The following is a 505,389-nucleotide window of genomic DNA, read 5'->3' as shown; positions in this document are numbered from 1 at the left end:
GGCCTTTACTTAGAGAATTTGACTATAAACCTATATTATATATAACCTATATTATAAACTATATTTGAGGTATGAAAGAGAGGAGGTAACCTTAGTCTACCATCCTGGCTGTCATCCATCACTGATGCTCTCTATTTATTGATTTGATGACAGTTTGTGATTGTTTTCTATGACAACCTGCAGAGCTTTGCTCTGTTTGCAAAGCAGGCTATTCCAGTATATTCAGTCCTTCAGAGCTTTTCCCAGCGTGAAATATTGCCAAAGTCTTAAAAGGCTTCAGGTTCTTGTCAAACCCTCTTCAGCAGCCCTACCGAAAATCCCTCCTCTGCCCCCCCCCATGCCCCTATTCCTCATAATACCCGTGACCCAAAGGTATGGTTTAATTCTGCATAGTCTAATGTCTAGGTGTGAACTAGACATTCTGACTAGATATAAAATGTTGTCCTGTGGCCTTGGTATGAAGCATTTTCAGTACAGGAGATGTTTCTTTTCCTGAGGTTTTTCCCATCCTCTCAAAGCCAGCTGCTAATTCAGCTCTATTGACTGCCTGTGAGGGAGGTAATTGCTTCCTTCACAAGTCTGATCCTGTTGCTAAAGGGCTGGCAGGCAACCTTTCAGCACCACATTGTTTTTGGATCTATAGCAGCTGACATGACTGCCTTTATTTGCACAAACTCCAAGCATCAGAAGGATGTTGTCAGTGATGTAACATCACAAGAGTGTCAGCCAGATCTCCTGAACAACATAATCCATTCAACCTGGATTATCACTTGTCCAGTACCAAAACTGACAGTGAATGTAGTCTGTCACATCACTCTCCAATTTGGACAATCCTCACACAAAGATCTGCAGCTTCTCAAAGATCAGCAGGAGCTTCTGAAATGTCCTCAGTGCCCACTATCTGCTGTCTGCCTGCTACAACAACAGGGCAAAGAAACTCTGACACACTTCAAAGCCATGTGCAGCATCCAGAACAAACAAATTGGAGGACTGTGCTCAGCTGAGAGCACATTATGGCACTATATGAAAGAGCTACAAACTCTTGCCTGTTTGAGAAGGAGAATGGATTAGATCTCCCACAGCAGAGCAGAACTAATTTCCTAGCACAATTCAAGCTATTAAGACGCTAAATATAAGGGTGAGTGTACATCCTGTTCGAGAAGCTTATAGCCTACGTTGGTGACTGCTACGTTAGCTTGAGTTCCTATATCGTGTGCAATACTCTTGCTTTGCACAGTCGCAGTTGTGATTTTTATGCTGAGGTGACTCCCCCTGTACCAAAGTTGCATTAATTGGGAATCAGGCCTTCTGTACTCCCATTTAAATGGAAGGAAGAGAAGCCCAAAATACAACAGCAATGGCTGTGCCACAGTAGTAAGGAAGAAGAGAAGCCAACGCTCCTTTTTATGCAGTGGAAGATTAAAGTTTAGGGTTTGTCTCTCCTTAGCTCAGCAGAGACCACGTTTACAACCATGTGAAGCACTAATTTAGAAGTGATTCTACCACAAAGACTTGAAAACTAATTTCATAGGAACTCTTCCTCACCTTACTGGGTTCCATCTTCCTCTGCTGCTGTTTGTCCCTCGGAGAAGTGGTTCCGCGCTATTTTATCCTTCCCATGGACGTAGGCGGAGGTCGATCTCTAAGAAGATGCACGAACTCCTGAAGAGCCGCGCCCCTCACCGTGCCCGGCAGAACACTAGATGGCAGCCGGAGCCAGGGAAACAACGGGGGACTCAGGGTTCCTTTTCTTTAGAGAACACTCCCTTTTCCACGCCTCCCTTCCATACTCCTCCTGCTCCCTGTAGTTATTGTTGGATACAATAACTGAGAGCTGAGAACTATTCAGAATAATTACACCACAATTTTTTGAGGACTTCAGCTCTGTGTTTCTGTGACTTGAGGACTTGTGCCAGCAGCATTAACATTCCCATCTTTTCAAAGTATGTTGAAGATGGTGATATCTATCACAAGAACAAAAATCTGAATTCTAAAATAAGTTAAAAGATATACAAGTTTTCAGGCTATACTACATTTAAGGCTTTAGTCGCTTCCCCTAGATTTTTGCTAATTAGGACATGGCTTTTTAGAAGACTTTTTTTAGGCATACCAGATAATCTTCTGGGCAAGGATGTATTAATCTGTATACAACATCCCTGGGACAACAAACCAGACACAAATGAGCAGGTCTTTATGATCTTTGAGATGCAACTGTCTTATTTTGCAAAGAGAATGCAAGCTCAATATTTTGCCTCCAAATGTGTTGTGATGATGTGAAGGAACTTTATCAGCTGTGTCTGCACTGTTCCTAGACTGTATAGCATATTGAGACTATATTTTTCAGAATCTGTTCAAGCATGGATGGGTAACTCATCCCCTTATTTCAATATTTCATGGGTGTCTGCTGCATCCTGTAAAAAGTTTATTTGTATTCATGACCTTGCCTAGGAAAGTAGCAGCCTAAAGATTAAGTACCAACTCATTCCTGACAAAAGGATCACTCTTTATCAAAATGTGGCTGGTTAAGATTTGCCTCAACACTGTTCTCAGGATGCCCTGCTAGAGCACAACATCCAGAACATTTCCAGTGTAAGGACACTGCTAAGCACATCTGCACAGCCTGTTGGGCAGGCCCCAAGGTATTCTGCTTCCTAATACCAAGTAACAAAATGTTTTGAACTGTCTGCAATGCCATTTCCATACAGATTGGGGTCACATAAAATGATCAAGTTACTCTAGTATGGATCAGCATGATACAACTCTTTTCTACTATGACTTCTCTATGATGTTGCAAGACAGGTACACTCTCCTTCCTTCTGCTGTCCTCAGTTTCAAATTCCCTTTGGACAAGAGAAAAGCTCCAAATGCTGTTTCTGGCAGTGGGGTCCTTGGCCAAGGACAAATAGCTGCAGAAAGAGAGTTCCAGATGAGATGTGTTGACCTGGGGAATGCCAAGGTGTGGGATCTTCCAGAAGGTAGGAGAGGGGCTTGGCTGGAGTAGACCAACAGCAGCAGGGACAGCAGGTTGTAGTTTGGTACCAGCTTATATTAGTATCTGCAGGGAATGCCTCTAGTTTTAGAAAGGTCATTCTTTTCCTCTATACAGTTATATAGAAAGCCTCTGTAGGGATTTTCAATTTTCTATAGTTCTTCCAGATTAAAAAAAATAAATTCAGGTATAAAAGTGCATCAGGATGCCTTTCTTATTAATGGCAGAAACCTCCACTTTACTGGATGTTTGCGTTGACCTATTGTAGGCAAACATAAAAAATACTCATTATTTTCACCTCGCTACCAAAAGCTAAAAACAATAAAAGCCCCCTTTATTTCTGCTTGATTATACTTGAAATTGTGGTTACAGTTCTCAACAGTTCTCCAGCAAAACACATTTAAAAGAGAGTAATGGTTAATGTTATTAGAAATTCCTGTTTCAATATTTATTTAGTTGTAATTAGCCTTGTATTAGCCGTGTAAAAGTAAATTATATCTCACTTCATCTGTGCACCTTGTTCAGCTCACTATGTTGAAATGGAATTCGTAATGACAAACCGTCATAGCAGGGAGAGGTTAAAAGCTCTACTTCTGTAGGCACTTAGATATTAATAGCAGTTTGCACTGAAAGGAAGTGCAAACCCAGACATAATGATTCCCATCAACAGTCATTTGTGTAGCTGACACTGAAAAACACTGCTATGCAGTCAGCCGGATCAATTAAGAGAGAAAATGTTTTCCACTAGTGTGCACTCCAGTTCTCTTATTTCTCCTATCTCTTATTTAAATATCATGGGAAATTAATAACTATCTGTCAAACCATTTCTTTCTTCCTCTTGTGTACCTGCCAACTACTAAGCCTAATACTTGAGATTTTAGGAAATGCCAACCCAACTCTATACTCAGGTTAGTTCCTCCAGCTCAGCAGACTCTGTTACTAGTGTTTATTTTTTCTTCCTAAAGTTTTCATTGCAATCCTCACTGCATTTCAACTGAAGTCAAGTGGATTATGTCTCCTTGGGAATCCAGAATAGAGAGTTCATTGTCTAGGTTTTTTCATTTTAAATGAAAGATTGACAGACAAAATGTACAAAGGCTGGGAAGCAGAAACAGAAATCACGACCCCATTCCCTCTCTCAGGTACACGTGTTCTTCACTGGAGTGCTGATTTCTTTAGGCTAGAATACCCTCCTCTCTTCCTTTTCAGAGCGACACAACTTCTGGAAGTTAAAAAAAAATAGGACCATAAAAGTATCTCCCTTGATGTATTTGAAATGAACACTAACCTCATCTACTTCCAATTCCATGCATGGCTCTGCTCCAGAAGGGTCTGACCTACACAGAGCCCTGCAGATCTGATGTAATCCATAACGAAGCTCTTAGAGTGCTCTCTCTGGAAAACGCGTATTTGCATCTATTTAAAAAATCATTTTATTTCAGCAGAACATCTAGGAAAAGAAGCAATCAGTCAGTTTTTCCACAAATATTTAAAGATATTACATTGGTTTAACCTTCACAAGAAAAGGCACCATCTGCATAGGAGATGGAAGAGAAGATAAGTAAGAAGGAAAAACTCACTAATGGTTTTAATCTACAAAGAGACTAATGATTTTCTAAAGGTGGCATCAGTTACAATAAAAAACCCCAGACCAAATTACAGCTGGTGAGATAGTGTAAACAGCAAATAAAATAAAATGTTAGATTTTTCTCCTCTATTCATCTTAACCTGAGCATGCTCATTAAAAATTTGTTTAATTTGAAGGCTTTTTTCCCCCCACTTGCTTCATATCTTCCAACATTTGCATAATGTCACACAGAGGCAGCATCTTGGATGTGTGACTCTTCCATTACAGTCTGTGAAATTTATCCCTAGCATTTCCATACACAGTGCAGCAAATGTAAATCCACTCCCACCCTCCCTGTTGCAATGTCTTCTGTCAACAACTTCAGAGGCAGCATGAACTTAATGAACTCAATGAACTCAGACTGCAACACCATTAAAGATGATGCATTTAGTTTTGAAAAGGGTGTCTAAGGGGGTGTCTGTCTTACGGTGACAGAGATCTTGCAAGCTAATGGTAGAGAGGACACTTTGCAATAGCTTTCCACTAGAGGGAAGATGTTTGGGTAAAGTGAAGCTGCATGCAACAGAAATTGCTAGGGTTAGTTTAATTTTGGCTCTTAGTTCACTGGCTTTTTAAAGCAGAAACATTTACAGCAGGTACGTAGGTGGGCCTAAAGAAACATACAGCAGGTACTTTGTCATGTTAAACCAGATTGTAGTTGATGCAATTTAAGCTAATTAGGTGACTGAATGTAGATGAGGAAACCTAGATGAGAAAAGTAGTTCTATGTGTAACTCCACTGATTTCATACTACCATATTTAGGAGCCACAGAAATGACTCCTGGTAGAATCATGATTAAATGTTATGGTTTTGGTATTCCACCAAAATCCATACATCTATATTATACATATTTATTACCTTGCCAGTGTCCACATACATTAAAAAAACCCCTGGTTTGGAAAAGCTAAAATTCCTGTATAAACTCATGTTTAAACTCATGTCTCATAAGTTTAACTTTTTCAACTTTAACTTGATAAATGCTTATTAAACATGTACCCCTCAATTTGCTTTGCCATGGCTAGGCTTAGGAGACCTGGTGCCAAATATTTTCTGCTCATCACCACCAAAATACTTTACACCCCTGAGCAGTCACTTTTAGCAGTGACAAACCAACAACATGCCAGAGAGGAGCAGGTGGTAATGGTGAACAGTCCCTTTTTCCCCAGCTTCTGAGAGGACAAGTGTTCAGATCACCATCTGCTTCTTCAGCAGCAGCTGGCCAGTAGCTGTGTTGCTCAACAGCCTGACCCTGCAACACCACAGATCTGAAGCAAGAGAGCAGCATGTTCTCAAACGCCTTCAGTGGATGACAAGTCATTTGATTAATGCAGGTGTATCTTCCTTTCCTTGAACCTCCTACATGATCCTGTCTGTGGTGGGATATTATTGATTTTTACAGCTTCATGTACATCCAGTAAAACATTTTGTCATGTGCTTACCTGTAGGTTCACTTGTAGTCCCAATGACACCATGGAGTATACTTAGGGAAACTAAGCACATGCCTGGGAATATGTCACAACCTAATAGGCTACTTGGCTTGTGGGAGGGTAGGGATCATGACCATGGTTTGTAGGACTCTGTAGTTCACAAAGGCACAGAGGCTTTTATCCTCTAAATTTCTATACTTTATTACAGATTAGCACAAATAGCACAAAAAAAGCAACAATAGCAAGTATATCTATGATTGAACAACAACAACAACAACAATGAATATATATATATATCAAACTATTACAAATGATGATAAGCAATCAATAGCATAGTATCAATCATTAGTATGGCAGATAATAATATCATCAGCCAATTGTGTAGCAGTAACAAGAAGGGTATATGCTATTACAGGTTACTACAAGCATAATTAGTAAAGCAGTGTATTAACAGTACAGTAGCAGATACACTCACAATAGATTACTTATATGGGTATATAAACTGGCTAGTATCAAGTGAATTACACTGATTTCAGAAGGGGACAAACCACCCCAAATGAGAAGACAAACTGATCCCAGAGGGGTACTCAGCCATCCCAGAGGTGGTAGGGCAACCCCCCAAAACTGTGCCCGGAGGGAGTCCAATAAGATAGTTAAGCAGAGCTTTGCTTTGGAGACGATCTGTGTCACCAAGGCTGGAGTCAGCCAGGCATCCCTGGTGAGCGTTCAAGTTCTCAGTGAAAGTTTTTGTGGGATTTAACCTATTTAGGAAAGGAAAAGCAAGTGAAGCATGGGAAGTACTTGGAGAGAAGGGCTTCATCTTGGAAAAAAGCACCTCTTAGATCATAGAGGCATAAGGGTTTTAAGACATCATCACCTGAAGCAGTCAACAGATACTGGTAATTTCCATTTCTTCACATGTAGCAGCCAACAGATGATGCTGTTTGCTGTTCCTTTAAAACCATTTTATTTTCCCAAACTGTGTACACTTTTTCAGACACTAAGTTGCTGTTACAGTTTCTTATTTTGGGACTTATCGATAATGTCTCAGGATGTCTCCAGTTTCCAGGTACCCAGTTGTACTTCAAAGATGTCAGCTGCACTGCTCAAGATTGTTTCTCTTTCCCCAGCCTGGTCTTCCACATCACAGTTTCAGGCTGGCAGACTTTTCTCTGTCAGTATTTTTCAGCAAAACATTTTCTTTTGCTCAGTAATTTTCATCCTTTCAAACAGGCCACTTTTATGGCTGTTCACATCAGGACATAGGAAGGCTGGAGGGTATTCCTAGAGCAGAGCCCTCCATCCCAGCAGGCACCAGTCCACATGTTGAGGCTGAGGAGGCAACACTGGCATTTCTTTTCAACAACTGCATTTGATGAAGTGCTCTTTTGTTATGTTCACTTGTTGGAATTATTTTCTCCATGTTGCTACTGCTTCTCCTGATAAGTGCCTGTATTTCTGTTTAACACTCAGTCTCCCACAACAAACACGTTTTTTATATTCCCTGCAATGAATGTTCATCATTTAATTAACAGCACCAGAGACTATTAGATGTCTCAGCCATGGCACTGCAAAGCAAGAAACTTTAACATGAACCACAACAGCAATGCTGCAATTTAATTATGATTACAGCTGTTAGAAATGAAGATAAAAGATACAGATGAATAGAAAAACTAGTCCTTCCATTTTGACAATGAATCATGGAGAAATAGTTTTCTTGTGCTTTTCTTCATATTTCATTCTATCTGTGCTTCCTTAATACCCCTGTAAGAGCATTGAAAGGGAGCCCCTACTAAAGTCAGGACAGATAGTGTATTACTTCTTCCCTAACCATAAGACTAATTATCCTTTTGAAAAAGAATATACAGTTGAAATTACATAATTTGCTCTTGACATCTATCTTGACCAGAATTTTTTTCAGCACTCAGATACTTAAAATTAGTTTTTCAGTTGTTGTTAGTAAACCCGATATTCCCTATCTCCTCTCCAATTTTTTCCCTCTCCCCTAAGGCAGGTGTTTCCCCTGAGCTCTTGTTCCCCTCCTATATGTTCTCCGCTGAGGTTGCTTCAGCCTGTCTTTAAATATTATACTGGGCAATTTATCAGGTATGCTGGAACATCAAACATCTAAGAATTTTACCTTCCAAGATCTCCCTATCCCATCCTTCATCTACTCTAGGCTGAAATTTTACACTTTCTGAACTGGTATTAATTATTACAGAGATGCTTATCATTAAATTTTTTATGGAAAGCTAAACAAAAGAAAGAACTGAATGTTTTGACCTTCTCCACATCAAGCTGTTTTGCAAATGAAGCAGGGGCCGCCTTCTTGCCTGGTTCTTCCCTTACTAAGGCTTTTTTTAGCGAAATTCCTTGTTATTTTCCATTTTTCGTATGCCTTGGTCTTTTGTATCCTGTTCCTAATTGCTCAAGCTCATTTTTCTTTTCTTGCAACTATGAATATGACCTCCTTTCCATTTTTTTTTCTTTTGCATTTGAGGACAGAGGTGAAATGACAGAGAGGCAAGCTGCCTGTGTCCTGGCTGAATATTTCTGCATGTCTTTCCTATCATTCCTTTTTGAGTGACAGCCATCCTCCTTAGCTTAACCTTCCCTCTCATCAACTTCCCATGAAATTTTAGTGATGCAGTACCTGAATTTAGTCAAATCTACCTTTTCCAAGGTCTATTGTTCTGCTTTGCCAGTCAGCCTTTGTCTTCACCTCTTAACTGTGTATTCTCCTTATTTTGGCAACTTTCATGCAAGCTGATGTCAATATCAGATTCTCTCTAATGGTTGATAAGTAATTTACAGAATTAACTTAATGACAACTGAAATTAAAACAACAGAGATAAGAAAATCTGTGAGAATTAGGCACTACAATACTCCTGAATGGCTGAATTAGAAATGTGCATCCTTATTTTCACAGTGTCACGGAATATGCTAAGTTGGAAGGGACTTACAAGAATCATCACGTGCAACTCCTGGCCCTGCACACAATCACCCCCAAGAGTCTCACCAACTGCCCAAGAGTATAATCCAAACAATTCTTGAACTCCTTCAGGCTTAGTGCTGTGATCACTTTCCTGAGGAGCCTGTTCCAGAATCCAGCCACCCTCTGGATAAAGAATCTCTTCTAATATCCAACCTAAACCTCCCCTGACACAACTTCAGGCCATTCCCTTGGTTCCTGTCTCCACAGAGAAGAGATCAGTGTCTGCTTCTCCTCTTTCCCTCACAAGGAAATTGTAGACTGTGATGAGGTCTCCCCTCAGTCTCCTCTTCTCCAGGCTGAACAGACCAAGTGACCTCAGCCACTTCTCATACAACTTCCCCTCAAGGCCCTTCACCATCCTCATTGCCCTCCTTTGGACACTCTCTAAGAGCTTAATACCTTTCTTATATTCCAATGGCCAAAACTGCCACAATATTCCAGGTGAGGCTGCACCAGTGCAGAGCAGAGCAGGACAATCCCCTCCCTCAACCGACTGGGGATGCTTTGCCTGATGCCTCTCAGGACATGGCTGACCCTCCTGGCTGCCAGGGCACTGCTGACTCATATTCAGCTTGCTGTCGACCAGGAGCACACCTAGCAATACAGCAGTCTGAAACTCCCTGGGGAAAAGTTTGTAGTAAACTACCATAATTAGATAAAATTTCTTTGATGAACAGTAGTAAGAAAGTTATGTTAATTAATTGGTGCCCTGTTCTCTAAGATGCAATTTAACAACTTTAAAAGGAGTCAACATCCCTTAACACATTATTGGTGTAATAGGACTGAGTTTCATTTGGGAGATAGCTCATGGCACCAGGACACAAGGAGTTTCCAGATTTATAGTTTTCTTGCATGTTCTTAGGAGGACAATTTAAATTTAACTCTGGTTGTTTAATGCTTCAGATCTTCGTTCATTAGTACTTCACCATAAAGGGAGGCAGGTTTCTGCCATGACCTCCATTCTGCAGGTCCATTTCTGGGCCCACTGGGATAGCCATGTGCAGCTCAACCCCTGGCCTCCCTTGTCTGTATCCCTCCGACACTCCCCTGCCTGCCTTGTGGCTAAGGTCATGCTGAACTCTCAAATTTGGATCTGCATAAAGCCCAATGGAAGCTGCTGCTTTCCTTCAAAATGGAGGCAAAATGTTAAATGCTCTGCAGTAACCATCAAGAAGTGTGCTACAGGGTTTGTTCTTCTCTTTGTGGGAAAAGATTCAAATCACCATTGCTCACCTTCCAAAGGGTGTGTAACTGAGGGCAGGGAAGGCTCTGCGTCACCTGCTGAACTTGTTTCACTGTGTGGAAAAGTTGAATGCTCAGTGAGTCACAGAAAGTAAGCACGATTCCTGAGAAAAGCAGTTAGGGATGGAGAGTCATGCTTGCTCTTTCAGCCAAAGTTTGTGTATGCATTTTGCATAAAACAAATATTGCATAAAATATTTATGCAATCTTTGTGGCCAGACCCAAACCGACTGTTCCAAGCTTCGACATAAGGAGCTAATTGCAAGACTAAAAGTCACAGTCTTGCTTTCCTGTGCAATGAAACTCTTTTTCACATCAAGCAGGGCATTGCAAAAGAGGAAAACTGTGAACAATCTGGAGGCAAGGTACCTCAGTGCAAATTATGAGCCTGCATTCACTAGGCAAAAGAGGACATTGAACCAATTTTCCTCATCTTGCATGAGTGCTCCTCTACAGAGTGATTTATAAAGAGAGTTTGTTCCTCCTGCCAATCTGCTTTGAAGAAAGAGAATGAGCTCTGCATCTGATGCCAAAGGAGAGGTTCTAGGTGAAGACTCAGAGCTTTGAAACCTGCATGGAGGAAAACATCACTTCATAGCACTGGCTCGGACATAAATGACCCAGAGAGGGAGGAACTTAAGTAAAATGTTAGACCTCAGCACTTACAACCACCTAATTTGCATAACTCCCTGTCAGGTTTGCTGCTGTCATGCTCAGATACACAAATGTTATACACAGGTCTCAAGATATTTAAGTGTGTCACTCTATTATAGCAGTTGTACGAGAGATAATAAAATATTACCTTTCTCTGATCATACTGCTTTCTTCTCTAAAGATAAGTTCTGTCTAAATTACACATTAGGAAAATGAGTGAGTGTAGTTAAACACTGGAATAAATTGCCTGAGGAAATCTGTGAAAAACTTTATCATGGGAGACTTTTACCAAGACATAAGACAAATATCTGCCAGGAAAGTTGTAGGTAGAGTTTATCCAGTGTCTAGGTGGGAGGTAGAATGGTTGATCTGCAGAAGCCCTTTCCAGCCATAATTTTCTATGATTCAGACAGTTCTGACTGTAAAGATTGCTTCACACTGTGAGTGCATAATAGCCTCTTGATCCTGATAACAGTGCTAGATACAAACCTACTGTGTCACTTGCAGCTTCACACTTCATAAAAGTTTATTCAGTGAAAACAGCATCAAAAACCTCCATACTGCAAGGAAGTTAGCCCTGTGTTCTGGCAGCAGATAAGTCACACTGGAAAAAATTGTCATATCTGCTGAGTTCTCAGCAGGCAGTACTCTGTCCATACAGCTTCAAAGCAGCACCTTCCGTGCCCATGTGCTGCTACCTCTAAATGTCTCTGGTTAGGATCATTAATGCTTCATTCAGAAAGCCATCTCGCCAAATTCTGCTCAATTTACTCACAAAGAACCTGCCTCTCTTTCTACACATACATGGATCATAGGCCTTTCCTCCTACTTGCAGGTCTGTACATGGAAGACTTTCGGAGCTGCTTATGCACAAATGCTGTTGTATTTCTGCCAGAAGGATGACTAAGAAAACAAAGCCAAACACTATAGTTATCCTCATAAGCTGGTTTTATGTATCTCAGAATAAAAGAATATTTTAAACTGGTTTCTGCCGAAGAACCAGCCACAGATTCATATTGAAGTTTGTTTTGCTGGTCATTACTGAATACTGTGCTAAGCACTGAAGAAGCAGCAAGTTAGAGAAGCCCATCTTACTGTGTTTGTCAGGGGCAGATCAGAAAAAGGCAAGAGGAAAGATCAGGCACCTGAAAGACTTGGGCTGTGAAGTGAGGTTGTTAAACAAAGATGAGAAAACTGAGGGCATATTTACTATTTATTATTATCTGAAATAATCAGGCAGCTGCTGCAAATAATAAAGGAACGAATATTGACTGAAGACAGAACAAGAAATCATAGATTTAAAGGGAGGCAAGAAAGATTAATTCTCATTAGAAAAAAATCTCAGAGGGATTGGGAAATAGCTACTTGCAAGTTGTAAAGAACATCCATCAGACATGTGATGTTAGTGCTCATCCCTTCAGGGCGAATGACTTCTCGAAGTTCTTTCCACCCATTTGCCTGTACTTCTATGATAAGATACAAAACAGATGCAGATTTGACAGGATACATTAGAAACTGAAGGAAAATCCATCTAAAAACTTGTAAAAGTTCCTCTCCCTTGTTGCTCTGTCTCAGGAGACTGGGAGGTCCCTGGGGCAGTGTCTGAATACAAAAAGCAGAAAACAAAACCTTTGCTTATATGGTAAGTGTAATGATACTTGGAAACAGAATCTACTTGCATTACTCTTGGGCTTGTTACAGAGTTGGAAGATGTACAAATATTAATAGTAACAGGTAAAATTAGACTTCTCATTATCTGTGATGGCACCAGCAGAGAATGGAGAGCTTCTTCAATCATCGGTATGCATCACTACAAAAGTCCAACAGTTTTAACGACAGCACCCATCAAGACCTTAGCTATTAATTATGGCGTTAGTTAGACCTCTAACACAGTGGTAGAATTGAGGTCACATATAGAAAATCCTGATCTTGAAGAGGTATGTTGCACCAGATGCAGTGGTTTGATTTTTGTCCAGATGAGGGTGGGAAAACTTGTTGTTAAGACATTCATGAAGACAGCCAAAGGTGTCCCATTTGTTTCTCAGGTGAGCTCATCCTGAGCTGTCAGACGTGAGCCACCAAAGAAGAATATGAAGTTGTTACACCACGTGAGCACTGAAGTTCTTTCTTTGTTGCTGCCTGTACACTCAGCAAAAAGCCTGTAATGAATACAACTGGCTTGTTAAAACAAGACCTGCTGGTTTCTGATCTCAGCTTTTTGGACATTCTCCCTCTACTCTCAGCCACTTTTGCAGCAAAATGCAAGTGGTCCAACCCAGACATTTTGTAATGCAACCAAATTCTCTACCTGTTATGCAATGAAATAAAAACATGCTTTTGTAAAAAAAAAAAAAAAAAAATTACAATTTTCCAGGGTCATGCTGATCTAAAAAATTTTGAAACTGGAATTTTACAAGTATTATGGGGCTGCTGTATTGAGCTAAGAGGGCTCACAGGGTCACACTGAGCAAAAGGAGAAATAGGCCCCAAGTTGCAAAGCAGGAACTGACATACACAGAAATGCAAGTGCACACCTTAGCAGGGTCTTGTGGTTTAACCCCAGCCAACAGCCAGGCACCACACAGCCCACTCACTCATTTCCCCACCAGTAGGATCAGGGAGAGAATTGGAAGAGTAAAAGACAAAGAACTTGTGGGTTGAGCTAAAGACAGTTTAACAGGGAAAGCAAAAGCCACACACACAAGCAAAGAAAAACAGGGAATTAATTCACTGCTTCCCATGGGCAGGGAGGTGTTCAGCTATCTCCAGGAGAGCATGCCCCATCACGTATAACAGTTACTTGGCAAGACAAACGGTATCATTCCAATCATCCCCTCCCACTTCATATACTGAACCCAATGTCACACGGTTTGGAATAGCCTTTTGGTGACCTGGCCCAGCTGTGTCTCCTCCCAGACTCCCATGCACCCCCAACTTCCTTGCCAGCATGGCAGTACAAAAAGCAGAAGAGGCCTCAGCCCTGTATAAGCACTGCTCAGCAACAACAAAAACATATCTGTATTATCAATTCTGTGTGCAACACAAATCCAAAACAAGAGCCTAGTATCAGCCACTGTGAAGAAAATTAACTCTATCCCAACCAAAACCAGCACAGAGAGTGACCAATGTGTGTCCCAGCAGGCTCCAGAGACTCTAATTCCAGCTGCCTGGAGCATGTAGTGTCTCATCTCAGGTCTCCTTCTTTTACAAGGCAGCTGAGAGTGCTAGGAGCAAAGAACAGGGGGCAAAGGTAGGCTCATAGGGATGGCACCCACAAAAGCCAGCACACAGAGAGAAGAGTAACTGAGCGTGGTTGGAGGCAACTCAAAGTAGGCAAGGAAAGTAGGTCAGGGAAAGGCTCATCCATCCAGTCAAAGATCAGTTCTTTTCCTAGAGTCAGATAATTTCTGGCTCATGCCAGAAAACAAGTAGCAAAGAATCTAGAATCTCCATATCTGGCATAGTTTGAAATGGGAAACCCAGGCTAAATTACTTTCTACCCCTAACTTGGCACAGTGAGGCCTCCTTTTAAGACTAATGACCTAGTTGAAAAGCTGTAGGGCATTGTGGAAGACAACTGTCTTAGCCTATCTCCCTGATGACGTTCTGCTGTGTATGAACCATATTTTGGAGCCAAAAAGGGGAGTTGAAAATTACTGGTTAAGATCTTTGGGCCTCTGCTATTTTCAGGAAAATGTTTCTTCCTAAAAATGCTGCTGAAATCTGTTGCTCTTAGCTACAAACTGTTTAATTCCAGGTGGGTGATACTGAGTGTGATGGATGCTCAGTAGTACTAGTGTGTAAAATGAAGGCAGAGACAGGTGTTTATAGGAGCTGCTTGAGTTTAGACCCTTCAATTTGTAAGACTTTTAAAACTAACCACATCAATAATTTCCAAAGGAAATTGTGCTCAAGTTCACTTTTATATGTGTGTTCTCTGCCTGGATTAGGCAGCCCTCACTCAGCATGGTGGTTGTTATTCACACTATTCTTAGAGGCCTTTCCCTGTCCAGGTATTTTATAATTCACCCACAGTGAACCAGGTCCTTTCTCTAGTGCCTTTCCTTTGCTTTTGCTATGTCAGTTTGACAATAACATACATCTTGTTTACCATGAAAAAGCAAACCCTTCTTTTCCTGCCTAAGTCATCAGTCTGACAGCATCATTGGACTTCCTAAAGATCTGCTGCCTTTTTTTAGTGGTTGCAGTACAGCTAACTGTGAGCTTGTTTCAAGCTGCAGAATGTTTCATAAATTTGTGTATTTTCTTTCTTAGTTTTGAAGATTTTTTTTTTTCAAAACTCTGTCAGAAGAGATTACACATATAACTTCTGTCTGAACAGTGTGTTTTTCACCCTCCTAGATGCAGGGAAATTCAGAATACTCTGAAGACCCAGAAATAAATGGAAAGAAACCAAACTATATTACTGAAATTGAACTTATTTTAAAGGCATCTCATTTTAGGGGACAGTGACAGAAGCAAGGAGGCAAGCTACTGGTGAATAGTTTGGGGGTTATTTTTTTCTGTTTTCTTAGTGCTCTGTCACAGTTTGTCTCTGAAATTCAAAAATTCCTCTTCCCTTAGACAAAATTAGAGAGCTGTAGCTTGGGCCCAGTAGTTTTAGTTTTCATGTAGGAACAGAAGGCCAAGTTTAAAGAGCCTGGGAAGTGTCTTCCAAATAATCCACCCAGCTATTCGTGCATACATATACATACACAATGTATGAGGGTGAGAAATCCTTTTGAATCTGCCATTATGATGATATCAGAAAAGTATTGCTGTATCACTAGTAACTTTAAGGTTTCTTGGATAATAGGTCCATAAGATTACAGGTCCTGTGGGAAGGTTATCTTGTCTGCTCACCATCTTTCTATTACCTGCTCACTGGTTCTGCCCCTGGATCTGGGACCTGTCCTCAGGAGACCTCATTCTGCAGCAGAGGTTGCAATGCCACAGTGATGGGTGATGGGAGTGAGATGACATGCACGGCTCACACTGCAAGTGTGATCTGGGAAAGCTAGGAGGGGACAAAAGGCCAGAGTCGGTGGCCAGTGCTTCCAGTAGTGCTGGCATCAGAGCTATTCAGGATGACCACATTGCCTATTGCCAGGAACCTATCCAGGTCTGGGAGCTAACATGTAATTTCCTGTGAATGAGCCATTGCCATGTCCAGCCCTAATGACTGGTGGGAAGCTCTCCAAGTAGAATTGAGCAATCCAGCTCACCAGGAGCTTGCTACAGCCTGCAGAACTCCTGGACAAACTGACAAAACTACAAGTTTTGAGGCTGCTGTTAGAGTTTGGGTGATTTTCAGCAGGGGGCAACCATATGTGGCTACCTAATGGGTAGTAGCTCACAGGGCTGATGCACCCTCAGTCCTGTGTACATAAAAGACTGAAAATCAAAGACAACCTTTGGAGAGCTGGTGTGCTCAGAAGCTAGTCCATTTTTTTCCAAAAATCAGTTGGTCTGTAAATACTGCTCTTGTCCTTGCAAACCCTGCCATGGTCTTGCATGTCTTCATGGGTTTGGGTCAGCAGAAATTAACAGTCTCCTGCTGGTACAAAGAGACTGGGTCTCCTCTTTAGTGGGAGATATCACACAACTGATATTAGCACAGACATAGTTAGTCAGCCCATCAACACCAAGATCTGACAAGGCATACAATAAATAAATAAATATGAAGAAACTTAGTGTAGTCAATCCCCAACATTAAAAAAACCAACAACCAACCATTAGCTCATATAGCTAATTTAATATATATGTACATTGAACCAACAAAATAGGGGTTACTTCTTTTCCATTACACATTTTCAGGTTTGGTTGGTTGGTTGGTTGGTTTTTTCCCTAAGTTAGCAAAGCCATAAACTCAGATTTTAAATGAAAGATTCTGTCTCCCATGGGACTTGAAGAAGTTACTGAATGTTGAAAAATACAGGTAAACCCATCAGTTGGCAGTACTGATAGTGGAAATATTCTGTGCAGGTACTATGGGGAATGTCACCAAAACTGATGGAATCAGAAAACAGTCACATTTCTTCCAAAAAACATATTCTAAAGAAAGCTATAAGAAAGGTCAGATTTATTGTAGTGCTTTGACTGGTTTTGTATGCTTTTCAAAACCAGTTTATAATAACACAGAATAACCCATATTGAGAAATATAAGCTGAATGGCAGAATGCATTAACACATGGCAGAATTGCACATCTTCTGTGAAGAAAAGAAGTGCTTGCTCCTTTGTTGCACACAGCATGATAAATCCTGTTTTGCCAGGGAAGATAAATGGTAAGGTACTTTAAAAAAATTTTTTTCTCTCCTTTTTTTTTTTAAATTCACAGTTGGTCAATCTTAGCAGCGAAAAGGCTCCCAGAGCAGTTATACTCACCAAAGGTGAAGCTATCCAGCTACAAACTATTTTTCATCATCAATTCATGTCAGGGCTTTGGCACATCTTGAATTGCTTTTCTTAGCAAGGTACCTGCTGCATTTGGAAAAAAACCCTTCGCTTTCACTGAAACAGAATGCTGTGGTAGCAATCTGCCAGCCTTCCTGGTACATCTGAGGCTTTTATCAGCCAGCCCTGCCTGCACATGTAAGACTCCTGTCAAATACTGGAAGGTGCATGTATTTTTCCAGGTAAGTTCTCAAGGGCAAACTGCACGTGTCTTGTGAAGGTGTGGGAAGAGTATTTGGACTGTTGTGCCCTAAGGATGATAAAACCACTGTTTAAATAGTCTCTTCTTGAATAACAAGTTTTCGCCACATCACAAAGCTTTTTCCGTCACTGAGCAATATTCAGCATTTTTTATACACGAGATCTATGAGTCACTTGCTCCCCAGTCAAAGATTTATTTTAAAACTTCAAACTCAGAGTACTCTTGCATTTCTTCAATAGGTTTCTGCAGTTCCCTACATCAGACGATCGTCCAGGGTACTGTGTGGGGAGGAAAGCCTTAGGCAAAACATCAGTAGGTTGTCAAATTCTTTTTAATCCTATTCAGCAGAAGTAAGTTAAGCCTCAGTGACTTTCATATTTGTGAGATACCTTCATTTTCCTGAGTCTCAGCCCATTGAGAAGATCAGTATTTAAATCCTACTTTACTTGGTACCGCTTTCTCTCTTAAGTAGTCGTTTAGAACAGGATTTAGGGAAAAGAAGATTAGGGAATGGTAAGGACACGGAGAGCTGCCCACCAGAAAAAACACACTGGTAGCTTGAATAATTGGACAGTGTTAGTTGCAGTGGGATGCATATCATTGGGATTAAGCTTCAGTGTTTTCCAGGTCCTTTCACAGGGAGTCATGAAGCAACACATTTTCAGCAGGAAACATTAATCTTAGTCTTTGTAGCTATGCTTGCTTACATCACTCCCTGTTGCTTATATCACACCCTGTTACTTTGGGCACAAGCCCTCTGCAGGTTGCACAGTGGATTGAGCAGAGGGCCACCCACCATCTCTCTCCCCACACATGAGTCTAACCCAGCTCCGTAAACATCCAGGGTGGTGGGCTATGTTCAGACACCACATCATGCCAGATTTTATAAAATAACAGGTTTGGACTATCTAAAAAACCCTTCGAGATGACTCCCAAGCAAGCAGTAGTTTTCATCTGTGCTGTGCAACAACTCTGGAGTCTGAATGTAACATGCAGGGGGGAAAAAGTAGTTGATAAATTCAGCCAGCCAGCGGTAAGAAATTCCTTTGAGAAAATCTTTATGTTTCCAAGTCAGCCTTGGTTTTCCACAAGATTACATCCATTTCAGATCTGCAGAAAAGTCTTATGAAAGTAGAGGTGTGTTTGTCTTTGCCCTCAACGATTTTAGTTGTTTAGATTACCACCTAAAAAAGGTATTAAAGATATTACATTCCCATTGGAATAAGCCACTCCAAAGACACGAAGGGTTTTGCCACATTTTAGAATAATATTTGTTCAATTCCTTTATTTTCATCCAGCAGAAGTTAAATGTGAATTTATTTTAGAATGCTATGTACCAGATGAACTACAGGAAATGAAATAGTTGGAAAATCAATCATGTGATGACAGTAGAGTCACAGAATGAGCTGCTGCTTCTGACATCAAGGAAGGACCTAAGCAATAGAAAGCCCAAATGAGGATTTCACCATACCCTTCTAACCAAAAAATCTATTTTTCCTTAGGTTTCCCTATAGGAATCTTACTTAGGGATTAAATCGTTCATCTCCTCCCTGGCTATTGCAAAAAAGGCAAAACTAACAAGGACTGTGGTACACAATACATGGTATGGCCAGACAACCTGATGGGACTTGCTGAGGCACTGCAAAGTGCTTTGTGATGTGGCCATCCTGCTCCACAGCAAACAGTGGCATTTGTAGAGTCTCCTCACTCCAGCCCTTGTGTACTGTAATGGAGAAGCAGGCTCAAAACTCACATAAAAAACACCTAGCACCAGCAAAAGACAGGGGCACTTGTTTGGTTAATATTTAAACTTAGGTACAGCTTTCAGCCCTTGACAACAGTATCTCCATCAACTCTGTTCAAGAAGTCCTTGAATCCTGCCTGGATAGTTCCCAGCTCCCGTGCCTTCTCTGGATATTTGAAACCACGTTTGGTAGGTTTCCCCCCAACTACTCAGACTGAGTAGAGCTCTTCATATTTGTCTTGTTTTCTGTTTGCTGCCAACAGCCAGAAGTGATCTCATTGTTTCTCCACTTCAGCAGATTCCTGAGTCTCCTCACCTCCTTTTCAATGGCAATTGCTTTCTCCCCAGTTCCCCCAGACATTTCACCTCCACTTTGTCTTTCAAAGGCTCCAGAAAAAGTCTTTTGTTTTTGTAGAATCAACTTCTCGAAACCACAAATTCTTATCTTCTTAACTCTCATTTCTTCCTCTGCTCTTTGCTTCAGCATCACTGTTCACCAGCCTTAACCCTTCATCTGCCACATCTTAAACCCAGATTTACTAAGTATCCCTGTGTCTCCCAGGGACCTTCACTCCCTCCCTCTGATGTCTTCTGCCTCTTGCTGATGCCAAGGACCAGGGTACTGAACATCCATTGCCACACCAGCATCATTAGCCTCCCTCCAAACTGCAAAGTCACCTATCTAGACTTGCCCTCTGATACTTTTGATACCAGAGCAGAGGAGTGGGTCGGTTGAGTCTTGGAGCAGCCAAATCTGGTGGAGGAGTGTTTCAACCTGTGGTAGGGGGTTGGAACAAGATGATCTTTGAGATCACTTCCAACCCAGGCCATTTTGTGACTCTATGATTCTATTATTCTGTAATTCTATAATTTCGCTGAAAATAGCAACCTACTGCAAAAAGAAAGCAAGTATTAGTATTCATAACTTGAAAACCACCTCTGATACCAATAAGCTGATGATAAAGCTGGGTAGGAACCTCCCTTTGTATATTTGGGCATTCCTCCTTGGCTGTATTGGTGGTTAAGGGCCTGATCTAGCACGTGGTTAAGCCAGCAGCTATCTCCCCTTTGACTTGAGCTGGCCTTCGTGGTGACCCCAAAATACAAACATTCATGTGAACATGCAAGGGGGAAGCTCTGGGCTCTCCTGGGCTAGTACAATTCTCTGTCTTGACATTTATGCTGGACATCAGGAAGAGTTTCTTCCCTGAAAGGGTTGTCAGGCATTGGAACAGGCTGCACAGGGAGGTGGTGGAGTCACCATCCCTGGAAGTGTTCAAGAAACATTGCACTTAGTACCCAAAGGTTGGACTCAATGATCTTGGAGGTCTCTTCCAACCTCAGTGATTTTGTGTGATTGTGTGATTCAGTCCTGCTTGTGTTTAGTTCTAGCTACCGCTTTTATTCAGGCTCAGCTATGCTGTTCTACCCTCCTGAATCATCCCTCCTGGGATGAAAACTGGGACATGAAAGTGAAGTTCTTGTGGGTTGGCTTCTGGGACACTTTTCCCCATCAGTCTTGGCTAAGTGGCTGTGGTAGTTTGGCCTAGGCCTTCCTTGGTAACCAGTTTGTAACCAAGGAAGGGTCCAGATTTACCCAGTATTCCCTACAATTTTTACGTAAGCCAGACTATAAGAAGAAAGGAGGAGAGGCCTTCGTTCTCTCTTTCCTTCCGGTGGCTTGGAGGTGCAGGTTCCCTGCTGTTGAGTCTGCCGTGTTGGGGAGCGAGGCCTGGTTAGGCCTTGCCGACCTTGGGAGACGGAGGTTGCCGGCGATCGTTCCAGAGTGACTCTTGGTTGTCCCAAGGAGAGTAGTGAGCTATTTCTTTGCTAACTCTTTTAGTGGATAGATATTGGGCTGCTAATTGGGATATATATATATATTATTTTGGTTTTGTTCCTTTTCCCTTCCCCCTTCCCGTTCCCTTGTGAAATTGTATATATTTCAATTGTATATAACTGTAACATAAGTGTAAATATATTTATATATATGTATATATATCACTTTAGCTGTCTCTCTCTCATTTCAGTTTTTTTCTTAGTTGTTTTTCTCCCTCTTCTCCCAGAGGTTTGGGGGGGGGGGACTTCTTGTGGTAAGGTTTGGAGACTTGGCAGGGAGCTAGCTTCAAACCATATCAGTGGCACATGTCATCATACACTAGAAAATTCTGTTTTCTATGTCTCACATGAAGGGACACTTAGGGACAAATTGTAAATGAGTCGCCTTTGGATCATGCTAGTAAAACAGTCTTTTTATTCTTCAGAAGCAGCACTGCACCACATCCAGAAGGGTCACTGATCATCTTTTAGGAACCTGGGATCAACCTCCAGTGAAACATTTTAATAATATATAAAAGAACTACATGAGAGATGCTTTTTATATACATTTTTATATATTTAGAGAGAAAGGATGAAATAAATTACTATCTTATTTACAAGAATAAAGTGGCAAAAACTATGAAGACATTGAATATCCTGAAGGGAAAGCAGGAATATTAGACCGGTCAAGGGCTGGAAATGAAACTGCAGGGGGTAACCTATTTTGTGAGGAAAGAGTCTGTGTAGTCTGCTTCACTTGGAAAACATTGTCAACTCACTGCTATTACATCCACTTGTTAATAACCCCATCTTCTTACTAATAATCCATATGTCAGGTGTTAAAAGGTAAGCTAGGTTTTAATAGCTTAAGGATCCTTTTTGTTTCCCATGAGAAAAATGGAAAATATTTTTTGATGGAAAACATCAAAACCCTAATCAAAAGGATGAAATTTTGAATCTAGAAAGTAAAGAAACAATGTTTTAAAGAAAATGCGTTTAAATACCAAGAACACTTTCAAAAGAGCCAACATTTGGAAGACAAAGAAGACAAGAACAGAGACACTTGTTCTTCATTTGCGAGAAATAAGTAAATTACTTGGCAGGGAGGTATTTGTTTGTTTGTTATTGTTTTATTTTTTGGGATGTTCCTGCAATACAATATTGAGACATTTACAGCTAATTTCAGCCATCTTTTCCACCCTGAGATATGCCTGTTTGTTGCATATAATAAAGAAGACACTACCTGACAGGTAGGTGGCAAGCAGTCAAATCTGTTTATTTCAAAGAAAGGTGCCTCCTTATAACCCCTCCGGAGGATATGTGACCAGCTGACCAATGACAGCACAGCACACACCGCTCATGTGCCTCAGTGGGCTGTCCAGGAACTTCAAGTCCCAGAATGCACCCCTTGCATCCCTGGGAAACATCCCCACACCTGTTCAATAACAATTTTCCAAATTCGTCTGCTTCTGGCAGGTGTCCCTTGAATACTGAGCTCACCCATCTCAAGAGCAGAACTGCTTTTCATTTATGAAAAATTTTGTTCTCCTAGAGGTGTAACAGAACATTCTTAGGGGACTGCTAGTAAGATTTTCTTGTGATGGTCCCTCCTTCAGACTTGTCTTTTTAAGGCATGATGTTCAGAGATCATTTTGTCTCAGGTTTTATGAACTGTAAAATCATTGATATTTGCATGAAAAATACTTGCAGAACTGTTCTCTGTAAAACATCTTTATCCAGCACCAAGTGAGACAGACAGATATTCAGATTATGATAGCAATGCTCAGGGAAAGACCTCATCAAACAACAGACATAATGGCACTTGCCATAGTGGGAATTATACATTTTATTATTGCTCGTCTTCCACTTTTGAAAAGCCAATCCCAGAAATTATTACAAAGCAGCTGTGGTAGGCCAGCCTCTGGAGTAGGTTCCTAACCGCTTTCCACAAAGGACACAGACATATGAACATTGCAAATATTTCTGGTGAGATTGATCAGGTGGTGTTGTTTCAGCTTGCTCAGTCTACTTAGCAGCTCTGGAAAATCCTGGATTTTTCCTTCAGGCTTGTGGTTCATCCTCAATCAGCTTGGGAGAAGTTCTGATTGCCCAGGTGCGTGGCCAGGTAGATACAGGTGTGTATTGCAGCTTTTTGCATAATGTAGTGCTGATCAGCAGGGACATCTCTGCAGGTGTGAACACCCTCAAGTCTGCAGCAGAGCTGTCATACACAGCATCCTCATCATTCACATGTCTGTGCCTAGAGCTTGCAGTGCATGTGATGACTTTGGCTGTTTTCAGTTTTGAACCACTCAGGAAGCTGGGATGCAAGTTCAGGGTAAAATTTCCTATTTCTTTTAACATCAGACAACCTGGCAATAACTCAGCTGGTATCACTCCCAAGAATTAGCAGGGCACTGCATTTTGCTCTTTCTCAGCACGTTTTGGATTCTACAGCCACTGTCCTTTTATTCTGAGCACTGAATCTCTGTGAAACTCTGCCTTCTCTGATACAAGATTGATTATTATGCTGAATGTTTGTGATCCTTTCTCATTTCATTATGAAATGGGATGGGTTGATTATAAGCTGCAAGTGAATGCCATACAGCAATAATATGTTCTGAAGATTCACCTTTTCTTGTAGGCAGCATCTCAGATAACAAGATTCAAGCAGTTGGACTGTTACATGACCTTCATTCTTCAGTTATCTCCAGACTCTAGAAGAGTACTGCTATAGGAGTGAGTCAGTCTGTCTCTCTCTGGTTTGTTTTCAGGCCTGATGCTGGTGGGATGTTTGAATCTCCTATTTCAGTTTCCCTGGTCATGAGCAACTTTGGCAGTAAATGGAGCTGGTGGGCAGAAACCCTACAGCTCTAGGTGTTACTATGCACCTGGTTTTCTTCACAGTCAGTACATGAGCCAAAAACACATAGCCTTATTGGTGTTAGCTCCCCATTTAGTGCTCAGTTATTAACAATGTTTTATACCACTAGGAAAGCTGGGAAGGGGAATGCACTATTGCCATTAGCAATAATTAACACTATGAAGATGGTTTAATGTAGGCCTTCACCCTCACCTCATGAAGTGCATTTGGATGACAACTGCAGGGTTGGTGTCACAGTTCAACATGTATGTAGAATATTCTACAAAGTATTTCTCAGGCAATTGTAAAAGATTGCAGTGACCTGACAATTGTGGAGGAGCAGGAATCAGAGTGGGAATGGTTCCAGGCGTGGAAAAAGATATACAACAATTGAAAAAGGACTTTATTATATGGACTTTACAATTCTTATGTGGTTTCAAATACGTGCATTGTATGTTACCCCTACAGTTGTAACTGCCCAGGCATGTCCAGGCCTGCCTCGAGTTGTCTGTTCCCTGCTTTCCCTGCTTCTCCCTCTGATTGCCTGAAAAAGCTGCAGTGAGGAGAGAGCTACCATTGGACCTCTCCTCTCCCAGTTCCTCCCCAATTTCTCCCTCTTCTCCTGAGTCCCTGCTCCTATTCATTCTCTGGTTGTCTGTCTCATGCTCCACCCCGTTTTCTGGCCCTTTCCACACCAGAGCTTATATAAACTCCCGCACACTTTTGATAAACTACCATTGCACCTCCAACCTCGAATCAGACCCTTTGTGCAGTGCCGCGGTCCCACTCCCCTCCCCCACGGACCGTGGCAGACAATGATGGAAAATGTCTTTCCTGCTTTGCAAATAAGAGCCACTGACTTTAATAAATGATAAATCACATCCTATCCTCAGCAGGAAATTACATACTGCAGATGCTAAGAGCTCTTCAAGACCACATGCTGTGAAATGTTTGCATTTCCCATCAGTGCCACTTTTCTCTTTACAAGACATTCAATTCCAGAAGAGTTTATTCAGGTTTCTGTCAGAGATTATAAAGTTTCATTTTTTTCTTTCTTTTTTTGTTTTATTTTTTGAGTGGTTTTATCCTCAAGGAAACCAGACAGGCTAGCCAAGCCCAGCATGACAATCAGTGCTGAAAGACGTGTGTTCACCATCAAAACAAAAAGTGCTTTTAAAGCAACACAATCTCCTTCACACTGGGTGAGAAGTTCAATCAAAACACATCACATGACTGTAAAACTGATTGCCTATATTTCCAGTAGAGTGAGAAAAGACATGCAGATTATCAGCAAGAACAGTTGTGAAACCCAACTGCTTTTGGAAAAAAATACTGAAATGGAAATAAATATTCTATACCCAGAAATAGAAGTGACCAAGGATTTTAACAAAATCATGAGGGGTGTGATTCATAGAAGTTAAGGTACACATTAATCTGGCTACACTTTTGTATTTCCTAAATCATTCAACTTCACACAGTAGAGACTGCAAGTGAAACAGATAACTTCAATTTGACTAAAAAATATCTTCTGGAGACATGATGATGATGATGATGATGATGAAAATGACTGGTACTGACTTGTAAACAAGATATAGAGAAATTCTGTTAGCCTTTATTAACCTCAATTTCTTAGGGAGTGTATCTAAATTCCATTTTCAGTTTGTCCAGTTTCCGCTTTGAGACACAGGCTGTTGTTATGCCTTAGAATAAGGAGCTATATCAACATAACAGAAACTTTTTGCTGTGTGTTTGCAGAGAACACAAGATGATTATACTGCATTCAGCTTCTTTCTCAGTCTTTGTTTCTATGCAACTCAAGCTATGTATGCCCTTCACTGAGAGACACACTTTCTATCCCTCATAAAATTTGAGCAGCCTTCTCAATTAATCCAGCAGTCTCAATATCATAAAAGTATCCTACTTTTCTTAACATGCACTAGAATCACATTAACCCTGTTTGTCACACTGTTAGAGTGATGTTAACATGTGATGGTCTGGTCAAAATCCTTTACAAATGTACGATTTTCCAGTATCCCATTTTACATGCATACTGCAGCACATTTTGTTTGTTACCAAGTCCAGCTCATGTTGCTTTACCAGCCCTTCATCTGTCATAATTTATCATTCTTCCAGTATTTGTGTCTTCCACAGGGTTTATTGGCGAGGATTTTGTATCTATTTCCATCTTTAATAAAGGTATTAGATCAAGCCAGTACTGACTGGCGCCCAGCAGTTTTACACAAAACCAGTTGGGTGAATGATCTGCAGCATGAAACCGCAGGACAGCATATAGGCTTTTCTGAGTTTTGGATAATCACTCCTTGATTCTGCAAAACCAAAATCTGTGCAGGCAGGAGGTTTAATTTTAAGATATTCATTTGTGTTCCCTCTGTAGCGAATGGAAAGATAGATTTAATTCCACATGCATCCTGCCATAAAACATACCCCATTAATATGTGGCCTGGATCTGCCTCTCTCACTGAACCTTGTCTGTAGCTGGAGCTTAGTGGACTAATTTAGCTGAGTTGACTGATTGTGGAATAGCTGAAATTAAGTGAAATTAACCCAAAGTTCTATGCTTCTGTAACTGAAATATCACTTTAATCTCAAGTGGCATTGACAGGAGGCTTGTGGTTATCTTCATGCTTCCTCAGAACATTTTGGCTGTGGAGAGTAGGTCACCAAACAAGGTCCTGAAACGGGACAGCACAGAGTATACAATCAAGAGACAAACAACAGAGGGGGAAATGGTGTCAGAAGCCTATTCTCGGTCTCCAGTCCACTGAGAGAGTGGCTCAGTGTATGCCTTGACATTCTCTGCTTAGTCGGGTCACACTCTGGGAACAAGATCCACTGAAGGGCAAGTTTGAAGTAAATTAACATGATGGACTCTATGAAAATTAGGTGTACATTATGAACAACAGCTTCTGATCTATAGCCAAGTTTAAAATAACTGAAATAATCTTCACTGGAGCTGTTGCGTATCTGTAGTGCTACATCCGCTCTCTCACTCCCCTCTGCAACTGGACAGAGGAGAGAGAAAAAAAACAGCTAAGGATTTGTGAGCTGAGATAACAGCTGGGAGAGGTCACCTACTGATTACCTTCACAGGCAAAACAGACTCAAGGTGGGGATAGCGTTTAAATTTATTACTAACAGGATCAGAGCAAAAGAGTGAGAAGTAAAATAATCTTGAAAACACCTTCCCCCACCCCTCCTTCCTTCCATGTTCTCCCTCCTCCCCCTCAGCAGTGCAGGAGATGGGGAATGGGGGTTACACTCAGTTGTTGTTTCTGCCACTGCTCAGACAGAGGAGTCCTTCCCCTGCTCCTGTGGGGTCCCTCCCATGGGAGACAGGCCTTGATGGACCTCTCCAGTGTGAGTCCATCCCACAGGCAACAGCTCTTCCTAAACTGCTGTCCCATGGGTCGCTTCTCCATGGGGTGCAGTCCTTCATGAATCAGCTTTACCGGCGTGGATCACCTACAGGGAAAAACCCGCTCCAGCAAGGGCTCCTCTCTCCACAGGCTGCAGGTCCCCAGTAGGACCCTGCTCCATCTTGGTCCTCCCACAGGGTCACAGCCTCCTTCATGTATCCACCTGCTCCAGCATGGGCTCCTCCATGGGCTGCAGGTGGGTCTCTGCACCCCAATGGTCCTCCATGGGCTGCAGGGGCACAGCTGCTCCACCATGGTCTGCACCACGGGCTGCAGGGGAACCTCAGCTCCAGTGCCTGGAGCACCTCTTGCCCCTCCTTCTGCAGCGACCTTGGTGTCTGCATTGTTGTTCACATATTCTCACTCCACTCTTCCCTGTCGGGAATTCTTCCCACACAATACCTTTCTGTTCTTAAATATGTTATCCCAGAGTCATTACTATTACTCCTGATTGGCTCAGCCTTGGCCAGCAGCAGGAAGTCCGTCCTGGAGCCAGCTGGCATTGACTCCACAGGACAGGGGAAGCTTCTAGCAGCTTCTAACAGAAGCCACCCCTGTAGCCCCCCCCATTAAAACCCAGCCACAGAAACCCACCTCAATATCCTTCCCTTCCGGGTGAAGAAAATTCAAAGGAAACCACAGGCAGTGTATCAATCCCATCAATGTCTGCAGTAGGAGGAGAGTAATTGAGTTTCTTGGAACAGACACTGCCTGGAAATCTAGAAGAATCAGGGTGGTTGTTCTGACTGCTTTCCACCTCTTTGACTGCCTGTACAGCTGACTGGGTGGCTGAAGGCCGGGGTGCTGTCTGTTCAGTCATTAGACACTAAGTTTCTTAAATATTGCAGCACTTGCCCAAAACTGTGGAGATGATGTGCCATATTAAACTTCTACTTTCACCAAAGGAAGCTGAAGCATATTTGTTGCCAATCTGAAGCCTATTTTTCAACTCAGTAGAAGCACATTATCAGCTTTCATTGAGAAATAAAAAATAAAGGCAGGAGAGTTTTAAAAACATTCTTCTATGTAGGAATACTTCTTCTTTCCCAAAATTATATAAAATTGTTACAATCAGAATTTACAGTCTTTGCAACATAGTTATTATTCAAATTGTTAACCTAAATATTACGTTGTTGAGATTATTTCATTCGCTGTGCTTTATTAGCTTCCCAATAATTACACAGAAACAAAGCAATGGTTACTCAGGGTTAAGATGTCATCTGAATATTAGAATTACAAAGACAAAGAGATGACATTGAAGATCAAGGAAATGATTCATGGCTTTATACATAGAAGACTAAATAGTGACCAGTGTTTCAAGGTATTATTGGAAAATTACAATTGATGGTCTACCACTGCTTGGTGGTCATCTAGATTCTAATTCAAGAGAAAAACTCTAGTTACTGGAGATGGGGACAATCATAGTTTTATAATCCCTCAATTGTTCAAGTTCAGTTCATGTAAATGAATAAAAACCTTGAGTGCATCCTACCCTCATCATAGTTGTCATCATGCAGAATGTACTTCATCTTCAGTTTTGACATGAAGATACAGAGCTTCACATTGGAGCACTCTTGCTTATTTTTACAAGATATTAACACAGTTGACAAAAGTATTCTTCTAGCATAGGCAAAGACCTTAAAATGAGTGCATTTGTACCCTGTAATGCACCAATGGACCTCTGCCGAATATAAAGAGGAATCCAAGATGATTTGCTTTGATATAGATACCCATTTTCTACACATCCACATTTATTCAGGACAGTTTCATCCAGGGTGTCAGCCAAACCACAATAGTCATAAAAAATATAAAATAATTTAGCTTGCCTTTACCAACAAAAAACCCTGTGTTTGACATAGGGTGGGGACACAAGGACATAGTCCAAGTACAGATCGCTTGCTTGGTGGCCACAGAACAGCTGGTGAATTGCCCATACTGCAGCTCAGCAAATTACAACCATATGACTGAATTAAGGTTATCTGCCTTTAGTTGTCACAACTGAGGCTGTAGATCCAACTTCTTGCAAACCAACAACTGGTTTTCAAGTACATGCTACTACTCTGAGACTGGATCGTGTGGAAATAGATGAGTTACAGTGACTTTATTTCAGTGTTTTGAATGACTATCTCAGTGTTTTGAGAAAGGATTACTTAAAGGTCCAAACACTCTTAGGGATTGAGCTTGGAGTTTAATTTGTGATAATGAGAATCTTTCATACATGCTGTTTTATTGCAGCAGTATCACAACACAGAGCTTCCAGTAAGAATGTTAGACACAAGCAAATAGCTCACTTTTCCCAGATGCCAGAAACGCAACACTGCTTTGAAGTAAATCCCTAGTTAATCCCCCAAAATTGTAGAGTTATAAAATGTAAGGAGTAAAGTGTTTTAGAAATAGTTCTCCTGGGGAATGGAAAAATGTGTGATCAATTTGCTTGGTTCCTATACCTGGAAACACTTACCTTCCATCACATACTTGTTTCATTCCTTGGGCCCCAGGAATGTGATTTTCAGGTTTTTCCTGAGAAAGGAACTGCTGCTTCCTCACTTACGCTAAAAAAATTCTACAGAGTCAGAAAAAGGAATAAAGCTATTTGATTTTAAAGGATATGTTTTACCAAGTTAATAAAAGGCTTAATTTCACCATTCTGTTAAGAAAAAAATAAAAATGTTCATGAGCCTTGCCTTGCTCTTTTCCACCTTTATGTGTTCACCAAAGTAGATTCCCCATTTGATGGGCACACAGAGGGAGAAAAAAATACACCAGTACTTGAAAAGGAGATGAGAATACACCGGTACTTGGGCCTGAGGAGAGGCAGCAAAGACAAAGGCTCTCAAAATGCAAGGGCTTGAGTTTGGAGAGAGGGAAGTGTAAGCAACTTTAAGAACTATAAGCTACTTTACAGCATTTAAAGTTACTAATATACACAGAGATGAATAAATAGAGCAACGATTGTCTTCTGTTTTGCCTTTGCCTTTTCATAAGCTTGAATGAGAGAAGATTTAGCTCAGTTTTCATCAGCTTCATTGTCTGGAGTCAGTGCCTGCCTTTCCAGTCATCTTAATGGCATTAACAAGCCCTAATTTAAGAGAAACATTTTCCTCTCTGAGCAACAGTATTCTTGACAGCACTGGCTCCCTTGTTCACATCATAAAACAGGTCACAGAAGAACACAGACAGTTGTATCTCAAGCTCATGAATGCTCTTTTTTTTCTAAAGAGAAAGGTTTTGTCTGTCTGCTTTGTGGAAAAGAAGCAAGAAAAGGAGAAGAGAGATAATGTTCTGCACTTTCTGTTCTCCAAAGAGGCTCATTGATAGTGTAGCTTGACATGCAGCAGAAACTAGGCAAGTTTCAAAGTGTGAGGGACATGCTTTCTGCAGAAGCTGTGTTAGGTATTAATTTAACCCAAGTTGCCCAAACACAGACCACTCTCTTGCCTAAAAACAGATTGAGAATTTGGCCATTAAGCTAAAACCACAGAGATTTGTCACTGTGACTCTGAATAGTAGTAATCCAAATAACACAAACAGATTTAGTTCAAGCTTCAGAATTAATGATTTCTATCATTGTGCAAAATAGCTTTTTGTTTTCAGAATTATTACTTTTAACAATAGGATCAAATTTGAAGATAAAAGGAAAGGTGAGGCAGAAGGTAGATCAGCTTACTTCTGAAATGCACAATAGAGAAATCTGAGATCAAAGTATTCTAGTTGCACTTGATGCTCTCCCAGAATGAATAAGAAAGTTGCCATTTCAGTATGAAGACTAAATTATGTAGTTGGTAACAGCTCTTGACGGTTATTGCACAAGAGAACTCAGTAAGGTGTTTCCATAGATTATTTGGGTCATTCTAGCAATATTCTAATTTGAGACTTTAGCTGGCTGACATCACTGCAGACTCAAGTAACTAAAAGTCATTGTCTCTTCTTAGATGTAAAGCAGATCTTTAACTGGGAATTATCCTGTTGTGTGTGTTTGCAGTCCTGAACTTCATTTATTGCCAAAATATTAAGTTAATTGACCTTTTTAGAAATAAATTATTCTTTTAGTATGGAATGTTAATAACTTTGCATTTATCTTCATAATAGAAATATGGTACAAGTAAAATCATAGAATCATAGAATGGTTAAGGTTGGAAAAGACCTGTAGGATCATCAAGTCCAACCATTAACTCAGCACCATGTTCACCACCAAACCATATCCTCAAGTGCCACATCCACGTTTTTGAACACTTAAGTAGAAAGTAATCAAGATGGTGTTAAATAATTAACTTTAAAATAACATTCTGCTAACCTACAGTATTGATATATTTAGCACACTCATTTTTTGTCATGTACATCAGAAGGTGAGGGATCTTCCAAATTTCATCTTAAGCAGATGTGAACCCTTCTCTTCTAATTTATTCAGATTGATTGTGAATGTAGGAATTTTAATCTAGATTTCACACTAGCCCAATTGTATATGAAAGATAAGACTTATCTTTCAGCCTCAGTCCAATAACTTTGAAACATGATAGGTGCAACTTCCAAAGAACAGTGAACAGCACTTTCAAGTGCCAGTGACGATAGTGGGTTAAGCCTGTCTGCTTTGATCCTAGAACTGACTGCCAGAGAGAAAGATTTTTTGAAAACGGTTACCATACTCAGGTTCTGTACCAACAAATGTTCAGGAAACACATGGATAATTAGCTGTACCAGTTAGAAAGCAGCCTCCAACATTTTCTGCTTCACAGAGCAGAAGATGTTATGTAGCTAGATTAGATCATATTAGGCACATAGTGGTTTTGCAGTGCCAACAGACTTCATGAGTTGTTTGGTTATAGAAAGCCCTGCTCACCCAAGGATAGCCAGTTTGTTGACCTGGACTATTCAGTCTTAGACTACCTCTATACCATTATAGGAAACAACTTCAGCATTGCTCAAACTAGTTCCTTTGGCAGCAAATTCAGCAAATTAATTTCTTTGTATGTTTGTAAGTTTTAACTAGTAACATAACTGGCAGATTAGTTGCAGGGATGCTTTCAATACACTTGTGTCGTGGTTTAGGAATGGTGTTCCCCAATTCAGTGTTCCCACTGAAACACTCCCCTCCCCTCCTTCCCCCTGCAATGGGATGGAGAGAATCAGAGGCACAAAAGGTAAAGATCGTGGGTTGAGACAAGAACAATTTACTGGAAACAGCAGTGAAATAAGAAAACAAATGGTAACAACAACAATATTAATAAAAGGATGTACAAGAAAGGCCAGCGATTCACACAAGAAATGCTCACCAAGCAGAAATTGGCAATACACAAACCACCACCACACTTCCCGGACCTGGAAGGGACCCTTTTCCCCATTCCTGGAAAATAACATAAGGTGGTATAGAATAACCTCTGGGTCCTAGGCATACCCCTTCCTGGTTACTACAAAAATTAACCCTGTCCTTGCAGGAACCAGGACAATTGTAAGACTTTTTATTATTGCTTTTATAAATTTCTGATTGCACATCTCAAGTATAATCAAAACAGTTCACATGTAAGTTCTCATGTTACATGGAGGAATTTCTCATCAGTGCTCATGTAGATAATTTTATACTATATTTTTAATGGGATGTAGAAGAACATTGTGAAACTCATGAAAAACTATCATGATTTAGGATAAGTGAGTAAGACTACTCTTTCCTGCAAATCCACGTAGAATTGTGCCTGTGTGAACTGAATTACCAAGCGCTTTCCTTGATGGCTTACAAGATCTGGAAGGATCTTGGCCTTGTTAGCAATTACATTTGGTCCACTGGATTAGAGCTCTGTGCTCATCTAGTGGTTCTGTAGATTTAAAAGAACTGGCAGTGAGACTTGAAAACCTTTTCTGCATCGTGTATCATATTAAAAGCACATGCAATTATTAATAGCAATTCAGCAACATTTGATGACATTCTATTACTGTTTCAGGGATCAGGAATGGCTTTAACACACCACATTCATCACAGTGAGACTCCTTTCTACAGGCTTAGTTTCACAGCATCTACATCTGCCATCACAGTTACTCATACTGCATTTTTCACTGCTGCAACGTGTGGAATTTGCCTGTGTGGAATCTGCCCAGAGATGCAAGCAGCTCTTTCAATGCTCAGTGGTCCATTGTGGCATCAAATGATAACCAAGTGCCACTTTCTCTTTAGATGGTGAGTTCTCACAGATGCCTTGCTCAGTGTGGCCAAGATTTTGTACTTTCCCATGACAGAGTCCAAAAATATCTTGATGATCTGTAACTCTCGAAATCTACCTGAGCAGGTATTAAGGTGATCACAGTGATCATTTGAGCCCTTCCCTCCACTCATTACATGAGAGAACCCAGGTAACAGCAGTTGGAGATTTGAACCAGAACTAATTACCACTCCTTTTTGTCTTGGTATTAACTACCTTGCTAGTTAATGAAGGTGGATTCAGAGGCTTTCAACTACCCAGTGTCTTTCACAAGCCCATCTTCCCATAGGAAGGAATGTGAATAGGCTGGTATTTTTCACTCAATGACCACCTTGAATATCGCCCTAAAGGTGGCTTGTTTTGAACTAACTTTGAAGACTTCATGTATGTATCAATTCATCATCTTTTCTCCAATCAAGTACTCCCTGCTCATAAATGTCAATCTATGACAGGGATGTCAACAAATGAGATTGAGACATAGTACCAGAAGAATACAGATTTATGCTGTTGCACTGTGTAATAAGGTGTTAGCTGGAACAGTAAATGATAGATAAAAAAAAACCCAAAACCAACCAACAGATGCTTAATACTTAAACTGAAGTCTGAGAGGAAGAATTGCCAATACCAAGGTAAATGGGAAACTCTTCATATTCAAAATATGAAGAAGTGTAGGTCCTAAAGAGAAGGATCTCTACTACTGACCATGCTATGGGAAGAAATACCCACGCCAGCTCAGTGAAGGAAAAGAAGGAGCATTCTCTGAAGCCCTTGCCATATGTGGGAACCTCCATGGAGCTTTACCAGCTGTGAACATACCTTTGATCCATGCAGATGCAGACAACTGTCTTATTAATAAAATGTGACCAAAACAGCTGAATGAAACTTCCCTATCTCCCACTCTCTGAGTATCAGGAGATGTAGCTACAGCAGCCACTTCAGCCTGAGGGAATTTAGGCCTGCCATACTCCACCTCCCACTAGCACACTCAAAAGTATCAACTTTCCTGCAGAGGAGGCACTTTACTCCTCCCATTGAAGAGGAGGCCTACCAGCCCTGGAGAAAAGCTGAATATATAACTGGCTAATTCCAGGAAAAAGGGATGTGGTTTGTCATAGGCAATAACTGGAAACTGGATGAACAACAGTGCAACACAAATAGTAAATTTTCCTTCTACCAAGCCCATTTCTGTAAAACAGACCTGTGCCAGATGTTCATGAACCAACCAATATCCTTGGCTCAGGCTCTGTGGCCCAGGGATTCGTCCTCAACAGTCGAAAGCAGCACTTCTCCCACTCAGTTCTTCTGCTCTTGATGCTGATTATTGTGCTCATGCCACTTACGTTCATGTCACAGATCATCTTGAGTGCGATCGTACAGCACATACAGGATAACCAGGGGGTCATGTCCGGTCAGCATAGGTTTAGAAAAGGTAGGTCCTGCATGACCAATCTGATCTTCTTTTATGACCAAGTGACCCACCTAGTGGAAGAGGGAAAGCCTGTGGATGCTGCCTACCTGGATTTCGGCAAAACTTTTGATACTGTCTCCCCGGCACTCTCCCGGAAAAGTTGACAGTCCACAGTTTGGACAGGTGCACTCATCACTGTGTTAAGAACCGGCTAGATGGCAGGTCCAGAGAGTGGTGGTGATCCAGTTGGTGGAAAATCACTAGTGACATTCCCCCAGGTTCAGTATTGGGCCTAGTCCTGTTTAATATCTTTATTAATGATCTGGACAGGGGGATCAAGTGCACCCTCAGTAGGTTCACTGATGACACTAAGTTGGATGGGAGTGTTGATCTGCTGGAGGGTTGGAAGGCTCTGCAAAGGGATCTGGACAGGCTGGATCGATGGGCCAAGGCCAAAGCTTTGAGGTTCAACAAGCTGAAGTGCTGGCGCCTGCACTTGGGACAAAAGAACCCCATGCAGTGCTACAGGCTTGGGAAAGAGTGGTTGGAAAGTGACCCAGCAGAAAAGGACTTGATAGTGCTGTTTGAGAGTTGGCTGAACATGAGCCAGCAGTGTACCCAGGTGGGCAAGAAGGACAATGGCATCCTGGCTTGTATCAGGAATAGAGGGGTCAGCAGGACCAGGGCAATGATTCTTCCACTGTACCGGCACTGGTGAAGCCACACCTCAAGTGCTGTGTCCATTTCTGGGCACTGAGAGACTGGAATGTGTACGGAGAAGGGCAATGAAGCTGGTGAAGAGGCTGGAACACAAGTCATATGAGAAGCAGCTGAGGGAACTTGGGTTGTTTAGCCTGATGAAAATGAGACTCAGGGGAAATCTTACCATTCTCTACAACTACCTGAAAGGAGGTTGTAGCCCGGGGGGTGGGGGGTGGGGTGGGTGTTGGCCTCTTCTTCCAGGCAGCAAGTGGCAGGACAAGAGGAAATGGCCTCAAGCTGCACCAGGGGAGGTTCAGGTTGGACATCAGGAAGAATTTCTTCATGGAAAAAGTTGTTAAACATTGGAATGGACCACCCAGAGAGGTGGTAGAATCATCATCCCTGGAAGTGTTCAAGAAATGACTGGACGTGGCACTTAGTGCTATGGTCTAGGTGGTGTTCGGTCAAAGGCTGAACTTAGATGTCTTTTCCAACCTAAATGATTCTGTTCTCTGTTATACAGGCAGGGGAAGAACCTGAGGTGCTATAGCTGCAGGGGATTTCTTCAAGACTTGGTGGCTGTGCCCAAGGTGTCACAGTCATGTCTTAAATGTAGTGAGCAGTTTGAGGGAGTAATAAGCCAGTCAGTAAATTAAAAATGACAGAAGAGATTTTAAAATACCTCTATACAATTTCAGCAAGTTAGTATTGGCTTACTAGAAGTTCACATTAACAAAACTAATGCAGAAAGTAGTGTTAGAACAATGATATGTACAACCTATCAGATCATAAAAACAATTAAGTTATGTTCATCTGAAATAATTTGACAATAAGACTAGAATGATATCAGAGAACAAGGAAGCTATACCTGCAGGGGTGGAGGAAGAAATTGTCTGTTACAAAAAAGAGCATGTGTCTAGCCTCATGCCACGCATCTCCAATAGAGATCGACAACTTCCCATGCCTGCCAGATGTGATGAGATCCTCCAGAGGGGAAAGTAAAGGGCATAGAGCATTTTAAAGTAATTTTTGGGCTGCATGTCCATTTTAGGATTCAGCTGGATGCTGTTATTGTCACTATCAGCTTTAGAGACCTTGTGTATGCCAAAACTAAGGTTTGGCTATGGTTAGGGATTTGGTCACCAAGAGCCGTAGGGATATACGCTGCCTACATCTGTTGAATATGCCTGCTGGGAGGGATGCAGCACATATGGTGGCAAACTCCATCCTCCCTGTGCAAGCTGCCCTGTGCTTTCAGTCCCTCCAGAGCATCCTGAGTGGGATCTGGTTTACTACCTGACATTAAGTAGCACATTTTATAGGCACTCCCTCATTGGAGATGTGATGTGAGTTTTTACATGCCAAACATAAGCAATGTTCCTGGCAAGACAACTGTCCAGAGCAGGAAGGGCAGGAGTAATGGACTGCTTTAGAAAACCCTTTGCATTTCTTTCCTCAGAGATCCTTTTGATTCCCAACCTACTTTATCTGGTACAAGACAAGGTGAAATGAGATTGGCAGTGACAGTGGAATTCAGTGGCAAGGCTGCAGTGGAGGCAACTGTAAGAAGCCACTCGACCAGGCAAGGTGAGTGGCTGGGCAGCAGCTGCTGGCTCCTTCTCCCTCCCTCCAGCTGGCAGCACCCAGGGGCAGCAGTCAGCTGCAGATCACTGCAGAGAGCCAGAGAGCTGCCAGCCTTTACACCCACCAGCTCCTCAGCCACGGATAGAGGGAGAGGGCTGTTTTTGGTTAGGCTTCCAGTCTGAACTCAGGGCATTTCATACTTGGATTTTTTTACTTTCCTCTACCTAGAGCACTTGGTCTTTGATTGTGGTCCAAATGCACCTGTAATAAGAGATAGCTTTCTGGCAAATACAAGATCTCTGAAAAATTTCAAAGCAAGCTGTCAGATTAAAAGCATAGCTAGCTATAAACTGCACAATGAAGAATGAAGACATGCAGAAACAAGGCTGCAAAAAACATGTATATTTACTCAGAGTGCAGGTTCAGCAGACCTTAAATGCTTTGTATAGGATTCTTTTAGTCCTGTTGAAATATTGTTCTTACACTTTCTTCTTTCTTTTGCTGTCTTAGACACAAGTGAAATTCTGGAAATGTTCTTGCTTCACAAGAGGGCAACTGTTAAGAGAAGGACAGCTACTGATAGGAATAGCTTAAATTTACAAAACATGACATGTTACCAAAGTGCACTAGTCTGTCATTTTTATTTGAAGATTTTTTCCTCAGCTTGCTAAAAAGTGTTTAGCAAGAAACAAACAAACAGTGGAAGAATTCTAGATACAGAACCACATGGAAATAGGACAGGCAGTATCATATGAGCTACAATAACAAGGCAGAGTCAGGATGAAGTCCTCTTGGACAGTCCCAAAGCAGATGTAACCAACAGTCTTAATGCTTTATTCGGATGGATGCTTCAAGATATGGTTTCAGCATAATGATCCGGAATAATTCAGAAGAGCATCTGGAGAAGGACTACAAAGGAGTTTTCAGAACATTATAAGCAAGTCTTCAAATTGCTAGAAGAAATCCAAAAGTGCTTTGAGAAATGGATTGCTTTCTTCATTCGCAAGTCTGCTGCAATAATTAAATTTAGAAAAAAGTTAAGAAAGAAAGAAATAAGAAAAGAAAAGCACCTTTTCTTTTTGGGAGGGGGGAAGAGCAGGAAAATGTGGGGAAGGAAGAAAAGCAGTATTTATGTACTCTGAGGCAAGTCCAGGGAAATGAAGCCCAAGGACAAGATAAAGTGGGACTCAGAAAAAAGGCCGACTTTCATTCTGTAGTCTTAAGAGGAAAAGCTCTGATGCTAGATGCAAGACTTGTACCATACTTAAAAAAGAGTTGGACAGATTTGAGCATCAGAAACTTCAGACAACAACCTTAAACTTGTTCTTTAGGCAAAGGAAATCAGTAGGTAGTTAGAAACATTAAACATCTGCAGTAACTACTTTATAGCCAGCAAACCAAGAACTTCTCTCATACAAACCTTTATAAGTCATGAAGTTAGATTTATCACTGATCTCTCTGTGACAGTTCCTGAATACAGTATATATGAGGTGGAGTTATGATATTTTGAATATTCTTATACAGAAATGCCCACATTATATTCTGGAAGCCTACCACCTGCATGCCTGTAGGAGCTAGTGTACCTGCATTTCTTCTCATTGGAGTGTAAAAAACCAACAAACCCAATATGCAAATACTCCTCCTTTCTTGCTTTTCTGATATTCCTTTGAAGTCACTCTGTGCAATTCATAGCATTGCTTGATGGCATTCACACTGCCAATGGCCTTGCTCCAGAATTCAGGGTTTTCCTCAGGAATAGCAGTCCCCTGGCATGAGCCACAGATGTTTGAGAGCATATATTTTTGCCATGCCATCTGCTGAGAAAAGTCAGAATCTCAGCTGTCAACACTACTCTCATGTGAAGGCAAGGGTCCAGAGGCTTACCATTCCCTCCAGGCATATCTGCATTTTTTCTTCCTCTTTAAAGCAAGTTCAGAAAACATAATTATGCATATTTTAATTGCAAGATGATGGTGTCAACCAGCAGGTTTTGTTTTGGGCTTGATCTCACTATGCCTCAGAGTTATGAGATTTCATTTCTGTTCTTAGCATTATCACAAACTTAGCTTAGTGTTTAAGAAACACCTTTTAGATGTTTCAATTTTCACAGTCCTACTTTCAGATATTGGAAACATACTTAAGCACATGGAGACTCACTGGTTGGGCTAAAGTTCAGGAGGAAATACAAGAATGTAGAATCACTAAAAGTAAAAACTCAAGTGCTGGGGCGCACCAGCCTAAGGTGTACAAATGTCACAGCTGAGCAGTATAATGGGTTAACAAGTGGTTTGTTGTTGCTGGCAAATCTGACTCCTTCAACAAAGTGACCATCTGCAATAGTACCCTCAGTCCTGACTGAGGTCTGAAGCCACAATCATGAGTGGGGGAGCATCAGTGTGGTGCTGGGGACTGAGCACAGGAAAAAGGACCTGCTGTTTTTCCTGCTCACCTCCTTCCCCACCACTGAAATACAACTGAAAATCAATTGGCCTTTTGAATTTTCAAACCAACTGAAGTCAGTACTTTGTAAAGTCAGTGCCTCACATCATGAGTACTGAAGCTTTAGTTATACCTTTTCCTGGCTAAGCAGAAGTCTAAGGCAATTCACCTGTCTCAAACATTAATCAGAAATGAAAGCAGCAAGTGGGTGAGCAGAGATGGGCATTATTTAACCTGCTCCTCTCTGCTCTTCAGCATTAGATTCCCTTTCTTGATGTTACCCTGGGGCCTTAGAAGAGACTCCCACTCAGGTATCCAGCCAGACAAGTATTAAGAAAACTTTTTGCTTTGGTCTAAGTTGCGGCAGTACCAGATATTCTGACAGGATCCCTCCCTCCTGACATGAGCCCTGCTGTGATAGGTATTACTGCATCAAATGATAGGTATTACTGCATCAAGGAAGCTTGCATCAAAGCTGCAGTTCCTTCCCTGCTTAAAGAAAAATCCCCATTTTTAATAGCTTTGGCAAGAATATGTATTTTTTCTTACTATGAATATTGCCATGGGTGCCACTAATAACCCCACATAGAGGCTACATTTCTTTTAAGGAAGTTTTCAACAGAAGTCATTCTTAACAGGCTGATAGTCTGCTATGGCATCTGGTGTGGAACTGAGCACGGATGCATTTTCATCTCTGTCTTTGATTCAAAGAGTAGCAGAACTATGGAGACAAGTGTGTAAGGCCAATACACTGCTTCTCATTGGTAGCCATCAGTTCAATACTCACAGCAATCAAAGGAGTTGTACATTGTTGCCCTTCTGGAACAAGGAACTGAAGAAAGAACTCTTCTTTTAAACAGCGTTGCTAATAGTGATAATTGTTAATTTTTCACACTGCAGAGTAAGCTGTATTTTTCCTTTGATAATTCCATACTTACATAAAGTACCAGGGAAGCTTTGGCACAGTCCTCAGTTAAAAGCTGTCCTAAGTGATATATCTTCACTACAGGAATAAACATCTTCTTTCTCATATACTGTAGTGGAAGCAGCGTCATTCCTCCTGCAAGCCCGAAAGAGCCAAAGGGAGGTTACTATTGTGCTTATTTTTGTAAAAAGGAGTTTATCTCAAGTAGATCTCCGCCATGGTCTGACTCACAGAATAAGAATTAACCCATGGTTTCCCCTGCAAAGCTGCTCCTTTGCTATTCCACTTCACAGAATCACAGAATTCTGTGATCTGTGATCACTTCTACATTTCCTGCATCAGGAACTATCTTGAAAGGTCACAGCACCTTGAAACCACATTGCAGACAGTGTATCGTTGTTTGTATACTTGAGCTGCATCAGTTTGTATCTGGATTAAGAGACAAATTTCCTTTACAGCATTTCCTCGCTGTGCTGGACCCTCACCAGCTTCCTTTTCCTGGTTTACCTCTTACCTGCTGTGGTTTCTCCAAAATTTCTGCTTAATTTGAAGGAAGTTTCTACTCTTTTGAGGATGCCCTTTCTTTTGGTGGTATTAGATCTCATCAGTGCTGATGACCACAGGGCTGTTTAGCCAGATTGCCCAGCTCTTGCTGGCAAGACACTCCTGCAAGTGACATGAATCACAGGTTTGCTTAAACTTCCAGGCCCAGAAGTCATACTAATTTCTTCATGACCATTAAAAACTTCAGTCTTTATCAACAGGGCTGATCTGGGGCCTTTGCCCCAGAGAACAACAGTATGATTTTATTAGATGACATCATTGCCACAAGTTTATCTCTTGCCATTGGAAGTCTTTCCTAAAGGAAAGGAGACTGCTGGTAAGATACTTTCCAAGTGAGAGTCATAAGCCTGCTCCCAGATAGCTGCTTGCTTTGAAGTAAACAAGCAAGTCAACCCACAAGCTGGCTTTCTTCTTGCATTTTTTTGGTTATCACATTTGCAAGATATATACAATTAGCTCAGCTTCACCTTGAATATGTGTAAGTAATTGACTGCATACAGAGGGTGCACTTGTCTGCTCCAAACTGATTTGCATGGAAAGGTGCTTCGACCTTCCCAAAAAAGTCTTCCAGCAGCACAAGCATTGCAGAGAGCGGTTAACACCAAAGGAAGGCCAATTCCCCCTGCCAGGCTGTAGTTTTGAACATAAAAGCCCTATTTTCCCTCCAAAAAAATGAATGCTAATTGCAGTAAGCCACATACACAACAGCTCCCAAAAGGCAAGAAAAGTACGAACAGGAACTGAGTTCTTCCAGATCACATCCTTTCCATCCAGGGCATTGCAGCAATCCTCACCCAGTACTTTCAGTTCTCATTATTTAATTGCTGGATTTGAGTTTTCATGTTCCTACAAACTGCTCACACACAGTGCAGTGTTTCCCAAGCCAATAGTCCCAAGTAATAATATCTTAAGATAATGACACAAACTTGAAGGCTCCTCAGAGTTTCCTTTTAAAGAGGACCTGAGCATGTGATACTCTGAGAAAAACAACCAGAAAAGGCATCAGTGGCTTCAATAATTAGAATATTGTTTTATTTATTTTGAGATAAGCCCAAAGTCGGTGAATATGCAAAAAAAAAAATCAAAAACAAATAGGCCAAATCTAAGATTAGCTATTCTAGGAAAAAAAAATAAAAAAAGTAAAAAAGAATAAGTTTCGCCATAGACTGCCATCCTAAAGGTACAAGAGGATAACTAATTATGTACAAACATACTCAGCTCTCACAGCAATCCAGGCTGGGTGGACACTGACTAGGGAGAAGCCCTGCAGAAAAGGTTCTCAAGGTCCTGATGGTCAGTTAGCTGAGCCCTGCCAGCAGAAGGGTCAAAAACATCCTAGGCTGTATGAACAGAAGTACAGCCAGTAGGTTGACGGACATGATTATTCCTGTCCTCTCAGTACTCAATGGATCGTATCCAGGGTACTGCATCAATTTTGGTGTGAGTTCAGCAGAGGGTCTGCAGGATGCTCAGGGCTCTGGAGCACTTGTCCTTTGAAGAGAAACCGTGACACTGAGGTGGTTCATCCTGGTTAACCTTTGGGAGTGCTTACAACAGCTCTCAACACCTGTGGGAAAGAGACCAAGGAGCTGAGTGGGGCTTTTCACAGCAATGAATGGTGGGAGGATGAGAAACTATGAACAAAAAATGAAAGCAGGGGGTTCAGAGAGAAGATAAGGAGATCATCTCACCCTGAGGACAGACGGGCAGGGGTGCAGGTTGCCCAGGGAAGTTGTAGTGTCTCCATCCTTGGAGTTTTCCAAGCCTCAAAAGGGCACAGCCCTGAGCAGCCTGGTGTGAGCTCAGAGGTGACTGTACCTGAGCAGGAGGGTGCACTGGAGTCCTCCTGACCTTCCTTCCCCTCCAAATATGCCTATGATCTTGCAATCCTTTATAAATAATTTTTCTATAACATTATTACTTACAAAGACACCAAGTACACAAATACGTGGACCGCAATATTTGATGCCTAGCAACCAGCAGAGCAATTCCAGGAAATCCACATAAAGAGAATTGCAGGGGTTGGACTCTGCACTTTTTAGATGCTTTTTGCCATTGGAATAGCACATTACAGAGAAAGGAAAGTCTAAGAAATTGTTTGACTGCTTTCTGATACAGATGCAACAGGGCTTTGAGGATTAGTCAAGATGAACCTCATTATTTCAGGCCTGTACACACTTTGTCTCAAACAGATTTTTACCTGATCAGCACAAACAGAAAACAAATGAAGTGTCCCGGGACCTTTTGTAGGTCAATACTGGAGTCTATCTTTATGCCATAACTACTCATAATGCTAGTCATTGGGACATAGGTCTTCAGAAAGCACGGGAGCGAAAGGGAGAGAAATCCTCTGTGTTGTTACTTTTCTTCTCACAGAGCCCCATATCCTCTCTCCATCACATAAACACAGACTAAAGACCTATTGTTCAATTGATTCAGGTGGTGCAATGACAAGGATATCCTAATCAAAGAAGCAATTTTATTGCCTTACCTTCTACAGCCACAAGCACTCTCTGCTCCAAATCCACTTCTTCCTGTAATTCTGCGCTTCTCTGGAGAAAATTTCTGACTGCAGGTGTGCAGAAAGCAAAATAAATTATCCCAACGAGCCTTTTGGATCTTACAGTCTAGGAATTGAGCTGTGTCCATTTGATATAGTAGACTGAAATGAAAGAAAAGAGTACGGGAGAGAACCCTCTGTGGGTTGTGCCTACCTTTCTATTCTGAAAGCCTGTTTAATTATTTGCCCTTACAGTGAAGTGTTCTTAAATGACAAAAATAATTAAATAAAAACAAGACAGTGATCTTTGTGCTAGTAAGGGCATATGAATAATAACACTATGACCTACTGGCGAAGGAGGGGTAGGGGAGGAAGAAAAACACTGGGTACTGGGACTCCCTCTTCATTGGTCATCTCAGAGCATCATGTGGCCACAGCTCCTTTTTAAACATAAGTCCTCATCTCCTGGAGCTCATAATATCCTCCTGTCCTGCATTTCTGTTTGAACCTGTGGAAGACATCTTTCTAGCCTGACAAGATGTGCGACCAGTTTGTGGGCACCTGGAAGTTCGTTTCTAGTGAAAACTTTGAGGACTATATGAAAGAACTGGGTGAGAATTGTTATTTTGAGTTGTATCTGGGACAGGGAAAGAATATCAGTTTTGAACTTTATTCTTTATTTGCTTTTTCTGGCTATATTGTTTGTCAAGGGAGCTTTAGTCGGACTATTTTGATCAGATGGTCTTTAACTGGAGAACTCAGTTGTTGAATTAGTGGTATTAAATTACTATAAAGTAGAAAAATCTTGATTGAGAGGAATAATTTCAGGTAAACCAAGTCTATGCATGCATGAATTAGCTTTTATCCTTGGACATGCAAATTGGTGTGATGCTGGAAAGCAGCAAGCTTCTCTATGTCTAAAAGCAACACACCCAAACAACTTTACATTGTTACCGGACTGAGGCAGCAATTAATTGCCATGGCTATTATAGTGAATGAAACTCTGCAGCTGCCTCCAGTGAATATTAACAAAGAAAATTGCATGGATTCATGCAGATACTTGCAAAGATTTGATGTCTAACACTTTCTTTAAAGGCGTAAGCTTCTTGCTTAAATTTAAAATTGGGCTTTAAAAGTCTTCGACATTCTGTTAGTGTGGAAGAAGCATGGGGTAACCTGCACTGATTCAATTAGTGTATGGTAAAAAGCTGGGAGTTTTTTGCAGATTAGGGGTAAAATACTCACTGTGACTTATGCAGCACCCAGAAGCTTTCAGAGAGTGAGACTCTTGCACTCTTAATCTTTACTCCAGATTTTACTCAGGACGTAACCATTGCCAGCTATTTCTTAATCATTTCCTTATATTCAGCCTAGCCACTGATAAATCTAAACAGTGCTTGCTTTTTTTCCCCCTTGTTTGTTTGTTTCATTGCTTTCAAGGCTTAGAAACTGTAGTATATTTCTGCTTATTTATGTTTAGATACGTTTAGCGTACAAGTTAGAGTACAAGCTATCTCAGTTGTTCTGAACAAGTCCATGTGCAAAAATCCAACATTTAAATCTTGTGTCAGTGTTCACATTATTTTCACAAAGTAGAAATTCCTTACATCAACTCTCTACATAGAGTAGAGAATCTCCTTACATCAACCCACCCAACTTGGTCTATAGCAGTTCCAAGCTATTGAGATGTTACAAAGGAACATCTGCAACATAGAATTATTAAAATTCAGGAAGCAATAAGGGGAAACAGCACTGAAGGGTTTTGATTTTTTTTTTTTTTTGCAACACATAAGAGAAAAACATTGAGCAGAGATAAAAATTTCTGTCTTATTTATAGGTGTGGGGTTTGCTACCAGGAAGATGGCCGGTGTGGCCAAGCCCAATGTAACTATCAGCATCAGTGGTGATGTGATAACCATCAAAACAGAAAGTACTTTCAAAAATACAGAGGTCTCTTTCAGGCTGGGTGAAGAGTTTGATGAGACCACAGCAGATGACAGAAAAACAAAGGTGAGTTCAAAAATGCCACTTTGCAAATACATCTCAGAAATGGGATGTGGGTGCAGGAGGGCAGAGCTGTGATTTTGATATCCAGTGTAGAAATGCTGCCTTCATAGGTAAGACTGTTATGAATGCTTGTGCTCAGTGCCATTGGGACATGGAGATAGTCTTCTCTTCAGCCCAGAGCAGCCTGATGAAACAGCCACACTTTGTTTTTTCCTTTGGCAGAATGTCATAACCCTAGACAACGGCGTACTGAACCAGGTGCAGAAGTGGGATGGAAAAGAGACCATCATAAAGAGAAAAGTGGTGGATGGAAACCTGGTGGTGGTGCGTTCATTTTTGTTACCTAATCACTGAATTCAGCATGCAGAATTCATGTTTGGGTGATATATGAGTTTGGATTCAAAAGGAAAGGGAAAAGAATCATAAAGGGCTCTGTGCACTTGGTAAGAAGTCTCTCTGAATGAGTCTGGAGTGTGGGTTAGAACTGAAATACTGTTAAACTTATGGAATGGTATGGAGGTGACCATCTCCATTCATAGCAAGACATAGATAGGAAAGTGTAGGGAGAAAAAAAAACAACATCCCTATGAGGGAAATTTTTATTTTCATATATCGGAATCTCTAAGTCCTGGACAGTACAGAGGAAGCATTAGCAACATCCATGTTAAGTGCATCCACTGTAAGAACTCTCCAATTCATCTTCAGCAGAGGCTGAACAGCAATCTGTGGGAACCATCTCATGCATCATCAACAACTGTGTCAATAATATGATGTTTGAGCTAAAAAGGAAACCTGTGTCCAAGCTCTGTTGGTTGGTTTTATCTGGTCAGAGACTGTTGTGCTTGACTTGGTGCCAATAAGGCCCACCTACACTCCAGGGCTTCCCAGCACAGCTCTCCAGTTTTAGGAAATACACTTTGAAGAATCTGGGAGAGGACTAAAACTGTGTTCATTTTTGGCAGCTGAGATTCCTACATGCTGCAAAATGATACACATACATGAAATTCCCAAAGAGTTCTGCCCTCCCCTAGGGAAAAATAATATGTTCATAAATTTAATATTTAAATTTCTTTGGATAGAGACCAGAGGAGAAGAAACAGAAATAGTTTCTAATAACAACATTATTAAGAAAGATTGAAAAAAACAGAGTTTGATCTAACAGAAAAACAGATGAAGACAGAGCCTAACATGCAGAGGCTGACACCAAAAGCTGCAAGTCTGAAAGCTCTGTGTGTGTGCATGTGTTATACACACGTGTGAAGAAGACAAGCCACAGCTGCAAAAGATGAAAGGACAAAAGGCTAATTCCCAGGTCCAGAGTCCAGTCACCCTCCATAGAAATCCTAGGAGCCTTTTTTAGAGATTTTTAAAAGACTAGAACTCTCCTGGAGGTCGCTGAAGTAGTCCTTTAATGTTCTTTCAGTCTTGTGCTTGTATTTAGACTTCTGTTTCTGAAGATCTCAAAATTGAGTTTCACTGTTTTGACAATTGGTATTAGAGGAGGAGAAATGCAAATTTTTCTTACACTGATTCCCAATGACAAGTACTTCTCTACCTTCTGACTAACAAATATTTAGCGAGAATTAAAAGCTGATTGAATTTACCTTTCTTTCCAGGAATGCACCATGAATAATGTTTCCTGCAAAAGAGTTTATGAAAAAGCATGAAGAAGTCACCTTCACACAGGATTAATGCTTGAAGCTGGAGAAAAACAACTTAACCAAAGGAGAAAAACTCCATAAATCTGTTTTAAAGAGAACTGTACTTTTTTCAGATATATCCCAAAACAGTTACATGCAGCTGGTCTAATTTGTTGTGCCTATTCAATAAAATATTCTGCTTTCTACAACCTGTGCTTGTGCTGGCGTTTGTCAGAAAGGGGCTTTGGGGGGCATATAATGTGGGAAAGGGTACTGTGCAGGAAAGGCAGTACCACACAGTAAATGTGACCCATCTCACCACAGAAAGAGGAGTGAGTGGCACTTGTGTGATAGTGACAGATGTAGACCTGGACACAGAAACATCATCTGGTGAGTGCTGCATGTAAGCTACCCACTGCAAGGAGTCTGTGCACAGCCAGGGGAATAAAGCTGCTCTTGGTTTCAAGCAAAAGTTGTTGTTCCTGGGGCAGGGAGAAGGACGACCTATGGATGCTTGTGGATTCTGTGGATGACCAGTGTTGGCTTCCTCTGTGTAGAAATGCAGAAAATTTTAAATCTGGGGACAATCTGAAGTGGCTTGATCTTGTCTTTTCCCCCCTCAAGAGTGAAATTATAGCTGCTGTTGATTTCATCTGTGATTATTTTTTTAATGTGCTTTTCTTTAACATCTTATTTTGTCCTATATTAGACAAAAAGCCTTGAATTAAGAATCATAGCTTTAAAAGTTCTCCCAGGTTTACTAAAAGCCTGTACAAGTTTGCTAGTGCTACAACCTTCTTTATTACCTACATGCATTTTCTACTAGCTGATTAGGTTTGATCAGTTTTGGGAACATGAGCCTCTCTAGATGTAAAGCCCTTTGGACACCATGTTTTCAACTCTGCTTATTTTCAAACTACCTTCTTCTAATGCTCATAGGCCTGGTCTCCTATTTCAAAACTTTGCATCCACAGAAGCTATGATTTCTACACCTGGGAGGACTCAAACTGAGAACAAAAAAAATGAGAGTTCTAGGGAAAACCTGAACAATAAATCTCAAAATATGTGCATTAACCACTAAATGGGGAAATGACCATATCTCAAGCTTTGTGATTAGGATCTGTGAACTAAATTCCTCATATTCCTGACATTCCTGAGGTCAGCTCTCAGAGGCGACCATGCAGCAGAGACTTCACATACACTTGAACTTTCCTCTGCATGACTCAGACTGTTCCCGAGTTTTTGCACTGCTTATACAACTAAAGAGGGAAAAAGGACTTCTATACTCTGCATGAGCTGAGGAGTAGTTTAAGAGCAGTTCCAAAAGGCTATCAGTAAATCCTGAAGGAAATATTGAAAGAGCCATGAACAAACAGCTTCTCTGTTTTAACTTTGGTTTCATTGTTTGTGAAGCCTCATCAACTTAAAGAAGAGCAGCTGTAGATTAGTGGTAGAAAATCTGCATGGGAGAGATGATTATAAGAATCAGAAACATTGACTTAAATAGGCTACATATAGACATTAAATAACAACCCATAACTAAATAAATCCCACTGTCCACAGATTTGGAAATACTGTATTTCAGAGGTCAAATTTCCAGTATTCATACAGCAGCCTTTATTTTCTAGAAATCTTACATTCTCAATACAGCCAACAGTTACAAGTGGAACATTCACAGCTTAATATTTCAGAGGCAGGTAATCTCTTCTGAAATCATCACCATTTATTTTTGTACCTGGTGAGTGAATTCAAACTTTGTGAATGAATCAAGTCACTTAAAACTTCAATTCTTGGAAATTTCAATAAAGTGACATTCTGTTTATAAATTTTAACAGGGACACAGGAGAAGATCTTTGCCCCTTAGCATATTCAATCACTACTACAGGTTACTGAGATGATAAGAGAGAAAGGGGACTCACACCCACAGATTTTTAGCAGCTCATGAGAAAGAGGAAGCAAGGCTTATTCTGATTATTGACCTTTCTGTCACTTTTATGTTTTTCTTTTAACTCTTTGTTTCTACTAGAAAGAACTTGAAGGACTTTTGCATCCTGGCCAGTGAAGCACCATATGCACAGTGCAGTCTGGACTCATTCCCTTGGCCCCAGATGTCCTGGTCTTGTAGGATGCTCCAGCTAAGGAAACAAGAAACTATTTGCACTCTCCATTGCAGCTTTTGGGAAGAGGCAGGCTGCTGGCACCATGTTCGGAGTTGATCCTTCAGCTCCATAGAATCAGTGTTAATACATCCTTGGTTCCCTCACAGCAAGTCCTTCTTTGACCTCTGTTCTCCCCTCTTATTTCTGTTTTCTTCATTACTGTCCTGGGAATTTAATTTAGACTAATTTTGGCACCGACTTTGCCCAGATCATATTTCCTTTAAAGAAACTGAGATAAATTTACTTTCTATATTTCTTTAAATAGTACCTTTATTTCTAAATAATCTCTGAATTTTTAGTTCACTATTTTTGTCAAGCTTTACCTTCGTCCCTAGTGCTGCTTCACAATCTCCGAGTTCAATTATTTCAAATCCTGTTTTACTCCAACTATGAGCAAAAAATAGAATCAAAGTTCCACCTTATCATATGTACTTACAATTTTTGACAATTTTTTCCCTTTACACTTGAAGAAAAGGTTGGTTTCCACAACTGTTTCTACTGAGTCAGAATTCCCTGCTCTTGTTCTTTCCAAACTGCAAGTCCTTTAAATGAAAGTACTGATTTTTCTTAGTGACAAAGAGATAGATGGTAGCAATGTCAACATTGTTTGAGACTGCTTAAGACTGGGGTTTTGTCTGCATAAATAATTCTCTGTCACTTTTGTTCTTAAGATTACTGGTACTGCAGTGTAGCAGTTCTATTCTGACTAATTTACTCTTATTGAATTTCTTTGGGCCTGATTTTACAACATCCCAATCATCTTTTATTTCCCAAAGGCATCAGCCTTGTCTTGTAAAGTGTCTTTATGTGGATAAAACAATTAAATGAAAGAACAAAGAATGCCTGAGGAGCAATGGTAGAATATTTTCATATTGTTTCTTTAGAAATAATAGATAGTTTCACTTAGGAGGAGCTTTCTCATTTCCAGAGACTGGATAAAAGAGCTAGCTATTCTGTACACAAAATGTGATATAATGCAACTCTGTTTTAGAACAGGTCTGTATGGACAACACCTTCAAATTTACATATTACATTTATTTATGTATTACATCTAGACATTCCCTCACTGCACTGCAGTTTCATTAGCCCTGTGCAGCAATGCGAAGTTTTGCTCACCTTACACTATTGATGTTATGATTGATGGGATAAAACCATTTTGCATATACAACCAAAATTTGTGGCTTAAGACCTTCTTATTTCCCCACAACCACAATATAATCCAAAGACTACAATAGTTTCATTTCTCAGACTGTATTATTTATCTGTTTCAGTGTGTTCCCTTTCTTGCTTATGACGGCTTTCAAGACAAGACCCAAAAAGTCTCTAATCTTTACATGTGCCAAGTAACAATTTTCTCCAGGAAGATGGTTTAGGAAGAGGAAGGACAGAATTACACCTGATGTGGTCTTGCACTAAGTAGTTTCAGATAGTTTGAGGTGTCTTGGATTACAATGCTTTAAAATTCCTGACTGTCAAATATACATATGTTTTATGGATTTGTTCTTTGTGTTTGATTTTTACTAACCACAAGGCAATAGTTCTAAATGTGGATTAAAAAAAAAAAAGGTTTTCAATGCTCAAAACTCAAATTATTCAATCTTTCAATTTTGGCTTGGCAGAAAAGGTTCTGGGGGTCCTAGTGGACCAAGCTGAATATGAAACAGGAACAAGCCCTGGCAGCAAAGACAGTGAGCAATATCCTGGGCTGCATTAGGAGTGTTGCAGGTTGAGGGAGATAATCCTTCCCCTCTACTCAGCACTGATTAGGCCACACCTGGAATGCTGGGCCCTGTTCAGGGCTCCCCAGTATGAGGAAGACATGGACCCAAGGAGCCTGTGGAGTCTCTTCATGGCAGCAGGGAACATTGAGGAAATCTGACAATAGTAGGACACACTTGAATGCAACACCTTATATGACTGTGCTGATTTAAATCTTCCCTTAACTCTGTGACAGACCAACTATCCATGTGCATAAAGACAAAAAGAGAGCAGTATATTCTCTCCTCCCAGGTCAGCAAATCTGCTTGCCTCTCACCAAAGGACCTTTGAACTAGGAATAAACACTTTAAAGACCTAGCCCTTTTTCATACCGTCCATCTGTGAAGTACAAGAGCTGATCTCCACTGATACACTGATCTTCTGGATATGCCCAGTTGCAGAAGAAGGGAGCCAGTGAAGATTGGCTGCCTCTTCTTCTTGTCATGCTGCCTGGGATATGTGGAGGGAAGAACCCACAGCTTCAGATCATTTATCTGATGAAGAAAAGCAGTATAATTTAGTTCTGCCTTTAAATGGTAAAACCCACAGACCCTTTCCAGGATGGATCATGAAAATCAAGGAACCCCACAAACCACTTTTTACATCAACTTCTTAACATTTCCTTCCCAAAATCCACATGGCTTTGATTTATCTTACTAGCACAGAAGTGACAACAGTGGTAACACTCTCTACAGCTTCCTGAGGAGGGGAAGTGAAACGTGAGGTGCTGATCTCTTCTCCCTGATATCCAGTGATAGGATGAATGGGAATAGTTCAAACCTGTGTCAAGTGTGGTTCAGATTTGTCATTAGGAAGCATTTCTTTAGTGAGAGAGTAGTCAAACACTGAACAGACTTTCTAGAGAGGTGGTCAAACTCCAGGCCTGTCTGTGTGTAAGAGGCATTTGGACAATACCCTTAACAAAACGCTTTAACTTTTGGTCAACCGTTGATTGGTTGGGCAGTTGGATGAGATGATCACTGCAGATTTCTATCCTATATGGTGATAGCATGGCAATAATATTGAGAGGACAGTCAGAGCTGGATGTCATAAGGATGCAGTGCTCCTGTACTTGTACTTGCTGCTGGCACCCCTACTGCAGTGTCCCCCGACTGCTCTGTGGGTGCAGTGGTAACGTCCCGTCCCCATCCCCACGTGCCTTCAGTGTCCTGATGTATTCAGTGGAGGAAACAGAGGCAGACGTCACCCGGAGCCTTGGTACTGGCACGACTGCCGTGGACAAGGTGCACATTGTCTTGCCCGGGCACTGCCTCTCCTATTGGCCCCTCCTGACTTCCACAGGGACTGGATCTCTTTAAAAGCGGGCCAGCGAGATCTGAGTTGGGCACACAATCTTTCTGGCTCCCACCAAGAGCTGTTGTGGCCACGCCACTGCCTCTCTCTGCAGGACCAACACCTCACAAAGGCTGTACGATGTGTAACCGATTTGTGGGAACCTGGAAACTTGTTTCCAGTGAGAATTTTGATGACTATATGAAAGAATTGGGTAAGAAATTTTCTTTCTTTTTTTTTTTTCTCAGTAGGTTTCCTTTGGGAGTGCTTTGCCCATAGATGTGCCTTCTTCCTGGCCACAAAAACACTTTAATTACTTTTCTAGTATAATTTAATTTTTCCTTTAGCATCTAAAATGGAAAAGGTAGGTGATGAATTACTGTAATAAATTGACTTCTATCTAACTGAACTGAACTGATATAATTTGTTTTTCTGTCATGAGATGCAGATTTTTTATGTTCCTCTTGATTGCACTGTTAAACTCACGCTTTGTGATAATTTACAACATATAATGGAGCTGATATCTCATGACACTTCAGTTTCAGACATCTAAATCCTATGAATGAATCTATCTGTTACTGAAGAACGCCAGGAATGCAACAAATTAGGCATTGTTTTTCATTTTAATGCTGCCTTCATTCCTATATAGCAAGTACACAGACAGCTAGCTATTGCATTGCTATTACTATATAAATGATTCACTGAGACACTGATTCCCTTTATTTGAAATGTTAGATTGAATAACAAAAGAATTGCAGTTAATTAGTTAACCAGAGTGAATGTGGGATGAAAGTCTAGCTACAGATATTTTTTCTGAACGTTTCAATGGAATTGTTTAGTATAGAATAATTACTGCAAACAGTGTTACACTTTGAGGATAACTTTATACCCTTTTATACAGAATTTTTTTCTGAACACAGCATAGCACTAACAAAGGCACTAACTACAGCTATCCCCTTTCTGCTTTTATAAAACAGTGATACACTGCCAGTGGCCTTCATTCCTACTTGCCCCAGACTTCACAACATGTAGAGAATGAACTGGACTGGAAAGCACTAGGCTTCTGACAAATGGCTTCTGACATAGGATTTCCCTGAAGCTCTTAGCAGCTCTTCACTCTTATACCTTGACATTTTTTTATATTTCATACTTGTACTTCTCATTGAGGTTTAGATGTAAGGATCCTTAAGGGGTGTTAATAACAACCTAGGAATTGCCCAGTCTTCAGTATGTTTTACTGAATGAGCACCAGCGTATTGACAGTTCAGTATCCAGTTTCTTCCATGCAGCTGTCAACAAAAGCGCAAATTCTTAGGTTTATCAAAAAAAATTTTTAAAAGGATTCTTACAAGATTTTATGAGAAACAGACCAATTGAGAAACAGACCATTCCTCTGAATTTTTCTGTCTATTCTCTCTTTACACAAATTCACACAGATTTGTAAACAACTATGTTTTTTCTTAGTTAAATGTGCCCAGGTGTATAACCACATAAATCTTGACTTCTTGCTGAAGGTGCACTCTATCAGCTGGGGCTGCCTCAGCCTCTGAGCACTGAGGTTCCCATTCCTACTTTCACATCTGAAGAATTAGCGTCTCATCTAAATCAGGCATTAAAGTATTCAAGAAGAAATTGTTTCTTATTCTTCCACTGAAGATTCATGAGAGGATACTGAATTTCTTGCTTTCTAGACTGTAATAGTTTTGTTTCTGATTTCTAGGAGTGGGCTTAGCTACCCGGAAACTAGGCGGCCTGGCAAGGCCTGATGTGATCATCAGTATGAAAGGAGACATAATAACCATCAGAACTGAAAGCACATTTAAAAATACAACAATCTCTTTCAAACTGGGCCAGCAGTTTGATGAAACAACAGCAGATGACCGGAAAGTCAAGGTAAGGGGGCTGTTAATCTCTGACTGGTCTGGACATCTCCTAGAAGAACACCAAGAGGAACTTTTCCTACCCCCTTAGTGCACTATAAGTTTTCCAAACTATTCACAGAAAGCACTGAAAGAAGAAGCAGTATGGTGCTGAATCTAATGTTACTAAGTGTGTCATTAGTCATTACCAAGAGCGTGTATCTTGTCAAATCTGAAGTGAATTGCTACTCTAACCTGCAGAGCTCAGACTACAGTTTGAAACTCTTCTCTTGGCCTTTGCAGAGTGTCATAAACTTGGAGAAAGGTTCATTGGTGCAAGTGCAGAAATGGAATGGCAAAGAGACCACGATAAAGAGAAGACTGGTTGATGGGAAAATGGTAGTGGTAAGTTCATGTTCCCTGTATGCTGATAAAGATCAGAAGGATGCAGCCTTCAGGTTGTTTCTGTCTAAAAAGAGTATCAATTTAGGCTTATCAAGGAAGCAGAAAGAGTGAGCCAAGGTTAGAAAACAAGCTGGAAGGAAATAAATATTGTTCCATACAGCAAGTTATTTTTAAAGTGACTATAGTTGCAGAGTTGACATAAATTGACAGCATTCTTACTGCTCTCAATATTATTATTCTTAAAACTAATGAGGTTTTGAAATAGCAGAAACTTGTGAAATATGAAAAACAGTTTACAAGCTGTCCCTGGATTGGCTCTTCCAGGTACTGCTGTCCCTGGAATGGCTCTTTTCCCTATAATTGGAATACAGCCTGTCCAACCTTAGAAAACTGTTTTTGCACCTTTTCACACATCTATTTCCACTAAAGCCCATCAATTCACACACTTTTGCTTGCTGTTGAACATGAGCATGCCGAGTGAACTAAGCAGGTTCTTGAGGTGTAGTGTGTGAAAGCCATCAGCTCTGTGTTCCTGCAGCAGGGATTGGCAGATCTCGGTAGCCACTCTGAAATACCAACTGCTGTGAGGGAACTGTGTCTTTCCCCGGGGAAGGGTAATGTTGGCTGTTTCTCATCCTGCATTAGATGCTCCTTTCTCTAGCAGCCATGTGGAAGCCATGGATTGGCCAAGCCAGGGTGATAAAACATTTTAGGGACCCTAGGTGTCAGGGTCACTAGTAAAATTAATATTTCATTTTTGAATGAAATAAAGTACTTTGTTCATTAAAGTTTTTAAAGAGTGGAGTCGAACTTATTTTTGAGATCTGCCTGAAGTCAGCAGCGTTACACCTTTACATATTAGCTTGTTCTGTCTATGTTTTTTCATACACTGTCTTACTTAGAATCATATAATGGTTTGAGTTGGAAGGAACTTTAGAGATCATCTAGTTCCAACCCGCTGCCATGAACAAGGACACCTTCCACTAAATCAGGTTGCTCAAACTCCTGTCCAACCTGGCCTTGAACACTTCCAGAGATGGGGCATCCAGAACTTCTCTGAGCAACCTGTTCCAGTGCCTCACCATCCTCCCAAAATGAATTTCTTCCTTATATTCAACCTAATCCTACCCTCTCCCATTTTAGGGCCGTTCCCCCTTGTCCTGTCACTAATGCCCCTACAAAAAGTCCATCTCTACCTCTCTTGTAGCCTCCCTTTAGGTAGGGTGATTTGCTTTTGCATCTCTTCATGGCTGCATTTCTGTGTAAGTTTTTTCTAATCATTAAACCATCTTCATAGAGCAGAGAGGTAGGGTTCCTCTTCTGTCAGTGTCCTGCTGTCTACCCCTTGCCTCATCAGGTTTGTGGAGGAGGCTTCATCATTTGCAGACCAATGAGGTATTTTTTCAACATCCCGTTGCCTTTGTCACAGGCATCCTGTGGCTGTGAGTCACCAGCAGCCACTGAAGGCCATGGGGTGAGAGGGTCAAGAGAAATATTTTGTGACTCAGAAGGGCAAAGTTTTTTAGGCCAGAAGCCTGACCTCTGAAATACCCAGGCTACTTCTGCTTCCACACAAAAGAACCCCCAACTTTGTAAATTTGAAAGCGTTTGTGGGCCATGCTATAATCATCAGGTGGGGCTAATATTTCTGTCAAGCCAGCAATAATACCAAAGAAGATAAATTTGTTTGTGGAAGATGACCCTAATTTTGCAATCTTTTTGTCATTATATGGTGCTTAATGAAGTCTAAAGCTGTTAAAATAGAAGCAACTCCATTTGCAATATAGCTTTGCTGTTTGCTCTGAAAATTCTGTAAATATGTAAAGATGCAAAATGTGGCATCTGGATTTTCACTGACTTCAGATGTTACTGCACCAGACACACCTGGTGTCAGCAAAAGCCTTATATTAATCTCTTCCTTTGTACCTTAGGAATGTACCATGAAAGGAGTTGTCTGCACTAGAGTCTATGAAAGAGTGTGAAGAAGTTCTTTCTCTGCATTGGACTGGGACTGGCTCTTAAAATTCAGCTTAGTTCGGTGACCGAAACCTCATGCACTGTGTTTCTTTATTTTCTTACTTCCTTATTTCCTTGTATTGGGAAAATGTCTACACTATAATTTGATATTTCAGAGCCATAGTGTAACTAATCCAAAATATTGTGGTGATCCAATAAAAGCTTCTCAACACAGAAAATAGAGTGTTTGGCTCCAGATGAGTGATTTAAGTTGTCTTTCTTGAATGGCACTGTCTTTTCTGTTGATCCTTTCTGTGTAAATGGTCAGATGATTTCTGAGTAAAATAATGAAACACAAGTAATCCATAACTGAGAGAGAGCTAACACTGCTTCCTTGATATGTGTAAAAAATATCATCTCATGGTCTCAATATTCCTTTCCTGCAAAAGATTTTATTGCTGAATAGGGAAATTATCTTCACCAGCACAATTTTTGACATTTTGTATGATTTATTGTTTTAGCCTTATGATTTTAGCATATCATTGTTTCATACTCATCCCAAAAAGTTTATACTTCTTTCAGTACCATTTTTTGTATACTGATATTTATTTGGAAGAAAACAGCTACTGGAGGAAAAAAAAATTGGAATATATTCCTTGTTTGTCGGCCAAAAGGGCAAATAAACCTGTGAAATGGTGTGGAGCAGGTGTGAATGGATTCCATTAAGGCTAGAGGGCTTCATTTTGAAAAGTGTTCAGCAAACCAGGCTATTTTCAATACATCACTTAAGTGTATGCTTAATATTAAGCACACACAACTGTTGCATTGGGTAGAGGTTGCTATCAAGCCTGCTGAGTAGCTAAGCTGTTCATTCCTCCCATTGCACTTACTCTGCCTTTATCTAAGGAAAAGACAATAAAAAACAAAGCTAGGCTTCTGGAAATCTATTTAACAAAAAAAGCACTGTAGGAGCTTATTAATTTTTGCCTCCATTAGCCAGTGTTCACCACAACACTCACGTTAACCACGCAGAGTATTTCATTCCCTGTCATTGCCTCCATGCCATCACACAGGGCTGTCCCTGCCTCCTCTGTGAGGTTAAAGCAACTGTGAGAGGTGTGTGTGTTTATTTTGGCTCATTAGGAGCTGCAGATCTGATATGAACCTTTGCCTACTGGGTTTACAGGCAAAAACACAAATTCTCAAAGTCAAGACAGATCCTGAACGTCAGAATCTAAATTGGTTTGGCCAAGCAGAGAGTGAAGAGATGGATATCATATGTGAATGTGAGATATAAAGGTCACCTTTCTTCTCTACCCACTACTGGAAAAGCTAGAGCCTGGGCCCAGCTTTGGATACATTTTTATTTAGGTGCAAACTAACTGCAGGCAGCTGCCAGAAGGCAAATGGATGAATCCTAGAAAAATGAGCTATGAGAGAAGGCTGTGAGATTTCTCGACAGTAGTTTTAAGGAAGAGTTTATCCTGGTCTCTAACATGGAGGGATAAATCCCCCATATTGAGCCTTACCATTAAAACTCACCTCTGTGAATGTTGGAGTTTCAGTGACTCTGAGTCCTCAGTGATTGTAACAAGGAATGGAGGCAGAATGATACTCCTTGTATCATCTTTTGCAAACAGATTTAATAATGTATTTTAAGTGAAGATCATCCACCAGGCTCTCATAACAACATATAGTGTGAACTCTTTTTACATGTAACCCTCCAGATTATCCTCCTAGTCTTTTAACAGAGAATCAAAGACACATTTCTTACAGCTCAGAATCTGCCTGAAACCGACTTGTGAATCTGGATTTTTGCTCTGCACCTCCTTCGTTCCCTCCCCTTGAAGTGCAACAAGGTCCCAGAGAGGCTGCTGGAGCCGCTTGCCCCAGCCTGGCTCTGGGAGGGTGGAACTTGTCCAGAACCTTTTGAGCAGAGCTTGTCTCCCACCCCCGAGTCATAAGCAAAGGAGAAGATATAGTTCTGTAAACAAGATCTGTATTTCCTTTGCTTTTGCTGATGTAACCTGCAAATGCTTCTTTGAGCTTAAATGAAAATTTTCCTCTCCAATAAAATATTAGTTTTCAGCTTTTTAGTTCCTTGAGCAGAGGAAATAAATATTCATTTCAGTACAAACTGTAGTTTTTCCAGATCTGGAAACAGCAACAGAATAAAAGAAAAGGACTGCTCACCTAGCCTTCATTTATTTAGTTACTGTCATTTCCTTTCCTGTGACATAACCCACCTCCCTCTTCTTTTTCTTAAGAAAATTTTAGTTGCATTTATTTTTCCAGAGATTTGGCATTAAAATAACGATAGCTTTGGGTTTTTAAGTTCCTAAATAAATGCAGATACGCTGTTTAGGAGCCTAGTATTTGGCACTTTCACTCTATACAAAGGTCACTTAAAAATGTCATGAGAGCTGGAGACTTTCCAAAACAGGAAAAGTGCAACAGAACTGATAGTGTTGAAGGCAAAAACAATAAGGCAGGTGGTACAAATCAGCACAGAAATGGAGAGCTTTGGGGTACTGCTGTCTGTAAAGCAATATTAGGGATCTCCGGGAGAATTTGGGGGGAATACAAATTTTGCAGTCTCAAGGTCTTTTTTATGTCTTATTGTAAATTATTTTTTCTTCTTTCCCAAACTTTTTACGTGGGTTAGATACTTCTGGAATGAATATCTAGGTTGAGGTACAATGTCTGTGTCTCAAACTGTGCTTTCAAATCGACAAACAAGTCCGTTTGCCATTTCCCTGACCTGAGTATGCACTTAACCTAGAAATATCAGTAACCTGATGCTGATGTATAAACAGCATTATTTAAGGCAATCAACTTGATCTAGCACCCATCCCAAGCAGTGAAATCCCAGCTGATTTCAGAGTACCCCAGTCACACTCCTCTCCCATCAGCCACTCTTTCTGCAAGTGCTGTAAGGCTCTGTCACACCTCATTTCACCTACATCTCCCAAGGCGGTGGGAAATGCCTGCAGGGGTATTCCTCCTTCAGTTGCTGCAGTCCAGACATCATTACCTGCCTCTGCCCTCTCTGACATCTCCCAGGGAAGGAGAAACAAGCTGCCTTGGCAAGAGTCTGTCTCAGCCCCAGTGCTCCCGTGAGGAGCACTGACATCAAATAAAAGCTGCATCTGGACTCCATGTACCAAAGTCATTTCCTTGGACTGGGTAAAGTATGGCAAAACATCTCCTGGTAATGTATAGCTAAACTTGGGATATCATACGCCATACCCTAGTCTTTTCCACGTGGAAAGGAGCTGAAAGTAAAGGCAACACCACTGTCTCTCTTTGAACTTTGAACTTCCCTTGTCCATTTGCCCAGAGTTAATTTAGGGGGCAACGGTATTCCTGTGAAGTGAATTCGCACACATCCAGGTGTCCAGCATACAGATTTGCTGGTTTTTTTACACAGTAACCTGTTGGGACAGTTTGACTAGACAGAAAACACGTGGCTGAGCAGTTCTTGAAATGGCAAAGATTTGGGGCGGGGATTAGGCTGTGTTATTAAAACAATTGTGCTTCATAAAACGTCCTCACCACTTATCACACTTTTTCCAAGAGGCAACTAATTATGCTGATAAACAGTGTGTGGTTTAGAAATTGCTCAACTGTGCCTTTTAAGACATTGCTACCTTCCCTCATTTTCATTTTGGATTAAAGAAGTTCTGTTGTTGTCCGGGATACAAAGGAGTGAAAGGTTAGTGCTGAAGGGGTAATCAGTCAGAAACAAATAGGCTGATGCCATGAAAAAATCGCCTTCAGAAATCCTGGAATTTAGATGTAATCAAGGTCTTTGTTAGTGAGGCAATTAGAGCAAATCCTCACCATTTCAATGCAAAACATTGTGGTTGGCCATCGTGCTGCAGATGGGAAACACGATAAAATGATGTTATTTGGACTAAAGGGCACAACAGCATTGGGAATAATGCAGTGCTTAGACACTACAGAGAGGGAAAGCTGTGTTAGACAGCATTCATACAGTCCTTTTTATCTTTCCAGCAGCAAACCAATATTTAAACATACTTTCCTCAAATGTTACTAAAAAGTTTTAAAACTAAAGTCAGAAGGAATGCAATCATTCAAGGATTAGGAAGGGTAGGGTGAATGGATTACAGCTGAATCTATTTTCAAGTTCTCAATGGAGTATTAATTGAAAGTAATTAAGACTATTTTGTATTTGCTATAATATGATCACCAGTACCAATCAATCATATTATTTGTGAGAAGTGTAACGGAGGGAAAAGGATTTTCTATTGAATTCCAAAACACACTCCCTGGCACACTCCCTGGTGGATAAGACTTCCTTAGAAGAGGCACCTCTGGCAATAATGGATCAAAAACACTGCAAGAATTCATCTTGTCTTTCAAGATTGTACACACAATGTCACAGTTAAAATGACATCAGGAGACACCTGTACTGGAGCTGTGGGACATGCCAGATAATGTACAGCCTGTTTCAAGTTTGACAGAGCTTGGGGTTGCTTTGGGAAATCTGTAGATATAATTATCAGAAAGGGGAGATATTCAGTGTCTCTAGCTATGGTACAGTACTTACACATGCCAATAATAATCTCATTTATCTCTCAGATCCTAGTATGAATTTTCAGAGTTGAAATCTAAAATACATATGCATGTTTTACTTGGAAGCTCTGCACATCTGATATGAAAAAAATCTGCAAGACAGTGAAGGTGGAGCTCTCAGTCCCTGTACATAATCTCCCAGCAGAGGTTCACAGCTTTGTAGGGCATCATGCCACCTTCTTGTATTTATGCCATATAGTGTTCAGAGTTTTATAGCCTACTGACTCCTACAGATTTGTATAGGTAAATCCACTTAAAAGAAATATTAATCCCTTCACAAACCTCCTCTACTTCTGAACAGTGGGGAAAAAAAGACTACAAAGCAATTTGACACTATAAGACATAACACTCAAGGTCCCTAATTACCTAGTCAACACAAATGTTTTCATTTAACTTAACAAGAGATAGAGTAGTCAGATTATGAAAGGTTAGGTGCCTAATGATCTGTGCTTTCCAGATAGGATCTGAGCCCTCTGGCAAGGAACACAGGAACCAAGATTAAGGCTCTCCCTGATTCTTCCTCTTTCTGGGGATTTTGCTGCAATCAAGAAGCATCATAACAGTTTATTCTGGCTCTATTTCCAGTTGGGCAGAGAGCATATTGTGAAATACAGAGGCAATCACTATGGACTAAGTTAATGACTTTGGAAAAAGTGGAAGGTGTCCCTGCCCATGGCAGGGTGGTTGCAACTAAATGATCTTCAGGGTCCTTTAAAAACCAAACCATTCTATGATTCTATGTTCATAAACATGCCATACATTTAGGCTAGATTAAGCTGCTGCTACAGAGAAGGGGTACAAACTAATGAAAAAACCATACTTCTCCAGTCAATGGTTCAAAGTGGAAGGATGTATCACATGGACTTATGCTGGTCCAGTCCTGTTCAATGTCCTCAGTAATAACCACATTGTTATTTATAGAGTGTACAGAGATGAGAGGAAATGCAAGCATACCAGAGGGCAGGGTTCAAATTCAAATGATCTCAACAAACCCAGGAAATAGTTTGAAGCAGCCAGGGGACATTTAAGAGGGAAAAAATGAACTAGACAATACTAGGAGGAGCACAAATATCAGATGGAGAACAAGCAAAAACTAGTGCAAACACTGGGACTTCATAGTGGATCACAGACTGAGTTGAAGTGGCAAACATGGCCTTACTGAAAAAAGGCAAACCTCCTATTAGGATGCACAGTCTGGAGGATAGTCAGCAAGCTGTGGTCACCCACATGCTCTGCTTGTCACTAGCAAAGCCCCCAGGATTCATTCTCTGTCCTGAATAATGCAGTGCAAAATAAATGTATCAATGGAGAGAGTTCAGAGAAAAGCAATGAGGCCTGAAACACATGCCCTAAATGGAAGTGTGAAATTACTGGGGTGAAGGGATTCAGGGAAGGGAGACTGGTCAAGGGCACAGAAGACTTGTGCTGACACATCAAATTCCTTGGATAGGTAAGATGTGAAATATATATAAATCTGCACACACACAGACATGCACACACACACAGAACTATCTATTCATACACATGGCTTTAGTCACATCCAGTGACACAGGACCAGGCTCCTGCTCTCCACCACTGAAACTGTTATGGAGCCGATGCTGCAGAGCATTAGTATTCACCTCTTCAGTACCTGCTGTGAGAGTCACTTCTTAGTTTGTCCCTCCTCAGCTTCACAAGTACACGCTCTCCTGGGGCAACAGCTCAGGACACAAAGAGCCAATTTGAACAAGCGCTACAGATTACTCAGAGCACAAACAACACTCCTGATTTTCTTCTACTACTTACATTTTCTAACAGATTAAGCATATAAAATAGGAGATTAAAGTTGCTTGTACCTGAAATATATTGGCACAAGATACTCCTTTGTCCAAGGTATATAAACATATGGATGTTAAATAGTTTGAGAGAAAAAAAAAGGAGATGACACAGAGAGAGATAGAAAATCTGAAATGAGTAAAAAAAAACTTAAATCTCTCATTGTTTTAAAAATGTTGAGATGCTTGCAAAGTAGAAGACACCCTACCTCCTGAAAAAGCTATGTGTGTCATGCTGTCACTTTTAAGGATCATATGTTGATTAAGCGTCATTTTATCAAAGCTTTTCTAGGATCAGTGAAGAATTGCTGTATTGTTCTTTGATACAAGTTTCAGAGTATTCATAGGGGCCTGTGAAAACAGTTGAAGAATGTACCTTTTGATTTAATATAACTGTACTCAATCAAGTTCTTCCCTGAAAACTGAAAGCAGAAATTGCCTGCATGATACCTCTGAGCACTTTGAGGTAGAAGACATATGTCAGACTAAAGATATTCTCAAGCTCCATGTTAACAACAGCTCTTCCATCTGAAACCAGCTTGGAACCCCCCCGATAGTTACTAGTGGTCAGCATAAGGACATCAATATGATTTATATTTTTTATGCAAGGCTGTGTTATCAAAACTAATATCTTAAAAAATAGTTAAAGTGAGCAGGAAAATGGCCAAGATTAGTTCTTCCTCCTTAGAAAAATTAAATTACCTATGCTGTTGTCAAACACTGCTGGATATCTACTGGGAACCTGATGAAGGCAGAGTTCATCTGAACAGACTGATGGGGGACTATCCCCACCCACTGGGAGAATACATCACTCCTGAAAAACACCCTGCATAGAAGGTGGCAATTAGCCCAGTCAAATAGGACACTCTGAAAAAAACCCTGCAGTGCTGAAGTTGGGCTGAGTGGCTTGATACCCCCGATCATGATGTGCACTGCACCAGGTAGCAGTCACAGACTGTTTGCTTTCTCTGTGCGAGATCCTTCTCAGTGCACTGCAGAACTTCACCTCTGATGGTGAAACACTCTGTTTTCCAGGTGGTTTCCCTATCCTAACTCAAAAGTAGCTTAATTTTGTAGTGTTTGGAAAATGTGTAGGAATCTGGGGAACAAAAAGGTCCTTCTTGTCTATACGAAACAATATGCTGTTGTATTGTCATAACCTAGCTCGGGCTCCCAGGAGACTGTCATGAATCTGACAAACACTCAAAATACTGGAAGCAAAACTAACTTTGAATCTTTGTTCCTTGTTTGTTTCTAAAAATACTGCAGTTTTTCTACTTGCAAAAATAGCAACACAAAATAGAAATGAGATTCTCAAGCTTCATTTCAGGTCTTTCATCAGGAAGTTATTCAGGACTCCCCCAAACAGTCTTCATTGAATTCTCCTTCACTTGGTAAGTCTGTGGAGACTACTTTCAGCTGATGGGGAAAGGGTGAAATCCAGAAATTATGTTAGAGTTGAACAACAGCATGATGTTTATGTCCCAGAGGAAAGGGGGACTTCAGGGACTTGAGTTGAACATCCCTGTTATGATCACATCGTGGAACATTCAGATCCAAAGCCAGGCAATGGGAATGTGACCAGCATCACTCCCAGGTGTGGTGCAAGGATGTACCACAGCCAAGAGGAAGGGAATGTTTTTTTCAGTAGCAGAAAATTCTCCAAGCACCATCTGGATTTGAATAGAAGTACTCATTAAAGGAAATAACTTATAAACGATGACACTATCCTTTGTAATTTGCATGCCTTTCCACACACATCCTTTTCATAACACATAAACACACTCCTGCAGTTGATGTACTCCTACTGCTTATGAATCCATTCATAGGCTATAATGTTTTTTAATCTTGCAAATTTATGAGAAGTCTCTCAAACTGGGAGGAAGAGAGGACATGGTCAAAAGAGAGAAAACCTGAGGTATCTCTTTGTCATCTAAATGTAAGGTAGGAAGAGAGCACAAGTTTGCTTTCCTTAGTTAACCCAAGCAATCCATTTGTTTTCCTCAGTTAACCTAAGAAAACCATCAGCTTAAAATGCAGTAATTAGTGTGATTGACTTCCTGTGAAATGATTGATGGGGAAGAGGTGACCCTGAAGGCATAGCAAGGCTATATAGTTACACATTTTTAGACTTTCCTTCTGGTGCTTCTGTATGACATCCACCTAGTCGCTGGCCTTACAGAAAGCCTATAAAGTCTCATAAATGTAAACTCAGTAAGAGTTTTGAAAAAGCCTCAACAGCATATATTGTTAATTTTTATAACCTACAATATTAATTGAAAAAAACTTCCTTTTTAAATTTTGTTTTCCTTTTGATATCAGTCCACAAAGTGTAAAACCATTCTTCATCCCTTCAAGAACTTCATCTACAACTTCTAAAGAAAAAATAAACACAGGATGATAATTTAAACAAACTTTCCTGAAAAGGATGCTTTATCTGACAGTTATCTTGTTTGCTAGCAATATGAAAGCAGAACCATTTGTTATCGGATCTTCTGTCTAGAAGTGAACTATATTTGTAATCCAACTGCAACAATACAATGAAGCCAGGACTAGCGCCCTTTGTGCTATCCTGTACTGACACAGAGAACAGTTTCTGTTCCAAGGAACTTATGGTACAAGGAGGTCACACATGTCTCTAAGAAGGTAGATTTACTGCTGTGTGGCAGCCAAATAGTAATGGACAAAAAGTTGCTCCTTTTGGAATCAATTTTCATGGGCTGGAGAATACTCACAAAGATCAGCTTGCACACTTGTCTTTGCAAAATTAGTTCTTTCATATTATCAGAACTTATTCCACCGGGGTTTATGTCCACCCCTTGGCTGGCACAAACAAACTACATCATCTGAGTGAATATCCAAAGAAGTAACAAGCAAGCCCTGGCAGCTGCTAATCACAGCACCTGGGAAGCGATGTTCATTTTGAAAAAAAGCAGAGTAGATTTGGAAGACAACCTGTCCTCTCCCCCACCATCAGCACGACATTTGCTGTTCTGTCATCTTCTCGAGCAAATCTGATCTGATTTCATGCACTCACAGCAAGGCAAACCACTTTTCACTGTGTCATTTTCACAACCAAAGATTTACTTAGGACAGTCTAGTCACATTTGTACAGCTGGAAACTAGGACAGGACAATTTTTGGTCACCACAAGTAGCTTTGGCAGACAGGTGAAAAGGACCGCGTGTCACAATGTAGAGGGGAAAATTGTTTTGTACGTCATTTTTAAAGAACCCAGGACCAGAGTACCTTGCACTGACTTGTTTGTAGTTTGAACACACAAAAAGCTCACAGCTTTCCTTTTAGCATGACATTCAGTCAGCATGACAATGTCTCTCAAGACACTTAAGGAATTCTCTCTTAATCACATAAAAATGTTGACATTGATTTCAAAGGGAAGGAAGAAAAGTCTTTCTATGAAAACAAAAGAGTATTTTCTGGTTTTCCATTATTAACCCAAACAAAAGGATGTGCTCTGGAGTCTGGCTCTGTAGGTAGTGAGCCAAAAAGCACCTCAGAAATCACAGGTCTTCAGTGTGGTCATGGAGTATATATAGTTACCTGTGGCAAACAATAGCAGGAAATCCAGCCCTCGGGCAACGGAAAGCTCTGACATATGAAATCCAACACATGTATCATTTATTTCCATATTAAGCATGAAACCCAAGATGGATGAACGATGGAAGAGTAACTCCTTGCAATGTTTATAGCCAGGAAATAAAAGCTGTTTATAAATGATAAATAAAAACTCTTATTTTTTTTGTTCAACATTAAAAGTTTCTTTATAAAAGCTGGTGAAATACATCATACTGTTTCTATCCTGTGAATGTTCTCCAGTCAGAAAAAGAAAAATAATAATGAAAAATATAATCACATTTGTTTGAAAGTATTGCTGTTTAGACTGAAAACACTCAGAGGAAAAAATCATTAATCAGTCATTTAAAAGTTTTCCTACTGAACAACTGAAGACAGAAGAGAATTCTTACAAAGATCCCACTTATGTTCAGCACTGGTTTTACACTTTCCAACATACCTCACCTTAAAGTTTCATGCCAAAGTCTCTCCTCTGTCCTAGTAATGTAACCAAGCCCTTTTACTTACTTTTGCACTGCCTTACTGACTACAGGTTATTTCTTGTCTCAGGTTTCTGCAGGTGGCAAGTTTGGGCATCTTGTGCTAAGGAAATCCTTGGGCTAAGGATTTCAGGGATTTCACTTGGATAGTACTTGGTAATTTACACTGTAACTTTTTGTGAATTTTCCCCACATAGCTCTCGGGTAGCAGTTAAAAATATGATCCAACAGATGGGATTGCTTCCTCTGTATATAGACTCACCTTCATTTTCGTGCAGGGCTCTTTGAGAGTGTGAGTTTTCTAATGGGGTAGCTTAAACATATGGATATATAACAAAGTCCTGTGAGCTTGGGAGGTAATAGAGCAAATAAGGTGATTCCTTATTACCATATTTTCCTGGAAGAAAGCAGCTTTGAATAAAATTGGAGAGGCCACAAACTCCTGATGGTAGCAGACTTGAAGATAAATTTCAGTGGAAGAATGAAAGAAACTTACACTACTAATAACTGAAAAGGTCAAAATGCTTTGATGAAAATAAAAACAACACTTGTAAAAAATCCATTTTCTGTTCCACAACACTCACGTAAGTCTACTGATAGCAGAAGCCACTGCAGGAGTATATATTTTAATGTGTATGGGTAATTATGGGAGGCAGAACAGTTAATAACAGAGCTAAAAAAGTAATATTAGATTTCTGTGTTAGAGACTTTAAATTTTTTCTTAAAACTGTGTTTTCTCTTTCAAAGTCTAGGAGGAGATTTAGAATCATAGAATCACAGAATGGTCTGCGTTGGAAGGGGCCTTCAAAGATCGCCTGATTTCACTACACTGCTTTGGTCAGGAACACCTTCCACTAGACCAGGTTGCACAGAGCCCCATCCAACCTGGCCTTGAACACTTCCAGGGATGGGCATCCACAACTTCTCTGGGCAACCCGTTCCAGTGTCTCAACATGCTCATTACCACCCCAGAGGTGGATGCAGCACTCCAGGTGGGGTCTCACCAGAGCAGAGCAGAGGGGCAGAATCCCCCACCTCGACCTGCTGTCCACCCTGCTTTTGATGCAGCCCAGGATACAATTGGCTTTCTGGGCTGGAAGCACACCTTACTGGCTCGTGTCCAGCCTCTCATCCACCAAGTCCCTCTCAGCAAGGCTGTTCTTGATCTGTTCATCCCCCAGCCTATTGATACCAGGAGTTGCCCTAACCCACATGCAGTCCTTTTCATTTGGCTTTGTTGAACCTCATGAGTTTCATATGAACTCACTCCTGAAGCCTGTCCAGGTCCCTCTGGATTGTATCCCTTTCTTCTAGCCTATCCAGTGTAAAATCCAGACTGTGCTGCAATGAATCTCGGGTAAGATGTCCCACCTGTGTTATTTAGTGGTCTCTTGAACATGGCTACCTGCTGTTAAAATGTCTCTGAATGCTGCCATGTCAGTACAGGAGCAAGGGGAATACTTTGTACAAAATAATCAATAGACAAAGACCATTAAACTGTATTAAGGATGTGGTGAGGGTAAAATTCTGTTGTATCAGAATTTAATCATCCGTGAACTTTTGACAAGCATTTGCTATCACTTGTACAGGAAAAAAAGACAATGTGTATGACACATCAATTGGTGGACATGGAGTTGCCACTTGCTATTACTAAAAGCAGGCAATGACAGTGGTAACTTGACAGAGTCCCTGCATAGCTCCACCTTATCCAACTATGGAATATTTTCATCCTCTTTACATGAAAAAATGCACAGTCAGTCTGCATTCATACCCCAACCTTTTCTAAAAACTTCATTTCCTAGTTTGCTTTTGATGATTTTCTTAAATTATCAACTTATTGTTTTGTTTTGTCTATTGAAAGTTTTATAAACTATTTTAAAAGAGTTCTGAGATGACATGTTGTTGGAGGAAACTGAAATATTGTTCTCCAGCCGGATGTTTTAACACAGCTAGCTGCCTTTTATGTAGTATAGAGGCAGAAGAGGTTAACTACAGACGTGATGCCACCTTAGCGGAAGACAGATTTCCTAAAGTGCAAATCTAGCACAGAAATCTCAACTCTCAGAAGTGCTTAACTAGGCCTTATGGTTTCATTGTCATCAGCACCAAACATGTGGAGCCCTCTTATTGTTCAAAAACCACAGTACTTCACAACCCTTTCATTAGAACTTCTGGCCAGCAATAACATTTTCAAACTTTCTTTTCTAATAGATTACTGGTTATTTTGAGGTTGATTTGGGGTTTTTTATGAAATGAGGCTCTCAGATACTAACATTACCCTGGGAGAAGCATTTTTCAAAATAGAGGAACAAAATAATAAACATGGTTAAATTGAATTTAAAAAATAGGTGCAAAGAATGCTGATTGACTCCACAAGCACAAAAACTAGGTAAAAGTTACTTTTGCATATATATAAGTACAGGGTTATGTGGCAGCACTGATGGACCATATCAGTCTCACTGAACTGGAAGGTCTATTAAAAAAAGAACCATGAAAGTTAATATTTTGTCTGTTATTTCTAGCCAAGTCTTTCCCAGGCTCCACAGTGCGTATTGAAAGACCAACTGTGCATACCAGTATGACAAATCTAGGGGAATTCTCCTTTCTCTGTTTCTCTGTTTCTATTTACTGTGTGTGTTTGTGCATTTTGAAACAATGTGCACTGAGAATGTATTTGAAAGGTCCAGCAATATGTGATTTAGATTCACAAAGTCTCACTGAAACAAAACAGTTGGGAAAGGAAGTGAAAGAATTAGATTAAATCGCAGAAATCAATAATAGCTTTTGGTTGCAGAAGAACATCTAATAAACCAAGAGCAAGGTCAGCCTACATGTTTTTTGAACATACTCCACACATAGTGCTTGTTTCCAAACTCTTTTGGGGCAACAAGACTGAACAACACTGAGGTGTTTGCCATGAAAAGACAAGAATTTGCAAAGTCAGGTGTCCAATAGACATACCTATGTCACTATTCCTTATCATACCTGCCTGGGATAAAGATCTCTTCAGTGCAGACCCAGGTGAGAAGTGACATAGACACACTGACCCTAAAAACAGTCTTTAGAGGCTACATTAACCTTTTCTGTCAGCATAGGAATTTGGTCTGTATTGCAAGGCGACTCCTGCATTTACACATGATTTGTTTGTGTGCAATTCTCTTTCTCCAGGTGCCCAGAGAGATGTCACCTGCAGCTAGCAAGGCTGTCTGCAGGACCTCCTGGTTGTATAGTGTCACTGCCCTTTCATTGTTTGGAAGCCATTGGCACCTCCCTTCATCTTCTTTACTATCCCCTCAAGTACCTGGGTCTGTGAACAGAAGCACATCACGAAGCGTATTAAAAATCTTCAGAGTGATTCATGTGCTAGTGCAGACCAGTATGTTAAGTATTGTGTCTCCATATATTTATTATTTTATAGGTGGTTCTCTAGGAAAGCTCTGAGCTAATTAGCACTCTCCAGTTTAATGTATGCTTGAAGGAGAGGTATTGGGGGAAATCAGAAAAAAACCTTTTGGCAGAAAATAAATCTCAAATTATACAATTCATTTCCTATCCAGCAGAGAATAATGTCCCAGAAGATCCAGCAAAAGAGCTGCATGTATAAAGTGCTGTTTTTCCATTTGTACATGAGAGGAAAACTAAATCAGTGATTAAAAAGTCATGTACTTTTCTTGGTATTTCTTGGTATTTTAAATATGTATTAAATAATCATGTGAATGCTTCAGTACCCAGGATTAAGGTTTATGGTAAAAAATCACATGTATCCTAAGCCAGGGACCTCTGTTGATCATACTTATTCTTTTATTTTAAAGCTGGTTTAGGGAAGATGCAGTTAACTGAGCATGACTTACAAAGCCTTTGAAGTAAATAAAATGTATTACAGCAGATTTCTATTAAATTTGTTTTGGTGATTTTCTATTGAATTTGTTGGTGGCTGATTAGAGAAACTTATATTCATTAAGAACTAGTACTTTCCAACACTAATGACGTGACTCATTACAATGCAGAAAACTCGGCATGCTGTTGAGAAACGGAAGAAATTTTAATATTCTAAGGAAGTTTATAGCTCAGCATCCCCAGTTACCACCTGTAATCAGAGACGGACACTTCAAGACACTGACCATCAAATGACATCTAAAACATTTGCTTTTCAGACTCCACTCCAAAGGTACCTGGAACTTGAGATGTACTATCTGCTTTTCACCCTGCCAGTTGCAATAGGGGCAAACAAAATACCTGTAATGTGAAAAAGGTAGTTTGATGGGAGAGGAAGTGGTAGTATTTTGTTTATATATTCTTGAAAGTTTGAAACTACATGGGTGGTCTATAAAAATACTAATGCATAGTTTTATTTTCTTCCTTCATGTCTTCTGATGTTGAATGATTGTCAAGGGCAAGAATTTGCTTCTAAAAATAATCGCATGGTAGATGAGCATGAAGAAATGTGCAAGTTGACTAATTAAAAGAACAACCACAAGGCCTAATTTCAGTGCTATGTTCCTCATGCATCTATAATCCTCAGTGATAACTCTGAGGAATTTTTTTGAGCTTAAAAACCACTTTCTGAGTCATCACTCTCACTGACTGCATGCCACTGCTATTCTTAGTCATCCGTGCAACAGCCTGACCTAGTCAGAGTGAATACAGTGCAGAGTGGGACAAATTTCCCTATACATATTTTTCTTCAAGCATAACTCATCCCTGGCCTATTATTAGGATACATATGCCTAATGAGACATTTAATCCCTGTTGCCGCTCCTGGAAAGACATAGAAGATAGTGCAAAACCTGGCACTGGAGTAAGTCATATGGGAAGTAGAAGATGGCCCTCAGCTCACTCTGCTTCTGCAGAGACCTTCCAAGACCTGCTGATGAGAACAAATCATGTGAGTTGGATTCCAGTTGGAAGGCTAGAAATGGAAAGTCTACAGCTTACTTTCTATGCCTGGAGTCATCTTGGCTTCATAGGAGAGAAATGTATAGATTATCCATAGAGTGTATAGGTTATCCATAGAGTGTTTTTAAATGTTAAAAAGAATGGTACTAGCTGCCAAGTCAAGCCCTCCAAATATCTCTTTCCAATTGTAAGGAAAGTGGTCTGGGGCAGTGAGACCTTTGAGCTGTAAGGCAGGGCTGTGATCTGCTGATTATAACTACCACCACAGGCAGAGAGCTACGTCCACAAGCATAGCACAGCCTCTCTGAATATTTCTGTGGTTGAATTTGGGAGGATGGGTGCTCTAGAGCCGGGTCTCACCAGACAGACATTGAAAAGCTATTTTCTTGGCCTACCTGCATCAGGGCATGAGACCATCATCGGAAAAAACTGCAAGGAACATCCTCAAAACTGTAATATCAAGCTGGTTAGACCACCTGCTTTCCTGCGGGAGACACTTGCCTGAGGTCAAGCAGTACCTTTCAAAAGAAGATAGTTTTCACCCTTTCTCTCAGATATTAACTCTTTCAAAATGTAACACATTTGACTTATGTGATACTAAGAAGTCTGAAATTCATGCATACACTCATCCTTTCAGTACAATTCCTCTTCAGATTTGAAGTCCCCAGCTAAAACAGGCAAATAGTGACAACAGGGGGAGAGTGACACACCTGTTTTCCTTTGTCATAGCTGCCACCTTACTGGCAGGCAGGACATCTCCTTTTAAAGTTAGAAAACCCTGAACCATCACTTTATGTTTCATTCAACAATCCACAAGGTCACAGTCTCGCCTTTTCTCTAGTCCCTAGGAAATTCTGTGCTGCTGCGTGCTCAGATGATCCCAAAAAGGTCAGATATGGAAGCTGTGCTTTCCCAGGGACAACGAACACCACTAAAATTAGCAGTCAGTGGCACGTTGGGTAAATGCAAGCACCCAACCCATCTTCCCAAGAGATCTGTAAATCTGGTACTCCATTCTAAAGTGAGGCAGTGAAACCATCATGCATATATGTAGGAAATACCCAGTAATGTTTCATGTCTATGGCATTGGCTATTAAATCTTCAATTTTTTTCAAATGGGATCAATAAGTATTCATGAACAGAAATTAATCTCTTTGTGACACACTTTTATGGTCTTCCATAAAGACTAGTCAAGAGAAATAAAAACAACTCTCCAAATCTGATGCTTGTGGCAGTGTACTTGTACAGACTCATGTTGTCACTTTTGAATTGCAAAACAATTGCTTCAGTCATCAAAGATGCCATGTCTTTGCTAAGAAACTCTCATAATCACAGGTTTTTAACTAAGCTCAAGTGATATTTCAGTTTGTAAAAGGTGTATTTCATCTCCCGTCTTAACCTCATCTGGAGTGTTGTGAAACAATTTTACATTTCAGAGCATAGGGAGCCCCTCTATGTCTCCGCATCTCTCCACACACCACTTGGAAGCACTTCGCACAGGGGTATGTCACGTTGCATTTTACCCCGTCCTGTCACAGGCTGCGTGCTGGTCCTTGCTCACAGCTGCTGCAGTGCCCCTGGGACCAGCACCAGCCCGTGCTCCCTGTGTCTGGCCTGATGGCTGTGGTGTTCCAGAGATCACAGCTGACCCAGACCTATTCCACACGGTATTGCAAGTGCCCATGTCCAGCTCAAACCCAGAGCACCACCAATTGGTATGGCACCCTGGACAGGGAAAGGCAAGGAAACCTAAAGCAAGGATGCTGGGATATTAATGAGTCCACTTTCCCTTTCCAGGCTATATTTTGCACAGGGTGGGTTGCAAGCAGCAGCTCTGGGAAGCAAAGGAAGCCAGTGAGCCCGACTCCCGCTTTCTCACAACTGTTCTGTGGGCTGGACATTAAAACTGAACATCCTCATAGAAACTCTCGGTAAATGGGGCCAGGACTGAAAGCCATTTCCTGAGTGGTTTGACAGCCTGTCCTAGCAGGGCAGGGCCTCAGTCCTCCCTCTTTTCACAGGGATTTGGACCTGCTGGAGTGAGACTGGCGCCTGTCCCCAAGGAAACTGCTGTCAGCACCATGCATGGGCTTTCTGCCCCGAGCCACACCAGCGGCATTGCACTCTTTTGGTAAATGTTCTCCATTATATCCCCATGTGGTTAATTAGCAGCTGCTCAGATATTGTAAAATGCAAGAAAATCCAAGAAAAATTACTTTTAAATAATAACAGCAAACAACCTGGTTGGAAACCCACTGAAGTCAGTCGGAAGACTTCTGCTGTCCTCAGTGTGCTGTGGATCAGGCCCAAGAGCTGTTTGGCCTTAGATAAGGAGAGGTTTACGTCAGGACTATAATACCTAATCTGTGTAGTAGCCAGATTAATTACACAGTTAAATTTTCATTAATTATCCCAAATTATCTTCCCTGATAGCTAAGATTAAAGATTATGTTTTACAGTCTTAAGCTCTGAAACAGTGAAGCATGTGCCTAACTTTGAAAATGCAATTAATGTACCCTGAACTTTCTGTCCTTTTTTAGAGAACAGGAAGGGTTTATAATGATCTTGCCACTCTGAGCAATGGTTTTCACTGATATATTAATTAGAACATATAACCTGTCACTAACATGCAAACTCATGGTAGATACCTCACTTTTAGTGTCCATGTACTCATATTGGTCTTACTGCTTGAAAGGTAGCAAGACTAAATATATTAAATTTGAGGACAAAAATGGTTGCAGAGAAAGGAAGGAGGAAGAGAACATTAAATAAGCAAACAATATTTAAATAATTTCTGCCATTTCATTAACAGTCAGTAAAAATATAATAAAATTCCTATTGAGAACATTTTTATCCTCTGACATAAAATTTGACTGTTTATAAGAGTATCTCTGTTGTTACTGACTCTGATGGTACTGAACAGAGAACAGAGCTTAAGGGTCTGGCTAAAAATGGGAAGTTCTCTAACAAAGGAGGGAACCAATTTTCTGGGCTACTGATACCCACTGGGCTAAGAATGTAGTCAGTGGTGTAATATTCTTTGGGCAGCTTCCAAACAATGCTGTGCTGTGGGAAGGAAACTATAATGCAGTTGTGTCCCTGTCAGATATTGACTTCTAGGTCAAACAAAGCCAGAGTGATTTGAATTTCACTTGCTCTGCCACTGCTTACTGCAGCTACTTTGTGAAGGGGGCTATTGTGGGTGAAAAGGGGAAACAAAAAGCATTTGATCTTTGCAGCCCTCATGACAGAGCTATGAATTTATGGCAATTTTTTTCTTTCCAGACAGAAAAGGAACAGATTACTATCTGATTATAGATCAGCACTTTCACAAATGCTGAACAGCAAATGCTCCCTGGCATCACTTATTAGAGATGTGAAAAAGAATTATTCAAATCACTTAGAAATTGCTTGACAGCTCTTTTGAGATAAAGATGCATTAAAATAAATCTGTGTGTAAGCACTGCTTACCTACAGACAAAAAGATGGGAATTGCTGTACTGGATCAGTTTGAAAGTGCATTTAGGACCTGATCTCCAGCAGTGGATGCAGAGAAAAGGACACAAAAGTAAACAGGGCATGTACCAAATGTTTCTTCCCCCTCATACACCCTCCCAGCCTTCAGATATCCTCAGATGAGGCACTGCTGGACCTCACATGCACATTCTTACGTTGAAGAGCCTCGATGCTTCCCTCCTCAAATTATCTAGCTTCTTTTTTGAATTGCTTTATACATTGGAGCTCCCCACCATTCTGCGATCTCAAGTTCCACCACATAGCAAATTTGAGTGCCCACATGAAAAATTTGCTTCTTTTTCACTGCTTGACTGTTACTTGTCTAAAGTCCTTGAATTCTGCAAAAGGTGAAGAGAGGAAAACAACCATTCTCACTTTATCTTTCCCAGACTACAGATGACTTTGTAAGTCTGTGTCACATCTGACCTTGATTATTTTTCAAAAGCTAATGATGGACTGTAGCTTGAAAGATCAAACGATTAGTCAATCTTTCTATACCTCATTGTATCCATTTGTAGAATGGGGTTTCAGATGTTAGGTGCATTTCTAACATTTTATTTTCCCCTCCACCCTAGTGTCCAGGAAAGCTCACCTAACAGCATGGTTCAAGGTCTTCCTGATATTTTAGTAAACTTCCTGACATTGCTGTTAATGGAGAGTACAGGATCCTCAGTTGCACTGAATACAGCAGTGTTGTACAGCAAATGCTAGTGTAAACTCAGTAATCGTGCAACAAACTTCATAAATACATCAGGGAGAAATAAACACCTGGCTGAAGAAAGAGCTCATATTTTGCTGTTCATTAAAGTGGTGGGAAAAGCTTCACAAAGATCACTCATTAACTTTTTTCAACTTGTATATCTGCAAAACAGAAAGCACAAAAGGTCAGAAATGCCTGTGTTAGATGTAGACATACCAGCCATGTGCAATAAAGGAACGAGAATGGCCTCTGCTGAGCTTAGTGAGTTGATTCCTGGAAATGTGGTCACTGTCTTCTTGAATCAGAGGCAAAATTCCTAGTTAAATTCCCAGGACATTTTATGAATCTTAATGGGAAAACCATCTTCAGAAGAGAGGGGTGGGTGCAGCTTTTTGAACATCATCTTTAAAATTCCCTGTAGACTTTAGGAAAACTATTTTCACTTCTGAAATTCTGCTTCCACACAAGCACCTTCTCTAATATGCTACCAGATGGCCTAGCCAGTCTGTCCAAAAGAAACTTCCGCTTCTCTCTCTCTAGAACAGGGAGATGTGAAACAAAATTATTTGCTCTTTAATGAAAAGGGCAAAAGTCTCTTAAAAAAAAAATTAAAACATATCTTGCTGTCATCTTTCAATTAACTTGTATCTAATATGATTGGTTGTTACATTTATTTAAACTCATAAAAATGCACCAAATGGCCCTGCCCCTTAACTTCAGTGAAATGCAAGCTGGCTGTAATTATTAGAAAATGACATGATTACCTATTCAATGCTGAAACATATCCAGCAACAAAGGAAGTCCCTGCCCAAAGCAGTAGGGAGGTACTTGACTTCTGCCGGAAGACAGGACCATCAAACCTGCTTACGCTTTCCCTGCTGAGGTCAAGATGCCCGAGAAACAGTTCAGGTCACAGCAATCATGGGCATGCTCAGGTCTGAAGGCAGCCATTTCAGGACCTCTGCCTTATTTCAAATTCCTTTGTAAAATTTGGGACTAATTCTACCTAATTTATTTGCTCCTCAGATTTATATTTTGGCATATCACTTTAAATGTTTATTTAGGCATTAAATATGGGTCTCTATGTTCTTACCTTGTAAAAAGAAAATCTTCTGAGTAATTCTCTTGCAGAAGTCTCATTTCCCATATAATATATTGCTTTGCCTTTAGCATTTCCTCAAGGATACTGGAAGAAAAGCACCAGTCCAAGACCTGAATCTTTATCCTTTAATGCAAGAAGATAAAGTAGGCACATATTGAATGCTGTGAGAAGTGTAACAGTGCCATGCACATCTTTTCTGCTTGCTCACAGCAGCATCACTGCTCTCCCAGGGGTAATATTTGCCAGGAGTATGAGGATCCTGCAGGACTGTCTATGGCTGCATGGAAAGAGGCATTTGCCAAGATGTACACACCATGCACCCTGACATGTTGAGGTTGCTCCCCAGCAACATCCCACTGGGGCATGGCAGACCTGCTGCTCCTGGAGCATGCACAGTTGCCAGCAGTTCTGCTTTGAAGTTTCCTCCTGGCCACAGTATTTGAGGATTTCACTCTTAAAGAGGTTGGGGTTATAATCACTGGGATGCCAATCCCAGGTTTCTTTGAAGAATTCAGTTAAAAATGCCACACAATAAAAGTGCATGCATAAGAGTCTATTTGGGGTTGACACCACGCATGGGACTAGAGTCTAATTAGGCCTTTATTGCTAACAACATCTGATCATAACACTGTCTTCATTCACAGCGGCTATTTTGCAAGCTCTCTTTGTGTTAGCTAACACAGGGATGCCTACACCACAAAGTGGAACTTGATGCAGAAATCATCAAATCAGCACTGACCAAAAACTGAATTTATGCATGAGCATTCAAAAGGCAGATTCTGATTCAAAGGACACTGATGGGCTTTTGGGTCAGGTTGAAGGCACCACTATTGTGTCCATGGAGAGTTCTGTGTCCAATCCTGTGGTCAGATGAACTAATTGATTTATGAACTTTCATAGGGAATAACATTTGGACCTTAGGTCACTTGACATTGCCTGGGTTCTAAAAGCGGATGTCTTAGAATCATCCAAAAGGTTTCAAAAAGAGAGAAGGAAACACATAACCTCATAATACTCTGACAGGGCCAAATAGGCATGAAAAAAATGGAACTTTCTTTCAGGGTAAATATTTTCTTCACACTTGATTACCTCAGATAATTTTTTTACTCCCAATATCATGGAAATTATTTTATGGCTTTCAGTCACACATAGCGAGATATTCTTAAAGGTATGTTTGTGTCATTCCAAATAATCTAACTTTACAGACAGCAGCTACAGCAGTGCACACTTGAGAGTCAGATTCTTCTCGATACAGATTTACATTTAGCCCTGAGCACTTGGCTTCTTACTGATAACTGGAAAGTTGGTAGTATTTGCCACATACACCTTGAACTTACATTGTTGCTGTTGAAACTGAGTAAGAATAGAGATATACAGTCAGAGCAAATAGGAAGGGCAGGTCCTGTCCGACCAGCCTGATCTTCTTTTATGACCAGGTGACCTGCCTGGTGGATGAGGGGAAGGCTGTGGATGTGGTCTACCTGGACTTCAGCAAAGCCTTTGACACCATCTCTCACAGCATACTCCTGGAAAAGCTGGCAGCCCACAGCTTGGACAGGGGCACTCTGTGCTGGGTTAGGAACTGGCTGGAGGGCCAGGCCCAGAGAGTGGTGGTGAGCGGTGTTGCATCCAGTTGGCGGCCGGTCACTGGTGGTGTCCTCCAGGGATCAGTGTTGGGCCCAGTTCTGTTAAATATCTTTACTGATGATCTGGATGAGGGGATTGAGTGTACCATTACCAAATTTGCAGATGACACCAAGTTGGGGGGCGTGTTGATCTTCTGGAAGGCAGGAGGGCTCTTCAGAGGGACCTGGACAAGCTGGAGAGATGGTCTGATTCCATCAGGATGAGGTTCAACAAGGCCAAGTGCCGAGTCCTGCACTTTGGCCACAACAACCCAATGCAGCACTGTCCCCCAGGCTGGAGACAGTGGCTGGAGAGCAGCCAGGTAGAAAGAGACCTGGGAGTTTGGATTGACAGGAAGCTGAACATGAGCCAGCAGTGTGCCCAGGTGGCCAAGAAGGCCAATGGCATCCTGGCCTGGATCAGGAACAGTGTGGTAGCAGGACCAGGGAAGTGATTCTTCCCCTGTACTCAGCGCTGGTGAGGCCACACCTTGAGTAGTGTCCAGTTCTGGGCCCCTCAGTTCAGAAAGGATATTGAGGTGCTGAAGCAGGTCCAGAGAAGAGCAACAAGGCTGGTGAGGAGAGGCTGAGGGAGCTGGGGTTGTTCAGCCTGGAGAAGAGGAGGCTCAGGGGAGACCTCATCACTCTACAACTACCTGAAAGGAGGTTGTAGCCAGGTGGGGGGTTGGTCTCTTCTCCCAGGCAACTATCAGCAGTAGTACAAGAGGGCACAATCTTAAGCTCTGACAGGGGAAGTTTAAGCTGGATATTAGGAAGAAATTTTTTACAGAGAGAGTGATTGGACATTGGAATGGGCTGCCCAGTGAGGTGGTGGATTCATCGTCCCTGGAGGTTTTTAAGATGAGACTGGATGTGGCACTCAGTGCCACGGTCTAGTAATCACGGTGGTGTTGGATCAAGGGTCAGACTTGCTGATCTTGGAGGTCTTTTCCAAACTGGTCGATTCTATGATTCTATGACACATCAAAAATAAACAGATGCCTATTTTCACTTATTTATTTCTGAAATATTATTTAATGCCAAAAGAATAAAGACTGTTTTCAAGCTGGCATCATAGCAAAATGTTCATAAATTAGGAATTCTGTCTGAAGTGTGTCACCTGTGATGTTGTGGTAGTGCCACTTCTAATGTTTTTTAGCTGGCACCTACCAGATGAATTTTTAATATCTAGCGTTGGCCACTGTATTTTAACAAGATTGAAAATTTTAATTTAATATTTTATTTTAAATTTAATAATCTTCTGATAACATGTTTCATGTCACAAGGTGGTTGTGATTTCTTGATGGAAGCAGTTAAGGGTCCAGCTTTTCAGATCCTGCCAATCAATATAACTACACTGAACTTACTTGATCTAGCTCCAAGTATTTATTAGAGTCTTGAGATGTTTTGTAAAACTACAGAGCCTCCTGTGCAGAAGTTGGACTCTGATTTTTTAAAAAATGCATGGCACATACTCTTCTGATCAGTTCTACTTCTGAAATGCAAAAACCAAAGGGGGAATGAGGTCATATAACTATTCTGTTTCAAAAATATTTCACACGTTTCTATTAAGGCTTTGTTAGAGCAGCATAGATTTACACAAATACTGTGACTGCTCCCCACAGACCAACCTATTCCTGGATTCTTTTAATCTATTGTATTCTTAATCTTCAAGCAGCATAAAGATCATGAGGAATGTGCTTTACTTACATGTGCTTATAATTTTCTCCATGTGAATACAAACATTGTAGTTACATGGGTATTTCACAGTGCAAAACATTCTTTGTAGATTAGCAAAAAAGAGCCAGAAAGCTGACAATGGAAAATATGATTGTTAGCTGAACTTATATGTTGTAAATTGATATACTACCCAAAAATTAGCCAGTTTGAAAGCCTTATGTGTGCTTTCTAAACAATGAAGGCTGTCCTAAATACTAAGACAGGTAGGAAAGTGAAAAGTAAAAAGCATTAACTTTTTCATTCTTTTTGCAATAAAAATCCAGTGCAACAAAACAAACAATTTGTTTCCTGTGGACTCAAGTCCTCAGATTTCTTAAATAACATTTCAGGAAAGACTGGTTTTAACCACACTGGAATTCCTACCAGTCTGAGATGGGCACCTGGATCACTTTGGGTATCAAAGTGCTGGAGCCTTTAATTTGTACTTTAAGATGTGACCAGCATCTGCTGCACAAGATGTATTTTATTTTCTCACAAGTGCCACCCAAGGAACAAATTTACATTTGCAATAGATACAGAAATGTGTGTTTGTTTTGGGAAAGGCAAGGTTAATGTCTGTGCTGTTGTTGGAGTAGAAGTTGGATCTTAGCAAGCATCTTTGTTCAAAGGAAGTCCATCCCACAGTTTGGAAAATGAGTATAAGAATGACACTTCTTATCTAAATTGACAAAGGCTAAAGTCCTGTGTCAAGTATAAAAGACAAATTGTAGTTGTTTTCTTAATTTCAGAGGGTTTGAAGGTTTTTTTGTGTATGTGTGTGTGTTGTTGTTGCTTTTTGGGGGGATTTTGGTTTGATTTTGTTTTCTAGGGGTTTTTTAACTTATTTGCTAAATTCACCAGTCATTTTCTTGCCTTTAAAATTAGCCAGAATCATACTTTAAAAGATATTGAGGGATTTCATTTTAATTCAGAAAGCTTACTTTTTACTGTATTGATTTTTAAACATATTGTTCTGATTTTCTTTTGCTTGGTAGTGTTCCTCCCCAGCCTTTTTACAAATTGGTTTAACTACTACAAAGTCATTGAGCTCCTGTTAGTGAGTTCCTTCCTTAATCAGTATTGTTGCTGGGTTTACTGTCATTGAGAAAAATTACACCATGATTATACCAAATAGTTAACTGCAAGAAACCCAAATCTTATGTTTAGAAATCCTTTTTAGAGTTTAGCTACATAATTAATCCAGCCTAATATCACTGACCTCTAGTTTTCTAAGCCCTAGAAAGACTGCTTCAGAACCTGTAGATTAGGGAGCCAAAATTTTCTTATATGTGACATATTTTTAGCACAGACAGAGTAGAATCTTATTTCTGAAGTACTTTCAAAAGCATCAAAAACACCAGATGTGAGCTGAGGCAGACAACCCAGGCCAGAGTGAGTACATGGTAGCAGGATGAGTGGGTAGGCTCTTGAACATATCTCTCACTAGTTATAAATCTACCTTCTAATTGATGACATCTGCTTCTGCTACAACATGGCAGCAGCAAAATCAAGCAATGCAAGAAGAGGCAAATATGAGGAGTATAGGGAAAAGGAAATCAGAGATTGTATCTGTTGATTTTTGTCTAAATATGGAAATTCTTATACAATAGACCATCAAATGTAATTTCCTATGTCTTAGAGGACAAGCTGTACATTTTTTAAAATAGTTCAAAAGGTTTACAAACTTGAGCTTGGGTGTGGAAGTGGGAGGAGGGGGTCAAAGGAGCTGTAGAGAAGAAGAATGGAGTACAGGATATTCCCCTCCCAAACCTTTTCAAAAAAATCCCTCCGTTCGAGATTTCAGTGTATCAGTACCAGATAGTCTCTTCACCTGACAGGACTGGGTCCACTGTGGATTGATGACAGAGAAGTCTTTATATGAAAAAAGTAAAGAAAAGGCACAATTTTGTACATGGACAACCAAGAGATCACTTACTAGCTCCACATGTGGGAGAAGACATTCAGTACCAGAGGTGCAGCACTTTCTTTATGCCATTGTGCATCATGTGCTGTGAAAAGGAGGAGCCAGTAATATCATAACAATGGTCTGCCCTTTGTTGTACATTTTCTTCTCTGCTTGAAACTCCAGATGTGCCTCGGTCTGCCCCATCACCTCACCCCTGCCTCACAGAGCAGTTCTCTATGCTTAGCTTCCCACTGAGGACCACAGCCCTGACTCTTTATTTACCAGGATTGAATATAGCTAGCATTGATTCACCTCTTTTGATACCTTATTTCTAAACATTTTTATCAAATTAATTCAGAAAGTTTCCCTTACTTACTCTGCACTTGAGAATCTGCCAGGTTCTGCCTTGTGGTTGCAAAATCTTGAAGAAACCACTGGGCAGTTTTAGGTCTCTGCTAGGTCAAAGAAGAAAGAAGAAAGATTTCCAAAGAACTAGGACAACCTTTCTCCCAGTACTTGAAGAGTTGTGCTTCTTTCTTGTCTGGTAATACTTGCTGAGTATGTAGTAACAGACTTGTACAGGCCGCTCTTGCCTAATGTGACTAGGACATTACAGTACTGAGAAAATCAGTGCAACTTTACAGTTATTAAGTGAAGTGTTGTCAGTGACAGGCGTATGGATTCCTTCAAAAAACAGTCTTGGGAGACTTGACTGTGTCACATGTATCTCAGTGCTCAGGTTTGGAAATGCATTTGTCTCAAACAACTTTTCTGGGTGAACCTGAAATCCCTAAAGGAGGTACAAACTGAAAGGCTCTTTTATGCAAAGTCAATTACAGTCCTTTCCAGAAGTGAGTGGTCGAAGCTGTCAGCTTGAATAATCAACACGAGTGATTTTCTGTTTCCTTCCAGAATTCAGGCTCATACAGCCTTGTACATCAGTGAGAAGGCTGAAACAAACAACAAAAAATCATATCTATGTATCTGTATAGGTGGAACATGATCTTAGCTGAACTAAACAGGGGATTCTAAGCATGAAATATTACCTGATTTTTCCACATATATCAGCTAGTTTAATGAAGAATAAAGCTTTCCCCGCAAATCCTGCTTCCTTATATCTATACATCATGATAGTTATAGAAAAATTCTCACCATCTAGTGGGTCTTTAAAACCAAAAGTTTTAAACAGGGACCAGTAGTCATTATAAACATTTTCTATTCATTATGGTAGCTGAAGCTGCCTGATTTGATTTTAAATTTTAGAAAAATTTAAGCTGTCTGAAAAGTCAGGAATCAGGGAAAGAGAAGATGATCAAGTATTTTTTTAAATGTTAATAAGTTAATTTTCTGTATTTATAGTAGGGAGGGATTGAGGAAGTACAGATATAGATAGATAGATAAAACACAAGCTCAGATGTCTTTCTCTATTTCTAGTTGCCCTCAGGAACAAGAATTTACCTGGATTTGAACAGACCATTTCTCTGCCCTCAGCAGCCTTGTGCTGATTTGCAGAAGGTGCATGATGTAGGGGGGAAAGAAATAGTTGGATTTCCCTGCCAAAAGGCTCTTCTCACCGACTGTAACTTCAAAGTTACAGCAAGCACTCTGAAGGCAGCTGGGATGTTTTCTCAGGACAGAAGGAAGTTCTGAGTAACACTGATGCACAGTGAGATTAGTATATTTGTATTTAACAGCAGTGGTGCAGCATCCCTGCAGGTAAGGACAAACGGATATCAAAGCAGGAATGCTGGAACGAGCGTAAGGGTCAATTTATGCACAAGGATTTGCACTGTAGACACTTACATCCCCTGGTGGTTTTTTTGGAGCACCTTCAAAGCACTCAGCAGTCTAAAGGAAAAAATTGAGCAAGGGCCTGATGATGCACATTTTATGCACCAAGTAGTCTCGATTCAGGGTGACAGAGGTGTCATCAGTTACTCTGGTAACAGCCTGCTCTGAATTCTTTGAATTTCTTTGTTGACTGAAACCACTTTCACTCTTAGTTTACAATGATATTGTAGGCAAGCAGGAATAGTAACAAACACTTAGCCCATCTCTTCCTCTGAAACCTTCCATGTTTTGTTCTTAAAGATCTCTGCAGAGAAAGTGCCCATACCTCCAAATTTCCATCTCAGTGAGAATAAACAGGATCACCCAATTTTATATCTGGAAGAGAAAATATTTATCATGAAAAATTATTGGCAACAACATTTTAGAATTATAACCTCATCCTGAAATGTAGAACAAAAGAAATTCATCTTTGGAATCAGCTCAGTTACACTTGATGGATGATAGGACTTGGAAAAAAAATCATGATCAAGAAAAGCAACAAAGCAAAAAGATGAAGCAATTTTACCTGAAAGCAAATGCAGCTCTCAAAAAGAAAATTTTCTTTTCACAATACTGTCTTTCAAACTAATTTTTAATAAAAATTTTTTGAGCTATTCATTGCAACACCCCCACACTATCTACAGATCAGCACCTCATCAGTGCAGTACAAGACAGTTGCATTTCACGGACACTTTGTGATTCCTGGAGGGAGGTAAAATGTTATTGAAAATGTTAATGCATATTGAATGTTGGAATATATTGAATTTCTGTTCACTAGAGAAAATGATCAGCTAGTGCGGAAAACATAAATACCTGCAGTTTAAGAGAGCACCCTGGATAGAAAAAAAGAGAAGAGGCCAGAAGCCAATCTAGGATATGGATTAGGATCTTCTTTTAAGGAAAAAATTGAGAAAAAGTCAGAAAGACTTTGGCATAGAACAGAGATACCTCCGTGCCATGCTATGAACCTAAAGGGCAAGGAAGAACATGTCAGACCAAGCTAAAATATCACAGAGATAGGACAATGTATAAAATAGTTAAGAGGGACAGAGAGGAGACTCGTGGAGCTCATTTTAGCTGTTTGCTTCTGATCCTCCAGCCACAGAGTAGAACAAATGGAAACATCCTCCAAAGAGGCATAAAAGAAAGGTAAAACTTGTGAGTGGAAGGTAAAGAGCAAACCAGGACACAAGGTAGGAAGTGGAAGAACTACTGAGTAGCTGAGGTGAGCTTGAAGGAGTCTGTGGAACTTTTTTATCTTGGTAATGATGGGAGAGCTGAGTGTGACATGCCTGAAGTGCTGATTCACAGGCACCACAACTGAAAAGTAGGAGCAATGGTCAGCAGGAAAGTTGCAGAAGATACAGCTTGATGTGCTGTGCCCAGCAGGAAGCATGGGGCCAGATTCTTTTAGCTGAGAGCAAAAGCACCCAAAAAATCCCTTGTTGATGAAAATGTCAGGGTCCTCAGTTCTTACTGAAATCTTCAAAGAAAAACTTCTGTGCAAGGAAAAAATTCTAGACATCAAATATAGAAGACAAATGGTTTCTTTTGATGTATTTACAAGATCAAGAGCAAACTTAAAAAACAGTATGTCTGTCATTACCTAGGAAATTAATAGTTCTGTATTTTAATTTATTATGAAGACAAGGAATGACGCATTCTGGCCACCGTGGTGTATTATATAATTTCCTTCTGAACAAAGATTCATCTGCCTTGTTTGTGTCCAACACCAGGAATGCCTTCAGCAAGGTGTTGCCAAGGGCCCCAAAACTATTCCATTCAGCTGACACTTCTGCCAGCAAACTGGGGTATTTCCTTCTCCATGATTCATTAATGTAAGCCTTTACACAAGCACTGCAAACATGAAATATAAATCACTTCTCATCAATGAACAGATCAAATAGCAACAAGGCACATGCTTGGAAAGATTTAATATGTACTGGTAAGAGAGGAAGTAATCAGGAAACAGATAGTTCCTCATCCTAATAAATGTGTCCCAACAAAAATGTATCTATTATATTCACTGTTCCATGAGAGCATTTTTAGAATATTTATTCTGAGCAGTTCAATATTTAGAAAAACATGCAATGCATTTGTTCATTTTTCTCCCAGGCTTTCGTTTAACAATGGGTGGCATGAAGGTTTTCCTGAGTTCAACATTTGCTTTCCAGATTTGCACGATCCAGATAGCTTGGAGCTGTGGTGTAATCGTAATGATTTCCCCCTATTCTCCATTAGGCAACTCCAGTGCTGTAGCAGTACTGTGCTACAGGGATTATCACCCTGAGAAGACTTCAGTGAAAGCCTAGTGGGTGTGGTGGTATGAAATGTGGAGAGACACAATGCTCCTCAGAATGAGAGCATCACCAAGGATTAAATGCTCCTGATTTGAAGTAAGAGAGTGGTAAGAAACTTAATAGGTGTCCTAGCACAGGAATCAGGACTGCGTGGGCATGCCAGGGAAATACATGATAAATTAATCACTTTTTAGTTCCTGAAGACCAGTGTTAATCCATGAAGCATGTTATCTTAAAAAAAAAAAAAAAAAAAAAACCAAAAAAAAACCATGGGGAAAAAAAAAGAACAACCAAATAAAAAAAATAAACAAAAACAAACAAACAAAAAACACACGAAAAATGAAAGCCAGGCTATCTCCTTATCAGACAGGTGAAGACTGATGTACCTTTACCAAAGAAAAAAAGTAACAAGAACATATATATCACAAACATACTAGGCCTTATACCCATTTACCGCGTTGATTCAAGTGTCATCAAACTCTGGTTACTAACAAGTAGCATGATTTAGTTACCTTCTTTTGGAGTATGTGCCTCCTGTCAAAGGCTTGTCCAAGACTGAGCTATGCCTGCTTCAAGTTCTTGGCTTCTCCTCAGTTTCTCCTTGATTTGAATCTTTGGTTTGATTTAGACTACTTTTCATCTGTGAGACATTTTGACAGGCCATTTAAGTAGCACTGCTACTTAAATACTCCATACAGAGGTAGCATCCTTAGAGCTCAGCTTACCTTTATTCTTTACCTAGTGAATTAATTTACCCTAACTTTCTTAGTCTTGGTGGAAGTTGTCTAGAAGTACTCTAGTCATTTGTACACTTTCTAAAACTGACAAACAAACATCACTAAGGGACAACTGATCTCTTTTGCACACGGTTGCTTAGGTTCAGTGGGATCCTTGTCTATTGCCCATAGAGGAATCCTCGGTGGCTGTGCTGGACTCACACTGAGGCTACTTCTGTGTCTGCAGCTACTTGAAATACATTTCCACCTTCAACATAATTTTGATCCACCCTCCTGCATCGCAGCTGGTACATGAAGCTGCTTATTAAAGTCTTATTAAAACATCCAGTCTGCTGATGAAACAAAACAGAAAACGTCATCTGATATTTGCTTTAAATAGGGTAAGGGTCACAAGAGATAGGATAAAATATAATCATCAACTTATAGCAGCATTCTCATGCCCAGCCTACTATTTCCAAGTGCATTGCAAAAGACTAGGATTTTCACAACCAGGTCAAAGATGACTAAAATCAATTACAAAGGTTAATGCCTATGACAGCTCTTACTGGTAGTGAATCTCAATTCATAATATTTTCTCTGCTACTACAGTAACAATATGTAATTATAAATTAAATTCTATTACCATTGTAATTATTATTTTTAGATTTCTTACCAAATACAACAATGCTAAACTCAGAAAGGAAGACTTTTTTGTTAACAAAATACAGCAACTATTCCTGGCTCTTCATCCCTTTTCTTGCAATAAAACCTTGCCTTATTTTAACAGCATTTTGCAAAGTAGCCCTGACATCTAATTATCATAATTATTATGTTTTAGTAGGGACCTTAGGGACCTCCTCCTTGATGTCAGCCGTTCAGAGACATCCGTCCACCCTTTGACTCATGTTGATGTAGTTGGTGAAGAAATTTGCCTTCGGTGCAAGTCTGTGAGGATTTGCTAGCTAATAGGTCAAAACAAAAGCAGGAGGAACTTAAGATAGATGGAACTATTTTTCATAAGCACAATTAACTTCTGGGTTGTACCTTGTTTGTTGCCTCATAGGAGAGAAAGTTTTGCCTGGTCAGTATTTGGGCAACAATCTCTACTCCAGAGGGATACCAAAGGAGGCGATAGCTGTTCTGATTACAGAGCTTCGTGTGACAGGCAAAATAAAATGTTTAATGCTTCTAGTACAAACTGGGGTTACTTACTTGCATGATAGCTTGATAAGGAGATCATACAGTTCATATCTGCATCTCCACAGAACTTAATTTTTTGCTTTGGTACTGATGGCTCAATGGTTCCAAACTATTTCACGAGTGCCACTATAGACAGTGCACACCTATAGCAGCTCCACACACTCCATGAAGCAACAGAAGTGCTTGGAGATAGTTGCCCTCTGCTGTCCCATCAGGAGTGGTGGGACACTGTCCCAAGCTGAGGCTCCTCAGCCACACAGGCAGAGTCAAGCCTCTGCATTGCTCTCAGCACAGCCAGGAGTGCCAAGTTAGGTTTGTGGTCACAGCAAAGAATGCTTTAGACTGTTTCTTGCATAAGATTACCATAGCCCACAATCTTTAAACTAATCCATATGAACAGAGTGGAGCTCCCAGGGTGTGTCTCTGGCAATTTATTAAAGGCTCAGCAAAAGGTGTGGCCCAATTTTCTATGAAGGTCAAAGAAATCGATCACTGAAGAAGAACCTCTAGAAGTAGAAGATACAAATTGACAAGAAAATATTACATCAGTCTAAATTGATATCCTCCAAAATAAGCAGTAAAATGGTTTTTACATTTAAAAAGGCTACTATTATAATATCTTCATTATCTGTTACTTGAGAGTATTTTGTTCATATACATTAAAAGTATACATAGCTATAAAAGAGTATTGAGGAGGCAGACCTGGCCTGTTAACAGCAGAGGAAGCAGGCTGCCACCTTTTGCTCTTTCTTTGCTTCAGTGCCATGCTGGCCGTTCAGCAGACAAGGTTGTAACAGTAGTTCTACACACAGGATGTCTAAAAGGATATCTCCTTCTGGATGGATTATAGCTCTTTGAAGAAGCAAGTAAACTAATAACATTATAGTGAGTGTTCAATCATTCCTTTCCTGAGACAAAAACAACTTTTTGCCTTTTTTTTATAAAAAAAGAACATGGCGAATCTCCTTCAGAAACAATTCTACATTTCCTTGTATTTAACTTTTTTTTAACTGCTAGTGATATTTTTTCTTGTCAAAAGGGAGACAGTCTACACTCCTCCCTCTCAGAATGTTCCCTCAGGAACGCTTTGTACTTTCCCTAAACTGTTCACTACGTTCACTGGAGCCCAGCTGCAAAACTGGCTCAACTTTACATCTGGATTTCCAATCAGTCACGAATCAATGGCTGCTTTCCCAGACAGAGGGTAATTAAATGAAACCTGTAAAACTCATCACCAAAACCTCTGGAAACATCAGTTCACCCGAACAAAACTATGTTCTCAGTGTTTCTCAGCCTAAACTTTTAGGATTAAGGTGAGATTTTATAAACATCTAGGTAGAAATCACTCCAGGATTCATCTGCCGATTCTTTCCCTCTCCTCTCTAATTCACTAGGATTATGTTCTATTTTTTAAATTTTGCTTTGTGTTGGTCTAACTTCCATGTGATCCACAAGATGAAGTGACTTTGGAAGAGATTTTAGATATCAGGCAACACAGCAAGGACAGCTGTTAGCCTCCATCGCTCTCAGACCAGGAAAGCTCAGGATCTGCTGCTTTGCATCAGCTGTCTCACTGGAAATTACAAAGTGCTTTTTTTTCCTACATGCTTTTTAACAGGATCAGCACAAAAATGAATAGTGTAATAAACACAACCCTGTAATGTGGACAAAATAATAGTTTTTCAGAATTACATTTTCATATTATGCTGACCTGTTCTCAAAAAACACTGGAAGAACTATTTTGCACACTTCTTGTATATTCTTCTCTATGGTAGGCATGCACTTGCCTGATGTTTTGAATTTCTTACAGAATCCACTATACTGCAGACAATCAGATGTATTAATGGATTTCTCCTGATCTGCAGGATCGCATTCAAGTGACATTCTTCTAAATACATTGTAGAGAAGAGAAGAAACTTTTTCTTCTCTAAAAATAGAGGGTGGCATCTGCATAATGCCATGTTCCTGTTCTGTCCATTAAACCATCTCTGGGGAACTACTGTTAAGGTTTCAAAATCCTAAGTAATCTCAAAAACCCTGTCGATCAATCAGCAGTAAAGCAAAATAATTCACCAATCATTTCCAAGACAAGACTTTCTTCTTGTCTTTATACCCTGCGGCCCTGGATGACAGTCTTTTTTTGCATCAGGGCTGTCCTCCTTGCAGGCCTACACCTACAACTTCTGTTTAGATGCAGGGGCTTAGACACACAAGCTGCATCTTCTTGAGCACTATCAGCTTTGTTGCAAGAGGCAATAAGAACCTTTCGCAAGTTCTGTCAAAAAAATACTTTTTCCCAGGGTTTGCAATAGCGGTTTTCTTAAACTCTTAATTTTCTCAAGCCAAAAAGTAGATAATTTCTGATCTAACTTGCACAACATATAGTATCTGTCACTCCTCCTGTAACTTCAACATCAAGCCCATAAGTTCTGCTGTAACTGGAGTAGTGGTACTAGTGAATTAAGAACTCTATAAAAACTTACCTTCTGTTATTGCACTGTAACCAGCTTTCTGGGAATGTCACTGTAACTAATATTCCCAAAACCACTTCCCCACCTATAAAAGAGTGACCGTGATGAAAATTTAATATGTCACTAAGGACTGAAAGAAGAACTACTCAAAACAACAGCTAAGTATTACTACAGAGTGATATAGATTACTTGCAGAAAGATATCAGGACTTCCAAATATGTAGCATGGCTAGAATTTTTTCTTGCAGACTGAGAGTTGTAAAAAATGAGGACAGTTTTAGTGGGATTGATTGCAATAAGTCTCACAAAGGCAGTATAGGGATTGGGTTAAATTTTTTTGTACTTAAAATGTACCATAAAGTATAAAATATGCATAGGTTAAACACTAGAGTAGCATGAAACATCTCCATCTATAATGTTCCTGAGATCATTAAGGTCCTAAATGTGGCCTAAAATGGGTATAATACTAATTTACTTATTACAGAGTTGTCAAATCTCAAACCAATCAACTAGATCTGGTTTGACAAACTGGTTAATCTGGACCAGCTCTTCCTGCTCTCTTGCCTAAAACTCCCACAGTTATACAAGGGGACTGCTCCGTAGTGCCAAACAAACTGGTCTGGCAGAACCAGCCAGCCTTTGCCACCAGCCTTCCACCACAAGGACCCATGGTCCCTCCCATCATAGGGTCACATCTGGGAGTGGACTGAACTCATTGCTCTGAAAATGGCAGCTGGCTCATTTCCTAGGATTTTCCCAGAGGCAGTCAAAATGCCAGCCAAAACAAGATGTTTTAAGAGTTGTATTGCATAAAGTCTGTAGGACGTTGCAACAACAGGAGGAGATGAGGTGAATGACTGTGTGCTTGTGCAGCCTGCTGTATGAAGATCAGGTGCTAGAAACTTAGTCTATAATTTATTTTATTATTGTGGTTTGCATTGCATTTGTTTTTAATTAAAAGACAGTGCACCCATTAGGAGTAACAAGAAACAATTTCAACACTTAGTCCAGAAATGGTACAAATTATACCACTAACATGCAAACAAATACCAGAAAAATTGTGGGTCTTTGAATGCTGAGAGGAGACAAAGGAGTCTAAGCACATAAAAATAGGGTGGATGTAACCACTTAAAGCGTGTCCTAACCATTCAAGCAGCTAAAAATAAAAGATATTTGTATTAACATTTTTAGTTTAAATGGTATTTGTCTGCCTCAATATAAATTTTCCACTGATGTGGGAGAAATATGCAGAAAATGAATAGTTTCAGGCTTTGTTGTTTTGAGGAATCATTTAAGACCATAATGTTGTGTGATGACATCTCGCCATGTAGGCAGCACTGGAATATATATTTAGAGTCAGCTTTTGTGCCCATCCAGTCCTTCTCAGCTTTTCTATTCATTCACAAAGCATCTTTCATGCTCCTATGGAAAACTGTATTCTGTAGGCTGGTGACATTATGGCTGGACTCCATTTCCAATCCATCATCATCACCCCATTTTTCTATCTCACATAGTCAGAGGCCTGGGGTGTTGCAGCACATTTAGTAAAATCAGTAAAATGCTGAACAAAAGGAAGAAGTGTTCAATAACTCATTACTAGTCTGAACAGCTGCTTGGGTTTCTGAAGAAAAGAAATTTCTAAAAGAGTTGAATTTTCACATACGTTTATTTATATGTCATACTAAATAGGCTTGTCCCTGTGTTATGGGATAGAAGAAGAGGATGAAAAAAGAGGTGCTATGAGGAAGTATTATGTCTTTCCTAAGAGGGTACCATTCAGAGTTCCTGACTTTGAAGTCTTTTGAAATGCTGAGATCCCCAGATGCATATTCTTCCTTCATAGATTACATTCCCCTTGGAGCAATGAGCAGACAGCAGCTGTCCTCTTTCCATCAGCAAATACTGTACCAGGTTTGCTAGATGGAGAATTTTGCTCTCTTACACAGGATACACTTTCACTGCTGTGAAAGGATCAACCATACTGACGTAGATACTCCCATTCAGGGCAGTAAAGGGCAAGGAACTGAAGATTACAGCTTTGTTCACACCACTGTAAGAGTAGCTGGTTTCAATCCCTTGTGGTCTCATCAGTAAAAATTATGCTGCTTCTGCCTTGCCTACTTATCCTATAATCCACCAAGCAGATGTGCTAAGCAATTCAGAGAAAACTACTTCACAAAATACAAAAGTTAGGCCACACAACAGTCCTTGATGAATACAGTATTTATAGTCTTTAGTGTTTCCAGAACATTCATTTGTCACACTAGGTGCCTTAATACATGTGTTTGGAACAAGGACATACCCACATCTATCTTCCTCCTGTCTTCCCATGTTGGTTTGGCATAATCCCTGTAAATGCTGGGCAAAACCACATGTCTATCATTCTCAGGGCACCCTAGAGAAGATTTCCCCAAAAGGGAGACAGCTGCATCTGTTGTGGAAATGTGGAATCAGCTCAGAGGGAGTAGGTGTTAGGAGAGCTTTCTCAGCCAAAACCTTTCACAAGGCTCCTGGTGAGGCAGGGAGGCTTTGCACGTCTTCCAGCACAGCCAGTATCACGCCACACTGTGCTGACTCAGGGCTGAAGCTCATCTCCAGCAGCCTCTCACCTGGCTGATGCAATCACACTATGCTTTCAAATCACTTCAACCACTTGCCTTTCACCTGGGAGGTGCATGCAACATGGAGCATGCACTATGAGGGCCTTAGGTAATTTTATTTCAGATTGTGAAATGCTGGCTATTGGGCAATGATAAATCCACTTTAAGCCTCATTATCTCACTGCTTTAAGTAGTGAAAGCATGTCTGCAAGCATATCTGAATTACACTTTGAAAATGAGGACTGTTTTGAATAGACCTAACGTATATGCCTGGAAAATCACCTCCCCAAGTATCTTCTCTGCTGACCTGTTTTTAAGTGTGGTTATAGTCTCATTTCATAGGCCTATCAATCTACATTTATACGAAGCAAATTTTAAAGAGGTTTTGAAAGCAGTAACTTTAACATAATGTTGTTGTCATAAATGTGGTCACAATGCAAGATTAAGTCTTTAGTTACCATCTTCTCAAAAGATCATGTAACTCTTTCGGAAAAACAAATAGATCCAGTAGAGAATAAAAAAGTAAAAAGTGACATACAAACTTATCAGTGTCATCAAAATGCCTTGAGAAGTGACATTCCCTCTCCCTTTTGGTCTCCCTGATCTCTTATCTCTCCTATCTCTCCCTGCTTGTTTTTGCTGCTAATGGAGAAGATGAGTCAAAGAATACAGACAGGCCTTGAGGGTTTGGGGTTTTTTTTAAGAACACTTTAAAACATTAAAAACTGCAATGTTCCTGATGGCTGTATTCAACTATTTTGTGAGACAGCCCTTTCGGTCCTTTCCTTCTGAGTGCTTGACTCCAGACAATTTGTTCTAATATCACTCCTGTGGCACTACACTTATTCTAGGTGTTGTTTCAACATGTCCTTTACATTCCCCTTCTAAATTAGGGATGATTCACAATTCAAAATGCTTCCCTTTCAGCTTCACCAAAGTAGCACAAGATGCAAGTAGTGGGATTTGCCTTAGACATTTATTTTGAGGACACAAAGCCAGAGGGCATAGAGTGAGTCTGCAGTAAAAAAGTCTACTTCTTAACCAAATGAACAATTTAATCCAAGATAGAGTTTGCAATCTCAGTTCTTCTCTACAGAGATGACTGAAATGAATAGGACACCTTTATGAATGACATTGCTGGAGTTATAGCCACTACAGTGCCACGGTACAAGCTACTTTGTAAACACATATTGCATAGAATGAGTCCAGAACAGGCTATAGAAAACCACATTATTATTGCAAACTTACTGTTGTTCCATTGCATATAGCTTTAATTCCACAGTTATAGGAGCCACAATGCCTATGAAAGATATTCCCTAGATCTGCAGGTCAGATAGCTGTTCAGATGTTCTACTGTGAGTCCATCCTAAAGCTAAGTTTAACCCCACCCCAAAGGGGGAAAAGGTTGGACAAAAGATCTGCCAGAGGAGGATAGCAGGAAGCTTACTAATGGGGAAGAAAAAATGAAGAGAGGAAACTTCAATCAGAGCGGGAGCGCTAGCCTGGCATCAGCAGGCATCAGTTCCTTATTCTGGCAAGGGATTTGGCCATTGGCCCACATTCATGGGGCCTTTGTAAATGCCAGAGTTAAATTAGTCAACCTAAAAATACCTTTATAAAAAGGAAAATTTTAGCATCATGTTCTGATATTAAATGTCCCTGCAGCAGGGACAGTGGCACCAATGAACTGGTGACCCATGTATCAGTCACCTCCCCTGTTACCTCACCAGCTCACTGTGCACTTAGGCTGGAAATTCTGTGTCCAGCAATGCCATGCTGCCCTGCCAAAGCCCCATGGGCCTGCCAGCAGATTTTCAGGGACTTATAACTAATGAAATCAAGTCCAGTTTTCACTGGCATAGTATAAAATATTCCCCTTCAGTGGAGCTCATGTCTGGCTCAATCCATGCTTTTTGATTTTTTGGTGCCAGATATGCTAAAAAAAATCCTGTGAGTGAACTTAACATTGGGAAGTTATTTTCTCATTCCTCACGTTAAAATCAGCCAACAAGGAAGAAATACTTTCAATAGTAATTCTTTCATTTGTTTATTTGAAAGTCCAAATTCTAGGGACTTGCAAATAAAAAGATGAATGGTTTTGAGAAGTATTAATTATTCCCCTCATCAGAACAGGAGCACGGAATGGAAATGTGTAAGCAATCCCAGGAGTTACTGGTGCTCCAGTTACACTTTTATGATAAAGCCAGTCAGATTTGTGTGCATGCGTGTAAAATGAAACTGCAAGTTTGCATTTTCCTTTTAGACAGATTTGTCAGCTACCAGTAATGGATATTATTGCCAAAGAAAAAGTGATTATAGAAGAAATAAATATACTTTGCTAGTAGATTTCTTTCTTATCCACAGTGAGCACTCTACATACACACCCTGTTTCCCTCTTCCCAAAAATCTTGAGGAAAAAGAAATGATGCTACTTTGTCCACAAGAACATGCATGCTACATGCATGAGATGTTAATTGACCTTCCTACTGAAAGACAGCTGATCCTCCAAGCTGTCAGTTCATACATTAGTTCTAACACTCCTTCCAAATACATCCATAGTACGTGTGCAAACTACTCATCTGCCAGGCTGTTTTGGAAATCAGTATCTCAGATAGTATGCCAATGCCTCAGAGCTATGTCTCCAGCTCATATGGATATGAATAAAAGGGCTGAGAAATAGAATGTTTGATTTAAAATTAAACTACTGAAATAAAAGATTGAGAAAGGAAAGCATTTGTATCAGTGGAGGTAAAAATCTACAGTTTTGTCACCTAAAATGAATTGCCATCAGCAGTTAATTTATATTACATTGATCCATTTTCATTCAGGAAAAAAATACTTTTTTTAGTTAGAAAATAGTTAATCTTTATTTCATCTAATTATATCATTCCAGTTTTTAATTTCAAAACGACATTTTGCCATAGGATTGAGGTAATTTTGTAATAGGGGTCTGGTGTATGACACCCTTCATGTTCAGCAGATATCTCACTTGCACAGATGGTACAGCCTGTACTTCTGCTTAGCTGGTCAGTGAATAAAGGTTAACTTTAGGGTGAGCTGGACCACCAGGCTTCATTGGCTGGGCCGACTTCAGGCTCATTTCAGCTGCCTAAAACAGACATCCAGTGCCACCAAAGATGTCTTGGGTATCTGCCTGGTCTTCAGCTGCCTCCAGTGATTCTCAGGACCTCAGCAGGTTGCATATAGTGCCTCCCCAAACCATGACAAGCACCTGTGTAGGGGCACTGGATTGAAGGAGGCCCCTAAAGCGCATGTGGACACCCAAGGGAGACCCCCAGATTTGATGTCCTAGGTGGAAACTGAACCCCTTTGTTTCTTTTTGTTCAAAAGATTAAAACCAGCATCCAAACCCCTGATGGATTCACTGAAAACAAATTATTTTCTAAGAAAAATTTTCAAATTTTCGGTTTATCCAAAAAAGGAAAAGAAACAAGTTCTTCCCTTCCATCTCTATCACTATATCCCGTTTAGTTGGATTCTGCCAGAGAAGCTAAAAGCAACAGTCAGACTTTAAAATTACACATGGGATCATGACTGTAGTTTGGTCTTAGAGCTATTCCACAGCATTTCTAGCTCACGTGAATTTGTTAAAATTGCATGGCCTATTTTTACAACTGTTCACCTTTCTCCATTCTTGTCCTTTGCCTTTGCTTCTAGTGTGCACCAGTTTTGATTCCATCCTTCCTTCTTCTTCAGTCTTAATACTCTGCTTTTTTAATAAAGGACTTTTCTGTTGGTGAAATTCATTGTATACTTTTCTCTGTAACATACTTCATAAAATGACAACCTGTTGAAGAGCACAAGGTACTTGTGCCTGGATATCATATTTATCCTCAATTTCCTCAGAGAAATTGAAGAAAAAAGACCAGAAAGTCTCTGCTTTCTGTGCTAGAAGAGACTACCTTTGCAGGAGCCAAACACAACCTACACATGGGACAGTTACTCAGTCCATACTTCAAACACAGTATTTTTCACTGAGCTGATTCAGGCTGGGGTAGAGTTAACTTTCTTCACAGTGGTTGGTATGGGGCTGTGTTATGGATTTGTACTGAACACAGGGTTGATAATGCAGAGATATTTTTGTTATTGTTGAGCAGTGTTTGCACAGAGCCAAGGTCTTTTCTGCTTTTTGTACTGCCACACTGGCAAGGGGGCTGGGGGTGCCTGGGAGTCTGGGAGGAGTCACAGCCAGGACAGGTGGTCCTGACTGACCATAGGGATATTCCACACCATGTGAGATCATGCTCAGTATATAAATCTGGGGGGAAGAAAAAGGAAGGGGGAGGGGGACATTTGGAGTGATGCCATTTGCCTTCCCAAGTAATCATTACATGTGATGGGGCCCTGCTCTCCTGGAGATGGTCAAACACCTCCCTGCCCATGGGAAGCAGTGAATTAATTCTTTGCTTTTCTTTACTTGTGTGTGCAGATTTAGCTTTGCTTATTAAACTGTCTTTATCTCAACCCACAAGTTTTCTACCTTTAACCCTTCCAATTCTCTCCCCAATCCCACCGGTGGGGAAGTGAGCAAGCAGCTGTGCAGGGCTTGGTTGCCATCTGGGGTGAAACCATGACATTCACTAGTTGATGTTTTGGTATGTGAAACAGAGAAAAAGCATTTGCTTTTCTCTGAAATTTCCCAAAATTTTTATTCGGCCTTGTAAAAATCAAGTTAGGAAAACACAAGATGATCTAATCAATGTCCCAGGCAAAGTTTCCTTGAAGAATACCTGAATGCTCCGAGAGTACAAAACAGTACGAAGCCCCAATTCAGTATTCTTCCTTAAAATTTACCAAAACTTTAGAATGCATTTTAAATGCATTTGAATGATCAATTTTCACTTGCTGAAAATTGCCGTCTTGCCTCAAAACTATCACAAAGTAGATATTTAACTTTTTAAGGTACTGCCTATGCTATCATCCATTCCCCTGCCGTAATAAGAACACCATTTTTGTTTTCTACCTCAATATCCAGTACTATAGCAAGGAATGTTTTTAAACACCCCAAACCCCACAGAATTCAGTTTACAATAAAATCCATTTAAATCTGTCATTGATTTTAACAGGCACAGAACAGTTTTCAGCCTGTTTTGAGAGTGAGACGTGTCTGATCAGCCGTCCTCACTTTCATGATCAGAGAGTTAAGAGGCAGTTGCAGATGGTTAACTACACAGAAACATGCTCCTTATCAAGGCAGAGTTTCTTCTTACATAAGAGTTAACCAAAAGATTAAATTGAAAGATATAGCAGAATAGGCCAGGCAGTACACTGGAAGACAACAGCAGCTTGGAAAGAGATTTCCATTTTCTGGTTGGAGAACAAATAATAATAAAAATAAAGGCTTTTGATAATTAGTTGTGTAATTGCAAGCGGTTTTTCTCTTTGTTTTGGTTTCTTTAGGAAAAAGTAGTTTTGTCAAAAAAACGTAGATAATTCAGAGCACAGCTCCCAAGAACGAAGGGTTGCTTTGCTGGAGGGAGAGGGAAATGCCGGCCTCCCCAGCACTCTGGTTACAAGAGGCAGAGCAGATCTCCAAGATCCCTGGGGCCTGGGGGCTCCTGTCTTTGGAGACAGGAGTCAGCACATGGGCGTTGGTCCAGTGTAGTTGCCTAGAGCTGGTCCTGAGTGTGCCAAGGGTCCAGCCACCTCCATCCAGCAGGACTCAGGGCTTCTCCCTCTTCTACCCCATATCTGCCAGCCCACAGCAGTACTGCAGGGAGCCAGGGCACCTGGGCCAGTGTCAGACCCATGGTGCACTCCCAGTACTGACTGTCTGCCAGCTGTGGCCGGGAACACCACAGGCACGCACTGGCACAGAGAAGCCATCACTGTCTGGAAGTCAACTAAAATACAAAGCATGTTTTCTGGGGCTGCTGAAGCAAGAGGGAGGTTTCAGCTGTCCCCGTGGCTGTCACTTGAGCTTGTGCATGGCAGCTCTTGCTCCGGGCTCTGGAAACCACCCAGTGTCAGGTGGAGGGCTCTGGACCCTCCTGCTGTTTGTTTCCAGGCCAGCCCACCATCAAAACAGGAAACTGAAAGCACCTAAGCAGGATTTTGAATGGTCTGTCTGCATGTAGTCCCTCTGTGCTGGCACCAGCCCAGATCTAGCTGCTTTCTCATGGGCTCCTTAAGGGCCAAGGGCCAAACTCTGGCATCCATATTCAGCATCCAGTGGTTGTACTCAGCACTGCTAGTCTGGGTGCAGCCATCTCCACCCACAGGGTCAGCGATTCCTCCTGTGCCCAGGCACAGCCATGTCCCAAAGCACCACGTTACTACCAGGAACAGTCAGTGCCCTATTCAGCACTCACGTAAGCTTTGTGCCTTTACCTTCCCAGCCAAGCAATGCCTGCATGGTATTGCAGCAGCGGTGACGTAGCAGAAATGGTGTCTCCTATTTAGCAGGTTACCACAGGTTTCCACAGAACACCATATATTTCTGTCATGTGTGGACTTCAGCACCAATATGTGTACCACAGGTCAAACTGCTTCCCAGCAATCCCTCAAGAACAAGCTTGTTCCCATGCAGCATCTCCATAGCATCTCCTAAATGTGGCACACTGGCAATAAAGAACGTGCTCTCCTCTTGCTTCCTTGGATGCCATGGCCACAAACACATAACTAGGCACTTATCATTTTATTTACTGATATTTATATAGAATTTAATTTGAACAACAGCAGCATGAGGTTAAAAAATCTGAGCAAACGAAAAAATATTTGGTCACTTACATGGCCAGCAGAAAAAGGAGCTAATCTCATATAGCCTTTTTCAAGGATAACTTTCAGTTTGAATGAGTTCAACAAAAGTGCAACTCCAGAGAGACAAAATGTTCCTTTCTAGACAGTAATTGTTTTTATAAAAATAAAGGCTGAGGTTCTGGCATTACCATAAATTCTGAGAAAAAAAAAAGACTGGATAAACCTGAGTGGCTTTACTTTGGTTGCAATAGCAAGGAATACTTCACAAACTTGCTTCTAGAAAGCAAGTGGAGAATTAACACTATCTATATTGCTTGGAGGCAGAGATTTGGTTAAAATTGCAGTCTCATTCAAGTTTTATCTGCCTGCACTGAGAAATGTGATATTAACGAAAAAATCTGAGGGATTAATTTCTGAGACTTAGAAGTATTTTTGTGAAGAAGGTAAACTTCATTTCCATATAATCAAATTCCTCATTTTCTAACTTCCACTGGCCAACTAAAAATGAAGAGTTGATTGAATTCAAAATATCAAACTAATTATACACAAGAGGAATGAGTGTCATGGAAAAACAGAGAGAGCATTACATTTTTTTCTCATAAAAAATGACACCAGAAACACCTGCTCCTGGGTGTAGCTATTTTGAAAAGTCAAAAAAGTAACAAAGAATGATTACTGGATAAGCTGAGCCATAAGATTAGAAATTACTTCTAGTCTTACAGCCCCGGTTTACAGAATCACAGAATCAGAGAATATACTGATTTGGAAGGGACCCGCAGGGATCATCAAGTCCAACTCCTGGTCCTGCACAGGTCCATCCCCAAGAGTCACACCATGTGCCCTAGAGAATTGCCCAACTGTTTCTTGAACTCTGTCAGGCCTGGTGCTGTGACCACTTCCCTGGGGAGCCTGTTCCAGTGCTCAACCACCCTCTGGGTAAAGAACCTTCTTCTAATATCCAACCTAGATCTCCCTTGACACAACTTCAGGCCATTCCCTTGGGTCCTGTCACTGGTCACCACAGAGAAGACATCAGTGCCTGCTCCTCCTCTTCCCCTCACAAGGAAGTTGTAACTGCAATGAGGTCTCCTGTCAGTCTCCTCTTCTCCAGGCTGAACAGACCAAGTGACCTCAGCTGCTCTTCATACAGCTTCCCCTCAAGGCCCTTCACCATCTTTGCAGCCCTCCTCTGGATGCTTTCTAATAACTTAATATCTTATATTACTGTGCCCAGAACTGCACACAGTATTCAAGGTGAGGCCACCCCAGTGCAGAGCAGAGTGGGACAATCCCCTCCCTTGATCGGCTGGGGATGCTTTGCCTGATGCCCCCCAGGACACAGTTGGCCCTCCTGGCTGCCAGGGCACTGCTGATTGGTATTCAACTTGCTGTTGACCAGGACTCCCAGGTCCCTTTCTGTGGCACTGCTTTCCAGGCACAGGCCAGCTGTGGGGAAAGGTTATAAATACACGATAGCAGCTCTTCTTTTCTCCTGAGTTGACATCATTAGTTCTGACTCCTTTTTATATTAGGAATGAGATGACAAAAAATCATCACTACATTTGGTACTGATTTAGAAAATCAGCAATAACCTGAAGGCTTCAGGTATGGACAGCAAATATGAGAATCTTCCTTTGCAGCTCACAGTCAAATGGCACTAGATGGGAAGGTGATACAGACAGTTTTACCTGTTCTCTATAGACAGAGGATCCACAGCTGGGGGTGTATCATTTTTCCACAGCACCTTTAGGATAAAATTTGTCTTTGTTGTGGAAGGAAATATGTTAAGAAATATGTCACTTTTAGACTGGAAGAAATCTCTCCTGCCCAATTTTTGTGGAATTTGTGAAGGAAGATGAAAGTTATTAGGAACAAGAAAAGCATTCAGCAAGGCAAAAATTGGAGTTTGAAGAAACCTTCTGAAAGTTTTACACGTGACACACCTACATTGTAAATGACATTTTTCCTTCACAGAGGAATACACAATTCAGTAATTCAGCCCCCTCCACCATAAAGCATTAGAAGCCAGCACTGCTTGTCCATTCATCTAAAAGTGCACATTCTCAGAAAGCGGGAATTGCGTAGTTCCTGGTGGGCTGTTTGGATGATAATAGTGAGCTGTTTCCTTCTGAGCCTGCTTAATGGCAACTAATACAGCTCTGAGGATGGTGATAATAATTTGTTTATACTGCTCTCCAATAGAATAAGAACCTTTAACAGTATTTACCAGAGAGCAATAGCTGTGATGTGCAGGTTACCAGGGAACAGCTGCACCTCTTGTACAGAGCTTGACTACAAAATGCCATTAAGTTTTATCTTGCCTAAAGAAACACTGGGCAAACTGTACATGATAAGCTCTCATGACATACCACTTTCATGACAATTATTACTAACTGCCAAACCTCCACCCCACTTTGGGTAAAATGTTCTATGGAGAAAATAGTGAGAAGTTGTTGCTTCTGAGTTTGGCCCCTGCCTAGCCAATACAACTGAAGACATTTCTTATACACCATTCTATCTGCTTTCCAGAATAACAACAAATCAAATCTGGGTGTGTTCAAATGGAGTCACCACTTTGGACTTTTCAAGACCCAGCTAAAATAAAGCTATGGCTGACTTGACGCTGGTAGTGTGGTACCACTTGGCAGTGGTACTCCTGCTTCAAGGAGGAGGTTGGACTAAATGACCTCCAGAAGGGCATCCATTGCTTGTATTAAACTATGAGATGGGTATAAGAGCCTTAGATATTTAGAACATGATAGTTTTGCATTTGAGTTGCAATTGTTTTGCAATTGAACCAAGGTTGTTGCACTTAACAAAGTTGGTGCTACTCCATCAGTGCTCAGGACTTCTGATGACAGATACTGTTGCACATCATACTACTGTAGCTTGCCTGTGCATTCCATGGATTGCAGAGGTCTTTTGATTTCAAAATAGGAAAATGAAACATCAACAACTCAATATGGTTCCTCCCATTCAAGAGGGATGTAATTAACTTCAGTCACTGGCCTGACCTGAAAACAGAGTACCATGGCATCACAGAGCTGCTGGCAGTGGGTTAAGACTGGAGGAGGAACCTCTAATACCTTGTAAACAGCACAAAGCCTTCAGAAGAGAGCAAAATAAGTTCCAAGTTCAGGTCAAGTAGCCCCCTTTATTCCATTGGGTGAAAATATTTTAAAGTCCATAAGAATATCTCTGTTGTGTTTTGATTATTGAGGGATTGTTTCCTCTGAAGTGTTAACAATGGCAACAGCCTGATCAAGATCAAAAGGGAAAAATGGTAAAGTCAAGACCCTTTTCATATTGGGCACTTTCAGGGTAATTTCGGTTTGGACCTTGTTCCCTGAGGGTGTTGTGTCAGCAGCACCTGGAGGTGGTGCTGAGCGACAGAAACTTCCAGGAAAGCTGAAGGACAAAGTTGTAGATACACAATTTCCTTGGTTTTTAGGATCTAATCCTGAGGACAAAAAAGCAGACAGTATCTGTTTCTGCACATGCCATATTAATATTTCAGTGAGCGTGGGGACGAAGAGTATCATTTAAGGTGGGGCAAATTAAGGTGTGTGGGGGTTGTATATTTTTAAATAAAACTAGTGGGAGGATGTGATTAGTATAGTTTTTTAAACACATTACTAAGTTGTGCCCCTTCTTCTGCTCTCAACTACTTCTATGACTCCATTTATTTTTAGTCTGTTGAGTACTTCAATAAATGTCTGTGAGGTAAAGAATTATTATCATTATATCTTTCAGATAAGAAAGAAATGCACAGAGGCTAAAATCAGATGTTAAAAGACACATAAGCATGTCGTTTTGAGTATCTATGTGTAAGTAATTTATTTGCTGAAAGCAATACAGAAGATTAGTGTCAGTGTCTTCTAGTCTTGCTGGCTAATCACTTATACAGTGTTCTTCTCTGTTATTTATTGCTCAACAAAAGGACATAATTAGGTGCCCCTCAATAGTTAAAAGCATTTGCTCATTTCTCTGTGTACTGAGTTGTTCTATTTATAACCTTTTCTCTTTTTTTTTTTTTGGTGCAATTTACTTGCAATAGAACTATGCTAGCAATGCATTGAGAAATCAATATCTAACTTGACTTGGCTCTTTTTCAGTGCATGAGTCTGCTCTAAAAGACAAAGGGAAATCTGTGCAAAAACTTTAGACTATCATTCCCCAAGGCAAAAGCCAAGAGTGCTCCAGACTGTAACTCTGAAGAATTTAGGGCACAGGCTACATATTTCTCAAATTGCACAGAATTTAAGTGACCTATCATTTAGATTCTCTTTATACCAGTTTACATCACCTGTTTCCAGCAGCCTCAATCATTTCGCTGACTGGCCTCTGTTACTAAAACATCTTTCTTTTAGCTTTCCACCTAAAATGTAAGTTAATTTACATTCTTGATCACAAACATTGATTTACTTTTCTCAAATCAGGTCTTTAAAAAAAAAGTCTTATTCAACAACTGTCTTCAGAGGAAATATTTCATTTTGAAGTTAAAAAGTGTAGACCATTTAGTCAACCTATCTACTCATCCATCAGACATTCTTTCTAAGTCTCTTTTATCTATATTTCCATGTACCCGTGCACACTATCCATCTTTTTTCTGTGCTATTTTCTTTATTTCATTCTCATTAATTTCCAAAAGAAGATTTTACTTCTTGTATTTTCCCCTGCACCAAAGTAAGAGCCACTACACCTGTGCCAAGTTCTTTTAACAGACATGTTTCCAAAAAGTCCATTATTGGAGGTGCCAGCTGAACATAAATTTGACCTTGATGCCTTATCAACATCTTATACAATCTTCTGTGTTAAACTTTGTCTAGAACCTGCATTACCTTCACAGTCTGCCTCTGATGTATGGGTATAATATCCTGTGTGTGATGTTTCAGCATGAAAGACAACACAGAATCATTATTCACTTTGGCCTGAAGAGTCTCTGGGAGGTCGCCCTTCAATCCTCTGCTCAAAACAGGGGCATCTCTGTCTTCTGACCAGGTGACTCAGGGTTTTGCCCCGCCTTGCCATGAGAATCTCCAGGCTCAGAGATCCCACAGTTCTCTGGGCGATTTCTTACACTGCATGGCTGCTCTCAGAGGGGAAATGTTTTTCTTTATATCCAGTCAGACACTCCCCTATTTCAGCTTACGACCATTGTATTTCATTATCCCACCATTGAAGTTAGTATTGAGGCTCCCTTTTTTTGGTGATCTCTTCATAAGTACTGTAAGACTGCACTTAGGTGATCCCTAAACCTTCTCCAGGCTAAACATGATCCAGTGGGCTAAGAAGTGTCCATGCTATGGGATTCAACTCACTTTTAAATGTCATTCTCTAAAACTTGGGTATGTCAGATAGGTTTGTTGTCTAGCATAACCTCACCAATGGAGGAAGAAAGAGGTACATTCTTAGGAGAATATCCTCTTACAAAATAGGTGTGTGTGCAAGGGCGGTAGGATGAACTTGTCTCTGCAAATGTCAGAGATTTACTGCTGACAAGACAAAGAGTCTAACTACTTAGCTAAAAGCACTTCAGGTGCAATGAATCTTGTTGGTAGGGACATGCTCTATTTCCTCTGGTCTTTAACTGCTGTGTTTGTGTGGCACTGGCCAAGAAACAGCACTTCTTCTTTCTTTGATTCCTCTGTCTTAGAAGAAGAGAGAGATGACTGAACTGAGCGTTTTGCCAAGTGGTTTGATTGTCACGTACAAAAAGTGCCAGATGAATGGAAAGGGCGCTGGTTCAGCATGAAGCCACAGGAGAGTGAATTACTGGGTAGACTTAATCCTTTTAAGTGGCACACCCCAGTGGTAACAAAATGTAACATTTTTCATTTTTTTTCAGTTATTGTTTCTGGTTGGTAAGTGGAGGAAACATGCACAAAAAGGCCAGGCCCCATAAATGGAGATTGACAGATAGATTTCTGAGTGGGAAATGCCTGTTCTGCATAGAGTGCTGGGCAACAAAAATCTTTTCTTGTTACCTTAAAACAGATATAAAACCAGAAGAAAGCTGGCACCTCCTTAATCTTATCTTTGTCATTGCACCTATTATGGTTAAGGACACACCTTCATTTAAATACGAGTAAAGTTCAAAATCTTTCTGAATCAATCTGATTACTTATTTAAGTGTTGTAAGAAAATGATTCAACACTGTAATTACCTCCTGCCATAATTGATTGTATTTGTTTACATGGTAGGTTACTAACAAAATATTACCTGGAACTGAACTCTACCTTTAAGCACAGTTTAGATCATTGCAGCAATATACCAAATATAATGTCATAGAAGTGCAGCAGGTAGCTACTTACTAACAGTTAGCAGTATTCAGCATTCATTTTAAATAGTGCATTTAGAACCAAATTAGCTGTCTTGAATGAATGATTAATTTGACTGATAGTGAACTGTACAGCATGACTAATAAGCATTATGCAGCTTTATTAAGCAATAACTCACAGCTACATGATGATGTCAATCTTTAGCTTTGAAATACTATTTTAAAAAAGGAATGAATGGTTTTTGCTTCTTTCAGGGTGATGTATTCTATTCCAGGAGCCGTGGAGTACTTTTTAGTGCCTAAATTCACCATCTGGTGTAGCCCAAAGCCATTATGCTCTCAACTTGCCAGCTTAAAATGACAGTATAATGGGCTGCTCCAGATTTATAACACTGTCTCTCTGTTTGATTGTCATTCAGTAATACCATATTTGATCAAGCCCCTAACTGCATGTAATATTTTAGATTTTGGTGCGTAAAACTGTTCTAATTTTGAGGAAAACATTTTTTAAATATGGAAAAAAAGAGGAAATATGTATTTCTGAATATGCTCAGAACATATCCATTAAAGTATCAAAACCTTTCAAGCCTGTCACCCACACATTGTTCTTTATGCCATCAAACCAACTAAAAATGCTAAAAGAATTGAAGCTGGCGATGTGGCAGACCCCAGGATACAGAGCCATTGGCATGCAGTTCACAGAGAATTTTTTAAATAGGTGAGAAGGGTCTTAAGGAATTGGGGAGGTAAGAAATGTAGGCAATCCGGGTCCTGTCCTACTGCAGTGCCTTCAGACTCCAGCTGCAAGATATAGGGTGATCTCGCAGTTTATAATACCAGCCCCAGGATTTTCATTAGACTAATATTCATGCCTAAACTCCTTTTGTCAAGTAGTTCTCATCACCTGTGGCCATCTCCTTCCACTCTTATGCTTTGCTGCAGTCAAAGACCTGGTTGATGTAAGTAGGTGTCTCTGGGAAGCTGCAAAGGCCTGTAGCTTCCACAGGGTTCAGCAGAAATGAGGCCCCAAATGGGAAGATTTGGGTTTCCATCAGTTTAGATAAGAAAGTACTCTCTTATGTAGCCTGTTCAGTGCACAGTATGATGGTGCACTGAGCCATGCCTCAAAAAGCAGCAAAAGAACAGGTAGTACAAGTGTAGGTGGAGGTACGGCATGGTGGCAGAGTGCTGGAGAGTTGTTTTTATTTTGAAAAGTACATTTTCAAATGGAAATACCTGCCTAGAATTTAAATAAATAAATAAATAAATAAATAAATAAATAAATAAATAAATAAATAAATAAATAAATAAATAAATAAATGGTGTTTTATGGGATTAAGGGAAAAATACATTTTATGATGTTTGCAAAAATTGAAATATTCTCTTCAGAAAAGATCAGTGTCTTAGGGTCCCACAGAGTCAACTAGTGGTGTACTGTGGGTCCCACTGGGAAGCTGAGAATATATCCTCCCAACTAGTGTAAAATTCTTACTGCTTGGCAAGAATGATTGGTTAGTTTATAAACAGAAATATTGGAAGCAGATTGGGAAGAAAAGAGAGATACGTCTCGTTATTGGCATGGATAACTTAGTTTTAGTTTGAAAACTCATCTACATTTAACCTGTGGATTGTTCTCTTTCTTAACCATAAGCTTTTTCAGGATGGAGCTCTTTCTGTATTCTACTTCTACACACCCTGTTTCACCAGGATATTTCCTTATGTTAGACAGTCTACTGATTTTTTGGATCATATCCAATTTATTAGTTTGCTATGATTAGCTGAATTAAGGCCCTTTGATGACAGATTTAACTCCCTTGTATGCTAATTGCTTGCCATGAAAAATATGGACCTGCTCTGTAAGCACCAGCTTGAGGCATCTGATTTTTTTATTATGTCCAGCAGCGCCCACATATACATCAAGTCTACACCAAAATTCTTGAACCCCTTGATAAGGGAAATATCAAAATACCTGGGACAATATTTTAGAGCATTTTATAGTTTAATTGTGAGTACTTGTGACACCTAGTGGTCCTGGCAGAAAAATGCAAATATTTTAGAGGAAGAGGAAGTAGGGGGTGGGTCAGGCAAAGGAAAGAGGAATTCAATATCCCTACTGTAAGATAGGTACTACAGTAACCTGAGAAAACACACAGCTGAACAAATTCTGTCCCTGGGGATGGGGCATACCTGTTTGAGGCAACCACCCTTTGGAACCCATCACAGAAACAATGGAAAAATTCAGCTATATGAAACACTTCTCAGGTGGGATGGCACTAGGCAATTATAGATGTTTGGGTAAGGTGGTGAGGCAACAGCCCAAATCCTCTTTGTACAACAGGAGGTGAGCACAGGAGCTGTGGGTGGTGCCATCAACCTGGTATCAAAAGAACAGTACCAGGGATAGAGCAAGACTATTGATTCAGGCAATTCCACACCATGAAGAAAAACTAGGAAAATGTTATAGCTAGGTAATTTCTGTCTCCTTACCAAGCAATCCTTTAAACGTGACACTTAGCAATGTTATGTTATCCAAGACTTTCCCTGTATTCAACAGAAAAATGTGGATGTTTCCCAAGCCATGGACTCAGGTGGACTGAACTGCTCTGTGAAGAAGGCTGTGTCAATACCCTTGCATTTATGAACATTGCAAAAAGACCAGATCAAGAGTACACACACCCCTGATCCATGGTAAGCCAGCTGGAAGTCATGGTCAGATGCAGTGACAGGATAACATAAACTATGCTGGCTGACTGGGAGGCATGACTTGCTTGCTCTTGGCAGGGCATTGCTCTTCATCAGCTACCCAAACTAGCGACCCAAGTGGGCAAAATCTCAAGAGCTTCATATGGTGGAGGCTTCTGGACGAAAACCACTTTTGATGGTAGAAATAACAATATTCAATGGCTTTTAGCAGTCTCTAAAAGGAATGAAAATAATGGAGTCCAACATAATGCAAAATTCCCTCAGAGACAGGTATTTACAGTTAATTAATAACAGTGCCTATTTCTGTGCAGTTGTCTTTTAACACAAAATACCCATCTAAAGATCTTTAACAGGGACATACAAAACCAAAAACAATTTACTTCATAACTAAACAAATTTTGGGCAACTAGACAACAGATCTACTATAATGCAGCTTGTGAGCATGCAGTTCCAGACATATACATATGCACAGCTTGTATATACGCAGTGTGACTCATGAATTGGGGCATGTGGTGTGATTCACACAACTCCTGTGAGGTTTCTGGAGTGATAGGTATGCTATGTACCTCCTACTCTATCATGGCTTCTAGTGTTAGAGTGCATCACTGTATGTCTCTGGAAGACAACAAAGCATATTTGCAGTGGACTTGGCAGTCTGCTCCTCAAACTCAGTCATCTGGCACTTCCAGGTCCTGTCTACCCTTCTTCACTGCCATGGCAGGAGCAAAGCACCTCAGCTGGGTGCTCCAATTTAGGGTAGGTTTGTCCAATGAAGGGATAAAGCTCAAACCACAGTAACTGCATGATTTAAGTGTCTAGAAGAAGTATGTGAACAAAAGATCCTACATCACTCCCAAAACTGTTCTCAAACTTTGCAAATTGTCATTTTGCTTGGACAGCTTAGTTGTAAGTGCTTGTCTAAAGGACCATTGTTAGGTGTCCCTTTGTTGATTGCGATAAGAAATAAACGTATTTTCCAAGAATGCTCTACTGTGGCAGGAAGAAAACTCATCTCCCCTACAAACCAGGGCATCTGCTGTATGCTGTCAGAGTCAGAGGTAAATTCTTCTCATATGGAAAAAGGAATACATCAGATGCTGAGAGTGAAACCACTCAGGATCTTCTACAGAACCATTTCTGTTTCTTCGTCCCAACCCAAACATTATAACTGCAGTTAAAAATGGAAACTGGATTAATTCATTCCACTCAGGCTATACTCCCATTTTCCCATGTGAATCCTCAAGCTTGAAGGGGAGCCAAGAAATTATGACCCACTGGGTCAGCAGAGAAGGAGAGTCACTGTGCAGGGCACAGCACCACCAGTGACCAGGCCAGCCTAAGCATGCTGCTGTGATATATCCAAGTCTGAATAGACTCTGCCTTATGTAAACCCAGAGTAAACAAAACCTGCAGAAACAATCAACTTGATAGGAGGACCTTATCAATCCTTGCATCCTGCTCATTGTCAGCAATGCAGAGGGCAGAACACTGGACAGGATTGTCTTGCAGGCAGAGCCTGCAAGAAAGACAGAAAGAGAGAAGCAAAGCCATGTAGCAAGAAAATCTTTAAAGACTAAGAGGTCAGGAAAGCATTTTTCCACTTGTGAAGAATGATAAGAAAAAGACCTTAATCAGGATGTTAGCATCCACATCAACTTATGAGATAGCATGCAGGGTCACACTTTGCAACAAAGGAAGGGACCTATCATTTTTCTTCAATATTTGAAAAATATTGCTAGGGAAGAATGTGGAATCTCCATTTGTGAAATGTTATAATAATAGCTCAACTGTTATTTCTGAGGGACAACATGGACATCGTTGATTCAGCTGTGGGATAGAAGAAGGAATTAAACTATCTCTGAAAGATCCTTCTCTACTTTTTATTATTTTTCTATAATACACGTCTTTGAGACATAAGTGGAATAATAATGAACAGTGCTTGCAGTAACACCATCACCTCTCTTTTGCAATCTCAAATATGTATTATAAAAGAGAGGAAGGGAGGAAGGGAGGGAAGGAGGAAGCCAGGGAGAAAGTAATAAAGTAAGAAAGAAAAAGCTATTGCAATGCATACAAGAAACTAAGAAACTGGTTACTTCAGAGTCATCCCAGAAAAAAGTAAATTTACATACTTGGTTTCAGTAGAATCAAACTTCCTTTGCATTTCTCACATGAGAAAACCTGCACTGGTTCTTCTTGGCTTCAGCACTAAGAGCAATAGTATTAATACAATCCTGCTTTTATTCATGCAATCTATTATTCTCAAAAAATATCTGAAATTACATCAAATTACATCCAAGTGCATCTCTCAAAGGCAACAGGTGAAGTCATGAGAGTGATCTCATAGAGCATAAGCCATAATTTTGCTGTTATGAGAGCTATACAAAAAATGAATTTGGCTTTTCCAGGTCCACTGGATTCACAGTAATAACATAGCATCACATTTTCCTTTTTCTCCTTGATGTAACTACATGCGACTTAATATGCAAAGAAAGTTGCTCTGCTTATTAAGTAACTGGCATTTTATTACACTGAATTAATTTAGAGACTTGCAAGGACAACAACCCATCATATAAGGTAGTCAAAAATTAATTACAGCCTTCTCTTCTGTGGCATGAAATAACTGCACAGGCACGATATTGTACATGTTTTACTGGTGTTTTCTTCAAAAGATGCCCCAATAAGAATTAAACTAAAAAAAGAGTGGATCCTAGATGAGTTTTTCCTTGATTAAATGACATCATAACATTGCTGAAGTTAACAGTGAAATGTTAGCTGAATATTCTGATGTGACAAAATATTCTTCTTACTAAAATATGCTGATAATAGTCAGGGCCAATAAAATGTGCAAGGGAAATATATTCTCTATGATAAGGTAATTAAATAAGAATAACACCAAGGGAACACAATATATTTCAGTCTCTACTCAATTTCATGTGTTATTCTTAGTTTTTAGTCCAAGAATAAAACCATGAGACCATAATAAAACCATACCAGCAACAGTAATCTCTCCTTTCTCTTGTATCAGCCTCATCAACCTATCAGAATAAATAAGTGAATATATCAATCTATCAAACTTTATGTGTTCCCTGTGAACTCTATTCCCATCATAAGTATTATAAACATCAAGAAGGAAATTTTATAATCTAATTTTAAAGAGTCAGTAATGTTTCTTGAAATTAATTTTTCATTCTTGATCCCTACTATTAGCTTGCAGTTACCAAAGCCTAAACCAATGTTACTGAAGTAATACAATGCTTTTCATTGATTCAGAAGGCTGTTGCTTCACAAGATGCTGTCAGTGCCTCTATAATAAATGCACTTTGATCTTGATTTGAGCAGGAATCCAGCTCAGAAATCCAGTTCAGTATGCTTCAGCCTAAAAGAAGAAGTTAACTCTTCAGTAAAACTTATAGAAGAAATTTTGGAAAAGTGCCAAGCATATCCTGAAATTTAAAGCTATGAGTACAACAGGGCCAGAGAAATCTCAGCAAATAGAGCAAAAAAACTGACTTTAAAAAATAGTCAATTGCAGTGGAACAAAGAAATAGCTGAAAAAAGGGTTATCAGCTGGGGGAAAGGGAAATTCCGGTAGATGTCTGGACCACCTCTTACACAAACAGTGCTTTTATTCACGAGGAGGGATGTCTCACCAGTCCCAAATAAGTAATTATCTACATGAATTAGAGCTATGGCTGATAAGCTTTAGCTTCATCCTAGATTTTTTTAAATATTCCAAAGAGCTTGGTACACTTTATTTTCCAAGGATAGGTAATTTTTCAAATCTGTGTTTTCTTTAACTGAAAAATCCCAAGGGATTTTTCTTCCCATACTAATTATTTTGGACATATAATATCAAAGGATACTTAACTTGAATTGTTCCCTTCTTCTGCTCTACAGACTCAATGATGAAAAACTAGTTGAAGAACTTCTATGGACTGTGTCTTGAACACTGACTACAAGGGACAGATATCACTGAGTAATTTCCCAAAGCAATATATGTTTGACAGATGTAACTAATTGGGAACAGATCTAAATTATGAGGGAAAATCTCAGAACCCTGTAAACTAAGATAGCAACAGGGCAGAAGGCAGTAAAATATAAGCAACAAACTTTTGTGTTCTGACTTGAAACTAGAGTGCCAGTTCCACCCAGATATGATCAAACTTCTTCCAGGTCTCTGGAGCTCTAGACAACAGATTAATAAAGGAAGTAGACCTTTTCAGACTAAGTTGTTTACTTCATTTGATTATCGCAAATTACATTCAGGAAATAGTAACACTGCCACTATTTAAAAAAACTGAATCCAGCAAAGAATTGCTTTTGAGGAAAACACATATCTACCTACTTTCCTAGGTCAGGACTATACTGACTAAATACTGAAGAAAATACTTCTTAAAACCATTTCAGCACAAGAAAACAAAGAACATGTGGGAACAATTACATCTAGGGCTAATATTGCTCAGACATTTACTATTTTAAAATCAGACTTTCAAGATGGCTGCCATGGATAACACTGCACGTAGTTAGAGTGGAAAGCTGTGCCTTTAGTTTTCTTCATTCTCCTGGTGCTGAAAAACAAAGAGTGAAACAAAAGCTTAAAGAAAAGAGAGAGACTGGACAAGATGTTGCTACATTTATTCTTATCTTTCTTAATCCCCGTTCCAGTTAACCACACCAACTGGATGTTTAGAATCTGAATGCAAGAGACCTGATAATCTTTAAAAGAAATAGATAAAAAGAAGAATCTTTATTAAGAAAGAAAACATACAGAGGGGTAATATTTAGGCTCAGAGAAGCATGGATTGTGTTGTGCTAACAACTAGGGGAAAGAAAACTGAGGACAGTAAGGCACTGAGGCATCTGTGATTTCTGTTTTATTCAGTTGTCTTCCTTTCCTCTGTTACCATTTCAGAAGAGCAGCCATCAGTTCAGCTGGTTCTTTACAGAAGGACCGTATTTCACAAAGTGGGCAATAAGAATGTGATTGTTCAAACAATACCCCCAGCAGAGACATGTAGCTTGCCTTTTCATTCTGCATCTCACCAGTAGAAAAAAACAAATGAAAAGAATAGAAACATCTAATTTTCTGGACTTTATTGATGTGCAATTTAATCTGTACCAAGCAAGGTGGTTTAGGAGAATGAGTGGAGATGAGATAATAGAAAGGACTCAGAGCAAGTCCCAGTATCAGATACTGCTTTATACAGTTTAAGGGGTAGTATTAATGATATTTTGCCTTAAATACACTCTGCAATAAAATAGGAATAATTCTTACTTCTATACTTTACTTATAGAATTAAATTGCAAAGCCATAACAAGGCCTGGCCATAATTTCTAGAGTGAGGAGTCAGTCTGAGTTGCCTTCAGCTCAACCTTCCATGTATCCAAAGAGCCCTTGTACTCTAGGAGTTTCCAGAAACTCTGTTGTGAAGTTTCTGATCTCAGCTCAAGGTTTCTCTTGAGGTCAAGAGATGCAGGCTATCCTATTCTTTATGATTTTAAATTTGCAGATCACCATACAGGACTATATCACATGGCCCCAGAAGACATCAAGACACAGAGAGAGGGGTGTGCAGCAGCAACATATCGCCAGACCAGCCTAAAAATTGCACTTAGTACCTCAACTTTCTGTTAAATACTTGTACTGCACAATGAACTGAGCTCACTCTTAGATAATGCCTTCTCCAAAGGTAGGCTCAATGACTTCCAGCACGAATTTCCAAGAGTACCAGATGCTATGCGTGGTGGAGCAAACATCCAGTCCTGTATAAGTGGTATTCATGGTCCTCAGAGTGGGATATTTGTAGTCTGATATTTAATTTCGGCATGCACATCTGTGAAAAATAACAACGTTGTTATTTATTTTAAAGTCTCAACAATACTATTTGGAATTCAGTACATTTTTGTGGGACATTCATTATCTGAAACTGATTCTAGATTGCATGTGTTGCTGAAACTCTGCATTTCTTCTGAAACTATAATGAACTTCACATGTAAATATCTCCAGAATATAATTAAGGCCACCAGTAGAGAGAATGGATTTTGAAAACATTTTTGCTGGAAAGGAAGCCAAATTCAATCTTGGGAGTGGGGTCTGTAGTAGTGTTTCCTTTTCCTCTCAAATAATAGCATGAAGTAAAATCATTCTGGGAAGTGTCAACAAAAACTTAATTCGATGTACAAGGGCTGAAAAGCCAAAGCTAGGAGAACCATGGGACAAAAATGTGTTTACACAGATGTTGGATTTTCTGAAAACCTATGAAATTAGTGCTAAATCCTCTCAGGACTGAACAATGGGACTGAAATTAGGCATGAAAGATAATTAATATATGTTAACTGGCTCCCACCCACTCTTATACTGTGGGATTTTTTTTCCTACAATCACAAATAATCAACATAGCACAAAGTGTTTCTAATCCATTCATTGTATTAGCACAATCTTAGGCAGGGAAGAAGTCACCAGCAAAGGTCTGATTGGAACTCATCTGCATTACTGCTTTTACTCTTGTTAAAAAAAAAATTAAGTAGAATATAAACAGTATGGCAGTTTCTTCACAGAAATTAGTTTAATGTATGAATTTTTGTGTAAAATCTGCAGGTTAGGGTTAGGGTTAGGGTTAGGGTTAGGGTTAGAGTTGGAGCTGGAGACTGACCCTCTGATAAACAGCTCAGGCACAGACCGACACCCCCGGCTGAGCTGAAATGGGGCTTCTGGGCAGGGACCCAGATCCCTCTTGAGATGCTGAGAAATATTTACAGGGCACTTATTTTCAGCATCTGACCTTAATAAGAGTTACTTGGAATGGACTGCTTTGTGAAGCAACAGAACACATTGGACATAATATTATATAGAAGTATATAAGATGGTTTATTTTTTATACTTACTAGAATCAACAATACTAGATTTTTAGCTTCTATCCTGACAAAACAGAAAAAAAAATTAAAGAATTATTAATTTCTTTTTGAATGTTTGAGTCTCACAGTTAATATAGCCCAAGTAGCCACTGGCTTAGCAAAACTATCTGCCTACACTTGACCTTCACACTTGAAGAAATAATCCCTGACTTTTTTAGGACAACTTACAGCTAATATTGGGACCATAACCTCAGAAAACTGAGATGTTTCCCACCACTGACTTTGCTTTTTAAAAAATTTTGTTCTGAGGTGCATGTGTGAGGTAGGAAGGGAAGAGGAAGAGGAAAAGCCAATATTAACTGCAGTGATTGCAGTCAGAGTAGATAACAATTTTGAAAGAAATCATATAACTAAACCATAAGAGGAAAACCCTTGATAGTATGAGCACTGTACAGAGCCAGTATACTCTCCCCAAAGCACAGGGACACATTAGTGTTCCAGGAAAGCTCAGACAAGATTTCCCTAAGATGATGGAATATCAAATCTAAATTACTAAACAATTTCATTTTCTACTCCTTTACCCCAGTTCACCACTGGGTGAAAAATCTTACACCTAAACCCTCCCCTCTACAAACAAAAAAATAACAACAGCCCCTTCCATGGAAACAGTAGAACTACACAAATTTGAGAAGATAGTGAGATATAAAGATATAAATTGGACACTGCTAATGACCTTAAATGAACACATATTGGGAGTGGATATGGAAATTGCTTCTCTTTCAGTAGGTTTTTCTTGTACATTCAGTTCGCTGAACACGTTTTTTTCTTCCCTCCAAAGTATTTTCAAAAACTAAATGTCAAGAACTAAATGCACTAAAATGTCACGACAAAACTTGTCTCTTTAATTCATATTTGTGTAGCATTATAAAGCAGTCTTGGCTGGATAATAGATAACTTCTTTTTCAGTTTTTCTCAGAAAAACTGCCATCTTATGTGATACAGTGAACTACAGAATTATTCAATCCTCAGGAAAATTATTTTACACTGATGAAAATATTGTGCATACACACTCACAAGGAGTGAAACTTTTGTCTTGCATAATAAATAACAGAAGGAAACTAATTATATTTTCAAGTCTTGAGCATAATAAATCCTGGTTTGCAGTACTATGAAACAATTGTCTTTTTAAGTATATGGTCTAATCTAACACAAACAGGTTGTATATATGGTAGTTCCTGGTCACAGTACACTTAAATTGAAGTGACTGGCAACATAGGCTGAAGTAACATCAAAATAAAGCAAATAAATATGTGAGCCTAAGTAGTTCTGAAGAACTAGCTCTAAAGAATTCCAGTTTCCTGTTGATCTGCCTCCTACCATTGGTCAGCCTCTGTGCTTAAGATAACTTCCTTTAGATAACTTAGATAACTTAGTGCCAAGAGCGCTAATGATGTTTTTCTTCCATTTACTGTCAAACAAAATGTCACTTCCATACGCAGTCTTTCTATCATCAAGGTACTTTAATGGTCTTTCTCCTTCATCAGGCCACCTATTTTCGTGACATTTGTGGAAGAAAAATTATCTTTGGACCTCTAGCCTCTACTTCATGTTTGACTGGATTTGGAGAGCACAGACACAAACAGACTTTATAAGCCTTGTTTCCAAAGGAAATCACTCTAAAAAGATATTCTTCTGCCTTTTCTTTACAAGAAGTGATCTCATTGTAATCAAAACGGATGTCCTATAAAAGACAGTGGAAGGTTTTCCCATTCAAACAAAAGATAAACAATTAACACTACCCAGTATCAGAAGAATAAACAAGCAGTTGTGATAGACCAGTGACCCCAATGAAGGCATAATACTCTGTTACAGCAGTAATGATCTGTTTTGGAAGGGAGGCAGGATTTTCATATCCTGCCTTCACCACAGATTGCTGCACCCCTTCTACAGCTACTACTTAACGTATTTTTGATCCAAAACTTATTCAGTTCCTTATTAGATCAGTTTGTTTTCCATTACTATTATTTCTATGGGGAGATTTCTTTTGTTTATAATACCCTGTATGGGAATACAGCATAGATCTTTAGGGTTCACATGAAAGTGAGGAAAAATACTAAATGAAGGTAATATGAAGATTGCCCAACTCTACAAGGAGTCATGGGAAAAAAATTGCAAGAAATATTCTCCAGTAATAAATGCTTACAGTTGACATAATTATAGCAAATGACTCTTAAATAGTCATGAAATTATGAAAAGGATAAATAAGTGGTCCAAGGAGTCACTTTCCATGGTTGGCAGGATGAACACAAAAGAACAGATTTTTCTGCTATTTGGGTAAGCTCAGTAATATGGTAAATTCACTGAGCAGCTAAAATAGCAGAAGTAGCTATGGATTCTGCAACAACTATGCTGCAAACTGGAATTATGCAATTGCCCAGTCCTCCAGGTTTCTGAATCTCATGAAAACCTCCCTGTCACCAAACAGTTTCACTTTTAGGACATATTTGTCAGATATCACACAAATTCACCTAAACCTTTTTACTTTTGTCTCATCTGACATATCTTTGGAAGAATAGTAGCATTATAGGCTCTGTTTCCCAACCAGTGTAAAAGTAATACTCAGGACACTGATATTTCTGATTATTTATTATGGCACCTCAAAACATATAAACTCCACTGCTAGGTGTTTCAAATGAGTCCTAAAGAAATAAAATGAGTTTTTAAGGTAGTATTTTAGAAGATTTTGGTTAAGAATTTTTAGAATGTTACTAGACATTAAATAAGAGTTTTGCTAGGAAAACAAAGAGTCTTCTTAAAATAAGGCTTCCTTTCAATAAAGCATGTATGTGTTTGCCTGTTTATCACATTTTTTGGCTTATCAATATATATATTTTGAGATAAGTGTGGTTTTGAAACATGAGAAAACAAACTAAACCTGAAAATACATTCCTGTACTTAAATACAAACATCTCATATTTATATCCACACATTGCTATTTACTTTGTAACATGCAAGTTTGAAAAAACTCCATAGCCTGACTATGAATGCCTTTTCTATTTCAGATTTTACTACTTTAGCAATTAAGGATTTAGGTCAAAATTTGGCTTACTATTAATTATATTAACTATGTAACTTTCATTATCTTGTACGGAAGGATGTTTGTAGTAAAGCCTAAAACCAAAGCGATTTTTTTATAAAACCTCACTTTAAAATTCCATTAGAGTAAAAACATTTTCACTTCATATATTTGACAATTTTATTTAATAGCCTCATAAGTTCATAATAGTTACATAATAGTTACATCACGGTTTTTAAAAAGAATTGCACTCAGCTACTCAGTCCATTGAAATACTAGAAAACAGGGAAAAGGAAAATATGGAGTGAAAAGGAGCTCTGTCCACTGAACCGAGTCGTTTGCAGTAAGTTCCCATTGAACCAGATGATGTCCTCATGCTTTCTGGTAGACTCTAACACACTTGACACCATTCATGTCACATTCCTAGAAGATAAAGAGATGGATTTATTAAATTTGCCTCAGTACAGACTATAAGGAAAAAAAAACCTTTTAGAGTTACATTTCAGGCTACTGGGCAGCAGCACTCAGGGATCAGAAAGCGAGACTGAACTCACCACCACCAATTGTCCATCCACTAGCTTCCTTGTTATTATGGTCTTCTTGCCATCCCATTCCTGCTCCTGAATCAATGACCCATCATCTTTTAAGCTGACAAGGGTCTGAAAGAAGAACCTGAACATCAGTATTTTCCCATGACATCTGACGGACACTGAGGCTTTCCAACACATTATTCCAAATGAAAGATTCCCACCCCAACTCACTCAACAATAATTTTGTCATTGACATCTACAGAGCCAGGATAGTATCTTAAATGTTTTATTGATCCTCTCCTTTTCATAACTCACTGCTCAGTCACATTTCTGCATCAGACAGACCTTTGACAGTACTCACAGCTTCAATTAACAGGAGCAGAAGATGTCCTCTGTTCATCTCTTTGTACATGGGCTTTGAGCATTTGTGTAACATTTATCTGATCTTGCAATAATAGATGAATTGAGAGTATGTGCCTGGAGGGAGGGGGGTGGTACACACTCACACTAGGAAATGAGACATTTTTGTTTTACCTCCTTTTGGATAAATATTCTCCCTACTCGGTGCAAGAAGAAGTGCTTTGCTTTGTAAAACTGGAGATTAGGGACTGTGATTCAAAGGGCTGCCTTGCATGTCTCTGATCCCACCCCACACTGAACCAGGCTCTCTTGTTATGCAAATATGAGACTGAGACGTTAACCCTAGGGCTGAATTGCCTCTGATTAAACATCAATGGCATTTTTTCCACAGGCTTCAAATGAAGTGGCGTTTGGCTTTAACAGGGATTTAGAGGTCTGTTAGTTTTACTAAAAAAAAAAATGCTTCTCCTACAAAATGAAAACAACAAAATACACAAGACCATTGATTTCAGCATTTTCCCTCTTTGGAATTCACTTAATCCACGTTAAAAAAAAAAAAACAAAAACGAAAAAAGAATTTATTTATTTCAATGAGACTTAAAGAGACAGCCCCACATCAAATAAAGCATTGTTAGTGCAGATGTCAAAATTGATTTTAAAACAGTATTTCCATCTGTAAAACACCCAAAGAATTGTGCTTTTTCAATAAAGTCTAGTATACTGACCTGAGTTTTCCTGCCATCTAATGTATTTTCTTCAAATTTCTCATCAAGCTTGAAGCTGACCTGTGAAGTTTTGAAGGTGCTTTCTGTTTTCATGGTGATTGTGTCCCCATCCTTAATAATGTAAACATCTGGTTTGGCCATGCTTCCCATTTTTCTCATGGCCATACCCACACCTGCAAGGCAACAGGCACAGTGTCACAAAGTCAGCTAAACCCTCAGGCTTAGGGCCACACAGGAATTCAAATACCTAATTCCCATTTAATTAGGCACTTAGGTACACTTGAGAATCAAAGCTCAAGAGCAACAAAGAAAAAGGATGTTTTAAATTATCCAGTGATGAGGAAGGAAAAAGAACTTATTCCCTTCAAGTTCTGAGCACTTTAAAAAATTCTACAAATTATTTTTAATTGACAGATGAATACACTTTATTTCAACTCACTCAAGAAATACCCTTCCACCACTTTGTACACAATTACCAACATGCCATTTTTAATAAAATTTCATATTCTACATCCTGTATACAAAGTATCTAGTTGTGAATTAGAAAACCACTATCATGCAAAACAGTGCTTACACATACACACACACACACGCAAAAAAAAAAGCTCACAAAAGAAATGAAGAAATAAGCTTTGTGAATGGTTGAAAATTCATCAAAACTCTTCAGCAAAAGAGATTCACCCTGCCTCAGCCCATGCATGCACTGTTTCAGGGGTTTTGAATCTTCTTGATCTGAAGGACCTAAATACAAATAAGAGCTTAGCAGGCAACAAATGTGAATCCATCAATCTGGAATGTGCAGATCTAAACAGAGAACCGATATGCAATGAAATGGAGCCAGAAGTGCCACCAAGTCAGGGAGTGCCTGGGCTCCACAGCTGGGGTAGTTAGAAAATCTTGTCATGCATCAGCACAACAGGCTTGCACAGGATGCCTGGGTGAGGGGTGGGTCCACAAAGCAAAGATTAGTTTCTCTGCGAGGTGGCAATAAAGTACTTTGCAGACACTACTTCTCCAGACTTAACTGAGATTCCAGGAGAGAGCCTTAAGCTTGAGCCCACAGAGAAAAACGAGTCATCCTCAGTCCAGCTTTTCTGACCAGAACTGGAAACTATCGCCACGGTGACCCACCCACACACACCCCATTGTTGTCACCCCAGTCCAGGGTCATCAGTGATTTATTTGATCAGCTACAGGTTGGAATCCAACCAAATAGAGATGAGCTGCATATGTTTTCCATCTGGCAAGGAGTGAAATTCAAACTTCTTTGTCCTCAAATGTTCTTTTACACTGACTGAGCAGAATTTGCATGATTTCATTTATGGTGCATCAATAGGATCAAAAGCAGAGAGTTTTCTAAATAGCCAGAAAAGGTGAAAAACTCTAAATGGTTCCTAAAGTGTGACTTGGAGTAAATTTAATTGCCTAAATTGTAATTGTAAAAAGGAAAAGTGACTGGTTTATGATTGCAATCCAAAACCAAACAACACTCAAGTTGCTGCCTATACAGGGGAGGTGCTCTGCAGTTGCACCACTTAATTTCTACTTTGAAGTTGCAACCTGGCACACACCTAGATCTGGCTGTTGGACATGAGCACCACGGCATCCTAATCCATGGCTCAACAGAGCTGAGCTTAAAATTCTTGATTTTCCTCCAAAGTCTCCCAAAGGCCTCAGTCCAGAAGGGTTTTTCACATCACAGCTATCACATACTGACAGGTCTCTCAAAATATAATTACAGCCACCACTGTCTGCAGTGTGCACAGCCATCAGTGTCTGCAGTGACACCTTTTGTATTTTGCATGAAGAGCAAAAGACCTAAATTCCTTCCTCTCCTCCCTCTAAATACAAGGCTACATTTTCTGCCTCTTGAGAAAATATCCTGGCTTTCATCAGTGAATAAATTGCAGAAAATAACAGCTCCTGGTCTATACAGACACTGCCAGGTATCACCTCTCAGCCAGGACGCTCACAGGAAGGTGGTAAATCTGAGCTTGCAAAGGAGGCTCCTGGTCTGTTAGGTCTACTCTTCATTTGGTAACTCCGTGTTACAAAATGTAGGGCAAACCTGGACGCAGGAATAGCATGCCAGGACCACCCCCCTCAGATAAGGGTGCCGCTACGCACAGGAAAAAACAGTCAAATAGCCTCCGCCGGGGCAGCCTGCTGCCAGCCACCCACAGGCAGGTGATCCAGTGAGGCTTTCTCTGGAGGAGACACCCAAGGTGACTCCACGAGGAGGCAGCCCCGGTTCAGCAGGGCGCGATGAGCCAGCGCTGCCGTGCGGCATCTGCGACCCGCCGCCCCTCCCGGGCCAGGGCAGCGCCCACACTCCGGGCCCCCGCCCCGGGCATTACCCGGAGAGGGAGGAGCAAACAGGTCTAATCTCAGCCGGACTGCTGGCACGGGTTGGTAATCCGGGGTGCTGCGGCGGGAGGGGGCAGCGGGGAGGGCGCAGCACAGGGCGGCGGGAACGTGCCTGCCGCCACTGACACCTGGCTCCCAGCAATTATTACGGTGCAAAACACCGTGCCGACATCTTTAGGACGGGGAGCCGGAGGCGGCAGCTCTCCCGGGAAGAAGGGTCTGCTCCCAGCCAGCAGTCCCTCCCAAGCGCCGGGGGAGGGGAGCGCAGAGTCCCCGGAGCCGCATCCCGGAGCATCGACCCCGCAGCCGACGCCCACTCGCGGCTCACGGACGGGCTGCACCCCACCCTCAGGCCCGGCTCCGGGACCGCGTTCGCCGCGGACCTTGGACAGAGCCTCGCCGGCCAGCAGCCGCGGCGACAGCGGCACGTCCCCGAGGCGGCATCGAGGCATCCATCCCTCCATCCACCCATTCCTCCCTCCCTCCCGGGGGCAGGGAGCCGCCGGCTCCTTACCCAGCTCCTTCATGTACTCTTCGAAGCCTTCGCTGGAGATGAGGCACCATTTGCCTAAAAACGGGTCGATAGCCATGGCGGCGGCGCTGGAGCTGGCGACGTCCCTGGAAAAGCGTTGAGACAGGAGGACGGGCTGCAGCAAGGCTGCGGTCGCCTTTATAGCGGGGCCGGCAACATGTGCTGCCGGGAAGAGCCAATGGGGCTCCCGCCGAGCCCCCGCCCGGCGAGTCCCGCCCGCGGCAGTGGCGGCAAGAGCGGGCACGCCGGGATGGAGCCCGCCCTCCGCCCGCACACACACACACATGCACACACGCACATACACACACACACACGCACACACACTCACACACACACACACACACACACGCGCGCACGCACACACACACACACACACACACACACACACACACACACACACACAGACACGCACACACACGCGCACGCACACACACGCACACACATGCAGGCATGCACACAAACACACACACACACGCACCCCCTCTCTGCACACCGGGACGGGAACGCCCAGGAACGGTGGGACACTGACAGAGCTTCCCGCCAGGGGATGTCGTGACCTCAACGCTTCTTCGGGCACAAAAGCGTCAGGCACCTACCGTGGCGAAAGAGGCCGGTGCGCTGAGCACTGGGCACTCATGGGCTTCAACCCGGACTCCGAGATTCTGGCGCCAGGGAAGTTAAAAAACACGAAGTCCTGGGCACTGAATGCTAAATTGTGCTCTATATATATCATACTTTTTTGAAGGATAATTCAGGAATGAAGAAGCATCATATAGCACAGAGACAGAGCAATAAGGCATCAGCATTCCAAAGCAGTTTATTGGGATTGATTGTCAACCTTCCCAACAACCCCCCAAATCCCACTGGTATATCACATATTACTGAACTATAGCAATCCATAGCTTGCTGCAACCTAGGAACAGACCTGTTACGTACACACAGTGTTAGCAAACAAGATTGATCAAAATACAGAACTAATGTGGGTACTTGCAGTACACAAGAAGAAATCAAAGCCTGAATGCAATCTCATGCTTTAGCATTGGAAACATGCATATTTGTTATCTTAATTTCAGTCCATATTGAACTGCAATACCCTAATTCCTACTTCTTAAAGGAAAACACTGCAGCAGCCGCTACTGTACACTGGCACAGAAGTGGCATCATAAAATATATGCTGCTAACAGGCCCTGTGTGGTTCGGGCCAATCTTTTGCCAAATTCTGCCAGGTGAGCAGAGGGATTTACTGTCATGTTCTGTGAGGAAGCTGCTATTTCTAAGTCACAACAGAAATCCTGATTCCAATGTACTCCAAAGATTTGTTTCTACCATCAGGCTTATGCCAATCTCTGTCTCTTTTGACCTTGTATCAGACTGGATGAAACCCACAGCTACTTTCTCCAGTTCAGAAAAAGAAAAATGTGAAGATACACCTGGTGTCTGGAGGGTTTTTTATGGAGTAACCGTCACTACACTACTAGTACTTTTGTGGAGGAGTTTGAGGTGAAGGTGTCAAACCCAGAAAAGACAGCAAGGGCTCTATGCTCATTCCAGCATTTAAATGAGAAGGTGCTGTGAAGCCAAGACTTTTGGAGCAAGGAGGATGCTTTCCCTTATGTTTTACAGTGGTGAAACTCTGTAGGGTGGTTGGAAGCTTCAATACTTTGCAGCAAATCAGAGTTGTCATACACAGAGTAAGCAGATAATTTTCGAAACTGATTTTTTTAAAAGAAATCCTTCTGTTTAACTATCCTTACCTACGGAGTTACCTTTAATTACCTTCTGCCTCTCCGACTATACACTTGTTTTTAATATGCAAACAATGCTATATGTCGTCTGCTCATAAGGAAGCAAGACAGGTTGCTTTTTTTTTTTTGTTATTAAGTAGGTACATTGAAACACAAGATTTTCAACTTCCTTCCACTTTTATCTTTTCTTTTTTTAATCTTTTTTTCCCCCATCTTGTGCAAGATACTTCAGAGTACATTTTAAATTAGGCTGATGTTTACCAACTAATTTGGAGTAGTGGAACCAACATTCTGTCCATCCTGCAGTTCTTCTCTGGTTGCTTACAGAAAGGATAAATGAAAAACAATTAGATTAGAGATCAAACAGAATCATCCTTCAGGAATTAAGAAGTCTTCAGTCTCATAAAGCAGAAACAATTTCTAGAAATAGAAATCTTGGCTTTGTTCCATGTATGCTAGCAAAGAATTTTGGATCCACATTTCTGCAGTGCTGGCTGCAGATGGCTTACAATATGCAAATAGTATTCAGGTATAAGTGCTGATAATGCAGCAGAAGATGTAAAATCCACTATTTCCATCTAGTGGTGAGACAGTATTCCTGGATCTTAAGTACCTGGAGCTCCAGCTGCATACCTGTGCACAATGTTGCTACATTTTTGAATCTTCCCATAAGTCATTTGGTCTGATTTATTCTCCTTACAAATTTTTCAGGTCTAGGCATGTAAGTTCATACAAGACATAAGAAGAAAAGAACTCTTATTTCTATTTTATGACTGTTAGGATACAGTGAAAAATATCTCTCAATTTTTACAAAGTTCTAATGTTTTGCAAATTAATGCAGTGTTATGGATTACTGGCTGTGATATCACACAGATGTTACATCTCAAAACTTTGAAACAGTATAGTGCTGAAATTTGTGGTATCTCACACAGCAAATAAAGTAACTAGAGGGACCAGAGATGTATCCTTCTGAGTAAAGTACAAATGGCCTGGGCTACAAAATATACATTGTTTTTTACCTTGACAGTACAGTATGTATATTGGCCAAATATGGCTCTTACTTTGGGAGCCAAACTAAAGCGTTCAGATACCCAGAGCTGCTTGAGCCACAGAGATTCATCCCTGTAAATCTCAGTTCCTGCCTGGTTCGAGGCTGACATGACGATCAGACCTTTTTTTTGTTTGTGTAGTCTCCTCTCTAGACATACTCAAAGAGAAGCAGCAAATACATGTATTCCTACAGAAAGCGTTGAATTCCTATGCCACATATTACTGTTTCAGTGCAGACAGATTAAATTCTCTGAAGTTTTGCTCATTTCCACATTAGACTATATGTTGTCCAAGAAAAGGAGAATCAAATTTACAATGAGAAGTGTGAATTTTTCTGTGGAAATCAGCTGCACGGCAAGCACGTAGCCACAGTTAGGAGCAACCGCCACCTTGGCAGCTTGGGCCTGCCAGGGTGAATGCTTTCCAGAGGTAGTCAAGCTCTTACACCTTGTAGGAGGGGAGGATATTACAGTCCTTCATTACCAAGTGCAAAAAAAATGACCAAGGCAAAAGAGTGCACAGAGACCTTCGTTCCACTCGTTTGGGCAGGTGTGCATCGTGCAGTGATGCTTCATCTGATGTGGGAGCTGGGAAGCTGTAGCCAGCAGTTTGAGGTTTTTCTTCACATAGCCATAGCATTACCCACTGCATGCAAGCTAAGCCATATTTTGTCTTTTGGAGTCGCAATACCTGCTGCTTGGGCAGGGCACAGCACCACCTCCTCATCTGCAACATATCGCTAATCAGGCTCCATAGGAGGTGTAACTTTTTCCCTAGACCTTTATTCATTAAACTTCCCATATGTTTAACCTGGAAGGAACCCAATCTGATAGCACTGTACTTTCCTTTACTGTAAAAAAGGGAGGACCTTGCTTTCTTTCTACTATACAGATATATTGCATATAGTACCTTTTCTAAGAGGTAGGCTTCTTCTAGACAGCATTACATCTTAAGAAAGTCTTAAAAATTGTCAGGAAAATTGGACACCACAGCCCAAATTTTACTCTTCAGCCTATCCCTAGCTGTGGAAAAATATTAAAGCAGTCCTTGAATAATAGTTACTCAGCCCCAAGGCATGGATGGGAAAAATTGCATAGGTAGCACAGCTTTGTTTCTGTTTCCTTGTTGTACAAGTGCGGTTTTCCCTTCCCAGCCATGTCATCACCAGGTACACATGATGAAACATGTGCTATGGTTGCATAGCTGGCCTAAGGAAGCTTTACTCCAGCTCAAGAGGTGTTTGCTTGGGCAATACTAGACCAGAAATTATGAAGCAACAAAACATGAACCTGCAAGTTTTCCTTTGTATGTCAATATGCACAAGATCTTCCAGCATATTGGCATTTCATTACCTCTGAGCTACAAGAGCTGGGCACAGCCTGTGTTTATCAATGAACTTTGTGCGACACATCTGTTTTCAAGTCAGAACAAAGCCATCTTGCTCTCCAGCACGGAGCATGGGTCCAAATAATCCTTCTTGTAGATCTGGATGCTGCTGCATCTGCCCTAGGTAGCCAGCTGTCAGGGATGTGCAGGCTCACGTGTGCCCGTGTTCAGCACCCAGCCCTGGAGTCCCAGCCCTCGCTGAAGCCACAGAGTGTTACTATAATGCAATTAACACACTGGCAGTCCCAGTGTGTGTCCTGTACGTTGTCAGCAGCATGTTCAAAGCAAGTTTAAAGGGAAATGCTTACACCAAGGGCAAAGTTTACTGTGGCAATGGTGTGACTGCTCTCGAATTGTCCCCTGCCTCAATGGTGAAAGAGAAAGCTCCAGAAGCCTGCAGTGACTGGAAAGAGGACTCCATGCTTCATTTTCCTCATTCCAGACAAAAAGACCTGATGTCAGATCCAGGTCAGCTCGCAGTGACTTGCAGCTGTGTTAGCTTGTGTCTAACTTTGGAAGCTTTGAAAAGCCTTCTTTATTTAGCAGTAGTATCTAATTTTAATAGCAAACATCCACCCATTAGAATAAAAATGTTTTTATTTATCTACAGAATTTGATAATCAGCACAGCCATTACAATGCTAAAAAAGAGATCAAGGTGACTAAAAATCTTCCATAACTGTAGTTTTAGCAGTGAAAAGGCCTTTGATCCACGTAAAACAGAAACACATTAGCAGGGAATACCTGCTCACAGAGGAGACTTTCAGAAAGCAAATACTCTGGCTTGGCTTTTAGAAACCACAGACATACAAAAAACCCCATCCCAAAGCTCTGTAAATAAAGACAAATAGCCCCAAATAAAACCTCCAACTTTGTCCTTTCTGTGTGGTCTGGAACAATAAGGACATAAGGGCAAGGACAAGGAATGTAAAAATGATTCGGAATAAATAATGATAAAACAAATATTTCTACCAATGATGAATAATTAGCCTATGAAATTTGGAATCACAAATTACAGATGTGCCCACTGGATCTTAGAGGGGTGTTAAAGCTTTAGCCTTTTTTTTCATTGCATATCAGAAGCAGAGTTTCACTACTATGGATATTGATCAACCACAGTGAAGGTAACCACAGGGAAAAAAAAGTTTTATAGTTATAACTATAGTTATTCATTAGTTTTTATTCTCAGGATGTCACAAGATGGGCATCACAGGTATAGAAATTTGGCAGGCAGAGCCTGACACTCATCCTTTACAGAGGAAGGGTCTTTGCATTGTGATGGGGATACCAACATCCTTCTCAGCAGCATTGGAGTGAGAAGGACTGCTACTGCTTCTCTTCCTGTTGAGCAAAATCGTGTTGTACAGTGTTAGGAATATGTGTAGATGTTTACCTGAATAGGGCTCCCAAAGGACTTCATCCTGTGGGGACAAGGGCTTAGATGTGAAATAGATGCCTGGGGCGCTGTTGATGGAGGTTCCAAACAGCACAAGTCTCTTCACACCTGCACACAGCAGGAAGAAATAGGCTCTCTGGGGTGCCACTCAAAGTATTAGCTTCCCATTCTGACTCGTCTTTCAGAGAAGACCTCCTCTTCCATGGACTGTAGAAGAACATAGGGTAAAACCCTTTGGAAGCTAAAGCTAGTTTTTACTATTATCCCATTCCTATTGTCAACATACTAAGTCTTGTCAAGAATCAGATGATTACTTATTCCTTTCCTTCAAATAGCTAGATTAGTATCAAGTTAAGCTGCACATAAAAGAAAAGGTGCCCAAACCAGTCTCAGAATCTATCCTGGGGCAGAAGCATAGGAAAAAATCAGGGAACTGTAATGTAATTTCTTACCTCCTTACAGATTTTCTCTGGTCTAGATATTAGATATGTAACATCATCTCTTGAGACAGAATCAAGGACATAAACCCAAATACTGTGAGGCTTTTCAAGTTTAGAAGAGCAAACTGGAGAATACCTGCTGATCCTGCATGGTTGCCTGAGATGCCAGAAGCAAGAATCTTCTTAGAAGATCTTTTGAACCCGAGTCATGTAGTCAACCCAAAAAACCTCTGCTATTAACACTGCCCACTTTAAAGCCCACTTTAACTCAGGCAGAACCTCTAGGCTCTGCTTTCAGGTACCACTTTGAAACTTCTCAGGACATGATCAAAACAGGTCAGCAACTCCTTTGCCTTCACACCCCTAACATCTGTCCCTGGGCACAGCTTTAGTTTTGTAAAATCCTGAGAAGACCAGCTCAATGTAAAGAAAATTTGTTGTCAAGTTAAAAATGATCAGAAGCAAAATAGCACCTCTACCAGTTCATGCTGCTCCATCCCAACATTTATCAGCTTACAGAGCAAGGTTAAGCAGGAAGCAGAGAACATGCAGTCGTCTACCAGCAGCAAAGTACTTTGGCTGCTTGAAGCTATTGCATCCTCTTGGTGGAAAATAAAAAAGGCTCAGAAGAGTGACTCAGGCCTTCCAGGGGGAAAAGGTGAGATCGGATGAGATCAAACAGTACCAGTAAGGAAAAAGGCTATTAGGCCAGGAGATGGAGAAGGCAGGGAAGTGCATCTGGAAGAGGCATCGCTGACAGGTGACATGTCAGTCTCAACCTGACTCCAAACCACCCAGAGGAAAAGCAGGGCCTGGCATTCAGGGAAACTGGTTGCACGTGTAGCTGGTGAGGTGGGTAGTGAGCCAGCAAATCTTAAACTGCAAGGAGTGTATACATATGCAGGAGATACATTTGGAAGCAAGTATCTTGAGAACTGTGAAATACAGTCCAATGATATTTATCTTTGGGGGATTTTTTTTGGGTTTCTTACACCATATAAACTCCTTAGTCATTCAAAATTCATATACAGTAGAGGTGAAAACCAAACCAGAACTATGATTCTTCCATAACAGGGCAAATACTTAGATGCAATTTCCTGAAATTAGATTACACTTCCTGTATGTTCACAAACAGTAAAAGCATATTAGATTGCAACATTTTCAAAATAATTGAGATTTAAAACATTTTTCCCTCCTCCAGTGGTGTTTACACAGCAATACTGTATTGCAGCCAGTTTTTCCTACTATATGTAGCATGAAATTGCCCAAACTGAGATCCCTGCAAATAACAAAGAATAGAAGTTGCACTGGCATGCATGAACTGCCTCCAACAGGATGTTTCTACTTGCTTATACCTTGCAAGAAAAGCATCAGGACATTGCAATTTTGTACTTATTTGGGCCAGCTAGTAGTTAAAACCTGCTGCGTAAAACTTGTGTGTTAACACTTGCAATGTTCACCAACACTGATGCTCCTAGTTGAAATCTTTAATAAAGATTTTTTCTAAAAACAATGCTGCAGATACTTAAAAAGGGAATATCTCAGCCAGGTAGTGTTATCTGAACGACATATTCATCTGTTTCAGGACTATTTTCCCTATGCACTGATAAGAACTTCTAAATAAATACGTATTTGTACAATAAACAGATCTAAGATGATTCTAAAAATGGTTTTAGATCTCCAGGCATTAAAGATTTAGCCATTTTACTGTCATTACCTGCTATCAGACACCTTACGTGGACATGGTGTTTGCATTTAGGTAATCCTAATGCTTTTAGGGCCTGTTCCAGCAGTTCCAGTTCCTTTCATAGCTGGGCAAGTGCCCACATTTTTGGTGGGGCAATCAAGATTAGTGGGCTAAAGAATAATAACATGCAAAGTCAATGCTCACCCAGACATGCTTTGTTCTGCATGACTGACCTTAATACCCTGTACATCCCCAGCCCTGGACTGTGCATGTCAGGAATCTGACAGAGCTTTGTTTCAGTCAGTCACCAGCAGGAACTGATAGTGTATGAACTTTGCTTGCAGCAAAGCTATCTAAATGCTCAGGGAAGAAAGTCATTACAGATTATCTTTAATGTACTTGAAAAATAAATTCGTACCTTTATCGACACAGTACAGGGAGAGCTAGTTTCCACAGATTAGCATAATAATCACCAAAGGAGTACCTTCTTGCCCATATTGCTTGCTTATATCACTTCAGTATCTTACAGTCTTGAGAATGCACATTTTTAGCTTTATTTTTCTGTCCTGTAGGTTTTCCTTTGTACCTTGTATATTAAAACACAAGTCATGACTTGTTTTTCATGACAAAACGTATCAGAGCTTTACCACTGCAATCTGCAGCTGCAAGCACCCACAGCCTCAGCTTCATCCACTGAATTGTGAGCCATCTCTCAACAGCAACGTTGCAGGCCTTTGGCCTAATCTAAGCAAAAAGGTTGGGCATCTGTGGGTTAAAATGAAAGCACCTAGAACAAGTGTGCTTTTACACAGCAGGATGCCTACCCACGCAAGGAAAGAACAAAAAAGATCACCTTTCTTCGACAACAGAAAGGATGTATTTTGGCCATAAAAAACTCAAACAACAATCTTTTCTCCCTTTTCTATTCATAAGTATAAACCCCAATCTTGGGCAAAAGAAACACTATAGAAATTTAATTATTATTAATAATTAATTAACCCATTTTAGTCTTTAGGTACTTACAGATTTAACTATTTAAGACAGATCAAGCAAGAGTGTTTCACATTTAAACACAAGTTGAACATACTGATGTACAAACTGTCAAAGGAAGAAAAAAAAATCACAAAAATCACTGATATATTACAGTAAGAGAGCTTTTGTGCACATGAATATATGTTTAACCAGGGAAAGAATAATTCTGCAGTGTTTTTTCACTTGAACAATTCTCACCTTTCCTGTAGAGGTGCTTCAGGCAAAGTCATACTATATGATGTTATTCTAAACTGGGAGGAAAGAAACCCAAAGCAAACAGACAAACAAAAAACCCGTCCTTTGAACAGTCTTATTTATATTTGATCTACTTCTACAGTACTCTTCTATTTGTTGCAAAAACATGGGAAACACCCAATGTCTTTAGCACAGCTCTCCAATATAACACATCACCTTGACTTGAGCAACCTAATGAAGAAGTAGCAAAGAACCACCTTGCCAGTGCTATTTAAAATGATCTTCCTTTCAGAAAGGACAGTGCCCATTTAAAAATCTTGGCAAAAGTAAGGTAAAACTAGTTTCATATTTGTGTGCTAAATCTGCTGCCAAATTAACTTTGGAAATATATGAATTAATTTTAGAGAAGTCAGGCATCTGATTAACAACAGGTAGAACTAATGCCTCTCAAGTGCAACTGCAATTCTCAAAACTGGAATCACATTCTCATTATGAACTAGAACAAAACTGATGCACATGAAACACATGTGCAGCTGACACCTTCACCTGCACAGCCTGAGATCACCTCTCCTGAACCCACAGAGCTTTGCAATACAGATGAAACACCTAAGCAGTTACCTTAATAAATAATAGGGTTGGACATGGGGCTGTAAACATCAAATAAAGCTCTCCCTTTGATCTTCATAAAGTAGTTAATGAAATAGCCCAAAAGTGACAAAAATATTGCAAACCTGAACTTCAAAGATAGCCCTTTTCTCTAATTATCGAAAAAACTAACTGACCTTTCCCTTTGAGCTAAAGGTTCTTGTTCCGAACAAGTCTCTGAACTTCCTAGCAGACACTTGTTTCTAAACAGAGGCTAGTTTTCATGAACCTTAAGATGGTTTCGTGAACCTTGAGATACATTAATATAAGCATTTAAAAAAGTAGACAGTATCTTAGATTTAGCATTTTAAGAACTGCTTTTTTATGCGTCTTTTCTGAAACATTTGTAATGCTTTTTTGAGGGGAAAAATGTTTGCTGTAAGGCATTGATGCTTTTGAGTTCTTTAAGATGCATTTCAAGGAAATAATACATCTGAAACCATGTGGACCATATGGTCTGTCAATAATCATGTCAATAATCATATTAGATATTTACTTCCCTAAATATCTAAAGTTAGTTAGTTACTTTTAGACGGGATGAGTAGTTCTACTGTGTCTTGACAGTCCCATTACCTTGTTACTTTAATTGCTGAGCTAAATTTACAGTTAGCAGACTTCCCTTTTTCTTCAAAAAGACAGGAAGAAAATGGCAGGAGCTTAAGCACAGATGCATTATAAACATAGTATTACAAAACCCACTCTATTTGCAGCCTGCTGTCCCTCAGCTAAGTCAATGATGAATCCTTTGAAAGTTTTCTTCAAATTTTTACTAAATTTAATAGTTTTCAAAAAATAATAGCCACTCTAACAATGTTTTGCACTACAATACAGAGAAACTTTGGAGGAAATAATGTCCAAACATATCTGTCTTCATTGCAATATTAATTTAATAGCTAATGTGTATTATTCACACTGATATGCAAATACACGTGATATTAGTCCGACACACAGCTCAGAGAGATGCAGTCATGCATCTTAAGCCACTCTGACCCACTGGTATTGGATTTGTTGATCCACTATGTTCTCCTTCAGGTGAAGACAGGGAACATTTGAAGGGTTCATTCTTCTGCATATTAAACTGGTCAGGGTTTTGGCCATCTCTCTCAGATTTTCTTGCATAGGAGAAAAGCCTTCTGTGTAGTCTGCTGTTTTTAACACACATAAATGCAAACACACTTGTTTCTCTGTTCTTCAGGGACTCTTCTTGCTTTTCTGTTCTTCCTTAAGGTCTTTTGCATTACATCTGGACCCCAATGCTGTTAACATTTCTACCGTCGTCAAGTTGGCTCCCTTCATTATTAATCGATCTCCATCAGCTGTAAATGGAAAAAATCTTAAGAAATCACAAAGTCTAAGTCACAATTACTCTAGTGTGCAACTGTTTTGTATATATAAGTCCAAATAACCTGTTCATCTTGTCTGATTAGAAAGTACTCTACTTACTCTGATTATGCACCACCACCAAACAAACAAATTAAACTGCACACAACACGCATTTAATTTTCATTTCTGAATTGCATTATTAAAAAATCTGAAAACATTTGTCTAGGTATACCTATGGTAAGAACACATATTTGAATGGCTCATACTATACCTCCAAAGTCATCTAACAGAAGGCACAGAAGGCATTGAAAGATCATTTCCACACATGGCTCAGCATTTTAGCAGCCTGTTGTCTACGGTCCATTTAACGTACTTCTTTAGCCAAAACAACAAATTGGTTTACACAATCTGGTGGTTGTGATGGAAAAAAATAGAGAGCACTGGGATTTCCAAAATTCTGAAAGAATTTATTTTAAAATGGGCAAAAGGCAGTACAAGTATTGTACCCAAGTTAATTATTTATTTTTGCAAGATTTGCAAATACAGAACCCATACCCAAACTCATATAATGCAATACCATGCATGCCATCCAAGTTCCAGGCCCCATTTGCCAACTAGAAGAGCTACAAACACCAGCTCTTAGAGTTCAGAGCTGTAGCTTTTGGCATAAGTGAAACAAACTGTTTTGGTTTTACACTGTGAAAAACATTGAGCTTTACTGCTTAATACATCAAATCAGAGTTAGAGACAAGGATGGGAAAGACAAATATGGGGGAGGGAGGAACAAGAAACATTAACATTGAAATAAGTAGACTTTCCTAAGCAAAACAAATACCATTCAACACTTTTGGCATTTCCACCAATTCACTAAATATATGGAAGTTTAAAGATAAGGGGGTAGCATGAATCAATAATAATGAAAACTTTAATGGGCTACATGACATATTGGTCCATTACAGCACAGCAGGAAAGAAGATGCAGCCAGAGAAAAGGACAAAAGCAGCTTAGAGCCATCTGTTCACAGCCTAGAATCTGGGCTGCCTCCAGAACTGCTGAAATTTCCACCATCAGTTCCCTGCCTGCTCACTGTGCCCTCAAAGGAAACCAAGAAATTTGTTGTACACAGTTGACCTCATTCTGCAAATCCATCTGCACATGTGTGGCCTTACCCATATGAGCAGTTCCTTCAAACTGCAGAGGGAGTTACTCAGTTGCATAAGCAACTAAAGGTATTCAACTTTCTGTTCTCAAGACTGAAATGCTTCCACCACAGGTAACATTAAAAAAAAAAATATAGAAAGTGAGCAGATTCTTACATCAAAACAGAGCTGCATTTAGTTTCCTGGAATTGTACCTGTCTGCAAGGTCACATAAATATGTCACTACACAAGTACATTCAGCTCTAAAGTTAAGTCAGCTTTTGGATCTAAAATCTATCAGATCTAACTGTAGTACAGAGATATATATATACACATTTATCTAGATATCAGGCTGTTAGTGACTCCTCTTTCTTTTTATGGACGAGAGCAAAAAAAAATAATCATAGTAAAAAAAAAAATAATAGAGAACAGAATAACATCGTAACACAAACTCAGAAGGTCTTTTTTTTTTTAAAAAATGAGCTCCTTACCAAACATGACATCTACAAGTGGTTCAGATCCGTCATGTCTCACATCAGCAGTCACTTCACAGTTTCTATTAGTAGCTTGGATTTTTTTATGGAATATACATTGGAGAAATTTTCTGAAAATATATTTGAAAATATATTAAGTATGTGGTAGATAGCAATTAAAATCAGTATATTTCTAAAACTGATTTGCATATCTTGACATTGCTGGGCACCAAAGTATAAACGAAATAGGATTTGTATTTAGTAATTTCAGACAGGAACTTCTTATATGAGAATCACTTTAAAAAAATCCAAATGGGTATTCCTTATATACTAACATGTAAAATGCACATAAAAGAATTTTGTAAAACTTCAGTGTATACACCTTCTGTGTTTCTCTAAACTGGATTAGTAACAATAATAAAAAATAATCAGCAAAGTCATTTTCATTTTTCTTTATAAGTCATTTGCTTGCCAATATTTTCTTGTTTGGGTTTGAGACAGCATTTATTTACTTGACATCATTGGTCTCCTGTAAATTTCTGAAATGCATGACAGCCACTTGACATTCTGGCGGCTTAAAGATATTCTAAAGTAAACTGTGGTACTAAATTCATTTTAAAAGTACATGTGTCTGTAAAGTCATTGCAAGCCGACATTTTGCAACTGTTTGGTGCAGACCCACGCTACTCGAGAAGCACAATTCCTTAGGTTTCCCCAACAGTTAATTACCCAGACAAAGGAGCAGCTGTTGCCTCCACTTTCTCCCATTACCAGCATTTGAAGGAGTTATCACATTCCCTACTACAGGATCAGCCACTCCAGGGCATCTCCCTGTGTACTTCGGTAAAGCTCAGTGCACGTATCCATATGCAAGGGCCTACATTCGGGCAGAGACCCTCCAAAACGCACGGAAGGAATCCTGTGTGCAGCCTGGTAACACCACAAGCAGAGCCCTACAATAAATCCCATTCTGAAACATCGAGGTTCTGCCTAGACTGAGCTCCAAAGGCCTGATAAATGCAAGCCCTCAAAGATCAAGATCACGGAAGCTAAAGTGCAGCAGCTGTAGAAGTTTGGGAGAAGGAAGTTCTTCTCCTGAGAGGGAACAACAGGTGCTAGCATTTCCCTCACAGTTTGCTACCGGGACTTCTTACTCTTTGCAGTGACAAGTCCCAGGGCACTGCTAGGACAGCAGGTTTTCCGGCTTCGCTTGGCACCTGCAGCTGCTTCCCCAGGGCACACATAACCCCTGCCTCCACCCCCAAAATAAAGAGAATTGAAGGCAAAAGGCCCAGCGTTCGTGCCTGCCGGGAAACGCGCACAACCCGCAAGCCTGGAGGGCACAGGAAGGACGTTTACAGACAGGGGAGCCCGGGCAGAGCACGGACGGGGACGGGGACAGCCCCAGCCCCAGCCCCGGGGACGGCGCTGCCCCCACGGCCCCCTCACCTCGTGCTCTCCACGTTGGGCTCGAAGGGGCAGAACCGGACCACGATGCTCTTCACCGGCCGCAGCACCACGCTGATCTTGGACGCCATCTTCTCCCCGCCTTCTACTACAGCTCCCAGCAACCCCCGCGAAGGAGCGCACAATAATGGCGAACGCGCTGCCGCCCCGTGGGCAGGTAGGAAATGTAGTCCCTGTCGCGGCCATGGGGCGGGGTCTCTGTCGGGCGGGCTCTCAGTCTTGTGATTCCCCTTTAATAACCCTCAGCACTCGGCGCCGCGCTCCTTCCTGGCTGAGGAGGGAGAGGGACCAGTTGAGCGACCTGTCCTAACCCTTCCGCTGACTCTGTAACACAGCAGACCGGAAAAAAAAACCAAAAAGACCAAAAAAACGTAGTCATACTTTTGCCATAAGATAACATAAAATATCCCCTTGGGCTCTGCAGCAGAAGTAGCAGCCCCTGAGCTGGTAAGACTGGCACGCAGGAGGCAGAGAGTCTGGGTAGCGCTCATGGGATGCTATGGTACATAGAGTCTTTAGGCTGAAGAAGCAGGACTGGGTTTGTTTTCCTTTATGTTAAATCCATCCATGTGACCTGGTAGCTTCTAATGTCTTCCAAGATGTAATTTGTTCAATACGATTGAATTGACAAGTATAGTCATAAAATCAGAGAATCACAGAATGGTTTGGGTTGGAAGGGACCTTAAATTTCATCTAGTTTCAACCCCCCTACCATGGGCAGGGACACCTTCCAGTAGACCAGGTTGCTCAGACGTCCATCCAGCCTGGTCTTGAACACTTCCAGGCATAGTGCATCCATAAGCTCTCTGAACAACCTGTTCCAGTGCCTCACCACCCTCACATAAAAGAATTTCTTCCTAATATCTATTCTAAACCTCTCTCTTCCAGTTTAATGCCATTCCCCCTTGTCCTGTCACTACATGCTCTTGTGAAAAGTCCCTCGCCAGCTTTCATACAGGCTTCCTTCAGGTACTGAAAGGCCACAATAAGGTCTCCCCAGAGCCTTCTCTTCTCTGGTCTGAACAACCACAATTCTCTCAGCCTTTCCTTGTAGGAGAATTTCGCCATCTGTCTGATCACCTTCATGTCTCTCCCCTGGATCCACTCTAACAGGTCAATGTCCTTCTTGTGCTGAGGACCCCAGAGCTGGATGCAGCACTCCTGGTGGGTTCTCACAAGAGCAAAGTAGAGGGGGAAGATAAGGAGCAATAGGGAGCTGCCAATGCAGCTAAAGATAAGTTAGAGGCTGTATTCCACAGTATATCAAGCAGGAGAGAGACCTGTGAGAGACATTGCTACTGAAAGTGAACATGTCTGTTTGCTTGTTTGTTTGTTTGTTTGTGAGGGTTATGTCCAGCAGCTGCCCACCAGACCTTATGCAAAGCTTGGAGAAGAGGAGGCTCAATGATTATTGCTACTGGAAGGGGGTTGTAGCCTGCTGGGAGGGTTGGTCTCTTCTCCCAGGCAATAAGCAACAGAACATAGAGAGGACAGTCTCAAGCTTTATCAGGGGAGGTTCAGGTTGGACATTAGAAGGAATTTCTTCAGAATGGGTGATTAGACATTGGAATGGGCTGTCCAGGGAGGTGGTGGAGTCATTGTCCCTGGAGGTGTTTTAGGACATGGCACTTAGTTCCATGGTCTAGTTGACATAGTGGTGTTCGGTCAAAGGCTGGACTCGATGATATTCCAACCTAAATGATTCTGTGAATCTGTCTGGCTGACGGTGTCGTCGTGTGCTCGGGTGCCACTAGATGGCACGCACCTCCCTGGCAAGTGGCTCCACACACCGGGATCGAGGTGAGGGCTTGGGACGCTCTTGAGTAAACTGAGCAGCGATGGGATTCAAACACACGTTATGAATCTCTGCGGAATAATCAATACAGATCCTGCTCTCGACCTACAGAAATTGCATTAGATATCCAGCATCCCTTAGAATGAATAACCTAATTTTAGAAGCTTCTCTTTGTTTATTCTGTCCTCTTTCTTAAAAAAGAAAATCACACAGTCATTGGGTAAAACCATCCTCTTCGCTGAGATTTAAACAAGAATTAATTAGCAAAACTAAGCACAGTGGAGTCAATATAGTTTTAATGTTAAAAGTTTTTATTCTCTTTGTAGATATAAATTTTATTTATTTACTTAAATGTATATAAAGAAAATAAAAACATTTAAACCTTTTATTTATATATGTGTTTTGTATAATAGTCTTTCCTTATGGAAGAAATGTAAAAAATAAGTTACTGTGAGATATCTTTTGAAAGACTTCACTGTAACCAATAAAGAGCTGGTTTAAATAGAAATATTTCCTGTTTATTAGGCTCAGATACAGAACTAGGTAAATAGAGTATTTTACATTTAAAATGCAAAAGACACATGACATTTCAACCTATCTTTCTTTGTCATAACACAAAGAGCTCAATGTATTTAATTTAAAATTTCCATTGGCTTCTATAGCGGCACTGAAGAACTAACATCAGCAAAGGACAGGGGAAGAAAGAATGATCACTGATTTTTCTAGGGGGTCCATTCTCCACACTGTTGGTACTATGGCACTCACTGACTTAAAAATATGCATGGCAAAAACAGTTTTGTATTTGCTCTTATTGCATTTTAATAGTAATTTCATGAAGAATATTTTGCTTACATTTCGCACAACCAAATGAAGAGAAAATTTTGTTACTCCTTTTCATGCTTAGATCAGTTCACTTTTTGACTTTTATTGTCAGCACTAAAACTTGCATCTTTCCCTTCAAGCCATCTATTTGGAGTTATTGAAAACCATCTCTGCTTTTTCAAAGTAATTTTAAAATTTTTGAAGTCTGAGAGATTCCCGGTAACATGAAAGAACAGGTATCTGGTCACTGAAAGACTCTGTGTTCTATTTCACCTTTCAAAGAATAGCCTGTATCTTTGAAATGAAACCAAGTGTTCTTACTCATCCCTATGAATAGGAATATCTCTTCCTTGGATGCTACCCTACTTGTTGACAACCAAGTCTTTCTGAACACTTACTCTAGACGCAATAGTTGTAGCTGATGATAATTCTGGTGAGAATGTGAACTTTTATAGTTAATTAAATAAATAAACAGCAAAGTGACACAGCTATTAAAAACAAACAAACAAAGAAAAAACAAACCAATCTTCTTCCTTTAAACCCAGGTGGTGGTTAACCACAGGGTGTTGGACTACCCTCAGTTTACACCAGAGTAACTCCAACTGACCTCTGAAGCACAATATTTAAATGCCGTTCCAGGAAATGCCTTGAATCAGTCTCTCCAGCTCCAGCAGGTAATCTGGGAACTGTTAAATGTCTGCATTTGAGATTGTTTTCTGGGGACATCCTTGGGAACCTGAATGATTCATGATTGTTATATCTTGTAATAATCATACACATTTCTAAAGCATAGTATCATGAAGAAGCATAAAAAGATATATTATTATAATGGAAACAATTGTAGTATTCCTATCACCAGGTTGATCTTTCTTATTATAAATACTACCTCATCCCAAGTCTATGGATTTTCATGTCATCAGTTTCACTGAAGGGTAGCCACAAGCCCATAGATGATTTATATCTCACCCCCCTACACACAGCTAGGAAAAACTGAAGCTGTGTTTTTACACTGTAGTTATGAAGACAGGCAGTAAAAAAGACTGTAGTAATAATTATACTAAGTTAATTTTCCTCTTTTTTCATTGATCATTCCAGATCTCTTAGATCCAGGGAAAACTCTTCCGCTTTTCCCCATTTCTTACTTAATTGCTTTCATTTTCTGTTATGTTTTCTGACTATAGAAAGGCCCACGTATCAGAACTCTTGAAATCTAATTTCTCTACAGTTTGGGAATGTCTGCTTTTAGCATCTTGGTTCTGGCTTTTGATTGCTCTTCAAACACTGCATGAGATAGGGTTGTCAATGCTGCATTTCAGGTAAGGTGTAACACCTCTCTGTGTTTATTTGGTTCTGAAGACTTGGATCATCTCTGCCTGTCCTTGGCTGATTCCCTCTTCCACCTCTTCATCCTTTTTTTTGCTGAGTCTTTCACTGAGTCTTGTCACAAATGTCAATAGGCCTGGAATTTATCAGTCCAAGACTAAAATTTAATGCTGCCTTCAGGGCAGTAGCCAGTGCTGAGGAGAAGTGAGCCAACACAAAGTCAGCAGCCTGCCTGATTTGCATGGAGATGATGCTTCCAGATGGCCACCCAGAAGAGGCTCTTTGAGAAAGAAGGTGCACTGTGCCTGACAGGAGAAGCAAATTATTTCTGGAAACAGAAAAACACTCTGACAATTGCAGTATCAAGAAGCATATCTTTGAAAGAGCAATGGACAGAGATAGCCAAGATCACAAAGGACTTGTAGGAAGTCATTATAAAATACTAGTGCCACACTGAGAGACATGTTGGAATGAATTCCCTACCATACTGGAGGAACACTACTTATAGTCATAAAAATATAAACCAGTCTGTGTTTTATGTCTGGGTTTGTTTCTTCTTTTGAACTGAATCTTCTTATACCATATGGCAGTTATTGAATTTTAAAAATATTTCCCCAAAGACAAGAACTCATAAAGGTCCTTCATTCTGTGAAAATTGTAGAAGTCAAGCATAGTTTTATACTAATAGTACTACCAATTTTGCATTTCATTTATAAACCAATTAATAGTTGTATGCTGTTAATGTGGTTTTCAAAAATAAAAACAAAAGTAAAAACAACCAGCAAAGGTGCCACTTCAAATGAGCTTGGTTTATAATTACTTCTGAAGTAGTAACTCTGCATATCAGTTCAGAAAAGCTTTTATAGGAGTGAATAAATAGATTCCCTAGTTGCTCTTTACTCCTCTACAAACATGTATTTCTATTGCCTGAGGTTAACAACTGCCAGCAGAAATGTTTGCTAAAATAATAAGCAGCATTTAACTGGCTGAGAACATACTGTGCCAATTCCTGACTTTTGTAACTTAATTTCTTGAGGATAATACTGAAGTTTTTCAAGCTACGTCTTCATATGAGATAGAGCAAAAGCTTTACTTCATCTATTTTTTTCCCTGTCTAATAAATACTACATTAAATACATGCAGTTATCATTTGGATTTTTATGTTGATTTAAAATATGCAGTTGCTTCCAGCAAAGAAAGTTCATTATCATAATAGCAAAAGGCACAAAGGTGAGCTGAAATGAATGGCAACAACCCAAGGTTAGCACCCTAGTCCTTGAGGTGTGGAATCTGTTCTTGAAATGCCGGGTAGGTTAAATGTGTGTATTTTTACTTTAAAGGACCTTGGACACAGTGGCTCACAGGTGTCACAAGTATGCTCCCATTTGACAGATCTAACCTTAACAGAGTTATTATCATAGTTTAAGATGGGATGGATTTTCAGAAGTGCAGTATTTGAGGAAAGCAGTTGTATTAGAATTTGATCTATATTTTCAAAGACTTCCTGAAGGTTTTTCTGTGCTTCGAATAATTTGTTATGGATTCTGAGGAGCTCAGCAGCATATTGACATTTGTACCACTTTGCTAAGGGCATGCTTCAGTGTTGTGAATATTGTAAGCAAAGCAGTTTGTTTTCACTGTCTTCTGCTAAGAATAGCCATGCCTATAGATCGATGTTTTAAATTATTAGTATTGTCAGCAAATTGACACAACTCAATTGAACATGGTGACCAGAGAAGATAGTTTCTCTATACACTTTAATTTTTTCCATGTCAAGAACTTTCAACTGATATTCTACAAGCTTATTGATGAACCACTTTTAACTTCTATTTTATAGACTTCAGGGAGGTATCCGGGCATTGCACACATGTAAGTCATAGAATACCTACTTAACACAGATAGAAGTCGAAACTTAAAGTGTCTAGTCAGCAAACATAAAGGAACTAGATATCAAAATATGGGATTTTTGTACAACTATTTTCTGTAACAAGTTTCATTTCATTTTATCTAATTATTGGCATAAGTAAAAGTTATCTCCTCAAGAGAGTAACTGTAAAGAATTCTGACCATGTGAGTGACTAGAAGACTCTATTTCTTTAAACTTGAAAAGGTATCGATGAAAATGCTAGTAAATTTAGTATTTTAATTCCAATACAAAGGTAGTTTGACTTACTGAGAAGCCATGATAAAAATATTCTGGGTTGTAAATTTAAATATGCCACAAATCCTTCATGTGAAACTCATTTTACATTTACAGTCCTATGTTCAGTTACATGAAAACCTCCACACCAAACCCCCTAGCAACTGGATCATGAATCTGTTGGTCTTACATTGTACTAGAATAAAAGAGGCATGTTTGGTTAAAAGCTTGCACAGCGCAGGAGAGTATGATTCTGGTGGTGTCACACAAGAATTCCAGATGCAATGCAGTCAATTATATGCATTGACTTACTGCAGCAATTAATAGCATAAAGATCTGAGCCATTTTGAAGTGTTTGTCAGATATCTCCTTAATGTGATTACAATAATAATGTAATATTTTCATTATTGTGTACTAATTGAAGTAAGCATGCCAGAAGATAGAGGAGAACAAATAAGATAATGCAAGAGTTGTTTGTTATACATACAGAAGCTACATTGTAGAAACAATAGGCAGCAGATGACAATTTAGATAGATATTCCCAGGAAATTTATGTTACACAGATGAAATTAGGAATATGAAATACCACATAAATAGCAAAACTGGTGAATTTTGTTTAAGCATATATTGCCAGTTAATAAGGAAATTTCATCATTTCCAAAGCGGTGGTTTTCAACCTGTGGGTCCCTAGTCATCTGTGGTCTAAAGGTTTGTGAAGGACTATTTTTAAAAAACATAATTCTTACTGTTGGCAGGCTTCCAGTCAGGATCAAGGAGTCTCAATCACTACTTAAACACTGTGAGGATCTACAGATCAGTGAAGACTTACCACGGTGGTGTAAGTGGTCACTGTTCAGCCCTGATGATAAGAGATAGCAGAGCATTGGTTACTAGGCTTGTTCCAAGAGGTGAGATTTTCCAGACAGGGATTCTTAATGTTTTAAAAATATCAAGGGTTCTTCCCTGTATGACTAAAACAAGAAGAAATAATCACAATTTTTGCCCAGTCTTGAATTACTGACAGCATATGTACATTTTACCCCTCTTGAACTACATCAACTAAGTTAAACATCTCAGAGCCCTTAGGATAACCAATTTGTTTCTTACCTTTATCCAATTTCTTGTGTGAAGCATATACATATTAAAGAGAGAATGTGTAGGTTAGAGATTTCAAACACTTTTGTTTAGTTTCGTGCACATAATGCTTTTGTTCACATATTGAAATTGCTGAATCAAATTTCACTTAGGTCAGTCATATTTCTCTCTCTAGTATTGATGGGTAAATATTACCCTGATGAATCAAAAATACAAAACTAGAAATATTTGCAATGCATTTATTTTTATGCTGTTTTCCGATTTTTTTTATGAATGAGCAGCGTATAGTGATAAGATATTAATAATGATAGTAATATATATACATATATATTGTCTATATTTCAAATATAAAATATAGAAAAATATATAAAATATTTATTTTCCAAAAATAATTTCTAGCAATAAGAAAATTTGTCTCTTCTTATTGAGAAACTTAGTGAAAAGCAAACATTTGTGACCCAGTATTACCATACTAACCTCTAGAGCTCTACAGAGATTCAAACAAATATTCAAGGAATAACCACTTTAAAAGGAAGGTAGAGAAGCTGTGAATTTAGCTACATTTAGTCAATCTCCATCATGTCTGCAATGAGGGAATACATTAATTTCCTGCCTACTGTAGTCCTTCACAGCAAATCCATATCATCAAAGAAAGACTAAAACATCAGTTTCCAAAGCATCTTTTTCTGGCAAAACACATCAATTCTGTATTGATTCCAGGTACAATAACACTGTGAGGTTTGGAGGATGCAAGCTGTCCTTGTATATGTGTCCCGTGTACACCAGTAGCTGGGATTATTAGCAATACTAAAATTAAGGTGATGTCTGACCATTTGTAGCCCACTCCCATGCTACAGGCACAAAACAGGTTTGTCTCCGCAAATACTACATTGTCCAAAACAGTAAGAGTGATGCTTTTGCTGTGACTGCACAGAAGGGAGCACACCATTTGAGAAAGGCAGCAGCACACAGCAGAGAGGCAACTGCCTGTGGCTTCTCACAGAATGCATTTGTGAATAGTTGTGATGAGCCAAAGGTCTGTGCTGCTGCACCCTGCGCTGCCCACAGTAGCTAACAATACTGCTCTGCCTTTCGTGGGACTTTCACCTAAATGTCTGTAATCAAACAGATTTCTTTTCCCAGTCTTAGACAAATATATACATAACCTATTTCAGTTATTGATTTGTTCTATTTGCTAGTGACACGTTTAAGTTTTAAATCCTCTGTGCTTTTCACTGTCTTAATAAGCTGCTCCTGCCTCCCCCTCCCTGGGGGCTTTCGGGACATAGTGAATACCTATAAACTCTAAAGATGTGAAAAGAGGTTTCATGTCATTAAAGTGTTCCATGAGTGGAGATTTCTTTATTCCTTCTTGTGATTTGTGTCCACAATATCTGATCTTTAATATCGGTGTTGTCTCACTTACACATTGTGTGCCCCTAGGGAGTGTACTCAAGTATGTTACAGGACTTACTAGGGGATTTTTGCTTTATATTATACATCTTCCTTATCCACTATCAGAGTATTCTCATCTGTTTATAGATTGTGCAATACCTCCATAAGTAAAATCAGTCTTCTAGAAGAATGGGTTCTGGGAAAATTGCTTATATTGCTTTCAAATATTGCTTCTCTACCAGATTTTTCACTGCATTTATGTCAATAATTCAATTTTTTACTCTTTAATGGTACAATTCCTCAGTAAAGACCAACTATCTTTAAGAATATCATAGCTGTCAGGCCTTTTTTTTCCACTATACTTGTCATACCTGAGGTTCTGACTGTTGTATTGCTAAGGTTTCTGGAAACTGGGTTATGACTGAACCTCTTTCTCCCTCTTAGAGCACCTCCAAGGGGCTTAAAGGGGGTCATAAAATAAAATGCAAATGAAGGAACAGTTATCCAGCTTCCTAACCCTACACAGAGTCCACATACTTGAAAATGTCAAGGGATTGTGGGCATGAGATGACAGTAGGTTCCCAGGACACCCGATTGCTCCTTTGCAAGCCAGCTGTGCTGGCTTCAGCAGTCTCTCCTGGATCTCCTGCTGCTAAATATCAAGTTGGCCCCATGTTAGTACAGCCTCCCTCTGCTCAGGGATGCAGCCCCAGCATAACAAATTGCACCTGAACAGCTTGAGAGCTGCAGATGGCTTAAGAGCCCCAAAACTGCCACCCACCATCTAACAGCAGCCAGCAGCTTCCAAATTTGTTGTAAATCCTTGCAGCTAGTAACTACAACCATTTATCATTTTCACCATCTAAAGAAAACAGTCTGGCGCCTTCTCATCCCAGAAATGTGGGGAGGGCAGGTCAGAGGAGGTAACTACACTGAAAGGAGTCTCACAAAGACAGATGGGGCCAGAAAGAAGCTGTACTCAAAGAAATGCAAGTCTAAACCACTCTCCATTCTCTATGTTGCTAAAATTTCATTTTACAAAGAGAAATGGCTGATCAGGATTCCGATCCTTTCCAGAAATCTGATGAAGCCACCATCAATTTTATTAAAACTACTAGTTTTTGAGTGACACTGCACTCTCTTGCATAAAAATACTCTATCAACATCGGGTTTAAATATATGCATAACTGGCTCCACATGACTTGAGAATGATCAAGTCCTTGAAGCAAAAATCAGGAAACTACATAAAGTGAAGTGCCACGGGAATGACAACATTTTATGTATTTATGAAACTTTTCCATTAGGAAAAGTAGTCAAACATGAAGCAGTCTTAGTCTGCTTTCATATAAGCACTTTTCAACAGAATTTGCACAACACAAGAGTATGCATGAAAATATCTAACATCTAGATGAAATACAAAAGGGATATTAATCCATTCGGTTGGTATCAGTACATTAAAGGGCTTGCTCTGCCCCCTTAGGAGATTGATATGATCTGAGCAGCACTGGTCAGCCAGTGCTTGAAACCTTGGCTGAAAAGTCTCATGCTTTGTTTTTCTGGTAACCATTCCAGAGAAAATCTGGATGCATTGAGGCTGAAAAATATCTTTTTCAGCTCGTTCAATTCAGTTCAGCTCATTCAGGTGACATCTAGTAAAGAGATGTCTCAGTTAAATAAACACACATTAAAGGCTTTACATATTGTATCAATCAGAGAAACAAAATGAAGAGAAATTGTTTGAAAACTGATGATTATTGTAGAAGTTAATACTGCTGCAGAAAAGAGAAGTGAGGGATAAACTGCCAACCAAATTCTTGAGTGTAAAAACTACTGAAGCCAGGTAACCAATTATGACAGAGTAGGAAACAAATAAAAGCCCCTCCCCAATAATAATACAATATCATGTTTTATAATTTTCAGGAGTTTAATAATGAAAGATAAGTGACCACAACATACTTGGAAATGCATTAGGTGGCCATGGGCACCTAATATTCATTGCAACAGGGATCCAGGCTTATGCAGGGATGCACCCATCCAACCCACTGGTGTTCTGTGACAAAATGCAGCCCTGCCTGAGGTGAGCAATGGGGGGATGGCTCCCTGGATGAGCTTCTGAATCCATGAGAGCTGACTTCATAGGATCACCATTTTGTTCAGCAAATGCATTTGGATCCATTCCTCTTCTGCTTTCCAGTGCTCGGGGAGTGATTATTCTGGGCAAATAAGGAAGAAGAGATTAATCCAAAACCTTCCCCCAAATATTTCCTGCATATTAAACATGTTTAGGCCTATTAACCTGTCTTTCTCTGTGCTTGTTTCTGGCATTGATCAGCTACAAGACCTGTGCTCAGAGTCAGTGGTTCATTGCCATTAAATTTATCCAGGTGACATTGGTTCAAAATTCCTGTTGAAATTTCTGAATTCAACTCAATAAAACCTCTTTAAAGCCAGAATAACCTTCAAATTAATATGAATTTAGTACAAATTCCTTTAAAAACGCTGAATGCTACAGAAATGATGACTGTATCTAATTGTGCCAGCACTTTGTGAAGCTCACTTATATGTTACAGGTAGGCAAGTCATATCAGATTTGCTTTAATGGATTTTCCCAGAAAGCATTTTCTCAAACTGGTGCGCAGCTGAACAACCAGAGCTTGTGTAATTCTTCTCTTGTATGCTTCACAATGTCATCTCTTGGTCTTCTAAATGTGAGATTCCAACTGAAGAAACAGAGCATGTAATGTTGGCGATAGAAGCAAGTAATGTGAAATTCATACCTTACACCTGCTTTTCTATGCCTCTTAGGTTGTGCCAAAATGCTACTCTCCTCTTGGAAGCTAAGCAAATATCAGATGCCTTTCATTTCCCAGACATGTATGCCACATGCCACAATGTGCTCCAAGTCTTATTTGCATTTGAAGAAGAAAGAATCAGTCTTTTGTGTGCTGTTATTGCAATCATTGCTGTTGCAAGGATATTCTTTTCCTGGCAGGTATAGATTGCTTAATTGGTCCCATCCATCCAAGAATCTCTGATTTTTTCTACATTATCATGCTGTTTGTAGGACTTGTGCTACCCTAATTTATTTTCCTTAACATATTTGACAATGATGAGAAAATGCAAGGTAAAAGGAATCCCACATTTCTTTTCTTTGCTCTATTTCTTGCTTTTTCTACTGGGTGCTGGCTGTTTTGCTTTGGGGGAACACTGACCTACAGAACTCCAGAAAGCTTTCTGTGCCTTAAACATGGCAAGCTATAGCCAGTGCTGACCATTTTAAGGATCCAGGTCTTCCCTATTACCTCCTAACTTCCCTGTTCCTTACAGCCACAGGCAGCTGGAAACATTCTTGACTAGACTGCTGGCTTTGAATTTCTTTGGTGGAAAATGAAGAATGATGGCAGGAGAAAACTCACTGATCACAGTGACATCCCCCTCTCTGCCCTTCATTTTTATGAATGGGTTCATCTCTCTTTCTGCTGAACTCATCCAGAGATTGAAAAGGATCCAAGTGAAAAAAGAACTGGTAGAGTGCTGTTTCTGGACAGGATTCAGCTATCTGTGCATGGGTGCTTACTATTACTTAAGACAGTGGGTGCATCCTGATGTCCTCCAGCTGCCCACCTTATGGGAAGGTCCAGCTTTTCTTCTAACCCCCATGTTGTTTCTGCCAGCCCATGAGGATGACCTGGATATCCCAAGTACCCCCAAAGAATGTCTTAAGAAGTGTACTTACATTTTTGGATTCTGTAAGCATAGCAAATATTTTAATTTAATTCATTGGATGTGGGAATAGGTTTGGACTGATATCACAAAAAGCTCTCTTCAGTAAGGTTTTTACAACACATGATTCTGGTATGAGGAAACCAAACAAAATTCAATCTGCCAAGATCTGCAAAAGAGGAAATGAAATAATATTTTTTAAAAATTTGGTGTATTTTTCAATCTTTCTTTGGAATGTGTGGCTGTTTTGTGAGTAGAGATCAGCATACTCAATAATAAATATTAAGGGAGATAGAATATGTATTAGTGTCATTACTGTTCGGGAAAGTCAGAAAATAACTGATAGTTTGCTTGTAAAGTCTTTTCTTATATGGGAGAAAGAAAGGTCAGCAATAAATAATTTTAAGTGAGGAATGCCACTAGATTTGGAGAATTTTCTGGGACTATGATTTACTTCCTCCTACTTCAACCTAATAAGCAGAATAAAGGTAAACAAATGCCATCAGCCTCTGAGTTAGATTTTGGTGAAGACAGTTGTTGACAAGTCAACTTTACTGTATTGCTAGAACTTAGTTGCTAGATGATGTTGGAATGGCTGGACTTGCTGTCAAATTACGTCATCTTACCTCTTGCCTTCCATGCCTTCCCAATTAGATACAAAATCTATTATTTCCCTCTTACCTGCCTGGATGAATTTCATACTCTGTTATGAGAAAGTAAGACCTCCAGCTCCCAAACACAACCAAAAAGAACCTATCTTTAACCTACTTGGATAAAGCTCCATGAGCCATCCTGGGTGACCATTCTGGCCATTGCTGTGCATAAACAGCTCACTAAGGTAAGAGCTGTGTATAGCTCTGGAGTAGAGTGGGCTTCACCTGCAAGACAACTCCCAGCCAAAGACTCTCTTGTGACACACCCAGAGAGTTAACTACAGGGCTGTACTGTACCATGTATGGTTTTGCTCTGCTGAATAAATCTATTAATATTTCAATTCACACCAGTTTAGAACTTTTCAGAAGAGAACTTCAATTTCATGATGTTTTATTATTATGTGGCACCAAAAAACATAGTTGGGAGATACGAAACAATACCGTGGGTGTTATGAAAGAAGAAATCACGGTACAGATTCAACAGGAAGAATAATGGGAGTTACCTACTCCTTACCCCTTCATAAGAAACACACTTCAGACTCCTTTGGCCTTTCAGGTCCAGCAACACAACAGATTCAATGCAGTAGTAGTAGTGAAAAAGGCTTGAAGAGTACAGAGAGAAGAAACACATCTTTCCCCATTGGACTACTCTCGACAAGATCTCGTTGGTTGCCACCACGAGAAGCTGTTATCTTGGGTCAAGGGGGCAGAAATGTCTTGACGTCCCTGGGAAGTGCTGCCCTGCCCTGAGATGGCAGCCCTTAAACAGAGTAGAGCAGCTCCTGTCCGAAAATGTGTCCTCATTTACAGCTTCACAATTCACAGCCTTCTTCATTCAGCTCTTATCCAGCAGGTTTTTGTTGTTGTTATAATGAAGGGCTTTTGCACTCTTTGGATTTAGCTAAACAATCAAACAATTTGATGAAGTACTCTAGGTGAAAACAGTACATTTTTTCCACTGCACAGTGCATCATCATCAATCAATTAATTAATGATGATTAAATCAATTAATGATGTTGTTGTTGATGATGATATGATGATAATAATAGCAATAATTGACCTGGTAATTTTTTTTTTCCTTTAATATGCTCAAATGAATGGTCCTTAGATAATTAGACTCCCAGGCCACTTATATGTGGATCACTCCAGTGGCTACTTCAGCCATTTGGAAGAATCACACAGCAGCTTCACACAGAGAGGGAAATAATATCAGCTTTGCTTTCCCCCAGGAAACAAACAAAGATGTTGTCCACTTGAAACTAGTATAATTTATCATTTCCTGTACACTACAAAACTGCTAGGTTCAATAAAAGGTAAAGGTGGAACACTGAAACAAATCTGGAAGACCTTAGATGATATGAAATAGAAATTCGTGCTGCAAGGGATATACAGAACAGGAATAGTTTTTATTGGTTCCATGTCAGTATTTAAAACCAGAGTGACAATGGTGGTGTACTGGTACTGCCTGAAAGGGGAAGTTTATGTAGACAAAGGTAAAAATAGATATTTCTAATCTTTCCAGCTTGCATAAGAAAATCTTCAACAGATTGAACAATATTTGGATGAAAGACATTTAAAGCCCAAGGCTGAATGTAATTGGCTATTTTCTGTTCATGGAGTGTTCATACTTCCTTAAATTTATATGACAAGTACTAGTGCTGAACTGTTGAAATTTGAGTGATAAGATTTTGTTATAATTGATCAGATCTGTCCCAAGGTATTCTCTGGCTGGGTCACTCAGGTATGAATGCAAATTTTCAATTACATATGTGCTTGTTCCAACTGCTTTGGAATTTATTCTCTGAACCTCTCTGTAAGCAGGTTAAGTTCTTCTCACTAAACTCCTGACTTCTGGAATGAAGGAGTGCACAAGAGGAATACCTTAATATTTGCAGCTTCCTTCTATTTCATAAACTCATAGAACACCATGTTGGAAAGGACCTCAAGGATCATCTTATCCAAACTTTCTTGGCAAAAGCATGGTCTAGACAAGATGGCTCAGCACCCTGTCCAGCTGAATCTTAGAAGTGTCCAGTGTTGGGGAATCCACCACATGGAGATTCCAGTGGCTCATCATTCTCATTGTGAAAAATTTTCCTCATTTCCAGTCAAAGTCTCCTCAGGAATAACTTGTACCCATCACCCCTCATCTTTTGCATGTGACTCCCTGCAAAAAAAAGGGGATCTCCATCTTCTTTGTAGCCACCTTTTAATTGCTTGAAGATGGTGATAAGGTGTCCCTTAAGCCTTCTTTTCTCAAGGCTGAACAAACCCAATTCTCTCAGCCTTTCCTCATGTGGCAAACTTCCCAGTCCTTCGCCTGGTGTGGCTGTCTGGCCACAGCTGAATTTGGGACATGCAGGGATCATGGAGGGGCTGTACTGCGCAGAGTTCACTTTAGATCTAGACAGTAGCAAAGCACTAATTGGCAGATGTTAGTATTAGTGAAGCAGTAATAGAATAAAAATGATTGTGTTATTCCTCTGTGCAGCTACCACCAGTCTGCTGTGAAATTATTTGGAGAAAATGCCTGCAAGTAAATAAGTCATTGTATCATGGCACCTCAAGACCCCAAGCCTGTATACTTTCAGTAATGCTGCTGTCAAACTCGTTTAATCCCACTGCGTACAAAAGGAGTTCCTCCTGATTTATAGTTGGATAGACTACAGTAAAATCTGCACCTATTTTTTCCTGCTACTTACTTATATGCATTTTGAACTTCGATTTGAGGTTTTTAGCAAGAGGCTTACTGCCAAAGAAAAGCTGTGTTCTTCTCTGTGACAATGTCATTCTCAGCCCAAACAGTGAAAATCAGGTCTCACATTGACCCTTGAAGGTCTTGGTTTTAGAGATCTTTGCCTGGTGTTTTCCAGCCATCATCACAAGCACATGCAAAGAATTTGTCTTAGTCACTTGTAGGTTGGACTGCTAAATTTTTTTTGTATTAAGCACCTCTAAGCAAGTAGTTCTTTGAGCAGCAGAACTAATGATATTATTTTCCAGAGGATTCCCTTGTGTTTAAGAAGATATAAAGGTATTTACCCAAGTATTTTCTGCACTTGAGGCAGATGTAACACCTCTCCTTTGTGTGGAGTCTCTAAATTAGTAAGGCTAAGAACAGCCTGTACCTTCCATCCAGCTGCTTATCTCCATGAAACTCATATGGATTTAAATCATTATATTTCAGGTGTGCTTCCAGCTGGGCACTGCATTCAGTATAAAAAGATGGGGAATTATAGACAGACAGACCCCACATGAAGACAACAGAAGCATCAGAACCTCATTTCTAAATGAAAGTGAGTTAAAAATGTCACATAAGAAGAACTGCATTTTGCCTATTGTATGCAAGCATCAGAGCTGCCCCAAAAATTCAGGACTGGACCTCAAGGCAGACACTCCCTATGTTGATGTTAACATGAGATAGCACAAATCTCTGTGTCTCCAGAACATTCTCCTTCCTTATCTACATTAAACAACTGTGATTTAGTGTGCAGTAATTTATCTCTGAATAAAGATGAAAAGTTGCAGTCAGCTCCTTTTGATTGGAATTTTTAAAAGTGTGCGGAAACTGGCACATGTTACAGCTCTGACTTGTGCTTGAGGTGCAGTCAGGAAAAAATTCTTTGAATGAAATTTGGATTCTTAAGTATTGGATGTCAACCATCAAGCTGGAAATACAGCTTGCTGCACCATTATAGTCCTGGTATTTAGCCTCCTGGTTACTCCAGAGCACCCTCAAAACTGAATTGACAGCATAATAGGAGTAAAATGAGACTATTGCTAGAAAAGCAGAACAATGAAACATCATTTATTGATACACCTAATCGAAACACATATTTTTGTATGATTTTAGCTTAAATTGATAATTTGTGATATACATATGGAGTGAGAGAAGTAATTTACATAGTCATCTGTTGTATGGAGCATTGTGTGGCATAGGTCCACCCATTAATAAAAGACTACCACAGGGAGTCCAGGCAACCCTCTGCTTTTTCTTATGTAGCCTTACAGTGTCTGAATGGCCACTATTAGAGTAATTAAAAATATCCAGTGTCATAAATATTTTCAAATCAGGGGTAAGAAGACACTTCATTTACTTTAAGGAATATGTTTCGCATTCATAAAGGTCAGATTCTGCTGGAATTGCTGGGATGACTCCTGTATTGAAGGATCCAGACCAATATTCTGCTGTATCAAGGCAGGTCCCTCAACCCGTGTCCTCCCCAACAGCCTGAGTAAACCATGCCCTGGTACAAAAAAAGCCATCTCACAAGAAAAAGCCATTGGGATCACACATGGGTCCTTCATAAGGGTTCCTTCTTTTCCAAAGTCAGGTGTAACCCAGCTGTTACCATCTGCTGGAAAGAGCTTTTGGAAAGAGGCACCTTGCAAACACCAGTCAAGCACCAGCCACTTGGCAAAGTGGACCAGTCGAATTCTCTCAGGCTGAATCCCCTCTGGACACAGGCGATTTCATTGACCTGTGGCCAGTTGCTAGTGATGCTTGCTGCCCACCTGTCTCCAGGTGGCTGGGTGATGGTAGGGGAAGACTTTCAAGGACTGAATCCATAAAAGTGAAATAGTAATTTTTCATGGGTAATTAGGAAAAACTGTTTCAAATTTGAAACAGACACTACCATTATTGCAAAAGCAACACCTTTTTGGGACGTTCAATTTCCTCTAAGCCATCTTTAATAATCATTATGTTTTTATTAAATTTCTAGCCTTAGGACTAACTATTTGCATTGATTTAAAGAATAAATTACAGATTGACATTTTTTCCATCATAATTTCATCCCAGTCTTGCTTAAATACTGGAAACTGTCAAGCTACCAGCATGAAAAATAGTTAATCTCAGTCTAAAATGAAGCAGTTTAATTTTTCTGCATAAATATAAATTGACATCTTTAATCCCACAGAGAAAAATCCGTGTACCCAATACCAGATCCTGTCATTTAAGATTGCATTAGTGTTGAAGTATGGAGATCCTCTTAACATATGATTTATTTTTAATGCTTTCACTGAAATTATAAAACTATCACATTTCTCTTCAAGGGATTTAAGATTTTTTTCCTTTCCAGCTGCACATGAGTACTACACAAACACTCCAAAGTGTTGATGCATCACCTCTGGAGTAGTCTTCAAAAGAATAAATGATTGCTCAACAAGGCAATGAATGCTCCAAAGCATTCTAGGAACTTGCCTTGGAAACACCCTGACATAGCCTGACATAAAATGCAAGAGAAGAGGAACAGACAGCTGTAAAAGTAAACCATGACATAGTCCAGAAGGAAAAGTTCACCACATATTAAAATACAGATCAATAGTTTATGCCCCCATAAATTAAGTTGCTTTGGATTTGTTTGTTGTAAATGAAAGAATGTAAAACACCAAGTTTTGAGCCTTTTTCAGGGTATAATGCCTGTTGTAAATTCTATAAGTGAAGTCTTGATTTAAATTGGTTGTCATTTATATACATGTAGCTCCTCTTTGCATGACAAGTGTACACACTGCTTTAGTACCTACATCTGTTCCAGCTCATTAAACCCAGCTGTTCTGTACTTTTCCTCTCTTCCCCTTATGGTTCAGTGGTAGCAAGTGGTAGCAAATGATAGCAAACTCAGGCTATAACTGAAAAGCAGATAAGGTGTTAGTTACAACCAGACAGAAAAAACTATTACTATCACTTTTCTTGATTTTCCATGCCTAAGTTGTAAATTGATCAAGGAAACATACTCATTGCACAGAAGCAGTGCCAGTTTTACTCTGGAATGCTAAGCCTTGCACAGAGATATGCTGGTATACTGAACAGCATTGCAATGATACATACTGGTGGAAATGGCAAAGTAGAAGTTCTCCTAGGCAAACTGAGAAATCCTGTTATCATGCTTGAAATGCCATTGTGGTCTGTGGTCATATACCAGCTTACAGCCATGACTGTACTATCACAGCCAATTCCCCATGGAGTCAAGCCCTGATTGACATACCTACCAGTGAGGGGAAGAGCAGAAATGCTGGTAACAAGTAACCCCATCACTGGGAAGTGATACTGCATAGGGCTGGGATCCTCTCCACAGAGGGCGTGGCAGGCATTTTGCTGACATTTGCAAATTTTGCTTGTCTCCTTAGTTCTCCAGAAAGCTATATAAATTCTTTTTAAATCTGTCCTAGTTAGAACAGCTGGGACCAGTTCATCATTGTATGGGTGTAACCCAAAACTGTGTATTCTATAGCCTTCCATGCCATTTCCCAGAAACTGTTGTCAATGAACCATTTACACCATCTGCCCATAGAGCCTGACTCCTCAGGCTATAAACTGGGTGTTAAGAGGCCTGCGGGATAGGAGGGTGCTCTTGTCCTCACACCCATTGTGGAGCTCCCCATCCTGAGGGAAGTGCTGGGCATTCCTGCCTGAACTGAAGGATATATAATCTTGGAGTCTTGGAACTTTTTTAACCACTTGTGGGATCCAGAGGAAGACTGCAGACCACCACTCAACCAGACTGCAGACCACTACTCTCGACTGGACTGCAACCACCACTTTTCAACCAGTCTGCAATCACCACTCTTAACCAGACTGCACCAGCACTCTCACCAACAGGTTTTCCCCTCACTTTTTCCTTTGGACTCAGGGGGCCCAACGAACACCACTGTCCATGCCCCAGAGTGCTGGGTTATACATTTGGGTTTTGTGGGTTAAAGCCAATTGTTTGTCTGTATAATCGTACTTATGGTATTATTTTATTAAATTGTTATTCTGACTTACAATCTCTCTTTTGAGTTGAGTTCATTTCCCCTGCCGATTTACCTTTAAACCAGCACAATATCTTTTACTTGCTTTAATAAAGACCATAGTTCCACAGTCCCTTAGCAGATGAGTACTTCAGGAAACACAAGAAACAGGCTGGATCATCCAAACTTTTAATAGATTTCAAAATTACATAAAGAAGTTGCCAGTTGGCATGGATGTGACGAAGTAATGCAGCATCACAATTCCTAACCTCTTTCCCTGTGCACTGCCGCTTGCCACACAAAGCTCCAGGCACACAAAGCCCTTGCAATACCTACCTGGACTGCTCCCAATGATGACAGATGAGCTGTTTAGTTGCCTGTGCCAGGCCTGCAAACTGATGGTGTCCTAAGCCCACTTTGGCCAAAGCTCTTTGCATGATCCTTGTAAATATTGTGCCATTTACCTCCTACCCCACTACTTTGAAGAACACTGGGCTTCCTGGCACCTCAGCTCGATTACAGACAGTGCCATTTTGCTTTCAGTTTGCCTAAAACTGGTTCTGCGTCCACTAAGCAGCAGCTCAGTGCACAACTGAGCCATCTCATGCCAGGTGCTCTCATGGTAGGGAATGGCCTCATCAGCCAGACTAGCAGAGGGTACACTGAGCCCCCCTGAAATAACAGCAGGTACTCATATTTTTTAAAGGCAAAAAGATGCTTTCTTATTCAAATAGATCTGGGCCACATAGCACCATGCACACTGCCAAGGTATCCCCCAGTGGTATTCACAAAGTCTGTGTCTATAATAATAAATTAAATGGCCTGGGAACACTCCCAGGTGCTGAGGCCAACTGGCATTGAGTGGCTTACATCTATGCTAATAAATTGTCTCATCCTCCTAAGCAGGGATGCTGCATCAAACCACCCACACTGTTTCAACCATGCCCAGGCATTAGTCAGAACTGTGCTCACTGCCATGGGCCAGGTGTGGGCCAGGGACTGATCTAATGGTTTACTGAAATAGGTACTTGGAGGCATGCTGGGCACACTTGAATCTACTAGCACAGGAGCAGCTGAATTCACCCACCTGGTCAAATAAACCAGTCTCAGTGGTGTTACTCTTTCACACTGATGTGTCCACAGAGTCTTTCTAGCACAAGCACTGTGCCTATAGGAAAGGAACACTTATAAATGCCGTCACTGGCTCTTGGGGACTGTCCCCTCCTCAAGCTGGCTCTCACTGCAGGGCCAATGGGAAAACCAACCATTTTGGAGCCACAACACATTGGTAATCATCTCACAAACTTCCACCACTACTCTCACTAATCAATTGTTCACTGGCTGGCATTAGAGTGACTTGATGCTGGCTTGTCACAGTCACTGCCTGCCAGATCTCAGTTGCAATCTGCCTGGGCTGGAGCTGCCTTTTCACACAGCTCCATGAAGATAGGGCTCTCTGTGCACAAGCTCTTCTGTTAGTCCTTGCCATCTAGGGTCTGTAGAGTAAATGGAGCAGGAGGCACTGCAAAGCATTAAATCGGGGAGAGATTAAAAGCAGAAATTCCTCATTCTCAAGACCCATCTTCTTTAATAGTTCCATTAGTGATTTCATCACAATAAATATGAGCAGTGTGGGTGAGTATTGTTAAAGTCCTGAACCTGTGTGGTAACATGAAAAGTGAGGAGACTTGGATATCCTATTGGAATTAGTGGATGAACTTCAGTACTACAGCAGTAGAGATGGGATGAATGTCAATAAAATGAAAGATTATCTATTTGAGAATAACATAAGCCATGCGACAGCAAGGCCCTTTCTGTTGCCAGCAAGAGAGGTAGGCATGTGGTTGCAAACAGACTGGAGCATGACTATGAAGTACAGGAGAGACAATCACGTGAAGTACAAATATGGTTGCAGAACATGTCTGCAGGGGCAGGTCATTCAAAGATCCCTGTCTGCTGGGCTAGTTGCTGGTCGGGAAACAATGTTACACAGGCAGGAGGGGCAGAACGTGCAGTCTCTGCTGTGAGAAAAGGCTGGCAACTCAACTTGGGCATCCTAATAGGAGGGTAGGAAGGGGAGCACACATGTTGCCTGTAATTGTACAATGGAGGAATGCTTTGGAGAAAGGACAATGTAGGCACAAGACAATGTTTGTATGCTAGATATAAATACAGGTAGGCTGGGAATTAGAACATGTTCCTCCTCTCTAAACCAGTCCTCTTTGGACTAACTATTCAAGCAGAGCAAGGATGACACAAAAGGAGATTTTTAGTCAGTGCTTATTGAGTTCAAAAGAACAGTGTGACATGCTGGCTTGTGAGGGCAAGAAACAGTGACTGGCAATTCACATTCCCACTTCAATCCTTTTGTCCTACCATGAAGAAGCAGTAGTGTGTGCTTACACATGTTCTTGCCCCTGCAACCTGGGGAGTGCAGAGAGTACCCAGAGAGGCTACAGCCTGTGTTAGCAGTCTCCATGCATTCTCCCGTATGGCCTCTGGGTCCCAGCATGCCCCAGCTTCTGCAGTCCTCTAAGGACCTTTGCCAGGTTTCACATCCTTCATTTGCATCCATATTTGCATAATTGAGAAGTTTTTCAGTTTACTGCTCCATATTATCAAATTCAGTGGTGGAAAATGAGGAGACTTCACAGCTGGAGTGCATTAGTGCCATGTCAGAGGGCTAAGAAGAACAGCCAAATTGCACTGAGTGTGATGCACACTGTGGGAGTAGGGACACCAGAATGTAACACCCAAAACAGGACGTGCCTGCCCTGCATTACAGTAGTACCAGTTTGGATGGGAGGGCTGTTTATGGTCAGGAGTAGGGACTCTTGTGGGTTGCTTGGCTCATTTGGTTGCAGAGGCCAGGTAAGATCCTACATGGCAGCTGGAGGTAGAATCTGCTGGCAGTCAGGCTCATGCCAGCATGGAATCACTACAAGGAAAGCAAGTGGGATGAACACCTGCCCCAGTGGTCATCTCTTCCCATTAGAAAAGACTGTGTCTGAAGGCATAATTAAAAAACACCACATAACCAGCAAAGCCCTGAGGTTTGTCAGTATGAAGTGAAGTATCATTAACTGATATAAGTTGTTTGTTAAGGAGTGGCTCATTTGTCATGGCTTGCACAGTACCTTGGATGAAGAAAATCCTTAAAGACAGAATAAAACCATTTGCTGTTGTTGTGGAGGAGTATCTGGAACAAGTTGCACATATGCTTTCTAGCTCTGTTTGATGCCTACAAGAGCAAGGCTTTTATTATTCATTTTCTGTTACTAGTACAGATCTGAAGTGAGCAACCATCACAGTTGGTAACTTATGCCAGTTCTGGCAGGGAGGGATGAGCAGAGCTCTAACAGCAGAATCAGGAGTGCATTGATTGAAAGCCTCTTTGTTGAAACATAGTGACACAGGCCTTCCCAGAGGGCAGTGTCCACCACGGCAGTGTCCAAACAGCACTGCCCGGAGCAGAGACAGCCCAGCCACACAGGCAGTGCTGCACTGATGGGGTGCTGTTCTCCCATGCCAAGCAAGAAAAGGGCATGGCCAGTGATGGTGACAGGCTCAGATGCAGCCCACAGATATGTCCATATTGAGACAGCTGGAGCGAGGGGGCTGAGCACAGGCACACCACAGCTCAGGTATGAGACTTGTACCACTCAGGGACCCAGGAGAAGGCTACCCTGGCTATGAGTGCACTCCCAAGCCCTATGGGGGGCCCAAAATGGGCATCAAGAATTATGTGATTTATGTCTTACATTTGAGGGAGAAATTCTGGTTTTAGAACAAAAAAATAGCAGGGACAGAAGATTTTGTCAGCAGTTTTTGAACTGACTGTCTCCAGTTCCTGTCTCCAGGACAGCACTTGTCTGCAGCCCTGTTTTGTGACAGGAATCAGTAAAGGAGTTAGGAGTTAAGAGTGAGGTGACATGGGTTCACCTTCTACAACAGGGGATTCAATGATCCAAAATAATCTCATTCCACACTGCAAAGAGGTGAGACTTGCTAAGTACTTGCTAAATAAGAAGGAATAAAGGATAGAGACTACTTTGAAAAATCATTCATTGCAATTTGGCTGAAAAAATGAAGGTTTTTAAGCTGTGAACTGAGTGGACAGCCATCCCTAGTGATAGGTGTCTGTCTGTTCACAAGGGTCAAAATACTGCCCAAGCACCTTGTCCTGCTCTTCACTATGCAAGGAAGTCTGATACTGAGGACAGTAATTTTTTTCACACACTAATGCTTCAGCTTCCTCATCTGACAATCAGACATCCCGGAGAACTTTACTAACCAGCAATCTTTTATCATTGCAGTAATACACCTGACATTTTTTGCAGATGAGTCTTTCAGGTACATAACCCAGATGCTTCACTAGGTTTTCTCTGAGAATGAAGCCTGTCTCAGGTGGTGGTGGCTCTTGTCAGTCAATGCTTTCTGCAGGAAGCAGGCACTTTTATTTTGAAGACTGCTCCAAACACACAAAAAATGTTGAACTAATGTAAAACTGGAAGTTTTAAAATTTCTGTTGGTGGTACACTGGATGGATGCAGATAGTAACGTAAATTTTGATAATGATTAAGGAAGAGCAGGAGCAGGTATTTGCATGAGAGTCTGCTCTGTCATCACCAAGTTGTCCCCATGATGAAATTGCATGCATTCGTCATTAATCTGGAACATGCTGCTACCTCTCGTTAGCTAAGATAGTTTCCAGAGCACGTTTTCCCAGAAATTATTCTCCCTGCAACAGCTCTCTTTTACTGCCTGTGAAGGGTTGCCTTCTGTTTCCCAGCAGTATTAGCTGGGCCTGAAGAAAGAGAATGGGGAAGAGCAGAACGACTGAGGATATGGGCTCCCAGATCATTTTCTCTGTGGCAAGGCTGTTGTAAACAGTTCCTCTTCTCTCTCTCAGTCTTAGCACCGCCCTCCCCTCAGCAGTGTCATCTCAGGTCCCAGTCGACTGGGCAGCCAGATGGACCAGGGAAAGGATCGGCATTAAAAAATAACTTTCTTAGTGAGACCATTCCTGCCGCACCAGCTCACGGTGCCCTACCTGACAGCATGACCGAGGCTACCTTTGTAGTCATTGCACACCTGCGGGTTCCTGCCCTGCTGTCCCCGCCAGCTGTGCCATCCTCTTCCTGGACCAGCCCCGCATCCTCACCCCTCTCCTTCCCCGTGGGCAGGTGAGTGACAGTGGGCTCTGGGCTCAGCCAGCCCTGCTGCTGCCCATGGGAAGGAGGGGCCAGGGCCCAGGCCCTCCTTTCCATTCTTAAAAAGAGGAATGGCAAGTCCTGCAAAGACCACAAGTGAAATAAAGGTTATGCTGCTGTTCAGTTTAGACCGCTCAAGTGAAAAAAATACTGCAGTTTTGCGGCAGTTTAAAGCAAAAGGTGGGAGAGAAAAGGTTTTACTTTCCCCTTGCTCGCTGTCACTCCTGTGCTGTGGGTTCCCACAGATCTGACACAGGAAAAAATTTGCTGTTTGGGGGAGGTCGGCATTATGCAGAATAATGTGACTGTGCAATAAATGATAGATTTCCCTCACAGATCTGTTCTGGATAACATGAAGAGCGTAGTGAGGTGTTTCTCAGATTTGTACTTTGCTGGTTGTAAGAAATCAGAGGTAACATGTCAGGGCTCAATATATTCACTTGATCTTGTGTGGGTGAGGTCAAGCTACCATTACTGGTCAGGAGCAATTACTGCTACAAAGAGAAAACTCATTTCCACCTACAGAGATCTGTGCTGTTGCAAGTTAAGATCAAGGTTTGGAATTAAATTGAACATACCAGCAAAAAACATGTGTTAATATAAATTGGTCCTTATAAGCCTAATACAAATTATTACAGTAATCATTAAAGTAACCCAGAGTACAAAAATATTACAGCTATGAAACTGCATGTTGTAATTACTGGTGTTATCTCGGTGTTTTATATTTAAAGTTCTCTGTTCTGAATACTATTAATGAATAATTTGGAGAACAGAAAAAGAACTTCTCAATATGAAAAGTGGTTTAGCTGTATTTAAACTAAGACGGTTCCTTTTTCTTTTCCCCTGCATTGGCTGTATCTTAGACCCCCATCTAACAGCAGCTGTGATTTATTTTTAGCTTTTTTCTTTGCATATTTAAAAGGGTGTTTCCGTATGGTGTGAAGCACAATCTAGTGCAGCAATTAACTGGCAAAGAGACTGAGCTTTACAATTACAAGTAAGTCAGAAATTAATTTCTGCTATGAACCAAAGACATCTACACAAAGTGAACAGTATGTCTGTACTATACATGTATATTTTAGATCTCTTCATTCTATGGACCCAGTGGAGTACACAAACTGAATTCAAAAGAAGGCATCTAGCAGTGACTCTAAATGCCTATAACACCAAAATACTGGCTGAGTGTTGTAGAGTTGTCTTTTTAACTCATATTATATAACTTGAATATTGCAGAAATCAGCAATATCCTTTCAGAAGCACTACCCTGTTCATCTAATGGAGCATAATCTAAAGGCTACATTTGCATTTAAATACAATGATCCATGCAGAAAATATCTGGCTTTTATTTATAAATTACAATGAACTTTTCTTTTTCTACTCAGAATGGTTCTCTTTAAAGAAGATGAATCTTCATCTTCCAAGAGATGATGAACAGCTGATTTCATATTGTTTGGATAAGGTACAGTGATCCTGCCAGTCAAGACATGTTATACAGAAGGAGTTATAAGACTGTAAATATATAAATGGCTTTGCCCTGCCTTTTTTAACTAGGGAAGCAGCCTTCAGTAAATAAATGATGTGGGTGCAGAACAAACTCTTTTTACACCGCATCTTAATTAAGAATTAATTAACAAGTCCTCATAAAGAAATAATTAATTCCTGGATCTTCTTTGCTTTTCTGTTATGTTATTCTAAACAAATCTCTGGAGTTTCTCCCTTAAAAGACACAAAAAACCTTTACAACCAGAGAGCATCCTGATCTCTTATTTGTGCACATTGGAATTTTAACAATATAAATCAGTGTATTTTTCTTTCATATATATAAAATCTTTCAGACTTCTCTATCTGGTAGTTCTATTTCAGGCAGTTAGTTTCTAACCTCAGACACCTCATCAGCAGGGATGAGGAGGAAGGACTTTGCTTCCCTATTCCGTTTTGCTTATTTATGATAGTTTATTGGTTTAACCCCGTAGGCAGCTAAACACCTCAAACTTGCAGGTTGAGATAAAGACAGTTTAATAGAACAGAAAAGGAAAGGAAAATACTAATAACAATAAAAGAATATACAAAACAAACGATGCACAACGCAATTGCTCACTACCCACTGAACCAATGCCTAGCCAGTCCCCAAGAAGGGGGTCACCACACCCCAGCCAGCTCCCTCCAGTTTTATCATTCAGCACAACACCACATGGTACGGAATGTCCCTCTGACCAGGGTACGGAATGTCCCTCTGTGTCCCCCAGTCTCCTCACTGGCAGGGCGCTATGAGAAGCTGAAAAGTCCTTGACTTTTGCCTCAGTTTGTTGCCTCAGTAACAACCAAAACATCAGTGTGTTATCAACATTATTCTCATCCTAAATCCAAAACACCACACTCTATCAGCTACTAAGAAGAAAATTAACTTTATCCCAGCCTAAGCCAGGACAACCAGGCAGGCACTTTAAACTAGTTCAGCGTCTTCTCCAGGCAGACTAAGATTACTCTAGATCCTCTTCAGCCCTTTCCAAAGAGGGTACCCCTTTACATGGCCAATTAATAAAATACCAGCAAAGCCTGCAGAGGCTCAGCCAGACACAGAAACCTGCCTTCCACTTGAGCTCTCTGAGCCCTCAGCTATCACTTCTGCTTGGCCCCTTTCCAGACTAGATTAGATGCATCCAGCAGGGACATGCTGCACCCAGCCAGAGCCCCTCTGCTGATGTCTAACTCAGAAAGGGACAGAAAAGCCAGCTCCCTGCAGTGTGTAAAAATGAGGAGCATGTTGGGGAAACACCTCAGAATATACTGGTTTTCAAGCAATTGCCTAGGATCATAGTAAATCTGTGACATGTGGGATAGACTCTAACTTCTCTTCATCATTTGCAGCCGCTCCTCTTTTCCTGTTCTGGGTATGTCTGCATTGCAGTCGCTGTTCACAGAAACACTGCCAGACTGGGTTAAGCTCACTCAACTCCTGCTAACTGCTGCTGCAGCAGCAAAAAGCTCTGTTACAAATTCTGCTTCAGCAGATTTCTGCATGGCTTTGTGTTTTCAACTATCCACAGTACAATTAGTCAAAACTTTTAAAAGTGAAGGTCCATGGTCCAACAACTGAACTGAGAACCCAGGAATTCAGAGGATTTGTCCTTAGATGAAGGTATTTTATTTAGGCATTTACTTAAAAGAAACCAAATCAAACCATAAAAAAACAATGCAACAACCAACAATAAGAATTTCTGTTTTTGAAAAGGTAATAATTATATTTGGTAATTTTATTCCCATGGTACATACTGCCTTTCTGCTTATCTCTGCTGAAATGCATATTTCTAAACAAAACAAAGCTCGCAAGTCTTTTTCATCTCAGTACTCGACACTTTCCAGTCTCAACCTTTGAGGATAAAGGTGAATTTGTACATCATTATCTCCAAGGCTCTTACTCTGCCATTAAGTCTCTGTGTATCCCAGGCTCTCCAGGAACCTATTCCCTATTTTACTCCTTGCAGTGCTTCTTTGACAGTGGTAGGAATGAGAGAAACCCAAGGAAAGGAATAAGGATTTTCTACCCCAAATCCAGGACAAATTTTGATTAAGTTTAGACAATCCAGGACTAGAGTTTCTACACTCTGGATGCAATACTAGAGACTTCCCTTATTGCAGCAGGAGGACCCTTTCACATTTGTCCAAGTTCTGCAGAGGATCATGTTCCTACATACTGCTTTACATCTCTAGCAGATCTATTGCATGCTGAAATTCCTCCACCACCATGGCACTGTGCTGCAGGTGTGCCACAGGACATGCAGCCAAATTCCATCCACAGTGCTCTGGTGTCCTCATTTGCATGCATTAACCTTTGATGCATTTGGTGTCTTCTTGATATCTATGCAGACACAAGGCACAAGTATGTTGATCCTACAAGCATCAACCTATAGGGTTCCATAAGCAGAGACCTGCTCTGCATTTAGATTTCAGCTTGTTTGAATAGTTCACCCCATCTTTCTCACTATGTGTAGTCGTGAGAGAAGTCTTTCTGGGGAGCAACCACCCTGTATAGCAGCCAAAAAGGACCACTGCTTTCTTAACCTGTTTTGTGAAAACACACAGCATTCAGGGCCAGGTGAGGACATGGAGGAGGAAGTTGCTACCACATTGCAGGATTAGGAGCACAGCATGCAACATGAGACAGGGGCTGGCAGGAGGACAAGAAGGAGGAGAATGCCACCTAGTCGGAGAAGCCAAGTCCACATGCATCTTTATTCCAAGGTGAATGCTGCATGTCAGCTACTTCAAGCATTCATGTCATGAAATAATGATGGCCTGATGGATTAAGAACATGTCTTCGTAACATGAGTGTCTGGTAGCAATTTGTGTTGCACGATGTAACTCACCACTTTTGTTCCTTGAAAAATGGCCAGAGTAGAGCAGACTGTAGCTTTTTTGGAGAAAAAGGGGAGCCAAATTCTTCTGCTTCTCTACCAACCAGCACCTTCCATGTGATATCTGTGGCACTGGTACTTATGCTGCTGTTGTTATGTATTGATGGGCTTGCTAAGGAAATGAAATCTCTGGACTGTTAAGAAAGCTTTCCTTGTTCATTCCTAGGTGATTAATTGTTTACATGGCCATCAAATTGCCCTCTGAATGTGTGATGGGAAAATAAGTCCCGATGATAAAGTACACTGTCAAAACCGTCCTCATGTAGTTTTAATTACTTTGGGTGTTAAGCATAAACTCTACTCCAGCAGACAATTATTCCACATATATTTTATTGCGGGTCAAGATGTAGGCATAAAATTAACTGATTCAAAATGGAATACACTGTTTTGAGAGCCAGCTTTTGTTGAGGACTGTGCTTTTATCATTAAAGAAGGGAACATAGCTGAAGTAATTTATGAATGACAGCTGGAATGTAGTATTGAATAGCAAAGTGTGGAACATGCTAGATATTGAAAATTTAAAAAAATATTTTGATCATCTCTTTGCATGTGATGACACCATCAGGAGCTATTTTTTCATCCTTACAGGCACAAACTTAATATGAGAGAAATTATTAATATCTCGTTACACAATTTCATCTACAGGAGAGCCATGCCTGTGCCAATATAATAAGAAAAACCCATATTTTATTATTTCTATCCATGGCTTAGTCTGGGAAGGTGAAAATGGCACTAGTTCTCTGCGTGCTATGCTACCCACAAAAAAGAGTTCCTAACACAGAGATGCCAAAAAAATCCTCCATTGTCAGAGTAGTCATGTCCTGTCCATTCAGTCTTACCAAGCACTAGAGCATGGCTTCTCCTTTGTGAGGTAGCAAAGCCTCATAAGCCACTTCTGTATTGGATTTTTCATCTTTCAGCCTCAAAAGGAAGATTTCGAGGTAGCATCTTCCAAACACCTCCCTGGACATAGGACGTAAACTTCCAGTGCCATTACATAATCATATCATGAACTGCGTGAAAATACAGCTTCTTCGCATGGTACTGACACAGGATCTCCAGCACCAACTGCTCTGCTACACGAGTCATTCTTACTGACTGATATGACAGTCTGTAGCACATGAAGAAGCCGGCAGCAAACCACTGAAATCTGCTGTGCTTGCATGACTGAGAGGAGAAAGGGAAACTGATAAAAAAGGAAGAGCCCTTATCTTCAGAGTGCTGAGAAAAACCACAAGCACCATTATCCACCATCACCCCCATCTGCCACCACCCCTGTCTGCACAGGCTGCTTCTGTTTCCTCACTGGAGGCCTTGCTTGTGGTTACACCCACCTGTGCCTCTGCTATGAGAATCACAGCAAAAGCATTGAAAGGAAGGAAGACAGAGGCGGCACTTCTAGATCGGGGATTCTAGTAACACAGGGTGGAAGATAATGCTGCAATTAAATTTGACTCAACATTTCTCAGGATGAGGTAACCTACAAGGACTAGCCCAGAAAAAAACCCCATTAAGTGCAATTTATCTGACAATCAGTTAGATTTACATGATGAAATTATTGATATATTCCTCCTCAGTAATCTGTTTTTTGATTACTATCAGTTTCAATTCTTTTGTACCTAAATTCATTAGACAAAGTCAGAACATTAGGCCTTTCTTATACAGTTAGGATATGATTTTCATATAACCAGAGCCATTCAGTTCCCCTGCTATCTACCATTAATTTCAAATGTTTGCAGAATTGCAGCCAGATTAACTGCATTTTGAATTACACAGCTGTGTAATTCAACTACAAAACATGGTAGTGAAGGGCACCTTTAAAATAGTTGAGTAAATTTTTTAAATGTGCACATCTTGTTTCAAGCTTTTCCCATTCATCTCACAAGTCCAATGTGCCAGAGCCTGAGGAGGAAGAATGCCCAATGGCTTATGTAAAACCATCTTGATTTGTACTGGTTGAGAAGTCAGACTGTAGACACCAATCCTGAACTGCTCCCAGACAACTACTTACTGCACAGGTTTCCCCAGAAAAGTTGCAGGTGTCCCATTCCTGGCAGTGTTCAAGGTCAGACTGGATGGAGCTCTGAGCAACCTGGTCTAGAGAAAGACGTCCCTGCCCACATCAGGGGACTTGGAACTAGATGTTCTTTAGTGTCCCTTCCAACCCAAGTCATTCTATGATTCTATGCAACCATCTGCTGCCAGATCACAATCGTGTGGCTTTTGGTGTGGCAAAACAGCTTTCCCATACGGAATGCAAGACTGCAGCAGTTCCTCAGAGTATATTCAAGTAGATGACATTTAGCAAAGGTGAATTACCACATGATGCCATATAGGGACTTACACTTGCAGACACCGATCTGATGAAACTTAAAAAACAGGAAGCTCTGGTGAGCAGGAAGCTGTTACAGTGTAAAAGACTTTCTAAAACACACAGACAAGGTAAAGATCAGTTAGATCCCCTTCCTGTCAACAAAGGTAAGCTGTAGGTGTTGGTGGTCACCACTGCATTAGCTAACTGGGAAGAATTGTGAAGAAAATCTCCTCCGTGAAATATATTTTCTTACTGAATTACTGATCTCTGTAGATACACAGTGTTTCCTGCTTGATACCTTGAATTGAGATGGATGAAAGAGCAACAACATATTTAGCCAGGTGTTCAGAGCTTCATAAGACTCCTATATTCTAACCTAAAGCCAGTAATGCTACATAACTGGTTGCATGCTTCTCCCAGGTGCCACATCCACGTGCTGATGCTGTAAAATCCCTCCCATAACATACAAAACCCCATTGTCTGATATTCATTCTGGTAACCATTCCCGGTCAACCGGATAGGTGTCAATCAAATTAATGCCTCTCAACACAAAGCCAATCTGTCTAGGGTTGCAGGGTTTGAGCCAATTTAATTTAATTTATTAGAGCTGAAAGAAACCTTTGCCTCTGTGACAATGGGTGAGACAGTTTGTAATCATTCTAGTTTAATTGATGGATGTAGACTTGGCACTTGACAATTAACCAGAAGCATTAAGACTCTAGGACTGAAATCCCAAGAGGATGTCACAAGCATCTACATGCTCCTAAGGTTTACTTTCCTGTAGAAAATTCATCTGCAGCCTTTCTCAGTTGGTCAAAGCTGGAGCCATTCAGCTGCGTCTCACAGAAGCCGACATCCTCCACTCAGAGAAAAAATCTTGCTGTGCAGAAGGACCCAAGTCCCATCCCTGCTTTCAGTGTGAGACTGTGCTCAAAATATACAGCCTAATGGCAATTCTATAATCCCACATAGCCCTACACTCCATGGACTTTTTGCAATTCATATACCTAAGCACAAGTGAAGAACATTTAAGTATGCGTTACCCACAGAAAACTACAATAAATTAATTATCTTACACAAGGCTATGTCAAAGGAGAAATATTACTCTCTGGAAACGCTTTTCTTTCCTACATATTTTCTAGTGCTGAAACTTAATTTGTTTTTATAGTTTGTCCTTTATGGTTGCCTGATTTACCAAACCACTTTGATTAACTTTTCAGTGTTAATTAATACACATTTTCAACCCTTCTAATCACATATTGCTCAAGGGTGGTTATTCTAGAGTCACAGATTTTAAGCCCAGGGTGCATCACTGCAGGCTTCAGCATAACTCTCTAGGATTCTGCCCTTTACCCTGGGAACACAATGCAGAACTCCTCTCTGCTGACTGAATGAGAGCATTTTTTTGCAGAAGAAAATCTAATCTTGATTTAGAGATTTAATGTGAGAGAGAAGCTAACCGCATCCTGTCATAAGCTGTTTCACTGGTCAAGATCTACATTTTATTTTTAGCTCAAACTTACTCAGTTTCAGCTTCCACCCACTGAATCTTTGTAAGAACTTTGTTTTCTGAACTGTGTTATTTATAGCCTGTGATGGATCACTTCAGATATCCCCTCATTTACAAACTAATTAGATTTTTTTAATAGATATTTCTACCTCTCTCACCAAAAGAAAAGCCCTGGAGGACAATTGTGGTCCTCTCCCTCATACCTCTACCTCTCAGCAGTGTCTTCTGATCTGCACAGAAGATTCTCCTCACCAGCACAGTCCCCTCCCCATCATGACAAAATGTTTCATGGCCACCAGGTTGTCACTGCCCTCACCACTGCCTGCTCTGCTGGTCAGCCCAGCAGCGGCACCCGTTGCTGCTGCTGTTTTCCCATTGCCTTTCTGATGCTCAGCCTTCGAAGTCTGGATGTTATTTGAGTCATGGGTCTGTTACTGCTCTGTTTCTTCCTGTCCATCTCCCGCTTCTCTGAGCCCACTGTTATTCCCTGAAGCCACACATCCCACCAGGAGCTCATGTTTACCCACCACCTAGGAGACCACCGAAATACTTTGTACAGTCCCTCTTCTGCCCCCATCAGTCCCCATCTAAGACAACCTAAAGTTACTTGGATGTTTCTATTTTTATTTTAAGTTATTGGCACATAATTTGCCTTTTTTCATCACATTAGTCCAAGGGTTTATGGCTCAATGAGAACTGTTCTGAGGGCAATTCCATGCACTATATATGAGCTTAGTGTGTTTGTCCCTGCTCTGTCCTCTGGTGTCAGCTCTATCTGCAAAGGCTTTAATATGGTTTAAAAGAGTTTACATGTTACATTATGTAATGTTTACATTCATTCTGACATACTTCAGATCTGTTTTCCCTCCTTCCTTCCTTTTCCCTACCCATTTCTCTGCCTGCAGCCTACGCTTTCTACCTGCCAGCTATAAAGAGATTTCAGAATTTTAAAAATAGCCATTTAAAAGCAACAAACTAAGGCTGAAATGAAATACAGCAGGGAAGAACTGCTCTAGGGAAACTCACTAAGTCAGAATACACCAGGGCCTTCCTGCAGGGTTTGAACAGCATCTTTGTGTAGCTGCTTAGACCTAAATCTACACATTTAGCTGAACCATCACCATGAGAGGTTTGTCCTTTATGTAAGTACAGCTAATTGCAGATTTACTTTGGGAAGTGGAATTCCACATATACATTAATTAAACTAAGTTTTATGACATATTCTTCTGTTTCCATGAAATTTTATTTGCCCCTCATGAGAGTTTATAGGTTAAATCTGGATTTAGATGCCTCTGTTTGAACCAACAAATTCAACAGATTTTGCCCCATGGTATTTAATGAAAATGTCAAGAGGCCTTTCCCTCTAGAAATAACCATTTGAGAAAAGATTAATGAAGATATATTCATGTCCACACTGTCCTCTGCAGCAAGGTTAGGAGGCGTATTCATCATATACATCAGGATTAACTCAGTTTCTGCTGTAGCATTTCAGTTCTCTTGAACATGTATAGCCACTGACCTACTTTTCAGGTGGCTTGGTGAAAGTCACTACAAATCCTTCTAGCACTTCAGCACCATAAAATTGTAATGTTTTATAGGAATATAGCATCTTCTGAAATGGCAAATAATACAAAAGGAAGTCACAAAATGGAATTTGAATTCTTAATGTTGGAACAACAATGATAGTTTTCATAACAAGTACACCAAGGAACAAGCTGACATGGAAATGCCCTATGGGAATATGTCTCGAAGGGCAGTCTCTGCATCTCCCCAGATATGTTATAATCTTTGATGATCTGCTGCTGCTGTTCTCCTTTTTGTAAAAAAGTTACTGGAAGACTCTGGGTGTTCTCACCCACCCTTTTTTTTTTTCTTTCATCTTGCAAAATAGCAGCTTTATTAAAACCAGGTTTATGTGTATATAGAATTATGCCAGCTAAATGTTGCACAGCACAGTCTATCTCAGTTGAATATAGTAATTCTTGAGGTTAAAATAACACTAGCTTTCACCATAGCCCTTGCTCCCTGTAAAGGCAGCTTCTCAAGAGGGCAGTGTTAGAATATTGACCATCCTAAGAGGAAGGTGGTAAAAGTCCAGGACAGACACCCTCTACCACTGTTTGCCTTCGTGCCCCTCAAGCTGTGCACATGGTAGATGGTTGCTGTCAAACAAGGTGGTGCTGCACACCAGGTCTGGAGACACAGGCTTCTCACCCTAAAACAAAGACAAAGGAATACCCAACTATGATCCCAGTAGACAGAGACGTAGGAGCTTATACAAAGCAAATCCTTAATCGCTCTCTTTACAAGAAAGACTTCTCGTAAATTAAACCCAACCAGATTGTTATCTTAAGCTCTTTAAGGATTTGCTTCTGATTTTATGATATAAGCCTCAGTGAAAAGTAGAACGACATTTTCTGTGCTGCATTGGGAACTCCTGAAATATGTTATATTATAGCAGAAGCTCAGACAGACATTTCAACTGCTGTATCACTACCACTATAATGGTAAAACGATCTCCTGCATTGCTTCAGTCCTTTGAGGACTGGGAGAGGTCATTAGAGAGCATGTTTCTGCTTCCCTGCACTGGCTGTACAAGAGCTGCCTCAGAAAAGAGGGCATGAACATAACACCCAGGCAGTTCAAAACCCACATTGATTTGTCTTGCCCAGTAATTACATTAATATCTCTGTGGTGAGCCAGTGGGGAAGGGGAGAAAAAGGATCTAGTGAAGGAAAAAAGGCCAGAAGTCAGCAGTTCAGCAGTTAACTGTAGTTTGACAGATATATATGGAATAGCATATTGTTTCTTCATCAGTTCTTGAGATCTGGTCACCAATTCAAGGAACTGAGAACAGTAAAACTAATCACATTTTTATAAATAATGATCGGTGCTAATTGATACAGACCCTATGATAAGTCAAAAAGTAGTGGCACCAGCACAACACTGAATAAGGGAGCGGAGTGTTTTTGCAGTGCTGTGGCTTGCTGCCACTAGCTGTAACTAGAAGGAAAGCCTCTGTCTCTGTGTCCCCTTTGCTGTGGTTAGGACAACTGATATATGGAAGAGGGAAGGTTTTCTCTCCCTCTGCCTACCTTCCATCATTTCCAGGCCCTGTCCAGACTAATACCGCATGGGAATTCATCTGCTGGCACAGGAGAGCTGTTAGGCAGACAAGATGGAGGGGAACAACCATGGCAGATGCCAACCAGATTACATGATTTTATGAGCTTTTATTAATTTTTCTTCTATTACAATACCAATAAGTTAGAGATGGGGAGATCAGATTTTACTGCAGTTGAAACACCCCCCAAAAGTATCCCAGAAGGTACACCATGGAGCGTGCAAGGCATCAAACGCAGAGGGGGGCTATGCAGCCTACAGCTTCTAAGACATGGAAATGTCTGAAAATGTCATAAAAAGGGTTTGCATCCCAGGATTGTTCCAGCCAACACAGGACAACTGACTCCCTCTAACAGCTCCCTTGGAAGTGAGCTAATATTAACCAAGATAATAAGTTGGCTTATTTCATTTTATATTCACCTTGTTAAAAAAAAAAATGTAGCAGATATTTTTGAGAGTGAATGTTGCATACTGATATAGGGTAGTATCTGACAGTTGTTTAAAGACACTTCAGAAAATTGAGGATTAAATGTCTTTCCTAACATTAACGCTGTACTAAATCAAAAGCTTTACTCCTCCTGAATTTGAAATAGCTTTAGCTGTATTTCTGAGCAGATAGCCTTTGAAACAGAAAGACTTTTTTATCAAAAAGGAAATAGTTCCTGAATTTGCCTGGGGCATGTTTCCTTCCACATGATTTAAAAAGGTGGGAAAAGAAAGTGGAAAAATATTTCAACTTATTTTAAAACATATATATTACATTTTCGCATTTCAAATAATGACTAGTTTAAATTTTATTCTGTCTGTAATTTCTGTCTATATAATTGATTTTGTTTGCTTGTCATTTTAAATACATCCCTATCTTAGGGCACCTGAAGTATGCATTTAGCTCAAAATTAATTTCTGCAGTTTTAATTAATTATGATTCCTGTATTAAAAATTAACTTCAAGGTTATTTTTCAAATCCTTTTTTCTTATTTGTAAGATATCAACAGAGAGGGGAGACATACATAGCCATAAAATCATTCTTCAGGTTTCATTCCAAGTACACTTATTAATTTTTTTCTCAGCTCTTCCAGGCTTCTCCTCTGATTGCCTGACAATTCAAAGCCATTGGAGAAGCCTGAAAGACAAACTATTACAGAATTCAAAGGTAAAAGACTGTATGGAGCTGGACTCTTGTTACACTGGCTCAGCTCACCTCCTGTGGGCTGCTGCTGCTTTCCAAGGAGCTGATGCACCCGTGGTCACTCCTCCCACCTGTAGCCCTTGTGATGGTGCTTCTTTTGAGGCAGATAGTCATGAGCCCGACCCCACATAAGACATTTAGCGTGGAACTCTGAACCTGTAATCTGACCTCCAGCTTCCTGGTAAGGGAGGTGGGAAAGATCAACCACTCCAGGCTGTAATCCTTCAAACCTCTTCCTAAATGCAGTCAGCTGTGAAGTCATACACTGGTGAAGTATTTGTCATTCAAACTGAGCATTTGCCTGGACTCTTTCCATGCTCTCCAGGACCTGAGCCTTTCCTCAATCAGATCATGAACCAATTAGACAGGCCCTGCCCTTTCCCATTTGGGGTGGGAATGGGCTGCACTGCCTTCTCCACTAATTTCTGATCTCAGAGCAGGATAATTTTCACCTTGAGAAACGTAATTCACTTCCTGCACCATCACAGCTCTTGCTCTAGACTAAGACCTCAGCCCTCCTCCTTTCTGCTCTCCGTATTTTTTGGTATCTTGTGAGTAATAATTAATCATTCTTACCTAAAGGCAAAGAAATTTTTCTAGTCTTTGCAAGAACCAACCTTTTACCTCATTGTGTGGCAGAGTAGCAATGGCATTGATTTGCCTTTCAATAATGTTGGTTTGGGGTTTTTTTGTTTGTTTGGGTTTTTTTTGTGAAAAGCTACTTTTGAGCATTAATGGCCACAGTATGTTCAGGTATGTTACACTTGGAAGGTGGGCTATTAGTTGAGATGAGCATTAGTGAATTGGAAAAATATTTTTTTTTACTCAGTTCCTCAGGCAGGTTTTGATTTGCTTCCAAATACCTGCCCTGCGATCAGGCTAGATATTTGTAATGGGCTTCTCTGTGGTAATGGCTGGAATTTCTTGACAGGGTTTTCAGTCTCTATACATATGATGCAGCAGCATCTCTGTCCATATTTAGTGATGGGAAATTGGTCCTTTGTTCCCCAAAGCCAGCAATATGTCCTGAACTTTGCTGCTGCAAACTGAAATGGCATAGGTACAAATACAAATACAAAGAGTGGGAGTTCAGATAGACTAAGTAATATGTAGATTCAAGCATGAGGCTTGTGAATGTCATTAGAAGACAGTTTGCCATCCTAGTAATTACATTCAGATGGGCTTGGGTCAAACTCACTGTATTGTTTCTCTCAGAAAATGAGCTCTATGATCCTACATGTTCTTGAGCGGCAGTTTAAAAATATTGATAGAGGATTATATTACAGCAGCCTTAAAGATTTTATTTAAGGTAGTTATGCAAAAAAAAAAATATTAATGAAAACAGTTTGTAACTGTGAATATAGATGGACATTATTTTAATACTAGCAACCAATTTTCTGACTGAATAATTTATATGCAGATTTCTAATACTTGTAGAAAAAAACTCTGATTTTGATGTAATTTTCTGAACCAAAATATTTTCTCAATCCGTCATGGTCATTAGTTTTAATTTATTAGTTTCGTTCTCTTTCCCAACCATCATCTACAATCAATGCTACAGATGAGTCAGTAGTACTACTTCTCCACTCTCCTACTAGCGTGTTGAAAATCTGATGGATGAAAGTCCATTTAAGGGTGCAAGTGTTTTCCTTTGTGTCATTCAGGCCATTCCTAAAGCTAAAATCAGGTAAAACATTAAAAATAACCATATTTTCTAGTAATGAGTCAAAATACAAAGAACAACACGGTACTCCTGAACAGCAATACTGCAGCACTGTCAGCTAAAATGCTGCCATGAACACCTGCTCACTCTCTCTAAAAATAAATTGCTGGGTTGTGTCACCAGAATTGATGAGCCTAAAAAAATGTAATGTCTCATGACAATAGGATTCCTGGGTGGAAAGCCATGTGTGGAAAAGTGGTGGGCAGATGCACTGCAGACCTTGCTCCACTCCCCTGTAGCTGTACTCCCAAAGAGTAATTGCAGCCAAGTCAAGGCACTCCAAGGCTGGCGAGTCGGAAGCTGCAGCCGGGCACCAGCAGCACACCCCACAGTGGGGATGATCAGTTATTTGTTAAGGCTGACTGGGGGTCCAGGCATTGCTCAGCAGATACAGCAACTACTTTGGGCTTCTCTCCTTCCTCCTTGGTGAAAAGTATGGAAGTGAGCTTCCCCCATGACGGCATCAAAAGGAATGACTTTGTCCTTTTAGTAAACTTCTCTCCTTTGGAGAAAGCCTAGGGCCAACACTTCAGTGAGAAGGTAGTTTGCTTGCCCTTAAGGCCTCAGTATTAACCTGGCAGCAGAACTAACAGTGATCGTCTCAGTCAAATCGGGCATGCTAAGAGCCATTGCTTTGACAGAACTGTTTTATGTGCTTCAACCATAATGTGATTTGTCACTGATTTCAGAGATGTGGCATGCAGCCATCCAGGCTTTCACAGGATTTTCTGGCCTGTAAGAAAGTTCTATTAGATTATTTATTCTGTCCCCTTGATGGTGGCAGGTTCTTACTGATGTGCTCTTTGAATGGAAGTAATGCTTTCCTACAAGCCCCCACACTCCTTTAAAGTCCCTTTCCTATCCCTAATGGCTTGATTTCCAGAGGTGATGGTACACTCAGGCTCTTTTGCTTTTTAAAGAAGTAGGACTGCTCAGTCTTCTTGAAAACCAGGCCAACAGTGTACATATAGGAGGATAATTGCTATCTTTGTAGGCAGCTCCAGGCCATGTCATAATACACTCTGTTAAGTGAGGACAAAGTCCACACTAGATGGATGAGTGGTTAGGAGCAATGCAGGGTTGTTGTGAAGAAAGAAACACATCAGTCCATTCAAATTTATTTTTTCCAGTGTACAGGGAGAGGGAGCTTAGCAAGGATGAGGATCTGCCCTGTCTTCAGACAGGTAGAGCACACTACACCACATAGGGGAGGGACACTGGAAGAGCTCGTTTAAACCCGTGGTACTTGTCTGCATTAGTAACTCATGGGAAATTTACACTTGTGTGGTTTAAAGTTGCATTCTGTTTATAATGAGTTTTGTTTATACTATACACAAATTATAATTAGGGAATGTACCTCAACATATCTTCAAAAGATACTTCTGTTTCCTCAAACCGCAGAACCCTGCAGGCTGAGAACTCAGATTTTTCTCCAATTACTTACTAAAACTTCTTTAATGAGTATTTCTACATGAATAAGAGATGTGGAACTAGGACCATGCTATTATTATATAAAATAGAAGTGAATTTAGGGATTGCAGCAAACTGCAGAGCTGCTGGCTCCTGCAGAGTTTGTGCATTCCTGGTTTAACACATGTAAATTGACCTCCAAAGCAGCATCTATGAGCACCTAAGCACATCCAGTGGCTTGATCTTGCCATAAGGGGGAAGTCTTGTTCCTTCTCCTCCTTTTCTTTCTCCTCTAACCCAAACCTCTTCCCAAAGACCCTGCCTTCTCAGTTGTGGTGGCCCTGGAGCTTATTTGACTTGCCTGCTGGCTGATACAACTCACTGACCCAGCAGAAAACTAGGCAGCTCTTTCTTTCAGGGCCAAGTTTCTGCTTGGTTAGTGACCAACTTGGTTAGTGACTGAAGGGCTTCATTCATTCACAGGTGGCAGGGCTGACAAAAGAGAGATGACAGGATTGCATGACTGGGAACAGGGCCTCCTCATTTTGCTGGAGGTGAACTGCTGGTTTAGTGATTACCACCCTAGGAAACTGAAACCTAAGGTGTCTAAACATGAGCACTAAAATCCATTTTAGTCATCTGAAAATGCAGTTTAGTAAAACCAGCTGCTTCACACAAGCTGAGGCCAGTCCTGTACCTCTGAAGAAGAATGCCTCCAGCAGCTTGTACAAGCCCTGCTGCCCCCCTGCCTGGCCCTGATGCTCTTTCCCATGCTGGCTGGCTGGCTGGGCAGCCAGGATATTTGTATGCCTTCCCCAGAGCTGGGCTGGGAACTGGTCCAGCTGAAAAGTAACTTCTGTACCCAGCTCACTTACAAAGAGTTGTAGTGGTACAATGTGGGGCAGAACAAGGGACAGAGATGGGCTGTTCTAGCCTGCATGAGAGCAAAGCTTGTATGTGTCCAGTTGCTCCTTCCCACTGCTCTCCCAGAATGTTACAAGTCAAGGGCTGTGATCTCTGGTAGCTTGTACACCTTGTGCTTCAGCTGTGACTGTGTTAGCCTGCTGCCCTAACTACTGCCAACAACAGCCTCTTGGGCAAAAGGTGCTTGAGTTTTCCTGGTTCTTGAATGGGGAAAGAAAAAGCAAAGGAAACGCCTGAGCTGGAGGGTGGGTCACTACTATGTGTATGCATTATTCATCTGTTATTTACCTATGATTATAACCATGACATTGCATAACATAAACTGCAGTGTAGGCTTCTGAGGTTTCAGCTGACCCTCCTCTCCTCATCTCTTATGCTATTTTCTGCATTCCTTCATTGCATTTTGGCTCATGCTAAACTGTAAGGCCCTTGTGACAGAGACTGTGTCACTGATGTGCCAGCACAATGCCTGAGATAATGGAACTCTAGCAGCAAGAGGGTCCTTTGGGAGCACCTGTCACAGAAATGACAGGAGGGAATAGTTTCACTCTTGTGGAGTGCAGAACTAATCATGTCTAAGAGTGCTTGGGTTTTGCCAGCCTTTTTGAAGGCCTTTGCCAATACAGTTCCTAACTCTCCATCTCTGCCAGCTTTGCCCATTGCCTTTACACACCCTGCTACTCCTACATTTTGACTCCATGTCTGATCCTTCCCTTTTGTCAAGAGCTGCCTCCTTTCCCTCATTCTCTACATCTCCCCTTTCCTTCCTGACCTTTCCCTCTCTGCTGACTAGGGCTGCAAATAAATATTAGGTAATAAGCAAACCCCACTTCCCCAAATTTAAAAGAGAAGCATCCAATAATTGTTTTCTTTTTAAATACAAAGCCAGATAATTTAAACTAAATGGTATTTGGAGCTGGAGGGCAAAGGGGAGATAGTAGGTGAGAGAGAAGAAAGGAAGAGGCAAATGAAAGCCACCCCTCTCCTTTGGAACTGTCTTTGGCTTTGTTTACATTTCAACAGGAGTACAGGTTAAGATGAGAATATAAATTGCTATGGTAATACCCTTTTATACCACATGTAGTGACTCTTGTTCAAAAGCAAGTATATGGTTTTGATTTAGCTTATGATTTTTGAAAGATTTTTTCACCTAATTAAATCCAAATAAACTAACTATCTGGAGGAACCAGGAATGTCTACAGTAGGTTTAAAGAGATGAAAGTTCTGTGGGTTTCAGTGTACTGGCATGCTTTGTGTATCACTTGAAAAGACTTGATGAAAACTGTATTTTGCTGATGACACCGAACTGTGCCAAAAGATACAGCCGAAGGGGAGTAACTGCTAGAACATTGGTTCCCAGTCTTTTTGGACCTACACACTACTGTTAGCCTCCACAATTTCCTACAAATAACAATTTGATTTCATACTTTAAACTGAAAACACTATGGAGGCACCAAATGACTATGATGGCCTACCATGCTCTTATAGGACATCTACAATCCTTGACCAGAGCAGGGGAACCACTGGTCTAGAAAGAGGGAAGACGGAGGTAGAATGAAAGTGCTGATTCAAGACTCCACACATACAAATCCTCACTTACTACAGAAACCAACACAGTTGGAGGTGAAACAGTTAAAATCTTTCAGATAGTTGGGTTCATGGCAGAGTCACCATGTGGGATGTGGATACAGATGTTAGGGGTTTCACAAAGCCTACTTGTTACTAATGGAATGATTTGATGGGAATTTTCTGCGAGAACTATGGGTAAATGAAACCAGAGAACAAAGCCTGAGAAAAATATCATTAGGTCAGCTATAATGTGCCAGTATGCATGTTAGGAACAGAAAAAAAAAGCAATGCCAGACTGGTAAAATGACAACCCTCAGCTGGATAGTACAAGACCTGGCAGGTTACATGCCAGAATAATATGCATTTTGTTGCAGGGGCCATGTGGACAAACTGAGATAGGCTGGACTCTGCTAAACATGGGTTATGTCACCCAGTGCAGACAGAAGTTGTTAGACAAAAGAGCTTAAAGAAGGCTCAAAAAAAAAAAAAAAAAGAAAAAATAAAGGGAAGCAAATCAACAGAGGAACCCAACAGCTGGCAATACTGAAAGGAGGTATGAAGAAAGGATCAGCTCCGAGGATTCATTGGATGGATGTGCATGGAGATAAACTGAGCTATAATCTTGCTAAAGATTAGGTGAAAATGAAAATGCTGATAGTACCGCTGTATTTGGATTATGAAAAAAACAACCGATTGACCAACCAACCAACCAGCACTTTCCTGCAAAAGCAAATCCTTGCTTGGTAAACACCAAATGCAGATCCAGGCTCAAACCTTGAGCCAGCCACACATGTGACAGCAGTGCTGCTGCAGAATGGCATATGGGGTTTGAACTTGTTCTCAGGAAGTAAGAGCTCACTGGGTGTTAGGTCAGTCCTTACATCTGTGTGGAAACTTATAGTAATTGTGCAATTTCCCTAAAAAATCCCCAGAGATCTCAGTTAGGCATTTTGCCTTTGCAGCCTTTCCTGCCTTTGCTCTTGCAGTGCTTTTCATTCGCAGTCCTTGTGAGCCCTTTACATCACGTAAAAATACGGTTATTTCTCAAAGACCTTGGTACAGCATTACAAAGTCACCAATAACGGGGGTCCCTTTGGCCGTAATACCTGTCTTCATTGAGTCATGCTCACTTAACGGGGGGAAAAAAGAATAAAATAACAGCAAGCCTGGATTTATCCATTTTTCCTCCTTTTCCAGGCCGGCCACCGGAGCATCCTTCAGCCGCGCAGTCCCCAGTGCAGCAATCGGGGCGGCGGCTCCAGCATCCGCCGCAGCGCCGACCCGGCCCCAGTTGCTCCGCGCTGCTCGGGGACGGCCGAGCCCCCCGGGGCCCCGGCAGTGCCGCAAGGTGCGCAGCCCTGAGCCGGCTGCCATGTCCGCGCCGCGCCCGCCCCCGCGGCGCGGGGCGATGCGGCGGGAGCCGAGCCCCGCGCAGCCCCCGCACCGGCGCGCAGGGGGCGGCGGGGCCGCACTGTGCTGCGCTCGCTGCCGGCCCGCGGCGCCGCCGCCGCATCCATCGGCCGGCTCCCGGCTCCTGCTTCCCTGCTCCCGGCTCCCGGCTCCCGGCGGGCGCGGGACATGCGCAGTGCCGCGCGCCTGCCCGCGCCGCGGTCCGCGGCCGCGCTCCGACCCTTCTCCACCGCCTCCCCCCGACCCTCCCGCCGGGCGGAGGAGGGGCAGGGAACGAGGGGGAGGAGGAGGAGGGAGGGGAGAGAAGAGGGGAGAAGAGGAGAGGAGAGGAAAGGAGAGCGACGAGAGACGCGCCGCAACTTGCTGCCGCTGCTCCCTCCCCTCCGCTGGCAGCGCTTCCCGGCCCCTGCGGGTGCGCCCCGCGGGACGCGCCATCCCCAGGAGCAGCTCTGCGCGGGGCCGACGCCTCCCGGTGAGTTGGGGACGGGGCGCGAAGTTGCCATGTCTGTGTTTGAGAGGTGAGGGAGACCCGTGTGCTGGTGCAGTCGCGGCGGGGGCCGGCGGCGGGGCCGCCGCAGGGCTGCGGGGCTCGGGCTGCCCTTGCCCGGCCGCGGTCCGCGCTGCGGGCGAGCGCGGCGCACAGGCGGTGATGTGCGGGGGGATCGGGGCGGCAGCGGTCACAGGTGCAGGGCACGGCCCCGGCGGGGTCATTGTGCGGCTCTCCGCGGCGCGGGGTTACCGCGCCTCCCCGCTGCTGCCAGCCAGCCCTGTAACTGTGTTTCCATTCAAATCCTATTATGTGGTGACAGTCTCCAGTTTGTTTCACAGTGGCATCTGCTCTTGGGCTTGGAAAGTCCTTAAGAGGAAGGGGTCGCTGGGGAGAAAGGGAGCTGCTCCTCAAAGAGAGCTGCAAGCGCAGATTGTCTCTAACGCACTGTGTACTGCGGGGAGCTTTCGGGGCTCCGGAGAGGGAAAAGGAAAAACTGGCACATGGTCACACCAGAAAGTTGTGTAGCTTGAGATGCTACAGACGCTAATGAGCCAATTATCTAAATAAACAAACGTAGTGATTTATAGGTGTCTGAACTATAATGCTGTGAACGATAGAGCTCTTTAACCTCTCTTTCTAATCTATCCCTCAGAGATTTGGTTTTAAGGAGAGTAATATATCATCTGTGGTGCTGAATGCTGTGGAGTTGATTACATTTGTAAAAGGAATGGCCTTTGAAATAATACTGAGCCATTAAGCAGTAAATGCAGAAAAAAAATGAGAAAGACCAATGATAAAATTTTGGCAGAAAATATTTCTCCCCTTCCTAGCAGCCTAGGAAGCCTAGAAGCCATGCTTGATTAACTTCTATCCAGAGTTGTTATTTTATTAAATTAAACTTCAATAAAACAAGTGTACTGTGTGAAACCAGAAGCAAATCCTCCCTAGTGCTCTTGAAGTCTGTGTTGCAGTTAAGTGATGATCGGAGCAGCATCTGTTAAGAGAATTTGCAGAAACCAACACTGCTGAAGATATCCAGTAATGGAAATACATTGTCATTGTATTTATTTCTTGTAGATGATACAGAAGCAGACATTCCAAATTCTAGTGGGTTTTATTTTACATCTTTAAAAATCTTGTCCTCATAAATATACTTCTATGTGAGGTGCAGATTCTGAGCCTGTGGGGCATCTCCTGCGAGGGGTGAGTGTCTTTTGCCCTCATCAACAAAGAAAATAGTACAGCATGTGTAACACCTTTCAGGTCTGAACTACAAGAGCAATTTTATCTTTAACCAGCATTTCAACACAGGATTTTATTAACATAAACCCCATATTCAGGTCAGCAATGGGGATCTGCAACTTCCAAATGAGAACCGGATCTGAAGGCAATGAATTGCTCATATGAATAAAGGTTATGGGATATGACAGTTGGCAAGCTCACCTATCTTTTATTTGGTTCCTTTTATGAGATGTCATTTAATGAGGAAAAGAAACAGGTAATCCATGGCATTTGAAGAAGCAGTGCTCCTCATAAGCCTCATTGCCAGGCACGTGAACATGAATGTGGCTTTAGATCATGTATTGTATACAAATGACTACTACTAGATAACTTTAGTTCTAAATTTATTCCACTATTAAAGTTATATTGATCAGAAAGTAGCAACTGGATTCCAAGTCCTAAATAAGAAACACTTGATAATCTAGAGCTAATTTATATTTTAAGAATCATGGAGGAATCCATGAGAAAAGCAATTGAGTTTTTCTTGCTGGCGGTGTGGCGGCATTTAGTTACAGAACACTCCTTCTTGGGGCACTGTGTACTTCATTGACACACAAAGGAGTTAAATGTGTTTATCAGCTCATTGATGCCCATGGTAAAGTGCCCATGTAGAGTTCAATGGCTGGAACAGGACACAGTCATTTTCCAGTAAGGATGGGGATGGAAAGCTGAGGAGCTTTTTCAAAGTAGTTCCAAAACCATATAATTCATAACTGCAAAATACAACGTAAGAATAAGATTAATAGACCAAGAAGGCTCAAAAACATTTTATAATATTAAATGAAACAACTGATCATTCAAATAACATTACCCAGGCTCCTATAGCAATGCCTCTGCTTCCAGGTCCTGAGAATGGAGCAAGTTCCGGGCACAGAGTGGCTCAGCCCCAGACCGGCAGCAGGGGCCAGGCGTGCTGCAGCCTGTTGGTGCTGTGGCTGGGAGGGAGCCCAGGCAGGGTGAAGGGATGCAGTATGCTGCCACTCACCCTCATCCCCAGAGTGCCAGGCTGGGACCAGGAATGCCCCCCTCCCACGTTTGAGGTTTTGCTGAATGTATGGCAACTGCTGGTCCAGGCCCTGTATGGAGCCAGCAGCAAATAGGTGCTGGATGAGGCCCTGGTTGTACAGCCTGTAGCTTCCAGGCAGGCTGCCCTGGCTGCTTGCTGCCCATCCTGACATCCCAAGGATGCTATCAGTTGCAGGTCTTATACTGTGTATAATGATGCCAAAAAATTTCTGGTGAGGGAAGAAATTCAAGACAGCTTCTTCCTCAGGAAAATGGTCCATTTCTAAATGTTCCTATAATCAGATAACTGCTTACATTGAGTAAAGCATGGAAAGGGCAAGCAGTGCATGCTTGTTTGTGTAATACTGCTAGTCATAAACTCTAAGCTTTGCAATCCCTACGCTATGGTGTGGGCTTTTGGAAGCCCTGTGAAAGCTGCAGCATGGATTAGGAAGCTGAAGTCTGAAGATTTGGCTGCAAATTTACTGCAGGTAGTTCAGATGGCCGTGGTTGCTGTTCCTCCATCTCCATCCTGGTATCCCTCACTCTCTGAATTGCCATGCTACGCCACAACTTCTCCGTCGGTCTCTCCTTCCCCCTGGCCCCTCGCCTCCCAGAACTCCCCTGTGCCACGCTGGCAGCACTGCCCTGCTTATGAACTGGGGTGAATGCCAGCCTGCACGGTGACTCACTCGAGGCCCCAAGCTGCAAACCCCTCTACAGTTTCACTTTGCTTTTCTTCTGTGGTGAAGAAGCTCTTTTGCAACTGTGCCTGCAGTTACCTGGGCAGGGGAGGATGAGGGTGGTGGGACCTCCAAAGGTTGCTCCTGCAAAGGTGCACCAAGCACAGCTGTCGGATGGAGATGATGAGTGATGGGAGATGTGCCTTTGCTTCATGGATGTGATATAACCAAGTTTTAATTAAAGCATCCACAGTAGACTATTAGGGTAGATAAATACTGCCTTGTTACAGCCCTCTCGGGTCATATGTAAGCAGTATTCCTTTTAGAAAGGATGAATGAATAGTCAGTGTGAAGGATAAAGATCAGCATTGTTAATCACTCTGGAAGTCTTCCGTGGGAAAATGTAAACTCATGAGGAAAGATAGTGCCCATAAATGTCATTTAAGTATTTACATAACTTGAGGATAAAATTTTGATATTAAAGGCGTGCAAGTATCAAGTCATGTTTGGGTTCCTGTTGGAGATAACTAGGACTTGTACAGTTGGCATTGGTCACTGGGGGGCTGTATTTCTATGTAATGCTTTGCTAGCTGTAATGAAGAGCCTTCCTTCAGTGGCACCTGTGAAAAAAATCTGATTTGTTCTTGTCATCATGCAGATAAAAACAGTAGAAACTTGGAAGGCTGCGTCTGCTTAAACTCCTGTGCTTCGTGAGGGGTAAACTCTTCACTTGTGGTGTTCCTGGGTAAGCAGTGTGCCAGGTGCTGTAATGGGTACTGACCATCCAGATACAGTTTGTTGCTGTTGATACATCTGCAGGCTTAGAAGAATGACTTCAGGTGGGGAAAAGTGGGTTTCCACCCCCATTAATAACAGGAAATGAGAGGAATTTGCCTCTACTGTTCTTTGATTTTGTAGTTCTCACTAAAATTTCTTTTGTCCTTTTCCAGCTCTCAGAATGTGATACAACTGTTGAAAAAAAATCAGTGTGCTTTCATGTAAATACGATGAGGATGAGCCTTTGAAAACATATCTAGCTGATGCTGATGAATAAACAAACTTGGCCAGGGTAAATCTTTTCATCTAACTTCAAGAGCCACGCTGTAATGAAGTAAATATAGATGTACTTAATGGGCTTCTTTCATCCAAATACATAGCAAACCCTCTAAAGTAAGGCAAACAAATCTAAAATGGATTTCTAAGTGGCTTTTTTTTTTGTTGTCTTGATATTGGAGCAGTTTACTCTAGCTGGGCTAGGCTGGGAGTGGAGCTTGCTCCTGGAGCTGTGAACATGCTAGGGTGAATGCTGGCCTAAATAGGAGAGGGCAGAAGGAACATGAGAGATCTGGCTCTTCTCCTGCAGTTGTTGTGCAGTAAAGGCAGGAAGTGCTCATTCCATGTGTAGTTTAAAACATGTTATTCGATGAGTGTCTCCCCAGACGTCCCTTTGGAAGGCAGATTGTAGACGAGGCTTTGAGAGGCAGGGAAACCTGCAGGGGCTGCTGCCTGTTCCCCCTTGGGTGCAGCTCAGCCCAGGCTACCCTAAGAGAGCCGTCCAAGTATGGGACGAGTGGCCACCTGCCTCTGGGGCCTCCTGTGCATGATGTGCCGCTGCTTGGCCAGGTGCTAACCTGCCTGGGGGGCTTGCTCTGCAGGACACATCCAGGCAGTGCCCCAGCCTGGGTCCTGGCTCACAGACTGCCTGAGTTGGGTATTAAAGGTGGCCTCGGGGCCATCATGGCAGCTGCCATAGACACAGCCGTAGGCACAAGGGTGATTGCAGTGGTTGTGGTGACTTTGGCAGAGTCGTCTTGGTTGGAAACTGAAGAAGTGGAGCTCAAAGAACAGTTCTGCAGATCTGGATGTTTGCTGCATGACAGTGGACTGGGTTCCTTTTCAAGACTTGCAGGATGATGGTTTTCAATGGTAGCATTTGGGAACAGATTAATAGTTTCTTGTGCAAAGTGTGTCTTGCACATACAACTGTTTGGTTTCACTGCCCTTGCTTTGTGAAGAAGATCAACGTGTAATGTTTTTATTTCCATTTCATGGATATGGAAATCATGGATCTTCTCTTTAAAAAGCACAGTTGTAAAACAATTTTACTTTAAAGACAAGTGCTTTGTTTTGAACCCTGTTCTGGAGAAAAAGAGGTTTACTTGGTCTTACCTTATCTTAGTAGGAAAAGTTCAGATCCATTATAGAATAAAACTCCATGCAAAGCTGGGCAATATGCTTTATAAGAGTTTGAGCATTGGTCTTTTTAGATAACTACGTTGGCATAATTACAGAAATTCTTCAGGATGAGCTTTTTCTTTGCTGAGATCTTGATGAGTAGGAAATACTGTAAAGAATTATTTCTATCAGTGTTAGAGGAATTTTGTGGAAGAGATTTAAATCTAGGAGACTGTTGTACTTCGAAAAACATAGTAGTGTTTTACCAATGTCCAAATTCAACTCACTGTTTGACACCTTGAATGGTCAGACCAAGTTTAGCTTGCTTCTGGTTGTGTTTTGCCATGTGTACAGAAGTGAAATGTACTAAAAATTGTTCAGCTTCGGATGTGTTCATCTGGGGATTTACTCATAAATAATTGATAACCCTCTGAAACAAAATCTCTTCATTACTCTGTGGATCGCTCACCTCCTCCCTCCCGCACTAGTCGTTCTCACTGGCGGGGGAAGAAGGAGGTGCTGCTTTAATGAAGGTGCATGTCAGCCTCCGCTGCTCCTTTCCAAAGGTCATCCAGCTAAACAACAGCAATGAAATGCTTGACAAAGATAAACATTTTATGGAGACGTGGCATTTCAGTATTTTAGAGGAACCACGAAGCTGCTCTATTTAAGACTTCTTTACATCCTAGCGTAGAGGCAGTGCTTATGATGAATTACTAAATCAATGAAATGTTTTCATCTGGTGTGCTGCAGGACAGGACATCAAATTAAGGGTCATTTGCTGTGCGGTACCAATTATAGCTGTAATATTTGGGCTTGATCTTCAATGATTTTACTGCTAAGAATACTGTTAAGTATCCTAGCTCGGACTGTTTACTGCAAATGGGACAAGTCTTGGAAAGCAGTGGTTTCTCGTTTGAGCAAGGGTTTGTGTGAGTTCCTATTTACCAGACATTGATGCTCAGTGATGATTTTACTTTCCTGCAAAAAAAGAGGAGTCATTCTGCTACCCACTGACTTAAAGTCTGAGTAGATCTAACAAAATCTCATTTTAGTGGAAAAAATGTCTTAATGTAAGATCAGTTCATCTTTCTTTAGAAAGAGTTAGAGTTATTAGCCAAGTTCTGTAGCAGTCTTTAAAGGTGCTAATACTTGCTTGCATTTAATAACCTTAACTATTACTAATGTACAGGAAATGTTCAAGTCACATCATTGAGAGAGAACCCTAACAAATCTTACAGGTATTTTAATGTGAGGTTTCAGATGTTACTCTTGTTTAATTGAAAGGTGAATGCTATAAAGGTTTTGTCAGGCTGCTGTTTCCAGATGACAGCACTTTCTGTGGAGTAACTGGTAGTGCCAGAGTGCTGATCCCAGCTTTCAGCTTCGGGATTCATAGCTCAAACTCTTCATTTTTTACCTGTCAGAAGTATGCATCTGTGATGGTGTCTGGATTTGTGTCTTCCAAAGAAATACTGGTTTCGATCAAAGAAAATGTGAAAATTTTCTGAAATGGCAATCGTATTCTGGCTGATATTGGACAGAACAGAGCCTTCGCTTCTTCTATAAACCACAAGATTAAGCTTGCTTATAAAGGATTAACAGAGCTCTCTTCTGTTAATTCGTAGTGGTGTAGTTGAAGTGCCTGATTCTACATCAGTGGAAAATCCATTATCAGTCAATGGGAATTTTGCAGTTGAAGCCAAAGGGATTAGAGATTCATCATTCAGAAGTGACTGAAGGGGAGAGAAAGCCCTGGGTATGCTTGTTGCCACACAGCCACTGGGGTGTGCCCACAAAAAACAGCAAAGGCAAATGTTCAGTTACCTCAGGCAGGCTATTCCAGAGTCATTTGAAAGGGTTCGTGCCGCTGTGCAGGGCTGCAGAGAAAGCTTACCTGGGGTGCTGCTGATAGTGGGCCGTTCCTCATGTCCAAGCAAGATGATTTCAAACTGGAAAAAGTACACAGAGAAAGATGACCTGAAGTCCTCTTCTAGGGATTGTGCTGTGGTGGGGGAGAGTTAATGAGGAGGTTTGATGAGAGTAGGAGTTAGGAAGAGCCATGGAAGACAGGATCAGGTTGGGCAGTGAGGGGTGCAGAGGAGCACGGGTGCCTGCACGATGCTGTCGTACCTGCCACTGCTCAGGCTGCCACGCAGGCACATTTAAGAGTCTGGAGTGTAAGGAAGAGACAGGAAGAAATTCCTAAAGAATTTGCTACAGATGGTGTTGAGAGTGATTTCCTAACAAACTGCACTGCCTGCAGAAGTTTCTTCATTCAATAAATAACAGCTACTTTTCCTTCTTGTAGAGTGGGTAGACCAACATTCGGACTGCTAGAGATTGGAAACTAGAAAACCTGTGATTCCAGACTTATTTTAGTTGAGAATATTCACCAAACACATTCCAACATATAATTTTACTTTCTTTTGAAATGCTGTAATAGAGCTTAGCTTAAAAGTAGCTCTGATCCTGAGCCTACCTGTGGGAAAAAGCACAACCTCCATGACCTCTGCTGCAACAATTGGTAGTTACTTTTCCACAAATGGAAGCTAATACTTCACAAAGCGCTATTCGGATTAAAAATTACACTTTTTACAACAACTTGGTAAATGTAAATGCATTGTTTTGACCTATTATAATAGGCAAGATGGTGTCATTTAGGTTGGCAATTACAGAGGTTAAACGAATTTAATTGTCCTTTAATCTTGTTAAATGCAAAATAATTGAACAAACATCACAGAAGGTTGGGGCTCTCTTGTTTGTAGCTTCATCATGTATTAATCTAACACATTAAATGAGAGGCTTTATAGATTTGCTTGCCTAAGGAAAAAGAAGAAGAAAATATAGAAAGGCCAAATTAGATATGTGTATTCTGTCTCACCCTTTGAGGTGCTGTCAAATATTGCCTCATTCTTAGTACATTTTGTAGGAAAGACACTGCTTTGCCCTTAGAAAGGTAAATGATGACCTAATGGTTAAATAGTCTGAGTAAACTCATATTTGGATAGGCAAAGTCACTTGTGCAGTTCCTCTCACACTCTTCATATAGGAAAGTAATGTTGTAATTGGGCAGGCAAAATAATATACAAGCGAACACACCATAAAAAGTTATATTTTGGCACTCTCTTGGCCATCTTAATTGACTCCCCTAGTTACAGGAGGGACTGTGCCTTCCTCTAGTTCAGCCTTTTTTAGAAGATGGTGTTGTCCTAACGCGGTGCAATAACAGTAGGGGCAGATGTGCTCTTCTTGCTTACCTTCATGTAGCTGGAGGGGATTTGAAAATTGGATATTTCTCTCTGTCTCTGCAGCTCCTGACACTGCAAGCCATGGATTAGTAAAATAAATCCCTCATGTTCATAGTGAAGTGGAAAGTATAAAGAGCATTTTCTGCCTTTTTTCCCCCTCTTTTTAATGTGTCATTTGCTGGCTGGCACAGTGACCTCCATTTCACGACTTGTGATGTGACTCGCCGCAGAGCTTTTCTGTGTGGGTTAATTAGTCACACAAGGGAGTAGCGGTATGTGACATTATGCATATGGACCTAAGGTAAACAGTTACCTATAGATCACCTATAAGGAATGTGCACTTGAAATATTATCTGTAATGCACTTTGATTTTTCTAATATGATGTTCTTTTCCTTTTGTTTTATCTGTTTTCTTAACTATGTCCTTGGTAATCAAAAAGGATGCAATCATACCTTATAACCTTTTGGGGTTATAAGTGTAACTGAATTTGGAAAAAAATATTCCTGACAATTTAGTACATGAAATTTGCCAGTTTAGTACATGAAATTTGCCAGTTCATTGGGAAATGTTTTTATGCAAGTAATGTAGAGGTATAACAGTTTGATTTTCTGGGGTGTCTTGGTGGACAGTCTGTCAAACCTTTTAAATTCTTCCAGTTAATTACACTGACTGAATTGAAAGCAAGAATTAATTTTTTTCCGTTCTTGAAGATTTAATTTCATACCCTTGATTTACATTTCAGTATCAGTTGTGTATTTTAATTTTTGTGAGTGAACCCTGAAGCCCTTCCTTGTGATTCCATCTTTAATTTTACCTGACAAGTCCATCTCATTTCTGCGAAGTTAATACACCAGGAATTGATTAGCATTAACAGTCAGGTAAATTATAGGGAAAGAAGTGGTATCTGGGTCTGGTGTGGGATCTGACCAGTTACGCTGAAGTAACAGATGCTGATTTCCCGGTGATTCTGTTATCCTCCTCAACAGGTTTGGTTAAAACCAGACATGGAGAAGAACTGGAGAAAGCAAACTAGGAGCAGATGATTGGTTTCCCACCAAAATGGAAGTCATTATTATGAGGAAATTAGCTATATTATTTACTCAGCAAAGCAGGCAAGCAGCAAATAACTCAGCCTTTGTGTGTTTCCCAGTTTATTCAGCACTCAGGCATAGCGTGCAAAGGTAACAAGGTGCAGTTGGTTCCCAGCAGGCACATCAACACCTGTAGCTCGTGTGGGAGGAAAAGCCCAGTTTATGAAATGGGTAATGGAACTCCCAGGCTCCTGCAGGGGTGGCCCAAGGAGCTTGTTGCAGCTACCCTGAGATACCAAAGCCCTGGAGGTTTCAACCTTATGGTTGGCTGTCTGGGAACCTGGAAACTCTTGATTGATTTTTGTCACTTTTTTGCTTCTCCCAGCTGTGTTCTTGGCCAGTGGTAAAATTAGCACAAGTTGTTGGTTTTAATCAGTTGTACATAATATTTTATTCAGGAAACACAGTAAACAAGAAAACTTGTTTTCCCTTGATTTTTCTGAGCTAGGCAGAAATTATATGTTGCAATGGTGTGATTCTCTGAGAAGGAGAATTTCGAAGTCTGCAGTTTCTGTGTTCCAGCTGGAACTGTGCCTTGCTCCACAGAGCAGTTGTATTTTTTATATTAAATATTAACTTGTGTAATTAATTACACTGATGCTTAAAAAAAACAACCGCTTTAAACAGAAAAGGCTTTTTTTCATTGGATTCTAGAGAAATAAGGAAAAAAACCCCAATCAACAACAAGAGCAACCCAAAACCCCAAACCAATGAAAACAGTGCACACAGAAACCCCTTGGGAATTTCCGGGCTTAAGGCATTTGTCAATAGGCAATAGGAAACTGATTTTCAGAGGTATAACTCTGATATTTTAGTGTTCATCATTTAATAAAAATTATGCTTCCTGCAGTTCATCAGCAGCTGGCACTTAGAAAGATCAAATTCAGAAAAAATAAGTATGAACATTGCTGTAGGTAATGACCAGAGCTAAGAGATTTATACCTTTTAAACACCTACCTACTGGGTTTTATTAAGACTCTAGTACCTCTGGTATGTGTGTCTGGATCAGCCTGACTGTATGCAGACAGGAGCAAGCTCTTGCAAAAAAATTAGTGTTGTTAAGTTAGTTATGTGCTAAGGAGCGAGGTTTTGGTGGCAGGGAGAAGTGCAGTACTGCTTTCTCTTCCTTCCTGCACCTGGTGTTTCAGTTTGGCAGTGGAGGAGTGCTGGGGCTGAAGGCATGCACTGCAAACTTAAACTTGCCTTTTCTCACTCTCCTGCATCATCCTCTCCAGTGGGCTTAGGTCCCCCAGCCCTGGGAGTGATGGGTGTTTGGTACAGGAAAGGGTTAACTTTCAAAAACATAGCCTGGCAATTCAGTGCCTGTGGAGCTTTAAATAAGGAGATGCTGATACAGTGCAGACTGTAAAGTGGACCTTGCTGGAGCATGTAGCCAACATGGGATCAAGGGATCACAGGTTATATACTGACAAGAGTCTGGCTTCTGCTGCAGCAGCTGTACCTGTGGCTGGCCTCAGCTGATCAGTGCTGTGCCCAGGGCATGTCACCTTCTGCTCTGCTGCAGAGAGCAGATAGGAGTTATCCCACATCCAAAGTTTGAACTTTGCCAGTGGTAGGCACTGGGAGCAAGGGGAAGTGCAGAGTCCTGCCCCTGGATAGGAGCAACCCCAGGAACCAGTATGTGCAGGGGGATGACCATTTGGAAAGCAGAAAAGGTGCAGGGCTTTGGGTGGACACCAAGTTGAACATGAGCCAGCAATGAGCCCTTGTGGGGAAGAAGGTGAACGGTGTCCTGCTCTGCATTAAACAAAGTAGTGACAGCAGGTGGAGGGAGGTGATCCTGCCCCTCTGCTGGGCACTGGTGAGGCCACAGCAGAAGTGTGGGGGCCAGTACTGAGCCCCAGTGCTGGAGAGAAATGGATGTACTGGAGGGAGTCCCACAAAGGGCCATGAAGACAATGAAGGGGCTACAACATCTCTCATATGAAAAGAGGCTGAGAGAGCTGGGACTGTTCAGCCTGGAGAAGGCTGAGGGACAATGTCATCAATATGCAAAAATATCTGAAGGGATGGTGCAAAGAAGACAGAGCCAGGCTGATTTTAGTGGTGCCCAGTGACAGGACAAGGGGCAGTGGGCAAAAACAGAAACACAGAAGGTGTTCCCTCTGAACATGAGGAAACACTTTCTTCATTGTGAGAGTGACTGAACACTGGCACAAGTTTCCCAGGAAGGTTGTGGAGTCTCCATCCTTGGAGATACTCAAAACTGACCTGGACATGGTCCTGGGCAACTGGCTCTGGGAGGCCTTACTTGAGCAGGGGTATTGGGTTAGATGGCCTCCAAAGGTCCCTTCCCACCTCACTCTGTGATTCTACAACTCTTAAGCAGCTGTGCTGAATGGGTGGTAGGACTACTACTGTGCCACCTTCTTTGCAGGCAAGGTTTTTTGAAGAGAGCCTGTTCTAAAATAACAGTTCTCTAGTTTATTCTTTAAAAGACTGAAAGAGGTTCTCCATTCTCACTGAAGAAAGTATAGTGATATACTCTTGGTACCTTATGGCTGCTTCTCGATTTGCTCCCACTTTTTCACCTTTAGTTTTTAAAAGATAAAAAACTCTTTTATGTTCCCTGGATTGTACAGCAGGGACACAGTATCTGCCGTCTCCTGTTCCTGCAGGATGTGTGCAAAAGAGCAGTTATATCATCTCTGTTCTGACTACGTTTGGGAAAAATGAGGGAAAATCTAATTCTTCATAGTGACTTAATCCTGTAAATGTTGGACAAATCATGCTTATTTTGCAAACTCCTTCTCTTGTTTTTGAAATATTTCCTTTCCTTTAAAGCCTGGTTCTTACTAGCTTAATTTCTGAGCCATTTGTAGCTGGCATCATGTCCCATGTGCCTCCACAGCATAGCAGATGAGGTGCTGAGCTTAGCTGTCATATTAATAGGCCTTAAGAAGTATCATATTCAAGACTCAAGGCAGGAGACTTTTATCGACACAAGCCTACAAACAGGGCTTTTGTAAACCACAATGGTTTGGTGTGTCACTGCATGGTCCCTCCTCCTGGTGATTTAACAGCCACCTGGAAACAAACCCCACCAAATGTGCGGCTTTTGATGCATGCGGGAGCAGTGGAGCTGTTATCAGTGACCTCAGCGTTCTCCCTTTGCCTTGCAAGCTCATTTTGTATTAATTACAGGCATGGCTTTAATCTTTGTCAACAGTACAGCAGCAGTAAGAGTTATCCTTTGGCTATTGATGTCCAATTTGTTTTTATGACCTCAGTCTTTGTTTGAAAAATAAGGACTGAAGCATTTTGCATGTAAATTTATTTCGTATTCATGATTTTAAAAATTCACAAAGAATTTGATCTTAGATATACTGCTGCTGCCTTCTCAGTGCCAGTACAATTGCTCTAGTGCAATCCTTGGAGGCCATACTAGGTTTTCCACATCAGGGATAGTTTTTTGAGGCAAAAGAGGAGCAGACTTTAACGTAAGTTGTTTGATTTTTCCCAAAGGAGAAGGACTGTTCCCATTTTTGAGAGGATGAAATCCAAGCTTTTACACAGGTCTTCGCCAATTAAAGGCATGCACAAGAGCTTAGTTACCATTTACATTTTAAATACATTTGCAATAGCAAAGACTTCAAAAGAGTAACAGCTGGATGTGTGACATGGCTAAGTGGCTGAGACCTCAGTGAGCTGCCAAATGGGTAACAATTTCTTCTTTTAACATCTGACCTAGGAAATGGATGTAGACTTAGGTAGGAACAAGTTTAGCCAAGAGAGATATCCCTTCCTCCAGAAAAGAGATTTTGTTCTTTGACTTTGGTACCTGTGGTGTAGTAAGAAAAGTGCTTTGGAGGATTGGAGTTCATATGGCACTTTAGTTAATTTAAAAATATTTAGGGAAGTTCAGAAACAGACCTCTTTGTTAACCAAAAGGTTGCAAATGTTGACAGGCATAGGTGTACATGAACAATGGCTATTGAGATTTTCATGATAACTGAAAATGTAGATTTCATGCCACTTTGGAATTTGCATTTTCATGCCCCATTGTGGCTTTGGAGGGATTATACCTACAAACTCCTGGTGCAGAGAGGTAAGTGCATGGATGAAGTGACATTTGGTGCTACATTTGCTCTTTATCATACAAGAGACATATTTATTTTTAGTTTTGCTCATGTAAAAATACTGCAGTCCTAAAACTGAGAAGAAATATTTTTGTATTTCTGTCTTTTTGTTGCAACTAATTTATACAAGTCAGAGATGCTAACATCTGTAGCTAATAAGAAAATAAATCAGTGCTGGGGTTTTTTTTCTGATGTACATTTTATTTTCCTTATACTGTTGACATCAGCAATGAACTCAAGAATAGCACTGGTGTTGCATTTAGGCAAACTTACTGCTTGTAATACAAAGAAAATACACACCAAGTCTTCAAAGAGTTTCAGAAAAGTTCTGAATTATGTATGTAAAAATGTATCTTTTAAATTTTAGGGCTTTTTAGACAATGAAGTACTTGTCCCACACCCAAAAAACAGTAGCTCAGTTGAAAAAAGTCAGAAGAAAGAAAATTAATATCCTCAGGCTCAGCATGGGAAGCTGCTTAAACACATTGCAAAAGTCACTTAAGGCATCTGTATATAAGCAAGCAAACAGTGGTCTGCTGAAAGCCCAAACGTTAGGAGTTGCTCAGACTACAAAAATATCCTTGAGCAGATGGGTATCTGCCCCTAATGATTCAAACAAAAAAACCCAACCAGACTGTGTTGAATTGAATGCAAGCTGAGCATGAAGATCTGAAAAGGATTTTGAAGGGTAAAGAGTCTGCAACATAAAAGAGAATTATGAGCTGTGTATATATCTGTCAAAAGGTGGATACCTGTAAGAGCACTGGTAGGCATGCAGGGTCACCTGACAGGACATCAGAAAAAATGAGAAATCAGTTGAATTGGTCATTGCAGGAGAATTTGGGCAGGTGTTGCGTTGAGTAACAAAGATGAGAAGTTGTCAGACTGCTGAGGTGTCACAACAGAAATGCTGAGAATACAGAGGTGTGACCATATGTTGTACGGAGGATGGGCAGTGCTCTGAAGAGGCAGCGCTGCTGACAGAAAACACACCACGTGCGTGGATGCTGCAGCTGTGCTTTGTGAACCTCAGCAACTGGACTTCAGTTTAAAAACCCTGAAATATTTGGTGGGAATTTGGTGGTGATTTTGAACTGGCTGGCAGTGACAGTCCTGGGAGGGTATGAGTTACCAGGTGGACAGTTTCTCTCCTCAGCCCACTCCAGCTCCCTCCTTTTGACTTCTGCTGCTTCCTTTCCAAGTGGGTGAGCACAGCAGCCCTGCTGCCTTCAGTTCCTGTCGTCCTGCCTGCGAGCCCCTAACTAGCTCCACCATCTAAGTCCATCCTCCCTGAAGTCCATCTTATAGAGCAATGGGCTTTATAAGGAAAACTCATTCTTTACAAGGTATTCATTTTCAGTTTCTTTCTGATTTGCGAAAGGAGAGAAAAATAATGGAAAAAATGGGTGCTTGTCCTTTTGGATATTTCATGAGAAGGCTGTATTATTTATAAATAATTTATGACTTTGAAGCCACACACTTTCTCCCCAGGTTATATGTCTTTTATAACTGAACTGTGTGATTTACCTTAAACTGCCCATCTGCCATGCATCATGAATCTCCATTCAGAGCTGTTTCTCCTCTCCTGTACGGCCTTCACCCGTGGATAAGAGATTTGCATAAAATGATTTCTTCATGTAAATGTGATCGGGCTGCAGCTCCAGCATCTTGTTATAATGTATGTACCAATCCCCTTGAATTGGGCTAGCCTCTGTCTTGGTAATTGAATCTGTTTGTTTGTTGCTATATTTGGGGAATTATCAGAAAGCAAAGATGCATGTGCTGACATGCTTTTACTGCAGCCTTCGTAGCCTTACCCTATCCTAAGGCTGCTTTGAAAAAAAACAAGAGGAAGACATTGGGTTGGGGGTCGGTAGTGCTGCAGCTCAGGCAGGGGCTGGGGCAAGAGCCAGGGGCTCCCTGGGGGCAGCCTGGTTATCTGTTCTGGTCCTGAGCCAGGAGGCTGCCCCCCTCCCTGGGGGGGACAACCCGCCCAGGGCCCAAACAACCGGTGTGATTAAAATGGTTTGTAAGCCAGAGAGATAAGGAGCCCTGCCATTTCAGTTTGTGTCATTCAGACTATGACATGGGGCTTGATGGGGGTCTGTGAAGTGCTGGGCTGTGTGAAGCCCCTGGCTGAGAACAGAGCAACCAAGCATCTCACAGACTGTACCCCTCTGCTCCCCATAGTCTCCGCCTTGCATTTGTATTTTTGCCCCTAATCACTCTTTTTGGCTGACCCTCTTCATTCATGGTCTCTCCTCCCTGGCCTCACTTTCCTTGCTCTGTTTGATTTTTCTTTCTGTTCTTCCAGCTCCTTTGGTACCTGTCTTGTCCCAGCTTCTGTGATCTTCCTGGCACCTCCTCAGGTGCCTTTACTTAAAATCCCTTTACTTAAAGCATGAATAACTGAAATAATGAGACACAGGCCAGTTTTCCCCCATTGTACACATATGCATATGTATGCCCTCACCCACTCCCTTGTCTCTCATCCTTCTGTCCTTTTCTGCAGCAGTCTCTAGAGAATGAGATTATGTTTTGGTGTGTATTAAGCACATTTTTGCTGCCACCGTGTGAATAGCATTGACTAATGGTAAATATATTTTGGAAACTTAGAGTTGTGTTCTAATGTTCATTGGGCCTAGTAATGCCTGAAAAAGGATCATGTAGCTTAGTCTGTCATCACCATCAGTAAGATGTTTTCCTGTGTTGAGGTTGCCATTGCATAGTTTTATAATTTTGAAGTTAGAAAGGAAGATAAATTAATAGATGATATGGCCTCTAATAATTATTTAATGTTTTTGTAAGAATGTTAGTGTTCTGAATAATGGTTTATGGGAAGTATCTGCTAATTTAGGTAATGAAGATAGTATTTCGATCAGGTGTGTAGTAAATGCAGAAGTTGGTGGGTATTTTTTGAAGGCTTGTACAGCTTTCTGTAATTACCAGATAGATAATATGAACTTGCCAGATCCAACATGCTAATGATTGCCTTCCAGCTTTAAGAAAGACAGAAATTATATGCTAGCAGTGTCTGAACGAGATTCTACTTTGCTAGTGTAATAAAACATACAATACTGTGCTCTCTTGCCATTGCATAAACATCTGTGAATATGTCCTCAGTCTTTCAATACAGAAAAAAATGAAGATGAAGCTAAATTTACTTTAGAAGTACTCGAATGAGTATTGATGGCTTGGGAATGCTGAGTTATCAATAGAAGATGAACTGCTTTGCTGTTGTCTGACACTTTATACGGCTGTCTCATGAATCATGTTCAGATAAAAGGTAAATGCTCTTACTGTCCAATTTTGCTGTTTTAAATTGCTACCTTTTCACCTTTGGCCGCAGATTTCCTGAAGCGGGCTCTCTGTGGCTGAGATGCAGGGTATTTTCTTAGTGATGACTTTTTTTGATCTGGCTCTGGACTGTGGTGCCTGATTAAAGGCAAGTCTGCTAAGATCCTGGCATATGACAGTGATCTGCTGTGCTCTCTGTTCCACAGGCAACTTAGCACTGGTCTGCGCTTGGCCTTTAGGAGGACAGTAAAGAGAACTGTGTGTGGGTACTATTCTTAAATATGTCACATACCCTTGATGTCTTGCAGTTGGGTCTAGACTAAAGGGGAAGAGAGCACTTTGACTGTTACTCTACTAGCCATTTTATTATTTGCATCTTGCTGTATCTCACTTTTAAAGGAATAATTTGCAGCCCACTAACCCCTGTGAGATGAAGAGAGTTCTTTCCAGTATCCTAAAATGCAGTTAGTATGGGGATTACTACAGAAGAACATGGAGACCTTCGGTCTTTCATATTTATTACCATTACGTTGGGACTGTGGAGGCAAAGGAGCAGCCTGAGGTAGCAAGTAACCATTGAGAGTAGAAAAAAAAGGGCCAAAAATGGTCTAAACTGCAGCAACAGTATTCCTGAATCCGCAAGAAATCATCTGATCCTCAGTTGATATAAAATATGCTTACAAGTACCGGGTCTTTTGAAATCGGTGTCTTTGTTTCAGAATTAAGCCATGCAGCCCCAAGTGGTATGAATTTACTGGGATATTGCTACAGAAAGGTCTCTGGAGACACAAGGCATTAACCTCACCTGTTTGGCTCAAGAGCTGTGAACTAGATCCCACATTATGGGAGTGTACTTTGCAGGAAAGGGGGAAATTCTGGGAGAAAGCTTTTGCACACTTATTCTGATTTATCCTGAAAACCCCATAAATTAGGTACCACTATTAATGGTGTGTGTTTATACTGGTCAGTGTTAGGAGTGAGAGGCAAGGCTCAAATTTTCCTGCACTTCTTTCAAGGTGTGCCTGTAGTAAACTCTTGCTGGATACCTTCCTGTATCAAAAGTCTCAGTATCTCTGTCACTTGTACTTGTCTAGCTAAGGTGAGGACTGAAAAAAATGTTGCCTGAGGCTTTAAGGGTGATTTGGGCACAGAACCCTCAAGTTCATTGGTAGATGGAATGCCAGGAAATTGACTTCTATGGTTTTGAATGATTGCTGCTTATTCTCTTGTCTTTCCTATCTCTCCTCTACCCAGAATCTTCCCTTCAACTTGCTCTAGCTGATTATATGGAATTAGAATTTATTGAAATGACTGCATCAGGCAGTGGTGAAATCTCCCCCCCCACTTTTTTCTGGAAGCTAAGAAGCTGCTTTTGACATCCAAGTGTGTTGCCGAGTTGCTTTATGTCCTAGTTAGAACAGCTAGGACCAGTTCATCACTGTATGAGTGTAACCCAAAACTGTGTATTCTGTAGCCTTCCATGCCATTTCCCAGAAACTGTTGTCAATAGATCATTTACACCCTCTGCCCAGAGCAGCCTGACTCCTCAGGCTATAAACTGGGTGTTAAGAGACCTGAGAGACAAGAGGATGCCCCCTGTCCTCACACCCATTGTGGAACTCCCTGCCCTGAGGGAAGTACTGGGCATTCCTGCCTGAACTGGAGAATATATGATCTTGGAGTCTTGGAACTTTTTTAACCACTCGTGGGATCCAGAGGAAGGCTGCAGACCACCACTCTCAACCAAACTGCAGCCACCACTTTTCAACCAGACTGCAACCACCACTCTTGACCAGACTGCACCATCACTCTCACCAACAGGTTTTCCCCTCTCCCTTTACTTTGGACTCAGGGGGCCCAAAGAACACCACTCTGTTCATGCCCCAGGGTGCTGGGTTATACATTTGGGTTTTGTGGGTTAAAACCAATTGTTTGTATAATCGTACTTATTGTATTATTTTATTAAATTGTTATTCTGACTTATAATCTCTCTTTTTGAGTTGGGTTCATTTCTCCTGCCGATTTGCCTTTAAACCAGCACACTTTAAAAACTGCTTCCGTACTGGGTCATGGGAAAGGTTTTCAGAGCAGTATTTTACCCTGATGCATCTATAATCTAGCAGCAGCCATCAGCAGCATTACTTCTGCAGCTTTTTCAATAAAGTAGTAAATCTTACCGTGATTTTTCCTGAGCTCTGCACACCAGTTCTGTGTATTAAATTGCGCAGAGAACACAGCATAAGGGAGTGGTTGTGTACTTATCAGTTACCATGGAAGTAATTAAGGGCACACCTAGCCTAGTGGGCCCATGAGCACTCAGATCTGGGTATACAGTCCATGTGACACATCAGAGTGAGAGTGGGGCAGGTGTTCCAGCCCTTGTCTCACTCCTTCCATTGCATCATAGCACCTGGATGTGGTGTTCCAAGGGAGCCCGCACACCCCTGCTTTGCTTGCCAGCCTCTGGAAATCTGGGAAGAGCTGCAGTGACAAGAGCACCTGAGTATTTCTGGCAAGTTTTGGACATTTGTTTACTTAAGTGGATGTTTTCTCTTCTTCAGTCATACCAAAAAGATCTGTCTGCCCATCTCATGCAATTTGCCAACCTTGTCCCTGTCTTGTCTGGCAGAAGGTGAGGGTCATTTTTTCCACCCCTGTGGCTGTACTTGGAAAACACTAGCTATGATGGGAGACATCAGTACCCTGGCCAGCTGTAGCTGGCTCCTCACAGCCTCCTCAATCCCAGTTTTCCTCGCTTTTCCTTACTTTTCTTTCATTTCCTTACTCTTGTTCCTGTTCTCACAGGAGTATGCCTTTCTCTTTTCAGAAGGCAGTAAAAAGCATCTCTCTGACATAAAGCTTTTTCCTAGGTCATGTCAAGTTCTGTCTTCAAAGAGTAGAGATACTTGAGCTTCTCAAAGAAAAAGGATGCCAAGACCTTTTAACTCTGGCAGTGAAAAGTGCTTTTCTTAGGCTTCATTTTCAGAAACATATGCACTGTTTTAGTGGAGATACCCAAAATTACATTTAGCACGAGGCTGCATTTTTTAACAGTTGAAAATTATTTCTAAGGGGGAAAGTGCACAACAGCTGTAGCGGGCAGCACCACTGCCAGCTTCACCTCCTCCTTCACATCAGGAAATGCCAATTTGACTTTGATTGTCTTCAGAGTCCTTTTTCACAACATGTTGGTAAATATGTAGTCTTGCAAAGATTTGCTATGATGCTGCAAGTTTTACAAGGCTCCCAGTAGAGTCAGTTGTCTGAGGAGGAGGCGATGCATGAGCAGTGAACTGCTGCCTGCTTTGCTGGTTTGTAAGAGTTAGTTGAGGAGTGAGAGCCCCACTTTGGAGTTTGAATTGTTTGTGAGTCCCTTGATGGTAGGACTGCATGTGCATTTGTATATCTCCTAATCATCCTTCCTCCAAGACTGGTTCTATATATGTAAATCAAAAAATAAAAGACACCTCACAAATTACAGGAGCCTGTATCACCATGGTCTTACCATTTTATAGAAGGGTCAGACGGGGATGCTGATATCTGGAGAAGGATTGGTGGTACGACAGAAAGTTCACAGCTGTTGAAGCTGATTTTTGAATTTTTAATGGATAAACTTGAAGAGCAGTTCCACCAGCCTTATATTTTTCAAGGTCTGTCTATCATGTACTTTTTCCGAGGTAGTAGAATGAAGACATGATCCCCAGGGAGTTAATAATAATTCTTTCATGCTGGGAAAAAAAAGTGAAAGGAAAAATGAGCTACATAAGATTTGCCTGTGACATTTAAAGTCCAAATGGTAGTTTGTCTGAGTAATTTATCTTTGGGTATTTGCAGGAGGGAGAGTAGGAGAATATGAATAAAGGCATCTTAGTTACGTTTGAGCTTTCTGATAGATAAAGAGAATTTTTGGTGGCTCCGTCTGGCTGGAAGGTCTATCTGTGTGATCTCTTCTCTGGCAGATGGAAGATAACACTAGGAGGAGTACTTTAATTATCAAAGCATGAGAATTACTCCAGTGCAGTATCACCCTGAGACACCGCTTTCTTTCAGAGTGACAGGTGATGTTTCTGGGATGTTAGAGAGAGCTGATTTCCCCCTGCGGCACTGAACTTGTGTACACCAGATTTTCTCTGGCAGTATTAAACTTGTCCACATTGTGTATCTGTTGCTGGTGAGGAAAGAAACAAAAATACAAAGTATCCTTACAGAGAACATAGCAAGTGTAAAGGGACTGAAGGAAGAGGATATGTTTATCGATTTGATTAATATTTCCTTCACAATCTGCTTAGATTCTTTGAGTTCCTACGAACTACTTTTTGAAACATGTAAAAGATGATTAGACTGACGTAAATTGAAAACTCTCTGCATGGAGAGATTCTTTCTCAAAGTGCGTAGCAATTTTCATTTCCCGCTGTTGTTGGCTTTTTGCTTGCACAGGTGTTTGAGCAACCTCACCTTTCCATCAAGACTTCTCTTTGCAGTGTGCAGGGTTCCATGTGAACCTACCAACAGTCCTGCATCCAGACCTTCCTTTAATTTCTAGGAATAACATTCAGCATGTTCTTGTGAGCATCAGGAGTTAACTAATGGAGGCACCTTCTGTGAATTGCCTACAACTTTGGCAGTTTTCTGGTGAAAAGGCTAGAAGTAATGTTCCATGAGGAGTGGCTGAGGACTTTGGGCTTGTCTAGTTTGGAGAAAAAGATGGTGAGGGGTAACCTCTCTACAGCTTCCTGAGCAGGGGAAGTGGAGAAGGAGTTGCTGATATCTTCTACTTGGTATTCAGTGATAGTATATGTGGGAAATGGTTCAAAGCTGTGTCAAGGGAGGATCAGACTGGACAATGGGAAGCATTTCTTTATGAAGAGGGTGATCAAACACTGGAACAGGCTTCCTAGAGACGTGGTTGATGCCCCAAGCCCCATCAGTGTCTGAGACACTTGGACAATGCCCTAAACTTTTGGTCAGCCCTGAACTGGTCAGGCATTTGGACTAGATGACTGTTGTAGGTCCCTTTCAACTGAAATACTTGGTTCTTTCTGATTATTTTACAGTTTGGATGCTGGCTGTACAGTGGAATGTGCTAATGATACACAGCAGACCATGAGATTGACAAAAGTCATGTCTGTGAGACCATATTTGCTTCAGTCACCATTCCCTTTGCTGTGGAGGAGGTTAGGAGAAAGCCATTTGAGGTAGCCCTTTCATACATGTAGACTATATATTTCCCAACTTATCCGTGCTTATCAAGGCACATCAGGGTAGACAGTTTGTGTCACACCTCCATCCAAATTCATAAATGTGTATAGAGATCTTCTTGTTGATAGAAAATACTCAGGTAGGTTCTTTCACTGTCCATCCATATGGATCACTGTATATGAACTGGCCCCTTTTACCACATAACTATTGTAGCCTCATCTGTGACATTAACTTACGTTTGTACAAGCAGTCTGTGCTTTATTCCTTTGAAACCTGGGGCAGATTAGGAACAGTCACCTTTTGGGCAGGGTTTCTGAAGTGATGTGAAGAGCTACTTTCTGTGGAGCCTCCCTGTATAATTCACAGGTACATCTTGCTATCCACCCAGTTACTACCTGTATTACTACTACTTGCTCAATCCTGTTTTTCAACATGAAGTTCTTAATCATAGCTCATGTCATATCTTCAGGAAGTGCCATTGCAGTAATCCCACTGCTGGTCTTTTGCTGTCTTTCAGTGCTCACCAGCACCAAGCAATAACAGAGGGTACACGGTAAACAGCTAAGGTTCCAAATGTCAAACCTCAGGATCCTGTTACAAAGAAGTTAAGACAATAGATGGGTTACTCTACAAGCTTTAATTGAGATGAAAATGTTTATTGCTTCTTAAATATTTTCTCTGTTTTATTTTAATATTTATAAAACTTTTCCTGAGTTAAGTAACTTCAGTAAATTTACTTTTCTATTAATACCCTAACATGGCTGTGTGGAACTGGCATGTGATTAATAAATTTAATGGAGTTTCAGTCTTGAATGTGATTCCTTTGGTATGCTCTCTGATTTTTTTCTCTTTGCTATTCACATTGGCTGCCCGAGACAGTCCGTAATTTTTTTTTGGCGTAACATTCATTTTTATTTCATAGTTGATAGCATTATTATTTTATCAAATAACATGATAAATTGGTACAGCAAGACTGCAGCAGCAGTCAAAGCACTGATGCTTTCTAAAGGTGCACTTTACCTCTGCTCTATTATTGCTGCCCATTTCATTATTTGCAAGTTGATTACAGCTGCGTTTCTCAGGGGCTATGAAATATTCAGCAGCCCAGACTAGCCTGGGGAGAATTGCAGTATTTGCAGCCAAACACCTGCCCTCAAAGGCAGAAAAGAACCAAAAAGTTCCCGTGTTTAAAAGTTCTTGTGTTTAAAAGTTTAAAAATTCCTTATTTTCTTTAGCTTCCCACAACACTGGCTATAGGACATGCTAATTAGAAATTGCAAACTTGACTTATGCATGTCATTACATGGGAGGAAGAATAAATATACAACTACTGCATTTCTGCTGTACTTGCCTGGCCACAGTAAAGAAGGAAAAAAAGTGTTGGTATAATTGGTTGCCTGTGTGTCAGTGTGAGACAGCTGACATTTGGGGTGGAGTTGGGAAAAAAACCACTCTGTTAATGGCAAAAATGAACACTACCAGTTATGTTTTCACACTGTTTGTCTCTGGAGGGCTACCCAGCAATGATTGACTGAATGTGCAATATTTTACCAAGTAGGAAACAGATAAGATTTTTATAAACAGGAAATTCCATCATTAAAGTAAAGAAACAATTGCTTTGACCTTGACACTGAGCGAGTAAGGCTAGCATTGTGATAATTGAGAATGTAGCTAAGCAACAGTTCTCCAGGAGCATACACTGCTTTATTTTTAGTGGAGTTTGCCAGTAAGGGGAGGAGACACATGGATATGAATGAGCAAAACAACTGGTTAATGTTTACCTAAAAAAAAAATAAAAATATTTCTTTGTGAAAAAAGTTTGAGTTGTAATATGTGCTTATCCCGATTTTAATTTGGGCTTACATCAAAAGAAAGTAATTGAATCAGTATATCCTTCTGTGGTCTAAATAGTCAGGTAGCCTGACAGTCTCTCTGATTTCTTAAGTTGCTTTAGAAACTGAAAATTAATGGGGTAGAAGAAAGAGCATATTCCTTCAGAAATAATCTATTTTATATCTATTTCTGCTTACTTTAGTGGTAATTATGTTTCCTAATCTTACAGGTTAGTACTTTAAACCCTAATTTATGTATTGCTCTAACTTTGGTTTAAACCAGTCTTGCAATACCGCAGTGAGCTACTTCCCTACAAAGTTAACTGTGTACGACCCTTTAAATCTGAAATAAACATCCAAGGAACAGAAGGTACTTTCTTCTACCTAAGTCAATTTACAAACCAAACTAGTTAATTTTTCATGTAGGAAATGGAAAAAAAAAAGCCGTCCGATAAGTTAGTAATTTTTATTATGTAGCCATTGCAGGACAAATTGCCACCACATGGTCACTGTTATCCTGTAAATAAAAGTATGTGTTGCAAGGCTGGTGCTGAGGGAAAATTTGCACCCTCTTTCCCTCTCTCTGTTCCTGGTACATCTCTCATCACTGACCTGGATGCTCCCTCTTTAGACAGTAAACCAATATGATTACTAGGTAACAATGAGTTTCTACTCATCAAACCCAAGCAGTTACAGAAATCTCTCTGAAGATACTGTCAAATGGAGGAGTATAAACAACCCTAACTTTACATATAATAGCTTTTAGTTCTTGTTTGGTCTATGAAATCTGTATTATTGGCAACATTGCATAGGTGAGACAATAAAAATATCCTAATTCTCAGCCTAACTTCTTTATTGGGTCTTTGAAAGCCAGAAGATAGTTTACAGACAAAAATAATAAAAAGGAGTTTAAAGACTGTATTAGCTCCTCCTGGGTATTTTAAATATGCAAAGAACACCTTTTCCTAAAGTATTTTTCTCTCGATATGATTTTAAATTTGATGAACCAGAGAATAATGTATATTGTCATATTCTTATCATGTGGCATAGCTGAATTCAAAACTGTGATTTTTAAATTTATTTTTTTTTTGCCCAGAAGGAAGGTTTGTCAATACTGTATCTCATTTGAACATCAAGCCCTACAGAGACTCCAAGATAATTGTTTATGCAACTGCTTTCTGTTTCCTGTGCTGGTCAGCTTGGCTTTAGTTCGGTTTTCTGAAGACCCCTGTAATTTATGGAAGTGCCAGTGCTAAGCAATTAAACTGGGTAGCAGCAATGTTACAAATAGATTTTACAGAAGCTGTTGTTTACAACATTGTGATCCATGATGAGCTGTGTGCCAGTGTGCATGAATAAAATAAAGATGTCACACATTTTGAAAATGCAGTTGTTGTTTTTGTGTCTTAAAAAAGCAGCACTACCAGTCCCAGCTGAATGGTAAAATCAGCTGAATATGGGTTTGTATATGGTCATTCAGAAAGTCTTTCCTTACCCCTCAGCATCCCAGTCTTCTAGCTGGTTGTCTTCTGAAACTGTGTGAGAGGCATCATGTGTTCTGCAGCGCTGGCACAGGCTTTCCTGCTGCAGGTGATGGCCAGATTTGACCAGTGTATATATTGTGGTCAAGCAAAGCGATGACCACCTCATTGGAAATTACCATTTTAGCTCACTGTGCCAGGTTCATAAAAGCTGTTTCTGCTGTTGCAATTGTGATAGATGCCACAGATCTATACATCAATTTGCTCATTTCAAAGCCTGTTTTAAAGCACAGCTAATGAGGTCATATGGGTATGCACAGAAACGAAACAAAATAGACTGCTGGGGGTTTGTATTTCATGTTCAAGTTACAAAAAGCTATTCCACTGCACTGGATGCAGAAAAGAATATTGTGGTTAGGAAGTTAGCATGGGCATGCAGTCTGCAGAGCATAGCTGGTACTTTTGCTTGGAGACTAACAAGATCCAGCCTTCAGGATGTAGACTGGTGTTGCTCATATTCATTTACTGGAGGTCTGATGAGATTTGAGCAACACCAAATTTATATTGGGTTGCCACTTAAATAATTAACAATTCCCAAAACTTGGAAGATGGAGAATTTTCAAACACTGCAGTTATCTTTTATTCCAAGTGTCCCAGCCCTTGCAGGGTGGCTGTTACTAACACGTCATGATGTGGTACCAGACCAGACCTGACCTGGTTTTATGTAACACACACAATTTGTGCCTGAGTTGAGAAATATTGGTAAGATTTCAAGTCCTTTTCTTAGCATTGAAACTTTATGGGGAATCAGTGCTTTGCTTCTGCATACTAAGCAGGTGGTCTTTATTATGGCATATTGGTAATACTTACAAACAAAGCATTTTCAGGGTAACCCCACTGTGCTAGCTGACCTGGTGCATGTTCATATCTTTTCCTAAAGGAAATTTGGTTTACTCAGACAAGCTTAATTTTTTAACCTCAGACAGGTTTAACTTTTCCTTTGCAAAATGGAGAGCACGTCTCTGGTAATGTACTTGGTTACCACAACCTGTCTGATCAGGTGCCTCCTGAGCTACAGCGTCTGGTTTTATAAGTTTCTATGGATTTACTCTGAGTCCTTCTCTCAGTCTCTTTTTATTGCCTGTATGTAGTACAGAGATGCTTCAGTCACAGATTTTGAGCTCATGAGAAAGGCATAAATACAACAAACATATGGTTCATAGAACCATTGCTTCTTGGGAGTACTTGTCTTTAAAATGAACATAGAATTCCATGGGCTTGACCAGACACCTTAGAGATAAAATTAATGTAAAATCAATTTAATACCACTCATGCTTTTGGTCTCTTATCTTGTGGAAGCCAAATGACAGTGATAGTTGTCTTTAAATCTGTTGAAGATGAAGCATTTTAGTTCTGAACTCTCATTCTCTCTGAAAGAGACTCAAATCTGGAAATGAAACATTTCTGAAAGGTGAGGGTTTTCCCTCTCTCTTTTCTGTTGCAGTAAAAATGTGTTGATGACTGTGATGCATGTCTGAAGGACCTGGATAACCTGAACTTATGCATAGGAAATCAGAACTTGTGAACAGACATTATCATGCCATGTAATCCTCCATCAGCATTAGGCAGCAATACAGTGCCTTCTTAGCACAACTGTATGAGCATTATCCTTGCATTTCAAAAAAGCTGAGAATCTTAGACCTGAAAAAAAAGGTGATTTTATTGGGGTTCTAGAGTCTTTCAGAACTTTTGGAAATCTAGATGTACTTCTCTTGAGTGAGGCTGGAAGGTGAGGACAGGATCCTTTCAACCAGCTGGTTGGTGGTGAAATAGTATCAAACTTTAGCCTGGCAGATTTTGGACTGTGTAGAAAACAAGCAACCCTTCCATGGATCACTTGACCCATGAGGGTTTAGAAAGTGGCCAAAAGAAGTACCTTGAGATGGAGATGGGGAAGGCAAGTGTGACTGATGATAAAGGAGGTTGCTGAATTGAGGACTCCAGTCAGGTTGTCAGCGGGGAACTGGCACTGCACACACAGATGTGTTTGGGTGTTTCACTGAGGGGTTCCTCCCTGAGATTAGTAAGGCTCTCAACATTACAGTCAAGAGGTTACAGCCAGTCAGTTTGAGGAAGCATAATTACTCATTTAAATAGCATAGAAGGGATAAGAAAGTGCGAGTCGAGTGGTCATTGCTCAAGTGTCTAAGGTCAAGTGGTCCTGTCCTCTGAGGGCTGGCAGAAGTACGTGTTGTGCAGTTTTGTTAGAAGCAGTGGAATGGTGTCTAACACAGATTCACTGTTGTAGGTGTGGTTAGGGCTGAAGAGCAGTGTCGTGTAGGGTCTTTATATAATAAAGAAATGGAGTCTGCTCCCCGATGCGATGGTAATCAAAGAGACTTTATTTAAACCCGGCACTCTTTTTATCCCTTAAAACCATGTGACCTTGTGACCAGTGGGGTTATCTTATTCTGGGCGCATGGCCCCTGAGCTTCCCTGCCCTGGGTGCTTCCCCTGCACACGCCTCCCTACAGAGCAGGGTCAGGGTCTCTCGGGTAGGTCTCTGTAGCAGAACAGCTGAAGTGTTTGACGGTCCCTCCCCTGCAACTTATGTCTCATGAGAACATGCAGGACTGGTTTGTTTCACATGTGTGGTGGCTGTGGCTCGGCATCACCCTGGTCTGCCCATGTTCCCAGTGTCTCTGCTCTGGCTTGTCTGGCTTGCTGTTGGCATGGCAGAGGCAACAAGGCCTGTGGCTGAAGGAAAATGCGTGAGCCGGGTGCCAGTCAGAGAAGGCTTGCTGGCATCGGAGCACTCATGAAGATGGAGGGAGTGCTGTCAGGGACCTGGCTGTGCCCCTTGACAGGAAGGCAGCAAGAGGGGATGAAGGGGCACTTCTCTCAGAGTGACTTCGGTGCACAGGACACATGGTTTGGTGTGTACAATTTGCAGCTTGCCTGTGTTGGAAGTTACTCAGGAGTAGCTGTTCTGCTTTCAGTTTCCATCCTGGCTGTTTTCCGCTGAACACTGAAGGCCTGGGGTTTGTAAATATTCAACATAAATAGAAATCCATACAAGTTTCAGCCTGAGCCTTTTCCTTTTTGCCTGTGTGGGTATTGGGGGATGGGTTGGCTTTTTTGTTTATTAATGGGCTTGCTGGAATTTTTTTTTTCTTTTTTTCTTAAAAGTCCCCTCTCCTTATCTTTATCATTTCACTTTCTTTGAGTTGGTAAAAGCGTTTTCTATTGGTTTTGATGCTAATGGGCTCCATCACGTTGGCTAGTGTGAGCCTCAAGACATGTCATATCTCCGCCACCATCAGTAGAAGCTTCTGCACGTCTGCAGGTTTCCTTCCCTGAGATGTCAGGTTTTCCCTCTGCTTTCTTTAGATTGCCCTTCCAGATGGCCAGCTCTCCTGCAGGAGTAAGCACCCCCAGGCAAGGGCACTCAGCTGCAGCCTCTCAATCTGAGAGGGTCATAAATACATGAAGTTTGTGCTTTTCATTATACTGAACATAGCAGGAGGAGCCGCCTTGTCAGCACGCTCCCATGGGGAGGATCTGCACTAAAAGGTCTGCAGAACAGCAGGGGGGTGAAAAAAAACCCTTTGAGAGCAATGTTGCTGGGCTGGATGTTGGTGACTTGGAACCAGGGATCTCAGAGGTCATCCGTGGGTCTGACTGCAGCATGGTAGCTTGCCTTTCCCTCTTCATTTTCATCCCCTCTTGCTGATTGCCTGGGTGTGCTGCTGAGCCTGGGGTACGTGTGGCTTTCAGGGTTGCAGCACTGGCAGCTTGCCCCCTGTCCCAAAATAACCTGTCCATCTCCTCACAGTTTTCCAGCGTGAGGTCTATGTTTTCAAGGAACATGGTGGTAATGTGACATTTTTGAGGAGGAGAGTATCAGTGAGACTTCAGCCCCGCTGCCCATCCGAGAACAGGGAAGGGAAGTGATGTGCTGTCAGCAAGGGCCAAGTGCTGCTGCCTGGCACAGCCTGAGCTTTCCTGGTGATGAAGGACACATGGAAGGAAGGAGGTGTAGGAGACAAGCTTGTGCAAATAAGGTGTGGTAGAGCAAGTGAGCAGCGATTACTATGATGCTGCTTGCTATATGGTACGTTTAACATAACCAGCCCTTCTCGGACATAATGCAAAGGAATTTAAGAGCTGCCTCGTGACAGGAGTTAGGCTTGTTTATTTAGACCAATCCTGTAGAAGTGGAGCGGTTCAAACATTCCTGCGATGGGTTTGCATCTGTGGGTGGTGAGTGTCTGAACCCAGAAACCAGGAACTGCACCAACTGCAAAAATAAGCTTATGTTGCAGGAAAGACTAGGATGATTATAGAGCTGCATGAATGATTAATTTACCCTGCTTTTGTTTCAGTTGTGATACCAGGCCCTCTGCAAAAAAAAAAAAAAAAAAGGCAATTTTGGAAGATGTTCTTAAAATAAAAAATGTCAGTTCTAATAACAGCTTTACTATGCAGATGTGCACCAGCACTACTCCAAGAGGAATACAGTAAAAAATCACTTACTACCATTTTTCTGTAACATGAATATTTGGAATCTGTAGAGAAATAATCACCAAATACTTTGCAATCAGAATTATTCATATTTTAGGAGTACAATATTATTAATCTTCGAATAGGATACACAGTGACATAGTGGTAGTGCTTTTTCAATAACCCTCTTTTAAGCTCAGTGTAGAAAGAATTTGTTTTGTTATTAAAATTACTCCACATATTTGAGACGAGATTTCAGCAGAACAACTGCCTAATACGTGCTAGACACATATTGATTTTTTTGTCTTAGCCCAACGTTTCCCCTGGGCATCGTATCATTTATTCATAAAGCAGAAATGATGTCTGACAGGCAGTTAGAGGGGTGTAGAGCTGTGGTCCAGAAACAATGTAAAAAGCTTTGCAAGGACCCCAAGAAATCAGTGTGCTGATGCTAAAGAATAGCCTTTTAATTCTGAGCACACATTCTTGCAATCACTCAGTGTGGAACAGGAAATTTAAATAACAAATAGTTACTATTAAAACTGCTGGCCTAAATTTTCATTCATCTTTATTCCAATTCCCCGACCCAAGGTGGAAGTAGGTATTAAAGGCAGCTAGCCCCTCAGCCATAACACCAGCTTGCTGCTCCAGCCCTGATTTGCACATTTGTGTGTAGATTTCTGTTGGAAGTAAGATATTTCTATCAATAAAGATTTAGAACCCAAACGTTGTTCAGAGAGCCAAGATATTCCCAAAATGTGCATGATTCATCACCACTTACTCTAATTGAGTGTTAGACTGATGTCTGTACAGCAGATTAAAATAATAAATAGCTGGTATTTTTAGAATATGAATTGAAATATTTTGATAAGCTAGTCATTGTGATAGACCCGTTTGAAAAAAAATCAGGCAGAACGTTTTTGCCTGAAATTTGTTCTGGTTTTGTTCATTCGACATTAGATCACAGCATACTATCAAGCAGTATTTTCTGGTGGAAGATATATTTTATTTCCAATAAAGTTTTTTCTACTGAAAAAGATAAACTCACAGGTAATCTTTGGAAAATTTTAGTCTGCCCTTATACTTTTCTCAGCAAGATAAATGATTATTGAAGTATTATATCTGAAATGAGATGGACATTTGAACATCTGGTCTGATCAGGCCACTATGGAATTTGTTTCTTGTATTTTAAAACACAGATAATGCAGTCAAGAAATAGCATACTATCATGTAATTAAATATTTCATCTTAATGTATAAGGATAAGGGAACTGAACTAAATTTGTTCTGGCATTTCTTGACTTTCTAGGACTTGACTTTGAACCTGAATGTTCTTTGATATATATATATAGGGGTGGGAATTTCAAAGTTTGCTTTGTATAGTTTGAGTGGGGAGGGGAAATGTAAGAAATTAATTCATTTCTACTCTATAGACATGAAAATTAATGTCTTTCTCTTGGTTAATAAGAAGGTTGTGTTATTTACAGTGAAACCAAGGCACACATTAACCTCATGAAGCTAAATTCACATGTATTCCTTAAATTGGATTGCAGAGCACCTTATAGTTGTTTTCCCCAGGGAAGGCTTTGACTTCTTCAATCATGAAACATCACAATAAATGCAATTTTAAATCACTCAAACAGGACAGCATAATCTGTGTCTATCCAGAATAAGCAGGAGTGCCTGAAACATGCAGACATTTGAATTTTTTTTCCCCAGGAAATGGTAGGGCTTTGAAAAGAAGAGCAAACTGTGATACCTCACTGGTATCTTCTAGGAAATCAAATTTATGAACTTTCACGTTTAGTGTTCTGACATATGATGGCATTGGGAAAGCGTAGCAGTGTGTTTCATATGCCTGTCTTTCATGGATTTGAAAATCCAATTTCATTTTGAAGAAAGTGTAGCAAAAATGACATTTTTCTGGGCTATTATACATGTTGTAGTGGACACATTTTTTATAGTTGCCTGAGAGATGATCATGTTCTGATGAGAACATGAAGTCATAAAAATAGTTAATTTCAAAAAAAAATGCATTTGTATTTGTTCTTGCCAATATTTTTGAATGCTGCCATTAACTTGCAAGAATTACCATGTATTTACTAGTAGGTTTCAAATAACAAATTTACTGCATAGCATTACAGATGACTAAATGTTATGTAGTGACTTTAAATGTCACTTTTCCAAACTATTAAACTACAACTGTAATAATAATTCTTTTAATCTATTTAGATAGCTGGTAGCCATTCAGTTAATGATGTTTGTTCATCAAAAACTCAGCTGCATCTCTCTGCCTCTCTAAACTCTGTCTTCTTAATTTAGTTGCATCATTACCGTTGTCAGGAACATCACTCTGCTTTTGACAGCAGAAGAGTACCCACCCCCAGATAAAGCATTAAAACATGAATACACTCATTTTCCGCTTCGCCAGCCCGGAGTGCTCTTCAGGACACTCAGATGGAGGATGTGTGGACCAGAGCTGGTCACCCAAGGCTCAGTTCTAGTCAGTGGAGAAAGTGGCTACTTTTAGGACATGGTTTATTTAACATATTTTGCAGGCTTATTTTATTGTATGGTGAGTTGCATCTTACAAAAAACTTAAAAGATGCTGTAGCGAAGAGAGTGTAAGTATCCAGTTGTGAGGTGGAATTCGGTTTCAGGCTGACACGTGCATGTTGAGTTCCTTTCTGAGCAGCTGGGTCTTCATGTGAGCACAGCATCTCTCTTTGAGCCAGTGGGGACGTCATCCCTGTAGCTGGTGGAGCCTGGAAGGCACTGCCAGTCTCCCTGAGCCAGGTGCTGCTTGGTGGAATCGCTCACAACAGATGAAAGAGTGGGCTGGATGGGGCACAGTATTCATGTTATCAGGGGACTCGGTGGGTTTTTCCAGCCTGTAGTGATTTGTGACAGTAGCAAGATACCTATCAAGCCGGTATGTTACCGACTGGCTTTCCACTGGGTGTTGATTCTTACTAATTTTTAGGACATAGTGAAGAGCACTAAGCAGAATAAAGATAGGCCATATTTTTAACAGGCATTTTTTTGTTAAAGTTTGTGTGAATACAGTACAGCACATCACAAAGAGATTTCTTAATTTTGTGATGTTATTGTGTTCCTAAAATTAATTTCTTCTGATGCTTTGCTGGAACCTTTGATGAAAAGTTGTTGAATTGGAAACCACTGTTAAAAAGGTCTTGTATGGGAAGTTGATGTCTATTGCCTTTTTCTATTTTTTACCTTTTTGTTGCCTAGACAATAATTTACCTAATGCCAACATATCTTTGGTAAAACACCTAGCCTTACCAAACAAACAGATATTTTCAGAGGTTTAGTAAGAGGATGGCAAGTACTAGTCCATCTTACGGGTCAGTTGGATAATACGCTGCATTGCTGTTGAGACTCTCATCTGCTGACAGGCAAATGTGTTTTAAGTTTGCTCCTGAGCTCAAATGGACCCCCCCTTAGGTGCTGCTCTTTTAACTTGGTAAATGGGTGAACTAAGGAGATGACAGAAAAAATACTACCTTAAATATTTTCTAAAAGAATTAAATAGCTATATTTAATCAATTTAATCAAGCTTTTATAAATCAATTTATAAAAGACCAAAATAGCTATGGAACACAGAGGTTCCCAACTGTTGCATACAGATATTTTAGGAGTCACTAGAAGATAGTAACTCACTATAACAACCAACATAGTTAACGGTGCCCTGGTCTTAAAAAATAAACTGTGGAAGTTGTTGAGTAAGGTGTGCCTCTTCCTCCAGAGATCTCTGACTGAGAGGTGTTTGGGAACCAGCCCTAGAAGTGCCTGTGGCCATAAACCGGTACCCCCCTCAGTCCCCTGCCAAGCATGATCCACGTATAGCTTGTGTACCTTTTACCTTGTTCAAACCTGCTGTTAAAAGAAATCTGTTTTCTTGTGAGCATTTCTGTAATGTTTGCGTATCTGTCTTAAAATAATGGTAGTAAGAAGCAGTCTGATTTCATATCCAAAGCCCTGCTGGCCCATCCGTCCATACAGCCCTCCAGTTCACCTGCAATATCAACTTTGTCACTGCCCTGCTGTGTATTCAAAACAGCATCTGTGGGCTTTATTCATTGCTACGTTGAAGTTAAGGATGAGCTGTGGGCCGACATCAACACACTTAACCTCATTTTCTCCTTTTAAATCCCTTCTTAAAATCTCCTCTGCCATAATCCCTGAAAAAAAAAAAAAAGTAGGTTAGTCATGTGTTACAGCCACTTCCTCTTGTGTTGACTGATGCTGTCTCTTTGTTTCCTCCTACTTCCTTGTCAACCATCCATATCCACTTTTGGACATTTTTTTTTCATATTTAAATATGGCTTTCTGGGCAAGAATCATCTTTTTTATTCTCACTGAGCCCAACCTCCAGTATGCTTCTGCCCTGGCCTGGGACTGCTAGATGAGTTTCCCAGCACAGGAAGGATACCAACCTGTTGTGATGAGTCTAGAGGAAGGCCACCAAATTGATTAGAGGGATGAAGTACCTCTCTTATGAGGAAAGGCTGAGAGCACTGGAATTGTTCAGCCTGGAAAAGAGAAGGCTTCAGGGTGACCTAAATGTGGCCAGGAAAGGTGGAGATGGGGTTTTTACAAGGGCATGTAGTGACAGGACACAGGGGAATGGCTTCAAACTGAAAGAGAGTAGGTTTAGATTAGATATTAGAAAAATATACTTTTCTGTGAGGGCGGTGAGGCACTGGAACAGGTTCCCAGAGAATTTATGGATGCCCCATGCCCAGCGGGATGGGGCTCTGAGCAAGCTAGTCTAGTGAAAGGTGTCCCTACCCATGACAGGGAGGCTGGAACTCGGTGATCTTTAAGGTCCCTTCCAACCCAGGCTATTCTGTCATTCTGTGATTCTGTGTTACCATAATGCAATAAAGAGAAAATAACTGTGATGGCTCATTGCTTCACAACTGTCATAGGATTTTTTACACCACCATTTGAGGAAAACGAATGTTGTTATCATATGGCAAGAGTGAAAAATGATGGCCTGTGTCCTTAATAAGGAATGTTCTTAAAATATTTCTAATAATTTTGAAATGTATGAGCTGAAATACAGGTATCTTTTTTCTTAAGAAAAGAAGGGTTTGTGACATTCTTTAGTATTTCATATCAGATCTCCCAGAGCTTCCATTTGCAGGTATATGTTCAGCACTGCTGCAGGTCGGGAGTTTGGGAAATGGGAAGTTTGAGTATGAATGGGACGTTTCCTCAGTGTTTTTCTAAGCATCTGTAGGAGCTCTTTGCCAGAACCTATGTTACCAGTTTAATCATAACACTTTCTTAGGTCTTCTGCTGTAGTGACTTTATGCCTTCCAGATCATGAGCGAAAGGCAGCACAATCCTATGGGCTGGCAATATTCAGAAAATCAGTAATATAGGAGCCTTCACCTACACCTCCATTCATACACACCCCCTGCAAGGCCATCAGCTTTCTTTCACGTGAGGGCATGGTGTGTGCCTGGACTGTCACGACACACTGAAGCAGTACCACAGGTGTCAGGAACTGTGCTTTCAGGGCAGTGTGGTTTTTGACACATTCAGGCATGTGTGTGTGGCATAGCTGTGGGCTCCATGCACTGCCACAGCATTTGGCTGAGGCAGGGTGGCTGCTTCTGTTGGGAGAGCATCAGCCTGGATAGATTTAAGTGGTTTTGCGCTGGAATCACATGCAACATGTATGGAGGATTTTTACACGAGTACTATTGAAATATAAATATACTTATACATGAATTTTTTTACATAAAATACCTTACAGCTGCTACTCATCAGTAGTTTTCTAAAAAATTAAGTTAAATTTCAGCATCTTTTTTAAATTCAATAAGGGCTATGGTAATTGAAATAGCACATTTAGTCATCAAATATTTATTTAGGGACAATAACCTTCCTGTAGATTGTATACCTCATAAAAGCTCTCCAGTATGCTCTTAAAAGCGTTTGCTTCCTTTTATTGAAATGTAGGGCCTACACACAGTACATGCCAATGTAGGGTAGGATAAAGTTTTAGCTACCATTTGGGATATGAATATTGTAATTGCCATTGAATCTATTTTTTAATGTCTCTCTGGGCATTGTACTCTTATTAGACAGGGTTTGGTGGTATTCCCTTCCTAAAATCATGCTAAATCTCAGTGTGTGCGGTTTTTTTATGTGTATATGAACATAACGACTTTAAATGCCACTGTCTATGACACTCTTGAAACAAGTATACCCAGGAGAAACTAATGTTCTTTTCCAGAGGTATAAAACTGTAGTGGATTGGTTAGAAATGCGAGGACATATGAACATGGCTAAGGCTATGGATGAGCTGCTAAAGTACAAGACTACTGCTAAAGTATAAGATGCAGTTTTCACTAGGCCCATGAGAAAGTCTGAGATAGCAGGGCGGTGAGAAAGCAGCAGCGTCCTTGGGTATCCTAAATTGAGCTGAGAAACAGGAGCTGGGCATTACCAAAACAAAGGCACTTAACGAGCCACCTGTGTAAACAGTGGGAAGCAGTTAAGATGATATCACCACCTAACCGAGTACCAATAATGAGCCTGATTTCTGTAATATTCATGAACCTATTATAGAGTGTATATTAAGCTACTGTCAATCTACAATAAACGAAGTTCCTGGATTCTCACATTGAGGTGTCTAGAGCTTTCCGTCGCGACGTTATTCTGGCGCCCGTGGACAGGGACCAAGTGGGGGTCCCTAGGAGGTCAAGTCGGATCTCCTGGGTTGGAGTCAAGTCGGACTCCCGAGAGCCAAGTCGGGTTCTCGCAGCCGTGGTCGGACGTAGGAGTTTCGGTCGGTCTTGCCGTGCAGCACAAGAAGGCGAAAGGGCTGGACGAAAAAGAGCTCAACTTGCCGCCGCCGGACGCCTCCCTTTCGGGGATTTCGGACGGCGAAAGAGTTAAGTTCCGTGCTTCCAGGGCCCGGCGCCCGGGACGACTCCTGAAGAAGGAGGCCCGCCGACAAAGCCGCAAAGTCTCGTGGTAAGGGCTGCACAAAGCGTGGTAACACGTTTTTTAGGTAATAGAGGGACAGGCGGCACTATCATTGCTCCAATGCTTTCTGGGAAAGCGGGGAGTTAAGACGAACTGGCTTTGCGGCAGATGCTGCTTTCATGTAAGGGCCAGGGATATGAAGCGAACACTGTAACTGCCTTTACTATCTCTACTTGGAAAGAACTTAGTGATAAACTCTTTACTGCTGCCTGTAAGGGAGAAAAAGTTGCTGCTTCCCTCCTTACAATTTGGCGATTGTTATCTGGAACAGTCAAAGGCATTAAAGCACAGTCTGAGGACATTAGGATGCTACTGGATACCATCATACGGAGAAATCGTGTAAAAAGGGAGTCGAGCGGAGTTGAAGGGAGCCGGAACGGGACCAGAGATCACGGAACGGGGCCGGAAACAACGGAGCGGCCCCGCCAACATGAACGCGGTGCTGGCGTCTCGGCAGTGCATATCCAGGACGATCGGAGACGACGGCTGCAGCGTGAAAGTACTGCTGATGGACCAGAGATGAACTTTACGAACACTATGACTGAGTTCCACCTTAAGACACTTCCAGCTTTTCATCTGAACTGTGCAGCGGGACTGCGCTGCACATTTGTGGCTGTGTTCATGGCGCTGGGTGCTTGCGCCGGGCAGCAGGGCAGTAGCGGTGGTCGCGCCGCCTGCGTGTCCCCGGCTCGGAGCGGTGCGCCCGCGCGCGTGCACGCCGGCGGCCCCGGGCGCGGCGGGCGGCGGGGGGGCTCTGTGTCCCCCGCACTGCTGACAGCCATGGTCCCGGGGGTGTGCGTTCCCCTTCCCTTCTTTGCAGCGAGTGGTTTTTCCCTGGTGCTGCTCCTCTTCCTAGAGTTAATGACGGTAGCAAAAACATTGGGGGGTGCAGTCGGAGGAGGGGGAAAGCTGTTTCTCTTTTTCCCCGTTACACCAATCACCCCTTCTCTGAAACGTGCCTGTTTGCAGCTGTTCTCTCCCTCTCCTATGTTTTTGTCTTTTCTTAAGCAGACCCTGTGATTAAGTTCCTTCTGCTGATCTCTCTGGGTGAGCCCAGCCCCTCCTTCCCCTCCTTCGTCCTTCGGCAATGAGGAGCGTGGGGGGAGGCAAAGACGGTAAAACACGGAAAAAAGGGAAAAGAGAAAAAACAACTTAAAATTAACAATATCCCAACTTATAAATCAAATAAGATTGCATTGTTTTTACAGCAATAGGTGTTAAGCATGCAGTGTGCTCATGGCATTCTCAAATGTTTTCTTCAAAAACAGAAAGGGAGACTGACGAAAAATCCTTTGAAGTAAGATTAGAAATAACGCGACATCCGTGCTTAGCTTTTGCATATTGCAGAAGGTTGTTAAGAATTTCCTATAGTTTGCCATTTTGCTTCTCTTACATGAAATTTGGCTGTTTCCCCCAGGGGCAGGGTGCAGGTAGAAGATTTGGAGACGGAACGATGAGACAGAAGGGGATATAGTCTTCCCCCTGCAAAAGTAGCTTTATTGCCTTTATGATAAAATATCATTGCTCTATAAGAAGCGTTGAAGATTTCCAAGATAATATTCTGTTCTTTCTTACTGTATTTGTCTTTTACATGGAGAGTTATGCAGGATTTGCAGATTGCTGATGGCGGCTATGCCATAAATTTCCTTTGGATTATGAAACTGACAAGAAGTGCACAGCCAATGACCACTTGAAAATGTGTGTGTGATTGAGGAGTGTGTCTGAGGTGGCCACCTGAATGCTGTGTGAAAGAAAAAAGCTACATGAATGTGTGAATGTGTAAACTTAAAAATACTTTCTGCCGGTGTCAAGATTTTAGAGATGTGTAACGTGATTCTGTTGAACCATAGTGATTCCTTATTCTGAATGGGCTCTAAGTTATACAATGGATATTGACAGTTATTGTAATCTTAGTAATAGCTCGTGTTGCCTTTTCTTGTATTACTAGACGTCTAAATACTACGACAAAGAAAGCATTGTTGGCCCATAATAAAAACGGGGGAAATTGTAGTGGATTGGTTAGAAATGCGAGGACATATGAACATGGCTAAGGCTATGGATGAGCTGCTAAAGTACAAGACTACTGCTAAAGTATAAGATGCAGTTTTCACTAGGCCCATGAGAAAGTCTGAGATAGCAGGGCGGTGAGAAAGCAGCAGCGTCCTTGGGTATCCTAAATTGAGCTGAGAAACAGGAGCTGGGCATTACCAAAACAAAGGCACTTAACGAGCCACCTGTGTAAACAGTGGGAAGCAGTTAAGATGATATCACCACCTAACCGAGTACCAATAATGAGCCTGATTTCTGTAATATTCATGAACCTATTATAGAGTGTATATTAAGCTACTGTCAATCTACAATAAACGAAGTTCCTGGATTCTCACATTGAGGTGTCTAGAGCTTTCCGTCGCGACGTTATAAAACCTATGTGATGTCTTTAGATGTGCCATGGTATTCTCAATAAATCAGGTACTGTTGGAAGGTCAGGTACTTGTGTCTTTGGCATGGCGAGTATCTCCACTGTGCATGATAGACAAGAGGAATGCATCCATGGTGAGTTGACTCATTTGATGATGATGATGAATTGAGGTTGATGGCATATGCTGCCAGAAAAGATAGTGAATAGGAGAACTGCATAAGCATTTTTTTCATGTCTTCTGTATTTATGGGATGCTTGTCAGTATGTGCACACATAATGCATTTCTAATTGGGTCTTGAACAAACAGAGAGAGGGCTACACTACAATACTTTCTACTGGTGTGAAAGAGGTTGTTGGGTACAAAGTTAAAATATACAAAGCTTAGTCTCTAAAAATAGGTGAAATAATACGTTTCTTGCTTATCGAGGAAGTCGTATAATGCATCAGGGAATGGAAATAAATTAAAACCACAAAATCAGAAGTATTAGGTCAAGCTTTTCCAAACTGAATTAAAATATATTTGAAAGGAAGATCTCTGAGATGCAACAACTTTCATTTATTTTTGTTTCGCCAGAGAGTCGGAACTGGACATCCATGTTCAGGGTTCAAGAGGAGTTCAGTACCTGTGGGACTCCAGCTGCAGGGGCTTGCTTCCCTGCAGACACTGTCAGCAAAGCTTCTCATCATGATAGCACTTTCTGTAGTGCAGACACTGGGCTACTCTGCCATGCTCAGAGCATTTGTTCAGTTTAAGCAACCATCGAGTCACAGCAGCTTGGGTCAGTAGTGACTTGACCCCTCAATTATGTTCACTACTGTGACTAAAGCCTGCTGTATTCTCTTCAAGCTGTTTTATACATGGCGTAACTGGCACTTGGGAATTTAGATTGACTGCTGTTAATCAGTTTAACCAGTTAAATATCCACATAATACTTACCTAGTTCTTCTAAATAAAGTATTGAGCACTGTCTCTGCCTTGACACCACCAGGAATGGATGTGGGCTTGGGCTTTCAGCCTTACCTCTGCATGTTCCTATGTCTGCGTATTCAGAGACTGTATCTTGTCTGAAGCCATCAAAACCTTTTAACTTTTTGGCCATCCATTGAACAAAGAAACCTTCAGATATCCCATTGAATATAAACTTTCTTCAGAGCTAACAATGGACTGTTTTCAGAGCTACTGAAGCTGCAGTCTTCAACTTGCTTTGAGGTAAGTGAAAAAGAAAACAGGAAGAATCAGTCCTATCAGTATACCGTCACTATGTTTCTATTTACAGGCCTTGTAGGCACACCTTTGCAAATAATTGCCTTAAAGCTTTTAATGTTCTTGCACTGCAAGAAGCTGAGCAACATTTTCAGTGCTTATTCACAGCATACACTCTTGGCATGTATTCCTGCAGTTCACATCAGGCAAAAATCCCTCTTGAATTCCGTGGGCTTTTTGCCCTGCACAGTCTCTCATTCCAACTGAATTAGCAGTAACATACTTAACTATAAATTATTTTTTGCTCTGGGCACATTCTCTAATAATTACCCTCCTCTAGTAAATACTTCACTGTATTAGTGAGATACAAGAGCTTTTAATGCTTTAGACTGAGAAACTTTTTTATTTCAGGACTGGTTCTGTTCAAAGAGGTTTGTTTTTATGATAAGAATGATCACTTTTAAAAACAAACCTGAGGGTACAATTAGGATGTTGCCTTATGAAATTACTACCTTATAATATGTGAAATTTGAAGCTTTTCCCCACTGAACACCTGTTTTAGAGATTGAGGTGGCCAGATCTAGGAGGGCTGGGTTCATTTTTTTTATATGCTTTTATTTTCCAGGTATGCATTAGTATTGAGAAGAGGCTAATTCATGCTAGACTACGTTTTCAGTATGGATTTAATTCCACCTAGACTCAGGGTAGTGAAACGTGCTGCATGGCAGCTGGCACAACAGCATTTTTAATCAAATAATAGATTCCAGCTGGTGGGGAGTCAACTGAGTTCTGAAGCAGACATGACTTAATGCAGATCTACCTTATTTCTTCAATAAAATGCATTACCTTTGCATATGAAACAAATGTAAGTGGAGGAGGGAAAGTGAAACAAAGCAAGTTTGTAGGTTTCCAGAAACAAAACTAATCATTATAATCTCATAAGGTGAGTTAAACAAGGGATAATATGGTGGTTTGTGATTGGAGTAATAAATTAACTTGAACTCTTCTCAAATACCATTAAATGATTTCTAGTTTGCAGATGTGCTTGTGATTCTAAGGGTCATTTTCTAGGCTTTGTCCTTGAGTATTGCATTCTGTGCTCTTTAGCTAATCTACTGCTGTCATCAGGAGTCATCCTCATGTTAGTGGTCAGTCAGTCTCTGCACCCTACTTACCTGGCTAGGCTACAGTGCAGTGGTGTGAACAATTAACCCCAACATCAGACTGGGGGTCTTTGTGGTGTCACTGAACTGAATATTGTGTCAGACAGACCTTTTACGTAAGGTTTTTTTTCTCTGCTCTCCCTAAAAGTGTAAAGATTTCGATAGGATTCAGATAATGAGGATCTTATCGATACGTAGAGCTGAAACGGTGTAATTGTACTGTAAAGCCAAATGTAATGGTACTGGAAAGGTCATTGCATGTTGGAAAATGTCAACAGATGATGCATTTTTAATAATTTTTCTTGTTAGCTTCTATCCCTCTATCTAAGTTCAGTGCTTAGCCAGGACAACCAACTCATTCTTCACTTGATGCTTACTGGGGCTTAGTTCATACTGTTGAGAGAAATGGCAAATGTCACAAAAACCCTATACATTGGCTAAGGCTTTTTCTTGTAGTGTTTTCCGTGTCTGAAAGCTGTCAGTGATGTATGCTGGCTAATTTTCTTTCAGTTATTTCACTGTTGGATGTTCTTCAGAGAACTGAGGTGAATTTCAGCATCACCCTACCAGAATCAGCAGAGTCTCAGTGGGAGCAGTTATCCCACTGTCCTGTCCACAGCTGAGAAGCGTGAACCTTTGAGGAGCTGATAACTCCCATCCCATTAGCTGGAGAGATTTGATATTTCGCACAGTCCAGCCTGAAAGTAAATAGAGTATGAAAAAGCATGTCTGATGTGAGGAGACCCTTTCTGAGCTGAGTGATCCCTGTTCCCTCTGAGTCTCCATGAGGTCACTTGTTTCAGTCGGGAGCTGCTGCATGATAGCAAGATCAAAGCCTGTGGAAGCAATCAGACCCTCTCATGGCATTTGCTGAAAGTGTGCTACAAGGTAATTTTTCTCCTTAAAAAAAAAATAAAGTAAAACAGTTATTTTTATTTTATTTGTGTGGTCAGAACTTCATCCTCAGTAAAAGTCCTATGGAAGAAGAATACTATGGAATGTTTTTATGTAGACAGCTGCAATTAACATAAATCTATTAATCCAGGCTAGCAAGAGAGTATTGATTGCAGTGCTTTTGCACTTCCTTCTGACAAGATGGAAAAGTAATGAGAGAAAAGCAAAGCCAAATTGATCTCATAATTTCAGGAGTTGTCTTGAAAATAAAAATAAATATTCACATAGTTTCATTTTATTGCCTGTATTATTTCCATGATGTTTCTGTAGTTACTGTCTGTTTCTGACAGCATTACAGTATATTTTAGAGACCTTTTATGTTAGTTTGGTTTTGTCATGTCTGTTGCCTAATTCTTCATGTTGCTTATTGATGCCATAAAAAACCCCAAAACCATAAAAATGTTTTTGAATGTGGAAAATGCACAGGAAAATAAAAAAAGTAATCTGAGATATGGCAGATACTAATCAGAGTTTATAGGAGATACTTAAGCTTTTATATTAAATGTTATGAAAAGTTCATACTAAGTTTCTGTTGTGCATTGGTAATTTGGGAGATGCACTGGAAGCCTGGTTGCCTGTGGCTGTGCCTGGTCAAAACACCCAGGTTTTTTGGAGCAAAATGTGAGATTTGAAACTTGCAGGGGGGGATTTTGTTTTGTTTTTTTTGGGGGGGTTGTTTGTTTGGTTGGTTTTTTTATGGTTGTTTGTTTTTGTTTTTGTTTCTTTTTTTAAACAGAAGCAAAACTGGGCCTTTTGGAAACATTAATGAAACAATATAGAGAGAAATTCTTGCCAGAGCAGCCCAGTGTATTTTGGCCAGGCACTTTCCTGCAGCACCAAGAGCCTAGCCTCAGGTTTTGTCTGACACATCCTGGGCAAATGCAATTTAATACAGACAGTCAGTAGCTTTTGACCAGGAACATGTATCTGCTCTCCCTATTCATCTGGAAATCTTAACCCACATCTGGGAAATATTTCTAACATCAGCTTTCTCAAGAAGTGACATATTAGTGCAAAACACTCCAGTCACCAGTTACAAACTGTATTTGATAATTTAGAGCCAACTTGGGTAATTTCAACTAACCTGAGTGAGAAGTGGATGACTTTCACATTTTCAGAATGACCCTATGAGTTAACAGGCTTTACATTTTCTAAGGTGTGTGCTGATGCACATCAAACAGCTGAGGTTGTGATGACCAAGTTAAAGGTACGGCTTTGTCCTCAGCCTTATTGACTGGAATGGCAGTAGACTGGTTTTCATTTGGATGTGTGGAGTTTCATGTGCCACGTGCAAAGATTTGAGCAACATATGTTGGTTTTAATGAAGTTAAGTCAGATTTGTAGGATTCATTTCAATGAAAACTGATAAACAAAGGGTAACAGATTACATATGGACAACATAGTTTAAGAAAGCAGCTATTTCAGACCTAATTGGTCTATTTATGAAATAATCTAATAATATTTAATGATTTGTCTGATTCTTACAAACAATTTCTTGTGCTTGTAGATGCTAATTGCATGAGGAGATCTCTGTACTTTGTGTGGGCAGAGTTATATTTGTGTTGCAGTGTTTGTTGTATTCATGCCAAAAAACCCCAACCATAAAACCTCATTAAGTTCTGATCCTTCAAATGTGCATGCGCTTAACTTGACTGCTCAAATAATGTTGCTTTGGCAGTGTTGATTTCAATACTTTGATCATGAAATGTCTAATGTAAGGTGGTGGTGGTGGGAAATCAGTACAGCAGTAGTGTTGATCTGTATAAACAGTCATTAATGAGTACACATTGCACCCTTCCCTGGAGGCAGAAAACCATGTTTCTGCTGAGTTGATGAGTAAAATTAATATTTGCTCACCGAACATACTGTCTTGAGAACCAGTTTGCTGCTGCTGTCTTATCCCAAACTCAGACTTCAGAGTGACTGTTTTTGTACTTTGTTGTACACAGATTTCTCTGGTTGTTCAGGCTTTTACTCCTGTTTGCTGTATGTTAGCTGCAACACTTTTGGCTCAGTTCCCTGAGCTAGACTTGGGATAGCACAAAGACATTTATAAAGGTAAACAAGAGTATTGTTTGAGTGTCTTTACAAACAGCAGAAGATAATTTGTTTGCCCAGTGGAAGAGGAATGTTTACTATCTAGCAAGGAAGGAAAAATACTTTCCCTTCAAGCTTTTTAGAGTAGAAAAAAATGACTGCAGCTTAAAGCTGACTGGAGCCCGTGAACCTCTAATGTTAGATACCAGCCAATCCTCAGCTGAGGTTTTGGGATACAAAAGAAGAGCCCTGGGATCTAACAGGGGAAGGGCTAAGGTAAGATTAAGAGAGAAATATGGGAATAAAAATGAAAATCTATATAAAACGCATGAAGGGTGGGGAAAGGAGATCAACAGGGAGATGACAAGGGTGGACTTCTCTGATTGTTGCTCTGAAGGGTGTCTGGCAAACACTGCACCTGACAGCATTTCATGTGCATTTCTGCCTGGCCAAGATCTCATTTTAATTATAACTAGGTGTTTGAATTTCTTCTGCACTGTTCTTGTGTGAAGTTCTTCCTGCATTGGTTTTCATGTTTATTTTCTCAAAGGAGAAAAAAATTTGCAGACTCCCCAAATATTCTAAGAAGAAAAGCGAGCCGTTTATTTAAGCTGGCTTTCAATATTCAGAAAGTTGCCTCCACAAGAAAATGCTAATGTTTGGCTTTGGGCTTTCCTGGGAACGCAAATAAACTGCTGTTTATTTTTTGTCTTTGGAGATTTTGTAGGTGTTTTTATTTCTTCCTTGTTCTTTTAAGCCTTTCTTTCTACTTATCCAGCATCTCACATAACTTTGATATTTATCTTTGCAATAGAATAATTTACATGGAGATATGCAGGGGTTTGAGAATGTTTTCTTTACCGGTAGACAGAATAGGAAGTTAAAAATCATCTGTTTTCCATTCAGTATCTATTTTGCAGTGCACTTAGAAAGAGACATATGCTGCTGCATGTGTGATGAGGCTAATTCTGTCTTTGCCTTAGTGGAGTTGTTCACACTGAGCTTGCATTCTGATGAATTAAATGAGAAATTAAGAGTTCAGGTTCATGGTGGGCTCTCAGGAGTCTGCTTTGTCAGAGCTCTGTGAAACTCACACGCCCTCCAGCCCCCACCAACCTTCTGCTGCCACTGTGCTCTGTTTCTTGCGGGTCATCCATGGGAAGCTAGAGGTGATTGAAGACTTCAGAAGGCTCCAGAACTGCTTTGGCCTTGCTGTGAAATTAATATTGAGTCTTGGTAAAGTGACAAAATCTTGTATAGGCCAGACCATGCCAGTCTCCCCATCATGGCTGGGCTTCGTGAATGAAGATGTGGGGAGGGCTCTACCCACGTTTGTTACAAGTCGCTGGTGGCTAAAAAGGTCAATATGAGATAGACACGTCCGGTTGCAAAAGGCACAGCAGAAAGACTCCTTAGGTGGTATATTCTGCAAGGCACGATTCTTTCTGCGTTGTCTTTTCTCCTCGAGAGTGATCCTGCGTGCTTTCTCAAAGGCATCAGCAGCGTTATAGATGGTGTGTCTCCAGACCTCCCTATTGGAGGCCAGAGTAGACCAGTTGTGGTGATCAATATGGCCAAGGCTGAGATGTTGTTTCAGGGAGTCCTTGTATCTTCTCTTCGGGGCTCCTCTCATGTGGCAGCCGGTGGCAAGTTCACCGTAAAGCAAGATCTTAGGGAGGCGGCGGTCCTTCATCCTGGAGACGTGCCCTGCCCAGCGCAGCTGTGTTCTCAGCTACACAGCCAGTCTCCCCAGAGTTTTGTTTTCTGAGGCTCCTGGAGGCACTCTAATTAACCTTGTGCATCAAAGACTTGTGGAAATAGAGGAGCTGTAAAGGTGAATTTTTGAGTGAGCAAGTTTATCCTTCATTCCACAGCATTTGGAGATTATCAAAGTCAGAGATATTGCTGAGGGTGGCTGTGGCCAACCACATGGTCAGTTGACCATCCGCATCTGAGCCTCGGTGAATGGCACTGAAGGATTTCTTTTTAATGAGCATGTTAAACATGGGACAAATTCCATTTTATTACAGTCATTTAAAGTCATTTCTGATACAGATGATTTGTTGGCAAATGAGGTGTTAGGTCTACCAATAATCTGGGGCTTATCCAAGTTTCCATTCCTCTAAATACAACTGATCTAAGTAATGGTTCAGCTGTGCACAGTGCTCTTCAGTGCTTTAATGCAGATGAGCTGTTCTGACTGTAATGATGAGTGCAATAGCTAAAACTCCTATACAGTAATAACAAAATGTGCCTGCCATCATCTCCTTAAAAATCTCTGAAATCCCAGTGTGGTTGGCTGTTACTTTCATCCACTGCAAGAGGAAATGGCTTAAAACAGACACATATCTCAAAGTTTCCCATGGGCATTTTTAATGGAGAATATAGTCTTAGCATTGAATATCTGAAAATATCACAAAAATTTATTTCAAAAAATAATGAAAAATAAGCAAAAAATCCAAGTTGGTGTCAAAGAAAAGAAACTAAGTCTTGAATAAAACCTGCTATAATGAAGCCTATCATATTTTACACAGTAATCACAGTGTATAAAATATTTTGACAAAATTTTCCGGATCAGGTAGTTCACCATGCACTGGTATGTTAACAAGATGCTCGTCCCAGCTTTACTAAAGTAAGGATAATAAAATTCTAGTAGAAACTAAATGTGTTGTGCATGTACAGGAGAAATGTCTATCATAAGATTACATTGCAGTTAGGTTCATGATGACCTGTCTTTTCTTTTTGCTTTGATTTTCCCCTGGCTTGTAGTTACTGAAGTCCCCAGGGATTACAGGGACAGAATGCCTAAAAGTGCTCTTTAATGCTTGACGGCATGGCTCTGACAGTGTTAGACACACATTTTAAGCACAGTAACAATTGCAGGATAATGCTGTACACAGTGTAGAGGGTTTACAGAAGAGGCAAATAGGGATTTTGCAGCTTATGATGGAGAGTCTTTGATATAGCAGTTTCAAAAATTAGATTAGGGTGTATATCATTTAAAACTCTTTTTCAGTTGTGCTGTAAATTTAATGGCAAGATTTGTTTGAAATGAGCTCTTGTGGTCTGCAAGGAAGAAAATCAATCGGGGTTCACCTTATCATTTTTCTCTATCCTTGGTAGGGATGCAATTAAATTCAGTCTGAAAGGTCGCAGTGTGGGTTATACATTAACCTCACGCTAACCCTGTGTATGATACTGCCATTGAGAATGAGTTAATAAGGCTATCAGTTGGAGCTGCACATTTGTTCTCTTTTTTTCAAACATATCTGTGTTCACACACACTTCTAATTAGGTCTTTTTTGCATAATATTAGCAGATATCCAGAATATTTGCAGGGCTGTTAATTAGGTTGTAGGCTAGTGTACACTGAAATGTATGGTGGAGTTCCACAGTTGGTGGCCCACTTTAACTCGTGCTGAAGTTCATGTTAATGCAGGGATATATGTCAGTGAGACAAGGCTTTGTTTTATTTCCAGACTATGATGATGTTTAAAACAGCAGCTGCAGAAAGTGGGTTTAATTTCAAAGTGCAGTAGAGTTTCTGAATGCCATTTGCATTATACACATTTGCTCCAGATGACAGAAATTAAATTTCTTATTGAGAATTGGGCAAGTACTTTGGTGGTGAAGAGACTCTTGACCTTTTTAACCTATTAAATTAAGTTATGGGGAGGTATTTGATTTTAGGTTTGATTTGTGAGGCCTTTTTAAAAGGAACCATGTTTTCCATATTAGCTATTAAAGAAAACCAGTGCAGTGCAACATTAAGAACAGCAATGCAGTTTCAGAGACAAGGTAGAGAAACATAATAATACAGCACTTCTTTTCCAGAGACTAGCAACGAGAGGTCAACAAATTTTACTTCTAAAAACATTTCTGCTCCTCCCTGGAAAGCCATTTATTGTTACATGAGATTGCAGGATTTCTAATGAATGTATTGAACAATGGGGCACAAGAATGAGAAATATAAAATGTATACTTTAGATTATGAGATAGTGCCAGGGGAAGTGAATTTTGGAAAGTAACAACCTGTCAGGCCAGCCTCTAAAGTATGTAATATTTTAGAACAAATGTTGAACAAGTTAATAAACTCAGGGAAGCAAATGGAAAATGGGATAAAATGAAAAATTTTTAATAAATATTTTTGTGCCAAGGGTAGCTGTTTCCTCTTATTCAGTTCTGTTGCTGAATAGAAGCAATAGGTGTGGTCCATCTCAATTTTGATAAAGAATTTGAATGTGGTGCCCACATGGAGGTTTCTCAGTATGGTAAGAAAAAAAAGAAATTTATAGAAGCAATTTTAAATAGGTAGAGAATTGAATAAAGAGGAGATGTCAATATTTGTCTTGAAATGTGAGTGTTGGGCCAAAGGAAGCCTGCTAATTAAATTCCTCAGAGGAGATGAAACATGTTCAGTATTTTCCTATCATTGTCATAAATAAGCAGTAGAATGCTTATGAATTTGACAGGCGACAGAATTCTTATGAATTTAAAGGTGACTCAAAGGTAAGAGTCCCTGACACTTCAGAAGAGGATCATAGCATCATACGAAAAGAGTTACGTTTTCTTCTGGATTGGTATGATACATATGGCATGAAATGTAATCGTGCAAAGTACAAGGCCATGCTTTTTCCTATGGGCAAAGCAAGGCCAGGCAAAAAAATACAGTTTCTGATTATCTCTGAGGTTTGTGAACAGCCTTTTGCAGGTGTAGCAGAGGTAAAAATAAAGGGCAGCTCTAGGATGGAGCATCATGAGGTTCATGGAAGGTACTCAGGAGTTCCCTTGCAGTCCTGTGCTCCTGTATTTATCTGAAGTGTTTCTCATGAGGAATTGGATGTGCATGTGCCTCTCTATGTGTGGATGTTTTAATTAAATTGCTAGCTGCTTCCATGTATTTGAAGCATTTCCTGGTGGTGTATGTGTCTATGTGCTGCAAGCTGTGGGAAGGATGATGTGTTCTTATGCACACAGCTGCAGCACAGCAGGAAAGGGGAAGACTTAAGAGGCAGCAAACTCTGCAACTCCTGAAGGGATGGTTGTCAGTCACATCCGCTTATCCCAGGTCCTTCGCTGCTGGGGGAATGTGCTGAATTTCTGCTCCTCTTGGGATGATCAGCAATCACTGCTCATGAGCACAACCTAAATACTGACCTGCCTGCAGAGAAATAGGAAAACTCCCTTTCTGCAGCACATAGGTTTTACTCTTGGAAGACTACTTGTGCTGTGAACGAAACTTCACAGAATCACGGGAGGGTTGAGGTGGGAACAGACCTCTGGAAGTCATCTGGTCCAACCTCCCTTGTTCAGGCAGAGCCACCTACAGCTGGTTCACCAGACTTTTGAATATCTTCAGGGAGGGAGCCTCTACTGCTTGTGGAAGTTTCTCTGTAGAACTGTGTTGAAATCATACAGACAGACATTAGATGGGAAGATTCCAATTGCAGGAATGTTTCTGGTTGGAATGAGGTTTAGGTAGCTGAAGTGCAGGAGACAAGAGATAGATGAGTCCTGATGGTGAGGTAAATGCCATGTCCAACATTTTCATTGTTCCCAAAGGAAGGCTGGAGTTCTTAAATAGATTGTTTGGTCAAGTTGACTTTCCATGGCAGGCACACTATGAGTAAATACCAGCTCTGCTGTGCCAGCTTCTGTCAGCTCATGCTGCCAAGGGCCGGCATATACAGGTACCCTTAGGTACTGTCTTTGTGCCATAAGCCCTCTGAGAAAAGCATGGCTTCTCTGCTGCTTCAATACTGCCATTGGGAGAGGACCTTGGATGCATGAAGGAGGGAGCTTGAGCATGAGAGGAGGATGTCGTGGGTGGTTTGCTGAGCCCCAGGGTCAGCCCACAGCCATACAGGCAGGCAAAGAGTAGGAGATCAGCTCTAGGGCCATGCTTGTGGTGCTTGGGTTGGGTCAGAGCAGGTGCTGCTTCTTCTCTGCTCTTGTTGCTGCTCATCTTCTCTCCTTGCACATGGTCCTTCGAGGTTTGTAGGGCTCTGTGGATTTCAGGAGAAAGCATATGTCCTGATTTCTGTTCTCCCTAATCGTGAAAAAGCAAAACTCAAGGTTTCACAGGAAATCCAGACAGTAGTTACATATGTGTGTATTAGTACATATGTGTGCTAATGCTCATATTGCTTAACAGTCGCCGAAGGAAAGAGTAGAGGTGACAGTTTATTCTACTTAGAGCACATGAAACTTGCTTTTTGCATTAGTTATGACAGTGGTTATCAGTAGTGGGTTGTATCCTGAAGCATGTGCTTTTTTTTCTTCTTCATATTATTCTCACCCAGTTTCCATGCTTACATTGTTTACCCTTGACATAAATGATTATTTCTTCCAAATATATTAAACACATTAATCAAATTTTCATGCCTGAAGTAGATTTAATACGCATTTTTAGGAAAGTATTGGACAGATTTCACTGTTGTTATTCCAAGAATTTTTCTTGCTGATTTACTGTGCTTTGAGAATAAGATTGTCTTTTGTGTCAGACGTGCAGCGTGGCAAGCCAACAAATGTGAGAATCGAGATTGACTTGATGCTACAGACAGGAATGTGTGATTTTCTTTCTGTCATCTAGTTCTGTTTAATACCAACGGAAATGGCACATCTCCCACTTCCCTGTGAGTAAAGCTTCTGCATTTCTGCAGTGAGTCCAAAAAAGTTTGATTAGGGCTCTCCTCAAGAGGACAGAGGAAGCTGTGGCACTGTCCACCAAATCCACCACTTCTCTGAGAAAAAGCTGCTTTACAGTACAAATGACTGAAAGGGTATAATTTTATTTTTCATGGCAAAAAGACATATGAATATGCTCAGGAACCATACACTTCACTGTATAATTTTCTACTTGATTATGCCTTAAAATTGTAGAGCAGTTGTATTATTTTTTATATAGCAGTATCATCAGGGTTCAAGAGTACGTCTTAACCAGCATCAAACTTTAACCTGAACAGTGAGGTTCACGAGTTTATTCACTTAATATCTCTTGATATTCACAGATAATCACTGCCAGCCTTATCATTGCCTCTTCTTGAGGAAAGCAGAGAAAAATACGAACTAGTTTGTTCAAACATGAGAAATGAAGTGATGAAGGTCCTCATAAACTCATTACACAAAATGAAGAAAACTGGCCCTAAAGTTCACATTCTAATTTTTGCTGCAGTTTCAATGTAGTGTGGGAACTATTCTGTTCCAGGCAATAAGGGAATACTTGCTCTTACAGTCAGAAGCCTTATTATTTTTGTATTATTACTATTAGCATCATAATTCTGCCAAATGAAAATGTGTATCCAGACATTACGTGGTCTTCTGCTTTTCACAGTTCATTTTTTTCTGTCTGTCAATGAGTTCAAGTTCTTTCACTATAATTTGGAACTTCTGAACAATGTCGACAAACAAATGTCCATTCCCACACTGTTAAACAAGAAATTTGTGGCTATTCTTACCCTTGGGGTGGGCAAGGACCTAAGAAGATTGTATTATAGAAGATTGATTTCTGCTCTTCATCTAAAAAGGAAATCTGTTTCTAATCTGGTTTGGGATGAGAATTCATACTGACTATCTGCATGAAAATTTTACTCACAGTAATTCAATTTAAAAAAAAAATCTGGCTCAAAATCTGCTTTCCCCCCACCCCAGAATAAAGTTTCCTAGTTTGGCGTCTCAGGGAAGAGCATCTGCTTCCAAGATGTCTTTGGAAGTTCTGAGTTATTAGTCCTTCCCTTGCTGCCTCATATAGCCAGTAAGGAGTCTCCAGCTGTTATGGGCAAGCTCCATAGTGTAGACATTGTCTAGTTTCATCTGACTTCATCAGAGATATAACCACGCTTCACTCCTTAATATGAATGTCTTTTTTCATCTTTTTCCCTAAAAAAATAAATTTGACATTGTGATTTTCATTCATTATTCACAGTTTTGACAGAATCTTTCTACTAAAAAGGATCATGCCTCACATTTCAGCGTATTAAAAAGAAAATTACGACGGAGTCAGACAGAAGGCTAGTAATACTTAGAAAGTCCAGTCTGCGCTTACATTTTTCATTATGATTGACAGCTTGTTTAGAAATTCTCTGTATGTAAGTTCCAGCCCAGATTTTCAGTAGTTTCAATGAATATTTATTGGGATTTTCAAATACTTAGTTAGGCTGTATTCTATCCCAACATGAACGTTTTTCTACTGGTGATTCAAATAGTTATCCTTTATTCACATAAATACTTCAACAAATATTTAACATTCACATTACATTAAATAATGTACCTACATTCATGTATTATATTGACATTAATTTCAATATAAATGTAAAAGGTTGATTTCTTGTGCTTTGATATTCTCACTGCAGCACTGTATTAGGTTAAGGATGCTACTGGGTATCAGAGGGGACCACTGTTCCCAAAACTCTTTGACCTGGTTCACTGCAAGAAAGCAGTTAAAAGCCAACATGGAGATGAAAATATCTTTCACAGCTGTGACAGCACAACATATGTTACTGCTTTGTGTGAAAATGAGCAGAGACAATTTAAACTCTGCATTTGGCCGATTAGTCTTATGGTGTCTTTTCTTTGACAATAAAGACGCCGTTGGCAAAACTTATCCAGAAAGGACAGAGTGTGTATTCCTGCAGAGACTGCCTAGAGGTTTGGGATGGTTCTGGCATACAGATATTTGTAGCAGATGTTTCCAATTAACTGTAATAATTTTGAAAAATAAATTAACTTTCTTCGGGATCTCCTCGATGAATATTGATGTGGCAGCAGTGTCCTCAGCCTGGAAGTACTCACAGTAGCAGTGCTTGGGGTGGAGAGGATAAAAAACTTAAAGGTGATGATTTGCCACAAACAGTGAAGATCCAGACCATTGTACAGGGCAGAATGAGGAGAGAACTTTTGTCTCAGTTTCTCTGTATGTCCTGGGCAGTCAGCCCCCAGCACCTGCCGAGGAGCATGGCCTGGCTCCTGAGGCAGTGCCAGAGTACAGTGGCAGTGCCATTGCCTGTCCACAAGGGACATTAATTTCTGCAAGCCTGCGTGGATGGTTAAGTCTCTAGGTGACCTTAGTGCCAAAATTAATGAATGTGTTCCTTGGTTGCTGGTGCTTCTGAGGAGCACAATGTCAGTGGAGACGTGAGCTCCTCAGGGATCCTGGAGCTCTCCATGTGGAGCTGCTTGGTTTGCTCAGAAACATTTCAATGGCATATGGAGAGTTGAACTTGGTGTGGCTGTGCTATGGGACACTAGGGAGAGCATGGATGTTTCTGGTAGATTTTTTCAGGGCTTCAGGACTCTTATTGTGTGCTGCCCACAATCTCTACTATGAAAAAAAAAATAAAGAAGGTCAAAGAGTCTTTTTCAACTTGCACAGAATTTTATATGGCTTTATTTTAGCATAGTTATGTTTCTTGTCAAGTCCATAATGCTTTATTTGCTTCATTATAGGTGTATTTCTTTTAATACCTGTAGCTGCTTAAGTAGTTTTAATTTGAACTTTATGATTTAAATATTTTATTTTTTGAATGTACCTGTATTTTTTGCCAGTTCTATTTGTTACCCTCTTCATAGCTTTGTTGCAAGACACATTTAGCTGATTTCACCTAGTTCTTTTTACACTCCTAAACTCTTATATTTGTAATTTTTCAGCTCATATTGTAGATTCCTCTTCTTGACAGTGATTGCAACCATCGCTAGTATCATTTCTTTGTTTTTATTTTTGCTCCTTTCGAAAGTTAAAGCCACGAATGAGGTTATTTGAAATAGGCATGCTCTGTTAGAAAATTCCCAATACAGGCTCCACAAGACAACAGGAAAGCTGTGGCCTTGTGGAGCTCCTGAGTGTTTACCAGACAGAAGCTGGATCTCACTGGAGAAAGGGAACTGCTGCAAGGTTATCTTGAGGTTTCTGAACTTCTATTTCAATGGAAAGATATTAAATCTTGTTTCAAAGCACTTTTTTCTAAACCATGTCTGGAAAACTACAGCTCCAGCCTAGCGAATCTCAGGTGGCCATCCAGAATATTCACTAAGTATATTCATCTCACTGCTTGTCATTTTAGCACAGATACATCTAACCTGCTTATCCTGAGTTGCCTTCATCTTACCAGAGGCTTGAAGATCCATCTTTTCCCTCTCTAGCTGCCAGACCCTCTTGCAGTGCTCCATGGAATATGAGCCTGCAAGAGATGTTTCCAGACTGATAATGGAGAAACGATGGGCTGGTCCAATGGCCAAAATCAAGTATCCTAAACAACAAAGATCATGCTTATATATTTTCCACATTCAGTTCTCTGAAGCCTCCTCATCTGTAGCGTTTTCAGGGTGTCCTGCTTGTGATGTCACAGAGTCAAGGTCCCAGTTTGGAGTGGTGACCAACTGAGCCATCGGGACCAAAACTTCCTGGCTGGTGTTGCTGCCCCAACGATATGGCTGTTAGCTGTAAAAGCCACTGGGAATTAATCTTCCCTTTCATTCCCATTTATCACTCCTGCCCTTTTATGCAATGAGAGTTTTAGTGTGGTTGCAATGCAGACTCATTCTGTGGGGTCCTGCCTGCTGCTGTCCTTTGACATGAGCCGTCAGTTACTCCACGCTGCTTCTTTTGGCTTCTAGAAACTCAGCTTCGCAAACTGTAAAGGGTCTGTGTGATATTTCTTTAGAGACAGCCCAACTGACTGTGTATAATCTTAAGCCACGTCGTTTTCTGGTACTTTACTTCGCATTATCTGCCTGCAGTGGATAATTGTGTGTTTAAGAGAGCAAAAGTTTGACATTACCAAATAGTTCCTCGCAAGGCTTTTTTAAAATAATTGTTTGCAAAGCTCATTGTCACCATTTGGGATTGTCTCCAGGTTACTGCAGAGTCAGGAAAACCGAGAAGATAAGGTCTCTGCAGTGATATGAAACCTTCGTGTTGCACGTGTGCGGTTTGTTTTCACACATTCATCTGCCTGTCAGACACTATTAGTGAGAACATAAAATTATATGGAGGGGTAGGGCTGTAGCTTTTGTCTTTTTTTATGCTAAGGCAAATTGAGGATAGCAAGATGATGCCAAGTCAAAATAATCATATCTGTAACTCTTTTAGGGCTAGCACTAAAATAAGAATGAGATGTGACAAGGGTCTTAAGCAAATGGAAATTATAATGCTGAAAACACAAATGTGAAAGACGAATGATTCCTGTTAACTTCTGTCTGTATTGAAAAACACTATGTCAAGAACAGGGTTTAAATTTTTTTGGCTGCCCACTTGCATGGGACAGAATGTAGTTAAAACAATTAATGTAAAAGCTTATTCCTAAGCAGGTGTATGTCTGGAGAAATAAAGGACTGACACAGCACCGCAGGCTCATGGTGGGTGGAGTGGTGGTGCTCCTGCATGCTGGATCAGGTTCTAGTCTTTTCCACCTGCAGAAAGCAAAAGTGTTTCTAATGATTTCAACAGAGCAATATTGCACAAAGATTTTTATATGAAAAAAATCGGATTGAAAGTGGCAAGCATGATGGGAATAAAGTCTTTCAGATTATTTGCTTTGATTTCCCCCTTTGTTTTAACCACTTCCTGGCCAGCGTGCAGCAAGAACAAAGCCATGGTCATCTTAAATGATTTTCTAGGCATTTTAAGAGATGCTCTTGCAGCATAGATGAAGCATTAATGTAGCATCGCTTCAGTGTGCCTGGGGGATTTATGTTGTGTTGATTCAGTGATGAATCAAGTAGGCAATATCCAATGCTGTAAGTGGTACTGCTAACACTGTCGGAGAGGGGCTGGAACAGCTGGCAGGGAAAGGACAGGGATGCAGCTGCAGCAAAGGGGTGGCTGAAGAACAGGTCACAGGTAAGAGCAGTCCGTGAACTGGTCTTGTCTTTGTATCTGTGAACAGTGATTTTGCACATAGATTATACTGGGTGGTAAATATGTACTTTGCCTGGAGGCATGACTTCAGGTGCTTCTCCTTTTATGCCTTCCCCTCTGTTAAATATTTTTATAAAAACCTCAAATAGCACCGTGAGTGTTTTAAATTTCTTTTTATAAAGGAGCTATTAGCAATTATCATTGTATCAGTAAGGAGCAACATAAAAGCCAAAGCATTTGATGCCTCCTGTGCTTACTTGACAACATTAAATTCATGCAAAGAATAGCCTCCTATTTAATAAGCAAATATCTAAATTACCTCCAAACTTATTCACATTTTTACATGAAGCTGCTCTTGTGTTTTATGAACTTATGACCAAGCAAAATAACTTTTGTTTTATCAGGATTTGGAATTAATTGAAAGACTGAACTTAAAAAAACAAACAAAAAAAGCTACGTGATGAAGAGGGGCAAGGAGATTTCTCTGTGTGTACAAGGCCTGTAATTTTTAAAAGTGTATCTGCCAGCCCAGTTATATCTCTGTGCTCACAGGGTTTCTTGGAGAAGATCTGTGTATGACTGGTATTTGACATTCTTAATGTCTGTGTCTTAGTTTTGAAGGGGCTACACATATGAAATAACCCACCCGAATCTGAATTTACTTCCTCTATGTTCTATAAAATTAGGAAAGTAAAAAAAATGAAGAGACCTGCATTAACTGGGATTTTTGGTGTCTTAATACAGAGAGGACGCTGACAGCCACCCTAAAAATCAGATTTTAAAAGTGATGGGAAAAGGGAATGAATATTTTGTTTTTCCCTTCCTCAGATAGTAAAAGGAAAGGTGGGGAGGGTACAATTACCATTTATTGAACATTATTCCTGAAACACTTCAGAGAAGGTGAGGCTTTCCTAAACATATTGCATGATGAATTTGTTTCCTCTGCCCCACTGATTTCAAATGAAGTGCTTGTCCTGCTTGCAGTGTGTAAGGCACACTTACCTTTTCCCTGGCTGTAATGTGAGCGGCGCTTTGCTGCCTGGATTCCCACGGCAGCAGCAAGGGATCTTGTCTGCAGTTAAGATGCTCTTCATCGTGGGCCTGTCACTGGTATCTCAGAGGCAGCAGTCAGGGTCCTGGTGGGGAAGCTCACAGCTGGCTGCAGCTGCTCCAATGTGGAGCGAGGAATGTACATGAAAAAGGAGAAAAACTGTAATGTAATCCATTGACAACTGTTAGGAAGGCAACAAGCTAGGGTAGATGTATTCTAGTAGAACAAAAGCTATTTATACAAAGCCACCTTCTGTGGTGCAATAACCGATGGCTATAAAACAGGGTGAGCCCTGGAGGTCAAGGGCCATGCTGGATGGAGGGCAGCAGAGGTGGAGAATGCCAGGCTTTCTCCCTGCTCTGACACAGCACAGAGCACCCCAGGAACACTTCCCATCTGTGGGAGAGGTGCTGGAAGGACTGCTGCCCGATGGCTGCCCAGCCACTGCTTTCTCCACAGTCAAGGGAAGAAAGCTCTGGGAAAGCCAGACTCTTGGTAGGGGGGGGGTGTGTATGCTTTGGACAGGGGGAAGCACATGGGGGCTTCTTTTCTTGTCCGTCTCCCCTCAGGCTAGCGTAAAATGTTCTTCTCACATCCCTGTCTGTCCATCTGGCTGCTTTGGTGTGGGAGAAAACACATACTGAAACCCATACAATTCCCATGGATTTAATGCAAATTCCAAAGCAGAATTTCAGGATTTGGTTAAGTGTGGGTTTTTTTCTAAAAGGCTAATGTAATCCTCTGCAGTTTGCGGTGATATCTTATGGCAAAGCTTGCTTGATTAAGCAAATCCTATTTCTGATCTGTTTTAGGATTTTATGCTAGCATCTCTCCTAGTTCAGTGAGTTGGCATAGGCAATACTGCTTCATGTCTTCTCCACTGTATTTTGTCCAGCATGGAGTCTGGAGGTGGGGAATAGGCTTCTAACACTCTGGCCATCTCAGCTACTTATTTAAATGAAAGAGGTTGCTTTCAAAGACTGAAAAAAAAAATCTTGTCATCCACAAGTCACTGCAGGATTCCCTAAAGATCGTGTTCTCACTGGCAGTGATTAAAAAGGTTGTTTTCCAAAGAGAGATACACAAATGTTCTGGGAAGTCCTTGTTGAGGCACTGCTCAGAGTGGTGATGGTCTGGGTTCTCTGTCCATCAGTCCACTCTGCCTGCCACTTCCCATGCGTGGGAAGAAGGTGGTAAGTGATGGCACACAAACAGCAGGTACTTTCAAAACTCATCCACTGCAATGGAGGCATTGTGGTAGGGGAAGGCTCGTGGGTGGTGGTCTTCCTCCACCTTGGATTTGGCATTGCCTGCTTTGTTGAGCCACGGTCCTGTAGAGCCTTGATGTTACCGAGTAAAGTCTCCTGTGCAGATACTGTCTTTCATATACCAAAGTAGAGGCATTCCAAAGGCTGAGCCTTTGCTTGCTAGCTGTAATTGATTCTTGATGCTCAAGATAGTTTTCGTTATGTTGTTATTAGTTATTTTAAAAAAAAACAAACCAACTTCTGTCACAGACTTGTGTGAGCCTTTACGAGCAGACACTTCCAGAGATTTAGGAGAGCCCTGCTGGGCAGACACCTCTGGCCTGCTGGGCCACTTCACCCCCAGAAGTGTTTGTTGAAAGTGTTTGTTTGAAGTCAGGGCAGAGTCCAGTTTCTCAGCACCCTTGCGCAACCATGGCTTTATCAGAGACTTGAAAGATTTGCTCTTTTTAGTTCCTTTTTAATTACTCTCTAAATTCTTTCAGTCTGGCCTTGTGAACCAAACTTGAGTGAGACTTTCAGGTATGTGCCAATCTATCCGTGGCAAGTATGTCCAAGGGAGAACAAAGTATCAAAGGACAGTATAATATTAGATAAAAAAACAGGTCTGATCTCTCATGGGTAGTGTGGAGTCCAGGCAGAAATCATAAAATCCCACAACAGTGGCAGAAAGAAGGTGGAAACCCTGTCTCTTACTCTTGTTCACCTTCTTCAGGAGCTGTATGAATCTAGGGGGCCAGCAGCTTCTTTTGGCTGTTTCTGTTTTCTTTTATACCAGTAACAACTTTGGGCAATGTTGCTAGGTTTCAGTCCAGTGCCAAGTGAAGTAGATGCAGAGGCAACCAGTTCCCTGCTCTTTCTTGTGGGATCTTAGGAGGACCACACAAACAACCTTGGTTGCCTTAAGAAATGTTTGACATAATTAACGAACTTTATGTTTTCAAGGGAATTGAAGTTGTTCGTCTTGTTTTTCCTGCTTTTTAAACAGGTTTTCATTGTGAAAGATACAGTGATAATCAAAGAGACCAAGAACTGTTAGCTGACAGTCTACATCCCATCCTGTTTTTCCTGAAACTAAACTTTGAGTATTAAAGACCATCTCAATCACTGTGGTTAAACAAAAGTTTCTAAGAGTGGTTTCTTTTTCTTTTTTCTTTAATATTCCTTGGTTTATGAATAAACAAATGCTACACCTTTAGCACTGATTCAATACTTAAATGAGCTTCCACAGTTTGTACAGAGCAGTGGCTGTGGTAAGAGGACTTGTATAGTTTGTGCAGATGCTTGTGCAGAGAAATCTACATCCTAATAATTACTTTTCATATAATGCAATTTCTTGAACACAAACAGTTTTGTCTGGTATGCTTTTGCTGAGTAGGATGCCACCACTCATCTGGCAAAGCCAGAATAATTCAAACACGTCTGACAGGATCAGGACTTGGAAATGCAAGTCAGCTGTTGGAAGCAGGATGCAGAGCAGTCGTGTATGGTGATGAAGTAGTGACACTGCTTCTCTCTATTGCAGCTTGTCAACAAATGACAGGAGCATGTCATTCTTTGTCTCTTATATTTATAATCTCAAACTTAAATCCTCAAATTGTAAATAGATTTGTATCTTCTCTTGGCTGTTTTGCCAATTAGCATGGTGTCACTTCATTTCCAGAACCTCTGCCCACTAGTATTGTATAGTCTGGCCAATTATTTTAAGCATACTTTAATCAGATTTGTTGGGATTTAAAAAAAAAAAATATTCCCTTGTGCACTGAAGTTTAGCAATTTGATTTAGATAATCAGATCTCGTCCATATATCCAAATAACTCAGAAGAGTTTCTCATGGTTAGCTATGACAATATAGGATAATGGATTTTTGAAATTTTTTAACCAAATATGAAAACATTTGAATGTTTTGAGTCCGAATGATCTTTGACCTGAAATTTAATTAAAGAGTGGAAAACAGGAAAAGTGAGTGGAATCAGGAGAGGATTAAACAAAAAAGGAAATCCCTGTTCATTCAAGATTTTACTCCTGCTAAATGGTGTAAAAAGTTCTTGTCATATAATAGTTGGGCCTTACACATGGGATAAATTTGAAAATTAGAAAGAGTGGAAAACGAAAACTTAGTAATTTGATTTCTTTCTTCATTCTTAATAAAAATGAGCAAGCTGCAGGAAAGAATAAAAAGTCGAAGGAAGCACATTTGTAGCCATCCATCTCCTAATGAGCAGCATTAGAAAACCATATGCAAGTATTTAATCTTGACTGTAACGGATTGAATACATTTGGTGTTGTCTGGACGAAACAAGCCCAAATCTATCAAATACTTGGGTGAAAAAACAGTTGAAAATTCTGGTTACTGCAAATGGAAACCAAAGAGCCATGCTCAAATGCTTGATAAATACTGGAAGCAGATGAGGAGAAAGTTTCAGTTCCATTATTAGTGCTACTCAGATAGGTGAGAAATAAATTTGCAAATTATATCAGTTATTCTTAAATACTTTGCTGAATCATAGTTACTATAATGTTGCAAACCAACTTTCATTAAAAAAAAAAGATTTAAGAAAATTATTTGCATTCCTGTAGTACAGAATATTGACTTAGATTGTATTGGTACACTTCAAATCTTTGTAAGGCTTTGACTTGACTGCTCTAAGAGGGGGCTTTGGGCACATGCTAGGTATGTTAAATTAAAAATCCACATGGCCTAAGTTAGTCAAGAGTTCAAGAGCTTTTAGCAGAGAACAGACCGTAGACCCAACTGGTCTGTGTCCAAGTGAAATACTTAAGATCAAGAGCTCAAAATGACATATAGCCCCTCTTAGCAGTGGAGACAGTCCAGCACGTGTGTGTCTTCAGCATGCGTAGGACATGTGCAAGTACCTGGGAAGTACACTGACAAGCTCCCAGCCACAGCAAAATGTGATGCTTGATTGTTATTTTGTGTTTAGCCTCCTGTAGATGGAGAGAACCTGGTACAATCCAGCACTGGGCTCAGGCAGATAGAAGGACCTGATGAGGAGCACGTACCAGTGCCGTGTAGCGCTACAAATAAAACTGTCACTGGCAGTAATGCTCTTAGAAACTTAATGCAAGAAGGAATAGCAGTGACAAGTTTGACTGGAAAAACTGTAGTTAAGGGGAGTTTAGAATAAGCGGTGTTATCAAATTGTTTTTCATCAACAGCTAATCGAAATTTAACTGAGTTCAGACTTCATTATCACCTGATGCAGGCTGAACGCATCTATCCGTGACTAGTTGGAGATTTGATGTAACACTTATTTAGAGAAGTAATTTACAAGTGTAAGTCTTATCCATATGGCCAGAGATGTTCATAATTTCCTTAAAGATGTTTGCTTTGTATTTGTAAAGAGTGAATTTACTATCAGGGTATTAGAGTGGCAGTGACTAAGTCTTAGCATATTTCATTGGAGAAAGAATCTCTTGGTCTTGTGTTTTCTAAAACTGAATGTTTCATCCCTCTCTGTTAGTTGTAGATGTAAAGTGGGAATCTGAACATGTGTGTTTTAAAAGCCTGTAAGCAAACCAGATTTTTCAGAATAGCATCATACTGAGAAATCTAATAGTTCTTCTACACTTCCAGAGACACAAACAGCACCTTACTGTCCCCACCAGAGCGTGTGTGCTGTGCTCCTTCCTCTCGTGTGATTTTACAGAAAAGATCTTCCCTGAAACTTTCATTCTGTGGTTCCTTAATCCATCCATCCCTGCACTGACCGACAGAACTCTTCTGCCACCTAAACTGCCCTGAATAATATCCTTGTGGTTTTATACTCTTTGAGAGCTAAAGATGTGTGAGACAGAGGTGAGGGATGTCTCAGATGCATGGTGTACCTTCAAAGATACTGGAAGTTAATGGAATTACTGTGAAATTACACCAGTGAAAGTGAGGTTATCTTCTGTACTTCTGAAATAATTGTGAGAATAGTCTGAAAGTATCCATTTTTCATTTGGCACTGACAAATAATGGCTGGATCTTTATATGCCACAGATGTGTGAAAAAAGACAATAACACCTTTTAAAAAATTATAATCAGGTAGTATCAGAGAGAAGGATCTCCAAGAAAAAAAAAGTCATTAAACTATGTCATATAAACCACAAATATGTGAAAGAATCTCTGTACTGAATTTCAGTTTTCACACTTGAGTTTGTGTATGCTAAGTACAACATGAGCCCTTAAGTAAAATCTAGGAGTACAAATTTTTAGAGATGAAGTGAGATGGCACAGGCAGGCTGTAGCACTCTCCTCCCCTCCAAACACAAGATTTCCTTAAGAAATAACCATAGTTAATGTTCTCAACTACCTCCAAGCCAAAATACACCATGTATTAGAGACCCTACTGATGTTGTCTTGTGGTTTCCAAACATTGTACAGTAAAAGGTGAAAGTGATTCAAGAAGAGTAATGCCGAGGTCGACTGATTCATGTGGACTGGAAACTTAGAAGCTGAAAAGGGAGGAGGAACAAAGCTGGCCTGTAGGACATTGCTCTTGATTATACTTGACCTGTTTTAGTTGAAGTAATGCTGTGTGCCTCTAGCAACAAGCATTTCCTAATGTATTTTACCATTACTAGTTATTGAATGGTGTGTGTAGGCTGGCCCCCACACAGTTCTCATTTAGGGCATCCTTTTGACTCTAAATAACTGCCTCAGCAGTGGTTTTTAAAGGATAGTGGTATATGGAGTTTTGAGATTATTTATGTACTTCTGCAAAAAGAGATCCATCAGCTGGGATACTGACCCTGGAATATGTTTTAGATGTTTACAATGTTCTGCCAAAGAACATCTGATTTTGTTTATTGCCACTGAGTGGTGGGGCTCTGTTGATATAAAGCAATCCTGATCCTGCTTAAGTCCATTTGACAAGATGCTTAAGACAAATAACTTGATCTTATTAATAGATAAAAGGAAACAGTATCCTTAAGAACTGTTACTAAAGCATAAAATTAGAAGAGGTGGTTGCTCATTTAGAGCTCTCCTTTATCAGTGTAATTTTGAGTACAAGATGGAAAGTTTTACTGGTCTGTTACTATCCAGACACTGGATAGTAGTGCTCACTTATCCTGAAAATTATGTTGGAGTTTGGCCTTAGTGAAATGCTTTGAAACAAAATATTTTAAAAAATGTTTATAAATTCCTTCTGGAAATCTCCCTCTTACTTTGCTGTCACACGGTACACATTCATATGTGTTAATTTGGAAGTGGCATATCTGTGATTGTTCATTACTCAGGATAATCCTTGCCAAGTCCCCAAAACTTTAGGGGCAAAAAAGAGTCCTGAGAGCTGGGGGAGAAGTGATGGCTGCCTGGCCCTGATGATCATCTCAAGCCTGATCCAGTAGGACTGGCTAAAAGGGTGAGATAGGGCCCCTGGAGGATTGCCAGCAAGTCACCAATTAATACTAATTGCATGGGAAATTACTGTAAGGCTGCGTTGGTTCATCAGGGACCAGGAATCAGTTCATAGCTGTGCTGCACCCAAGGGCTGTGTGTCTCTTGGTATTTGCTTCAAGAAGAAAGCATATTGTTGCTTGCTGCTCCATTCAGTTGCAATCTTTTAAGATCAGAACTATAATTAATGTGGAGGAATGTGAAACAGCTAATCTATCGTGGAGCTTGGCTTGGGAATATATGAGTTAAACTGTAATACTCTAATAGGGTTCAGCAGGGATCATCACTGTCTCCTCTTCAGCCAGACCAGATTGCTTCTCATTTTCTGATAGGAAAGAAAACAAAGCTGAAGTTGCACAAAATATATGCACATGATAGTCCTTTCAAAACAAGAAAACTGTGGACATCTGATTTTAAAAGAACTTTCAGCTTTGCCTCGCTGATTTCCAAGGAAAGCTTTACAGAAAACTGAGATTTAATCTGAGATGCTTCTGTCATCTCCTCTTCCTAGTGACAGCTGTAAACATCTGCTGAGGATGTCATTCATTGTCTCCTCCTATAGTTGCTCGTTAAATTCATGAAGCACCGTGCCTCCTTGAAAATTAAGCTGGTAATACTGTGGGTCGGGAGTGAACAGCCAGCGTGCTCAGAGGCTGTCGAGTGTGGTTACCGAGAGGTCGAGAGCAGCTGCTGCTTCTGTGCTCTGTCCCGGGCATCACGGCCGGGCAGGGAGAGGCGCTTTCCCGGCAGTTCGGTGAGGTGTAGGTGGCGGCAGGTGGGGTGGGCAGGGCAGGGCGCGCTGCTGTGTCAGCGGGCGGCGATCTCGCCTCTTCGTCCTGCTCTCGAAAAGGCAGACAAGGCTGCCAAGTCCTAAATTGCATTTCATGTAACTCCTCCCCAATTTCGGCTGCTTGCTCATGCAGCCACCTACAGATTTGAAACAAAAATGTGCGAAGCGAGGCAGGGAGCCCTCTCGGCAGTGCAGATTCCATCTCCCCTCTCGGCGCCGGGGTGCCCGTCGTGCACTGACACCGTCTCACTCCTGAAGAGAATGAAGCCTTGGCTAATCACAAATACATAAGCATTTTTCTCCCATCCGTTCTCATCACCCTGTACTCCAAGAAGAAAAAGAAGGGGGAAAAAAAAGCGCGGGTCTGTGGATGAGCGTGTCTTTGTGGCAGTGCTCACTCGGCGGGCTGACAGAGGCGGCATTGTTCGCAAGCTGTGCCCGGCTTGGCAGCCGGAGAAGGTGGATCTGCGCCGCGCATACGGAATCGGTGAGCGGTCGGGGACAGGGGTCGAGAAACTCTTGCGAGCTGCCTTAGCCACCGCAGGGAGTTCCAGAGGACCACTGATAGCTTCTCCTGGTGTCTTCTGCACAGCGCGAACTAGGATGAGGAGTCCTTGTTAATCACAGGTAATGTTTTTATCTTTAGAGGAGCGTGGTAGTGATTGCTGCTATTCGGTTATTAATTAAAATAAGGGTGATACCATAGAGAGAAAAGTTGTGAAGTCTGCTGTACTTCCTAGGAGAATAAAGCTTCATGATGGCATTGTGCTGCAGCTGAGGGTTGTTAAAGTTTGTCTGTTTCCCTTTATGTGGGCTTAGTTTGCATTACCAGTAATGAGAAAAACTGTATGTGTTCCCATCAGAGGCCAAAAAGGCTATTTAGTCTCCTTCTCCATCTTTCTTACTTTTTAAGCCAGAAGTTACTATGTATATGCAATATTAAATTAATTTTGCTAATAGAAATACATCCACGTATAGCTATGAGGCAGCATAAATACTTCTTCCTATTACCAGAGACAACTCCTCACCTCTCAAGGCACTCCCTGGGGTACCGAGCATCCTATACAGTGGTAAAAATTTAACGTTTGCTCTACACAGCTCAGCAGAAAGAAAAACCATTGTTGCATTTGTTTTTTTGGCCACTTTGCAATAACTATCATTACACAGACCGTGCCAAACAGATTTTACATTGTTGTGCAGGTATTTCTCCTGTGTTCTCACTACTTCAATCCTATTTTTAGTAGTTTTAAATTACTGTTATTATTTTAATTTTAAAGTAAACGTATATTTTGTCTGAGTGTTTCTCCTGGTCTCTTTGCTTCTCTTACTGCTGTCTGTCCCTTGTAATTGTTAAGTCTGTTTTTTGAGAGTGTCTACTGCTATTTGGGGATGATAACGAACTTAGTCTTAAAAGTGCAAGCCTAGTGGCTGTTGTTCATTTGTGTGCCCAGGTTGACATGCTTTTGGGGTGAATGGGCTCAGCTGAGGTGGAGATTCCCCGACACAGCTCCAGATCTGGAGCTCTTAATTTCATGGTGTTTGAAAGATATTGGGGGATCTTTTTGTTGATTTTTTTTTTCTAAGGAAGGGTTAAAAAGAAGAGAGTATTAATTTGTGTACTGAAGAATGCTGTTCTGTCAGTGCAGCACCGTTTGTTGCATGTAATTTGGGAGAACATAGCTTGTACCTCCTGTTTGCCCAATGGCACGTAGCAGCCCCAGAGGACACACACCACTTTTGTGCTCCTGTTCAGTTTTAATCTTTAGGGAGCAACTGTTTCAAAGAATAAACACATTGCCTTGTAGGAAAAACTCCAGAAAACATCCTGCTAGTGACAGCGGCAGCCGCTGCCCATCATGCTGGATGTCCCTCTGCCAAAAACGGCGGGGCTTTGTGAGCTGGCCAGCCAAAGGCTGGGAGTTGCAAGCTGTGTATCCCCAAGGGTGGCTGCTATCTGCTGGCTCAAAATGCAGTATCTAGATTTATCCTGACCCCTGGCCTGGGGATTTGTGGCATCTCCTTTCTGCAGGAGTGTCTGCCCCACTAATCCCTATGCACCCTCCGTGCTGCTTGGCAGTGGGGCTGTGTCAGGCACCAGGCAGGCAGGTAATGAGCCTGTTCACTCTCTTTGTGGCTTTTCCCACACACCCCTCCTTGCTGAAGGAGAGAGTAACTGGGGGCTCCAGCACTGGGGAGCCAAATCCTCGCTCCTCACCCCCCCTTGGTTGGGCAGCAGGCCTGGATGATGCTGGATTCTGCATCCTGCCATTTTAACATTTTAACAATGCCCTTTGCATCAAGGAGACAGGTTCTAGACAACACCTGCTACAGTAAAGAAGGACATTTTAAAGTAATAATAAACATGTATAGACCTGCCTAAGAGTTTTTTAACCTATCAAAGGAGAGATATTTATGGTCATTACCTCCATGAGAGAGAGAAGTGAGACCCTTTATTCGACTCTGTGTCTTTCATTGATTTTCTTGTGTTTGTCAGGGGCAAGTCAGTGTGGAAATCCCAAATTGCTTGTCTGCACAAGCAAAAAAATGAAGCCAGAATAATTAAAAGGATTGCAATTTCCAAAATTTTTTCAGTGGATGCTTTACTAGAGGCACTCATATCAGGAAATAAAAATATATGTGGATAAATGTGTTTTAGACTAAGTCAAAATTGGTTATTTATTATTGTGAATACACTGCCTTATACTGATGTAGAGCCTGTTACTTTCATTTTATTGTTGTGTTTTAACCGACAAACGAAGTTTCATTTACTGTTAGTTTAAAAAAGTGGAGTAAATACATCTCCCACACGTAACGTAATCTTGCACAAAGTTCACTTGCTGGATGCTGCGTGCCTCATTTATACAGCAACTTTTAGAACCCGTTTCCTCCGGAGTATATGACACTAAGTGGGCAGGTTCAATTTCAAATAAATAGCTTTTGCTTCCAAAGTTAACTTTGGTCTATTCTATATGTTTCTGTAAACAAAGAGATGCAGCAGAGTTTGTGAGGGATGTAAGCACAGGCAGGTTTTTTGTGTTAATGTCTTAACCAGAGCTTCTTCGTTTTTTTCAGCCCAGAAGCTTTTGCTTCCTCAATGGGAGAGCCTATATGAAGACCTGCGTGGATGATGTTATAAGGTAAGGAATACAACCACTGAGAGCTGGGGTTTTTTAAGTTCTTAATTTTGCACTGCTACAGAGTTTCTGTGTGAGAAGTTGCTTCACTCTGCATCTGATTTCTTCTCAGGAGGACTTGCATATGGTTGTGCTTTGTTGTTTGGTAGTAACGCATACATGAGCAAAATTAACTGTTTACCATGTAGATGATGATATGTCTTAAATTATGTTGAATTTCACTGTTGTGTGAAGTTTTGTATGCATACTCTTTCTCTCCTGCAAGCCTCAAACAAGTCTCTTTGGGGAGAGGCTCATGCTGTGTATCTGGTGTACCTCTTCGTGCAGCATCGCTCACAGTGTTTTATTCAACTTTGTAGTGTTACATTAAGATCAGAGTGTCCAGTGGGTTTTCTGATTCCCACAAACACTGTCATTTTGTAGCCTTCCGCTGCCAGCTTTAGTGTCACCTTTCCTTCTCCCCTTCTCTGTTCTCCATCTGGGCAGCAGCTCCCATCATCTTTGCTTCCCTGCAGACACAGTGTGCTCGAGGCTTTTATCTGCAGGCAGACTGATGATCAGCAGACAGCACCGTTCTTACCTCCTCTCCCAGGGCCTATGTCTGTCCTGTTTTGCTATACCTCAGGCACTGAGTGAGCAAATAAATTGTCAATAAATAAAGAATCTATTTGAAATATGATGACTGGAAAATGTGGAACTCTTCTTATTTGGGGTCCTAAAAGACAGGCTTTCATGCCAGTGCTGGGCACATCACACAGCCTGCATGGATATTACAGAGTCCAACAGTGTTAGTATAGTATAGCTGTGCTGCATATTTCCTTAATCTGCTTGTTTAGAAACACCCAGAATATTCATCTTAATCATCTCTTTCCGCTGCATAGTAGGTACAGGAGGAAATACCAGAGAGAGCCCTGTCATTGGGAAAATGCATCATTTGAATGTGCAATGTAAATATTTTAACTAACCAAATGTAAACACTGCTTTGCCTTTAGGATGGGAAAAGACTGTCACAGTCAGAAACAAGCTGACATAAGAGTGACCCTGTATAGATGAGATACAAAATTGTGTTCACACATTTTGGTAATCAAAACAGAGCCCTTAATGAATTGCCTAGTGTGAAAGGAATTACAAACACAAATGTGCCTGACACAAGGCATTCAGAAGTCGTTGCTATATTAATGTTAAAAGGAAGGACTTTACAGGATTCATGAGGATCCGAGGTCCATGGGAGGGATGATTTGAGATGAGAGAGAGAGGATGATGAGAGATGTGATATGGTGAGAGCTAGACAAAGGCTGAAGATTCTATAGAGGGGAACCTAAGCAGTAAGTATGCTCCAGCTATCCATGCTACTCCATGCCACTGACTATGACACTTTATTGATGATCTGGATGAGGGGATCAAGTCTACCCTTAGTAAATTAGTTTGACATGAGGAAGAATTTCTTCACAGAAAGACATTGGAATGGACTGCCCAGAGAGATGATGGAGTCACCACCCCTGGAGGTGTTTAAGGAAAGACTGGACTTGGCACTTAGTGCCATGTCCTAGTTGACATGGTGGTGTTCAGTTGGACTCAGTGATCTCAGTGGTCCTTTCCGACCTAATTGATTCTGTGATTCTGTGTTCATCATGCCAGGAGAGTTAATTCAGAAGTTTCCAAGGGTTAGAAGATGGTAGAGGCAACAAAGATACTAGAATAGAGCAAGAAGCACCTTACTCACAGACATGCTGTGGGTTTTTCAGTTGGTGAATTCAAAGAAAAGCAGAGTTCTTAGGGAGCTCACAGCTCATAAGCTCTGCCTATGCTGGCTTCAGAAGCGCTTGAAAACTTATGTCCAAGTGGTATTTGATAGAAACCAGACATGCAGTTTAACTTTTGGTGCTGAATATGGTCCTGAAAAACAGTGCTATAACATAGGATCCAGAATCCTCCAGATTCCACTTGACTTCATCATACAGTAAGTGGTCTTTGGCCATTCATCAGATTGCTAAGCAGAAGAAACATCTGGAGATCATTTCATTTGCTATATGTTCTAGCCCATGGATTATTAATATCAAAAGAGGAAGAAACGACACAGAGGATTTGTCTGGACTCCATGGATTGTGAGAAACTAGTTAGATCTTATTCCTGCAGGCACAGGTATATGTAAATGCCCAAGCGGGTAAGCTTTCATTACTGCAATAGCTGGGGGACTTTTTTAAAGTTGATTTTTGCTTGTATTACCAACAATGGGTAATATATTAACATCTGCCTCACATTTGCTATTTCTTTGTTCTAACAGCTGGAAATTTACATTTACACATTGGCCTCAGAGCTAAAAGTGTCATTCCCTAAGTTAAAAACCCATAATGATTTTTGTTGTTCTCCTTGATAGGAAAGGAGAACTGAAAACATAGGGAAAAGACAAATGGGAAGGGTAGCCCCCAGATGATAAATGCTTTCCTTTGGAGCACAGATTAATCATAGAGAGTGTAGCCTTAAGAGTGTCATTGTCTGCCATTACTACAGCAGTTTAACTATAGCCAAATCTAATAAGGGTAAAAACTATCTAAAGAAAGTAGAGGAAACCAAATACTTATGTCATCAGGAATGAGAAAATACAGTGGCATTTTTTTTCAGTACAGAGGAAATTAAGAACCTTTCTTGTGCAGATGAGAAGTATTTTGCATAGATGAGAATAACTTTGACATTATCACAGGATCAAACTTCTGTTGCTAGAAAATCTAATCATTTTATGCAATAACTTTGTGTAACTGTTCTCTCAAATACAGATAATCCAAATCTGCTTTACCTCCCAGACAGATGTATCAGTTTTCATGGGAAAGCATGAATACAGTCAGAAGTGAGAACTTAATTTTTTTGCTTTATGAGCAGGAAGCTCATATACTTTATATACTTTTGCTAAAGTGCTGTATTGTGGCTTTTTTTTTTTAAGGATCTAAAATTAGATCCTGTGTTTTAGCACAGGGAAAAAGGTAGGAACAGATTACTCTGAAATTCATAGCATCGTTTTTCTAAAATAAAGTCACATTATTTGAAAGCTGATGAGAGATAGGAAATTTAAGAAGGGAAGTGCAGTTGAAAAATTTTTGAAAGGAGAGTGTAAACTTCAGGGTGGAAGGGAATTAGATAAAGGAATCTGTGAGAATGGAAATAATCATGTGAAGGGGAACAGACTGCGCTGGTGATATCTTTTGGCCTAGGTTTTGAAAAGAATTCAGAATATGATCTGCAATCTCTGTCTTTGGGAGGAGGAATAGAAGTTCTTCCATTTTATGGTAAAGTGGAGTAAGCATGTCACTACCCCACCTGTTAAAATATTTTGAAATCTACTTCAAAGCGATTATTTATTGCAGTGTTATAGACTGTTGTGAACAGAAAAACTAGAGAAATTGGAATCAATCCCAAAAAGTGGGGTGAAAGCATAATTTATGCTTCCCTGAGAGGGGAATGGGACTGCTAGTCCAGTTTGGCTCATTCTAGATCAGTTCTCTGAGAGACTGCTTTCTAGAAAGACTCTTTGGATATATCTGTAAGTCAGCAAATCTCAAGGTTCAAATCTGCAAGGGGAACTTGGAAGCGTCCATCAAAGCCAGGGGTAAATAGGATGCATATTTTGAGGCTGAAAGTGCCATCTGAGTGTGGCTTTACAAAGCAGAGGACCATGGAATCCCAAGCATCTCTGGCATATAATTGAGAACAGACTTATGTAAGGCAGTGTTTCTGCAGAAGGTGGATGGGCTACCTGAGCTGCTCCTGTGCCTGCAGCTGCTTCAGAAGCCACTTTTTCATCATGATCTCTGCCTGATTAGTCATTTTCTATGTAACAGTCTTCACATTCATATCTATATAACTGATTCCAGATGAACAGCAATAACTTTCAGTGTTAGATAAATCTGTCTGTGAGATGAATTTATGGTTGTGCTGTTGTGGACTGTCAGTAGCCTTAGACAACCTGCTGTCATCAGACTGTCTTGGTTTCTTATTTTTGCTCTTGTGGCACAGCCAATTCCATTTCAGTGTATGTGCATTAAGGAGAGTATGCTCTAATAATATTTTATATTTACACAGCACCTCTCATCCCAGAGTACTTTATAAATCATGTATATTCAACACCACTGACCTTTTGCAGTCCCTTGAGAGCAGGAGAACAACCATTTTACAAAAGCAATAAAACCATAGGAATTTTTTCTCTGTAATTCTAGGGGGAACTCATTAATTACAGAATGAATTTTATGTTCCCTAAACTACAGCTTCAGTTTGTAAAGACCTTTATTGAAAATTTCTTCAAGATAAGATGCATGATCCTACATTTTGTGTACACCATGAGCAAAGAGCTAATCCATCCTTCCAGGACTGGACCCCTGGAAATATTTCATTCTTGTATCTAAATGAGCATAAAAGTGTCACTACATCTATACCTTGGCTGTCATTTTATCAGTAAATTGTCACCTCTTCCTGCAGTATCTGCCCAAAATGCTATAGTCTGCATTCCCCCTCAGCTGCCTTGGCTCCTCCCATCACAGGGCGAGAGATACAGCAAAATAAATACATTAGAAAACCTACTTACTTGCTTTTGATGAATTCAAATGTAACTGATCCTCTGAGGTATCAAGCTGAAGAAATTCAGCATGTCTGTGCATTGGACCATGCAGCGGAGAGATGAGCAAGACCAAAGGAACAAGGAGGAGGAGGAGGAAGATGGCAATAAATTCATCGTCCTGGCATTCAGTGCCCCTTCCTGTAAACATCAAGAGGATGATCTGAAGCCTCAGTGTATGTCCCTGCAGCACTGGAGCTATGAGGAATGGCAGTGGTCGGTGAGGGAGTGTGTGGGGTCCTTTGTCTGCCTGGGGCATCCTTGTGGTGCACAGAGGCTCAGCTAATGTGCAGGACTATCTCAGTGGGGTCAGATTCCCTCTGCTTTGAGTAAAAACTCCAGAGGAGCTGCTTTGTTAATTTTAAATAAGAAAATAGATATGCAGACTTTTCTAGTACAGTCTTTGCCAGACCAGCCATTCGGGGGGTTCATTTGGGGCCTTATTTAGTCTGTTATTTTAAACAGAAGGACAGCAACATTTCTATTTTAGTTGTACAGTTAAGCAAATGGATTACAAAACCACAGTTAACTGTGAATGCCATGGATGGTAACTCAGTTAATAGTAGATTAAAAGAATCTTTAGGTTTCCAGTGTATTGTTTTGCCATTTATCTCTCTTTGTAGCTTGTCTGGGTTTAATGTAGTTTATTCCATTTAGGAGCATTACTGAGACAAACCCCATTAAAGCAGGCATTATAGTCCTTGTTTTGATTAGCACTCAAGGCCACTAGATAATGATGCTTAAAAAAAAAAATCTTGTATTTCTCTCATGATCATTAGCACTGTGATCATCACCAACCTTCCTACAACTGTGTAAGTCTTATTTTTTTTCTTTCTAAATCTCAGAGCCAATTGTGAATGTCTTTAATATAGTCTGTGACATTTGAACTGTAATATTTATCTCAAAAATAGCGGTTCTTGCTCTTTCAGTGCTCATACTTGCAAGAAATTGGATCTTTTTATGTAAGACTTGCAGTGTCAAAAACTATCATTATTAGCTAATATTTTTCAAAGGTATTTTATTGGGGTGATTTTTTAAAATTTTATTTTGTGGTGAGGCTTTCTAGACCTTCAGGTATGTACATGTTCTTCTCAAACAACACCCTGACCAGAGAAGGACATTTGTACCACTCTACCAATATAAGACCGTTTCAGTCCCGGACTGATACGGGCAATTAAAATAATTTCCACACATCATGTTTAAACCACTGACATGTAATTCTAGGACAAAGCCTCTCAGCACCTCTTTCCAACGTTTGTCTGCACTCAGAGGATGAGCAGCTGCTATTACATGCTAATGCCTTTTGAGGGTGAATGGCCATTTTAGGACGTTATTAACTCTGTGCAAATGAGTGCATTTTCTATCCTAGAATACAGAGTTGCTGTCACATGCTCTTCCTTTTACAGGTTTTAGTTTTGTTAACCAAAAAGAAAAATAAGAAATATTATGAGTTTGGCTTGGCATCTTGAAGGATGGGGAATTATACACTTGGGCTGTGGGGACTAGACTCCTCACCTTACACATATGTGAAGTTGCAGGCCTCTAAGGACAGAAGGCTGGCCAGGGCAATTAACATTTCTAATAACACAGCTGATTTATTTTATCATTATTGCTGCATTTTACCTACTGTAGGTGTACACTGGTGTACCTGAAAAGAAGCATGCATTCTAGTGTTTGTCTTTTATTCTTACAGACCAAAGTCACACTATGTTTTCACTAACTTGGCAGGTCCAGGTGTGAGCGACCAGCAGATTCCTAAGGTCCTTTGAGCTGTTCATCACATCCTCAGAGCAGGCTGAATGATTGTTTACATGAACATATTCCTATATTGGGATTAAAAATGTTGCTTTTTTTCTCCCCCTCTTTCTCCTGAAAAGGAAAAAATGCACAAAAAAAAAAAAATAAAAAGGTATAGCATACAGAACTTTAGCATAGACTTGCTTTGGCTTGTGACTGGCTTGTTACTGCTGACTATGTTTCTTGCTGTGGCCATGATCCCCTGTCCCCAGCATATAGGAGACTCCTGCGAGATGAGTGGCCAGGAGTGCCAAATGTAAAAAAACCTGATTTTTGTTAGACTGTTTCTTGATTCTTTGAAGCGTCTGAGTACAGAAGCCCTTTTTGCCCTTATCATATTGCAGCCCAAGCCACCTAATATGTACTCCTCTAGTTTGGGCATTTTTAAATGGATTTTGCTCACTAAGGCAGTTCTGTTCTATTCCTACTATTTGTTTTGTCTAGCCTTGCTCAGAGTAGATAATTAATGCAGTAGTTAAAATACCATCATCTTAATGCTCTTTACCAGGGCTCGAAACCTGCTTGTCTCAGAAGCAGTTAAACATGAACCAGGCTGAAGAATGAGCTTCAGAGTGGAATAACCCTGGATTTATTATTCAACCAGTCACCACACTAACTTTATTTTTCCTGTTGTTATTTTTACCTAAATAGTTGCTGCAGTTGAATTAAAAGGCATCTCCCAATTTCTAAAAAAGAGGAGAGAACCAGATCTCTGGAAGATATTATCTTAAAAACATCCATTTTAAAAATATGTAAATCCTCACTTGTGAATTCCTGATAAATGCAGAATAAATTCCCACGGTTCATGATTTCTTATTATTTATTTAATTTATATGCCATTTTAACTGTGAATGAGGCTTTAAAAAACCACAGGGACGCAATCTTTGCCTTATAAAGATTGTAGCTGAAATTAGACACAACATATAACCAATTCAATAGAAAAAGCAGGATTACACCAAATAGAAATGGGTCGTGTTGTGTATCTTGTGTACATTGTAAGGTTGTGATAATACAGTTGTTTGGAAAAGACCTGCTTGTCATCTAGAATGTGGTGATTAGTAATGAAGCTGTGGAATAAAGCCATTGTTTGCTAGTTTAAACCAGAAAACTTGAGACTCTAATGACTAATCATTGCTTTCCTACAGGCAATTTCATTAAAGAGCTGGATTTAATGGAGGATATATTCTGTGGTGTATTTGGCTTTCTAGATGCTGTGATCTCTAAGGATCTTAAGTCCATTTTTAAACCCATCTTGTGGACTGAAGATACTTGCATGGTTTATTACACAGGGAAGGTAGAGCCTCTTGGAGACTCTAATGGGACACAACACTTTCTTTATCCTTAATTTTGGGCACACAGTGGATAATAAGGTTTCTCTCAATTTTAAGTAAATGAGTGTTTTACTCCATACATATTGAGCTGTTTCTCTACTATTTAGTTACAAGTATCAGTGTAATATTTTGTTTCTGAGAATAAGTCATAATTGTGCAGTACATCATTGTTTGAGTGTTCCTTTGCAGAAGAGGCTACCATCCTCATGTAGATACTGCGTGTACTTGTATCAAATCCTTAGGCTTTATTTTGACATTTGAATATCTAGACCTTTTGCTTAACAGGACTTTAGTTAATGAACTGAGGTTTGTCCTCTATTTCCAGCTCTGCTACCTTAGATCTCACCTCATCCCCTCTCTAGAAGACCTAAAATGGTGGTAGTGGGAGCAGTGTGGACTGGGCAAGGGGCATAAGGCTGAAAATATCTCCCCCTTTTCATCCCCTGCAGCAGGTGAGGGTTGGGGTTTTATTTCCCAGCAATTTACTCAGATACAAAAGGGGCTTAGTGTACCTGCTCGTCTACCCCACAGGATTCTGGTGTGGCTAATTAGTCAATATTTGTACAGCTCTCTGAAAACGCTTTAAAGTGCCAATTATGAATTATAATTATCTTGTGAAGATGATTGGGAGTCCACGTTTGCATGTCGATTCAGGCCATGGGAGCAAGCCTTTGAAATAATGGCTCTTATTTAAATTACTTATTCCTTATCTCACGTTGTGTGTTTTTCTAAGGATGATGAGAAACATTAGTTTACCCTCAGGAAAGACCAGGTCTGACTGTTTTTAATAATGAGTTATGTACTTAGTCACAGTAGGTAAATTTACAAACCAAGCAGGACACACTCAGAGATCGATTCTGTCTGTTCAGCAGATGGTTTTACACAAAATGTTCAGCAGGATGAGCCTGCTGAGACTTTAAAACAAATACCGCTAAGTAACATTGCCGTAAGCCCGATAATATGGTGGCAATGCCTGTTTTAAACTCTGCAGAGGTCCTACTTTATTTATATCTCATCTATTTACTGAAGTGTAATAGATTTACTCTTGGAAGAGACTTGATCTCAGCAGATTTACTCTGAATACTGACAATTAAGTTGCAACTTACTTTCACAAAATAGTAACTAATGCTCAGAACTAACTACAGGACACTTAGCTGTTTTTTTAATAGCAGCACACCAGTGTTAAAGACAAAGCAAGAATAGCCTATGAAAGAAGTCAACATGGCTTAGAATTTTGAAATTCCTGAAAACTTTCTGTTGCAGCAGGAATACTTTTGTATTTTAAGGTCTCTGTGTTCTCTTGTAGCTTTATAAATGTTGCTGTTTCTTTAACTGGATAGTAAGAGGCTTTATTATTTATTCTACTTTTACATGAACTAGTTGGGCAAGTGGTTGCCTGTAGTGTAGGTTTAATATTTTAGTCTGTATATCTGTACGTTAATGTTGCCTTAAATAAAATTAAACCTAGAGTTGCACGTAATATTATAGAGAGAGCAAGGTTTGCCTCCAGTTACTATACAAGAGCAATTGGGAACAGAATTGGGTCAGAAGTTCCCTGCATGCTATCTCTTTGCAGTAACATAAAATTTTAACGGGAAAAAATTACACAGAAAAACCCACTTTGTTTAAAAATGTTCATGAAGGGAGGAGAACTTTTTTTTCTGAATAGAGGTCTCTTCATGGTTGCTTGCTAATTTTATGCTTACATATGTGTTCTGAGGCTGCACAGGGACATTTAATACAGTGTTGTTAGGAGCCCACACATTGGTGCTCCAGCAGAGGGGTCTTAAATATTCATATGATGACTAGATTTGTGTTGTTTTATTTGCGTTTTTAGTTCTCTGCCCAGAGTCCTAAGCATCATCAGATAATTAAACATTATAGAGTCTGTGATAGTGAATGTTTTTGAAAATCTGGACATTAATTTTTTGTCCTGCCAGCTGGAAGGAGTGTGGTGCTCTGGCATTGTTCTGTTTGGAGAAAAGTGTTTTTCTGATATTAGACTAAAACTTTCATCTCTGCATAAATCCTTACAGCTTTCTGAGAAGAATTTAGTACTAGGAGCAATCAGCCTTGTATAGGAAATTATTTTAAAGGAAGATGTTTATACCTGTATAACTGTTAAGCATGACATTAATGGTGTGAGATTCAAGTGCAGATGAAAACTCCTAAATTTAGGCAAGTACCTGCAAGGCATCTTCAGGCCCCATTTTAGACAGTGGCAATCAGAGCCCCCTTCAGCTGCTCATGCAGAAGCAGCTGGTGCCATTTGTGATGCCCTGGTACATTCTTCATAGTCTCCAACAGCTATTGGAGAAGCATAAGAGTTTTCTGTAGGTCCTGTGCCATGTTGCTAACCGCATCCAGATTCAGGTTTCATCTGCAGAAAAGGGAGGGCATTGAATGTTGTTTGAAATGCTATAGGCTGTGCCCCTTGGCCTCCAGCTGCCACTCTAGAAGGGCATAAATCTCCTGCAGCTCATCTCTGTGGACATATCTGCATAAACATCCAAATATCTTGGATGGCCTTGGGCAACTCAGGTGGTTCTAGCAGCTAGTGTTTAGACAATAAATGGCATCCTCCTGTGTTGGTCAGCTGCATCCCTTATGAGGCTCCATTGCCTGGTAGCCCCTGGGAACACAGGAGGCTCAGACATATCACTCACACATAGACACAGTTGGGCATCTCACATATCTCATGATGGGTGGCTGACTCCCACCCATCATGTCACAAATGTGACATTTCACTGAGCCTGCAGTGCTGCCTGGGACTTTGTTGATAGAAAATGAAATAAATATAGAAGAGCTGAGAGGAAGAAAGGAGAGAAAATGGTAGTTGCTGCCCATGTGACTGCTGCACTGTGCTCTGTAACTCAGCTGGTGAGACATGCTGTGGATTTGATCTATCCCAATCCTCCTGCCTTATCTGTATAGCCACAGAATGGCAACGTGGGCAATCAAGCCAAGTCAGAAAGCTGCAGAAGGGGAAGTCAGTGGCCCTGAGGCTTGATCACTGAGCAGCACCACCACAGTGGAATAAATTTTGTGTCCTGAAATGGCTCAAATGACTGTCCTTCTGAGACAGCAGTAGTTTACCCTATGGTAACTAGCTTGTTTTCTTCATCCCTTTGGGCTGACCTTTGAATTTCCCAACATCATTTTACCTTTTCCTTTCCTTCACTTCACCTGCATTTGCCAGCAGTGTTGTCTTTGCCTATTAGCAGTTGTGTACCAGCTGCTATACTTTTTCTTTTTTTGGCAGTTTCCGTGCAGACTGTGCTTGCTTTTTTTTGCCCCAAACCTTTTTGATGCACGTCAGCATTTTATCTGTTTGCGTGCACTAGGGAATGATAGGAACCATGATCTATTTGGGTCAGTGCATGTCTGAGTGTAACCATTCCAAATGAGGGATTTTCTAAGAATAAATTTTCTGTCACCAATCTAGTTCTCATTTTTACCCACATAATATGTGTTAGCACCCTTCTGCTATTTTTTTACTTGTGAAACTGGGGTAGAGTGATGAGTCTTTCTGTTGTGTTTGCTTTCTTCCAGCCAAACTAAGTCTTGCAGTTTTCCCGTTAGTTGAATAACTCATGGAAATACATAGCAAGGCAAGTAGTTTAGCAGCTGCCCCAAACTAAGGTCTACAGTCATGTGTTTCAAGTCAGATGAAAATTCAAAAAGGACTCTCTAAAAGGAGAGTTTTTCTGAAAGTAGTGCACCAATTTGGTATTGAATCTAAGTAAATGCAGAGCCGGATGACCTCTGCTCTTCAGGCAGTTTGCCAGCTGTTCATCGTAGTCGAGAAAATCTTTCAACAAAAGGAAAAATTAATTTACTACCGCTGCCATCAAATCAACTTGTGTTTCAGCTTTCAATAACTAATGGTCACCCTCTGGATTTATGAATAGTTTCTTTGAAAACTGCTTCCTTCTGCAGAATCAGATTGCTTTGCAATAAAGCTGTCTCCCTAAGTGATGAAAAAGAATAAAAAAGGTTTGCTCAACATATAGTGTTATCCTTTAAAATGAGCCATGTTCAGAAGGTGTTACAACAGGCCTGAACATGGCAAATTTCTGAAAGAATAAAGCAGATGAAATCCAGACTGCTTGGTGAAGGAAAATCAGACTTGAACAGGGTGTTGTAACAGTGATGTAATGGGAAATTGTAAAAGACAAGTGGCTGTTGAAATTACTGGGGGAAGGGTGGATAGTCTATTATAGCTCTATATGTTCTTGAGCTGACTTCTCGTTATCATGTATATGTTTGTGTCTTGTGTCTTAAGGTTATTTATCATATTTTAGGTAAGCACTTCTATTGTTTGATTCCTATAGTTTCATTCTCTTTCTGAGACAGCGTTTTCATATCTGCTCTTTGTATTTCTGACATGCCCTGTCTTTTCTCACCATTTGGGCACCCTGGTACTAATGGGCCATAACCAAAGTAATCAATAGATGTTGTTATCAGTACTGGAAGTTTTATAAGGAGTTTGTGTGAGTATGTTTGATTATTACAGAAAAATCAGTCAAGGGAGAAGTGCTCAACCAAAAGTGTTGCCCACTGTGAGAAATACTCAGCTAATGGCCAGAGTGGCAGTGCTCTGTGGTAGAAGCACCAAGCCTCAAGATGGGTGCAGAACTGAGGGCAGCTTGTGGAGCCGTGGCACTGAGGCAACACTGGCGTGGTCTCTGGAAAGGAGGAGGAGGAGGCAGTCACAGAAGAAAGAACGAGGTTCTGAGAGTTGCAGAGGGTGGATGAAGGTTCCAGGAGGAGGCAAGATGACAAGAAGTGAAGGCTTCCTGGCCATGCAAGAGTGGAGGCAGGAGCTGTTTTGTGGTGAGCGTGCACGTGGATGTGGGTGCAGGCCTCTGGTGTGTGTGCAGGTGCATGCTTTGGTCACATCTACATATCTAAAGACTCCTCTTATCCACTTGGTGAATGAGATGTGCTTACTGCTCATCAGTCATGCAAAGGTTTTGAGCTTGCTCTCTGCTCTTCCCTCATACATCACCAGTGCAAGACTGTTGTTCTTACCTGGTCTGTCTTGACTATCTCTCCTGTCCCTGGAGAGCAGCTATGCTGTATCTTTACAGGTTTTCATCAAATTCCAGTCTTACTCTTCTCTTTCAGTATCTTACCAAGACCATGTTCTGTGGAGAAAAAGTAATGATTTGGGTCAACATAAAAAAGAAACCTGGAAGAAGCAAAGCCAGGCTGGTTATTGATTGCACGAACTGATGTGATGCTCTGCTTTTCCTGCCTACCAGCCATTGCTTCTCTGTCATCATGCTTTGGCAGCTTGTAAGACAAAGTAGTAGCAAAACTTTTTTTGCAGGAGGCATGATGTATTTTTCTCTCTGCAGTGCTACCCATATTGTAGAGCTTCCTGCTAAAATAATGCTAACGATAGTAACACGGGAAAACACAGAGGCAGGGGAAGTCTTGCAGCATTAGTGATGCTTAAACTGCAGAAAAACTGATGCCAGCAGGCAGCAAAAAGAACAGACTGGAGGAAGGAGAAAAAAAGGATTTTCTTTTAGTCATTTGTTATTCAACCAATTTGAGTTTACAAGCTATAGGCCAAATTCTGTCTTGTGATTCTTGCTTAAATGCAAGAGGAGTGTATTTTTACTAGAGATTATGATTTATTCATGTTAAGGAAATATTCTGTTTGTACGAAGTTCAGACTACAAAGTGGAAGTTAGTAGATGACATTCAGACTGGAGATTTCCCTTGAAACAATGTGAGAAAGTATTTATTTTGTGAAGTCCGTTTCCCTTCGCAGATAGTTTCCTACCATTAAATATCCAAGAGTCAGGAGAAAAAAGCCCAATACTGTGACAGGCTGGGTATGTAAATGCAATATTCATACATAGCTTTACGGAGGGTTTCTTTTCCACAGTGTATGAACCAAACATCTCAATTAAATCGAGAAGGGGAAGACCTGGTTTTCATTAGCTGTGAAGACTTTCAGAATTACATTAGTTGCAGTTGATTAGATCTTGTAATTGTATTTGCTGTGTGTCATGATGAGGGAGTGAGGGGTTTGGGTGTGTTGGAGGGGGGGTACCCAGCTTGTAGATCGCTCCTGCAGGACTCATGATTAGTTTCTGCTGCCTTGGTCTATTAGGATCAAGCCCAGAGACATGTATTTCCCTCCCCACAGCAGGAGAGAAGATAGATAAAATGCACCACATGTCAGGACGTTGGTATGCAGTGGCAGGAAACAGTTGGGTTTATTTTGCCTCCCTACCCCATGTTGCTACAGGTGCCAAGCAGGGCATTGCCTGCACCTCAGTGGGGAGGTGAAGCTGCAGGATATGCTGGACTGTCAAAAGCAAGTGGTGTTTTCATTTACCACAGCTCTACTTCCAATTGAAAGGACAGAATTACACCATTATGCTAGTCCGGAGAGAAATTGCAATTAAATTGTGCAACAACATGAGGCTGTGTCAGTGCTGCTCCCCCTGTCCAAAGGCTTAGTTAGCCACATTGTCTGTTCTGATGTGTCAGCCAAGGAGGTCAACTCCAAGGAATGCATCTGAGGACCTTTCCCAGTGGGTCATCACACATAAACCTCTCCTGCTTTTGACCATGATTTATAGATATCTCCTCTTTTGTTTCTGGGTGTCTGAAAGTTCACTAGTCTGTAAGAGACTAGGTAAGACCTTCACAGCTACCTTTGAAGGTACACCTCACTCTACAGGCAGAGAATTTAGTCTTCACTGACCATGTAAGAGCATACAGGCAGCCAGTTTAGATTATTTTTAGATGACTGAAAGTATCTTCAAGGAACACATGCCTATGTTTTCAGCTCGAAGGAGAAAAGGTAGATCATGTAGATGCAGCACTGAGTGGGGACACCAGGTATCTGGAATAAGTTCAAAGAGCTCTTCAAAAACCCCCAAATTCTTCTTTATCTTGGACATTTTTTCATGAAAAGGAAGTGTTCTACACAGGAATTTTGTCATATACTGCCTTGGTCTTATCTCAGTAACAAGTAAACTCTTCAAGACAGGAACCATCTCCAGAAATGAAGAAGGCTCTGCATGTATGCACTAACATTCCTAATGATATACAAATGCTAAAAAGTTAAAAATCACTTTATTGAATCAATTAAAGTGAAATGAGAAATTTGGACTTGAAATAGCTCTTCACCATTACAAAGCACGTTGTAAGGTGAACACTGTTTTCTTAAAATTGGTCTGTCACTAAGTTAAATGACTGCTGACTCTCTTGCTGTGAGATATTGCACAGCTCAATTCTAACTTATTCCTTTTGCTTTAAGATTATTTAATCTTAAATATAACAGGCCCTTCTAACATAATTTGTGCTCTACCTCCAAGGACCATCAGTGAGTTTCCCTGGAACACTCCTATCTCTCAGACATTTGTATCTATTGATTATATCCTAGCATTGGCACTCAGTAATCTAGGCGGCTTAGATTTAAAACTCTTTTGGTTATATTTTTCAAAATTGGGATGATTTTGGTGTGCTTCAGTTTGGGGGGGATCTCACTCAAGGCACATTAAAAGGCTGTAGTGTCCTGACAGTTGGATACAAGACATTTTTTAAATTTCTCATTTTAGGTAGAGTTAATCTCACTATAAATAGTAACATTCGAGCAGTCTAAAAGTTCAGTATCAGTAGAATTCATTTAGCCTTCTCCTGTGATGAGAACAGAAGTGAGATCTCTCAGGTGGGACCCTGTAGATAGCATCTGGGTGAACAGAAGCCTGTTTTTAGAGATGTAGATGTACAGAAGAGGAATCCCATTTTAAGTAGGAGTCTCTTTTTTCTTTTAAAAAAAAGCAACATTTCACTGGGGACAATCAGAGCATTTTGTTTTGCTGCTGCATATTTTGCAATCTTTTGCAATTTTACAAGTCGGAGTCCTTTGGAAATTGGAAGTAGCCTCTGGAAAAGTACTGCCCATTTGTTGTGTTTCACGGGCCTGATTCAAACACCAATTTGAGAACAAGTATGATTGCCATGGATTTTAGAGGTCTTTTATGTCAGATGACTGAGGCAAATCTCTATGTGTGCCCACTTCCCAGGCTAGGGGGAACTTACCTGTTTCCATTATTACTACCTGATTTTGCAAAAGGGTTGCTTGAAATGTGGTTGCACTGCAAAGACTGAAAGGGACTTGGCACGGTAGAATTACATAAACAGCAAGTACAGTTACAAACAGGCCATGTTTAATATGAAAGAGCATCTAGTTCCAGGAAAAGCAAAGCTATCAGGAGTAGTTGTGTCAGAGCTGGAAAACACTTCACAAAGACAGCTTTCATTTCTATATGCTCTAAAGTATGCAGAAATTGTGGTCTAATTACCCCACTGCAGCCAGAAAGCAATATGGGAGATTGTGGGGGTGTGGGAAAGAACATAATAATGCTACAATTAAGCTGTAATCTTTGGCATGGTCACTCAGCAGATAAAGCTTTTCTGCTGTCGCATTTGAAACAGTCATTATTTGGCTGCTAAAGCCTGGGGAAAATATGTGGTGGTGTTCCTAGGGGCTGTTGCACAGAGGCTTCATTATCGTTTTCTTCCTCAGCAGCTGGCCACGCTGAGCTGATGCTCTGCTTTTGAGAGCTGTGGCCTCAGCACTCTGCTTCTCCCTGCTTGTGCTTCTGGAGGTTTGTACTGCTGGTACTGGAATGGCAGTAACGTTACTAGCCACTGTGGAATGAATTTGTGAGCTTTAAGTTATTAGTTTAAAAACCTGTTTGCTCAAGGCCTGATTTATAGTGGAAGCTACTTCTGTCAGAGATTTTTGAGCATATGGTTTGTATGCAGAAAGACCTTGTGAATGTGGGAAATAATTGTGCTAGCTACGTGACAAGTGAGGTGCATAATTATGCATGTGTATTAACCCCAGGATGCATACTATATCTCACGGAGACATAATCACATTCACATGCAATTATGCTCACCCTCCTTTGAAAATCTAGTTTTACAGCCTGCTAGAAAACCTTGCTAGTGACATCTCTTACCTTCTGAAATTCTCCACCATTTTAATAGAAACTTTTCCATTGCCTTGACGTGAGATCTTGAATTCACACGCTTAATAGTTCGTACAACTTTCCTGATTCTTTCCACTTTCCCAGATTTCTTTCTGTGGAGGAGAGGTTGCCTGTACTGCAGGCTCCTGTGGACTTGCTGAAATTCTACTGGGAACAGAAAGGAAAGAGTAGAAGGAGAGGTCAGGTCAACTTTGAATATGTTAACCTTGAGGTGACGTGGTCTGACAAGGCATGAATGAGTTGCTTGCAGTATGAATGCAGACTGTGACGCAGATCAGCATTTGCTACTGCAAAAAGCCTTTTTTAGTTTTTCTGCAATGCCACGGATAGATGGTTTCAGACAGACTTTGTTTCCCTTTAGGAGATGTTAAAGCTTAGAAGGGGTTAAAAGTGACCGGTGGCTTGGGACTCTTCAGTTTTGTCTTAGATCTATTTTTGCATTATAGAGCGCACGCATCCTTTGATAAGCCAGCTATGATTTCCGTAAAAGTAGATACACTGGGGAATTAGATCAGAACCTCATTATTCTGCTGCTGCACAAAGCAGAAACATGAACTATTTTGAAAGCTTATGGCGTGCACGGTCTCTGCAAGGCTTGTCTGACAGCCTGCAAGAGCAGCTCAGTCCATGTCAGTAATTCCTTCCAGCATCAGGCTTTCAGGACCAGGCCTTAATTATGTGCACATTTGGTCTTCACTGCTTGGAATAAGACATGTCTATCTTGAACTGTTCTCATTAAGTGGATGCTGTCAAGCCAAGCAGCTCAAGACATAACTGCACCAGAACAGTTTTAACCTGTTGTAAGAAAGGATCTGTCCTGATTTAGTGCATAGGAACCTCCAAAGTGAAACGCAGTAGGTACTGCATGAGAAAGGTGATCTTGGTTTTAAGGTTTGTGTAGTTCAGTATTGGATCTACATTTAAACAGCTAAAAGCCAAAAGAAGGCATCACAGATGCAGAAACAGTAAATCGACTGATTACAAATTGGTCTTACAACTCTTTTACAGTGCATTTGAAGAAACTTCACAATCTTGATGCTAGGGCACTGTGGTGTTAGGAGAGGTTTTGCCAGGCAGGACCTCAATCCACACAGTAATCCTGTTGCCTGCTGGGCCCAGAAACATTTAATTGCAATTGCTTTTGTTCACTTAACACCAACATAAAACAAGGATAACTGTTTGTATATTCAGGTTGTTTCACAGTGTCATCTGTTTCAATGTGGCAGCACCTGAAAATTATCTGATATTTCTCTTTTTGATAAAATTTCAACATCTTTGTACTTACTTTATTAGGTTCTCATGCATGCTTATTGTTATTTTGATATCTTTGTGTAGTCTTTGTCACCTATAACAGAGGTGGTTGCCCCAGGCAGCAAACAGAACTGGGAACTGGGAGAGAGAGAGAAACCAAAGTGTGTAGAAAGCTGGACATGTCCTGTGGTAAAGAAGTACTGAGAGAAGGAGTTCTAGCACAGGGGGATCAAGGTCCAAAGGTCCCATTGTTATCAGATGCTCAATCTGAGACAGGAAGGATCTGGTTTTACCAAGTTAGAACAGCCTGAAGCATAATTTTGGCTGCAGTCAAAAGGTTCTTTCTCAAAACTAATCCCAGGCACCACTGAGGAGTTAATTATGGTCAGAGACCAGTCCTGGAAGATAATTTGGATACAACCACCATTCTATGGAGAATAAGAAAGTTTAGAGTGTGGGCTTGGGCTGTACAAGACAATTATCTTTAACATGTTTCATTTACTGCTATGGATCCAACCTTAATGTTCAAAGCACAACTCCCACCAGCTTCTGCAGACGGGCTCCAAACAAGGACTTGCAGTAGGAGATACCTATAAAAAGTTTGGCCCAAGTATTTTGCTCACACAAGAACAAATGCAGCCCTGATGATGTCACAAAATTTGGGTGTAACACCGTATTAGGTTATGCTGTCAGGAGTCCACCAGCTGTGGCAAGTTACAGAACGGAGGCACACAGGAGCTGCCTCCAGCTGCTCTGCTGTTAAGGCTTGCTTAGGCCTCATAGTGGAAAGGTCAGAAAACACATTCAATTTAAAATCAAGAGGTTTAAATAAGGTTTTTTTGGGTAAAGGAAGGGTGCTTTAAGTTCATTTTAACCCAGTTCGGCATAGTGCTACACTTAAGGTCATGCCAAGAGCACAAATGGGATTTCCCTGCCAGTGGCATGGTATTTCCATGCATGCAGAGAACAATCCTGACATGAAAATAGTGCTGGATTGAGTAAAGTGCATCTGCCATGTCCTCCCCCTTCTCTAAATCAAGTCTGTAGTTTGGTGTGAACTCTGGTTGGTACAGGAGTTGTGGATTGCCTGTCTTTGGGCTTTTTCTTTAGGGTGGCCTGAGGGTGTCACATACAAGGGAGGTGCTCGGTCTTTGCGCACTTGGAGATAACACTGTGCCCACTGGTGCCTGAGATGGGTCTAAAGTTGCCGAGGGAGCTTTTTGGAGAAGGTCTCCTGTAGGATACTGGCTTCATAGAGAAAGTCTGTTTTCAGGATTTAGAGGAACAGAAGATAAAAAGCTCTGTGTCCTCCACATGCGCAGGACAATTTCTTTTGCTGTCTCTTTGTTGTAGCTCAGGTTTCCAGTTCTGGTTTTATGGTTGAATGACAGCATTTGCAGCTGGATGTAGACAAGAGGACATTAGTTTCATACTTCTGAGTCCCTGTTTCAGTTTATAGGTCTACATATCTTGTACTTCCCTATTTTCTGGTTTAACGCAGCTCTCTGGGGGCTTGCTACTGGAGTAATAAAAATCTCATTTAAAAATTCTGACCTTCTTCCCCACTCTCCATGCTCCTTGCTAGGTCTGTGCTCTTGAGGTGGGGGGGGGATCTTCTGACTTGGGTGACCTCACTAACCTGTTTTGCACTGGGCATAGGAGGGGTGGGAAGGAGAAGAAGAGCAGTAGGAGACTGAGCAGCTGAGAAAGGAGCCCTTGACAGGCGAGCATGTGAATCTCCTGGGCAATGCCCCCGTTAGCCGAATACAGCCTGACAGCCCAGGACAAGGAGTCGCAGTCCCAAAGCCCTCCATGAATCTCTCCTGTCCTGTTGTGTTTGGCTTCTCGCATTTAAAGTCGCTCAGCTGTCAGAACAATTTTTCTCTTGCCTATGCTCCATCTATAATTCATTATGAAACCCAGAGAGGTGAAGCTGTTGGTTTTTCCCACTCTTCCTCCTCTGGAAGCCGTGGGCTGAGTGTGGTTTGCAGCAGGACATGAATGAAACTGCTCTAAAACCCATAAGCCAAGGGGAAGGTGGTGGGAAAGGGACACGCTGCCATCTCCTGCTGGGCCACCAGGCCACAGCGTCTGGCTCTCACAAGCACAGCCTGTATGTGCATCACCATAAGCTCAGGCAGGTCTTTGCTCAGAAAATCCAGGCCAGATCCTGGACCTGAAGTTCATTGGGTCTTTCAGATCCCAGGCTTCAAAGGTGTTCAGGTCTCAGTCCAAGCTTTTGCAGCAGCTTCCCCACTAGTTAAAATTTACACTCCATGTGCTCCCCAAAGTAGCAGCCTATGAATCTGCTTCACTCCACATAGAGGTGGGACCAAATTTGTACTTGTCCATCATGCATTCCCCTCATCATCAACTCAGGCTGAACTGCCTCAGCTTTGCTTTATTCCTGCAACAGTTGCAAGCAAAAATAACACATTATTCATCATAAAAGTGTGGGTCATGCAATGAAATATCTGTTGTTCTGAAACCGCAAACATAATTGATCATTTAAGTGCAATTTTGAGGAAATGGCTACAGGTGTTATTTGTCATATGGGTTCCAATAATTGCAAACATTTATGTCTAAAAAGCAGAAAGAATTTCCCACAAGAAGGAGAAATTTTATCCAGTATAGTGGAAGGATTAGTTTTCTGAAGTGATAGTGACTTTGAAACATGAACACAGACTGTTTTCAGTTTGCCATGGATGAAATAACCAGATTTCTTACTCAGATGTTCCAGGCCCATTTCTGTTACCCTTATTTAGAGTTCAGCATCTCCAGGAGCTTGTGTAGAAATATCTGCAGAAAGGGTGTATGGAGATATCTGTGGAAGAAATCTTCATCTTACAAGATCATTACATAGGAAAATCATTAAAAAAAAAAAAAAAACACAAACCAAAACCAGTTCCATTGACCATTATTCTGTCTCAGCAATGTCTTTCTGCAAGGTTGAACTATTTGAATCTGACAGCCTTGCGGTGGTGGAGGTAGGACCTTTTCCAGCCCGACAGATAAAGGGCCCCTTGTGAACTCCATCTGTAGCAACAGCTCTGTAACATCCAGCTCTGAAGCACCCTCCCAAGAGCCACAAATCCCAGCTCCTGAACGGAGAGATTCACCAGGGGGCAGCACAATATCACTTTTCATTGTAAAAGCAGGAGTTAATCATTTCAGCTGTCTGAGAGCTTTTGGAAATTAGCTGCTTGTTGTTCCATCTTTATCATTGCAAGTAAGTTTCTCTTTAAAGCTAGTCTCTGTAGCATCTCCAAAATCCAAGGTATTAGGCAGACATTAATATTTTACAGTCCAGGCATTCACCTAGCAGAACAAGAAGGAGTCCAGACCATTGTGTTTTCAATGTGTCTCTCTGGCAGGTGCCTACCCAGGCTTGGTTGGGGCAGCTGAAGGGTACTGGTCCCGATTCAATTACTTCAGAAACTCTTCTGTGTTAAGGGCACCAGCCTGAGTAAATACTATTTCATCCTCATCTTTTGGGAGGCATTAAACAGAAGGAGTAAGCCCTCTGATGTCACTACATGAGAAGGGTTCACAGAGGGTGAATGCAGACTCATATAATCATAGAATGGCCTGGGTTGGAAATTATCTTAAAGATTGTCTAGTTCCAACCCCCTGCTGTGGGCAGGGACACCTTCCACTAGACCAAGTTGCTCAAAGTCCCATCCAGCTGGGCTTTGAACACTTTCAGGGATGGGGCATTCACAACTTCTCTGGGCAAGCTCTTACAGTGGCTCAACTGCCCTCTCTGTAAAAAAATTCTTCCTAATACCCTCTTTCAGTTTAAAGCCATTGCCCCGTGCCCTGTCACTACATGCCCTTGTAAAAACACTCTGTCTGGCTTTCCTGTAGGTCCCCTTTAGGTACTGAGGAAGGCCAGGGTTTTTTCTTTTATATTGACTTCTGGTTGTCCTGTATACTGCACAGCTTCTAGGTCCTCTAGCACTTACACCAAACTCTTACCTTTCAAGGAGCTAAGAGGGGTCACTGGTCACATCTTGCCTGCTCAGCTTCCTTTATGGAGGGCTTCATCTGTCATCAGTCCATTCCTAGTTATTACTCTATTCTACACATATAACTGGTGTCTCCAGTGGTTGCCTCCCCTGGTTCAAGTGCCACTGTACTTTTCTGTCCTTTTCTGACCTCTTTCTCTCAACTTACAGTCAAAGCAATTCTTGCTCTTTTCCTGTAAATTAACTACATCTTCTGTCTTGGTCGTTCCCTTTGCTATTTTGGCTTCTGCCTGGTGGGATGCCTCATGTCTAGCATCAATCTCACACTTCACTCCTGACATCATACGTAGAACTCCCTTGACTGTCTCTCTCTGATCTCAGTCCTTTTGAAGTTCAGTCTGAACTCCATCTGCTCCTGCTCATCCCAACACTTACTAACTCTGTACTGAAGTCTTCAAAGATGCAGCTTTTCCATGGGGCTGCTCCCCATGTAGCCTTAGCTTTCCTTAGCTCAAATGTTATCTTTATTTAAAGGCCAGGAGCCTTAAGAATATATATTTAGAACAGAAGAATAATTTTTCCCACCATATTAGCTTATGTTACACTGCTTAGTCTTCTGAGAGGAGTATAGTATTGTTCTTCAGAGTAGGTACAAAATTATCAACTTAGTAGAATTATTTAAATATCTTTCAAGGCAGCTCTGTGTCTGCTTTAAAAGGAAATAAATATGTGTTTCTGTTTTAAGAAAATAATTTTTAAATCCCTGTTCTTTTTCTTATATTTTTATTTGCCCAGTATTTTGGGGAGAAAAACAGTTTCTTTTTTCATTTGAATTTGTTTTTATCACTTGGGAAGACTAAGGAAGAAAAGACAACAAAAATGTCTTTGAAAATTCACAAAAAATAAAAGTTGAAAAGAAAAATACTTTCTGTTCAAAGCCCTTAAAAAAGGTTTGGAGTTAAAGGCAGCCAGCACAGTGTGCTTTGTAATGTTTTTTGCCATCTTTTGTTTGTTGCTTCCCATTTCAAGGTATATCCATGCCATTATTATCTAAAAGAAAAAAAATTAAAAAGCTTTATCCACTGTGGATTAATTGGAAAGAGTTGCTGCTTCTTGGAAGGAGTCCAGAAGTCTGATCTTGCATGGTCAAAACCAATGAGCCCATTTTATGCAGGAACAGAAATGTCACTAGTAATAACTACCCAGTCACATAGCTTAGTTGTTAAGTATGTTCTCTGATTCACCAGATTTCCTTTGATCAGAATGGTCTTTTTCTGGAAATCAGTTTTTCTGGTGAGATTTTAATAAAGAAATGGCAATATGTTTTTTGATGCAGGTATACCTAACTGAATTTGCTGTTACAAACTATGCTTCTGCTGCAGAGAAAAAAAAATAGGTACATACATATTTCATATATAAAAATATATCTGTGAAAGTATATGCATTAAAGTAAGTCTTAAAGTCTGGCTGAAAGCCTGTAAATGGACTTTGCATAACCTCTTCCTAAATTATGGAGAAACGGATAACTTCAGAAGTGCAGAATGAAAGACCTCTTTTTAATTTTGCCATGTCAACAATGTATTACATTAAAAATATGTAAAGAATTCTAGAATATATTGTATACCAAAACTTATATCACCTAAATTGTGTTTACCTGGAATGTTTTCTCCAGGGGCTGTTCTGCTGTAGCAAAAGCTGTGTTTATTCAAGTTGTTAAAAACCACCCTGTCTACTTTTCCCTGTTGTTTTCTTAGACTCAGGGGGGGAGAAGCAAAAAAAGAAAGTTCCATATTGTTACTCTCCAGGCATACTATTAAGAAAATACGACTTACCTGCTGCAAGAAAGGTTTTTGTAGTATTCCTTTCAAAGACTTATGTAGATGATTTGCCATTACACTTTAAGCCTCGAATCACGTGCAGGCAGGAGACATTGAGAGGGAAGAAGCTGCCTGCTGCAGCTCTCTTTTTGGCTTTTTAAATTTGCAGAAGTTGTAGTTGGTTTTGAAAGCTCACTTTCCAATTAAATTAGCAAATACCACCACAAAGTAGATTTTTTTTCCCCTCAAAGTGGGTTTATAAACTTCCTCCTGAAAATACAAGTACAGAGATACTGTACCTTTTATTCACATTGAGATTGTAGATAGGTAGCATCCTGTGTTAATATTTAGCAAATTTGTTCTATATTGACATCAGAAATGTAGCTGAAAATCTCTTTGGCCTGGCTGGCTTGTACCTGAAACTGGTTTTTGTAAGATCTGGATTTGAAAATCTCTCCCGCCAGACTTGTAGCTGTCAGGTTCATTATCTTCAAAATTTCTATTAAGCTCTAATGGTGTTTTATTTCCTGCAGAAACAGAAGGTGCATGCAGCACAGATGCCAGCCTTCTCCAAGGAGTAACCTCTTCATCCCCAAGTGACACTAGCTCCTGCTAGTACCATGGGGCCAGAGGGTGGTTTCTTAGGCAGTGGACAGATCCACATCATCCTGTGGGGGAGTTTGGCAGCCATGACAACACTTTTGTTCCTCACCTTCCTCATCTTCCTTTGCTCCAGCTGCAACAGGTAAGGCTCGGGAGCTTAGCACGCAGTAATGGTTCTTATGTCATTTAGTGCAGAGATTGACATAGCTTCACTAATAATTAGTTAGCAGGAAATACTGAGGACTTAGGTACAGAAATAAAAAAAGTACAGTAAAAAATCTGTTTTCAGAGCAAAACTGAATTGGAACAGTTCTGTTCTTTCTAAAATGTTTTTTTTTCTTTTGCTGTGAAAGAAGTACACTGTTTTTGCTTGTTTGGTGGTTTTCTCTAAGATGAAGCCTGGAGCACAGGTGGACACTGACTGTTAGCAGATCACACCAATAAGCTGAAACTGAGAACATTAGGTGGGCTGAACAGGACCAAAAAAGTATAGATAAAAAGGAAAGGAAAGCGAATTTTATGTATTTCAGCTTTGCTTTGGCTATTCCTGAAGTCTAGGGAATTGATCCTGCCACTCAAGCAAAACTGAGGAAGAATCAAATGGTGATACTAATTAATGTCTTATACCTCATCCTTATTTTCTTCTCCATAAGAGAGTTCGATTTCACCAACACAGGCACTTCTACTGACTTTGTTTATTCACATTTCAAGGCCCCTTCATGACATCTAAGCTGTGCCCTGCTGACTGCACAGGGGAGCTGGGCAGCCTGCACTCCATCCATGATGCCCTTCCATCAGGCCAGACTAGCCAGACCCTTCCCTACGAGAAGTGGGACTGCTGTGGTCCATACTGCTGTATGCTTTTACAAGCATAGCTCAATCAGCCAAGCCTATGGGGGAAAAAAAACCCTATCCATGATTCAGTACAGCAGCAAAATCTGTGGTTTGGATGCTTATGCCTATAGGAGCATATGCTTTCACCCTTCAGCATTGAGAGCATTGAGGCAGCTTCAGTGGCAGCTGTGTGGCCACTCAGAAGAAATGCTTTTCTAAGCCGTTCGGTGATATTTCAGTATCTTCCTATTACCACAGTTTCCAGTAATACCTGAGTAAAAAAAGAGTAGAAATATATCTTTTTAATTTATTTAAAAGTCAAAACCTACTTTAAAAATTCTTTAGCCCAGAAACTTTGCATTTAGCTACTATGTTTAATCTTAAAGGCCTTTTCCAACCTAAATGACTCTATGATTCTGTGTTTTGTCTTGTAACACACCAATCCTTGAAAAATCTCTGGAAAGATGAGTCAAACCACTGAGTATGTGTTTGCAATTAGAGATATACACTGCCAGAAACATTCTGGTGATGTTCTATTATAAATTCTTGTGTTGCTAGTCTGGACACTATCTTTTGTTTCAGGTCATTCTGTAGGGGAGGTTGTTTACACATAAATGCAATTATACAAAATTTGTTCCTGGCTTACACTTCAAAAATGGATGAGAATATGCAAAACTGGATAAAATCTGTTCTAAAAGATCAGAGTCAGAAATACTTACAGAGAGGAAATTAAGCATTTAACTTCCGCTGCTCTGCATTGGTGCAGCCTTACTTGCTGTTTTCTGATTTCCCAATTAGGTAGAATTTTAACAGTTGCTAATGTGGGAAGTACTTTAGAAGAAGACTGCAGACTTTAGAAGAAGCATATGTTTCATATTGTCAGTATTTTCTCACCTTTTTACTTGCCTTTTCATCTAGGGGAAGTACTAATGTTACTTTAAGCTTATTATTAGAGTATTTCTGAATAAGAGCTGTATTTCCAAAATTGTAAAAACTGGAAACATAATCCATACTTTAAGCCCTGTGAAGTACCCCGTGATGCAGGATTCCTTTAAAAATGTAGAGTTCTGCTGCTATGAAATTTGTAGGCCTTTTTGAACTGTTCATGCTTATTATTAATTCTAACTAGCATTCTGAATGGGAGTAGGCTGGATTTTTTTGGCCTTTTCTAATTCTTCATAAGATAAACACCTTTTAATGGCACAGTTTAAGGAACTCCCCAGGTAGTCTATCAGCAAAACATGTGTATCTGAGCATTTCAGATATGATTAAATTGAATATAATAATATTTTTATTATCACAGAATCATAGAATGGCCTGAGGTGGGAAGGACCTTAAAGATCATCTAGTTCCAACCCCCCTGCCATGGGCAGGGTCATGTTTCACTAGACCAGATTGTTCAGAGCTCCATCCAATCTAGCCTTGAACACTTCTAGGGATGGGCCCAGCTTCTCTGGGCCTCTTGTTCCAGTGCCTCACCACCCTCCCAATAAAGAATTTTTTCCTAATATCTAATCTAAACCTACTTTTTTCAGTTTGAAACCATTGCCCCTTGTCCCATCTCTACATGCTCTGGTAATTATTTACATTATCTTGTAATTATCAACAGTCACTCCTCACTTTGATCTTAGGCTGAATGAGAAAAAGCTTTGTGTGTGTTTGTTGTACCTCTTCAGTTTTGTTTACCACCATCCTGCCTTGATGGTGTCCTTACATAGACGTCATACCAATCCCTGTAATAATTTTCCATTATTCCATTTTCAATATTATTGTGAATTGCAGTTCTGTTTCTTGCAGCTGGGTAAGGTCTATTAATGATTGGCATTCGTATATTAGCATAATTTATAGTAACAGTTCATATGCCTTTTTCACTAAGGGAAAAGAAGGCCAGACATCAGAATGGAGATCATGAAAATCTGATGAATGTGGTAAGTGTTTGTTTCTGGCAGCCTGTGTCTGTCTTGTGGTTGGTTTGTACCAAGCTCCTTGCAAAATACCACAGATTAGAAAATAGCTCAGGAATTTCTAAGAGGTTGAGCAAGGGAATCTTTAAAAGTTGCAGAACAGGAAGAGGAGGAGAACTTACGTAGGTCCTGATAATCTGCGCTTTCTCAATGCTCTTTCTTCCACTGTTGTACTTCAGATCTCCCACCTTTCCGTCACTCTGTTTGCAGTGAAAGTGCAGTGTACCCTTTGTCAGCTGCTCCCTCCTCAGGGGAGATCACTCTGGACATACTTGCTTTTATTTGCTTTAAGATCTGTAAACACAGGCACATAAATCTTTGAGTATAGTTGGCATGGTTTGACTCTCCTGCCAGTAATACCTGTGAGTCAGAGCTCCAGAGATCAGAATGAAATTTGTTGGATATCTATTCATGCGAACATTTATTCTGATCCAATGGTCAATATTTGTGTTGCAGCCTTCTGACAAGGAGGTTTTCAGCCATTCCATCACAAGTTCAGCTACAGAGCCCCCCCCAAACAGTGAACAGAACGGGGCACTCAGCAACGGTGAGGGTGAGTAGCGGCAGCCCCTGTGGGTGGGATGGGTGAGCTGCACCATCCCAGTGCTCACAGCTCCCACCTTAGCTGCACACTGGTGATCCCTCCAGTCCTAGGTTTCTAGCCTTTGTGCTTTCCAAGCACACAGTTGTGCCATTTGTCTGAATACTCTGCTCACCTCTGAAGGTCTACACAAGATCACACAGAACTTATGACCAAGTTAAAAAGTGCTGTGAACTCATTTGCCTTGCTGGTAAGTCGATGGAGATGATCATCCCATGGAGATGATCATCCCATGGAGATGATGGTGTTTTGGGCTGCATGTCCACTGCTGGGTGTGCTCTGGGACAGCCCTCTACCCCAGGTCCCAGTCCTCCACGCCAGCCAGCACTGGAAAGGTGCTAAGGTCCTCCCCTGGGCCACCAGGCCTTGGCCACCAAGCCATAGCTGCAGAGTGACCAGACCATCTGGCAAAGAATTTGACATTCCGTAATCTTGGCAAACTATGGAACTGAGATAAAACCAGAAGATGTAGTTGTACCTTAGAGCTTCAGAAATGCTCCAGGAGACTGTGGAAATACTTCACGTGCTCCAGGGACTACAGCTTGGGATCATAGTCCTGCACTGTGAGAGGCTGTCACTTATATTTTTGTATTTTAGAAAACACGCAACATAAATAGGCTTCCTTTTTTTTTCCTCAGTCTTTGCTTTGCTGAACACTCAAAATGATTCACCCTGAAGTATCACTGGAAAATATTTTACTTAGCTGCACCTAAAAATAAACTCACTCTAGCTCAGAGCCACTGGGAACCAACTGTTGTCTTCACACTAGGCACCAACACCAGGGGCTGCACTCCAACTTACAGCTCACCTCCTCATCTCCTTCTGTAACCAGAGGCTAAGCTATTCAGTCTTTATCCCTCAGACATAAGTATCCAAAGACGTTTTTAACTTCGTTTTTGCAGCTAATTGCTGCTTCTCTCCATTGGCTTGTTGTGTATGTAGGTGTGTGGTTCCCAGAGGCACTTGGTGCAGAGATCAAAGCCCTGGAGAAGGGAAGGATTTCTCTCTACCATGAGTCACCACATGTGCAGCTGTCAGAGCTGCTGTCAACCAGCAGACAGTTTTCAGACTGTCTCATATTACTCAGCTTACACTCTGCGTAACATCCCTTCTGAATAATAGGAACCAATGCGCTTTAGTTTCTCAGTTATATTTTATGCACTCTTTTTGTTAATAGTTCTTTTTATTACTGTTTCTGCTAGCTTTTTGAGTAGGGGCAGGGCTATAGAAGCAGAACCATCAAGTGATGTGTTTTTTTTCCTTTACCCAGCCTGCCAGCATTGTCTTATCTATGCCAACCCCTTGGCTACACCAACCATTTTTGTGCTACTACCCATAACAACAGAAGCACAGAAACATGAGCTCTTATTACTTCTGATTATCCCCTCCAGGATGAACTGGGGGTGTGTGCTGTCTGGGTTCTGTGGCGGTGCTCTGCACAGCACAGAAATCCCTGAAGCAAGGGCCAGAGAAGCAAAACATGTTCCAGCTTCTCCAGGATGGTTCCTGATGTCCTCCAGAAAGTCTACAGGCATCCCAGGCAGTGAGTAGGACAACCTGCCTGTCTCCTGTTCCTCCCCATGTTTTATGCAGGAGCTAAGTAAATAAAGGAGGATGTTTTCCTTCTCCCATCTCCCATTCAGACAGTGATTACCATCTTATACCTCCAGTTCCATCCTGAGTTTTGCAGTCAGGGTTTGGCTCCTTGCAGGTGCTGACCATGTCTGCATGCCCTAAGCGTAAGAAAAAGCAACATCCATGGCAAGTGCCAAATCAAGGGCATTGATTGGTTTGGCAACACTTTATGTCATCATGTCAAACACATGGAAGGACATGGAAGAATGGGTTGATTTTGCTGAGAGAGTACTGTAGGAACCTAACAGTAAAGCTATTCAGAAGAAGTAAAACTATTCAGAAGAAGAAGAAAAATAAAGCTATTCAGAAGTGGTTTTTTAAAGAAACAGTGTAAGGTGAAGTTACATACCATACACTACCTGAAACATGCTTGTATATGCCCATGTATACATCCCTGAATGCATGTAAATGTCATACATGTGCAGTGTAAGATGAGAAGCCCCACAGATTTCAGTCCCTGATACCCTCTAGTGATAGTGACACATGGCCCGCTTCTGGGGCTTAAAGCAACATGTTCTGCCTAACACTACGTTCTGAAGTCTAGTCTTCTCTTTTGTGCATATGGCCAGCTTGTTAGTAGGTTGTCAATCTACATTATGTGCTGCGAGACTAAGAGAATTATGGCATAGCCTTCCAGTGAGGAGCTTCTGGTGTAGCATGCAGGGAGTCTGGCTGTGGCAGGGCTGAGCGAAGTGCAATTCCAGTGAGAATTTGGCCAGCATGTTAAACAAGGTGATGGATGGGTAGGGAGGAAGCAAGAACACTTTCCTTTTGATTCCAAAGAATAGGAAAATGGAAACAGGAAAATCTAGCAATGATTTTTTTTTTTTTTTAAATCTAGCAAGGATTTTTTTTTTTTAAATCAGCAAGGATTTTTTTTCAAGACACTTGGTTTGAGGCTTCCCACCTGTTTCCCATCTGAGACTCCTGAGCACTTTGTAATCATTCAGTGAAACTGAGTACAAGGCATCTGAATATCCATGCACACTTGCACCTACCCTCCTTGTCCCCTGTTCTTACAGTAAATGCTGTTGCCATATAATGTGACTTTGGGGTGTATAGACTTTTTTAGATGTTGTGAGAAATATATTTTAGCAGTAGAGTGCAGAAATCTCTGTAACTGAAACTTTTTGATAAACAAAAACCATGGTGACCACTAGACATTTCCAGGCAGTAGTATCATTTATCCTTTCCAATGTGTCACAAAAACAAAGTGATATAGAGAGTACCAAATCGCACTGACCCCTTACTTATGCATTTGTTTGAAATACTTCTTTGTAATTTTCTTTAGTTCTTTCCGAAGACAGTACAACTGCCTGTATCCAGCCTTATGAAGAAGTACAGACATCTGATCTACCAGATCAACAGGATAGTCTTGGAAAGTCTATAAAATGTCACCAGAGCCGGGAACTACCCAGTATTCCCCCTAACACAACCATGGAAACCATCATCTCAGCTAGAAATGCAGAAAATGACCAAGGTCTCGGAATGGAAGGGCCTTATGAAGTCTTGAAAGACAGCTCCTCTCAGGAGAACATAGTTGAAGACTGCTTGTATGAAACTGTGAAGGAAATTAAAGATGTTGGAGCAGTAGTCAGCATGGAAGGGAACTGTAACAGCAAATCAAAGACTTCACTGACAGTTTCTGAAGGTCAGAATCAGATTCCTGAGGGCAGAATTGAATCAGCAGAATATGCATCTGTTGACCGAAATAAGAAGAGTCGCCAAAGTGCTAATTCAGAAAGTCCTCTTGACAACATACCAGATGTAGAGGATGAGCTTCCCCCTCCGGTACCCATGAAACTTCTTGATGAAAATGAGAATGTGCAAGAAAAACAAGTGGAAGAAGAAGTGACAGAAGGGGCAAGTAAACCAGAGAAGGTAAATACTGCAAATACTTGTCCTCATCAAACAGCCAAATAATGACAGAGAACATATGGGTGGGAGAGGATTTTATTTTTTAGTAACAAAAAATGCCAAGAAAAAAAAATGACACTTAAGGTGATGCAAGACTAAAGTAGGGAAACATGGAAGTGTACAGGATAGTCTTTGCATTATAGGCATGTATTCATTCTGTTGCAGCCTATATTTTTGATTGTTGCAGTTATGCATTACATAAAGCTTTTCCCAAATATTATCCTGGAATTACATAGGCAGCCTCTGCTTCTTTGTTTAACATACTTGTGGAAGCTATTAGAATGGGTATCTCATATCTCTGTCAGCATCTATATCTTGTAAAGAATCCCCCTCTTCTTTTATTCTAATGAAACCACAATTAAAAAAAAGGAGAGGAGGGCATCTTTGGTGGATGCCCTGACTTTCAGTGTGCCTCCTTTGTTGGGCCACCTTGTCATTGCTGTGGAAGTGTTAGGCACCTGCTCAAAGCAACTCTTCTTGTCTCTCTCTGTAGGAGAGAGGGACAGAAAGAGAGAGAGATTGCAGCAGTAGGCTTTTATATTTGTCAAATCCTGTATGTCACATATAAACACAGTAATGAATTTCTACCTGCTGAAATCATGGCCAAAAGTTAAGTTTTCTCAGCAGCTTATTTTTTGTCCCTAGGAACAGTCGTGGTGAACTCCTTGAAAAATAGAATGATGACATTTTCAACAATTTATTTTCCATCTGTAGTTTTTAACCAGAATTCATTTTAAGGAATGCTTTTGGTTCATTGCATGGACTTTTCATAAACTGTTGAGTCTGCATTTTTCAGAACTAGTTTAGATATTTTCTTAATTTTGAATAAAAGAACCGTGATTTTAGAAGATTTTTGGTGTCTGAGTCATCAAATAATATTTGGTATTGATGAACATTTCAAAAAAATTCTTTAAGATGCAATTTTTAATGTAAATATTTACCTGAAAAATCATAGCAGAGCTGAGGTATTTCTTCTTGTTTCTGGTTGTTCTCTTATTTGAAGTATTTCAGTAATCCAGGCAAAAGGCAAAAAAATACCTTGTTAAATAACTAACTAACCATGTAACCAGTAAAGCACAATAGAGTCCAAATGAATAAACAGAAGACTACTCATAATACAAAAATTGTTTAGCTAGACTCTTCAGTGCACATTCTTACAAATAATGAGCTCATCAAGTAAAAAAATAAGACATGATTGTCAACAAGAATCCACCAACATTCACCCCTCCCAGATTCAGGCCATAAGTAATTTCTAATTAAACTTTTACAGAAACAGATTTCTGTAACAGTGACATTTTTCCTGCCAGGTGTGAAAAGACTTGCAGAAAATCATTGTGTTTCCCAGTCACTGATACAAAGGAAAAAGCCTTTGCTGCTCTGTAGCTCCCCAGCACACCATGTATGCAGTGTCAGTAACTGCAAGGAGTGGGAATTGATTAAAATGGTTCAGGTTTTGAAGGATTAATCAAGAGATGACACATGCAGTCCCCTAAGTGCCAGGGAAAAAAGTGTTTGTCTAATTAAAATTTATTCAGAGCTGAAGCCATCCCGAGTTAAAGCTTTGGCAGCATCAGATCATTCCCGCGCTTGCTGCTGGGTACATGCATTATGCATCGAAGCGTGTGCCTGTCCTGTCCTTGAGAGCTACAGCTGCAACAGAGTTGGAAATGGTAATTGATGGAATATATAAATGTCATTATTGTTGGCATTGTGTGGGGAGGTGGTTGTGGGATTGTTTTTCTGTTGTGATCATGATAATTTTCCCCTCTATTTTGCTGCCTCAAACAATGCAGAGCAATGCCTGTTTTTCTCTACGTGGCAACCCAAGCCAAGACGTTTATGGAAATGTATGTTGTACTGATAACTCTTTTTAGTTGGATACCATAGGTGTTTCTTTTCACTTCCTCTTCTGTGCGGCTACTTAGCTGCCCTGCCTAACATGACATCTGTATCCCAAACTCTTCAACGTTCTGCCCTGGCCCTGATGAAGACAGTTTGTGTGGAAGTCATTCAGGACTCAATCACAACAATTAGGCTTTGCTTTAATAGGGCCCAAAGAAGGGACAGGCAGCCAGGCTGCTTGTGTAACCAAGGCTCGTACCTGCCAACCAAGAGAGAACAGACCGTGTCCAAGCTGTTTCAGTCTCACCTTTGAAAAGAGGGCAGCCAGGGTGATCCCCAGGCAATGCCAGTTCCTGAAGCACACAAATTTGGGAGAGAGCTAGGTGGACCAAGCCAGAGACCGTTCTAGTATATAGCAGCATGAAATGGATAAAGCATCTTTTTAAGAACTGGGTGTGCAATAAACAGGTGAAAATTAAGTATCCAAACTGGTTATTGGCTGTGACCCAGCAAAATCTTTTGTAAGACTTTGATGAAGAAGGACACCTTTAATAGCACGAGGCTTCTTATAGGCCTCTATCACCTGCAAAACTTGAGCATAGTTCTTCTAATAAAACTGGAAAGGCAGAACAGTTTTGACTTAGTACTTTCTTTTAATTAAAAAAAACAAAAAAAGGAAGTATGGATCTCCCTTTTCACCCAGGGCTTTCCTGAGTGAGCACTGGTAGAAATGCTCTCTGTGTGTACATCTGGCTGCTGCCATCTGATTTCAGCCTTGCACAGCCTGAGCATGGGCAAAGTATCCCTTACAAATGCACCAGAGGCGAATGTTCTCCTAGTTCTGCTGCCCGAGTCAGGAGCAGCAGCTGAACCAAAGAGTAAAAAATAGAGTGCTGTCGAGGAATGAAAAGGAAGTGGAAGGCAAATAAGGACATATGCTGTTTTTCTTGCTGCTTTTGAGGTTTCAGGCATAGTTTATAATATTGCTAGGTATAAAATGTTTAGGAGCAAGTGGGGTTTTTTTTGGTTTCCAAGATAACAATATCCTTCAAAATTGATGTGTCACAGGTTTCACATTTAGAAGAAAGAACACTAGATCCTAGGGAAACAAATACAGGATGGCCAACATCCTGGAGTATTTTTCAGTACCTGAGTGGGAAACTGTAGAAGGGCTCCTGACACATGGTGCTTATAGACACATTGATGACAGAAAAATCACTGAAGAATTTTGTGAGCACATGCTTGTTTTAATGTGTGAGGATGAAATTAGTAACTTACTCCGCAACACAAAAAATGTCCTGCAAATAAGAAAGACTAAACTGAATTGCTTTAGTGAAGCAGATCTAATACAAGGCCAAAATATATTTGAACTAGTATTATTTTTTTTTATGAGTAAACAAAACACAGGTTAAAGAGCATGTTCTCCATACAGTGAGAAAGAAGCAGGAGAATTTTTCAATGTGAGGGAAGCTCCTGGGGAGCAGCAGGCAGACTTCAGTGTACTTTGGGTCATGGTTCTTGTCAGAAGTGCTCAGGAGTTTGGAGCTTGGTATTTACCAGAAATAAAAATGCCAAGTAAATGAAAGTAGGAAAGAATCTATCATAATGAGCCTCCGTGGAAAAAAAAAAAAAGGAAACAAGTTTTGTGTGCCTGGAAGCAGTATTTAATTGACTGTGCTAAAAATAGGTCTACTCCTCCATGTTGGTTTGCACTGGGATAGGTATGAAGTGTTTTAGGTGGTGAATTTGTGTGAAAGTCCAAAATATGGCCTGTTACAGTGCTGGAAGGCTCCCTCTGAGTCAGTGTGGAGCAGGAGTCCAGCAAAGACTTCTTGCCCCAGGGAGGAGGCACCCCACAGCCACGGTGTAGCAGCCAGGGTCTTTATTGCTGTAAAGGTCCTAAGATGTTTTTCATGAGAGCAAAATGGTTTCTCCCCAACGTTTCATGACCTGTTTTCCACAGAACACTTTACATGCTTGAAGTTAGTCTTGATACCAAACCAAGCCCTCCATCCTTCAGTACCTCTGCTGTGTGACCTGGCTCCAGCTCAGCGTGGGCTGCAGCCGGTTCAAGTGGCTGTAAGTTCAGGCTGCTGGGAACCTCTGCACAGAGGCTGCATTCCAGGGGCAGGGGTGGGGAGGACACAGTGTCTCCCTGCAGCACTTCCGGGATCCACAGAATGAAGGATAACAGGCATCAAGAAGGTGCCAGCTGAGCATTGTTCTTTTGTCATCTAAAAGTGTATCTGAAAATCATGTGAAAGGGCAACTGGTGTGTCACAACAGCTAATTTCTAATTGTTCAGAAGCCTTTGCAGGTGCTTCATTAGAAGTGTAAAGGCTGGGATACAGCAGAGCAGAGTTTGTTTTAATCATTACATTATTTTTACCCTTTTCAGGTCAGGACAAGAGCAGATACATTAAAAAGCATTACTAACCTCAGGGCTGTTATCTCCAGAGATGTACTCTGGATATTAGAGATATTATCTATGTAAAATGAACTTGAGAGCAAATGACCATGAAATGTAATGTATTGATTGTAATGGGAGGGTTTTATTATAGGTTTTACACTGTTGATGGGTAATGAGCCTTTTTTTTCTTTCTTCCTTTTTTACAGAGGCTTAGTTCAGTGTCTTACAAGTCTCGAGAGGAAGATCCATCTCTTACAGAAGATGAGGTAGGTTTCTTGCATGAAATTCAGTAACTAACTAGAGACTATTTTTTAGGCAGAAATTAGCATAAGCTCTGCATGATTAAGCAGAATCTAAGAAAGGTGAAATTTGTTCCAAGGAAAAATGAAAGCCCAAGATTCTCTGCACAGAGTTTGTATTGCCACATTCCTAAAGTCAGAAGTGTTCTCGTGTCTATAGAAGACAAATAGGTTAAAAATGGTGTTGGAAAATAACAGGAGGCCACAATTAGTTGATCGTTAGGGCAATTTCTTCATTTGGATGACAAGCTCTACTTAAGAATAATAACCAACAGTCTTTTGAAACATGTGCTCCACCTTCCCCAAGCAAAGTGGCTGGGACTCTTGGAAGTAAATGGAAGCACAATAAAAGCACTGGAACATAAACTGTTCTTTAAAATGTAGGTTGGTCAAATAAATTGAGGAGATTTAAACAAAGACAGAAAAGTTAAACAGAAACAAGGTTGTTTGTGATCATATCCAATACACCGGTGCCATTTGTAAATACGTTCTCAGACATAAAAGTAAACACAAACTTGGCAATGAGCTGAATGAGCTAATGCTTTCTGCTGGGAGAAGCACTCCCAGACACTAACGAATAAATTGATCCTTGAACTGGGTTCATGTAATCTAATACTGAAAAGGGTTGAATTATTAGATGAGCAGAAAACTCATTTTTTGTTTGGTTGGCTGAAATCTGTAAAAAGTAAGAAGTAGTGCCATCTGCAATTCAATGTCTCTCTAAAATAACCCAACCAAACAAAAAACAACCAACCAGACAAAAAACCAACCAACCAAACCCACCAAATCAACCAACCAACCAACCAAACAAACAAACCAGAAAAACCATCCCAGAATTAACAGAAGTGGTCTGGTTCATCTGCATCAGTGTTGCTTAACCATAATGGACATTTTCATGCCAATCTATTCTTTTAACTGGGCTGATGCAAATTCAGAGTGGCCTTGCGTGCTTGGGAAAGATTTCAAACATAAGAGAAGAGCTATGTTGCACTGTGATATTGGGTACCAGAGAAGCAGTGCAGGGAATATCAGACATCTGCCCTGTGCAAGAGTTAGTATCCACTTGGATTGGCAGAGGGAGTCAAGACTGATCTCTGTGCTTGTTACCAGCCCCAATAAGCCCTGAGCAGAAGAACGTATATGGATGTGGGCTTCTCCTTCATCTCTTCATGAAGCGCCACCTTTGTGCACTTCCTGAAGTGTACCACCTCAGCAGAGGGGATTTTTAGAGCTAGACACTGGCTCCTCCCTCTCTTGTGTTTATAGCTGAGGTTTCATTCTCTAGCATAAAGTTCTGATATGCAGTGACTGAGGTGCAGCTCCTCTTTGTAGGCAGAGTGTAGTCAACAGAGCAGACATTTTTTATGTTGTCTTCACATGACTTGGTGCCTCCTTAGTCCTGCCTATAAACACAACAATTAACTACCCTCCTATTGGGGTGTCTGTAAAAGCAGAAAAGTAGACACTACCATTAAAAATAATAACAAAAAAAAATTGTAAAAGCCCCAAGGATCAGACAGCATCCTTCTCCTATATTACAGCAATTCAATCTGATCATCCATTTGATGCCTGTCTCCTGTTGAGTCCAAATTGGGTCCAGGACCACAGCAAAATTTGCAAGAGCTCCTGCTCACAAAGCTATTCCCTCTTGCCCAGGTCTGATTTGCCTTCCAGGGATTTATGTTCAAAGAATTTTTACATTTATAAACTTATTTTATAAAGCCTTCTTTTTTTGAAAAAAAATCAATTTATAAATGCATGCCAGAAAAGAAGGGATTTGTAAGAAGTAATTTATTTTTTTTAAGAAAAACCCATACCCTTTTAAGAAAGGATATGTTTTTATTAGAAGATCCTGTCTTTTCTTAAGTAACCAACATCCTTGTGGTACAAGTGCACAGACTGATGCACAAGCTTTATGCCATGCTTGGATACTCAGCAGGTGTCTCCTTTTCCTAGATCTCTGCCATGTACTCGTCAGTGAGTAAGCCGGGACAGGCCATCAAGGCACTGGATTCTCCTTACACCTGTATTCAAGAAATTGCATCTCAGAGGTCCCCGTCTATTTGCAGTGGCCTCTATGCAAGTGTGAAAGACTTTGAAAACACCCTAAATTCTACCACTGTGCCTCAGTCAGCGGACAGACCAAACGGGGAGCTGGAGCCGGACTATGAAGCTATCCAGTCAGTGAGCCAAGAAGAAGACAGGACCGTGTCTGTGCCTAACACAAACCACACTGCTCTTTCAGGAGAGAATGACTATGAGAGCATAGGGGACTTGCAGCACCACAGGGAATTCACCAGACTTTAACTTCTCTGGCAGCAGATTTCTCTGCTGGTATTTTCAAAGGAACAAGTGAGACATGGAGAGGGAAGTGCTTCTCCTTTTGAGGAACAAAGCTAAGTATAGAACACAAGTTGAGAAGAGGCAATGTATGTTTCAGCCAGGGTGTGATACCCGCTAGGTTAACCTGGATGGCGGACTGAGGCTTATGGCAAAGGGTACGTCGGGTCAGAAAGATGACCAGGACAACGTAAAGGTTTCTTTATTGCTAGCTCTGAGGTGACCAGAATTCAGGAAGAAGTGAGTGCCATGCTTGGTGTCCCAATAGGATTACATACCAAAAAGACTGCCTTTACACAAAGCTAACTTCTCATTTTGAGAGATTATTTTCTTCGAAGTGTTTTTCAAGCATCATTTTTCATTCCAGTTTGGGCATCCACAATGTTGAGCAAACCATGGATCATTGTACCTCAACCCAGACTTGCTTTGCAAGGCTGGGGAAGGTGCACTCACTTCTGTCCACATTCATTGCAACTAAACTGCAAACAACAGTACTTCACAAGGGACCTACTCCAAATGTACTTGAATTAATTCTGTTGGCTTTTTCTTTCTTTTTTTTTTAATGTCAAGGGTTGTAGAATGTGACCTGCAGTGTTTGAGATGTGTACTGGTATTTGTAGGGGTTTTGTTTGATTATTTGTGAAATACCACTTTAAAATGGCAACTGTCACCATTAGTGTTCTTGCCATGTTTCCCTTACATGAAGATAAATACCTACCCACACACACCCCAGAGAATTGTCATGTTGCAAAAAGTCATGCAAAGGAATGCATTGGCATAATGTTTAGTCTAACCTTAATAGTGTTGAGTCATTTTTTTAAGAATTTTGCCCTTTTTTAAGACTTAAAATATTTTAATATGTTTGTGTAGTTTATTATATGGGAAAATTTATGTACTGTGTTTAGTGGATAATATTTTTATTTTTTACAACATATTTTTCATCTTCAAAGTTTTTTGTAGATAACTTACTGGCTTTTGTAACAGGAAGAATCCCATTCTTTGTTTGGGCTTTATTTGGTTTTCGTTAAAATTTTTTTCCTATTTTAGAAGTGGGTAAATGAACAATTGATTTAGGGTTGTTTTGTTGGGTTTTTTGTCTCCTTGAGCAAGGATGTGGAATCTGCCTTTCCGTTTTTAAGCTCAAAATAATGGAGTCTATGTAAAAGAACACGGCCAAAGGGAAAAAAAGAGGCAGAAGAGACAGTAGGATTTAGTCAGGGAGAGCCACTAGTCCTCCTTGTTCTTCTGGTGAAAGGAGCACAAGAGCAACCAAGACTTTCTTAGTTTGAAAGCCACTGGCTTTTTAAAGATGCCAAGTTATTCTGTTACTATGAAAAACAAAGTACAGTGCTTGGATGAAATAAGTAGGTACCGGATTGGTACGTATTTTTACTCAAGGATGGTACAATAAATAGTACAATGGTACAAGTCCAACAGTAGAGAACTGGCATCGTGTGATATGCATGTGTACATGTGTGCACATATTCCCATGTATATAAACATACACTTGTAATTTGGACACACGTATAAATTATAGTCCAAGCTTGGTAACGTACACATATGTAATATATGGCATGTGCTTGAAGAGCAGGGTTTTTTTTCATTCAAAATAAACAGTACATAAACTGAGGTTGGCTTATTCCATAGTAGCCAAAGCAGGTTTAGTTTCAGCTCAGTTGACACTGAGTTTTGATACACCAGATTGAGTCCTTCTCAGATCACTGGCCGGTGCTCAACATTACTTGGTACTATAAAGAGCAAACACAGATCAAAGAAGTGTGCTGATTTATGGGCTTTGCCTTTAAGTACAGCTCTGAGGCGCAGTGCAAGTGCACAGTCAAACTGCCCACGGGGTGATTCAAACTTCATGAATCCTGACCTCGTGCAACAGTGCAACACACTTGATCTATGACTCTCATCCTTGGAGGAGAAGCGGAAGTGGTTCAGACCAGTCTACATCCATCTTGTTCTTGGCCATGCTGCCATGTTTTGACAGCTGCAGCAAACCCTTTGCTTCCACTCCACTGCAGTGCTCTTTAAAGCTGACTTTGGTCTTCCTTTCTAGAGTTTTTACCTTTATAAAAGTTTGTTTCTGTTCCCTTGAATGTGAATTCATGAAGTTCGCCTTCGAATGTTCCCTCCTTCTACATCACACTATTTAAGGCCAAAGATAAGATGCACCACATTTCAGAAGATCTGCTGTGCTAAGTCTGGAGAATTTCTGAAGTCTTTAACTATGGGTTTGCTCAGGGGTACTGGTTTATATATGTAGTCCTCCATATGACTCCTGCAGCTTAGTGGCAGGCATACCTCAACTCCTGAAATTCCCACATACATAAGATGTAGTTATCCCTTTACATGAACGACTGCTTTTGGAGAAACAGTAGGAACATGAGATTTGCCAGGTTCTCCAGTTCCAATTTCAAGACCAATTCAAAGACAGAGATAATGCCAGTTGACAGCAAAGAATAACACTGATCTCTTGATTGTAAAATTTTAAGGTGCAAAAGAAAAGCAAACATCACTCTAGATCAGCAAGTCAAAGGATGGTGGAGGACTGTCCTGTCACTCTGTGGTCTTTCACAGCTGGATCAAGAATGTTGGTTTGGACAAAGGGACACAAGACTCAGCTCCTTCCTTCCTTTCTTTCTTTCCTCTGTTCTGACAGCTGCACCTTGAGACCCCCCAGACTTCCCTTTTTCACAGCGAAATCCCTCCTCCTCTCTTCTTTCTTTGGTTTTTATTTTTAACCTGTGTCATACAGCCTCCCACTGGGAGCTGGTACTGTGTCTGCAGTTCTGTGGTACTGGCACATTGCTTCCTGTTTAAATGACTCTCAGGCTGGTGAGAGCCTTTTAATTGTCAACCAGACCCTCAGCCTCATGGAGAAGCAGCTCAAATTTTGGATTGCTGCTTGTGGGATGTGTACCTGCCTTCAGCCTTGAGACACACACACACACGTTGGACTTCAGAGCTGCAAAAAATAATTACCCTCCTGAACAAGCATGGACAGGGAAGTCCATAACTCCCCTAAAATTTCCATTATGTAGTCTAATGCTAAAGAAAAATATTTTATAACTCAGTCCAAGGTCCTTATTGAATAATTACATCTCTTGACAAAGAATCAAGCTTCTGTCTTAGTTCCCTCTTCCCAGAAGTAAGATCTGTTCCTTTATAGCTGTTGCCAATGCCTCCTTTTCACTAATATATCAGATAGAAAGATTTTTCCAACAGTAATTCCCAAATAGATTAATTTGATTGTAAAGAAAAGGGAGTCTATTCTGCTAGTCCCTTTATTGCTATTTTTTTCTCTTTCACCATATTTCTAAATAAAATGTCAACATCCAAAATGCAGTATTTGTTACCTGGTGATCTTTTTGGGGGAAGCTTCACAGTCTATTTCTTCGTTTCCGTTTTTTTGGCAAAACTATATAATAAGATCTCACATCAAATTGCCACAGTAGGGCCAAGAGATGCTTTAATGTGTGTATAACTACACTAGTGTAAAGGTCTTTTTGATTTTCCCCGGGAAGTGGTAGAAATAGGAAATGCAATTCAGACATCTCTTCCATGAATCTGTGTCTCCTGTGGGAGTTGATCTTACCACATACTTAAACCAGTACTAACCCCATACATAAACCAGTCATTCCTTTCTACCATGAGTGTAGAATTACTTTCTCAGTCACAGAGAGGAACAGATTCTTTGCAGATACCTGTAGCACAGGCATGTACCTAATTACCACAGTTAAATCAGTTATAGTGCCTTTTTTACAAAGTAGCTAGTACTTCCATACTCTTTTCCATACTGTGTGTGTTCAACTCAGAAGTACAAAGGGACAATCCCAACATTTACTTGTCTAGGTTGGAAATATCTTTATAGAGACACATTTCATGTACTGGAACTCAGTTGGCCATACAATAGCAATAGTAGCTCACAAACATCCTCTAAAAAGCCCAGTAATGTAGCCACGATGACTAAGCTTTGCAATAAGAATTATCAGTCTTCTTTTGAAGAACCTAAGTTTTTCAATAGTGAGCATTCAGGGAGGTGGTGTCCATGTCAACTGTGAACAAATACTTGCTTCAGTCTTTCTAGTTATATAAATAGCAGGCTTGCTTACATGTAGCAGGATTCACGGGGTGAGGGATGAGTATGTGTGGGGATTCATATTCATGAGTCACACAGAGTTGGACCATTTCTACAGTTGCAACTGGCTGATGACCAGCTGCCTTGTTCATCTATCGTGCCTTCAGGGAATCCATCATGCCGGGATCCTTCTGGGCTGTGTGCTTGTCCATGGCTCCCTGAGCAGCTCCTGTCTGCTGTTTTGATCACAATTCTGTATACGCGGTGCTCTCTGTTCAACCTTTCAATGGTGCTTTTATAGATGCTGGATAAATGGTTTCCATGTGCTTTCTGAAAGCTGGTGTGTAAAGCTGTGGCACAGAGTGCTCCCTCTGGTATTGTCTGCTTCCCAGATCTTAGTGTTAACTGTGGTACTCTGACTACAAAAGCTGACAGCGCTGCCCTGTCTCTTGTTCATCCCACACACCGCCAGAGTGGGGTCACCACATGTAACAAGCCTGCCTAGGTTGGGCCACGGGTGTTTAAGAGCAGCCATTCAGGCCAGGTGACCTGGCTTGGAAGCAGCTAGAGACATGACTTTCATCTGTGTACTGTGGGATGTAAACATCCCAGAGCCCAGCTCAAGGACTTTTTTCTGTCTTCTACTGTGCATATACATTTGTTTGCAATGTTCACTGTAAGAAATCTGTTTCTGCAACAAACATTTTAATTTGGGCCACATTCTAATGAGGGACTTTTGGTGTTAGGCAAATAACCAGTTATTTCAGATGGGTGTTATTTATTTAGGTTGAAACATGCCTGAATAAGGCTGTTATGTGCTTCACAAGTAACTTGGTGTGTGTAGTCTATTGTAAAACAGAAGAATGCAGAAAGATGCTCAGTCTGACAGATGCTCATGTGGTGATGTGCTGAAGACTTTCAAGGGCAGGTCTCTTCCTGGGAGCAGGGAACATAATTACTATTTATATAATTTCATACCCCGGTGCTGAAGCTGATTTGTAGCATCTCTTCTGGGATGGTCATGGCTGAAGACATTGCCAGAGCAGATCTCAGCCTCAGGGGAAAAAAAAAATCTATATAAAATATATATCCCTTGCTAGCTAGCAAAATATGTTCAAAATTGTGGTAAAGATAAATGCTACAAATGGAACATCATAGTGATAAAAACACAGGGTTCCCTTTCTTCAAGGAGAAAGAACCCCTTTTGCCTGGGCCAAACAATCCCAGGCTTACAAAAAGTATTAAAGAAATTAATTGCCAATGTGGTAATTTTCCAGGAGTACATTAGGATATCACAAACACTAGACACTGTTCTTTTCTTCTGGACAGCAGAAAAATGAGAGCTTATTTGTAATACAAGGTTTCCACTGATTAATTGATAAAACTTACTTCACATACAATCCAAAGTTCAGCAAGTGTCTCTACACAATGTAGATATATTTAAGCTAACTCTAAATGATCCAGCTCAGATGTTGTAAGCAGAATCATTAGAACAATTTAATGCTTGGTCTGACCTGCTCACATAGCTTACTCTGGTACCCCAATTTCCATAGCAAATGCTTGTATTATCTTGGCATCACGTACCCATTGGCCTGTGCCCACTTTATACATAATACAAATCTTACACTTCTGTTTTTTTCAAGCTCCAAGGTTTTGTTTTTGGAGGTCTTCAGTTTTGAACTGGCCATGTCACTATAAACATGATAGCAAAGTGCCTAGAAATACAGATGTCTCTGTAAAGGTAAACATGTTCATTGTTATTGCACAGCTACCTGGTTACTGTATGTGCTACTCTCTTGCCAAGCACATTCCTAAATGTTGGCTTTCATTTGTGGTGTTTATTTATTGTTAGAATGGCACAGTCTGACAAGGGTTTTTCTCTGCAAATTCATTGGCTAATTTTAACTAGAATATGTTTGTACAGAAAATATAAACCGAGATTTTTGTTAGTTTAGAAAGCAACTGTGTTATTTCTTATGATAATGCAACAATCATCTTAGATTATTTATAAAGTATGTAAGTATCACTTGACTTCAGAATGCTTCATTGGAGATTTCAGAATGCCTCCTGTTCACTGCAAGACAATGTAATCAACTCTTGTCCTTTTAATCTTGTAATATTGACCATGGGGTTTTAAACCTTACAAATATTATTACTTAAAAAATGACAGTGCTGATGTTTTGGATTCCTAATGTCTGCAAAGAGACTCATATTTTAACTTCCAGCATAGGTTGGATTTGGACTACCCTCTTTATTTATGGAACTGCTCTTCCCCACTACATTCAGCTGTCACCATCTGAGTATCTCTCCTGTCCTTAGTGAAATATGACAACTGTACAGAGGGCACAGAAACTGCATCACATAACAGTTCTGAATGGGACATTTCTAATGCACCCATGAGATTTAAGAGCCTGGACTTCAGTCAGATGCTTTGGGGAAATGTCTGGAGGATATCTGTGGAGGTCTGGTCTTCACTTTCTTTCAAGGCAAGAAGTTCTGTAGGTTGCAAGCACTCACCTGACATTCGGAGATGTACGTAAAATGTGAATTGTCACAATGTTTAAATGTATTATTAAAAAAACACCTAAGAGCACAACCTTCTTTCTCACATGTCTGATGATACTGAAATTTGGTCTTTATATCTGAAACTGTTTGAGAAGGGTCACATAACAAGTCTCCTCAGAACATCCTACCAGCAGACAAGTCTTTGAATGGTATCTGGGTCACACTGGTGGCTCCTGAGTTTCTGCACATACATTATTTCCAGCAGGGCCTATTTCGTCTCTGTGGCAGTGACTACTTAGGAATGGCCCTTTGCTTCACAGTCCTGACCTCTTTAACTTAGGAAAGGAGATGTGAGCTGGTTCTCCTCAGGAAAGTGTGCTAAGAGCCTGCAGACCCAGAAAAGAGCATTTACTGTCAGGGCAAGACAGGTACAGCCCACTGCAGCTGCCAGGAAGAGAGAGGTAATGGAACAAAAGCTAACTTTCATTTGCACTTCACCCATCTCAGAGACCACCTGTTTAGAAATATTTTTACAGTAGAAGAGATTATAATTAAGGGACAAGTTGCTGAGAATCTCACAGGAGACGGATGGAATTGTTTACTCTTCTCAGTATTCCCTATTCCCAGAGAGGCAGGGGCAAGTCCGCTTTGCCCAACCATGATGCAGTTGGATCATCTTTTATCAGGTCTCCGTATTAACAGAATTGAAATTAATAAATAAATTCTAAATACATGTTTTTGTTCAATCATAAACCCAACATGGACAAATGTAGATGCACTAACGTGTAGATCTGGACTTGCACAGATGGGGGGTTTTGAGCAAAAAACCCCAACCAACTAAACAAACAAACAACAACAAAAAAAACAAACCCAAAGAAACAAAAAACCAACCCTAATTGGATTACTTCATTTAATTTGCATCAGTTGACGGTGCAGGATTGGGCCCTAAGGCTGAGTTTAGAAGAAGTTTGGTTTCGTGCTAGGTATTTTTGTTTGTGTTTTCAGTGAAATATATTTTATTTCTATTATATTAGTGAATTGATATGAGTTCCATAAGAAAAACAAAGAATAGTCTAGTATACGGATAATTATGTCAAATAGCTAATTATTAAATCATGCCTCAGTAAGAGTCACTTAAAATTGGGTGCTATAGGAGCTTTAGCATAAAATTGCTTTACAAATGGAACATTGCTTAGAACATAGTGAATAAGTATTTGTAATTACAAACACTTTCATTCATTTTATCCATTGTTTTAGAATGGAAAAAATATGTATTACTGGAATATTTCCCAGCAATGTTCTCTTACATAATGTTCTAGCAACAAAATGTGTTTTCTGGACAACCATTTGAGTCTCTGGTCACTGACACAGAACTGCAAAACATCCTCAAACCACTATGAGCTTGTGAAAAGAGAGGATTAGAACTGTCTCTGGCTATCTTAGAGTGGATACAGTTAAATATACTGTGAAGTTCAGATCTGTAGGCAGTGAGAGCAGTTCAGTGCTTAAATGACTATGCTGTATAAAGCTGGAGTCAATGCATGCAGACTTCCAAGATGGCACTAGCTAAGGCTTGTTTGCTACATGAAAGGTTATTTGGCTTGCTACCTGTTTGAAACCAACACAGTTTTATCAACACCACTGCAGACACTGAAATATTGTAGTTTTGTAGAATGTATGTTCCATAAATTGTAGCTTGACTGTAATTGCAGGGCTTATCCTACTGTTAGAGCAGTTCGGATCCAACAATAAGTTGCATTTTGTAAATTAACAAATGCCATTAAATTCCTCTCAATGCTTTGTAATAATATACAGGAGTTGATGTAATTTCGTCATACCTTTATTCCAAGAATCTTCATCAGATGTTTCTAGCCAATTCAGCTTTTGGCTGCTGAAAGCACAGTAGGCAATTATGGTTATTTACTGTAAATGTAGACAAGTTTTATGTAAATATTTCAGGGGTAAAAATGCTACATGAACATATGAGGCAGTTATCTAAAACTAAGAACACAGGTCAATAATATAAAATACAGATTTTATTTATGTACACTGGTATCCTAATATTTACTTGTTTATATGTAGAAAAAAAAATCATAAGATTCTGTACTTTTAAGAGAGGCTCTGTCATTTTCTCTGGTAATGTATTTGCAAATAACTTTTGAATTTATTGGAAACTCATGTAAATTATGTCAAATGGGAAACATGTTGCATTGCAATGAAAGGAGTTGAATTCAAAAATCCTGGCAAAATTAATTGGATCGAAATCTCTATATAAATTCAACTGCCAGACAGAATAAACCACAATAAATAAGCTTTGTCTTTTGCTTAGTGTTTGTTTGTTTTTACCTGTGCCTCTTTTTGTTGTTTTCTTAACAAATATTTTATTCAGTCCTTGTAGTCGCTTCCTCTTGCAGGTCTTAAAATCTGCATTATTTGATAGAATTTTATTTGCTCTGGGCATTTTGTGTCGATCTCATTATCTGACAAAAAATATTAAGCCTTTGTTGTACTATATAGCACCTTACTCTTCTTCCCAAAGCCACAGTCCAGTCAAGATTCAAGCATGCACATAAAAGCACCAATTTTAAGTTGTGTCTAGACTAAAGCAGGAACTTCCATGAATATTGTGACACTGTGCTCTTTAATGCAGATAAGAATTTTGGGTTTGAGCCTTTGAAAGTTGTGCGGCTTTCAGTATTTTTAAGGGGTTGCAATTACCAGCCTTATGGATTATCTTCTGAAATTGCCGTGGCATTTGATTCCTTTTCTGTGCTAAAGAAGCTCTCTAGGTGACATTCCCCAGCCATTTGCTGCACTGTTCTGTCAATAGCAAGACACTCATTTGTGTAGAAATACTTTAAGAGCATCCTGAAGCATTTCGGAGGCAGCTGACTTAGTACCACAGCTGAATATGTAACACAGATTCTGCATGTAAATCTAACACAAAGAAACGTCATCTTTTAAATGTGCCACTGGAAGAAAGCTGCTGTACACTAGAGCATGAGGCTGAAATAGTCCCTAGCCTGCTGAGACTTGCATTCTCCATGCCTGGCACCTTCCTCCTCATTATCTTTAATTACATATAAGAAAAGAGCTGCTCTACTCGTTCAATACTAAGTAGTTACTGATGAACAGGTTCCTGGAAAATTCACAGTGCAGATAGGGGTTTTTTTATGCTGGGCTGAGAGGCTGAAGAAATTATACAGGCAAACAGTATCTGTTCACTGTCAAAGTGATGGCTCTTTAATGTTTAATCTGGGTAAGTGTATTTTAATACCAAAGATATAAAGTTACAGGTCAAATAGAGGACTTGTAAAAATAAGGAATATTTCATGTGAAAAATCATTCAAGATCGCAAAAGTGTAAAAGAAGATTGCTTTTTATTGAACATTTGTTCATGGACCAAGAAACTGCAAAATATGTAATTCAGTATAGATTTTTTATTAAGTAACTACTGAATATTACTCAATACAGGCTATTCTTCTGAAAAATGCATGCATTATTATTGTCAAGAGTACTGTATCACAGATACCTTTTTTTTTCAGTTCATCATTCTGAACAGTTGCTATCAGGCATAAAATAGCTCTATTACAATGGTTAGCTTCAGGTTTTAGGCCAACCATGCAGAACTATAAATGTGGCTGGTTGAAATATTGAACAATTTGCCCAGGTTCTGACTAATCACATAGCTGCATGCACACGCTTGGGAATAGAAAGTGCAAGCACTTTCTCTCCACTGATTTCCACTGATCTTTGACATCACTTAAAAGTAAAGCTTTAACCTAATGGGAACTCGGTATGGAATCAGGAGTATGCTGCAGTGACACCTGGTGTTTAAAACAGAATTATTCCCTGTGAAGCGTGGCTGACAATTTACTTTTAATTGGGTATATACTCACTCAAAGACTCACAGTTCACCCTCTGTTCAAGAAGCATAGTATTAAATAGAACTAGAAAGCATTGGAGCTAAAGAGTGGTTTGACATCACTTGGTAGCAAATGTGTCTGACAGATTTGTTTCAAAAGCCCAAAATTGCAGTGACATGATCTTCTAGCACTCTAGCTGGCACAATACTTTAGCACTTCTTCTTCTCAGTTGGTTATTACATAAATGAGATTGACCCTTCATATAACTCACACAACTGGAATTTCTGTGCAGCCTTTGTGGAAGGACTGATAGGCAAGAACAGAGAACTGCCAGTTCAGGCAGAAAATAGGGATCCTGTGTGTGTCATTGTGCTAAAAGGCATATTAGAGCCACAACAGATACTTCTGAAATGGTTCCTGCTAAAGAGTTTATTGACCAAAGTAATCAAGATCTGCATATTTACAGCTGTGACTGAAGTGGAATGTAAATCCCATCAGCAGTTAATGTAATTAAGGATTTTTAGGATAACGTAAGATAATAATAACAAGGAACGTTATTATTAAAGATTTCAGTTTGCCACAAGATGAACAAGAAATAAGGAAGATCTTGTAGTAATCTCTATATTTAAACTGCTGGACTATTTCTATCATGCAAAAGTTTTGTGTGACCTGTTTTGAGAAGCACATATGTGCCCCATATATATGTAGTTAATCTTTGAAATCTGGCAAGGGCAAAAGTCTAAGACTGGCATTGTGTTTTTCCTTTGTCTCATAAAATTCTGTTGAGGGTTTGGCTGAGCTACAAAAGTCAGATTATCCTAAAAGTTACTGTTTTCTTTCCTTAGTTTTTCTGGGAAATTATGGGACTCTGCAAAAACAAACAAACAAAAAACAACCTCCTGAACCTGAACCTTCTTAGGCTGCATTTGTGTCTCCAGTCAACCAGCAGAGAGTCAAGTAGATACTTGAAGACTGGCACTCAAACTAGCGTTCAGAGGTCTTTCTGTTATCTCACGTGTGGCTTATTTCCAGCAGCAAAGTACAAAGAAACAAAAAAAGGATCTGGGCAAAATCTATCTGGATGGGATCTGAAGAGAGCAAACAGCTACTGCTCCAAGTAATGTAATGAATCTTATAACCCAGCGGTAGAACCACCAGTGTTCTGGGTTAGAGGGCTGAGGCTGTCACAGGCTAGAGAAGAGAGGTATCAATACCTAGTTCCTTGGGTACTCCTTCAGGTTATATTGGAAGATAGTAACATTTGCTTTCTGACAGTTTTATGCACCTCTCCAAGTCAACATGATCATTCAAAGATAGTCAAAATGCAATGACATCAGCAAGCTCCATTGCGGCCCATGGACTCGCATATGTCCAGTTTGCTTTAGTATTCTCTAACCTGATCTTCTTCCACTGAGGGTATTTCTTCCTTGCTTCAAACTTTCCCTCTGTCTCCAGGTCCTTGTACTGCTGAAGGACAGTACACAAAGACTTTCTCACAAAGTGAGAGGTGAAGAAGGCATTCAGTACCTCAGCCTTTTCCACGTCCTGTGTCACCAGGACTCCTGCCACCTTCAGTAGTAGCAGACCCACATTCTCCCTTTTGCCACTGATATAATTACAGAAGTCCTTCTTGTTGCTTTTGACACCCCTTACCAGATTTAATTCCAGTTGGTCTTTGGCTTTCCTAAATGTGTCTCTGCATGATTGGACAGTGTCGCTATATTCCTCACAGGTTTCCTGTCCATGCTTTCACCTTTTCTGTGTGTTTGAGTTTTCCATGAGCTCTCTTTTCATCCATGTAGGCTTCCTGGCATTTTTGCCTGACTTCCTGCTCCTTAGGATGGACCCTTGTTGACCTTGGAGGAGTTGAAGCCTGAATATCAATCAGCTTTCTTAGATCCCTCCAGGGCCTTGTCACATTGGACTCTTTCAAGGAGATCCCATCCAGCCACCTCACCAAATTAAGAGATTCTTCTGGAAAAGGAGTACTGTGCCCTTATTTTCAATTACTTTGTCTTTAATTGCTTGATCAGGTGTGAGGTTTTTTTTCCCCCCACAGAAACTGTGTCAGTGAGTTTTAAGCATTAAAATAAAGAACAAAGTTGTATGAAGTATGTGAAGGTATTTGTAAATCTGAAGTTTCTTTCTCTCCAGATTTTGCAGCCTAGATAACACTTAAAGATTTGGTACATGACTGAAAAATGTTAATTGCCACAGGTCTCTGACACATCTGTAAGTCACACTATTAAAGCCTGATAAGTGGAGAGATAAGATGACAAGGATCCTGTCTTTTATAATTTGCAGCTAAAATACTCATTGGGCAGATGAGTGCAAAGAGATGAGTGGGAGTAAAGTCCATTCTCTGTTGTTCATTGTAATAGGATCTTTAAGATACTCTAAACAGTGACATTATTTTTCTCCATGGCTTCCAAATTTGCACTTGGTCCTCCTGTGTTCATCTACAGTGCTCTCAAATATATGTGGTGCCTAATGAGCCTCCTAGCCCAAACACAGCCCACTTTTGCAGCCCATGTTACCAGAAGATACCATCAGCTCTGCCACACAGGGTAACATCCCCTGAGCTGCCTCAGCACAGCTCGAGGTCCAGCACCAAGCCCCAGCTAATGAGCCTCCACAGAGCCAAGCAAGCCCATGCAGATGGCACTGGTAGGTCTCTGCACCAGCACTACAATCTTTGTTGGCCATAAACTAGGTAATTACCACATGTAAGGGAGATAAATATGTGGTTTTATTTGTTTAAATACATGTATGCATGTGTGTTGAGAGGAGAAGAGAGAGAATCACAGATTTGGTATCACGTAAACCCCCTTTTCAAAGCTCTTCTAATGCACTTTTCTATGTGGAATTGTCTGAGCAATGGCCTATAGTGAAAGCTGGCTGCAATCTCAGGCTAGCTTGAAAATGGAGAAAGAGCCTCTCATCCTGAGAAAGTTTTCAGTTTGTTTGTGGTCAGTGTGGTTCACAGAAGAAGAGAGTTTGGAAGCAGAGAATACCACTGGAAATGTGTGAGCTGAAGGCAAGAGCACTATGAGGTGCTACAGCAACAGCAGCCCCAGTCATGAAGGGAAGATGGTGTGGTGGTTATCCTGCACCTTTCAGCCACATATATGAAAAAATTAAGACCAAAATTACTGTCTTGGTGCCTGAGGTGGCTGTACAGGCATGTTCTTAATAAATTAAATAATTTTAGGTTAATCTAAAAAAACACCTTCAAAATACAAATTGTTCCTTTTTGGACCCAAGCCAAGCAACTTTCCATTTGCTTTAAAAAAAAACCCCAAACCATTTTAACATGTATGGAGGATACTCATGAGGCTATCATAGCCCTAGATGCTTAACACAAAATTAAGAGGTGAGTGTCTGGGACCCTTGCACCACTAATGGAGTTAGATGACTTCAAAGGAGTCTCAAACAGGCAATGGACTAGAACAAACTGCCCGAGGGAGTCAGTGAGGAACACAAATGACAATATTAAGGTTTGCCAGCCGAGCCTAGGATAGGCAGGTACTTTTTGGCAGTCATCTTTTGCAGACACAAACCATTCCAGTTTGTTCTGACAGCCTGTGTCTTGAAACCTGTGTGTTGGTTCAGATGATGACAACTACTATTTGTAGCATGAAAAAATTAGCCTGAAGAAATACTTAGCACATGTTCTCTTCTGGAGAAGTGCAAGTATGAACTCATTCAGAGACTAAGCAACCATGACTGCATCCGTATGGGGAGCACATGTCCTTTCAGTTAAAAACATCTCTATTTGTGCACCATTGGCCTATTGGCAAATCTGCGTAAATCCAACGCTTTAAAGTATGTGTCATCTCCATTATAGTATGCTGAGAAATGTAAAGTGCTGTGTAACACTTTAGGCTGCACTCAGAATTGATTTAGAGGAATGCTTGAACTCATTTGAGAGTAAGATCTGGTCAGGCCAGGACATCTCTCATTGATTCCAGTGAAGTCCAGATTTCCCTCTAGTGTTTCAGAAATAACAACAGAAACTGCATCTTGAAGGACTTGGCCCCAGTGCAACTTTCATGCTGCAGGAAGAAGAAAGTTGCAGCACTGAAAACCAGGCAAATCAAACAGTGCCATCTGAAGTGTAATGAGTTCATGATGAAGTTAATTCATTTGTTCCTCTGTAAAGTACGTTTGCAACAAAGGAAAAAGAAAGGAAAACAACAACGGAAAAATAACGTAAAAACATTACAAGGGGTTCTTGCTACTGCTAAACTACTTCTGAATAGGCAGAGAGGACAATTTAAGGTAGGTGAACAAATTACAAGAATTTTTTCAGACAGACTTTGCCAACATTTGCCATGTTACTACATTCAGCTTGTGGATTTGACACCAAAAGCCTATCCAGTATCTGCTGTTTCATGTTTGCCTTTCCTCACCATACTGAGAAATTATTCTCTCTTTCCTAGACAGCTGCAAGCCCTTGGCACTATTGGCTCTGAATCCACTAGTGGTCTCCGCATGGTCCGGAACTTCAAATGCTCTTCTCAATGCACTCCTGAGAGTACTATCATCCTTGTAAGTAGGTTTTGGGGTCCCTACATAGCTTTCCTCAGGGCTGTTTAACTCATGAATTGCAGTCCCTGTTGGGGTATAAATAAAAAACTTACCATGAAGTTTATAATAATTCCCTAACTCATTTCTGTACTTAATGCACAGATTCAGTAACAAACGGATGAGAAGAGAGGCAATCCCCAGAATCCATGGCCTTGGACAGCTTCAGCATACTTATTATATACAACATGCACCCACTCCCTTGTAGGAACAGCCACTAGTAAACAATTTCTGGTCCTGCCCATTTTAATGTGAGCAATATTTGTGCTGCAAGGGATGTATCCCTCAGTCCAGTGACCACAAAAGAAAGCATGTGCCCCAGAGACAATTTTGGACCAGCATGGCCATCCAGAGAGATTGCCAAGTTCTGAAGGTGGGTACTGCAGGGTAGAAGAAACTCTATTGTTTGTGCCTGATGGGGTGGAAGAGCCAGGAGGGGAGGGAAAATGATGGGAGACAGAACACAGTCAAGATAATTTTCATTTCTAAGACTGCAAAGCTGAATCTATGATTAAAATTTCAGTTTGGGGTTCTGGCAGATATGCAGGGCAGCAAGCACCCTCCACACAGAGGTCTCAGAGTTCTGAGAGGTTTTAAGATCAAAATGGTGACTTCAGCATTCAATAGCCCTGGCAATAGTTAAGAGGAAACTTTGGCATGTGTTAAGGATCTCGAAAAGAGGGGGAGGGGGACTGCTGCCAAAAGCTCTCCATTTTGAAACTCAGTTTTTCTCGGAAACTCAGTTTCTATTGCTGCTCATTCAAGCTGCAATTCCTACACCTGGGAAAAAAGAGAGACAAAGGACAGAGAGAGGATGAGGCTCTTAATTTTGAACAACTTTTCGCTTCTTGCATTCCCACCCTTGCGTTTTTGACGGTACATTCTTAATTGAAATAATTATTGGCTACGCTTCCCAACTTGAGTTTGGTTTAGGCAGTAACAAAGGCTTTTTTGGCAATTGGGCTTAATCTAGAAACTGAAAACAAAGCTCAGTGTTTCTTAAAAACAAACAATGTTCTTACTGTTTGTTAAGGGAGGGTTTTTTTTCCTCTGGTGCTATTTTGAGTTCTAGCATGTCTATTGTACACAGGCTGGAGTGTTCACCCTGGTTGTTTACAACAATTTCCCTCATGTTGCCAGGCTTTTCTTCTATGAAGCATAATTTTGTAGGCAATGCACAAAACAAGCTGCAGTGTAAATAAACTGAATATGTGTGAAAAGTGTTGTCTCAACACCCCTCAAAATTTTCTCTAGCCCTAAAACAATCATGAGAGCATTAAATACTCATCACAAGTCAAAAACACAGTAGGTACATCCTTGAATTAAATGTTAAAGGATTGGGGGTTTTTGTCCACAAATAGACAAGAACTGTATCACATATTTAAGAGCTAGGAAATTTGTTATAAATCATTATTAAAACAGAATGTCAAAAGAAGGCTTATAAATTTCTCACTAAGATGGATGCCACTGGTAAGGACTGCCCCAGCTTGAGCAGAGACTCAGACTTCTTTGAGAGCAGCTTCTGAATGCCCAGTAGTCGTCATTGCTGGAATTACCTTCCTCTGCATCTGAAACTACTAGGTTGGCCTCCAAAATGGGGGGCCATTTTGTAACATTTAAGTAACTAAGATATAGTGTTTTGATAGACTCTATGATCACACAAGCCATCACAGAAAGGAATAATCGTTTCTGTTTATCAATTGCTTAAGAGCTGGTTAATAACACTGTTCAGTTTTCTGATGAGATGGTGAAAAGTTGTGTTCAGAACCTCTGAGAAGTGGCAATTGTAATGCATCTTAGGATGCCTCAAGAAAGAAATCAGCTGCACTGTGACACCTAACATTAGAAAGAATCAGGGCTGCTACCAGCGGGATTTCCCAAATAAAACATTTACATGTGCTATGTAGAACACAGCCAAAACAAATTCATGGACATCTCAACTTTTCTGGAAGGCTATGACAGACCCTGTGTTTCCTAGAGGTGTCAGAGGCATTATGTGTGCTGCATGGCTGATCTGCCCATGTGCTGGATAGAGCACATGCTTTGTTTAGCTCAAGGTAATATGGAGTCTTTGGAGCATGTTTGCTCATGTTAGTCCAGTTTACTAACCATAATTCTACTCATTTCTTCAAATGAACACCGCAATTTACTTTCAACATGCACTTTTCCATTTCTGTGGAAAGCTAAGGAGGGTGCTTTGCTTCTAGAGAGGAGGAAGGTTTCCAGGAAGGAATTGTAGTGAATTGCTCAAGGAAGCCATTGGCTTGCCAAACTGGGGATTTCAAAAAGGAAAAAGAAATGGATTCCTTTTCCTTCTCCTCCTCCTTTTTCCTTACTACTAAGTCTAAAAAAGAAAGTTCAAACCATAGTAGACATTTATTTTAAGACTCACTGAATCATTCTGTGATTCAATTGTAAGAGCTACCTGACTGGCAGTGACATAGTAAAAGAACTGTATTTCTCCAGGTACCACTTGGTGTGGTTAAAGAATATAGTAAAACTGAGACTACGCTGCTGATACTTTTGAGAAAGCACACAGGATCACCCTTGAGGAGAAAAGGCAACGCAGGAAGAATCGTGTCTTGCAGAATATACCATCTAAGGAGTCCTTCTGCTGTGCCTTTTGCAACCGGACTTGTCTATCTCATATTGGCCTTTTCAGCCACCAACGCGCCTGCAACAAACGTGGGTAGAGCCCTTCCCAAATCTTCATTCGCGAAGCCCAGTCATGAAAACTGAGACTAATTTGCTGTGAAGGCTGGGGCACTAGACCATGAGTTTGTGTGTCAGTAGAAAGCTGCATGTGACACGCAGATTACAAGCTATTTTTTTATGGTCAAATTCAATCCTTCATTCAAACAAATGCATTGTCAGAACCCTAATTATTTCTGTTAGAAGCACTGCAGCTTGTTAAAAAGGGGCATAAAGTCTTTCTTGGTAAATTCTTGATCATTGCATTACAATTCCAAGCCACTTGTGAAATACTCTATCATTTAATTTACAGTCTGTTTCTCTCTATATGGGCTTTGATTACAGAATCATCAATCATTATACAGTATTAGCCCTGTGATGAAGCATACAGTGGGGTTTTTTTGCTCTGGCCTGAAATGAATGCCTTTAGTTTCTTAATCATTATCTTCTGTTCCTCATAACTGCTGACAAGCAAACTGGAAAATTTTGCCTTTTATTCAATCACCTTGCTCTTTCCAGCAGTCGGAATTTTAGGCAGATGCAGTAATAATCCTTCTGACTTCATCTAGTACTACAAAGTTTCATGGACAGGTTTTTAAATTCTTCATTATCAAGCAAATGTTCTATGTATACACTGGAAGCTGCTTCCCTGACTGTAACTGTGAATGGAATTCAAGTTCGATTAACAGAAAAATTGCAACAGGCCCAGCCCCTGTTGGTACATGTCTACATGCAAAACTTGTGGCTTACAATCATGCTTTGAGGGAAGAAACACACCAAAATAGTAATATCTCTTGCCATCACTTGCATCCTCAGACCAGGTCAGCACACTGGTATCAAGGTGGCCGGAGCATAATTAGAACTCAGGGATTAGAGATCTGTATTTCTTCACCTGGGATGGAAATGCCCACAGTTGAAAGATGTCTTGGCTACAGTGTGACTTGTGCTGGAAGCTATGTAAATCTATAATGGTGATGTGATCCCTGTGGAGCACAGCCCAAAACAAGTATGTGGAAACCCTGGGTCTGGTAAGAAGAGCTCGAAGTGGCTACCTGAGCAGCAAACACCAGTCACACTGCAGAAAAACGTCTATTTGAGTGCAAAAACAAATTGCAGTTTCTTAACACTTTGTAACAATACAAATCCCACTGAGCAAGATTTAGTACATCCCTGGACAAGTAATGATGCAGGGTGACCTCACGTTGCTAGGTGGCAGTTCAGACACTGCCTCTAGTGAAACCTTGCCCTAGATTTAATTGCTCAAAGCCGTAGTATCTTTCCCGCTCAGCATCATGAATAGCAGGTGGAAGTGATCAGTGGTTCTCAGCTCAGGCTGGTCTGGCACTTGGAGTGAGAGAGAAGTGACAGCAATTCTCCCAGGCAGGCTGCTACCCTTGAACACGTTCTTCATGGCTTATTGCCTGTGAGTGTAGCACAGCACTGACACAGCTTTCTTGAAAGGTTTTTATGTCACCTCCTTTGGTTTTATGCTGCTGATGTCAAAGTGTGTTATGTACAGAAGCAAAGACCCTGGCTGATCCTCTGAATTCATCACTGTAAATGTGTACCTCAGAGAACAGTATAGGCCTTTGGAATGCAGGTAAAGATAATGAGTAGGACAAATCTTCAGATTTGCATAGAAGGAACTTCTGAAACACTATGAATAAATTCTATCCTTTGCTGTGCATGGAGTGGTAGTACAACAGTCAAATCCTGAGCAGGGATCAACTTCGCTGTAGAGAAGCTAGCATTAAAGTCTATTTCTTTTTTTTCAGCATTATTTAATATTTCTCTTACCTATTTTTTGCCTGTGTTGGTGGATCTGAATTTTCTGTAAACTAAGAGCTCTGAACATTTTTGCTTTTACTCTTTTGAGAAAGCTGGTTCAGTAAATTTCTTTAGTTTAATAAGGAATTCACTGTGCTCATCCATTTTCTGAAACCAGACCCAGCTTTGGAGATTAACTGCTCTTCTCCTGGAGCAACTAAAAGAGAAGTCTACAGCTTGACCTGGTAACAACACAAGGCTTTTGGGATCTGTTTGCTTCTGGAAAATTTAACCCACTATTTTTGAAGGGTTTCTCATTTTCTGTCTCATACATCAAGATAAAATAATAGTCCCTAAGAAATTTTTAGGAAGCAGAAAAATGCTGACCACCATCCTTGGAGAAAATTTAAAATTTGTAATTTCAGGATCCTGCTTTATTATAGAAGGTTTTGTTCAATACACTGACAAAAGTAACACGATAAGCATCAATATAAGACATGCATGAAAATGACTACTAAATCCATTGTCACAAATGTCTTTGAGATCAGTGAAGCGGAGATATTTAGTGACTTGGCTTTGCTCAAAACCCACTAATCTCCATGAGCAGACTGAGATTCAAAGCAGACCGGAGAGCAACCCTTTGTTCATCATAATAAAGAATTTGCTGTATTCAAATGAAGTCACAGCAAAGTGGATGCGTGCCAGTGCAGCACCAGTGTTCCAAGAGAAAGGCAAGCTAGGAAATTATAGCCCCTTCATCTCAATGTCGGCAATTTGCAAAATAAAGACTACAACCAAGGAATACGTTTGCAAAATGCATGTGCAAACGGAGTATCATTCTCTGTAATCTACTTGCATATAACTAGCAGAGTTAGATGGTGTCAGTTAACTAATCTCCTTTTTGAAAGAACTATGCTACACTTTAGTTATTAAAATTAAAACACTCAAAATAATAATTCATGTGACAGGCTGCTCACCTAATGTTCTACGGCAGAAGAGGTTAATTCTCTAAAATGAGTGTCTGTTATTCTGTAAGAACTTCATGCTACTGTAGGACAATGGTATTCTAGGTCCCAAGTCTTCTAAGTTTGGGGTTTGCAGACAGCTGAACTTCCAAGCAACACAAGGAGAAATGTGACCACAGAAATAGAGACACAGAAAGAAAACAATCCAACTTAATAACAGCTGTATCAAGTATCTTCAGAACACTAAGCTATGTCATAAAAATTATCCCAACCCTCTTTCACAAGGCTATAATGTCAGTTTGATCACTTAGTCCTCTTCTTCTCTGTCCCAGTAAACTGCTCATGAAGAAGAGTTGTGTTCGAGGGAAAACTGTGAGGAAATAAATATTAGAAACAAAACTCTTGGTTTCATCAACATCTCTGCTATCATTCACTGCCCTGGGACTACTCTCCCATTCCTGCTATTTGATCCCCTTGCCCCTCCAGTCCTCTTCTGCTGTCCTTCCCTGAGCTGCTTCACCATGCCTTTGTTTTCCACTTTGAGACTGTTTATCCAAGCAATGTGTTCCAAATTACTAACTCAGACAAGGCAGTAGATGCTTTATTAAACTCTGCCTCAAGTGATACTCTTTATCTCGCCATCTACACCAAACTTGTGCAGTGTGTCACCTTTTGACCAAATATCTTTAACGCAAACAGGAGAGAAAGCCTCCGGGAAGACTCGTGCTGGCTTCTTCCTGTGCTCCCTCCGCTCTTCCCTGCTGCTCCATTCCTCCCACAACAAAGCCTGGCAGAGCAGTTAATTTATATATATAAAAAAAATATATATACAAATAAGTTTGTTTCATAAACAGTGGAAGAGAACTCTTTGTATTTAGTAACACTTCCAGGACCCGCAACACGCCTCTACCAAATGAAGCCAGCAAAACAGAATAGCTCTAGTGTTTCTATACAAAACCCAGCAATTCAGAAACCAAAAATTAATTAAAAAGACTTACAAATTCAAGCCAAAACATTACACCTGAAAAGATAATCAAAAGAAAACACCGCCACTTTAAAATTCAGGTTTTGTTCTGTATCTTACATCTGAAAACAAAACCAAAGCCTTAACCACCAGGAAGAGAAATAAGTGAGATTTAGCATGTGGAATTTAAAACCTTTTCCTGTTTCCCGGGGGGAGGGGGGTGCTGCAGTTCAATTGAACTTGCCACAGCCATTAGCTACAACCTTGACTGCATTTTAGATTATGCGTATTGTACCCAAATCCCACCCCGTGTTTAACAGTACATGCTTACATTTGTATTGTGCCTGTAAAGCAGGTAACTGCTTGAGTACAAGTTGTCTCAGCCGTATTCACGTCAGAGGATCCCTGGTAATCAATTTTAGCTCAACAAGCCTGAGTTGTGACAGAGCCAAGTTTGGATCATTTTACATATTTGCCGATTTCTGAGCTGTTGTATAAAGTTTCTAAACTTTTTTTTTTCCTCTCGCAGAGGAAGATTACAATGGTTTTATTTGGGTAATTTTTTAAGGAAGATGAAAGTCTTACACAATCATCCAGTGTCAGCAACGGGGGCTTTACGATGTTTATTTATAACCAAGTGTGGCACCGATTACTGCAGAGCCCGCACTCCCCAGGACAACGCAGAGGGGTGTAAGAGGAGGCGGCCAGCGGAGCGGGGGTGGCCGGGGCGGGGAACAGCACCCGCCACCGCCCCCGCCACCGCGTAGGAAATGCGCAGCGCTGTCGGCGGCAGGACAGGTCTCCCTCCTTCCCTCCGGGGGCCCACCCTGTCCCCTCCTCTTCCGAGCGCCCGGGCGGTGCCGGGGGCGGCCCGGGGGCCGCCGCCCCTCCCGCGGCGGGCGGGCAGGGCCGACCCCCTGACAGCGCCGCACATGTTTACGCGCCGCGCTCTGCCGGCGGCGGGAGGAATCCGAGGCAAAAGCCGAACAGGATCGCGGGCGGGAGCATGGAGCGGGGGCTGCGGGAGCATGGAGCGGGGGCTGCGGGAGCCGGCCCGGCCCTCGGCGCTCGGGGGCAGCGCTGCGAGGGCATGTGCGGGGACCTGCGAGGTGACGGCGAGGGGCTCTGTCCGGGGAGGGGGAAGGCAGCCCGCTTCCAAGCGAGTCCGCTCTATCTGCGCCTTTCCAGCTCCGTGTGCGTGAATTGTTTGTTCCTTTATTCGGATTTTTCTTAATGTAGGAGAGCAGGGTGGGAGAGACAGGAAGAGGTCAGCCGCGTTTCCACATGGAGAACGAGGCAGCTTGATCCCGAAAAAGGACGGAAGAGTAAAGCGGCAACAGTCTAGAGTTGACTATTTCAGCCTTTTAGGGGGAAACGGGCCATCAGAACTGTCCATTTTTCTGTAAACTCCTTAGGAGTTGCCTGGAAGGAGAACCCCCAGAGCAACTTCCATCAGGGAGCTTCCCTGAAAAAAACAAACCAACCCCAAAGTAAACAAAAACCTCCCACACCCAAAAATTATCTTTAATGATCCCTCTGTAATTACTAGAAAATAGGAACATGTACAACACAGAAAATGTCTCCTACCTCTCACGCTAGTGACTTGGATTTCAGCTGATAATGCAGGCGTGGGGGAGCCTCAAGTTATTTGGCTATGTGGTGTTTCTGGTGAATTTTGGTTCAGTGTTTACTGAAAGAGCCCTTAGGGTTCATGTCAGTGTGGCGTGCAAGCCAAAATATGTGGAGTGCCCTTTTCAAAGCAGACGGTTCATCTCCAAGATAAAGAATTTATGGAAATAAAACTATACTATTTTATGATAGGTAGCAAGATGATCAAAATATAATTGTACCCATTGCTTAATTTATTGGTGTAAATATTTTTATTGCTGGCATTGACTGACAGCTGTGTAGTCTTATTTTTTGGTTCCACAAGATTTACAGCAGAGTTTCCGTGTGAGTCTGAAAGTACTTTTATATGGTCCTGTAATATTTATGTTTTTCTGAGTGTCCAATTTGTTCATTTTGAAAGGAACAGTTAGTTATTTTCTTCATAATTGCTAGCTCTGCAAGTTCAGCTTTGACTTTCAGAATCAAGCTGAGTTCTTTGACACTTCACTGAGAAAGAGGAAGTTGACAATGCCAATCTTGCAGTTTTCTTGGTATATATTTAATCTAATTTGCATGGGAAATTCCATCTGAATTAAGACAATTCATGAATACATTTGCTTAAAATAGCATTTCAGTTATCATCTCAGTTATCATCTTTATTTTCCTATATCCTTCTTTTAATTTCAGTGTCATTTCAGGAGTCATGATTCACACACATGGCTGTTACCACACATGAATGGACACACACAACTATGAAAGTCCCTAAATATTTTTTTTCTAAAGAAAGTCCAATAATATATATATATATGGTTATTTTTATTATGGGCTCAAACATTTGCATTATAGAGGCCTACGTGTCCTGTGTTTCTGCATCAGTGTATACTAGTTGGGGTTTTTGTCCTGCACTGCTTTTGTTAAGAAAAAGTGTTTTCTTTCTCTGGTTTCTTTTTCCCTTCATGTTCAGGCAGCTAATTAAGTAAAAAAAGGTTAATCTTACTTTTTTTCAAGTTTATTCCTTTGTTTTCCTCAGATTAGTTAATTTGTAAAAAGGGGAACTGTACTCATTGTATTAGTACTAGCATGACACTCCACTGAGCTGACCTCTTTTTTGGAGGGGGCGAAACAAAGCCTTTTAAGAGACATAAACATGTAGATTGCGTGAAAGTACTAATGACAACAGCAAAACCTCTGTGGAGTGTTTTTTACAAAGCCGTGCAGGTCTAACTGATGATTATTCTCTCACAGTCGAAGGATGGATTGTCCAGAATTCCTTTCCTTTCCATACCAGTAAGGCTATTGAGACCTAGTAAATGTTTCAGAGCAGTAACTGAAAAAGTAATGCATAATGGCTGGTGAATTTTGCCGCTTCGTTCCAACGCATGGCTGGCACTGGGACCTCCTTCATGCAGAAGGCACAGCCTTGTCTGCAGGGTGGCATTTCGCTGCACAACAGCCAGACGCAGAAGTGACCTTGTGCTCCCCACTCAGTTGACAAGTGGGGCAGAGGCATGTTACAGAAGCGACGATTTCACTTACTGAGAAGGGGGTCGGAAGGTTGCCACCTCTCCTTTTGAGCAGCGTCTGGTAGACAATTTTCTGCCTAATATTGTCAATCATTCCCTTGTTCTTGAAGGTGCCTGGCTGTCCTCCCAGCTGGAGTGAGAACTTCAATGATCACTATAAAGCAAAACAAATGCAAAGTTTACAAAGGGGGTGTGGAGAAGGCAGGTCCCTGAATAAAGAAGTTGGCAGGGGCTCAAATGCCTGCGATTATGAGGGAAGTGGAACACACACACACACACACAGTTAATATACATGCTGGTTTGAATACTGAAGCTCAGACAAATGCATCTGTTGCACACTGAAAATGAAAAGTGAATGAATACTTGAGCAGGTTATGTTTGAAAAAATATGTGGTGATTATATGTGCAGAAAATCGAGGGTTTCTTTGCTTCCTCTTGCTGCTTGACTTTTTTAAATATAAGGAGCTGAACCATAGCATCAGTCTGGGAGGAGGTAGGGGCAGAGGGGATCTTTCCTCTAATGATAAAAAGCTGGCATTCATGGACAAGGGGAAGAATATTCAGATGTTAAAGAAATGCACTGTTTCTTGCAGGCACGTTTTGAAAAAAATAATAAAAAAAAAAAAAGGAGAGCTAGCTGAGGCAGGATTGTGGGTGGTCCAGTAAAATGCACACTGTGATGTATCTGCCTGCTCCTGTGAGGCAAACTAAAGCACACCCGTAGCAATGCTTGTTAGCTGTGCTAGTGCTTGTCGCTGCTGGCAGCTGCACTGCTGAGTGATGGTCCCTGGTGGGAGCAGTTCCGGGACCAGCAAGCGAGGAGGTTACAGAGTAGTACCTCCATGAGCATTGTGGAAAAATACCTGCTTTTCGAAGGAACTCATTCCCCAGTATGGTGTCAGGCAAGCTTTGCCTGCAGTGATGATCCCTGTACAAAGTAGCAATAACTGAACGGAACAAAATGTCAAACAGATCAGTTAATAATTATATTAAAAATGAGAGGAATATTTAACTATAATAACTGAGCGATGGACTGTATAAAATGTTTGGAAAAAATAAGTATCATAAGAAAACTTCAGCTGATGTTAATCAGTATAGCGTACTTAAGGTAGTGCTAGGGAGAGCTAATTATTTTTTTTTTGTGGCTAGTGCACAGGGGCTGCCCAGTAGATATACTGAAAAAATTAGACAATAATTATTCAAGATGAACTGAAAAGCTGTCACTGTAATTCACCTTCACAGACTGTTCTAGAAGGACTTCTAGAGGGGGATATATATGCCTATATGTACTTATCATCTGGATTATCTCCTATGTCTAGAGAGAGAGAAAGAGAGAGATTTCTGTTTTGGAAATATGAACTGATTGTTAAGGTTAGAGGCAAAAAAAATCTGAAACACTTCTGCTGTGTTGGAGAGCTGTGTACAGAAAGGGAGTGTGAATGTGCACATTAACTTTTAATAAGCTTGGAAATCATTGAAATGTAAACAGCTATTATTCCAGCCAGAACCTGTACTTTTGTTAGAGGCATATTATACTGTAGTACAATCATGAGATATTTCTGTTGAGCTAAGTGATACCATATTACCCCCTGTATCACAAGAATTTACTTGATGTCAGGCTGTGGCTATGGGCCAGAATTGTTCAGCAGTTCACCCCAAGAGTGCTAAGACTGAGTCTCAAGGAAAAAAATGTTGATGTGTGATAGGGGATTATGGCTTGTGTTTGACTCTTAATTATTTGTGAATGTAAAGATGCTGAAGAGGACTGTATCTAGGACTCCTTTACTGTCCTTAGAAGACTTCTTACATAATTTAGCTCCCCTGGGAAGCCTGTGAGGGCAACATGAGTTCAGCTTCAGCTCCATTCATACTGCAAGTCAGACAGACTGGGACAAATGGATCAAACAGTCATTTCTATCTTTTGTTTGTATCAAATACTGTGAAAGAAGTTATTCTTACTACAGCTCCAATCTGGCTCGACTGAGAAGTGCTAGAAATCTTTAACCAATCTGTTGTAGAGTTGTCAACACTGGCTTCTTGTTGCATTTGATAACCCAGCAGGAGTAAGAAGCCCTAGCAGCTCAGATTACTAATAGAAAGTTAGTCTTCTCTAAGCCCCTTCCTAGGACTGCCATTCCTTAACCCTCCTGACATGAAAATTATTGTATCACATCTCCCTCCACCAGAATGTGATTACACTTTTCCTCTGTCACCCTGACTGACTGTTGCAGGGCTCCCCTGCTGTCCTGCTCTGCTTTGAGATCTGAGGGGCCATGATCTGCTGGAGTCTTGTGGAGGAAGAGGAAGCATCTTGGGGGATGGAGCACCCTCTGGCAGGCAGGCATGCAGGCAGGCAGGCAGGCCTGGGATGTTTTGTTTGTTCCCGAGAACCTCTGTGAGCCTCTCTTCTCTGCCTGCTGCCACCAAAACAGAGAACCCAACTAGTAATTTTTGAAACAATTGTTGAACTGACAAATGAAAGCCTGATTGTTGGTTAACAATCTCTGCTTCTGTGTTCACTCACCAGACCTCAGGCAAGAGGTGTCAAGCCAGCTGTACCTTACAGCAAGTCCTGGAACTAACCTGGCAAAAAAGGCTGCATAGGGAGTTCAAACAGAGGCTGAAGTGTGAGTTGTCGTGGCAGTTAACAGACATGCCTGTGCAAGACCAACTATCCTTTATCACCACTGTTTCTGCAAGAGATCCTTTGGTCTCCATTCTGTTATGTGCAGTGTTCATGCTGGCTCATATAAGACAATTCAGTGATAACACATTCAGTGCATATAATTTCTAATTTTTGGCTCTGGTTTTGCTGCAATTAAAGCATGCAGGGCTTTGAAAAAAGTCAAGGAAGTCTCTCAACATATATCTCAATACGTGGCAGATAGGAATAGGACTCTCAGTAACATGATTGTAATTCAGATAACTGTGAACACAGGCTACTACAGAAAATCACAATTAGATTCAGTTGTTATTCAAATGATACAAAACATTTCAAATAATTTGAAGACTAGGAGGTATTGGAATGATTCCATTTCTGTGCCTTTGAGGTACAAGTATTAAAGAACTGAGAATACCATTGAAATTCATGTTGGAATTCAAGTTTAAACATAATTATGTCAAATCAAAACATTAAATCTGAACATTCAGAATAGGAATAAAATGGAAAAAAAATAATTTGTCCTTTATTTTTCTTCCACGAATCTATCCTTTATGCAGCATAAGCTTAAAAAAACTACGACTGATTAACCACGTGTCAAGAAGCTAAGTGCACATGCAGTGGCAGGAAAAAAGACAGAACATCTTGTGGCAGGATGTACCAGGGGTTTTGGCTGCTGTTAGATGGGCTGAGCCAGTGTTGCAGTGCAGCTGGTCAAAGCTGTGGTAAAACATCTGGAAGAGACACTTGGATTGGTGGGGAAATACTGCTGAGACCTGATACACCAGAATTTGCCGGCAGTTTTGTTGCAGATCTTTTCCAGGGACGTATAATCTCTGGGAACCTTGAAAGAATGAATGAAAACAACTTTCTTTGTGGATTGGGTTGAAAACAATTCAAACAACTTACATAGTTGGACATGAAAAATAACTTCATTATTTCTTTAAGAATGGGTACTGTATTATCTATAATTTTTTGCCTAGAAAGTGCTGTATGCTATATTCCAGAATGAAAAATATAATCACTTTTTGATGGACAAATTAATCTAGGGTGAAGCTTGGCCCCATGTTGACATATTAGGTGTACACTTGGCCTGTTGGCGTGTGGCTAAAACAATGTGCAGGGAAAAAGGTACTGAACACTGAAAAGGGAATTACTGTGATTCATTTGTAAATGGGAAAAAATATTATGGCTCAAAAATAACATGTAAATGTAGCCTTAAGACTTATAATGGAAGAGGTTAGGAAAAGCATATGACAACGTTAAGTATAATTCAGTCTCAGGAGGCATTAATAAATGGCATAGAAGCCTATAATAAATTTAAATGATGACTGTAGTAACTTCAAACTGTTGGGAAACTATTTTAATATAAAAAAAAAAACTTCTCAGAAAGGTATTTTAAAGCTTTAAGCACAGAATTATGAGAATTTAAACCATAACTATTTCCCTAACTGTCTGGATAGTTTTCTCCCCAACTGGGTGTAGATAACACTGCTTCAATTATTTATCTTGGAAAAAAAAAAAACCACAAACATATTTTTATGTGGTTTTTTTTTTCTCCAAAATTTCAATTTTTGCCCCCATTTATCATTTTTAGGGAGGAGAGCTACAATAATTTTTTCACCGAGGCCCTAGACATCTGAGAGCCTCTCCTGCAGGTGGAGGCTGTCAGTCACAGGGGCTGAGCGAGGCGGGAGGTGGCCGGGCCGGCGGGGCGGAGGCACCATGCAGAATCAATTAGGTTCGGAAAGATTTCTGAGATCATCAAGTCCAACCGATGACTGAACACCCCCATGTCAATTAGACCATGGCACTAAGTGCCACATCTAGTCTTTCCTTACACACCTCCAGGACGGTGACTCCACCACCTCCCTGAGCAGCCCATTCCAATGTCTAATCATTCTTTCTGTGAAGAAATTCCTCCTAGTGTCCCACCTGAACCACCCCCGCACAGCTTTAGCCTATGTCCTCTCCTCAAGTCGCTTCTTGCCTGGGAGAAGAGGCCGACCCCCAACTGGCTACAACCTCCTTTCAGGTATTTGTAGAGTTGCAGAGAGCGATAAGGTCACCCCAGAGCCTCCTCTTCTCCAGGAATAAACACCTCCGGCCTCTCCTCAGCCGCTCCTCGTAAGTCTTGTGTTTCAGACCCTTCACTAGCTTCGTTGCCTTTCTCTGTACTCGCTCCAGCCCCTCTATGTCCTGTCGGGCACTCCCGGCCCTCCTGCCGTTTAGACAGACCCGTCGCCAGCAGGGTCGGCCCGGGCCCCGGTGCCCCGGTGGGGTGCCCCGGGTCCGGGGCGGGTGTGTGTCGGGGGCCGGTGCCGCCCGCAGGGGAGCCCGCCCGCTCCTGCGGGCGAAGGCAGCGCGGCCCCGCCGCCCCGCGCCGCGCCTGGCGGAGCCGCGGCCGGCGGGAATCCAGTCCGGGTTTTGACGCCGGGGACCGGCGGCGGCGAGGAAGGGCGAGCGGGAGCGGACCCCGCGCCGCGCCCGACAGCCGGGCCGGGCCGGGCCGGGCCGGGCCGGGCGGCAGCCGCTGGGAAAGGAGGAGGAGGAGAGCGCCGGGAGCAGGTGGGCGAGCGGCGCAGCGGCCGCGCCGGCTCCGGGCCCGCCTGGCCGCGCCCGCGGGCCCCCATGGCCGCGGCGCGCCCGCCGCACACACCCACCGCCGCCCCCCGGTGAGCGCCGCCGCCGCCCCTTGGGCAGCTCGGCGGGGCCGCTGCCCGCGGCTGGGGCTGAGCGCGGCGGGAGGCGGCCGGGCCGGCCGGGAGGAGGCACCATGCAGGCGCGGCGCTTGGCCAAGCGCTCCAGCATGGGCAGCCGGCGGCTGAGCGCGGCGGCCGCGCAGGTGGACGCGGTCCGGCCCCCCAAGCCCGAGAGCGCCTGGAGGCCGCCCCGGCGAGAGGGCTCCGCCGCGGCGCTGGAGGAGGAGGACGAAGACGAAGACGTGGTGGTGGAGGTGGAGGAAGAAGAGGAGGAGGAGGAGGGCGGCCTGGGGAGCGCCCCCTCGGCGCTGACCGGCCACGGCAAGGGCCTCCTCCGGGGCAGCCTCAAGGTGCGTCCCGGGAGGGCGGGAGCGGCGGAGGGGCCCGCTCGGGGGTGCGGAGCAGGGGTGGGGCGCGCCGGGCCGGCCAGCGTCCCGGACCAGGCCGGGTAGCGGTGGGGGCGGGCTGCGGCCGGGAGCGGAGCTGGGAAGCGGGCGGGCGCTGGGGGCTGCGGGGGCGCCGGGGGCGGACGGGCCGGCGCTCAACAAGTCCCAGGGGAAGCGGCTGTCCGGCTCCGGGGGCGGCCAGTGCGGGCGGCGAAAAGCGGCTAAAAGCGGGCGGGGAGCGTGGGGCGCCACCGGTGTCTGAAGAGGTTTGAGCATCGGGAGTGGAGACTTGGCTGGGTGAAGCGCGGGGCTGCCGGAGGTGGGAAGGATGTTCATCCCGGTCGTGTGCGCAGAGGTGTTTTGGAGAGCCGTGCCGTGCGGGCTGCCCGGGGTGGCCTTGGGGAGGAAGGAGACCTGGGTGGGCGACCTCTGGAAAGTTTGGGAATGGAGCGGTACTGTACAAAGGCCCGATTCAGATCCCATGGAAGCGTGCGCGGGCAGTGCGCGGAATTCGGTGCGTTTGGGAACAACCTGCTGGACACACCCCCGGCTGAGATCCCGCAGACTTAGGCTTAATGATTTTATCAGGGAGAGTTTTCTGTAATTATTTTCCTCTTGGGATAACCAACGTAGTAAGATTAAGTCTCTGTGTGGTTCTGTGGAGAATTCATGTGATAGGTGTGCAGTGGTTATGGAAAATGGAAGTTTAAAGGGCATCCATTTGAATAACTTTTTTTTTCTGGGTAATGATTCTTATTTAACCAGAGTTCAGGGTTAGCAAAGTAGTAGTGCCATATTACCATTGGGGTTTTCCCTGTACCCACAGTTGTAAAAAAAAAAGAAAAAAAGGAAACAAATTCAAAACAAAGAACACATTAAAAAAATCTGTGAAGGAAAGTAGCAGCAGAAATACAAGTTATCTCCATATTACTTCGGGGCAAGATTGTTACAGTACTGACAGAATCAATGCAATGCCATTGGGTCCTTGGAGTAGGATGAGTTTGTGAGAGGCCATGAGTTGTGGTTATGATGTGCCTCAGTCAAACCATCCATGGTGCTGAGGCCTGACAGGCTGGAACAGCTTGGTTGCTACAAAACCTTTTGGCACTTGACTGGTAGCCTTAGAATGAAAGGCACCATAATGTGCTTCTGATCCCATCCGTCTCCCGTTTGTACTGAAAGTCTTAAGTGGAAAAGGAGGCTTAGAGGAACTTCCTGTGTATAACCAATATAAAAAAAAAAGTTAAATTCTCAAGTGGAGCACAGTAATCTGAATTATTAACTGGATTACATAGGTATAATCTGCATATAACGTGGGCTGTCAGAGTGCACTGTTCTCTTTGTCAGCCCTCAACATGCTTTCAAGTAGTAGGACAGTTAAAGGTAGCTGGTATTTCTACCTTACACTTAGGAGTGTGTGTGCATGTAGCAACATAGTTCTTGCATGTATTTACTTCCTTGGACAGTAAACCTACCTCATAGATGTGATGAGTGGAGTAATACCTATTAGGCTACTTTTAGTGTACGTAACCAACTCTCCAGTTATTTTTGGTAACCAGGTGCACATAGTTACCCTCTTTGGAAGAATATGTCTAACTGTCATGACCTGCTCGGTTTCTGCTTTCTCTATTTATACTTTTGAGTACCATAAACTAAGAAAACTTACAATTTAACATTGTGAAGAAATTATCTTTGGTTTCTGTGTATGTCTTTAGGGATTGTTAGTGTGGGAGTATATAAAGTTTAATCTGAGTGTTCTTCCAAGTAATTTTAAAGCAACAGATTAAACTTGAGAGAAGCAGGTATAAAATGAATGCAGAGGTCCAACCGCAGACTGTGGGAGGGTAATAGGACTGGCATGATCTGGCTGTGGTTTGTCAAATGAGATACCTGCCAAGTGGAGAACTGGTGTACAATAAGCAGCATTTGACTCGCGGACCTGACCTTCTGAGCTGGGGACTGGGAGCAAAAGAAGCTGAAGGGGTGTCCACTGCTGAGAGAGGTTGTAAATTGTTGCAGTGACCAGTACTCTTCAGAACAAAAGATGTCCTGAAAAGCTTCAGAATTTAATCAGATTTGAAAGCAAAGGGGTCTGGGTACTGATTTTGCAGCGTATGCTATCTGGATAATGCAATTAAAAAACATCACACAGAGTTCTGGTGTGCGGTGCAGGTACAGGTAATTCACACATATACTTGATGTGTGTGCCCTTGGGTGGAATGGCATTTTAAAGCTAGAGGTTTCAGGGGCTCTTGGCAAAGTCACTTCTGTGGACTGGCTGTGATACAGGGATGAATGCATCATAGGTCTGTGATGGAATTAATATTGTTAAAAGGTGCGTGGGAATTTGGTCCGGTAGTCAAGATCAAAAAAGTAGTTGTGCCATTAAGGCTTAGAGCCATATTGTCTCCTTAAAAAAGAAGTCCACTGTGTGGCTGCACCACTAGTAGTCTTAAACATGGGAACAGAAAGAGAGGAAGAAGTACTTTATAAAGATGGATCTTATTTCTCCAATTTGTGAAACCTTGGAAGGAGAGAACAGATATGGCAGAAAAGAGAGTAAGAGAGACTAATAGTCATGGGGAATATACAAAATTTGTTTCTTTACATTGCTGTAGCCATGTAGATGTCCAAGTGGAGAACAGTGGAGAACATTTTTGTTGCTTTTTCGCTCGTGCTATTTGACATGCTGGAAGAGGCATGAGTGTGCTGTGTGTGGCTGGTGGGTAATGGCAGAATAGCCAGAGAGTCTTTGAGAGCCTGTAAAGCCTTGTTGAGAAGCACTGTGTTTTCCTACTTTGTCAGAACTAATTCATTATTCTGTGTAGAGAAACAAATAACACCAAGGTGCTGATTGTACAGACTCATTTTGCACGCGAAACTCCTTTTGTGCTTGCTTTGGCTGCATTTGGATTTCCAGCCATTTGAAACTAGGTGAAAAAAAAAGTGTAATTACCAGTACTTTGTCTTGAAGCATGGATTAATTTGCAGTCCTGTTTAGTTCATCTTTTGTATGAAGCCTAGTTCAGATGCCACAGACAGCCACGTTAGTACCATGCTGGGGCTAATGCACCCTGTTGGTGCTGGTTTTGTTGATATGGAGAGGAAGTTTTGAAGTAGGATCCATCAACAACCTGCAATGCTGAGTTTATCAGGTACTTGGATGAAAGCCCCATTGCAAGTAGCAGAGCTATGCTAATTTACATGTAAACCACTAGAGCACTATGACTGAGAATTTAGGGTAGTAGTGAACATGGGCTTGTGATAACATACCAGATTGTTGCAGTATTTTCTCTACTGTTATAAATAGTGAAGAGATTAATGTTTTCTTCTGTTTAACCTAGTTGAGCTGCCACTTTATTTCCAGCCCAGTTTCTGTCCACAGGCTTAGAGAGTATGGACAGAGGACATTCCTAACCCGGCTGACTGTGGGCACTGCTCCTGTTTCTCACCTGTTGGAGTTACCTATTCCAGATATTGGCTTGCTTGTGAGCACCTCTTGGTAGTTTAGAAGGATCAATTTCCCACAAATGTATTTATTCTTACAAATATGTAGCTTCCAAAATCATAGGAAATGATTAGATGAAAAGTCTGAAAACTAAAGGCCCAGAGAGCTGTGTGGTGATGCTGGAGGAATATGAAAGCCCAAGCTGTGTAAGGAAGACTTTAACTTCACACACGTTGGGCTCACAAAGTGAAATTTGTGACAGATACACAGTACAGAGCACTTACAAGTCTATGCCATAGGGTTCAGAGTAAGGGTGACAGATGTTGATAGGAGTTTAGTCCATAAAAAAGTGTGCTTTTGGACATGATTTTTGTGGTTTGTTATGTTTTGGGTTGATTTATTTGCCCTCTTTTTTTGTTTGTTTTAAAGATAGAGACATCTGTGTGGTACATGGCATGCAGAAGAATCTTCAGAGTTTGTGTGGAAGAAATCAGTTGCCTGTTACTTATGTGTGTTGTTCGGCTGGGTTGAATTTCCTTTGTGCTCCTTGCCCCTTTTCTCTGCATTCTTTCTAAAACCAGGTGTGAATTCATTGCTGTCCTTTAAATGAAACTTTCAGCTTTGCTGTTTGAATGGACTATAGGCTCATCGTGGATAAAACAAAGTAAGGTTTTTTACTTGATTAACAAAGTGCTATTAAATTTCCCTTTCATATGCGTGTGCAAATGTATTCTAACAGGCAATTTGCAGAATGCAAACTTCAAATACCAGATTTTCTTAGTGGAGGAGATTCCTCATAAGACACAATAGGAACTTGCACACTAACCTAAGAGTAAAATCAAATGTTCTCTCTCAGACTAATAATGATAATGTTATTTTTATGAATACTGCCAGTTATTAGAACACTGGAACTCACGTTTTGATCTTGGAGCAGGATCCCGTTAGGTTAGGCTGTGTACAAACTCAGAACAAACATGATCCTACTCTACTCTCTTCTACAAAGTAGAAGAGTAACATGAGATATGAATGGATACTGATGGACTGTGAGGAACAACTAAAGAGTGAGACGAGAGTCAGATAAACACCAGCTGCTTAACCATAATTTTGTAAGTAGATAAACTTAATTAATTTTTAAATTTCAACTGTAATTTGGTTTCTTACAGTTTTTGAGTGAAAACCTGCCTGGTGAAGTTGGTGTCAAAGATGCATTCTAGATTTGGGAATTTTTTTCTTCCTTATGAAATTTAGAAAGTTTATACATAGTATGGATTACTGAAGGCAGAGCTGGGAGTGGTGAGATTGTAGGATGATATTCCACTCTCCCATAATAAAGAATGAATGGGAGTAATTTGTTGAGGACTTCTTATGTAATTTTTGTTGTTGTTCAGACACAGACCAAACATAACCACTTTGCCCTTAAAAGGAATTGTATTAGAAAACTGTAACTATGCAAGAATAAAGGTGAATCCACAGACAGTTTTGATCCTTATTTGTTATATTCTTTTCAGTCTAGAATGAGTCCAGTTGAGAATTATCAGTTGGCAGCCTTCAGGTATGCAGTACATACCAATGGATAGAGATGTGCTACTCTCTGTTAATCACAGAATGTTTAAGCTGGGAAGGGACCTTTGGAGATCATCTGATCTCCCTGTGGATCAAGCAGTGTCCCCTAGAGCTGGCTGCCAAGGACCATGTCTGAATGTGTTTTTAGTATCTCCAAGGAGGGGAGACTTCAGAGCCTCTCTGGGCAACCTGTACCAGTGCTTGGTTGCCCTCACAATGAAAAAATGTTCCCTGATATTCAGAGGGAACCTCCTGTGTTTCAGTGTGTGCCCGTTGCCTCTGGTTCTGGAACTGGGCTCCACTGAGAAGAGCCTGGCTCTGTGTACCCTCCATTCAGGCATTTACAGACATTTACAAGATTCCCCTAAGCCCTCCCTTTTCCAGGCTGAACAGTCTTGCCTTCCTGAGCCTTTCCTCATAGGAGAGATACTCCAGTCCCTTAATCGTAGAATTATAGAATGGTTTGGAGTGGAAAGACCTTAAATATCAACTAGATTCAAGCCTCTAGCCATGGGCAGGGCTGCCACTCACTAGACTAGGTTGCTCAGAGCCCCACCCAACCTGGCCTTGAACACTTCCAGGGAGGGGGCATCCACCACTTCTCTGGGCAGCCTGTTCCAGTGCTTCACCACTGTCTGAGTAAAGAATTTCTTCCTAACATCTAATCTAAACTTGCCCTCTTTTCAGTTTAAAACCATTGCCCCTTGTCTTGTCACTGTCTGCCCATGTGAAAAATCCCTCTCCCTCCTTTTTATAAGCCCCCTTAAGGCACTGGAAGGCTGCAGCAAGGTCTCCTGGAGGCCTTCTCCAGGTTGAAATCATCCCGGTGGCCTTTTGCTACACTTTGTCCAGTATGTCCATGTCTCTCCTGTATTTGGGATCCCAGAACTGAACCTGTCATTCCACGTGTGGCCTCTCCAGTGCCTGGTAGAGGGCACTTTCCTCCACTTGCTGTCAGTACTTTTTCTGACACAGGCCAGGACACTGTTCAGGTTTTATTGCCACAAGGGCTCATTGCTGGTTCATATTCAACCAAGTGTCCACCAGGAACCCAGGGCCTCTTCTGCAAAACTATTTTCCAACTGAGTGACCTCCAGCATGCACTGGTGCCTGAGGTTATTCCTCTCCATGTCCAGGACTTAACATTTTCCCTGACTGAGGTTCCTGTCAGCTTCCTTGAGGTTCCTGTTGGCGCATTTCTCTGACCTGTTGAGATCTCTGGGTGGCAACATGACTGTCTGGTGTATCAGCCACTCCTCCCTGTTTTGTGATCCCTTCTCAGGGATCAAGGTGAAGCTGACCAGCCTGTAGTTTCTTGGATCTTCCTTGAAGATAGAAGTCACATTTTTTTTCATCTGAAAATTAAGCATTGAGAAAGTGCTTTTCATGGGCTGGTAATTAACATTTGTAATGTGTCCTGTGACAAGTGTGGATGCAGAGACCATCTGTGCGTTTCTTGATCCTGTGCTCTTGGATCTTTCTTCAGATCCAAAGTTACAGAGAAGCCTGAATCCTGTATATCGGCTTTGAACCCTCGAGTCCTACTCTGTGTTTTCCCAGCTGCTAGATTATAAATTCCAGTGTTATGAGAGCATCAGAGATATTCTTAAACTGTGGGATAAATCGGTATCTCAAAGATGAGAGCTTTGCTGCTTGGGCAGCAACAAACAGGCTGGTCCTTGCTGGTGTCTGCTCTGTAAATACTGCTGTAGATCGAGCAATGATGCTTTTATATTTTTTCCCCTCAGAATAAGAGTGGCCACTGGCTTTATAATACTTTCAAGTGATTTACTGAATTGCTTATTTCTAAAAATAGTGAGCAGCCTGACTATTCCTGCAGCTTAAGGCCAGCCCAAAGACTACAGAAGGACGGCAGGCTAAAAGGGAAACTCTTAGTGTTTTTGTTTATTTACAAAAATTGAATGAAAATTGAATACAAGGTGAATGAAAAGAGCGTTCATTGGCTCTGTGATCAGCTTCAGTTTCACAAACTTGTGTTCATGTTTTTCACTGTAGCATGTTGTGGAACAGAGCACGTAGCAATTGCTGAACAATCTGTGATGGGATCACTTTCACTGCTCTGGCACCTTGCCAAACTTTCCAGTCACAAATGATGATTGCAGTGGCATTTGTCTCATTGTATTAAAAAGTACATGTGTGGGTGGTATTTGTTGTTTGACAACAAAACTAATGAAGACAGGAAACTGAACAACTTCTGTTGCTTGAACCTTGGATAAAAGCACAGATCTTTTTATTTGTATTTTTGCAAGACATAAAGAATCCGATTTCCATAAAATCCTGACCCAGCTGAAGTTGATGGAAAAGTCCGGCTAATTTAAGCGGATTTGGGATTTCAGCCCAATTACTTAACCACAAGTGTGAATCCGTTAGTCTCCTAAAACCTTTCCACAGCAGTCCTAATGATTTTTAAGTGTTGCTTCAAACTATAGAAGACTGTTATGGTCACTCAGCACAGAATCAGAGGGAAGGTAAAATGCCTCCATGATTAGATACTGAAATGTGAATTTCTGTAGCTGATTGTTTTACCATCTTTAATGTATTTTTGTAACATTTTGGATAAAAGGTTATTTGAACTTCAGATGGGCAGTGCTTTTATGACAAGCGGTTGTAAGACTGGATGGTTACTTAAATTTTATTTTTTGCTTCAGCAGATAAAGTGGCTGATGCCTACCTCATATTAACATAGAGAGCAAGTTGTGCAGTCACTTTCTATAAACTGGACTTGGTAAAGTTGGTGAGCTAAACATTTGAGCCAACCTGATCTCTTATGTATACATGGATATCCCTTTGAAATGGCAGAAAAAAATTCTTTTTGAGTCAAAAATGCTTTTTACCTCATATTTCTCAACAAGTTCCTTTCTTTAATATAATTATGACAAGTTTGAGTACTGCCAGAGGAGAAAAACCCCCTGTTTTTTCTACTTTAAAATACTTTAAAGAGAGCACTGTGATGCAGTTCTTGCTGCTCTTAGGTCCAGGTTAGTGGTGGTTCATAAGGCCCTGGAAAGCAGTCCTTATCTGGCTTAGAGCTATATGGAGAAATCAGAGAAATGAATAAGGGTGAGCTGGTGTTTGCTAAGGATTTATGTTGACATTTTGCTTCAACATGTGTGGCCACCACTGTTTCAGACGATTGTCCCTACTTTTGCAGAGCAAGAGAGAAGTGGTTGGTCTTGAAGGTGTTTCTCTTTCCATGCTGGTAGGTCCAGCTGCTGGAGCAGCAGACTGAGAAGCACAGAGTGCTTTGTGCCTGGGCACTGGATAAGCAGACAGTGTTTTCGGATTTGATGTTTCATCAGTTCCAAAAAGGGTATTCTTCTCTCTGTCTTTCTGTCCTTCCTCCAGCCCCCAGCCACTCACTTGCAACCTTGTGTTTGTGCCAAAATTAGTTGTGTGCTTTTGAGGGCACTGAAACAGTGGGAAACGTGCAGCAGAGCATCTGTGGATTCTTTAACATCTATCACTTAAGGTGGGTCAGGGAAGGGCTTGTCAAGCATTTGGATAGTGCAGAGGAAAAGGTGGGATATCACAGCTAGGACATGCATAGGGAGGAAAGAGAAGGTTAGAAATGGAGCGAGCCGTCATCCTTTAGAAAACAAGCTGTGTGACAGTTGAACTGTGCTTAACTTTGGGCTTGGTGGTCCTTCAGGTTCTTAGTGAAGGCTCTTCTCCCATGAGGTAGCATTGCATCCCTGTGGTGGTTTGAAAGAGGGCTGGTTTCTGGAGTGGTTAAGAAGAAAAGATGGCGTTGGGCCTCTGCATGTTTTTACTAGTGTTATTCTGTTGCTTCCAGGGATAATGGGCTGTAACTCTGTGATACTATTTCTTTGCATAGTCAGACCCAAAAATAAACTCCTTTTTTTGGCACCTCTCCTGCTCTGAACAGGAAAACTGCTACATTTTTTTTTGTCTAAAGTTGAACATAGATTTGGGAGAATCTTTTAGCTGAAGGCAGTGCTTCTTGCTTATTCACCTCCTCTGAAGGATTGTGCTTTCTACTTCTAGGCTCGAGATCCGATAGAGGAGATAAGGACATGGACTTAATTCTGATCTTGTAATACCTCCTCCAGGCTTTCAGCATCAGGATCAGCCCTGGCCCTTGAAACTTTCATTCACATCACCTGTTTCATTCAGAAGTTACAACAGTTGGATACATCTGTGAACTACCTTGGTTTAATTTCTCTGAAATCCCGTAATTTAAACAAACAAATAAAAAAGAGCAAAGTCTCTTTATTCCTAGGATGTTAAGGCAAATGGATTACTTTTCCATACCCTTTTAAGTGATCTAAAATCAGCAGCTTCTCATCTCAGATGGCTGCTTCCAAAGTCAGACAATAACTTCTGACCTCAGAAATACCACACCTGTGTATCTATTTGCAAGAGATCTTGAAAATAAAGGCAATCTGGTTTTATTTTCACTAGAGATATCCTGCTATATGTCTCTATCCAGACAGGAGGAGGGTTTTCAAATGCAGATGATCCAGTGAAGGTTTTTTTACTGAGAAGCAGTGAGGCAGCATTTCCAAAGCCTTCTGCTAAGTATGGGGAATTCCCTACTGCCTCTTCTCTAATCTGATTTTTGTGAGCTCTACTTGCCTGATCCTGAGAGAGATTATAGAAGTGATAGTATTTCTTTGAGCTGCTGCCATCCTTACTGATCCCAGATCACCAGCAAATGTAAAGAGAAACAAGTGGAGTTTCTTGTATGTCTTCAGCAATGGTCTTTAAATAGTTTAAAGATGCTTTATTTCCACATGAAATTCAGGAAGTAAAGGCCATATTGATATATCTATTCATAAGACAGGCCATATTACAAGGCTGTATTAAGCTACATAAACTGTTGTGTACAACTTCCTAATCTAGACAGAATCAAAATTAGGGGCAGCAGAGACAGTAGGTACTTCACTAATGGGTTTTTGAACCCTCTTTGCATCTCTTACAAGTAGGAAAAATCATCATTTTGTAGAAAATAGATGTTCACAGGCATACAATAGAAAATACATGAGGTTTCAGAACTTCAGCCAGTGCAGTAAGAACACCTGGTTTGATGTTGCTCATTAATTGCAGTTTGTAATTACAACTAGTAATGCAACCGAAATAAGAACAAAAAAGTTTAATTGAACTTCCCTGCTGTCCCAAATTAGCATGCTTAGTTTTGCCTCCAATCCCAGGTTTTTTTAAACTTTCCCAGAGGTGACCAACAAGACCCAGGTGTATCCTTCTCTTTTCTCCTTCTGTGCTCTTTGGCCAGCCCAGGGCAGACGTTTCCAGGCTCTCTCCTTTCCTGTGTGTGCTCATAGGTTGCTGTAGTGCCACTGGGCATTGCTCATGTTGCTTTTGCTGCTGGGGAGGTGAGGGAAACCTGCTGCCTGGGAGGCACCCTTCCTTTCCGCTTGCATGGCCAGGCACGTAGGTCCCTGTGAGAAAAAATACGTGATAATTGGTTTAGTTCATTTTAAATACACTTTTTTGTGAAACCAGTAATTGGGAAGGCAATTATGGCTGCCCATTCCTGGCTCACAAGTCCTTTTTAGCGTGGTGGAGTACCAAACCCTCAATGGTGAGCATGCTTAGCAAATACTGAAGTGCAGCAACAGCATTGCTAAATAAAAATGAACCTGTTTTTTGCAACTGTGATCCTTCGCTTTCCTTCTGTTTAAGGCTTTCCAAGGTAGCATCTTAATTTTTATATGTTTAGAGTTAGTGTGTTTCCAAGGCATTTGTTTTATTTAAGAAAAGGAAAACAGGGCTGAAATACCTGTGCTGAGATCCTGCCAGAGATGCCAAGCCTGAGGGCCAACATCCAGTCCAACCGAGGTGGCCGGGTTTGCAGAGCGGTGACCACAAGTCATCCCCTTGCGTGTGCAGCATATCCAGAATACACAACATAGAGTTATTTCTTTGAGACTTAAACATTGCAAGCAAATTTTGAAGATACACACATTCAATAATTAGTATTAAAATTTGTTAATTGTTACTAATTGGTGTCTGATGATCTTAAAAGTTATGTCATGTACTTTTCTGTGATGAACTTGCTATGCCTGCATATGGGATGGGAAAGGAAGCTGCCATACTTTCACATCTTCATCCTTTCGTTTATGTAGTGGAGAGAAAAAGGCTTCTAAAATATCTCTGAGTAATTTTTTTAGACCTGAAAATGGTATATGGGAAGGACCATGGATTCACAGTGTTCCTTGCCATCTCCCCCTGTAACCTTATTAAGACCTTTCTGTCCAGTTTTAATAAGATTTATGCTTCTTGTACCAGTTAGTGCAGAATTTCAGATGTCACAAGATTGATCCTTGTTTTATTTGGGATACAACAGGTACCTGCATGGGTACTGGATTTCAAATGTGAAAGTTTCTGTCATTCATCTGGATAGATGCTCTGTAACTCAGAAACACCTTAGACTGGTGCTGGGTTACGCAATTTTCGAAGATGAGTTAGATTTGGCCCCGTAAGTGCTGACATACACATGATGATGATGGGAGGGTAGAAACTTCTTGCTGACTCCAGTTCTTGCTGCCTAACACTGTATTGTGAATCCAGGCAACTTAAAATGCTTAGATTTGTATTTTAATATCTAGAAAATATGTTCTATGGGTGGTTTGCTGTATTCAGTTAAATGGTGAAGATATGGACTTCGTCCTAGCCTGGTTGAAATGAATAGTACATTACTGTACATTAATGTGTACTATATATTGTAAAAAACACTTATAGTGACCTTAAAATGCATTATCTTCTATATTGTTAGAGACCAGCAATTTACAAATGCTTAGAGTGATTAGATTGACATGGTTTATGTGTAATGAGCAACCACTGGTGAAGCGAGTAATTAAATGCAAAGTATACTCGAAAATGTAATAATACATTGAAATTCAGGGCAGATTATTTCCAAGCATCATTATGGGAATCTGTCTTATCTCTTTGTGTTCCAGTATGAATGGAGATTTCTAGCAAAATGGAAATTCAATGCATTCTTTCCTTCCAGTGAGGACACTGTTTTAAAATGTCAAAAATTAGAGCCTTTTTACATAAAGAATTCTGTTACAGGAACTTAAACTGGAAATACTCTACAAAGTAGTATGAGTGAATCAACATTTGTCCTTCAAGGGATTTAATTTAAATATTTTTTATTTTCATTTAATGTTGGTAGCAAGTTTGGTGTTCCTCATTTCTGCTTGTTTTGTTTGGCTGTGAACTTTACTCATGATTTCTTTCTTTTTGAGAAAAGTGACTTATCCTTGTCCCTAGAACATAGCCTGGCTGTTCAGGCTGGCCTGAAAAGGGTCTTGCAGTTATTGAACTCTTGTTTTTGCTGAACAAATGTATGTCATGTTACATACACGCATTTCATTATTGTTTCCCATTAACAGACTAGCTGAAATATATTGATTCCTTCTTTTGCTTCTCCCACTGAGCTGCATATTTGTTCTGCAGTGGATCAAAAATGTTGCTAAAGCCGCGTTAAAAAAAAAAAAAAATCCCGAGCCTTTTGTTTTCTTACCAGTTGGGAGTTTTATTGGCAGTCCCTAACACTTAGGATGCTTATATCTATTTCAGAAAATGGAAAGAGATGGTCAGAAAGCCAGAATGGAAAAACTGTTTATAAAAAACAGCAGTTATACAGCAGGTTGGCTGGCGCTAAAACATCTTGTAGCTATCGGTGATTTTTTAACTGGTGTTTAATCAAAATAGTTTTTTGATGGAATTAGACCAACTGATTACATAGTAAATCAGATGGAAATCAAAAATCCTCATCCTAAACTTTAACACCTATGAAGTGTTAATATTGTCCATAGGCCTAGACTCACAATTAAGTTAAAATTATTTATCTGTTGACAATGCAAATATCCAAAATTGGAACAGTGTGTTGAGTGATTACTGTTGGTGGGGTGGGTTTGTTTTTTTTTTTGGTATGTGTTTTTTAATTAGCATGCTCCCCCCTCCCCCCTTTCCCGCCTCCCCCAGGCTGGAAAGCAACCAGTGTGGCTTGTGAGGCATCTTGCTGTTTTTGGAATGAAGTGACACTGAGGTTGAGTCTAGTTACAGTGGTCTGTAGTTGAAGTAAAGGAAATACAGCTTTATGGGTTGAGGGAGAAAAGGAAGTTTGTAGAGAAATGGAAACCTGGCAATGGCATCAGGATTATTAAGATATGGTGGGGGGGGGGTTAAGATAGTTTCCCCAAATGTATTCCCAGTAGCATGGGTTTTTTTATAAGGAGTTTTGGATGCAGTCAGCTTTTGTACAGATGCTTCTCTCACCCTCATAAAATAGTGTTATTGGTTTTTAGAGGTACTTGTATTACTGTTGTTGTAAAATGAGCTTTTTTATCTGTATGAACAAAACATAATGGCACAAAGTAGACCACAGTTGCAAAATTATTTAATTTGCCTGTGTCTCTAGGATTCAAAATGTGTATGGAGGGGACTTTCTCAGGCATCTAAGTCCTTCCAGAATCCCGGTAGACAGAGTGAGGAGAAACCAGAGTTAGCCAGTATTCCTCCAGAAGATTAAGGGAGCCTGCTGGGCTCTCACTGCTGTCCTGCTGCCTGACAGCATGGTGCCAGCCTCTCTCTGCTGAGCCTGTGTTTGCTGTCCTGTTTCGTGGCAGGCCGATGCAATCACATGTTCTTCAACTGGTGTAAACTGACGTAGCTTCATGGAAGGGGCTGCATCGAGTCCCAGGGTGGGAGGCAGTGCTACTCTGGGAGCAATGCTTTGCACTGGGCAGCTGCTTTCTGCCTGTGCACTTCCATCACATCCAGTACCCACTGCTGACTCCTCATTGGGAAATCAGCCCTTGAGTTGTTTGCGAAACAGTCAGCAAAGTAGGCATGGTAAGTGGTGTGGCAATTCTTTCAGTAGTTTTTTGTATTACACTTTGTCTGTGTAAACCTTTACAAAGCCTTTTAAAAATTAGGTTTCTGCTCCTGGTGTGCCCACCTGAATACACAGGTACTGCACCAAAAAAAGGAAAGAACATAGATGGGAGTCAGTTTTCCCATTTGAAGACATATTTCTATACACTTGGGTCACATAGAGGCAAATAATGCTAATATTCTTGGGAGTTTAATACTTTCCATTGTATACAGACATCTTAATGCCTGTTAAAGGCTAGAGAACTGTTTGAAAATAACCTACTTCAATTTTTAAGCAGCAATGCACCATAAGCAAGGGAAGATGATAAAGTCCGGTCAGGTTGTACTCGAGGAATGACATACATAGTCTGTCAAATCTAAGTCTCTGTGTTTACATATAAATGTGATAGGTCTTCTTATTGTAGTGTTTGCTGATCCTTTGAATAGGCAGTGCAATGGCTGAGTTGTCTGTTTGATCGATATTTTTTTTGCTGTTCAGGGCAAAATCTAAGCTGAAATTTAAGTGAAATTGGAGAAGACTGAAGTTTGACTGCAACGTCAGCATCTTCTCAGGATGTGCTTTTGGGTATACCAGAAATTGACTGCAGATAAGTTAGGGCCTAAACTACTAAAAAATTGCAACCTGTACATCCTTTGTAAGGAATAAAGAAAAATTTCTTTAAATTCCTCAGAATTTGTGTCAGTGTCAATCATGCTCATTTAGGGCAGGACTTACATTGCAATACATGGTCCTGATTGGGGCATGTGGCGTTCAATACTAGCAATTTGGTTATGACAAGATACCACCAAATAAAATTTCTATAGGCAGTTAAGGATGGTTTTTGCAATGAAAAATTATTAATATACTTCTGAAAATATTAACTGTGGTAATCATTTAGCTGTCACATAGAGTATTAAATTTTGCCATTTAATAATAGCGAAGCAAGCAAGAACTGTAGCTTAAAAATAAAACCCTCAATCTAAATATATACCATTGTCTTGACAACTTCAAAACAGGAATTGAAAGGCTTTTGTAATAAAGTTTTTACTTAGAAACCAAAGCAAGAAGTGGCTTTTACTTAGGAGTAAAGCCACATCAGACCCCAGCTCTGGCACTGCCCCATGCATGAGCTTCAGCGCAGAAGGCACAGGTAATCCTGAGCTGTCGCTTCCAAGTGGTGGCGTAACTAAAGTTTCTCTTGCCCAGTAGTGGTGGAAGTTGTCAAAGGCAGGTGAGGGTAACTGCAGAGAGAAATAAAACTACTTTTTAAAATTTGCTGGTGGTTTATAACTCCTGTTTCTGTGACTGAACTTCCAAGTGATGTTGGTTGCCCCAGGCCAGGTTGCAAAGGACTCAGCTGAAAATAAACTGAAGGTTGCTGATGGCTTAAGGGTGGAAATACGTAATGAATTGCATAGAAAAGCAACCTATTATAAAGTGGCTTGTATGAGTGATAATTCATCAAGTGTATGAAAAAGACCTAAGTTTTTATCAGCAGTTGATACTGGAGGCGATAAGGTGGCAATTCCAGAGGTATGACAAGAAAAGCCAAACCATTAGGGAACAACAGAGTCAAAGTTCGAGAACAGCAAAGGAGAGAGAATGTGAAGTACTGGCAGTAAACTGAAATAAATTGGTGTTACATAACTGGTGTTACAGTGGTAATATCTGTCTGTCTGTAAGACAGGCTGTCAGGTTGGGCTAGACCTTCCACAAAATTCTTGCTGAAACACTGTGGACTTAAAGGGCCACCACAAGCCTCAAAGAGGTTAAAAGAATATGAAGGATCTGTGGAAAAAAAATTTACTGATAAGATATGACAGGACAGTCAGTTTATCTGAAAAAATATATTGGAAATTTTCCGTGTTAATCTCGGAACTGTGAGAGCTTGAAATCAAAGGAGTCCTGGTCGTTAATCGGTGTGTTTGCCAGAAAGTGAGGAGCCTGATCATTCAAGTGATCAGGCCCTCAGCACTCCCCACATCAATGGCTGCTTGTGTAGATGGTTGTATTTCTGGCAAAAGACTTCCCATACCCTTCCAGACAGGGCAGGTATCTCAAGTGGAAATGGCTTCCATAGACATAGATGAATTAAAATAGAAAAACTGCCTGTGGAGCAGGAGAAAGCTACTGGAGAGTGCCCACCAAGGGGAACTCTTGGCTTTCTCTCATGATCATCTGCTTCTAAAGCAGAAAAGATTCTTTATATGCAGTCGCTCTCAAGGGAAAGTTCAGAAAGAGGCTGATATTTCCAAACATCTGTTGAGAACTGAAGGAAAGGAAGAGAGTTAGTCTAAGCAATGGGTTTGGTCTTCTGCTGTTTCTGGCCATTTAGCCCAAGAATCCAAACTGCTTGGCAGCAGCTCTGCAACTTCAGCATTTGCTTCTTTGTTTTCTGTCTTTCTTGACTTCCATATGCCTGCATGGGGCCAGCTATTAATTAGGGCACATTGACATAGAAAAACTAAGGTGTTGTTTGAATGTATTTTGAACTGGATGTGGATACATTTGATATATAAGAACAAATTATCTGGTATCACAGTACAAACATTCTGTTATTTATGTTTTAGGCTTTAGCTGTAGTCTAAGCCTGCAACCTTCTGTCCTCACTATTAGGTCTGTAAAGAAAACTCAATAATGTATGACACAGTATTTTTGCTGAAACTGAGTAAAACACTACAGTTTTATAAATTGAAGACACTTATAGAGTTGGATATTGGAACTTGGATATTTTCAGGGTTTTTTTTTACTTCAGGACATCACTTCTAAGTCAATTTTCAGGAAAGTCGAAGGCATCTCCATATGTGTTAGGATTTTCAGACTTTGAGAAAAGGTCTTATTGTGAATCTAAGAAGTTTTTAAAAAATAAATTAAATCAGAATTAAATTTATCTTATTTATATGTCTTCTAATTCTGTATGATCACATGCTGACTGTTTTGTCTTCCAGACAGATTTTCCCAGTAATGTGTCATCTGTTTGTGTGTGAAGAAGTGTAAAGTGACTAATTCTTTCTACTATTTACATTCATAAAGTAACAATTCTTGTTTTGTTCTTGAAGAAACTGCTAAAAGCCCTTCAGTGGAAGCACTAGAAGCAATTAAATCATCAGCCTTAAGTATTTATGCGTTAGTGATTCAATATACGTCACCGAACAGAACAAAATTACCTTGGCAAGAATGTCTTTCCTTTGAACTTAAAATTGTTTGCACCATTTTTATACCTGCCAGATATAAAAGATTTATGGAGAGAGATTTATGGAGGGAGGAATATATCTTTATGCATAAATATATACATAGGGACATTGAATAATTTTTTTAGATGATGAAAAGGAGGAATAAGGGGGAAGAGTTGACGTAGGAATTTCAGTTTATTGATGCTCTTACTATCTGAGGGCAACACAGCATGGATATCTCTACCATAAAGATCAGCAATAATTTACAAGTATTTGAAAATCCACTTTGCCAGTCCTAGAAGGTGCCTGGATTTGTCTGAGATAGCGTATGTGGCACTACCTGCGTGGAAGTGCCTCTGTTCAAGGTGGACCATTATGCCAGGCCATATTTTGCTTGGCTGTTTGAGTTGGGTAGAGACATTGTCTGCCAGATGGGCCTGCCTTCATGAAGCTGGGGAGTGTAGCTGGCCAGGAAACGGCATTTCAGAGGAAAATCTAGATCCTGGGCTTTGTTTTGGTTGCTGGGAAGATGGAGTGGCTTGGTTCTGATGGCTTTCCAGGCTCTTCAGTGCAACCCTGCAATAGTTTGCTTTATAAACACCAACGCATTGTAGTCCAGAGAGGTAGTGTATTTGTTAAGTTACCTATTTGCTTTGGTAGTCTTTGCTTATGGGAAGCAGCAGACCTGAAGATCTGGGAAGTGCTGGTAAGCAGAGAGTGCTCCTCATTGCTGGACAGGCTCCTTATGGAGATCCTGCTGATATCACTCGCTCCCCTTTGCCTTCTGACAGCTGAGTTGGATCATAGCAAATTATTTTTCTGCTCCTGAGAAACGCTCATTTACAAAAGAATCCAGTAAGTGGCTCTGAGAAGCACCTTAGTTTCTTGGTTGCCTTTTATGTGGATAAAGTCTGACTTTTTTCTGGAATTTTAGGAGGGCAGCTACGATTTCTTTTCCATAGTTATGCAGCATGGATGTGTGTACATTAAAGATATGTTGTATGTAATGTGGTTTCCAACATTCTAATTCAAATACTGATTCAAATACCTTTTTCATTTAACATTGAGAGGTAAATGATTGCTTTATCAAATGGACTAGAATTGCTTGTTTTCCTGGGTAGTCTTCAGCACTGTTGAGAACTTAATGGCAGTGTCTGAATTTATGAAGGGCAAACAAATGGTATTCACTAATTCAGAGAACTAATTAGAAATAAATGCCTGTGGGTATTGGATTTCCCCCCCCCCTTACATTTTAGGAGAATTAGAGGAAAATTTAATAATTGCTTTCAATTTTTCAGGCAGCCAACATCAAGCGTGAAATGACCTTCCCTGCATTTCAACAGGAGGATGTAAAAAGTGACATCAGTCAAAAACTGCCAGACCAACAGTTTCTCCTGTTTACCACAAAGGAGGAAGATTTAAAAACAGCAGAGACCAAAAAACTAAATAGAGCTCATGAGTATGAAAAGGAAAACACTCGTTCTGTTTGTCTTCTGGAACAGAAGCGCAAGGTTGTTTCTTCAAATATTGATGTGCCTCCAGCAAGGTAAGAAGAGTTGGAGGTTTTTTTGCTGTGTTTTCTTTTAAGCTTTTTTCCCTTTTTTCCATGTCTTTTTTTTTTTTTTAATGGGATATTAGATGCAAGTTTCGTAAATAGCACTACGAACTGCTAAGACTAGTATTCGTGCCCAGGCAGTCCTAAGTCACTCACAACTCCCCTATTTGAGAGATCTGCTAGAAAATTAAAGACATTAGTAGCAGAAACTGAGACCATGTGCAGAGTAGGACTTTGTATTTCTTTTTTAATGTTTTTGCTTTTAGAACCTGCTGTAACTGAGGTAATTGCAGAAGAGGATGTATCTTAAGAGGAAGAGGTTGTTGACCCAGCATCACCCTGAGAAGTAATCTTCTGCATTAGACACAGAAACATCTTACCTGCTAGCAATTTATTTTTTAAAATATTTTTACTGTCATGCTTGCAAGCGCTTTATACTTATGGGAATGTGCAGTGCATAGTGAGGATGTGGTATCTTATGTTCTGTTATATCCTTGTACAGGTATACTTCTGGGTCATAATGTGATCTAGGAAATGGGTTCATAGAAAACTGTGGTGAGGAAAGAAAAGTGCAGGGAAATCAAATTTATGCATAAGGGGGATTTGGGGATTTTGGTATTGCTTTTTAATTCCTTTAATTTCTTAATTAATTCCTTGAGGATCTGTTGTAAATGCACATACATGTTTGTGTCTTCAGCATTTGCATTTGTGCATTACACTCAATTTATAGTGAATTATTTTGAAAAAAATAGTTGTTCTTTAATCTGAGCCTGACATATATCACAGCAAGAAAGTCGAGGTATATTTATCTGGGTTTTTTTCTTCCTCATATTTAAGTGGAATAGTAGTAAGAGAGAAGGATAATCTGGAGAAACTGAGAATTTAATACTGGCCAGTGATTTAAAGTGAAGGCCCTTCAGAAATACAGAGTCTAGAACCTTGAACTTCTTGGAAAGACGTTACTGCTTTGAAAGAGAAAGGGAATGACTCCTCAAGGAAATGCTGAACATTAATATAATAAAGAAGCATATCCAGTAATGCTGAACAGAATCTTTTCTATCATTGGTGAAAAACTGGCAATAAATTGGATGATCTGCATTGCAAGATGACAAGTGCTGCTTCTTTTTTTTGTTCATGATTTCATGTTGGCATCAGTCTGTCTGCAAAGATTTTTTTCTTAACCTGCCTGGGAGTTTAACTTGCACATAATATTCAGTGAAAGGCTTTTTGGTTTTATAGTGCCACTTAAAAAATTTGTAGTCAAAATGAATGCTTAGTTGTTTTTCAGTTTGTTGGCTTTCTAAAAAAACAACATAAACCAGCAGGTTCTGCCATATCATCCAGAACAGGATGTTGTTTTCCTCTGGATCTCATAGATGACACTTCTGAAAAACACAGAGTTCATGAGCATTTTGACAAGATTTTCCTTCCATAAAAATCTAGTAAAAAGCTATGCATTAAAAACATAAAAATATTAAGATACTTATCTGAGATTTTCCCCATTAATCAGCCCCATAATGTCTGAGTGCCCTTCTCATTCATCCTCTGTGTCTCAAAGCAAATAGGATCACCAGAAAATTTAGGTCAGGAGGGACCTCAGGAAGTCACCCAGGCCAACTCAAACCATATGTTAGCATTTCCATTTAACAATTCAGACAGATAAAGTATAAGATTTAAGTATATTTTTGTGTGACTTCATGCAGATAATCCACTTGAAGTACTAGTCGAGCTCCCATTTCCCATAGCTGCAAGATCATCCTTCCTTGGAGGGATGGATATTTTTTCCCGAATGAGCTGGAAAAGAGGATGAATAAATATCTTTAATGCCTTCTTAAGGGTAATTGTGACACCAGTTGTGAGCACAGACTACTTTTGATGATAGAATGTAAGTTCATTTGCAAAGATGTCTTCTAAAGTTTTTCTTTGTTTCTGTATTTTGTTGGGAACAGAAAAATTACCATATTATGTTGTTGCATGTTTTCAGACATCCAGGTTGAGCTCCAGAATTAGGAGAATTAGAGAATGAAATAGAAAACAAACTTAGAGTCTAAATTCAATAGCATAATAAACATTTTGGTCATTCTTGCTACATTTTTGCAGTCAGGGTCAAGTTTTGCTTTTAATCTGAGGTGAGCTATTGAGCCATTTGTCCATAACAGACAGGAAGAACACTTAAACCTTTGCTTGGAGATCTTCCTAAATATTTGTTGTTGTAATGAAGGAAGTGCTCGGTTTCTCTTCCTTTGCAGCACAGTTTGATCTCTAAATCATATTCTCCAAGAAGAGTCCATGCATTTGAAATTCTCTTGCGTCCTTCCTTCCACTCTTCTGTGTAGAACTGTGCTGGTAGAGTTGCATGTTCCTCAGAGGTGAATTCCTCCTCCCTTTGCTGCCTAGCAGGAGTTGTTGGATTGACTGTCCTCTCCTCTGATGGGAACATCCATCTACCTTTGCAGATTGGTCACAATCAGTTGTGGAAGATCATCTTGAATTAATCAGATGATGTTTAAAAAGGCATGGGAGAAATAAGGGCTTTAATATGGTCTTCAGTTTCTTACTGCTACATACACCCTCTTTACAAAAAAAAATTCAGCTATTATTTTGAAATAGGAAAATGCTATAGAAATGAAGCTTACTATTTATTTTGTTTTAAAACCCTAGTGGAGCTGAGGGGATTACTCTTTCACTTCTTATGCTGAAGTAAAGGGTAACATTAAATTTTACAGTATCCCACTAAACCCAAGACAATATTTAAGTGATTTTGGGATAGAAGTTTACCAAACTGCAGATTTCTTATTAACATGGGCATATGAGTATCTCCAAGAGAGCTCTGAAAAAGTATTTGCAAAAATAGCTGGTAAGAGCATGGATAAACATGCTTCATTTTGACCACAAAATGAAACAAAGTCCATCCTTTCTTATCTGTTTTTAAGGGTCTCAGTGAATAAGAATGGAAATCTTTGTGAGGTACTGTATCTAAAATAACAGTTCAGAAAACACCAGCATAATAAGTGTTTGTTTGAGACATTCAGTTGCCAGGCTTTCGTTATTGCTTATAGACTCTGAAATTTTAGAAATGTGAAAATATCTTAGCTCAGTCCTAGTATTTTAGGTGAATGGTAGTCAGGTGTTCTGAAAATACAGGAGATGAAACTGTAGAGCAGGTGGCACATGTTCTACATGTGCTACATCAGTCTGATATGCACATGCAGGAGAAGAGGAAACCAATGGAAACAAAGGACACTTCAGAGTTTTGGCTTTTAATGATATCTGGAGAGAAGGGGTAGATCCATACTATTTAATAACTCAGTAGTTATGCACTTACCTGGAGCCTGGCAGGTGTGGGTTCAGGATCTTCTGCTGTTGTATTTGGAAGAAGTACCTGAACTGGAGTCCCTGCTGCACAAAGGAGATGTTTTACCATCGAAATTGTGACGTATTCAGGGTGCTTCATAGGACAGCTCTTTAATGTAATAGTGTCAGTTAAGTGCAGCAGACCTTAAATAAATATATTATTGTATGCAGGAGAATTTTAAGATTGAAATTAAATTACATTTTTAAGTTCATTATTTATATTTTCTGTTTCATCTTGCAAAAGTACTGTGGACCTTTCTCTCTATGTTAGGTGGTCTACTGGAAGTATCTTTTAGATTAAAACAGGAGGAGACTATGACTTTTTCTTATTGATTTTTATGCTTGGAATGCAAAAATGAAATGACAGGTTGACAGCATTAAGTCTTTCCCTTTTCGTATTTCTTCATTTGGTCGTTTGGAACAAAATTTATATGAGTTAAATAGCTTTCCTACTTCTGAAACTCTTGAGTAAATGAATTGATATAATAAGGAAATTTGAATTCCTTACTTTCCCTTTAAAGTGTAAATTTATTGGTAGTTTTGATGCATAAAGGACTGCAGTCTTGGAGAAAGCGGTCTGACCACTCAACTGTGAACTGCAATTATCTGTGAGAATTGAGATGTTATCTGTAGAACAGAGGAAAATATGCTTTAGGTTGACCTCCAGTTCAAACAGCAATCAAACACAGCCAGATGCACGAATCTGAGTAGTGCAAGGTCATTTCGTAAAGAGACGGTGTCACTGAGGGACTAATCACCTTGTCTGGTGGGCAGAAACAAGCCCAGGTCCACCAGTGTTTCAGGCAGCTACATTTGCAGAGGTCAGATATAATCAGAGATGATGTCCCCAGTAGGCAGCGGTGTGGAAGTTAACAGAGCCTTCTTGCTTATTTGTATTTTCACCGGTTACTTACCATCATGCAGACTTAGTTCCAAAGAAAGTCAAAAAGAAAGATGTGAAAAAGCCTGGACTGCTGGTACAGGGGATGTGAGTGTGTGAGTAGGGACCCAGTGCAGGCCACATACACAGGGAACGACTTCTGCATCTTGGAGGAATAAGAATGGAAGAGTGAGCAATGGAGAACAAGGGATGAAGTTCCCTTTTTTAAAGTAATATGTGGCAGTAAATGTCTGGAAATGGTGATGGGGTTAAAGGACCCTTAAGACAGAAGTATTTTGATGAGTGGTACTTGGAAACCCTTCAAAATGAAGGAAAACTTAAATGCGTTAGTGTCATAAGTGGTGTCCTTTGGGTGTCCCAGAAGGAACTAGGAAGACATCACTTCTATCCTTCTGATGGGTGGGAATGTTTGAATAGTTTTGCTTTTGTTAACCTTTTGCTAGATGACCTCAAAATATTGTGAAATTTGTATTACCATATCACATCATTCTTCTTTTCCCCAGTCCTACTGTACTGTGTTGTCCCTGAAAAAAAGAATAAAAGATAAGCTTTCTAACTACCTTTTTCTATATTTTTTTTGCTCTTAAAGGACAAACCAATGCTAAACCTCAGCTGCTTAAGCACTTCCTTATATAGTGTTAAAATAATTATTGTGCTTAAAACCTAGTTTTTGTGCTCTTCTGGTTCACTGTTACTAAGAAGTGACATATGCCATGACAATATATTGGATTTTACTATCTTCAGTTGTTTCTATATTGAAAAAGCTGCTCAATTACTGCAAAAATAATTTTTATTCATGTACTTATATTTTATCTACTAATTAGTTTATAATTTAATGAAGAATATGTGAAATAATTGAAATAAATATCTCTAGGAATTCTCTCTGACATTACCTCTTTAGATCTTCTAGAATAGCTACAGAAAGTTGGGGCAAAATGAGTTGCAGCCATGTTTTCTGACCGTCATTATAAAGAAACAGTATAGACAGTGATGTATTTTCATTCCTAAATGATTTTCTTGCCTGGTCTCTCCAGGAACATAGCTCTGGGCAGCCATTTGATTAGAGAGTGTGTTGTTGATCCGTAAGGCCTGCTGGGCATGACTGATTATGCATCATGCATTCCAGTGGAAACATTTGCATATTTTCTTAGCCAGAAATCTCCAGGAGCCTGACTCCAAGATCAAAAGCAGTATCTGCTTAACTATGATAACCTCACTAGGAGGACTTCCCAATCTGCTTGCAGAGGGAAGAGCCTGATGATCAAGTTGTGCTTTTCTGTTTATCCAGAGGTGGTGTTTTTTCAGAGATTGTCTTCTATTATTCTTTTCCATCTGTTTTAGTTCAGCTGGGGGAGCTTCTTTCCTATATCTCTCACAATTTTTGCAGAGGGGATTGATGGGGCAACTTCAGAGGGGGCAACTTCAGAGGGCATCAACTATTTGTTGGCTGCTGAGGCTTTTCAGTGAAACTGGATGAAGACAAGAGGCCGAGAAACCAAGCTGTGCTTCAGCTTTACTGACTCTAACTCTGTGAGCTTCTGCGTTCTCTAGTTTTCCTGCTAGCCCAAAAGCACTTAATTGAGATGTGAGGTTTTCTTCAAGTTTTTTCACCATCCTATAGGCTGGGTGCTCCTGTTGCTTAAATTTCATTTTTCTCTATGTCCATGATAGTTAGAAACTTTGGTTGTTTGATAGTTTTTTCTGTAATGAGAATTACTCAACAGTCATTCCCATATTTCAGGGCTTCTGTAATAGTGCTGATAGTTGGCAATACCATACGTTTGAAAGCAGCTTCTCCAATTACCCACACCACCTAATTATTCAAGTAGTAAATTGTTGCTTTGTTTTGCTAGACTTCTTTAGTTAAATATGTGTGCAGCTTGACTGAATTTCACCCAAGCAGTCATTAGAGTTTGATTATGTTTAATATTGATGGTAAACTGCCATCATGGTCTGCTACAAAAAGGTGTGGTGCCTTCTAGGATCTTAGTGAGAAAAAAGAGACTTCTCCAAAGAGCAATCAGAGAACTGGTCTGTTAGCACATTTTGAAATAAAAACCTATTTCTTGATGCTGTTTTCTTTGCATTCTAGAAGGACTGTATACATCCTTTTAACTATAGATGCCTTTCATCTGACTGCAGCAAAAGCAGTGTAGTGGAAACTTCGTTGAAAACTGTAGATTAAATTGCAAATAAAAACCCTGCAAGTAGTTACTGCAGAGCCAAACCATAGCTCTAGAAGTCACCTTGCTTATTTTACTGGAAGGCCATCTTCCAGGTTGCTTGCCAGATTGTGCATAGTATTTGTTGCTATGATAGCTGAACCAGCTTCTCATGATGTTGAGAGAGATGACAGCATTCCTGACAGCTTGCAAACTGTTGGAAACTCACCTTTCAAGTGGTGAGATGGATCGAGTCTCAAGAGTGCTGGGGAACATAGTAAGGCTGTCCCATTCTAAGGTGGCTGACTGCTGGGATGGTTGAGCTTTTGTTTCATAGCTGAGTGATACAGACTCAGGAATTACCATTCAGAAGTCCCCACTGCCAGAGAGCCACAGCAACACGTTGGATAGGATTGTTTGTTGAAAAAGGTGTAACATTCTCAGCTGTAGAAAAATTTACTCTGAAATTGTGCATAATCTATCTTTGGTTTTCAGTGGACTTTTGTGAGTTTCCCCATTTCTCTCCTTTGTGTTGTGCTGTGTGCAGATCTGAGAGTGTCTAGATATCTCATACTTGACTGTGTTACTGACATCCCCATGATATTCAATCAGTTACAGTTACAGCAGTCTGTCACCAGCACAATTTATTTTTTCACCACTTGCCTTGGATACTCTGGCTGGCCTATCCATCAGGATTTTGACAACATAGTATACTTGTTAAAGTGTAAATTTTGGATTAGCTAATGTTACTCTTGAGGTATTTTTTCCTGGTAATGTTAAAAGCAGCAGGAATAGGAAACTCATTAATAAAGCAAAATGCTTTTGCTGTTCTGTACTTGTAATGTTGCATTACATAGTGATTCTCGCACAATTTGGTATAAAAGCAGCTATGTGTGACTGTAGTCTTTGAGCCTGGTTTACTGTACTTGGTCTTGTGAGATCAGGACATGATGTAAAAGTGATAGACCTAACAAGAATACGGATGAAGCTTTCTTCTCAAGAAATAGTAGCTGTTTGGTGGGGCTTTTTGTAGCACCTGGTCATCACACAGACCTCTTAGTTCATTGTTCCCAGGTTTCCATAGTATTAATGCTAGAGGAGGAAACTTCTGACACCATCTGGTGACTTTAACCATATGGATTTTTGGCCAGTGTTAGTGTCCATATTTTTAACTGTAGACTAGCTACCTACACAGTGAAAAATAAAATGTGTGAAAATTTGATTGTGCAGTTAAGTGTGGTAATGCTAAGTTGCTGTATTGCTTGACATTGGAGTCTCTATTATTTTAGGTAATTATTATTTTCAAAAGAAGGCTTTGCTTGTGCATGTATACATACACCTGTAAATAAGTTTCCCATTTCTCTAGGAAATCCCATATTCAAAGCACTGCTGAGAAAGATCTATCTTCATCTATTGAAGTGCAACTACTTCTTTTTAAAATCTTCTTCCACTGGTAGCCAAGACAAAGTGCTACATAATTTTATCTGTGTGATGGAAGTTGCCAACAGACAATGATCTCATTTCCAAGCAAATTTCAATGAAATCCTCTAAAATGGCACAGAGGAAAAATATGTCCCTAATCTGCAGCAACCATTAGACACTGGTTCATGAAGAGCTGCATTCAGTCAGCACTGCTGCTCTATCTGTTAGCCATTGATGTGAATGCATGGCTTGTTCTCAGCTCTTCAGTTCCCTTAAAAAATTGAGTGTAATTTCAAAACACTCTTCAACAGCAGGCAATATTCAATAAGAGTAATTTCTTTGTGGTTCGTGTTAGCTGTGGCACAAAAAAAATTCCTCTTGAAATACCATCTGTGCTGAGAAAAAGAAAAAAGTCAATGGGTCTGTGGTTTGTAACTTGTGTATCTGCGAAACGTGCAAGAATGGGCTACCGTATATGTGGTTACACAGAATACCCACATCATAGCTGTGTTCATAGCTGTAATTTTATTTAAATGCTATAAAACTAAAATATCCTAGTTTATGCAGTGGTATTTGATGTTATATCATTGAGGTCAGCAAGACATGAAGCCTGCCTTTCTGCGAGAAGTTGTATTGCTGACTGTTATTTGTAAAATATTTTTAGAAGTTTTTCTCTTAACTCCTTTAGTATCATCTGCATGAAAACATTAATTTTACAGATTTTGAAAAAAGGAGGTAGAAAGCGTGACTTTTCTCCATGAATAGTAATATGCTTGTGTAGGGCGAGTTGTAAGTGTTTTGTTTGTATCCCTAAGAGAACTACACTACAATGGAACTCATACAACCCTATTTTTTTCTTGTGGTATGTAAGCTGTATAACTGGTTTCTATAGATGAAAGGCTATTTTAAGGTGTCTTTTATTTATATCTATAAGACATATTTTCTAATCTCTAGTATATGGTGATTTATACGCATCAGATACCTGTTTTGCCTATTACTACTTCAGTTTTTGTGACAATAGGAGCATTGTCAAAGAATGGAACACTTATCACTTTGAAATAACAATATCTAGATTAGAATATGTACGTAAATTAGACATTTATTTCTAAAGGGTTATTTTTATTTGAAGCAGAACCACATCTTCTTGTGGTTTTACTGATCTGCATGGTTTAATATAAGCTATGACTCTTCCCTCTCCCTGATCATTTTGGGAAAAAGATGGAACAGAAGTGTTGCTCTATAGATACATAAGGTCTGTATGAAGCCTCTGCAAGTTTTGGTCATTTGCTGGTCTGTAAATAAAAAAACCCTGTGATTTTGTTACTGAAGCAGCACTTGGTAACATGGTACTGCATATGTAGGGCATATGAGTTGCAGCATGGCTTTTGTTCCCTGTGGAAAGCCTAGTTCCATACCTGGATGAACAGTTGCTTTTTGGAAGTTCACAAGAGTTAAGCTGATTATAGTTTTCTCAAGCCAACAATAAAAAACAGTTTTTGTCGTTCATGTATGCTAGTTGAGCTCAATATATAGGGAGCTTTGCAGTTTTGCATGGGTCTGTATTTTAAATTCTACCACAAGAATTCCTGCAGGTGATCTGACACTGTATCTGACAAGTGACCTTGGGCCATGTGTGCTTGGTACCCAGTGAACAGAAGCGAGGTAGTAGCATCTTCAGAGGACAAGGAGGAAGCTGTGTGTAAAATATGAAGTTCTGCTGTTAGTTGTCCCGGCAGAGAAAGTACATCCCACAGTACCTTGCTCTTCCATCCATAGAGTAAAAAATGAAATGAGACATTTTACTAAAAATAACATTCCCAAGCAAATGTATCTTTACACTTTGCATAGAACCAATGTTTAGGAACATTTATTCATTCTCATTTTAGGATAAAACATTCTCTCTTACTGGCTATGTCTGTGAAATGGTTTGTTTGATAACCACATCTTCAAAATAACCTTCTTGGGGCACTGAGCAAAAAGTATAGAACAGCATTGTCAAAATACAGTAGCAGAGTGTTGTCCATCCTTCTCTCCAGGACTCTACCAGAAGCCCCTGGGACACCTGAGCTGCGTTAATCCTAATTGTCCTCTGCAGCATCAACACCAGCATACTGCACTGAGGCTGCTACTATGTTGACACCTGTATTTTTTTATAGTAACAGCAGTATTCCAGATGGTAAATGGAGTCAATAGCCAATTGATGCTTTTAAAAATTTTTCCTTATATTGTAAGTTGTTGTACCTGTTGCTTGTATTTGCTCCTAATTTAATTTGGTTTGTTACTCAAGACTTAATGTCATGACTGTTTGTTTGAGGAAGAACAGAGAGTGACAGCACCAGTAGACGTGCTGTCGTTATTGTCAGCTTTACAATGAAATTAAACCTGTGTTTAGGTAATGCTTTCTCCAGGAAAACCTCCATTAAAATACTTGGTAGTTTTTTACTTAATTTTGTACGTGAAGGACATTCATCCTATACTGTGTTCCCAGACTTGTGCTCCCTCGTGTATGTCTGCCTGCTTTCCCCCCTTCACCTTAATTTGAATGATCTCTTTTGTTTTCAGTGTGTATGTCCAATTTGTTCCTCCCTTTAAGCTGAGGCAGGCAGTGAAATGAGCTGTTAAAAAGGGTATTTAGTACTTTCCTATACACACACACAGTGCCACATGCTGCACTGTGCACCTGATGGCTTGGTGTGAGGGGGTTCCTCACCTGGCTTGGTGAGAAGGGAAAAGATGATGAAGAGAGTGTGCTGGGCCTATTTTTATATTTATTTCTAATGAGAAGTGAGTGTGAAAAAAAGGGTTGATGTCACTTCCTGGTAGGTCTGTGCTGATGATTTAGAAAGAATATTTTGGCTGCTGTTTCCTAGCTTGTTAACTCCTGAGAACTGTGTCCTGAAGTCATGGACCCATGTCAGTGTCCTCTTGGACTAAATGATTTGTCCTCCTCTCTCCACATACCAAGGCTATTAGTATGGGGCATCCTCATGGTATCCCTTGCTTCTCACTGTTGCTTAATTTATTTTACATAATGGTAGTTGCTTTCATAGGATGCACTGGGCCCTTGACTCCAAGATTACAGATGAGTAGTTCTCACAGTAAGTGCAGAGTAACTATTAAATAATATGTTTGTGGATGTATGCATACATATATATATATATATATATATAAGTGGAGGGTAAGCATGTGTTTGGTGACATACTTGTGCCTTCATCTGTTATATCTTAAGAAATGTCTTGCTGATATTTAACCTTTATAAACTAATGTTTCTACTTCTACCTAGCTAGAGTACTTTTAAGTCAGAGGAATAATAATAGCAATAGTAAAATTCTAATTGATGTTGAAAGCCCTGTAAAATATGCCATATAAAAAGGCTTGTGGTTACACTGATTTGTATTTTGTGGTATATATTTTATCATGATGTTGACAGAAATTTAAAGTATTACAAAGGAAGATGCGTGAGTCTTCTCTTGCTAATCTCTGAAGGAATTATGTGCAGAGTAACGCACATTTTTGTCATTTTATTGTGTTCTGATCTGAGTAAGAAGCTTGGAGAGAAAATCTACATTGAATGTGTAATACGGGTCTTACTCAGCTAGATATGCATTACACTTCTAATAAATTCTTAACAATAAAGCAGTGCATAACCAAGCTTTCACATCTTAATTTAAGACATAATAAACATGGCTTGTATTGGTCCTACAGATAGAAGCTTTGAATTACATTATGCAGCAAATGTTCTTAGTTATCTTTGGTTGTTTGGTTTTTTTCCCTTGGGATTTTTTTTTTTTTGACAACCTGTTGTGCCGACATCCAGACTGCTCACAGTGTTGAGTTTGCCTGTCATTATTATGGCAGAGGAATATGAGAGGCAGCAATCTGCAGTGGGAAGTTGGATTTATGAGCCAGGGAGAAATATAGTTGCTGTTAAAGAAACCATGAGGGCTCAGTAGATGTCCCACCTACCAGTGCTGCCCAGCACAGCCATGGCTTCCTTCTGTGGGACAAGGATTGAGGTCTCAGCAGTTGCTGCCCCTTAGGGTCATGGTTGCAGCTCAGTCTCCACAGAAGTAGATGCTGGCCTCCTTTCACTGGTGAAATCCCCCTGAGATGGAGGGGACTGCTTGGGTACAACTGAGGAGACCCTGGCTCCTAGGCAGTTTTTATTGTATATGCCTGGTAAAATACAATCCTCATAAAGGAACTTCAGTTAATCACAGTACTTCAGCACCATCAGTGTTATTTAAAGTCCTGCTGGCTTTGTTGGTATTTGCCTCTCGGTGGTCCTAGAAGTATGGCTTACTTCCTTGCTATCAAATATATCAGAAACAGGAATTATGGAAGATAAAATCTTTAATCAGACTTCAAAACTGAAAACAAGCTCTCCCTCTGTTCATCCCTGTATCAGAGGGCAAATACTGAGCCATTCTGTGTGTTTCTGCCTTTCTTACCTACTTTTTAAACTTAAAGCTTGTCTGAGCTAAATGTATCCCTTGATGTCATGAGAATTAAAAGCATCTGGCCTGGAGTGCCCTTCTGCTTTGTAAAATCTGTTGACTCGCTGTGCTCTACAACCTCCCACCTATCGCTGTGTATTCTCTTCCTCCCACTTGTTCTCCCCAGGTTCCTTCTGGGGGTATGCCTCTTCTCTAGCCATCCCTTAAGAACGCCAGCAACTCTCCAAACCTGCCTTCTTTTGAATACTTTATATTTTTCATAGTTGGACTTCTAAAATATTCCCTTCAGTTCCAGTGAGGAAAACATTTTTCTTCCTCTCCAAAGGATATACCTCAAATCTCCTCATGCTTATGTGATGTATTCTCTAAACAGTGTGTGGGATAAATGGTATTGTGCTGAATTCAGGAATTACATGGTTCTCATATTATACATTGAGTGTATTTGTGTGCCTGGAAAATATCCAGGTAACCTTTGCCTGCCCCACCACATTGCGAAGGAAGGCTCCCAAGAGCTGTTCAAGCTCATGGAGGTAAGGAAGTAGCTGGAAAAAAGCAAATCTGGCTAACTACATACATGAACCTAGTCGTCATTTTTTCACTACTGTTTTTGTGAAATTATCAACATTTGTTATATAAGCTGATTATACCCAATTTTTGTTTGGGAGAAAACAGTGAACAACAGACTGAAGTTCAAAATTTGCTTTGGTTGGTGGGAAGTATATTCATGTATGTGAGCTAGCCAAAACTAACAGACTAATAAGCAAGGGCAGATGTGTATACATGCTAGGATATGTTTCTACAGAACTCTAAATCACCAACAGGATAATTAAAATTTGCTGAGTAACACTGGTGGTGAGACCACAAGCAACATACACATTAGTTTCTTTATGTAAGCAGTGAGGGACAAATTGTTTCCAATGTCTGTAAACAGTACAACATAAAGAAAACACTAGACTTTGAAGAAGCTTATCTTTTTAACTACAAACAAACAGAACAAAAAAAAAAAAACAATCTAAAAATGCCAAACAAAATACCCCAAACCAAGCCCTACAAGCCAAGTGAAAGATAGACAACAAAAACCCTGGAGAAGAACCATTATGAACAGATGGATAATTTCCTCTGTTCCCAAACTCGTTTTGTCAGTATATGCTGCTAAGTCTAATGAGTTGGTTTTTGTTCATGCTGTACTTAAACCCAAAACGTGCATAGTTATCTCTAGACTGTTACAGGAGCCCTCCATTCTGCCAGTTCTGCACAAACCTGAGTGGATATCTGTTATGGAAATTACATTTTACAGGGTTAACAGTACCTTCGTTCCTCCCAGCACACGAAACCAGGCCCTTTTTTAGGCTCTCGGAAAATATTGTTTGTTACCTAGTAGGGCAGCTACCTCTGGAGGACAAGGACTGGAGATGGAGTGAGTAATGCCAAGGTGACTGTGCACTGGACTGCTCTTACTGTCATGAAGCAAATTCGCTCTGCTTTTGTACATCTCCCATAGTTGATTTTAACGAAAAAAAGGTCTGACCGTCACCTGCAGTACCTAACTTGCAGAGAAAGGTTGTGGGATTTATAAAAGATATTACAGAAATCTAGATGCTGATTGGTGAAGATTTTCCTTGAAACATATGTGTATATGTACACAGAGTAAACTCTTCATGTCAGAGTTCAACCTGATGGGAAAATTGGTATGCTGTCACTACCTCAGAGCCTTGCCTTGCGTATAGAGAGAATTGCTGTTGTTTTAATGGAAAATATTTGAACAGATTTTAACAACCTTAAACTCCTACCATGTTTTGTTTAAAAAATATGCTGAGTACTACTCCAAACTCTTATCTTTTAGGATATGCATGACTGCATGTTTTATTTCTGGTGTATTGCCAGATTTCCTGTATCATCATCTATGCCAAGTAATTGCTCATTTATTATACTGGTAGTTTAAAAGATATGATAATGGCATAATATGATTTATAGCATTGGAATATTAAAAACACAGGTGGAAGGTCCTCCATGGGTCATATAGGTCTTGCACAATCAGTTGTATTTATCCTTTTTGGTAACTGTTTCTCTAATCTGTTCTTAAAAGTCTTCACCTATTGACAGATTGTCATTTAGGAGGGCAGTCAGTTCCAGGATTTAAATATTTTTACTGCCAGTTAAAGTTTTTTGCCTTGGTTAAAACCTCCCTCATTGCTTTTTGCGTGCATTGCATCTTCCCTACACCCCAGTGGGCATGGAGAACAATATAACCCCTTCCTTCTTTTCTTTCTATAGCCCTTTCCTTCTTTTCTTCCCCACCATCATTTTACATAGTTACATTTTATCATATTTAATATGCTATTTAATGCAGGTTGCATAAATAAAGTTGAAAATTAGCATTCCATGGGTGCATGTCCCATTTCATTGTGGCATAGATGTTCAGGCTCTGGCCTTTTGCTGAGGGCAAGGGATTGAAGCACCCTCCGGGAAACTGGGGGCTCACATTTGGGATGGCGTGGGATGGGAAGGGGACTGACGCCAGTCAGTGGAAACACACGGTGGCAAAAACCCTTGAGCATGTTGCAAGCAGGAACCAAAGATGCATGTGGTTTCTGTGTTATTCATGAGGAATTTGTTGATCATGCCTTTTAAGCATCTATATTTTCTGTGGCTTTATTATTATTTTTCCCCCTCTGCCTCTGTTCTATAGTTTTAACACAGAGTGTGAAATAGTAGTGAAGAGGATTAGAGGAGCTCCACAGCTGGTTCGGTACCTGTGTGGGCTTAGTGAGTAGAATAACCAGGTGAGGCTGATGGTGGTTTCATGTACTAAAAGAGGTAACGTGGTCTGAAAACTGAATCCAGCATTTGTTTTTCCATGTTAATGCATTATATGGGCTCAGCTTCGACCCGACTCAATCTGCTATAGTTCGTGCATGGTTGGGAGCCCAGAAATGCCACTTTATCCACCAAAGGATGGCCGCTTTTATCCACTCTAAACTAGTTTAGAGAAGGCATATCTACTATTCACTTGTAAAAGTAATAGTCTTATCACCACTGCTAGCTCTGCGATTTAAACTGTTGTCTCTTTTTTATGATGTTTAATATGCTTCACCTGCTCCTTCTGCCCACACCTCCTTCCTTGTGTGCTCCCCAAAATGTACACAGGCTCCTGGCACCAGAGTACTGCTGGAGGTAGGGAGGCTTGCTTGCTCTGAGGATTCAGCGCTTTGAATGCAGTTTGTTTACAGCAGGTATAAAGAAGATGCATTGTTTTACACTCTAAAGGAAGGGGGAAGTTGGCAACCATCCATCTATGCAGCTTTGAAACTTGATTACTGTTTGAATAGTGATGCACTAGATAGGTTTTGACAAACTCGAGATAGCAAAACAGTGTTGATAAAGCATTTGTTTTGTGTAAGTGTATGTATGTGAGTATAGTATAGATAAAATATATACGTATCTGTAAAACCTTGTGGACGTGCATTCAAAAAGACTGTGGTTTAGATGGGTCTTGGGGATCACTTTCTTCCCCCCCCGCAATGAGACTTCCATTGTCTTCTGTGGGAATTGGATTGAAGTTAGACCTGGGAATGGTTGAACAGATGACCCACTGTTAAAAGTGAAGAGCCATTTTTCGAGTATTTTCAGGTGTGTCACCCAGTTGAAACTCATGGCATCCAAAAATTAAACACTCTCAGAATGGCTGCTTTGCCAACTACATATGGTACAAATGGTTTCCCCTGTATTTTCCCTTCTCCATGCTTGTGCACTGTTAAGCATCTAATTAGTGTGCTGTGTAATTTAGAAGGGTTGATGTTTTCTGCTTTTTAACTGAACTTCAGGCATGCACAAAGCAATGACTATGTTTGGGAAAAAAATAATTACTCAAATGGTGATATCTTCAAAATTCTTCAAGTCTGCTTCAGTGTGTGCAGGATAGCTACTGTGCTGACAATAAAAATAATAGTGCTTGTACAGCATTTTTATGATTCAGTGCTGTACAGAGAGTAACATGTTCTAAACTAACAGAACAGTAAACAAAACCACTTTAAAGATGTTCAAGAAGAAATACAGCAGGAGGAAGCGGCTGCCCAGTAAGGCAGGGGCTGTACCAGGATTAGAAGTGGAGACTTCCTGACTGCCAGCCCTGCCCCTCCTCCTTCTTCTGATTCCCAACAGGCTGCTTCTGTTTGTAACTTTTATGCCCCATTTGTACTTCCCATCTAAGGTCCTTTGTTTAAAACTCACCTCAAAGTTGAGTTGAATAGAGAAAAACCTCTAAGTGAAACACCAAGCAAAATACCTTCTACTCCATATAAAATCTTATGCTCCTCTTACAAAAAAGTCTGTGCCATTCCTGCCTTGTATGCCTAATGCCCTTGAAAAAAAAAAAGTCCATGGTTGTCTATGGTTACTCTTAGATGTTAAAATGCTTTTTTGTTTTCATATTTGGATTCAAATGATGGTCAGAAGCATGTATTCTGAAAATGTAATTTATTTGGTTAAAACCTTTTATCTTTGGGTGTTTAATTCAAGTCATGTAAAGTGTGGCTTTAAAGCTGCCAAGCACCCAGACTTGCAGTAGTCAGGGGCATTTTGTGGTGAGACTTGTGCATGAGTTTGTCAAACGGAATCATCTGCTTTCTGAAAATCGTGGCATGAGTTGTCTAGATAGACACAAGGGAGCTTTTAGCCTTGGTAGGAGATTCTAGCTATCTGTCCTGCTGCACATAGCAATTTTAGGTTATTGCCAGTCTCTGATCAGTCCAGATGAGGTATTAAACAGCAAAGTTTAATAGAGTGATCTTCATCACCAGAGTGATGAAGAAATGAGATTTTTATGTTTTCATCTGGTTTAAAGCCCATTTTGTAGTCAGGTTGGTCTTCAATAGAAGAGTGTGTTTCACAGCAGTTGAGGTTTTAAAGAAGAATGAAAGCATCATTCATTCTTATTGTAGCTTACCTTCTGAATAGCTTAGTGTCTGTGATACCAACCCTTGCACCTGACCCCAAATATAAAAAGTAAGTAGCAGAAGAAGGGTACATTTTTTGGGTAAGACAATACATTTTCATGTTTGGTGGTCTCCACAGCTCAGGCCAGAGGAATGAGCTGGATGACTTTTCTGGCACTAGGAGGTGAGTGGTTCAGAGCACCTGTACTGTTTTCTGCAGTTACACGCTTACCAGCCTCATGAAGAACTACTGAAAATGGAAGAGTTAAAGTGAGCTATACAGCACGTGTGAGTGTTTTATAAGTATATATAAATAAATTAAATAGTGCTGCAGAAAAATACATGTTAGTCAGTCACAGTGGTACCAGTGGCTCTTTACAGCATCAGTGGTTGGTTGCTGGTCTCTTGCAGTCCTATACTTTTGTTCAGCAAGACTCTCCAAACTAAACATCCCATCACAAGGATCGACTAGTGTGGAAATGCTTAAAAGACTTTAATCTCAATCGGATAAACTCCTCTCTTTCGGTCCACATAATCGAAATTTATGAGCCAAAGAGAACAAAATTGTATTTGAACTATGATGGTCTGCCATTAGTCAAAAGAAGCAGAGATAGATCAGCCGAATAAAACATCTGAGAAGGTGCAATTTTGTCTTCTCTGATGGTTTCTGAAATCCTGCACTGACCAGGGAGCCCTTCTGCCCACTGCTCTGTTCACTGGCATTTCAGCACTTCTGCTGCTGCCTCAGCGTCTCTTTGAGCTTTGTCCTACAGATTGCATGTTTTGTACCCTGGGATCTGTTCCCCCCCATTTTCACATCTGGGACCTACATCAGGGTGAAAACTGTTCTCAGCCATGATTTTTCTTCTACCTGTCACCTGGCACATAGTCCTCTCTCTGCTGGTTATTCTCTATTTACTTCTGATTGTCATAGCTCTTGAAGTCTTCCTGCTTATTTTATAAAAAAGTCGATTTTTGGCATGTTCTCTGTATATTTCCTGTGTACCCAGTTGCATGTTTTCCAGGGCTTGCACAGCCAGATTTATTCCACAGATTGTTAGATATTCCTTAACGTGCCACTTCTGCCAGATGTTACACAACAGATTGACCACTTCTGGTTTTGGGTGTGCACCTTCTTTTGCAGCTGGTGATGGTGCCCCTGCCCATATTGCATCTAACAGTTTAGATCCCTGCCTCTGAGAAACTGGCAGCAGTCCTTGGCTCTAAGCTTGTGTTATGCAGATCAAAGAAATGTAAATTAAAATACATCGTTATGAAAAAGCCACATAAGCAAAGCTTGTATGCAATTATGGTACTTCATAAAGAGTTTTTAAACCCATTCTTAAAAGGTTATAAATAGGTTATACTTACTGTACACATTCCCCAGTAAAAATGTTTTATATTCTATAGATTTTCAGAATAACTTCTACAGAATTAGATTTTTTTTAAAAAATTAGGGATAAATAATAAAAGTGCATCTGTTGCTTTGACTATTCAAGCAGGTGCCATTCTGTACATTGTTTTGTCATTCTGTCCATCCTTTGAAAGCCACTGAAATTCTATATCAATAGAATTTTTACATATTGTAACTCTTCATTTATATATTTTCTTCTTGGAGAGGCTTATTGAGCACTAAAGGCTAAATTTTTTTTCTATTAGTCACTGAATTGCATTAAATATTTGCTTTGTGCAGATGGAAACAAAATATGGAAGAGCTTAGGTAAAATTTTTTTTTTTCTTTTCTAAATTACAAATCTAAAATTACTTTTTTAAGCAGAGGCATTACTGGCACATTTTGTTAGCATCTTCTGGGGCAAAGTAGTGCCATAGAGAGATTAAACAATCTGTTATTTAATCTAAACTTTCTGGTTAGACTTTGTCCAGATTAACTCAAAGTGTCCTGTTTGGGGGGTGGAGTGAAGAGAAGGGAGAAGTTCAAGCTGTTAGACATTATAAGGAGAGTAAATATTGAAGGATAAGTATGTATCCTCCAACTGTGGTAGAATGAAGGTAAGGAATTTGGATCTGGGGGCTGATTGCCAAAGACTTCAATGTTTACATGGGAGACTTCCAAACAATTCTTCATAATACAAAGTCTTTTTACAAGATTCAGAATCTGCACTTGGATCAGAAGGGATGTTTTGACTTGTTTTCCTCTGCTGAAATCTTATTTTCTGAAACCTTGAGAGTATCAATGTGCAACTGTTTACGTAGAAGAGATAGGCAGGATTCCTTGGAATAGAAGGAGATTCAAGGAAGAGGTAAGGTGTTAGTGCAGGCAGTGTTTTATGGCATCCTGTGTTTGTACATGTCCCAAAGTCCTACAGAAATTCCCTCTCTGAGGGAGTCAGGCCTTACTGTGCTCTCCTGTGTTATGAGCCTCTGGTGTTTCACTTGCCACTCACCAAAAGGACTTGGAAATGCTTCACCTGATAGATGAGGCCCAGGGGGAGGTCACAGAGACCACAGAATGCCTGCTGTCTTTTGCTTGGACTTGGTGTTTTGTAGTAGCATTTACCTGTGCAGTGCTATAGCTGAAGTGTGGTTTTGTTAATGCATTTATTATATTCTGGGCATGTATGTTTTAGGTTTCTTCATGATATATCTGAAGTTGTGTGTGGGACTTGTATTAGTTTGAAATAACGAGGCTTCCTGCTTGTAAATGGAAAAATTACTTTACAGTTTGTTGAGCAAAAACCCCTTCTGTTTTGTTTTCTGTTAGCATCTGAAAAAGGTCCTGGTCCAGGAATAACACCGCTGTACTAGACACTAAAAATGCTATGTAAAGTCACAGTCCTAAAGTTCTCTAAGCTAAAAAAGTCTTCTAACCTTAGAGTTTTTTCCTCCTCTACTTCTGCATCAGCCAGGTCATGTCAGGCTGTAGTGGTCCTCTGCCCCTCTACCACCCCTCTCCTTATGACCTCTGACCAAGTCTTTTTTTCTGTTATTTTCAAGTGCTCCTCTGACATTTCTAACACTTTCAAAACACCCTGGTTGTGTTCCTTGCAGAGCAGCTGTGCTTCCTGCAGGGCTGGGAGCCCCTCTTGCTGTGGTACAGCTTTTATCTTGGCTTAGGCCATGTGGTACTGACTTCTGGATGCATCCTGCTGCCCTGCATCCTTCATCACTGTCAAATGTGCTGCTTCTGCAGCCTATCTGGGTTTGGTTTCTCTCATTTTCTATTTTTCCTGTGCATCTAAAAAGCTACAGTCTTTTCCTTCAGGGGACTGCTTCAGTTCTCCTCTATGTTGCTGTCTGCAAAGCTCAGACAGTGCCAAGAATCCACTGTGTGCCTGTTTTTTCCTCCAAACTGTGGATTTTAGGTAGCATAGTTCAACAGACAACTAGCAAGCCTGTAAACCTCCTGCAGCCACATTCTGTCATTCTCACTTGAAGCAAAAACTTGGTCCCTTGGTTTTAATCCAGACTGCAAGAGAAGAAGTGCATATCAAAACTACATTACTTAGCTTTGGGGGTGTTAACTTCAAGTGTTTTGTTATAAAGACTTCTACAAGATAACAAAAACAGGCATCTAAAATTTCAAAATTGCCAGAAGCATATTTTTTGTGTGTTTTCTGAGGAATACATGATTGTAAGGTTTAAAACTTCCCTTATATTTCCTTATATTTCTTCCCTTAGTGTGAAGAATGAAATCTGATCTTTGCATGGGCTGTTTACCAGACCAGTAGATGCTCTGAGACTGAGAGATGTTTCCAGTTTTGTTTCAGTGAGTGGAATGCTGACTGCGTTGGACAGCCAAGCTGTGCTTTCAACTGCAATCAGTAATTTTATAAACTTATCCAGTATAACAACAATTATTCGAGAGTATGAAATAGACCTAAATGAGCTTGTTAATTTTAATACTTACTGTACTTTCTGAAGTTAGTAAGCTTGCTATGGACCTGGGCTAGCATATTCATAAGAGTAAACAAATGGAGTTGCCCTTTCTGTTCATGGACAAAACACCTTGGATTTATGCAGGTTAGTATCAAAACTGTTGACAGAGCATTTCTTTCCCATACATTATTTCTGTCTGTGGGCTTTTAATTAACTATTTTGTTTGTTTATTACCCATTATTAATAGGTTCTGACTATTCATCTGTGTTGCATATTTTTGTATCTGCACCTTAAGTGTTTGATGACTAACTGAAACAGGGTTAGAGAAATAAGAGATTTCAACAGTATGGCTGTATGCACATTTTCTTTAACAAACATGTCTCTTTGAAGACCTGGTTTTAAGAGTGGTTTTGCATGCTCGATGAAAAAGGAGGTAAAAGCATTGAGTGGTCCTTTGAGAAGCACTTGTGGATCTTATTCTAAGGCATGTCTCTACTTTTTTTTAAAGTATTTTTTGAGTTGGACTGATACATACGCAGTTTCATTCTGTTCCAGATAGATAGACGTATCTTTTGTGGCTGTGCTGGAGCTGTGACAGATCTAAGAGGACAAACCCCATTATTTTAATGCAAGTCCTCCAGCTTCTGCTCCTTCTACCTAGATATATCTGTGTATAATGAGCTTTTTGGGCAAAAAAGCTGTGTGAAAAAGTAGCAGAAATCCTGTGTGGGGAGGAGGAGGAGAGGGGGGGAGTGTGAGTGTGCCCGCAGCTTTGCAACTGTGATGTCATTCTAATTTGCAGTGCTAGGGGATGAGCTCATCGGGGAGGGGCCTTGCAGATTTACAGCTGTGCCAATTCATCTCTGGTTTGATTAACATTCTCCAGGCTCCCTCCTTGAACTAAACAACAGGCACTGCATTATGAATTATTTAAAGACCTATGAGAGCTCCTACTTAATAAAAACAAGCATCAGTGCAAAACAAAAGAGTGAACTCTATTTTGCTTCCACAATGTTGTTAGAGAATGGCATGTCTGCCATTCCCAAAAGGATAAACAGGTATTTTTTTCTCCCCCCATTCCTATTCCTTAACATTTTTGCACTACTAGTTTTCAGGAGCAATCTGAATTGCCTTTTGTGGAAGGTGATACGTAAACCTAATATGTATATGTATGTATGTATTTCTTGTTTAGATGCAGTGTAGCATTGGCAAAGCTGTATCATTCCACTTCATAACTGGGTTTTCATTTCTAATAGGAATTTCAATATAAAACTTGGGCACTGTTAGAAAAAAAACCAAACACATTCTTCTCTTTCTTAAGACCACATTTAGACTAATTTTTTTTTTTAAATAAGCCATGAGAAAATATCTGAGAACTACATAGGTTGGCCCTTTGCTGCTTTAAGGAATTTGACTGTGTTTAATAGAAGATAGTTATGCTTTTCTGTATGCAAATTTTAAAAAAGATTTTAAAAGTTTTGTTCCCACTGTGAAAGAAGTTGGCTTCCTAAAATGCCTCGAGATCCAGTCTGTTTTTTTTGTAAAAAACTGTACCATTTTGCAAGCAGGTCAGAGCAGCTATTTGAAAATAGCTAGAGTACCTGGGAACTGATTCTGCTGTACTCTGACTCCTGCACTGCTGCAGGCTAGAGGTGTTAGTGCTTTTGTATACTTAGATTCAGTGAAATTCTCTCAAAACTGCATTTAACAGATTTTTCTAAAGATTAAGATGCTAGGTTGAGATGATGTGTTCAAAGAGTGAGACCAGAATTGTGCCTAGCATCTGGAAAATACTTTGGGACCTCTCTAAGAAGCAAGATAAATGTTCGACATTATTTTAGTTTCTCATAGACACCTTGTCCCTTCTCCTTCAGTGCCACACCTACCTTCTGAGATGAGGACAGGATGCACTTCTGTATTTCTAAACCTAATTAATGCTGCTATCTGTAGCAGCCTTATAGTGTTATTCACTCCTGATGTAAGGTACTTTAGCCACTTCCATTAGATGCATCTGTCTTGGTAGCTGTAGGACAGCAATACAATACAGGGAAATCTGAAATTAAGTAGAGGTTGGGTTTGAGTTATGGCACTGGGTTTACTCAAATATCACTGTGTTCTGCTTTCAGATTTGGGCTTGGGATCTGAATATCCCAAAAGTGAACAAACAGATGAATGTTCTGTTGGGGAATAATACTCAAAAAGCTTGTTGCTGGGGCAAATAACTCAGTCCAAAGGCCAAGCTTTTATCAGTAAGTCCACAAAAAAGTAGCCCAGTAGGAAAATTTTCTGAAAATTACTTCAACCAGTTAAAGTATGGAATTCTACACTAGCTATCCTCTTCTCTGAAGGGAAAAGAAAAAAGTATTCTGTGTATATGGTACTACAGGTAGATTTTTAATAAAAATCTCCTGCTACTTAAGGTGTGGAAGGACTTAGTATAATTCTTGTAGTCTCCAGAACTTAAACAGATAACGAAGCAGGATTTTTTTATCTTCATGAAACTATCTTAGAGGCACGGGCAGCAGGTAACAGCTCTTCAGCACCTATGAAACGCTTCATCTGGGAGACTGCTAGTGCTCCCTGTCCTTCTCCCACTCAAGGAGCATTAGGAAAGTCTGGAAGAAAGCAAATAGACTTGAAGTTTTAAGTGTCAGCTTCCTTATAATCAGCTTTATCTGTGACAGACAAATTGCATACCATACCAGTTTGTATACTTTTGAAATAGTAATCTTTTAATTTCTCACCATGAATGGGAGCAGTGCCAAAACCCACTTATTCAGAGGTCAACTCAAAATGAGTTCAGCATTAACAACCCAGCATGGCCCTCTGTAAAAAAAATACAGTGTTGAATAAACATTATTTAGTTTCCAGTATTTTACAGCACTTTATGTACAATTGTGCTGGGGATAAACTTAATCTTTGAGATGGCAAGCAGTTTGCATTCAGAGACAAAAGCAAAAATAAACCTACTACCCAGATTTGGAAGTTTTGAGACAAACCTCACCTTGATTTTGTTGAAATAAAGTTTAATTAATTGTTTTGTAAAGTTACCTTGAAACGCTGTTGGGGATCCTGTTGGTTCCAGAAATAATGATGGAAGGGCATCTGCTCTGGGTTTCACTGCTGAACTGGTAGCACCAATTGTGGTGGTGTAGCTGATGCTGGGGACAAACTTGGTCACTCTTTTGCCATTCCATATGTAAAACTGGGACTGTTTTGCTGTACTGAAAAATTAAGTGAGAATGGGATCTTCCTTTCAAAGAGATGAATTACTGAATTACAAAGTATCTTGTGTAAGCTGTTGTTGTGGTCAGGATATATCCTCAATACAGAGACCAGTTGACTTAGAGATCAGTTCATCTTACCCTGAAGGAGACCCCAAGTAGAAGATGGAGTTGGCTAGCCATAAACATCCAGTGCCATGTTACGTGCTGTCATGTGTTTGAGATGCCTGTGCAGAGCTCTGGATGTGACCCAGGAAGTTCCTGAGACCTTGCTCTGGGAGCAGCAGCTAATGACTTGGGGGGTGGATATGCTAGGGCATCTTGAAGATACTGGATACCTAAATTTAAGCAAGCCAAATTTTAACCCTGCTGGTAATGTCTAGTCTTGTGTTCTTATAATTATTGTGACCACGTGTCTCTTGACAGTAATGGGAGTGTAGGCACATAGTCCACTTGTATACCTAAATATAGGTGTCCTAACCTGGAGCCGAATCCCACCCTGTGTCAGCCAGTTTTGCATGTATTTCTAACCCATTCTTTAACTGAAGCTCAGTATCAAGTATCCTATATATTTTGGTTTAAAAATCCTCAAAAGGAGTGTTTTGAAAACAAATTTATTGTTTATGGCAGTGGTTTGTAAAACTTACTGATGCGTTAAAGACACTTTGTGTCAAAATGGGAAAAGGCTTCTGTGAGAGAAGAGCTTCTTGACAGAATCCTACACTTCCCTTTGGAGCAGCCCTGGGTGCTCCACCAAGCACACAGTTCTAGGCAATGAGGTTAAAATGTGGGGATTTGAGCAGGGGGATGCAGAGAGAGGTGTAATGCTGCTTTCCTGCTAGCCTTGATAAAGATGCAAAATCAGTTTCAGAACTGCTACTAAAAAGCATCCCTCAATTATGGTAGTTAAGGAAGCATATGGAAACTACAAATCAAGTATGATTTCAAGTGGCTTGCGGGAGAGTGAGAGTAATCAGTGCTCTCAACTATACCCTTTTTGCTCCCAGGAAAGTGAATAATCGAGCTAGAGGCAATATTTTACTACATTTAAAAGCTTAAATGCAGGCATGGGTGTCCTAGATTTGTTACCAAAGCTTTCTGAATAGTTTTTTCTATTGTTTGCTGAATTTTTTAAGGTACACCTGCTGACTATAGGTGTGATGGGAGAAGATGGGAAGGAGGAAAACCAACACTTGGTTTCATATATTAACAAACTCAACAGAATGTGGGTTTTAAATTCAAGGCTGGATTTTGATTTCCTGAGGTGCAAGTGAGATTTGCAGGTTCCTGTGACTGTAAGAGCTTTACCTGGAAGACGGAGGATGCAGCTTTGAACTTTGCTTGCTGGCATCACGCATGGTGGTCCCTTGGCTGGATCTAATCCTGAGCTGTCATGTTAATGGAGGGTAGCAGTCCTGTTGTGCTGCCTTCTCCCCAGCACCAAACATCCAATCTGTGGGGACCTGGGCTTGCTAATTTGGAGCTGGCTTGTGTGTGTATACATATAATGTATATGTATATTTGTATATATAGTGCGGTACAGATCCAATTTAACTTGTGCTCCTGTTTAGTTGTTATTCCAGGAGCTTGCATTTTGAAAACGGTTGTTTCAGAGGGACCCAACATGTAGATTTTCATGTGGCCATTTCTAGTACATGGTTTCCAGAACTGAGTTTTAAATTAATGGGAATGTTTTTTCCTGGTTTGGAAATGTAAGGCAGTCTATCCACTTAACTGGCACATAGTTCTGCATTTTGTTTTCCTAAACAGATAAATAAATAAAAAAATAAATTTGAAGTAATTAATCAAAGTCCCTTTTATAGAGCTAAAGTCATAATACCGATGCATTTTAATCCTGTAATATATGCCAAACAGGCATTTTCTGGGGGGACAGAGGTTCTGTTCTAGAGGGAAAAAAGATGAGTTTTGGTAAGATTCTTGGTACAAACTAAATTTTATGGGATTAGACCCTTAATATTTATGGCAAGTATAATAAAAAGTTAAATATTTGAAGAAAATACATAATTTTCATTAGCCGATCATTTGATTTTTTTCTAATTTGAGAACTTCTCAAAGCATTTCATGGAGTGCACTGGTTGTACCCTATGTTTTGTTTTTTTCCACAATGCTTGGAATAGACAGTCATGCACAAAAACATTGATTTTAGCACATTTGGCTTAAAAACAGCACAGGGAAAAGGATCACTTGGCTAAAGGAGCCAAATATTTGCAGAAACTTCTTGTCGAGTCTTTTGTGTTCTGTGCTGGGTGTTTCTGCAGTGGAAAATTAATGGAAATTAAATCAAGTAGCAACTCACCAGGGCTGTCAGCTGATTTCTGAGTGGAGCAGGTATTTATTATTGCTCTTTCCACCAATAACTATATCCTTGTCACTGCTATAAATTAATTTTAAAAAGCATTATGCAGTCAATTGCTATTGCACATTAGCAAGCTCAGGTTCAACTTGTTAAACTTTCCTTGTCAACTTATATCTTAACTAAGAGAAGAAAAAAGCGATATATAACTTCATGAAATATTTCTAGAATGCAAGTATAGGGGCAAAAAAGGGTACCCCTTTTATTGTGTCTGCTTTATGTTTAGTAAAGAGGACTGTGGGCTACTGAAGCAAAATTTCAACTGATGATTTCTCCCAGCAATCTGATGTGGGAAAATGCAGTCCAGAAATATGGAAATATTCCAGAAATACGGAAAAATGGAAATCCTCCAGACTATACGTACAGGTTTGCAACATCAACTTCTAAGGCACAACTTGAAGATGTGTGATTTTCTTCTAACAAAATAGTGAAAGTCATAACTTCCATGGGGGGAAAACAAAAGTGGGAAAATGGATACTCCAGAGTTTTATTTAAGAGTACAGTTAAAATTCTGGCTGCAAAAAAGCTTCTCTAAATGTTTGTTTTTTACAGACTTCTGTTCATAGAAATTGAAGCTGAAGTGAGGCTTGAGTTAACAAAAATAAATATTGACCCCACAGATTTTTTCCCTGTGATTTAGCTTTGGGAACAGACGTTATTCAGATCCATGCCAGAAATCATTAGCGAAAGTCTCCCTTTTTAATAGCAGTCTCTCCTCTCCCAGCTTTTGAAGCAAATATCCCTTTTCAGATCTGACATTGTAGTAACCCCCAACCCACTCGTAATGACTCAGAAATACTTGATTTTACTTTTGCAGACATTTTGCAGTGTCAGAGAACATATTGCATGTACTAGAGAAGTACTGTTCTATGTTATATTTGGTGAGAATACAGCCCTTGTTTACTGGATTATACTCTAAACTTAAGTTACTCGTGAAAGTTTCTGTGAAGGAAACTTTTAACGCTTTTAAAGCTGCACATTTCTCTGGCTCTAGTGAGTCTCCTGTGATTCTTTCAATAGTGGTATTTCTAAGAAAAATCAACTGAGAAAGGAACTGTTTATTCTTGAGGAATAAAAATTTGGGAGATTAATCAAAAAACAAAGGCTGTGATTACTTTTGTGATTACTGTGATATATCCAAAATCTTGACTGTTCATCTTGACAATAATACCACAGCAGAGTTGTGCTAGACATTTGGGCTTCCTTGAATAACTCAAATGTCCTCTAGTCTAAAATGTGAAGTTAGTTTTACCTCTACACATCTTTGATTCAAGAGTGATGCGTGAGGCTGTGTTGATCACATTGTCTGATTGCAACAACTGATTGCAACCTTTTTTTTTTCATTAATTTTCTTTTGAAAGTTTTTATCTTAACATTCTCTGAAAAACTGATCCTTACAAGGTTGTGCTAGGTTGTGTGTTCTGAATTACTAGTTATTCTGGGAAAAGCACGACTGTGAACACACATGCAACAACATAGTTTTATTTTGCTTTAAATTTTCATGAAGTATTTTGAAAAGATGATACCTTTGACAGACCTTCCACCATCAAGTGACTGAGGTGGTTCAGACATGCTCGTCTGAGTCTGAATACCAAAGTAACATCTGTCTGCTGAAGCTGACAGCACATGAGTATGTTTAAACAGCCTGGCACATGTAGCTTTATGGTACAATTGTCTCTTTCACATCAATAGATACAAGTGTTTGAATTTATCTGAGATATGTTGCTTGGGAGTGAAGTATGCTGAAGGAAGGTGTGAATTAGAGAAGTTGGTCAAAGCTTTTTTCTTTCTTTTTTTTTTAAGTATATTTGACTGTTGTGTTTGCACTCAGCACTATCCAATTGAAAATCTGTGTTTTCTAATAAATAATCTTTGGCTAAGGCATAGGCCATAGGAGATACTCAGATGGGTGTTTATCTAAACACCGCTAAATTGGGGACAAACATTTGTAGTTACCAACAGTTCCATTATCCAGGCAGAAACACAGAAACTAGACCAGTTCAAACCGATCGGAGTCTTATACATCTCAATGCTGGGATGCTTGGGCTGCTGATGGACCAGTGGAAACAGGGAGGAGCAGCTTTTTCCTTCTGAGCTGGGTCTCTGCTGTGCAGCCCAGCTAGAAGCATGCTTGGTCATCAGATATCAGCCTGGATGAAGACTCAGGCAAAATAAAATGCTCAGGGGTTAAGCCATTGCTTTTTTACCTCCTGTTGTGTTGGGTGTTGGGGTTTTTTGCTGGATTTCTGCTTTGGAAAGGCAGGATTTTGCCAGTTCCCAGTACTGCAGTCCCAGGGGCAATGCAATTGCTGTTGTACTGCTAGGACTCCATGCATTGCTCTTCATGAGCCAGGTGTGACAGCGAGGAGACACACAAACGTCATCCTTAGAGTTATTTAAAGAACAAGGAGAGCCTTTAAATGCAAAGCAAGGATGCTGACATGCTTGGCTTTCCTAAGGCGAGCAGTCAATGCCAGCAGAGGAACCACAGATGGACGTATTGTGTAACAGCCTTGCTGGTCGGCTGGTTGATGTATCCCTTGTGACAGAGCATCCCTTCAGCACAGCAGTGAGCAGGGAGGGCAGGGAGGAGAGCAGGCGTACGGAAACTGTCACAAGCTGAATCTGCCCTTGAGTTTATTTTCAAATCTTCAAAACACGTTCCTGGTTGCAAACTGAGACCAAGAAAAATCAGTCCTAAAGCATGTGTTACTGTTTTAATAGTATTTTTCGTTTTGAAATGTTCTTTGGAGGCTGTGTCATTACAGGTGCTTACTTCAAAGTGATTTGTCATGCTCTGCATATTGCTGTTTGTAGATTAATATCTTTTGTTAGGAAATCCCATTTGTGGACACAAATGGATGAGTGATTTTTTTTCTGACATTATAAGTTAGCAATTATCTTTTTAAGATATTCCTTTAAAGTGAATGACAAATATACATCTGGTACGTGGTTCTTTACCTTATATGAAATCAGTAAAAAAAATCAATTATAAGGTCCTGCACGGGACTCAGAGGGGACTTGGTGAAAGGGAATGTTACTCAGGCACCAAACCCTGACTGCCAGCTGCTATGGCTGAAGCTTCTCCTTTTCATCTGTTTTATGAAGAGTTTTATTTATTTGTTAATGGCTTTATTTGTCTTAACCTTTAAGTTTTCATTAGATTGTAGGGGTTTTTTTTCTCCCAGAAATTCTTGTATAGTAGTTGGAAAAGACAGGCATGCTAGGGGAAGCCCGGCGTCAGGAGGAAAAGGGAGTGTAGGAAAACCAGGAACAGGGCGTAACGGGGGGACTAAGATGATAGGGGAGAAGTTGAGGAGGGAGGATGTTCGAATTTATTAAAATTGTGGCCAGTCTGCCTGACAGTGTGCAAAGTGGGATGTGTTGCATTTGCAGTTATCACAGCTCTCCAGGCCTACATTTCTAGTGGCTATGATTTTAAGATTAAACTAATAACAGTGCTCCTCTGAGACTCCATTCTGAAGAAAGAGGTGCCATTCTCTGTGTTGTGTATGAAGAGAATTCTTTAAATAATTTTAATCAAAAGTTTAAATGCCAGTGCCTCTGTGACTACAAATACTCTCATTCATTATCATGGAACATTCCACATGCTCAGCCTGTACTGTGTTTGTTATATGAAGACAAAGAATGAAGGCCATTAGGTCATTGCAAATCCTATGAAAATAGAAAAAAAGATGGAAAATGTTGTACGTTGTTGACTAATAGTGGAAAAGAATTCACTTCTTTATATGAGAATAGGAAGAAAATTGAGTTCTATAATGGAAAATGATGCCATCTTGTTACTAAAGCCTATATTATCTTTGGTAGATGGAAGTAGAAATAAGGTTAATAGTTTCAACAGTAACATGAACATTTCATAAGTATTCAGTAAGACTTTGGTAGATTTTTACAACATGCATCTGTAGTTTAACACAGAATACTGCTTCCACGGAACGGTATGAAAAGTGGAGAAGATGTTAATTTTTTTGGTATGATTCCTTTTGGTGACAGTTCTTGTACCTCCCAACAGCAGAAGTAACTTTACAGAAGTCTGAGAATAAATAACAAGAGCATAATACCAGACCCACAATAAGTGACTGGCTATTTTATGTCATGGTAATTATCACTTGTAATATTTGTTACAGCAGTGTTTTCCTACACAAAACAAAATGAAAACTAACAAACAGAAAAGAGGCAAGCATGTTCTGCTATGTAATTTGAATACTACAAAAGCATATCCAGTAACTGAGTCCGTACAGCACTGTTGTGATGTGGCTTTATAAATAGTTATTAACACAAATACATATATTCCCAAGGAGAATGTTTCTATATAATAGAACAAACTGGAGAACAAGCTGGACCTAGTACTAACTAGCCGAAGGCTGGGCAGTGTGTTCTCAATATCCCTTTGATACCTGCAGGCCACAGTTCTAGTAGTTTCTTGTAGTGAAAAAAAGGTTGAATTCAGAACAAGAACACTAAAGATGACAGTAGAGTTAAGCCAGATGTGTTCTTCTGGTACCACATTTTGTGTTAGTGGTTTCGTTCTTTTAAATACAAAGGATTCAAGTAATTAAAACCAAACAAAAACACAAGAAGCCCACCCCTGGATTCATAGAGCAGACGTATTATATAGCACAATGAATGTTTAATGTTAAAAGCATCTTGGAAAAACAGTTAGATGGGGAGTACTTATAAACATTCCTGATACTTCCCTTCAGTTTTATTCCATCTAAATTGACCATCTTGTGTGCTTACGGTGCTTTACCAAAACAGGTTTCATAGGACTTCTTAATCCATTTCTATTTCCATATCTCCAGACTTTTTGTTACCTTCTGTCTTTATTTCATTCAAAATATGTCTTTTGGTTACTGTTTTCTATAATGGTGTTACAGATCATAGGTAAGCTGCTTGGAAACAAATGACAGGGCAGTAATTTGTAGATCTATTTTGCCCAAATCTGCCATCCCAATAGAACTATGGTTGGTAATTGCTGCCCCCCCACTTTTTCTGCATCCTCTACCGCTTTGGAAGGTATTTTGTATATTGCCACTTGCAGATTATTGAATGTAAGACTTCCCCTGCTTTAGTTTTGATTGTTTGATATTGCCATGTTGCAGTCATCTCAGTTACAGGGTCAGATTCTGATTTCAGGTCCAGTTTGTTCCACTGGGATTATTACATGTGTTTTAAAAACATGACCAGTGTAGCTCTGGCCAACCTGGTCTAGTAAAAGATGTCCCTGACCATGGCAAGGGGGTTTGAACTACATGATCTTTAAGGTCCCTTCCAACCTAAGCATTCTATGATTCTGTGATATGAAAACTATGATTTTTTGTTTGTTTGTGTTTCATTGACATTTTTCCATAAAAGGGCAAAGCTTTCACTTCCCTCATAGAACAGTATCAAAGGTGAGAAAACAGAGCTCAGAAATTTTGTGAGGGTTTGAATGACTTCCCAATGGCTTTAATGAGAAGCAGTTGTGTATCCATAGTTGTTATGAATCATCACTTGTGCTGCTGCTTTTTGTATGCTAGAACTGCTTATAAGTGAATAAATGCACTTTAAATAGTGGTGAAGGGGCCCAAAGTAAAATGCTTATTTAGTTCAAGGTAGATCTGAAAGTCTGATATAGATACAATAATGTCTTGTCGTATAAATGAACTCAGACAACTTGCTTGATGGCCTTCAGTGCAGTGTAATGCAAAGAAGTGGTGCACAGTACTGGTTTTCCTACTACAACGGACCTTTTCAGTTCATGCTATTCCAGCAAGCATGATCATTCCCAGCCAAAATGTCACCAGATTTCTGTGTGAAACATCTCTTTTCACACTGTGACACATAGCCATGGTATGCTTTGAAAGCACAACTCTAGACCTAGTGTTGTGGCTTTTAACTCTCATTATTTGGGGTGCAGGACACTTGGCAAATGATCCTAACACAGTTGAAGCAAAATGATGACTTATCTGCCACCACTGCTCTTTGAAAACATCTATCAGTAGGAAAAGAGAACCCTAAGAAAACATCCTGAGCTGGGAAATACGGAAACAATTTTAATTGTTTACAGACTAAAGAGGTGCCTTCTACAGAAGATTATTTTAAAGTGGGATTGTTAAGGAGGAGCATCAGTGAAGATGGTGAAGAAATATGTATAGTGATGGAGTCTTATGTCTACCATCAGTGAACACTGGCTGCTGTCTAGAATAGATGGTCTAGATGGTCCATACTTTCTCATTTTCTCGTTGAAACCATCCTGCTGTACATAGATACCTAAATTCCTGTGCAGTTATTCCTGCCTGGGGTTTCTTTGACAGTCACGAGCACGCACTGTACAGTGTACATGCAGGGGGCAGTGCTTTTAGGAAGCTCTGACTTTTCCACACACAACTGTGTGGATGGCTTGCTTAGTCACAGAAAGCTGGCAACCCTGGTGATGCTTTGACATGGCTCTGTGGTGTCACTCACCTTTGGCTCATGCCCAGCAGGTTTTACTCTGCCCAGTGTGTACAGCAGCATTAACTTACTGCTCATTCATCTTCTCAGATGTTCTGGCAGATTTTAGTTGTTTTGTAGTGTCTGTTTTTATACCCATCATTTTTAAAATATTCATATCCATGTAGGGAATGTTTAAATTAAGAGATGAGAAGATGGCTATCCATGAGGTTGTATTTGGTTCCTGTGGAAAAAATGAAGTTGTTTAGGATCCTTGAAAGGTTTGAACAATTATTTAAAAGTCAAGGAGAAAGATTGATGTTTGACTTAAATATATTTATCTTTATAAGAGATGGTTCAGAGAAGAGATGGTTTTGTGCCCTATTTGTTTCAAGGCCATGTGCCCTTGTTAAGACACTTTGTATGTTAGGCCTCTCCAGGCCTGGAAATCATCTGGTGGTGGTACTTTACAGTTCATAATGTCCAGTTCAAATTGCAGGTGCTAACCAAACAACAGAAACCTCTCATCTGTAATTGTGAGATTTTAAGAAAAATGCAACCTGTCTGAAAAGTCTGAAAGACCTAATGGTAAACTATGTGTCACCCAAAACAAGATGATATGGTGTAGAGTGTGTGCAATATGGTTTTACTTGCTGCAGAATGTATTTTTAATGTGGTGTTATCTATTTTAGTCTGTAATCTAGCACTCTCTTTCCTAAAACAGAAGGACCCAGGCCTTCAGTAGCTCTTCACACGTTGCCAGTGTGTTGTCAGAACATCAGCTCGTCTCCTGAGTCATCATGGCATAGAATTGGTGAAGGCAGTTTCTTGACACTAGAATAGCCTCAGGGACTTTGCTTTGTATTTTTCAGGTTTCATTTGGAACAACTGCGAGTTGCTATTAAGTACATCAAACAGTGGCTGGGTCTCTAGCAGACTGAGACATTATCATTCCGAAACTCCTGTTACCTTTTTTTCCCTTGGCAATGACATATTCCGAACTGTGGCTTCATCAACGTGGAAGGACCTTGATGTAAAGAAATGATGAAGTTACAGGGTATGTTCACGTCAAAGAGGCAATTGATAGGAGGCAATGTCATAGCAAATAAAGCAATGATGAGCTTCTGCTCTCTATGTCTGATAGTGTGAAAACAACAGAACAATTAGAAGACTAATTAAATCAAATCTGCTAAAAGAAAATATTGGTCTCTGAATAACGTAGCTGCACTGCAGTGCTTCCTGGTGTAGAACATGACCGAAGCCCAGACATGATGACAATGTTCAGAGGATGGAGAAAACATGGAGAAGAAGAGTATCCAGAGGCACAGATGATAGAAGATGTATTGCAAGATCTGTGTTGCATTTGTTACTTTCTTTTGAAGGAAACATTTTAGTCACCCTTTCAAAAGAAAAAAAGTTAATTAGCACCAATTAATTCCAACTTCATTAGCTGTAAAAGAGAGATGAAGAGAACAGCAGTGGGGATCTACTGTTCATATCAGGTGACTGAGCTATCCTTCTGAGTCAAGTCATAGCAATTTCAACAGGAACAGTGAAATAATACTGTCCTTGTAGAAGATGTGGACTACACCATATAACTAACTCTTAGAGCAGCTCTTTTCTTGATGGATGTACTCACATCAACAAGAGATGAACACAGACTTGTAGATGATTAGAGAAATGCAGAAGAACCCGTCTGAAGAGGTGTACCTGGATGCTCTCCATGGAATGTGTGGACATAGGCAAAACAGCTGTGAATTAGCTATCACAGGTACTGTTGTCCATACAGCCCTGCAGAACTGGTCCAAGGACATAGAGATAAGGGAAGTTGGGAGTAAGAAGGATAAGATGAGCTAGCTCTAGGTGCCTTCCCTGCTCTGAAGCAGGTGCCTACTGGATTGAGAAGGGCAGAAACCCAACCAGTTGTGAGGTGAACCTTGATGGGTTTCTCTTGAATTGTGGCAATAGCAAGGATAACCCGCAGATAGCCATAGAAACAACAGTTTAATGGTTCCACTCTGGGATATGCTAGCTCAGTTTGGCAGGAAGCAGAGGATCATCTCAGAGGTATTTCTTGCCTGTAGTCTCCAGATCTCTTTCAGCAGTACTGGTGGTTGTGGACAGCCTTGTCCAGAGTCGGTGTCTTTTTTATTTCCAATTTTCTTTGCTTCTTGTTTTAAAAAAATAAGGAATTGGAAAGCTCAAAAAGAGTGACATCTAAATATTAACAGTAAACAGAAACTGACACCTGGGTCATTTTTGAGACTGATTTGATTACAGCAAAGTGCTTGCCATCTTGTTCACAGTAGTAGATATACGTAGCAACAGGACATCATGCCTGTGGCTCTTCAGTTTGTGAGAGGAAAACTTGCAAGTTTTTTTAAGTATTTCACCAATGTGTATTTATTAGAAAAAAAGGTATATTTTAATGTGTGGAGGCAAAAAAAGTTAAAGTAAAGTTAAAGTAAAGTTAAAGTAAAGTTAAAACTTTACTTACAGCAACTTTTTAGAGATAAATAGTGCTAACCAAATTATCCATGTAGATGCATTAGGACTGTATATAGGCATTAATATTATAAAATATATTTTGGGAATGTTAGTATGGGAACCATGCTGTTTAGAGTAAATAACGGGGAAAGAAGGAAGAGCAAAACATTTCTGACCTTGTATTTTCTCTTCTGCTTTGGGAAGGACAAAGTTCATAGCATCTGCTGTAAGTATATCTTCAGCTAATCACTGGTAAGATAATTCTTCTCAGAAGTTAAGGAAGATCAGTGGAAAAAAGAGTTTTACAATAGGCTCAGTGAGAGCATTGTGGAAGAGACATCAGACATTGGAATGTTCGACTGTGGGGCCGCATGAGGATCACAAACGTTGCTTTTCTTCAGCAGCAGTGGGAACCAGCTACCTGGATAGGCAAGGTGTCTTACCCTCTCTCCTTGCTCTCAGGTGCCATCAACTCTCCCCTTAGCATCTCACAACGTTTCTTGGCACAGTTCTTGTTGCATTTGATAAGCTTGGACTCTGTTTTGTTTTTTCTTTTGTTTTGTTACTTTTCCATCTTTTTTCATGTTCAGCATCATAATTTATATTGCACTGAGCAGTACAACTCAGGTATTGTAGCAAATGGTCCAGCCTCTTTCCCTGAGGAGAGCATCAGAAGTCTGAAATTTTCTTTTTGTAAACAGTACTCCGTCAAAGTAATCTCATTTATGAGTGGGGATGTGCCTGTGAACAAGCTGTAACAGTAGCAAAAGGCAAAGGCAGGAAAGGGATGAACATGAATATTTTGGATAACATTTGGAATAATTGGTCTGTTGCTTCAGAGCTCTATTGAGACTTGGTTTGTAGAGACCGAGTTATATTTTGTATCAGCAAGTTGCCTTTAAAGTAGAGGAAATGGAACAGAAAATCTTCCCAAAAAATCTTCAAGGGTTGTGGATGACCATAAGGGATAACCATTCCCTGCAGGGTTCTATTGTTCCACTCTGAATTTAATTTTTGCTTTGCGCTCATAATCTATCAAGTGATTACCATTTATTTGATTGCTGTGTTTTGAAGCAGACAATTTCTGTGTCATATTCTTACTTCACTTCTGTCATTGCCCCAAGGACACTTTGTCAGATAAATTTTCCTGATATGTTGCAGCTGTTTGAAAAGTAAAAATTATCATTGGATCAACTTTTTCAATATATGGAATAAATTGTTCCTGTAAACTGCAGCTTATCTCCCAGTGTGGAATTTAGCTTACCTCACTGTTCCTGTTTATGCAGAGCATTTAAAACCGTAGATCTTGTCAGAGGCCAATAATGAGAGCAGTATTTTACTACTCATCCTCTCCCTCCCCGATCCAGCATGCTGTATCCTGTATTTTGTAAAACAGATAGTGAGATGTAGAGTTCAGTCTTAGTCCCATCTGGATAGGTTTGAAATTTCAATTGCCTTTTAGGAAGTCAGACAAATTGCTTGAAAAGCAGTGATAAAAAAGGTTTCTAGGAAAAAGGCATTTTCCATCTGTTTTACAAAACTTAGGCAAACTTTTCTGGGGAGTCTTAGAGGGCAAAGCAGCTATTCCTGCCACTGGACTGCAGCAGGGGCAGTGACAGCAGAGCATACCCGTGGGGTGTATTTACAGCAGACAGCAGAAATCACAGTAATTTGGCATCCTTTTTGTTGCTGGTGCAGCTCTGACAGCACTCCCCAAGGAGGCCTGGTGTGGTGGTAGCTTCCAGGGCAGACAGAGTAGCATCACTGGGCTGTACTCCCGCAGTGGGGAGAGGGTGCTCCAGGTGCTCCTGGGGATGCACCTGGTTTGGAAAGCTGTCTGGCTTGAGGAGGTGACAGGAACAGCAGAGGAAGAGACAGGCGAGAGCCCTGTGGGGGGGAGTACATCAGCCAGCCTTTGGAACAAAATATCACAATTTCTTGGATATCTAAATCTACAAAATGGTTGTAAAAATTAATGGATTCTAAAAAACTTTTGGTGTTTTTAGTGACAATGGCTAGAGAAAAATGTCTTTGTAAAAACAGACCTTCGTTGTGTGGAGCAGTGGAAAATGATAAAAGGTCTAATGTGAGTTAAAATAAAAGACTTTGAGAAACCTGCCTGCATTACTCACCACTTTTCTTCAGTTCTGCTGTTAAAGGTATTTTCTACTCCAGGATGCTGAGAACCACTCTGTGAATGTCTCCCATCTGTTAGGACTGATTTGCAGAGACTTTTTATTGTCTTTAAACAATTACAGTCCAAATGGAAAGTCCGCATCTCAGTTACTGATGACTCTGTCAAGTGTTCTCGGGCTCCAACACACCAGCCAGACTTCCAAAGGCCCTTTGAATAACTGAATCACTAAATCTGTTTGCATGGCCAGGAGGAGGTGAAAAGCTTTGAAGTGCCTTTGATGCATTTTTCTTTTTTTCCTTGAGAAGTTCAGGTACATATGTTTTTTTTTTAGAAGAAAATATCCTATATTTGTATAATAGAAGATTTTTGTCTTAATTTCTAGTAGCTGTCGGCGTAAAAAAAAAATCTGCTTGTGTATGACAAGGACAGCAGAAACAGACAGAGAAAGGCCCTTTTTTCTGCATAAGCACTAGTCTGCAAATATAGTGTGGAAAATGTTAATTTTATGTTTGGCTACGATGAGCAAAGGCAGAAATCCCTAGCTTCTAATTAGTGCATTATTATTGTATCTCCACTTCAGATATCAAACACCAGTTCTCTTCTTAAATGTGCAAATAGTAATTATCATTACAGTACTATACTGATTTAATATAGTATTTGAAAATATTTCCCTTTGCTTTTTGCTTTATTTCAAAAAGTTACGGTGAAAAGAATGCTGAGGACCTTGGACTGCTTATATGGATCATTCTCTCTGTAGTTTTTATCTTTGGCAAATGGGTAATTTTTAATCTCCATAATCAGCAACCAAACATAAGAGCAACAAGTAAGATCATTTATTTATCTGTACTGTCAATATTTTGAGTTCTTAGATGATAACCAAGTGTTGTTGTAAACGTAAAGTATTTTATGGATTAATATTTTGCAGCATGATGTAGATCTTTGCTTAGTACAGAAGAGTGGTTGTAATTACTTTAGATATATGGAGTCACAGCCACAAACATGTTTTTTCTTGCTGGTTCTTTGTTAGGATGTTGGTTTTGCTAGTAATGATGAATTGAAGAAAAAAATATTTTTTTTTTACCCGTAGAATGTAATTTAGGATTTTTATGTCTTTTAGAAGCATTTCTGTTATTACTAGTACACTGTTTGCACTGATTACTTATATGATGATTCATATTTTTGGTGTATAAAAGCCTGTAGCAACATGTTCATCAATCATTATTAATGCAGTGCTCAGTATGACAGTATCAGTGTGATATGGCTGTAATCAAATGATCAGATTCAGACTTCAGAGATATCTATGAGACTTTAGCACATATAAGCATGGGAGGGAGATATAAATAGATATTTAAATATACTGTTATTTTGTCCTAGTTGTAGCATATTAACACACACATATTTATAGGGTACTTCCTTAACAAAAGGTCCAGATGTTTTGTGAACCACTGTCATAAGCTGATTTTTGAGTGGAGGACAGTAGCCAGCTAACATAGCATAATAGCATTTTTGTGCTTGGCTGCCTCTGTCCTTATCAATCCTAGTCAATTTTTTATTTTTTTTTTTACCATGTCCCTCTGGTGAGGATAGTAGTAAGAAATAGGTAAGCATGTGCCTCTGCCAAGACAAAGGAAAATATAAGCCTTTTAATAAGTCTGAATGTTTAGAGCATATGAGCTTCAGGTGGTTATTGTTTAGAGAGTAGGTTAAGGAAAGGCAAGCTCAACGGTGCTGGAAAGCAGGGGTATGTGATTCTAGAGAAGAAGGTTGAATCTGTGACCATCGACTTTTGTAGTCAACATCCACTTGAAGTAATTGGAAATGTCTTTTCCTTTCCCTTCCCCTTGCGCTCGTGTGCTGGTGCTGCAGTTTCTATCCCCATGCAGCCTGGTCCTGCCAGCTGCAGGATGCTGCTGTCCCTCTCCTTGTCTTGGTGGGAGAAGAGCCCTGGTGAAGAAACGCTGCCTGGTCTGCATTCCCACCGTGTTGGGGCAGCTCCAGAGTGTAGGAAAGCACTTTCTATACAGTGAACTGTGCCTGGTTGCTTTGAGCTTTGCTGCACTGGAGTCAGAGGTTTCTGGTCAGGGAATTAACTGAAAGCTTTGGAGTTGTGGACAGGGAAAATGAATTTGTTTTTTATTTTTTCTTTGCTTCAAATGAACTTAAGTGTCATTTTGAGTAAGGTCAATTTTATCAAAAACACCTGCTTCCCCTGCCAGTTTCTCTGCTCTAAGAATATTCTCCAGGACCTTTAAAATATGCTTGAGAAAAGTACTGACTTAAGATGCAGTTTTTCTAAGAGGAAAAACTGCAGGCTGTTTGATCTAAGGCAGACAATTAATAAATTATAGACTAAAGACTTAAAAAACTAGAATAAAATGTGTATTTCTAAAGATTTTTTTGAGAGCAGGTTTGAAAAAAGGTTCCCAACACAGATGATGATGTGGCTGATAGAGAAGAAAATATGGAAGTGTGATGTAGGTGTGTCCAGATGGGAATAACACTTAGTAGGGAGCGTGGAAGTCACAGTGGCCAGGAGCAGGCAGAGGAAATGGGACAGTAGGAGATTGGATATTGTGTTGGCTTGGGGCACTTGCATAGCCTTGGGCTTGTCTTGGACTCTCTTTTTCTCATCTTTTAGAGCTTAAACCCAGCCTTTCCTTGTAGAAAGCTTTGACTGAGGAGTATGTGATGGTTTCTTAACATTGATAAATTATCAAAAAAGTAGTAAATTCATCAGCAAAACCAAGGAAAGGATTGAGCAAGAGTAAGTGTAGTAACTAAGTTTAGTTTGGGCTTGGCTGTTAAAGAAAAGGACTCTTTGAAAGGCCAGGCTGGATAGATTAGGGTATTGTAGGGATCAAGTGAAATCATTCTACCTACTGGGGAAGCAGGGAGACATGAAGCTGAGAGACGTGGAGTGGTGATAAAAGGTTTGTCCCCAGGGTCCTGGAACTTCTGCTGCTTATATATCAGGTGATTGATTGTAATTCAGCTATTGGCAGGTATTTGGATTTACAAAAAGTTGAAAATAAAGGATCCAGAACTGTTTGATCTCAAATGCAGACTGGGTTGACACAAGCACATCCATCAAGATTTTGGGAGATGGCTTTTTGGAGACTCAGATGTGGGATTGGAGGAAAGAAGAAATCTTCACAGCTAATGTAGTAGAAGATCTTACAACTTATTTAAATTTCATTACACCTAATAACAATATAAGCAACATCAGGGGTTATAACTTCAGTCCACAGAAAATTGCCTCAGCAATGGTGGGATAAATGGTTTATGAGCAATCTGTGTGTAACGAATGAGTTATTCTCCTCTCTCAGTGCAAATACTGTTTAACAGCTGTATGCAGGTTCAGCTTTCCAGCAGAGAAAGCTGGAAAATACTGGGGCAGTCTTAAGGCATCAACTCACATGTGATGTTGACTAAATGCAGATGGCTTAAGTGGTTCCTGTCTTCAGTTTTACGCTTTGCCTATGTCTTGAAGAAGGCTGCTGCTGCTGCAACAGTACTGGCTGAGTGATATATGAAATATGTGTGTTTACATTTATGAGCCAAACTGTAAAAATGTGTTTAGGAGCAGAGTCACATAAGCCAGAACTTGTAGCTGCTAAAATCTTGTGGCTGAGAAGCATGAGAGCAGCATTCCTTGTGTGCTAGATGTAGCTGAGGAGCTAGAAGTAGTAAAAATGACCATGATTCAAAATGGACAGAGAAGAAGTCCAAAGTTTGTTTTATTTGGGCTGTTAGCCTGTTAAATTGGATTAGGTAGAAAAAAGCATTCCAGTAACTGCAAGAGTGTGGTTTAGCATGGCTAGAAATGGCAAGAATTGTCATGACTGTTCCTGTCCTTTGTTTGTCTGTGAAAACTTTCACCTTAGGCACAGATGCCAATGCTGACAATTTTGGGACATAGCAAAATTATTTGGCGCAAGGGTTAGTTTTTCAGAGCAGCAGTGCTTGTCATTGTAGAGGGGAGAAAAAAAATCAGTACGAAAGAGCTAGAAGAAGTTAAATTTATAGACTACTTGGCAAACTTTGGGATTAGGTCCGGGTCTAGACTCTGACATCTCGACATCAACTAGGGAAACACTTGCGTCATCTGCTGTGGTGTGATTTTGCAGTTCTGCAGAGGCCTGGATGAAGAGCAGGTTAGTCCCTGTTGCCACACACACAGAAGAGCCTAGATGGAAGGCTGATTGCAAACACTGGGGATCAGCTTCTGCAGCATATCAGGAACTTACGCTCATTTTGTCCTCCTGTCTTGCAGAAGTGCAGATATTAGTGGTTCATCCATAGCTGGATAAAGGTGTAGGGACAATTGGTGTAGTTTGGCAGGAATGGACTACAGAGACACTGAATCTTTCTCAGAAAGTGGATTTTCATACTGGGATGTTAGGTAATTGGAAAATCATGTGGCAGGGCTGGTTTTCAGAAGCCTTCTCAATGTCATCCCTGAGGAAGGGTGTTCTGAGCCCAGAGGAGTTTGGCATTCTGAGTGGAATATTCCTCTGCAGGCATGAGGACCTGATGGGTGACATATTCAAGTCTCAGTTGATTATAGCAGATATCCGAGACCTTTCCAGTACTTGATGATGACCATATGGCTGCTGTGCTCTTTGCAAAAGCCTTGGCTGAGGGAAAAGAAGCTTTCTACGGATATAATGATAATGCAGCAGGAACCATCATCAGCGTTTTGGTTCCAGACACTGATGTGTTGCAAAAGACAGTCAGGAGAGCTAAGCTGTTGTGTGGCATGGGAAAGTGTTCATCAGCATCTGTGTTGGGTCCTTGCATCAGCCAGAAAGCAGCTGTGAACTGTTTCATGGACAGTTCGAGGTTTGCTCACTAAAATATCAACAGGCTTTGACTGCAGTGTAGTTTCCAGTTAATAAGCCTTCCCCCTGGTGGTTGAGATAGGATTCTAGAAAAGAGAGTGTGCCCAGCATGTCCTGTTCCTCTTGGTGACTTACCAATCAGCAGTTGGTGGGAAACATCAGATAGCTGGCCACTTCTTATATTGGGCTTTAAATTGGACTCAACCTTACTGGTTAAATAGAGCTCCTGGCAAGGCACAGGTGCAATTCGAGAAACCCCACATTGCAGCATAGAGGGGGGAAAGTGTCCTTTTGTAAGAACAAAATTAACTTGACCTATACAAAATGAAAAGATGGTTTTGGACAATCAGTCATGTATTCAAAAGCAAATGGTTACAAGAAGCTGTCTGCTTTGATTCTACCCGCAAGGTGGAAATCCCACAAGGATGGAAAGCAAAAGTCTGCCAAACCTAGTGAGCTTAATAGTTTTATTTTGGTACATTCACTCGTCAGAAATTTTGCATTGTAAGGAAGAGAGTTACTCTTGGGGGGGGGAATATATAATTTTTACAGACAAAATCCTTCATTGTCTTAATAAAAATATGACTCCTTGAGCAATGGGTCACTGAAGCCTGGTCCCTGATGGGATTGTCTGCTGTCCACATCTTCTCCTCCCTCCCCTGGAAAGCTGGCTGCCCTCCTTATTACCCATTCCCCATGTCCTCTGCTCTGACTTATCCAGGTTCCCAGCTAAGAGAGGGCCCCTCTCTTCCCGCTGTGCTGATGGCTCAGGTGCCCATCACACCCACAAAAAAAATCTTCCCCCTCTCTCTCTCCCACCCTTGCTGCGCCTGCCTGGTTTTTATGCCAGTTTCCTAATTATTTGAAATAATTGGTTTATAGTCTGACGGGGAAAAATTTAGGATCAGTCTTTTGGAGAAAGTAGGGAAAGGTTAATAGCATTAAGCAGAAGCAAGAGACTCACATCCCTTAGTTCCAGTTCATAGTTCTTCCTCACCCTACAGAGAGTAGTCTATGTTATTAATGTTGCTACTAATCTTATCCAGCTTTGCATCTCTGTGTCTTCATCCAAGAAAACGAAACCCACCTTAAGTATATACACTTAGCTCTAAGAATATGAATAGCTGAAATTCTGAAAAATGAAGAACAAAGTTAAAGTTACAGAGGGTCACAGTAATCCCAAGAATTTATACAAAGATGTATTCTCTTTTACCACTTCCTTTCCTATTTACTGAGCTAGTTTGCTTATAGTAGCCACTTGATATGCTCAGGTTGCCAGAAGACTGAAGCTTTGAGAACTCTGCGCAGCAGCTTGTTTTTGTTACTGTGCTGTGCTGGCTTAGGGTTTGGGCTGGTATTAAAAAAAACTAAAAAGAAAACATTAAAAAAAGTTAAATATTTGCTGATGTGTTTCCTGCCTCCCACTCACTGTGTTTCAGAAAGTCTTCAGAAGAACTGGACATGGATAAAGTAACAGCAGCCATGGTACTCACCAGTTTATCCACCAGCCCTTTGGTCCGCAGCCCTCCTGTCCGACCCAATGGTAAGCCTTCGGAGCCAGGGGCTGAGGGGAGGGGTGCCAGGACCGTTCATTTTGGGATTTGCATCCAGGACTTGTGGCCATGGTGGAGAACAAAGGCTGTCTTCTGGTATGCTGGGGTTCATACTCGTCAAACCTCGTCAAAGTCTCTGGTGCAGCATTGTTGGAAATGAAATCTTTCCTGTAACTAGAGCTGCTCCAGTTTATGAAATGGGAGATGCCCCATTCCATAAATGGTATATGAGCACTGTGTAAGATATCCTGACCTTACTGAAACACTAATTTTCTGAAGATCTTGTTTGTATTTGCACATATAGAATCTTAGAATTGTAGAATGGTTAAGGTTGGGAAAGACCTCTGAGATCACCAAGTCCAACCATCAACCTCCACCATGTTCACCACTGAACCATGTCCTCAAGTGCCATATCCAGTAAGTGTGATAGCAGTTGTTCTTGTCCTCCACTCCATGGAAATCAGATCATATTTTACCCCAAACCACAGTGAGGCAAAGCACTTGGCTGAAAGGCCAAGCACTAGCAATCTGTACAGCAACAGATCTGCTTCTGCAGATGCACGATTAGACCCTCAATTCCTGTGCTCTTTGTAACTCCCTGATGTCTTCCATCAGATCTGTAACCCCTTTAAAGACTACTTCATTTATAGTATAGCAGAAGACACACAAATAAAAATAAATATAAAAAGTTCTTGGTAATAAAGAGATTGATAATTAAATATAATTAATCTGTGCAAGATTGACTGGAGTTAACAATAAATTTTCAAGTGTTCTATTTTAAGGAATAATTTCAATTAGGACACCCTTGTTAAGATACCTCACCATTGTTTGTGTGACACTGGCTCTTCTTTTAACTTACCCTGCTAAATAGACACTGGATGCCCTTCTGTAAATAACTGGAAGACTGAGGAATACTTAGAGATGCAAATTAAGAGGGATGTAGTCTTTATATTTCTTCAGGCAATCCACTGAATGATGTTCTTAAAAAGAATTCATACCAAATGTCACATCTTTAAACATTTTTAAACAAACACTGTGACTTTTCCATTTATTTCCAGAAAATGTAAGTTTTATCCATTTAGCTGGAATTCTAGCCATGAACACTCGTGGCTCTTGTTTGTGTGCTTTCCAGTGTTGAAAACCAGAACTGTTCATGGAGTACCACTGCTCTGAGGAGCCCTGGGAAACCTCCATCAGTGACATCCCCAGTGACTGTCCTGCTTCAGGGCAGGAGGTTGCCAGCCCCTGGGGGAGGCCAACAGAAGGATAAAAACACACCTGCTCTCCAGCTGCTCAGCTCACAGACAAAACCACAGCGGAAGATGGATCTGTGCTGATGTGCCAGGCAGGGATTTGTCCCCTGCTGCATCCCTGGGCCCGGGGAGCTGCTCTGCTGTGGGTAAGGCAGTACTTGCCACCTCAGACAGTCTGAGCAGCTGACACTTGTCAGGAACAGCAGTGCACCTCAGCTTCCCAACAAGCCTTTTGAATTGCTAATAGGTAAATGGTGGCTGTTAGCTACCTTTGATATTTCTTGGTATATTCTGAGTGCTCTTTGATATTTCTTCACACAGCTTGTCTGCTTGTTTCCCAAAATCTGGGAAGACTAGCCTGAAAAAGTAATTCACATGTTTTCAAGTAGTCACAGACAAGATTTTGAAGCTGTAGTTGGGCACCTTTTCCCTGAATATCTTAGTTTCGCCTGACTAACTAAGACGTACTATGGACTTAAATAAAAGTGTAAACACTTGATAATATAAAGCTCATTTGGTGTTGCAAGGCTAGGCTCTGATCCTACTAATATGAGCAACAAATGTACTAACAATTAGTTCTTTCTACATGCTTTTCCAAAAAAGGCCGGTTAGGAGCAGTGTAATTAAAGAAACATTTCTTTAAACAAATGGAATTTTTCCTAGCATTAAAAAAAATAACATTAGCATTAATATTAAAGGCAGATCTGTGCTGGAATTATTGGGGATGATCACCCATGTAAACTGGATCAGAGTTTGGCCCTTGTTTCCCTGCAGCTGAGTAATATTTGGTCTGGTTCTCTTTCACGCAACTCCAGCAATGTGAAAAGAGCCCCAAAATAAGAGTAAGTTGCATTTATTTTTATTTTAATCTTCTTCACATTGACAGATTTGTTAGTATTAATGAGAACCAGTGTTTAGGGTTTTTTGCTGTTGTCAACCTCATTCAGCCTTTTCCATACTACTTTAAAAATGTTCTTGATTTGCATCTCTTTCTCAGCAAGGTGAGGAGAAGCTGTTAAACCCTGAGAATACAAAGTACCACCATAAATATATCAGAAAGTAGTAGTTGAAAGAGTGCTGTTTCCTTTGTTTTTCTTAAGAAATGGAAATTTTAAGCTATGCTAAGGTCACAAGTTGATACCAGATGTATTTCTTGGCTTTGGCACAAGACTGAAGTACAAATACTTATAAGAAACAAAACCCACCTTCATTACAGTCACATGAAGGCTGTAATCATGAGCCAAAACATGACAGTTTTATATGTTAACTTATTAGCTACTGGAAATCTATATGTCCTTTTTCAAAGAGGAATTGGAGGGGTAGAGGGGGAGGGTTGATCCAGTTTATGCGGAGTGGCCCTGCTCAGTAAATCAGTAACTCCGGGACTTGGCTGCTGCCTGCTCAAGGGGGCACTGCATTCTCTTTTGTGAGCAGCTGATGTTAATGATTTAGGATTTCATCCAAAACCAACTGAATTAGGAGGAAAAAACCAAAAATTCGTTGGTTTTGGGGTAAGCTTTTGATAGCTTACTTTCTTGCTGATATCATTAGTTAACTTACCTGTAAGACATTGAGAAGGAGTGAAGGAGTGACTTCTGCAGAACTCTTAAAGGCAGGCACTGGCTTGAAAAGACTAGTCTCACACTTAACTATTGTTTCATAAACAGATAAGAAGTTATTTGCTTAACAGCTCCTAAGTCAGGTATTGCACAATGCTCAGGCACTACAGTGTCATTGGGAACAGCTTCCAATGCCTGAGTTAGCGAGAAGCCACACCTAAACCATCCATTCGCATGTGCTCAAGCCCGGTAAGAACCTGGGGCTTCTGGCAGAGCTGCCTGTGGCTGCACCACTGGATGTGCTCAGGCCATGCCTTTGCTGAGCTGATGACCTACATACTCCTCTCCTGCCAAAAGCCCTTTAAGGGCTGGGAAGAGTGGCATGCCAATGTCTAATGCCTGAAGACCTCAGCACATGAAGCATGGCTCAAGCTGTGCCTCACACTGCACAAGCAGTGCTGTTACTCCCACCCACAGTGCTGTAGAGTGTAATCTATTCGTTAGAGTATCTGCCTGCCTCCTCATGTCAGGGGAGCTGCTGCCGTGAGGAGGCACTTCCTCCAGTGAGTAGGTGTGGAGGTGATCCAGTGTCTGTATGTTCCAGTTCTGAAACTAAATGCATATCAACACACCTGTATAAAGAAGATGGGGCATCCCAAGGGGTACGTACCGCCTCATGTAGGCAGAGGCGTGTGTACTGAGAGATGATGAGATGACAGAGTGTAATTACGGTTTTCTTTCGTGTTTTAATACTGGGATGAAGATCATGTTTTTGCAGATCTGCTTAGTGTTCTGGGGCTCAGAGTGTATGTCCCCTTTCCTTTTGGCTATGTGGAGCTTGCTCTCATGACCATTACAGTCACGTGTTCCTGTTAAAAGTTGAGGTTGTATTTAGAATCATAGAATAGTTTGGGTTTGCAGGGACCTCTAAAGATCAATTTAAATGTTCTCCTTTAATCATGCATGCAATATCTGACTGTTTATTGCTGTTTATGCTCCAGAACAGGTTATTTTTCCAAACCCGGCATTTCCTTTTACTTTGAGGGGTTTTTTAATAAAAAAGGAAAAATCAAATGTGGAATATGTAATTTGTGTGCAGTGGGATAGATATGGTTGTCCTCTCTACATCCAATGCTTTCGCTTTCCTTTATTAAACGTACAGTTAATTACCAACATGGCATCTAAGCCTTAGAAAAAAGAGCTCCTTAGCCCTAAAACAGTGATGCTCTCGTAATGACGGTTGTTGTTGTTTCTTGACAGAATCCCTGAATGGATCTTGGAAAGAAGGAGGATTTGTGCCTTCTAGTACCAGCAGCAGTGGATACTGGAGCTGGAATGCTCCCAGTGACCAGTCCAACCCATCCACCCCATCTCCACCTCTGTCAGCTGATAGCTTCAAAACTTTTCGGACACCTTCCCAGCCAGATGATGGTATTGATGAAGGTGAAACAAGCAACCTTCTCTTCGATGAACCCATTCCTAGGAAGAGAAAGGTTAGCCTTATGTTAAATTCCATGCCCATGGGCAGACAGGCTGTTGATAGGCTTATTTTGTTGTGAGAAATCACCCAGTAGCTCTGTATGTGTATTCAACATAGGTACTTAGCCTAGGCACTGTGTCTCATTCAACCTGGTCACCTCCTGCACACACATGCTGCCATCAGCACCACATATTTCCTGCCAGATGGTGAGGTTCTACAGAGCCTCCTGCTCAGGAAACACTAGAGTAATTTCCAGAAGGTGTTGCCTCTGGCCATTCATGGGATTTCTGTCCTACTTTGACAAATCCTCTGTGTGCAGGATGCAACAGGCAGCCTTATATGTCATCACAAAAACTGGATATGACCTTAATACTCCTTGTTCTCTGGAAGTGCTGTTTGTCTGACAGCATGTCAGATACCTTAATACTGTGAAGCTTTCTCTGCACAAACATATGGAGTGAAAGAAGGAGAGAGAGAGCTCAACTTGATGGCTTTTGATACAGTATTAGCATTGGCCAAATTTATCCTCAGAGTGCAAAAGCAGACTAAATAAAACACAATGTAAAATAAAAAAAAGGGTCCAAAACTAACCCCAAAAAGCACTCTTATGCTAGCAAGCAAGCTCCTCTGGAAGAAAAAGAAAACAAAGAGATGGCACTAGTCCAAGTTTCCATCCCTCCCAACACAACGGGACAGATTTTTACATACCAAGATGAAAAAGGACTTTTTGTAAAGAGAAAAAACAGAGAAATTATTCCCCTTAGTGAATTTGTTTCTGGCTCAGTCTGAGACAGTTAATTGCTTCATCACCAGCAGGAAGAAGTTTTAATGATTGTTTAAACCTGTTCAGATTTATCCTTTTGCTCCAGAAGTTGCTTATTTGCTGACCCACGCTGTTCTTCCCTTGATCGTGGGAGAGAATTTTAAAATGTTTGTGTGTCTTGCTAAGAAGGAAAAGTATTTTGGAGGACACCTCTGTTATGATAAATTAGAAGTTATAGCTGATTGTTAAACTAAAGACAGAGATGATTTGGGGGCATATGGGACAGGAGAGTAGGGGTGCAGAAGTGTGCTGGTTTGCCTTCTGCTTCTCGGTTAACGTTCATCGTAGTCACATCATTCTCACTGCTCAGCTGTGATGAGACAGATGGGTTTGCAGCTGCCATCTTTACTGTTTTTTAAGTTGCTTTCAAATATTTCTATTTATGTACCCACCATAGGTCTATTACACTATCTGTTCTAGTTCACAGGGATTTTGCTTTGTATGGCAAATATTTTATGTAGATAAACAATAACATTCCATGCCAAACTTGGTTTTATAAATAAACTTACTTTCCTGCAGGTTTTTTTATTCTGGCCACAGCAGAATACTTGATCTAAGTACAACTTTGCACCTTTAGAAGCTGAAATAAATATGTTCAGGTTATTTCTTCTTCAGGGCTGCAAAAGTCAGAAGGAATAAGCCTGTAAATAGAGTGATTGGTAACCTTACTTTTACTCATTAAAGTTTCTTCCATTTCGTGTTTGGAAAATGTCATGTTAGGAGGCACTTCCCCTTAAGAAAGTTGTTTGCTTAAAAGTTTCCACTAATGTAGTTATTCCTCACCAAACCGTTTATGTTCCATTATTTTCTTAAATAAAACATTAAACCTGAATAGGCAATTTTTGAACTAGTCAGAAATTGAAGCACAGGGTTTGTTCTTTATTTCTACTCAGTGAACTCTCACTTGACTATGTTAAAATACACTGGTTTTTGCAAACTCCTAACACTGACAGTTAAGGACCTTATGGCATCAAAACCACAGTGAAACTAAGAAAATGGTCTTACCCTCAAACTGGGGATGGATGTTAAACCATGTTGTGTTCATAAAGATGCACAGGGTGTTTGTGATGTCACACTGGAATTCCTAAAACCTAAATGATAAGCATGGCCTTCATCTTGTTGCCATAGTTGGTGGTTGGTTGTGTGATTTTGAGCTGATAGTAGTATTCAGTATTATATTATAAAAGTAAGAAAAGTGTCGGTCAGAATTGTTAGATAGATTGTATTTAATTGGAGGGGAAAAAAGAATTCTGTATCTATTTGAATGATAGTTGTAATATCAAATAAAAGAATAGAGGTGGAATTTTGCAATTTTATGCCAAAGTAGATATTTTTCATATAAACCGTGTGATCGAGTACCTCAAGTCCCAAATCCCTTAGCAACTATACTTTCAAACAGATGTTAGACTGAGAAGTAACTATGAGAACATGTTACTGCAATCAACTTATATTTTAGAAAGCCCATCAGCTGAGATTATTTTTTGTAAGTTATATTCTAGCCATCATCTTTCTAGCAAATGCTGAAACCATCAACTGACATGCAGTTCCAAAGGGTTCAAACTGAAGAAAGCACCAAGTCAACTTTTGTTCAAGACATTTACCTAATCTTACATGTAACTAAAATTACATAATAATAATACTATATTTTGAAGCTCTTCCTTGTGTTAATAATGTGTTCTGTAATAATAGAGAAAATTATTTTTGAGAAGTATAAACTATTTAGATTTTTTTAAATTTAAAAAGTACAAAATTGGTTTCATTTTCGAGTAAAATTAGCTTTTAAATATCTACAGAGTTCTGCAACATTTGTGTTGTTACCACGCACTGTGCTTTACATTAAGGCTGGTTTTCTCCAGTCTTCAAAACATCTAAGATTGGGATGCTTATAACCTTGTTGGCTGTGCTCTAAATCAGTGATAACTCAGTTTAGATCAATGAAGTTATATTAAAGAATATCAAAAGAATATTAAAATGAGATTATGCACATTTTTTTTCTTTTACATGGTGAACACTGCTTGATGGCTTCTCATTCCCTTGTCTGAATAAGCATAGCAGCAGCTTCTGAATGCAGTAAAAGCAGTTTTTTCCAGATTATGGGTGAATATTGACATAGCAGAAGCTAAAGCTATGGTTTTCTGGCACAATATTTTTTGTATTTTGCAAATTCCATGAGTGGAAACATTTATAAGAGCTTGCTTTAGAAAGACCTGAATTTAAGAAGGTGCTTTGCATTCAGAGAGAAGTCCTCATCAGTTTTCTTTTTTTGAAAGAAGTGTAGAAAGTTTTATATCAGCTACCTCCTTTAGTGGGGAGACAAACTGGAACTTAAAATGAAAAACTTTGCCAATGAATGAAGAGAGGTAAAGTTTTGTCACAAGCTGCTCCTGCAGCTTTTCACTGGGATTCTGTGGAATTCAGTAGGGTGACACACTCAACAGAGACTCTTAGATCATCACAAATTTGGAAGAACCTTCACAGTGTTTGGTAACTGTTTATCTGTTTTAGGTGGTTTGGTTTTTCTTTTATCTTCATAGAATTATAGAATCACAGAATTGTTTAGGTTAGAAAAGACCTTTAAGATCATCAAGCCCAGCTGTTAATCCAACACTGCCAAGTCCAGCACTAAATCATGTCCCCAGGCAATACATCAACACGTCTTTTAAATACTTCCAGGGCTGGTGACTCAACCATTTCCCTAGGCAACCTGTTCTGATGCTGCCAACCCCTTTCAGTGAAGAAATATTTCCTAATATCCATACAACTTCCATACATCTAACCATGATTTACTCATAATTTTCAGAACTCCATGAAGGTGATGTTCAAATGCCTGTGGAAAAACTGTGGGAAGGTACTGAGCACAGCTGCAGGGATTCAGAAACACATACGGACCATTCACCTTGGGTAAGAGAGCAGTCTCTTCGGAAGTCTAAAGGATTTGGTCTGGCAGGGGAGCAATTGCACTTGGCTGGGGAGATGAACTGGATTGTCCGTGGCTTTTCTGTTTCATATCCCTAGGTTTCTGAGGAATTGGTGGAGTAGTGGGTCAAGGCAAATGAGCACTTATTCCAACAGTGAGGGACTTCCTTTCCTGAAGTTCTGTGAACTTTTCTGAAAGGTCAAATACAGCTCTAGATCACACTGCACATCCCTATCAGCCTCACAGCTCAGTGGCATTTACATGGTACGTGCTGTTTGCACATCACATCTGGGATGACGCTGTGCAGAAGACATGTTTCAGGGTCTTGCATGAATACTTTCCAGCTTTGTTTCACATCAGGTCAGATGCTTGCGCCAGTTCTGAGTTGAATTGATGCAAAACCAAAAAAAATGAATGCCAAAAAAACCCTCAAAACCACAAAGCACCTAAGAAACCTGAAAAAAAAAAACATGAGCCACAATTCCATGTTGTAATGGTTTGACCCCAGCTGGCTACTAAGTACTGTGCAGCTGCTTACTCACTATCTTCTTCCTTCTCTTATGGGAAGGAGAATCGAAGGAAAAAAAATAAACCTCATGGGTTGAGATAGGAACAGTTTAATGATTGAAAAAAAACTCCACAAACTAATAACATTAAAGATAATATTCATAATACTAATTATGGTTATGATAATAATTGTAATGAAAAGGAGAGAGAGAGGAATAAAACTGAAAAGAAACAAATAATGCTCAATACAGTTGCTCACCACCCACTGACCAATGCCTAGCCCATCCCCAAACAGCAACTGGTGGCTCCCAGCCAACTCCCCCCAGTTTATATACTGAACACAACATTCTATGGTATGGAATATTCCTTCGGTCAGTTCAGCTCAGCTGTCCTGGCTGTGCTCCCTCCTGCCTTCTTGTGCCCCTGCTCACTGTCAGAGCACAGGAAACTGAAAAGTCCTTCACTGAAAAGTAAGCACTGCTCAGCATCAACATTATTCTCATCCAAAATCCAAAAGACAGCACTGTACCAGCTACTCAGAAGAAAATTAACTGTTCAGCCAAAACCAGGATGCATGGCTAAGTTACTTGGACTAGAAGCAAAGGCAAATGAATCTTTTAGGATACAAGTTTGTTTCAGAGGTTTAGTTTGCAACTGAAGTCTCCTGTGCAGTTCACTGAGCGACCTAGCTATCTCATATATAGTTACAGTGGGGACTCATGTTCTTCTCCTGTTATATATGTGAAAATCCATGTTTATTGTGTAGGTCTGTGTTACCCACTGCTTAAAAATTAAAGTGACCACGTGGATGTAATCTGATGTGGAGCTCAGGATAGTCTTGAGGAGGTCATAGCAGTTATTGTTGGGCTTAAGAGTAAGGGTATCAGAAACAGATCTCTCAAAATGCAGTTAGGAACGTAGCTTTGCCATTTATATTATGGGGACATCCTTTTTGTGGTGTGGGAGAGGGAGAAGCAGAACTTTCCTGGAATTTGGAGTTAGTAACTTTGCTGGAGAGAGGAGTTTTGGTGAGTAACTAGTTACAGTCTGATGGATGGTACTTCTGGTAGAGCCTTTCAAGCCTGCTGGATCCATGGTCTCTCAACTAGTCTATTGAGTAAGGTGGTGAGAGGACCTCAGGTAGAGGTATACAGGCAAGCAGGCTGAAAAACAGGCTAGGGGATGGTTTTGGGGTGCATGCGTGGGAAAAGGGAGACCCAGTGTTCAGCCCTGATATGGACATGCAGGCAGGAGGACGCTTAGGGCTCTCAGATTTCCTGTATGGAAGACTGGGGAGGAAATACACATGTGAGCTGTGAGTTACCTCTGTATATTGTGTGGATTATGAATGTACTAAAATAGGGGTTTGGCTGGGCTGCTTCAGTGCTAGCGTTTGCGCTCAAACCTGCAGCAGATTAAACGTTAAGGCAATGAAACCTACATCCCTTCCTTCAACAAGTCTGCTTCTGGACCAGAAAGCCTTAGCCCTTGCAAGCTAGCCTGTGTAAGTCCCTTCTCTACCTGTATCTGAGTTGCATGGTGAAGATGTTTTCTAGCAAATTCTTGTGTTATGCTAAGGAGTTATGGTGAATGACAGCCATAACTATGTTTGGTCTATTTAAGTAACTTATTATATATTATTTGCTGTAACATTAATGAACATTATATCTTGCCTGTGTCTCTTATCTTTACCTGTCATTCTGTGGCTGCTTGGTCATTGCCAAAGTCAGAGTGTGTTGAGGTTCTTGTTAACTTTACAATAGGTAGGAATGAGAAGGTGATACTTAAGATGGAGTCAAACATCTACTCCAAGGTCAAAGAATTATTCAGGAGTAACACCGAAAGAAAAAAAAAGTAATTCCTACTTCTTTTCCCTTCAGACTAGATGATTTTCTTTTCCTCTGCCCCTTTCCTGCAGCCAGAATGCTGATAAAGTAGGTAGGGTTGAAACTTCGAATATTAATTTATTGACAATATGAATATATTTGCTCATGCATCTAGAATTTAAAATTTACCTTGGCATTTTTGCTTTCATTTAATCAGTTCTTCGTTCTTTGTCTTGATACAGACGTATAGGAGAGTCTGACTACAGTGATGGAGAGGAGGATTTTTACTATACAGAAATCAGGCTCAACACGGACTCAGTAGCTGATGGCTTAAGCAGTCTTTCCCCAGTCTCTCCATCTTTAGCATCTCCTCCTTCCTTTCCCACCCAAGATGCAATCCGTCCTGAAACTTCCTGTGCCAAAACTGAGACTAAATTGATGACACCTCTGAGCCGCTCAGCTCCTACCAACCTCTACCTCGTACACACGGACCATGCTTACCAGGTAATGCCAGTCAGAGTGAGCTCCAGGGATTACAGTGAAGTCATTAATGAATGAAGAAATGTCAGATCACAGTGTTTGGGTTTTAAAGAGCCAAGTTTAAAAAGCCATGAGTTTTAATGGGCTGAAAAGTTTTCAAGGGCAACCCAAGGGGCTTGTTTCATTTAAATGTAGATGTCTGCTTCTGAGCTAATTGTTTGTTTGTTTATGTGCCCACTCTAGATTTTGGGATGCTGTTTATCCAGCCACACATAGGTGCATACTTCAGGTTGGGAAGAATTGCTCTGTAATCCCACTGCCTACATTAGTGAATTTTTCAATGATCATAAGGAGGGCCCAAGGTGACATGCTCGGATGTGGTCTCCTGCATTGTAAAAATTCTTATTAAGTCAGGTGAATCCCTCCCAGAGTCTTCATTTCAGCTCTGCTTGTACTGGATGTGTTTGTAGACAAGTGCCTGAAGGATGTCAGGAACAATTAATTTCCTCGGTATGTACAGTGTAAGATGTCAGTTTGCATATGTGAAGTAGAGCAAGAAGAAAGAAAAGGCATAGATGGTATCCTTCTACTCTTAGAGGTAATGCTTTTCAAATGGCAAAAATTGCCGTACCAAAAACTTCCAACTAAGTTTGGACAGAAAGCATTAATTTTAAAAGTGCACTAAAATTTGACATGTTTTGGTGTGGATACCATATGAGAAAAGAGGGATAGAGGCTTTGAAGTAGTGTGGTCCGTGACCTGTGTATGCACCAGAGAAATGAACTCTGTTAAATTTATCAGATTCAATAACTTTCATTGTGCCGATAAAACCTTTGTGTGTTTGGAGCAGACCCACTAAAAGGCCAGAGGGAACCATACAGAATTCAGAGGCTTGTTTTAGACTTTTGTGAGCATTGAAGCTTGGTATCTCACGTGGAAGCTGAATCAGGTAACACACCAACCTGGGGACTGATCAAGGCAGCTAGGAGAAAGACTTTTATCTCAGTGTAGCTGAAGCCCTGCCTCAGAGAGTGAGGCGCCAAGTCTAGGCTACTGAGAAGAGTCTTGCTTCATTTGGAATTTGCAGTAGTGACAGTCTACTCTGCTTTTTGGAGATTCACACCATCCTGTTTGATAAGCAGCCTCTGAGTAAAGCACTTGGCTAAGGAAATACTAAATCAAGTGTTTAAATTGGATTTGAATTGATGTGTTCCACAACGTGAGCCTACAAGTGTCTGAGCCACGTCTTCTTTTCAAGTTGCTCTGGTTTCAATACTTTATTTCATCAGTGAGAAGTGACAGAGTCCACACTGTTCACGGCTTTCAAACTGGAAGCAGGAGGCAAGGTCCCTGCTCAAGTGTTCAGGCTGTCCTTGCAAATGAGGCAGCTTCTGCAGAAGAGGTCAGTGGTATCCTGTGCCAGGATCTCTCCAGTCCTGCAGGAAGAGCCAGGAGGCAGGGTGGAGATTCAGCTCTCACCAGCCAGAGGAGAAAGTGGAAATTACTTCATTGGGAGTGGAGGCAAAATTCACAGCTCAAGGAACTTCGATAAGGGAGGCTGAATACTGTTCATCCAAGGATTCCTGTTAAAAAAGGAAAAAAAAATATGGAGCCCAAAACTGGGTCGCAGGAATCCTAAACAATTAGTATCTGTTAATTGCTGTTTCCTGTATGATTGGAAAGTGTCAAGTAGACTACTTGTAGTAAGAAAGGAAGTGAACCAGGCAAGTCCTGACACTCTTCTCTGACCCAGTCTTACGGGTGAGGAAAAATTTAGAAAAATAATTGAAGAAATTGTGGAAAGTACTGCAGTTGAGGTTAACTGCAATGGAGGAGCCCCAGAGAATGATGATACTAGAACAGTCTAGGGAGCAGTACAGAAGAACAAATCCTTCTGGATTCAAGGAGTGCATTTGATCTTAAAACATATAAGCAGTATTTTATTAGGCTAGAGATTAAATTTAGTGTAAGAGAGAGAACTGGAAAGTCACGGAGAACAGCAATGAGTTATTTTGAATGTCAGTGGAGTTGAATGAAAAGCTGTTCTTGGCCCTGACCTCATTTTCATTAAATCATTTTGGTACTACACAAATAATACAATAAAGTTTGGTGATAACAAACTCAGGAGACATCAGCAGTACCGGAGTTATATATCATGCTTACATGACTGGGTGATCTTGAGAATAATAGGTTTTGGATGCAGTTTAATGTCAGAACGTGCAAAGTCCTGCACCTAGGGAACTAATGAGATTTTTCTGCTATAAACTGGGGTAGTTAGAATATTATGTGAGAAGGAAACCTCTGTTCATTAATCAAACACAGAATGACCATGAGCCAACAACAATAGAACTGTGAAGGGAAAAAAAATAGTTGTCAGCTCTCTTGGATAAGAAATATCTCGGAGAGACAGGGAATTTTAAGGCCATTATACAAGACTCCCAGATAACTAGAGTTGAGATCCTGAGTAGAGTTCTGGTCAACCAAATTCAATGTGATGGGCTCCGGTCAGAAGAGAGAGAAAGAAAATCATCAGCATTGGAGAAGGAGGGCAGAGAGGACATGAACAGGCTCTCCAGCCCAGGGACTGGTACCTCAGGCAAAGCAGGGGTGAGGAGAGGATGGGATGCTGCCTGGGAAGAAAGTGAGAGGACAAGTATGAAAGGGGAAGAGGATGAACACGTACTGTTTCAAATATAAGGACAGTGTAGGTACAAACAAATAACTATAAGTTACCCATGAATATATTTTGACTGGAAATTAGATGGAGGCCTCTGAGCAAAGTGAGATCGGGGTATAGAAACTGTTCAGTTCGTTGTAATGTTATGGTTGAATACCTTATGGAAGAGATTGTCTAAAATGTTAGCCTGAAAAAGGGGACAGTGCTTGATGAACAAAGATGCACATCTGGGAAACAACTGAACAGGGTGACTGACTGTCTAAGTCTGATCATGTCTGATGTAGATATTTAGGCACTGAGAAAAAAAGAATTGAGCACTGTGGTATTTCAGGCAACTGCAAATTACGTTGATTTTAAACTTCACGTACTTTGTGTTTCTTTATAAAACTTGTGCCTGTACCTATTAAATTTAGCTACAGAGGAACTACGGGTGGGCTCTTTCAGCGTCTAGTATTTCCCTTTCAGGTCTTATTCAAATACCTGAGGAAGTTGCTGTGCTGACCTCAGGTTTGAGCTGATACCCCTGTGGGATACTGAGCAGAGGCAGTGCTGTCTCACTGCTCATCCAGCTGACTCCAGTTCTTTCTGTCAGGAGTCCCGTTTGAACAGGGGAGTTGCCAGATTTTCTTGATGCCTTTCAGCAAAGCTTTTATATTTTATGGAGCTCAGCGGATGTTTGCTCTGCATGTCTGTGTGGATTCTCTTGGAGCTGTCAGCAGGCTCGGCAGCCCACAGAGCATCACTGCCGTACGCGGAGGCATCTGGTGGTCTCACTTTCTTTTCCTTGGAGAGACTCCAGGGGATTGCTTCAGCACTTGTTTACTCTGAAGATTATCTTTAGTGGGGACTATCAGGTTGTAGTTTGTCATCACTCCTCTGTGCCCAGCAGCTCAGGAAAGAACTCTCTCCCCTGAAGCAGTGATCCAATTTCAGCAGTCTAAAACACAAACACTACTTAAATGAGTGTATTGCAGCATTGTCAGGCACAGGCAACTGAAAGCCAGGAGTGAAAACTCATTTTAGCAAGTTCTTAATAAGTTTAAGGAGGGATTTTTTTTGTGGTGAAAAATTGAAATGCAGGGGTCAAAGTGAACCTGTGTTCATGGTGGCTGCTCACACTCCTGCTATGCAGGGTAGCTTTACAGCTATGAATTTCCTATTCTGAAAATTAAATGGGATTCAAAAAGGGGTGGGAAAGAATTCCTGAGGATTCATAGCCCATGAGAAAACCAAAGGAAAGGCACAAGATGAAAGATGCACAACTGTCTGAGCTCAGATTATTGTTTTTGCACTCCAGGGCAGCACTGGGTATTACATCCCAGATGGGAAGAATGTAGGAGTTCAAGGACCTCAGGAGTCCTTAAATATTTGCTTGAGCTTAGTATTTAAGAGCTGTTTTTTGAATCCCCAGGATGATTTTCAGCTTCTTGTTTTTAATAGGAAAGACTGTTTTAATTGGGCTGATTCTTAACATTTGTCTCATAAATCAGAAATGGCCAGCCCTTACTATTGATTTGTTTTGTCCAAGAAGCTTCACTATCCACATTTCAGTTGTATAAACCAGCTGCTATCAGTTTAAGTATGGCCTTGTTCATCACCATGGAACAGGTGATCATTTGTAGTATTTTTTGCTTCTTGCTGTCATCTTTCTCTAAACAAGGTTTAGGAATAGTGATATATAAATATAACTGTGTCCCTTCCTTACTGGCTTACCCATGATTATCTGTCTTATAAGGGTAAAATGCTTGTCACCATGCAGTTTTTTCCTGCCTTGGAAAGTCTCTCATAGATTTACCATTTTGAGGAGTGAAAGATCCTTAGAAATGCTTTGGAAGAAGAATGACTCTTCTTGCTGGAATAATATTTTCTTTTCACACAGGCCACTCCTCCGGTGAACATTCCAGGGTCAGCAAAATTCACTCCCAATGGCAGTAGCTTTAGCATCTCTTGGCAGTCGCCTCCAGTTACCTTCACCGGCATTCCAGTAAGTGAACATCAAAAAAAAAAGGAGGAAAAAGTTTTTAGATCTTTTTGTTTTGTTTCACAATGCGTAGTGATAGAAGTAAATGAGACAGATAACAAAAAAGAAACAAATTAAATATGTGCCTCAGTTTGCCAGCATGGCTGGTTTTAACACCTTTGTCAGTCTCTTTAATTCAGTACATTTACTCTTTTTTTTTTGCATCACTGTCTACAAAAAAAGAAGTGAATCTGTAGTATATTTTTTTAACTATATGCTTACAAAACATTCCGATACGTGCAGAGCACTGTGTGCTCCTTTTCTTAAAAAACCAGATGGAAATTCAGCGAGGTGATGGTTATGCTAACAGGCCAGTTGGATTCAGGCAGTTACCTAAATGGACTCTTGAAAGGCAACTGAAAGAAAAAGTAAGATGAAATGCAAAGTCCAGCTTTAGGAGGCTCCAAATGTGTAGACCCTACTGATAGCAGAAAATTGTTGTTTTATACAGAAAATGCATCCAATATCTATTGTGTTTTGATACTAATGCATATTGCAGTTTGACAGCTTTTTAATGAAGATGTATTATGTAAATTTAACGCTGACCTTTCTTCAAAAAAGCTGGTGTGCAAGGCCTGAATCCATGAACAGGACTGCAGAAATGCAGAGTTTGCTTAAACATAGACTTCCAGTGACCCTAAACGCACTGTGGTGTAAGTGTGGGTATGCAGGGAGAGAGAAAAACCTTTATGAAGAGTTTGGAGGGATTCGGCTTATAGTGCCTGGCATGGAGAATGCTGAAAAAAACTATGTAAATCACTATTTATGGATAGTGGAAAATCTCTATAATAAATAGATATTAATGTAGTGTATCTTCATTTTATTGGAAATATTTTTTCATTATAAATTGATATTCTCTAATCATAAATCTATTTGATATCATAACATCTCATTTAATATTACACTTCATGAATTTATGAATTTTTAAAGTGTGTTATATAAGGCACATTGCTTATCCAAAGAACCATACAGCTTTTTTTCTTATGACAGCGAATATTAGACAAGGCGATAAGAGATACTATTTCCTTCCCTTCTCTTCACCAAGTGAATCTCTAAAGCTTCTTACTGTCAACCTTTGGCAAATCTTGGAGACTTTCTGCAGAGGCTGTGGCATCCTGCAGAGCTGATAAAAAATGAAAGTGGCTGAATCAATTACAATGCACTCTGCCAATGAATATTTATTAAATTCCATCAAGGAACAACTAACAGTGAAAGACATCATGCTGGCAGCAATTTCAACAAGAGTGCCTTGACAGAGCGTGCTATCTGCAAAGTTCCCTGAGAATTTGATTTCCCAACAATGGGGTTGATATGGAGTAATTATGAAACTGGCTCCTTTTGTGGTGTAGCAAAAACTGGTGCCAGGAATCTAAAAATGCAATTAGCCACATTGTAAATCAGACACTTAAGAGGACAGGATTAGACACGTATGTGTCGAGTTTACTTGTTCAGGCAACAACGCTGATCAGTGGCTATAGACTAGAGAGTTCTCAAAAGAATTTAAGAAATGCAAAATCACTTTCTGAGAATTGTATGGAGATGCCAATGATTTAAGTACAATTTGAAAATATTCCCAATACAAAAGCCTGGGGAAACAGTGATGCAGAATTATTAACTGCTCAGGGAACCATATGAACTGCCATTATATCTCTAACAACATTTATAAGGCTGTTTAACAAAGAAAAAAGATAATAATAAGAAAAAAATCTTTTAGGTTTGCACACATTTGACTGTTCTGTCAGCAGTGAGATCATTTATGAATTACGAAAGCTTGCCTGCAGTGAAAAATTATGTGCAGTAAGTGAGGGTACAGATGCCAAATGATGTTAAATAAATACCAGTATATTAAATGAAAGTTTTATTTCTCCTGTTTCAAAGTAGATTAGATATTGCCGTATAAAAACAGGGCACTTTTAATTCCCACTCTTACACCGAGCGTAGCTACTTTAGAAAAGCTATATTATATATTATATGTGAATATGCTTACCAGCAGGTTCCTGAGCACCTCAAAACAAACCAAACATACAGCTGGACCAGTCAGGGTTCAGTATGTGGCTGATTCAGGCTTGGGGGTATTCACAGCATCTAAACACAGGCATTTATTTAGAAGTCTTGTAGTTGTAAGGGAGGAGGAGCGGCTGAGGTCACTTGGGTTGTTCAGCCTGGAGAAGAGGAGACTGAGGGGAGACCTCATTGCAGTCTACAACTACCTCGTGAGGGGAAGTAGAGGGGCAGGTACTGATCTCTTCCCTATGACCAGTGACAAGACCCAAGGGAACGGCATGAGGCTGAGTCAGGGGAGGTTTAGGTTGGCTATCATAAAAAGGTTTTTCACCCGGAGGGCGGTTGATCACTGGAAAAGGCTCCCCAGGGAAGTGTTCACAGCACCAAGTCTGTCTGAGTTCAAGAAGCGTCTGGACAATGCTCTCAGGCTCATGGTGTGATTGTTGGAGATGGTCCTGTGCAGGGCCAGGAGCTGGACTTCCATGATCCTTGTGGGTCCCTTCCAACTCAGAAGATTCTGTAGTTCTGTGATTCTGTGATTCTGTAATTAGGGGGACTTCCAAAGTCCTTTGTGCTCTCAGTCATGCATAAGTTAGATTCCCAAGGCACATGGGAAATACACTTTTTCTTACCATTTTCCTAAGATAACTTTGCAGGTGCCAGAGTGAGTGTTGGCACAGTTACGAGTCACTGCTAGGTGCTGTTGCTGTTCTCTGCATGAAGCAGAATAAACAGGATGATGCTTGCTCTACCACTTGAGACTGAACTAGGAGAAAAAATCAGGCACAAACTGAGGATGTACAAGGAGGGTGAATTAAATTATGCAAGTGGAATGAACAATGGTGAAGTCTGTATCTGTTGGTAGTGGAGGGCCTAACATAATGACTATATAGTTCCACTTCTATGTAATGTAGGATAGAAGTCTTTCTGAATGCCAGTGTGATCTCCACTGTGTGATACTGGCTTCTCACTGCCTGCTCATAACGCAAAAAGGTTGAACAGGTGAGATCTTTAAGTTCGATAACCTGATGTTTACAGATCACAAATCTTCTCTGTAACCACAGTTTCCCACCAGGAGTTGTAACTGGAAACTCCAGGTCCTTGCTTCAAACAAACACTGTCATTTCACTCTGTGTTAAACAGTGCTTCAGAGGAGAAAAGCCTCCGAGGGCAAGGACTGCATTCTCAGGGCTTCCTCTTAATCTGCTCCTAGTGTCCCCTGCAGAGGAGAACAGCTGACTGGTATTGTTTAGACCTGCTGCAAAGCCGATCAAGATACACGAAACTCATCTTCAGTGCAGTCTGGCTGCCTCGGTGTGCCAGCTCGTGGAAACCATTGTGCAGACACCCTCTCTATAGAGGGCGAGGGGAGAGGCAATCTGCACGCTGCAATTACTGCTCAAGCCTGTTCTGTGTTTGGAAGTAATCAGGGTAACTGCTTATAACATGGGAGGCCATCCAAGTACTCTTCTGTTCAATGAAAACCAGCTAATATGTTGAGTGTCAGTTAGTAGTGGTAGACACAAAATAGTTTCAGGTTTTTAAAATGTTTCAGAACCCCAGCAGAATGAGATCTCTGGTTGTTGGTAATGACTGGAGAACTGTGCAGTGTGTGGTAAATGCCAAATACTATAAAAATGCTATTACTTTGAATTTCATCTTCAGTGTTTCAATCATTCTTAGGTAAACAAGGGTAGCAGTTGATAAAAGATTGGAAAAAGAAGTAGTAGACAACAAGCTGCCCTTAGTATTCTGGAGTGATAGAAGGAGCTAATGTGGCCTCTGGATGTATAAAGCATGACTTATGGTAAGCAGGCAGAGAGAGAGGAAATTTCTTTCAAGCTTTGCAGGTATATTTCATATATCAGTAATGGTCTAAACTTGTTTAGAGTGTGAGCCACACATGCAGTTAAATCAGAAGTTTCCGCAGTTACCATCCGAGAGTAAAAGTTGAAAGAGTGGCTGTACTCCATTACAAGCATTAGTTAGTTTTTTGCTACTGTGTAGTAGATATAAAATAGACTTCGTAGCAAAAATCAAAGCACATACAGTAATTCTCTTTAAGTCAGGTCAGTTAGTTCCTATTCTTCCAAATCTTGTAAGACTTCAAAAAGGCAGGATTGAAAACCTGTAGCATTTCCGGGCTGCAGGATGCTGACTCCATGCGCCAGATACCCAAATGAAGCTTGCTATGTTCAATATACAACTAAAAATGACTGTGCATAATTTTATTGTGTTTAAGTGTAAAGTTTTTGTGGTCTTTACCCAGGAGCAAAATAAAACTGTAATGGTAAATAATTTAGGAATTATTTAAGGCCAAGCATTATGCCATGTGATTACTCAAATAATGTTGCCAACCCCCAAGCTCACGTAGGAAACTTCTTTGGAAAGTGTCAGAAGACCAAACTATACCCTCCCCTCATGAACATTCACAAAGAGGATGACTGCTGAAAAGGTTACTGTGCAGAACAAGGAGATAATCCTGTACCTCTTGTCAGCAGCCTTGATCAGAAGGGCTCCCTTGCACTCCCATTAAACCTCAAGGGGGCACATTGTAACTGCTCTGCAGCAAAGCCCCTTCTCCACGGGTATCTCTCAGAAGGAATGCCTAGTCACAGATGGAAGCAACAAGTGGGAATCCCTTTATTTCATAGCAAGTTACTGGTATTGATCTCAACACAGGACAGAGTTTATTTTTCCAGTTATTTTCTTTGCTTAAATTGGAGAAAGTTGGAGCCAATTGCAATGTACCTAATGCTAAATAGACATCTTTCTAAATAAACCTATAGCTTACTTATGTTTGTATGTTATATAATCACCTTTCCTGGGTATGCTTGCCACAATGAATGTGCATTTTCTGGGAAAAAGTGTTTAAACTGCATTCATATGTGTATGTTCTTCATAAGCAGCCTTTTTGTCTGTATTGGCAGGTTTCACCAACCCATAATCGTCCTGCAGGGAGTGGAGAGCAGAAACAGTCCCATACAGTTCTTTCGTCACCGCCTAGAGTAGCATTTGGCTTGAGGTACGGGACCATTAGCTCCTGCTGGCACATCAGCAGCCTCAGAACCTGGAGGGCATTCAGTAAATAAGATATCAGTGGCCAGAGAAACAGGGAAGGCACACCACCAACCCCACTTGCAGTTGTCAGGCAGTTTCTTACTAGGATGCTTCAGAGTAACCGTTCAGAATCTATTTTGCTTTTCATTACCATCAGAGGTAAAGTTCAGGGGAAGAGTGAGGTACTGCAAAATTAAAAAGGCAGACTGAAGCAAAACTGCATGCCTTACACCAGGCACGTCTGGAGTTCACATGCAGTCCTAAATTTATCCTGTAAAGCAATGCTGCCCAAATCCACTGCCCCAGCTGAAGCATCCTAAAACTACATGGGGTGGCTTTGCTTTTTTCCCTGAAAGGCTGGGCCATCTTACATGTTCACCACCATTCAGTCAGAATGGTATTTGACTTCAACTGAATTATAAAAAAACATATCTCGCAATAGATTAGATCAAGGCAAAGCTTTTTATGCCTTGTCTTCCTAGACATAAGCTACATTCACTTCCATTAAAGTTAACTGATGTTTGACCAGAATCTACTTTAAAAGTGTTCAAAAATTATGTTAAAAAATCAAACTGTGATGCTAAATTTCTTCTGGTAAAGAAACTCTTTATTTCTCCCAGTCTTAAAGATGACTATACCCTAAAATGAGACAAAAAAAGTTTTCATGCTTTTGATTTTCTTCAGGACTCTCAGATTGTTGTGTATGCTACAAACCAAACTCAGAATCTTCCCCAGTTCATGGATTGTGCCCATTAATTAATGATCAGTAATCAGAAAATGTGTAGGCATGCAAGAGAGGAATCACCAGGCAATTCCCACATGTGCCATGCAACATGTAATACCTGTATTAAACAATTCTGTCAGTACAATTATTTCATTTCAAGATGCCATGACAGCTGGCACTGCTGTAGTGAATGTTGAGTTGCTTGGTGAAGCATTGCTCCTCAGGTTTGCTGGCTTGCTGTGTATTGAATACAGTTAGTTGGATCGTTTTCTAAACTTGAGAACTTTTGAGTGTGGTCGTAAGAGGGAAAGCAGGACAATTTTTATAGCTGTAAAAGCAGGTGCTGCCCGCCTTGCTGGCTTTGGGGACAACAGAGAAGGAGCACATGCAAACGTGCTGCAGGTGAGGGTAAGGGTTAAAACTTTTCACTCACTTTGTTGTTTTTCAGTCAGTGAGCTCAGAGCAAACTGTGCAGGAAGGACTGGCAAGCTTAGGAGCTGGTAGCTTTTCTCCCGTTTGGCATGGCTGCTACCTGCTGGTGGTCAAGATCTGATGCTACAAGCTATGCCAAGTATTTTTACCACAGCTCTGCAGCACTTCTGCCTGACGTGACCTGGCCTGTACTGTGGAACAGCTATGACTGTCCATCAAGGCATTTCATGTGGCTAAACTACAATTTATTAGTCCAGGTTTAGTTGCTGGCTAAAGTCAGGAGAAGGCTCAGCAGCTGCTGCACAGGCTGTGGAAGCCAGGCGAGGAGAAGGCCTGGTCCCTCAGAGCTGTGGAGTCACGGCTATGACTGTCTGTCTGCTTCATTAGCTCCCAGCTGACTTGAAAACAGCCCAAATCCCCGTGAAACACCCAGGGCTCTCTGCCTGCTGCACTCCATTGAGATTGTTGTCCTGATTTTAGGGTGAAAAGCAATGCTACTAAAGTATCTCCTTAACGAGCTTCCCTTTCTCTCTGACAGGAAGCCTAGAGGGGAGGGGAAAAAGTGTCGGAAGGTCTATGGGATGGAGAACAGAGATATGTGGTGTACTGCCTGCCGATGGAAGAAGGCCTGCCAAAGGTTCATCGACTAACAATTGAAATTATGCAGAGGATTTGGGGATGGGGGAGGACAACAGCAGAACCAGATTGCTGCAACTGCACTGTATCACTTCCCATTTTCCCCTCCAGTGATGTGGTGTTGGGGGCTTTGGGTTTTTGGGATGTTTTTTGTTGTTTTTTTTTAAAGAGCTTTGTATTTCAAAGTGAAGCACTTGTAGCCAAGGAGAAGCACTAATTAAAACCTGTGTGGAGCAATAGCGCAAAAAAAAAAAGCAAAACCAAGAACATACAACAAAATTCTGTCTTAGTAAGCATGGAAACCAGAGCAGCTATTAGTGTTTTTCTGTAAAAGAAAGGAAAAAGTTAATTATTTTGCTAACTCCGTGAGCTACTTGCTCCTTAGGATAATTTTTAACCATTTCAGTCTCTGTGCTGTGAACATCTGTATCTGCTAAACTGATCAAGTTTTCTGTTCCTGAAACGAAGATATCTTTTTGAAAGCTTTCTAATAAACACTTCAGAGTCGTATAAGCTACAGTTTTCTCAACAAAAGCTGTACTGAGACTGGATACTGCTAAATAATTCTCCTGATATGAATGATCATTAATATATTTTTGGAAAGGGGATGTGGGGAGGAGTTGGGATTTTCGTTTGTTTGTTTTGTTTGTTTGCTTATAGGGGAAAAGCAAAATCTGAATTTGCAAGAAGGACAAGCAATGCTCCTGGAAGATTTTTAAACCAGTCACAGACCAGTGGAGTGGAACAAAGTAATATAAGTACCAAATTGGATTTTGACCCTCTAGAGGAAGAAAAGCAGCAGTGTAAAGTCACCAGCAGATATTGTCACGAGAAGTTGAGAGAAGAAAGCCAGTGATGCTTGACTGAAACCCATAAGAATATATTGGCAGTCCAGTAGCTTTTCTTACCACTCTCCCCTTTCTGAGAGAGTATGAACAGTAGGACCAGCACGGCTGTTGCTGCAGGAGGCCTATGAAGAACTGGTACTTGCAGCCACTATGATTATTTGTAATATCTATTCAGGGACATGATCCAGCCCAGCAGTTCTGCTTTTGCTTCCTTTTCTCTTATTTGAGAGATATTTTTTTTAGATAATGGTTTGCTCAGCTTTTTTTTTTTTTTCTGTTAAAGCTACTAAGATTTATTTGATGCAAAAAATTGGTAAAGAAAATACCCCCTTTCCACAACATCATCTCAGAAAAAGAAGTACCACAGCAAAGGAACAACGTTATTTATGGTAAAAATCAATTTCTTAAATCATTTTGTTATACAAATGAAAAAGTCTCTCTGCTTGCAGTACTTTGATAGATTTGGATCATTTACTTTCTCTGTCCATTAGGAAGTACGCACCAGAGTGCGGCAAGCTGGTGTTCTGTCTCAACTTGTATCAAATTACTGTTAATTAATGATTATTTCAGAGCAAAAATAAAGTAAGGATTTACTAGGAAATGAATGTATATGGTTAAATAATACTTGCCTATAAAAGAAAACAAGACATCTTAAAAAAATCAAAGACACAGAAGCAAAACTTTGCCTATTAATTGCAGCATGAAGGGCTGCAAATGCCTGGGTTATTTTTTTTCTTTCATAATATTCTAACCAATTAAAATTAGACCAAATCTTTTTCTTCATTTTTTTTTTTTTTTAAATTGTCTGAGCTGGCTTGTTCTCAGTGAAATAAGGGAACTTTTAAATATCTGAACAACTTTCTGAAATCTGGTCCAAAGTTCAGTTGATAGCTTTATTAAGTGTGCAGTGCTGCTTGTGCCTGTGTAAAAGCACAGAATAACAATGCAGTTGTTTGGAATATACACTATGGATTCAGTAAGGTAGCATGGAAAAGAAAAATCTATAATAGGAGATACTGAAGGTTATCATCTGATTTTCTGTGAACAAGTTAATTGGGCAATCAGGTGCCTAATTTGAGCATGCTATTTCTGCAGTTATTTACAGTTGTGTAATTTACATGCACAAGTGGCAAGATATGCTTGCATGCATGCAATTACTTGATTTTTTTCCCAATTGTGTTCTCTAAGTCATTAAGAAAAAAGAAAAATAGACTCTGAAAGCTAGTAAGACCCTAAAATATATACACATATATGTGTGTATGAGTATTTTTGTATGTGTGTGTATACATATATGTAAAACTATATATTATATAGTTTTATATGTGTATATAAAATCTGGAATCAACAGGGAGGAGAAAGATTGTTTTCTTTACAAATAGAAAAAATCAAGACACTAAGGGTCAGTTGATATACATAACCACTGTATTATCTTCTTTCCTCTTAGTAAAATGTGGGTCGTGGGTTTTCTTTAGATGTTGTATTTTTTCAGCTTCCATAGTAAAATACCTCATAGTAATTCACAGACATTTCATATTCAAACACAGGGCTTACTGGTGGTGTACTTACTTTGATAGAACTTAAAATATTTAGGACTTTTCCAAGATACTCCTGCCAATTTGCCCCCCCCCCATTTTTACAAGCACTCCAAGACTATAAAGCATTCCATGATTAATTTGACTGTTGTCAGACTAACAGTATTTGCCTATATATTTGTTGTTCCCCTCCTTTTTGCTTTGGAGGATTTTTTTTAAAATAATGTGTCAGATTGTATATTGTTTCTATAATGTCATGGCATTGTGAGCACCTTTCCCAAGGGCACTTTATGAATTGTTGTAATAAGATTATTCTTTATGAATTTCTGCACAGAAGAATGGTTTTGTCACCAGACCAGATTGCCCTCTGGTACAAATTGGATATGGATTATGTAAAGGACAAAAGCCACAAACCATCAAAACAGGAGAGAAAGTTGGTGTCAGCAAGGCAGAGGGCAGAAAGGTACTTGATAAATCCTGCCAGGACAAAACTAAGTTACCAGTATTTTTACACGATCTTTAATCAGCAGTTTATATTAAATCAGTTTTGGATCTTATGGCTGTGGCATTTTGATTCATAAGTAGGCACTTCTGGAGTTACCACGTCTCACCCAAGGCCACAATAGCAGGACAGCACGGCTGTCTGGGCCTGCACCAGTGGCTTTGTGTTTTGAGCTCCGATCACTTCATGTCACATGAGCACTTCAGTGCCCACCGAAATCCCTTCATGATCCTGACACACCTAGGAAGGACAGAAATGTCAGCAAAGCCTTTCCTCTGCTGGCAGTACTGAGCATAATCTGGAGTAACCTCTTCCTTTTTTCAGTCTCTTGCTTCTGTGTTGCTTTGAGCTGCATTGCTGTCCTCCTGACACCTGATTTATCTCGCACATCTGCACTGACCTCTCCAAAACAGTCTGATTTCTTTGTTTTCCCAAGGAAGAGCTAGCCTGAATGCTGTGGTCATTTATTGTCATCAGTACATGCCAATTCCTCTAGTTTCTGTTTCTCTGTGGGAGGTAGGTCATTGTCTCTGACCTCCCAGGGAAGTCAGAAGGAATGGCCTGAGCACATCGCCCAGTCTCTGTGTGCTGCAGGGATTTGGATGTGGGTTCATATATGTTGAGAGCCAGAACTTGATATAAAAATGTAAAGATCTGTTTTATTGTTACTATTATTATGTATTTAGCCACTTCTTGATACTGGTAACAGAAATTGCCAACATCAGTATCAGAGGGGAGATCAACTGTATTAATCCCGAATATTTTTCTTTAGCAGTTTCCTTATTAGAACAAAGCTATTTCCCACTTCTCCATTCCCCCATCCCCTGAAAGATCTGTAAAATGAGATCATTTTAGAAGTGGAAAATTTTAATAGCAATTTTAATATGGGACTGTGCTCCAACTGCTCCTGTATGAAACTGTTGGACTTTAAAACTCAGATCATCTTAGTCATAAAATGGTTTCCACACAGAACAATGTGCCTGATTCTCTAGTGCCTTGCACAAATGTAACAGGATATACAAGATGCAAAAGTGAGTAAAAACTCTTCTGTTCCAATCTGGAAGTTTACACTTACTTTTAACCAATACCAGTCATCACCTAGCATGTACCTGTTGGCATGTTAGCCATGCTTGTGCTAATAAGCTGAGCAGAATGCCTGTGTGTCCAATTACTTTTTCCAAATCCTTAGCCTTGTATCAACGTTAGCTATCTAATTATCTACAAGTTCCTTGCAGCTGTTCACTTTTGCTGACATCACTGTCTTCATTCCTTCTCCCTTTTTATTTTTAAGATAATGACTAGATAGGCAACACAACAGGAGGTAAAGCTTTAGCCAAAAGCTGTTGCAGAACCTGCATGTTGGAACAGATTCCAGCTGCGTGCAGTGTCCCAGATGTTCTTGTCCCTGACTTTATTCTTCTGACCCAGTGAGTCAGGATGTTTTTCTATTGGTTGCTGTGGCCTGGGACCAGCTAAAGCAGCCCTACTGAGAATCCAGGACAATCACTGTGAATGTGGCAATACAGAGTGATTTATTTCTTCCCCTGCCTGTAAATATGTTAGAACACCGTGTCAGAAACAGGACATGAAATTAGAAGCTTGCTAGCCATGTGCAGAGACATAGGTGGTTGCCAGTGAGGCTTCTTTTTGTTGGGTCAAACTATAGGCACCTGCTGGAGAAAGTTGTGCTGCACTTTTTTTTAGAAACACTTTGATATGAAAACATTTGTCAAGTCTCATCTTCGTCTTATATTTTATTCAATCTTCCTGTAAGATGGTAGCACTGGAACTGAAACCAGTGTGGAGTATGGGATTTAACCTGCATTTGTCGGGATTTTTCTGGTAGATAACTGGACAGTTGTAAAGCATCATAGTGTAGATTTTGTTCTAGTGTAAGTTCAGCAGAGTTTTATGGCACCTTTAGAAAATAGCTAGAAAGTAAGTCATACGTCAAAATCAACCAAGCTGAGGGTTTAAATACGTTCTGTATCTGCTAGCCGTGAGCAGCCCTTGTCTGCATCCCTGTGGAGCTTGAAAAGCTTCAAGCTTGCAAAACAGCCAGTGTGTACACCTGTGGTTGGTAGTGCCACCTGAGCTGCCTTTTCCATCTTGCACTACAGTCGTTTTGCATCAACCATGCTCTCACTTCTGTCAAATGTGGGATTTAAGGAGTGTACATCTTCCACTTGCAACTTTTTGAGTTTATTCATCAATACAAAAAGCAGTCATCATGATTTTTGTGCTTCACACAGACCATTTGTAATAGCAATCCAGAAAGACCCTGAGAACAGAAATCAGCCTGTTTCTGATGGCACCAGGCAGAAGAAAATACAGGTTGCTCTGATGCTTGCTCCTGCTCACAGGTACAATTCATTCAGCTGATGAAATGGAAAGGACTAGATAAATTGACAAGCCGGTGTTCTGCTGGTTTTTTTAACACATCTTAACACCAGGAATGATTCTCCTTACGTGTTCTGATCTGAATGTGAGGTCTCTAATATACCCTTGAGGGAAATGAATTTAGCAATAAAAATACTGTTTCAGCTTCCTGCTATTTGGGCACATACACAACATTGTACTCATGAGGTGGTGTTTCAAAATTAAATCCAAATTCTTTATGTGATTCAATGCTAAAGATGGACTTAAACATTAAAAAATGTTTGAATATTAGTATTTACTGTTTGCCAATTCTCTTAAAAAATTCAGGTTTGATTTTGAAGTCCTTATCTTTGTATGCGATACCGTGCAGCAATTAGTATATGATGTTTAATGTCCAGATAAACAGAAATTACTAAAATGTTTGTAGAAAGCTGCCATGGGAAGACAGGGAAATAAGAGATAGTTAATACAAATTTCCTCAGGGAACATGAGAGGGCTGTGAAGGCAGGATGTGGGTTTATTTGAATGGAAGATTGCTAGGAAATTGAATTTTTTTCTATTTTAGGCAAAATTAAAAGAGCAATATATCAGTACTTGAATTATTAAAATGAGAATGAAGCACTAATTGATGAACTTGATCCTACTTAATGTTGTAGCTTATAAAAATATAGAAAGTGAGCTTGAACCATAACCTAATAAAAATGTAAATCTATACATTTGTGTAAATCTTTTTAGGATCTTCTGTAAATATAAAAGCGTCTTGTTTATATAGTTGCTTGGTCAAAGCATGCTTTGTCTGTAATTGGATTACTTCTTACCAAATGACTTCAGCAAGCAAAAAAGCATTATGTCAGCACGATATCCTGGAGAGTTGTGTAGTACACTTTGAAAAGGGCTAATTAAAATTTAAAATTATTTAAATAATAATTTAATTATTTAAAATTAAAAAGAAAACATGCCACCACATTTTTTTTTTCTTATTTGCAAAGGTATCGGCTTCTGTAAACCCAGGGTTTTATCAAACTGTGTTAACTAGAATTTTGAAATTCTTCAAATCTTGAAGATTCTCAGTTTTGCTTTACTTTTACACAGAAAAATAATTTTTGATCCATAGTCGTTTTTTCCTATCAACTTTTTCCCGTGTCCAGAGATCCATGCTGCAAATTCCAAATGTGTATACTGAAGTGAATAAAAATCAGGATCTTCAGTATTAGGACCTAAAAATGTAAATAGCACTTACATGGTATCCAAATTCTTAGTATCAGTATTTAACTGTAGTAACTAATTCTTACAGTGATGCCAGCAAATCTTTCGGGGAAGGGGAGCACATAATCTGTAAATTAGGAAGTATGGCTGTGCAGAGGTAGAACTACTGGTACTCAAGAATGAAGTGTAGGCTCAGGTTCATCAGAGCACTCACGTATGTGTTTACCTCAGCTTGCGGAGTTTGCTGATGAGACTCTCCGTGTTTCTAAAGTTTGGCACACATTTTTATGCTCCTGTGAAATCAGTCCTTAGCAAGAGCAGGTACTCTTATAGCTTTGTTTGAAATATGCACTTTGTGAGACAATCTATCTTTTCCTGGTTTTATGCAATTTACGTTGTATTGAGAAGACCAGACAAATTTAGAGAATTCTTTTTTTATTATTATTTTTTGCATTGCAAAAGGGAAAGTGAGAAAGAAGAGTAGTTCAGCTGCACATTTCAGCATTGCTTAGGTTTGTAAAAGCCGTGTATTTGCCATCAAACTCAAAGGAACTCATTTGAACACAAGCAGGTCACATTATATAAATTTATATCGTTCCATCTGTACTCCCTGTACACTCAACACTCCTCCAGGGAACTGGAGGCATAGGAGCTCTGAGTATGCAAGGAAATAAATGAATTTACCTAAACACTTTAGGAATACTGTGCTTTTAAACCACAAATTATGTTGTCTATACGTAATTTTTAGTATTAAGAGAAAATAGACAGTAGCCTTATTAACCAGGTGCAATACTTACAAAGGGCTAAATTATGGAAACAAGTGGTGTGTGTTTGTACATCACTGAAAAATGTGCACTCTCTGAAAACTGACTTTTATAGCACTGGGATCTTATTACCTCTCTGAAATTATAATGTTGGTGTAATATTATAACCATTTATTATACATTATGAAACAGGATTTGGGATTTCCTAAGAACCAAAAGGAGGAGAGGGGAAACTGTAAATCGCATAGACTAGTGGTATGTTGTTTTACATGGCAGAAGTAACCTAAAACACCTTTACAAAGCCATACAAGTTCTGGATTATGGAAAGAAAAAATCTCTTGCCCTTGGTTACAGACACAGTTTAGTCTGAAATTTCCCATGGTGACATGAAAATGCTTACTTCAATGTTCAGTGTTTGCTTTGTCTCTCGCATTTTCTTACTGGATTTTATTTGTATTCTGATCATGAAAACATTCCAAATTAGCAGTATTTGGCTTGAAATTGTATTCTTTTGAAAATAACTTTTAAAATGGAGAGGCTTCTTCATTCACTTCATTCACTGTACAGTCCGAATGAGATCACACAACATGATCTGCTCTGACTTAAGTGGAGAGTTCATACAAGCAGAAGATTATGGGAAAATATTATGTTGAGGATTAATTGTTCAGTCATAAAAAAATTTGAACAGTCAGACTAAAAGTTCCACTCACATATTTCTTCCCTCCATCTGCACTGGGGGGTCAGTGGAGTAGGGCTGCCAAGTACAGTATATCTGGCTATCCTACTCCTGGAGGGGTTTGTTGGTGGGTTTTTTTTTTCTTCTGTTAGATAATGACACACACGTCATCTTCTTATCCCTCTTTCTTTTTTTTGTCTTGTGCTCAGAGTCCAGAATTAACTGAAAGCCAGAAATAATCAGATTTGTTGAACAGAAGGCTCTTTGGTTGTTTCCCTGTTTGACTTCTAGCAAAGGCGCCGAGGGACAAACTCGAACTTTGAGACAACTTAGTCAAAAGAGGCTTGAGCCAGTCAGGCAAGACCTGAAACAAAATTGCTCAGAATTGAATCCCAGTAGGAGGAAACTCGTCTGAAGTCAGTTACAGAAGTTCTGTGGTTTGATTTTTGTGGTGTTGGTTGGTTGTTTTTTTTTTTAAATTACAAGCCTGATAAGAAGTCTTGTTACACAATTAAGAGCAGAATGCAGATCATATAGTACTCCAAACAGTACAGATTTTCTCAAGAGAGTTGCAGTTGTTCCCGTGCTTTGACAAGGAGTGCTCACACGGGTAGTGGTTGTAGAGCAAAGGCATGTGCGTTTTCTTCTCTGTGACTTTCCAATGGAATTGGGAGCGTGAAATTGTGACTCTCCCTTTCTGAGTGCCTGAGGATTTTGCTGTTAGGCTTTGTGAGAGGGGTGGATATGTACCTTGGCACCTTTGCACAGCTGTTGGAAGAGTTTCTGGTAATACCAAAGTGGCAGTACTTTGGATGTGTCACTTAGTGACAGATTTAAGAGCTGTTAAGCAAGTGGCATTCAGTCTGTAATCCATCCTACTGATGGATACTGATACCAGGCCCAGGGAGAGGGAGGTCTCTCAGGATAGCCAAGCTTCTGTGAAGGGAGTCACCACCATAGTCCATGTGCTGTTGGCTGGAGCAAGTGCTGTCTTTGTTGTGTCTAGCTTGAGGGAGGTTGGTTATCCTCACACACTCATGGCATGTTCTTAGGACAGAACAGTCTTTTGAAGAATATTCTTGTTTTCAAAGATTAAAATAAAACTGTGAGTGAACTTTTATGTTGAAGTCACTGAATAAATTACAGTATTGTCAATGTTGAAATCAGAAGGGGTTGTTTCACTCCTTCCAGACCCATGCTGCAGCTCCCATGGGGGCTCTAACAGAGCCCTGTAACCTTAACCAAGTCTTTTTCCCAAAGATTTGCTGGAACCCAGCACTGAGCCCTAAACTGAGGCAAATGTGAGTTTGACCCCCATGTAAAGGAGGTTCTTTCCAACTCTTTCACAACTCTTATCCTTTCTAAGTTAGTGTTTTATTAGTAGACCTTTATAAAGAGGGCATCGCCTCATCACTGTTCCAGGGGCATTTCTAACATGGCACCAGCCACCCCTGCATTTGCAAGGAGCCAGATATTATTTTTGTCAGTAGAGGTGTTTGGGGAATATTATTTTAGATTTAGACCTCTACACTTCACCTAACACTGCAGTTCACAGCATATTAAGTTGGCATAAGCTTGTGCTGCTGTTGAAGAAGCTCTTCCTACCCACCAGAGAAGTATCCCAGGTTATGCCTAAAGCATACTGCCTGCTGGGTTTGTACCTCTGCTCTTTCATGTGGCAGGCATGATAATACTGCCTTTATCCCACCCTGTCTTGGCTGGGGTCTCATTAAGATCTTATAAGACCTGCTGCCTACATTGTTCTTCCTTTTTTTCCTACCAGTCTTGTTTCAGAAAATATAAAGTAAATTTAAGTTCTTTTAAAAACATTTTTTCTGGATTATTATTTTTAGAACCAGAGCATTTCCTCTTTAACTTCAGTGTAAAATTGCTGAGCTTTTAATTTGCTCTGCATTGCACTTTATATATATTTTTCACTTGTTGGGCCGTGTGTTTTTGATATATTAAACAATAAAGGTTTTGTTAATCTAGATTTAACTAGAAATTAACCATGAAAGTAAAATGTTTTTATAAAATTGCGAAGTCCATAACATGCAGCAAATAATATGTTTAGATCAGAGACATTTTTAATGATACATTGAGAAATACTATACCTCTGAAATTTATTACCATTTGGTAAATTCAGTACATTAATGGATATCATGATTTAAAACAGAATATGAATAAGCAGGAGACGAAGTTCTAGACATTGAGTTTGCTTGTAGGCAAAACCTGAATTAGTTTAATTGATAGGAGTTTTAAAAAAAAATCAGCCTAGTGTAGTTTAAAGATGTGTGGAACTATTTAATAGGCCAGTTTAAAAAGAAAAAAGCTCACAGAAAAGTTGAAATTAGTTTAACTTAACCACCAAAGAGCTGTGTTCTCCACTGTGCTAAGGCAGTGCTGCCTAGTGGGTGCCTGTGAAGCTCCGTAGCCCTGCAGGGGCTGAACTCGTGCAAGTACAAGGCACCAGCAGAAGCCCTGTGCGAGTATGGATTTTCCTGCTTTAAACAGCAGCGCTCCAAGCTGTTACACTTACAGGCCCACTGCCAGGTTGGCAGTGGTACTTCCATTTGGTTTTTCCTGCCTTCATCTGCACTAATTTTGGGAACTAGTATCCTAAAGACAATCCTTTTGTTCCTAAATGAGCTAATGAAGAACTCATCTTCCCTCTGGTTTTGGTGTTAAACTTGAAGCCCTAATACTACTGCATGTAGTTTATCTTAAGAATTTGTAGATGCCAGTTTCAGCGCTTTAAACAAAGAGCAGCTACTTTGCCTCAGCACAGAATCCCTTCAAATCTTGTGGAGTACCTTGAAAAATAAAGACCTTTTTGACTTTTACCTCGTACCAAACTCTTTTATTCCAAATCACGCCTAAAAAAGTGGGGAAAACAAAGCACATAGTAGCGAAGGCAGCAATGCGATACTTTCTTCCCAGCATGAGCCCTTCCTGGGCTCCCCTCTCCCAGGTTGATAAGTGTGTGTGCACAGACCATGCACAGCTTGGAAGTCCTGTGAAATCCCTGCAAAAGCTTTTAGTTGGCCACCTCCCGGAGTCCTCAGTACCTTTTAAGAGACTTTCAGATTTTCAGCTTTCTCACTTCTACATCCATACATAAAAGTAAAAGCTGACTGCTGCTCCAATAGCCTGGCTGCAGTCTCACATTGAGCTGCAAATACATCATCTTGCCATTTTTAATCAACCTGCAGTTCTGCCTGCAAAGGATGGGCATGATCCAGGTATTTCTGCATGCTGTAAAGCTGTTGTGTCCTTTCATGAACCACTGGGAGTCCCTGGAGGGAGGCAAGTGCACTGCCAGTGGTGTGCAAGCTTTGTGCGTGACATTGGCAAGCACCTGATCCCTGTGCTGAAGAGAAAGCATAGGCTGATATCCCCTGTGCATCCTACCACGGAGATGAGGCCTGCACAGCACTGCTCAGGTCTTGGAATTACAGGGAAAATTAAGCTTAAAGCCTTTGTATCAGCACATTGTGTCTCTGAAAACTCTGTGTTCAGCTGAGGAGCAAGAGCAGTGACAGGCCTCCAAGGTGGTGCTCTGTTAGGCAGCACAAATAACAGCTCTGTTGCCTGACTGGTTGTTGTATTTCCTTGTATGTTTGAAGGAAGGCTTAGAAGAGATGATGTTGTGTGTAGATGCTACTCCTTTGCAGTCTGGTTGGATTCTGCCCTCTGGGGGCAGCCTGTGGGCCAGCACAGCACATTTAGATAAGGTGCTTCCATGGACTTGAACATAGCAAAAAAAAATGGTTTTTATAAGAAGCAGCTGCTTTTTCTTTTCTGTTTCTTAAAAAACAAACAAACAAACAAAAAAAAAAAAAAACACAAAAAAACCCACCCCCCAGAACAAAATGCCACAGTTCAGGCCTTTTCCAGATTCCCACTGTCTCCCTTTAGCACTGAAAGCTGGGGAGAACTCCAGAATTCAGAGGACCTTGGCCATAACTAATCAAAAAGCCCCTGCAATCTATTGCTACTGAAAATGTTTTAGTGCTAGATCAAAACCACACAGACTTGGGCTCTCCAAAATTCCTCTTAAGAATTTTGCTGTTACTTCATATGAAAAAAACTGTTAAAATCTTTGTGTCTGCATCTGAGTCAGTTCTGCCTGCTGATCCAAGAGCATTGCAGTAGACTTCAGATATCTAGGGAGTCATTCTCAGTACAAGTCAGGACACTCCAAACATTTCAGATGTTTTTCTTACATTAAAAACATTGACAAAACAAGCAATGTGTCTATTAATGCCTAAAAGTTAATGAAAATAATTGAGTTAAAATACTGAGATGTATCTGCTTGAACTCGAAACTTTAAAGAAAGACTACTGAATTCTTGATTTGCTAAGCACAAGCTCCTGAGTTTTAATAATGCACTAAATGAGCTTTGGACAGAGTAACATTTTACAAAAATCAAGAAAGATTTTTTTTTTTCCCTCAAGTAATTCAGGTAATGAATAATTTGTTTCTGGTCACTGGGTTTTAGAATGAGTAAATCTCATCCTCTTGCACTTCTAATATTTATTGTTTATGTGGAAAAAAGTCTTTACTACTTTTTCATTTCCCAGGGAATGATCAGTTTGCTAGCTACAGACAATGTTTCTTGACTTTAGATTGCAGAATATGCTTTGATAATTTTACTTTTCTCCATGTGAATCCTGGTTCTCTGATTATTAGTTTTTTCTAGCTTCAGAAATGCTTTTGTGCGATTTCCATTGATAAGGTTGAATAAAACTTGCAAGAAAAAATCTAAGTCAATTCCCAAGTAAAAATTAAGTACATGAAACAACCATGAAGATAAAGTACCCTGAAAAAGTCAGTTCATTGCTGAATTAAATATTTATAGAACACGTTGATTAGCAAAGAGCAGTCATCTTTGTTAAAGTTACATTTAGTAGCAAACCACTGTGTTTTAGTAAGTGTCACAAGTGACAAAGCAATTTTTCTCCAGAAAAAGTGCAAATGGAAAACAACATTTAAATAGATCATTTAAACCAAGATTTTCTCCTTCTATTTAAGCCCCTCCTGCCTGGTACATTACTGTTATGTTCAGGGATGTTCAGGACAACAGACATTCCTCATGGGAAGCAGCTAGGTTCCAAAGTGTCCAACTGAATAAATGGGAAGTGAGCAAACTCATAGGACTTTCTAAATACTAGCTCAGGTATTGACAAAAAAAAAAAAAAAAAGGCAAAGAAATACTATTCACTACTGAACTAGAATTTCAGCAGTTTAGAAGAATCGTTTTTTGATCTAGCTCACATGCCATAGGTCAAACCAGGTTTCTGTTGGTTTGCTTGTTTGTCTTAGAGGGCTTTTACTTCTTAACCCTCAAAGCAGGGTATGTCTGTACTGAGATGACCATGATTGAATAGGAACCTCTTGAAATCCTAAAATACATTATTACAGAAACAACAGTCTTTGAATGAAAAACTACTTTAAATTATCTCAAAAAAGCAAAAAGCAGCTAATTCTCTATTTGGGTAATGCCATACAGCTACCATTGGCTCCCAGGCGGTGTGTTTAACGGGTCTCCTATAGCTTTGTCAGCTTGCATTTTTGTTAAAAGTAGATGGTAATTAAACTACATAGCAAAGAACCTTCCTTTGATCTTTGTAAATGAATGTATACATACAAACTATGCATTTTCACACAGCTGCATACTCTATCTTCAATAGGTTCAACTCCAACCTTTCCCCTAGGTTAGCAACCCCCGAACTTCAGGAGCTGGCGGTACTCCCATCTCCTTTAGCATTTGTTTGTCTCTTGACTTGTTTCTGCTCCCCAAAAACCCAAGATGCGGGAATGCTGAGCAGCAGGGCCCCAGGAGCAGAGTCGATGGGGACCTGTGGCCAAGGCCCGGACCTGGAATGCTCCGGGAGACTGCTTGGGACTCCCAGGCCCAGCATGGCCAAACACAGGGATGTGGTATCTGTGCTGGCTCTGCCAGACCTGCCCCAGCCCCTCTTGCTCAGCATCTTGGACACTGGGGCAGCCAAGTGGGACCAGCAGCTGCTCTCACACAGGGTCAGTAGGAGTTTGCAGCAACATTCGGTCAAGCTGTGCCAGGGAGGAGCCACTGCACCTGGGCTGGGACAGCGTTTTTAGCCACCCTACCAGCCTGGTTTCGTTCTACCCATCACTTCCCCATGCTGCTGTGCAGCACTTGGGAGGCATGGATGGCTCCTCAGGGGTTGTGGTCTTACTACTGAGACCTGCTGCCCTGGGCAGTACAGTGCTCAAAACACTCAACCCTTGATCCTGATCATTGCTCGGACTTCAGGGCTGGGATGTGGAAGGGATGAAGGATGAGAGCTTGGTTTTAGCATACCTTCTGTTGGAAGGGAGTAGGAAAGATGGAAAATGGATGTCTTGGTTTTAGCATACCTTCTGTTGGAAGGGAGTAGGAAAGATGGAAAATGGATGTCTTGTTCTTGTAGCTGGTGTAATTAAAGGAGAAAGATATTGCATGCAACATTTCTTACTTAAATTTTGAGTTGTTGCTGTAATATACATCAGCCCAATCTACAAAATGAATGAAATGTGTTTCTTACACTTTATCCTACAGAAAGAAAGACCTAAAAAGTAGAAGTATTGAGAATATCCTTGCTTTAAAATAAAGCAAGCCTGGAGTCAACAACAAAGAAAGATTTTGTTTATATGCAAACTATTTAAATATTTGATAGCAGTATGAAGGCAGTAGTATTCTTATCTATCCAGAGATGAGCACTCATCTAGGTTATGTTGAATTGAAAAATATTTTTGCAGTATGTATTTGTATTTGATGGGCTAAGGCCTTTAATTTTATATTCTTTACAAGAATTAGTGTGGCAATTATGTTTTTCCATTTATTGAGCTCCCTGCCCATGCTAGTTGTCCACTTGCATAAAGAATATTTCCACTACTTCAGAGGTTTTTGGGTGGTTGTTTTCAAAGGGGACCTGCCCCAGAGGGTTCCACAGGGGTGCCCAGCATGGATGGGAGACTCCCTGGAGCGGGGCAGGTCACCCTTACCAGGATGTTGCCTGTCACTGCAACACAGACACGGATTCATTTCCCTGCAATCTGCAACTGCCCAGTGGGCCCGGGGTAGCTCCAGCTGCAGTTCCTCAGATCAAAGCTCTGACTGACACAGTCAGACCTTTGCTGTCACTTACTATCACAAAGTTAAATTTTTACGAGAAAGAGCTTCCAACTCTGGCACTGATGGAAATACTGAATACTTTTAATATATATATATATTTGGAAAGTATTTGAACAAAGTGTTTTGTCTTTTTTTATACAACTTTTAGCCAAATAGAAGTATTCTGATTATTACTTCTGTGGATATCTGTCCACCTGTAAATAAGCTCATATATTCAGGTACATGAACCTGAAGGAAAAAAATAATAAAGACTGTTCAGTGGCTATGCGCTTTGCTAGCTCTTGGTTCCTTTGTACATAAGAGGTAACTGTTTAAATGTTGGGGGGGGGTTAATTTAATTGTTGTTCCTCTAAAAAAAGAAGAAGAAAAAAAAACTTTTGACTTTGTTTTCTCTTTTCTGAGTTAATACAAAGATTTTCTAACTTTTTACTGCAGAAATGGATAAATACCTGGTGCTAAGTGAATGTGAGTCAAACTGGCCATAGCAGGCACACCAGTTAGAATGCACTTTTCCTGTGGCACACAATGTATTTTCTCAGAAGGGACCTTCAAAGAACTGTCAGATGTTTACATTTCTTCTTGTTGCCCCAAATAGTTTTGAATATTGAAATAACTCCCAAAAATCAAGTCATGATCCATTACTGATGAGATGAATCCTTACATTTAGGTATCTATGACAGCTTTGTACAAATACCATTTTAGAGATAGTTGAAATATTGGGCTTTAATACTTTGTAATGCTTTGATGTGACAATAAATATGCTGTTGCTATCTAGTCTAACCTCATTGTAGACCTGTAACTCCTTGTTTATGATTATGTCATGGTTTGCACTGGCTTGAATTCAGCCAAATACTGACTGTTCAGCTGAAATACTCCGACTGTTATGATGTCCACAAAACCTTTATTAAATGCACTTATATCAGACTGCCGCGGAGTATGTCAAATTATTCATGTAATAAACCCCTTCTGTACAACTTTTGTTACTTGTTTATGTGAACTTCAGTTCTTTTACAGACATGAATGTCAGCGCATCAACCAAGGACCAGCTGGAGTCAGTGAGAGCCTTTGCATCGACTTCATTACAAACAGGACTGATTTCCTTCCCTTTGATCAGAAGGACAATATTTAGACACTATGAGTAAGACACACAGACAGGAATGTTAGAATTTTAAGTTTTAGCCCTGTGAATTTGAAGTGCAGCCTTTAGCTAGTGACTGTGGTTTGCCACTTCCATGCTCATGCTGGTCATCCTGGTCATTATGCTTACAACACTTCCCCTGTCCTGCTCTTCCCTGGTAGCCAAGGAGCAACATCCATGTGCACAACAAGGAACGTTCCTGACAGGCAAAGGATCATTTGACCAGGGTATGCCTTTCTCATGGTAAAGCTAATGAATCTACTGCTTGAAAGTCGCAAGTTGGAGAGACATTCCTGAAACAGGGAGTAGTTTCTTAAAAAAAAATAAAAGTATAAGCTAGTATAATTTCCGTCCAATTCTCAACTCCCCTTCTAGCTTTGTTAGGTCATATTTAGATTTTCCTTTGGCTAATGCATTCCTAACCACTGCTGCAATGCCAACTCCAATGTAAATAGCAAGGCTATTAAATTTAATGAGTGGTTTTATCACTCTTCTTCTGTTCACACTTTCCTCCCTTCAAGCAACACTTCCTCGCCACACACACACACACGCTTGGTCATCCATCTCCCGTGAAGATCTGTAAACTAACCTGTTCTCTAAGCCAGAGGCAAAACAGCTTGGGCCAAGAGGCCCTGCCCTGCTGCCCAACAACCTGCATGGGCGCTATAGCTGGACCTGTCCAAACCATCCCCTCCTGAACGTGCATTTGATCCAGCAGATTCCAGGCGCTGCTGGAGTGAGCGGCACACCTTGTAGCTTCTATTGGAGGAGCTGGTTGTCTTCACAGCCCCACTCCTCGCAGGCAGGTACCCAGAGCTGTCTGACTTGTTATCATTAGAGCAGGGAATCCTATGGGTGATTGCTGTAGATATAAAAAGGAAGGGATTTGAAGTCAGCAAGAAAGCATTTTTAGTCATACTTGCAGAAGTTCACAGAATGTTCTGAGTTGGAAGGGACCCACAAGGATCATCAAGTCCGACTCTTCAGTGAATGGCCCATCCAGGGATCAAACCCACAACTTTGCCTTTATTAGCACCATGCTTTAACCAGCTGAGATAATCTCATATTTCAGATTAAATTCCACTAATTAAATGTCACTTTAAGAGATAAGAATCTCTGCTGTAATTGATGTTTCTGAAGCCAGACAGGCTGTTAGAGTTCTCTTTATTCAAACAATGTTTTCTACATTAAAGGGTTTTGTTGGGATTTCAACCCAAAATTCAATACTTATGCTCCCCTCTGTCCACTGCTGCATGAGTTTTGTCTCTTTCTGAGCCCATTCTGAACACTTTCAAGAAGTGACTACCTTGGTTTAGAACATTTCACATCCTCATTTACTTCCTATAGAAAATTTTGAGACAGAATTATTCCTTCTCTGGCTACATTAGTAACTTCCTCTAAACTCATTCATTTTAGCTGAAATAATTCACTGCATTCAAATTTAGACTTCAAATTCTCTTAGCTGAAAGAAGACAATTTATGTTGAAATGTCCTGTGCATTATGTATTTCGCATGCTGCTATTGTCTTGTTTTATGCCACTGCCTCCAAATGTGGCCTTACAGAATCATTATATCCATAATATCATTTCTGCTGTGAGGTCCTAGTAGAAATCCACTGCACCAAAAGCAACTTTTTAGCAATGAAAATGTCACTTAGAGAATTAATATTATTTTGGTGCCCTTAACTGAACACATTTTTTTCTAGTTTATTTGTTTAAACTGCCAACTTTCCTTCTTCCCTCTCCCACACACTCATTTTTATGATGCCAAGAAAAATATTTCAGTTATAAAAATTGTCATATTGGTTTGAAGACTAGGCTACATTTCTCTTTTTGGCTAACAAAATAAAAAGTAAACATTATGCTAAGATTTATGTTCTAAATTTAGCTTTGAAGAGGAAAGAGAAATAATTTGCACCTTCCTGAATTATACTCTCTTGGTTTATCCCCAGATGATACCACTGTGAACAGATGCAGGTTTTTGGTTGGTTTTTTTTTTTTTTTTACAATTTCTAGGGAAGGAGAAGAGTTTTCAAATACATTTATTTCAATGCAAGGCAAATGACAAGCAAATTTCTCCTGACTGTCTCAGCTTTGCCTTGTGGTGACTGTAGTACAAACCTCTTGCTCTGAGACAAGACTTCATTGTTTGCCAGGCTGTAAAAACAAAATGAAATTTACAGATTATGAGAAAGGGAGGAACCACTACCAAGGACTGGATTAACCACCAGCATTGTTTTTAACCAAGAATCTGCAATAGCTCCAAGTGTCTCAGTCTGACTCTAACCACCACTAGTCTGCCAAACATTCATTTCAGCATTTTTCAGTAGTATGTGAACATTCCCCTTTGGCTATTGGCTAAACGCAAACTTACTCTTCCTTCCCTGACTTTTATACTTTTATATTGTTGGCTTTGCAGGCTTTTTGTCTTTCCTTCTTAACACTATAAGCAGCATTTATACATATACATATAACAACATGCAGAAAAAGGGAAAATAACTACAAAGAAAACAGTCTTTTTTGGGGGAGATGAGGTTAAAAAGATGTGCGGCCTGAAATTGTATTACATCCAACTGTTAACAAAAGCAACTCGGTGCTCACCAGGTGGGAACTGAGCATTCTCAAGATCAGAAACATTTTTTTCACTGGAGGTACAAACTTATCTAGTGCTGACCTCCTGTGGTACGCAAGGAATCTGCAGTCGCCAAAAATAGTAGCCAAGAGTCAAAAGCAGGCGAGGTTGGAGAAATACCGGTAGGCTGGTAACTCGTGGAACACAAAGGGCACGTCCCAGAGGAATACACACACCCCACACCCCTTTAAGTTTTCGTGTTTAACTCTTGAGCGCACAAAATCCCACACCTTACCCAACACTTAAACATGGTGAATAGATCAGGTAAAACCAGTTCTTAAATTTGAGGATTTATCTAAATTTGCAAAGGTTTATCAATAGCTTTACTGGGAATTTTGTCATTCACCCTTGCAGATCAGAGCTGTGTTTGTACCATCACCGATGCTGAGTTATCTGAGTGTGTGCAAGACATGGAGCATCCCTCTCTCATTACTTGTGGTTGGGTGCATTTGACTAAGTAATCTGTGAAAGTCCAGCTCTCTTGTCTCTAATAACTTCCTTGTTGCTCCATTTCCCACCAGCACACCAACACCACGACTGTCACAGTGATGTATATCTGTTGCACATCTCCTTTATTCACTCCTCTAAGCACTTGTCCATATCACTCAAATCACTTCACCCATTCCATTTAGGCTCCAGATGATCAGAAGATGACTTGGTAAGTGGGAACCCAAATATTTTTAATAACATCCCTCAATGGTGAGCCCATTGAAGGTCACAGGAAACAGAAACCAGTAGCTCTACCTGGAGTGAACTGTCAAAACCTGACGGCCGTGACAAGGAGGACAGGATTAATCACATTCTTAGCCCACTCTAAAGTCCAGTTGCACCAGGTACCCTTTCATTTTGGTGCATCTATACCTGTCCCACTAGACCTGCTTCCCAGTCCCCAGGACACACCTCACCCACTCTCCAGCCAGTGCAGGGCATCCACTACCCTCAAAGCCACAAGACTCACTGACAGTGCCCATACAAGCATTCAACAAAAAGGGTGCTCTGAGTCCTACCTCAGAAGAGGGACCAGTTTTGTTCCTGCAGCCTTGCTCTTCTAGCACTGGCAGAAAAAGCACTATGTATAAAGCAGGCCTTCCAAGTGTACCCTCCAAAATGGGAGCACAATAAGGATGTCTTCATCTTCCCACACAGCTGGAACTGCTACTTAAACACAAACATGAGCCTTTATAGCTGCAGATCTTGTGCTTTAAAGTCTCACCCCCTCACAGTGAGCAGAGAGCAAGCCACCCTCAGCAATCACTGCCAGATACGCTTTTAAGTCTTTTTTAGGCCATCAACACACCTTCTATCCATCTTGGAGCAGAAACTGTCTCTTTATTTTGGTTCTCCTTATTTCTCCCCTCTTTTCTGTAGTTTGCAGGTTCCCTGGTCTGGTGTATATTAGTATCACCACTGTTATTTCCCGTCATGTCTGAGGTATGAAGTTAGCAAAGTGGTGACTCACGTAACCAAGTTTAGCCTGAGTTTTTAGCCAGGGCTGACCAGGCTTTTTGCAGGGCTGTAGTGCAGAGGTTTCTCCTTAGAGACTCAAATAATGTCCGCTTTAGGAGGACATAGAAGGGGCTGGTTCCTTCCTTCTGGTCACAGACCTCTTGACCTATGAAACCAAACAGGATATAGAATAAGGGAAGGAAGGAGGAAGGGAAATGTTTACTTCCACAGCTGTGTAAAAGTCAGAAATTTCCAAAAATATCTGTGAAATCCCACTCCCAGGCCACTTCTTTCTTGGGTTCTCTTTTCTTTAAATATTTGTGTTTTCTCCCAGAATATTGGTAAAGAGTTTTGGCATTTCAAACTGAACTTAGACCATGTGGCTCACTACATGAGGTGATTTCCTGAGGTGATTTGCTGCTTCCCAGAGTCAGCAGCAAAATGAGAGTCAAAATCCCTCACTGAAGATGTTTCATATTTAGAACAGGCACTTGATAAAGATGTATCCTGCACTGCACTGCTACAAGACATGTGGAGGGAGGCAGACTGGGTGTAGTGTCGGGGCAGGGGAACTAGAAAGCTATCAGAGGAAAGCAAGATGAAAGTGGAAGGGAAATGAAGTAAGTGGGTGATAAAATAATTCTGTTATATAGGGAGAAAGCCAGAAGGATCAAAGGATCTCTTATTTGCATTTTATCCTCATTTCTGTTCCTTGCAGTTTCCTTCCTCTGCTGTATATTATTATCACCTCTATTATAAAACTTTCTGGTTGCTTGCAATTATCCTCCTTTAATCTCATGCTAGGCTCTTCCTCTTTGATCCACTGCAGTACATGCTTTCTTGCCATATGACTGACTGTGTGACTGCTGCATATGTATGTAAAAACACAGATTTATTTCAACTTCATTTCCCATTGTGTCTCCAGTTTAAGTCTCTCAAGTCCAGGCAGAGTTGTGTGTCCGTCACTAAATTCTGCTGCCCAGCCCAGCCTGGCTCCATCCCTCTGCAGAGGGAGGGCAGCTCCCCACTCAGGGGCAGCCACTCTCTCAAAGGGCTGACACCAGGCAAGACCAAGTGAAGCCCTATGTGCCATTTTTTCTCCTTCTCACTAATTTTGGGTCATACTGTCTTAGCTGTGCTCAGTCCTTCAGAGTGGATGAAACATACTGGTCTTGGATGGTAAGAAAGTCTCATCTGCATTCTTCTTCAAAGGAAACACTGAAAGAACAGTCTGGATGGTCTGAAGTAGTCAACTGCATGTATGTATCCCAAACTTATTAGTGTCAAAAAATACCAAAGTCCACAAAATGTTTAAGTAGTGTGAATATTGTTAATTAAACTTCTGGATTTTAAAAGGAACATAGAATATGATGGAAAGTTTCTTCTTTGCCTTGTTCACACAGGCTGAATTCCTGTCAAACAGCTACAGTGAGCTCAGGAAAAATGAGCCACTGAAAGGAGTTAGCAGATCACCTAAACTTATCCTGGCCTACCCAAATCTTCCATGAAGCAACACATCATCCAGAAAAATTGAGCTTTTGTTCTCCTTGGCTATAAAGAACATCTGCTATTCATATCCTTCAGAATATCAGTTCCCTTTCTAGATTTATTCTGTGTCATTCCTTGACTTCCACATCCACAATTACAAACTCCCATCCATCACCACTCTATGCTGTCCTCACTATCCCCTTTCTTGTAAAGAGGAGAGCCATTTGAAATTTTAAAAGAGCAGTAAGTGATTTCATTTTGTTTTCCTTTGCATGAGTTTTGTGCTAATAAGCATGAACCAAAGTATCTGCAGAGATGAGAGTGACAAAATGCATTTAGATTTTTTGCTGTAAGCTCTTGCACATGCAGCACTGTCTCTCTGGAATTAAACAGGGCCACAGTTGTTTCTTATGCTGCTCTGCATTCAAATAAATCCAGTAGTAAGATGCAGCACCTCATTTTCTTGTATTCTTAGATCACAACATGACCTTGAACATCTTTACACTGCCACACTCACAGACTACACTGAAAACACACAAAGGATTTGCATATGTTAGTGAGTTAGAAAAGAGACCTCAGGATGTTGCTACTTCACATCCTTGACATGCACTACTCTCCTCAACATATTGTCATGTCTCAGATGAAGCATCTTAGCCCTCTTTCTCTCTTTTTAAAATCTCAAACAACAGTGAGTTAATTGATGCCCCTCTGTGCTCCCTGGTGATCCATTACAATTAGTCACACACACCCCATCCCCCCACCCCCCAGTGATTGATTACATTTCCCTCTCAGAAATACACCTCACTTGATACATTGTTGGCTCTACCATCGAGAGCAAGAACTAGATCTTGCTCTGCAGAACTGAAAAGCCTGTGCTAAAACACCTTTTGCAGCTGTGAGTATCAACACCCACTCACCACGTTGCCTTTTTCAACCTTCTCTTTAGAAAGACGCATTAGTCAGACTCCTGAAATAAGCACCTTCAGGGCTTATTTTCCATTCTTGTGGTTCTCCTTTGAACTCAAGCCAGCCTGTGCCTTCCCAAAACATTAACAACTGTGGTAATAAATACATCTGATAAGGGTTCACAGAGCATTAGCATCAGCAAGTCAACAAATGGCTACCAAGTGTTGGAGAGCGTTACGTGCAGAGGGTGTATCACAGACCGTGGAGGCTCGTGAAGACTTGCAAAGGGCAGCTGCCCTCCTGGGAAGTGTGGATGGGCACAGCTGACATGAATTGACTCACAGGGCTGGATGCCCCAGCTTAGAGACTTCAAAGACTTCAAGTTTGGTAGTAGGGGGAGTAGGTTGTCTTCCTTAGTGATTCAAGTTTCTTATGATTAACTGATGAAAGAAGGGAAGAAAGAAGGAAAGAGACTCTGTTGGTTTATTTTTGCTTGGTAGTGGTGTTATGATTTCCTGGGCTTTAAGAGAAAAATAACGTTTTGCAGGCGTTGCTACTGAAATAATAGTGGTAGCAGTTACCTCAGTTAGGCTGGTAAGAGGTATGGTGTGTAGCCAGTCTGCTAGTTCACAGCATGAACAAGAAGTTGTGGATGGGTTGTGGGGCTGGAGCCAGAATATGTAGAGCACTGATGAAATATGTGTGTGAATGTATTCTGTCTGATGTGGTGATGTGCCTGACACTCACAAAGGGGAGACAGATATTCTAACTGTTGCTCCCATGAGACATGGGCTCTGGAGCTCTCTGCTCAGCCTCTCCTGTGTTAGCTGTACAAAGCAGAAGGGCTCTCACAGGCCGTTCTGGCAGCTTGGATTTCCTGGGGTGTTAGAAATTCCTGGGCAGCGTCTTGCTGCCAGGAGCCCAGAGTGGCAGAGTGCGGGGAAATCCCTTAGTGGCCTGCTCTCACAGGGTAAGTGGACTACAATTCCCTGAGCAAGGTGTCCCCCATCATAAGGGGGAGAAGTGAACCATTAGCTGCTGAGGTCTGTCTTGGGTTTTGATGTTTTGTCTTCTGATCTTAAGGTGGTGATCTTGAGTCTGTGTGGTGCATGTTTCATCAGGAATCAGGTTTCAGAAGCAGATGTGAGGACTTTTCTTTTTTCATAGCCTGAAGACTCAAGGCTGTGCTCAGTCTGTTCAGACACTGTTTTCTCTCAGATGACCACAGCCTGCATTTCAGCAGATACACAAAGGCTATCTACCACCTTCTTGCTGAACGATATATTAACCACCCAACACACTGCATGGTAGGCTCCAGTGGGAAGTGAGTTGTGCACTGTGCCTAGTTAAATCTGCAAAGGCAATACAGACAAGCAGAGTGTAATTATCCAAAGTGGAAGCTGGACAGAGTATGAGGCTGTGACTCCTCCCCGTTACTCCAGGTTTCATCTGGGGAAGGGGAGAGGGTGCTGGCAACAGCAATCCCACAATTCAGAAAGGAGACTCTGCAGTGTGTATTGTTCACCTGCTGACTTCAAACAGTGTCAGAGCACAAGATACAAAGGCTGTAGGGGAGAAGGATGTACATGGACACCAGATGAAACACTTGGTTACCATAGCTCTTCAGACAGACAGACAGGAACAATTACTGAATTCTGATTGTAGACATCTTAACTGCAGCTGTCACTGGGAAATTCAGTGCAATGGTCTTAAGGCACAGGCAAAGACAAATCAAATTAGAAAAGCCATGTCTCCAACTGAGGTACAGTCAGCAGTGAGGTTCTCTGAACAGAAAGTGACATCTCTAATGACTTGTGACAGAAGATAAAAATACAGGGTTTATATTGTGCAAGCTGAATTATTGAAGACTTCTGGTAAGACTTCCTTGCCATTTGGTCTATTTCAAACTAATCTGGCTTCTCGCAACTTCTGAATGGTGTTCTTCAACCTCAGCCCTTCTTCTGAGACGTTGGTTTTGTTCTGAGCTGACAATTTGTGGCTGTGCTGATTTTCTTCTTTCACAACGGAGCTCTTCTGCTTGTGCTGCTGACAGTACTCAGTTACTGGAGGGGAAGATCAACATCAGGGGAAAATCAAGCAGGAAGTGACATTTCTGTCTAGGAAATCTATGGTAAAGATTAATCCGTTTTATAATAGTACTGTTCCGTAAACATTTGAATACTTCTTTCCTAACCAAAACTTTGAAGAGCTGAGTCTGTCCTTAGTCTGTACTAAGGTCCATAAATAAGAAGATGATTGTCAAATATGCCATGTTTTACAGCTGCTTTAAAACTTGCACCAAAAAAGTTTTATAGGAAAATGCAACTATGAAGAAGTTAACTTTTTTTTTCCTAGAAGAATGAACTATTTGATTAATGACACAATCATCTTAATTCAAACATGGCTTTCTGGAACACATGGGAAACAAATTTGGGATGGTGGTTCTTATCAAGGTATTTTTTCCCTCACCACACTCTAATCTCTGGCTGGAATGGTGCACTAGGAGAACCATGACAGCATTGAGTGGGATATAGATCCTAAGGCCTGTAAAGCAGTAAAAGTACATTTGAGTATACATCTCCACGTGAAACAAAGCCAAAAGGAAGTGGTTTGAATTGGAAGATGTCAAAATGAAACTTTCCACGTGAGAAAATTTCTGCGTATTTTTACTGGGGGATGCTGGTGGTCATATTTTGCAGTCTTTATCCTGAACGTGAGACAAAAACATTGTGTTGAAATATTAGAACTGAGAGTGTTCTGATTACTTGTTCAACAAAACACATGCAACTTTAACTGAGGTCAGTTCAAGTCCAAGTTTCTCACAAGACTGAGAACTACAACAGCCACAAAGCTCTACGCAGTGCTGGACTGTGCACCCAAGCAGTAGGGTGGAAGTTATCTTCTCCCCTATAACATACCCTGCTAGGAAGTATCCTTCCCTCTTACAGAGCTAGGATTGTGCGTATGCTTTCTTTGAATACTGACAGACTAAGTAAAGGGGCAACCTACTGCAGCATGTTTGTGCTGGCCTTGTCTTAAAGTGCTTTCAGAGGTAAACAACCCAGGAGCAGTCTCGACTTACACAACCTACTGTGCAGACTGAGGGCTTACTGCCTGGGAGTTGGAACACTTGGGGTTAAAGGGTGTTCATCACTGAGAAAACAGGGTGCTGTGGCTAACTCAAAGGGCTGGCAGCTTGTGTTTGTCACTGCAGAGCCCTTCAAATCAGCCCTGCTCAGACTGCAGCAAGTGGAGATCGAAACTCTTCCAATCATAAGAAACTTCCAAGGTGTGTGAAGGCTATGTCCTGAACCAGACAAGAAATGTGGCTTGCTTAAACCAGCTTGATTCCTGCACAGTTTTCCAGCATGCATGCAAATAATTTCTGAGGATATCAGAATCTTGGCTTGGCAGGTTACAGCAGACAGAGAATTTTGTGTTGTAAACTAAGCAAATTGCTATCTCTGAGAATAGGCCACCAAAAATTTTAAGTCACCTAGTTTCTGGTTTAAAAACAGACTTTTTAAAATCTGTAAAAGATGCCTGTTAGCAACTTCTTTGATCTTTCCCTGCTAAAACACAATTTACTGTGATGAATTAAATCTAGATGGGAGGCAAAGTATGCTTAGGGGCAGGTGATGGTCCAGGTAAACAAGACTTGGATTAGATGTCCAAGGTAACCATCTTGTTTGTTGAGGTAATCACAATTAATACTCCAAAGCACACTTCTATTCCATTATTTTGTGCCATCCATGTGAGTATAATTCACATCTTTGTGCAATTCTCAGTTTGCTCTGGGAAGGTAAAACATGAGACATCCTGGTTTTGGTCCTGCTTTTTGAAAGGCCAGTGCCTCTTGGCCCTGCTGTAAAGATAAACTTCTGAGTCCTTCTAATGCACTTTGTTATACCTTAATACCTGGATACTACTTTTGGCACAAGCTGAGGTAGAAAATTGAAGAATGGGCTTGTAGGGACAGCAGTCATAGGGAAGGAACAGACAAACGATAAGACAGTCTGTGTTCACCACAGAGCTGTGCTTAGATGCCGTGGAGATGTTTTATCTTAAGCAGGCAATGATTTCTGCTTCTTTCATCTGCCAGTGTACAGCTGAAGGAAAAGTAACAAGAAACTTCAAAACTGGAGGCATTCTAATGTAGTATTTTCAAAAATGTCTTAAAATTATCTGAGAGACGTGATCAGACACAGAAGGGAAAAGGGCTAGAAAGCAGTGGACACCTAACGAGCACCTTGTGTGGACTAAAAAGGAATGGAGAGGAGGAACTTTGCAAGGCAGGGCTGGGGAAGGAGGGAAAGCCATTGAAATCTTTGGCTTAGATGGCAACATAAATGAGTGGGGTGGAGGCCAAGACTTTTTGAAGTCTGGCTGATAAACTCTAAAAGCACTGCCACAAAACCCAGCACAATAAAATAGACACGTGTGCTTTGCTAAAAGTGTCTTAATATTTTCTTCTGATTTTTCTTTTCTTCAGCCTTTCTGTACTCCTTTAGCCATCTTCTGTACCTGTTGGTTACACTGCTGTGCACTGTAGTTCATCCCATTACCGTGTTCAGATCTTCTCTCCTTGCCATTCCCCTTTACATGTCAAAGGAGTCCACAGAAAGAGTTTGAGAAGTTCAGCCCACTGACCCTTTTAAAAGGGGGATGGGAGAGGTTGCTGTTGTCTAAAATGTGGGCTGTTCCAAGGGGCTGGTGGCTTGGGCCTTCAATGTAAAGGAGTGCTATTTTTGTAAAGGACAGATGGCACCAATTCAGGTCTGTAAGGCAAGAAGTCAGCAAATAAACAAGATAAACAAAGGACAAATATAATTTAGTTTCTTTCAATTCAGTGCCTGTTACACTAATTTCACCACTTAAAATACAAGCTGTTGCAAGTACCCTGGGAACTAAGAAAAAGGAGAAACAGGGATGTTTTCTTTTAGAAGTGGTTTTTATGTGAAATTCCAAAGATGAAGTGCATTTTTAAGCTACTGATTAGCTTTAAAACTATGCTATTCAAAAATCCACTTGAATTTTTGTAAGATTTCCTTTAAATTTCACAGAAATATTTTTATACTGTTCTCATATCTGATTACTAAAATTGCTTGGGGAATTTTAACTATATTTCTGTACTCTGAGATTCTGAGAAAAGACTGAAATAAAAAGTGAAATACACTTGTGGCTGTAGACTTTAGGTTGGAGGGTTTTGACAGTTACAAGGCCAAGCACAGAAAGCCTTCCACTTAAGAGCAATGCAAAACCAGTGACAGCTCATTTCAGAAGCAATGCAGGTTTCTTTGGGTCAAGCCAGGATGCCCCTCCTGTAAGATAAAGAGTAGGATCAACACATGTTTCAGAAGAGGCTTGTCCTCCTCCACAATGACATGGAAAACCTAGAACCTTTGAAAGCCAGTTTACAAAAGCACAATGGCCGGAGCTGTTCAAACACTGTTCTCACTGAAAAGGTGCACAGCTATGGCCACTTTATGGGAGCTGGGAGCACACACTGGCATTGCTTTGAGTGCTAAAATTATTACTCAGAGCCACTTAGTTCTCTTTGAGCCTTCACAGTAAGTCTGTACTTGTAATTACTGCATTGAAGCACCCTGGTACCACTGAAAATCAAATACCTAAATCCCAGAGGCACTTTTGGAAAAGTGAAACTCCTAAAACAAAGGTATGTGTTAATTCAGTGTGTTATCTGTGCAAATCTGGGTTAGTACCTCCTTATTCCACACACATCTAACATCCTGAATTGGAAGGGATCACTGATCCAGCTCCTGGCCCTGCAAAGGACCATCTCCAAGAGTCACACCATGTGCCTGAGAGTATTGTCCAAGTTCTTCTTGAATTCTGTCAGGCTTGGTGCTGTGACCACTTCCCTGAGGAGCCTGTTCAGTGCCCAACCACTCTCTGGGTGAAAAACCTTTTCCTAGTAACCAGCCTAAATCTCCCCTGACACAGCTTCAGGCCATTCCCTGGGTCCTGTCGCTGGTCACCACAGGGAAGAAGTCGGTTCCTGCCCCTCCTCTTCCCCTCACAAGGAAGCTGTAAACTGCAATGAGATCTCTCCTCAGTCTCCTCTTCTCCAAGTTGAACAAATCAAGTGACCTCCTCAGCTGTTCCTCGTATGGCTTCCCCTCCAGGCCCTTCACCATCCTCATGGCCCTCCTTTGGATGCTCTCTAGTAGCTTTATATCTTTCTTATATTTTGACACCAAAAATTGCACACAATATTGCACAGATATTACCTTTTCCTTAACATCTGTGTCTTTCCTGCCTTAAAAAAGATCTAAGTATGTACCAGATGAGCTTGTTACTTGATTTTAAAGGCCACACAGCCCACCTGCTCTTCTACAGACAGCTGTTCCAGGGTATAAGGCTACTTATGAAGCTTCAAGTCAGCAAGACACTTATGCAGTGAAACTCTCAGTGACTTAAACTCTCCAGATATCCACACAGCCTAACAGGAGGAGAGAGAAACAAAACCTCAGGGATTTTAAAGTACGGCTGTTTTAGAAGTGAGGGCTTGCACTCACTGTCTTGGTTTTAAGAAAGGCAATTTTAAGGTGCACATGGATCCTCATGTTTCATTTTCAAATCCAACTGGACTTCACTGTTCTCAGATGTGACAACCTGCGAATCAGACTAACTAAAGTGCTTGGAGTTAACTGCATAGACAGACTTCTTGCCTGAACAAACACCATCCAATCCTAAATAGGGTCTTAACTGTGCAAAATTGTCAGCAATAGCTTTCAGTCTTAACTGGCGTGAAAGCTCAGAATGAAGTACTGGCTGGCTTTTCCCTGATTCTCTGCTCAGGCTACTTAGTAAAAGGGCAGTTCTAGGCAAGCCTCTACTCTCCTCCAGTCTTTGTTTCCATTCCCTATTTTTGGTCTTATTATCACACAGCACTGAAGGAATACACTCATTCCTACGAAATTACTGTGGTAAGTGGAAACTTTGCAAATAACCCAAATGGGTGACCACAGACATTATGGGAGAACCCAGGGGGTTTGGGGAGGGAGAGGAAGGGAAGCTGGAATTTATTTTGTTGTTTTACAGCTGCTGTATCCCTAAGTTTAGTGGCTGAATAGCTGAAGCAGCATGCTGAAGGAGACAGGTTCCTGATCTCTACCTTCTCCTTCACATTGATGTTTGTCTCTCAGAGACAAACACTGGCAGGCTTAGCAGTAGTGTCTGAGGCATGAAAATGCCCAGCTGACATGACACTCACTGCCAGAGGTTACAGACTTGTAGTAGGAGAAGAAAATACAAATTTTATCCATCTTCTTTCTCCCTTTACCTTGTAGCTCATATCCTAGAGGAAATGCATTTTTTCTGACAAAGACTACTCAGATATATCTGGTGCAGCTGAAATCTGTATTTTTTTTCCTTAAATCACCATACACTCTATAAAGAATCCAGGCAAGCAGCTCCATGCACCCCACATGTTCCAATAGCTTGAGACTGTCCTAACAGATACTGCAGAGGACCAGGACCATTCTGTGCACTCTCACTACAGAGGAAAGGTGTAGGCCAGCTATTAATGAAGCTGAAATTTGTGGTAGCACTTCCTAGTAGTTACCTGATTACAGTTACATCTGTATTAGACTGAACAGGTTCAGTGCCTGTCCTCTGACTGTAAGGGCCAGTGACACTGCCCAGCTTGTGGCCATGTGGCAGCATTCTCCTTCTCTCCTAAAACCAGTCTCCATGATGTCTCCTGGGAACAGTTTCTGGCTTGTGTTTGGGCACTGCCTGAGGAGTATGGGCTGCGTGGACCAAAGCCATCCCAAGAAGCATGCTGTCAGCATGAACTCATCAGTCACCACTTGTGCCCTATTTAGCTCATTATATTTTTTATTGTAGTTATTAAAAAAAAAAAGGAAGTGCTCTTCAGAAAAGAACAAAGTTATGAAAATGATTTATTTGAATACAGACTTACAGGCAACTGTGCAACAGTGAAGCAGAGTATGGAGTGCTGTGGGGACACAATGAAAAAGTCCTTCCAAAACCATGCAACAGCTCAATCGGCATTACAGGAGTTTTTAGACCATGATTTTAGGAGCAACTGAAAAAGAAAGGAAAAAAAAAACAAACCAAAGTAACCACGCCTGGCAGCCTAGCTCTTATTTACTGGGAACTGTAAAATAAACTCTGGAGGCAATGTTATTTTCTTAAAGAGTCACTGTCAAATAAAATACAATAGAAAACACACTTGCATTTCAAATCTATGTGTCTCCTGGTGTTGTATGTCACACAGGCTGCAAAACTAGCAGATGCTACTAGCAATACTTTTTTTCTTTTGCCTGGTGTGCTGGCAATCTTGAGGGCTATTTTGGTGGATCTTCCACACAGCAACAGGAAGGAGAAAACATTTTTGAAAGTGTGATTGTAAAACCACAAAATACTGACTTGGGAACTCGGTCACTTATCCTTGAAGCTGCCCTTATTTCAAACCAAAAGTAACCCAACAAATATGTACTAAGTTCTCTAGATTCCCCACCCTTACCAGTCACCATTTCCTCAGCTATAGACAACCTTAAAACAGTCCTTTTTAAAACTGTCACTGCTGGCTGGGTTGTGCTATTCTGTAAATAAAGAGGTTATTTCCTCCTCTATATCCAGAATCCTTAAACCTATTTTCTTGCCTCTTTTTTTTTCCATAAGACAAACAGAACAAAGGAAACTTCTATCCTTCTAACTTCTGGCTTTGCCAGTGCCTGCTCCCTGGTATACTGAAATATATTGATCTCTGGCCCAGCAAGCCATCCTCGTGCAGGGCCCAGCTGTCCTGGTCTCTCACTGCCCTCTGGCCAGAGTCTCCTCCAGCAAATCAATAATGTATTCCAGAGCCTGCTTTTCCCTGGGGAATGCAGCCTGCCTCCCTCCACGGGTTCAGTTCAGGCGGAGGAAATGGAGGCAGCAGCCATGGTCTGGCTGAAGCGCTGGGCTAGGCTGGGCTGGGCGGGGCTGGGCTGGGCTGCCCCTGCAGCAGGCAGGACTTGGGATGCCAAATCGGCTCACTGTCACTCCTTGGGCACCGGGATGCTGCTTACAATCTGCAGCACCTTTCCAGGTGCCTCAGCCAGGCAGGTTGAAATGGAAAAACAGCCGTCCTGACCAGATCTAAATGGGAAGAGAGGTATTTTTGGATAAACAGAATATCTCAAAGGAAATTAGTATTTTAGTCAAATGCGGGGTTAAGAGCTGTGCCTCTTGCACAATTGTGTGAGGATGCAGTCTGTAATTACAGATGATGTTCTAATGTGTTTTTTTTTTCCTGTGCTCTGGTGAGCAGAACAGCCAGTGACCACTTGGTGAGCCCATGGTGAATAATTTGATTTCTTCTCTGTTCTGCCTCTGCTTGTGTGTCTTCATATTCCAAATGTTGCCCCAGCTCTGCTCTGACCAGAAAATTATTTATTGGTGTTGATCAGGGGCTCAGAGATGGCCAAGTTACTCATGAACACTAATGTAGATGTTTCTACAGGCCTTCTGGAGGAGAGGGACAAGTTTTCACACCATCATTACTACTCAAGTGATGAGAGACTCAGGGTGTTGTTATAGGAAAACTTTGTCCTTTGGCAAAGGAAGCTGAAGACATTCCCTCTCTCTTGGATCCCATCTCCAGTTGCCCAGTCCCATTCTGGTGGCACAGTTTGCTGCCTCCATAGTAGAACTGATACAATCATTTATGAGGTTAGCCTGTAAATCATCTGCATTGCAGGCCCACAGACAGTTTCATTAGTGTGTTTGGGAGCTGGGAGCTGCCACACAGAGGCAGGGAACAGCGTAAGGGCAGATGAGACATGAAGGAACAGAATCTAGCTTTGATACTGCAGAAAATGTTCATTTAACTAAACCTTAAGGCCAGTAAAAAACATGAACAAGGGACACTTGGATTCTGAGTCTGAGTCACCTCCAACTTTTGGTTTGCTTACTTTTTCAGAGTATTTAGAATTTCTTTGCAACCACTTTATTGGGACAACAAGCCTGGTGATCTCAGCTGTAGCTGTAACAGCACAGGTTGGACATCTGAGAATGGGCTACATACCTGCAGTGGCCAGCATGCTGGAGTTTAAGCTGATGCCCAGAGTTGTGTAAGCAGCTCTGTCATGCTGGCAAAAAGAGATTCCAGTTCTGCTAAGTGGTGTTTAACTACCTTGCTCCTGAGACCATTCTGTCTCCATTGTACCTCCCTCACATCGCTCACTATACATGTTCCAGTTTCTGCAAAAGGAGAACAGGAGCCATCTGGATAACATGCCTTTTCTGTGCCCAACTACAATTCATCCCCAGAGCACCATCCACCTCATGCCCTGAGGACGAGAGGCATCCTGGGGAAAACAACACACAATCCTGCCATTGAAACCGGCAACATGCCGAATATATGCAGAAGGAGGATAAATTAAGAACAAGTCCTGCAGCATAATTTTTCAGGCTATATTAAAAGCAAGGAGAGTATGCTCAGCATCTGAATTCATGTATGTTACCACAAGATCATTAGCAGGCTTCATGAATGCTGTAACTACACAGCATGGCCTTCTGCCATTTGAGCTGGAGGATTAACCTCTGTCAGTGGCAAATTGCCATCTTTTGCACAGATGAGCAGTGTAAGGGCTTGATGCTTTCTTGCTGTTATTTGTTGACAGCAGAGAAATAGCAAGTTGTGGGCGCAGCTCCATGTTTCCAGCCCAGCTGGTCCATCAGCTGGGGACATCCCACTTGCCTCAACTCTGTAGTAATGATGAGCCCCTCCACTGTTCTGCTTCCTTGCCCTGGTTTTGGGCAGGATTAGCATGGGTCAGGGCAAGGGATGAGGAAAGATGGTGCAAGGAGAAGGCAGAGGGCTGCACAGCAGTGCTCCAGCAGCAGCTGACTCTGGGACCACCTGGGCTGTGGTCAGCCAGCCCCTGAGGGGGGCCCTGCTCCACGTTTGGGAGGAAGCTGATGAAGAGTAGTCTTGCTGCCTTTGTTCTTCCCAGGCAGACTATAGATTCCTCCCCTTAAACGCATTCTGTTTCTTCCCCTTTGCACGTTTTTATATTCCAGCTTCCCTGCCTGCCTCCCCATGCACACTAGGACCCTCCGCGCAGCTACAGCTCCCATACTCGGGTCCTATCAGATGCTGTAGGAGGAGACTTGCAGCACCATCTGCCTGCACCAGATCCCGCCCGAGCTCTCCATCGTGCCCGCCACAGCCGACCCTTCCAGCCCCGCTATCCCGCCGCCTCCTCCAGCCCCGTCACCTTCCGCCGCCCCGCAGGGCGCTGCCTCCCCCTCGGCTCCCCCTCAAGTACGGTTCCTCCCCTTTCAGCCGGGAAAAAAACCTCCACGCCAGCTCGGGCCCACTGCCGCTTGCCTGGGTTATTAAAAGTAAATAAATGTAACAAGTGGTGCGCTGACGAAATTTGGACGATTCCCCCTACATAAAAAAAAAAAAAAAAAAAAATCAAAACCAAAAACACAAAACCAAAAACACAAAACCAAAGCACTCCAGCGCTGCGTGGCGCTGATTTCTTTCAATTTTGAGTTGCTTTCTCTTGGGTTCTCTCCCCCCCTCAGCGGGACGGGAATCCTCTGCCCTCGGCCCCCGGGAAGCCGCCGAGCGGGATCGCGTTTCCATGGCGGCAGCGGCCGCTGAGCCGGCCCGGCGCCTCCTTCCCGCTGCTGGGCGGGACAGGCGGGAGCGGCCGCAGCCCGGCCCGGCCCTGTCCTCCCCCCGGGGTCCTCTCCGAGGAGACAGGAGGGAAAACTTGAGGGAAACGGAGAGCTAATACGGACAAATCTTTATTTTTCACCCCAGGGGATCCTCCGTTACCCTGCATGCAAGCTGTGTGAGAGGAGCGCAGCCCCGAGGGCTGCCTCAGTGCAGCCATTTCCAAGCCAGAAGTTTTCCCCATCCCTGGCTAGGCTAGCAATGACAGCTTGTTTTTTCCAAGGGAAGGCTAGTTTTCCTCAGGATATTTCTATGTCCCTGTGGAAAACGCGACGGTGGCTCCCCAGGACCAGAAGTGGAAAGTAGCAGCCAGCGCACAAGAACATGCCATGCCAGGGAAAAGGGTCCATGGCCTGTGCCTGAGCCACTTTGGGAATGTGGGTTTCCAGGACAGCTCTTTTACAAGTGCAGTTCAATACTCCGCTCTCAACCATTCAAGTTTTTACTAAAATAAGTGTATTTCATGAAAAACTCAGTGTTAAGTATCTCTTCAAAGATCCCACTGCTGATCAGTTGGAGGACTGATATTGTAACCAAACTGGTCTGAAGCAAAAATCACTATTCATTCAAGGATATATCTGTTTTTTCACACATAGGCAACATTTCAGTCACAAGAAAGACCAGAAACACAGCAGCACTGTTAACTCCTTTCATTTTGCTCACAATTTTGATTCTGAAATCTTTCATGAAAATAGACAACATAATGTTCTTACAAACACCAGAGTTGTTGAAATTATATATACATCATTTAACTTTAAAAAATCAAGATCATTAAAAGAGTCATCAACAGTGTATTGCTAGCATGTGCTATGTAACTGCATACATTATGCCACGTCTTATTCTAGGAAATGCAAAGAAACCCATTGCTTCCAAAATGATTCACTCCTCCAGCCTGGCATCCAGTTTCAAGTGAGTAGCACAGAAGAGTAGCGCATCCTACACGTTCCCTGCAAACTTTGTTTAAAAATCAACTTAAGGAATCCAGGGATGGGCAATGCTCTGCCACAGCCAAACTATATACACATATTGTCTTGTGCTGGAGCCCACTTGGCTATGTAATTGTACAAACTTGTTCGATATTTTGATTATTATGTTGCCGCAAAGAACTCTCACCCAAATTAAATAGTTTTGGAAAGTTCCTTTCCAAGCATGTGTGAAGATTAGAAGCCCCTTAAGGTTCCATTTATGGGCTATTAATTATTATTATTATTATTTATGTAATTCTCTTCTCTGCTAAGTACTTGCGACTCCATGTGCTTAAGGAGCTTACTGGAGGGATTCCAAAGCAAGGATGTTGCAAAGCAGGAGAGGGAAGAAAAAGCCTGCTGCTTCTTAGAGGAAGGAGACATGTTATGTAGGGCTCGTGGAAGTTGTTGTACTGAAGCATATAAAAGGTGGAAAGCATAAGAATAAGGGACAGTAGGTGCATTTCAGGTGTGTGCAAAGTCAAGACAGTGGGAACAAGAAGCTAAATTCACAATGGTGAATTAAAAGGTGCCAGCAGTTCCTTTGAAGCACCTTAGCTTTTAACTGCTCTGGTACATAATAGCATCCACAGATTTGAAATAAGAGACCTGTTCCCTTCTGAAATGCCTAGCATCAGCAAACTGAATAGGGATCTCTCTGAAATAGCTGTAGGAAATGCTAAGGAGAGAGACACAAGTTAACCCCAAGGGGCTTAGGCTCAGATTCTTAAAGGTAATTAGGTACCTTTAAATACAAGTTAGACATCTAAATCTTTGAGGCTCAGGGTCTTAACTAACTCTGGACTGGAGGAAGTCTCCTTAATTGATTCACAGCCATGAACCCTTTCCTGGATTTGGATCCTGTTTTGTCTTTCAGAAACTGAACAGGGCATAGTTTTATTATGACAATTAGGCTGGCATGGTGGGCAGAAATGGTCTCCAGGAAACGAGAGATAGAAATGTGGGGTGGATAGGAAATGTATAAAAATGTATAATCATTGGTCCCTTGTGGGGAAAAAAAACACCTTACTTTTGGTCAACAATGAGGTTTTCCTAATGTAAGAAAGCCAGTAAAAGTGAGGGGAGAAAGGTGTAATTCATCATGCCATGGAGCAGCTATTCATGTATTCTGGGAATATAGCAGACTTGCTTTTATTCGTCTCAGGCATAAAGATCTTGACATTGCAGTCACAATAATTTACACTACATGCAGGAATTTTAAATTAATTCCTTGAAGTATTTGTATGTGTGCTTTGGTTTGGGCCTCCGGCACATATTGCATTCCACACACAAGTCTTGAGGGGTTCAAAAGGATTCATAGCATACATTTCCTGAGAGTTACATTATTAGAAATGCAGTCATATATTTGCTTCTGTATAATGTTCAGCTTTTAATAAATTACCTTCTCTTTTTGTGTCTTTCTTCTGTCCCTGTTGCCTACTATCATAAAACTACAGTTTTTCTCTTTAGGAATCTCGACATTCATTGATTTGACATTATTTGTGGTGTAATACTCAATAGTTATGAAACCTTTCCTGCTGTAATGTTATGGGGTAAATAAAGAAGAGGTAATTTTAAACGCATCAAGGCTCATTTTTTACCATGTCAGAAATTCATAGTAATAGAAATGTTTCTATGATATAAAATCCAGTGGAAATAGTTTTCTTTCAGGTTCCCTGAAGCATTTATAGCCCAAATATTACAGTTTTGCGACATTCAATTACATACCTGGTTGAAATAGGATGTAAAAATATTTGTTTCCTTTCAGTAACTGATGGAGGGAGAGTCTGGAAAATTGTTTTAATTTTTCATATTTCCATTTTTAATAACTTGGAATAGGGCAAATGGAACAAGTCAACTCCTAAATAATGTCTCATTGAACCAATTCACTCCCTTTTCCACAAAAAAGATGTGAAGAGGGAGCCTGATGTACGCTCCTCTTTCTTGTTGAGCTTCCCGTGGAATATCTCCTCCCAAAAGACTGCGACTGTTTGCAGCTCCTTTCCTAATCTCCACAACAGCTACACAGTTCTCATCTTCCTGCCCCTTCTCCCTGCTTCTTTCTCTCTTACAAGCCTTTGCACCCTTCCACACCTGGCTAGACTAGAGCTGCATATTTGTCCTCGTGCTGTGCATCAAGGAATGGCATAGGGGTCCTAGCAATGACTAAGAATCACATCAAGGCCAGGCTATAGCAACTGAAGAATCATGAAGGATCACAACTGGAGTAGGAGAATTGTCACATATTGAGAGCTGTAGAGTACAGTCATAAATACTCCTACACAGTAGATGCTGTGCAGTGTTCACTGTGATGACTCTTATACACTAAAGAGGCTGCTGGAATGAATTAAAGGAATTCAAGGGCTGCTAAAATGGATTCAGTTCTCAATGTGTGCCGATCCCCTAGAACCCAAGCAGAAAAAGAGCTGCCAAGGTACATTAAGTCACTTCTGCATCCCTTCCCCCATCTGTGCCCTTGAGAGGTGATGCAGCTCAGCATTTGGTGTCTCGTTATCCAAGTTAGCAGATCTGGTATAAATCTAAAGCGTTTTCAGGGCAGGAAGTGGTAGGTGGAGATATCCTAAGGGCTGGAGCAAGGCTAAGACACAGCTGCCAGGGAAACTTGGGTGGGTGAGTGAGTAGGAGGAGGCAAGAACATGCCTGGCAAGAGAGCGCCTTCCCAGGGATGAACACAGCTGAGAGGGAGAGTGATAGAGAGTGTAACTCTCAGCAGTGATTGGGGTGGGCTTTGTCCAGTGATCATTTTAAGACCAAATGCAGAACACAACTCCTTCCATTCTGTCATAGAGAAGTGAAACCGGAGAAGCATCAACCTTCTCTCTTACTCCTCCCCACATCTCTCCTCTCTCCAAGTAGAAGAAGAAACTTTATGGACTGAGGGTATTATTTCCTAAAATCCAAAATAACCTTTTCGCTCCTCCCAAGTATTCCTTTCACATTGTTTATTGATTGTGCTGTTGTTACCAATACAAAAAAGTCTGAGGAGAAAAATGTTGTACTGAACTGAGACATAGCCCTCAAGCATAGAGATGGAAAGTAAGTATCAGAGGATATGCATGGAAATTCCAGCTGTGTTGCCTTCTTTATAGGGTCTAACTCTGTATTTCTTCTCAAAGCCAGCTCTGGGGGAGCATCACTAGGAGGCCTGCTGGCACCTTCCAAGGACTGAGTGGCCTGGAGCAGTTAGCAATCTCCAGTGTATCAGGAGGATATTTAGGGTGTATTGTGATCAGAAGCCATGCTCCCACTAAATCTGATTGCTTACCAACTTCTCAGAGGGAAAAAAATCGCTAATAATTAGATCCTGATTTTATTGGGAGATCTTGAACCAGTAATTGAAAGGTCTGCCTGTGGGCTAAAACAGCTCTTAGAAAGTTGCAAGTAAGAACTTGATACAAAGCATGATTCCAGGCAGGAACTGTAGATTTGTGCATAACTGATATTTTCAGCTCTGACCAGGAGCTCACAAGCTGGCATTGCAAGTTACATAGAGGTAGAAGTGTCTTTGCTGGAACTGGAAGGCAAGGGCATGTCAGCTGTGGGCTCAAAGGCAGTTTTTTAAATCAATGAGAATGTAGCAATCTTTCAGCTTGGTTGTAAGAGGTTCCTAAAGCCTGTTACTCAGCAAAAGGCTAATGGAGCAAAAGCAGATTAGACAGCGGTTAAGGCTTTCTTTTCCCCCCTTTCCTAAATGAGTTATACACATCTGGCTTTGGTCCCTTTGTTCTGGGTGCAGTAACAAATATTTGTCATGTGAACATATTCTCTATAGACTTCATAAAGATAGTTTGTATTTTTAAAAAGTGCTTTTCATCTTATCTCTGCATACAGATGGGTTCTCCCAGATATGTTTGAGAATATTTGAGAATACAAAGCAGCTAGAGAAACAAGTCTGCCTGATGGAACTTAACACATTGTTTCTATATCATTTTGCAAAAACAAAACTGAAAGCATAGGTCCTACAAAATGCTGAAGTGAATGTGTTCATCTAGGAAAGTATAGTTAAGTTTCTTCTGGGGGAAAAATGATTCATTTGAGTTACAGTAGGAAAAGGATGATTTCCTTTGTTTAAGATTCCATGGAGAATTCCTTATTTGGAAACTCTGCAGTTCCCTGTATTTGGGAGAATCTGTTTGCTGTTTCCTAAGGGTGTGTTTCTAACTGTGAGAACAGCCTAGATTTTAAAGGCAGAGGACTTTCTTCCCACTAGGAATGCAGTCTACCAAGCTGCTTCAGCTGCTTCTCTGTCCAACTGAACATTCGTCTTTCATTCGAATATTGAATTTAGTTATCTGTTTGGAGAATACAGATTGAATCATCATCTTGTTATTACGTCCTCTTTGGACTGTAAACTTTAAACAGGCAGATAGTAGTTCTAGCCATTTATCTGAAACAGCAGGTGGTTTGAACAGGAAAGAACAGGACATCGCAAGAGAGGAGAAATTATGCAGCTGGAATAAATTAAGTGTCTCCATGTAAAAATCTGTATTTACCATGGCTCCAAGAGTGTTTTGCATTCATTCACTAAAGCAACAGCATGGGATTTTGTAGAACGGTGTTTTTATTCATGGCAGCAAACTAGAAAATGTCAAAGTGACTGGGAAAATTCCTTAGGATTTATGTTTTTAGTTAATGCTTAATCAGACTTTGCAAAAGCCAACCAATCTGATAGAGTGGTGAGATAGGAGTCAGGTCAGACACAAAATCCCTATTATAACATCGGTAATAACATTATAGCACCATAACTAGTAGCTTTGTTTTCAAAGTAGGCTGTAAAATATGCTCTGAGTTGAAATATAGTGTATGTAATTAGATTTTCCTGCAAAACTTGTTTCTGGAGGGCTAATATTCCCAGCTGCTCTGGGTAAAAAAAAAAAAAAAAATTTAGATAAAAGCACACCAGAGCTCCATGCAGAAAGGAAAAAACTAAAAATCTAATTTTGCAATTTTCATGGTCTCATTAACCTGTAGGTAACTCTGACTTCTGCATTTCTGCAGTGTCAGAGTATGGCTACATCTCACTGCTCACAAAAAAATTGTTGGGAGCAAATACGAAATAACTGTTTGACTTTGTTAGAATTGCATAGAAAATTTGCATGTTATTGTTTCGAGCATTATATTTTCTTCTTCTGTGGCTGTGGCATTCCTTAAAGGAGATCTACATGCCCAAGAGGCAGGTGGAACCTGGGCAGATACAATGGTTTGCAAGAGCAGAGGGAACTTGTGCAGGTAAGCAGACTAGTGCAGGATTCCTCTGGCTCATACAACAGTCATGATCAGACGTCCTCTCCAGACCTGAAGAGTTTATGGGACAGAGAAAGAGAAGTTACAGGTCTCCATCCTGTTCTGGTAGCATTTTACCTGCAAAAAGGAAGCTGTAGGCCTTATTTTGACTTTCTACATGTGGTCGGTAGCTGCACTGAAGAAAGACACAGTATGGAGTCTGCACATGGGCTGCACACTCTGCCTACATGCAAGTTTCTCCTGGCAAAATGAAGAGCCATTCCTGAAACAGCTGGGGGTCATGCTGTACTGTCAGTCCCCCATGAGGACTGAAGGGGAAATAAGTCATCTACAGTGGAGCAGTAGAAAGGAAGAGATGATAAACAAAAGAAAAAAGTCACATGAGTTTTTTTCTTTGTTTTTATTTCTAAACCTGTACTTATTCCTGGTGAGAAAGTAATCAGCAGCCAAGGATTTTGAAGGGAGGCAAGACATAAAATCATCCTGTTTAATACCTTTGTTGGTGATCTGGATGAGAGGATTGAGTAAGTTTACAGATGACACTAAGTTTTGTGGGAGTGTTGATCTGCTGGAGGGTAGGAAGGCTCTGCAGAGGGATCTGGACAGGCTGGATCCATGGGCCAAGGCCAACGGTATGAGGTTCAGCAAGCCAAATGCCACATCTTCATGTGGGTCACAAGAACCCCATGCCGTGCTACAGGCTTGGGAAACAGTGTCTGGAAAGTGGCCCAGCAGAAAAGGAGCTGTGGGTGCTGTTTGAGAGTTGGCTGAACCTGAGCCAGCAGCATGTCCAGGTGGGCAAGAAGGCCAATGGCATCCTGGCTTGTATAAGGAATAGTGGGGCCAGCAGGGCCATGGCAAGGATTGTCTGTCTGTACTCAGCACTGGTGAGGCCTCACCTCAAATCCTGTGTCCCATTCTCTACCCCTCAGTACAGGAAAGATGTTGAGGTGCTGAAGCATGTCCAGAGAAGGGCAACAAAGCTGGTGAAGCATCTGGAGCACAAGTCTTACGAGAAGCAGCTGAGGGAGCTGGGTGTATTTAGCCCGGAGAACAGGAGGCTCAGGGGAGATCTTATCACTTTCTACAACTACCTGAAAGGAGGTTGTAGCCAGGTGGGGGTCAGCCTCTTCTGCCAGATAACAAGCAAGAGGACAAGAGGAAATGGCCTCAAGCTGCTCCAGGGAAGGTTCAGGTTAGACATCTGGTTAGGCATTAAAGGGTGGTTAAACATTGGATTGGGCTGCCAAGGGAGGTGATGGAGTCACCATCTCTGAAAGTGTTCAAGAAATGACTGCACATGGCAATTAGTGGTATGGTTTAGCTGGCATAGTGGTGTTTGGTGAAAGGTTGGACTCAAATAACTTGGAGGACTTTTCCAGCCTCAATGATTTTATGATTCTGTGATTCTATGATTATTGTAGGTGACCTTGTCTCTTGCTTTCCTCCTCTGAAGAGGAGGAAAAAAAAGTATTGCCACTTCTTATTTTTGCTGTGTGCACATGAGATAAAGTGAACCAGAGTGTCCGTACTGCTGCAGAGAAACATGAGGAATCAGCTACAGCCTCACATTACCTGGAGCCCACAGGCTCCCCCACCATTTGGCAGCCGGGCAGAGCAGGGCTATACCCACCCAGGCTAGGGGCACAGTTTTGCCCTTATAACTCTGTAGTTAAAATATAAATATGTTTCCTAGATTCCTCCTTATGATAGCATGAAAATATCTGAAACTTTGAATTACCTAACTGATATTTCAGTATTCTGCTGCTTACACTTGGAAAGTCTCTTCATTACTAGTTCTTCATGCTTTCTCACAGATTTGGCCCTTTAAATCACTTTGGTGGTTTTGTTAGTTTTTCATTACAGCTAATTTTTTTTTTGTAAAAAATTGCATAAATTACTTCACTGCAAAAATGTCTCGATGTCTCCTTGTTTTTATGAGTTTGCAGTTTTGGCAGTATTGGTGATTTTCAAAGAGATCAGAGACTCTCTAGTCTTTAATATGAAACTGTTAATTAGATTCTGCTGCAATTAAATCTAAATAAAGATTTGCTGTCTAAGCTATTTAGCTCTGTTAAGACTGTTCAGCCATCAAATAAACCTGCTTTGTTTTTATACCCAAACAGCACAGGTCTTGAAGATTCAATAAAGCTTCTAGGACTGTTTCAGCTTCACATGTAAGAAAGAAATGTAAAGTTGCACTATTCACTGAGTTCTGATCAAATCAACGTGAGCCTGAGCAGACAGTACTTCTCACAAAAAAAAAGGGATGTATTAGATTTGTGTGGCAAATTTTTGGTAGCAGGGAGGCCACAGGGGTGCCTTCTGTGAGAAGATGCCAGAAGCTTCCCCTATGTCCAATAAAGCCAATGCCAGCTGACTCCAAGAGTTCATCAGTGACATTGGTAGCACCTCTGGGACAATGTATTTAAGAAGGGGGAAGAAAAGCCAAAATGTCAACTTCAGTTGGGAGAGAAGAGTGAGAATATACGAGAGAACTGACTCTGCAGACACCAAGATCAGTGAAGAAGAAGGGGCAGGAGGTGCTCCAGGTGCCAGAGCAGCCCATGGTGCAGACCACGGTGAGGCAACTGTGTCCCTGCAGCCCATGGAGCTTCCAAGGTGGTGCAGAGATCCACCTGCAGCCTTTGGAGGACCCAACGCCAGAGTAGGTGGGTGCCCGAAGGAGGCTGTGACTCTGTGGGAAGCCCACGCTGCTGCAGGCTCCTGGTAGAGACCTGTGACCCCATGGAGAGAGAAGTCCACTCTGGAGCAGGTTTGCTGGCAGGACTGGTGTCCCTGTGGGGGACTCGCACTGTAGCAGGCTGATCTTGAAGGACTGCAGCCGATGGAAAGGGAGCCACACTGGAGCAGCTCATGAAGAACTGCAGCCCATGGGAAGGACCTACACAGGAGAAGCTGGTGGAGGACTGTCTCCCATAGAAGGCATCCCATGCTGAAGCAGAGGAAGAGTGAGAGGAGTCCTCTCCCTGAGGAGGAAGTAGCAGAGACAATGTTTGATGAACTGACCTCAGCCCTCATTCCCTGTCCCCCTGTGCTGCTGGGAGGGAGGGGGTAGAGAAAAATGGAAAGAAGGGAGGGGTGGGGGGAAGGTGTTTTAAGAGTTAGTTTTTATTTCTCATTGTCCTACTCTAATTCGATTGGCAATAAGTTAAATAAATGTCGCCAAGTCAGGTCTGTTTTGCCCCTGACAGTAACTGGTGAGGGATTTCTCCCTGTCCTTATTTTGATCCATGAGCCTTTCATTATATTTTTTCTCCCCCGTCCAGCTGAGCAGGGCAGTGATAGAGTGGTTTCGGTGGGCAGTGGCATCCAGCCAGGGTCAATCCACCACATTGTTTTCCAAATTTATCAGCACTTTAGACAGAAGTAATTTTTCAGACAGTTGTATTCTGAAGTGAGAAATGTGAGGTGACGATTAAGGCTGGCTGAACTGTAAGAACAAACAGTCATAATGCTCCTCAAGCCCTGCAGAAATAGCCCCTATTCAGTTATTTTCAGGGTATATATTTGTCTATGTGAGCTCTGTTAGGTCTACTCATTGGGTCAGTTTTAGGAATGTTAATTTTTCGTCAATTTGAGACAGTAATTCTGACCTCTGCTTAAGAGTTTCCTCAGTGTTCATATGATCACCACCTTTTCCCTCATGTACCATCTTGATATTGAAATGTTACAAGCCAGCACTAACCCAAGGAATAAATATAAAGAAATAACATGACAACTCCTGACAAGTTTTTGCAAAGTTGCTCAAACAGTTGCCGTGAGTATGAAAGCATTTAGATGAGCACATTTACTTGTTACCGTCCTTGTTTATCCTTAGTCCTGCACCATGAGTGGTTTTTTCCCCCATAAAACTGTAAACTCCACTGTTGGAGCTAAGATTATATGGGAATTTCATCTTTTATTTTCTTTGCCATTGATAATTCTAATGGCTGCAAAGAAAGAGAAGGAACTGTATTCCATAAAACACTGAAATTTAGAAAGAAAAAGCAGTGCTTTAAGTTTTCATGGCTTCTGATTTAGAGAGGCCTGACTTACTGTGACTACTTACCACTGTACAGGGCTGCACAGGCATTGTGATGGCGGAGAAGCTACAAAAGGAAATTTAATAATTAGTTTTACAACAGTTTGAAGTGTTTATATTTCTCCATACACATTTTTCGTAGTACCTGTTGCTGATTCTTATACTAAAATAAAGTGTCACTCACCTGTGACAGATTACCATGACTACTAATTTATGTCTCAGCCTGTTTTACATTAGTTGTCCTTTCCTGACTCCAATAACAATTTGTTTGTTTAGTTTGTGGCAGATGTGCTAATCCTGAGGATTAAAAAAAATGAAGAGCTTCTCCCCCACATGTCCCCCATTTAGGTGCCTCCACACTGTGGTTATTTATTTTGGGCAACATTGTTAGGTTCTTTTATTTGCTTTCTGGTTTCTCAGCTTGACTCATATTTTCCAAGCACTATGCAAGTGCTGTGAGGGATTGTTTGGGTTTTATTTTTCTTTAGAAAAGTTCTGTTCTACTGCAGTTGCTCTATTCCTGCAACCCAAATCTTGAGAAGGAAAATCTATTATAAAATGAGGTGCAACAAAGCCCACAGAAGGCGGCACCTCGCTGTTGTGCATTACTTAAATAAGACAGAGTTCAGAAGCGGTATGCAGTGGTCTTTTTGTTGCAAGATGAGAACAGTAGGTATCCATATTAATTGTTGTATCAAAATATTATGTTCTAGCCAGAAGTAAGAAAATTACAGCTGGTACGTGATTCCAGTTAGCACATGATCTTTGGAAAAAACAAGCCCATATCGCTTTATGGCCAAGCCAACAATTCCTGAACAGCAATTAATCATGGGAGTAGGCCGGAAAGGTTACCAGCATCCAGCCAAAACCCACCACTCATGCAGAACAAGACTTGCAGAAGATGAAGGTAGTTTTTTAATTCTAAGTACTTAGTACTTACATCTCCCTGTTGTATTAAATCTCTGAAGTGTGACTCCACAGCTCACTGATATAGGCCTTTTTCCTCTCAAGATGTAGGTTGTCTGGTGGCTGCCCTCTGCTACACTGCACCCTCCTCTCCAACTACTTTGACAAGGCAGAATAATCACCTACAGTCCTTCCAGCCTGACTTTATTTATGATGAAATGAGGCCTGGCCTCATTAATTCAAGAACTGTTACAGTTCTGGCCACAAAACTATTATTCTGTAAAGAATTTGAGAGTAAAAATTTTCATCCAAGTGCACACAGTGAATTTCCACTCCCTCAGATCAAACAGCCTGGTAGAATTCATTCCCTCCCTTTTCCTGAGGTACAAGTAAGAGGTACATTGCAATCTATCACATTCAGGAAAATTGCTGGAGGAGGTAGAGATCTCAGTCTGGTCCCAGTTACATTTATTTTCTATTTTTAATGTGACCCAGTGTGCTCATAGCAGTTTCAGTGCTAGAGTGCTCTGCCATGGTCCTGAATAGAGCTTTGTGTCTCCCAACTCTATTTTGTGATACCAACAGTCATCTGTACTGGCCCAATTTTTATTTAGTGACGGACACTGAGAGCCCCAAAGCCTGAAACCAAAGCATTAAACCATTACAAACCCATTAGAAGAGAAAGTTTGGAGACGTAACTGTCATTGCTAAGTCAGTTATTATTTTCAATTTGCTACATTGATCTAATTCCATGTAATTTCAGTTATCATTTGTCCTCCTCCAGTATAAAGCCACCTTAAAAACCCCTCCAAATTGTATGGACTGATCTGCTTATGCTGTAGAGCTGTGGCATTAGGCATATGAGCCCATATGTTTCTTTGAATTTAAAGCAGGACCGTCGTTCCCTGTGCTTGAGGAAAGTAAATTGTGTCTGTGTCTGCATGCAGAAACATAAAAACCAGAAGTAAAATAATGAGCATTGACTACAAAAAGAACTAGCCTTGATTTGGCCAACCTTCCGGGCCTCCCAGCCACAATACTAAAATCTTAACACAAATCAACAGTCACAAGCAACACCCCGTATTAATTTTGCAATCAGGACAGAGAATGAGCTAGAAATGGCTCATGGGAGGAAGCAATGGTTCTCAGGAGTCCCATAAATTCATTGCAGAAGGAGCCAGGCTGGTGGTGTATTTGGGTGCAGTGCCATTCTGCAGAATTAGCTAAAACCAGCATGGTTGATTCACTCCTTCCTGTGGGGTGTCAATAGCCTTGATGTTGCACAGGCCTGAGCTGCAGCAGTACTCAGAAATTTATAGATTGTAAAATGGTTTGCATTGGAAAGGACCTTAGAGATCATCTAGTTCCAACCCCCCTGCCAAGGGCAGGGACACCTTCCACTAGACTGGGTTTCAACTGCCTCTGGGTTGAGTGATTTTAAACAGAAAAAAAAAAAGTGTTTTACCAAAGACATTTTTCTCAGTTACTTTTTCAGGATAAAGCTTCAGCTTATTTGTCCATAATTTTCCTAAAGAACACGAACTAGAGCACATTAAATCCAAGTGGTCAGGTAGTGACATTTCATTAAAAAGGAGCTGCCACTTTAACATTGTATGCCATATGTGTGAGCATTTGGAGACAGTATTTAGAAGCTTTAGTACATTGTGATGCTGAGATGCTGAAAATATTTAACACATCTGAATAAATAGTGGGAGTAGAGGACTTTGCAGATGAATGAAAACTGAGTAAAGAGGAATTATGATAATAAATAATGAATCTAATAATTATAATAAGGAATATATTGTATTAAACTCTGCCTGGAGATTGGACTGAACAAGTCTCATTGCAGTGCATTTTGCCTACTGTGTGGGTAATGGCAGCAGTGAATACTGGGAGCAATCTCTACACTGGGTGTTCACCAAGGAACCCACCAAGAAGCCACAGTTCCTGAGGTCTGCCAGCTATACACAGATTTAGTCAGCACAGACACACTCACTGATGCCACTGAGTGCTCCTTTCGTTGAAGGTTAAGGACACATTCCAGTGGAGACTTAAGACACCAGCAAACTGGTTCTGTAGTATCTTAAGAGGGTAGAGAGGGTGCTTCATCCTCATGCCTGTGAAGGTTTACTAGCCACATCTTCCCAGAACACACGGAGCAGAATGAACTGTATATTCCTGCCTGAGCTGCTCCCATTCCCTGCTCTTTACATGAGCTTAACCTATTCAGAAGGGTGAACTGGTGTTACTGAGGAGGTGGTTGCAGAACAGACATGGATTTGTTGTAGCCTGATGTTCTTTCTGCTTGCTTGGATAATACGAGGTCTGTGCTGACCTTAGCTATGCCCACCACCACCTTGATGTGATTCAAGAAAACTTCTCTGTCATCTCAAAGCCCCTTAGCTTAGGCTGGCAGTTTGTGTCAGAGCTAAGATTAGAGCTGGGAGGCTCCTGATTGCTGAGTCCGTAGTGTGAAACTGCGTTGTGGCTGTAGACTGGGGAAGCTCAGAAGACTACCAAAGTCGTTTCACTGAGACACAGGTAAGGGTTTGGATCTTCAAATGCACTTTAAAAGCCCCTACTGTAAGAGTTTGGTATTTGTTCTGCAGAGCATCCTACTAGTATGTCCAAGTACATGATAAGCCTCATTTTTTTTCCCTTCAGCAGCTGCAGCACATCTACTCCACATCTGGGAGATGAAAGCTGGTAGGCAAACAGTTCCAGCTTTGGCTACCTAAAGGCCGAAGTGTCGAGACATAAATGTTTAGGCAATTTATGACTTCTCTTGCCTATAATGCCACTGATTTCTAAATCTCTTCACATCTCATTTTGACAAAAGGCAATATATGCCTGCTTAAAAGGGAATTTTTAGCACATCAGCAGAACACATAGTGTCCTTTGGGATGGGGACAACATGGTTAACAGACAATAAAGGTGCACACAAGTGGCAGAGTATCTTAAACTTACTGTTGTATTGTCTAATTTAGAAAATAAATTATAAAATTGAAACTGAAGCTCTGATGGAGTTTGCAGTGGAACTAATATGACTAGTCCTTTTTTTTAAAAATTATACATAGAAAGCTCCAGTAACTAGGCGTATTTTTTATGCTAATGATTAACACGCCCACTAGGAAAACTGAGCCCTCTGTCCAGATTTAGTGATGGCCACAACCCTTTGTCACTGTTGATACATCTTTATAACAACACAATCAGGAAGAGAAAAGCATTACAGATACCAATATTTCAGTTTATTTTGCTTATCATGGTACTAAAACTTGGAGAAAAAAGTACACTAGTAACGTTCAAGCTTTGTTCCAATAATTAAAAATCACTGTGAAACGTCAAGAGAGAGCAAGCCCTGGCTTTTCTTTTACAGGCGCTTGAGAGGGCATAAATAAAGCATGAGAGAAATAAAGGACATAAAATTCTGCCACCCTCCAAAGCACCTTAAGGTTAATTTCATTGTCAAAAGTATTTTTTCCAGTGAAGGAAAACTACTTGTATAAAGTAAGATGCAAAGCAATCAATATTGGCAGCATTCAGTTTGCCCATGTCTTACCCATATTGTTTCATTCTACTGTATCACAATTTTTTGGGGTGTTAGCAGCTGTATACAGGATAAGTTCGGTTGGATTAGTAATGAACATGCCCTTAGAAATTGTTGTGGGCAGTCAAATGCATCATGATCAAAGATGCACTGGATAGCTAAGCAATTTTAATAAACAAAGTATGAGGTTGGGGTAATCTGCATCTTTGTGAAAGGGACTGACTGTTGCAGTATGGACTGTTCAGCAGCAGCGTTCACCTCCCAGAGAAATACATCTCAAAACTGAGGAACTTTTCATATCAGCCAACTCAGCCATTTTTATAACTGTGATATGTCTTTTTGTTTCAATATATTTTAGTTTTACATTAATTTCTCCATTTAATTTATTCAATGTTAGAAGGAAATACCTAGCACAAAAGATGTTTGGAATAGACTTCTGTTTGTTCTACATAAATTGATTCTGCAAAACATGTCAGCTAATTGAGACTGAAAGTAGTGTGCAGAGAACTCTTCATCATCAGTCCCCCCAAAAATGCAAAAAGTTTTTAGCAAGTTAGTTTGCATATTTTTAAAGGAACCTGGGTCCACTGGGTGGATAATTGGAAATTCAGATATAAAGAACCAAAATTAATCTTCAGGTTACAGGTACAAAATTTCCTTGACTTCTAAGTGCAACTGAGAGTCAAACTAAATATCCTAGATTTAAGTCTGTTTTATGGGCTTGTATTCTGATTGTTTTTTACTATAAATCTGCTTGTTTGCCTTCATTCATTATCAGACATGACCATGTCTGTCATGAGATATCTATATATTGTGTACAATACCTACTAGGACCTACAAGACCCAGAAGAGAGACCCCTAGGTGTGTTCAACTAACATTTGTTTTCCCTGTGAAGTCCTAGGATTTATTTTCTGGCAGTGGAACAGAAATGAAACTTGGGAAGAAATCTGAATCCCAGTAACCAACAGTTTTAGTTCTCAGTCCAGAAATCCTACTTTGACAGTCTTGGCTGAGTCAGTGGGACTGGCTTAGGTGCTCTCCTGCCTTTAGAAGATGAAAGCTGTAATAACAACTTCAATTTGAAAAGGAATGAAGAGCAAAAACTTATATATATTTTTACAATTATACTTTGGTATTCTAGGACTGTGCTGTTACATACCATGGTTTCTAGAAGAAATGCATGAGACTGTGCATGTTTAAGCTTCTTTATTAGGCATTTTATGAGCAGGTATGACAGACTTGACAAGAAATTAATGGATAAATATAATTTTACAGCTACATGTACTTTTACGGTTTTCTGAAAGTTAAAGTTTGTACAGACTTGCTTTAATTACCTAATTATAAAACAATTCATAATGCCAACCAGCTATCAGTTGACATCATCTGTGTATGTCAGCACCAGTTTGTTTTGCTGAGCTTTTGCTTAATTCCTGACAGCTTTAAATTATTATACTCTATGGATCTATCAAAGGCAAATAATACAGCTTCTCCTACAATAAAATACTCTATTTTCTGCACAGCACAGTGTTAAGAATCTAATCGTGAGCAGCTGCCACTTCTAAAGAAATTCTGATCTAAAGAACTGAATTCCAGTCTGAGGATTTTCTTGGCAGATGTAGCATTACCTGACTTTCTGTGTCACTGTTCACCACGGCTAACTCATGCACGTGTGAGAGTTGCTATACCACACTGTTTTGTGAAACAAAGAATAGGTAAGTCTTACTCTTTGGCCCCAGTGCCTAACAAAAACTAGGAGTCCTCTGGATTAGCGAAGACAAGAGCTGAATGGCTTTTCATGTGTCCCTGTATACTTAACAAACCCCGCTTCTCTCAGCAGAGAACAGGAAGAAGCATCACTGTACATACCAGCACTTAGCCGGCAACAAATCTTTTCCAGGCCTTTCTCAAGGTCACACATCTGATATTGCTCTGGGTCTTCACTTGGGCTCTCTTTTAGCTCCTCTGCTCTTTTGCCTTTTGAACCTTCAGAAAGCAACAGAGGCATCAAATGAAATTTTTACCTGACCAAACACAAGGTGAGGCTTAGCCCCAAATCAAGACACCTGAATCTAGGTCTAAATAAGCACAATGGAGTCTACAGAGTGATTCTGCTTAAGCTAAAAGAGACTCTGAATAGCTCATCTGCTAAAGGGCTCGTTAGTGTACATCTGAGCTGAGCTTCCAGTGCAGTCCATGTAGTGACTAGCTCTCACTGACTCTAATGGACACACACCTCAGATGTGTAGATGCCTGCACTGGTTTCCTGCCATAAAACCAAATTTCATCCCATGGAATCAATTCAGTATTTCAGTTCTTCCAATACTTATATGGGACTGGCAGATACGACGCAAGAGCTGTAAGTCACCCACACACTTTCTGACCAGCAGCTGAAGGCCAAGTGAGATACCCTGAAAGATCTGAAAGGGGGCAGCTGGATCAAGCCCTAGCTCCCTTCATGTGAAAGGGGTTTCTTTTATATTAAGAAAGCATAAGCACCACCTGGGTTAAGTTCATCTTATTCTAAAGCAGATGTGTGAAAGGGATGAGGTGAACATAGACAACCAAGGTGAGATGCAATCCAGTGCTGATATAAAGCTTGCACATGCCTTTGTTTGGGTGGAAAAGTGTGTCTGTGTTAAGGGCAGAGATTGCAAACCTTTTTCATACATCATTGTAAATTAAGACTAGCAGCCACATTACCCTGTTCTAACTAAATGTAACTCAGTCTTCCCAGCTCATGCAATTAGATTCTTTTCAGTTACAAAACATCGCTTGCATGTTTCTCTCTGTTCACTTTACTGAAGTTATTGTTTGCTAAAAAGCCTGGCTTCTTTCCAGAAGAAAGAAGCTTTGATGCCTCTCCTGACAGCACAACTCAGAGAAACACATGGAATTTTTATTCTTCACTTCCATCTTAGCAGCAGCAGTCAGAAATAAATCATGTCCAGCTAAGACTTGGAAAGAATGACAGCCACGCAAAGGTTTTAGGGACAGAAAAATCAAACCATGTGAAAATGTCTGTCAATTCTGTCAAGGATTTAAACATCACTCTGGAGACTGCGCTTACCTGGGGCAGTCATAAAGGCATTTTGTTTATCAGAAGATCGGGGTTTTTTTAAGAATATGAATGCGTATATTAAGTAAGGCAATTAAATACAGAAAAGTGAAACTATTTGAACTATTTGTGTTTCCAAAGAAGGGCAACGAAGCTGGTGAAGTTTGATGAGGAGCAGCTATGGGAGATTGGGTTGTTTAGCCTGGAGGAGGCTCAGCGGGGACCTTATCACTCTCTACCTTATCACTCTCTACCACTACGTAAAAGGAGGTTGTAGACATTTGGGAGTTGGTCTTTTCTCCCAAGTAACAAATGACAGGATGAGAGGAAATGGCCTCAAGTTATGCCAGGGGATGTTTAGCTTAAATATTAGGAAAAATGTATTTTCTCAAAGGATGGTGAGGCATTGGAACGGGCTGCCCAGGGAAGTGGTGGAATCACCATCACTGGAAGTGTTCAAAAAGAGTGTGGATGTGGCACTTGGGGACAGGATTTAGTGGTGAATACGGTGGTGCTGCATTAACAGTCAGACTTGATGATCATAGAGGCCTTTCCCAACCTTAACAATTCTATGATTGAACCATAGTATGGTATCACAAGACAAGAGCGGAGATGGCACTCAAAATCAAGCTGGGCACTGTAAGAGTAAGCCCTGCCAAACTGTCTCAGACTGAAGACAGGGATCATTCCCAGCATCACGCTCTCCAACAGTAGCCAAAGGCAGTTGCATAGATATGAGTGGAGGAGCAACATGGTATTCACCACACTTCCCTGGAAGCAACAGGGACTAGAGAGTAGGAGACAACACTGAATAGAGGATCACAACAGTGTGATTCAAAAACATAGGTAGCTTTAAAATCAACGTTTGTATTTGGTTGAAAAGTAGACTAAAGATAAATGGACTTTTTTGTAATCTCAACAGGGTCATTTATTAATAAAAGGTGAACGACAAAGGATTGGGTCTTGCAGCTACTTCATTTAGACACACAGAACTGGGTCCATGCAGGTTCCTGCAAAGCAAAGCTAATGCTCCTACTTCACTTCTTGGCAAAGATCTAAAACAAATGGGTTCTGAGGAGATGCTTGAAAGGGAAGAGAGTGGGATTTCTGGAAGATATTTATCTCTAAAAAGAAGAACTAATTGTTCAATTAAGATTAATATTAAAAACTGACTTGAAAAGAAGGCTCTCTAACATTCTTTAACACATTCTAATTTAACTGCAAACACTGTTTTTCTTCCTCTCCCTCTCATTTTCCAAAGGGCTATCCAATATAGCACTTTAGTAAAAATTAAATTTGAGAATTCTTTGCTCAAATCTAAAGAACACATTAAAATTTATGCAACAGCTATCTGGATGACTGAATATTTTATGCAAATTATGAGAAAGCTGTTACCCATGAAAGGTGCTACATGGCTGAAGATGGTTGGTATTTCCATTCAGGACATTTGACAAATAAAGAAAACAACAGCAAGAACTACACAAACCCACTGATTATCAAAGCAAAAAAGAACACGGCATTCATCTTTTCAAAAATGAAGTAATATAATTTCCTTACTATAACTCCCAAATTAATTGTCTTGGGTTGGAAATAGGATGATCAATCTGAAGTCTACCAGACAGCGTAATTAGAAAACATTTGGAGAGCGAAGGTTTTCACTGCCTCCTTTGACTGATTCCTGCAACTATCTCTTAGCCTAGATTTATTGTCCTGTACTGTATTAAAGGCTTTGCTGACTCTTAGGACCATCAAGCAATCCCCAAAACTCTGTGTGACTCGAGGTAGTAAATACTTCAAAAGGAGTTCAGTATTCAAGTCTACGAACTAGACTTCTTTAGAACTGGCCAGTGTCTTACCCTCCTCAGTGATCACTATCACTGGATCAGGCCCCCAGATACTAACATAAATGAAGACCTAGAATTTTGAAGACACTTAAGGTAAAAACCTATACTCAAGTGCTTGAAACAATCAGAGCCTAAAAACTTAAGTCAAACTCCAGGAAACATTTGACTAAGCTTCTTCAAATCAAAGAACAAGCATTTTAAAGGAGTTAAAATGAATGATCCAGAATTAAATATTTGCTTTGGATTTGCCGATTGTCAAGACTGACTGAAAAGAGTAGTAAACCTGTACATGACCAGACAAACTGTTGTGTTACAAGTCCATTATGACATGAAACAGCTCAAAATCAAGGCTGTTGTTTTGAGAACATTTCTTTGTACCTACTGCTCCTGGCTATTGCTGTTTTACAGTGACAGCCACCTTTCTAAAGCAAACGTGGGAATCACAAAGTTCTATTGGTTCAAAAGTTACAATAGCTAAAATGCATTTCCATGAAGGTAAAAAATAAAATAAAAATCCAGAGGTGTGTAACTAAACTGAGCCGCCAAGACTTAACTGGGCGTGCCTTGCTGGAGTAGGCTGGAGTGCAGGGGCTATGACATGGGTTTTGGTTTCCTAAAAAAAACTCAGACCACTATTCCCTGAAGATGTATCAGCAGAAGGGCCCTCACCAGCAGCCGCAGTCAAATATGGCATTGAAATTAAACTCCTCTACTTGCATCAGGTCCATTGCTGAGAAGCAATACTGGTTGTCCTGTTTAATCGGAGTTCAACCCTAGCACAGCATCTTTTGGAGGGCAAAGACTTTTGATCCTGGTGGGTAACAGACAGTTCCATAATTAATTCAACATCTGTTTGCCACTTTCAGTCACACCTAACAGATGGGCCATATCAGCTGGGAAAAAAGAATTAAGTGGAAAGGGCACCTTATCAGTTCCTTGGCTGAAACACTGTGAGGTACCACAAATGGCTATTAAAAAGAAAGGAAGACAGCTGTAGGGGGGATGTTATCTTTAAACTGCACCCACTGATAGGGTGCAGGTAGGAACTAACTCAGACTTTGTCTGTTTTGAATCCTGCACCCCAAAGCCATCCCTTCCCCCTCCTCTCTCCCAACCTCACTCAGTTGGCAAAAGATGCCAACCTGCTTCCTACAGCAAGTATTCCACCCTCCAGCAGGGAGGTATGGCTGCTGCCCACCTTGCATTACCCCAGCATGATCACCGCCATCTCTGGAAGGTGCCCAATTTGTTGCCACAAATTTAAAATGTCTATGAAAGTTACTGAAGTTTCCCACTTTGCATGATCAATCAGAGTTTGATTAGTGATTTTTGTGAACTAGAATAATTATCATATCATGGCTAGGCTTTGTGAACAAAGATTCGGGAAGGACTCTGCCCACATTTGCTACAAGCGCGCTGGTGGTTAAAGAGGCCAATAATACAAGATAGACAAGTCTGGTTGCAAAAGGCACAGCAGAAAGACTCCTTGGGTGGTATCAGCAAGACACGGTTCTTTCTGCGTTGTCTTTTCTCATCAAGAGTGATCCTGAATGCATCCTCAAAAGAAGCAGCAGCGTTATAGATGGTGTGTCTCCAGGCCTCCCAACTGGAGGCCAGAGTAGACCAGTGATGAAGACCAATATGGCCAAGGCTGAGATGTTGTTTCAGGGAGTCCTTGTATCTTCTCTTCGGGGTTCCTCTCATGCAGCAGCCAGTGGCAAGTTCACCATAAAGCAAGATCTTAGGGTGGTCCTTCATCCTGGAGACGTGCCCTGCCCAGCACAGTTGTGTTCTCAGCAACATGGCCTCAATGCTTGTGACTGCTGCTTGTTCTAGAAACAGATGTATTGGTCACATAATCTGACCAGTGGATGTTTAGGATTGAATGGAGGCAGCGTTGATGGAAGCGTTCTAGGAGTCGCAGGTGGTGGCGGTAGATGACCCATGATTCAGATCCATATAAGAGAGTAGACAGCACTATGGCTCTGTAAACACTGATCTTGGTACTTTTCTTCAGGTGTTTATTTCACCAAACTCTTTTATGGAGTTTTCCAAAAGCACTGTATGCCTTTGCTAACCTGTTGTCTATCTCTCCATCAATCTTACCATCCGAGGAGATGAGGCTACCTAGGTAATTAAACTGCTGGACTGATTTGAGCTCTGATTCACCAATGGTGATATGGGGATGATGGAAGACTTCCTGAGGTGCAGGTTGATAGAGAACTTCTGTCTTCTTTAAACTGACTTCCAGCCCAAAGAGCTCAGCAGCATCAGCAAAGCAGGATGTTAAATGCTGCAGAGCTGCTTCTGTGTGGGCAACAAGGGCGGCGTCATCAGCATAAAGCAGCTCCTGGACAAAATGATTTCAGGTCTTAGTGTGGGCCTTCAATCACCTTAGGTTGAAAAGGCTTCCATCAGTACGATATCAAACGTAGATACCGTCCTGATCATCGAGGTCTGCCGTGGCCCTTTGGAGCATCACGCTGAAAAAGACTCTGAATAGGGTTGGTGAAAGAACGCATCACCAGTTATTAGAAAGGGCTCAGAAAGTGCATTGCCATATCTGACTTGGCTGTGCTGATCCTCATGGAGTGAGATGATCATTTTAAGGGACTTGGAGGGACATCCTAAATGTTCCAAAATCTGCCACAGACCTTTTCTGCTCACAGTATCAAAAGCCTTGGTGAGGTCAACAAAGGTTACACAGAGACCTTTGTTCTGTTCCCTACACTTCTCTTGCAGTTGTCTGAGAACAAGAATAATTAAAAGGCTGCTTTCCAAACTAACTCTCGTTAAGAGCACACACAATTGTACTTTAAGCAACTGGGCACAAGAATAATCAAGTATAGCTTAGTTTCTCACACTACCAGTCATCTTTTTCACTCTCAACATGCTTCATGAACATTAACGATTCCTGTCAAAATGTAGCTTGTATAAATGTGATGAAGATTTAATCAGAGTGAAGAAAGATTACAATCAGTGTTATTGTGAGTACTTAACATGACAGAGAGACAGCAGAAGGTTTCTGAATAAGTTTTACACTATATAAATGCACTCCCATGCATTGTTAAATGACAGTTTGTCAAAATACCTCAAGTAGTTGGTTATCCTTTCTAGGACCCAACCTTGCAACTCCCAGAATAAGCAGGAAAAAGGCTTGGCTTGAGAAATGGTACATCATCCAAGGGAAAGGATATAAAAGCCATTGGTTACTTGGCTTTTCCTCAAGAGATCTTTAAAAAAAAAAAAAAGAAAGAAAGAAAAAAGGATTTTAGGCAGGTCCAATCAGGGGCCTAAAGAGCTGCCAAGTTTAGTTGGCTTTAGCTCTGTGCCTGCAATTAATTCTGCAGTTGTTTCTGTCTACCTTCCCCAAACTGGTCTGTGATATACAGCAGAGCAGGCACTCAAGCCACTCCAGACAGCTCCCTGTGTGTGCATGACTCATCTGGATGCTGCTTGCACTGCTGGCAGAAGGAAAAAAAACCCAAAGCTGCTTTCTCTACCAAAATTATGGTAGCTGGGCACAAGGAAGTATCATGATTTGGTCCCATGTTCAGTCAGTGCAGTTTTAAGGAGTATTTAACATGCAGCAATAGAAAGGGGCTAAGTAAGCATTTCCATTGTGGCAAAATCCATTGCTCAGACAGCCTTCTTCAGCAAGATGCTCAGCAAACTGAGCACCCATAGGCAAACAATTTTATCCCTAATGTTTTCTAGAATATTATGAGTCCCTGCGAGAGCAGAAGCATCACAACACCCCATGAATAGGAATCCACCTGAAAAGCTCTAGGATAGTGGTTGTGAGCTCTTCCTCTCCCCATGTTAGAAATAGGTCACAATAATCACATCCACAACTTAGAGAGAACTAATCCTCCTATCAGCACTGTCACTTCTGCCTTAGGCACTACTTCCAGTAAAGACACTGCTTCATCAGAACAGTTCCAAAAAGAAAGCTAAAGATTTTTAAATTTAAAGATATTTTGTTGGTTTCAGCTTCATTAAAAAAAAAAAAAAACACCCCCCTAAGCAACAGCAGGATACTGAAGGAAGACAAAATAAGTGAGAACATGCAAGTTTGCAGGTACTGCTTCATCACCAAGAAGAGAAATACTCCTCTCACTCCCAGGCCATGCAGCATCACAGTGCTAAAGAACTTGGGTAAGAAAAAACTGCCAGTAGTTATCATGGTTTGTGAATCATTTTTTTCAGTAATTACTTTGGAAGTCAAGAAATTCTGCGCCCTCATTTTGGTCTTCGGTAGAGTTGATGAAAGCAAAAGCAGCACAGCTCTACGGTAACACTGACTTGTGACCATTTGGGCTACATCCATAAAAGCAGCTTTCTAAACATTTGTCCAAACTATGCACGTTTCAAGGAAATTTTCCTTTTAGTTATCATTAATTTGGTCCTGTGGACAGGGAAGTATTTGTAGTTTAGGAGTGCTCCTGCTATGCTCCAAAGTATGTCTTCAAGTTTAATTTTGCCCCAAAGGAATTCAATGAAGTGTTCAGAGAGCTCCACAATATAAACTACAGGTGGGCAAATGGGGGTGATTAAAAGCTCTGCTTCACGAGTGACCCTGCATCTAAACTAACTCCATGACCTGGATGCATTTACTTTGGTTTTGATTGATTGCACTGGAATGAAATGTCTGCACCTTGACTCAGCAAGAGCTACAGGACCGTTCAAGTCTTCTGGGTCTCTTGCCAGCCCAGAAACAGCACCTGGCAATGCAAAGATGAAGGCTGGATGTAATAGAAGCTGGATGGAGGATCTTCATAGTTTCTCCCAGAACCAGTCTCAGAGGGTCATGTCTTCTTCAGTTGCAGAAGGCACCTGGAAAACTAAATCTCCTTTACCTCCTCATCCCTCTGTTTCTGCATCTTTAACAAGCAGATAAGGACCAAGATATTCAAGAATACTAGCAAAAATGCCCAATTTTAGGGTAGGGGGTGTTGTGCTGTAGGTTTGTTCTGTTTGTTGTTTTTTTTTTTTTTTAATTGAGCAATTATTTGCAGTTCTCTTTTGCACAGTGAAAAAAATAGAATCCAAATGTGCCATTTTTCAAATTTAATGAGTTTCCTACAATATTTTAGAACAATACGTAATTCGAGTTTATATATTTAACAAGGAAGCCAAAGAAGTTCAGAAAAGAGATCAAAGAAAATAAGGGGATGAGAAAAGAGGACTAGAAAAAAGTGCTTGTAATTGTTTTATAGTTTGCTGGAAACAAAAAAAAGGTTGGTCACAAATATGTGAGAAACTGGGCTGGACAAATTTTCAGAAAAAAATTTTTGTTATTCTGAAAAGAGAAGTCTGAGTACAGTAACTTCTAAACAAGCTAGACTTGAGTAACAGCAGAGTTGTCCTTTTTATAGCATCTGTACCAACTCCTTCATTATTTGTTTTAAATCGTAACAATGTGACAAGGCTGATTTGTACTCTACTTAGATTTAACAACAGTAGTAGCAAACTAATAAAGCTTAAGAGTAAAGTAGCTTACTAGCACTGGCAGTTTAGCCAGCAAACATGAAAAGGACTTAAATCAGAAATTGCATCCCTGCCCCTTGCTTTTTAGCTGACAACAGCAGAAGATACAGGATATCAATGAATCAGTCACATCATTCACTGGCTGTTAAAATCTACAAGAAGTAAGAGCAGCACAGACCTGACATAAAGTCTGCCAATACAGAGCCTGTCATCCCTAGCACCGACATAAGGTGGCATCTCTATTAAAAGGCAAGTGAGAGCTTGGTATCAAATTTGAAAAGCAGAACATAAACCACTTCTCATGACAGAGTTCACTAAGTATCTGAAGCCTCAATATCATGATACTCTGCCCCACACTATTTAAGAAAGGGTGCAAGTTAAACAGCAGCAAGCTCAAAAGAATAACTCTCCCTTGGGAGAAAGTGGTGCACTTGCCTTTTGTCCCTCAGAGAGAATGCCATGGAGAAAGCCAAGCACTACAGAGGATGAGCATTGCTTCTTGGCAGAGGGCAAACAGAAGGACCTGACCAAGCTTTCAGAAAAGCTTTCCATGTCACAAGGCTGGCTGGCAATGGTTATGCCTCAGCAGCTTGAGCTTTAGCGATACCTTTTCTCCCACTTCACTTGCCCAAAAGATCTGCTGCACTTTTAGTACAACTGCCTTCTGTACCATGTTTTATTCATGACAGTTGTGCCTGAAGGCACACCCCTCAGCATCGAACCACCAGAGACTACTTCTAGGCAAAGTTGGTATTACATTAAGTGCATTAATAAGATATTGCTTTGGCCATCCTGAACACAGAGAGATCAAATGTTCAAGAACAACCTTTATTTCTGCACCTGAAAAACACGTCCTTTTTTTTTTTCTAAAGAATTTATGCGGAGTATAAAAAAATACCAAGTTTCAAACTGTGTGAGTAACAAATAAAGCTAAACATGATATGAGGATTTTGATGTTTGATTTCATACAGGAAAAGCAGCTGAGAGGTGGAGAGCAGCTGCATTTCAAAGGGAAATTCCAATCTAGAGTCTTGGAAGGAACAAAGGGACACAACCTGAGCTCCAACTTGCTTATCTAAGAACTGCAACATGAAAAATAAAGCCCTTGTTGCATGTGAAAAGATACTGTGCATTTTATCTTTAATGTATCAATTGCATTTAACACTGACTACACACAGGGTATCAAATACTGGATTCTCAAATGAGAATCACTTGAAAGCACATTAAAAAAAATTACTTAAACTTTTAAGTTGGGAATTTAAGTCTCTTTAAAACCAAAATCTGACCTTCATGGGGCAATAACAGGTAGCAGACTTAATGTTCCAATGTACTAAGCTCTTATACATGTTAAAAGGGATGCAGTGTAAGCTCAGACTTGGAATCATCTAAGTGCCCTAGCACAAAAGTTCACATTCCAACAGGGCTGACTCAGTCCTTCCGCCTTCCAAAGTACATAAATCTAATTCCATGCAGTTTTACTGTGAAAGAAACTCCTAAAGCAGGGTTCCTCCTCCCTGCTGTGTCAAAGCTGAGGATTCCCTCTCCTATGATCCTTTCAGTTGTTCCCTGCCATTCTTTACAAGAGAACCGGTTGTCAGGCTCTACATCAGATCCAGCAATCAGATGGTTTCTTGTTATTAAACATGTTTCTTTGAGAGCCCAGTATCAACCTACAGAAATACAGGTTACCCGGTGCAGTAATTTGCAGTTAGTGCAATATAGCTCCAAATGCTGGTGACAAATGCCTAACTGCATTTTAAGATACTTAACCTAAAACATTGTAGAACAGTGTCACCAAATCCAAAATTAGAAGTTACTGTTTCATTTTCTTACTAACACGTTTTCTAGCATGCTATCAATCTTCAGGATGCATCGAATTTGCAGACAATTTACAGGCAGAATTGTTTAGCCAATATCCATGATGCAGTATGTACAAGTATGTATTTCAACTGCTCTACTTTCAGCAGGAGGTATGGGGAAAGCCAATCATCTTCATTAACATCAGTAAAAGCAAGGCAGCATCACAAAAACCCACAAAGATACTTATGTTAAATGATTTCATTATTCTTTTTGCTAAGTTTAATTCTTATGATCGCATTGAGAAAATTCAAGTGGTTTTTGCCATTATCAGCTAACACTGAGTTGACCCAGATCTCTTTAACTCCACTAATATTCTTCCTACAGAAACTCCTTTCCGGAGTTTTTACATCTCCAGCAAGGAAGGAAATCCATGGATCTAGATAGACAATCACTTCAGAGCCAGCTAACAGAAGTGCAGAAAAGATAATTATGAACTCAATTGATGCGTTCCAGTCCATAAAGAGAAAAAGGAGTATCTGGTGCAAGATAAACAGGTAGAAGTGATTCTTAGGGAAGAGTTGAGATTTTATCCTGTGACGATAAAGAAATGAGTCATCATCCATCATGATGAATAAACTCTAAAGTTAAATCATTTGATGTGGTAACTTAAAACCACATTCAGTTTTAGATTCTTTTCTAAACCTACATCAAAGAGGATGAACTTCCAATAATTGTCATTAAAGACTACAGATTTACACAGCTACTCCAGTACTTTGGCTCTCGAGTAGCATTTTTTCTTCAGTGCTTCAGACGAGCCTTATGAAGTATCTCAGGAAAAAGACAACAATCTATCTGGGGAGATGACACACAGAGGGTAAAATAACCTCCCTGACATTACCCAGCAGGCCACGGCACAAGCAGACAACAAAACAGCTTCAAAAAGCCCTGTCAAAGGCTGCCTCAGATACACCACTTGAATAGCTGCTGTTATTAAAGCAGGGCATAGAGTGACAACTGCAGTTAAGACCTGTGCAGCATTACAATAAGATCACATTTTTATTAATTTAAATGGTGTACAAGCAGCAACATTACAAGTTCAGACTGACTAGAGGCCTCTTCATACTACTGCGCAGGTTTCAAAACTGAAATGCTTCAGAGCAAGGTGTAAGGTGTAAGAGGAGGAGCAAGGTGTAAGAAACTCCAAGGGAAAAGTCTGCTTCCAGTATGAAAACACCTACGCCTTTTTCACAGACTAACAGGTTTTTTTAAGCCCTTTGAGTGGACAGTGGTCACCATGCCCCTTTCCATACCTTCCGGACAAAAAACACCATTCAAGGAGGAATCCAGGGCAGAATAATAATGTTCAACAGAAAGTTACTGACAACTTCTTTGTGAACATTATATATTCATATCTTACTGTTTCTAGAAAGCTAGTAGATCCTCTAAAGTTGCAAGTTATGTCAGAAGTATGACAATAAAGATTAGAGAGATAACAAAACCAATACTTTTGAAAAAATATGATTAAAAATGTCAGTGGTAATTTTTGCAAACTTAGCCAGAGTGATATAATATATCCCATGCAGTTTATAAACATCTTGGCATCAAGTCTCAGTGCTTTAGAAATTTATTTCCTGTGTTTCAGCAGGGAGAAAACAAGAAAAGCATTCCTGGGTAAGATTTATTTTGTGACACTTCTTCATTGCTAACATTTTGCAATCTATATCCAGGAAGGGTAACTTAAGGCTAGTTTGAACAAGATGTAACCTATGCAGACAGTATCTGAGCAGAATGCAGCACACAGATTGACAAGAAGTGGTAACTGCATACTACTCCTAGTAACTTAAGATGCCTCTAGCTTGGAAGGATTGTTTTTATCAATCTGACAAGTATTGGCATTCAGTATCAGTAAATTCTTTGAAGGAACTGGACTAGTACTATGCCTCTACTGTAGGAATTTCGGAAATAAATGAAGTGGTATTATCACTTATATAAAAAACCCCTCTTAATTTGATCTGAAAATAATTTGGGCTATTTCTCAGCATAAATTTGATATCTCACCAGTCAATCCTGGAGGCATTTCCAAATTAAAGGGCTAGAAAGAGGATGACTATTTCAAAATTTGATGTTAGGTCTATCCTTTGAAGATCAGCATTTCAAGAGTTAAGGGTTTTACAGCATCACCAACTCAACCATGCATTTTTTCCTTGGTCCTTGATGAATACAGCTACACTTCAGGTCCATTAAGAAAGCTTCTCGAGACCCTTTCCTGCATCGATGACTTTCTTCACAACCCTCCTACAAACTTTACAGTTTCTTCTGCAGCTGCTTGCTGTCCCAATGTTAATTCTTATCTAATTAGACTGAATTTGCTGAATTTTAACAAACATATTTCTTCTCCTGTTGCTCCTTTCTAGCTACAAAGTTCACACTGTTTTGTGGAATGTAAAGCTCTTTTCCTAAAATATGTAGACAAAACACAATAGTTTACGTACATTTAACAAGAGAACATCACATTACTATATCACACCTAATTAACAAGGTAAAAACATATTCAAGTCTCGAAACAATTCTCTGTGTACCATCACTCAGATAGTTTTTAAAGTAAAGTAGTTTGTTCAATGGCCTAGAAGTTATTTTCTGAGCTCTTCCCAAACCAGAGCTATAGCCCCCCACAAGACAAATCCATTACATGCTGTACAAGGGGTACATAATAGGAAAAGCTGATGGGACAGAGGCCTTTGGTCTTCACTAAACCAGGGCATCCAAGGCAAGATACACGGGCAGACTTGCCTATCCAGGATATCAAACCTGAAGTTTTCTCTGCAGGGCAAAAAGAAAATTCTGAAGTTTTCAAATCCTTGAAAGAACCAACAAAGGGCTGATTACTTTCTAGCTGAAGAAATCCACTTGTGTATAATCTACCAAAAAGAACCCACATTCAGGAAGATAACAGAAGCCAAAGGGTCAATTCAAACACATATCCAGCATTATTCAGTCAAGAAGCTTTTGAGAAACTCAGGTTGAAAGGACTTGTTCCAACTTCTCAGGTTGGTGGAAACAGAGAGGAAACAAAACACCAATGGAAAGGCTTTGGGCACACACAGTACTACCGCATTTCTGAGGGGATCCAAAACTTCTGGCACACACTAGACTGTGGCTAAAGTGCCCCTTCAGTGACCTGCTCAGCTTTGCACTGCAGTTTGGCTAAAATCCAGTTTTAGGTATAAACACCTTATCTGAATTCTGGCTTTTGGAAATGGGTCATCTTAAAGTGATATGCCTTATTATGAGAGAAGTTTAAAATAAAACCTTAAAATAAATTCTGTTTTCTATACCTTCTATTCTATGTCAGAAGCAGAAGTTTTTTGGAGTAAACGATTGAATGTTGAGACTTAAGCCATCCAAAGAAATCTGCATCATCTTGTGGAGAGTGAGCAGGCAGGGCACAGAAGAATGGATAAAACTGTTATTTCTTAAATTTATTTGCAGCATGGTAACTTAAAGACTGGCGCAGAGTATTAGAAGTCTTGAAATTATGTTTATATACCAAAATGTCAGTGAGAAGTCACTTTTATCTGTCTTCTGAAGTAGCTAATCCAAATTGATCCAGGTAAGAAACATCATGTATAGCTTATTTTAAACATTCACTTCAAACTGCAATAATGTCAAATACAAAGTACTTGATAAGCCAATTTTATTTTCAAGTTTAAGTCATAAATTCTTCCTAGTGTAGTTTTGCATTTTTTTCCCCACATAAAAGTATTTCCAAAAACTCGTGGTGAATTATGTATGGAATCTTCATCATCTCAAAGTGTTCTGCTCAGCAACACCCATGCCTCTCGATTCCAAACCTGTATTTTCTTTATTACAGAGGAATTATTTTATTACAGGTTTGTTAAAGGATTCTATAGGAAAACCAACTTATTTCCTTTTTATCCACTGTGTCAATATTTAAACTTTACCATTCTGTTCAGTAATACACAGTAATGTGCTATTAAAATGCATAAAAGGCAAAGGAGCAAATATTTATCGAATAAAAATTAGGTAACAGATCACATAGTAAAGAGGGATGCTAACAGAAGGGTCTGTGGTAAAATATCTACAGAAAGCTACTCAGTGGTACTACCTCTGCAGAGCCTGCACCACACTCTGGAGGCACTGAACAAATTCACAACTGGGCTTCTTGCATAGCTTCTTCATCAGAACGTTGCCACCAAATAGTGCTAGAGAAAAGCACAGCGAATTGTCCAAAATATTCAAGTAACAAACCAGAAGAATTGTAACAACTCAAATCCAAAAGCCTTTTTCTCATCACATTGCACTCCACATTTTTCTTCTTTTTCACTTTCTTTTGACACAAGTTTTTTGGGCTGTTGGTGGTGTCATTTGTCTTGCTTTCGTTTCTGTTATTAGTTTCCAAAGCCATTTAAATACAACAAAGTAAAAAAGAAACAACAAACAAGGTACAGCACTTGCAAAGTGAATTCTGGATCTGTGTGGAGTCAGCATACTACATAAATATTTCAGAATAGGTGGGAGACTTGCATTACTGAGTGGTAAGAACAAGAAAAATCAAGTGAAACAAACCTTAAAAGCAAGCAAACAACTGAGATTGGCCTAATTAAAGCAAATCCTATTAAAAGCCTTATCAACTTAAAGCTACGCAAGGAAAGCATCTTCTGCTAACAGCATTACTGCTGTGACCCACAACCAGGAGCATAACTCATGCCAGTGTCCTGGCCCCAAGCTTTTCCTCACTTGATAATGCTTATTCTTGTCAGAAGGAAGAGGGACAATGTAGTGATACCTGAAAACTGCATTTGCAGAATGACACACATCACAAAAACTAAGTGTACACTATGGGAACCAGTAATTACAACTTAGGATGCATGTTAACAACTAAATACCACTTCTGGTTTTCAAAACTGGTTTCACTTCAGAAAGTTATTTTACTAGAGGATTTGTTTGCAAACAGAACTACAAAAAGTTTCTAAGTAATTGGAAAAAGTGCCACTTTTCCTGCAAAATGCATTTGTCATTACAATTAAAAAATGTTAACATACTGTAGTAACATTGGCATAGGAGAAACACATCTTACATTGTGTGTCTTCCTTACATCACACCTACTTTGACCAAGAGTTGTACTTCTGAATCTTAAGCGAATTTACTTAATGATTTGATTTTGTCCTGCATCACAGTGCCTTGCCACAAAGTGCTCTGTATGTTTCTTTCTAAAAGATACCCACCATTACTTGAAGAGATCAGAAAGCAAACAAAAACCCATAGAAGAAGGGGGAGTCCCAACATCAGAACTTTGTGTTTGTTTAAAAACATACATGATTCTTTTCATAAAACTACTCGTGTGGCATTGCCCCAAATAAGCAAGTCTCAAACGTGATTTGAGAAGGATTTCAGAAGACAAAATGAAAGACTGGGTATCTTTTCATTTGATAATGAAGACAGTTTAAGGGCATTAGTCTTTCTTCTTTTAAAAAGGAAAACAAATTTCAAAACAAATTAAAATCCACTGCGGTGTTACTACAGCATAACTCCAGCATTTCTTGAGGGAAACAATTTCTAGCACAAACAGAAATCTTTCTACTTCTTATAATAGTAAAGAAACTTGAGCTGTCCCTCAAAAGTTAATTCTTCAGAAATTTACATTTATATTATTTAGAACTACCCAATCAAATTAATGTATTTTAAATGACTTCTGAATAAAAAATTCAAAAAATCCATTGGAAATGGAAATTCTTTCAGTTCTACAACACAAGAACAGTGGATCTCCATTAAAGTATTTCACATCATTCGCTAAAGACAGTCATCCCTCTCCCTCCAATCCTACCATGGGCAATTACATGCAACTTTTAAAAGCAAGCAGTTAAGTGTTACCAAGGACATGATTGTCACAATGCAACAGAATATTAAGGCCAGTGAATAATAACTGAATATTTATAAATACCAAATGTCTATTAAAGCCTGTTTTTTCAAATATAATCGGAACAAAAGCACAACAATTCTGTAGTGTACCAAGTGTATATTTCAATTTACTGTATGCAGTCTAACAACAAATTTGGTCATAATTTACCAGATATACATAAATGATTTAAGTAGTAAAAGAAGATTCAATTCCAAGAGAATAAGTTCATACTTGAGGAAAAAACTCAACAAAACAAAAACAAAACAAAACAAAAAAAAAAAAAAGGAAAATACATTAAGAATGTAGAGCCAGGTCCAGTTTCTAAGTATTAAGTGAGCAGTATCCTAATAAAGCAGATTTAGGTGAATTTCAGATATATATATATACTTATATATAGACAGATCTACCAATTGTAAACTATGGTTTTAAAAGGGATAAACGGGATGGAAAAATCTTTATGCTATACTTACATATTCACAAAGCAGAACATTACTTTAACGTTTAAAATACTTTTTAATTCATATCATTTTTGCCCAACTAATTTCTACTTTGGACCCCACCAGGATTACACATTACTCATTTCAGTCTAGAACAATGAGAATAAAATGTATTCTTCAGTGTAAAAAAGGCACCCCACCCTTCCCACCCTCCCCAAAAAAACTAATCACGTCAGGTTTACAATGATGTGGAAGCTACCAATGAAACAAGTGGATGATAAAAAAAAGCATTTTAATTCCCATATAACTGTAGTTCAAACTTAGCTTCAATCAGCAAAAACAATGTCTTAACATTATGTTACTGTTCTATGGACAACAGTAAAGCTTGTCTCTTTAAATACATACCGACTTTGATCAGATGGAGCACCAGTAAGATTTTGTCTGTCAAAGCATAATTCAAAGTTATCCACACAACTACCATAATTTAGTTACCTGATATAAAATAGGAAAAAAATATACTCATTTTAAAATAAACAAAGTTGAAAAATATGGTGACCCTCAATTGGTTTTTATACAGTACTGTCACACTGGCCTAGCTATGTGTCATGATAAATGCTCTGCATATTTACTCATTGTGACATAATAGTACACCAGATGTATTGTTCCAATGATTGCCTGAATTTGTTTGCCTTAGGCTAGACAACACAGAGGAGTTTAAGGTGAAGGTGTAATGCCGTCCCCTCCCTATAAAAGGGGCCTGAAATCATTGGTACAATATTACAAGCTTAGGGGAAAAAAAGTCTACATGGCTACAAAAATTCAAGTTTCAATGCCTCCTAGAAAATCTGAAGCAAAGAGCATAGGGAGCATATCCTCCTGAAAAGTGGACAACTCAAAGAGTATTATTTTGCTTTGGACTTTTTGCTTTTCTTAAAAGAAATAATTCCAGTAAATGAGCAAATTAAATGTAATTGGTTTATATTAAATACTAGCAACAACCCATTAAGTACAAAAGAATAAAAAATAGTTTGTGTTCATTTTAATGATGAACGATGGGCAAAATAGCCTAGTGTTCAATTCACATCACAAACTAGCCAAAAAGCGGACAAGTGAGAAATTATTGACCAAAGAGTTGTTTAATATGACACTTTCTCCATTCCTTGTATTTTTATTTTGTGGGACTGAGGTATACACCAGGGGAATCAAAAAGTTTGAGAAGGGGCACCTTAGTGGGAAGAAACATTATTACATCAGATACCTTTTAGCATGACTGTTTCTTTTGACTACAAGTGGCACAAGAATTACCCATCCTCTGACCAGTCTATTATTTTCATTATTGGTCATTTCTTCTGCATTATCATTTTGAAACTGATGAATCAACAACCTTCTTTAAAAACAGATGCTAAATTAATGCCATTAACAACTTCTCCAGTGCTTTTCACCCATACCACCTGCCAGCACAGAGCCAAAAGTTTTCAAACCAAATTTCAGTATAGTTTTGGCAATATCTGTGACGCATATTTAAATGATTGGCTTTCACCTCTCAGGTTATGGAAGGGATAAAATTTGTATGGCAAAGACATGCTTGTGGAAAATGAGCCACTACCCCAAATTACCTTCGCTGACTCACTGACCATAGTAGAAGTGGATTTGGGAAAGCTGTCTTTGTATTTCCATACAAAGTTGTAATTTTCCTCATTCATGTTAACAGATACATGAATGTGTAACATAATTACAGTTACTACTATGTCTGAATAGGACCCAAGTAGCTATAGCCTATAAATAATAAAAAATACATTTTTCTTTTGATAACTGACTGTAGATGTGAGGACTCTGTATAATTCAACCAAATGGTTGTATGCTGTACAGTCCTGTGCAAATATCATAAAAAAATTAATAATCCTTTTTTTGCTATAAGGCTTTGACCCTACATTTTTCACAGCAATGTAACTACCATCCAGCCTGTACCATATTTCGCAAGCCTTCAGTCCCAAAATTCATATAGTCAAATAGTCAATCCATACAGTGTCCATTTGCAGCACCCTGAAGTCATATGCTCTGTCAGTCATCTAAAGGCATACAAACTTCCCCAGCTTCATCCCATCGGGACTGGTCATTCTGTTCTTCTACATCATCACCAAGCTCCTCATCACCTTCTCCCACTTCATTTTCCTCATATTCTTCATCCCTAGGGAAATCTGTGTCCTGCACCTGGTCTGCTCCTTCTTGCCCTCCAGGTTGAGATTTATCTGCACAGTCTACACAAACTCCATAACGTCGTGATCCATGTCTTATTCCAACACTGGCTGCTAGCATGAAAATCTTCTTACACACCATACACTTATACTTTTTATCCTTTTTATGCACCTGTGGAAGAGAAATTTTAACAGGTGAAAATACACATAGCAAGTTACATTTGCATACAGTAGTAGAAAACTACTGATAACAAGAAGAGTAATTACTAATACAAAAATTCTTTTTGAACATTTCCAAGAGATACTCACACTGTTCAGAGTAAGAGAAGGACTACTAGAGATCTGTTTATGTATTCCTCAACATGCATGAGCTATTTCCCACAACCAAACTGAACACCTGCCTGTTCTGTATACAGGTGAGTGTTCAGTCCACAACTACTCACCCTACAGAGCAAGACTCAAAGGCAATGAGAACAGCGCTTACACTGCACACACGATAATATCTCATTTAGAAAACTGCCTTTACAATTTTAAGTTCTAGAAAAATTTAGAATGAGCAAGAGTTATTAAATTCTGTGTGAATTCAAAGAGCAAAATCCTTCTTCCACGACATCTTTATCCCAATGCAACCAAAACAAATACCAACTTTCCAGGTCCCTTTAGTGAGTTTTTTGTCTGTATGTGAGCCTGTGTGTAAAGTTAAAAGGCTGTTGTTGACTAATTTGACTAAATTTTAATTTTCAGTTTGGAAGTATGTTACTTGTACATGTAACTGAATTCAGTAGCCATGTATATTAGTTACTATCTACTAAAAATTTAAGTTGAAGAGTTCCTTCTTGTATCTGCTCCTTAAATATCTCATTTGAAGTCCCACTGAAAAATTGCCATTTTAGATAAAACAGAAATTACCATCCAGATGAGGGGAAAAAAATCAGGTCAAGATACAAATAGTTACTTCAGTCCTGCTATATAATCTGTAGAGCTGATACATGTGTTTTCCTCAGCCTCTAGACTTACATAAAGCAGAATGTTTGAGATTTGTTGAATGGAAAGGGGAAAGGAGGGGGGAAAAAAACAAACAAAGAAAAAGTATTCAGTCTTCAATGGGGAAAGGACACTTCAGTTAAAGCACAGAACTAGGCTGAGCTCATTCTATAGCTATTTTCACGGTCTGACTTCAACTCCTTTCCTGAAGGGAAAAAAACATCTGGTCAGATACTGTAGGACAGAAACCTTAAGTCCCACTCTGCTCTTCCTGGTAAACTGACCATCTCCCAGTGTTGCTGTCTTCTCCAGTGAGCTGCAAAGGAAGGAGCAGCTGCTGCATATGGCAATCAAGGAGGTGATAATGCCTCAGACTCCTCTGCCACCCCATGGAGCTGCCCTGCACCATCACCACCTCCCTCACTGCAGTCACTTACAGGCACTGTTTGTAAGTGTGTGTGAACGTATGATGATTAATGTGTTTTGATCCAACAAATACACAAACATCTCCAGACTCAGTAACATCACAGGTACTCCTGGCCCTTTAGGCATCTAAGCCTTCACTAGATGGTGCGGGAGGCGAAGAAAGGCAGCAGTGGCAGGGTGGAAAGAAGTGTATCTAAGATTAGCAAAGTCCAGCAGAACACAAGATGCTGGTTCTAAAATTTACACAGGAGCTATTAACATATGTCTTCACTACCTGTAGAGCAGTTCAAGAAACACTAAAAAATTACTACAGGGGTCTTATAAACATCTTCTAGAATTATATCCTGATATGACTCACGTTATTACTTACTTTAAATAACATTACTGGCTAACAAACTCAATTTCATTATAACAGAAGCTAGAAAGGAAAGTTTGGAAGACTTAGATCAAAAGCTCTTTTCTGCATCCACATGAAAGCATAGAAGCTTTCCACTTTTTCTACTCACCGAGGAACAAAAAGCCAACTACAGGGAGGCTATGGAGACTTACAGAACACCTTTGCGAGGAGAGCAAAACGGTCCATTGATTCTAAAAGGACTGAGGAAAGTTACCGAAGTCACAGAACCATAGAATGATTTGGGTTGGAAGGGACCTTAAAGATCATCCAGTTTCAATGCCCTGCCATAGGCAGGGACACCTTCCACTAGACCAGGTTGCTCAAAGCCCCATCTAACCTGACCTTGAACACTGCCAGGGATGGGGCATCCACAACTTCTCTGGCCAACCTGTTCCAGTGCCTCGCCATCCTCACAGTAAAGAATTTCTTCCTAACATCTAATCTAAACCTATCCCCCTTCAGTTTGAATATATTCCTCCTTGTTCCATCACTACATGCCCTTGCAAAAAGCCTCTCTCTGTTTTTCTTTTAGGTTCCTTTCAAGTACTGGAAGGCTGCAATTAGGTCTCCCCAAAGCCTTCTCTTCTCCAGGCTGAAAAAACCCAAGGACCCTTCCTCCAAGGAGAGGTGCTCCATCCTTCCAATCATTTTCATGACCCTCTTCTGGACCCAATCCAACAGGTTGATGTCTTTCCTGTGCTGGGGACCCAAGAGCTGGATGCAGCACTCCAGGTGGGGTCTCCAAAGAGCAGAGTGGAGGGGCAGAATCACCTCCTTTGACCTGTTGGCCACGCTGCTTTTGATATAGCCCAGGATACACTTGGCTTTCTGTGCTGCAAGTTCACATTGCCAACTCATGTCCAACCTCTCATCCACCAGCACCCTTAAGTCCCTGTCAGCAGGGCTGCTCTCAATCTGTTCATCCCCCAGCCTCTACTGATATGGGGTGTTGCCCCAACTCAGGTACAGCATTCTGGAGAAATACACTTTACCCCACTCCATGTACTAACCTCTTTTGTCTATCTACAAAGCATGTTGCAAAATGAGATTTAAAAAAAAAAAAAATCACAGCTTGGAGAAATGTTATTACTTTTTCACCACCAATACAATCTTGTTCTTATTACTCCCCTAAAATACCCCTTGGATTTTGTACAGTAAATATCATAATGAAGGCAATTTCTTACAGACTAGATACAAAGTACCTGCAAAATACCCAAGACAGATAACACTTTCTCTGGCTCCTCAAATAAACAAGTACTCAAGTCAAATCCTGAGTTATGCAACATGCACAGGACAGGGCAAGCTGAACTGCTGATTATGGCATTGGTAGTCTGTCAGACAGATGTTTACTTTCTGCATCAGATATTTTTTGTTCTTTGCTAAATCTTAAAGTAGATACTACACTATAGCATTGTCTAGTTGGGAAATAAACATTTCAGAACCACTTCAAGATATTGTGCAGTTACTGAATTAACAGGGTGCCGTCACAGAAGATGGTGATGCAGCATTATAGAACAAGATGTGCTATTCTACTGAGTAACACTAAACCAAAACTGCCTTTTGTTATCTACAGAATACTTACATATACTGCATTTATATCATGTCACTTTCAAAATAATCTTGAAGTTACTAGAATTCCAGTGACTCTCTTAATTGACACTGCATTTTCCATTAAGAGCACAAGATGTATAGTTATCACAAAGAGATGTTTATCTTCATTCATTTTAGATTATGATAAAACAATTTACATTATGACAAATCAGAGAATAGCGTTTCTTCCAACTACCAAAACATGCAAAAAACCCCAAAAACCCACTCGACACACATACACTTGCAATTACCTACCAAGGAATGTCTCTTTACATGCTCTCTTCGTGTAAACAGTTTCCCACAGATGTCACAACTGAAAGATCTCACGCCTGTGTGAATGAGCAAGTGTCTCTTTAGTGTTCTTCTGTATTTGGCTACATAATTACAGTGTGGACACTTCAACTTGTTCATGATTAAAGCAGAGGAATCGCCTACAAGATAATAAGCCATCAGGAGAAAAGATAATGAAACACACACAAAAAAATATTTCAGTATGTTCTGCCTGTTGCACAAAAAATAAACAGGTGCCAAAACAATAAAGCACCCACATGACTTTTCATCAGCCAAATCAGGACAATGCCTGTCTGCAGAAATCACAAATGATGGTAAGTTCTGCCTGTATGATCCTGCTAGAAAAACACCTACTTGTAACCAAAGTATTTTTACTACAGAAGTACTAATCAATTCTCTGAAAAATCATCTTATTTCATTAATAAATTAACTACAACTTAGCGGTATTCCACTTTTCTAGAGGTCATCTATATCAGAAAACATTTTCTTCTGGATTAGAAACCCTCTAACTTTGCAGCATTTAGACAGTTACAATCTTCTCTCCCAATATTCTATTTAGAATTACGTGCAGTAACTGTCTGCCAAGATCTGACTTGACAAATCAATAAAAAAAGGTGTAACTAAGCAAGAATGAATATTGACAAAAGGAGTAGGACAATAAGAGGTAGCATAATTCTGAAATAGCTGAAAAGGAAAGTTATTGGTTCAGATCTTATCTATTTTCTACTTTGGTCTAACAGTAGGAAAAAAATTGAGAGCAGAAAAGAAACTTCCGCAAGTAGCAATATCTCACTTCTTCCTTATGATGGAGGGGAGCTCTTTACATATCCTTGCACCACAGGTAACACAGTTTGCTCAAAGGATATGTGCAAAACAGGTTTGCTACAGCTGCCTATTACTGTGTGAAAGAGAAGAACACAGGATGCTATGATGTGGAGAAGGCCACATAGGAATATAAGGATGATTTTGAGCATATGATATTGGCTCAAAACATACTACAGGTGAGATAATTTATGAACATAATCATAACCATCTAGAAGCACCCAAAAAGCACTGACTCAGGCTACATGATTATGAACAAGAATTTCTCATTTTCAGGCTGGGAGAAAGAAAACACAAGTAATTGCATGTTACGTGCATGGGCCACAGGCATGGCCACAGGCATGGGCCCCAACTCATCTAGAGTTGCCTCCTCAGAGCTTCAAAATCCATCATAATATGGAAGTTAAGTTTTGCTAACATTCAGAAGTTTGCTTTGGTATATTGGAGCACTCAGGCAAGCTGCATGCCAATATAATGTCACATAATAGCTTATATGAAGAAAAGTAAGTCCTATGCACATCAACAGGGGTATAACAGGCAGACATCAGGGCTGTAAGATATATGGGGCTTAAGACTCCAAGACCAGGTTCTAGTCCCATGACTGCTAGCAAATTTCACCTTCTGATGACCCAATTTCTTCCACTGTAAAAACCCAAATAATTTAAAGTAAACCATAAACCACATCCCAGTAATAGCTCAAAGTTACAGAGAAGAGGTAAGCATTATTATTACCCAAGCCTTAAGATCCTCCTTTTATCCAAGACTTCATATATTTTAAGGATCTAGCAACAATTGTTTTAGATGCAGTGGTGTTTTTGGGAGGTTTTCAGACAGAAAAATAATTACAGATAATTGCTTGCTTGAACTGACAGAAGAAGGCTTAATTACAGCTGCACAGAACTCAAAATCTTTATTGCAATGAAGTTTTTATTTTGATAGCGAGACATATGCCAAGATCTCCTTTTAAAATTATATTTAATTTCTTATCTCCATCATCCAAGTGTTCAATTTCAAATGCCATATATCTGTAATTATCTTAGAAAAGGGGAGGAAGCTATCAGGTCATTAAAGACCTCAGGTATCTTCACATTCAGACACAATAAAAGAGCTGACATAAATCACTTTCTCTTCTTACTCTTCCATACATTTGAATTCCTTTTTCTCTCTCCGAGGAAATCCTCATATTTACATTATCCAGAAAGGCAAATGATATGGAAGAAGATTAAGTGTTTACATAATCTTATAAACCTTCAAACAAATTAATCAAATATTACAAGCAGTGACACACAAGACAAAGAACCCCTATGAGAGGCAAAAAAGAAACTTCTCTCCATCAGATATACTTACCATTTTCCCAAGCTTCTTTTGGCCAAGATTCTGGCAGCAGTCCATACTTGAAGTCACCAGAAGTACCCGGCAGCAGTCCGTACTTGAAGTCACTGGAAGTACCCGGCAGCAGACCGTACTTGAAGTCACTTGAGGTACCCGGCAGCAGACCGTACTTGAAGTCACTTGAGGTTGCTATTAAAGACAGTCTTACTTTAGCTTCCCGGGTTCTAATCAGTCATGCTGTTTAGCAAAATATGTCTTGTTTAACTGTGACAAAGAAGTTTCTAACCTTGAAATAGTAATAGTAGTACTTTTTCACAGTATTCAATACTGAAACTAAGAAATAACCGCATTCTTAATTTCAATGAAATGAGATCATTGAACTATTCTCCACAGCACCACTTCTCCTCATCCAGAGAAAAATTCAAAGCTTTTTTCATACTACAGGAACTTTTATGGTAAGGATTTTTATTCCTTCACTATTATCATGACAGGGCTACAAGGCTTTCCACTGGATTCTCTTTATAACTGCTTTGGGCAGTGACTTCATCTGGTCTGCCACAGGCAGTCTAGTTGGTACAAAAGTAAACATTTTCTGCTGGAGGTATGATTTTTTTTTTTATTGCCTTAAAATAACTCTGTGGTATATATAAAGTGCTTAAAATACCTTTATTTATGTAAAGTATCCTACAGCTGTGTCTAAACCCTTTTCTGAATAATCATCTCCACTACTCCATAACCACATCAATTCAACAGACCATAATTACTTGGAATATATCAGTTTAAAAGACTAGTTTGTATATTTATATTTGGGCTTTGGACAAGATCTTCATGCAGTTCATGTTGTCTTTGCATCCACTTTTCCTCTTTAAAAGAACAAAACCCTTCGGAAGTGATCAATGTCTCAAAAAGATCCTTGCTTGATCAAGGGAGGTGATTGTCCCATTCTGCTCTGCACTGGCCTCACCTTGAATATTGTGTGCAGTTTGGGGCATCACAATATAATAAGCATATAAAGCTATTGGAGAGTGTCCAAAAGAGTGCCATGCACATGATCAAAGACCTAGAGGGGAAGCCATATGAGGAGCATCTGAGGTCACTTGATCTATTCAGCCTGGAGAAGGGGAGATTGAGAGGAGACCTCATTGCAGTTACAACTTTCTCGTGAGGGGAAGACAAGGGGCAGGCACTGATCTGTTCTCTGTGGTAACCAGTGACAGGACCTGAGGGAATGGCCTGAAGTTGTGTCAGGGGAGGTTTAGGTTGGATATCAGAAAGAGGTTCTTCACCCAGAGGGTGGTTGGGCACTGGAACAGGCTTCCCAGGGAAGTGGTCACAGCACCAAACCTGCCAAAGTTCAAGAAGAGTGTGGATGATACTCTCAGGCACATGGTGTGACTCTTGGGGATGGTCCTGTACAGGGCTAAGGGTTGGATTCAATGATTCTTCTGGGTCCCTTCCAACTCAGCATATTCTGTGACTCTGTGATAATTCTATACTTTTTTAACAAGTAAGAATTACATCAGTGAACATGGAATCACTACTGCAGAGCACAAAGAAGAGAGCTATAAATAGTACACAATGAAGCTGCACTAGGCATTTGACAAAACTTGTATTTGTGGGACAAAGACCCTTCTGGCAAGAGTGCAAATCAATCTTGCCCCCAGTTCCCAAGACAGGAGTCTGCTGGAAGACATGAACTCATAAATCCATTACCTTCCTCACAGGCAAACATGTTAAACAAACAAACTACAGTGGTAACTGGCAGACTTCCTTTATCTGTCTGGATGATGCTTGGGTCCTCACACTGGATTTCCCATGTCACCATTGTGAAAAGTCTTGAGAAGGGTTTAATAGTAAATAGATGCATTTTTGTTTTGAAGCCTGAAATTGTACCTTTTACAAGTCCAAAGACTTTTTTCTTTATCCCTACACTGCTCATTCTAAGGATTTTTTCAGGAAAAGAAATTCCCTTAGGGTAAACTAGAATTTCATGCAGCCAGTAAAAAGCTGCACACTCAAACACTCACAGCTTACAGTTTTACTGGAGAAAAGTACAGATTACAAATCCTCACAGCATTAGACATATACAGTAGTTTCATTTACTGCTCAGGCAGTGTTACAGCTGGCAGCAGTCGTTTTGTCTCCAACATAAGACAACAGTTCAAAAGGATATCACCTAACAAGTAGGAAGCTTATAATTCTATCCTATCCATTAGACAATGGCAAATGACAAGCAAAGCTGAATCACAACTGCCAAACTAGGCATTCCATCCAAGCTTTAGAAAACAAGACCTTGAGTGGATGAAGGAAAAGAAATACCAGTATTTTAGCTGTTCCACCTAGCTATTTTGGTATAGAAAGAAAGAAGTGGAAAGGGGAAAAGAAAATAAATCTTTCCTTTAAGAAACAAAGCAGTGAGGAAATTTTTTTTTAATTACTGACTCTAATAGCTGTTATGTCCAAAAGAGGCAAGAACTCCTTATGCTAATTTGGACTCCAGCAATGGCATCTCACAACAGCTCAAGGAATAGAACACAGATACCCTATAGACATGCCAACTACACATTCCTTTTAGGTGAGCAGCAAAACTTCCTTCTGTAATACACAAGAAAGGATTAGTGAGGAAGCAATGTATACAGTTCTGGAAAGAACAAAGATGACTTAGTCTTAAGGCTAAAAGCCTGCAAATAAAAACAGGCTTCAGGATCTAGCAGAGGAAAAAAAAATAAAACAATCCTTACAATCTGTTTAAAATATTAGGTTTTTTCTTTATAGGTTTTTCCCCCGTAATAGAACTGATCCAGCTCTAGCTGAACAGTGAAAGTCAGCGATGAAAATATTTCAAATGACTTTTTCCCCTCTTGTGGGAGAAGTACTTTTAACATTAGCAGACCATTTATGCACAAGGTTAGTATTGAAGTTTGAGGGAAATTAGGAGCTCAAATCAGTGCACAGGTCTAGATCTTAGCATAAAAGACTCAGCACAGAGCCAAACAGATTTAAGAGGTGTTGTCTAATGTAAATAGTAGCTACCAAATCTGTCTACTTCCAATTTGAAGAGAAAATCTTCTATAATGTGAAAGAACACCAGCACAGATACCACAAGAGATAAGAGGTTGCTACACACACTTCAGTCCCTGCATAGTACAGGACTAAGTAGATAATAATTAAACCTAATGCTTATTCTTAGAATAATTCGTTGACCTAGAAAACCTACTTTCTAGATTAAGCACACAAATAGTGTGTTCAAAACAAAGCCACGAAAAAGGCATCTCTAACATCTAATTGCTGATCCATACAGGTAAGGCAGAAATTACACAGAGACTGGAAGCTGGAAGTGCAATACTTGGCCTCTACTAGCTTCCCCGGGTGGATGTAGAGCTGACAGTCAGGTAAGTTTCCAATTGTACCTGAGTCAATTTTAAGGTGTTACAGACCCCTGTGACTCTTAACATCTCCAGTTCCTCCTCCCAGAGGGCTACTGCCCTCTGAAACCTGCTTGCAAAACTGTGGATAGTCATCATCTGACCTGTTCTGGTCAACTTAAACCCAAATTATCTTGACAGGAGACTGAAAGCAACTATGTATATAGTTGTACTGGAAGACTGGGGGTGGGGTGCAAAGGGGGAAAATATAGACTGCAGTAATGCAGATCTTCAACACAAAAAATAAGCAAAAAGCTAATTAGAAGAAATGGTGTTCTGTATCTGCAGACCAAGCCATCTGACCACGACTCTCTCTGATCTAAGGATACCTTTCTAGAGTTTAGTTGATTTCTAGGAGGTATAAGTTAATAATACAAATATCATTACCATTTACCCAAATATCAAACATTTACCCATTCTGATAAGAGGCTATCAGTAACACGATCTTAAAAAAGCAAATCAACAACAAACCTAAAAATAATAAAAAAAAAACCACAATCCAAATAAGCTGATTAAATATCAGCTCTAAAATTTTCAGGATGTAAATCTGAGAAGACAGACAGTCCAAAATAAAATCGTGTGATAAAAGTTAGCGCTGTAAAAGCCTACACAACCACTTAATTGTATGTTCTACTGCATTTGTTCTCAGGAAAAAGGATAACCAGGAGTTAAAAACGCCGATTTTCAGTTTTGAAGGCAAGAAGTAGGGGAGCATCACCAGAAAAAGACAACATATCCAAGTCAGAAATGTCCTTAGTTTGACAAGTTTCACTCTTTTTCTGTAATCAGAAATATGCTGATCTGGGGGGGGAAGAAAAGGGAGACATTACTGAGTAGGGAATGATTAAGGAAGAAGACCAATTACAGAAGTCACTGGTCTCATTAGAGAAAGGGATGTGGACATAGGGTGAGCTCAGGGAGAAGATACAAAACTTCGTATCAGATACAGTTGTCTGTAGTGAACTTCTCTTTTCTGTATACATATTAGCACTAGAAATAGTGCCAAAATAAGAGAAAAGAGAATACTACTATTTTTTCTACCAGCTTTTCTGACACTGACTGCTTATTTAGATCAATTAAAAAAAGACAGAAACTAGACAGGATAAGCAATTAGCCCATAGCTTTCAAGGATTGTAAAGAAAGCAGTGGTAATCTACTGATACAATCTGGATTGCTATTAGAGAGCTGGATTTGTTAGGCAACATGACAGAAGAAACAGTACTGTCAACACTGACATACTAGGAAGGTGGGGGAAAGAATATCTTGCACTCCCCTTTTGTTCCCAGAGTATTTCTCACATCTTTAACCCCGTTTCTTCTGAAAAGGATTATTCTGGAAGCACATTATTGATCAGCTGCCTCTTGCAACAGAAGGCTCCCTCAGACACTTAAGACATTTTGCCAATGCAGTCTTACTAATACTTTATCTATTGCTCCCAACTCCTCTCCATTTTTATTTCTCATTCACAAAAAAAAAATGGTATATTGCCCTAACTTTGGAGTCAGATCTAGCACCAACTAATCATCTGCCAGATGACCACCAACTGATGCCAAACATATCATCCACTTGCTTTTCAACTTGCTTACCAAACATTCCCTGAAAAACTCCTCCCCAAGAAAGGGAAAGCTGTTTTGCTGATCTCTCTCCCACAAAGGCTACACAACTGAAACAGAAGATATTAAAAAGTTTCCTCATCCACATGTGTGGGGGAGTCAGTTGCTCTTATGTACCATCTCAACTTATGGAGTTGCTGCCATCAGCATCATCACTATTTTATAAGTGAAAAAAATCAGCACTTCAGATTGGTATTTTTTTTGAAGTGAATGCATTGCATGAGACAAAAAAGAAAAAAAGCTTTTCAGGCAGAAAAGGTCTGTAGACACCACAAAACCTTCTTCCCCAAACCATTCACGAAACAAAAAAAAACAAATTCACAGCAGTGAGACACAAAACATTGCTTCATGTTGCACGGTCAACAACAGACCATACCATGAAAATGTGGGAATCTGCTTGTCTTTGGGATCATCCCTAGGAGAAGTAAATTTAATGAACGGGGAAGAGACTGACCCTCAGATGTTGTGCTCTCTTTAGAAGACTTCTAACAACCTACAAGGCCTTCAATACCAGATTACATAGGGAACAGGGCAAAAAAGAGGTTAAAGGTCCATCGAGGAACTTAAAATCTTTCAATAGGGTATCAGCTGGAGATCTGAGTAAAATCTGGCTGAGAGTGATACTACCATGGAGAAGCAGCAGAAAAAGCACTTAGTTTTCTTAGGTTATTTTTTTTCCTTTGTAACTCAATCAAGTCAGGTTTATCCCTATAAGAAATACATGCATTTCCAGATAAGTCCATCAATCTTGATTTCTTCAAAGTTACCTGTCTATAGTGTAAAGTCCTAATCAAGTTGTTATGCTCCTCCCTTGCATCACAACAACAGCTGTGACCATCCCTATGTTTTTTGTAAGCAGGTTTAGCTGGCTATTTGCATCCTTCTGAAAAGCAGTTGCTTCTACAGCAAGCTGAATTAAATTCCTTAAGAACCCATACAAAATCATTCACAAATCCTCTTGTTCCACCAAAGGGCTGCATTCATCTTGCACTTGTTATCCTTTGCCTTGCCTCCACCACAATACATGACACAGCAGTAACTGGCCTGAAAATCAAGGTAACACATAATCCAGTTGTAGTTTCATAAAGCTATTGCAATATTGCATATAAGTCTCCTAAAAAATCAACACAATCAGCTCTGGAAAGCATGAGCAATACTCCACAGCTGTTCTGAAGCCTGAGGAGAGGACACATATACTCCAAAACAGGCCTAGACAAAAAACATATCCAAGAAGTGATGAAAATTGACCAAAAAAACCCTAAGAACCAACATTAAGAATATGATGAATTATATTCACTGAGCTTTTATGAACTGGAAACTGACTATGAGATGCTGACTGACTGCACAGCTACTTTTACCATGGTAAACAGTTAATTGTAGGACGCACAATGGCTATAAACAGTAAAGACTTTTTTAGCAGATTGCCAACTAGAAGGGAAAACATGGACATAGGCAGTAACATTCAATATTTTAGTTAAACAGCTACTTGAATTAATATAGCTAAAACTGGAGAAGTCTTGAAAGCTTAAGCAAAAATAAGTAAATATAAGATGGTACATGCAATTTCAAATCTATTTCAACTTTATGGAGCTTTTTTGAAGTTCATCAAAGTGCTACTTTTACAGAGAAAGTGTTAAATATAAACTCACTGGCAACACAGGGTAGAAGGAAGAAGCTGACATATCCTTACAGATACCTGTAGGAAAACTCACATTCAGCAAGGAGCAGTTTAACATGTTTGCATCACTGGGACAAGAGGGGTAGCAGATAGTTCAGAAAGCTTTTATTGTTTATTACTTAATACTTATCTAGCTGTACCCAACTGGGAAGTCCATTTACTACAGAAATCAAGGAAGTGGCTTTTGGGATAATTTTTTTAGTGAGAGGAGTGTTCTTAAATAGGTTTCCACCATATCTACAGTATTTTTCCCCCCCTCACAAAAGAACCAGACCAACCAAAACCATAATCAAGGACACAGGAACTCACTTTGCATGTAACTGACAGCTCACAGCCTCAGCTGGTGTTGGTTATTTCCATCAGAACATGACAAAGCATAACAGTACAAGCTCATTCTTTCCCTTTCAGCAACCAAAGAGACAGTGCACTTTTTAGCTCTCATCATAAGAATTTGCTATTCTTTATTTTTCTTCTCACAGCATTTTCTTGTATCAATTCCAGATGATATTTTCTTCTGCATTTTTACCTCCCAGTGCCTATATTATTTTTGGTAAGCTTTTCATCTCCACAAGAAATTTAATCCAAAACTAAAAAGTTATCGTATAACCTGCAAGTTACTCTACAACTCATTCTTGACATTCCTCCAACGCTCCACTCCTCCCTCTTCCACCTTTTCTTGGGCATAGAGGCAGCAGTTCAAAGAAGAATGTTTGAGGGTGGAATCTGCTTGCAGAGCAAAGAGAAAGAGGCAGCAGTAGAGGAGAAAGAACACCAGTGGCTGAAGCACAGAGTATGGGTGAAAGTGAGCTATTATACCAAGCCCTACTTCCAGTCACTCCTTGCTTCACACAATGTGCATGCAGAGAAGAACTTCATAAAAGGCATAATTGCAAAAATATTAGATAGGGCTTCCAAGAGTTCTGACAGAAAATGTAATTATGTACTTGGGAACACATATGCTCTGAAAATATCAAGGAAATTGTTAGTTGATGGTATTTTACAGTTCAATAAAATAAACTTCCCCCTTCAGTCACAGAACTTGAAATGGTTTTAGACAGACACCACAGCACACATTCACTATGTCCCTAGTCTCCAATACAGTTCTCTTCACCAAGATGCTACATGGATGTATTTCGTAATTTAATTCTTTAGCATAACAAGCTACTGAAAACCTTGGTGCTTCTGTCAAAAAAAAAAAATCCACAAAAAATAAAACAGAACTAAACTTGTATAATCACTACTGACTGCCCATGCCCTCCATTATTTCTTCAAGAAAGCTCCACAGAACACATACGAATTCCACAGAAGGCAACCAAGTATTTCTTTCTGTTGCTAGTGACATCACTTAGTAGACATATTCTCTGTATTTCCATTGGTAAAAGAGGTTGAATAACCACCCCACAGAAATCAAACAGAAATCACATGCTAAATTGTGTCAGAAATTTGATGTTTGTGCAATTTATATACAGGTCCTCAGTTCCTGCTCCAGACCCTTTTTCATGCCACTGCAACTATATCGAGTAGTGTAGCCTAGCACAAGCAGATTTGTTGTGTGGGTGCTGAGGACTCAACATCCACACTATCTGAGTCTAAAGGTGCTTTACTTAAGGCTAGATCTAACCCTGTGCTGTGGATCTAAGGTCTGTTAGCAATTGGCATGTTTTTGAAACATAGCTTCTATTGTGATTTCAGCCTGAAAAATCCTGTACAGTCTAGGAAAGCTTAGACAGTAAGAGAAGATCAGGAAATTCACTTTACAGGTGCACGCTCCCAAGAATAGCTAAAGCAGATCTACCCAGAGTTGAGAGATGAAGGCTTGAGACAGGCAAACACCCTGAAGCATTTGCAGAACAATGTTAGCTCCTCAGCACAGCTGCTTCTCCGGAGCTGCTCTGTTGTGTCACACTACTTGCTAACTACAGGGAGGTATCTTGTACTGGAGGTACACATCCATAGTGCACAGCAGTGCAGACTGGGACTGTCATATGTCACCACGTGCCCACTGTGGCACCCCTGCTTCTCTATGGCCTCCAGCCCCATAGACAGGGGCAGAGCACCTGGAGGAGACAGAGGACATCTACACCACCTTCATGGTTCAAGCAGGCATATATTTTAACCTGCTTTAGAAACAGACACATCTGAAGAATTTAATTCCAGTTATGTCTCAAATCTATCTTTAATCTGACTCCTAAACTGCAATACGTTTTCAAAACTGCTAATTGATCAGAAAGTGATGCAAATTACAGTAAAGGTAAATGACAGTATTTCAAATACATACTTCAACTATTCATACAGCATAATAATAATTTAAAAAACAAAGCCCTGGATGTAATTACACTGCCCCAGATCCCAATTACACCGTGAGCAGTCTGCTGCTTATAATTCTTTGTGTGACCTTATTTGTTTAACAAACAGATATTTAACCCTATTCTACCATTTACATTAATCACAGATCCTTAAGGAAAAAAATCCTATTAACTCAGTCACTCTCAGGATTTGTTTAAAGTATTATTTAACAAAAATATATTCCCGTCTAATATATGTCATTGTGGCATCTCTGTCCAACATTTCACAAACTTGCTTTAAGTGTTTCTATTATAGTAGCCAGGATTACTCTGTCTTGCAGGTTCCCAGACACCCCTATAATAAAAATCAGCAGAATGCTGACTTCACTTTCTGAGTGACGCTCAGGTGAAGGAGATTACTAGAAAAATCTTTTTCTAGCGTAGGGAAGGAAATTATAAAGGTCCCTGCTCTCTGTGCAACCAGTTAATATTCATTAGCCAACAGTTATTACTCCTTGGTTTTGTGCCTAATAGTCACCACAGATTAAATGTGAATGTAAGAATTTTAGTTTGTACCAGCTGATAAGTATCCCCAATTCAAGTACCAAATGCAAACAGCACATTCCATCCTGCACAGCGCTGCCATTACTGTCTCCAGCAGAAAATCACTGCTGTGCCCCAAGGCAGAGGATCAGATTAATGATTCAGTAACGTGATTGCTGTGCTGACCTCACTAATCCTATCCAACATACCTTTATAAGAGTTACACTGTCAGGTACTCCATTCAATACTTCATTTGATACTTTAGTTTTCAAATAACACGATCACATTAAGCAACATTTACCTGCTTCTTCTTTAATAAATGACAGATCTTCCTCTGGATATGGGACTGACGGTTGCAACGCTGAGCAATCTTCCGAGTTCTCTTCAGTATTAGGTGGTATATTATAAATAAATCTCTTTGCAGTTTGGTTTTTCCTTCTTGCTTTTCCAGGTTCTTGAACTGATTGTCCCTGTGCACCCATGTCATTCCACACAAAAACTTTTCCCTCACCTTGAGATTCGTTTTCAGCCATTTCAGGTGAGCTGTCCTGGACCCAACTGCAGTCATTCATTTGGTAGCTTTCCATTTGGCCCTCATCAATTGGGTAGGGATCGTTCTCAGTTTTTATGCTACTTGCCAAGTTGGTAAGGTTTCGTGTTGCCCAGAAGCTGGCAACTTTCTGATCCCTTGGAGACAAACCATCCCTACTAACAGATCTTCTGTTGTAATCCACTACAACGGTCTCTGGAGCTTCTGATTTTATACTTATGTTTAAGGCATCTTTAATGAAGTTGCGGCAGGACTGGACAACCTCCGTCATCTGAAGGTAGCTGGCCACCGACATCACTTCAATGGCATTTTGGCTCGTAAGCACGAGGTTACCAGAATATAAGAAGTCCAAGATGACAGAAAAACCTTGAACAGCAACAACGTCTAAATAGGTAACAGTGGTTTGGTTCCGGCTTTCTTTGTTTGTAAAGCAATACAGAGTCTTAAAGAAGCGGCTGCCTGCAACCAGGATGTTCTTGTGAGCTCTGAAGACCCTCCCACTCACCACAATATTAACATCACAAAGAATGCCTTTCTTCCTCTGCTCGTTGAGCTCTTGCAGGAGCTGATAGCAGTAAGAGTTCTCGTTTGGCCTACTGTTAAAATCACAGTATCCTTCATTGTTCAGTTCTGATGGTAACTCCGCCTCCTGCAATTAAAAGACCACAAACATAATTAGTGCTTGGTGAACGCTCTTCTTAATCCTCCAACACTACAATAAGGATATGAAAATAATCTTAAGAAGATAATTTTAATCAAACAATTTTTTGTTATTTATGTTCTTGGTCACAAAGGCAGACAGGAATGTGTAATTAACAAGCTATTTTTGAAAACTAAGAGTCATGATCTCGTTCTGCACCTTCCACCCCCAAATCTGAAACAAAATGAACTAGCAGATTTTCCTTGAGGGCAAAGGAAGTGAAATTTCAGCCAAAAGTAAGGAAAGATTTAGTTGAGTGTGAGGTACTTGTTATTCTTAACCCACGTATATAAAAGACTCAGGAGCCTCTCTTTCTGAAGATTTAACTAGATGATTCTTACATATCCAAACACTTATTCTTCCCTAGAAATCTCCACTTCAACAAATAAGCAGAATCCTGATAACTGACTAAATGTTTTCTCATGCTGAGATAAGAATACCTAAGGCTTAGAGCTGTATCTCCCAAACTGTCTTGAATGTTTTAAAGAAAACATGTTGCCAGAGTAGATATAATAGCAGATCCATTTCTTATACAGTTCTACAAATTAAACATTTACCTTCTACTTTCTAACTGGGGCAGGTTTAGGATTAAACAGAAACAGTATCAGATGGCAAGTAGACAATACTGCAGACGACCAAAAGAAATACTTAAGCTTCAATTAAATTACTTAAGTAAGACTTTCTTGAATCAAACTTCACTGAAACTTTCCAGTGGCAACACCTTTAACTGGTACATATTTTACAGATGCAGCCTTTTTAAGACATGATCTCAAACACAGCTTCAAAATGTTGCTAAAAGCTGACATTATCATCCAGAAATAAGTCATTTTAAAAATTAGTTCAGACAGTGAGAGGCTGGTAAGCATCAAGAGATCTGAACCAGATTTTAGAGCATTTAGAAAATGATGCTTCAGAGCAGCTAGGGGAAAGCAGAAAACAACACAGACTGGCATACTTGAGACCATACTTATATGGGTTGACATATGCTGCCATCAAGAGCAGAGACTACAGCAGAGTCTATTTTATACTGGATCTCCAATATTTCTCTTCTTCCCTAACAAATAAGGAGAGTTCAAAAGTGGATGGCTCCAATATGGTTTAGGATGAGAGAAGAAGATCAGATTTTGCAAGCTACAACACTATTTTCTCCCCACATTTAATAAAACATCTCACTGATTTGGGAGCTAGAGGTACTGTTAAAGCTCAACAGCCTCAACATTATAGGTCAAAATCAGCATTAAGAAGGTAAATGTTAACACTGTCATGACCCCATAATCTATACCGGGGCTAAAATATATGGTGCAGAAAAGCACTACCCTTAATTTGGGACTACAGCAGAAACCAGGTATATATACTAAAAAAGTAGTTTTCTACCACACAGGAATTAGTAGATTAAATCACCTCAAATCATAATCCCAGCATGGATCACTGGAATGACAACTGAGGCTGTAACTACATCTAAAATGCTGTTTACATCTATAAGCAGTCAATAATGCCCAGTATGACCAAAACAGAAACTGCCATTTCAGCATCTCCTGAGAAATCATTTCAGTTTGCTATCACATTCAAGTTGCTTCTGAATCTCTACCCTTCTCAGACAAACAGTTCAGTGAAGAGGTAGGAATAAAAGCAATTAGGCTTCTATGTAAAAACAAGCAACCGTTCCTTATGCAGCGTCAGCTCAGTTTTTTTCTGATAAACCCCAAGCACTCCTTCAGATCAGAGCTCTGAAACAGAGTATGCCTCAAACATATGACAGCCAAGTCTGTCACTCTTAGTTCTCAGCAGATTTCAGATCTGGACTAGCTTCCTGTCAATCCAGCAATGGAGCACTGCATAGTTTCAAAACACCAATTACACTGACGTTGGATCAGATTAAGATGAAAATTATGGTACCCTGAAGTGTTGTCACTCTCATCAATCATCAGTGACTTGCACCTCACACAGTAAGTGTTAGGTAGATGCTATGATAGCTGCCAATTTCATTCTCTGAGAACACGTTAAATACCACATAAATTAAAAAAAAAAAAAAAACACACACACACACACACACACAAAAAAAACCCCAAAACCAAAAAAAACCACCTCACAACAATCTGCAGCAGTTCTTCAATTTTGACAAGCGTCTGATTAAAGAATGGAGATAGAGTACATTTTAACTGAGCAAGTATACATACCCAGTCAAGCTGGGGTGAAAAAAAAAAAAAATTGATTTTTACAATGTGGTTTTTTTTGTTTCCTGAGAAAAGGATAAGCCAGCATGATAAAGAAGATGCAGATCACAAATGCAATACAGAAACGCAAGACTGAAATCTTAACTTATGAGCAGACCAGAAGGTTGAAGGGAAAAAAAAAAAAAAAGATATTACATAACTGATGCCCAAGCTATAGGGGTATGTGTTGGGGGAAGAGATCAGTCTCACAGGTTTACTGAAACATTTTTAAAACTAACTGCAGTATTAGAAACAACTGTTTAACTGCTGGTACGGAAGCAGCTAACCCTAATGCCACAACTCAAATGAAATAGAGTCCTGACATCCAAACAGTTACCAAACATATGTACACCAAGTGTGACAAGTAGAATTGACATTTGCTATGAGGAAAATGAAAAAAAACCAAATTATATCACTTAGAGTGTTTTAAACATTTGCACAGGAAAAAATACTATACAGTTCAACAGGAAGCAAGGTGCAGAAAATAATTACAGGAACACAGTATATTTGCAAACTTCTGTTATTGACACAGTACATCCTCTGTTCTGTTTTTCTGATGAGAACCACAAAGTAATGGGATTTGCTCAGATGTCAATTATATTTTCAGAATACAGACCATGTATTCCCATCACCTATCTCAACGTCAAACCACCTTATCCTTTTAATAAAAACTAGTAAGAAATTTAAGATAAGAATCAGCACAATTTCATTTCAATTTATGGAATTTACTGCATTCTAACTCAAAAAGTTCTTTCAGTGGGTGAGATTGAGAAGCAGTCTAATAGAACAGAGACTCAAGGAAACTAATATTATGCTCAGTTTTGAATAGCTGAGATCTCCTGAATACACACAAAGATGTATTACTATTTTATATGTATAATTCAATAATTAAACTTGCCTAAAAGCTAATAGGAGCAGAAACAGATGATCAAAAACTGCTATAAGAAACCTGTTTTTCTTTCTCCTCCTGTTCCATCAGCATATTCTGTCCCTCGGAAAAGAACAGCAAGGGCAGGAAGAAGAAAAAAAATACCCAAACCAATCTAACCACAGATTCTTTCTCAGTTGTATGTATATGAAAAGTAATTATGCCACATTTTTGTAATCCCATCCCCACTACCACATCTTACTGTACAGCAGGTTCCCTATGCCCCCAAATTAATTCTTGCCCTGACAAATGGATATTCCAAGAAAATAAGCTATTAGTAGCTCCTTAACCACATGCAGCTACAGAGGAAAAGGATCTCAAAATGATGCCCCGCTGCCATTGTACAAGCCATAGCATCTCTCACAGAAAACTCAGCAATTTAAAATTGTTCCATTAATATCAAATTGAGGAGTTCAAGATGAGGTAAGAACACTACATGAAAATACAGTAAATAATAGTACTTACTCTGACTTCCTCCTCAACATTTTGCTCTGCTAAGAGTAAGTTAAGAAGTTAACTTAGAACACTGTAATGTAACTCTTACATCTGAAGCACGACTTACATTCATCACTGCTCACATAAAGCAAACAATTACAGTTCACATGGAAAAAATAACACATCAAAGGCCTTCCTCCTTTTGGAGGACTTCTGCTTTAAACCAACATGCCTGTTAGGCTGGAGAAAGCTTTTCTGGCAGTATTTCCAAAGCTTAGTTTCAAATGATGTCCAGAGAATTGTTTTTAAGAAGCTGGTTTGAGAGTAGGAACCCCCAGCAGCCAATAAGTCTGCATTTTATGGACCTAAATTCATCAAAGAATTAAAATATTTTGCAGTGGTTTCCCAGTAAGCATCCATTTCTTAAAATTTTTGCAATACAACAGTCCATTTATTAAAAAACAAAGGTAATTCAAGTTGATGATAGATTTCCTTAAGCTTTAATATGGAGACAGATTATTTTAAAAATTGGAATAGAAAAAAAGCCAAGAATTTGGTCTTAGAGAAAAGTATCAGCTGACAGCTCAATACCCTTGAATTACAGCAGCTGCAACCACTTGTGATGTATTTTGGCATTCCAAATTAAATGTATCCCAAAAATAAACTGAAATCATCACTCATTTCTTCACGAGTGTAATATCCAACAGACCTATAGAAACTTCCACTGCTTTACTGCCTTAACACCTACAATTTCCTTTCTGCACTTGAACAGTGGCACTTTGCCATATGTTTATTAGCAGCTGCTAAACATGCCCTGCAGTTGAGGCTTGTCAAGTCCAGAATACATGTGTGCTGTCTCTAACACAAAGGCTGAAAGATCTCTCCAAAGTTTCATTAAATCTAAACGGCTTTGCTGCCGCATTATGTATGTTGGAAATACAGTCAGGGTACAAATTACCTACTTTTGTTCCAAGGATCTGCTATCATGGCATTAAGGAAAAAAAAGGGGCTATTGTTTTGGTATTAATTTAAACATACGTATCAAAAGAAATTCAAGTGCCATTAAAAGTATGAAAGGATACAGAAATTAAACATAGAAGTGGAAAGAAAACAGAGATTCTTAATCAGATTTTTGATAAAGCAAGTGTAACCTGGAAGTGCACCACAAAGAAAACTACACTGACTCCTGAAAAAACGCAATTCCTTCCCTCCAAAATGTAGTTGCAGAGGGATGCACAGAGGACTGTTTTCCACTTGAAAACACCAATCTCTGTACAGCTACCTTTACCCAAACCTTATCTTTAATACAATGCAAAAGAACCACTGACTCATCTATCCTACCATTTAGTTTATTATTACAACTACTACAAATACTTTTTCTTAAATCATCAGCAGTATAAAAGCAGAGGCTCATTTTTACAAAGCTTCCCATGACAATGAAAGGTCTTCAAATAAACACTTACAGTCTTCAAATACATACTTATATTAACTCTTAGGCTACTGTGATAACAAGCCAATATTCTGTCCTCCTTCCTACTCTCCTGGTATTTAACAGTTCTACAGCAGACTAGGGATAGGAGGACAGAAAGAGCAAACTAGTAAATTAACTAGGAAAAAATGCTTGGAATTGGTTTTATTTAAATGCACCTTAAATGGAGTGAGAAAATTCCAAAGGCGGCAGGAATTAGCAGCATCTACTAACACAGGAGGCTACACAGTGACAGAACATACCTCTACATGGTTAATCATTCACAACTCGAAGTCAGGAACTAGGCAACAAGACAGTAAGGAATATGCTGTGATAACGTTATGCAAAAATTAACATTTTCAGATACAAAGAGGTAAAAGAAACTAAGAATGAAAGTTTCATAATTAGAAACAAGTTACTGAAAGTGTGTTTGGCTAAAACACTGCAGAGTGAATAGCAAACGCAGATTGGACGACCTACTGCTGTGAAAGTAACAGTAGCTGCCTCAGAAACACACTCACTGAAAAGGCAGTATTAATCACGAAGGTGAATGTTGCATTTGTAAATCCAAAAATAATATTTTTGATAACCTGTATTTGTGCACCATAAGGTTCTTCTTGCAGTCCCGCAGCCGTTTCACGTAAAACTTGCATACCTTTTCCAAGTAGCTCTAAGAAAACCTACGTTCACCTAACATTTTATCAGTCATCCCGATATCCTACCCAAACATTTGAATCACAGCTCTTGTCCAAGGTACCCTGAGCTCCTTAAAGCGCTCAAGCACTAAACTCAGTATAATTACCGCGTTACATTTCGGGCTCCAGACAAAGCTATACAACCAAGGTGAGTGTCGTAACTAAAACTGAGTTCTAAATGGGGAAAATCGGAGCGATGGGGGATTAATTCCGGCTAACAGCCTAACAATTCAAGGACTGGCCTAACCTGAAGCACACTAGCTAATGCCCCGAGGCAAGTTTAAGAGGCGATCGAGCGAACGAACTTTCATCCTAAGAGAAAAGGCTGCAGAACGCTGCGGATTCCGAACGAGTATTCTTTAGGGGCTTTTCATCCACGTATGTTCTAGAGCAAGCTCTGCCTCATTCATGAGAGCAGCCAAGAAACGCGATGATTTTAAGTTCAGCCAGAACGGGAAGAAGAGTTTCACTACTCCTAAAGCGTTAGAGGAGCTCTGGCATAGTAACACGGCTTTCAGGAAACCGCATGTTTATCTCAAACACACACCAAGCGACTGCAAACTTCTTACTCAGCAACTCAATCCAAGGCAACGCAATCGGCAAAAAAAGATTTAAATGCGAGGAACTTGAGTATACGGAGTTATCCGATTAGCGCACCACGGCCGTACCGCTAAGCGCGGTATCGCAATTCCAATTTCACGCTAGCGAGTCCCAGTTTCACAGGCGGTCGCTGGCCGGACACTGCCCTCCCTCCGCCCGTACCGCAGGAGGAAGTTGTAACGAGCGTATTTAAATCAGTGCTGTGACACTGGGATTCCTGCGCAACTTTTTTTCCCACATCGCCGGCTTAGCTTCACGAGATAAACAGATGAACGAATGGAAGCGGCACACACCAGCGCCAGACGGATAACGGGAACCGGGCACAGACACGAACAGCCACGGCTCGGGCTGTGTTTGTGTGCCTGCGTGCCACGTGCCTGCCCGCATCCAGCGCGACAGCCGCCCCAAATCCCAGAGTGAGGGGGCTCCTCTCCCGCTCCGGAGTCGGCGACAGAGACCACTGCGGTGTGCCCAGCCCCCCGGGCAACAACCGCCACCATGGGCAGTCACGCAAAAAAAGTTCACACACGTGGGCACGGAAAATCCCCACCTATACGAAAGGGGAAGCCGGGACCGCCCCGTCCCTCCCCGCCGCCCCCTTGCCCATGCCCATGGCTATCCCCATGCCGCGCCGTACCTGCTCGGCGCTGCCGGGCTCGTTGAGGCGATGCTCAGCGGAGAGGTGGTGCCGCAGCAGCAGGGTGCGCTTGTAGTTGCGGGTGCCCTTGCAGAGCTCGTCGTGCCCCCCGGGCAGGGGCCCGCCGGCCATGATCAGCTCGGGGGGCGCGGCAGCGGCCGCAGCCGCAGTACACCAGGCGCAGGACATGAGGCCGGTCTCTTGGCAGTAGTAGAGCCACGGGAACTCCTTGAGCCAGGAGCCCTGGAAGGAGATGTGCAGCTTCTGCAGCAGGGACTTGGGCCTGGCCAGCGGGAAGTGCCTGATGCTCTCCCCCTCGCCACTGCCCTCCGCCTCGTCCCCGCCGTCGCCCCCCGACCGCCGGCTGCTGCTACAGCTGCCGCCCTCGGCGCCGCTGCCGTCGCCCAAGCTGCCCCCTTCGCCGTCCTCCTCATCGTCGCTGCTGTCACTCAGCGAGCCCCCGTCCTGGACGAGCTCCTTGCCCTCCAGCAGCCCCTCCGGTTCCAGCCCCTCCGCGCCCTCCAGCTCCATCTCCTCGTCCGCCCCCCGCCCATTGAAGTGCTTCCGCGGCCAGGCCGCGGCCTCGCAGCCATTGTTAGCGGCGGGGTGGGCGCCCAGGAGCCCCCCGCCGCCGCGGAAGGCCAGAGTCCGGCGGTTTCTCTCGGCGAACATGGGACCGGCGGCGGCGGGGGGCGACGCCGCGTCCTGGGGCAGCAGCAGCTCCTTCTCCTCGGCGGCGGCGGCCTCCAGCTCCTCGGCCTCCAGCCCCTCCAGCTCCGCCTCCTCGTCCGCCCCGCGCCCGTTCAGCGCCTCGGGGTCCTGCCGCTCCCAGGCCTCGGCCCCCGCCGCCGAGGGGGCCGCCGCGGGGGTGACGAGGCCGCCGCCGCGGAACGCGAGCGTCCGCCGGTTTATCTCCGCGAACATGGCGGGCGCGCCCCGCGCCCCCCGCCCGGCCGAGCGCTCCGTCCGCCGCGGGAACGGGGCGGGGGAAGGAGGCGCCCGGCTGCCGCGCGGGGGCGGCGGCCGAAAGAGGCGAAGCGCGGCCGCTCGCTCCCCACTGCCCCGGGTCCGGCCTGGATCGCGGCGGGCGCGGGGCTGCCCACAATGGATCCCGCTCGATCGCTCGGCGGCGGCGCTTCCGTCCCGACAGGCCCCGGATCGGGTCGGGTGGCAAATGAACAACGGGCTGCGCCCACAATGCACCGCGGCCGCCGCCCGCCGCCGCCGCAGGGGAGGGGAGGGGAGGGGGGGCGCGAGCGGGGGGCGGGCAGGAGCAGGAGGGGGGGGCCGGCGGGGGGCGGGCGCGCGCCTCGGCCGCGTCGCGTCACGCGCCGCCCGCCCCGCCCCGCCCCGTCCGCCCAGGGGTGGGAGGGGAGGGGGGACGGGGGCGACCCCTCCACTCCCACCTGCCCTCCCTCCTTTCCTTCCTCCCAGCTCCCTCCCTCGCTCCCCCGCACCGAGGGGCCTCGGCCTGCCAGAAGGAGTGACACAGGGAAGGGGGACACGGCGGGTCCCGAGGGGCCGCGGCCGCGGGGCGGGAGCGGCGGTACCGTTATCGGCACGTGCCGGCGGGGCGGGGCCCGCCGCGGGCGGAGGCGCGAGGCGCGGCGGGAGCGGGAGCGGGAGCGGGAGCGGGAGCGGGAGCGGGAGCGGGAGCGGGAGCGGGAGCGGGAGCGGGAGCGGGAGCGGGAGCGGGAGGAGGCATCCCGCTGGGCAGGTCTAGGGAGCAGTGGGAGGGCGGCGGGCAGGAGCCGTGGGGCGACCCCACCGGGTGACCCCAGTGCGTTACAGAGAGTCAGAGTTGGTCAGGTTGGAGGGCACCACAGTGGGTCATCTGGTCCAACCTCCCTGCCCAAACAGAGGCATCCCAGAGCACATGGCACAGGGTTGCATCCAGACGGTTCTTGAATATCTTCAGCGAGGGACTCTCCACAACCTCTCTGGGCAACCTGTTCCAGTGCTCCGTCTCCCGCACAGTAAAGAAGTTCTGCCTCAGATGGAACATCCTGTGCATCAGTTTCTGCCCACTGCTTCCTCTTATTGCTCGACACCACTGAGAAGGACCTGGCTCCATCCTCTTGGCACACTCTGTTCAGATACTTGCCCGTCAGGCACTGCTGGGCACTGCTGCTCGCTTGCTTTTCCCTCACACCCAGTGGTGCGAGGGATCATAAAAGGAAAAGCAAGAAAACTCATAGGTCAAGATATGGAACAGCTTAGTAAGTGAAAAAGCGAGAGACAACAGAAGGAAAACAGAACAAGTGATGCTCAGGCAGTCACTGTCCACCCCCTGTGGGTAGACCAGTGCCTGCCCAGTTCCCAAGAAAAAGGTGGTTAACTTCCCTGAACACCCTCCTTTCTGTTCCACCCTGGAGCACAATGTTACACAGCGTGGAGTACCACTCTCCTTGGCTCAGCTGTGTTACCTCCCCACCTCTTTGGCACCCCAAGTTTGTTCACTGGGGTGGAACAGAAAAGGTCTCAATGTTGTGCAACCACAGGTCTGGACCACAGCCCCATCCAGCCTCCTAAGAAGAAAATTAACTCCACCCTGGCCAGACCCAGTACTATAGGTAACAAAGTCTCTCAGAGAGGGAGAGTGATGGAATCTTCCAGCTGAAGAAGTGCAGTTTTGTCACTGTTGTGTATGTCATAATATATTCAGTAGCAAAAAAATATATACCCCTGTGTCTTGGCCTGGAAATATGCAGAGAGACTTTACCTGAACTTAAACATTTGAGAAGGCTTTGCAAGAATACTGTAAAAATTCGGTAAACAGGAATGATTTCTTTCTTCCAAAGAGTTACTTGGAAAAGGAGATATTTGGTAGAACATTAATTTATAATCTGGAAAGATTAAGAAAGTCTTTTTAAAATTCTAGGGGGGAGAGGAGGGGAGAGTCAGTCATGGAGAAACAAAAAAACTGTAAAAGGCAGTATGAAATTTCTAGAAGAGAAAGGTGGTCTAAATCTGGGCAAGGGGACAGACTCGTGAAGGGAGAGAAAAGCATTTTTAAATTTGCCGTGCCTCACTGGGGCACAGGGTGGAGGTAATGATTCATCTCTGGGTCCATTGAAGGGAAGGGTTCCCACGACACAGCCTCCATAAAACACAAAACAGACCCGTACTTCATAAACTTTTAGATTTGGTGATGTGTCGATGTTTTTGCATTCCTGTTGTACTTGATCCTTGTCTGTTGGCGTTTGTCAGCTGACAAACCTACATTAGAATTTCTTGCCTGCTTTGTATTGTTTTTAAAGAAATGTTTGGCGATGTAGATTATTTCTCATATGTTTCAATTAGTGCAGATTGCAGTGATTGTACACAGAAAGTTTGCATTAAGAATCCCTGCTGGGATTCACATTTACGAAGCAAACTGCTTGTGATCTCGGAGAACAAAAAGTGCACCCATGACCGGTCAGTTAAAAATGTACCAGTGGGCATCCAGGAATGAACTGCCAAGTACACAGGAGGAATGGTAGGATAATGAGCTGTAGGGTCTTTGTTCTGAAGTGCAAGGAAGTGCTATTTGATTACAGCAGGTAATCTAGAGTGCTACTGGATCAATACGGAATCATAAAATAATTTAGATTGGAGGAAGCCTCCGGAGTTCACTCAGTTCAAAGGAGGGCCAACCTCAAAGTTACAGTAGGTTGCTCAGGAACACCCTTTCAGACTCTCCTGGACTGTTTGCTGAGAAGACCTTTTGCAATAGCTCCTCCCAAATCATCTCATCATACTTTTGTTGTCAGCTTGCTATGAGGTATTCCACTGCTGTGCAGCGCTCTCAGGAAAGGGAACTTAACCGAATCATTGTGGCTAATTTGATTCCTCTGTAATGGCCCTGTTGCACCAGAATTGCGATTGCACTGGTCTATTTAATACTACCACTTTACTGAGTATCTTCATGGACACAAGTCTCCACAGGTTGTCCTAACTTTTGTATGATGCTCTTTTTTCGAGTGATTTGCAAAAATTTACAAACTGCTTAATCTTCATGGCAGAAATTCTCATTTTCAGACTGCTTTTTTGCAAATTAGGTTTTATAAAGTGTTCATGATAGGACAGAATATTTCAAAAAACATCTGGAGATGCTGTAGCAAAAATGCGTTGATTTTATAGAAACAATTTGCAGCTTCCTCATCAACTGGTTTTCAGTTTCCCTGTCAAATCCACGTGCTACTAGGTTCATAATTAAAAAATAACCATTGATGTACACCTCCTGGTAATTTTTAACATACCTTTTTCACCCCCAGTCTCTTCAGAGTCAATAGTGTTTACTGCCGAAGTTCATACTTTTGGACAACAGCCAGGATCTCTTTGCTTTTCTGTTCTTTGATGGGACAGTGTAGGAAAGAATTCTTTGGTGGTTAACTGTCCTAGTCCTGTAGATGGCAAATGCAACACTATTCAGTCTGAAATCTAATTCTCCAGATGTAACATGGAGCTTCATTATGTCTCTGGTAGTCCTTTGGTTCTTTCTGCTTCTTTCTCCTGTGTTACAGAAAGGTGCAGAAATCTCCGACTGTTCATTAGGAAAGAATCATAAACTGTTTCAACTTTCTGCAAATGAAAAGCTCGCACGAGATGAGGGAATTAATAATCAATACATTAATGCTATATACACTACTGCAATGTGGCTCCAAATCTAGAACCATCCAACTCTAAACTATGCAGTTGCCAGTCACTGGCAGTACTTTGTGGAGGAGACACAGTCTAGGAAGGTGTCACTTGTCATTTGTTTTTGTTTTGTCCAGTATTTCAAAGTAATTACATGGACATAATACTGTGAAAGGGAGTGAGCATCACATAAAATCCTGTTTATCACTACAGCTGTAAATATATCTGGGGAGAATGATTTATAGAACTTCTTTGTGGTGAATATCATCGCTAATCAATTCCATATTTCATTCTTCTAAAGGCCCATTCTACCAAAACATTTAAATGTGTGTTTGTATATTTTGCCGAATTGGGTTTTCAGCAAACTCCTACACAAAGAATAGCATCTTTTGCTTTTAGATGATAAACCTCTTGTGCAAGACTCTGAGTATTGAATTGTTATGCTTGTTTCATTAATGCCTGTGTGCTGTCCACAGATTCATAGAGTGGTTTGGGTTGAAAGGGACATTAAGGATCATCTAGTTCCAACCCTCCCACCATGGCTAGTGAGCTTGTTACACACATCCAGTGTTTCCTTTGTTGCAGCTGAGGAGAGTATTTGAAGTCTGATGTGTCTCTTACAGAAATTAGTGAGAAATAGATTATGCCGTGAGAGACTTTGCACGATTCCAGTGTATACCAATCATAAGCATTTTCAACAAAATTCGACTGATATGAACAACACATTATAACTGGAAAGATTTTGGTCCTGAAATTCCTGTTGTGACCTAAGGAACACTTTCCTGATGAGGCGGACTCTTCCAAGATAGCTTCTGAAACCCATGGGTTGTTGCAGAGCACAACTCTGCAATGACTGTTCATACAGTAAGGAGGATTTTTTTGAGAGAGTTCAAGTCTCACTAATATGATTTTTGTCTTTATGGATATCTATATTCCTGGGCATATGAAAGTTTTAGTTCACATACTCCTGCATAGTGAAGGATTTTTGAAGCTAAAAGTTCACTGATAGGAGAGAAGGTGCTCTTGTCTCTCAAGCAAATTCATTTCTCTGCAAAATAGGCTCATCTGCTGTGGGGATCACACCGCAAAGTGAGTGTATCAGAATTGAAGCCTTATACCAGGGCAGAAACAAGTGTACATTTGTCCTGATATGGCAAAAGTAGACAAATAGATCCTGGCAGAAAATAAATAGTATAAACTGTCAGTTTGTAGTTTGAACGGTGCTGCTGCACAGAACAAGTACCAGCAAGAGAGTACAACAATCGAAGTTCATGAGGAAGGACTCAGAAACCTTGATGCCATCCTTAGTCTGCGGTTCTGGTTACGCTGTGTGCTCAGGTGTCACTGAAGTAGACATACCAAAGCAGGTTTTGGTGGCACGGGATCAGCTGCTTAGGGAGCACTGAGTGCCTTGGGAAGGCTTGTGTGTGCTGGGAATTCATTTCTGTCCAACCTGGCACAGGCACATCTGGTCATGTTATGATCTTTGTTTCCAGATTACAATTGGAGAAGACTTGAAATAGTAATTCTTGATAGTAAAAACTCTTAAATTTGTAAATGTCAACAGAATGTTTGGACTAAAATTGGTACCTGTTTCTGAGGTAAACTGAATTTGAATGGAGTCTATGCAGTAATTCTTCTTGGAATCGGTTTGTGAGGTAAATCACAACTTTTTTCAGGTCGATTACTTATTTTTACACAGTCATACCTTGCATACTTTGCACAGTCATAATACCTTCCTAACCACTCCAAGTTTAAGAAGGTATTATGAATTAAAACTTACCATCCATTGTCTGATACTTCTTCCTTCACATGCTCTTAGTACACAGCAAACACAAGATAATGTGCCTTAATTTAGCCCACAGTGGAAGAATTTTCAGTGTAATTGCATTAATTTCAGTGTAATTGCAGTGTAATTTTGCTGCAGAGTAAAATACACACGTGGACAGGTGTTGTCCATGTAAGATGCTATAGCTTGTGCTTACTTATGAAGCTGTGGACAGATACTGTGTTCCAGTCCTAACTGTGCCATTTGAAGATTTTGCCAGTTTGCTCCTACGTGCTTCCTCTTTGATGCTGCAGTTACTACTGCTGTAGCTCTGCTGGTAACAGTGGTAACAGGGTTTGTTTAAGAGCACTTTCATTTCCTTCAGGCAAAGCAAGCAGGTTGGTTTAAACCCTCTTTGTTGACTAATCCATTTGACTTGTTGGAAGCACACGAGGGAGCGCTTACTTAATTCCTTCTGCCAACAGAGCTGCGGGGGTGGAAACTCTCAGCAGAGGAGTGGTAAGAAACAACTGGAAGAATGATAATGTCAGCGACCGGCACACCTGTCTGCGAGCTGAGTGCCAGCACATGACTGAGTCTGCCTGCACTGTGGGTATTGTAGCTCTTCCAGA

The 505,389-nt window shown here is 40.7% G+C and overlaps 7 protein-coding genes and 3 long non-coding RNA genes across 20 annotated transcripts; 5 read left to right on the top strand and 5 right to left on the bottom strand.

The window, feature by feature from the left end:
* Window positions 1–42,273: 42,273 nt before the first annotated feature.
* On the bottom strand, window positions 42,274–45,069 carry LOC127462263 (uncharacterized). Of its 2 annotated transcripts, XR_007900379.1 has the most exons (3): window positions 45,009–45,069; window positions 43,755–43,925; window positions 42,274–42,830 (listed from the first exon to the last, which is right to left on the bottom strand). It is a non-coding gene; the product is annotated as an uncharacterized LOC127462263 (long non-coding RNA). The 2 variants fall into 2 exon arrangements; XR_007900378.1 differs by lacking the exon at window positions 45,009–45,069 and having other exon boundaries at window positions 43,755–44,120.
* Window positions 44,209–47,619, top strand: LOC127462220 (fatty acid-binding protein, adipocyte). Its single transcript, XM_051770681.1, has 4 exons — window positions 44,209–44,374; window positions 45,601–45,773; window positions 45,993–46,094; window positions 47,387–47,619. The coding sequence occupies exons 1-4, from the start codon at window positions 44,302–44,304 to the stop codon at window positions 47,435–47,437; spliced, it is 399 nt and encodes a 132-aa protein (XP_051626641.1). The 5' UTR covers window positions 44,209–44,301; the 3' UTR covers window positions 47,438–47,619.
* Window positions 47,620–52,681: 5,062 nt separating this feature from the next.
* On the top strand, window positions 52,682–57,083 carry LOC127462234 (myelin P2 protein-like). The gene is made up of 4 exons (XM_051770688.1): window positions 52,682–52,834; window positions 54,341–54,513; window positions 54,783–54,884; window positions 56,816–57,083. The coding sequence occupies exons 1-4, from the start codon at window positions 52,762–52,764 to the stop codon at window positions 56,864–56,866; spliced, it is 399 nt and encodes a 132-aa protein (XP_051626648.1). The 5' UTR covers window positions 52,682–52,761; the 3' UTR covers window positions 56,867–57,083.
* A 62,625-nt stretch (window positions 57,084–119,708) lies between these two features.
* Window positions 119,709–124,304, bottom strand: FABP5 (fatty acid binding protein 5). The gene is made up of 4 exons (XM_051770613.1): window positions 124,039–124,304; window positions 121,158–121,330; window positions 120,097–120,201; window positions 119,709–119,965 (listed from the first exon to the last, which is right to left on the bottom strand). The coding sequence occupies exons 1-4, from the start codon at window positions 124,112–124,114 to the stop codon at window positions 119,915–119,917; spliced, it is 405 nt and encodes a 134-aa protein (XP_051626573.1). The 5' UTR covers window positions 124,115–124,304; the 3' UTR covers window positions 119,709–119,914.
* Window positions 124,305–132,133: 7,829 nt separating this feature from the next.
* On the bottom strand, window positions 132,134–138,139 carry MRPL53 (mitochondrial ribosomal protein L53). The gene is made up of 3 exons (XM_051770717.1): window positions 138,016–138,139; window positions 136,585–136,697; window positions 132,134–134,947 (listed from the first exon to the last, which is right to left on the bottom strand). The coding sequence occupies exons 1-3, from the start codon at window positions 138,102–138,104 to the stop codon at window positions 134,823–134,825; spliced, it is 327 nt and encodes a 108-aa protein (XP_051626677.1). The 5' UTR covers window positions 138,105–138,139; the 3' UTR covers window positions 132,134–134,822.
* LOC127462285 (uncharacterized) lies at window positions 138,094–154,414 on the top strand. 2 transcript variants are annotated; one of them, XR_007900395.1, is made up of 3 exons: window positions 138,094–138,190; window positions 141,196–141,324; window positions 154,167–154,414. It is a non-coding gene; the product is annotated as an uncharacterized LOC127462285 (long non-coding RNA). The 2 variants fall into 2 exon arrangements; XR_007900394.1 differs by lacking the exon at window positions 154,167–154,414 and adding an exon at window positions 142,154–143,005.
* A 28,228-nt stretch (window positions 154,415–182,642) lies between these two features.
* PAG1 (phosphoprotein membrane anchor with glycosphingolipid microdomains 1) lies at window positions 182,643–298,344 on the top strand. Of its 5 annotated transcripts, none has more exons than XM_051770340.1 (8): window positions 182,643–182,983; window positions 251,139–251,203; window positions 275,530–275,741; window positions 278,310–278,361; window positions 278,854–278,950; window positions 281,925–282,514; window positions 287,009–287,068; window positions 289,058–298,344. In XM_051770340.1, exons 3-8 carry the CDS (start codon window positions 275,617–275,619, stop codon window positions 289,406–289,408), a joined length of 1,275 nt encoding a protein of 424 aa, XP_051626300.1. In that variant the 5' UTR covers window positions 182,643–182,983; window positions 251,139–251,203; window positions 275,530–275,616; the 3' UTR covers window positions 289,409–298,344. The 5 variants fall into 5 exon arrangements, with proteins under 5 accessions (XP_051626300.1, XP_051626329.1, XP_051626320.1 ...); XM_051770369.1 differs by lacking the exon at window positions 182,643–182,983 and adding an exon at window positions 183,014–183,029; XM_051770360.1 differs by lacking the exon at window positions 182,643–182,983 and adding an exon at window positions 239,096–239,535.
* LOC127462271 (uncharacterized) lies at window positions 231,179–243,768 on the bottom strand. Its single transcript, XR_007900380.1, has 3 exons — window positions 240,556–243,768; window positions 237,774–239,105; window positions 231,179–233,748 (listed from the first exon to the last, which is right to left on the bottom strand). It is a non-coding gene; the product is annotated as an uncharacterized LOC127462271 (long non-coding RNA).
* A 20,958-nt stretch (window positions 298,345–319,302) lies between the features above and the next one.
* On the top strand, window positions 319,303–449,758 carry ZNF704 (zinc finger protein 704). Of its 5 annotated transcripts, XR_007900282.1 has the most exons (10): window positions 319,303–319,715; window positions 338,118–338,365; window positions 382,376–382,479; window positions 386,562–386,794; window positions 390,405–390,505; window positions 393,097–393,358; window positions 397,891–397,995; window positions 402,966–403,060; window positions 404,790–406,124; window positions 413,004–420,877. XR_007900282.1 is itself a non-coding variant. In XM_051770268.1 (9 exons), exons 1-9 carry the CDS (start codon window positions 319,440–319,442, stop codon window positions 404,899–404,901), a joined length of 1,536 nt encoding a protein of 511 aa, XP_051626228.1. In that variant the 5' UTR covers window positions 319,303–319,439; the 3' UTR covers window positions 404,902–420,877. The 5 variants fall into 5 exon arrangements, 4 of the variants coding, with proteins under 4 accessions (XP_051626228.1, XP_051626249.1, XP_051626240.1 ...); XM_051770268.1 differs by having other exon boundaries at window positions 404,790–420,877; XM_051770289.1 differs by lacking the exons at window positions 402,966–403,060; window positions 404,790–406,124; window positions 413,004–420,877 and adding an exon at window positions 447,644–449,758.
* Window positions 449,759–472,225: 22,467 nt separating this feature from the next.
* On the bottom strand, window positions 472,226–499,569 carry ZBTB10 (zinc finger and BTB domain containing 10). Its single transcript, XM_051770263.1, has 5 exons — window positions 498,370–499,569; window positions 490,445–491,342; window positions 480,615–480,788; window positions 478,410–478,585; window positions 472,226–474,929 (listed from the first exon to the last, which is right to left on the bottom strand). Exons 1-5 carry the CDS (start codon window positions 499,291–499,293, stop codon window positions 474,624–474,626), a joined length of 2,478 nt encoding a protein of 825 aa, XP_051626223.1. The 5' UTR covers window positions 499,294–499,569; the 3' UTR covers window positions 472,226–474,623.
* Window positions 499,570–505,389: the final 5,820 nt, after the last annotated feature.

This window comes from Manacus candei, unplaced genomic scaffold, assembly GCF_025592945.1.
Source record: "Manacus candei isolate 608988 ecotype Guabito, Panama unplaced genomic scaffold, ASM2559294v1 h1tg000008l, whole genome shotgun sequence".
Lineage (NCBI taxonomy): Eukaryota > Metazoa > Chordata > Aves > Passeriformes > Pipridae > Manacus > Manacus candei.
Note: the sequence above shows the minus strand (reverse complement) of the source record. Positions and strands in the feature narration are given on the sequence as shown.

What these genes read in the sequence shown, in the direction of transcription:
- ZNF704 (XM_051770268.1), top strand. Translation starts at nt 319,440, where the DNA reads ATGCAGGCGCGGCGCTTGGCCAAGCGCTCCAGCATGGGCAGCCGGCGG. An exon ending in CCCTCCTGTCCGACCCAATG is followed by an intron (nt 382,480 to 386,561) that starts GTAAGCCTTCGG and finishes GTTTCTTGACAG; the next exon opens with AATCCCTGAATGGATCTTGG. An exon ending in AGAGTAGCATTTGGCTTGAG is followed by an intron (nt 403,061 to 404,789) that starts GTACGGGACCAT and finishes TCTCTCTGACAG; the next exon opens with GAAGCCTAGAGGGGAGGGGA.
- LOC127462220 (XM_051770681.1), top strand. Translation starts at nt 44,302, where the DNA reads ATGTGCGACCAGTTTGTGGGCACCTGGAAGTTCGTTTCTAGTGAAAAC. An exon ending in GGACTATATGAAAGAACTGG is followed by an intron (nt 44,375 to 45,600) that starts GTGAGAATTGTT and finishes TCTTATTTATAG; the next exon opens with GTGTGGGGTTTGCTACCAGG. An exon ending in CAGATGACAGAAAAACAAAG is followed by an intron (nt 45,774 to 45,992) that starts GTGAGTTCAAAA and finishes TTCCTTTGGCAG; the next exon opens with AATGTCATAACCCTAGACAA.
- PAG1 (XM_051770340.1), top strand. Translation starts at nt 275,617, where the DNA reads ATGGGGCCAGAGGGTGGTTTCTTAGGCAGTGGACAGATCCACATCATC. An exon ending in ATGAAAATCTGATGAATGTG is followed by an intron (nt 278,362 to 278,853) that starts GTAAGTGTTTGT and finishes TTTGTGTTGCAG; the next exon opens with CCTTCTGACAAGGAGGTTTT. An exon ending in GGCACTCAGCAACGGTGAGG is followed by an intron (nt 278,951 to 281,924) that starts GTGAGTAGCGGC and finishes AATTTTCTTTAG; the next exon opens with TTCTTTCCGAAGACAGTACA.
- ZBTB10 (XM_051770263.1), bottom strand. Translation starts at nt 499,293, where the DNA reads ATGTTCGCGGAGATAAACCGGCGGACGCTCGCGTTCCGCGGCGGCGGC. An exon ending in AGCCCGGCAGCGCCGAGCAG is followed by an intron (nt 491,343 to 498,369) that starts GTACGGCGCGGC and finishes TTTTAATTGCAG; the next exon opens with GAGGCGGAGTTACCATCAGA. An exon ending in ATGTAAAGAGACATTCCTTG is followed by an intron (nt 474,930 to 478,409) that starts GTAGGTAATTGC and finishes TCTCTTCCACAG; the next exon opens with GTGCATAAAAAGGATAAAAA.
- MRPL53 (XM_051770717.1), bottom strand. Translation starts at nt 138,104, where the DNA reads ATGGCGTCCAAGATCAGCGTGGTGCTGCGGCCGGTGAAGAGCATCGTG. An exon ending in CCCAACGTGGAGAGCACGAG is followed by an intron (nt 136,698 to 138,015) that starts GTGAGGGGGCCG and finishes ATATATTTTCAG; the next exon opens with AAAATTTCTCCAATGTATAT. An exon ending in ACTTGTAGATGTCATGTTTG is followed by an intron (nt 134,948 to 136,584) that starts GTAAGGAGCTCA and finishes TTCCATTTACAG; the next exon opens with CTGATGGAGATCGATTAATA.
- LOC127462234 (XM_051770688.1), top strand. Translation starts at nt 52,762, where the DNA reads ATGTGTAACCGATTTGTGGGAACCTGGAAACTTGTTTCCAGTGAGAAT. An exon ending in TGACTATATGAAAGAATTGG is followed by an intron (nt 52,835 to 54,340) that starts GTAAGAAATTTT and finishes TCTGATTTCTAG; the next exon opens with GAGTGGGCTTAGCTACCCGG. An exon ending in CAGATGACCGGAAAGTCAAG is followed by an intron (nt 54,514 to 54,782) that starts GTAAGGGGGCTG and finishes TGGCCTTTGCAG; the next exon opens with AGTGTCATAAACTTGGAGAA.
- FABP5 (XM_051770613.1), bottom strand. Translation starts at nt 124,114, where the DNA reads ATGGCTATCGACCCGTTTTTAGGCAAATGGTGCCTCATCTCCAGCGAA. An exon ending in AGAGTACATGAAGGAGCTGG is followed by an intron (nt 121,331 to 124,038) that starts GTAAGGAGCCGG and finishes GTTGCCTTGCAG; the next exon opens with GTGTGGGTATGGCCATGAGA. An exon ending in TGGATGGACAATTGGTGGTG is followed by an intron (nt 119,966 to 120,096) that starts GTGAGTTCAGTC and finishes TTTATCTTCTAG; the next exon opens with GAATGTGACATGAATGGTGT.